Source organism: Lepisosteus platostomus, chromosome 22, assembly GCF_059453375.1.
Source record: "Lepisosteus platostomus isolate fLepPlt1 chromosome 22, fLepPlt1.hap1, whole genome shotgun sequence".
Lineage (NCBI taxonomy): Eukaryota > Metazoa > Chordata > Actinopteri > Semionotiformes > Lepisosteidae > Lepisosteus > Lepisosteus platostomus.
The window spans coordinates 13,183,644-13,671,363 of record NC_142632.1 but is presented as its reverse complement, the minus strand read 5'-3'; the positions used below and the strand labels follow the sequence as shown (position 1 = coordinate 13,671,363).

General features: G+C 38.9%; 14 protein-coding genes and 2 long non-coding RNA genes across 43 annotated transcripts in view; 10 read left to right on the top strand and 6 right to left on the bottom strand.

The window, feature by feature from the left end:
- Nucleotides 1–12,759: 12,759 nt before the first annotated feature.
- LOC148643549 (uncharacterized) lies at nucleotides 12,760–51,293 on the bottom strand. Of its 5 annotated transcripts, none has more exons than XM_088616343.1 (30): nucleotides 50,879–51,293; nucleotides 50,291–50,426; nucleotides 48,315–49,549; nucleotides 47,833–47,947; nucleotides 46,451–46,563; nucleotides 45,658–45,793; nucleotides 44,950–45,163; nucleotides 43,758–43,881; nucleotides 42,162–42,330; nucleotides 41,634–41,809; nucleotides 41,262–41,405; nucleotides 40,537–40,698; nucleotides 40,177–40,292; nucleotides 39,776–39,816; nucleotides 39,259–39,353; nucleotides 38,695–38,854; nucleotides 38,300–38,407; nucleotides 37,795–37,962; nucleotides 36,646–36,739; nucleotides 35,058–35,214; nucleotides 34,630–34,834; nucleotides 34,200–34,378; nucleotides 31,901–32,066; nucleotides 31,038–31,199; nucleotides 28,417–28,580; nucleotides 24,948–25,129; nucleotides 23,045–23,102; nucleotides 21,201–21,353; nucleotides 19,030–19,230; nucleotides 12,760–14,417 (listed from the first exon to the last, which is right to left on the bottom strand). In XM_088616343.1, exons 3-30 carry the CDS (start codon nucleotides 48,315–48,317, stop codon nucleotides 14,379–14,381), a joined length of 3,804 nt encoding a protein of 1,267 aa, XP_088472469.1. In that variant the 5' UTR covers nucleotides 48,318–49,549; nucleotides 50,291–50,426; nucleotides 50,879–51,293; the 3' UTR covers nucleotides 12,760–14,378. The 5 variants fall into 5 exon arrangements, with proteins under 5 accessions (XP_088472469.1, XP_088472471.1, XP_088472470.1 ...); XM_088616345.1 differs by having other exon boundaries at nucleotides 44,950–45,160; XM_088616344.1 differs by lacking the exons at nucleotides 50,291–50,426; nucleotides 50,879–51,293 and adding an exon at nucleotides 49,913–50,101.
- Nucleotides 50,520–57,134, top strand: rnft1 (ring finger protein, transmembrane 1). Of its 3 annotated transcripts, XM_088616352.1 has the most exons (10): nucleotides 50,523–50,709; nucleotides 50,901–50,943; nucleotides 51,291–51,724; nucleotides 53,354–53,430; nucleotides 53,571–53,671; nucleotides 53,856–54,009; nucleotides 54,117–54,275; nucleotides 54,503–54,568; nucleotides 54,985–55,086; nucleotides 55,781–57,134. In XM_088616352.1, exons 1-10 carry the CDS (start codon nucleotides 50,703–50,705, stop codon nucleotides 55,913–55,915), a joined length of 1,278 nt encoding a protein of 425 aa, XP_088472478.1. In that variant the 5' UTR covers nucleotides 50,523–50,702; the 3' UTR covers nucleotides 55,916–57,134. The 3 variants fall into 3 exon arrangements, with proteins under 3 accessions (XP_088472479.1, XP_088472480.1, XP_088472478.1); XM_088616353.1 differs by lacking the exon at nucleotides 50,901–50,943 and having other exon boundaries at nucleotides 50,520–50,709; XM_088616354.1 differs by lacking the exon at nucleotides 55,781–57,134 and having other exon boundaries at nucleotides 50,522–50,709; nucleotides 54,917–55,054.
- Nucleotides 57,135–57,226: 92 nt separating this feature from the next.
- Nucleotides 57,227–78,196, bottom strand: rps6kb1b (ribosomal protein S6 kinase B1b). The gene is made up of 15 exons (XM_088616349.1): nucleotides 77,987–78,196; nucleotides 71,663–71,706; nucleotides 70,836–70,971; nucleotides 70,652–70,720; nucleotides 69,524–69,671; nucleotides 69,022–69,079; nucleotides 68,290–68,390; nucleotides 67,629–67,719; nucleotides 67,349–67,439; nucleotides 66,712–66,819; nucleotides 65,428–65,490; nucleotides 65,101–65,178; nucleotides 64,177–64,284; nucleotides 63,848–63,960; nucleotides 57,227–63,531 (listed from the first exon to the last, which is right to left on the bottom strand). Exons 1-15 carry the CDS (start codon nucleotides 78,056–78,058, stop codon nucleotides 63,285–63,287), a joined length of 1,527 nt encoding a protein of 508 aa, XP_088472475.1. The 5' UTR covers nucleotides 78,059–78,196; the 3' UTR covers nucleotides 57,227–63,284.
- A 179-nt stretch (nucleotides 78,197–78,375) lies between these two features.
- On the top strand, nucleotides 78,376–85,457 carry tubd1 (tubulin, delta 1). Of its 3 annotated transcripts, none has more exons than XR_015929085.1 (9): nucleotides 78,376–78,680; nucleotides 79,519–79,772; nucleotides 80,346–80,493; nucleotides 81,184–81,400; nucleotides 81,684–81,915; nucleotides 82,373–82,537; nucleotides 83,136–83,276; nucleotides 83,661–83,942; nucleotides 84,391–85,457. XR_015929085.1 is itself a non-coding variant. In XM_088616350.1 (9 exons), exons 2-9 carry the CDS (start codon nucleotides 79,535–79,537, stop codon nucleotides 84,491–84,493), a joined length of 1,428 nt encoding a protein of 475 aa, XP_088472476.1. In that variant the 5' UTR covers nucleotides 78,376–78,680; nucleotides 79,519–79,534; the 3' UTR covers nucleotides 84,494–85,457. The 3 variants fall into 3 exon arrangements, 2 of the variants coding, with proteins under 2 accessions (XP_088472476.1, XP_088472477.1); XM_088616350.1 differs by having other exon boundaries at nucleotides 83,661–83,844; XM_088616351.1 differs by having other exon boundaries at nucleotides 79,519–79,706; nucleotides 83,661–83,844; nucleotides 84,391–85,411.
- Nucleotides 85,458–93,106: 7,649 nt separating this feature from the next.
- On the bottom strand, nucleotides 93,107–163,537 carry vmp1 (vacuole membrane protein 1). 2 transcript variants are annotated; one of them, XM_088615787.1, is made up of 12 exons: nucleotides 163,401–163,537; nucleotides 152,574–152,685; nucleotides 151,710–151,845; nucleotides 149,891–149,981; nucleotides 149,183–149,293; nucleotides 136,716–136,883; nucleotides 132,117–132,248; nucleotides 120,541–120,621; nucleotides 119,430–119,546; nucleotides 114,660–114,721; nucleotides 95,348–95,450; nucleotides 93,107–94,370 (listed from the first exon to the last, which is right to left on the bottom strand). In XM_088615787.1, the coding sequence occupies exons 2-12, from the start codon at nucleotides 152,653–152,655 to the stop codon at nucleotides 94,227–94,229; spliced, it is 1,227 nt and encodes a 408-aa protein (XP_088471913.1). In that variant the 5' UTR covers nucleotides 152,656–152,685; nucleotides 163,401–163,537; the 3' UTR covers nucleotides 93,107–94,226. The 2 variants fall into 2 exon arrangements, with proteins under 2 accessions (XP_088471913.1, XP_088471915.1); XM_088615789.1 differs by lacking the exon at nucleotides 163,401–163,537 and adding an exon at nucleotides 160,558–160,753.
- Nucleotides 162,551–167,650, top strand: ptrh2 (peptidyl-tRNA hydrolase 2). Of its 2 annotated transcripts, none has more exons than XM_088615790.1 (2): nucleotides 162,551–162,653; nucleotides 164,674–167,650. In XM_088615790.1, the coding sequence occupies exons 1-2, from the start codon at nucleotides 162,617–162,619 to the stop codon at nucleotides 165,207–165,209; spliced, it is 573 nt and encodes a 190-aa protein (XP_088471916.1). In that variant the 5' UTR covers nucleotides 162,551–162,616; the 3' UTR covers nucleotides 165,210–167,650. The 2 variants fall into 2 exon arrangements, with proteins under 2 accessions (XP_088471916.1, XP_088471917.1); XM_088615791.1 differs by lacking the exon at nucleotides 162,551–162,653 and adding an exon at nucleotides 163,582–163,729.
- Nucleotides 166,819–200,657, bottom strand: LOC148643543 (clathrin heavy chain 1). 2 transcript variants are annotated; one of them, XM_088615780.1, is made up of 33 exons: nucleotides 200,124–200,657; nucleotides 190,108–190,315; nucleotides 186,831–187,099; nucleotides 186,385–186,546; nucleotides 186,050–186,163; nucleotides 185,513–185,686; nucleotides 182,732–182,929; nucleotides 182,150–182,350; nucleotides 181,687–181,839; nucleotides 181,196–181,318; nucleotides 180,802–180,939; nucleotides 180,428–180,592; nucleotides 180,151–180,331; nucleotides 179,060–179,223; nucleotides 177,100–177,225; nucleotides 176,734–176,876; nucleotides 175,947–176,181; nucleotides 175,552–175,674; nucleotides 175,222–175,367; nucleotides 174,954–175,137; nucleotides 174,669–174,861; nucleotides 174,428–174,585; nucleotides 173,864–174,028; nucleotides 173,663–173,770; nucleotides 173,376–173,543; nucleotides 173,018–173,167; nucleotides 172,685–172,816; nucleotides 172,376–172,486; nucleotides 172,057–172,227; nucleotides 171,693–171,914; nucleotides 170,249–170,269; nucleotides 168,123–168,198; nucleotides 166,819–167,881 (listed from the first exon to the last, which is right to left on the bottom strand). In XM_088615780.1, the coding sequence occupies exons 1-33, from the start codon at nucleotides 200,163–200,165 to the stop codon at nucleotides 167,748–167,750; spliced, it is 5,058 nt and encodes a 1,685-aa protein (XP_088471906.1). In that variant the 5' UTR covers nucleotides 200,166–200,657; the 3' UTR covers nucleotides 166,819–167,747. The 2 variants fall into 2 exon arrangements, with proteins under 2 accessions (XP_088471906.1, XP_088471907.1); XM_088615781.1 differs by lacking the exon at nucleotides 170,249–170,269 and having other exon boundaries at nucleotides 200,124–200,651.
- Nucleotides 200,658–201,715: 1,058 nt separating this feature from the next.
- Nucleotides 201,716–204,952, top strand: LOC148643542 (uncharacterized). Its single transcript, XR_015929014.1, has 2 exons — nucleotides 201,716–202,607; nucleotides 204,444–204,952. It is a non-coding gene; the product is annotated as an uncharacterized LOC148643542 (long non-coding RNA).
- dhx40 (DEAH (Asp-Glu-Ala-His) box polypeptide 40) lies at nucleotides 204,237–217,054 on the bottom strand. 2 transcript variants are annotated; one of them, XM_088615785.1, is made up of 17 exons: nucleotides 216,201–217,054; nucleotides 215,633–215,778; nucleotides 213,461–213,580; nucleotides 212,607–212,840; nucleotides 211,730–211,796; nucleotides 211,021–211,152; nucleotides 210,812–210,911; nucleotides 210,566–210,652; nucleotides 209,901–210,083; nucleotides 209,722–209,802; nucleotides 208,546–208,703; nucleotides 207,175–207,289; nucleotides 206,415–206,523; nucleotides 206,017–206,111; nucleotides 205,706–205,775; nucleotides 205,178–205,406; nucleotides 204,237–204,793 (listed from the first exon to the last, which is right to left on the bottom strand). In XM_088615785.1, the coding sequence occupies exons 1-17, from the start codon at nucleotides 216,358–216,360 to the stop codon at nucleotides 204,672–204,674; spliced, it is 2,208 nt and encodes a 735-aa protein (XP_088471911.1). In that variant the 5' UTR covers nucleotides 216,361–217,054; the 3' UTR covers nucleotides 204,237–204,671. The 2 variants fall into 2 exon arrangements, with proteins under 2 accessions (XP_088471911.1, XP_088471912.1); XM_088615786.1 differs by having other exon boundaries at nucleotides 204,237–204,790.
- A 259-nt stretch (nucleotides 217,055–217,313) lies between these two features.
- On the bottom strand, nucleotides 217,314–224,558 carry LOC148643540 (uncharacterized). Of its 2 annotated transcripts, none has more exons than XM_088615782.1 (6): nucleotides 224,405–224,558; nucleotides 223,560–223,931; nucleotides 222,647–222,986; nucleotides 221,434–221,588; nucleotides 221,058–221,106; nucleotides 217,314–220,317 (listed from the first exon to the last, which is right to left on the bottom strand). In XM_088615782.1, exons 2-6 carry the CDS (start codon nucleotides 223,787–223,789, stop codon nucleotides 218,242–218,244), a joined length of 2,850 nt encoding a protein of 949 aa, XP_088471908.1. In that variant the 5' UTR covers nucleotides 223,790–223,931; nucleotides 224,405–224,558; the 3' UTR covers nucleotides 217,314–218,241. The 2 variants fall into 2 exon arrangements, with proteins under 2 accessions (XP_088471908.1, XP_088471910.1); XM_088615784.1 differs by having other exon boundaries at nucleotides 223,560–223,870.
- Nucleotides 224,559–226,342: 1,784 nt separating this feature from the next.
- bkgd (beta-keto-L-gulonate decarboxylase) lies at nucleotides 226,343–230,471 on the top strand. Of its 2 annotated transcripts, XM_088616030.1 has the most exons (8): nucleotides 226,343–226,481; nucleotides 226,703–226,801; nucleotides 227,001–227,074; nucleotides 227,414–227,515; nucleotides 228,081–228,257; nucleotides 228,909–229,058; nucleotides 229,394–229,510; nucleotides 230,090–230,471. In XM_088616030.1, the coding sequence occupies exons 1-8, from the start codon at nucleotides 226,430–226,432 to the stop codon at nucleotides 230,261–230,263; spliced, it is 945 nt and encodes a 314-aa protein (XP_088472156.1). In that variant the 5' UTR covers nucleotides 226,343–226,429; the 3' UTR covers nucleotides 230,264–230,471. The 2 variants fall into 2 exon arrangements, with proteins under 2 accessions (XP_088472156.1, XP_088472157.1); XM_088616031.1 differs by lacking the exon at nucleotides 227,001–227,074.
- A 1,335-nt stretch (nucleotides 230,472–231,806) lies between these two features.
- Nucleotides 231,807–258,908, top strand: LOC148643538 (uncharacterized). Its single transcript, XM_088616606.1, has 41 exons — nucleotides 231,807–231,961; nucleotides 232,132–232,234; nucleotides 232,750–232,922; nucleotides 233,296–233,492; nucleotides 234,209–234,334; nucleotides 235,030–235,248; nucleotides 235,563–235,711; nucleotides 236,005–236,116; nucleotides 236,298–236,419; nucleotides 237,210–237,395; nucleotides 237,870–238,101; nucleotides 238,278–238,397; nucleotides 238,955–239,122; nucleotides 239,764–239,867; nucleotides 239,957–240,035; nucleotides 240,362–240,487; nucleotides 240,834–240,998; nucleotides 241,192–241,427; nucleotides 241,832–242,045; nucleotides 243,179–243,346; nucleotides 244,817–244,912; nucleotides 245,738–245,901; nucleotides 246,443–246,590; nucleotides 247,197–247,337; nucleotides 247,880–248,002; nucleotides 248,219–248,431; nucleotides 248,670–248,881; nucleotides 249,275–249,494; nucleotides 250,668–250,821; nucleotides 251,432–251,583; nucleotides 252,371–252,577; nucleotides 253,213–253,348; nucleotides 253,646–253,789; nucleotides 254,055–254,209; nucleotides 255,001–255,196; nucleotides 255,721–255,938; nucleotides 256,385–256,484; nucleotides 256,856–256,989; nucleotides 257,433–257,555; nucleotides 258,358–258,501; nucleotides 258,741–258,908. The coding sequence occupies exons 2-41, from the start codon at nucleotides 232,137–232,139 to the stop codon at nucleotides 258,906–258,908; spliced, it is 6,342 nt and encodes a 2,113-aa protein (XP_088472732.1). The 5' UTR covers nucleotides 231,807–231,961; nucleotides 232,132–232,136.
- Nucleotides 258,909–259,080: 172 nt separating this feature from the next.
- LOC148643537 (uncharacterized) lies at nucleotides 259,081–356,129 on the top strand. Of its 2 annotated transcripts, none has more exons than XM_088615848.1 (58): nucleotides 259,081–259,250; nucleotides 259,545–259,696; nucleotides 260,871–260,975; nucleotides 261,987–262,091; nucleotides 263,498–263,665; nucleotides 264,388–264,587; nucleotides 265,596–265,753; nucleotides 266,969–267,074; nucleotides 267,790–267,838; nucleotides 268,425–268,489; nucleotides 274,084–274,246; nucleotides 276,261–276,379; nucleotides 276,685–276,855; nucleotides 278,049–278,177; nucleotides 278,465–278,625; nucleotides 279,271–279,397; nucleotides 281,095–281,288; nucleotides 282,294–282,366; nucleotides 283,203–283,366; nucleotides 284,563–284,734; nucleotides 285,220–285,468; nucleotides 286,057–286,290; nucleotides 288,787–288,933; nucleotides 289,383–289,567; nucleotides 290,154–290,710; nucleotides 291,413–291,585; nucleotides 292,585–292,743; nucleotides 300,148–300,363; nucleotides 300,739–300,958; nucleotides 301,559–301,666; nucleotides 302,240–302,425; nucleotides 303,243–303,402; nucleotides 303,747–303,895; nucleotides 304,898–305,118; nucleotides 305,511–305,639; nucleotides 305,972–306,208; nucleotides 309,928–310,042; nucleotides 316,417–316,630; nucleotides 318,031–318,140; nucleotides 321,213–321,358; nucleotides 323,729–323,801; nucleotides 327,050–327,241; nucleotides 327,777–327,904; nucleotides 329,279–329,447; nucleotides 330,123–330,211; nucleotides 331,881–331,962; nucleotides 332,413–332,597; nucleotides 333,557–333,734; nucleotides 334,443–334,599; nucleotides 337,962–338,118; nucleotides 338,343–338,438; nucleotides 343,433–343,634; nucleotides 344,201–344,382; nucleotides 344,902–345,041; nucleotides 346,301–346,421; nucleotides 352,627–352,799; nucleotides 353,262–353,338; nucleotides 354,973–356,129. In XM_088615848.1, the coding sequence occupies exons 1-58, from the start codon at nucleotides 259,108–259,110 to the stop codon at nucleotides 355,335–355,337; spliced, it is 9,405 nt and encodes a 3,134-aa protein (XP_088471974.1). In that variant the 5' UTR covers nucleotides 259,081–259,107; the 3' UTR covers nucleotides 355,338–356,129. The 2 variants fall into 2 exon arrangements, with proteins under 2 accessions (XP_088471974.1, XP_088471973.1); XM_088615847.1 differs by having other exon boundaries at nucleotides 260,871–260,993.
- Nucleotides 356,130–358,193: 2,064 nt separating this feature from the next.
- LOC148643536 (uncharacterized) lies at nucleotides 358,194–360,847 on the top strand. Of its 2 annotated transcripts, XM_088616336.1 has the most exons (3): nucleotides 358,195–358,452; nucleotides 359,145–359,624; nucleotides 359,775–360,847. In XM_088616336.1, exons 1-3 carry the CDS (start codon nucleotides 358,317–358,319, stop codon nucleotides 360,425–360,427), a joined length of 1,269 nt encoding a protein of 422 aa, XP_088472462.1. In that variant the 5' UTR covers nucleotides 358,195–358,316; the 3' UTR covers nucleotides 360,428–360,847. The 2 variants fall into 2 exon arrangements, with proteins under 2 accessions (XP_088472460.1, XP_088472462.1); XM_088616334.1 differs by having other exon boundaries at nucleotides 358,194–358,452; nucleotides 359,145–360,847.
- A 1,901-nt stretch (nucleotides 360,848–362,748) lies between these two features.
- LOC148643535 (uncharacterized) lies at nucleotides 362,749–363,897 on the top strand. Its single transcript, XR_015929028.1, has 3 exons — nucleotides 362,749–362,947; nucleotides 363,436–363,510; nucleotides 363,612–363,897. It is a non-coding gene; the product is annotated as an uncharacterized LOC148643535 (long non-coding RNA).
- A 78,235-nt stretch (nucleotides 363,898–442,132) lies between these two features.
- Nucleotides 442,133–487,720, top strand: part of auts2a (activator of transcription and developmental regulator AUTS2 a) — a 320,347-nt gene continuing 274,759 nt past the window's right edge. For 9 of the 12 annotated variants that reach the window (XM_088616426.1, XM_088616432.1, XM_088616431.1 and 6 more), the window contains exons 1-2: nucleotides 442,133–442,428; nucleotides 444,968–445,725. In XM_088616426.1, the coding sequence (XP_088472552.1) occupies nucleotides 445,456–445,725 (270 nt within the window). In that variant the 5' untranslated portion in view covers nucleotides 442,133–442,428; nucleotides 444,968–445,455. Of the gene's footprint in view, nucleotides 442,429–442,467; nucleotides 444,521–444,967; nucleotides 445,726–487,720 lie in introns of those variants that run through there. The other 3 variants (XM_088616422.1, XM_088616424.1, XM_088616437.1) reach the window with 3 other exon arrangements.

Below are 487,720 nucleotides of genomic sequence, written 5' to 3'. Positions count from 1 at the left end.
TCAGGTTACTGTGTTTCATTATGTGTCTGGTACCAGAACCTGTATACAAGAAATCTGGTTTCCAGTTCGCCCTGGGGTCCCAGAGACCTGTCGGGGCCAAACATTATTGACTAACCGAACGCACACAACTCTCTCCAGGATTCAGAGTGTTTCTGAGATGTTGCTTCTTGCCTCGAGAGCAGTGTTTAAATCATCTGCTGTAAATGACTGTAAAAAAAAAACCTGTGAACATGCCCACAGGAGAAAATAAATGCAAAGAACTTGAAACAGAATGAAATCCAGTAGACCCTGGCTTCGAAGACTGCTGCTTGACACCCCAATTCATTATTTATTGGTGCTGTTGTTGACGGTGTAGCTGTAGTGCTGCCATTCTTATTCCGAACAATAACCTTACAAGACGCCGCCGAGATAAGCTGATTGTCTCCTGTCTGTGCTGCTGGAAGTCCAGGTCAGCGAGGTCTGCAGGTAATTCAGCTTCGGCTGATCAATAGAGAAGCAGGGAATTTCGCAAAGTAGCTGGTGTTCACCCTGTTTAACCACAAGCCAGGCCTGAGAACCGGTTTGGTGTCTGTATCCTGGCTGTGAAACAATACTCTGAGCAGCCCCACCAGGCTGGCGAGCTGATGGTGCTGTTGTTAACGCTCGTAGTCTGGCTGCCATCTTTTTTTTTTTGTTCCACGTGTATTTCCCATTATCTGTGATTAAGTAAGTTATCATGCAATGCCATGCTTGATAGGTTACCGGGGTTATAGAATGTAATTCATTAACGAGAAGTGCAGCAGGCAGCCAGAGCATTTCTGCGGGTCAAGTTGAAAAACACAAGAAACGTCAAAATAAATGTTCGGCTTGGCTAGTTTTCACAGCACCACCCGAACGAAGAAGAATGTACGTGACCTTGTATCGGCTCACGAAGGAAATACTGCAAAATATTGTACAAAAAGATGCAGTATTTGTTTTATTCTTAAATGAGCAACACTGTCTTGGAATCGGCAGTCGTTTTGTGTATTAGTTTTCTTTATGACAGCTCGCACCTAGCTTGACACTATGTTCAAGGCCGAGCTACTAGGTACATCTGTGTTTGTGTATGCTCCATGTTGCTTTGTCATTGTAGTGTATTATTGTTTGAATTAATCTATAAAACCTTAGTAAAATATAGTAAAATCACACCTATACTCATTGTATGCAAGGTAATACGCTTATGACCCTATGTTCCAGAAAGCAGTGATTTCTGCTGAGGCTACATTACTAGGTTTTTCAAGCGGTTTAGTGCTCAGCAGAGTGGAAGAGTTGAGTATTGACTACTGTTGTGATTTCAGTGTTGAATTGTTTTTGCGTATAATAGTCCTGTTGCGAATCACTTTGTAGAGTTAATACTGAGGCCATCACATACATCAGGTCATTGACGACACAGAGCACAGAACGAGGCTCTTCTTCAGCCTGTTCATTGTTATTCCTTGCAACAGGTCAAGGTCATCAACATTATATAGACAGCTCCACACCATATAGGAACAGGTCAAGGTTAATTCCATAATTCTGAACAGTAGAAAAGATGAAATACACAACATTTCAAGTGTGGAGCTTTCACACACCTCTAAAGGGCTTCACAGTTAGAACAGTGTGTTTTTCGCTCTTTTTATTTCTCCTTAATTTAACTTCCATTGGAGCCACACACCAGCACCTCTCCCTGATCTAACTTTGTCTATATGCAGCACATATTTGTTCCCAATGAAAAGTGTTGTATATACAGCGTGTTTTCTGAAATTTCCATTTGAGTTATCACATTCATATATCAACTTCACCGGATTGCTCAGATATTTAGTTTTTATGTTCTTATTAGAGATCACATCAGGAAGTTACATGGACGTCTGTTTAAATATGAGCACAGGAGGCTCTTCTCTTTACACAAAGGGGTGTGGGAGTACGGAACAACCTACTCAATTAAGTTGCTGAAGCAGGAATACTGGCTTCTTTTAAGAAATACCTGGATGAGATCCCCGGTAAAATTAGCTATTAACTACCACATAGCATTGATGGGCCAAATAGCCTCCTCTCGTTTGTAACTTTTGTAATGTAGAGGACAGCTGGTTATGCACATGCAGGAAATAGCATGTCATCCCATGTTTAACATCATCAATAATCTTGATTAGAAACTGATTCTTCTAAGTGAATTTTAAAAGTTAGCAGGATAAATGTGTTTTTGTCTATGAACTGGCTGCATCACTCTGCTCTCCTCCCCACTGATAGCTGGTGTGTGGGGAGCTTTCTGGTGCACTATGGCTGCTGTCGCATCATCCAGGTGGGGGCTGCACACTGGTGGTGGTGGAAGGGATCCCCATTACCTGTAAAGCACTTTGAGTGGAGTGTCCAGAAAAGCGCTATAAAAGTGTAAAGAATTTTGTAGAACCCTTTTAGGCGTTCTCTAAATGTGTTCCCCTCATAAAATAGATCTGTATTGTGCAACACCACAGAGAAGATGTAAAAATGAGATGAGGGATTTTTTTTTTACGACTAGATAAACTGCATTAAAAAGGACATGGCTTTGCTATTGTCCTCCTCTTGCAAAATCTACAACTTGTTAATTTCAATAACAAAGATCATGGCTGATGTCAGTTTGTGATATTTCTGAGGTGTGCTTCCCAACATCTGCAGTTACGAATTCTGACGAATCAACACTCAAACTGTCACAATACTCGAAAGATCTCTCATTGCAGTTTTCACCTCGATCACCACATTTCACTTCTCTGATATTACAGGACTATAGAAAATGTCTAAAAAAAATCATAAACCAGCTTCGATGTTTCAAACAAATGTTCTGAGTGGTTTGCAAAATAAAAGTGACAGAGATGTTTAACTTCAGAGCTCAGGCTTCTTTCAGGAAAAAGACAACACGGAACTATTTGGATTGTAACGTATGTACAGTATGTATACATTTCGAATCCTGTACGTACATAAGCAGCGTGGATCGTGCAAGCAGCAGGATGGTTCTGTTATCACTACATGTGCTCATAGATTAGAAACACCTACAAAAGAGAAAGCAAGAGAGCAAAAGAAGGACAGATGGTGAGAGGAACAGAGGTAGAGAACATAAAAAAGCATTGCGCATTTTAAAGTGCCAGACAAGGCTTCTCAAAAACAAATGGAAGAGGTATGCAGTAGGCACCATGAACTAACAGCTGAGGGTCCCTTTAGGAACATTTCCTATTCTATTCAAGCCCGCACCTTATCTTATTCTTGTAATTTAATACTTGATCTAAACAAGTCAGTCAGCTGAGATTAAATTTTCATGTACAATGATGACCTGGAGACCCACTTATACTGCAGGGCATTTACTGGTGCAATCGGACTAAAGTACATTGCTCAAGAGTACAGCACCTATGTTTCCTCCAGGATTTGAACCCGCGCACCTGTAGCCTAGCACGCAGGGCCTTATCCACTACTCCATGCTGCTGTCTGACAGATGATGCCACTTGGCAACCAACCCTCAAACGCAGTGAAGACACAATAAATTCCATTTCTGAAAATCCTGATGACTGAGTGTGTTCAATGTACTGGTGGCTTTGCATTTCATAGGCAGCTGGATTTATAGTGTTTTCCGCTTACACAACTCGTGAGTACTGCTTACACAACTCGTGAGGGGTTTATCAGATATTTACTGTTGTAATCATGCCAGGTGTGAAACAAAGATTTTCTCAACCATGGTGCTTCCACATGGGTCAACCAGTACACACCTGCAGGGGCTGCAGGTGTAGTCTTATATTCCAGATGCTGCCAGATCGGGTTAGCCTGCTGTGATCAGGATTTCTCAAGCAGTAGGCTCGATGAACCCAAACATATACTTGCTTTCACGTGAAGCAGAGACTCCCCAGGATTCGTGCACATTTGAGAAAGAGCTGTGAGAGCACCATCAACTCCTCCTATTAATACTTACAATATGAACAAGACATGGGTGGCTCTGACAGTGCTAGTTTCAGAGGACTGTTCACACTAGGGTCATCAAACCTTTTGACACGCATGATAGATGTAAACCAGCTGACTAATGATTGATCAGTTATTGGCAATTCCAAGAAACGAAGTATCTAGCAATTCCTATTTTTTAAAACAACGTCAGTAAAAGGGATTATTTGTTTAAAAAAGTAACTTTTTGCTCACCAGTCCAAGAGAGGAAAAAGGTCAACATTAAACTTAAGATCCAACAGCACAAATCTGCTACATTAAACTTAAGATCAGCGCACAGCATGGTGTGTGCCAAATCCTTGCAAAAGTGGCTTCTGAAACCCAGCAGATAACCTTCAGTGGAGCTAGGACGGACACTGCTGTCACAGAGGGGCCACGTGATGGTTTCAAAGGCTCTTCCGTGGATCAATAAAATTGACCACTGTGGAAAGTGTTTTCTGTGTGCAGGTTAAAACTGCTTGTGGGAAGGCAAGAAGGACTGGAAGGGTCCGCAGTTCAAAACAAAGCTCTTGTTTACAGAATGCAGGAACAGAGAGGCGTCAAGTCTTTTCCAGTTTTCTACCAAGCGTGGAGCAGTAATAGGATAGGTATTAAGAAAGCAGCGACCCCCGCCAAGCTTCTTCGACTTTGCTATTTACACTGAGTGACAGAGACAAGCTCAATATACTCTATAATGATAGATAGATGGGAGCCCGAGCCAAAGAGAAGTAATTACCCAAACTGTCCAAAAGAAAGACTATGAAGAATATAATGATACTTGAACATGGATTTATGTCACGGAAGGGAATATGGAATTTGTGGAATTATGGAAATAGGACAAATATTCAATTTAATTTTTATTAAAATCTATTTTCTTTCCAAACCATTAATTCACCAATATATCTGAGAATGATCTGTGTGTATACTGAGCACCCAGAGAGGCCCATCACTATGCATGTATGGTTTTAGAAATATATATTATATGGATTTTGGATATTGCTTAAATGTGTTTGGCATCATTTTGATAGATTGATCATGAACGACTGAAAATGGTACACTCGCATGACTTTGGCTGTTGCACAAGCACTAAATCCCCTCATAAGTTATAACCTGCTGGTGAAAATCAAGAAAGAAAAACACAAAAAGGAACCAATATTACCTGCTTAATCAGGGAACAACATATTTGTGCCATTGGTATGTTTAAGTAACAACTTAGGTAGACTCACCCAGTAGTGGAACCCAGCTCCTCTTCAGTGGTGATTCGAGGGTTTGCAGAGACCTGGCTGATGGCAGCAACGTGGAGAACCACAGGGAAGTCCGAGCATGATGCTCCAGGCGGAAACGTGTTCTCCTTTCAGAGCTGCACTTGCACTGATTGATGGCAAACCGACTGGCTGACGCTACACTGATTAAGACCTGCTGCCCTTCTGATGAGCCCAAGATACACGTTCTCCTGCTGCCCCTGAAACAACTTTCCCCCAAGATGAAGTGTGACATTTATGCCACGGTGGCCCTGCTCACTAGACTTAAGCCCCACTGAACACTGGAGGGTGGAACTGGGTTAATAACAATAATAACAATAACAATAATAATAATAATAATAATAATAATAATAATAATAATAATAATAACGTACACTTATATAGCGCTTTCCTGGACACTCCACTCACAGCGCTTTACAGATAATGGGGATCCCCCCCACCACCACCAGTGTGCAGCCCCACCTGGATGACGGGTTGACATGAGGCTTCTAGGGCTCAGGGACCAGTGTAAAAGCATATGCTCTGCATGGCCAGGCTCTGTTAGAGCTACTGGGACAGAACCCCTTGAGTCAGCATGAGCAATGTGGCACAAAGGATGTGTCACAGACGTAGAGTTTGTATCACGTCCAGCAGTGGCCACACACTAGCCTGTGACTTTCACAATGTATATCATCCTCATCCACATAATGGGATTACCTAGGTCACGTCTGTTCAATAAAATGTCATTGCAACGCCTGAAAAGTAAAACATCATTTTCCTGAAGATAACTTTCTGAATGTGTTGCAGTTATACATGATAACGTTTCTTTTGATGATCAGTTTTTTGCACTCTAGATAAGAATACCAACTGTTTCACCTGTGGTTTTCAGTTACAATTTAGCCATTGAAATAAAGATTTGGGTAAAGAATGTTTATAATATCACATGGTGTGCAAATGCCTGTTATACTGCAGGGTGTTTGTGTTACTGTCTAATGAGCTCAGAATGATTTTTTTTCTCTGTTTCACTAAACCAGTGGAATCTACACTGACAGATGAACAATTTATAAAGCTGATAGAATTAAATACTTCAATTTTCAGAATATGTGCATATATGGAATCCATGCTCACTCTTAATATTAATGTAGAAATTACCATCATAGTCCATCATATCATGAAAATGTTGAGAAAAAGATTTTGTGAATAAATTATTTACCTTTCCCTGTCATGTATCATTCAGCTTGAATGTCATTGTTCCTTTCCTTTTTCAGAATTTTAAAATTACAGCTGCCTGGATGTCTTACCTACTTGTCAAACACTTAGAATCCTTCACACAGATACTTGTTTTCACATTTGAGCCAATCTATAAGTCAGAGAGTGGAAATTATTCCCTTGAACTATGCTATTGTGTAATTGAAAACCTGACAGCTAGAATTCTGCTCTATAAAGAGGGACGACCTTGAGTGATATGGTGTTTTTCAAAGCTGAACAGTTACTATAACTTGTGAGAATGTAAATACTAATGTCTTCTGGCCATTTCGCAAAGATAGAAAGCGGAACTATCAAAACAAATGCTTAATATAAAGTCAAAGCCAGCAGCTCATCAGAATGGCTACCTTGACTATGAGGGATATTTCAATGATGTCATTAAGACAAATCACGAGGGGTCTATTTCTATTCTGACAATTTCATTTAGCGATTATGTACTGGGAGGCATTAAAACATAAAAAAATGAGTATTGGAACCAATAGCATTTGTTATATATTTTTTTCCCTTTAGTATATCATTAATATTTAGTTTAAAAAAAATCAAATTTTATCTATTTGTTCTTGTTTACTTCTGTGAGCACGTCTCCGCTGACTTTTATATTAAGTGCACAAAAACACAGACTTGAAGAAAGAGTATTTTGTTTTATTACTGTTCACACTTCAATTTTATACCCAATCCATTTGAATGTGGAACAGCCGGTCTTGTCTTTACATCTCAGCTCACTGCAATGAGTATGAGAAAGTAGATAGAGGTCAGGTCTAGCCTGTCTCACTGTTGAACCACACATTGTAAGACACATCATAAGCTCCACAGTGACTTCAGGGAGGCGTGGCTGATATTGCCCATTTCTATTTGTTTGTTTTTAACAAAACCATCAAATTACAAATTGGCCTAAGAATTCCAAACCTGCCTTAGAAGAATCTTTATTTCATGTAAGACTGCTGTCTGTGTCCTTGTATCTCTCATGTGGTATGCTTCTATTTCTGCAGCCTTTAACTGCAGATCTTACAGTTGAGAACAGATGGAGAAAAGGTGTCTGTAATCATGTTTTTTAAAAGCTGTCTCCAGCATGCATGAACAGCATGGGGTTAATAAATGCAATAAGCTTTTGTAGATTGGCTGTGAATGGGAAGGTAATGAGATGACGCCCCCGACTCCACTACACAGGGATTAAGAAATAAGACAAACGAAGACAAAACACCTTGGTAAGTGATAAAGAATATCAAAAGAAAATAAAACCACTTGTTAGCCTTTTAAAACCAATCCAGTGTAGTGAAACGTAATCTGTCTCATTCAGGTGCTTTGTTTCTCTTTCACACAGCAATCTTCTGTCTTATTTCGCAAGCCATAAGGCTAACTAACATGAGACTACCCATTAGCTGGGAAAGACAGTGGACATTTAATAGAAATTCTCTATCGTCAGCCCCATCTGGCTGTCGACCAGGTGAGAAAAAAGCCAAGTAGTTACCTTGGGAGAATTCATTCAGGGCACAGTGCAAATACATCTTCCCGAAAATTTCATAGACCTGAGACCACTGTGAAATGGAACTGTAGAGTTACTTAACGTTACCAATACCACAGGAGGACAAGCCTGTAAGATAACCACATTTGCTGCAAACTGCAGTCTTCCTGTCTGAATACGACTGCCGCATTAAATAAAACAAAGCCACAGCATAGCTAGACATAATCACAGCCTGTCTGAGTTCATACCATGAAACAAGGCCCTGGTCTGACAGGGAATTACTGGTGTGTCAGGTTCATAAGATCATTTGAAAGATTATTTTCTATATATATACTGAATACAATTGCAGCATACAGAGTTAGAAAGCTGATTTTCTGGATGAGGAAAAGAGAACATCAGGCACATTTATTGCACTGAGAATAATACATTATAGCTGCTGAATGGTCTGCTGAGGCTACACATTGGTATTATTAATGATACCCTAATGATCTACTTATGGCAGGAAGCATCCTTTACATTAATATATTAGGACTCAAATGCTGCCATGTTAGGTAACCATTTAATTTTATTGCTTTAATACTTTGATCACCTTTTCTAAACACGGCACAGCACATTGGATATTTTTCCACATCCATCCATTTTCTAACTGCTTAATCCAAAGGGTCACAGGGGAGCTGGAGCCTATCCTTGCAAGCAACGGGCGCAAGGCAGGGCACACTCCGGGTGGGACGCCAGTCTCATAGGGCACACGCTGCACCAACGCAGATGCGCACGCACTCACACAGTGCCAGTTTTCCCGGAGGTCAGTTACCCCACCAGCATGTCTATGGGCAGTGCGCCGGAGGGAAACCCCCTCGAACGTGGGGAGAACATGCAGACTCCACCCAGACAGCACCCCAGGTCTAGAATAGAATCCAGGGCCCTAGTGCTGTGAGGGAGAAGCTCTGACAACTGTTTTTCCACATTGTTTCTTTAAAACAAAAAATGAATATAAATCTAAAAATAGGTTTGAAGAAACTCTGGGGAATAATTCCCAAATTTGCCGAATTGCTCTCACAACAATTTATTTCTGAGCCATGGCACACGTCTTTGATGTGTCGTTTGCCTTGTTCTCGTGGTGGCTGCATCAACACAGCTGGTTCCCCAGGTCCTGCTTTTCCTTCACAGGAAAATTTATTTCTCAGCCCAACAAGCTGCGTTTATAAAACAATCTCCACGCCTGGTTTGCCGGAGATTGTCCACCTGTAATTTGCTCCCCTAAGAACAGTTTTCACAAAGAGCAGTAGTTTACAAATCCACACACAAAAAAAAAGAACTCAAAAGGCAGAATAAACCATGGCTGAAATGCGCTCAGCACTCAACAAAAACAGTTCAGCCACTGGGAGAAATTATTTTCAAAGGTCTGCTTATTCTGTGGATAAAAAAGCGTGACAACTGATGGAAGGCAGCAGTACTTATTTTGAAAAAATAAACACTAAATGTAGGTAATGCGCTATACATGTCTTTGAAACATATGCACATGATTTATATCAAACAAGTACATATATATAATAAATAAGCATTTTTTTTCCTATTGGCAAAACAAGTCTTACCTACTGTGAAGGATAGTAATAGAATTCTGATGCAAACATCAGAGAAGACTTCTGTTCAGGGTACCGCCTTCTGAAGTACGGCAACAGGTTAAACAATTTGCACGCTTAAAGGAAGTAAGCTGCTAAAACACTTACATTATGAAACATCATACAGTAAGTGACAAGGGGAAAAATGTTACCTACAGGGTTGGAAACTTTCAGCCGAGCCTCGTTTGTCACACTGGAGATCCTTTGAAATGCTTTTCTTAGTCTCTTCCCTTCGTCCAGCCCAGAGCAGATGCCTGGCCGGACCTGTGGAAAGAGGTCACCTGGCAGAGATAGTGCACAATCGAAGGGGATCAGGTGCAGGTGTAGAAGTGCCCTGCAAGACCCCAGGGAATCCAGCGATTCTCCTTTTCTGTCCTTTAACATGTTGCACCCATCTCACTGAAAACGGGCATGAAAACGGGGGTGGTGCGGGATCAATCACCCAATCAATCATCATTTTATGAAACATCCTTTCCTGACTACCTCCAAACATCCCAGTTGTGTAGGGTGCTGCAGAAAGGGCAGCCAAGAGTAATTTAGCCGAAATACAGAAGCAGTGTGTAAAAGCTGTAAATAAAACAGGTACAGTGCCCTCTGTGTTTATTCATATCCCTGAAGGAATAGGAGCAATAAATATCAAATAACAAAAAGGTTTACTGACTGGATAACGTCTTTTGATTAAAAAATTCTGAAAACATTATACAGTAATCTTAATTGCATTACACAGAGAAGAATTGCATTTGTCCTAATTTATGTCTAGATAGGACAAGGTTCACATTTATTCACACTCCTGTATTTTGTAAATCTTCCTCTGGCAGGGATCAAACTAACTGTATGCCCCTGGCTCAATTTTAGTTTAATCTGTCCATAAGACATTGTCTCCATTGTAATTCCAACAATGTTGAGCTAGTTTGAGCTACACGTTTTTGTGGTGCACATACAGAAGAGGCTGCTACCTTGCAACCCAGCAATGATGCCCGCATTCATGCAGACTTTAAATGCCAGTTTTTCGACACTTTGTATCCTGAAGATGCCAGTGTGTATCGGAGATCTCCAGCTGTTGCCTTCAGATTAATGTTTGCCTCCCAAGCCACTAGTTTCGCTGGTTGTGGAGGCAAGATACACTTGCATCTTCTTCCTAGCAGGATTGCTCCAGTACGAGTAGCCTTCAATTTCTTAATAACTGACATGATTAATAATTGATGAGAAAGTGGTAGATACAGCTTTTTGTGGAATCTTTTGCAGCCATCCCCCAGCTTGTGGAGGTCAATGAGCATTTGTCCGCATTCTTTGAAGAGCTCTCTGACATTAAGTTTATAACAATGCATGCTGCAACTGAATTTTCTTTGTGTATTACCTCCTTTCATACCCCAGGGAAACAGAAAGCCTTCTGAGACCTCTGTATAGCTGTAGAGGCTTCCATTGCACTTTCAAAGAGCAGCATGTTATTGTAGATTTATTTCTGTTGATTTTTTAAAGGAATACTTAGTGGTGTGAATAAACGTGACCTTCTTGTTTTGCAGAATTCAATTATTTATGACTAATATGACTACGCTCTCTGCTATGCTATTATTATTACAGTATGACATTTCAGCATTTGTTAAGTGAGATAAAGTATACAATCCATAACTCATTCTGATTTTTTGTTCCTGTTTCACTGAGGGTATGAATAAATCTGGAGGGCATTGTACAATAAAACAGCACCATAACTGTGAGGTACTGTATGAAATGTATTTTCATGGGAGTCGAAGGTATCGGAGGATGCATTTATTTTCAAACATTAATCAAAGGTTACATCTAAGGACTCCTATTTAGAAAGCTCTATACAAACAGGGAGCTGGGTGGAGTTATGAGGATAAAATCATGATGACTATAAGAAAGGTACCATGCCAAGAAAGCCCAGCTCTCAAATCTGCATCTCATAAGCAAGTGAAAGCCTGAAGAGAGCCTTCTAAATCAGAGAATAAAGTAGGCGATAAAATGGAAATGGCCAAAGAGAGATATATTTTGAATTATCTTATGAGCCATCCAAGGCAAATAAATGTAATTTATTCACTTACATATCTGATGAATTATTCATTAGATCTACAGCACCAGCAGAGATTTTGGAATTCGTCACCACAAAAATTTGGAAAGTTCACACCAGCGCTATTCCTGCCTCAGAACAGTCTGTCTATTTGAAAGCCAGACAGCACAGGGAAACATTTGTTTATACTGCCCTGAGTGTGCAGGGCTGGAGTGACCAAAGTGTTCAGCAATCAATCTGTCCACAGAATGCAGGCTCATTGCGCTGCAGTAAAATGAATATGGAAATGTTCCTTGAGATAACACCTGTTCCAATGCTCTGTTATATAAATACTAAACACTAACCTGCTGAGTGAAACAGATGCATTACTCTGCTGTGTATTAAAGACAGCCTTAGGCTATTGGGAACAGAAACATAATGAAGAATATCACACATGTATAAGTGAATGACATTGTTTTTTTCAGGGCTTCTTTGGAAAACTCCATACATGTACTGTAATTTAACAGGGAATATAAAGTGCAGGAAACAGCAGCACCGAGGACCGAAGTGATGCATTCATCTACAAAACTGTTGCATAATATCAGAATCCAATTTGTTCCCAGATGGAGGATAGCAATCCTGAAAGAGCCATTGCTATACACACTAGTCCCAGTCTGAGTCTGCAGGGACAGATCCCAGAACATTTTGTCCCATAACTAGAAAATATAACGCTACCAAATAAGCCTGGCAGGGAACAGAGGCTTTTATTTTTAAAATAATCTGGCTTTACGACTTTATTTATTTCCACAAATGTGACAACATTCAATAGTTTGTTTCAATGGTGCACAAAATGGTGTAATACGCTAGCACAAGACATCCGTGTCTAGTGGTCTAGTTCAAGGCTTGTCTTTCGACATAATGAAATTCAATTTTAAACTTGCACTCTGGTGAGTTATTTTTCTCTGGAAAGGAGAAAAACAAACCCGTTCTTGTGTGTTTTGTTGACATATTGACATAAAGTGACATATTTCTTTGTTTTAAAGACAAGGGAAAAAAGTATTGCACAGAACACTAGAGGAGTGGAGGCTCTGAGAACTATTCTGCAGGTTGTGAATAGCATTACAGCTATGTGTTCATTGACAATTTGGTTTACAAATTAGATGGTGGCTGAGCTACTTCCATTTCCTATATCCTTGATCTGGTTTTATATTATCCAAATAACAGGAGAGGGAGGAGGAGCCATCATCATCTTTAATTTGACCAATTATATCAAACAGACAAGACGAAAGCAAGTCCATTACATATCACTGCAAATGTTTTGTGTGTGTGTGTGGGGGACAGAAATTTACATTCGTGTTATCTTATGTTTGAGGAAAAAACAAACGCATAAAAATGTAGGAGCACATTGTCTGCCTTGCTCTGCGCGGTGAGAATACATTTTGCAATACTACACATGGCACGAAACTCATATTAGTTACAAAACATTGTCATTTCTAATTGCATTTACCTTGAACTACTAAACAGATAAAAAGAAAGAGGCAGATAAGATGTCCATGCAAATATATGTTAAAAAGGAGAGATGCAAAAGATTAATGTGATCTCAGTGTCCTTAATCTATAATGGTCACCCCTTGCTATGTGCTGTGTAGATAGCAGAATTGTTGTAAGGCTAACAGAAAATAAGTTCACAGTGTAATATTTTAATTATAATTCAATGATTAATAAAAAAGGCAATTTCCTACTGTATATACAGTATAGCACTTCTTATTCCAACAGATCCCAAAGAATATTTATAATTAATATTGCTTAAAATAACGTTTATTTTAAAACCATCATATACAGTATATTATTACTATTACAAAGAAATCAAACCATGAAATATCAGCACTCCTTATTGCTTAAAATGTATTTTCCTAAAAAAATTTCAACTGCAATTTAAACAAATGTAACTATTGGTATGAGGAAAAAAATAATAATTTGATTAGCCTGTTGGTACAAAATATGTAGAGGGTTTGCTAACATTAAAAAAAGTATATGTGACACAAAGTGCCTTACTCTGTTCACTTCTACTTCACCCCAGGTGCAATATGGTAGCAAATTACAAATGACCCACACATGGTACAGAAGTAAAGACATCACAATGCCTGTTGACACTTTATGATATCATCTGTGACACAGAAAATGGCAATTAAACCCATCACATAGCATTGTAATTCTTAAGGGATAATAGACCATATATTTTAGTGAAATCCTGAATCTCCACCTAAAAAGCCATTCAGTCCCACTGAACTATTTGAACTACTAAAAGCTATGTGCTTTTACCATGACCCTGTGGTCTTAAATCTGCCAAATTAGCATTTGATGGGCATTTTATATAAGGTTTTCAACTCAAATAAAAGACATCAAGCCATTTCCATTTACATAAGACCTTTACGTTGATGTGTTGTAATTTATTTTGTGTCTGCCTTTCTCTTTTCTGCCCTTGCTTTGTATAACAACTTCATCTTTTGGAGGTATGACTCACAGTGCAGTAAGCAAGCGCCAATCCTCTTTGGAATTCAAATTGACTGCAAAAAAGCCAAGCAACTGCTATACCACTCATGTTTCATATAAAGCCACCTCTGAGCGATTCACAGACTGGGGGAAGTCATCAATAAACGTCAATGATACTCACTCCTAAATAATCTGACACTAGCTGCAAATAATTAAAAAAGGGAAAAATCAAGATTTTGCTTTTTTTGATTCTGATTACTTTCTAGACAAGCCCATTTGAATGTTTTGGGAAAACTGTATCGAACAGCACTGAATGAAATTTCCATGTTTTAAAACATTTTTCACAGTCAGTGATTCATCTCAGAGAGGTCCGTACCCAGCATTCATCAAAGCTGTTTCCTGCAGAGAAACGAGAAATATCATCAGCCCTGTGAAAAGATACAGAAATTATTTAACCCTCTAAAGCCCAGCATTCTCCTTGGTAAAAAAACTCATTTTATTGTAAATGCACTGCAAATTAAACAGAATTTTGGGATGATTTAAGGAAACTAGTTTGCATTACAGGAAACTATGTCACTGATCTTCCTTAAGTGAATATTTGACATTTTAGATAAACTAATGAGGTCTTGATAAGAAATTTGTGCTTTGTTCTTTTTATTTCATTCTGAAAATCGCAGAGTGAACCAATCCATTCTCATGATGCATTTAGAGAGATTTTGATTGAATGACACATAATTAATGACATGGGCACAGAGGCACGCTGCCTGAAACTTCATTTCTCTCTCTCCTTCCTTCCTTCATTCTTTCTCCTCCATGGGACTGGCCTGAAAGTTTCTGTACTTTTTTAGGTTGTTCCTCTCTCTATCTTTGTTCAGCCTACCAAGGTTTAGTAAAGACAAAACCTCGCATATAAATTCCCTAAATTAAATTTGTGGTTTGACTTTTCTTTTCAACAACAAGAGCTACATTTCCACAACTGATTAGTCTCCTTTTGTTAGCATGTGCTGCATGCTAGAGTTAGCAATTTCTTTCAGCGCTGAAACACTTATCCTGAAGTCAAACGAGTGCTCGTTTCTGCTGGGATTACAACCCACTAGAGCTCCAGACCATTTCTCTTTGAGCAAGAACAAAAAAAACTCACTTGCAGGGATGAAAAATGACAAAAGACCAAGAGTAATGCAGGAACGAAATCTTCAGAGACAGACAGATTCCTTTTAGCCAAGAAAGAAAATCGCAAACAATAACATAACCTGTTCAGAGAATATTTATTTGCCCTGGTTTAAGGCAGCTAAGCAAAATATTTTCAACATAACGGCAGCATTGTATTAACTTGAAATTGCATCCTTGATGTAGAAATATGGAGGAGTTATTAAGGAAAACCTTAAATGACACAAATTCTACAGTGCAGTAGTCATTCATAAAACTGAACTGTCAGGAGGCTAACAATATTTGTGTACACACTAGCTCAGAAAGAAAATCAAACTTTATTACAGCGGTAGTGTTGGAAAGAAAGCAGCAAATCACCCAGGAAACAGCTCCTGAATAGTTAAAGGTTAGCAAATTTATCTTTGAAACAGATGTTTCTTAGAATAGGGAATCAGAAGCACTGTTTGATAAATACAGCAGAAAAGCTGTTATCACTTGTCATTCTAAAGGGTTATTAGTAATTTATTTGGCTGATGCTTTTATTCAAAGCGAAATATATTTATACTTATTTATGCAGGTGGTCATTTAATGGGATCAATTTCAGTGAAGTACTTGGCTTAAGGGTAAAAAAGTTGTATTTGGACCTATAAGCTTACAGTTCAGAGTCTTAACCAGTCCTTCACACTAAAATGCTTCCTAAACTTAAGCACTGAGCCTGTGAAATTCTCACTCTCTTTAATAAAATGAGCAATTGCAATATGATTTAAAACAGAAAAAAATATGAAAATGCAAGTCTTATTTGGAAAACTACAGTTTTAGTTCACAAGCGTGAAATGGAATTGTGAATTTCGATTTTTGGAAAATTTTGAAAAATATGGCAAAATTCATGTCCAGTGCTTTATCCTTTTCATGTGTGAGCATGATCTAAATTCATGCAACCTATTCCTTAGTATATTTTGAACAGTCTATTTATATTTATACAGTAAGCATGACTTGACTACTTGTGGTAACCGAGATAAGAAAACTGGTTCGTAAGAAACACAGTAATTTGATACGTACAGTTTTCTAGACTTATATCTAGGTATGAAAGACATTGTATTTTTCTGTTTTGTGCACTTAAATGGGGGCTTTTCACAAAGAAATCAAAAACACTAGTTTAATTAATTAAACACCTTCGGATGAGATTTCATATAAGGAGAACACCTGAAAACTGATAATACACAGAAGCTATTCCACAGATACCTTAATGAAAATCACTGTGAACAGTAATTTGCAATCAAACTAAATAAAAAAAAGCCTCAATTTGATATCCCATGATCTAAGCAGTATGTACCAATGCTAATGCCCAAAATGTGCTGTGTTTTTGTTGAAGAAGAGTTTATGCATTGGGGGCTTCTGCTTATTTCCCATCTTCACAACAGACATGTTGGTGTCATAATAAAGGTGGCCTGTAAGAGCTCATTCATAGCAGCAATTTTTCAAAATGACAAGATAAATCTGTGAGAAAAACACAATGCATTAAACACAACCCCTGCACTATTTATTTTAAAGTGAGGCTCTCCATTTCAATAATAAAGTTTATCTTTCTGTCTGTGCTGCTGCTAGATTTAATATAGGTTTTTGCCACAGATTCTAGACTATGAAATAGCTATTATTCAGTCAGTCTTGCACTCTAGCGGTTTTGTCAAACCATTCCTTCAAAAAAAACATCTGAAAGTTCTGGTCTATCACTCTTACAAGTAATGCAATATGATTTTGAGAATATTGGCGTTTTTAAAAGATACAGCCCAACAGAAAAGACTCAGCAAAAATGATATTTGTAAAAAAATTGCAAAAGACTACTCTTCACCTAATCAGTGGTGATTGGTCTATGAATATTGTGCTTCCTGTCTGTAATTATGTCATGTGGAACAATCCTTTGGCATAAATTACGTAAACTTTGACAGCAAAGAAGAAATGCATTATTTAAATAATTTCTGCTTCACTGCTAATACATTATGCATTTCATTTCCTTTAACCAAAGACTCAAAACGACACTTTGAATGATTATGCGGTAACTTCTAAGCATATTGTTCTGTAGAACTTTTCTTTTTGATTTTTTAAAAAACAATTAAAATCTGCTTTCAAATCAGTTTTGTTGACTACTTCCAGCATCAGTTCCTTACTGTTCATACTAAAAAGGCAGCTAGATACGCAAGTGATTACGGATATGATATTTGGAACAGTTTATTGTTGATGTAAAATCAAAGCTCTGTAAACTACCCAAATGATCTCTGCTGTAACCTAAAGTATGGTTTTCATAGACTTTGTCAATGTCTTTGAGAATTCTGAAAACATGAATCAGGTTGTTTCAAAAGCCACGAAAGTTCATGAGAGTCCCTCTTTAAGGATCAGTGGAAAATGGGAAATTTGATCTTTCAGACACAAATGGCCTTTTGTACTCAAAATGAGTGTAATTTGCAGTATACTTTAGCACCATACACCTGTGCAGATACATTCTTATTATTCGGGGTTTCACAGCCAGTGGTTTTTTGGCACAGGAGTAATTACCTGTCTCTATGATCAACTACTTGATTAGTCAGAAGAAACACACAAGATGTCTTTGGAGCGTGTTTCAAAATACCGAGTTCTGCGAGATAGGAAGCCAGGCAGAAATAAGGGAACAAGGACAGGCACAAGCTTAACTATTATTTTTTGCACTCCCACAAAAAAAAAAAACATTTACAAAAGGAGGGTCAGGAAAGTAGTATAAGGCCATTAAATAATAACTTGTTTTTAGTGTCGCTAATAAATTCCATTTTTAATGTTTTATCCTGGGTCAGATGTATAGCGTATACGACAGTGAAACATGAAGCAGGGGACACAAAGGGGGAACTCCAAGAGGCGCTTACCACTCTGAAAACAGGAGGTACTTCTTTGGCGGAGTTGTGCGAGTATGAAACACACTACAAAGACGTATTACCCTGAGGTTTTTCAAGAAATGGCTGAATTAATTACCAACTGAGAAGAATAAACAAACATGATATATGGGCTGGGTGGCCTCTCATTTGTAACTGTACATATTTTCTTATGTTTCAACACTGTTAAGTACAGCACTATAAAAAGTCCAACAGTATTCTTAAATTACGACACTTACACAAAGTGCCTTTATTCTCAAGGATATATTGCTAGACAGCCCATCCTTCCAAACTGAGGGGGCAACAAGCAGAAACAGGTTAGGGTTGCCACTGTGAAGCCAACTTGACTTTGAAAGATCTGCAAAAGTCTCTGTTTACGATGGGAGTCATATCCCAGTCCCTACACAAAGCTGGCCTGTGTGGGTGAGTGGCAGAAAAGAAGTCATTACTGAAAGAGGTACACCTTATTTACCGTCACTGAAGAAGACTCAAGATAGACTGCACACATGGCTAAAAGCGAATGGCCAGACATGACAAAAACTAAACTATTTTGGTCTAAAGCAAAGTTAATGGTGGTGGCAACATCATGATGTGAGGATGCTTTTCATCAGTAGGGACAGGAAAGGCTTAATTCAGGGAAGGAATAAACCGAAATTCACTGTATTCTCAACATGCAACTTTAACAGCCGCTTATGAAGCACAGGTAACAAAGGCACCTACAAAAATCAGCCACCAACAAGAGAGCTATTTGAATCTTTGATGATGAAAAAATAATCAATGTTTAATATTTTGACACTGCCGAACTTTGTTTTCTGTCTTTCCTTTTGGTGCAGAGAATGTATCTGTCTTCGTACAAATACATTACAACATATACATTAAATAAATACATAAATATAATCAAAAAATACATACAAAAAAGGCATGAAATCCCACACAGACAGGTCTTTAAGAAACACTACAATACTCACCATCAGTGCATAAAAAGTATTTCCCATCGCCTCCTCATAAAACTGCTCCTCTCGCTGGTACTCTTCACTGCTGCACCCCTGCTTCCTAATTTTGCGATTCAAGCGCTGTAGCACCAGCTGGGAAATTTCTTTTCCTGGCTTCTTCGACTGTGTTTTCAGGAACTTCTTCTTACTGTGCACAGTCAGAAGGTTATCAATCACCTGTTTGGTACAAAAAGATACTTGACTTGCTAACCCTTGAGTTGCTAACCCTATTACTAGCCACACTCAAAGCATACACTGTTTGCAATAACGCATCTTGTTATTTTTCATTAAGAATTTATAATTACCAAAACTGTTTTATTTTAAATTGTAATTCTATTTTTTGTTCTGCTGTTGTGACTAAACTATAAAAAGCATGGAGCTGACACTTCTGACTTCACTTATCAGAATTGAATGTTTCATAAATAATTCAGGTATATTCATGGTAGACTTGTATCATAGAAAGCACAGTGTTTTATGAGAATTTTTAATGACACAATACTTTAGGACATTCAGCCTTGATTGCATTCAATAAGACTGTGCTCTCTCATGTTCACATTGACGTTTTAGTATTGATCAGGTCAGACAACTCATCCCACCCCAGATCTTTCTATTTCAGCTCTCAGCATGAAAGACCTACAGCTATGAATAGTCCTGGTAAAAGAAAACCTTAAAGCTGTCTGTTTTCAAACAGAGCAGTCAGTTAGGTAACTAGGGAGACAAGCGTGGAAAAAAACTGCAGGTCTCAGCTCCCACTGCACTGAGGGCCTTAGCAAAATTATCTAATACCTGAAAAACAATAAAATGTCTGATAAACTAAGATTATATTTTGCACCCTTTACTTTAAGCGATATTTTTACATTATAACTTATGCGATGGACATAAGCTTACTTATATGTCCAATTTAAATACCCTGCTGACATCTTACATTTTCTTCATTATTATAGAATCCTAGTTAAATTTACAGCTCAATCTAAGAATTTAAAATAACCAGAACAATAATGATTAATTGCTCTCTCCTTGCTAAATCTGCACAAACGTTTTCCAGTACATGTAAAAAAAAAATAACACTCATGGATTCAATGAAGGTTTTGCTGTCACGGGCAAGTCACATTTTTTTTTAAAAAAGCAACGGAATTCAAGGTATTACAGAGTATTGAAGGCTTCGTCCTATATAAAAACACATAAAATCAAAAACAGTGCCATACAGAAAGGAAAGGTGATAGTGAATTTTAACAATTTCATGCATATTTCAACTTTGCACAACAGTCACTTATTCATAATTACTGTATATTACTGAATGCATTTAAGCATTGAGGGGAAATCAAACAGACCCTATAGGTATGAGGCCTTTTTCTACAGCTGAATATGTTTTCAGTCAGTCAATCATAAAATATCGCAGCTTTGTACAGAAATGTAGACTTCAGGGAAGCATTCTTTACCATATTCCTGGCATCATAATATAAGCTTAATAATGTAATGCTTACTGTAATGCTGTTAGTATAGTTACACATCACATCGTAATAATGTGTGTAAAACATTCACATTTAATGTCTTCTAAAAATACTATATATGCACCATGCAAATGGCTATAATATTGTGTCTTAATTGTTGTAGCACTGCTGAAAGAAACATGTGGTCTGAAATGTTTTCTCTAGCATAACGACAACATCCCAGCAGTGTTTGGTAATGATATTGCAATGTTTTGCGTCAACTGGGTGGCGCTGGAATCATCACAGCCGCAATTTGTGTTTCCCACAAAAAAAAAACAGAGAGCCAGAACTAAAAATGGCACAAGCCGGAGAAAAAATGAGTTCCAGTAAGAACGGCAAGAGCAGCAGATTTCCAAAGTACACGAAGGAAAGAAAAATATAATAAAAAGCATAAGAGGGAGGTAAAATAGAAGAGAAATCCATTAAAATGACATTTAAGAGCAATACCCTTTAAGGAGGCTACCCATATCATCGACTGGTCTCATAAAGATTCCTAATGCCTGCTCTTCAACATCCTTGCATGTGACATTGCTTTATGACTTTATGAGTCATGACAGAGGGGATGGAAGATAGATGTCAGGGATACAGGGCCTACTGCTTTAATCAGTTCCTGTGGATTTTATGGTGAAGTAGAAGTGTCTGTGCATCGGTGCTTACAGGCAAATCATGGCGTTCATCGTCAAAATAGTGTCCATCCCAAACTTCGGCTACCACACTCCCATAGTTTTTCTGCAGCTTCAGTTTCTTGTTTTTCAGGCTGCGTGAGATGGCATCTTTCAAAGGAAGGGATATCACAGCCCCAAGAAATCCCTGGTGAAAAAAAAGACAAATGAGGTACTTTTTATGTAGTTCATTAAGCAGATTTTTATATTTCACACCTCCCCAGAGTTTTTATTAAATGTTATTACAGTACAAGAAGGGCTGTTTTAATTTATATAGTCACAACAGCCCTAGTTAATTTCTTAATTTTAAAGAACTTTGTTCTTTTTAAACAAGAGTGGTGTTAATAATCTCTCTCAATGTCAAAAAAGTACTAAGAGGTCCATATAATAATATATTGTAATAAAACAGGATGTGCATGAAAGGCCTTATTACACAGAACAATCATCAGATAATGTGTCACACAATTTTAATGTTGTGAAGTATTTACATATTGAAAAGCCAGATTACATTCATAAATGGATTGTTTAAATGACAATAATTTAACATCAGTCTTACATCAATAGGAGACAGAAAATACAAGAGGTAATTTAAAAAGACTACATATGTGGCTAAAAGGCTTAAATACGCATTGCTTATGTACTGTATATACACTTACTGCTTTCTCTATAGAACTATAATTCTAGGACACCATCCAACAATGACCTGTAAATATCCCAAATCTATTTTTAAAGTAAAACAGAAGTTGAATTACAAACCATAAAAAATGCTTCACATAATTTTGCATTGACTTTGATGTGTGCCAAGATGTTTTGTAAAGCATGTGTTTAAACGTGCAAAACAAACCAACATACAATTCCAAAGGGTGGTTTTCAAGTGAGGTCCTTAAACACTTTTATCATTGAAAATTAAAAACAAAATCCCTATACATTTGAACTATGAAACTCACTACCATATTTTCAACTTGTTTGCCAAGAACAAAAAGTGTTCAACTAGAAGGTGTGGCCACTGTATTTAATATGTGCAACTGTGTTTTTTTTCTATTTATTTTCATTAACAAGAACACACAACAGGAAAAAAACAGTAACCATAGTTTGTAATTGTTAAAGGTATCCTCTTTAAAAATATTTCAATAAAGAAAAGCAACTGCTATCATTTCTCATGCATACACCAAGTGGCTGTTACTGAAGTTATGGTTTTAAAATTAAAACTTGGCGATATGAAGAAGTAACGTATACCAACAAAAATCCCATTAAAAAAACCCTGGCACAATAACTTAACACCCACATTGCTTCCAGTAGAGTCAGAGTTTGCTCCTACATTTTCATGCCAAGCTTTTTTGCATTACAGGAGCTTGTGCACCTTGGTGCAGATGGCTGCAAGCAAAATTATAGCTACTGGTCAAGGACAGACAGTGTCACCCTCCTAATTAATACCTGATTTGACGTTAAGATCAGAAAATGTATTGCTGTCCTACATATGACAGGTCACATGATATTTTAGTAGTCGCAGAAGAGCAGTTAGCTCTTTTATAGCTTAGCAGCTGGCACAGTTTGCTTGTCCATCCCGATAGGTGATCCCACTGTTTACAGTTTTGTCTCGGAATAAAACGGTAGTCTCAAATAAGTGTGTTACCAAACACTTCTCTCCTGATCTGTTGGACAAATGCAACATATCTCACATCAAATATGTGCTCTATTCTTTGTTTTGTACCAAAAAACACATTTAGGCATCTTAAAAGAGGAATTAACATGAATCATATACTTGCAGTGTAACTTAATAGAACACAGTTACTGTTTTTCATTGTTTTGCAATGTAAGCTGAGCAAAAGAAGCACTCACACCATCAGGATTTCCTTGGAAAATGGGCACGTGGTGAATCCCACTCCAGACATAAGGACTGCAGCAAAATAAAAACACAAGAAAACAAAACTAATTCCCTACTGAGGAACAAAAATGCACTTTTTTGGAAACAGCTAGTCAGACAATAAAACACTGCAGATTGCATTTAACAGCATGTTCTAATAAAAGAGACATTACTTACTGTGCAGACAATACTGTATATGTTTTTACCCACTGAGGCTGGATCACTGTCCAAACAAGCACATGAAATGCTGGGACTTCCAAAGAAAAAAACTTTATAATTGTAGGTGACCTATCATGAAGATAGCTCTGTTCATTTTATTTGTGCTATTAGCTTATCTTAATCACTTTACTATCTGTTAAAAATAAATATTATAGGAATTTCAATTATGAATATCACTTCTGAATAATCTTCAGTACACTAGCAGTTTAAATGAAAGAGCAGAATAATTCTATTCAGTAAAGATCCTTCTCATTAAAAACATGAACACAATTTAATGTGGTTAGAAAGCTTTCTCATTAAAATAAATTTGAAATATAGAGAAGCTAAACAATTTTCTAGCATAATAGTTACAATTGTAGAGGAATGGCCTATATAATGAAAAGTGAAGGAAAAAAGTTCTAATAACTAAATTACTGTGCATGACCTGGCTCAACTGCATACTCAGAGGAGTGGTTGGTTTATTGAAAAAGACAGTAATGATTTTTACTAAGATGGTTGTGCTATTAAGAAATTTGTTGACTATGCTTTGTCTTCAATGACATATCTTGCAGGCTTTTTCACATATTGTAAAGCTGCAGGCTATGTCCATGGCAGTGCTGGGTTTCTCATCACTTCCTACTGTATATATTGTTTCTATATGGGCCTGGATAAGTCGATTGGATGTCCTGGCTGAGGTTCAGTATGGCACGATTCTTTCTGTTCATCTCAAAGCCAAGAACACCAGACCACTTAAATACATTCATACGGAAAATACACAATTCCATGCTTGTGGATCAAAATGAAGATTACAGCCAACACTTTCTGATGTATCCAGTACATACTGTATTAGATACACACGTTTTTGTAAGCATTTTGTAAGCAGTTAGTTCGGTGCTTTTGGAAATATAACAAACATATATGCTTAGCATCTAAATTCTTTTTCTCAGCGATGACTCCCAAATTCTTATCACACATTAGGCATGAAAAATGTGTCTAAACAACAGATAAAAACTCAATCATAGGAGACTGGTATACTAGTCTTGTCTTGTCTATCTTAATCAGCCCACTTTTTGTTTTTGTGTTTCTTTTTGGTGATAGCTTTTTTATATGTATTCTCTTTTCTATTCTTTAAACAAAACAATGTTAAATTCAAGTTTTAAAATTGTTAAAGGATTGGTAAAAATAATTATCTTATGAGACTTATATTGCTTTGAACCCTTTTCCCTTTTAGAATCTGTCAATTGACGACTTCAATGTATGGGACAACTTCCATTTTTTATCAAACCACCTCACCTACTGTATATATGTTCTCTCTCTGTGTGGATTTTTTCCTTCTGATTAAACATTAAATGAAAACAGTGAAAGCGATTTTTTACAAAGAATTATGAGCCAGATTTACGGACATTAATGACTCTACAGCAAGTGGGCAATGAAATAATAGTTTTCTCTTCATTTAAAAGGATAGTCTTAAGTGTTCTGTGAAAGACAAGATAGATCTTTTCAATAATTTTCAATGATTAGTGCAAAATATTTTTGGTACGGCAACATCCACAAAACACTTTATGCTTCCAAAGGATCTGTGGGTTTCCTTTGTGTTCAGACAATGGCTGTTAATTGCTTTGCAAGTGTAAGACTACACTGTTATTTATATAAAGTATATAACAACGCTCATCCCCCTACCCATCAAACAGTGGGACCACGGCCCAGCCCAGCTGTGACTTGGAGTCGAGCTTCAGGTGCTCCCCACTGAGGGCACTCACTGTCCCACACCTCTGGCCAGAGGGGTCTGCCCTGTAAACAGCATGGAGAGCGAACAGCTGGACCAGCAGGACTGTGTGGGGATCATGGTATGGGTGTAGAACCTGTGGGAGAATAGAAGAAGGGCAATACATGCATATAGATGTATATGTTCAGGTTGGTAGCTGCGTCAGCATGCGTAGGCTGCAAAGGAACAAGTAATAGGTTTATTCCATGCTGAAAAAAAGAAGAAAGAGAACACAACATTTTGGCCGTGGAGCCTTCTTCACACCTGAAGAAGGCTCCACAGCTGAAACGTTGTGTTCTCTTTCTTCTTTTTTTCAGCATGGAATAAACCTATTACTTGTTCCTATAGATGTATATATCCACTAAACTGTATATGGTGGCTAGCAATTTTCTGCTGGTCGGAATTTCTGCATGTATTAAAACAAAAGCCAGCCATAACATTTCCGGCTACTGGCTTTTGTGAACCACAATAAAATAATGCTTTATTTCTATGGTTTCTAACCACTGCTTGTCTGCAATAACTCATTTAGAAGGAACACAAATGACCATTTTTTCCTGTAGAAACTAAATGTAGTGCTTCCCAAAAAACAATGTGAAGGTAGTGCTTACAACACAATGCTGTCAATTTTCAGAAGAAATATTCTGCTTTACATGCTATATAAATAACAGTACTACACAGATGAAAAACTCTGGCTCAGCTGTTATTAAATATGTTTCTAAAATAAATCCAGAGTTTAAACCTTACTGTAGGAACAAGAAATGGACTTAAAATCATTTTGAGCCCCACAAGACTAAGTAAATAAATACAATTTAATAAAACAATGTGCACGTCCTGTACATTTGCGATGTCAGAAAAGCTTACAAAGGATGGCTTTTAATAGAGCTACACAAGAAACTGCACTTTCATGGGCAAAGTAAAGTCTGCAAGAAGAACACTGATCAGTGCAAATGCATTGAGAAGAAGCATTTCAAGGGGTGTGATCACAGGCTGTTCAATTACAGAACCCTTATACATTCAATTATAGAGAGAATGTATGAGTGCACCATCCCAAACTCAAAGGACAGGGGATATAGGCACAATTCCTTTCAGGCAACTTAGTCACGTGCCCTTGGCCAGGCTTATCATGCATGCTTATTCAGAAGTGAATTCAGAAGGGCTCTGGAGGACTCTACAATCTCATCACAATGAGTGTGTGTGCTCATTTTTAAATGGCCATTATCTGTGTGAAGAGTAACGTGGAAAAGCAGAGCTTGTCTGATTTAATTGTGACCATATGTTCCAAGGAGTGAGAGAACACTCTACAGGCATCCTACACTCGTCTCACCCAGGCATCTAACAACCTCTTATCATGTTTTTTTTAACAACATACTGTATGAACGCCAAACAGGAGATACAATTCAGTAGGGACTCCTCACATACAGATATACTGCACTCTAAATGAAATTAAAGAGCACATCCCTAACTCCCTTCCTTGAAAATGCAGACTTCTAAAGACTTCCACAGAGATACAGCAAGATGGAACTGCAAGACACACGTCTGTTATTTTCAACTGGGCCATTTCAACATGCTCATTCAGTCAGCTGAGCTCTTGCGCTGGCTCTCAGACAGTACTCTGCACCTTCTGTAGCACCTTGAGACTGGGATCCACAAGACTAAAGGTTTGAATCGCATGTGTAATCACTCCTTATTGTGGGTAGGATTAGGTGGATCAAAAACATCAAAGTAATCTTTTTAAGATTAAAACACAATGATGTGGCTCCAAAGTTGAATTCTATATCCAACTTGTAGGTTCTGAATTTACATAAACAGCTATTCTTAAGATTATTAAACCAGGCCCAAGAAACTATTGCGTTGGTTCAAGAATTCATTCTACAAGTGAAGTGTGAATACACAGCCAGACTACTAATTAAATGCATATTTACGAAAAATAATTACTATTCTGGTGAGTGTCTCTAGTGCTCGTCCTGCTTTCGAGAGTTACAGCATACCTTTAGCTTAAAAAAAAGACCCATTCATTGAACAAAAGGGCTTCACAGTCTTAAAAAAGCTTGCTGTGCTGTAGTCTATAATTATTGCATAATGAGCTCTATTTCTTTTCCATTAATTAACTAAAGCAGTATAACAGATTTGTCTCCCACATAACAGACATCAAACGTTACCAGGTAAAAGAGACAAAGCATTCTTCGCACTGTGTCTTCCTCACAAAGGGGTGACCAAAAAGTACACTGACACGTCACATCTAGTCATGACTCACAAACTGTTTTATACTGCGTAAAAGAACATGAATCATGTTCCAGATAATCATTTTGTAAAAAAAACAAGGAAAAACAACTCTTATCTCACCGAGACATCATCCTGTATGCCTAAAAAGTACAAGGGCTAAATTAATAGGTTAATATTGGTGAGACACAGAACTTAATGAGGGCTAGCAAAAGTCTCAACAAAAAGGAAAAGGAGAAATGAGCATTTCATCAATTCAGCTGAACTTCTGAATCTGTGGATCTGTGGGTTCAAGATAGCTTGAACTATCTCAAGATAGCTTTTCAAGATAGAAAAGATAACTTTTACATCCTTATCATCCTTGCACACTAAAAATAATGATAAATGAAAAAAATGCAACAATCAATTAATGAACATGAGTTAGACACTACATTTTGCCTTTAAAGAAGTCAAAACTAACTTTAGTGTGAGAAAAATTGGTTTTGAAGATTGCTGCAGTGTACAAGTTCAGATGGCTTCATTGCACTTGAAGATATTAAGGAATTGCACATCAATTTCGGACTATTCAAAGTAGAAGAAAAAATAATTTAATGTCCTCCCAACCCAAGTGTAATATACCTTCTAGTTTTGCAAACCACAATTAATACTTTTTAAGTGATTATGGAATTAAGACAAAAATATTCACCTGCACACACATTTTAGATGTAGTCTGAAATCATAACAATTTGGAACATTTAGTGATGTTAATGCAGTTGTAATTTTCAGACAGCATGCATGCGCATTGCTATTATATGCTGAAATAATATTTGTCAGGAGGTCTCTTGTTCAACAAGCGTCAGAAATAACCCATGTGCAAATATAAAAACCACACATAGACAGGAGGCTAAATTAGGTTACAGGGAGAAGTGAATGAAATTCGAGTTAAAAAGGCTCGGAGGCAACCCATCAATGTCACCTGTCAGCTGTGTTCCAATTACAAACAGGGCTAAGCAATGAGCAAATCAATTAAGACCTGAACCGGAGAGCAACGAACCTTGTTTCATAATTTACTCAGATTTGCAGGGACTTTTAATTCAATTACGGCAATAACTAAGGATAAGTTTAAAGTGCGATTAAGTAATAGAAAAAGAAACCCTATAATGATGAAGGGTTAGGTATACCCACTGCGGATTGGTCAGTCCACCGGGGGCACCGCTGAAGACTGGTGAAATCACGGCGCAAAGTCACAAACTTCTCTTCACCCCCCCAGCCCTGCGGCAGCTCAGCAAGGTGCAAACTTTCTGCTCCCTTCAGGATTCTGGCAAAAGCATTGACATAGAGGCCACCGGCTGACAGGACAGAGATAACATGAAGACAATATTATCAAGACACTGATCTCCTCATTTATCATTGATTCCTGTTGAGACAACGCAGCTACTGTATTAAAAAAAACATTGTATCCGATTTTGGATTCACAATGTACAGTTGTACTTTGCAAAGGTGTCAATGAACATACTACACATTTTTTTAACAGCATAGACTAAGAGAGAAAACAGATCCAGCTAGAGCACAAGGCAAACTGAATAGAAGATTTTTTAATGATTAAACATGTGCACCCATACTAAATGAAAATATTTGCAGAATAACTAGAAGATTTTTCCAGGAAAGACCAAAGTATGTTAATGTACTGTATTACTGCTTCAAAATTAACAAATCATTTTTTTTAAATAATGAGATGAAATTACTGTATATACAAAGTTATCCTACAATTTAAGAAAGAACACAAATGCATATACAACCAAACTACATTGAGAACAAAATTAGAAAGCTGTGCACAACTGCTCACAACATGAATCATAGAAAAGCACCATTAAAAAAACAGTGGTGTATTTGGTGTAAATATCAAAAAAGTATTTCTTTCCAAATCTTATTATTTTAGTGGATAAGCAAGGCCAAAAGCAGTCAGTGCACAAAACCAGTGAAGAAAGATAAATACCTCCAGGGTTCAAAATAAATTTGAAAACCTAATTTATTTTGGCCTTGCCTGTGGAGAGTCTTTTGTGTATTATGCCCATGGGAGTGAAGCTGCCTCCCTAAAGTGTAAAAAGACGCTGCCTCTTGATGAGTAAGCATGTTTTTAAATACAAACTGAAAAGACTCCTTCTCTTGATTGTGAGGGTGTTTGCTGGATATTTATATTAATGTGCTTTCATGATATTACACTGTGTACTTTCAATTGAGTCTCTCTTATCTTTCCTGTTCTGCGAGATGGTGTGAGTATAATATTTTATTTACACTGTCACTGCCTGCCAGGACACCCTTCCAAGTCTCAGTTTCATCTTCTATGCAGTACATGCTTTCAATAGAATTTTAAATGACTTAAACCGGTTACATACTCATTACAGTTCTTAGCATCAATCAGTACAGAGATTTGACAGAAAAATATTCGACAAAAAATTGCGGCAAATTTCTGAGTGCCAAATTAAGAAAATACAAACCATCTGTATTTAAGTGGTGCTGTGGCACTTTGTATCATTTTCCCTGGGCTCAGACATCAATGAAAACATCTATGCATAAAATCTGTGCATGAAAAAGCAGGCAGGTGCAATGCTATGCAAAATTGAAGGGTTATTTGTATCTAGCAGGGTGCACCTTATTAAATGAAAAATTACGCTCTTGCTAGGGACATATTAGAGAGCTTGGGGTGCGGTGCTAAAATTAGAAACAAGCACTTAGAAAAATAAATAAGAGGGATTAAAAATTAAATTTTTAATATTAGAAAAATTCAGGGCAAGCAATGTGTTGCATTCTAATTCCAGTTAGGAATGACAGTGAAATGTATCTAAACTGGATGATTGGATTTGGACTCTGAAGAAGACGAAGAAAACAACAAATAATATCAGTCTATTTTTACTCCACAAATAATTACAGTAATAAATAATTTACTGGCAAAACAGGCCAGGTAACCAACTTATTGATAACTAAATGTATTTATATCAAGTGACATTAGGTAGTAACCATTTAATTCCCAGACAGACAGGTAGTCTTTGGCAAGGGTAGGAAAGAAGCTGAGGTGAAAGACTCCCTTTTTACCATTCATATTCTGCATTTTTGGAATCCCTCCATGTCAAAAATCTAATCACATTCCCCTGGGTCATGTTACTATCCAGATCTACTAAAGGAACATTGTTGCTAATTGTCTGTGATTCAAGAACACCAAAATATCACTTTAAATCTGGAAAGACTATCGGGGGCAAAATATCAGGATGGGGACCTGATACAAGTATTTAAAACCCTCTTAAGGCAAAGTCAACCCCATGGGCGTCTTCAGAATCAAGAGTGAAGCACAAATCTGAGGACACAGGTGAAAGGTGTTGGCAAGTACATTTAGTGAGCATGAAAAGGAGGTTTTTTTTTTTTACACAGAGGGCTGTAAAAGTCCGGAACAAGCTATGCTGTCATAACTGATTGCCGGGTTTCTTGCAAGAAACAGCTGGCTGGGAACCTCAAAACAAGTAGCTGGCTTACAGGAAACAAGCAAGGTGGGTCAAAAGGCCTCCTCTCTTCAGTAACCTTCCTTATGTTCTTATGGGATTAATCACATCTCAGAAAAAGTGAAACGAAGGATGACAGTTAAAGAAAATGCCTACAAATGCACAAGGAAAATGTTCAGATTATTCGTGTTTTAATAGTGCAGAAACGATAGGCTGCAAATAGTTTAAAAACAAGTGTTTCCCCTTTAACAATATAATAGATGTGAAAACCAATAAAGCAGATTTCATTAGAATGCTTGAAATGTTACATACCAGGCAGCCCGAACGCCTGTGTGATGCGAATACGGATGCCAGCTTGCTGGTGATAGCGCACCATATGGTGTATACTAAGGTGTGTGGGGGGGTGCTGAGGTGGTAGCTGCTTTCGGGCATCCAGTCTCTCCTCGTACCAGGCCAGCCACAGCTCAGATGGAACTGAAGCGCCAGAACAGAGAGGAAGAAAAGCACAGCCGACATGATGAATAAATTTAGACGGAACGTCACATCACTGTATGCTGCCCGTCATGGTCTCCCGAGCCCCACTGCTGAACATCGGGATAATTTGCTGCAGTAATTAAACAAAACAGATCACAACAGTGACTAATCAGATGCAGTCTCACCGAGTGCATCAGTACAATTGAAGAAAAAAAATGATTTAAGGACAAAGCAAAAACTTATGCAAAGATGACAAAACATCTTTTGACAGTGCGTGACAAAACAATGCTTCCAGTATTCTGCAATAAAAAACGATTTATTGTTATTGTTCTTTATTATTATAGTTCCCGGTGTTGCAAGCAATAATTATTGGTGTTGGATAACTAGCAACAATAGTTTAAACAGCGGCAGTATTGATTCCTAAAATTTAGAACATGATTATTAAGTAACATTTATTCAGGTGACATTAAGGAATAAATGTTGACAGGTGACAAAAGGAATACATTTTTTTGAAAAATAATAATGTTTTTCTATACACGATTGACATCATGTTCATATCTATTAAAAAGGTCAATTGTATGTTACCTCGGACAACTGCCTATTAGCAGCGTTAGTTAAAAAATAAGATGTATGAAACCAGCTTCCATTTGTACCGTTCCATGAACACAGGTAATCAGCTACATTCCCCACATGTTCTTTACCATTAGCGTGTTCTTTGTTTTCCAGCTGTTGCATCATTTCCTTGACAGTTTTTGGGAAGTCTCTGTTCCTCTGGAATGTGGAGATAATGCCCAGCTCTGATTTATTGGGCTTGGCTCGGTCTGTGAGGTAGAAGCCACTCAGATAGCTTGGAGTGGGTTTTAAATCCTAAAGGGAAGGAGAGTTGAACAGATATTGAGATACACCATTTAGTTTTATGTTGCGGACTGTCATTGCAGTGGTTGGTTAGCCCTTGCTTGAGGAGAAATTTCTGAAACAGAAACGAGGGAAGGGCAAAACCACTAAGCTTGTGTGGAGAGATATGACTAAAAGCTCCCTTACTGCGAGAAAAAAACCAACGGTGGTTTACCATACAGTATTAGGTTCAATACATTAAAACTGCTTATCCTGCTGAGGGCCGGGGCAAGCCAGAGCTTACTGTGTAAGCACAGGGGGGAAACTGGGTCCATATCTGTTCTTCCCCTGGATGTGATGACAGCCTATTGCTGGGCTTTCGAGAAAGGGAAATGTATAATTGCCGATCGCGTCTTTGGGGGTTGGGAGTCAACTTGTACGCTTGGAAAAATGTGGAGAACATGCACACTCCACATAGACAGATACCCAAGGCCATGAATTGAATCCAGGATCCTGAGGTTTAGTTATTAAGCTGTGTACATTAAATGCGCAGTTACAAAACACTGGAGTGTACCGTGTAGATTGAAAATTCCATCCATTGTTCTCCAGATGCATGGCAACATTAATCATCTATTAGAAACTAATGCAACAGCATAAACAAATTGTAGTTTATAAATGTGACACATGTAGCATATCTGAAGTAGTTTATTAAAGTGATCACAGAGTTAAAAGAGACACAAAATATGGATCTCATCAACTAGAAAGAAGCTTGTGACCTAGTGAGCTGACTTTGAATTGGCAGCAATTTACAGAGGTCAGAACAGAATGATTTTTTTCACCTTGATGCACAGAGGATTTAAAGCATGTTTTCCACAAAGCACATTAATCAACTGCACACAACCTTCTTCTGCCTAACACTGCTTATTAGAATTACTGTCTCAGATGCAAACGCCTTTATTTTATTGCTCAGATCATTTTTTCTCAGGGGTGCATGAAACATATGCAATAACGTCTCTGCCCTTAAAGCTGCATTAAACACTAAGGTAAAATTAAGAAACTTCATTATGAGAATGTTTGCTCTCGTTCAGAGTAATAGTCCTGAAGGGCAGAAGGCCCTAATGGAAAAAAGAAATCCACCAGTTATCACACAAATATTCTGTAATTACTAATTGAATAGTATTTTAAGTTATAAATTAAAATTAAAGATTTAATTTCACACCATCTTTATCCTAAGTATTTCCATGTATAACAGATACGATTGTGTCGAAAACATACTTAGCCACAATGTAATGGTGTATTAGCATCTGCAGACTGCAAGGTTAGTGCAAATATACTACTCTTTTGCTGTCCAAACCTTTTCTGTCCTTAGTATTAATATAAAGTATACAAATCTTATGCTAACTACATGTTGTTCCAAAATGGAATTCCTTAAAACTGCACCAAAAACCTGGAAAATGGATTTATGGTGGCCTATGAGATTCCTTGGCAAAAGTGCAACATTCCTGGATTGCATGAGCAAGCCTTGCTCCAGTGGGAAAACTCCTCATTTTGTTTTCATAAACTCCTGCTGATTGTAAATGTGTTTTCATAAAGTGCCATCTGCTGGACATTATAATCCCTTTGTAGGAAAAGAACATATTCCACAACATGTAGAGGTTATTTCCATTCTGAAACGTTTATGACTATGACACGCATTGATTTGCAGCAGGGAATTAATCTTTACTTAGCCAGTACTGGCGATGCAGTTCCTCACTCAATCCTATCCCATGACAGCTCTTTTCTGTTTTGAACTGGTATGATTTTCCACATTCACTCATTCATAATTCTGCCTTCATTCGGTAATCTGTCACTTGATTTAAAGGAAAAACTCTCATGTATCTCAGAATTTTATCATATATAAATTATATATATTACATATATAATAAATTATATATATTACATATATAATAAGATTATATGTCAAGTGCTATCTTTTGCTCAGCGTTTATTTATTTTTTAACTGCTCTTGAGTCATATAGTGTGTTTTTTCTTTTTAGGGATAGAAAGACAGTTTACAAATGCAAGCCTGTTGTTAGGGATTGCAGATGCCAAAACTCGTCCTTGAAGCACAGGAATCAGCTTCAAGTGTGTCCATCCTCCCACAGACTACTTACAGCGGTTACTTACGGGCATGTGCGGTAAAATGCGGATTAGGAGCGTGCAGCAGGGAATTACAGGCTGGTGACTGAGGGATGCTTCTGTCAAGGGGATCTGGTCTTTCGGCGGCATCCCCCCATGCAATCGGAGTTGGTGTCCTCCCACATTCAATTGCTCTTGGTCATTAAAAACACGGATGATGCAGTTCCCTGAATAAAATTCCAAAAATAAAATAATCCTGATCATTAAGAATCACCTTGGATAAGAAATGTTTTTTTTTAAATTAACTGTGGTATTCCAAAGTACATAACTCCACATCTTTTTAGTGTAAACTGGTGAAGACTTAACCACAGAAGACGGGTGTAATTCTCAACACCCACAGCCCTTGAACTGGATACCTGATCAGGCCCGTCATTCATAGGAGACGTTAATGAACCAAATTCCAAACTGTCATACAAACCTATGACACACAGCTCTCCGGTGTCTGAGCTCACAGTGTAGACCCGCAGCAACAGCAGCATGTGACGATCAAATGGCTTTTTGTTACTTGGATTCACTGTCATGCGAAAGTTAAACTCTGGGCTTCTCGCCGGGGAGCTGAGATCCGGAAGAGCCGAAATGTCAGGCAAGTCTTCTTGACCTGATTGCAGGATTCTCCCAGTGACCTTAAGCATACAGGGTAAGTTAAAAACATGTTGTACTTAAAAGCACACAACATGTCTAGATGAAGGTACAAAGTCATTTTTACTGCTCATTTGCAATGGTACAGTAAACTAAACCAGATCCTTGTCCAACCAAGACGTTATATACAGTAAAACATTGGCTATTTAACAGTGAAGGAGCTGGCAGTTCTGCTGTTAAGGAAAGCCAATCTGTAGATACGCTTACCTTTACAATAGTTGCGTTGTCTGGAATATACTGTACTGAATCAATGTAGAGGTCTAAGGGCTGGTAGACTGAGGACTGGTGTGGAACAGCCAATGAAGCATTGTGGGTCACCCAGGGAGGGTACAGGAAACGAGGTTCCTCTGGTGGAAGAGTGGTACTGCACAAGAAACACTTGGCATGTGTCACATTGTAATTAAACTTTTTTTGAACACATTAAAATGTCTCAATACGCCATTGTCCACACAGGGCCATATTTAGAAAATGAAGCATCGCGTTTAGCTTGAAACACCCTTTCTGAAAAGGGAAAAAATAATAATTTTGTATATAAGGGAATATTTAATTTTTAAATATTTTTCAGATTAGTTTGCTAAATATTTATGACTCTTCCCAACTTCTTGATGTTCAGTTCTCACTTCTCAGGTGCCAACGCAGTAGGGCAGTAAAAGTTTTATGTACACAGCCCACAGCATCACAACCTTGGACCTGATCCGGCTCAGCATTGCCAGAAAATTTCTGGAATGTACTAAAGAAAACCTTTTTAAAAGTGTGGTGTTCAAATCCAATTCAAAGCACTTGGAATATCACAAAATTAAAAAAGCCTGACATTGATGGAAAAATGTACTCTCGTTATTTTAAAGTAAAAACAAAAGGATTTTTTCATTACCTTAAAATGTTGATTTTCACAAAGTACACAGCTGTGGCTGCATTTTTAAACTTTACATCTTTGTACTGAACTTAATAACTCCCTCTGTGCAAGCCAATAAGACAGTCAACAAGCTATTTTATTAAACAGAGGACACATTAAATCTCACTCTCTCATACCTAGTTAGCCTTTTACTGTAAAATAAGAGCTGTATTAATGTAATCAGCTCTTCGCCAACTGGAGTTTTTCCAAATTCTTGCGTTTGTAAACTAGTGCAATTTAAAAAAAATTATATGGAGTATTACTATCAGTCATTGCCCTTTTGTCTCTTGACTACATAAACAATGCCAACCTAATCTACAAAGTCCCTAGGTTGCCAAACACTATTAAGCACAAGCATGCCTGACGTCCAGGCGAGGACTAAGCTGATTGCTCTCACGAGTCTGTGTCTGTGCATGGATATTGTTATTGACGTTGGCAATAAGGAGACTTTGCATTTTCATATCTGAACAATAAAATGAATAAATGATTAACAAAAACAGTTTATTGTCACTTTTGATCATAAAAGTTGGCAAATGGTTATGGTTGTAAATTTACTGAATATTTTCTAAGGGATATAAAGGGATATTGACTTTCCCCCAAGATCCTACTGTACTCCTATGATGCCATGTTTATCTGAAGAAGCCAAAGGTTTAACTGTGAAAAGCAAGGATATTTAAAAAGAAATATTTCAGGTTTTCAGAAAACTGTTCTTTAATAATGCTTTGTAAATTATAGGGCTTAGAGAGAAGGTTCAGTACAAATGTCTCTAAAAGCTGTGCAGTCAGGGTTTTATTTCCATCATATTTTATCACATGATTATACCTTTCCACTAAATTATCTTTTCACAGCTACAAGCGGAAACCTACTTCCAGTCTCAGATCAGTTCTTTCTTTTGGCACTTACCTCTGCAGTTCAGCATGACTGGCTCCTCGCCTGGGGCTCTCTTTAGAGGGATCGAAGACTGTGACCTGGATATTTGATCCTTTCTGTAGAGGCTCTGTAGAAACAAACAGCTCACTCTCTACATAACCTTGCTGCTACCGTTGCTTAAGGTTTCCAAAACAATTAACTCACCAATCTCTCTGCTGCTATTTTAGAAAACAACTCTTCATGCATAGCTACTGACAGTTCTCTCAGCAGCCATAAAACCAAGGCATGTACTACTGACATGACTACTTTGGGGTAAAGAGCTAAAAGAGACAACTGACAAAGCAATAGTTCTCAGAAAGAGAGATTCTCAGAAGCAATATCAGGCCACTGCACTCTGCATCTGTTCTCTGGCTATACAGCGAGCTCATTCCATTCATTTCCAACAGATCATGGTTTAATTTTGTGCACCTCCACTAATTTAGGCTTGCCATAGTACAGTGGGAAAATTTTTCCTCAATCAATATTTAAGGTTTTTTTTCTTCCTGTCTTTTAGTTTTTTATTTTTCTTTGCAGTCTATCCTGACCTTTAGCTTCATTCGCCCATATATGTGTTCTGTTGGAGCAAAAAATCTACTTTAAAAAAAAATGTGATCCATCATTTGTGATTCAGCTAAATGGGTTGCCACAGGAAGAAAGTGAATACATTTGCTTTGATAGGTCTCTCTTAAACTACAACACCATTGACATTTCTGCAGAAAAATAACAGAATTGAACTCCAGCAGGGAACTTAAAACACTAGGCTAACACTAGAAAAAAAACCAGAATACGCTAGAAACTATTCACAGAGTAAAGAATTCTGTTTAAGCAACTCCAATGTAGGAGAACAATTGTGGTTTAAATCTTGGTTAGCAATAGATTAGCAATCCTTTTGTTTAAAGGAATATTATTAGAAAAAAACAGATGGAGAAAGATATATTTTAAGGACAATACTTCTGTTTTGCTGAGTTTTATACACTTTGCATTATGGGCTTTGCAACTAACGATATTAGACATACAAATCACTTAAACACTTCTTTACAGTGAAAGCACTGTTTTCAAATAAATGCGTTATAAAAAATAACACATAGTTTCCACTATACTTAATTGCTGAGTTCCAATCATACAGTTTAAATCACACTGCACCTTCTAAATTGTGGGTTGAAGTGTGGTTTGTCAAGAGCTCAGGGTCAGCGCCAGTGCACAGTTTGAGATGTGCTGTGAACACACTGGGGGTCCACTGTGTCTGAGGTCCAGATTTCTCTTCATGAAACAGATCAGCTTTCACCCAACCCAATGTCACAGGAGCAGAGCCTATAAACCACAGAGTCACTGTATTTTAGCAAAAAATTAAAGCTGCTTGTCTTTACAGTAGGCATATACAGCATATACAACGAAATGGGCATTCTTAAACATTAAACGGTTAAGCAAATAATTTACCAACAAGCACAACCAACAGTATCATTACCGTACAAGTATATAACACAAAACTTAAAACTTAAAAAATCTATTATCTTTTTTATTTTTGTTTGGTAATCAATAAGATAGGATAAAAAAAATATATCAATATACATTTTCTAAGGAAGTAAATCCGAGCAAAATGTCTGTTAAAGTTTAAATTACACAAGCTGTCAAGCAAAAGGAACCTTACCATACAAATTTGGGACATAAATAACCTTGATGACAACAGCAGGTTTGTCCTTCAAATAACTGATTTCTCTGATATCAGATGGGTCCAGGGCATCAAAGATAAAGATATCTCAAGAGAAGAGGAAAGCAATATACAGTCAATATTACCCTAAAAGGACACTCTTACTGCATTTATGTACAGGGATGCATGTGATTTGTAGTACAGACATGCTGCACAGTGTAGAATCCGAGTAAATTCTAAAAGAACATAATCATTTTAATTCTGATTCGCTACACAATGCACAATTGCTACACACTTGTCAAAAGTAAACCTTCAATCAACTGGGAATATGTAACGTTAGAAACAACATAAAATCCACAAGGTAATAAGCTGGAGAATGTAATGCCATACTGTACCATTGAAGAGGAGTTTGTATTCAGTGGTGGGTTCTTTGTTGGGTGCTCTTTTCTCAACAGATGGCGTTAGGAGACTGGATTTGGAATGTAGCTTCACATTTCCATAAAGCACTGAAGTGATAAGTTTGACAGCAAGGGGATCAAAGTCCTTCATCCAGGCCTACAAAGACAAAAACAAAATAGCCATCTCACTATCAAGTTGACCATGCGGGCAAAAATGCAGTAAAAAGCAAAGGCATCTGATTACATATTTTCATCCTGGGGCACAAAACCTTCAATGGCCTGAGAATTTACATGGAAAGACTGCCATGATAACAATAAACTGTCTAAAATTTAAAAAATCAAGGCAATTTTGATCTAGTGTGTACTATAGCTGACAGAATTTACTATAGATCATATGATCCTCATAAAAAACTATTTCACAAAGGACTAATGTCTTGTGTAATTCATATACTCTATGTACACATAAAGACACTAACCGAGCAATGATTTAGAATGTTTACCGTAGTTTCTTATATTATCTCGGACTACACTAGAAAGAGATTAACTTGAGGAATTGCTCACATGATTCAAGCTGTCCGTTTTTGGCAGATTCAAAATCAAGTTGACAACAACATCCTTCAGCCCAATTGGGAGAATATCACCCATGGAGATTTGAGCTAAACATTCAAACAAATTCACATTGATTAAACAAAGACACCCTTCAAGTTTGCAGCACTTTGATTCAACATTTATATGACAAATTAATCATAGGGGTTGTCAGTAAAATGTGAAGATTTATGGAACAGCCACATTTTTATTACCGGTGTTTGAAAACTTGAAGTACTAATTCAAGCAATCCTCGATCGATCATTATTTTTGAGCAGACCTAAGTGGAGCACTTCAAGAGAACAAACACAGGTGAAAATTACATCATAAACATCATAAAGCAATGAACAGACTAGGACCTGCTCAGGGTTCTGTTTACAATGTTATTTTAAACTAAAAAGAGATCTGTGCAAAACTGGAAACGTATAAATTCTAGGAAGAAAATGGTAACTCAGATATAAAGGAAAAGCCGGCTATTATAAGCCTACTGTACCATTTGCAGCTGTCTTCTTTGGAAATGGTCCATAGAGCAATCTTGGAAATAAAGAACACATTTTCCTTTGGAGATTTATATTCTGACATAAATTTGCTCTGATATATATTTCTGCTGTGGTTTACATGCAAACACAAAAATAATACAGAGATGTAGCATACAGGCTTAGTCGTAAGAATTGCCACCCTTTATCTTAATCGTATCAATTTATTAGAACAATTAGCAATTAGTTGTTCAACCAACAAATGAAGAGATCCCAACAGCAAAATATGACGTTGAAGAAATATATTATTCTGAATAAATTAGGAAATTACTGTTTCAAATACAGGCTACCTACTGTATACTTATGCCTGCGAAAGTATAAGTAAGTCTAAAAGAGTTTTCTTTATTAGTGATCTTACCTTGAATTGAATCTATTTAACTCAGGGATATCCACTGGTAGGCCTCCCTGCTGCAGGTGCATCCATGACTGCTGAATGTCTGCTGTGAACAGATGGCTAGCATGGTCCAGCAACACCTGAGCATGAGGCACAGTAATAGCTTTTTCTGAGAAGACTCAATCCTGAGTTGCTTTCTGTGGGTTTGTTGAGTATACAAAATAATTGTGTAAAAAGAACCCTAATCTATCGAGTGCCTTTGGTTTGGACACATGGGACTGTATAGTACAACTAGTATAACCAGCAGAATCATGAATTTTTCTGGCACATGAGGTGAGAGAGTGGGGTTGAGAATGACTGCAATGGCAATTCTGAATACTGTACCTCTCTCATACTCTGGTAGTCATCAGCTGCCATCAGTGGGTCTTTGAGCAACATCAGCACTACAAGGCAGACATCTTCCATCACTTTCCTGCTCCAGTTTTCCATGAACAGCTGATCCCAGACCAGCAGGACAGCAGGCAAGTCTAGAACACTCATGAATCCCTGTGAAAAATGACATAAAAACCAATGAGCCTAATGGGTCAAATAGCCACCTCTTGTCTGCAGGCTTTCTTATGCTCTGAAAAGTACAAAGCACCAGGTACAGGTATGCTATAAAGAAACCAGTGGAGCAATTCTTCATGTTCTCAGATGACTAAATATACAATCTTACAATATAGCTTAAACAATATGTGTCTCATATTATATCAATATGTGTTTATTAAATGTTAAAACTACTGGACTAACAGTAGCCTGGTAACTGTTACTGTAACTAACACTGCAAGGGATTGTATTCTGAATCTACCAAAAACAGGACAGGTCCTGGACTCTAGGTCTAAAGTAAATGAAGACAATTAATATATTTCAGTGATCAAAGTAAGGGTCGACAGTAAATACAAATATACATATAAATCATACTTATGCCTTTATACTATATTAACTGTTTGCTTTCCAAAAGGGTGGTCCAGGACATTCAAGTACGGTTCAGTTTAAATCTGTGCTTTCTTCACTCATACTGCAGCACACAGGTCACGCAAAGCTGTGCAATTACAGTTAAATGGTCTTACTTCGCCCATCCATTTACGGAGGAAGATAACAGGATTTGCCAGGAGCTTTTTGGAGATAACCTGTGGTCTGTCTGATCTGTCTGAGAAATCCAAAAGCTCCTGGGCCTTTTCCCTCTCTTGAGCTATGAGTTCCACCAAAAAATCCTGAGAAAAATAAACAAAAACTGAATGATTCTCTTCTTTAAGTGGACTCCATAAATCAATAAGTAACATAGAAGAGTCTCTCATATTTGTCAGAAATATATATTGATGCTGTGTGTTTTAGAAGTAAAATGTTATGCAATTAAACCTTTCAAGTGATAAACATGACACTTTTTTTGTGAAATTGTACTAAATATCCAGTGCTTGCAAAGTTACAAAGTTTTTTCAGACCTTAGAATCTAAAACCATGTTTCTAGATGAACAGAGCTGAAGGTGAGCAAAGAGTTCTGGATCATTTTCTTCAACATGCCTCATCACATTCTCAGCCATTGCAAAAATCTCTGGCCAGCAAGGAAACTTTTGAATAAGACAATGAAGGTACATGGACAACTCGTACAAGTGTTCAGCTAAAAAAAAAATAGAAAAATAGAAATCATTTTATAAATATCCATGCAAAATCATTTTATACATATCCATGTATTTACTTGGAACACTTTGCTTAAACTTAGAGCAGAAGAAGGGATGATATGGTAATTAAAAAAATTATCTTGCATATCTCTTGCATAAACATATATCAGTGTTTTTTTCTCCTACTTGGATAAAAACAAATTGCAGTGGTGCAGTTTCAATGCATGAAGGTTTGGATTCTGAAGGAGATTTGAGATTAAACGCCTTGCTATCATTTAATTAAATATGTGGCATCATCAAGACGAACACATGAACGTGAGAGTGAGGTAGACAGCGTTACACTATTCATACCTTTGGAATCTGTCTGTCGGAAAGCCATTTGCAAGGGAAAGAGCCAGTGGATAAGATAAGGCTCATAAATCCCGCTATGGACATACAGGATGTTGAGCACTTTACTGGATTCACTGATCATTTGTTCATTGGTAGCAAAAGCTTGCATAGAGGGAGTCCTTTCATATTTCTGTAAAGATGAATAATAGCATAAGATATTTAGAAGCATGAGCAAACTCCTTGCTGCACAGTAAGCATTAAAGACATCCAAACCATCTTAACATACATTGACATGAAATATTTTCTCTAACTCTGTTTTCTGTTCTTCATTTCACTTTTATTTTTTGGTTTGTATTTAACTTGGTCACATTTGAGCCAGTATTTCATAATTGTTTTATTATTTTGTCTTGTAACTTTTATTTGAGTTCCCAATTAGAGGCTTCTGGTGCCGTTTTTTACCCTCAGCCTCTCGCCACCTTTATTAAATTCTCTTTATTCATCTGCATTATTGGGCTTTGTTTCAAAACAGTCAAATTAATATTCACTTTAAAAATCTGGCACACATAGCTTTTAGCGCAGCATATTTCCAAATGCTAACTGTTAATTAGTAAAATCACACTGCATATTGTAAGTTATCATGATAGGTGTATTTAACTAGGTCTTTATTTTCAATTCCAGCCCCTCACATACAATTAGAGGTTACCAAAACACATGATCCTAAACACCTCTGCTGAATTCTATTACAACCCAGGAATAATGGGTGAAGAGTAATGAAATGCTCTGTGGGAGAGCTTAGCCAGCCAGCAAGGAAGTGTGGAACAGACATGGATAGTGGTGTTTCCATGTAAACATGAGCTTTGATAAGGCACAATGAAGGAGAGGCTGCATGTGACAGCAGAGCCTGGGTTACAGCTGTAGTCATGGTATGGTCAGTCCATTTCCTTGAAAAGTTTAATAAACCACACACTTGAACAGCACTACACGTGTAGAGACCCTTAAAACAGAAAGCATATCCTGTGCAAGGTATCTCAAAGTCACAAATCTCAACGTTCCACTTTCTGATGTTTCACACTAAACTAAACAGAAATAATTACATCTTATCAGTTGATTCTTTTAAGAGTTAGTTCTTATCACATGCATTTATTGTCATCCTTCTCCTTTCTTTAAGAGTGAATTGCTACTGACACTAGGAATTGAAACACCTACAATAACTGAGGGTAACAGTCGAGTTCTAAATGTCAGATAGAAGAGGCTCATTGGATGAAATGCATCATTCTGTGGTGCAGAAATAAGAGCCTGGGTAAGCGTGTGTGTCCTCCATGGGTTTGTGATACTAAAGGCTACAACATTACAACAACAAAAATAAGAAATACATAAAATAAAGAGGTCCCCAAAAGTTGGGAGGACAAAGTTGGGAGGTGGGTTAGAATTACAAAAAAAAAAGAAAAAAAAGCTACAAAATGTTTAGGTGTAAAGAATATAAACCTGACTTGTGAATGTCTTAACTCTGATCGGACCAAACAAAGCGGCTACACGCGGCTAGAAAGAAATTAAGGATGAAAATGAAACACAGAGGATTTTTTTCTTTCAGTTTCTGACGCTAAGAACGCTCATCACCTCCACTACCGCATTTTCAATCAGCCCAGAGATGGGAGATCGAGTAGCACTTCTCAGTTTCAGCTCGGCTACCCGGCGTTCCACCATCCGGCCAAATTTCTCTCTGAGAGTTTTCTCAAAAGTCCTGAAAGAAGAATATTGAAATCTGGAGAATTAAGACATCTCTCTTAAGGCACCTCAAGATGGGACATTACTGTGATTAAGCTAACGGGACAAAATTTGAGATCTGGAGAATTATACCTTAACAGCTCTTGTGGTTCACAATGTAATTCAAAGAACATGCTTGAATAAAATAGTGCTGATATACGTTATACTGTATACATTATATATAAGGTAAAATAGGGAAAATAGGAATTGTTTAAACATATAAACAAGCAATTTACGTTAGCAGAGAAAACAGCTCTAGTTAGATTAAAATAATTACTTTGTGAACAAAGTCTTGATGAATAATGAAACTCTCTCATTGGTTTATTGCTGGATGCAATATTGTCTCTTAGCAAAAAAAAGTCTACCCAACGAAATGCTTTTCACAGAATAGCTTTTCAAACAAATATGGAAAAATAGTCCACTACAAAAAACCCTTTCCAAGAGCCAAACTTCCTTATTCCCCCACAAAATATAAATATCTGTTATAAATATTATAGTGTTCTGTTAATTAGCCAGAATATAAAAAGGAAACAAATCTCGCAATGTGAAAAAGGCAGAGGATAGACACACACAAATATCCTAAAGTCTTCTATTATAAGAGTCTGAATCAGCAACTCTAATTAACTCCTGTTACAATCTGGAAAAAGCTAAATTAAATATCAGGGTTTGAATTATCGTGCTTGAAACCTCCTTATCACATACCAGTATTTTATGTAATATTTTAAGAAGAAACATGTAAAACAATAAAGAGCTCAGAGAAACACTGCAGGAGGGTCACAGGACACGAGTGGCTTTTAGGACTCAAGCAAAGTTTTAACCTGGGTTTAAAGATGCTGGAAGCACCTCCTTCCATGTCAGCTGGAGTGACTGACCAAGCAATGAGAGAAAGGCAGTCAGCCACATTCTCATGTAGCTCAACCAGTCTATCTGTCCTTCTACCAGAAGAGCTCACAGCACAACCGGCTACACAGGACAGGTGAATCGTAGAAGATTACGGCAAAGCTAATATTGATTTTTTCTGAGGTTGTGCAATTTCATTACTTACCAGAACGTATCCGCATCAGAGAATGCCTCTGGTTTCAGCAGCTGACCAATCCATATAGCGCCCCGCAGAGACTCTGGCAAGAGCTGTCCTTTCAGCCTCTTGCAGACTGTGCCCATCCGGCCCGGGTCAGAAGCAAGGACAGCCGCAACGGAGCGTCCCAGCACCTGACTCTCAGCACAGTGCAGAGGAGGGGCCGGAATCTCACCAGGCTCTGCTGTAAGGGAGGTGTAGCACAGCTGCTGTTTACCTGCTCAACACATTTCTTTCCTATTTTAGTATAAATTGAATGAACTTCATCTCTATATATACTGTATATCATTTTCAGGACCCCTGTTGAGCAATATTATGCCTAGACATATCAAGATTGCCCCATCGTCTTCCGCTTCCTCAAAGTCCCGCCTCTTCACAGCTTGCCTGTACATCTGATCATTCTTTTGCTTGCTGTAATTGCTGTATCTTCCTCTCTACTGTACATCTGATTTCTAGCACGTTACTGTATAATGCTGTTAGATCTTTCTGATCTTTCTGTTAGACCACTCCATGCAAAGTCACTTTGCACTGTTCATTTCTGCAGCTCAGCCATTGTTCTGTTAGTCTGATTAGATTTTCATGACCTCTTCTCTGTTGTGGGATATTCATCGATTTAAGTTGCTTGTATAATTGATAAAGTATGATCTTATTACAAAAACTGGTGTTTCTCAGCAGTACCTTTAGGTTTTAACTGGAAAACAGACCCTCTCCGGGTAGCAAGATGCAGATCTTCACTCTCCACAGAATGTGGACGTCTCCTTGCCATTGAAGCCCAAGCAGATGGACTTTCGATGGAGTTAAACTTTGGGGCTTCCTAACAGAATTAATACATTAACAGAAACTAATAGGTGCATCACTGTCTTGTTTTAAAAATGTTTTTTTTCATAATTGTATTACAGTTACACAATGAATACAGTTACACTTTGAAGTACTGTATGTAATTTATTGTTCTTATTTGAAAGAAATATCATTAAAAAACAAAATGAAATTTTAAGTACAATGAAATTACATTTAAAAATAGGGTTTCATACAGCACAAACATGTATAGGGTGTGGATAAGAGTGTAGGTTCCTGGTCAGTAACGATCTTGCTGGCCCTAAACAGAACTCAGAAGTCCAAAACGTCTTTGTCAATAGAAATTGAAATGTAGTCCATGCAAATCAAACAACTATTTGAAATTTCTGAACATGTTCACTACATGTGCACTTCTGGTTACATTGTATTAATAATAAACTGCACACAACTTGGGAATACTGTTTGGGACTGACAACAGACAGCAAAAGCAGGGGCTAAAGGCTAAAGACTGTGATCTGAACTACATTACAGAATGCTTTAAAGAGCAAGATAAAGAATGAAGAATGAAGACTACATTCCAATTACTGTAATGCAGGTTTTGACTTGTGCATAAAGATCATCATTGTATATGTATGACACACACCTTCAACAAACATAAAAAACAATTAAGACATACTTTTTGCTTTTTCTCCTCCAGAGCCAGCATTTGTTCCATCTCTGAAGTGACCATGTGGTAGGTATCTTTAATAAAATGCATCATTTCTTGGCTCACACCGCTGTAGTCACCATCTGTGGGAAAATGCATCAGTTGTATCAAAATGCAAAACAAATATAAAAACATTTTTGTTTTAGGTCACCTCGACACTGCTTTTCCCGCATTCCATTGGTATTCAAAGCATTTATACTGCAATAACAGTATACTTGTGAAATGAAGCTTTTTGCAGTATTATCTAGTAAAATAAAAATAATTCATTAACAAAGTATGCTGTCAGTCCTACCAAGTGTGCTCTCAGCTTGCCTGAACCTCCTCAGTGTAAGCAATTTATCATTAATAGATGGAGTGAATGAGATACAGTATACACTAACAAATAGTGATTTATATGGACGTATTTAATCTGGAGCTCTTCACTAAAGATCTGAGTAAAGACACTGGATACATTACATGCTTTCATGAGATAGTATTCTGTAAAGACTATGATGCTTTTGATCACAGGAAATCCTTTATGTACGCATGTATTTATACTGGCACAGAAACAATTTACTAGTTTTGCACTCAATTGAAAATCTGACTCACCCACCAGTTGCTGTTTTCAAACCCAATAATTAATGCCAGCTTCAAACTGAGTGCAAACAAGACACCTCTACCAAACAGAATGCCATAGAGAATTGGGCCTGGCATGTAGAGGTTGTGGGAGTATGGAACTAGCTAATCAGCCATTTTGTTAAATGCTGATAAAGTGACATATTTTAAGAAAAGTTTGGATGAGATCAATTAACTACTAAATACCAAACAAGCCGAATGGGCCAAATGGACTCCCCTCAGTTGTAAACTTCCTTATGTTCTTACGGTTGAGGCTTACGGTTTGCAGGTTGGTCAATTTATTCTTTAACGTGAACAATGCAGTATATAAGTTCAGTGCCCCCGGTTTATTTCTGATCGTGTGATGGCCATTTAAAGGAGATGATTAAAAAATGAAAAAATCAATAATTATAAAACAAGATAGACTTATCTTAGCTTTGTGTCTGAATGACCAGTTAGACGTTTCCTCTTTATTGTTTAAACACAGCCGACAGGTCATACTCATGGATCTTTCCCAGCACTTTTCATCTTTCATTTCATCTTTCCAATAACCTCATAAAGTAAGAACTAAATGGGTCCAATAGATATGTGAATAATGACAAAATGTGTGATTCGGACACTGATGATACTACTACATCAAATACCAGCAATGGTGATAATGACAAAATGAAGCTTTTTTGCTCCTGAAAGACCGTGCCGAAGACAATCCTATTGTCTGGAGCTCTTAGAAATCTCTTGACTTTGCTGTGACTCATTACCAGGTCTTCTGGGACAGCAGCTGCTCTCCACTGCTCTTTCACACAGTGCATCCAGCTGCCTGAGGGATTCATACTCCAAAGAAGCTTTCTCACTCTCACACAGAGAGAGGGAACACTGCAAGGAAGATGAAACCAGCTATCTGAGCATTCATAAATGATCACACCCCATTTTAATCGTGTTGTTGATAGTTTACAAAGGAAGGCAATCAACTCATTACGTCCAAAATAAAATAGCATTGTTATGATATGATGAAGAGAATATAAAAAACAAACTTTTGCATTGAAAAAAATAAATGTTGAGTGTACACACACTCAATTACAGCAGCATAACATACAAAACTCAACAGTGTACAGTGCGAAAATATAGTTTTCTTGTACGGCATTAGGATCATTATAGAAAGTAATATTCAAAATAAGTTACTTCACACATTCCTAGAGTTTTCAAGGTTTATGGGTGTTTTCAAGATAACTTTCACACTGACCATCTGTGTAGTCTGATGGAGGAAACCACCCAAGTAGTCCTCTAAAAAGTGTCCACCGAGAAGGCCCAGAGGGAGCTGGCTCTGTGGGTTTTGCCTCAGGTGGGATTCAACCTCTTTGGCAAGGGCTGCCCCGAGCTTTTCATAAACCTGTGAGGAAAACTGTGATGAGATCCATTGTAAACAGGAATCAAAACCCCTTACAGGAAATTGAACAGTCTACACTAAACCTGCCACCATCCACAAGATACTTACAAAGATCACTGGGAGAAAATGTTTTTTAAACACGTTTTTGTCGCCAAACAGTCATTTAGAGTATCCTTTGCTACAGCAGAAGGCTCCTTGTCTAAAACCTCAACTGTACTACATCCTGTGAACCTTCTTTTACAGCAACCTGTTGCTGTGCATAAATGCTTTACCACCAGAATGTATTTGGCTTTAACAGTAGAAACTATTTTGCTGGCCTGTGGCATGAATGCGTCTTAAATGTTAAATCAAAAGAAAACAATAACCAAAACACATTTGGAGGTTACATAAACAAAAAAAGATGCACTGTAAAACAAGTGATTTGAAATTGATTGGTTTTAAAGGCACTGCTGTGTAAAATAAAGAAAATTATTATACAGCGCACCATCCAAATAATCTACTATATTCTACAGGTGTGGTATTAAAGTGTGGTTTGGCAGCAGCTCATTGTCTGACCAAAAGGCATTACAGGGGGTGATCAGGTCAGCCCAGTCCATTACTGGAGTACAGCTCCCCTCTGCTATGGACAGTTCTACAACTCGCTGTCTCAGGAAGGCAGGGAGTAGTGCCAAGGATAACATTTTCTCCCCCCTGCCCTCTGGTGAGCATTGTAAGAGCATAAAGGCATGTCTTTCTAGAATTAGAGGCAGCTTCTTGCACACTGCTTGTGCTGTATTTCTTCTAAGTTGAGTGTTATTTAACTTTGACGATGTTGCTGCTGTTGTTGTGCTGTTGTGTAGGTTGGTTGTTTCCTTAATGTTTTTGCATGGGAGCAAACATACATTCACTTGTGCACATGACAAAAAAAAAAACGGAACTGCAAACTCTAGTTGAGCTTTTGCAGCTGCACCCACTTAACTTATGCCATGGTTTGTCTGGTAACAGCGTATCACCAAGGCAGGAGTCTAGCCAGGGCGTGTGGAAGCCATGATTTCCCAGGGGCTGCAGGTGGTGCAGAACTGACCCATCTCCCATTTCCATTTTGACGTAGTCTAGGACCAGAGGAAAAACTACATTAACTTACTGTTTTAGGTATCTGTTATAAGTGATGTATCTGCTGGCAGACTTAATAGGTTCAGAGAATTGTACATAAACAAATGTAATATTACTATTTATATTCCATTAAGAAATTACTTAAAAATCAAGAGAAACTTTTGCCTGCCATTTGAAAATCAAACTATTGTTGTTCTTGTTCTATGGCTTCTGATATACAAATGCATAATATATTTTACTTGTGTTTAATAGCTGTAGCCACCCACACGATTCGCTAGAAAACTTTAACAATTGCGAATTATGTTAATCAATGACTTCTGACCGGATATTTCCCATCAAAACCGGACGTCAGACAGACTTACATGTATCAGTGGTCGTGCTAGCCAAAGTCACTAAAAATAAGTTACAATACACACACAAACTGTGCATGACTCTGTATGAACTCTGTAGGAGTATTAAGCGTTGTACACAATTATTTCTTCTCACATGGCAAAATAAGTTGAAGGACATGTTCACACAACAAGAGTTTGATAAACCGATTTTCCTCCATATTGTAAAGACTTAACACTGAGTTCAGTTACTAAAATGTTCCTTCCACGGTCTTAAAAAAGGGGAAATCACTAGCAAGTGTTAATATATTGTTCAAAATACGGCGGCATGGTAGTAGAATACTGATGAGTGTACAAAAAAGCGCATGTTTGCACAGAATGATTAATTTTAAATGTAAAGCACCCACCTACCCTTGAACTGGATAGTTTACGTTGTCATAGCAACTGTCATGACTACGTAGAGGTTAGCCGGTGAAAACTCAATTTCGTCGCTATTGTTCCGCCAATATTTTTTAAAGAAATCCATCTTCCCGACGTGTCTGAATTTCTGTAAAGAAGCTTTAGTCAGAACAGATCAGAAAGAATAAAAATAAATACACAGAAAGCGTTTTCCTCTTTGCCCTTTCACCTTTGACCCATTTTTTTTCGTTACGTTTAATCTGAGTTGAAAGATGTCTGCGGGACGGTAGTGGAGTGGTTGAGTCAGTTTTGCTTTAGCTAGTTTTTCTTTTTTACTTTTTATTTTCGTTTTATTTCGCTCGATGGGGTTCGAATCTATTATTAGAAAGGTGCTGACGGCGCACGATGAAACTCCGGAGTCAGCATGACAGGTGATTCTTTAAAAAAAAAAAACAGCTGGAGCAGTGGTCATCTAAAATTCACAAGTTCACCTGAGTATTTTTAAAGTAAAAGACGGAACAGCATAGCGTCTGATCAATGCATAAACAATTATTATTACCATGCGTGGACTAAATATAGAAAGTTATTACAAAAACATACGTCTCGTTACTCTGCATTCCAGGAACAGCAAGTCTAGGTCATTCGGATTTGATCAGATTTTTCAGGTACACGTTTTTTAAAAAAATTCTACATTTTGTAACGGTGAAGGCGACAAACGAGGTTTTCATTTCTGACTCTTTACGTGTCAGCCTTATTCGCGCAGGTCTGACGTACGGAAAAGACACGCGTCAGTAGTCTAGTGCGAGTTGCTCTGCTGTTTAATGTCAGCAGTGCCCGGACACGAAAAAGTGGGTCGCAGTTCAATCCTTGGAATAGATTTTTTAAATGCATCTCTTGTTAATCAGCTTTGAAAGGAGTAATCTGCATCCGCCGCCTGTCCTTGTTCGGGAATTGTCAGCAAGGATGTTCGGTAGCGGTCTCTAATCTCGCTTATTTCTTGGTGTGTTTGCAGGAGAGGTTCTATCGAGTCCAGAACGCTGCCGATACTGAAAGAATCGTCCACTGTAATGCAGACTAACCCAAACGAGCTTAACATTCAGGCGGGCAATGGCTTATCTCTAACCCTCCAAGCGGAGCCGCTAACCAGCCCCGGGTCCTCGCAGCCTGAAGAGGTGCACATTCCCATCTCCTGTGCACACGGAGAGCCCAGCGGGAGGCCGGCGAACCGGCGACCCAGGACCGCCGCTCACGGCCACGGCCACTCCCACGGCCACGGCCGCCCCCACTCGCGCAGCGAGCTCGAACCCGAGTCGGGGGATTCCGATCCGGAACCCGGGGAGCCCAGTAGTTCCCTTTCGGAGCTGCGCTACCTCTTCCGATGGGTCCAGAAAAGCCTCCCTTTTATCGTCATCGTGTGTGCCAAACTAGTTATTCAGCACGCCCTGGGTATGCCTTGACGCTCTGAAATAAACTTTCCGAGCAGCCTCTCCGGCTTTTGGATGCATGGCAGCGACACTGCATCATCATAATTGCGTTTGCACTAAGAGTCGATAGTGGCTCATTCATGTGAGGATGTTTTAAAATGTCGGGTCTGTGGCTTTGGGGTTAAAAAGGGTCAGACGCAAGAAAGAAATGATGATACACGCTATCTGCTAAGCGAGCGGATCCAGCAATTTATACATTATTATATTAATTCTGTTCCTTCTTTAAAACTACCGACCTGAAGCATAGGTGATCTTTCAGCTCGACAGGTGGCCCCAGTGTTGATTGTAGTTTGTGTTGTGGTTTCCAAGCCTGGTCCTGAGACAGCTCTTTTATGTGTTTCCTGTTCTGGCCATGCACTTAATCTGAGGTAAAAAGATTTCAATTTTCTATTTTAGGTGCATTTTCAGCTTTTCTTTTAGCTCTGACAAATAGGTTTGCAGATGTGCCAATCCTCAGTCACACCTGTTAGCTGACATGTAACGATTTGGACTACGCAGAAGGAAAAAAAATGTTAATTCTAGGAGTGATAGATTGTCGTTCCAGCCTTTATATCATAAATCACCTCTAAGAGCTTTGTACTGTAGTCAGAAATAAAATAACAGGTTCTTAACAGGTTGAGAGATTGTATGAATGTCTGTGTGCTGAAGTTGTTTGAAATAATATACATGAGGGTGTTTCTTATTGATTACCTGCAGAACTATCTAAAGAGGCATGCAGATCAATGACATGCATGAACGAGCAGTGGACAAACCATCAGACAGATTAGACCCTCAAGACCAGGGCTGAGAATCATTGAGAGATAACAGGGGTTAAGTAACGGGAGTAACACCCTGGGGTGCTCTGTTCTTGTGTCTCATCACCAGCTGAACACAGGATTCAGAGCTCTAACTGGCTCATGGTATTGCCAGAATGTATGGTGGTCTCATGCTTTCTTTTTTGGGCAGTTTCTGAGTTCTGATTTCATCGTTGGCTACAGCTGTCAGTTTGTTTTGTTCAAATTCAGTACCATACTATTAGCATTAGTTTCTGTATGAGTGTGCACGATCTTACAGCTCCAGATGAGCTTGCCTGCTCCATTCATGTTCAGCTTGCACGGTCTTTTAGTTCTAGAAAATATTCCTTTATCCACTTCAACAGGGACCACAGCTGATTCTCAATAAAGGAATGGACAAGTATGCTAATGTGGCTGAAGTCACATTTTTAGCCATCTTAAATATTTTACATTTTTCTGCCCAGAAAGAAAATGATTCATCATTTTTCTTTTTGCCTGCACCTCAGTACACAGGTTAACACTACTGCTCATGCAGATCAATGTAGTTACATCGCAGTGGGTTACAATGCACAAGTCGGCAAACGGCAACCGATTGTTAACGACAATCATTAGATTTAATGATTTAGGTCTCATCAAAAAGTATTAAAGTCCCCCCCACATATCCTAAAAACCAAATCTAATTTTGAAACAATGTATGCGTGTTTGCTATTTTGCTCAATTTGTAAGTCATTCCAAATGTAACCCACTAATTTCAGAGGATATTTTGAGCTGGTTTATGAACTTTGAGGTGAACCTAATATTTACTTACTCTATTACAGGTATAGCTGTAGGCGTTGGGTTGCTGACAACCTTTCTGTATGCAAATAAAATCATTCAGAACCAAGTCTTTTTGCAGGTACGTTTGCCCGAAACATTGCAAATGAATACAACTGTCTCCCAGTTAAATGATCCTTCTTTGCTAGGAGATGCTACAATGTTTTTGTGAAGCTGCGACTGAATTAGCAATCACTCTGTATATACTGTACCTCTCCGCAGGAGCGCCGTTCCACACTGGAGTGTGCATGGCTGCTGTTCTTCCTGACAGCTTCGAGCCTTCTTCTGTATTACACGTTCCAGGCTGAGACCCTTTACTACTGGTGAGGAGGACTTGAAAGCTGAAGTAGAGGGGACGATTCAAGGGGATCAAATGACTTGTACCATAGATAAGTACTGTAGGCTGAGGGAAAACAAAGTTACATATTCCAGCACATCTATTGCAAAACCCTTCTCCACAGTATTCACTTCCCTGGTTTTTAATTCATTGTTGTTGTTTTTTTACAGCTTAATCTTTGTCAATCCTGGCATTGAATCCCTGGGGTTCTGGGATGTTTTATGGGCCGTAGGAGTGACGAACTTCATGTTGAAGTTCATATTCATGGGACTGAAGTGCCTTATTCTGTTCTTGCCATTCAGCCTTCTGGCTTTCAGATCACGGGTAAGTGACGGTTTCTCAGGATAAGATAAATCCATCTCGCGTCGGCATGTGTTGTGAAAAGGGCAAGTGATACTTTTATCAAGGGTGTCTTTTGGCTGGTTTCTCAGGGCCGGTGGTACATGCTGACAGAGGAGATGGGCCAGGTTTACCAGACAGTGGTTCCTGTCCCTATGTGGTTCCGTTACCTGATCACCTATCAGGAAGTGGACGGCTCGACAGGATTGACACTGGGGATATTTCTAGCCTTGGTCTACCTCATACTGAAGGTAATATTAAAACCTAACAGCACACTTTGTAAAGAAAACCCTTAAATATTCCTTCTAAGAATCCAAATAAACGTAAGCATGTGTCTGCATGTTGCTTTGGTTTGTATCCTTCCTAGTTGACACAGGGGTAAGTCAGGGGGTAAATGCTGATGGCTAGTTGCACTGATGTTGCAAGATGTGCGATGCCAAACTTCAGACTTTTAAAAATCCGACCCTCCTCTCCCCAGCTCCTTGGACTATACGGCCAGTGGGAATCATTTCATAAGATGCTCCGGATCTTTTTCAGCGAGGAGGTGAAAGATCATTTCCATAACTCTTTAAAATGCATTGCCTACACTGTTATTGTGGCTTGGAATTATTACTTTAAACTTTAATATTAAAACTGTTTTTTTTTTCCAAAGCCCTTGTGGGGGGGAAAAAATGATTTTACAAGTAAAAATAAAAAGGCGTCTATAGCTAATGGGTGGGGTGTTAGGTTTCCCCTAATACCAGTCACCTAATTTGTTTAACACTAATATAGCTGTATTGGTTATATATACACACACACTATACATCACTGGTATTACTGGAAAGGCCATGTGCTTTTTACAAAGGAGGCGTTTAGGAGCTCATGAAAACCAAACCCTTTCCTATGCTTTTAGACTAGGAGCAAGTCCAGACTGCCTCACACGTTGCTTTAGAAGTTGGCCTTGTGTGGATTCTGTTGCAGCACCACGGAGCAGCGGCCACGAAGAGCCAGTGCAGCGAGGCGGGGGACGCCTGTCCGATCTGCCAGGCCGAGTTCAGGCAGCCGCGGGTCCTGCTCTGCCAGGTACGGCCCTGCCGAGCCGAGCCGAGCCGGGCCGGGCCGTCGGCAAGTGTTCTCCCACCTGCTCGACGGAATCCGTCTGAAGACCTGAGCCCCGCTTCTGCAGATTTTCCAGGAACCGTAAAAGCAGCTAGCTGACTATCCAGCCATCCCTCTTTCTCACCAAATCGGTCCATCCTTCTGGCCAACCCGTTTTACACAATTAACTGGTTCTGCAAAGCCTTCAATTCTTAAGTTAGTGGCGGCTTAAAGTCATCACTTTCCCTTTCTCCCCAATAGGGAGGGTTACTCTTCTTGGAAAATCAGGTGCTTTAGGGCAAGTTTTTAATGGCCAGAGAATCTTCTGGTTCCTTTCCAGCTCACGGCTTGAATCAGGTATTTGGATCAGACGTCCTGTTTTGTTTTTTTTTTGCATTGTAATCAGTTGCTAACTGAAAAGTAAAACCTGAGGAACGCTGGCCCATGAGGTTTAGGGTGACACATCTCTGTTCCTAAAGTAATCTAGGGAGAAGAGGAAGAAATGGGTGCCTACTTCAATGTTTATGCTTAAAGGCAGTGGTACACCACAATTTCAGTGCAATCCCAAGCAAAATCAAATAGCATGCAAATTACATAGAATGTTTATGCTCATGTGCTGGTATTTTACCTAGTAGTTACTTAACATTAACCCATTTACTTCGCTGTTCCTTTTTCACAGCACATTTTCTGCGATGAATGCATTTCGCTGTGGTTTAATCGTGAGAAGACCTGCCCATTGTGTCGGACTGTGATCACCGATAAAGTCCACAAGTGGAAAGATGGTGCAACATCCCCTTATTTACAGATCTACTGATGGACTTGAACGCAAAAGGGTTAAGAAAATTAGCATGTATATAGCACAAGGAGTCAGCAGGGGGCAAGGCCACACAATCTGGGGGATATTTCATCTGTGTTGTTGTCATAGGTCTTCGGAATCTGAATGGGACCATCACGTAAGTGGGGGAAAAAAATGCTGACTTTAATTTCTTGGGGCTTGTACCAGCCTTAAAAAAACTCTTAGATTGGTGCTGCTTTTTCTTCAAGTGTAGATTTCAGTATCCCCATCTAGAAAGGACAAAATGGGACTTTTTCTTTCTGCAGGCATGTGGACTTTGCATTCACCTTTCACATTTCAATTCTGCTGTACTTCACATGGATGATTAGGGATTTAAGTTTTTTTTTAAAAAAAAATCTGATGACTGTAGTACATAGTTTTTCAGGCTTGCTAAACTCAAGACCTGGGAACCTAAAAATATTTTTGACAGTAGCAACAGATTTAAATATTTTTTAAAAGTATGCACAATATTTTAATTACAGGTTTTATAACCAGACAAAACACTTGGGGGCACTTAGTCTTATCAAAAAGTTCTATCATAGTTCACTGATGCAATACCTTTTTGTATTTTTTGTGTAACTTTGAAGTAGATTTTCTGTCTTTGCCCCAAGAACAGTAAAAGAGTGGCCAAAGACAGGGGTCTTGTGATTTGTTGTCCATTGTTACAGCTTTTGGAGTAGTCATTTTTTTTAATGAGTGGCTTTGAGACAGTTGTAGAAACTTCAAGTATTACAGGGAAGCTAAATGATCACCCCAGTATAAGTGTAGGTACAGAATATTGAGTTTTTACTGTTTAAATATGAAACTATGGTAATATAAAGGTCAAAAATTAGATTTTTTCTGCATGAGTTGAAATGATTGCAGTGGCTATTTTCTGAACTTTTTTGATTCAACATGGGTGTTGGTTCAGAGCTTTATATATGAACTGTAAAATTTTCAGGGTTTCTGCCATTGTTTATACACTCATATGCAAAATAACTTAAAACTAGCTAAATGGAGTATAACAACTAGAACTATTACAATTCAAGTTTCAACAACCAAAGACTACATCATATACCTAGTTCATTATTGTACTCCATTATGCTGTTATTAAAAATATCAAATGAAATATCAAATATCATATGAAATATTTAAGGTTTGATTTTCCCATTATTTTTGCATTATCTTCTCAAATAAAGGACATGAAATGTTTCCAAAACGTTATGGTTTGACTATTTTTTTAAAAAGCAGTTGATTCTTTCACAAAGGTGTATCCTAAAAGATAAGATGAGAAAAAACATGAAAAACAAAAATGTTTCCTTCATTTAATAAAGGGAGTTCTTACACAAACCTTGGAGATAGTAATGAACAGATTTAATCATTTTTAACTTTACTATTTACAGCTGTTCACTTAAAATCAGATGTATAAGTCTTAAGACTCCTACCTAAGTGTGGCACTGTACATATTTTTCTGTTGCCTTTTGTACAGGCTCTGTTCTACTCCCCAAAGCAGCAACTAAATACTAATTTCCTTGGAGGAAAAAAAACGTAACCTAGAAAGCATAGACCACAGATGAGTTACATTTAAAGCTGTTGCTTCAAATGTCATTTGGGTTTAAGACAAGCATTGTTTGACTGGTTTTCACACACATCACTAATTATTTAGAGCCTTTGCTTTGTTCCTTTCCCATAAATAAGAACCATTAACAGCTTCCAGGAAGAACAGTTCAGAAGAATTCTCCAGCTCTTTATACAGTGTTTGAAAACTGAAGGCAACATTTTAAGCTACAGTTTAAAACTAGGCTTGCCACAAGAGATATTATCACAATCAACTAAAGTTATTTACCAAATGATTTACTGAGGAGTAAGATCTATGAAAAGGTAACAAGAAAACATCAGAAGTAACAGATTAAAAGTATTCATTTTTGTCATTCAGATGCCAATACCTTCTGGGAAGGATAACTATACAGAGTTTGCACTCTGGATCCTTGTTGGCTTTCAATCATTAGTAGTAAAATTGAGAAAACGGGATTTTATTTATAGCATAGTTTATGTATTTAAATCTCAAAATTCTCAGAGTGTTGACTGGTAGTTGACACCAAGCCTATCTGAAATACCTCAAGTTGTGACTCGACAAGAGAAACATAAAACAGACAAGAAATAATTTCTAAATAGCGTCTAAAAAAAATCATTTTATCTGCAGCTCTTCAAGAACAATCACATTTGAAGAAACAGCTCCATCCCCCAGATCAGCAATTACTTGTTCATTGTAGCCACGACCAGATCAATAACACATTTCATCAACATTCAAACACTTAAGAACAGATTATGTTTAGGAGTATTAACAATGTTGAGCCAAACACAGTGACTATAAAGGTATGCCTACGTCAATCTACAAAATTAATACAGCTTCCTATATACTAATACAGGTAATTCCAAATCTAAAGTGAGAAGCACTTGCTGCAGTCATTTAGTAAAAGTACAGGGTGCCATTTCAGACATTGTAAGCAAACACTTGGCAATATATGCATTTTTAAAGGCACAGAATGTACATTTTTGTGTCAGTATGCATTGACACAAAGACCCTACATTACCAACAAAGATGCTTTTAAACAAGTTAAAAGCATGTGAAGATGATCTTCACTATTGTGAGTCATCTGTGCACTATACTTCCATTTAGTATCAAAGTACACCCCTGACTAAAAGCATTGTGAATCCTTATTTAATATATTCAAAGTTTACACTTTACATAGCAGGTTCTATTACTCAATTTTACAGTCCCTGCTTCGATGCACAACCAAATATAAAACAAAAGGACCAAAAAAGTGGAAAAAGATCATCTTCTGAGCTTGGTAATTACAAATCGAAAAGTTTACAAAGATTGTAAAAGTTGAAAAAAAAAATACAATAGCTGCTGTGTTTCAAGTTATTTGCAATTTGTAAACATCAAAGATTAATTGACCAAAAATGAAAAAATCCCTAACAAATATAATAAAAAAATATTTCTGCAACTTTAAAGGAACATCTTTATTTTCTTTTGTGATTGTTTAATGCACAGCAGAGCTACTAGAATCTTTACAAATAAATACAGATAATTTGCATAGTGCGCTGTAGAATAGGGAAAATAAAGAGAATGGCACTTGAATAAATAAAACATTTCACAGTAAGTAGTAACTACAAATTTGAGCAAAGTTCAAAAGGGACCTATAATAAATGTAAGTGTTACAGATTTTCAAAGCTTAAAATAATGTAAAGGAGATTAAATTGTTTCAATGGATACTTTTACAATGCGAGAAGACGATACAAAGCTAAAAAGCTTGACTGGGACCAGTCAATATCGTTGCGAAAACATTCATACCTATGGATGAGGTACTACCACTCTGTAATTTCTGGTAACCTGTCTCGAGAGCTGGTTCAACACTTAATTAGAATGACTTTTTAAAAGCTTACAAGAAAACCAAACTTGAAAGTACTAGTCTATCCCACCCACCATTTGAAACACATGAGAAGTTAATCCGGGATATCTACACACATGAGCAAACTTGACAGTACCACTCCAACTTCAGAGCCGTTCGATCGCAGCCTCGTTTATTGCTAAATTTACATGCATAATACATTTCTAATTCTTTTCTGACAACAGGATAACAGCAGATTGCTTTAAGTAACCAGACCAGTCATCCTCATTTATAGAGCACAGAGATGCAACTCTTTGGAGATGCAATTCCAGTTGGAATCTATATTGACAGTCACTTGATTTCTGCAAACCTCTGACCCCTCTTGAATAACCAAAAACACAAAACCAGAAGCCACCCTAAATAAGGCCAAAGTAAAATTCTTCTATAAACTAAAGAGCTAGAGAAGAGCTTTAGTGCTGTAAGGTGATAAGTAACACTTCAATTAAAAAATTAAGGATAATGATACTGTATTTAACTGCTACAATCATTTTTCGGTCTTAGATTGATAACATCAATAAACCAAAACAGATTTTAATACAACTCTTCCTGCATAATAGTGAAATATTCTTAAGAATAAACACTTCACATCTCTATAGACTGCTGTCTTCCTATAATGTTAAATATCGCTTCTTAGAAGAAAGCATTCAGAATTCATAGCAAAAGGATTTTAGTTTGACTTGCAATCAGTGACTGTAATGAATAAACTTGGATATTTAAAACATGTAATTTAGCATTTTTACACTTATTATTAATTTCAACACCTTATTATACTTCAGGTTTAAAGTCTGAGTGGTACTTGCATATGACGTTATTATGATTTTTGCACACTTACTAGGACTTTGTCCTTTGAATGATTCGGGATATAACCCATGAGAACACATTTAGACGTCTGCATTGGAGGGTACTGAACGGAGGTCTATGCAATAAAACTTGAAAAAAAGAATGGTCATGAAAATTAGGGTTTATTGTGCTAAAATACATTCAATAGCAAAATATAGCTGTAAGAATCAGTCAAATTTTCAGATGTCTAAAATAAACAGACTTTGTAGATGCAAGGGTTTAAATCGGTATAATAAATCTGATTATACCATTACTGGTTAAGCATCGAGTAAAAAACGAGCTTTCCCTTTCTTCATAATTCATTCAACGTATCAAGTCTTTCATACGACAATGGAGTTTTAGCAAGTTTAGTAGGCATTACTTAACCTTGCAAAACTGCTATGTACAAACAGTTCCACCAACAGGAAGCGGAAAAAAATTCTATATTCTTCCTGGTACATTATAGAAATGCTGATAAACGGAAAACTTTTAATCAAAGCTTTGATCTGTAGGAGCTCAATGAGTTGCATACACAAAGTTACAGTATGTTCAACAAATACTTTAATAAGACGGCTCATGTTTCTGATTGTATCTTGTATACATGATCTTTCTTTATATAACACGCACCTGGGTGGACATTTCATGTTAAGGCTCATGGCTACAAACACTGCAGCCACACGCAGGCAGAACTAATTGAGTGTCGAGCCACTGCTCTTACCACATGGTATAGGAGGCTCAACAATGACTGGGGGAGGGCCACACCTCTGGTTGACCACCCTGCATGCTTGCAGGCACCTGGGAACCTGCAAGAGCTGCTGTGGCTGACTAATCCTGGCCTAACTGCAATTGGTGCTGTACCAATTGTACACTGCTGCCTCAGGAATCCCGTTTACAGCTGACCCGCAACATGAACATACTTGAATCCCCCATGGTGCCTAGATCAAACATGCCATTCTGCACTCCAGCGAGCGTTTGACCAGTTCTGCCACTTGGAAGCCTCACCCATTTTTTTTAAATAAAAGGTCAGTGATGGAGACCTCACGTATATGATGTTGAGGAAGGGGTGAGAATGACCCTCTGTGCTCAACCACAACAGCTTTTCCGCAACCATTTTCAAGCACATGGGACCTCAGTTATCTCACATTCCTGGGTTGGGACATTGTGTTCTAAATGGTTTGCAGATTTTGCAAAGTGGCCTAATGCCAACCGGACAAAAGGTTCAACAAACAAATGCCTACCAAAAACAAATGACGATCCAATTCATACTGCCTGTATATGAAAAACTACTCTTCTACATTTTCACCACTAGGGCACAAAATCGGGAAACGGCATAAAAAAAGCTTAGAAAGAGATCTGACTGTTGGAATACCCTATTCAGTTATGACACCTTCTTTCCAATCAATTTTCAGGTTTCCTCTTAAAAAGTGTATGAAAATGTGATTACCCCCTTTTCACAATATGATATTTGATCTAGGAAAAACACTCATCTCCTCCCAAGTTCTGTGTACAGTACAGGGCTTCTTTATGGCTTTTCTCCTGATGGCTCAGCTTAGAAAATAAATACTTCAACCACAATCTTACTGAAATGCTTAAGACCAAATCCACGTCTTACTACGGACGGTTGTTCAAAGCTCACGAGCACAGAGAAATAGCAGTCTAGCAATTATTCTATACTGATACCTTGCAAACAGAAAAATACACATTACTTTTGGTTAAATGTGGGGGGGGGGAGATGGCTAGTACTTATCAGAATACTTTTTAAGGCAGCATTAAGGATTTGGTTACAGCTTAAGGTTGTCTGTAAAGATTTCTAAATCAGATAGAGGGGGCTGCTTAAAAAAAAGGCTTAAAAGAAAAAACCTTCGGAAGCAGCACTCATCGCCCCCTACCATTTTGACGTTGTATGCAGAAAGGAGATTCCCCAAAACCAATACGTTTTTACGATTAACGTAAATTATTGGTCAGTTCAAGCTGTCAAATGATGTTCAGCTGCCCTCACTCCATAAGGAGTGCACACAACATCTAAATCCAAGAGCCTCAACCAATCTGCAACTTTCAGTACTTCTGGAAAGACTTAAAACCACCTAGAAAGGTTGCCAGTATCATTTACACACAAAAGCATTAAAAACAGTCAATGCATAGCTCACAGGGTGCTGTTCTAGACAAGTTAGAAAAAAAAAATACCAACAGCTCTTGGGACAACGAAGTCCAATTGTTCTCTACTGTGATGTCATCATACAAGTCACACATTCACCACCTACCAATCCCAGCCATTTGTTCATGCCAAAATATCTGCAGCATTTCTGACTCAGCAGGGCTAGATGTTAAGCGAATCACCTCTTCTCAAACATCGCGTGAAAGGCAAAAATAAAAAAGAAACCTTTGAGCTCACGAGTCGGAAAAATACAGCTGAAATCAATTCACGTGATTAAACAGGAAAGTATATAAAAAAGTAAAACTAACTTTTTATTTTATTGTGACTACAATATATCGTTTCATTAACTCAGTATACCAATTGCATCCCTTTTTTGCAAACAACTCACAAGATGACAGTTATGAAGAATCCCTGACTAATGAAGGGAGTCCATTTTGTTTTACAGTTTCGTTAAAGTGATTTTATTCTGATTGGGGAAGCAATGCCACGTTCAGAGTAATACTGCGAGAACTTCAAGCATTCAGTGGAAGCAATTCATTAACAGCATTATATTAACTGACATGGGGCCCCGGCACATAATTCTCATCCAGTCAATACGAGGTGGAGTGGACTCTGCCGAAACGGATTCCCGTTTTTTTTTTCTTCTTCTTATGAGCTACAATGGTTTTACAAAATAATAATAAAAAAAAAAAAAGTCCAGCATTCAGGCCCGGTCTGCAAATCATCCTCACACCTGATCAGAGGCAACTGGAGCATATATCTGAACGGGTGACGTGGTGAGGCGAGAGCCCCTTGCAGCCCCTGTCTCACACACTTGGGCTCCTCTGTGCACATGCTTGTCTGGAGGGGAGTCAGTGGCGCAGCTGGTGGGGGCACGTCACGATTTTATTTTCTAGCGTCCTTAAAAAACAAACAAACAAACCCTAGAGCTGGCTGAAGGTCATAGATTCATACGTAAATGTTCTGGCCTTTTGGAGATCATGGGGTAGGCCTGCTTTTTGAAGGGCACAGCGCCGGCGCCCGCTGGCTGCCTGATCGGCAGTGGGGCGGAGGCTTCCCCGCTAGCGGTTACGTCCATGTGTTCCACCCCGGACACATCCATGGCGAATTCCGTCGGAGCCTGGACAGCGGGAGCTCCCGGAATGACAGGACTTCGTGGCCAGCAGTCCCCTGAAAACTTCACTGGGCTGGGACACAAAAACAACAGCCTTATATCACCTCTGCCTGGGTTCACTCCCGTCTTCTCAGAACAAGGGTGTGGGCATATCTTAAATTCTTTAACGAGCAACGTACACTTCAACATGAGACACCTAATGTCAATCTAGACGCCTTTTTCCTGAAATGGGCCTCCACCATTTTTACCCATCTTCCACAGAGGCCACAGGATATTAACATTTAGTATAAAAACCAAGAACCTTCTTCCGGCTGCGTTACAAGATATGTACTAACAGTGCTCCAGAAAACGGTGAGCAGAAACTAAAACCTCTGCCTCAAGCCAATTACCTGACGGGTGTTCTTGGGCTTCCCAGAAATCGTCGAGGCGATCGGATTTTTGGCTCAAAAGAAAATTTCTCCTTTACATTTTCCAGTACCGAAGGAGCTACATATGTAAACCCCTGAAAGACAGTGAAAGGCAAGAACTCAGCATTGCAAGAGAGACTAAATTGCTACAGTGACTCAGAACAACTGATGGAAGACAGAAGTTTCTAAACAAGGACAAAACAAAATCACAGAAGAGAAATTTGGTAACTTCAAGAATTCTAATTCATATGAGTCAGAACAGAAAACAACATGATACAAGAAAAACTAATGGAGGGCATGTGTGGACTTACCAGGAAGACTTGATTGGCACTTTCACTGAGTGTCGAGTCATCAGGACTGTCTACAGGGGTCTGGCTTGTAAACTTTGAATCAAATTGGCTCACATCATCGGCAGATTGCTGTTAGACAGAGAAAACAAGCTGTTTCTTAATTCTCCGATTTTATATGCTCTTACTGCAGAATCCTTTGCAAAGAGCAGCTGAGTGACATCTTGCAGAGGCTGGAATTAGGTTTAATTCTGACAGGAAAAATGGTTAATATGTAATATCATATTTTTCAAGAGAGTCTAGGATGAGATGAGTTATAGTTCCTAAAAATGAAAGGTGTGACACTTCAGAAAGAAACAAGATGATGATTTACAGATGTGTCCATTACAGATAATATCTCGTTCAGTGGTTCTCAATCCTAGACCCGGGTGAGCCCGGCGTTTGCTGTTAATTGTGTATTTTTAGCATGTTTGTTCCATTCAATTCAATTTTGAACTCAAAAAATGTTGATGGAGTAATTATCAGCCTGTGCCAATTTCTCATTTTCAAAACTTCCCTCATTCATGTGTGTGAGGTATAATGGTAAACTGTCATTCCCATAAAAGTCATTTGAAATAATATAGTTTAGGCTAGTTTTTCAAACCAAGGCCTAGATGCAGATAATTTCTAATCACATGAACTGGTAATTAGAACTGGTAATTAAGGGGTCAATCAGTTGCAACAAAAAGACACAGTAGACCCCGAGATCCAGGATTGAGGACCACTGTTCTAGACTCAAGGAGATCACTGACTAATTTTAAGGGCCTTCATCTTAATAGCTAAATTCATATTAAAATAGGGCTTTTGTATTAAGCTCCAAATTGAATTTAACCAAGTAAAACCTGGTATTTTCCATGTCACCGTAACAATCCCATATTGAAGCAGCATCGAGACTGCTGCGATACCTACTAGGAAGGGTTTGAAAGGCGGCTCCACTTTACGGGCAAGGAGATCGTCCCAGTTAATGTGTCTGAAGAAGAGATGAGCCTACAAGAAAACACATTGAAACAACAGCTCTACTGAAGTCTTCCCTGGCTCAATGAGACAGTTACTGGAAACGGCTATAAAACAGCAATAACTATTTTCCATGGGGTTGATTTGACTCAAGTACTTAAAGCACCTCGATGCTTTACAGGACTACTTCCCATCGAGTTAAAAAAAGAGACACAGCACACAGGCTTTAAAAACGCAGAATAACATTCCCTAGCTTTTTAAAGAGACGAGAGGAAAACACACCTGCACTTCTGTGGCATCTCCTGGTCCACCTCCCAGCCGTAATGAGGCATTTCTTTTTAGCAGCTGCAAAAGCCAAGTTGAGGTCAACTGAGATCAGCTTAAGTCGCTATGATGTGCACGAGGGTACAGAGAACACACATGAAACAACGAACTACAATACATCTCATGGATCCAAGGTTTTAAAAGCCTTGCAAAAGGTGAAAACACTGCAAAGGGAGACAGGAACTGAAAGTAAGCATATTAGTGTCACTGTGGCACACTGCAGCATGGGAAGCGGCAGTGTGTCACTGCACAAGAATCACTACATATGCAAATGAAGTGGCCTTCGTCATCAAATGTAACAACCCCCCCGTCGATCAACTCCACTAAAACAGGGAGTACCATATCAAAATCAACTCTGCAATAGATTCCCTTCCCAGAGCATGAAACAAATCCCAGAAAACTATAAACACACTCCGATGTTTCAAGCATGATCATCAAATCCATTTTATATGGAATTGTTTAAAACTGGTTACTATGGTACAACCTCCTAAAACCTACTCAATTGACTCAAACCCAAGACCTGCAATATTTAACAATCTCCAAATGTTATCTAGGAGTGATTGACACTAGTAGCAGAAGCAGCAATCGTAGTAGCAATAGTAGAAGTCTTGGATAGTAGGAGCTACTATCACTTATTTGTTTATGAGGAGTCTGAGAATGTTCGTGAAGGTTTTTGTGCAGGAATTATCCTTATGAAAACAATAAATGACAAGCTTCTAGCTTGGCATGAACCTGCCTTTGGCACTTATTCACTTAGATTCAGCTGCAGCATTTGACATCGGTGATTATTTAATCCTGACTGAATGTCTTCAGAACCTCTTGGGATTGTCTGACGGTGCCAATTCTTGGTTTACAATGCTCAAATAGAGTACAAAGGCTACACCTGTGGCGTCTCACAGGGTTCTGTTCTAGGGTCTGTCTTTTCTTTACATAGGCTACTGTTGAGCAAAATTGTCTGAAGGCTTGACGTTAAACAACACCATGCCAATGACAAACTACGACGCTCTCTGAAACGAGAAGACACTCCAGCGGTAAATATTCTGATCACAAGGCTGAATAGGTTGCAATTAACCAATGGATGGTGACAACTTCTTATTGTTTTATGCTTGGTTAAAACAAGCTAATGATGATTGGTTTAATGAAAAAATCAACCAAGTAAATCACACCAATTATCGTATTAACTAACAACAGTTCCCGATAGGCAGTATGGGATTAAATCATTCTAGAAACAGAGTTCCGTACCTTTTTGAGAAGGTCCCTGGCTTCTTGTGTGAGGTAGGGTGGAAGGTTGAGTTTACACTTCAGGATTTTGTCAATAGTTTTCTTCCTGTTTTCACCCGTGAAGGGTGGCTGAAAAACACAGGTTAGGAAAAAGTATACATTTATTGTTAGAAAAAAAGTGCATCTTTCTGGTGACAAAATATCGTATTTTGCTTTCGTTTTAGAGAAACACTAACCAGGACCCATGTTCCACATCTGACAATACAGCTTTCTTGGTAAAACTAATACTATAAAGTTCTGGTATGCCCAACTATGCATGGAGCTCAGAGAGGACTGATGGCCAACAAGTCTCCCATCTCATTGAATTACCTCCTGCCTCAATGTTAATTATTACGAGACTGAGCGGCAGAGAATGGAGCTCAGAGGGATCAATCCGTTCAGTTTGCTGATGTGCCAATTTAGGTTGGTGCCCTCACCTGAGATGACACTTGTAACACTTGACTAACATCCTTTCACCTGCAATTTTGCTTCTTTCACTTACAGCCTTTACCCCCCCCCCAAGAAAATGCAATGCCTTATTTTGTGATTCATCTTTGGAGGTAGAGCCACATGCCTCCCTAGACCGTACCACACCCCGTGTGTATAAAGAGACACTCACTGCTCCCGTCAGCATGTCATACATTAAGGCCCCCAGACTCCACCAGTCAACAGCCCGGTTGTGTCCGCTCCTCATGAGGATCTCAGGAGCCCTGAGAGAGAGAGAGTCGGAGAGCGGAAGATTAGACAAGTGCTTTTTCTTCATTAAAGGAAATACTTTTTCAGTATTAATGGAAAAAGGAGGTACCCCTTCCCAACTTTAAAAACTGCAGTTCAGATGGAGTACATTTCATATATTACACCTGCAGAGCTGAAAAACCTATACTGTCTGTTTTACTTACATGTACTCTATTGTACCACAAAAGGTATGGGTGACTGTGCCATCGTGTATTGATTCTTTACAGAGTCCAAAATCGGTCAGTTTCACATGACCTGCAAAAGAACAACCAATATGTCTTACTAATGGGAACAGAATTTAGTATGCATATTTAATATTCATCATAAAAAAACTACAGCATTTTAAGTGTTGTGTTATACAAGATTTGGTTGTATATAAAATTTCATACATTAACTTTAAAAAAATCCTTTTAGCAATGGTTTAGCGATACTTCTTGATAAGTAAAGGAAAAGAAGAACACATTCTCTCCAATCACAGTGGTTCAAATGTTTTTTTATTCACATTTGCTTTTGTTGTTGGTACTGGCCTGCGAGTGACAGAGATCTTGTCTTATGCTCATTTCAATAACCACGCATGATCCCTGTGGCTAATATTTAAACAAATTACTTGTTTAAATGAATTAGGCTGAGTTATAGCTGAGCTGCTTTAAAGACTTCAGTCCCAGAATTAGGAAGCAGGTTCTCCACTGATTTAATAAATAGACTGGTTCTTAGAAAATCAGATCCATGACGTAGTGTCAAAGCATTATCTAGTGTTCCTGCAGCCGGTATTCTGGGAACTGCTGCTCCTGACCACTCAATCTGCAGACAAAGCCGCTACATTACCTTGGTTATTAAGCATGATGTTTTCTGGTTTTAGGTCCCTGTAGATGATCCCTTTCTGATGTAAGTGTCCAAGAGCCATGGAGATTTCTGCTAAATAAAAGCTGAAAGTAGACATATAACTATTAGAACCCTGCCTGCCAATATCACTTTTAACCTATTCTTTCCATGTTATCTTTCACTGGAATTCAAACGACATAAAATATTGATTTATTTCGGCTCATGATCAGGAAAATGTCATGTAGTTTTAAACAATGGCAATATAGAAAAACGATTTTTCTCCAATTGCTGTTCATCATGCCAAGAAAAAAAACCTTCTAGTGTTTTTTTTTATATCACCAACCATCTGACTACTGCAAAACGTCTGTGATTTATACCAATCTAAGATCACAGCGAGCAAGACAGCTTTATAATGTGGTGCAAACACCCGAAATAAAAGATAACGTAGCCAGTTCAGTGACAGAATGAAGCAGGTAGAACTGCAGATCATGAAGACTGGGATTCTGACTACAAAGCGTTCCCAACCACTTGACTCTAAAAAAAAAAAACTCTGGGAATGTTTCTAAAAGAGGAACGCTTAATATAATCTCCAATCCTCCAAACACGAAAAACTTACCCAGTAGTAAGTAGCATGACACTGCCTCACCCGTTCCTCCATCTCAGATCATCTCAGCGTCTTAGTTTCCCCAACCTGAATAAACTTTAGGACAGTCCCTTGACTTTCTGAGCACTTACCAGGCAGTGTCCTCCATGAAAATTCCTTCTCTTTCCAGCTGCATAAAAAGCTCTCCACCTGCATACGGCAAAACAAAATTACCATCTTTTTAGGTCTCGTGTCTCATAATTCTAATTCTATTATTATAATTTTAAACCAACCTCCCCCGGGGGTCACTTGTGATTAGTGGAACAAATATGATGATCTGCTGGCGCAAACGTAAAAACCTGCAGCTGCCGAAGACAAAGCAATTTCAATCACACACACCTTCCGGGTTCAGTTTTTTTTTTTAACGGGGTCACTCGATAGGGATGTTAGCGTTTACGGCAGGAAATGATGCGCCAGGCTTACTTTCCGCCCGCCTCCACCCGCCGCGGTTTGTGCACCTTGTACGCCCGTGGCGGTACGCTCACAGCTCCGCGGGGAGCCCCGCGCGAACCCACACCGACGGGCCGGCCGCGAGGACTGCCCTGCGCACGCACGCCGCTGGCATTCCAAGGAGGAGGCTGTGCAGACACTCACCGCTCAAGTATTCGAGGATGAGGTAAAGCTTTCCGCCCGTCTGAAAAGCGTAAATGAGATCCACGATGAAGGGGTGCTTCACTTCCTCGAGGATATTCCGCTCCGCTTTAGTATGAGCCGTGTCCTTCGCGTTTCGCACGATCATCGCCTGCGAGACGGAGCAGACGTTAGCCATACCGCAACCGTGCAACTGCACAGCTCCTGTTCACAGCAATGGGGGTTTGGGGGGGGGGGGGGGGGAGACCGAGATCCTTTCATAGCTTTTTTAAAAATAAAATGTTGTTGAAAACACATGATACCAAATCACTTGTTTTCAACCCCGTGTGTGACTTTTCTGATTTAAATTTCAGGGTTTTTTACCTCCCTGTTCAACCATTAACCGAAGCTGATGGTAACAGTGAGGGTGGCAGCAATCCAGAGCTTGTCCTGTAGATACAGGGTGCAATGCAGGACTATACCCTACATGGGATGCCATTCCAAACACACAAAGGCAATTTAGGCTTGCTGTAGCCTAACCAGCCTGCCTTCAGGTGAAACCACAGCACCTGGACAAAACCCACATGGACACGAAAAGACTGCATTTGTCTTTCATTAAAATAGATGTACTATTTACATCTGAGCAAGAGTTACTTCAGTTCACACGCTGGGCTCAAAATCATTACGAGCCATCTTTAACAATGAGAGCAAGGCTTTAAAAGTTAGCTTTCTGAAATGAGTTTAAATCATTCCAATTGTTTTAAACACTGAAACATCCCTTTTCTTTCCACATTTAATTATAAATAGCCTTATCCTTTTGTCTTCAGCTTGAAATTAACAAAGCAGCCTCCTTCGGGGACCAAAAGAGCACTCGATGCAGTTTTGTAACACCCTGAGTCGTGCCAGTTCTTGTGAAGCTGCCAAATGTCATTTAAAGCAGACAGTCTACTACACTGTGCCTAAAATCCTAAGAGCTTCTTTTGTCAAGGAAAGTGCAGCCTGTAGTTAACTGGCCAAGCAGTTAATGACCCACTGACCCATTAATTCACCTTTGATTAATCAAACGCTCATTCTGCTGAAAACAGAGGGCAATGACATCTAGCAAAAAAGACACCTAGCATCAGATTTTAACAATGTTACACGCTGCAGTACCTTTTTCAAAACCTTCATGGCGAATATCTTTCCCAAGTTGGCTCCGGTCACCTTCCGAACTTGAAAGACCTGGCGAGAGAGTTTCAACATACCATTAGGGCAGTGGGGCCAAAAGCCATTCAACGCCCTTTGAAGTGAAAGTTAAAATTAAATTCTTTAGCCTTATGTGAACAAAGTGAAATACCTTTCCATAACCTCCTTTTCCTAAGACACGAAGCAACTCGAAGCATTCTGGACGAATTTTCTCTGTTCCTTTGTTCACACTGTCTTCTGAGATTTCAAACTTTTCACAGTGTTCCATGTTGTGTCCATATGACATCCTGCAATCAAGCGTTTTAAAATCATGGAGCGGAAAAACGTGCACCAACCACACATTTTAAAATACATTTCAGGCTCTTTTTCTAACAAGCTTTACCTTTATGTTTTGTACTTTGCATGTGACTATCGTGGTAATTTTTAATGACTTTTTTTTAGGAGGCACCCGCCTGAGTGAAAATCAACAATCGCACCTCTACGCCTCCATTCAAAGTGACTCATCTAGATATTCAATGCTCGGATAAGTCATACAACATTAAGAAAGCTGGCACATCACATGTTTGGCATTGGTTTTGCACTAAGAGGTTGTGTTACAATATGCAATCAAAAGTAAAATCAATTCTGATTTAATGCATCTTGATTTCAGGCTGTTCGGCCACAATGTCGATTTAAAACAGGCACCGCAGGCAGAGACTACCCTGGTTACAAGGAGCTTTCAGACCCAAGAACCCAGACCTTAAGAGGCCGCTGGTACCACAACCTGCTGTAAATCGATTTGTCTCTTTATGCAAAGAGTGCCTTTGGTTTTCCGATCTGAATCCATTGTTGCTTTCATGTACAATTTCATCTTTGTCCGCAGTCCTGATCTGCATATTAAGTTTGAATGACTCATGACACTGTACTCATTGTTGACAAAATGTATGCGGTCCAGCTCGCTACCGATGCTACAGACGGGTGAGAGCGGAGAAGACTCACAAGTCAAAGCCACTGCACTGCTCCATGTATTCACTGATCTGAGCCTGAAAAACAGTAAAACACAAGACATGATCACATTTCTTTCTCAAATTCCCCTGTAGGGGGGAGGGTTATGAAGTTATTCTGACTTCTGACACTTCCAGTTGTAGAAACGTAATAAGAGTTGTGCCAGAAAGACCAATGACTTTCAGCTCTTCCATTGTACTGCTTTGCGATATGAAGAAGCAACACTGAATTTCGATATGGGATGTGGCCAGGACACCGGAGTTAACATCCCTACTCTTTTTGAGAAACACCTTGGGGTTTTTAAGGACCACAGAGAGTCAGGACCTCAGTTTTACATCTCATCTGAAGGATCGTGTCCCCCTCACTATTCTGGGGCATTAGGACCCACACAGACTGCAGGGTGAGCGCCCCCTGCTGGCCCCACTAACACCTCTTCCAACAGCAACCTTTCCCAGGAGGTCTCCCATCCCGATAACTGACCAGGCTTGCAGCTGCTGAGCTTCAATGGACTGTCAGTTGTGAGTTGCAGGGTGATATGGCTGCTAGCCAAAGTGACCTTTGTATGTGAAAAGGGGACTTTTTCCAAATTAAGTATAGCCAATATTTTAAACTAAAATGCAAGCGGGGATGGGGGGTGTCTGGAGACAAAGTCTTAATTAGACAACACGACAGAAACAGTAATGAACCGAATAAGTATGAACCAACTGAAAACTGAAATAGTAAGACAGCCAAAGTGATTTAAAGCACTTCTGAAATAAAGGAATAAACCAAAATTGTTTTCTGATTTGAATATTGCTGACATTTTAATAGTGAAACCTGAACTGACATATCTGAATTGAATGCATTACTATAATTAAACCTTATTGTAACAACCTGGATGATTAAAAAAAAAACCCAAAACATATTTTTCCCCAGGCATGAACTTGTGTAGCATGAATCACCCATGGTAAGTTAAAAATAAAGTTCACCATTAACCTTTACCTTATAAAATCTGATTAAAAACGTCTTTTGAACTATGCAAGGAATGTTTATTATCACTGCAGTAGCTGTGTAACTAATCACATTTCTATTACAGCCAAACTTGTCCTTGGCTCTGCAAAACTCCAGTAAGTTATGTGGGTCTCTTTAAGCATTATCACTCACTGTGTATGAGATCTGCTAGTCAGGTGCAGGGGCTTTCCCCTCTTGCAGTAATTACCATATCTATATGCTTCCTTTTAATTGCTCACACCATTGAGAACAGATTGTATGGATTTCTTGTCTTGACGAGACATTGCACTTAGCTAAAGAGCGGATTCAAATAGAGGCAATCACAGGTTTCTAAAGCACTTTGCAGTTCATCTTTTACAGCCCTGAGAGTAAACTTTGTATTGATTGTCCTATCATTCGTTTCATTGACCTATGCACTGCTACCAGTCTAGACCCGAATGAAGGTTTGAAACAGGGAGAGTTAAATGGTAAGAAGCAGGAACAAGTTTTTTCCCCCTCAATTAACATAACAGGAAACTAGTTTGAGCCAACAAAAAATACCTAACGAAGTGTGCCCAGTGAAGCAAGTGTTGTTGACAGCAATGAACCGAAAGAAAACCTTTCCCCATTGTCTATCTTAGCATGTAGGCCTACGTAATATTTTCAAGAGCCCTTCTGCCTCAGATAGCTTTTTTTGATTAATATTAAACCGTTCTAAATGGCATGTTTGTCACCCCACACAGCTAGAGCACCTCAGCAGACAAATGAGTGATGGAGCAACTGGCCGAGAGTATAGCCGACCCCCTTGGCCCCAGGTGAGCATTCTGCCCCCTCAGCAGCTGCAAAAAAACAGGTGGAATAAGATATCGGCTTTTATCTGAATCACAACCCTGCTTGCACATAAAGAGAGAGATCCCTCAGATGACAAAGGAAAACCTCACCTCGGCTACCGGCCCTGCTCCAGACCGGAATAACCTTTTCAACTAACGTCCCCGTCCAAGGGCACACTGTACCTGGCTCTCTCCGGCCACGAGAACCTGGAACCATGTCAATGTTTACTGCCTGAAGTCTTGATTTTGTGAAGAAAAAAAAAACTAAGAATCCTTATATAGAACATCTGGCCAACTGTCTGGTCTTGTCTGGAGGTGGGAGCTGCCCGAGAAACAGTCCCGCCAACGTCACAGGGGCGATGACACAATCCCAAAAGCCACCATGTCAACATGCTGCCCATGTTCAGTCACGTCTTTCATATCCAGATTGAAAATTAAGGTGGGGACGTTAATTTCTTGCTAATAATATACCACTTGCCCTCAAAACGATCAGCTCGTTTTGCACTAACCTATGACGCAAAACAGCACGGCTGAACGATTTTAAAATCGGCTCAACCTTTTAGTAGCCTCCAGTATCTACAGGAAGACGTAAACAGTGATTTAAACTTGCATCCAATCATTTTGAAAAGAAGAGTTAACTAGCATCAGAGAAAACTCTGCTTTTTTAGATGATCCTCTGCTTACAGTATATACCAAGCAACAGGAGAAAACTACAGGATTAAAGATCCTGGTTCATGTTTCACTGGTCAGTGTTAATTCTAAAGAGGTACAGTGGGCTCACTCCTGTCAAGAGATTTGAATCATGCCTCCTCACAGTTTTTCCTTCTCAATATTAAAAATAAATTATTTCAGCTTATCAGAGTTGAATGTTTCTTTAAGCATGTAAATCCATCTGATCAGTCTCTTCTGGACTGATTCCAGAGCAGCAATATTTTTTGTATCATTTCAGAATAACATCCTCCGATTTAATTCTTCCACTTAATTAAATGTCCTAAATTTCTGTTTGTCTTTTATTACGGTCATTATCATCTTCCAGACAATATGAAGAACCAACTGCATAGATTACTTCTGTATGGTGAGCTTCTTCAACTTCAAGAGCAGTGTTTCCGTCATGTATCAATAGTTCATTTTTCTTCTACCTCCATGTAACATTACACACTCATCTTCATTATACAGTGTCTACCACCTGTTGGCCCAGTCTTGAATTTGTACCTACGTTCTTTGGAGTTTCATTTATGGCTTTACAGTTTGCTGACATTTATATTTTGAACTAAGCATTTCTGATCACTGGCTGTTCTCCTTGATTAAGAACTTCCTGTCTCACACTCTTCACCCTCTCGCTTTATAAGTTTTTGCAACTGGTGATCAGTTCTGACATTGCTATTAAATGGATCATCTCTTGCTTTACTAATCGCCAACACTGTCTCTTTTGGGGTTTCAGGTCTGAAGTCTGGTGTTCCTCACGGCTCGATACTGGCCTCCCTAATATTCAGCATTTACATGTTCCCACTTTGACAGCTATTAAAATCACATGGTCTGAATGATCTTTCCTGTGGTTATGACAGTCAAATCTATGCTAATGAGAATCCTGACATTCAAGTGGCTGTTGCTACTTCATCATGGAACTACTACATCTACTACTAATTGCACCTCTGACATAATCTGGATGCTTCAAAATTACCTTTATTTAAACTGCACAAAGACTGAAGTCTTGCTTCTTGGCTCTACGTAAAACTAATGCAGTAATCCTATCTATGGCTGGCACTGTACTTGAATTTAAATCTCAACTGAGGAACATGTGGGTGATATTTGATCCAGGCTTGATGTTCGATCCACAAGTACAAAATATTTGAAAACACCATTCTTCCATCTCAGAAATTTCACCAGACCTGTCCTATCAGACCTGTAGCAGAAAAGCTGGCCATCACATTCTTCTTCTGTAGAATTGATTACTGCAACGCCCAACTCGCTGGGGTATCAAAATCAGCACTGAACAGACTTCAGTATGTCCAGAATCCATCAGCTAGAACCCTGACCAGGTTGCATGCGAGTGATCACATTACTCCTGTCTTGGAGTCCTTGCACTGGCTTCCAATCAGATTTCGGGTCAACTTCAAAATCCTCCTGCTCACCCATAAGGTTCTACGTGGCTTGGCACCTCAGTACCTGTCTGATTCACCACCTTCCTTCTCCCCACCTCGCAACCTTTGTTCGTCTGACTGATTCCACCATCCCCATTTCCCCCAATTCACTCTTTTCCTGTACAGTTTTCTATCCATTGACCAATACGAAAATAAAATCAGGAAATTAAATCTTACTGCCTCCAATTTAAGATTTGATCAAAAGCCTGGTGAAAGCTAGACTATAACTTACACTATATAATGTGGACAATCGGTCCAAAAGTAGAATAGCAGTAGGTTTTAAAACAGTGACAATTAGTTGTTTTAGGAACTTTTGTCAGCTATTAATAATTATTGGTATTTATAGTGTATTTCATCCCAGAGAATCTTACAAATGCTTTATATACATATGAGTGGATCCAGCAATTAAACATTGTACTACAATTGATTGTATTTGGGTATAGTGCGACAACTAGTGTACCATTAAAAACTTTCCATTTTTTAAAAAACCAAACACTATTTTGGCTTAAAAGAAATCGCCAGTTTTAAATGATTTAGTTAGTATGTGAATACTAGTCAACCAAACTGGAAGGCAGAGAAAAAGCTTTTATTTCTTTGACAAATCTCACCGGACTTAAAACTTTCGACATCCATAAAAACATTTTAGTCCAGGATCTGATCACACATTCTGATGACACAATACACTGATTGAGAAGGCTCCACGGCCGAAACGTTGTGTTTTCTTTCTTCTCTTTTCACATTGGAATAAACCTATTACTTGTTCCTATACTGTACAAATATTCTCTGTATTTGTATAGTATACACAGTAGTGGGGGGGCGAACACGTGACTGCGGGTGAACCAATCACAGGAGACCCAGGAAAACCCGTGGAAACGCGCAGGGATGCAGGTGTCTCGGAGACGCCGACAGCATGAAGGGAGAATCGCGTAGCTTTTGTCGGTCCTCAACCACGGGCTTATTTCCTTTCTACAAATCACACACTCTCTCAGTCGTGTTCTTCAAGCGGCTCCGAGGCACCACCGGAAAACCCACCCCCAAGGCTCAACGGGGGTGCCTGTCAAGTCTCCAGCCGGGGCGACCAAACCGTCAACAACTCCTATAAAATAACGGATCCGTTTTATCGCGGCCGTGCAATATAGCAGTATAGCGGTCGCAAACGCCGCTCCTTAGGAAGAGTACCCTCACGCCGAAAGCACTCAGGCAGCACAAACCACCAAACACACGGAGGGGTTTGAAAAAGCCACTAAAGCGATACGCAAGCCTGTGCGAGGCTCGCTGCTGCCCGGCGTCCAGCGGCTTCTGTTTCCCCGCGAACAGGCAGGCGATTAAAAGCAAGAGGAGCCCCGTCAGGAGGCGGCATGAAGACAGGCATGGAGACTTCTCTCCCCCCCGCTGGAGAAGGAGGGCGCTCACACAGCGGGACGTGTGCCGTCTCCCACACGCACCGCAAGCAGCCGCCTGGAGCTGCAGAGGAAGCGGTCGTTGCGAAAAACCCCTCGAGTACAGGGGGGATAGCGACCCTTGGGGTGGCTTTTGATGCCTGTTTTTACGTTTTCGATTCGTGCATGACACGCACAGATCATTCAAAATAAACAATTTGCTGTGCACACACACACACACCACTCAAGTGCCTTACACCGCAGAAACGCCGACTCCGCTCCGGCCAAGAGACTCGTCGTTAGATGGGAGACTCAACAGCCGTTCATTCAAACGGAAAGTAAAATCGACCCTGCCGGTTGTAAGTGCGATTTGCCACTTCGTGGACATTAGGGAGTTAAAAATAATAATAATCGGGAAATCAGACATGGATATCGCTACAGACCGTTTCTCTGGGAAAGGGGAGAGGAGGGCAAACCCCGGTTTGTTTTGGTTCCTCCAGCCGGAGGACAGATAAGGCGTTAACGCAGACCAAAGCCTTTCCATAAAAAAAATAAATACATCTAGAAGTGACGTACAGATCTGTTATCCCCACGGCCGCGGGAGCGCACACAGCTGCGTGGCGTGGAAATAAAAGCACTTCTGTCAGACCAGACCAGCTGCAAACACTCCAGCGCCTGTGCCATTGAGACGTGGAGACAGCCCCTGTCGATCACAAGTGCTCTGCTCACTTCGCCGACACCAAGTTTTTGGAAACAGTTTGAATGTGCACGCCGGCCTCTCACTTTTGTCCGGGAATCACGAATACCCGTATGGCAGACAGGGGGGAAACGCACAGGAATCAAAGGCGAACACCGACCATCCCCGTTAGTTATACAGGAGAGCCAGCGCTCTCCCAGTTAGTGGGGCCTATCCATTTGCTGCAGTGTGTGTGAAGACAGGCCTCTCCTACTGGGAGCTACATGTTAACCACACCCGGTCACTCCTGCCCGATTTCCTACCCCTTCTTCCGGCTCCTCGTCGGAGACATTCTCCTCCGGCTGGTCCAGGTCAATATCGAACACGCCAGCCATGGCCTCGGTCTCTCTCTGCTCTCTCAGTCCTGAAAAATGGCCCTTTCTGCCCGCCTCATGGACACACACACACCGCCGCCATAACCGGCTACCACACCGCGCATGCGCACAGCGGCTGCCGGCCAAACAGAAATCCCCCCGAAAAACACAAAGCCACCGGCTCCGGCCCGGGCATGCGCACTGCCGCTCGCCAGGTGCGCCCCCGGGAGGGGGGGGGACAGGGGGTTTGTGCGGGTGTCCGTGGGGTACCCAGGCGCCAGATCCCAAGATCAAGAGCTTTTCCTCCCCAACTCTAGTATTTGCGCAGTGCACAACCAGCACGCCCGCAGGGGGTGTATGGGCTTTTTACTTTAATTTCTACTATTAACGTTTCAGAGGCGTAAAATTAGGCGTAGCGGAAATGCATCGTTTCAATCCGAGTGTAGAAGATGAAAAATTTGTGGGGGGTCCGCATTTGGAAACAATTTCGTGGCAAGGGGGGGTTCTCCGCATGCGCAGTTAGCTGTTGAGGGCAGCGCTGTCAAGGAGGCGACCACTACTGGCACAGAGCATGCGCAGTTCGCTCTTCCTCTCCTCCCTGGTGACAGTTGTTTGAAAGCTGAGGCGGTCAAACTAGGAAGTGGTGAGTAGTTGTGTTTTTTTCCTTTACATATTTATCAGACTGGGTTCGTTTTATCAAAGTGAAGGGAGGGTCAAACTTTAAATCCTTCAGTACCATAATGCTACCCTTTAGATTGCGATTAAGTATTTAATGCCAGCTGTTTAAGATAGGAGTTATATTTTAGTGTCCAGACTCTTATTTTGTAGTGGTTACACTACTCTTTCATCATGATGTGAATATGTATTTATGTACCAAATACGCCGGTTTTTTATTCTGAGTAAATGCATCTGAAAACGCCACTGCAGTACAACTGTAATTTAGAAGAACTCAGGCTGCGAACGGAGTTACACAGAAACGCGATGATTTTTGATACACACACCGGCTACGGCAGTAAGACATTTTTCTGGTGCCCGTCGCTTCACCTAAGACTGTATTGTCGTGACACCCCACCTGAATATCTTAATGATGGCGTGTTCTCCATTCTAAGTGGTAGAATGTTTTAGCATGCTGTTACGGTGCAGTGCTCAGCATTGCTGCCTTGCTGCTCTGGAGTCCGGGGGTTCAATTATAGACCTGGGGTGCTGTCTGTGTGGAGTTTGTATGTTCTCCTTGTATTCATGTGGGTTTCCTCCCCCAGTCCAAAGACACGCTGGCAGGTTAATTTCCTTCTGGGAAAACTGGTCCTGCTGTGAGTGTGTGCATGTCTGTGTCTGTGTTTGTCCGCCCTGCAGTAGACGGGCGTCCCATCTAGGGTGCACCCTGCCTTGTGCCCATTGCTTGCCAGGAGAAGCTCCAGCTCCCTGACCCTGAAATGGAGGAACAGGAGGATTTTATCATGCTGTGAAATGTCTTCTTGCAGCCGTGGCCCGGGGGAGATGTCGGTCGTCACGGTGCAGCTCGGGCAGTGTGGGAACCAGATAGGCCAGGAGCTGTTCAAGGCGATCGGGGACGACTCGAGCAGTGGCCAGGGTCTCTGCTCTGAGGGCCAGAAGCAGGCATACGCCGCTTGCTCACAGGAGCGCTTCTTCTTCCTGGAGCAGTCTGGCGGTACGTCGTTTGAAGAGCCCGGGGACGAATCTGTCAGATGCTGTGAAAATAAACGCCTTTTCCCAGGTGTTTGGTGATCGGACTGCGTCCTTTTCCTTTCGAACTGTATTCCCGAAGTTTCACCTAGGCTCATCAAATTAACTTTCTTTGTTGTTCACGGAACGCCTGTAAACATTTTGAAGTATCCCATGAGACCTTAGTCCGGATCGCAGGGTGAATTCTACTTTCCCTGAATTAAACGTGACTTTTTTTCTACCATTTGGGTTACGTAACGTGAATACTGTGCTCTGCTGGGAACTTGCATGATTGTAGTTCCTGGTGTAATCTCCAGGGCGGTATATGAAAGCCACAGTGGTTCCACCTGAGCATTAGCAGAGTGAAAGTGCCATATCTGCTGTCATTCCTCGCCAAATGAGTCCTTAAACAGATCCTAGTAAGTTAATAAAGTCTTCCACTAGAATCTAGACACTAGACACTGGCCATATTTCCCTGTCTCACTTCAGCTATTTATGGCCGCACTCAAATACATTTTGTCCATGTACCCCTCTATGACATTACCCCCCATTTATCAGTCCAGCTGCCAGCATCCAGCACGCCTGCGGGCACTAACTCCCAGCCCCCACCTTCTCCTGTCCGCAGTACCTTCAGCACGGGCAGTCCTCATCGACATGGAGCCCAAAGTCATCAGTCAGACGATGGCAACAGCTGCGAAGTCCGGCAGGTGGAAATATGGGGATCAGTCCTACTTCTGCCAGAAGCAGGGATCTGGCAACAACTGGGCGAACGGGTAAGCAAATACCGCTCTCCGAATCTGGAAGGGTTTTAAATTTCATGAGGCTTGCTTGATTCCTGAGGTGTGAACTCCCAGACATTTCACATGTCCCCCCGTCCAGGAAAGAGATGGCACAGTCTTGCACTGTCTGAGTTCATTCATTGCACTCCTGGACGTATCGCATTTCCCACTCCAGGGAAGAGACAATCTGATATATTATCCAAGTGCAGTGCCATGTGTCACAACCTATTTTGTGTCCGTCTCCTTGTAGATTATTTTCAGTTTCTGTGACTGCTGATATTGGCATGGGTTGCTCTTATGTCTCTTGCTCTAGCTTCTTTGGAGAACTGTCTGAGAATCACACACTGACACGCCGCAGGCAGGACCAAAGCGATCCAACCCGAGGCCTTCAGATCGATACCAGCGCAGTATTTAACTACAGCCTGATCCTCGGTTTTCTAATTGCTTATTAAGGCAGTGGATGTACCCTACTCTGCCTGGTCTCTTAAAGGTTCTGTGTCTGTTGGCTGCAGTGGAGCGTGGCTGTATTACATACTTTGTGTGTGTGTGTGCTTGGTCTAGAAAGTCATGCTTATGGCAGTCTGTCAGTCCTGGGTGGGAGGAGCCAGCTGTTCTTTAAGCGTGCACTGTGAGTGCCCAGGCTTCTGTGCGCCCACGCAGTGCGGATGTGTTTTCCCCGGGCAGGTTCTGCGCCCATGGCCCGCGTCACGAGGAGGCGGTGCTGGATCTCGTCCGCAGGGAGGCGGAGAGGTGCGAGCGGCTGGCGGGGTTCTTCACGATGATGAGCGTGGCCGGGGGTACGGGCTCGGGGATGGGCACCTACATCACGCAGTGCCTCCGGGACACCTACCCTCACTCCTTCCTCCTCAATCAGGTCACGTGGCCGTATAGCACCGGAGAGGTAAGTCGAATCGCCCTAGAAAGCTCCAGACATTGACTGAACGATTGATCAATGATATTGATCTCCAATCACTTTTTATTATTTACCCATGCAACACAGCAGCACCCTCGCTGCTGCACAGACACTATAGAAGGAGAACATGCCCACCTGTCAGAGATTTCCTTCTTTTCAGATAGACTGCAAGCTCCATTGCTTTATAAGAGAGTTGGCACCGACTGGAGGAGCAGCAGGTGTATGTATTTCTACACACACACACACGTTTATGTTTTATTTTTTCCCCAAGGTGATTGTCCAAAACTACAATTCAGTTTTGACACTGTCTCATCTGTACCAGTCTTCGGATGCCATCCTCGTGCACGAAAACGACACGGTGCACAAGATCTGTTCACAGCTGATGAACATCAAGCACATCTCCTTCCAAGATGTGAATAAAGTCATTGCGCATCAGCTGGGCAGTGTGCTCCAGCCTGCCTACACATCAGCAGTGGACACACAGTACAGCAGAAACCCACTAGGTAAACACAACTGTCTCACCTGCTGCTGCTGCTGAAGGGAACAGATTAGTCCTGCACATTCTAGTTAGTTTACCTACTGTAACTTTAAGGTGCTTCTCGAACACAGAACCCCAGAGGTGAGCTGTGCTATTCAGGAATAGTTGATAGATCCATGAACCTGATGTTCTGCCATAGCAAAACCGGAGGCTTGCAGATCATGTCGAAATCCATGATTGAAAGGATAACTAAATAAGTTAAGTTAAATAAGTTAATAACTAAGTCCAATCAATGTATTGCACAGCAACATCCTGATTAAAATGAAAATACTGTAATACCTATGAAATGTAGCTGTTTGATTTGTGCAAATTGAGTGATTTGTTTTTAGCTTGTGATTTTGCACTTGTATGTGTCCACATCGTTTTCCTTTCCACTGATTTTTTTTCCCCAGGGGTAAAGCATTTGTCCTCTTTCTTTTCAGGCGATCTGATGAGCAGTTTGGTTTGTCACCCAGAGTACAAGCTGCTGAGTCTGAGAAACATCCCCCAGATGTCGGACAGTTCCCTGGAATACAGCGTCTTCGCCTGGCCGGGCCTGCTGAAGCACCTGCGCCAGATGCTCATTGCTAACGCCAAAATGGAAGAGGGTGAGTGGGACCGATTTTCGATACCCCTGCAGTTCTCTCAAGCCACCTGTTGGGTTTTTTCTTGTTCCTGTACCTCCCAGGTACCCCAACAGCAAGCAGTACAGAAAACAAATCCCAGCCATCACTAAATGCCATCAGTGGGATTACTCACAGGGCTAGGAGACATAGTGAAATATAAATCTGTTTTACCAGTTTCCCAGTAGGGGAGCCTCTATGAATTGTGACATAGTCAGTTTAAATATTAACTGTTGTTGACCCTTTCATTTGGTCTAAATTAGACATTTTAAAGGCAGTTTCAACTTGGTTTTTTAAAATGAAGTACAGTACCATTTGGTAGCAGTAGGTGGCAGCATTGTCTAAGGAGAACGGCTACATTTTGGACTTCGACTTGCTGAAATCAACAATCCAGGTAAAAATCATAGAATCCCCTACTAGTTTACTGCATTTCATTTGTCCTCCAAACCTTATTCCCCTTCCAACAAACAAACTGCTAGTTTTATATCATGAATATTTGGAAATCACATGGTGTCAGCTGTAAAAAAATAAGACACAAGCCCGTGTGTGCAGATTAATCCAGAGCCGTGTTCTTGTGTTCCAGGGATTGACTGGCAGGTGAGAGCTTCACAATCCAGACCTTCAACAGGACAGAAAGGCAACCCAAGCAAACACCTTCGGTTTAACACCTCTCTGGCCAATCTGCTGATCCTGAGAGGGAGAGATGTGTACAGCGCAGACACAGGTGAGCCCCCAACCTGCCTCCACCTAGATACGTCCATCAAGAAGGGCTTAAAAGTCTCCCATCGTCACTGATCTGGAACTCCATTCAGAAGTATTGCTGAGGTTCTGACATTATACAGCACACAGCTGTCACTGATTGCAGAATCAATTGCAGGAACAGTCAATTCTGCACATGTATGGTCACAGACTGTGTGATAAGTCCTGCACTAAGAGACAACATGTGCTCCAAGAACAAATTTCAATTTAAAGGCCAGTGTTCAGCACCAAAGGGTATATTAAAACATGCATAGATAAAAAAAAAAATCGGACTTCCAGTGCAAGGAAGCCCCACAGCCGTCAAGGAAGTGCGTTTGATGGTACAGTATTGTTACATGTTCCGATACAGGAGGATTTGCAGAGCCACTGCTGTATTCCTCATGGCTACCAGCAGAGGTCGCCTTCAACACTTGGAGATCTCCAAAGCACTTCAACAGATACGAGAAGTCTGCCACTCTGGTCAGCAACAGCCAGTCCCTACTGAAACCTCTCGACTGCATAGTGGGAAAGGCATGGAACATGTTCGCATCAAGGTGAGGATTTTTACTCTTGGACAAATTATCTTCGCTTCTAACTATTACAGCTAACTGGAACTTGCTTTGAAGGTTCAAACACATGGTCTGCAGATATGGTGAGCAGTAACTGAAGTTTTTTTTTTTAATACCAAGCTCAGTTTCTTTTCTGCTATTTAATCATTGCTTGCTAAATTAACCGGCTACATGATTAATCATTTTTTAATTGATATCTGATACAGGACTGTATCCAAGTGATGGCGAATCAGGAAAATATTGCTTTTATGTGGGGATAAGGTTATGGATTTTGGCAAAACAAGATCAGTTTGGATGCAGCATCAGTGTAGCTAACTTGTAAAGAAACGACTGTCATTGCTTCCACTAAACAGCTGCAGCTGGTTGGCAAAACGTAACGGTTAATTCTCGTCAATATTCTTTAAGTCTCCTGAATTTCCTTTAAGGATATAACTTATTCTGTTGTTATTGCATTAGCCAAAAGAGAGGCTAAGCTCAGACATAGTAGCATTTCTCAATATATTAACGAAACCTTTGTTCTTTGGTTTATAGAGCTTATGTCCACCAGTACACAAAATTCGGGATCTCCGAAGAAGACTTCCTCGACAGCTTTACTACCCTGGAGCAAGTAATCTCTAGTTATACTCACCTGTGACTACAGGCCCTGTCAGCAGTATTGCCTGTTTATTAATGCTCAGTATCCCCATCAGGAGAACTTGCACTTTAATACACTACCCGGCTAAACTGTGGTAAAATAAAAACTGCATCTGAAAGACATTTGTCAACTTCACTGCGATGATATCATCACAGATTTATTTCCCATACCACATCTTATTGCTAAGCTGTTTGAACATATTAATCACATTGCTTCTTTGTCCTTCCCTAGAAGACGCTGAATTGTGTTCTTAATTTCTTATTGGCACAGCCAATTCATTTAGTAGGTCTGAGGGGACCCCTGAAGCAATATGCACTAAAGTATCATATCATCTCTGCCTGATGTGTGGAATATTAATGCATGCAGAGGGCATTAAGGATGACTGCAGAGGGGCATCTGGAACAATGAGTTATTGGTTTTGTTTGCAAATACAAGTTTTTTTTGTGGTCAGTAATTGATCTGTCAATGAAATGTGGTATCCTCTTACCAGGCTTTCAGCCAAACACTAGTGAAAAATCAGGGGATTTTCTGACTTTGACAAGTTCCTTGTGGTTTTTTCTTAAATTTACTTGAAGTTAACTGCCAGGGGATTTTCCTGACAGGACATATTTATTTGCATTGGGAATTAGACTTTTTTTTTAACAACTTTACTTTTATATAGATGTTTTAAATCTTAAACTGCAAACCTAATTTTAGATTCTCTGAACAGTTCATGCATTTTGACTATTTAAAGTGATAAAATATTTCCTTTTGGTTAACCCTGTCCTTAGAGATTTATTTTTGGTTCAGTTTTTTTTATGAAGAATCCTTACTGTTATACCTGTACTGTACATTTCTAAAACAGTTTTTTGTATCTCAACAATGTTACTAAAAAGAGAACACAATGTATTTAAAAATAAAGTTAACCAAAGCAGAAAACCAGCTTTTGTCACACCCTTTCCCCAAAATTAAAATTGTGCATGTTTAGAGATGACTTATTTCAGTAATATTCCCCATGTATGGATGTTTAGTTTTATCCAAGAATGGGGATGGTGGAAAAGTTTACCAGTGTCTGATTCTTCTGTATCTCTTACCCTATTATTTCCAGTTAATTAGGCTCCAGATCTTAAGCTTTGGGATCTTCTGCCAAGTGTGTCTGTCTATATGTAAATAGGATTGGGCTGTACAGGAGCCAGCTATTGTAAGATTTTACCTCTAAAAAGGTCTTCCTTTTAAAAAAAAAAATCTCTAAGTTAACAGGCATAGACTCTAATAAAACCAAAAACTCTTTTATGATGATGTGCCTTTCTCTTTCAGGGCCTAAAATAGACCATGCAACATCACGCTCAAATTAACATCCAGCACTGTCCACTGATTTAGGAAAGAATGCCTCCCAGATCAAAGCAGCGGGCTTCGTGCAGCCCCCAGGTGACGCAAAGGGCACCAGTTGGAAAATTAAAACGTGCTCGGTTTGGTTTTATCAAAACCTGTGATCATAACCCTGTTTACAGATCTGGAATTCAGAGGATTAGGAGAGAGTTTTAGAAGATAAGAAAGGTTGCAAACGTGGAGGTCACTTGACCCGTCTTTTTCTTTTTGGTTTTTGCCAGTGGCTCAGTGATCCAAGAATTTTGTTTCTTTTAAAGGGCTTCAACAATGTGGGTAGGGAGGTGGCTCCAGACTCCCACAGTCCTCTACATAAAGAATTCTCTCTTGTTTTCCGTCTTGAATGCTTCGAGCCTTAGTCTCCACAGTATTGCGATAGCAGGATCTTGGGCACGGCCCTTGTGGGATGTATCATGAAACTGGATCACAGCTCCGCTGAGTCATGAACTGCACCTCCTCCATTCAGAGAGGGAGTTCAAGCTGACTGTGCCAGGCAGGTGCATCTATAAATAGGTTACCACTTCAGGAGGGGAAACAAATAGATGGATTGGGTTGCTTAAAATGACTCTTACACACCATCCAGCAGTATCGCTTTACAGGCTGTAGTTTTCCTAGAGTCGTCTAGTATTGAAATTAAACAGGAAGCGGGGGGGTTCAGTTCCAGCCTTCATCATCAGTAGGAATACCTTTTGTAGTTTGTTTTAGTGCTGCCATCTAATTCATGATTTGACCAATTCTCACTACCAAACTTCAGTCAGCCTGGGTGGGATTAATACAACTAATTCATGAATGTATTACTTTATTATTAATAATAAAACTGTCATTTATAACTATTAGGTGGAGAAAATATTTTCAAACTTACTTATTTTTTTTTTTTACATGGAAGAATCGCCCGTTGCGTTTTGTAATATAAAACGAAATTGATTTTTGGAAACGCCGGCTGATCGGGTGTTTTTCATGCTCTGCTCACCACCACCAACCTTGCAGCCGCTTCACAGGGGAGAATGAAGAAGTGCTCTGACCCGCCCATCTTTCTGGGGGCCACAGTTCACTCGCCGGCTGCTCCACAGGCCTGCCACCAGGAGCGGAGAGAGCCCTGTCTGCCCTCCCTGCGCTCAGCCCGCTGTGCCGTGACCCAGGCTCGAACCCTGGCCAGTCATGCTCACGCACGCGTCCTCATACCCTTGAGGAGCGACCCATTTCAGACTCAGACCACCAAACACATGGACATCAAAACCGTTTCATCCGGGGAAAAAAACACGGAACTGGTTGCCGCGGAAACGCAGAAGAAATGACATTCCTTTTGAGAGGTCTTTTAGATGCGACTCCCGATTGCAAAAAAAGATTTTAGAACAACAAAACTAGGTTTTAGGGCGTCAAGCGTTTGTTCAGGACAGAAGGGAATAGGGTAATTTTCTGCAAATCAGCAGCGTAGTCTGGAATGGTTCGTAAAAACAAGCTCCATTACGTCCACCTTACGAGCTGCGCAGGACAGTTCGCTCATCTGCTGCTGAAATCAATTGGTCAATGAGTTCATAAGAAGCCTTTTGGTTATGGATGCAACTGAATAATGTTTAAAGAAACAACTTTCCTTTTTGGTAGACTAATACAGAAAACTGCAACAATGGTATATATACTGTATGAAAAACACTGTGGGCTGCCCCCAACTTTATGAAAGGACTGAAAGCAGTCGGTGCTACAGGTGTGTGGCGTGGAAAGTATCATTACATAAACTCCAACTCGTTCGTAATCTTAAATGCTAACAGCTACGAGTTCAAGGTTTCAAGCAAATCAAGATTTGCATGAACGTTTGTTTTGGCAACCTTGCATCCAGTTCGATTAACCCCTTCGTGGGCTGGAGGGTTTGCCAGAGGAGGGGAGGAGGGCACAGAGGTGTGACAGTGTCACGACAGTTCCAGGTTCCAGCCTTCCTGGCCTGTGTGCATGGGGCCGAGCTCACACGATCTGGTTTCCCACAGCTTCCCTATCTCCCAACAACAGGCGAGCTCTGATTGGCTACTTCGAACCATCCCAACTGGGCTGTGCGCTCCCCTCCCAGCTTGCAGTTGGCTTGAATGTCTTGGTCTCCCCCAACAACCAGGCCAGGGTATGAGAAAATGCATAACATGAGCTCACGCAAGTGCTGGGAAATGGGAAAAAATATGTTAGTGTATTTTATTCCTATTCTTTCCACTACCATAATCTCAGTAACGGATATGCAGGAGTTTGGGAGGGGGACGAAATTATGCCAAAAATGTCTCTTCCCCTCCTTGTCATCACACTGAAACACAAACATCTGGAGTTTGGAGAGATCCTGTTTAAACAAAGGTTGTTTTACCACACATTTTGCTTCATGAGAAACCGTTTCCTCCAGACGGCTGTGATGGCCAGAACTACTGGTTAAGTACATTTTTCCTGGCATCTGCTTTGCTCACCAGCGAACCTGGTTTCATCTTTTAATTGTGGCAAAGAGTTGTTTTTACATTAGTTCATGAGGGTGGAGGTCACAGGTGTGTGGCCTGATTAACACACTTGTTCTTCACCATCAGACACAGCACTGACAGTACGGCAGCAGAAAGAAGCTCAGCTCAGACCTACTGTCTTTTTGACATTCATGATTCGTATCGCATCTTTTTTTTTAGCGGAGTAACGTTTTTTAGCTTGCTTCTCTTCGTCAGTGCACAAGTGGTAACTGCATCGTGCTCTCACCGCAAGACTTTGCCAGTTTCCAGCGAGACTCGTTGAGGTGAAGTAGCCTTCCCGCAAATGCAAACGCAGGATTTACGATCTGACTTCATCAGAAAGCCACACCACTTCTGAAGATTCATCATCTCTCTTTATGAATGACTAAGAGAGCAGGATAGAGCAAAGTGCTTCTCCATTCTGCGAACAGGCACCCAGAGCACCAGTGTCAGCATGACAGCAGCCTTCATGTCATTCACTAGACTAATTCACAACTGACATTCTGATCAGCTTTTTATCACAGGAGGGGAAAAACAGGATGTGGTCGATCGTTTTGCTTGACACACTAATGTTTGCTTATAGAAAAAACTCTAGAAAAACAAATTAAAAAGGATTAATAATGCTGAAAAATGGCCCCCCATTCTTCCCCATCCATTCCCACACAGCGCTTTGTGCGATTCCTTTACATTGGAGCGAGCAGAACTAGCAAATTCTTACTTCACTCATGTCTTTTTGGCATGATGAATTTTATTTAAGAACTATGGTGTTGTTGAGAGTCAACTAACCCAGCATCTTTTCTGGGTGCTAAATGGCAGGGTGAACAAGTACTCCCTGCCCAGCAACACCAGCAGCACTCGTACCACACGCCTTGGACTGTAAGATTGTTTAGTGGGATTTTAACCACTGGAGACCAAGAAAAAAATATTAATGCCACAGTTATGACAGCCAGTTAAAACACGGGAACAGTTTCGAACCAGGGTGTTTAATCGATGGCCGACAGTGGCAAATGTCTTCAATTATTTTTGAATAGGTGGGATGCAATGGTCAGATTGCTAGACACCAACGCTCATTGTCTGCATTCCATTCACATTTTCAACCCTGCATTTTATGTCAGGGCAGCAGAAGAGACTTGGTATAGAACTGAATAAATCGAGCAGTCGCTGCTCAAACCCAACAGATTAGTAGCTAGAGGGGGATGGGCAAAGGGTTCCTCTGGTGAATGAGTTTATCAAACGTTTGTAAATTAATAATAGCTTACAAACCGTTGAGAGAGGCACAAATGCAAATGCTTTCATTTGTTTAATTACTCAAGGCTGCCGAGCAGCCTGTTGCACCCATTGTTAGTCGGGCAGTGGGATCTAACGTGCAAAGCCACTCAGATTATGTAAGGTGCCACTCTCTTCCCTTTTCATAACTGAGTGTTACTACAACACTTCACAATAACAACTCCAGATTAAAGAAAAAAAGGCAGCTCGTCAAAATACCCAGAACTGCTTCATCTGTTTTTCATTGTTAAAGCGGAGAGCTTTATTTGTTGTGCATTTTTCAGAACAAGATTTGCATCTCTCTAGGAATTCCTGAAAACTGCATGTATTATCATATTTTAAGCTATTTTCTAAGCAATATTTGTGGAAGATTTGCGTTGATAGCTCTTTAATATTTACAGGAAAAGTAACAGTTACGAAACGCAGCTAAGAGGGCTTTTGTTGATAGTTTGGTCCTCCGCATTTATTCATCAAAGCAAACCCTGCCTCATGGGAAGTTGCTTCATAGAATAAACACAGTCTTTTTACTTAAGCGCACCTGAACAGGATTTTAGAAATAGGATACACAGGACTTAATGTTAACCCTTTAATACCTGTAAGAGCACTCTTGTAGCTTCTATTTAATATGGAAAAATTAAATACTTGGCAAATCACACCTTACACACCTCTCGGATATCTCAACTAGGAGCTATTATGATGTTTTTAAAAAATACCATTTTTTTTTTGCTCATTTGCTTTGCTTCATCTGTTTTTGATTGCTTAAATCGGAGTGCAATGTTTTTTTTTGTGTTGCAGAACACTATTTGTATCTCTCCTGATACGCCTCAAAACTACCCATATTATCATATTTGAAAATATTTAATAAGAAGGATTTGTAGAACGTGCCACGATTTGCAAATATTGTAGAGATCTTCAAAGATCTACAGGAGCACATCCCACTGTGACAACACTGAAACCAAAGACCATGCTAGTCTGTCAAATAATTCACAATAACAGACCTGCTCTCTCCTAACTAGGTTCACCAAGTTTAATTTTCAATATACTAATATCACACTAATAATCACTTACATGCTCGGAAAGAGGGGTTATAAAGATCTATAACCTATTTTTTATAGATGTGGCTTCATTGAGACTTTTTTTTTTCTTTTTTAGGTCACTTTTAATTCACCTGAGCCCGTTCCTAACATGACAATCGAAGTGTTCAGAATGTGCCAACACAGGTGCTGTGGAGCACCTCAGCACTCCGACACTTCCAGCTCCCCACTGACGGACTTTTGTCTGGAACTGGTTTTCCCACTCTAGGAAAAATGGACCACCGCCATCACATTCAAACTGGCCGGCAAACTTGAATAAAGAGTGAGAAAAACGTAAAACAGTGGAAGCTGAACACCAGTGAACAGAAACCGAGAAGCCAGTCGGGAGGGAAGAGTCCTTTGCTGTGTTAATAGTGACTCAGTACAACCCTGTTGCCCTCTTTGCACTAGTCACTGTTCAGGGACATTTGTTCGCCCAGACATGTGGTTTTGAAGGAAATAATACCCTCAGGGGAGAAACCATTTCAATACCAATTGCACAGCAAAGGCCATCTGCACCTGGTACAAACTGGCAAAGACGAATCAGGCTTTGGGCTGGGTACCGGCACTCCTTGTTACTTGAACCGTGCCAAGCCTGTAGGTTTGGCAACGACCGCAGACTGACAAAACACAGATGTTCATACCTGACACTTTCTAACTCGGACACCTGGGCCGCACTTATGAAGGCACAACCGCTATTCCCAGAATTTAAGAAATAAAAGTTCCCGATGTTTTTTTTTTAACTGTTTATTTTAGAAATAAAAAAAAGCCCAGAACAGCAAATACACGGCACGCAGAAGATTTACAGAGTATTCCACGGAACGTTCTCGTCGAACAGGGAGACTCCAAACCTGCCAAAAGACGGATTTCCAAAAGCAGACAAAGCTGTCACTCATTCAAGAGTTGTCCACGGTTTAAGGGATGAAAAAATATGGCTCGCGTTATTTTACTGCCAAAATGGTGAACCGTTTCTCCTGAAGGTAAGTCATTCGTGCTTGGCGGGTTTATGACCTATGAAACACACTGTCAGTAATGCCAGGAGTTACTTAATACAAATTACGAGTGGAAACTACAGAACAAAACAAACTCGATGAACAACGACACACACACAAAAAAAAGCTTCTTGAGAAAAGGGAATTGGACAATAGTGAAACTAGCAAATCACACATAACAGGGAAGCCACGATTGCATTTCCACTGCAATATGCTCCAGGCTGAACGGTGTGTCACAATAAAGATGTTGCAATGAGGCATCCTTCTTGCTACTCGAGAATTTCAACTAAAACAGAGCCTAACCCTTTTCTGACGAGATGATCTTACCAGGAAGCCAGGGAACAGTCTTCCTTTGCACACCAAAGAGACGTATACTAATGAGTTAATAGAAGTAAAATAACAAAAGTGCAGGGAAAACAAAGATGCAGAAACATAAGTACATACGTGGCAGTTATATGATGTATTGTAATCATTCCCCTAGAGTGAGTCTGAAGCCACAAATATTTTAGGCATTCAAGAGAAACAGAATCGCTTTTGATTGAAATTTTCACACCGAAAAATGGGAACTGAGGAGACAGAACAGGATGCTGGTCTGATGAAAGACCCCAAAATGTCAGACAGCCTACAGACTGTTGTCGCCATGTGATGTAACAGCCAACACCAGTCTGATAAGCTATCTGACAGGATGGTAGAGTGATGGATTATGTCTGAGTGAAGAGCACACCAGGGAGACACCAACAACCAGGGAAAAAAAAAACAAACTTACCTCATTCTCAAAGCCACCAGAAGCTTTCTTCCAGGACAGACTGTTTTCCCCGTACAAAAATGACGGATACTTTAACCCATGTGTGTCCACATCAGCAACATGTGCCGTCTTAAATTCATTCTGAGACCGCGCAAGGCTAACATTTTTACAGAGATATCACCACCCCTCTCCCAGCTGCACTTTGTTGGATGAGCAGAAAATATTGTGCAATAGCCTCAAACAGATTCTATATCAAGTTACTTTGTGTGTTCCGCGTCTTTCCCAAACTGTAACATATTTGTTAAGGGAATCAAATCTGTATAGAAAAAGGAGAGACATAAGAATCTAATACGTGCTGTGCAACCTTGGAAAGCAATTCTGCTCACTGACCTCACTGCAGGGAAACTGACTCATCTGACAGCAAGACAGAGGAGACCATGTAAATGGCTCTACTGACGGACCATATCGCCACCCACAGCGAGCATGGTGTTAGCCTGTTAAGTAGCAGATTTTCATTCAGAAAATGTGTGTTACAGTTTGTGATTTAGAGGGAAGGAACATTATAGTTACTCCGTACATATTCCCTAACATTAATATTACAAGCTGTAAGCTGTAAATATCCCAACACTTTATGTCTTTACTGCTGGCTGCATGCACAAAAAAGCAAAACCCGCTGTTACACTGACTCGAAAGGTAGAAATAAAGAATACTCCAGCTATTTTTCTTTATTCTCAAATGAAGATTATAAGCTCAATGAATCAATGAAATGCTTTTAAAAGACAATATAAATAATTACACAGTACACAACTCCTCTCCTAAACAGAAACACAAAAATAGTGTCCCAGAGAAATCAACCTATTTTCAGCTAGCCCCTCCTTGAACTCAGATCAGAAAATATTCTGATCTGATCGATTTAGTGAGTTTACGTCTAGAGAAGCATCAAACCAAAGACTAATAAAGGGAGACACGAAAACCGGAGAATGATTCAGGGTGGTTTTATAAATTCTGATTGAAAAGTTAAGTCTAAATGTACAGAAAAATGGCATTAACCGCAGTATGTACAGTTACAAATGAAACATCGTTTTCTCAGCGTTAAAAATAACGGTGTGAGCTGTCAAAAAATGAAATAGTTATTTACAGGGTGTGCAATTTGTTTATACCATGTCTATCCGTATTTTTCATATTGCTATCCTAGTAAAACAGTGGAAAACAAAATTGTACAGGATACGTCTTATAAATAGGCTTAAAAAAGTAAAGAGCTGTTGCAGAGTATGTAATTGAAATCACCGTTACAACAGGAAACAAAACTTAAATCAGAAAACTTGTCCATACAATTATACATTGCAATTAAGTTAAATAAATCAAGTTAACTTTTAAGAATGTACTTCACTTCAATGGAAGCAGGACCCACAATGTTGCACAAGGCCTTGCAACAACGTAGTTAGTGCCAGCAACAAGTTAAACAGTGCTGCTCTGACAAACTGCTTAATGCTTGAAATGGTATTCACGTCGTAATTACACAAAATGGTTTTATATCGCGCAACCTACAGAATACCACTTTAACATGCCAAAATATGGGCACAGATAAAAACATTAAGCAATAAAGCATTTCAAAAATTAAAAAAAAAATCTAGTGGTTATCTATCTTTTACTTCTACTCGGGGGAAAAAACTACGATTCACAGAACTATGCCCAAAATTGGAAAGTTTTGCCATTTCAGCTTACTGGAAAAAATGGAAGAAAAGCAGTTTTGCTTGTTTTTTTTTACCATCGCTCGACCTGTGTTGCACAATCTGCCCCTGTACGAGTCGAACCAAACCCGTGTTAATATCATTTAGTTTTCTCCTCCGAGTACTTCTGCTGCTGGTTGCGTTTGGCATAGCTTTGTGCCATTGAGTTAATGATAGAACAAACAAAATAGCACACCATGATAATGACCACCTTCTCAAACACCCAAGACAGCCAGTTCTCGCCCTGAAAAGGAAGCACAGAGATGTCCTGTTACTTAACCAGATCCTTTCAGCAATCACATGGTCTACTTGACTGCAGCTTTCTGTGCAGCACACAATTCACAATTAGGTTAAACTGTTGCCTCATTTTCCTTTACAAAAGATGTTTCAGATGAAACAGCTGCTGTCGTGCCCGGTTATCCTCATTACAAGATAAATCCTCAAATGAATTACAGACAAAACTGAACTGCCCAGTAATTGTTTTTTTCCCTACAAAATTGTTTTTAATTTAATTTTTAAGGTATGAGGCCAACCTCTCTGCTTTTGTCAATTAACTTCAGTTTACATTCTGACGTCAGACAATCTCTTGTTACTGTAACTAGGACCACAAATATTGACATTCCTTTTTTAAAAATTCATACACATTTCATTAAGAATGAGATGATCTAATAGCTCAGTATGGATCTATTGCATTTCTGACTGATCTAATTAGATTACATATACTTGACTATTTAAACACTTAAGTAAAATAACTCGGAAAAACAGAAATGAGATGGCTTTTTTTTTTTTTGGTAAAAGGCCATTGTACCAGCTGATGTCACTTCATCTCAAGTTCGTCAGCTTGTTATTTCTTCCTCTCCAGCTCATACAAACAAGTCCTGTGTGAGGACAGGAACAGCGGAGAGCCTGTGTCTCGCTCAGAGGCTGACTCAGCCGGCCCCAGAGCCAGACACCCTGCCCTCACAGCCAGGGCCTTCTCCCAGAAATATTCTGGGCTCAACTCACGACGGGGGACCCATCCCGGCAAAATAAAAAAAGGCATCCATCTCCATTTCATATCACGATGTGCCCAGTTGAGGTACACTAATGAATGAAATTAATAAAACACTCCTGATAGAAAAAGACAGCAGGAGTATACTGGCTAGCGCTCTAGTCTCCTGGCCAGGGAACAGCAGGTAACATAGCAAGAGAAGGAGCTGGCGCAGGTTGGCCCTTGCTTACCGCTGGGGTGCCCTCGCCTGCTTTGTGATGCAGCTTTGCCCGCTGTGATTCCAGGTACTCGCTGAAGGGCTTTTGCAGCAGTGGACCTACAGCTGGGATGGCACTGGAGGGTGGTGTGGGGGGCACAGCAAGACCAGGGAGGAAGAGCAAGAGAGAAGGAGAAAAGAAACAAAGCAGAAGTTACATCAAGAGTACTTACCATCCAGGGACAGGGAAGGCAACAAAGGCATCATGTAACAGACTCGCTGTCCAGCCCCTGTCTCTCACAGCTTGCCATGTTTAACACATGAAGCTCTGGTCCACCCACCATGTACAATAAGGAAACTATTAAAGTTCATCCCAGATCTCTCACACACAAAAAATAATTAAAAAAAAAACAAAACAAACAAAGAAAAGAAATCTGTGAGGGTACAGGGTGTACCGAAATCTCTATTTCCTAAGAGTTTAAAAAAAAAAAACGAAAAAAAAAAAACTTCTTGGCTCTCCTCTAGTTGAGTTGAGGCAGGCTCATCCCCTGCAGTGTGCAGGAACAGTGCAGAGAGCAAAATGAATGACTTCTCAGAACTCTCACATTTATCACCAGCAGTTCCTGTAAGAACTGGTTTGAACCAATTAATGAGGAAGTGAGTCGTGCTTGTGTCATCACTGGCTAAAAAAGAAACTCCCTCCCCTCTTGCAAAAAAGGAAAAAAAAAAAAGGCGGTCTGTTCGAATAAGACAGCCCATATTAGGAAACCCTTTGTACAATTCTGTCCAGAAAAAAAAAAGAATGCACTGGCACATTTGAAGAGCCCATCCCCTCCTAGTCAGGAGTTAGTGATTAATCGCAGAGCAAATACAACTTTATGGAAATTCTCTGTTTTGCACTTCATAGCCCCTGTATAGTTTCCATTGTTAATGACACTGCTTAAGCTTTGTGGATCTCTGTCCAAAGACATGCTTGAAACCCGATTTAAGTGGCAGGACAGCATTAGCAGCAACATATTGGCACTTATTGCAATCTGTTCTGTCCTTCCCCGGCAATCACCTTTAATTCTACAGCCAGAAAGAGCAAAGTGCCCTCGTGATTTGCATTTACAACAGTTAAGTTCCATATAATTCTGAAAAAAAGACACCAGCAACCACCATCATGAAATGAAGGGGACAACAATGGAACTGTAAAACAGACACCAAGACTGTGGAGCTTTTTTTTGGGGGACAGCTAACACATTTAGAAATGACAACCTTGCTCTAAACTGTATAAAATATAAAGTATATCCATTTTGGATGCTGGATTGGACAGGCTACATATTAAACTGATTTTCTTCAGTTTGCTCCCCTATTATCTATCACAATGGCTAAACTAGTTTTAGTGATCAAAGACACCAAAGCTTCCGATATATTTTTGTGTGATTTGATGCTACCTCACCACCAGCCTTTTTAAAAAAAAAAATAAATAAAAAAATAAAAAAGACTTAAGCAACAGGCTTGCTGTAAAAGCTAACAGAGCTTTGGCCACGAGTTACAACTCACAAGCCATGAGAACTCGGTCCTGAGATGAGTCGTCTTTCTGAGCAACGGCGAGTCACAGCTGAAGCGGCGCAGACAAGCCCGAAAACAGCCTACTCCTTCTGACACAACCTGAGAAGGTTTTTCTTCACACAAAACCACTGGTACTACAGACTAGTGTGTGTAAGGTAACATTTACGCTTTAGTCAGAAAAAGAAGTCATCAGCAAACCGATGATTCGGCTTTTCTTCGTGAACAGAATTCCACAGTTTCCTCCTGGCGGCTCTTTATTCTCTCCCAAACTGTCCACATTTTAGGGATCAAGCAACACTTTAAAAGACTGAGAAGGAATTGTTAAGTGACTGCAAAAATAAATTAAGGGCTTTATTCAAAGGACTAAACCTCTAGGTCTTTTTCCCCACAGTCTTTCTCAAAGCCAAAAACCTTTACCCTCCTGTACCCAGCAAAAGTCAACACAGCCAAAACAAAATGTACATTTTCTTTCCAAAAAGGACAAAACCAAACTCCCTTTTTCAGAACTGCCAGGTAATAAAGAATAAATAAATTGTAACACTTAATTTTAATTTGAATGTCCTGAAGAGCTGAGATAACAACTGCAGATTTGATTGTTAAACCTGCACAGAGTGATTCATGATAAAACCACTCTCAGTATACCCTCCAAAAAATGCTGTAAAAAGGAACCAAGAGAGAAGAGTTTCACGGTGCATTAACAAAGAACCATATTAAAAACAGCGCTTTTCCACACAGACAAAAACTTGATATTTGCAACCAAAATCTTAAAACAAGAAAAAAAAATGTAAGACACCAAGGCAAAATTGCTCTAAATATGATATATAAATATAAGTCTTTAGCTTATAATTGTGTGTTTGTAGATATATTTAATTATTTGGATTTAACAGAAAAATAACTTAAATGTGGATATGCAACATACTTAAAAATATTTTTTGAACACCTCATCCAATTTTTTTAATTTCTTTGTAAATCTGCAGTGATTTATTTAAATTTGACTTTTGTATGATTTTTGCTTAAAAGTAAAAAAATTGAAGTGCATTCAATCTGGGATTTTAATTAAAAATGCAGTGCATACTCTTTGATTCACTTAAGTGCAAAGTTATTTTTGTAGCAGAACAATAAATTAGTTACAGGAAGCAGGTTTTACTAGTTTTTTTAAAAAAAATGCACCTTTCAATTTTTGGATTTTTGTGTTTTTTAATTTGTTTAACAAATGTATACTTTTTATTCATTTCATTATTTTGCTTTGAACTGTTTCAACTCCAAGTATTTTTTCTTGTCCATTTAAAATACTTCATATTCTTCACAACTAACACAACTAAAACATTTTGCAGACATTATCATAACTCTAAAATTAAAACAAAAACAGTCAAAGTAATTTGTTTTATTCCAACCTATGTTAGATGAAGGTGTCTTTTACAGAATTTAATTTAAACACTGCAGCATACAATACTGCACACAAATCAAGCTATTCAGTACAAAGCTAGGTGCTAGATGCACTCTTTAAAATGTTTCAGATGAAAAATGTAATAATTTTGAATACAAAACCCTTGCATGGCAGACAAGTTAGTAGTTTTTTAAACCATCAATGCACAGCAAAATCTAACCTTACAATCATTTTGCCAATACATTGTGTTACGATAAAATAAACTTCAGGTTTTAGAGGAAAACAATTGATTTTCTTTAATTAAAATCCATGACACACACTGAGCGATCCCCCTCCCTTTAATTCTTTGTATTCCTTTTTCGACAACACTGCATTTGAAAATTCAACAAAGGCCATTCACATTTTGTGTAGGTGTCTATGTACCGTCATTCCTTAATACTGTATCTCTGTGCAAAAACAACTCACAAGGGATTTATTGTCATTTAATTTTTTGGAGGGATTGTTGTTGATTAAACTCAATGTTGATCACATTCAGTGACATTTAAGGAAGAAAATTAGCCTAAAAAACTCAGGAAAGAAAATACCACTGCTGGTATTATTATCTGCATAATCTACATAGATCATTTGACTACTTAGGTTTTTAGGTTTTCAACTCTATATTTAAAAATCTGAAGTTTAATAACTATAATGTACAACTGTATAATTAGGCAGATCAACAGACCAAACCGAAATCATCATAAATCAACTAGAAGCAACAAAAATGAATTGAAATGCAGTCCTGTGCATTACAGTCTTTCTAAAGTCAACCAGTGAATACTTACAGGTTATTTTTACAAACTGAGAAAGACAAGACAAAAACGGGTGAAAATAAGTGCAAAACTGTGAAAGACTACAGTTTTTAATTTTGTCCATTTATGGTCTTATCTTTTCTTGTAATAAACTACATTACTCTATATGAAAAAAATTCAAGTGGACACAATTTCTCCTTTTCCACAACGTACTCTTTATGGAACCAAACAGTGGGTTAGATCAGATGTTGAAAAGCCAAATACATTTACCAAGACTCTCTGTGAGTGCAAGAATGGGATATTTCATACCACAAAAATGTTTAAATATCCTATGAGATAAATGGACAGCATGAAAATTGTGTGTTATCTCTACATTTCAGATTTACTTTTCCTTCAAGTTCAAAACCTTTGACTGGAAAAAAAAAAACTTGCTCTTGCACCATAAAAAACAAAAACCTGGATAATGGATCCTAAACCAGTAAAGATTAAGCAACCAGGAGAAAGCACCCTAAAGAAATAAAAAATACAAACACGAAAAACAGCACGATTTCGCCTGTATGGCGAGCTCTGTGGCACGCTCCAAGAAAAAGAACAACAGCTAAAAGTCTAAGCAGATGAGTGGATGAGTAATTCAATTTGTTCAATGAATAAATAGGCCAGAAGGAGTGAGGGGCTCTACTTTGCTGAGCTGCTTCTCCATTATCTCACAATAGATCATCCTGTTTCCTTGAAATGTCACCATCATCATCATCATCACCAGCTCTAGAGGAGACCATATCTAGCGGTGCTGAGAAGCAAAAAGGGGGTGACTCAGAAATTGGGAGGGGGGGGGCAGAAGTGCCTAATGCTGTTGAGGGAGTCTCATCTCCCAGGCCTGAACGCCACCAGAGGCTGACACATCCCTTCCTTCTGTCTACCTCCTGCTTCAAACACAAAAGGATAAATTCACAACAAACTAAAAATGATTCACTCGATTCCCTCACCCCCCCCCCAAAAAAAAAAATAAAAATAAAAGTTTGGGTGAAAGAAAACATGGTGACACATCTGAAGCCACGATCCCTCATGGCAAAAAGCAAAAAACAGCTCTCAAAAACAAATGTACGCGCGCAATTTCTGCAGTTCTGATAAGCGGATATCTGCTTTTCAGCAGCAGTTTGTATCGAAGCCCTTCTGTGCAGAACAGGACCACAGAAAGCTGATAAAAGTGAATGGCATGGCAGAGATTTCCAATCAAACTGCAGAATTGCAGCAAAGAGGAAGCACAACTACAATTTAAAAAAAAAAACGGCCACCACAGCGTGCTCATTTTGGAGGGAATTTTTTTTTTAGCTTTAACTGAAGATCTAGTCACGGGGGCAGGAGTTTAAATTTAAAAATATACAATTTAAACATTCCCCCTCCTCTCACAGACACACACTCCCTTCACCCTTCCTTTCAGTCCCTGAAAAAAAGGAAACTGTGCAGTTTTTTAAATGGTTAATTTTCTTTGCAGACATCTAAACAGGCTTCAACGGTTAGTATTTTAATGAGCTGTCATTTCCTGTTACAGATAAAAGATTCTCACATTATTTAACCATTCACTTCCTTGAGACCAAATTCCATTCATGATGAGTCAGAATGGACCTTAGACTTTTGTCTCAATCAAACTAACCCCACACACTGAAGCCACCTCTGTACAAGTCTGCCATTTACAGTAGCTAACCAGCATATGAACTACTAAAGCAAGTCTTCTGCACGTGTTTACAAGTTATCCCATGCAGTCAATTATGTTGAAAGATCTGTCTGCTACTTCTGAATTCAGATAAACTGAATAAAAGAAGATAAAAGAAGAAGAGAAGCCCCCAATTATGTTACATGGGAGAGAATAAACTAAACAGCTTGCTTTTCCTTGTCTCACATTTGCTCCCAATTAAGACCAAATCAAAACAATGTGTCAGCAGTTTCAAATCGCCCGTCTAAACGAGGTGATTCCATCAGGACGGTGTCTCGGTGATGAAAACAAATGGGAAACTTTCAGACAATGAAAAGGAAATGACTGATGTAATAAATGAATAAATATTCCATTCATTATGGAGGAAGAAAAGGACAACCTCCTTCATGGTCAAAAAAGACATTTTCATATTGAATATCATTGGTACAGAAAAGCAGAGGCATTGCAGAAATCATAACCACTCTATAATAATCACCATGGCCTCATAGTATACTACCAAATGTACTTAAAAAACAGATGTTATTCATCTCTTGATTGCTGGAAGAGTTAATAAAACTCAAGAATCACTTAGAACAAGGCGAACACTCATTTACTTCAAGATTGCGTATGTGACACCCATTAACAACCAAAAGAAATAAAGTAACAATTGATCAACTCTTACATGTAGGTTGAGGGAGCAAATACTCAACTTTACAATAATCTACACAGAACAGAATTCTAGGGAATAGCCAACATGCTTCTCTGTCTTGATAGTCTTTGAACAAGCAACAGATATAAAGGGACCATATGAAAGTGAATATAAAATTTTCAGAAGGAATTAATCATAAAAGATTGATTCTAAAATTGCAGGCAATACACACTCAAGATCATTTGCTCAACTCTTTTTAGCCTTGAACACAGAAGACAATTAATACAAACTGGACATGTGTACAAGTATGTATAAAACCACGGACAAAAGCACTGGGAGCCGGGACGAAGCCATGCTGTCAAACCTTATATACTGCCTTCTTATATACTGAACAGAGGAAGAATAAGAATGCTTTTTAGAACAGAACAGTGAGCACATTTAAATTCAGGAATTATTTCTAAAGCCATTGTGTCAATCTTGTAAATACACATTCTGTAACAGTGGGTTAAGTTTCTGACTCCAGACAGAAAATAACAAGTAAGCCTATTTTACTAAGAAAAATCAAATAGTCAAAGTCAACCCAATGGCCTCTTTTTAAGTCAGAGAAAACTGAACAGGAGGTGCTTCTGTACACAAAGAGGTGTGGGAGTGTGGTACAAGCTACCCAGGCATGCTGAAGAAGTCCTTACCCTGGTTTCTTTTTAAGGAAATGGCTTAATGAAATCCCAAGCTTCATTAACTACTAGCAACCAAAGGAGCTAGATGGGTTGTAACCCCTCATCTTTTATGAAAATAAAATGTCTTTATATCTGTTAGTGCTTTCACACGAAATGAAAGGTAAATTGCTTTCAGGCTTGAAAACTGACAAATTCAAATGTAAAGGGGAAAAAAATCAAATATCAATACAAATATCAGTAATGTCTCTCATAGATCAGACAAGAACGATAGGCAGGGAGGCTGGTATATTGAGTGGCAAGAAGAGGAAACGTCTTCTCGGGAAAAATTAAATTGTGAAGGATTAGTAGTTTGATATAAGAATTACTCGCAGGATCTTGTCACTTTATACCCAAGAAAATAGTTCTCCCTACAGGAAAAATACATGAGACACAATAGTCTTTGCTCTGTGAAAACAGAATATACCCGGGAATACACAAGAACTAAAGCCCTCCTCAAAATGTTTTACTAATGTCAACCACACATTAATAAAACAATGCCAAACTAAAAAAGTAGATTTATCAAAATCAGCTTGACCTGGGACAAGATAGGTAGCATCAGCAGAGTCTGATTTTTGTGTAGTCAGAATACACATTGTACATTTTAAGCCTTTTCATGATCACTGTTATCCCAACAGATACAAATACCTTTATGTTTTGTATATATATTAAATATGACCATCTTGACCAAGTATGTTCCCTACAGATGTTAAAAACATAGAACAACATAACAGACTTCCTTCCTGCTCCTTCTGTAGTCACACAGTACTAATGCGCTGTTGCTTACAACACACGGCATACTGTAAACTATACCAAACCAAACTACAACTTAAGAAACAGATTCCAAATTAAACTCTGAGTCTTGGCCAAGCTCTGAACACACTGTGGAATGGTACATTAATGTTTAATGTACCACACTGGAAGTCTACAATTCTGGAAGTAAACAGGGTGAAGTAAATAATACCAAAATAAAATGAGGTAAAATTGGACCTCAGGGGTTATTCTTTGCATGCTGTTGGTTTTATCCAGGCTTGCTTCCCCCTGCCTCCCAGTATGCCACGATCTTTTTGTTAATCAGGATTCCTCCCTATGACTTCATCGCATAAACATGACTACTGTCTCGGATACAACTCTCCAAACCAGGGAGTAAATCACATCTCAATTTTTAGCCATCTGTCTGCACAGGCAGACTCAGACTGCATTGCTTAAAAAAAAAAAAAGAATTAAACAAAAGTAGGGGGGGGGGGGGGGAGAGATGAGGTCATTTTTGGAAGTGGTTCTTATCTTTGCAGGTCTGCTGGGACGGACAGCCAAACACTACCCTTTGGTGCCCACTGCCAGGGGTGGGTGTTATTATTTCAGTTATTTCCCAGTCATATTAAATATAATCTCCAGGTTCTACTAAAATCCTTGGCCATTCGGTGCTAGGAGCAGCGAGCAGTTACTGGACGCTTCAGATGCTGAGCTGTGCAGAGGGAGGGAGAGTCGGTCTCATTTAAAATCTCATTTGTGATTAAGCTTTGACACGCACATGTTTCAGGAATGATAAGCCACGTTACTACAGAAAGAACAATCGCAAAAAGAACGACTTCCTCACAAACAACCTGAGAGTGTCCAAAAGGATATGAGCGAGAAGAGGCCATTTCTCTCCTAGCAGGTCATCCGGTCAGTCCTCAGTGTCTTAGTGATCGAAGAACCTTTTTCGAGACTGTTTTGGACACATCCGTATGAATCAGCATCCGCAACAGTTTTCCTAGCTATTGTAAAAAGCCTGCTTCTCCTAAACCCCCTTCCACATTGCACAATACTGAAATAAATAACATTTTTGATAAATACCCAGTCCTTCGCTCACACTTTCTTGTATGAACGTAGATTCGGATTAACGGTATGGGTCCATTATTCTCCACATAACTGTTCTAAAACAGTACATCAGGATTTACAGCTCTCATATTCAATATTTACAATAGTCCTGCAGGACCTAAAGGGAGTGTCTGTAAACAGAAGACACAGACCTATATGTGCATTAAAGGATAATATCTGAAGAGAAAATGTTATTTTTCAGTCTTTTAGAACCTTGTAAAGGTTCACTATTTGCACTATTTGCAAAGCAAAGCAAAGCTGCAGTTTACTACAAAACAAATTAGCTACAAGAATCTACATGAACTGGTATTTTGATTTGCTAATTGGTTTCAGTGAGAATACTAACAAGAAACCTATCAGATGCCAATAAATGCTAAATAACAAGAATGTCATAGGAATAAAGAACACACCTGAGATCTAGACCATGCTCAATTTCACAACCGATCCCGTAAACCAGAATCTACAGTACATACAGTACAGTGTTGGGTGAAAATCTGCACACGCTTTGCAAACAGCTTGGTGTTGCCACAAATGACTGTGAGTGAAAGTTCCCGCTTTCGATAGTGAGAAGAGTTTGATTCAAGGAGGCACAGAAACAGAAGCAGTGCAATGATGCTTGCACCTTGTCCTTCCAAATGCACATCACAGGTTTTACTGCCTTGAGTACACTCTTACTAAAACCACACTCACAACTGCTCACAAAACATTTCTAATAGCTACCCAAATCTCCACTATAATGTGGGCCACTCTAAAGGCAGCAAACACATCAAACAGACTTTTATATAAGAGAGTGTATGCATGTACTGTACACACACAAAAAGTTAAAACACTAGCATGTTTTAAAAGTACTTTGATTCCATGCACTGCAATAACAAAATTCTAAACCGACAAACTATTTTCAGGTAATAATCATTTATTTCTTGCCTACAGAATTTTTGTAGTGCTTGAACACTTTTTGTGGATATTTTTTATAAAATTTTTAAATCGAAGAACTCGAAAAACAGATTTTTGAAATCTTAAATTGAAAAGCAATGGGAACCTGCTCACAATTCAGGAAAGACTTTCCTAAAATACTGTTCACTAATTTGCACAGCAGTTTAACAGGTAAAAAAAAAAAACATACACACATGCTTTTTGCATATTAATTAATGCATTTAATCTTATAAAAAGATCATAAATCCTTAGTTGTTTGACAATTGGTTTATTCACATTTTAATAAAGCCTCATATTGCATCACATTTTATTTTACACTTTTATCTGTAAAAGAACTACACATAGCAGAAAATGATCAAATCCTATTCAGAACAGTTTTCTGATGAAACCTAACTTTAATCTAGTCAAAGTATCAATCTACTGTAGTTTTAAAATAAATCCAAGTAAATCTCTACTGTAACCCAATAATGCCAAACTTTACATTAGAACTACTGTACCCCAAAGTGCGAGAATTACATAAACAGACCATAATGATTTCTTTTCTGTTTTTTCTTTATTTTTTAAACACATTCTATATACGGAGGAGAAACAGTGTGCCTGCCCTATTCTGGTATGCCTTATTTCTTCTCATGCTCAATTCCCTCAACTTAAAAAAAAAAGAAATAAATCATGTTGGAATTCCAGGTGTTTTGGAAGACTTCTACCATTAACACTTTACAAGTCTTTCTTCAGAAAATACTGAGAGAAATTCGCTTTAGATCAAAATGCTTGGAACAGCATCATGATTGTCATCTGTTTTTTCAGCCACTGGATTCTTTAACCAGAAAGACTATAGATGACTGACCCAAAAGCCCTCTGTTACCTTATTTTTTGGGAAAATACTCTTATTCACTACAACACACCCCTAGAATAGAAAACACGAGAACAAATCAAGTACTGTAGTTGCAATCATAGCACATAACTGTACATAAAGCACATAACTCTAACAATTAAATTATTTAAGGAGGAACATAAAGTATTATCTTTCTATGTAACATAAATATCTCTAAATAGCTCTATTTAAAGCTATTTAAAGTATAAATAACCAAATAACACCATTTGTTTCCAGGTAACAGATTTTAAACAAACTGCTTTATCTTCTTTATGATTCTGTATATTTTAATATTTTCAGACATTTCATCGACAGGCATGTAACAAATTTAATAGTGTGACAAATAAAGCTGGAACCCACACTGGTCACTATGGGTCCTGCCACAGAACACTAAGAGGGAGGCTTAAGTCCCTTCACACAGTAAATGATCTGTCAATTGAGGATAATTATATAGATGCTACTTTTTTTAATGTCAAGATCCCAACAATGAGGTCATGGGTTTTGATGGTTTTATGTGAAAAATGGAGAGAGAAAAGATCATTCAGATTAATAACAATGCATTTAGGAGTTCATCAGTCATCATTCCAATATATTTAAAATTCTATATCTGTGCAGAAAAATTCATCTGGTTTATTTGGAGGTGCAAAATCAAATTTCAGCAGATTTTTTTCAGTTTTCACACTAAAGCCATCATGCCTTTTTCCTTTGCAAGCCAAACAGTTCTGCATGGCTTCCTTGCAGTGGACTATATCCTGGTTACCAGAGCTCTCTCTGGGTGATTTTTGGGAAAACGGTCAAATTGAGACACGGGACAGAAAACACAAATGTGTCAGAGATGAATAACACAGGAGGCGACCAAAAATGTATCATTTTCATTAGCTGTAACAATGGGACAAAAGAAAGGTGTGAAAACAGATGAGCCCTTTTGCCTGGCTCATCTGTCTGGCTAAAAATCTAAACAAAAAATATCTAATTTTAGTTATAGAGAGAAATATTAAAAGAAAAACATTTTAAAGGCACTGTACTGAATTTACAGTTAATGTTATTCCTTTTCATCCTCAATCATTTTCTCCTTATTATTGGTTTATTACATCTTTATTAATCACCACTGGTAGAACACTTAAGAAATATTACTTTTCATAGAAAAGTGATATTATTTTAAAAATCGACACTGTTTTAGAACAGAAATATACACAGCAGAACCCAGCCTGCCCCTCTGTCTTTAAACCACTGCTTCGATTGCCCACAAACACTCGAACTGACATAACTGACAAGTAAAACCTACAGTATTTATTTTCACAAATACCTTGCAGTATATCTGCAGTCATGTCAGGCCTAAAACAGAAATTGATAATTTTAAATCACTTTGGAATTTGAAACCGAGAAGGCGGCAAACTCATTTAAAGCTTTCTTCAGTAAACATTATTTATAATACTGTTTTTGCATATTGTATGTACTCTGCTCTCCAAAGGGACCACACCCCATTTTGCTATAGACTGTGTATTCACACACAGTATTATTCCTCAATGTCCCACAAACTAATGGATTTCCACTGTACATAGGTACTCCATCAATATGAACTCTCAAAAGATCAAACTTAAGACATTAAAGAAGTTACAGTAAAAAATTCAACTTAACAATCAATGTATTTTTTTTACTTAGGTTCAAACAAAATAAAAAATTAGCAATCTTTTTTTTGTGATTTATTGGTCTCCTAGCTCCTTCCTAAAACAGATGCTTTTCTTTTCAGCCAGGTCAAAAAGGTATTAGATTTTACTCAAAGTCATCTTTGTGCAAAAATGAAAGTGCTATTCCTGAGATTATTTTTCCAATAGCTTATTCAGTCATTTTTCCACTGCGCTCTGAGCAAAAATCGGTCTAAAATTCCATGCCAATGACAGAATTCCAATATCTCTTCATTTAAAAAACATAAATTTAGTTAATGGGAGTCATTCGCTTGCATTTCTTTGAGAAGGCTGAAGCATTAGTACAGGCTGACAGTCAGATTGGACCAGAGAGCAAGCCATTTTTTAACTTGAGGATGCAGAAATAAGTAAGGAGAACTGCTGAAATAAATAACCTGTAAAATGTATGATAGACTACAGATGTTGGAAAAAATATTACAAATTATGTTCCTTTCGTTCCCATTCATATCAAAGAGGTCAGTCCTAAGGAACACAATAGACCTTATTATTATGCATGTTAACACAATCTAAAATATTCTCCTTTGTTTAGAATAAACCCCTTTGCCATCATTTAAATAGGAAATATGCTAGTAAGGAACTTTGCAAATCAAGTCACCAGAGCTGACCAAATAAAGGAGCACAGAAGCGCTTATTTGTTAATTTACAAACAGGATAATCCTCCTCAACATGCAACATCCTGAACCGGTGTTAACTCTGGCCAGAAAGTCACCGTTCATATTCATTTCTCTTTTCTAAAAAAAATTGCATTTTAAGTGGAAACCAGAAGCTTTCTTATTACAGTTGACTATGAGCCACTGTCATAAAGGTCTCACTGTCTATGTTTTCTGAGAATCACTTTAAATTCCCTTAATATATTAAAAATAAAACCTTATTAAATTTCCTGAGAGGACAAAAATGTAACAGAATGCCGTCCACTCTAAATGCCCACAAAAATGTTCTTAACTCATCCAAAGCCATACAATAGAGATCATCATTTTTTAAATAGATATTTTTGGAATACTTTGGCAGGGTACTTGAGAAAAATATTGCTTACCATTTAAACTGAAAACAAGACTCCTGGTGACTTATTACCAGAAGTTGACTTTTACCATATAATTACTAATACAATGTAAATATCTCCTGTTTTTATATCTGACCCAACTTTATGCAGATTAGACTGTTTAAAAGATTCAATGACTAATGAAAGAATCTCTGGCAGGTTGTGAAGGCAGATATATATGTGTTAAGGCAGGAATGATGATTGTGTCAGAAGTGAGCAGGGTGAAGAGCAAAACAGCTTTATTTCTAAATACAAAAAATTACACATTAATTTTCACACCAGGTTTCTTTTGATTGAATGCTGAATGCAATTAAAGTTGAGAAATGGTTAAGGCAAAATAATGTGGTTTAACTTGAATGATCCGAGATTAATTGAATCTCCTTTTCAGGACCGGCAAAGCAGTCTAAAAGTGTTTTAATAATTTACATTACCACATCCATCAGATCCAGAAAAAAAAGGTTATTTTCCAAGATCCTTTGAGTAAAAGTTAGCTAGTGAGTGATGCAGATTTGTTTTTGAAATATTTAAAAGAATGTGCAGAGGAAAATGAAACTATTTTAATATCTGTTTCAGGATGATGATCTTTTGGATCCATAGAGATTTCTTCCTGCTGATGTGAACAGAGGCTTGTGACGGGCCTGTGTCGTGAATGGTGAAATAACTCCAGAGGTGAGCCGTTAGCCTGACATGGGGAAGCGCTTTAATCTGGTTACATGCACCTGGAAACTGGAATAAACGGCATCATATAACTCCGCATTAACAAAATGCCCCTAAAAATGTTCATCTGCTAGGTTCAAGTCTGGTGAATGTCAATGTTCCCCCTCATTTTTAAAGGCCTGTGTGCGCAAAACAATTTAAAGTTAAAGTACATTTTTTCCCCAGTGACAAAAACGTGTGTGCACTAAATTGGGTTATGTAAAACTGTAAACCTGAAATTATTTTGTGTAAATATAGAGATCCAAAAGACTGGGACAGAGTGATTCAACGAGCCCAGGCATAGAGACTGAGTGTGGAGCGTGCATGAACAGTGAGCTTCGAGACTACAAGAGCACGGATATCAATGATCGAGTAGCAATAATAATGCACACAGCCAAGTTGGGCCTCTCGCAGCCAGTCTCATGTGGTCAATTTAGCAATTTTCAATTGACGTCATTGTTTGTTTTATCATCAGCATATTTTGGGGGGGAATTTAATTTTTGGTGTGCAGTTCAATTTCCTATGTGTGCTGATTTCATAACGTGTGTGCGTGCGCACACGCGCGCAGCTTAAGAGGGTGAATGTAAAAGAGAGGGCTTTGTCCTGTTTAGCAGTCAGAGCCTTCTGAAATATGCTTGTAGTACCAAAAAATTACGATTGAATGTTTAAACATTGCCTTTTCTCCTCCTTCATGTCGGCTGTGATGACATTAAGAATCACCTTGCTTACGGTGTGACAATTGACTGTGGAAGTTTCTTATTCATACACATAGCTACAGGAAAGCAATCAAGACGATGTCAAGTGGCAGGCCTGCAGTTCCAATGGCACAAAGATAGTACTGGTGTGCTCATAAGTACCCAAAGATGGAGGCTGCAAGTGGCTTTTTAAGCAGATATGGAGCTGACAAAAACAGAGTGCCAATTCAGTCTTATAACAATCCCTGTGAAAGGGTTTACAGTAGTACAGTAGTACGGACTCCTTATTTGTTTTATGTGCTCTTTGGTGAATCAGTTTTTATTAATTTTAAATTGCTTCCAATTTTCTGAAGTGTATGATTCAAAACAGTAATCCACTCAGAAAAATGTCATTACTTGTTTTATGGAGGTGTGTGGGGTGAACTACAGTTTGGCGAAAATTGTAGTTTCCCCTCCTATATAAAAAGATGATTTATGAACTCGGTGTGTATGTTATAAAACGGAATATCAAAAGCATTTTTTTTTTTGCTGCGGCTGTAGTTCTTAAGCATCCATTTGAGGTCCTAAATTATCCATCATCAGTCACGCAATGGGGTTTTTAAAAACAATACAAAGACTTACTCCATTATAAAAGAATACAAAGTAAATACCATTTTAGTTCTGACACATTTGTTAATGCTTTTCCTTTAGATTTAAATTTTGACTTGTTAAAGCAGGAATGTGATTACTGCTTAAAATTCAAATTTCTACTACCCTGGACAAAGAGCACATTAATGACAATGTTCTCTCTGTTTACTCCTCCATCTTCTGAACTGCAAACAACTGCACGTTTTGGGAATCATTCATATAAAAAAAAACAAAGATGATACATTTTGTGCGCAAAAGGGATGAAATCTGCTACCGTAACGAGCTTGTGTATGCACACACAAGACGTATGGAACTTACGACAAAAATAGAGCTGCAAAAAATAATTTGGCTAAAAAAATGACAAGCAGAAAAATGAATAAAAAATAAAAGACCACTTCTCTGTTGTGAACTATTATATCCCTTTTGAAAAGCCAACATTTACATACAGATATATGATCTCACACTGTACGTCTGTGGATTTAGTTACTGAGTTTTCCAACTGTAAAGCAGCACAGTTTATCATTAAAAGAAAGCTTCTTCTTATTAAAAGAAATACATCCACAATCCCCCTTGTAGTGAACACTAGGATACATGATCACCAGGTAAAGTAAACTTTGAGAATACAGGGCAAAAGTCATTTCTTGGAAACTAGTTAGCAAGAAACGTTCAACTAAAACCAATACTGGGACAAGGACTGTATCTTGCTCCATTTTATTTGAAGGATAGAAGAAGGAAGGAGGAATGAGTGACAGGTTTCAAATGTGGATACATTCGTATGTTGTCTTCCTTCCACTAAAAGTTATTATACCCCATAAAAAATGCCTTGATTCATAGATAAAGAATAAATACAATTTAATGGGAATAAAAAAAATGAGAATTTCTTCTTTTTATTGAAGGAAAACCAAATGTGTTCTGATCTAGGATTCGCCCTTAACCCACCTCTGCTGCATTTTTGCTAAATTCTTGGTAGCTTTGAACGCAGAGGGTCTTTGGGCAGGAAACAGGCGGTTAAAAACACGTCAAAGGGGGAATTTAAAAACCGGGTTCTGACAAAAACAGAAACTTTTCTTTTTTAAGATCTCCAAAACCAACAAACACACATGGCTGGCTCAACAAGAGCATGAACTGAATTTATTTTTTTACCACAGGTTTTCACTATTGGATGCCCCTCTTGGCAATTTTTCACAGCCGCAAGCTTGAAATTTTGCAAAATTGTTAAAATTGTTTTTTTATGTTACACTAAGAGGTGTGGATGTACTGAACAAACGATCAGGACGTGCTCTAGAACAGAGTGCACTGAATGTCTTCAGATAGACACTATCAGCAGCCAAACACCAAACATGCAAGAATGGCCAAATACCCTTCTCTTGTCTTTAATCTAGAAAAATGCACAAAAAGACACTTTTTAGGTTTTCTATGCACGTTGTACTTGTGGCTATATATGAAACACATATAACAATATAAAACAGTGGTTACTAGTTATAGGGCTTCACTGGACTGATACATTCCAAACAGCAAAAACATTTTTTCCCACAAAACAGTTTTTGCAACAGGACATGTCTGCAGACAATTACCAGACCTTCAGTGTTGCTGTTGTTAAGTCTAATATTGGAAATCCCACCAACTGAGATTTCACAGATCAGCAGATCAGATGATACCGGGCCCATGTTACTCATGATGGATTTTACTCTGTGTGCAGGGGAATGAGAAACAATGCAGATGTGGCATGAAGTACAGACACTATCCATCCATTTTTAACCCCTTCTTTCAATTCAGGGTCGCAGGGTCGCTGGAGCCTATCCCAGCAGGCAAAAGGAAAAAGGCAGGGTACACCCTGGATGGGACACCAGTCTAACGCAGGGCAGAGTAAATGAACGCACACCTAGGGCCAATTTTCCCAGCAGCCCATTAATCTACCAGTTTGTGGGCTGTGGGAGGAAACCAGAGCAAACACAGGGAGAACACGCACACTTCCAACAGATAACACCCCAGGTGTGTAATTGAACCCAGGTGAGGCAGCAACGCTAACCACTATGCCATTATGTCACCAATACAGACACTAATTTGGTTCAAATGTAATAGCCTGATCTTTGCTTGCTCTCAAGAGCAGGTGATAAGGCTGTTTCCTACTGTAGTGTAACCCACCAAGACGTTTAGATCTAATCCCCTACTACTGCCAGAACCACAGCACCTGCTGTGAGATCTATGGCTACTACTACCTCTGCTATTACTTGCATGGCTACTACATCTTCTCAAACTGTGAAACACAATAACTCGCAGTTTCCTGAACTTTAAGACAGTAGTATTTCTTGAGATGAATCAAGCCACAAACCACATACCAGAGGCACTGACGCAAAGAGATGCATCTATGACTCCCTGCCAGTCCTTTATCAAAACTCTCACACATCAGTGGCCTGGAGAAAAAGTCATGCTCCTGGCACCTCTCAATGAATTTTATTTTCCCATGGTGAGCGCCCAGATGCTTAAAGCAATTAGCCTGTGACACGCTGTGACCGTTGTTACCTTGCAACACTTAGCTGCAGGTGAAGGATGGCTGCTCCAGTTTTCTGCTTGCTACAAACCTCCATGAACCTGCTCTGGGCCTCGTGGCACACAGACTCGACAGCTATACGGCCATCATGCAGTCACTTCACACTGGTCTGATACACGAACATCAGCTGCACAAAAACACAGACTGGTTCGTAGCCTAAGAAGGGGTCATGCCCTCACCCCAGGGCCAGTTTAGATCCATGAAAAGAGCTGAATGAACCCATGGCCTCTCAGTCTCAGTCAGCCTTTTGGCACATCCATGAGAAAATGGAAGCTTACTAAAATACAAAACCTGAAATAATTTCATATATTGGTGTGTAAAGAAACATTTAATCTATTTCAAATTGCTTTACATTTAATATATCACTTAGAAATCTGTACCTTGGGTATGCTTTGCCTACTTGTGAATTTTTTTCCCAGCTCCCAGAAGTGGTTTATTTTCTAAATTAATTATTCAGTTTCTAACTTAAGCATCACCTTCTCAATTGCGATGTGCTGTGGTGTAGCACCTGCGGTACCTTCACGTCACTGTCTTGCACTACTGAAACAAAAGTCTGTCACACCGAATGACTACCTTACAGACTGCACCACCTTTCTATTTCAATATGCTTCTGCCTGTGTGCAAGTTATTTATCTTAAGAAATCCCCACCTATGTAATTCGCAAGAGAAAACTAGGTGGATTGTGATGTGTAGTCAAAACCGAGAACAGGAGGAACTGTTTTACACAAAGGGTGGTGGGAGCATGGAACAAGCTACCCAGCCATGTTGTTGAACTCAATACTCTGGTTTCTTTCAAAAAAATGACAGGAGGAGACCCTCTGATCAAGCTATTACTAACGACCAATTGGGCTAGATCCTCAACATTTGTAACCTTCTTCATTTATTAAGGTGAGCAACACAGTCCATTTAAATAGTGTTATAAAAACTGCGCAGAAGAAAACCATTTATAGGAAGAACTGGCTTGTATTCACATATTTCTAATTCACACTGTATGCACGGTAAGCCAATGCACTGGAGGGCAAACACGTGCCCAATTCGCCGCAGAAACTAGCCAGTACTATTCTGGACTTCTTCATATCGCTCCCTCTGTGACACTCCCCAGCTATGCCTCTTCTCAGACATCTTAGATTTCCCAGAACGCACTGTAAAACGAACTAGGGACACCCTAGCGAAGAAAAGACAGATACAGCCATCTTAACACTACATCTTTCTGCAGCCTGACGTAACACCACACTAAGCCTTTGGTATTAGTCCACCTTAATACAACTGGCCCACTGGCCTTAAGATACTACAAAATAAAGGACTGAGGGAGCATGAAGCCTACTGCAGCTTCATACCAGAACAAATCTCATGTTTCTCAGACACGATAGTAAGATCTTCTTGCAGTCAACCAACTGATCAGAGTTGGGAGAACACAGCCCTTACTATGTGTTTTGATGGAGAACTCAAAGCTGTAGGGGGGGGAGAAGTTTTTTTTTTGCCTTCATCATTTCCAATTAACACTTTCGTGTCAGAGGGCCGCCCGCCCACCTTGTTTTTCTTTTCCATTTCTCAGTGCACATATTACTCAGTGGTTAAATTACTCACCCGATTAGGGACACCATCTGCTCCACTATGTGCTTGCTAAACGTTATTATAACAAACAGTTTCTGTGGGAAGAGGAAAAAAAAAGTATGCAGTCAGAAGTAGTCAAGGGAAATGAAACAATAAATGTATGATTATTAATACTCCACCTAAACCCAGGCTTACTGTCCAAACGGGGGCAGAAAAGCAATTGACAGACTGAGCATCTGTGATTGGATCTGAAAGGACCTTTCATTTACCCCATGACACATGCACAACAGCTCTTCTGCACAACCCCCCCCTCCCCCACAACTTCAGCTGTTCCAAACTCAAGTAACGACCCCCCCGGTTGTCCATCCCAATACCCCATACAGACATAAAGAAAATCAATGACATGGTATGAAATCACAGTCCACTTTAGCTTTGTGAGACACCTCTTGCCCTAGCCGCCTGCAAAAATAAACACAGTTTAAAGACATACACAAACTCCCCATTTGTCTGGAATTCGATTAGTCATGAGCTCGAGGTTTCAGACTGACAAACGAGTTAGGAGTCACTCTTGAGTATGTTATGGATTGTTTGCCTCAGTGTATTCACAAACGAGAGTACCAACGCCTCATCATGAGGAAGCAATCCACTCAACAGCAACATCATTGCAAGATACGCAGCCAGGCATCATGAAAATGAAGAGATTTGTTTCCCAATCACTACTGCTCAGGGTTTTGTTTCTTGATCACAGACTCAGCATTAGAATGAAGAATCAAGAAGAGTTCTTAAAATCGAACAAATATATTTTTCTGCTGTTCCCTTCTGCTGTGTGTTGATGCATCCTTCTAATGCAGGAGACCATGTCCTTTTATTATTGCAACCTGAGGTCATGTACTGTCATGTTAGAGAAGAAATAATTAATCTGAGACGTACGAAAAGCAACCCAAAAATACTGGACATGTTTCATGTTTTTGTCCAGTGGTGGCTTGTAAGGAGAGACATGCTTATTTAAAGAATTGTCTGATTATTTATGACTTTATACACAATGTAATTAAAACAAAGCAAAAAGCCATTGAACTATGTTAACTGCAAAGTTGCATTCTTTGTCTTTTCCACCCAATCAGTCTTGTTTGTTTCGCATCTATGGTGGGTGAGGGGAAAAATGTCTTCATCAGATGAACTGACAACATATTCTAACAGATTAATTGTTAGCAAGTGGTATTTTAATCAATATATGCTACTACAGGGTAAAGGATTTACGTATCCCTAAATCAAAATAATTCACACATCAGCCCACTTATGAACCCTGTCAAAACCATGACAGCTGTGAAACTCTTCCTTGTTCTGAGTTAAATTTTTCAGTGGGCTTCTTTTCCATGAGTGGCCGCAACTGAAAACATTGCAGAATGAAAATGAATGTTAAGCCAAGAAACCTATTTTGATAATTAACAAATATTCAACAGAGTATTCTCCATTTAAATAAAATGTGTTTGCAGGTAAGTAACTTCAAAACTCCCATTAAAATAACCTGTGCTTTACCTCGGGAGCTGTGACTGATAGTGGTTACAGATGTAAGCACAGGCAACCCTAATTTTCCAATGTTATTCACAAATGGACATAATGCAAAAACAATGTTAATTAAACTACGCTTGTTTGACAGTGGATAGCTCTTGCATGTTCATGAATATAACTAGCAAAATCGTAGTGATAATTTCTTTAAAATTAACCGAATTCCAGGCAAATGGTACTAAGATAAATGTATACTACTACTACTAATAATAATAATTAATTATATACTTAAAATTAAACAGGTAAAGGTTAATTACACACTGATAAAGAAATACAAAATATTTTTAATAATAGAGCTCTTGACTCTAAACTCATAATTTAATGGTAACACTGAACCACCAGTGCATATGTGTTTTGAGGTAATACAAGACACAATCTCTGAAAACCTGACAAACCTGTAAGGAATTAATTCCACGAGATCAGCTGAAGGAGAACGGCAATATTTTCAGCATTATAACTAGCTTCAGTCCAGCTAACGAATATGACAGACCCGCTGTTTGACCCTTTCGATTTTCAGTCTATCTCTCGATGACAGTCAGTAAATCACAGATATTTCAAATATCTGTGATTTACTTTTACATTTACCTTGTAGACAATAATCGAACAAAGGTGTCTGATTTATTTAGGAGTTTGACAATCGATTTACATTATGCATGCTTCATAGTAAAAGAAACCTTGAAAACCCTTATCCAGGGACAAAGAACATCACCTGTGGCTTTGTCATAGGAAAGCAAGGCTGCAACCAATCACTTCTCACATAAAATAATAACTCAGCCAGAATGTACACTATCAGATATGTGTCATGCCCGGTAATCATATTTTGTGGTCAATATTTTTATTCAATTTTCAAACAGATTAAATATCTTAATACAAAAATGGACACCTAATTAAAACAAATATCCATGTGACAACCAACATCACAGTAAACAATTTACAATTACACAGTATACAAAGTCATACAATTTCACCCAAAGCTCATATAATACTAGTTCAACCCACATTAATATAGAACACGCTATATGTGTATTTAGTTTTTAAAAAGCAAGTGTACTTCTAATAGCTGTGGAAAACCCTACCCTAAACTGGATCATTTTAGAATTTGCCTATTTATTTTTTGGATACTTAGTAATGATTAGAAGTGGATTTATAGAAAACATTGCTAAATATGTCTTAGCAGCTTATTCGTATGCAAGCTCTGTACTCATATATGCAAATATGTTGGCATATGTCATTTGTGCTCACATATGTAAATGCGTCATTCTTACATTAATAATTATTACCTCTTAAAAGCTATTTTATTAAATAAATGTGTGTTTTGGTGATATTTTATGCTTGAAATGCCTCACAAAACAAAACTTTGTACTTCATTAACAAAACTGTCAAGTACAACGATAAGGAAGGATCTTTTAGGTGTTATTAGAGCTTAATCGGCCAATTCGAAGTGAAACAGAAAAGCGACGTGTAAGCATTTTATGTAAATTCCACTCCTATTTCTCCTAGAGATAAAATATGTTGAAGTCCTTTCGTTTGAAAAGAGATATGTTCTAGATTGCGTAATGCGAACGGTGAAAAATACTTTAATGAAACAGAAGTGCGTCACTTTCACAAAAGGCACATTGTCTATATATATATACTCACCTGTATCCCAGATCAAATACAATTGTGAAAGACTACTTAGGAATTAACTAAGTATTAAATACCCACACAAGGACAAAACGGTGCTCTCAAAGTACAGAGCTTTGCTTCTGTCAATACAGCTAAATGTAAACCTTACCTGGGAAATTCTATTAATATATTTAATTTACTATTCTGTTTTCAGTATTTTTCTAAAATGTGCAACACAGTTATTGAGGATATTCGAAAAGCATATAAAGCATTGAGTTTTAGAATATGAAATTAGTGATTATCAACAAAAAAGTATCTTAATTCTTACTGATATCAGAACTGCCTTGAAGACAAGACGATACTACAAAGGCAGATTCAGAAGCCATTTTTGAGCTGTGAGGTTTTTTCAGAGCAGAATATACTGTTCTTTGTTGTCTGTTTCCTACTCAAAGAGCACCACACCTAACACCCAGCACAGAAGCTGGTACCCTTGGGACTAAAGGCGTAAAACATTTCAAGTATAATTCAGGCTAGATTTTCTTAGAACTATGATCTCCCAACTAATTTGTTCATTTAAGACAGCACATCTTATTTTCTTTATGTGTTTTATGTATATATCCTTCTTGTTTCTTTTTATGATATCACGCGTCTGGCAAAATCATTATCTACACATCACTGCATGTACTTTGGGCAATACTAGGTCTTTGTTTAATGTTGATACACAGGTGTGATCAAACTTGTTCTGATGCTTCACTGAAGGCAGATCGTTTGTCATAGGCTACCTGTAAGGTAAAAGCTAAAGACAAAGGTGTGTACTGATGCAAGAATTCCAGGTCCACCTTAATAAGAGGGCATTTGTTTCTTCGACTTATTTAAGGAAAAGGCTTTTCCTTGGAAGAATATCGAGTTTTGTTATTAGGATTACAAAGTACTCCTATGGTGTTAATCGGAGTCTCTCCTATTATACTGTCTGCATTTCCCTTTAAAGAGTACTAAGAGAGGGACATTAATTTATGTATTTAAGATCGCTCATTTGACATTGTGTGATTTTTTTGGTTCAAACCAAGATTCAAGTATCATCTTGTTGCTTACCCAGACTGCAGGAGTCAGATTAAGCCAAATAAGTTTTTCTCGTCCTGTTTCTGCTGAACCCTTATGCACACCGTGTATTCAAAAGCTTATAAAATGGACGCCTTAGGAAACAGAACTGTTTCCTAAAATGGCCACTCACTCAGGAGACAGGGGATCACACTGGAAACTGCCAGGATGAGCAAGTAAGTTACATTATTAGTCAGAACTAGACCCTCTGAAGCAGTAATTATTAATGATCAATCCAGAGTTGGTTGAAGAATACAAGCAAACTTTTCAATATTATTCACAGAAACCATCACTATTTTTGTAATATCTAAGTACGGGGGGGTTTACAGAAAATGTAAAGCTGCTGATCTATTGTATACGATTACACCACTAAACAGCACCGTTAGAATAAAATGACATCATTAAAATTTTAATAGTGTATCCAAGCGTAGCAAGAGCTTTGTTAACAAAGTGCAGACCACCTAGGTCTTTTTTAGTAACACGTGGAGGAAGAGTTTCAGGCACGGAAATGTTCATAACCCAGACTCCTCTTACCTGGATGTGCATTTTTATGATGGCTTTGCCAATCAGAGTCGCCCCAAAGAATGTCCAGAAAGGAACCAGGAAGTGACCACATGTTATTCCAGCCAGGTCAAACAGAGGATTTGGAATCTGTAAAACAGGTATCGATCACATTGCTGCTCTGATAATTATATATCAGTTAGGTGTTTACAAGGAACATTCATGGCAACTACAGACAAGATTCATGCAGAATTAAACAGCAATAGCTATGAAACAGCAATAGTCTTGCAACAGTTTGAGAAAATTAATTCAACCTTCTAATAGCAGTTCCCCAGCTGAACGACTGATAACCTGATCACATGTGTTTTCAAAATAACCTAAATGTTTCAGGCCATTATTGTAACTTTAAATACGGGAAGCATCATATATCCTATACATAGTTTAACAATTTATTTATATTTTCAGAAGTTTTATCAGAAAGATGGACACTATTATTTCATATCATCAGCAAATATTATGAAATACTCCATTATTTTGTCTTAATTTGTTTTTAACATGCAGCAAAGGATTATCTTAGGTGGTCATCAAACTTCTATTTTAACAATCAATCTAGGAAAAAAGGTCTATGAAAAACCTGCCAAAGGCATGTTAGAGCAAATCACAATATGCTTTCTTAACCCTTAAAAACTGGCAAGTAAATCTGAATTATGCCAATTCATGACTAAGTGTAATATGTTTTAAAACATATTGCTTCTTAACAGCTGCAGTTTCCTCACTCTCTTCTTCATACTTTGAGATTTCTGTGACAGTATTAAGCTTCCCATTCAATTTACAGTTATAATGACTACAGATATTTAAACATGCCTTATAAAAAGTTAGTTTTCCAATAAAAATAAGAATAAAAGTGTTATATTTCGGTTAACTACAGACAGTGGGAAGTATAATACGAATTTAAACCACTCACAGACAAGTATATAAAAATGTTCAGTATGACGGAACAGTGTGCAGTCATCACTGTCTTAAACTGCCTCTCTAAAAGTACATTTTCACCATCAATGGGAAATTGTAATATTATGAATTCAACAAATAAACCAACATTTATATGTTCAGTAAAATTAACATTAATGTGAAGTATAGAACTTACTGAGGCACAAGCTAGTATCCCAAAAAACCCAACTTTCTGAATCATGTTTTGAACGGCTAACTTCGCTCTGGTGGCAAAGTCCTGAAAGACAAAAAGACGCACTTAAAATTCCAAATTTTGAAAATCAGGAGCATTTAAAAATACATAAAATATTCCCACTTCCTTCTATCTTTGTATTATTCTAACCACATATTTAAGAATCTTTTTAAAACAAAAGGTAATGTTTCAGTACCTAATTATAAGCTTTTAAAAATGGCATGATTAAATGTCTTTCTTTGAATTTAGAAAAAAAACATTTCTGCAAAACTAATGAAAAGTTAAATATTTTACACAATTGTAACATTTTTAAACATACGTTTTTTGCATTTAAAGCATAGAACATGAGACCATGGAGCATACCAGATTACTGAACAGATTTTAGAAATGTCTAAATATACAGTATTTCAATAACTTCTGAATATACCTCCTCCTCAAGACAATTAAATCCTACATTCTAAATATAACAAATATTTTAAGGTTGATTGAAAGATTTTAAAATTGTTAAAGTGAAAATTGTTATTTTGTTTCCTTATTTTAGTTGGAATTTAACATCTAGTGTAATAAATTATCAAAAATGTTAAGGCACAAAAATGTTCTCCAATTTCAAATGTTTTGTTTAAAACTTTACGATTTGAAAACTTACATGCCTTTTTTTACTATGTATAAATGGAAACAAAATATAATTTACACTTTCCCAGATAACGCAAGGTTTAATTCAAAGTTGAAAATAATTATATCCACTATTTGCAGCAAATTTAGAAAACCAATTCTCAGTAGAAAAAGAGGTTTGTTAACTATCAGTACATTTGCATAAAACTAAAATAAAATTTAGAAAAAAAATATTTAAAGCATTTTCCTCAGCTTCTACAAGTCCTTATTTTCATGATTTAAAGATTTACATTATTTGTTTTAGGTTTTAAACTTGACATATAAAATACAGGCTAGGAAAATTAGACAAATTAACGGGAAACTGCTCAAAGTAAAAAAAATCATTCCTCATAATGTGTGGACTTTGAAAACAAAAAAAATTAAGAGGCAGATATATATTTGATTGCAACTATTTCCTGAACTTATGAAAAAATAAATTTCACACTGTTCAATTTCTTGAAAGTTGTTACAATCATTACAAAAAAGATGATTGAACTTTGAAATCAGCTGTTTTCTCAACAAAACTAGACTCTTCTTTAATTAATCTAAAGGAATGCATGTAATGTTTTATCTGTGACAAAATTCACAAAGTGTTTTGGTGTTAGAATTTTTTATTTCATTAAGAAAATTATGAGTTAAGCTCCTAAGCACTGTTAAATATTTCTTTATACAACAATGCAAAAAATGAGAAGAAAGATTTTGGATTTTACGAAATCCAAAGGAAAGGACACATCAAAATTAAAATTCTGAACTTTCCAAAAGTGAAGACATTTAGAAAGACAGATGTTTAAAAATACTCAGAACCACTATTCAATGCTTCAATATTTTTAAACAAAAAAATCATGCAAATATAAATACAGATATTTTACATATCTGTTACATCAGATATAAACTACACTCTTTTAAGTTGTTTTTCTGCATTCAGTTCTAATTAAATTTCCCAGCATAAAACCGACATGGTGTGAAATTCTAACGTCCTGTTAGAAAAGGAAAAAATGTCATATATTCTATTTCACACACATGCTATTAAACTGATAGTACAAGACACACAGTTTTGTTAAAGAAAAAAAAAACAAGTCAGGTAAGCTCAAACGTCACTCATTCACTGGAATTTCCTTATCTCAGGGAGCAACACAAAGGAACATGATGTTCAAAGCAAAAACAACCAACAAAGACAAGTAGGTCTGTCCTGACAGAAACACATTCATGAACAAAACCCTGGTCATTTCCAAAAGTCCAACTTAAATCAGCTTATGGATTTTATTTTTACTTTGTTGTCCTTGGTTTGATTTACATCTATACGTTTCACATTTTCAATGGGACCTCACCTTTCCACAGTCTAAAACAATTCTACATTTATCTGTATTGCTACAAAATATATTTTAAGAATTAGTCTGGTAGCGTGGGGGGTATCGATACTCATTTTGAAAAGTGACATTAAAGCCAAAAAAAGGTGCGGCCGTTCCTAAGCTTCAATGGTTGTGAAGGAAAACTCAGTTATATCTTTGTGTACGCTTGTCATAAATTAATATACACTAAGCAAACGTAACAGATTGTAGGCTCCTTATGAAAATGACCTTGTACTGTAAATAAAGACTTACAAGAGTCCTCCAAAAGGGAAACAAAACTGCTTCATCATGCTTTGAGCCACACCTTGTGCCTGTTTCACAATACTAAACCCATTTGATCACGCGGGAGCCTCTATTAACCCCTTCGAATGTGTCTATCTGAGCAGCTTAAAAGAAACTGAAAATGATTATTGAAAACATCTGTGTAATGCCAATGATAATAATAACAACAACAACAACAACAATAATAATGATACAGAAGAGAACTTCCTAATATTTGAATAGGAGGATACTGATTCTATTGTCAGAGCTTTTTAAAAGCACACAGCATAATAGGCTGACCTTGAATTTGAATGGAATACAGTACATTTTCCTCATAACGTTCAAAAAATAGTTCATCAGGCATTATTTTCATCTCCCCATTACATGCTGACACAGATGAGTAATTTTATAATAGCCTCTAAAAATGCCATGTTTAACAGTTTCGTTTTTAAAGGTTGTGAGGACTTTTTAACCTCTGGAAGACTAGAATACAGACATGAAATATTGAGTTTATTGATTCTTGTATTTCATATTTAGTTTTGGAAAGTCTCACTATTTTGCTTTCACAATATTTATCAATTTTTTTTTGCTTTGGTGCAAAGTAAATAAAAAACCACCCATTAAATACAAAAGGGAATGTAGAATTGTAACTGTACTGTACAGAATATACAACTGGAGTTTTAATACCTGAAGACTGATTTATAGAATTTGTATCAAATCAAAAAGTGAAAACAATAGCTGGAAAAAACCCCACAAAAGTTAGATATTAAAAAATAAAATGCTGACAGGTACAAATGATCTTTCACCTTTATAACCTTATATTATTATTATTATTATTATTATTATTATTATAAAATATATTAACCCTTTTGATCACTTACCCCATTGAATCAGTATTCAGTTCCAGACAAAACAAATTAAGTAAGGCCTGCCTCTCAGACTATTCCAATGACTAAGAAACTCTCCCATATCTCGGCTGCTTTCTGCTGTCATTCCTGACTATCCTTCACCTCTTTCTCAACTCTTACTACAAAGAAGCTGTTTTCTTTCAGGGAATGGCCTTTCCTGATTCTCTCTAGGACCGGGAAGAGGAGGGTTAAAAGCTTTTCTCTTTTTTATGTTATTTCAAAATACTGGGATGAATCTTTTACCAGCATGAAACATGTCTGGTCTTCTGGATTCCACTAACCCAAATGACAAGTTAATTTAAAGTGAGGGGTTGTTAAGGACAAAGCAGCACACTGCAAAACATGTTCATTAAAAAATAAAACATCCAAATATATATTTAGAATAGCTGTGCACCTACCCCTGTATGTGAATTTATTCCAGATTGGTAGGTTATTATGGTAACTGAATGGATTTTATTAGTTGTTAATTCTGAAGACAAATCCATGCGCAAAACTGTTCTGTTTTTTTTTATGTGCAATATTTTTTAAAAAAGCAAAAACTAAAGGTATCTGTACCACAAACATGATACAGTAATTTGCACTGAAGTATACTGAAAGTTTTTTTTTTTAAAGTACTTTCACATCTTTGCGAATTAATTATACATTTCAAACCTGTTTGGTAAGGTTGAACAAAGGGGAAATTGTGCTTTGCACCTACTGATAATTATTTTTGTTATACAAATATGTAATATAGGAATCTGGCAGAGCATTTATGTTTTGTTTCATTTTCATGTTTTAAAAGTGAGATGCTAAAAAAAATTGTAAGCAAAAAGCTTTCATTTGAATGCAGTTAATTTCACACACCGCAAAAACATTTCATACACTATAAATTGATAGCTATCAGAACCAAATAACTTTTTTAAATGGCATGTTACATATTTTATTACAGAAACATTTTGTGAACTTTGACTTTGTCTGCTATTCTTTATCTTGCTGTTTTACTTTTATACCAAACACACAGATTTCTTGAACATTTTGTAAAGATTTACATTCAGAAAGCTTTGATTAAGGATGAAAAGCTGCAACAACTTATTTTTTTTATAATTAAGCAATAATCAGGCTGTGTTTAACAAAAGGACATGACAATAACTACCTATGTTTTGTTGAGTATGTTCCTGTAACTTAATAGACAGGTATACAGGACATATAACAGGACAGAGCGTAAGTAATTTTTAAACCAATACATCCACATTTCAGAAAACTGCTGTCCTTTAAACATTTCAGTTACTTTCAGTGTTTCTCAACAGTGTATAAAGAAGATGTAAATTATTTTAAAAAGTTACTTGTAAGTTTATAATCCAAACAGAAGATAATACACTCATTTGTGGCTTTACTGTAATTCCATGCTTGATAATTTTGCTATTAAGTAATATTTTAGGGATTCCTTCAACCTACACATCAGTTAATTCTGTATATTTATTGGACTTAGAAAAAATAAGTTTTAAATCTCTATTTTTATGCATGTAGGTCAATAAAAAATAAAAGAAAGGAGCACCATTTTCATTTTCAGTGGTGACACCATCAGAGGAAAGGCTGAAATTGTAGGAATAACCTGATCAGTCATGACAACAACTATTACAGAGGGATGTTCTAGTTAATTCTTTTTTCTAATCTTCCTGGGTGATCAAACCATTCATGGGTTGATGTCACTCGGGAGGTTCAGAAAAAAATTAAAATTCTAAAGCAATACAAAATGGATATATCCAGTCATGTTTTCTTCAGAAAACACACATGCTATAATTTTGGCTGTATGGCATGAATCAATAAATCAGTCCATCTGTGAGTTTCTGACTTTGAATGGAAACATGAACACTGGAAATTCCCTATTACTGGCATCCTAAGAATTTAAACGTTTCTTAATTCTGATCTATATAACTTTAGATATGCGCAGCATGCAATTGCATCGACAAAAGTGTAGGTTTCAGGGCATGTTCAAACCCAATATGGAAAAAAAAATCTATAAACAATTCATCTATAGATCAAGAGTTGCGATAAGGAGCATTTGAAGCCTAAAGGAAATTTAAGAGGTGTGAGGAGTTAAACCAACAAGACTCTCATTGGTGCAAAGTCACAGCCCATCAATAAGGCTTTTATCAACACTGTAAAACTTTTTAATTCCTCGCGGATTCTTTTATCCATGACACAATGAAGGCAAACCCACTCAGAGAGCAAAAATGCTTGTGGTTTACAGCTCAACTCCTCTGTTTTGTTTTGAACGGTGATGCACATTACAGGCACAGTGGGGAGAGTGGCAGAAAAAGCAATCAATGTCCCCTTTGAAAAAGAAAAGCATGAGACAGGGGAATGAGAGGAGACAGAGTTCACCTTTTTATCCACTGCATGCTCACCAGCCGATCCACATTCGGTGAGGCGGCGTGCGATTACACCTCATAACCGTGGAGCAGGAACAATGGCATTCGATTTCGGTGAACTTAACCGAAGTCATATGGTGAAATGGAGGTTGGCAGGGGGAATGGGGGTGTTGAGAACACAAAATGAGCCACTGACTCCGATAAGACCTTGTCCCTTCTTCCTAGAACTACAAATTATCTTAACCGAGACCATGGCTGTCTTTTTTAAAAATGAGAACACAGCAGTTGTGTTTTTTTCTGCTCACAGAAAGCCTGGCAGAGCCCTGTGTCCAGTAGGGCAACTGAAGTGAGAAGGGGTTGTCAAGCCTGCATAATCACTGAAGCCACAGAAACCCAGTGGCAACAGAGAGATGAAGACATCACTTTGATTTTCTCCATGTTAGATTTGGCACATTTTGGTACATCACACTGCGCTTGGTTTCAATTTCATAGTCCTTGCTGAAAATACCTTTTTTTGTCCTCCACATACAATCTAACTTTTGTATCTCTGAAACGTGCTTCTCCTCCCGTTGGTACATACAGTTTAAGTCCTTACTGGGCCCGAGGTTCTTTCAGAAATAATCAGATATGTTGGGAACACTTTCTCCTTAATTCACTTATCAGATTAAATGGTTTTGTAGGTGTGGATGTCAGAAGGCCTCAATCAGATTTCTTGCAAGACTGGTTTGAAATGTGGTTCTGTGCTACTTTCACTGTAGGTGTTGATGATGTTACACATATCCGCGTAGGTTTTGTGGAAGTATGCGCTGAAAGAATGAGAGAAAACGACTATCCGTAAATGGAGACTTGTTGCACATTTGATTCAAGTACTTTCTACACTTGTGAACCACGAGCAGTTGAACCAGGAACAGGACAATGACGCAAGAGGTTAAAAGGGGTATTGTTCTCATTCTAGAAACACAAGAGATGCTAAGAATTAAAGCCGGCCGACTCAATACCCGTTTTGGGGGAGACTCCAAAAGATGAGTAGCTGAAGACGTCCTAATAGAACTACTTCACATGCCCAGAATAAATCAAGCCGGGATGATTTTACAATGCATATGGAAAGGAAGCATCACAGCCATAAATGCGTGAAACAGTGGAGCGCAGCCAATACTGAATTAATCAGGCTGCTAGAACATGAGCTTTGTAAAGAAACCACCCAAGAAACAGGACTGGCGCTCTTCCGCACTATTTTAAACAAGGAGGATTTCATTGCACAAGGATAAGGAAACCCAACGAGCCAAGAAAGTTTCGGAAACCTTGGCGTTCCATGTCTCAGAACCCAGTGTGAAGGGAAAAGGAGCCTGAAATGTCTGCATTAAGATCCAAAAACTGCCTTCATTTACAGAACTTTTTCAAATTGTAATTTATTATTTTAATTAAAGACAAACACCCCCCCCCATCTTATTTACTTCAGATCAACACAAAGCTCTGAGAATCCCCCCAGACCCATGTCAGACTGCTGAAATTCTGACCGAACAGCCATCATTTCAGTAGAACCTTTTTGGTATTCCTAACAGTTAATTTTAAAACAGTAAAAATGTACACTAACAGTCTTCATAAAGAAAAATCTTCTCACATCTTTCGACCAGCTTGCTTGATTATAACCTTTTGGGTGTTTCTTAAGCCTGAGAAGGAATTAGATGTCATACCATTTAAAATGATGTCATACCATTTAAAATGACTGTGTCATAACAAAAATAAATATGGTGGAGATAGTTTAATATTTAAACAAATGTACTAGAGGGAGAGATTACAATATCTGTAAGTCATACACAATACAAACCATTTTCTAAGTGTACAACTGTGTTGAGTTAGCAAGATGTCTAATTTTTAACACAAACCTGTGTTTTGATTCTTTGAGAATTCTTCTTTTTCAGAGTAAGTGAAAGTCCCTCAGCGTTCTTATCTGCTCTATAAAATCAACTCAGTCTTTCAAATGCAAATAATGATAAATAGCAAGAAATGCAAATACTCTGAATTGATCCTGAGCTCTGTTTATAACAAAGAAATGCAACTATAATGAAAGATACACATAAGACTCTACAGTCTATTCATTCCTAAGTTTCTAAATTTTAAAATAGTATAGTACTGCAAGATTCACTGCTATAATTTTACAGATCTAAGCATATTTGTACAACACTTACTCCATACACAAATGTAAAAAAAGATGCATGTTTTTGCTGTTTAAAGGGCAAATAGTCCCTCTGAAATAATTAAAAATTCAGTATGTGGGCTGTTTAATTTGGCTGCTATATATAATATATTAAACATGCTATTTAATCAGTAATAAAAAATCCATATTTCTAAAAGGAATCTGGCACAGACCGTTTATTTTCAAAATTACAACTCGCTTGCTTTTGGTAAAAAAAGGTGGTTCCCCTGGCAGTTTTTTAGGGGGGTCAGAAGTTGTTGGGGTCACAGCGCAACTGGCTTGCAGGAGGTGCCGAGGGAGGAGAAAACACAGATGGGAAACAAGGACAGTTAGAACCAGAAGCCAGTGAGATAATTCATTTATTTCAAAACCGTTTGGGCTATAGTGTAGAGCCTACACCCCCAGACGGTTTTCTGAATGAAGCCTTTCACACAGAGATATGCTGCGCTATCACAAAAAAGGAAGACGTATACTTCCGAGATAGACAAAAAAAAAATATATCAAAGGGCGATGGTATCAAAGTGCTCTGAATTAACTCCTTCCAAACTATGGTACCCTACTTTAATAGCAGGAAGTCATTTGATGGAGCTCCTGACGCAATCTTTACCATAAACCGTTCCAGAAAATTCTAATGTATAAAGAAGAAAAAAAAACCCTCAAGAGTCCACGTTGACAAATTCTTTAACAAGCTGTGGTTAAAGGGAAGCTGGTTTCACTCTGACTCACCCCTTTTCAAACAGTTTACTGGAAATAAAAGGGAGGGAGGGAGGGGGGGAGTTTTCAGAGAAGTCATGTGACCCGCCTGGGCAAACCACATCCCAGTGAGGTTTCACTGGAGTAGGACAGCACAGTCAGGCAAACGCCCCGAGCAGATGGTTCTTATTCAGGTTACAGGAGAAATGATCCTGGGAGTTGGCATTCAAGATTTCACAGAGAGTTAACCCTTTACGCTCCTCCACTGTAACATTTTCAAAGCAACGTTCCGTCTGTCAGCAGCTGTAATCTTTGGATAGGACTGCAATAACTTTTTTTTCCCCCCTCCGAAACAAATTTTAACACAAACTTAACTGCTTAAAAAGCGGTATATTTTAATGCTAATTTTGAGAGAACCCATCACATCTGAAGGCTCTGGGGTTTGATGCAACCACAGAATTTCAAACAACTTGACACCATCTTTATTTTGTAGCGACACTGAGGAAAATGTACACTTGAAGTAGTGTACTAAGACAATTCTGCTGAAATAAAATCATCGACCCAGTGTTCAGCTCACAATGTGAGTGATGTCTTCTTCCGAAGGCCCAGGGATACTGCCATCTTTTACTACCCTTTATCTTCATTACGTCTGAGGCTTTCGCCTGGTTACCTCCACCAGGCATTTGTGCCTCAGTGTGTAACTTTGACAGTGAGGGCTGATACAGCACATAACAGGACCGCAGGCTTGATATCGAGCACTTGCACAGCTTTGTACAACTGGTGGTGCTTGTGCAGCAGGAAAATTAAGAGAATCTTTTGGATCTAAATACAGCTACACATTCACCATTCTCTGCCTTACTTTCTTAGATAAAAGCAAACGCAGGATGGTGGCTACTGTAATCACAAGCACAGGCAATAGGATGAATAACACGAGCAGTTCGTGCCTGCAAGCGATGTCCAAAGTTTCGGAGCTTCCAGAGCTAAAGGAAAAAAGTTTATCAATTTAACAGGTGGGAAATGGGTTTTAAAAAATCCACATTCTCCATTCCCCACCTGATACATCAGAAACGTCGGCCACTCTTCCTGCATAACTAGAGAGCCCTGATCAAGGCATTTTTTCCGCACCATCTAGAAGAACAGCTTCTAGAGTATTTCCAGTCAGTGGCTGCTGCAAAACAGAAGAAGGAACCAGATTTTCCAAAAGGAAACCACATGGCGAAATTCAGCAAAGCCCCTGTGCCTCCACCGTTCTCTCAACGCGCTGTCCACCGAGGCGGGGGGAATAAAAAAAATATATATAATGCCTTCAAGACTATCGAGCTCGAATAACACAAGAAAAACCTGCAAGCAGAGACGTCCCAGCCTGAAGCAGGAGGCTTGCACATCCCGGCGCTTGAAACACAGCAATGACAGTTAGCTGCAGAAGCACCAGTGCTGAGGCACTGGGGGGAAAAAAAAACAGCTCCAAGAGGCAATGACAGGCTCAAACGCTAGTAGCTAGAACACAGAAAATGCGAAGTGCTGCAGAATGTTCACAGCAAACTTTCCCATGCAGAACATGAAGAATCAGGGGGGAAAAAAAAAACTATTTCCTACTGAAATTTCATAGCAATTAAGCGTTTAAGGTGTCATTAAAGAAGAAGAAAAAAGCTGGGAAATACGCAAACTCATCTCAGCTGACAGAATGCATCTCTTAAGATTTAGAGACCACAGAGAAACAAATCACTGCTTCTCTCTTTGCAAAGATTTTCTCCCAGGACCAGGGGTCTTTATACCGGGATCCGCTCAGATCAGTGATGTCAGCGCCATGGCAAAGATGTGAGAGGATTTCCGACATGTGTTCTGCAGCCAGGGGCGCAGGCAGTGCCAATCTTCAGGACGCCCTTCACATGAGTAATACCCTCTAGGTATGACAATTCACAAGTCGTGTGAGTAACCGTGGAAGTCACACGAAGGATTCGGTGCATTGTACCAGCACCCACCCCCGCCAGAAACGGCGGAATAAAGCCACACTTCTGATCTAACTGATGCTCCCATCTCGAACTTTATATCAGGTGTGTTTTGCCGATTGGTGCTAAAGGCATCATTTGCTGTGATCTCATAACAAAAGCTCAAACTCAATTCGTCTAAAGCATCTCTTACTTTCTCCAAGGGAGCTTCAGCATATACCTCTCTTAGCAAAACAAGCAGAGAAAGAAATAATTTCATGTTTTAGTGGTAAATGCATCCACATATGGAACTGGATATGTGATCTAAAACCACCTCTTTATTCTTCTGATAGTGGGGGAAAAAAATGCTGTGAAAAATCCTCAGGCATGCAGCTCCGATACGGACGTTAAAGGAATGTTCAGATGATAACAGCATGTTTTTAATATTTGTTCAGAGCTTCTGCATTTTGAAATTTGTGAAAAAAACAGACTGAAAAGGAAGAGGCATATTAACCTTTTTCCTCCCTTTTTGGTTGTGTTTTAGATTTTAAAATTAAGAACCCTGGGAAGAAAACTGCCTAGATCATTATAATCTGTGCGGTTTCACATGATGTAAACTCTCACGACAAAAAGAAAGCTCAGGCTTTGAAACCGATGCCCTGTAACTTGCACTTCCATCTGATTCATTTTTCCTGCTGATCACGAGCTGTATAGGCCATTTTGTAAAAAAGGTTTCAATTTAAAAACAGTTTCAACAGCAAGCGCTGCTAATTAAAGAGCTCACGCTCTCAAAATGCATCACAGAAAGCCACAGCTGTATTATTAAAATGCATTTTTGTCTAAATGATCATCATTATCTTTATTATTGGGTGTTGTAGTAACAGTAGTGGGACTTACAAAGTGCGAGGGAATGTCACTAGTATGCTTTACACTGTGCCGAAGGAAATTCATTCCGCCAAACAAGTTTCTCTCCGATTACACAAGCGTACCCTAAAAAACGGACAACCACTCATGACGCATTCGTCAGGATCTTGAAGGTGGCTTGAAGCACAGCATTGCAACACTGAAGAGTGAGGCCACTCCTTCCCACCCGTGGAGAAACTTGTGGCAGCAGGAGGAACAGGAGGGCTGACAGGAGGAGCCGATGGGCGGATGAAGGGGGAGAGGGGAACGGGGACCTGAAGGGGCAAGGAGGCCCTCACCTGAGCAGTCTGGGCGTGTTCCAGCATCTCCTCGAATTCCTCGTAGTCCTCATCATCGGGGTCGGCACCGGAGAGCCGCGCGGCCCGCGCCATGAAGTAGGGGGGCAGCTCGCCGATGGCTGTGCCGGCGCCCTGCAACAGCACAGACACAGGCAGGTTGAGAGGGCGACCCTCTACAAGCCGGCTCCACATCGCCCCCTACTGGGAGCCATTCTTGCCTGCAACGCGCGTCACCTCCTACCCTGCTTTCAGATTCTGAGTCACTTACTGCAGAAGAGGGTTTTTTCTTTAATTCACAGCTGTTCCACACAAGCACGTGCACATTGTAAATGTGTTTCTGTACAATTCCTATTACCTGTGCTGATTAACGGGCACAAAAGGCGTGGCCTGTCATAAAAACCAGACACGCCCCGGATAATTATCAAAGCACCCCCTGCTTTATCAAGCATCTTGACACATCTATCTGCCCTTTGTGAGAGCTCCATGTGAGCTCAATGACCAGTTCAAGTGGCTCAAACGATTAGATGTTACCATGGCAGAAAACTGATCAATTATTTAATTCTCTCCTGGTAGTAAACAGAAACTGTCAGAGGCACTGTTGCAACGATGAGACATTATGGAAACCACTAGTAAACAAACAGAAGTGCTACTGCAAACGAGTTCTCATTACCAAGCTTAAGTTTTTCAGTCCTATTAAAAAGGAAAAGGGAAGGAACGCAGCTGGTTGCCTGATGTGGCTGGGATTGAGCTCGTGAAAATTATTCGCACCAGTTGAGTAAATAAAAAATTGTGTTCGTCCACAGCTCCTGAGTGGCCCAACCAGTAAAGGCGTTCCCTCAGAAAGCAAGTCGAGACCTAAAAATCCGCACATCGTCAGATCGAGCCAGGCCAACGCCATTGGCCAACTGTGACTGGGGTTTTCCAAGTGGCACTGATTAGCTGGCTGAGTGCACAGCAGGCTGGGTACATAACAACATCCCCTGCGCATTGCCTGGTGTCTGTGACCTTGCAGTGCCCTCCTGTCAGAGCTCAACCTCCCTTAGGTCACAGTGGTGTCTGCAGTGTGCAACGTCAGTGCTGCCGGGCAGCGTGAAGCCCTGCTTCTCTTGAGCCGTAGCAGGGGTCGCAGAGGTGAGCCAAGGTGGTCAGCCACTGCAAATTAGGAAGGTACGTGGAGGAAGGTGGGTGGCATGGCGGCGCAGTGGTTTGCAGTGGTGCTTCACCGCGCTGGGGCCCCAGGTTCAACTCCAGGCTGGCCTCTGGGAAAACTGGTCCTGGTGCGAGTGCGTGTGTGCCTATGTGTGTCCTGTGAAGGACTGCTGCCCAGCCCAGGGAATATCCAGCCTTGCGCCCTCTGCTTGCCTCCTGCCTCTCCCCTGAGATCCCAAACTGGATGAAGCATTTAGAAAACAGATGGATAAAGGAAGATCCCAAGTTCATACATAAATATTCAAAAAGGGAAACAGAATTGTGGACTACAGTTTGGACATCCCTTCGAGAATACCATGTTTGGCATTATTTTATGTGAGCCCTTTATCATTTCTAAGTGACTTAATGGTGCATTATTTTTAATTACACTTCTTTTTTAAAAAGAGGCTGAAGCAAAAGATCAGAAATCAAGTAACTTTCTTGTGCATCACACGTTGAAAATAGACATACAGGAAAAAATTTAAAATCTCCTGCATTTTTCACTATGTGGCTTAACCAATGCCCCAAAACTTTGAATATAAAGGAAGCTGACTAGACAAGGGCACAGGCAGATCTGGGAGACTAAAACTAATGTCAAAATTAGTACAGTATGTAAATGATCATAACCCGAAAAAGACCTAGCTCTCGAGACAAATGGTTACAAAATGACAGTTTAATCTAGAAAATGTAATGAAATAATTCAACTGTGAAACACACTTAGAGCTAAGCAAAGCTTATTCACCATCAACAACATTGTGATCAACATTCAGAGTATTTAAACACACAAAAAGCCTAAAAACAGATAAAACACAGATGAAGATGAAGGTGCAAATTCTTACGTTTTATAAAACAAAATACAGCTTCTTCCTGTGATTTATTTCAAAAGCAACCAAAAACAAACACCATTAAACAATGCATTGTTGCTAAATGCTGTAAGGGTGCGTTTTAGGCACGAAAAGTGGGGGAAACATAATCTCAACTTCCACTTCTCCATCATCACTCAGAGCTTTGATGAAACCCGGCAATTTGCTCATAAAGCAGTTGTGGTCTTAATCTTGAGGGCAGCTGTTCCATTCATTAGCAGGGGGGTGGAGGGGATTTCAAACGCACAACCACCTGCCCTCTGTACTCAAATAGCTGTTTCTTCCTATGAGGGTTGACTGGGTGCCACATTCACACTCTGCCCCCGACAGATGAGAGCATCTCTCTGCAGGACCCTTCGGGCTGAAGGGCTGCCAAGTTTCGCCAGGCGCTTAAAGAAATCCGGAGGAAAAAAAAAATAGGTGTGAAATGTGGTCTTTTGGTCTTCCTCGCAGTCTCATAATTAGGAAAAAAGCCGCCTGAAATTGTTTACAACATGATATCTGCGGCTTCCCTAACGTGCCCAACCCACCCCTTTGTGAGACTGGCAAGGTGTGCCAAGGCAATATGTTCGTGTCTAATGGGAGCTCCAGCTTGGCACAGACAGGCTGCTGCTTGGCACTTTCTCACTGCCCAGCTCGGGAAGACGAGGTGTCGATTTGCCTTGGCTAGCCCCTACTGCAGTACCGGCGGGCCTTGAGGAACACCTGCTAGCTATCGGCAGAGACCTCTGAGCAATGCTCACCTGCTGCGTTGGCATGTGAAGTATATATAGTACGAGAAAACGGGTGGGAAATGGGGATAAAACATATGACACTGGACACAGAATGCGATGAATTCTGAGAAGGGAACACTCCTCAGTAACTTTGCGAACAAGAGTCTGGGTAATGTCACAAGAATCAAGAAGCCCTAGCTGAGGAACTCAATTGTAATTATTTGTACAGGACACTGTCCAACAAAAAGACGATAAAACAGGCAAACAGAACTCCTTCGTGGCCTGGCCAATTTTCCACATATGAATCGCATTAAGTAAGCATGTGCCTTTCTCCCTCTCAGTAACAGTTCCTCAGAGAGTATCGGAGAAGGGCCAACTCTAGGGACACTCCAATACAGGTGCAGAGCAAGGAGAAAGGGGTTTCCATCCTGCACGCAGATATTGTAAAATATTGCATCATCCACAGCAGGGAGCGACATGTTGGTACCTGGTATTGTTAAATCCACAGACTAACGAACACTACCAGCATTTCCTGTGTACTCTGTTTACTTGCATTCACTTGAAAGTGGGTGTCGGTTTGCTTATGCACATGAACATCAGTACGGTACTGAGTCAGCCCACAGCGTGACCTTTATAACTCCAGCACCGCTTTCCCATTAACAGTAATTTCAAGAGAATTTTGCAAATTTTGAGATAAAACAAAAAAGACTTCTCCTTTCCCAAACAAAAAGGAAGGTCACAAGACTGAACTACCTCCTTTGCAAAGAACTTTATTGGAAGTCAGTGACCCAGAGCTAACAAATACACTACAGCTCTTTCTTAGTAGTACGTGGAAATGCATGATTCTTCTGGTAACAGGGCTGCTGCATCCATACATATACGCGAGATACATAACATATAAGCATATACTGCCATTTTATGGCTCACTAATTTACAGGGGAGCAGTAATGGGTTAAAATAATCTCCTGACTTAAAGTGATATCCCTGGGCCAGTTTCATTATGCAAGATGTTGCCATGGTGTGCAAGTAAATACAGTATAATTTGTTTTCCAGCCTTCGAAGAACAAGCTCGCAAAAAGCAACAAAGAGCTTTTGTTTACACCATTCAATATCTATTGGAAATAATGCCAATTGCGTATGGATATGTGACACATGGGTTTAGAATAACCTTTTGCGAAATGCGACTTGATTGTTACACCTTCAAAAAAAAAAATCGCTTACACCACGTCTAACAGTGTGCAATTATCTCAGCCTTGCTAGACTACAAAAAGGGTGAACTAATAAGCCGTTTAAAAGAGGGTCTCAGGTCCATCAGCTGCACCATCTTGGGTAAAAAATAAAGCACAAGCAGTTCACTTAGGTGTTAAGAAAAAAAATCATTAAAAAAGGGTTTGTGTCACTATATCAGGAGGCACTGCAATGCACATGGCCAGCCCAGTACAAGACTACAGCTTGTCCCAGGCATATTCCTGGGTGTTTCTCGAAAAGAGTACGGGTATTTACCCTGGGGTCCCAGCCAAATTTTCCCCTGACTTTCACCAATCATGGCCCCCCTAATAATCCCCATCTCTGAACTGGCTTCATGACTCTGCTCTCCTCCCCACCAAGAGCTGGTGTGTGGGGTGTGTACTGGCGCACTTTGGCTGCCATCGCATCATCCAGGTGGGCCTGCACATTGGTGGTGGTGGTGGAGGGGATCCCCATTACCTGTACAGCGCTTTGAGTGGAGTGTCCAGAAAAGCGCCATGTAAGGAATAATCATTTAAGAAGACACTAGCAATGAGGTGCCGCTGTCAGGATGGGACATCCCGCAAACTGCTGCATCAGGCCCTTACCCACATGCAGGCCTCCAGTCGGACCTTCGAGATGATCGTCCAGAGAGAGATGGTCCCTTCCGCCCCCTCCTCATCGGGGCAGATGATCTTGTCGGGATACGGGGGCTCAGGGAAATTGATGGAGCCGCACTCGTAAGCCGCCAGGGTGACTGAAGCTATATGCGGGCCCTGAAAACAAAGCAGTTTTATACGGATCAGTTCATTGTTATATTTATAAGAAACACCACGCGTCAGTGAGAAATAACATATATACTTGCACACATAAAATTGCGTGCGTGTGTGTGTGTGTATATAGCACAAACCACAGAGGCACTGCATGAAAGCCATTTTTCAGATAACAGCATGCTTATGATAACTTCACTGTGGTAAAAAAAAAAAATCAACATATGGTAAACATGAAAGAAAGAGATTAAACTCTGGAGGTGTGTCCTTCCGCAACGTGTTGACAAAATGCTGAATTGGGCTGCAAATCAAACTTGCAAGTTCAGATAAAATTGGTCTGGAAACGCAGCTCGGGTTTCTGCAATGGCAGGAGGTGGTGCAGCTTCCCCTTGGTGACTGTCTGCACAGATCTTCTTAGAAGACTATTTTAAATTTAGGAAACATTTTCAGAATTATTGGAAAGGAGTACGAGTCACATTGTTAAAAAAAGGCTAAAGTGCTTGCTGTCGTTTCTAAACTACTGTATTGATCAACCACTATTGAAGTTACTCTTCACATGTGTTTAAATAAGGAGAATCTGCCAGTGAAGTTGAAGAAAAGTATGCAAAACTTTGTCTTAATAATACCACCTAGCCTCTGCAGTTGAAGAGAACTTAACTATACATTTACAGAACCGAGAATAACACCTGCTTTCTGTAACTCTCCCAGAGTATCAGATACAGTGCTGTATGCATTCACTGTAGTCACCCAAATTTTTTTGTTGTCCGTCCTGAGAAGGTGTGGGTTTTGTGATCACAATAAAGCCTTAGGCTGCCATTAAGGTTTCCCCATCCCAAGCTCCTCCTAGCTGTGAGCACTTTAGTTTAATTACTTTTCAAAAAGGACTACAAGTCTGGCCAGGGTTCTGCACAATTAGGGAAAGGAAGCTCTTAATTAGCCGCCTTGTACAGCTTTTGAGGTGTACTTATTAACAATCCCAGCCCTCTAATGGAAACGCAAGTAACAAATCTTCGCTTTGACGTGTACAGATTATGAGCGTCATGCCTATGAAACACTTTCCACCAACAAGCAAGTTAAGGCTTTTACCCTCGCAAAGTAAAAGATGAATAAGCAACTGTCTTAAGTGCTTTCAGGTGTGTCCTATCACAACCAAAACGGGGGGAAAAAAAAAATCAACATAATATTTGTCTTTCATATTCTCCATGGTACTAGCAGGTGCACAGGCAAGGTTAAAACGACTTTCCTTTGTTCGTGGACTCAAAAGTTTGGAAGTTTTTCATTTTTCATTTGCTTAACTTCAAAAACAAATAGGCGGATATGCACTTTGAAGTGCAGCAAGTTCGGCAAATCTGGCTCCAGGAATGTCTTCAGCACGCCAGTCCCAACACGCTCGCGAGCACCAAGGATGAGCCCTTCAGAATTCCAAAGCCGAGCCACATTCCAGACCACACAGCTCAGGCGGCATCCCAGCGCGACTCCCAGCCCCTCGCAGAGGGCACTGCGCACACCCAGCACGGCAACACAGACCGCTTTTGTTTAGGCTAAAAACATGAAATGAAATCTACAGAAAGGGGTGCTTGGAAATGCAAAGGTTTGAATGGATCGCAAAGCCTCCACCGGGTGAAGACGTTCATTACTGCACTCTGGAAGCACAAAAGCTTCATTGCTGGGGGTGCTGCTGAGCTCCGACAGAAGAGGCGCTCACTCGGAGCGCAGGGTTATGGCCTGGACACGGCTGGCTGGGCCTTGGCTCATGTCCCTGAGCAGCTGACTGGGACTCCTCAAGCAGTGCCACCAGGGTGTGGTGGACGTTAGCCAGCAAGAACTCAGATCTCCTGTGACCTGTTAGGTGCCGGCAGGCTTGCATGATGTCGGCGCGGGATGCTGGGCTCCTCCAATCGGTGCTAACTCTCCTGCAAGCGCACGCAACGCTCCCTACGTGTGAAGAGGATGAATGGCTTCCACAGCGGTCCACAGGGTGGAGCACATCTTTCTTCCCAAGAATCCCACTGTACATGAGCATACGGCAAATAAACTCCTCTCGCTCTTCTCTCTGGGCAGTACAGGAGCTGTAGCTGCCCGTCAAGTCTTAGAAAGCAACAGACCACTGGATAAGTACGTCATTAAAAAAAGTGAAAGTGCAAATCCAATTAAAAAAAAACATCTTAGCAGGTATATAAAGGGAATCTCTCATCACCTGTTCAAAACCCTCAGAGGTCTTGACAAAGTCAAGACGATGGACATCTCCCTAATCAAAACTCAACACTGAAACAAAAAAAAAAAACAGCACAAGTGGAAACTACAGGGGAAAACATTTAAAACTCAGAACAGAATGACTTTATTCTCACAAACAAAAAGCCTGGAACAGAGTGCTTAGCCATGTTGTTGAGACTGACACGATCTCATCCAAACGTTAGCTGGGGGAAGACAATGTGATCAATAAGCTACGAGCAACCAATGAGCTAGATTAGTCAAATCTTCTCCTCGCCTGTAACAAAATAAATGTTTTTTAATGAAACAAGGCTAACAAGGGTCAAATCCTAGATTAATCTAAACATAAGGCCACTTCAGGTTTTATTACTAATGCTTAGGTACTTACTCCACCCGTAAATCTTAACGGTTGTAGTAATCTGACAAAGCTCTTGCGCTGGTCTCCCAATTAACTGGCAATAATTGGTGGGATTTAATCAAGACTTAAATAATGTGTAGGACCACATCAGAAAAGGGTAAAAAGGTTTACAGGTTCACTTTGGAGATCTAGCTGTACTCGGAGGCATTAGCATTTATCTCATAGTTCAGCCTGTGCAGATGGAATGTTCACATGGAACAGTGCAGCTTCTTGTCATGGTGCAAAGAATCATGGGTCATTCTTAATATGTGTCTGCTGTACACTGATTACTATATTAATGTTACAACAGTATAATTTTACTGTATAAGAGTTATAAAGCTCTAATGAGCAGCCCATTTTAAATGTCTTTGTTGTTAGGAAATCAGAAACCACAACAGTCTCAGCAATGCGTATCAACTTAATGTTGAAAATGTTCTGCATTTTTGGAGTTATCACAACATCAGTTGTCAGAATAGCAACCCGAATGATGCACAAATTAGTCAGCTCGCTTTGAAGCTTATTTCCTAAAACACACCTAGAATTTGAACACTATGTAGGTGTGCACAAGGATCTAGCCCTAAAGCATGTGCCTGGATGGTCCTAATTGCATGCTGCAACATTCTCTGCATTCCAAAGTTTAGAAGCTGTGCTGTTTATCTGTAACCACTTTCATCAACGTGACAGTCAAGTAATAAGCGGGTGTCGACACTGATATGTGGATTCCGTCACAAAAGGGTTCAACCACAGCAAATGGCACTCTGGGTTCGGCACCAGGGCAACCAATATTGTAGATCAGCACCTAGTAAAGCAGAAAGATTTTAAGGTTGATACCACCCCAGATTTTTATTTTGTCATACTGCTAATCAGAAGACATCCTAGCATGTTGTGGGAAAAAAAAAATAACACCAGTCCAAGACTGTTGCAAAGGCTAACATAACGGGAAGTCTCTCCAGGGATGTAATCAAAAAAAAGGAAGCTGAAGCATGAAAAGAGTTCATTTCTATAAGATCCCCTTCATGCATTACGAGGAACTTGGCAAAAATGAAAAATACTTAGATGTAAAATCACTGAATGTATGAGGTCTTCCTAGCATGCTAATATCGGTGCATCAAGCCCACAGACGTCTTGGCCTTCCCTGTTGGTACTCATACCTAGCCTTAACAGGAGAGCAAACTTAAGCACCACTTGAAATGCCTTTAGTGTTATAGAATACCTTACATTCCAGCTCTTCTTTATTAGTAAGCCTGTAGCAGGGCCACCCCTGTCCCTCATGATGCAGTCCATAATGATCTCATTAAATCCTAAAGAACTGACTACATGGAATTCTATTGATGGCTTACAGCTGAATCATGACACGAGTTCAAGGACAGTGCATTAATAGGTTGGCTATAAAGTGAAATGCTGCTGCTGCTTTTTAGCTCTTTAAGAAGCAAAAGAGGCACTAAATCCGCATTATACAGCTAATGACCCAGAAAATCACAACCCCAACCTGTCCCCCCAAAAAACAATGCCTTTCTCTGTGGGAGGAGTACAGTTCTGTGTCTGAAAGGAATTAGAAATACTTCTTGACTGAGAACATGGCATCAGACCTCCTGCAAGTTGAGGAATGTCCACAACTTTTTACCAGTTTAGTCATTCTGGGGGGTGAGGCGTAAGTAAGCATTTCCACAAGGGGAAATGTTTAACCTCCCTGTCGTTCGTGGTGGAAAATCAGTGAATTATGTCAGCAGCTGTAAACCCCATAAACCAATATAATTCCACTTTGACAATAGCTGTCTGGATTCATATATTTGTCTGAAGTTTTATCAATTATATAATGGAAATTAAAAATAGCTTGCATTTTTTGTGGTAGCCCACAAAATCTGCCCTGAAACACTAAAACACACACAGAAAAGTGATCAGCAACACTGTTTATTCTTGGGATGCTCAGTAGTACGCCATGCTTTCCCAAGACGTGGAAACGATGGCACGTCCGTCTTCGTTAGATGCGTTTTCCACTGCCCAGAAGGCACAAGAATGAAAGAATCCTTGTAACCCCCAAAAAAAAGCACAAAAGGAAACTTGACATCATTCGTTTGGTCTTGGCAACCCGTTTAAAAGTCACTTTCATCCATCTGTTTTTATTTCATCTCAGATGAAGAAACTCTCATATCTGTTCCCAAGAGTGCGGGAGAGAGAATTCTTAAAAACCTTGCAGAAGTCTGATCACGCTAGACAAACATGTATCAGGTTCAAGACCTACAAACAGCTGTTAAGTTTTTCCTCAGCATCACGCTGCTGATGAAGAAAGATATAGACCTTCTCTCAGCATTAACAGGTGGTAGGGTTCGATATTTTTATTGTCATTTACATTTCACCTATCTGCCAAGATTTGACCCTACAGCAAGGAGAGAACATAAGAATATACAAAGAAAACTAGAGAAGGACATTTGACCTATTTGCTCTTTTGGTAGCTAAGTAGCTCCATCCCTCAATTAAAAAGGTCCCCAGGTACCAGCTAGCTTGATCTAAACCCTTTGTGTACAATCATGCCGAATCGGAAAAATCCAATAGGATTGATTTGATCAGTGCCTTCGAGGAAGTGGAGGACTGACAAAAGACACTCTAGTTATCATCATAGTTATAATGACAGGCTTACTTGTGCTGTTCTTATCAAGAGATGGAGATTAAAAAGTAACCCAGTTGTAGAAAAAGTTGGAGGCAAGGTCTTCGAGTACTATCTTGAATCTTAGCGAGGTCTCTCCTCTGTTCTAAGAGGCTAAACAAAACTTCTTACAATTATCATAATCCTGTGTTATCTAGAGTTTCCTCTAAGAATTGAACACCTAGCTGTTACAAGTGCTGTACAGAGTGCTTTCCACTTAGTAGTAGTAGTCCTAACTCCAGGGCAAGCAAATGGCTAACCTGCAAATGTCAAATAGGATGCAAAAAAACAGAGAAACGTTTACATTATATTTTTCAGTGTGCCTGTCATTTTTTCGGACAACAGCATGTTTTGCAATGCAAGCATACGAGCAATTCAAGTCTAAAATCTTTTACTGTCCTTAAAAATGTCTGTCTCTGTTACTTCTGTTAGTTCTTCATACCTTATGTTTCTCAATTTAAGAAAGAGAAATTTTCATATTCTCTTTACAACCCCCCAAACATCTTTTGGTTATCACTGTCATTACAGCTCTGTGTTTGCTTATGCAGGAACAGTTAGAGATAAGCAAACTGAAAAGCCCGAATGAACTGCCAGTTATTACCTCAATTTGTCCAAAAATGGATATTGTATACCTTCATAGCCACCCCCTGTAATGACCACAATGCTTTTGTGCATTATAATGTTTTCCTTGCCTTCTGGTAAATGCTACAGGTCCCAAGTTAATACATCAACAAACTAACAGACACGTTAAACAATCCAGGTTAATGTTTTTATTATTACTATTATATCGAGCTCTGACATTGCCATGAAACAGAACAAAATAGGGGGGGGGAATGATATTGCAGGGAGACCTGTAATAGGTTTCTAAAATCCTAATAGCCTATAGTCACTGGTTTATGTTTAAAGTTTCATGTGAGATGCTTTCTGATTGAGAAAGTAACAAAATAAGAAATTAAACTGTAGGCATATAACTAAAAATTGAATTTCCTTGCAAAGCATAACATTTAAAAGGCTAAAAACCACGACTTATACATCCGTCTGGCCTTTAAGGAGCGCAGCGCCCGCAGCAGGAGAAAACCCAGCGGCAGCCCAGAGGCGAACCGCGGGGCTTGTGCCCCTGACACAGGGGGATTGCTCGTGGTCAGAACTCACACTTGCCCCTGCACAGAAAAGCACAGCACGGGAATCTCCTGCGACCGCTGCCTCCAAACTCTCGTTTCTGCAGCCCTGACAAAGCCCGACACAGAAATCCGACCACGGAGCCCTTCGAAAACCTAAATTCTGCCGAGACTCTTCAGAAGCCGTTTTTTTTTTTTTCTTCACAGGGCAGCCCCGGGTCACCCTTTTCTACCTGGCCTGTCTAGGCACTGGGGGAGTGCGAGGCTGCGAGGCTAGGGCCTGACGAATCGCTGGCGAGTCATACGGGAGAGGGCTCTGTTGCCTCAGCGCTCTTCCAGGGGCCGGCAGGAACCTGCGGTCAGACGGTGGAATGTGATTCGCATGGGGGGTAAGCTCCATGATTTATAAACGCAGTGACACACAATTAGGTCATGTTGGCGCCGGTCTAGATTTTCAATCTTTAAAAGGAGGCATTGCAAGTATTGGGTGAGGGGGCGGGTGAGGGTGTGATCACCAAAACTGATGAGGGGGACAGTTTGATTGCAATTAAGCGTGCATCCGCAGCTCGCCCGAGATTCAGATTCTGGTTTTGAAGCTCACGGAGTGGTCCTGTTTAACTCTGCCCAGTCTCGTCTGCTTCCATTGGCTCTGCTCACTGAACACTGTTAACAGTGGTCTACCAGTAAGAACATATTAAGACAAGGTCCTTTTCAGGCTGGGTCTAGTAGGAAACATCTGGATGAAGCTGGGAGAAGTTTTAATGCGCAACTGAAGCTAAATTACCCCCAATTTGAATTATAACAGAGGTGGTTTTTAATTAGGAGTGTCAATTCACTACAAGACTGGTACGTCGCTGCGGTTTTCTTGGTGTATTCTAGCAATGTAATTTTCAAAATGTGACCTACTCTACAAGGAAGCACAAACTTGTGAAAAAATGAGCAAACTGCTCTAGCATTCAGCTTATTATTTTCAGCCACCCAGACTACACAATTTGTTCAGTCGAGAATGTATACTGCCCAAGATTTTGCACTTGTACAGGAAATGTATGCTTTTAAAAAACAATAAAATCTCTATGATTGGAAAGTTCATATACAAGGTGAAAGATGTTTGTGGAATGCCATCACATGAACAAGTATATGAATGAAGGTATTTGTAGTCACAGGTCTGCACAGTAACCTTGGTCAGAAAACCAGGATATTTGGTTACCAGTTGTTTCCACTGTGGCTTGGTGTCAAAGAACAACTTTCCGAAGAACTGCTGAAAGTCAACGGTCCTTAACACCGACAGAAACAGTGGCTCTTATAGATACTGAACATCTTCCACTAGCTTAAAACGCAAAGGAACCAAAAATGGTGTTTGTGAAGATTCATTTTTTTCCCTATACCTGGAACTGCTTTGCTGATCTTCAAATGAGAGCTGGAGAACTGTACATAAGAGGCACGCCATGCGTTGAAAAAATCAAAAAAATCTTCTGTAAAACCGGCAAAGTAAAAAGGGTCAAAAAAGGATCTCACCCCCCCCAGCCACCACCACCACCACAAAAGAAAACAGGTAGTTCATTGTTGAGTTTGCATTTCAGAGTTCAAAACCCAGCTGCAACCCGTAAGTTTAATCCGTGTGCCAGCGCTAATTTGAGGAAACGCAGGGGTTCCACACAGAGTGAAGTTCTACCTTTTATCTACCACACCAACACCTGTTTCAATTCTGTCATTCTAACTTAGCCCACACATACCTGCCTCACACTATCTTTTTCTCAACCGCTTAGATGTGGTTTCAGACAGGTAAGGAAAAAAGGTTAGTCATCACTCTGTCAGTTAAAAATCTATTCATCAGCTCTCCTCAGAAAACGCAAGACAAAGGCAGAGTGTAAGAGCACTCTTTGTTTCAGGGAACCGAATGGTCAGCTGTACCTCACATGAGTGGTGAGTCAGTGTGCAGATAGCCACTAAAACCTCAGACCCTGACAGCTCCTGGATCTCATCATGGTCTCAGATCAGGCTTTCCTTACACGACGGAAAGATACAATGGCAGCCACAGAAATGTCTCAGATGACCCAAAGCATGACAAGTCAGATATGAGAATAAAAAAACAGGGTGATTCAAATGTGAATCTCTTATCAGAGCTCACGTAGCTTTACAGGAAGTATAAGAGGTCACAATTTGCATTTGTTCACAGACATTCGCCGAATTCAGACAGAAATTAAACCTTTCTTTAAATAGAAGAGGAGCGTCTGCGCTACACAGTTCTCTGGAACCTGATCTGGAGCGGCGGTGTTGTAGCTGATAAGCATGCCACACTGGCCATAAGCAAAAGAAGAGCTAGTCATTCATATCAGGAGTGAAATTCAAGTTTGCGAGTTCAAAGTTTTACGGACGATGAAGCTGTAGATGTAGTTTTATGCAATCCTTAAAGATTTCCATGCAATTCTAACACCATGAAAACAAACAGCAGATTGCTGGAACAGAGCATGTATTCATCCTGTTACTTTTAAAGGCGCCTCAGATTCGTGATCAGGGAAAACAGAAATAAAAAAGCATTTCAGGATGTGTGCTTTCTCAAAAACAATGCATTCTCTGGCTGGACTAAATATCTTTACGTCTTCTATGGTTTAATTGGTTATCATTTTCACTATTATTAACTAGATTGGAAATCGTAGCACATCCTTTGCACTGTACAGTACCTTGAAATGGTTAACAGAAAAAATGGTCTAGAAATGTAATCGACTCCTACAGCAAAATAATTCCAAATTTCGTTAAGTACGTTTAATGCATTTTAGAAAGAGATTTTAAAAACATTTGACGGCATGATAGGTAATTGTGCGATCGGCAATATTACCAATATTTAGTATATTGTACATTAAAATTCTTTATTTAGTTGAATAAAATGGAACTCAATCACACGTACTGTTATGAAAGTATCCATTATAAAGTACTTTTTTAAAAATCAACTTTGCCTCGTCACACTTTAGTGCAATGACCATCCCTCCCTCCTGCTTCTTTCTCTGATAGCTCTAACAATCTGTGTTTATTATCCTAATTCACGAGCTTCTGCTGCACAGAGTCATGCAGCCAGACTTTGTTGTCTTGCTTTCCCAACTCAGTTGGTGTCAGAAAGGAACCGCAAAAAGGCCCGATCAGCCAGGCCACCTCACCACAAAGCCTCCCGCCCTGACACAGCCTGCTGCCCAAACAGGAGTTTATCATCAAAATACGGAACCAGCACCACTCCTGATAGCCAGACCTAAATAAAACCTCATGCGTCTCCTTCGTCTTCGCTGCTGTCTGAAACGGGAATGCTGAGTCATGTCTAGGAACCCCCTGGGAACATTTCAGTCATAACAGTCTCGAAAGCAATCAGATAAACCTTTATTTTCTTCCCTTTTTTTTTTTTACAACCCATGTTTGCAATTTATTTCTAATTATTTTTGTTTTGATCTGCAGCTGGACGTGCAGCTGTGAGGATCCCACTTTTCCCCGATGCCAAACCGGGCTGAAAAATGCTGAGTACTAAGATCAACAGGATTTCCATTATACTGCTCAAAGAAACAACAACAGAGGGTAAAAAAGACCAGCACACAACTGGCACCAGATGACTGTGCCTCAAGTCAAAAGGTGACTTACTATATAGGAAAACTGACATTAACCTACATACAAGCACTCTTCGTCACACAGAGAGTTCATTAGAATTCAGCGAAAATGAACAGATTTGGATTTAAAACGGGCTTCTTAAGCAGCCAGACCAAACAAAAAAAAAAGAGCTGACTAGAAGCATTCCGACACATTCTAATTCTTTCACAATTTGCCACAATTAAATGTCCGACCTGAGAAAAACTCATTTTTAGAACTTAATAATGCTTTTAGACCATGCATCCTGCTGACAAGCCCAACAAAAGAGAATTAGGAAAGGTGTTAAATAGCAGCAGTAAGTTAGATTAAAGCAGATGGATGTGTACACTTGAAACAAACACAGGGCTCAGTGTGAATGTGTACAAATTGTCGAGTGTTTAAAAATCATGGTTCACACATTGTAAGAAGGGGGGTGGGGGCTTTAGGCATGACAGTTCCTACGCTCCAATTATCAAATTGTCCAGTACAATGTTACAAGCCCCTAATATTTGCCAAAATGAAAGCTGTTTCATCGCTCATAACAGGAGAAAAAAAGTCAGTCTGCAAAAGCAGAGGGGAAACCTAGTTCAATTCTCATGTGAACCTAAATTCCTCTTTTCTATTTCAGTAATTAAAGACAGAGTCTCCGTTTTGTGCAAAGCAGAAAAAAAAGTATTCAGTGCAGAAGAGTCCAATGTACAGTCTGTGTCCTTGAGGCAGTGCGGAGGGCTCCACATTTGTCTTTAAATAGGACACGGCTGAATGCTGATGTTTCATAGATGAAGAACAGCAGGACAAAAATCTGTACATTAAGAATCCAGGATCGCAGCTCAACCCAGACTGAAGTATTTCAGAAATGTATGCGCAAGCCGTCAATTTGATCAAAAGACAATTCACTTGGCATAAATGATGGGTGCTCTGATCCAAGTGGCAGACAAGCCTCAATGGAGTTTTGATTGGACAACACCAAGAAGGAAAAGCAGTCAAGGGAGAGTTTAAAAAGTTGACTGATGCCACCTAGCGTCTGCTTAAGTACTATGCATATTACACTCTGAATTTCATATTTTCAGGAGAAAGCACAGCGGACTTCATCTGGAGGGAGATTCTTATTTAAAAGGTATACTTAAAATATAACTCCTCCTGCATCTTCCTTTTGAGGGGTTACGTATGTTCTAACTGGGGAGGAAAAAGGCTGATTCATCACATGTGCTGCAAGTCTCACAAGCTCTTCCTGCTTCTTCTGAGGAACTCTCATTGATAGCACGGTGTCCCATGCCGAGTCAGAGCGCAAATCGCTCTTCAGAAGGCACTGAATCACCTACCATTACACTTATTCCGACTTGGCATATAGACTTAGTTTCCCCTGCTTAAAATAAAAAAAGACACACTGGGGATTTCTGCTCTTCTAATGATTATTTTTTTCATTACACCCCTCTGACATCATGCCCCCACACCCAGTTGGGAAGGAAAACTCAACATCTATCCAAGAGATGTCAAAGAACTCAAATAAGTTTAATGGAAGACCATGTTAAGCTTCAAATTTTCTCAAACTATCGGCGAAAACAGTTCAGAGTAGCTCGGAAACGGACACTAATCAGTACTCAAGCAGAAAGACACAAACGTTCTACATGCTGGTATGAGCACACACTCGCACAGTGTTCTGGAAGGCGGTTAGGTGAATCCCCAGGTTGCTAGTTTGCATGTAGACGGGGGATTCCCAACTAGAGCCCTGCAAGTGTGATTGATAACCACAGCGCTCCCCGAATGTAGGTGTCTTCTACACGAGCACCACCAGAGGGCGCTGTGCTCCAATTTATTTTCACAACTCGGCGTCGTTCGCATGATTAATAACAAATAATTTGTACTGAACTCCAAATACTCCGTAGTGAACATCAAAGTTAAAGCTTATCGCTTCTGAAATAAAACTGCAAAATCACTGCAGTCTGGTTACTCACTCTGGCTGGAAGAAACTCTATACACCACCCATCTCCAGCCTGCACCTCACAGGTGACTTTTTTTTACATAGGGTTTCATCGTCTCGGCGACCAGAGAAAATAACAGCTACCGTAGAGGAAACGGTATCCCCGATCCGGCCTTTCACACCAGCGCCGCCTGCTGGGTGCTAACAAAACAACGCAGGATCCAAAAGCTCCACTCGTTCAGGAAAAAAAGGCTACCAGGACTAGCTAAACTGAAGGAAACGAAGTTTTAAGATTCAGAAAACATGTTGATCAAAATTGCCCACGGTGCGCAGATTAAAACTGGATCAGTACTGCTTTGGGGACCCAGACTGTGAGTCAGAGGTAAAAGGTGAAAATGCATTTCTTACCAGGTACAGCAGGAAGGTGTGTAGGCCTGTTCCTAGGCCTACAGAAGACAGAATACCCAAGCCTACCCAGTAGGCACACCATAGGAACTTCTTCTCCATGTACTGCACATACTGAGCCACAGGACAAAAACAGGAAAGAGAACATGGAGAATCAGAATCCAGATCAGACCTGTGGAATGAAGATCCGTAACAAAGGCCAGGCTTATTGACGGCACTGGCGCCATTCTTCCCAGGACCTCCCAGCTGCGTGCTATGCTAGACCGAGTGCTCATCAGAGTAGCTGGCAGGCTGCGTGGCACTGAGGGCAGCACCCGAGTTACAGCAGCAGGAAAACACACTCGGTGTCCCACGTGCTGGCAAACTCCGAGCACTTCGCTCGTCCTCATGAACTCGCGTTTCCTCGGGCAGACGGCCCCTCAATGTTCGGTATTCATGGCTCAGATTAAGAATTGCTCATATGTTCCTGCGTTCTCCTACCACAAGGAACCCACCAAGCATTAATTACTTTCTGACATAACCCCCGCCCTGGAAAAAAAACGAATTAAAAAATATTTTTTGTGTCAACGATGACTAATCTTCTTTCGGTGCTGAGATGTCGGCATATTAACAAGATGTGGGAAAAAAAACAGGATTTAAGAAGAGCCTAGTTGTGCTGGGTTGTTCATTTTTGTCTTTTGCGCACAAGTATAGAGACTGCTGCTCTCTCACCTTCTGATGTGTCCCTTCGATGGAATAAGCCATAGAGAAGAATGTAAACAGCACCAGCACCGTTAAAACCATCCCACTCCTCTGCCACAGTCTGTAACAAAGAACAAACAGAAACTCAGTGAGCTGTTTCTCAGCTGGGCAAGTCAGGGCAAGAGTTCAAGACCATGTCAAGAGTCTGTGAGCCCTGGTAGTCTGCCCAAGACCTCATCATGACCTGGCAGGACTACATTAGCAGCTGGGGAAATGTTTTTTTTAATAAACACCCTCAAAATTTAAAACCATAACTAGCCTCAAAACACAATGTAAATCTGGCTCTGCACCAGCTGGGAGCCCCTTTATCGACAAGGATAAAGACTGAATATAGTGCCAACCTTTACGATTATACCCTACACCTGCTAACTTCTCACATGATGTTCCACATATAAATTGGGCTGTAACTAGCACAAGGTAAGGTGAAAAAAATAAACACTGCATTGCTAAGTTGAAAGGGAGAATTGTTCGTCGGATGACACTGCTTCGGGAAAAACTGGAAAACCTTCTCTAATACACTCAGACTGAGACCTTTACCCCGAGGAGTTCTGCAGCAGGGGAAGTTCAGGGCAGAAAAGGCCAAGCCAGCTCTGCCTGTCAAGCTGCGAGGTGTTGTGAGTTGCAGGTGGAAAGGCAAAGGTCAGCCAAGCTGGTGTGCTCTCCCAGTTGGCTTGCATCATCACTATCGGTGCCGACTCAGACTCTAAGGACTCTGGACTTGCCTTCCTCCACGTTTACTGAACTCTGATCACAAATAAACCAATCAGTCCAAATGAGAAAATCAGGTGCTGGCTCTACCTTCAAAGCAGATGGGCGATTAAAAACCCAGGGCTTCCAAAGGGGACTGAGGTGTGCTGAATATTATATGTGTTTAAACCAAGGATCAAGTTAAATGGAGACCAAATTAGGTTTTGCGCACTTAATTTATGAATATATTTGCCACAGACTTAATTTGAAAACAAATGAAGCACATTAAGGCTGGCATGGTGGAGTAGTAGTTAGAACTGCTACTTCACAGCGCTGGGGCCCTGGGTTCAATTCCTGACCTTGGGTGCTGTCTGCGTGGAGTTTGTATATTCTCCCTGTGTTCATGTGGGTTTCCTCTGACAATCCCCAAAACATACACGAAAGTTAATCGGCTTCTTAGAAAATTGACCCTAGGTGTGGGTGTGAGTTTGCGTCTGTGCTTCTGCCCTGGAATGGACTGGCGTCTCGTCCAGGCTGTAAACCGCCTTGCACCCGCTGCTTGCTGGGATAGGCGCAGGCTCCCCCACGGTCTTGAATTGTATAAAGCAGTTATGAATTGGGTGGATGGAGTGAGCAGATAAGCCTAGGCGGAACAGAACCAGAGGTCTCCTCTGGTTTTGGAGAAAAGGCTGAAGGCTCTCGGGGAAAGCTCGCAGCCAAGTCTAGGTTACGCTATATGATCACGGGTTCAAGTCTGGCTCATGTCACTAGCTGACTACAGTGATCAGGACTCCCAGGTGGTGACAGGCCAGTATCCGAGCGCCGTCAAGGGATGAGGGCAATGAGTCAGGCAGGGATTTCTCCGAGACACGGCCCCCCTGCAGTCACCCGGGAGATTGTGGTGCTGTAGACGAGGGACACACCTCTGCTTCGGTATGGGTCTGTGTCACCCATGTCACGTTTAAAGACCAACCAAGCTCATACCCGAGAGCCGCGATATAAAAATCGCCTGTTCCAAATCAGGTGAGGGTAACAAAACTGACTGGAGCTTACAAAACAAAGACGGAAGCAGACCCAAAGACAGCATCTGCAGCCTCCTTACCTTAACGTCCACTCCTTCAAGTCTATCAGGGCTTCCAGGAAAAAATACTGCAGGGTAACGATGGGCCGTCGCCACAGCACGAGCGTGATCCTCTCCTCTTTATCGCGCTGCTTGCGCTCGCTGAGGGAACAGGGGTCTGAGCACAGGGACGGGAGAGAAACATCACACGTCAAGAAACGCGTCAGGACATCGCAGTCAACTGGGAGGCGACCGGAGCTGAATTTCTAAGCTTCACTCTGCCTTTATGTCATTCAGAGTTACTGTTGGAGTCAAAGTAGGCTGCGAACTGTAAAAACAGGCTGCAAAATATCATGTTATGAAATTTAAAGGCCACACATGATGTATGTCACTGCTACACTGTCATACTTCAAAGAACACAGAGAGCGTATATGCTTGTAGGATACTGACAACCCAACCCACCTCGCCATCAGGGATTTTCATGCCATGGGCTGAAATAATTCAGAATTAAATGATTCAGTCTTCCTCTTTCTCCAGCATGGCACTTCATTAACTGCGACAGATTTGCTCACATTTCAAGACATAAAAAGGGACCTGTTTCTTGACAAGCTGATTTCCACTACACTTGTGCAGCTGATACAGAAATACTGCTTCTGTTTGATAGCATCTTGCCTGTTTGCCACTTCCTTTGGTTTTTGACAGTTTTGGTCTAAATGTAATTAGTATGTGCAAAACGTATTGTGTTTTGTGTTTCTTTCTTTCTTTTTATTGCATGTGCTATATTTAATTTGGAGCCTGCAAAACTCAACAAAAACCTGAATTTCAGAATAAGGTTGGAGGGGGGAGCTTGCACACTTTGGAGGTGGGAAATGAACTTTGCCTACTCTTTTTTTTTGGAGGGCATACCTGCAAAGCTTCCATTCTGCTGCTCCTTTGTGGTTCCTACACGCCGCTGTGGTAGTTCGCAGTCTGCTCCATTCTCTGCCATCTCATTGAGTAGTAAGGCGATCAAGGGGATCTGAAAGAATCACAGACGCTGGGAGGTGAACACGGCTACGGTCCAGGAAAACCGGAAAGTCTAGGTCACTGGCAAGGGCTGATCTCCGACCCAGCGCATAATCAAATCAATACACCCCCCCTGCTTGGATACAAACTAGCATCATCCACCTTCATGCTTAACATCTATCCATTTTCTATACTGCTTCCAATTCAGGGCTGCCGATCGTGGCAAGCAATGGGCACAAGGCCAGGTACCCTCTGGAAGAGAATCCAGTCCTGCTCAGGGAAAGATACACAGATATGCACATACACACCTAGTGTAAATTGTCCCAGAAACCAAACCATGCTAGTGTCAAACATCTAACCAAACTAGTATTCTCATGAAAAAGTGGCATTTAAAGGATTATCTCCCAGAGACTTAAGATGAAGACATTTTCAACATTTGTGTATATATGTGGTTCCTTTGTTATCTTCTTCAACCTTGCTTTCATGAAATACCAGTACTGCTGGAAACTGAAGGTGCTGAAATGTAAACGACTTGATCTGCAGCACAGTGCCAGGTGCCCTATGCCAGTGGAGAAGGTATGATTTTAAAGTAATTTCTCTCCCCCTAAACCCCATCTGCTTCTGAAATATTTTTTGTTGTCGGATGATATGACCGTAAAATCTTCTCAGGCATGCATCTTGTGTCCTGCCAGGGCCTGTGATATTAGTCAGAGTCATTGAAATGACACTGTCATACTCTAACGATGTTGTAGCAGCTCTGCTTAACGATGCTAAACAAACGCCTGCATTATCTTGTTTGTACTCTCACATTTCCGCCTGTGTAGAGATATTCATATCCCCAAGATATCTCAGCCTGCTGGCATCTGATAAGCTTCAATGTGAAACATGACAAAAAAATATGTCCATAGTACAACTCACATTTTTTTTTTACAAACTCAGTCTTTTTCCACACCTTAAAATAACTTTCCTTCCCCTCACAGACTTTTGAAGTCAATGTAAACGGTATTGCAAGACATTTTAAAGGAAAAGCAGATCTTGACCCACGGTAAATCAGGCAGCCAGCTAATAAAACATTCTGAGTTTATTACACAAATAACAGTAATGTGACAAATTGGCTTTCCTTCCAGACATAAAAGCCCAAGTCATAGTTATACTCAGTCATTTCACAGAAAGGGTCGGCACAAATGAATAATAGAGATCGCTATTCTTTCTCACTTGTTGGACTTTATATGCTCCACTTTTAATTAGAAAAATAAACGTAATATCCTGGACGTGACAAACACAACTAAGCTATTCAGGACTGGAAATAACTTCTCTCCCAGCAAGCCGCCTACGATACTTGACATTCAGAGCAACCATACAGAAGAGCTGTGTTCTGGTCCTCCTCAGAACTTAGTCTCCTAAAGCAGGTGCTTTAGGATCACTGGATCAAGAGACAAAGTCTCCTGTCCCCACTCATTTGAAACAGATCAACACAGACCGATGCTCAATTCCAGCATGCACCTCCAACCCAGTACATGGCCAGCAGCCATATCACCCTGCAACTCACAACTGGCAACCCACTGAAGCTCAGCAGGTGTGAGCCTGGTCAGTACCTGGATGTGAGACCTCCTGGGAAAAACTAAGGTTGCTGCTGGAAGAGGTGTTAGTGGGGCCAGCAGGGGGCGCTCACCCTGCGGTCCATGTGGGTCCTAATGCCCCAGTATAGTGACGGGGACACTATACTGTAAACAGGCGCCGTCCTTCGGATGAGACATAAAACCGAGGTCCTGACTCTCTGTGGTAATTAAAAATCCCAGGGTGCTTCTCAAAAAGACTAGGGGTGTAACCCCGGTGTCCTGGCCAAATTTCCCATTGGCTCTTACCGATCATGGCCTCCTAATAATCCCCCTCTGTGAATTGGCTTCATTACTCTGCTCTCCTCCCCACTGATAGCTGATGTGTGGGGAGCGTTCTGGCGCACTATGGCTGCCGTCGCATCATCCAGGTGGGGTACACACTGGTGGTGGTGGAGGGGATCCCCATTACCTGTAAAGTGCTTTGAGTGGAGTGTCCAGAAAAGCGCTATATAAGTGTAAGCAATTAATTATTATTATTATTATTATTATTATTATTATTAACCCAAAGGTGACATAACTGGAGATTTGACTGCACTGGGAACCATCAGTTATCTCAGACACACTCGCTACTCCCTCCATGTCAAACTGTTAACCAACGCCAGCCTGGAGACCGCGTCAAGAGAGACAAGAAGACTGGGCAGACTCGGCAGCAAACGGGCACATGACTGAAGTCCCCCTCAGGCCCTGTTGAAGCTTTGAGCTCCAAGGGGCGGCGCAGCAGAGTTCACGGCGACTGGGGGACTGGACCACCTCAGGGGTGCCTGGGGAAATCGCTGGAGCAGCAGTCCTGACTCTGCAGGCTGGTACTTGGGAACTCCCAGGCACAGTCTGTCAAGCCCCAGCCCAGACTGGAACTGACCAGAGATGGTCTACAGCCTGGGCTGCGACTGAGCCACTAAGGATCCCTCAACTGTGTCAATTTAATGACACAGCCTTGCAGATAAAAGTAATAATAATAATAATTTTAGGAAAAATATTTAAAAGTGGCTCCTCAGAGTGCTTTACAGCAAAAAAAAAAAAGAAATACACTATGACAGGAGAGAGTACAATTACATGGTTACAATGAGGGTTTGGAATACAGTAGGAAAGCAAAGGAGCAGACACAAAGCCAGTCAAATAAAGACTCTCCGATAACCTTAGGGATAGAATTCCAGCGCTCTGAGGCACAGCAAGAGAAAGCCCTGCCACTCAAGAGTGTAGAGAGACAGCAATTAATACGACAGAATCACATGGTGTTACCCTACCATAGTCTAGGAGTATGTCTGCATTTTAAGAAGGTAATGGCTTAATTTAAGTCATAATGGTCTAGTTCCAGATACCTAGTTACAAGGCTCTTTCTGAATTTTACACAGAGAATTAAAACATTTGGAACTGAACAATGTTAGGAAAGAGTGTGGTCACAGAGTGCTGAAAAAATGGCATTCAGGAGAGAACAGGATGGGTGTGGGTATTGGGTAAGCCATTGAGCTCATAACCAGTGGGGTGGTTCTTGCTCCAGTCCCTGTGCAGACTGGGCTGTTGTAGCTTGAGTGAGGTAGTTTGCCCCAGATGCTCCAGTCCACCCAGCTGTCTATGTGGGGGCCAGCATTGCTGGGGGGGTGATCACCATGATGGACTGGTGTCCCATCCAGTAGGTCCTGTGCTCTCTAGCCAGCTTAACACTACAGGAATCCAGGTGACTTCTTGGCTGCTCTTTTTTGTTAATGTGGAAGTCAGATGCCACCTCTCTCATCTCACATATCTCACAGATGTCTAGTGAGGATCCTGAGACCTCTGACCAACACTATGTCTGGTAAATTATGCAGTGCAGTCAGCTTACAGGATGGTCAACAAGCAAATGCTGGTGGCCAGCTTGTTAATCATGCCCCAGGTGCAGTTACTGGGAAAGACATTGTAGTTATAGTGCCCGTAGGGTCTCTTACGAAACCCCTCGATGATGAACATACACTCTACAAAAACACAAACACAAGTTTTGGCTAAAAAACAAAACTGACACCTCTGGTTTTCGTGACATTGTGTACAGCTGGAATCATTTCCTCGTTCGCAGCTGCTTCAATAAAAGACATCTCAAACCGATACAGCACTGCAGATTTATACCTTAAAGTTACGCAACCTCCAGCTAGCCGCTGCAGTAGAGTATTTTGAATTTGCCCTACATGCAAAGGAAATGTCTGTGGCGCAGTGTGCAGCATGCTCTCATTTTCTCTCCTTCATTTTGTTTTTTTGTTTTTTGAGTTTAATCACTACATTTTAATTATTTATTTTGGACTTTTTCCTTCTCTAATTGGTATTTCTTTTAAGAGTGTCAGACCTCTGACCCGGGCCAAGGATTTAACCATTTCTATTCTGGAATCTTTCCCCAAACCTTTGAATATGCAAGGATATGCATCCTTTTGACATGCCAATATTTAGTTACAAGTTGCTTTGTTCAACTTCCCTTGTTTTAAAAGGAACCATTCTAGAACATCCTGACCAGGAAGCAAAGGACGCAAGTGATCACATTACGCCTGTCCTGGAGTCCCTGTCCTGGCTTCCTATCAGGTTCCGTGTTCGCCTACAAGGCTCTTAATGGCTTGACATCTCAGTAATATCTTCCTACTCCCCAACTCGCAACCTTCGTTTGTCCGACTCTGGTCTCCGGTTCATCCCCCAAGCCCATCTATACTCTATGGGTGACAGGACTGTCCAAAGCTCCAAAGCTCTGGATTCCAAGGATATCAGAGTCACCTTCCCTGAGCCCTTTCAAATCAAGTCTTTAGACCTGTATGATAACTCAGTGCAGATTAGTGGTTAAGGCACTAAGGTACCACAGGCTCAAGGATTCAAGACACAGTTCAGACACCACTGTTCACGCTGTGGACCACCTGTGTAGATGAGTACCAGTACTGTGGTAGGGATGATTTTAGGTGGACTGCTGCCAGTCCAAGAGGGGTATTGTATTATCAGTTTGTTCACAATTATAGGAACTGTGATGAAGCTGTAGCAAAACCAGAACAAACACAGACTTGTGAAGAGCGTAATCTTTAAAGACATCTCAACATTTTCACACAAATAAGGAATTATTAGAGCTTCATTATCGCAGTGGCAGCCTAAACAAGTCACTTTCCAGATCCTGCATATGACCCCAGGTGACTGCTAAATTTAAATTACGCATAAAAACACAATTCTGTCAGTACTGAAGGAAAAATCTTCCGGTGCCGGCTATGTTCAAATGGAGTTAATCCTTATGCAGCATCTGATCTAAGAGTCAATGACAGCCCGTGGCAACTACCACATGGCCCAGCAGCAGCTAGACTGTGGTGAAATTGATCAGTTTTAATAAGGGAAAGAAAAAGATGCCAGGGCTGTTTACATGCAGCTGAACTTGGACTCTGACATGAGTGGGAAAGAACACAGAATGGAGAGGCGACAGAGCTGCCAGCACATGCATCACCCAGACTGAACACATACGGTGACTATACACAAACAGGAATAATCAGCATTGTATTCGTTTCAGACTTCGGGAGAAAAACCTCCGAATAACTCCAATCTCATCCAAGCGGTTTAAGATGAGAGGAGACAAGCCAATACTGCAAAACCAGGAGACGGTCAGCAGTCTGCCATCAATTACTAGTGAAGAATGCTGTTGTGATTATTAACACGATCTGCTACCACTGCTCTTCACTTCATGCTTTTCTAAACGTTTCCTAGATCTCGACACCGCCCTGCTCAGGTTCATGGCTCTGAATGTGAGGAGTCAGTTGGGCAAGACAAACAAACAATCATTCAATGATTCATGGTGATATCAGAATTACCAAACAAGTGATACAGCAGAAACCTGCTTTGGAACGCACCTTGAAGCAAACCGGAGCTTTTGCTGATTCCCCAGCTTATCACGATTATTTTAATGTACCCAGCCCTCTCCTCCTGAAAGTTCTGCCTGCATTGAGAGTGTCATCACAGAAATGACCTTTTATTGAAATTAATACTGCGCAGCCCTGACAGCTCACTGGTAGGAGTTGGCAAAAACCTACACTGTGCTTGATTTATGAAAAGGCTGGTAAAAGGGCATTTTGCATAACGCTAATGAGGTAACAGCTATAAAGAACCCCTGTGAAAAACAATTATTTTCCATATTATAGAGATTTTTGTTCATTGTTGTTTTCTCAGTTTTCCAACACTCCTTAAGTCCTTTGCAGCTTATTAACAGCAGAGTGAATTAAAGTAAAGACAGCTTACTGTTAATGTCCATGACTAAGTGTCCAGCAACAGTATTTTTAGGTACCGCTGTCCAGTTACAATTATGGCTTTAAATATTAGGAAAATAGGTTTTAGTTTTTAAATAAAAAGCAAGGCAAAAAAAATGAATAACTATGAACAATCACAGCTGTGGTAGTGAGAGCTGTTCAGAACATAAGAGAAAGTTCCTGTTGGCACTCAAAGCTGAAATCACAAAGGACATCACAGTTAAAGTAGAACTTACATCTTCACTAAAACTGCCCTTGAGGTAGAAAGCAAAGTGACACTACAGTGCCAACAGTATAGCTTATTCCATAACTTCATAGATTTTGGAAACCAAAATCAGACATATGAACAACTATCCACTCAGCACTGCGGAATTCTGATCATTATTCTTAACAACTGATCATTATTCTCAACATGAACCATCAATTTATATTGCGTGAAATGTAGACTTTATCTTTTACTATAATTTCTCCTTTATCTCTTTTGCTTACAGGAAGTCAGACTTCACAGTTCATAACAAAAGATAGCTTTACGGATAGCAATGAAGTCTTTGCAGCTTGCTGACAAAAACCATTTGCCTTTTCCAATTGTTTTTTTACATCTACCTCAGCATCAGAGAGGAGTATATCCAAACGGATGTGCTGAACAACAAACCAACCAAAGCATCACACCATTTTAGAGAAAATGTTTCATAACCTCATGAACATTAATGCAACTTTTAAGTACAGAAGTAGAGTTAATCTATAAAAGCAATGCATGTGATTGTTGAGTTCCAACCTACTTACCTGACAGGTATACTTAATGCCTTAAAAGCATGTAATTATGGCAACTTATATATATTGTGGGCACAAACACCTATCCCAAAATGAAAAACATCACATGAACCTAACCTTAAATGTATCTTTCTATAAGTGCTCACCCCCTGCCATGTGGGAGTGTTTTAATGACAGCAATGAACATCAAGTACCACATTAATGCAAAGAATGACTGCAATCTGACTTAACAGCCTATGTTTTGAGGTAAATACAGTATGTTATTGCTGCTTTTTTCATTTTAGAGTGCTGCTGAATCATAATGATACACTTACAATACAGCGTGGATGAGAAATGGCATTTATTTTAAATACTTCAGTAGAAGACAATGCAGGCAATAAAGCTTCAAGAGTATTGATTGGAGTTTTTTACACTTCCAGGGTGCTTTACCTAGTAGAAAAAGTATAGAAAAGAATCGCTTCCTGAGCCTGAACAAAAAAATAACTAGTCTTGCATCTTGAATAATTTAGCTATTTCTCAACAGACTTCAGAAATAATCATCAAAAATCTCTTGTGCAATACTTAGTGTACTTTCACAAAACAACCCTGTAAAACTGTGCTATGAAGAAGCCCCAGACCACAAATAGTTATGTTAAAAATGCAAGATATAAAAATCTAAACCACATTGTTAAGTTTTAAATATGCCTTTTAACTCCAGGTACCAAAACACAAAGAAAATGACAATACAACCTATATAATAAATCCAATACAATAAGTTCTTTGCTAAAACATAAAACTCTCTTCTGGGCAAAGACAGAGACATATTTAAGGTAAGGTATACATGACTTAAATACAGTTTGCAAGGATTAAAGCTTTGCCTTTGAGCATACTTTTGTAAAACACATCTGGACCCTGAAAGCAAGATGTCAGTATAACAATGTGCTCATTCAAATTCTCAATTTGAATGCCATCAGATAATTCATAGTCTCCTTTCATAAAGGAACCATTCAGAGGTACATTTATCCAGCTAAGTTTTTTTTTTTTAACCGGCTCACAATTAGTAATTAGAATGTGTTTTATTAAGAACGAGACTCTGGGGTAACCCTATCACACAACCAGCGCTCAATTCTAAGTTACAACAAGGTAACAGCACTTGATCAGGGTCTCCGATTCCTTCTTTTGGAAACATGACACCCATCAACTTTCCTCACAGTAAAGGAAACGAGATTCAGTTACTACTAATAATGCCGATTCTTAGCATACAGAAGAAGAAACAGCTGGGATTCTCACCTCAGCACAGCAGCAGTGGACAGTGGATGAAGCTGTTCTTACTGGGTCGCACAACCAGACCAACCAGGCAGGGATGGATGTGACCTCAATCAGCAGAGCAGAAAGAAGGAAGAAAAACACTACAGCTCCTGTTTAGAGCTGTTCTCACCAGCTCTGAGCTTCTCCTCCACAAGCGTTTTGGATCCAAAGCCCTCTATGTAGGGCAACAGAACGCCGGCGACTCATTAAAATAAAAGAGCTGGAGCCAACTGCGTTCGTAGCTAATTTTGCTCACTGTACACCACAAGAGAAAACCCCAACTAATTAAATATTAAAAATAAAAATGAGGTCATTTTTTAAAAGGTATAAATCCTCACTGGGCTTTAGTGTGTTAAAAAAAATCAGCTGTCACACATAGTGGTGCACTGCGAAAATCCACTTAAAGAAAAGTTCAATTTAAAGTTGGGAATTATAGCCCTGGGGCAATCAATTAATTTCGAAAGGGTCATGCCTCAGTGCTCCAGACCCACATTCTGCATTCTTAATCTTAGCTTCCTCAAGTCTATTTTAAAATATGTCCTGCAGTGTGAACTTTGAAAACGCTCTGTGAAATGTGTGAAAGGTGACTGCTGAACTAAGATGGAACAAATACAATAACAAAGAAGTCTTCTTGTGCTCCTATTTACGAGTTATGTTTTGGTTAGCAATGCATGTTGGGAGTGAAGGAAACTGACCCTGTGACCTTTCATCTTTCAAGTTTGGGGGGTGGGGTGAAGGGTGGAAATGTTATGTACACAAACATTACTTATTTAAAGTTAATAACTGCATCACCTGTTGCTGGTCATGCTAAGTGAATCGACACAGGCCACAGTGCTCTGTGCACCAGAATGCAAACACACCACAAAGTTGTTTCACTTTCCAGTCCTCCTCCCTTTAGCCAAGGTCTGAACCAAAGGTCAAAGTAACAATCTCTGCCACATGACTCCTCAGAAAACCACCATGCTTCAGTGAAGATGCTATTGGCCTAATCTTTCTGAAGTCCATTATTCACTCCACTCTACGCTAGCATACAAAGAAGAAGAAAGTCTATTCAAACTGAGGAGGTAGTTTATTACTGAGACACAGAGTGGACAATTATCAAGGCCTGATGTGATCATGGTATTGCTGCAGGATTTGAACGTAAAAAACTGGGAATACTTCACTCTAACAAATATCGATTTTATACCCTACACCCAAATGTAGGCAAGCACCAATGTAGCTCAGCCACGGAGACAGGCTTCTGAAAAATCAGGATCGATCAGACAGATTCCAAGCCAACCAAGGCCCTGTCCATGAAACTCAAACAAACAGACAAATATGTCAGACTGAAGAGCAGATTGATGATCCAAAATCCAAACACATGGAGAGGTACTGTATACACTGGCAAACCTATTTAACAACTGGCCATATGTACAGGATCCAGCATCAATAATGCAGTTTTTTTTTCTTCAGGTAAGGAATTAAGGATTTATTCCCCTTTTGCCAATCATAAAAAAGTTGGGAGCTGCAACACGAAAAACCTATTAAAAGTTTTCATTCAATGCGAAATAGACATGCGCAGATTCATAGTAATGATCTGGCACCTTGTACGGTTTGGATTATTTATAAATCCATTGGAAGCCCATGTACGTAGACCGAACTACTGGTCTTATTTCATTGGTGATTTAAACTTGCCACAGATGCAGTTAATTGTCAATGCATCGTTGGTGCACCACAGATACTTCATAAGCACCAGGTGTTCCTTTTGTGCTTGGCTACACAAGCCAGGAATCAGTACCAAATGAATGACCAGATTAGCCATTCTTGCATACAAATATAATGGTTCATCCATCTTCTACCCGTGTCTTCTAATAACAACTGCCATCCTTTACTACTATCAGATATTATTTTAAAAAATACATCAGGAGGTTGAGACTGTTTTACAGAGTTCATTAGTCCACGTGAAAGAGTGGATGAACTAGTTTATGACGCACCGGCAGAACCGGCAGAAGTTTTTCAGCCACAGTGCCACGAATATTAATTCCAAAGGTGAAAGTGTCTGATGTTGTCCTGGATCGCTACTGGGACTCTTTCGGCAGGTAAGACATTTAACACCCTAAAGACACCAGCACGGGTCCTGACCAATCTTAACGAATGACGCTTTCCCCACCAGACCCGTCTCCTGTGTACTGCACCAGCCAGCGTACATTCACAGAGACTCCTTTGTCGACAAACAATACGCCAAGAACAGCGACACCAAGACGAGCAACGCTTCTTAATCCTCTGTATATCGGAGTTTTCCGTCCTGGGCTGCCGAGACAGCCACGCCAAGGAGCACTAGGATTCTCCTACACCGTTGCCAGACTATTCGCTTGCAATGCCATATCTAGGATTCTCTGTCCCGGTTTCCCAGCACAGAGACGGTGCGCGGTCTTTAAATAAAGGAGTAACCGTGCACTCAGCCAAAAACAGGGGCAACATTTCGCAATTCTGGAAAGATGATGCGAGACAGGAACGCCAGGCTAACCCATAAAAGAGTGCTGTTTTCTAGCGTCTTTCACCACCTAGCTACAATACGAAACCCAAGACAAAATCAAGCGTTCTTCAACTGAACCCCTCGTTTGAATCAATCAATCATTCCTTTTCAAACCAAGCTCCAGCCTCTGAGTGACAACCCAAGACACGGCGCTGTAGAGCTAGCTCGTTTCTTGAAGGATGGACTGAGACACTTCAAGAGGTTGCTCTTCACAGTAATGTCTATCACTGCCGGACTGGTTTTAGTCCCGGCTGTACAGGGATACCTCGGTTTTGCCATACGATTCCCGATTTCCCAGCTCCGCTTTTACCTTGTCTCCTAGCTCAGCTCTCTCGTCTCGCCTCGTCTCCAGCCCACAGCTTTCTCACTCACACTGGTGTCACACTTACAGGAAGCAGACGTAGTACAGACTCCCGGCACTTCCGCTTACGGATTAGCCAGATCCATTTAAACTCGTTTCTGTGTAACCTATTCCTAAATATACATATACAGCGGAAAAAATCATCGATATATGCATTCCTTATTAAATGAAATGAATTAAAGCGGAAAACACATGTAGTGATTTCCAGAGCCCTGACGTCATCATACCGCGACAGAAGCGGGGCCAGTTGGCTGACGCATGGTTGGAGTTCAAGCCGGGTGAGACCGATGATTAATATTACAGTTTATGATCTCTAGTAATGTTTTTTTTGGTTTACATTTTCTACTGATTTCAATGAGCATAGTAACTAGTTTCAACAGTTAATCCAGTTTGTTCGGTTCTAAGACAAAGGCTGCGTCTGTATTGAGGACCTAGGGGGTGTTAAGCGCTCCGAGCGCACATGGGTTCAGTAAAATTAAAGTTGCAAGCTTTGCGATAAAGCAGATGATGATGTGGTGTTATAGAGGTACTCATTAAAAGAACAAGAAGTATGTTATATATTTTATTTAGCTGCTACGACGGCGCAGTTTTTCTTTGTATAACTCACGTTAGATTTTAGTGTTAGAGATCTATATTGTCGTACAAAGTCCGCTTAAACATATTTAAAATATGTGAGCATTTTGTAAAATACGCGTTAGTAAGTTCTTCTGTTTAAATAATAATCAAAGGGAAATATGTTGATAGCTATTTTACCTGCAAGTGCTGATGTTTCTATTAAATATTGAAAAGCGAAAACAGCATATATTAAAGCACCTTACGACACGAATAACTGCATGACAAAAAGGACACGATACAGGGCTTGGAGTAGCATTCCCTGTTACTCTGTTTTTTCGTGATTCAATGCCTTCATCTTCAAAACCCATCTTCTCATTTTTTTTAATCGCCTTTCTTAATCCCTTGAACAAAAGGGTGTAATTAGCGGCGGTCCCGGGTGTGAAAAACTATTAAATGCTTCATTCTAAAAATAATGTCAAGTCTCAGTACTCTTGATTTCCCGTTTCCTGCTCCGAGAGCCGTGTGCCCTCGCCTACCTCGCCGGGTAAATGCCTCTGCGGTTTAGGACGTCAGTTCAACATGCCTAATTAAAGAAAAGGAGCTAAGCGGAACCCGGAACCTGCAATGGACACAGTGCTAATAAACTCGTACTTCCTTCCTCTCACAGGATTTGATCGGAGAGACAAAATGGATCTGGTGCCTAGCCCGGTCACCCTCGGTGTTTTAGCAGGAGTGAGCTGTGGGCTGTGTTTAGGCTGGTTCCTTCGCGGTCGCTCCTCCAGGTGCCCCAACACCCTGAAGCCTCCGGCGGGGAATGACCCGGGCGGCGAGACCGTGATGGGAGAGGGAGGAGAATTCAAAATGATCCTTGTGGTACGGAGCGACCTGAAGATGGGGAAGGGCAAGGTGGCGGCGCAGTGTTCCCACGCCGCTGTCTCGGCATACAAGCAGGTCCAGAGGAGGAGCCCGGAGATGCTGAAACAGTGGGAGTACTGTGGGCAGCCGAAGGTCGTGGTCAAGGCCCCCGACGAAGACAGCTTGATCGAACTGCTGGCTCATGCAAAGGAGCTGGGGCTGCCTATTAGCTTAATCCAGGACGCCGGGCGAACCCAGATTGCTCCAGGTTCACGTACAGTGTTAGGTGTGGGGCCTGGCCCTAGTGACCTAGTGGACAAGGTAACTGGACACCTGAAACTCTATTAATGGCCCGTTTCCTCTGCTAAACCACATGCAGTCAGAGCTCAAGCCCTTCGTAGAATCTTCCAACCTTTGCCCCCTTAAAAACATTTCAATATATCCGAAGATCAGTTCTACGTGTATGCACATGTTCGTAATATATCAGCAACACAGGTTCCAGGTGAAAGTAGAGAATATTTACAAAACCCGATTATAGAGAAGGAGAGCGGGGGGAATTGTTCTTACCCAGTTAAATCCTTTTGAAAGCTTGGAGTAAACTCCAAAATAAGTTAATCCATATTTACTTTGCATTGCCTGGATAAAATATATTTTTTAAAGCTGTTGTAAAAACTCATTCCTGTTGTATTTTGAGTAACAGTTGAAGTATTAACTTGATCTATTCCGGTTCCTATGCAGTTAAAGAGTTGATTTTTCTTCATTCAGAAATCAATCCTCAGACACTATCCCTTCAGTCCTGTAATGCAATATAATAAAAACAGATATTGCTACACCACTGCAATCAATGGAAGAATTCTGCTTTTGGTCCCTTAAAAGTCTTAACTTAAAAGGTGTAGCATATCATTTTAAATATCTTTAAAAAAACTACAAAGGATGCTACAAAATCAATCATTCTATTACTAAGTGAAATATGTTAAGAAACAGCATCCATGTATTAATGAATAGTCAAGCAAATGTTTCAGACCATTTAACTTGTACTTCTCAAACAGTAGTGGTAGGTGGTCTTTATCAGTGCTAATCTGGTCTATCTGGTTAAACCATTCAGTAAACTATTCATAACCCTGTTTAAAGTGTATTTGTGCTTTGGTCAATACTGCCATCTTGTGGCCAAGTTTTTCAAGTTACACTAAGATAATTGGGTACAGCAGCAACTAAGTTTTATGTTCCTGTTAAGTAATTGGGGATACAATCTAATACTTCAATAAAATACTTGGAAACTAAGAACACAATGAGGAATCTCATCAGTTTTACCAAATTTAACCAAGATGTTATGTGCAACCAATAATAATTTACAAGATGTACTTTGTTCTCATCTCCCCTGCAGGGAGACACTTTGATAACCGAGTGTATCATTGACCCGTAACAGCCGTACCAGAAATATAGCTTCGGTCTCTCAGGTTTCAGGAATTAAAAACCTTGACTAGTGGGAAAACTGCATGTCTTTACAAGTCTACTAGACTTTTTAATTCAGGAAGTAAACAGTGCTAACACAGCATAATTGTTCATCTTATCACATCCCTTATTTTTTTACACATTGTTGTATTCAAAGGTTCATGTACAAGATCAGTTCACATTTTTGTGTCAAATTACTATAAAATATTCATATATATGATGTAACACACTTGAAACTAGATGAGCAGCTATAATGTGACCTTTAGCAAATAAACAGCAATAGCTGTTAAATGGCACAAACAGGCATCGCACAAAGTATTCTTGACCATCAAGAAGCCTTTATTTTATGTGGAAAAGAACTGCCATGTAAACCCAGAGTTTAATCTTCAATATATTTTTAGGTGCACAACAATTTCAATATTTTGGAAGTGGGGGGGTTGTCTTTTAGGATAGGGAGTCAAGTCTGATATTTTAAACATTTACGCATATAATAAAGGACACCATATTACCACAGTCCTGTAATTTTATTCTCAATTTGATGATAATGCAAATTGCAAAAACAAAACCAACAGGACAACAAGGTTTTGAGGTTTTAAATTCTCTCTTCTGTACACTCAAAACAGTGACCTAGAACACCACGATATCCAGCATACACAAACCTCAGCACAAGGAAGGGGTTAGTAAGTAACACACAGGTCAGAATAATTGTTTTTTTCTTCCCTCCTCAAAAATGGAATGGTCCCACACAAGAGCACTGTATACAGCACAACAAAAGGTCATCTGTTATACATGGAGTGAACAAAAAGACACTAAATTTCTACACGGTTAATTGGAGAACCTGCATAGGCTGGGAAGGATTAAAATTCTTACTTTTAAATCATGTCTGTATGCATTTAAAGTAAAATTTAGAGAGAGCTACACAATTGTGTAGAATATATATATGGTTATTACTTTAGTGTTTCTTGTTTGTAGTCATGGAAGCGGCAGTCATATGTTCAAATATTAAGAACATTGTAGCTTTTCTGAATATACAATAATTAAATGCATTTACAGACAGACAGAACAAGCTGCTCACATACATCAAAATTAAGAGACTCTACATTAGTTTCTTCTCACTACAGAGTGCAAATCAGATGCTTCACAACAGATTTTAATTAAGAAGCAGACTCGCCTTTTACAAGCCCACTTTTACAAACAAACCATTCCCCTTTAAAATAAAAACGAGACAAAAAATGATTCTAGTAAATATGGAATGTGGAAAAATAAACTGATCCAATTAACAAAAATGGAGTCCTTCATGACAGTTTAAAACAAAACAAACAAAAAAAAAAGAATAACTTTGCTTGTTTGTATCCCCTGTTGTGAGTCGAAGACCATAATGAGCTGGTGGAAATTTCATAGGAGAGAGAGGTGGACAATGCCAGGCCAAGTGCGTTACATGCCATAGCCGAAGCCAGGCTGGGGAGGGGCCTGCCCATAGGCCGCGGGCGCTGTGTAGCCGTAGCCATAGGCCTGCTGTGGAGGAACAGCGACACTGGGTCCTGCAGTTAGCATGAGCTGAGGTGTGCCTGCAAGAGAAAATGCATCTTTTTTTAGCATTAAAGCAGGTGGGTAAAAGAAACCATTATATCAGTTCACTATTTCCATGTCTACTGCCTAAGGATTTCCACAAGGAAATGTTTGTAGTATTTACATGCATAAGGATACATCCAAAACATGAAATGGCAGGATGAACCGAATGGTTTACTAATTGCTTCAGGTTTGTAAGCAGTGCATGGCAGAGCAAGTGGGGACAAAAACGCGTCCTACCATAAACAATGGGTTGCGTCTCCGTTGCTTGTTCCTCCTCTTTCCTCAGAGACTCGGAGGCATCAAGCTTATCGACCTGAAAAAAGGTGGAAAAGTTATTGGCATCTAACTGCGGGACATTTTTAGGAAGAACTGCTGGAAAAGCCTTAACTGACCCTGTTCTTTTTTTAAAAAAAAAAAGCTGATGGATAGATGGGACCATTCCAAGGAACCTGGCATACATTAAAGATCAGAAGAAATGCAGGATGCATGTCCTTCACTGAGAAGCAGGCACTGCCATTCATGGTGCTCTGCAAGATTTCAAACTACAAACCAAAGAAGGCGATGGAAAAAGCATTCATGAAAGCCAAGCTTCTAATATACTGCAACACCCTTGTTTTCATATCATGTAAAGTAAGCTATTAAAATTATGATAGTGCTCTAACTCAGAAAACAGAGGAGAAAATGGTCCCACCATCCTGCCACAAACATGTATCAAAACTGTACATAGAGAACCAAACCCACACTGATAAGGAAGCTCAATGTATTAGAACCCTATCGAAACAGTGATGCAGCGAGGAATGTATAGCACTGTTTGGACCTCTGGAAAACATGAAAAACTAAATACATAGGCAACCCATATCCACAGCACATATCTGCACACTTTCAAGGGGCCAGTGAAAGACAAATAATTGTGAATCAACGTGCAATGCAGCTCTATGTTTCAATATCTTCCAGACTATCATCGGATATCGCCTTTAGGAATAGGAATTACAGAAGCAAAGCTTAAAACAGCAGATTTGAGGAAATTGTTAGAGAAACACTAATATTTAAATATTCAAATAGTTTAAGTGGCAAGATTTGCCATTGTGCTAGCAAAGCATGAGAAGGTTACTGCTTTTGATACTTGAACTTCACATTCAAGTTTATTAACATATTACCTTTAAACAGCAGTGCGATTTTAAAACTAGCTACTACCTCATCATTCAAGGTTTAAATTTTAAATTAGCATTATTAAAAATTAATACAGAGGATTTAGCATTATCTTTCTTGTGATCAATGCCAAGCTAAAAACGGGTTCAGTTCCCTACATACTTCTTGTTAATTTAAATTTGTGTTAATGTTAAAAAAGGCTTTTTCCAAAGCTGTCACCAAGTTGCAATTTCATTGAAAAGGAAAAAAAACATGCTACTTATGTTACTTGTTAAATGTGTGCATGAAAAAGAGGCAAAGTACTGAAGTGAGAAGTGAGAGCTGAAGATGGTTTGTATAGTCATTCAGGCTTTTAAAAAGCACGCACAGCCAACAGCAATGTCTCCTAGTCTCTCAGAAGTGCTACTAATTGCTATTAAAGATCCACATGCTTGTTTTAAAAAAAAAAATCACACACTGCAGTTTTATTACCCATTTTTCACACACACGCTTTCTACATATAGGTAAGTGAAGGACCACAAGAACAGATGTACTTTTCAGTTCCTACGGAGTTCATTTTAACTACCAATGAACACTACCCCTCTGTTAAAATAATTTAGAAAGATTTTTTTACTCACTATAGTAAACATAAGACTAAGGATATGAATAGTATATTTTTTAAATGCTGAAAGCAAACCAATATTAGTTTTCTACAAACCCCTTAAGAGGAAAAATCCTGAAAAGCACAGAAGGGTTCACTTCACTAACCACAAGAATATATTCTGGCACAACGGTTTAGTACTACGGTTACATGCAGTCAACAACTGGTTCACAGTCATTAAAGACAGGCATCTTGACCCCTGCACAAAGAGAAGCATTTCAAAGCCACTTAAAGCCTTTACATGGTAAATCAGCCAGTGATCCTGATGCCTCTTTTGCGCTTACCTGTACAGATTCAGTTAAACATGGTACATGATGACTGTGAACCAATAGCAGACCGACTTTTTTCTCCTTACACTACAAGCTCATTAGTAACTACAGGTCTAGGGAGTGAATTTGCTACAGTTCTGCCTTGTCTAGGTCAGGTTTAGAGGAAACTCAAAAGGCACTAGTGAATGTGTCGTTTTGAAAGCAGTAGCAGTGTAACATGATAGAAAAACAACTCATGCAGTTTCCTGAGATTCAGTCCTCCAGACTAAAAAAAAAAAGATGGAAAATAAAGAATCAACTTTCACCTTTTCCTTAATTGCATCAACCTGCAAGGGAATTCAGAGGCGCAGCTTAGAAAAATCAAACTCCATTACCAGCACAAAAAGCAGGTAGAAAGAAGAAAAACAGATGTGAAATAATCAGGGAAGTACAAACCATTACTAGAGAGAAAAAAAGGAATCGAAGATGAAAACAGTAAAGAGCCACCTTTAATACAAATGCAGTCAGTAAAAAATAGAATGGGTCCTACACTTACATGTTAATTTTGCATGCCAAATTAATGTTTTTTCTAATTTTCATGATTTTTAAATCCCTGTTACAAATTATGTACAGATTTCTAATTTTACATCTCCAAACACTAACTTTAATACATATTAAAATGCAATGTTTTCAGCAAAGTTTAGTTTTTTTTTACATTACACATACAATCAAAATACAGGTAGCATCCAAAAAGTTACTTATTTGATAAGTGTTTTGATACTTTCAAAGACCAAAGCATCAATTAAAAAAACATATCTAATATTTCCACTGAAATAGTGCCATACTGCTTAACTAGTGGCATTCCATAATGTTACTAATAAACACTGAAAACACAAAGATCAGAAGTAGCATACCTTGTTTCAATTTAAAAGCAAAAGCTTTCTAACAGCATCTCATACAAATTATCTTTCAAAAGTAGTATGACACAAAAGCAATATTAATTAAATATACGTAAATATATAATAATTTAATTAACCATGCACACAGAATCTTTCAAAGCAAAAGCTAGCTACACTTAACCAAAACTGAACTGTTGTCTTATGGCCAGCAACTCAAGACAGTTAGCTGCTTTAAACAATTTCTGATAATATGTTTAATAACGTAATGGAATGTGCAAGACAGGGGTCCCGCTAATTTTAATTTAGACCAAATGAGTGTGAATAGGAAAAATATTGCCTTTTAAAAAATAATCTTTTTGCTAGAAAAAAGTATGCAATTTATTTTGTGGCTCTGTCCCACATTTGTATGGAAAAGTAGCAATAATTAAGAACCAAAACTGGAAAAAAACAGCATGATTAAAAAAGAAAGCAAGCAGAACTTCATAAAAAAGATGGAAATTTGAGAGAAGCAGGAATGCCAAGATGTTATAGTTAAATTCAGAGGCTTAAGGAAACTTTGACTCAACAGAAAGCTTCATGGGTTATGAGGATTAAGTTTCCTAAGCACACCTGCATTCATGGGCAGCTGTATCTAAATGGGTTTGATTGGTTTCATTTGCTCATTCCCAATGAAGGCAAAACTGCTGAAAAATACGGAAAATATTTATGAAAGCTTAAATGCTAATTACTTCCATTTCCAGCCACTCAAAGGACAAGGTATTTTAGAATTCACCTATAATTTAACAAATACCATGCCATAATCACAAAATGTGATTATTAAATTATTAACTGAAAACTTACAAACACATAAGCAAGTTGCGGTGCAATTTACCTTAGACAGGTACTCCCTCATGACCTGGATGAAGTAGGGCATGGAGAAGTCCATGATGTTGTGCCTCCACGCAGTTTCCAAGACCACGTCAGGCCTCAGCAGGTCATAACAGGTGAAGAGGCAAGCAGCAAAGCATTCCTTCTTCCCCTCCAGCAGGAACCACTGTAGCAGCTCCTCTGCCAGTTCTGTGTCCTTCGATTCTGAAGCGTACTGCATAGCATCCTAGCAGCAAAAAAAGCACAGTGGTTTGGTGTCAAACCAGTACAATTCATAACCGTCTGTGAGCTGATTTGCTCAGCTTTGACAATGGATCAACAGGAACTGTGAGAATGCAGAAATTTGTCTAGATTTGTTATACTTTTACCTTGTACAGTTTGTCCTTCTTGCAAAGCTCCACGCTTTGTTTCCAGCGATTGTTGCCTTTGAAGAGGTACGCAGCGATTCTCCTGAATTCAATGAGTTCATGCTTCTCAAGGCGCTGAGCCAGAGAAATGTTGTCAAAGTTGTCATAAGCATCTATGGATGTACGGAGAGCCTGGAAAAGCAAGAGACATTTAGCAAGTTCAAAAAAACATTTTAAAAGACGCATCAGTTTTAGCTAATATTAGCAATCATTAGCATTTAGAACTGCTTGCCAAAATCTCTTATATTCTTGTTTAAGTGTTGAGGTAAGTCCATCTTACCTGATAATCTTCCTCTGTGATGAAGAGATTGTTAAGTGCTTCATTAACTGCTTTGTTGTTGTGGTTCTGTACAGATCGCAGGTATGGTTTAACCAGCGGAAGCTGTTTAACCTGTTTGGGAGAGGGCAGTGAAAAAAAAAATCAATAAACTAAAAACCACTGATGACATTAACAGTGAAATAAATTTAAGACAAAAACTTGGTACGGTGCACATCTTTTGAGTATATCCGCACATGTTCAAAGAAGGATCAGAATGTTAGGGTAGCTTCTCTTTGCCCTAAGAGTGGTAAAAGTATGAAGAAAGGTTACCTTGGTGAAAAAGTTGACAGCACGAGTGTGATCGAGGCGGGGAGACAGCACCATAAGCAGATCATTCAGTAACAATGGTTTGAACTCCAAGTAAAACTGGATTGCTTTGTAATACAGCTCAACATTGGCCACCTACAAATTAAATGAAGAAAAAAAAAATCAATCCATACATATCATCCCTTATTCTGTTAAAATCTAGGTAACACAAATCTACAATATCCACCCAAGATGTTCTGAATCATAACCTGTGTCTCAAACTGTTGATTGTATCAAATTGTATTTAAAATACAACAACGCATAACAAAGTATAAAATCACACAAATTCAATGATACCTTGGTAATGATGTCTTTAAATTGTCCCTCTTTCCAAGCATCTGTTGGATGGTTCATCATGGTGATGATAGCATTGTCATACTCTTCGTATTTGTCATACAGGAATACCAATTCAGCCCAAAGATGAGCCTGCTCTGCAGCCCTCAGAACCTGAAAAGAATAAAATGTAGAACTTTGGGAAAAGAGCTCTTCTTAGAGCTCACTACTATTTATATACAATTGCCATCTCGTGAGCAAAAACCTGTATATAGATGTAGAACATAGATAGAGAGACAATGGTCTATCAGCATATTTACGCACTTCAAGCAAGACTGATGATCCTATACTAATGCACAGACTTTATGCAATAAGACCTTACCTTTGGAATATTGACCCTGGACCAGAAGAGTTCCAGGTGTTCCCTCATCTTCTGTGGCTTAAATTTGGAGTAGAGGATTGCGAGTTCTGTAAACATTCCCATATGAGCTCGCTCCAAACCAAGGGCTGCTTCCAGCATGGTGATGAGCTCCTCAAAGTAGCCACGGTCCTAGAATGGTGAGAAAAAAAACAGTGATATCACTGCACTGGGGCTCTTCAATGTGCAAACTACACATGAATAACATCTGCCCCAGTTGATAACAAACGAGGAGACAGTTTCAGGCCTACCTGGTAGTAGTTGATCAGCTCTTCCAGTTCATCAGCATGAACAACAATGTGAAGGCCACACATCTGGGCCAGACGGAACTCCTTACCATCAACACAAGCAAAGCAAACCTAAAAAAGAAATTTGACAATTTACTACAGAGACTCCAGCTAAAGCTTGTATAATACTGTAGTTACAACAACATTTGCTAATAATAATCCTACCTCCTTCCATGTGCGAGTGCTATTAGCCTTGCGGGCCCCATCAACAGCAGCCTGGTACTCTCCTAGATGAACCAGGGTTGAAGCCAGGCGTCCAAAGTTGGAAACATTGTTATACAGCAGTTTGGCTGCATCATACATTTTTTCGTCATAGCACCGGTCCCCAACCTATATAAACAAAATTAAAGTTTTATTACACAAAACTAAGCCAAAAAAAAGTTAAGTGATACAGGAGACAGAGCCTTAAATCGAATTATGGGTACAAATTTATCAGTAATAAAACTAAAGATCTTCTGTATTCCTGTTATCATTCCTGATAAATTTAATTCACTCGAAACCGTTAACTATATTATAAAAGATTAGTACTTTGGTTACTTTATAGACTGAAATTTGCAGATTGGGGCCCATCTTTGTGATTTTACCAAGGTCACAGAGCAGTCTGCTTACCACCATTAAAAAAAATGCCAGATGTTTTTTTAAAAGATTAACATCAATGTCCGCTAACGATATTAACAAGAATGTTAAGGGTACTTGAAGATTTTTAAGACGGTAAATGAAATGGCTTACTTGCTGGATGTGAGCATTATTGGGCCCGTTAATGAACTCCTCCAGCTCTGCCAAACGATTGGTTTTTGCCAATGCGAAGATTAGCTCAGTCTCCACGTAGGACTCCCTGGCTTTCTTGCGAGCCATCTGTAAGAACTTCACAAGGTCCTCCCAGTTTCCTGCAAACACATTTTTACAATCGTAACAGGTTCACTCCACCGGACACTAGTAAAGAGGCACAATTATTGTAGTTGTTTCTTACCACTCTGATCAGCTGCCTGCACAACCTCCATGTATGCTGAGGGATCATCTGCTTTAATGTAGGAGTCGATCGCTTCCTTAACCAAACCCTTCTGCAGCTGGGCTTTAGCAAGCTGGCTCCACACAGCCGGCTCATTGCAGCGTTCGGCGAACTCATAGGCACGATCTAGGTTCCCAATATGCTCAATTAGCACCTACAACACAGAAAGAATATAATGAGACGATAAAAATTAAAAGCATCAACAGCACCACCGCACAAGTGTCAGCAAGCAATTCGCTGGCTTACTTGAACTGCAGAAGTGTTAACGTCAAACTTCCGGAAGATGGCAAAGGCTTCTTCGAAGAGCTCATTGCTAATAGCAATGTTAGCAATGTCAGGGGCATCATAATTGTCCAGCCGATTGATATACTCCATCACACGAGTTCGGTCTGCTTTGATGGCTGTGAGGATGAGGAGGTTCTGCAGATTTCTGAAACCAAGCAGTATTTTCATTACTGGGTGCTCTCATTTATCAACAAAAAAAAACCAAAATATTCATAAGAAAGTACTTCACCTGTGCTCACTGAATACAGAGTTGTCCAAAACGATTTTCTCCAGCAGCTCAATGAGCTCATTAGGAAGATCTGCAGTCATGAAGGCCTTGACTGTAACCGAGACCTCCTCCGGGTCTTGTGTCTCAGACAGTGCAGTCTGCACAACCTGTAAAAAATGAAAAAAAGACAAAAGCTGCATAGTACCATACAGTGAACAATTTTCCAATCAAAGTGTAGGTTTCCTATCAATATGTACTCCCGAAGCAAACAGATTTTACAATTACAGAATTAATTTAATTTCAAATTCCTTCAAGGAAACCTAGCATTGTTTTCCAAAAGTGCAGTCTTACCTGATCAATAAGAGGCCTCCTGTATGGGTTGCTCTCTAATAGCACACTGGCCCACAGCTCAGGATCCTTGCGGCGAACAAGGTAGCGGGACAGACTCTTGAAGAGGGAGTTCTCATTGCAAACCTGCATGTAAAACAGATATTTACAGCTACTTTTCTGTAGGAAAGTACGTTTTTTTTTTTAAACGCTGGTTAAAAAAAAATATACAGGCATATCCCAAACTGTTTAGCAAAAAGAAGTGCACTACCTAAATATTTTAATACAAACCGAGTAATCTAGATCATGCAACATCCATTTAAATATTGGTACTAAGATCTGGTTTAGGTAACTGGATGTGAAAATAGTTCCCAGGAATCTAATAAAACAACCTTGGACCAAGCTTCAAGATTACTCACATGGATGAGTTCCTGGTCGCACTGTCCTCGCTCATAAGCCACACAAGCCAGGTGAGGATCTCTCTTCTCACAATATTTGCCTACCACACGGCTGTCATAGTAAGGGTTCTCGCGAAGAAAGCGCTCTGGGTTATTGTTGCTGTCAATGTAGATTTTGGCCAAAGCGTTATGGGTTGCAGGTTCTTCACAGCCTTCATGAATGCGGGCTTCCAACCAGGGCAGGAGCAGCTTTAGTCTGCAAACAAATGTCAAATAAACATGAGATAGAATTGCTTTTGAAGGCTCCCATGAGGCTCAACAAGTAAACGTGCACACTCTGAGCTCAATGGGTTCCATGATCCTGATGCTGCTGGTTTGACTCTCGGCCATATTATTTACTGACTGTGACTAGGGTTCCCTAAGTGGCAGCACAGAATTAGCTGAGGCCTGCAAGGGCAGGACTGGATCAGTCAGCCAGGCTTCAGCTTGCAATTTCTGGCAGAACAGCAAGTCCTGCAACTCGCCAGGCTTGCAGTGATTTCGGTGAGGAAAGTGACACTCCTGAAATCGGCGGGTCCCCCTCCTGTCAGACACAGCGATGATTTGTCCATGTCACATGACAAGTGACATAACATGTGGGGGTGTTACAATAGCTTGTCGATGTGCCTCATCCTCTCCCAAATAAGGTAGAGGTGCTGCCTGACAGACAACTAGTAGACAACTGCCAGTTCCACAGTGAGAACGAAAAACTTTTGGAATTCTAAATAATTCAAGTGGGTTCCTTACAATAAGACTAGAAATAAGTTACCTGTTTCGTTTTTCAACTTCAGCCACCAGCTCATCAGTTGAGAACTGACCCCTCACAACCAGAATAAGATTTTTAATGACATCCTCCGAGCAATCCACATCCAAAAGCCCACCAATAACCACAGGCAGACGGCTGGGGTTCACCTAGAGAATTAAAATAGGCCAAATATAATTTGTATTAATACTATGTGCAACTACATTAGGGTACATATGATTACCATCAATAATGGAAATGAATTGTTTTGGAAGACAATATAATCAAATATCGATCAACTACTATAATGAGGCATAGCAATGCCTCATTTAAAACACCAAATAGGATTTTAAGAACCAGCTGATACATATTAAGACAATCTGATATCCTTACCTTTTGCACATAGATCTCAATGTATTTTTGCAGGTTGTTTCTGTACAGATAGAGAACCAAATCATGGACGAAGTCAAAGCGGTCACACACAATGATCAGTGGAAGTTGGTCAGTTAGCTTGGCCTCCTGTTGTAGAAAAGGACCAGGAGTGGAAAATGTTTTAGATCGATGTCAACAATAAGATTAAAAAATGAGAAACAGTCAAACCTGCATTATGGAAACACTTGTATAGACTATCCAGAGCAGGCAATACTATTCCACGTATTTTTAATGTCATTAGGATACTGTGGTCCTTATTAACAGATTTGACTGTACTCCATTGAGTATTGATCTAACAATACTTAATGTGAAATAATACACCAAAAATGAAACTAGCTGGTTATACTCTAACTGAAGACCCCTGTAGTAGTGATTCAAGATGACAAGCTATCGCAAAAGAAAAAAATGTTTCTTAACTACAACAAATGGAAGGTGTCACATTTCAGGGTTTAAGGATGGTTAAATACTGCAGACGTGTGTTTACTAAAGACTGAATAAAACAAAAAAAAAAATACTGAAAGGCTAACAGTGCAGCCTGTACACAGTCCAGCAGATAAACCTGCTTCACTGCTACAAACACTGTACACCAACACTGGACCACAATTTTTACATACCCTAAAATAAGACTTCTGGCACTGTGTAACTGCCATCAGTATTCAGCCAACAGGATTAATACTCTGGGATTGTGTGCCTCTTATAGCTATAATTTACAGGGTCAATTACAATTAACTTATTTCTGAGACCTTTGATGTTTCACTTGAAATAGTATTTATATTTAAAGTATTAGAAAATAAAAACAAAAAAGGTCTTACTACAGATAAAACTTCGAAAGCTATATGAATTTTGTTAACATAAATGCAACAGTATTGTGATTTAGGATTGACAGCAAGCCAGTTGGGAGCCTTAAGTTTCAGAATTTCCCTTATTTGAGAAACTTCAATGTGCAATTCAAAGGACTCAGACTGATCAACAAAATCTTTGTCTCAACACAAAAGGAAACTCTAAAAGCTCAAACTGATCAGCATTAAAAAAAAAACTTTACAACTGGCAAAACTAGCTTTATAAACACGTGTTGAATAAAATGAATTCTGAAAATTAAGACTGGTTAGGATGCTGCAAACATCTGAGTTCTAAGGATGTGTTTCACACTAGCCTAAAATATGGGTATAACAACTTTTGTTTTCCTCTACTTCAAGTATTGACAAAACTCACAAGGCAGTCAAAACTTGCTTTCTAATTCTCAAAGTTAAATAAAAGTTAAGGGAAGATGCTTGAAATTTTCAAAAGCACTTGTACAAATCCCAGGTTTAATCCTGTATCTACAGAGGGATGGAAAAGGGGAGGAAGTCCTATACTTGGGAGAATTACCTGGTACATGTCCTGCCCATTCCAAAGACACAGGGAAAAGCACAAAAGATAATAACTTCCATCAGGAAATAGTTTATGTACACTTCTTGTGAACAAGTGAAACATCTCAAGATCTACAGGGGACTTGCTTAGGGATAGCATTAGCAAATTCAAATCAAAAGGAAGATTTAGGCACGTATCGTAGATTGGTCGTGAAATATGTTTTTCAAATTTGTATTTTTAAAAACAAATTGTGCTCATTTTTTTAAAAACAATAATGCACATGCAATCCCTAAAAATGCTTGATAATGATGGTAAATTGTTACTGACAGCAAGTTACAACTAGCCAGTCAAAGTATCTAATAAACTTTCTACAAGACTTGATATAAAAAAAACTCAAGTTAACGCAGAATTTCACTAAACCCAGCAGAACAATCGGCACAAAGAATTTCAATCACAGAAGATAAAAGAAGAAAATGGTCCGAATTTCAAATCCACAGGTCCATATGCAATGTTTTCAGTAAAATTTCACTGTTCATAAGTAATTTTCAAATGTGTTGTCTGTCATAGTTACCTTCAAGAAGTTCTTAACACGCTCAGGATCATAGCAATTACTTTCCCTGCAGATTCTCTCCACCTCTTTGATTTGTCCAGTCTTACAAGCTGCCTGAATGTATTTAAAATGAACTTCTGGGTCCTGACTGAAGTTCACAATAGAGCCCAGGAAGTAAAATAGACCTGGAAAATCAAAGCCCTGATATTACAGTAACTGCACAAACAGGACAAACAAAACACTACATTTACCTTTATCTACTTTTACACATGATATCTTCAAAATCCTATTCCTGGTGATTGATTTTCAAATCAATTGCTCAAATAAGGCAGTTAAGATTTTTTTTAGCAAAATGTTGAAATCAAAGAAATCAAAAAGTTCATATTAATTACAAATTAAATTTGGGATTCAATATAACTAAAAGCTCAGATAGAGCAAAACTCAAAGCATTGACCTATATATTTTACCCAGGCTTCTCTGAAAGTTTCAGAAAACACAAATTGATGTTTCATCTCCTTTGAAAGTGACTTAAAGCTAGCACCCCACTTATGTATGACACCAATTAAGAAATGGTTTTACAGCTCAAAGCTGCAATATCAAACATATGTCTTGTTTGGTGTAATTAACAGTTTCACATCACAAAAACACTTGTGAAAGCATCCATGTGACACAACAGTTTAAATTATATATTCGAAATGATTAAGATGACAAAAGTACCTTATATAGACTTCCCGGTAAAAATTCAAGATATTTTCAGCTACTGAGTAGTTTTTGCTTTTATAGAAAATAGGTAATAAGCTTAGATTTAACAGTGCTTTTAGGTATTCTGCTGTACCTTACTGACTACCTTGTACAAAGACTTGCAACCCATTTAGCCAGGTTTAATAAAATCTAGGTAACAGTACGTAACAATGAAAGCTATAATTCTTCTTGGTTATGCAACATTTCATGGTCAAGTCCATTCATATTATAGAGTTCATTTTAATTTGCAAGACTGTAAAACAAAACCTGGCAAAAAGCAGGCCTGCTTCAAAAAGATAAAAACACTTGCTAGAAAGCAGATGGCAAACTGATGAGATGAAAGTCGGGAAAATAGAATATCTTACTCATACCTTCAAAACTCTTGAAGGACTCAAAGAGCTCAATCAGTGACTGAGTGGAGAGCTGCTCATGGTATTTAGATGCTACCTGAACACAGATTTGCAGGTTCTGCCGAATATTAGCAGACAGCATTGCCCTCAGGCACTCCAGGGAGTCCTCAACAGAAAGTGATCCAAAGAAATTCACCAACCACTGGTGGGGGAACAGAAAATATAAAATTTTAAGTTAACCTAGTGGAGGATGTTTCAATTTCACATCTTCTAATTAAGGTAGAATGCTTTTCATTACCTCAGGATTGAGAAGATGAGTGTGAACTACAGCTCGTTTGATATCATACAGGTCTGTGTAGTGTTCCAGGGCTCGCTGTAACAGGCCAGCTTTCTCGCACAGCTGGGCAATGTGGGCCCGATCATAGTGAGTGAACATCTGGTTACCTAGAATAGCATCCGCCACCTAACAAAGTAAACATAATAGACAATTAAGTCATAATTCTGACATTTTAAAATGTAAAGGCAAAACATTTGTATTTAAAAACATTAATGAATGCTTAAACTGTAAATGAATTAGATGAATGAAGAGTAGTTTAGATGTCTTTCATGGAAGGTTTGCATTTAATCTTAAAAAGCAGAGGATTAGTAGTAAATGTTTCCATTTCCTCTTACCTGTGGTGCGTGCATGAGGTTCATTTCCAGCAGTCGGGTCTGGAGTGGGCCCTCAGATGGCCGATTGTTCTTCAGGGCATCAAGCAGGAAGGAAGTGCATTGCTGGATAAGGTTGTATTCCATGAACACGTCCACAATCTATTGGTGAAAGATTCATTGATTGCTTTAGGGGAAAGTTTCACAACAGCATAAAAGACTAAAAACGAAATCTAAAAAATTTAATCTTATGTGACATGTTATAAGGTGAAATGCAAGACCACATAATTAGAACAAATGATAAAGTTTTCTGCAACTCACAATATGATGGTTTGTAAAAAAGAATACAACTTTTACTTATTTGCCCCTCATGTTTCCACAGAGGGATATGACCCCATCTTAAAAACATGGCGCACACCTGTGTGATGTCAGCCAAAGGTTCCTCATCCTGGACCAGCATCTGAGAGAACTGCAGTCCTTGTTCTGGGCTGATCCTCATTACATTCCTCAGCAGGAAAATCCAATCAGGAGTATATCCGACCTGTGCAAGACACAAAAAAGGGTACCTGAATCACAAAAAACTGAAGGCACTTTTCTTTAAAGACTTTAATGAATTAACATAGTATAGTAAATTTTCACTATACTACCAAAAATGCTGGGTATTTGGGAATAGATAACTTTATACCCAATAAACCAAAGCTGAATTTAGATGTATACAGAGTAAATTCTAATACACACATACTTATGGTATTTATGGGAGCTATCAAATACAAAGCACTGTGAAGTTCAACAAAAACCTTAAACTGATGTCAATGAAACAACCTGCCATAAACAAAACTACACTGTAAAAATGCGTTTATATAACCTTAACATTAACCTTAACACAGTAATCTCTATTAAGAAACAAACCTTCTTAGCATACAGAACAATCTTCTGGAACTGCCCAGTCTCCGCAAAGCACTGGATGACCTTATTAGGAACATTTGCCCTCAGGTAGACACTGAGGGCGAGAGTCGGGTCCACTGACTTCACAAGATCCCCCAGCTCCTCTGAGCACTCCAGCTGCATTCAATGGAAAAAGGCACTTAATTCCAACACTATAATGTGGAAGTTAAAAAACTTTTTTTTAATCAAACAAGCTTCTGTGCTATAAACCCACTGGGTTATTTCCTAAAGTGTGTCTAGGCTGCCTGTCAATTGTAATGCCACTGGTCTTCTGTGTGACTGGCGAGCACTGAGAATTAACTCACACAAGATCCCTTATTTAAAGGCTTATTTTTCTAAACAGTGATTTTTAATTTATATAGCACAGTATTACTCACAAACTTTAATTTTTCTGAGATTACCAATAGAGCGGCTGTATTTTGCTCACCTTGTCCTCCTTCAGCCATTTTTCCAGCAGTTGTTTGCGGCCCTGTTGCAGGACAGGTCGACACAGCTCCAGAGACTCAAACTTGTTAAGCTGCCCCTGGTCTAACAGGATCCCAAAATACTGGAGCAGAGGAGAAGTCTGTCCAGGCTGGGCAGGAACGCTTTGGAATCGGCGAATAGTGTCTGGAGTACGCAAAATTCCCTGAAAGACATAAAAAGTGACTATATTTGAAAATGTTTCTCTATACCAAAAGTGTAAAGCTTGTTTTAATCACAATTATTCTAGATTCCCACAATAAAATACAGTTTCAAATAAATTTAACAGATGAACATATACCATGCTTCAAATAACTTAACATTTATATCACCTATTCCAAAAAGGATAGATTCACAAACAGTAGGCTAACCTTATCATACTAGTCTATCCAATAAAGACCAAAAGAGGGTCACAAAAACAAAGCTGTTAAGAAAAGCAGGTAAACTGATCGACTATGACAAAGACTACAGAGATGCTGGGAAATATCTTAAAACTATAATCTATTTCCCTGTCACAACAAAAACATGCAGACGGATCCTTTCATACCTTTGGTGCATTTGCTGCTACTTTTGCAGCCTCTGAGTAGTTGCCTCCAGCAAAGAGGTTGTTGAACTTGCGGGCAAAAAGCTCTTCTGCCCCGGCCAGGTTATTGCGAACAGCCATGCGAAGAGCAAGGTCAGGGTTCTGCAGGACGTTGGTGATGTACGGGATGATGTTCTCCTCCTCAACACACACGGACAACACCTGCAATCCCAAATTAAGAGTCCTATATGAAGCAGCTACTGAATCACTGTAGCAATACCATTTCTGCACTCTCTTCTTAAACAGAAAGCACCTCTGGAACGATTTCTATTCAGAGAAAATTAAAACACTTGTATGCATGTAAACAAATAAAAACACTGGCAAGCTCAAGGCCCCAGTTTAGTATCATTAGAAAGACTGCATGTATTGAAATTGAGCACTGATGACTATATGTTACAAGCCACTTTTTAAACACTACATGGAAATGAAAACTCTAATTGAGACTGGTGAAATGAACCACATTTCACATTGGGTCCGGCAGCTCTACGTCTCACACATTTGAGCCCCTTTTCAAATTTTCTATATGTTTTGTGTCATTTGATACAGATGCAATGTTAACTATACTTCACTTTTAGTAATAAAAAAAATATTGGATGATAATTGCTATTTTAGGATCAGTTTTCTTTGTTTGTAACAGAGACATCACTTAAAATGAAGTTAATACAAAATTCTCACGTGTTTATTGCTGTAATTACTTCTAATGAATAAGACTTTGTAAGCAACATTGCAAATGTAACTTTTCTGTTATATAAAATACACAATATGAACAGATTTATTGCAATATCGAGTTTGAATGAGATTAAGTGATCATTAATCATTTCTGAATGACTGAGTAGCTTCTCATTTTCTGTCTTTCACTGGCAATCATGTCAGCGACCATATATTTACAATACATGGCCTCTTTCGAAGCTTTTGCGCCGTTATGACACCGTCCTTGTGGAAACCTTTTCACTACCCCCTGCAGAGGCTGAAAAATGACACTGCATGGCCCTGAGTTTCTCAGAAATTCACATGAGCAACTCTTGTCTGACTTTGGTTACTTTGACAACACTGTTCAACTAGAACTTTTACAGTATTGGCCCCCTCTCAGGAAATAGTTTAGTGTCCTGCAGTGTTGGAGGAAAACCACCATGAAACCGCTGCAGCTACAACAGCATTCCCAGATGGTTCTCCCTAACTGGCCAAAACACAAACAGCAATGCCATTCAAGGATAAATCAACACAAGCAAACCTAAATTTCAGACTTTAGCTACTAGCATTCTATGAGCTTTTGTAACAGGAAGCTTCAAGAAAAGAGCACCTATTCTTCAGAATACATGTTAATACCTCATAAGAAGACTGAACACAAATGAGTAAAACTGAGTATTATCTGTTCTGCATAAAAAGAACAGACAAAAGGGATAGGCGACTTGAATTTACGCCTAAAGGAGATGAGCAAAACTTTATTTTGTTTTCCTGGCAAAGCAGGTTGTAAACTGGAGCGCGCATCGGTGAAATATGACAGGAATCAAACATCTTACGAGGCGCAGATTGAAAGGAGTAAAGATGTCACACCAGCTGACTCAAAGCGAAGGCCCAGGACTAAGAAGATTAGGATGCCTGCCACTGTCTCCCGCTACGAGTCACGTGCTGTTTTCAACTGCAGGCAGCTCTGCCGCAGATATTTTCAGGGATTCCATTATCCCAAGGTCGTTTCAACCCACCACGTGCCAAGCACTAACACATCAACGAGAATCATGCAATTCCATCAAGCTTTTCTGCAGGGACAAGTGAAGATTCTGTGCGTCTCCAGCTTTAAGCTGCACTTCCTTTAAAGTCTGTATTTATGTCGTACAGTTAAATTCTCAATAGATTTCTGGCTAGCTGTGCAAGGCGGACATGGAGTTTTAAGTGTGGAGCTATAACCAAGTATGAGCTGCAGAATGTAATTGCAAGCAAAAATGAAACAAGAATAATTTTAGCAGCGTAACAGTCAGTTAAGTACACAATGTTAAAATGACAGTTGAATCTATTCTGCTGTATAACATAATTCGATTTGAAGAAGCTAGGGTTTAAAATTCAAACAAGTGGTGAATCACAAGAAACCAACCCACTGTCGCAAGTCCACATCATGCTGTGGACTGATTTTGCAATTCAGCCCCTGTTCACTCTCTGAGCACCCTGCCCTTGTCAGGATCAGCTTTCCATGTGCTAAATATTTAATGGTCACCTGGCTTTGTTAGAAAATTATTAATCAGCTGGCAGGATCTGGTATCCCTATATAATGAAATCCAATAAACCTGTCTTTTAATTCTACCTATAGACCTTTTTTCTATTTCAGGCCATTTATCACAATTCTACATGTAATATTTATTAGGTTTTGTGGAACTACACTTTTTATATCCTCTCATGCCTGCACAAAGTAGTTAACCTTTTAAAACAGCCTTTAGGTCACTCAGTCTAGTAACAAACACAGTCAACCTGTAGGAATTGTTGTAGGAGTGTAAAATTACTGAAAATGGTATCGAACATAAACCAGACAGACTGAACATTCTGCAGACAATTAAACTAAACTGATTGCTCTTATAAACTTCAACAGGGGTGTCTTGTCAGAGATAAGCCATTACCACAAATCATAATCTCAACAGAATACCAACGACACCAAACTTTGTTGACTCTGCATGTCAACAAAAGGCTCTTCTTTATCAATACACCACACATCTAACAATGCCACTATTACACATTTGGAGCTTAAAGAAAAACTACCTGTCCTTTCCTGTTGACACCAATGATGCCAGATGTTGCTTCATGTGGGGCTGTAACAAAGATGGTCTCTCCACTGATCCTGTTCATATAAATGCAGGTGCCGGTTTCCAAGTCATAAAGGTGGATATATCCATATTTGGTAATGAGAAATACAACATCTTGTTTGGCACTTATCTAGATGGAGAAAGAGCAATAGAACAAGTTTAACAAAAGATGGTTTTCAAATTTCAGTTCGAGACTGGGCTTAAATAAACATCTTTAACAAGTCTAAATGCAACCTCCTCACTAAAACAGAATACATCCATCACTTCATCGTTAAATTTTACACTAGGTCACTTTGACAAGCTTAAAAAGGGATTAAGCCCATTTCTATTTTTTCCCCACTATTAGAGATAACTGTAAAATAGCAATAAAAAGGACAATAAAAACTGTTTGTTGCATCTGTTCAAATCGTTTTCTACAGCAGAGTGTTACACCTGGCTTGGGTACAGCAGAAAGCTCCCCTTGTCCACCTATAGCAAGATTAGCAATTTGTACCTGCATTGCAACAGGAAAGTCATTCTGTGCCTCTGGAGGGAAGAACACGTCCACTGCTTTCTTTGGAAATGGCTGATTCCCCGTAGGTGGTGTTCCCACTTCAATGATGTGCAACTACAAGGAAAGAGGAAATTCAGAATTCCTGCTACAATTCTACCTCATTCAGCAGTCCTGGATGTTTTTCATATATAAGGAAGGGCTCATGCTTCAAAGATCATACTTCATGCATATTTTTTTACACGTCTTCTTTAACATGAAGATGAAGACAGAAGTCTAAACTTATGAAAACCTAGTTTTCCATACTTTAAGACTTCCTGAATGCTCTCAAATCTTACCTTTCCTCCCGCTTGACCTCGCACAGCAAAGCAAAACAGGGTGGATTCTTCAGCATTTCCTTCCATTTTAAACTGAGCAAAGCCAGCTGCATGTCCCTCAATGGGCTGGGAAACCTTCCTATCCACGGAGTAAAGCTGCATCGCTCCCACAACACGGTTTTGCTATAATTGATAAACAGTCCATATGAATGACTGATACGATCCAGTCAACCTTCATTACACGTCCAAAGAGTTATGGACTATGTTTACTACAACCAAAAAAACAAATAAGAAAGACGCACAGAACTGACACATAATCTGAGACACTGGAACCTTTAAAAAAGGCAGCCAATTTCACTTGCACAATGTAATGTTTCAGTTATAAAAAGCTTACTGAAATAAAATTTAAAACTCAAGTTTTACTTTGACCATGAATGTTTCACACAGCCTTATTAGAACTTGGGTACCTGTGCAGAAATGCCAATGAGCAGGAGCCACTTCTGCTTGGCATCAGTGCGGTAGTTGATTATCTGGCAGCCTGCAAGACTCGAGTGCCGATCGAAGACTTTAACTGGCTGGGAGTCTCCCTCCATGCTCCAGTGATAGACGGCATTGTCTGTCACTAGTGCAACCGTGTTCAGAGAGATCCACTTCCAAAAGGTGACATCATCTGTCATGGTGTGGGCCTTCATCTTGCTCTTCATCTCAATGTTAAAAATCTGAAGGGTCTTTGCAGCTGAAAGTCATGTAATAACAACTGTTAAAAGTAATAGCACACAACAGGACTAACTGAATAAAAAAGGACAAACACATACAAACAATAGATCTGACTAAAGAAGATACCAAATTCTTACTTGAATACCAAGAGTCAAGCTAGAAATACTGGGAGCCATGGTTGGGTATGCATCAGGCAAGGCACCATGACTCCAGATTGCACAGCACTTTATAGTTTACCTTTATCAACAAAAAGCACAGCAAATGTTTATAGACAACTATTACATTCTAAAGATCTGCATTCAGTGAAACGATGCTTATGAGGCACATCCAAATAAAATGTATAGAATACATATGACAATCTATTGAAAAGTTTGCAATTAATGTTATGTTCTCAACTGGTGACTATCAGCATACAGACTCACCTGAAGCTTACAACTCCCTGCCTGTTAATTGAATAATTACTCATTCTTGTGAAACTTTTATCAGGAATTCAAGACATCTGAGTTTCTGAACAATTATGTATGCTAAGACACACCTTGGAAAAAAAAACTTTACCTGCTGAAACTACAAGATCTAAAGGAATTCAATTCCAAATATTCTTCACATTTTCTGTCATATACATCAACACATTACAAGATTAAATGCATTTCAATAGTTAATCAGATCTCACCATATGATTTTCTGTGACTTGGTTTAATAAATTTAATGATTGCATGTGTGCATGTGATTATGTTTTCCCTCAAATATTCATATAATTTATTTCTACAAACTTTAAGGTCTATATCATTAAGAAAACGTAATCAGACTCCAGTCTGAATGCAGATTGAATGAATAAACAACACAAAACACTTTCACAGAGATGGAAATAGCTGTAAATCCTGGGGTAATATAAAATTAAGGGGAGTTAATTGAAGGAATTAAGATGAATAAATATTCCAGAAAGGCATACATTCATTAATTTAACAGGGGCTTTCATCCAAAGCAAAATACATTTGTATCTACATATATATTGGGGTACTTTACTGAAGAAATTTGGGTGACTTTAAAAGAACATTTTAGGTAAACATGAGCAAAGTGCTTTCATATTTTTAGGAATAAAAGGGTTTACCTATTGATCTGACAGAGTTACAGAACACAGATCACAATTAAATATTAAAAAGCTTCTGCTGCTGTTGTATTACACCTCTATTACAAATGCCAAATGCAAAATCCATTGCTACCAAATCAATTTTTTAAATAGCATGACTTAAAAACTAAATATAAATATTACAGGAAACGGACTGCAGCTCCATTTTAGAATTTTACATCACCACTAAGTACAGAGCAGATCAGGCTTCATAAGAATTATGATCTAAAACAGAAAAATGACTGAACATTTGATCTTTTCCCAACTGGAAGGTCCAAGGGTTTAGATGTAAACCAACTCAAAGGATCATGGGAAAATGGCAATCAAAATAATTTACATGAATTACATTTCCATCCCAAACAAATATAAAGATCACTTGTACAGCTAATCAACTTAATGCCAACATTCAAGCTATAAAAATTGTGAAAGTTAAATCCTGCTTAGTTGTCTATTTCAAATTTAAGTAAGCCTGCGTTATAATAATGACACCCTGTCAAGCATTTCTCAGACATTTATGGTTAGCTAAACACATTTAACTCCTTCAGTGATGACAGCAGTTTATAACTGTTCAATATATGTATGAGAGTCATAATTCGATTTTTTCAGGATTTTAATGCTTGTGGTAATTTCCCACATGTGTAGAAACAGTTGTTGAAGATGGAACCATTTTCCTGAAAAAAAGGTGCTTACAGTAAGCTTCACATGCAAGAAGGACCAATGCTGTTATCCTTATATGACTCATTTATCATTCGGTCTTGCTTAACTGTCAAAACATGCTAGAGTATCATAACCAGTATAATCCATCTTTATTGCATTTAATTAATAATAACCTTGTAAAAAGGCAAACAGTCTTAAAAAATAATTTCCAAATGTTATTAAAAAAAAACTCACTAGACCTTCAAGAAAACAGACTTCAATAGCCTTGACGGTTCTTGGCCAAATCCAGACTGATAAAACTCCAATCAAATAAGCTTAGGAGATTGTGATCTCAGCCAAAAATAGGTTTAAACTATAACGTAAAAGCTACCACAAAGAACTTTAATTACCACTGCAACATAATAACAGAAACACTCAAGCAGTATAGAATTTTGTGGACACCACTACAGGTTGGTGTAGTGAAGGAGAGGTCAAATTAAAGGGCTTAGATACAATTTGGAGTCTTCAATCATGTATTTAGCAACCATGCCCAACCAATTCCCCTAGTCCTGTTGAGATGCAGGCATTATTTGATTGCATATTTTTACTCTTCAGCTTGTCATATATGCACACAACCTAACCAATGTGTATCTGAAATATGTCTACATTTTTTCTTAAACAGGAATACAACTTCCACAATTTATTGTACATAAATTTTAACTCACCGTCTGCATATGCATAAGAAAGCAGGAAACAAAAACAAAAAACAAAACAAAAAATAAAAAAAGACAAAGCAATTATGACAGAAGGACAAAAAATTCAAATTTAACTTAAACTTTCATAAAGGTATAATTTTGACTAAAATGAGTTGCAAGACAAGTCTATATTGTGCCAATCCAAACTACTTAAGAAACCAAAATAGAAAATAGCTGTACGTGAGCACATAAAAACAGGGTGCAGCAAAGACAAGAGCAATGCTGGTCTCAAGTTAAAAAAATACATTTAAAATACACAATGTGAGATGTTGATTAAAATAACTTGTCTAATATGTTTAATGAAAAAATTAAATGGTAGACAGCTAAGTTTTTAAAAAGGTGAACTTTGCAAAATAGTAACAAGCAATGAAAAATGCACCACACACTGTAAGGTTTAAATAACTACATATAAAACAATCAATTTTATGAATAATTACATAAGCCTAGTACATTATTGTACTTGGCTAAATTAAAATGCAAAGACAGCACTGGGTACAAATGCAGTCCTACCTTTCAATGCGATGACTTTGCTGGCAGGGTTCATGATGGCACTGTCAGCGGAGATAGGACGGCGAATTGGGTTGTTGGGATCGTTCATGTCGATGATGACCACCTGCGCCTGCTCCCCGACTTTTTCCCGGATGCAGATGAACTTGTCCGACTCCATAGTTAGGGTGCTGAACCCAATGTTTGCTGGGTTGATACCCAGGTTTTGGAGCTACAGAAAAAGAAAGAATGGATCATAATGAATACATATCTCCTTGGATTATTTTACAAGCGTCGACTGTGCGATTGTAAGAGGGAGTTCAGCTCCATATCTTCTGATGAGAAGAAATGTAAAGAAACTCATTTGGACAAGCACAAGCCTAGGCACCATATTTAACATTTTCCAAGGTCCTGTAAATCTTAAATTCATTCCCGATACATGAAGGGACACATTAGACATGCTATCAATTTATGTATCCATCACAAAACAAAATTTACAGTCAGGTTAATCTGGAAGCCACCCAGAACAGAAAACTGCTGCCTATCGGCAGGTACTCAGGTGGACTCTCCAGGCTGCAAGGTCCAGAGAGCAACAGTCATGATTATCTAACACATCCAGAACTCCACCTGACAGAGCAAGGGTGGACAAGGACAAGACGATGATGCTTAGTGTTAAAAGTAAGGATTGTGGTTATGGCCAAATACTGTAGAGGTGTTAACAAAAAGGGGAACAAAATGGAATGGCACAGAAGAGGAAACACTTAAACTTACAAAAAATCTGATATGCTTTAAAACAACGAGGACTACTAAAAGGAAACAGTTTCCGAGGTGAAAAAAGCATTCGAAAGCTGCTGGATATGAAGAAAAGAACGTGCTAAATACAGATCTAAGTCATTTTTTACATCACTTACTCTTCATCACAATGAACTTGAATGGCTTTTTTTTGGGTGTTCTGGTCGTGCTTGATAAGGCTAAGTAATACATAGCTGCCTCCATGATACTACAGTGAAGAACACGATGAGTTAACCCCCCAAAGATGACAGGCCTGCAGGACACCAGATTAGATACTATGACAGATGCTTCTGAGGCAGAACTCAACTGTAACGTCCTTCTGTTAGGATACAACTAGTGACAGGTCACCTTCTTTGGCACAGAAGAATGAAAACCAGAACAGCAATGTGTGTTTTACATATACTACCCTGTACAGATACTAGTTTATAGCATATGAATTGTCCGCCTTGATCCCTATTGTTCAGATTTGCTTAAATTAATTCTGGGCAGAACCAATAAAGGTAAAAAGCAGTCACCACATGCAAAATTGCATCCCATAATTTAGGAGATATTCAAGTTTTCCTTATTTTGAAAATAAATCCTACTAAAGCAAACATGATTAAATGTATTTTCTATAGGCAAATCAAACAATGGCCACCAAAGAAACATGGGTGTTATACATTTTATACCCAAATATCTTAGCCAAGATACCTACTGTAACAGTCTGCCAGAGCAAAGGCGGAGCTCTGACCTAGGCGTTAGTCATCTGGGTTTGTCGACTGTTTGCTATTCATCAAAATTAAAGTTACCTGTGGAGATCTCCATGACGCAGGTAAACTATGAAAATTACTAATAAGCTGTCATTATACTAAAAAGCATCCAAAACCAGCTGCTTTAGATAACAGAATACAGATATGCGGTAGTGGGAAATTAAGATTTAAATTGAAAACATGCTGAAAGAGGTGTCATACTTTACACTAAAAAATAATAAATTATGACTATCACAGGGAAGCACAGAAGGCAATATTACCTGTACCATAAACATCTGCTACACCTATGGCACTCAGTAACTAACCACCCACTTTACATAATATTTTATGGCAGTGAGGGATTTAGAGAATAAAATGTCATGACATATTCCATACAGTATTGCCATAACCTTTTAAAATGTATACACTATGAGCATGAGAGAAACTTTAAGAGTTGAGTCTTCTCAAATTCATTCATCCTGTGGTACTTTAGGGCATTGGTGCCCCAAATGTCTTAGTGATATCACAATGTTCATTATGTGCCACAGTCAATGTTGCCTAAAGGGTAGGTATGACATTATGACTGACTGCTAAAGAAGTCCGAGTCTATTACTCCATTTTGAAATTCTGAGTTGGATAGTATTGTTCAAAGATGTTCAGAAAGGCGCTATATAAATGTATTAAATTCAAATATAAAAATACAGCACACCGAACACAAGAGATCACTGCTCTAACACATTCTATTTGTGGGCATTCCTGCGTCTAATGCTCAAAAACTGCAAAGTAACACTCATACAAAACATCTAGGTTTTACACAAAATAAATAAAATAAAGGAAAAATGCAGGTGGAAATAGTGCTGAGTACAGAGGTGACAATTCCAAAGCAAATTCTGCTTGCAGAACAAGTGTTGTGGATTCACCTGCAGTGAAATTGCACAGGATTAAAAAAAAAAACTCCCGACGCCACATGTAAAAGTCCCTTAGAAGTACACATTAATATTTTAATACTGCATTTTAAGACAACAACCTTAATTAGGTCGCATTTGTGAAACGCAGAGAAATGGAGGTTAGGTTACCCCATTAAAGTTTAGGCAGAATACCTCTTTTGAAAGGCCTTTCCATATTAACCTGTTCTGTGCTCCTTGTGTACACACACACACAAAAAAGAGAACCACCAAATTTTAGTCAGCTAAAACAAACATACTTCTAGGCAAGGCTTAAAAAAGTGTCAACTTGGCAATCAATAGAACTTAGAGCCTCACCCTTACTCCACCCACATTCTTCCTGCTCCTTATAGAGGAACATGCGAAGGAACACGTCAACATTGCATGTACTACTCTCACTGCTTCCTTGGCTATCACTACAATACAAGAGCATAACTGCAAGGTAAGAAAAGAACATTCAGATCAGACCCACTCTTTAATGGAACTAGATTCTCTTGACCCTTACAGGAAAACAGTATTAAGTAAAATCCAGTTACAAAACCATGCTAGGTCTCCACATGTCTACAGCTCTAAGAAAGAAGGTAAATATGTATTCGGTGCTAAAAATCTCCATTATTCATTCCCTAAAATGCACATGTATTAAAGAACATAGCTGTTTCAGTTCTCTACGACCTTTACATCAACCAGGACTGTCTTTGTCGTCAATACAAAAACTTTTTGCACTTTCCCAAAATCGAAAAAACATACTATTGCCTAAGAACAACAGTCTTTAGCAAACCCTCGTTATATCATTTTCAAGTCAATTTTAAGACAGTTAATAAAGTGCCTTAACAGAGGTATCTTTTATGTCCAAAACAAATCACCATTTACCAAGAGCTTGTTCCTTTACAATGCCTTCAGTTTTAAAAGAGACCACAGGGAAAAACTATATTACAATTTAAAACATTAAGCAGCAAAAACATCCATTTTACAGCAGCACCGTAGATTACACAGAGCTGTATCCAAGCAACAGCAGCAGTCAGATTTACCATAAATAATCCCTGCCTTTTCTTGCAAAGAACACCATCTGCCAAAGATGCTGATGATATCACACATGACATCACTGTGACGGCACTCTCTTTGATTGGCTGGAGGGAATCCCTGCCCTTAGTGACATTAGCTTGAGGGAATCCAGCAGCAAAAGTAATACTCACTGATTAAGCAAGAACAATATTACAAGGTTGCAAGCGCTTGGAGCCAGTAGTGATTCACTGCAAATCCAACTGCTACATAAAGAAAATTACTCGGCATGCTTCAACGAACTCTAATTGCAATACTACAATGCTTCTGTTGAAGATAAGTCTTATTAAATATCACAATAATATTCTATTGTGATTACAGAAGAATGTATACATCCAGATTCTCCCACTTATGAGAAAAAAACATTCATAAAACGTATTTTGTTAAAGTGACCCCAGGATAGTGTGCTACTGGAGATTTAATCCTTCAGATGAGATGTGAAAGTGAGGTTACTGGCTATTTCACCATTAACAATCCCATTGGAATTTTTGAAAGAGTATGGGCATGCATCCCAGTGTTCCAACTAAACTCAAATAAATGATCACTTAAATTCCATTTCTGAAGTAATTTCCCACTTCTTTGCCTAATATATTGTGTGACAGCCCTATTACACATTACCCAAATTAACACTTTACTTCACTATAGATGTAAATTCTAATTAAACTAACAGATTCCATGGATGTTACAGCTAAAGTAAAAGTATCTACTCAGATATTGGACAACAGAACATGAATCTGGTTAACCTTCAAGCACACAAGTGCATTCCAAAGTTTAACACTTCAATCACTCTTGAAAAAGGCACCTCGTCAGCTAAAAACCACAACGACATTTCTAAGTTCAATGTACAAGGAAGGATGTTAAAATGCTGAGGCTGCAGCCCTCCACTGCAACAGTCCATAACAGGAAGCCAGCCATTGTTCCTTTGGTTAAAACAACACTTTCACGCAGGCTCAGTTCAATCATGTGACAGCACACATGACAAATGTATAGAAATTCACTCCTGAGAGAATTTTGAGAAAGTGATGATTTTGTGGTTTGCAGATTTCTTCGGAAGCACATCTGAGGTTGTGCCACATACAATAACCTCAACAGTCAAGTCAAGGGAAAAAATTGTTCCAAAAGGCATCATAAGGTAACCAGGTAAGAGACCAAAGTTACACTACTAAGGAGTCTCACATGATCTGTTCACATCATATTCCATTCCTGGAGATCGTTTAGGACTGCAAGAAAATGCATATGCCTAAGCTGGACCTTGGCAAAGGAAGGAAAGATGAGGTTAAAGCCGTCTCATCTTAAGATTTAAACAATTAAAAGGTACAAAAATTACAAAGCTACTTAATATTATATGTGAGCTACAAAAATCAGGTAGTGGTATTACTCACATTTTAAAAAAACGTTGAAGATAACAAGTTAGTTTTTTTAACTTTGGATAATAAAATCATACAGATGACAGACAGTAGAACATTTTACATATGTTACAAAAAATTTATCATCAATGTAAAATGTTCTGATGAAACTAACAAAAAAGATGTCTAAAAAAATGTACAAATCACCCCAAAGGAAAAAAAACTGAAACCTCCCACTTTGTTGTTAACATAAGACATGCATATCCGAGCAAGATTAAATGAGAAAAATCTAAGCACTCTACTAGCTCGGGCTGCCACATAGTTAAATAACTTTCTTTTCTTCAGTTTCTGTATGACGCCTTTCAGTTGGTTACACAGCCATCTGCCCCAGCCAGTGCCCAAATCTAAAAACCAGGCACATGCTGAGCTGGTGATGGCAAGAGGGATTTCTTTACAGTCCCCTTCTCAGCATCCTTATCCCTGGGTGGCAGCCAGGAGCTGTTGGACCCTCCCTCTTGCAATGTCAGATACAATCAAGGCCCAGGAAAAGATGTGAGGAACTTCCAGGCCAGCAGTGGGCTCATGAAATGTCATCCTGTTAGGAATGATGCATTATTAATAGCAGAAAAGGACATTGCCAATATGTCTACTGAAAAGCACATCAGATGTTTTTTGTAGTTTTAAGATATTGGAACCATTCTTCATATAATTACAGATTTATCACGTTACGATCACTATACAGCACTTAAAAGCCTCTGTAGGGGAAATAACTAAGGATGCTGCAAAAGGTCCTTTTCTAAAACACGTAAAGGACAAAGGAGAATCATTTTCCTTTAAATGTAATCAGCAATAATGTTTTAATCAAAAACTGAAGTTTAATTTAGCTTTAAAATGACAAGAAAATTTAAATGAGCCCCACGAAACCCCATTCATGGAGTTTGTATCTAGAGACATGATATGTCCACAGTTTCCCTTTGGGCACCTATCCAGCAAAATGACCTTGACATTCCCAGCAGAAAAAACATTTGCCTTTTTATAAATGGAGGCCTCATTCTATTTTAATCACAAAGCAATCAAGACTAACCCACATTGCACATCAAAGGGTTTTAGTCACACCAGCAAAATATACAATGGACGCTTCACATGGAAAAAATAAATAAATCTGTAATGAAAATTTTCATTAATCTGCCAGCTTCTCCTATTCACACATCTAAGTTCTAACAAGCGACTCTACATTTTGCTTAAAAAGCAAGGTTGCAATTCAAACTCCTGCTGTTCAAAATTACACTGCGAGCTGGAATCTGAAAGCTAGAACTCAGATTTTATGCATAATTTCTACCAAGAGTAAAAAGGTTCTGCTACAAACATGTAATTCCACAGACAAAGCACTTGCTATTTCTTCTTCATACACTACCAACACTCCTGCAATTCTACATACTGAGGCACTTTTACGTGCCACACCAAGAACAAAAAAATGAATTTTAAATTCTAAATAATTAAATTGCCAAGACACTGTCTTGATTTTTTATTTTTAAAGTTGAGAATCAATTCAATATAAACAGGACCAATCCTTGGAGACAGGTAGCATATTACTGTCGTTACTGACTCTGACCTGTCATTAGCATAAAAGCCTACGGTCAAGAGCACTAGGTGCTCCCAAGCTATCTCAAACTATTCAATTAAATCTGTACAATAACTACTAGGTTTCTATATAAAGGCTACTTTTCCTTGAGATGGCTAAACGTTCTCCAACTAACAAGAGGGTTTAAACATTATATCCACAGCATTAGAGTGAAATTAGTGCTTCCCCAGGGAAAAATTCTGTTGTTGCTCAAATCACATGTAGTAATTTGCATACTACGTGAAAAATAGATCTTAGGTGTTTAAAGTACATCCAAAAAGAGTAACCTATGCATTTCACAGAGACGTAATGCATGTTGTTTACTATAAATCTTTTTTAAAAAATCTTAATTTTACCTGGGTTTTGAATTGGGCTCAAATCATGTTATGGAAAAAATTGCACTGTGATCCAAATATTATCAAAGAACATAAATGTAATAAATGCGACATGTATATTAAAAAGGAATCTTAAATCTGGCCCTGGAATACTTCTGCTACTGTTTAAAAAAAACTAAATAAACCTTATAACAAAGTCCAATACCTACCAAAATAACACCTCAAGCATACAAGCAAACAGAATTAAAATATTAATTTGACTATTCTCTACACGCAAGTCACAGCAAATGTAAGGCTTGTGTTCTATAGATTTATGAAAGAACGATGGAATATATTTGTTTATTCTTAACATATTTATAAATTATATGCATGCTCAAAGGGATTGAAAACTATTTCAAACTACATATTGATTTTGATTTCAGCAGCAAAAAAACTGACAAGGGCTTCTTATATATTAATGCTCAATATACCTGTATACTGAATGCAACCAACAATATTTATTATGATTCACATTCTCAAAAAATGTCAGTAAATGACCGCTCATATGCTCAAGAAGTTCTACAGAAACAACCTAGATAACTGGAACTAGATAAGCAGGTCAGATGCCTCATCCAAAAAACAGACTAAACAAGAGTTACCCAAAATTAAGAATAAGTTGATGATCAAGTATTTTAGGCAACAGAATAATTCTCTCCTAAACTGATTTTAAAATGATTTTCAAAAACATATGCAAAAATTATACAAGTGAAATGACTAATACAAGTGTTCAATTTTGGTAATTTCCAATGTTTCCAACTACAAAACCTTCTCCATAGAAATTAAAAACTATCAAGCAACCTCATTACAGCTGACTTGTTACAATCTCACTTGTAGTTAGGTGATCTGTTTAAATGTTTGTTATATCGATCCTGGCTAAAATCTACAGACTGTAAATGTAACAGGCACTGCTTCAGTCATGTTACTTTAACAGGGTTTGATTCTCCACGCATCAAGAAAATCTTCTAATTCATTGAGATGACTTGTGACAGCAGTGTGCTTCTGTATCCAGATTCACATCTTGCATTTTATCAAACAGGAGAAAAATATATAACCTTAACAGAACTTTAGTAGATGTTTCAGCTAAGCCAACAGTGTAGCATAAAAGTTCACCGAACAGGGTGAATGAGACTGACCTCCTACACAAATGTAATAAATGCACAGAAAATAAATCCACACAAGCTACCACAGAAATAATTCTGACAGTTACTGTGAATAATTTATATAGGTTCTCTGAACAGTGACCATACTTTGAACATGCATGGTTAACTTCTGTTGGTGGGACCGTCTTTTAGCACTGCCTGATGGCACCAAAGGAAATTTCGAATTAGGAGAAAGAAAAATCTGGGAGCTCCTTAAGACAGAATCCTTGCTAAAGATATGGATTTGTTCAAGGTCAGGCTATAGAGAAATGGCACTTAAGAAGTTAATGTTCCTGTTCAGCTAAATCAAGTAGCAGCAAACGAGTTTGGGAAAATAATTCTCCTAATTCCTGGACTCACTACTATTAGGTATAGAAATTCAAGTAGCAACACTAATGAGCTTCACAAAGCCACCAACAGTTAAAATCAAAGGCCACACATAAACACGTCCAGTGTCAGAACAGAAAATAAAGCAATACAACGATTTACTGACCTACATTTTTTTCCCCAATTACTGAACCAAAAGAAAAAATCACCCAGTAAACAACTTGATTCTTCAGAACAAATGCATGCTCACCAGAGCTATTTAGTTAATTCATTGGCCAATGTAACAAAAAAAAATCCTAGTGGTTTTCACTTCCTCATCCACACACAGCTACAAAACGACATGGTAACAGTTTTTTTACTGTTAGGTGTGGTGGGCCAACGTTTCATCCATCCATTCATTCACTGAAAGCTGAACTTTCATGGCTACCAATAAGAAGAAAAATGCATCTCAATCGACGATTATGAAATGCACTCTTTGATAGTGCCACGCCGCTTGCATCCGTTTAAGTTTTCACAAAACAGGTAAAAAGCGTAAGTGTTTATTATTCTGCTTAAAAACAAACACGTTAAGATGGATGTCCCATCACATTCTTTGACTAGATCACTACTACACAATTATACCTACTCAACCCCTGCTTAAATGCGAGTAAAACCTGCAATGTAGCTGTTACATTAAGATCACTATAGGGCAAACTTCCCGTCTGACTCTTGTGCATGAACTCATCACCTTGCGATATAGTACTAAAGGTCCCGTAAACATCAGAGGCATCAGCGCTTAAAGGTTAAGTGCTTTCGCCCCCCAAAACAACTCGTTGCTCTTACAGACCCGTTCAAAGGCCTCTTCCTGAACGTGTTTCACTCTCCCACTTCAACTCAGAAATACCCAAGGTACAATTTACACACACACACACACAAAAAAGACACCAGCTCGGATCTGTCAATAAACAAGCTTTTCAACTGTGCTGCGAACACCTTAAGCACTCTCCCACTGAATACCAGCTTTAATAACAGACATGTTTCGTGTGTGGCACCGGCATGTTTGGCCACTAGAGTTGTAGTTGTGAAAGGCGCTGCAAGGCGTGTCTCCCCCCCAGCACCTGCTCCGACTGAAACTCTCCGGCTCGGAGTCACTGCAGGGCCGTGTACAGCAGGGTTACGTGGGCGGATACGAGCTCTCACGTCAAGTACTTCCCGGTACAAGCCGTCCATACGCGGCAGTAGAAAAAGGAAACGGTCGTTCATTTAAAAAAATAAAGAACATTCGCCTATCGTTGCCAGTTCACACGTTTCCCTTTAAAGCCGCGGGGGACGACATTTAATTTTTAAAATGAATGCATTTGACCCTCGATGCAGGGCCCTCGGACCAACCAGGGAAATGGTGTCAGAACTACTGCGATCGCGTTGACACCTCGGTCCTCGATTTCGCCGCCGCCGGCAGCCCGTGAGAGAGGACAGGGGACCTCGCTAGGACGGAATGGAGGACTTTTAGAGAGACTCGTAACAGGAGCCGCCGGGATGTCACAACTTAACACCAGGAATTAACTAAAGCTACAGAGACCGGGGGAGGGGGGGGGTCGTTTTTCATTTCACTGCATTTTAAAGCTGCCAACTTCTCCCCAAGCGCTGGGGCGCCTTTCTCCCGAGCTAGGGCCGCGCCAACAGCGACTCCCCGGCGGGTCCGGCTCCTCCACTCCCCCCTTTCTTTCATACCTGCAGGTGCTCCTGGAAGCGGATAGGCAGGATCTGAGCCATGGCGGTTCCTCTCTCTGCTCGCTCACTCCTCCTGAAATCTCCGTGCTCTTCGCTACGGCTTCTTCACTCAGGTCCGAAGAGGACGCAGCCACAGGAGGGTCCGAAAGCGGGGCTTGACAGGGAGCCTTCTCGTTGCTGTAATGTCGAAATTTTCGGGGGCGTCAACGCGTGTGTTAATTCTGCCCGCCCGTAGGGTGTAAACTTGGCGCTTGGGATTTGTTTTTTCGTCCCCCTGAATGAAGAGCAAGCGGCCGCAGCTCTCAACTCTCGGAAACCCGCAATGGCGGCGGAAACAGCTCAGGAGAGAAACACTCCGGAAACGGGGTCCTGGACCTTCTAGTAGCGGAAGGATACGCCTCACAAGAAGGCGAGGATCTACCGAGAACGGTCTCAACGACCGCAGTCCCCTCTTAAAAGTAGAGTAGCTTTTGTAGTCAAGGAGGAGAGATTATTCTAAATACTGGGTCGAGATTATTTTGCGCGGTGTGCTTTTTTTTTTCTTCCAAGGAGGCAAGCGACTGCTGGAACTATTTCTTTACGATTCGCCCTTTGATTTTTGCCACATCATTCGTCCTCGTGAATTTACGTCACGTCCGGAAGAAACTTTTTTTTTTTACAGTTCCTCAGTGAGTCTGTAGGGGTGTAATCTGTTAAAAAAGGTTGCTCTGCCCTTTGGTGGTAGTTCACAGACGATTAAAATCGAAAAAAAGAAATGAGCAGTTTTGAGCTGTATAGTTTCAGACCAAACTGAACTGAAATCGGCTTAAAAGGAACTTCACTTTGAACCAAGTGTGACAAAACCCATAATAATGAAGCTGTTTTCCCAGACTATAATACGGCGAGAGCCAGTTGTCAACGATTCTTCTTTAGAGTAAGACTACAAGGTCCTGGTATTAGGCGTAAATATCACGAAAATAACATTAAATGAGGACAATAATGGGCCCCCTGTATTCATATTTCAAACGTTAATATTTTTTAAAAATAACTGGCACCGAGTCTTTGCCTAATCATAATATGGGCGTAAACATCCCATTAGATTGTAAAGTACGATTTAAGAATACACTTTTTTTTAAAAAAGATTACATCATGCACTTCAAATTTCCGAGTCAGTGCTTCTCCTTGTGCTGACCTTGCTGCGCTGTAACCCTTTTTATTTAAGTGTGGCTGTTCACATTTCTGACTGACGGTGTCTTCACGTACATTGCGTAGCTGTGTCAGTAAGCTAATTCGCGGTACTGCGAGTTTTTACTCATTTCACTGGTGAATTCGACCCAGGCGATGCAGATACGTTTAAGCATACTGTGCCCAGAGCCCAGCAGGAAGCTCCGGACAAGCGAGGTGACATCCCGCTGCTGTCAAAAAGCTGTCATGACATGTCAGCATCACTGAACCTGCTCAGCACAGCAAACTCGGCCCCCGCTGATGTGATGATCTTGCGCAGTGATCGAGAGCTGAAGCAGTATTTATAGCCACGAAGATCGTTTTCATTATTCCTTTGGGAAACAGAAGCTGCCTGCGGCTCCAACCCAGATATAGCTATCAAGGTCAGAATGCAAAAAACGGGGGGATTTCTCTGATAGAACATGCAATACCGTTAGCGAAGAAAGCAGACCCGTCTTAAATATACCATCAGTAGCCTGTGGGAAGCATGCATAATGTTACTTGTATTTTAAATAGGTGTGTTGAGGGTTTGAGCTGCGTTATTCTTCTGTGATGAGTATAGTAAATATTGCTCTCATAATTCATCAAAATGACAGGTGCTCAGGTTTTGCCATTTTGAGTCGATTTAAAAGTGTTAAAATGAGACAACGTAGAATCTATGTGGTGTAAACAGCCGTTCATGAAAAAATGCTTTAATTAGCACAAGAATAGAGAAAGATGCGACTGGGTAATAAAGATCACCTGATTGCTTTTGGCACAACTGAAGGTGGATTTTCTATGAAAAAAACCTGAGATCAACAATGAGCAGACCAGTCCAGAAGAAGCAGGAAACCAGCTCTGTCTGATGGATTCATATCCAGGAAAGTTACTGCACCCTGGGGGACCACATCACAACCATCTGACTTATGTGCGCAGTCATTTTCAGAGTTCTCAATATACAGTAAGACAACATCCAGCACAAACTATCACATCAGCAGAATGGCAGTAGCTCTCCACATGGATCTGCTTGAGAATGATCAGCATGACGTTCAGGGCTGATGCCGACAGCTGACAGACAAAATCTCGTCTTCTGTGGGCTCCGGAGCATTTGAGGTGACAGCGGAGAGAGCCGTGGAGTGTTTTATTCACCAGTGAATTGTGTTTTGCTCTTGACGGATCTGACAAAACTCATCACACGAGGAGACATCATGGTATGCAGTGCGTCACCAACAGAGGCATGCTTGAGGTGGCGTGCCGTGGGTTGGAATCCAAGAGCTTTTCCATTCCTGAAGAGCCAATCCAGTAAGTATCGATTTGCCAGCAGGACAATGCAAGACTACAGAGTGCGAAGATTACAGTGGCATGTCTCTCAGAAAACATTGTTGACTTCCTGCCACAGTGAGCCTGTTGGAGCATCTGTGGGCTCAACTTGCAAATGCAGTGTCATTAACAGGAGACAACCGTTATCTGAAAGACCTAATCTCCTGGCTGCACCTACACAGAAAGTGGAGTAGAATATCTCACAGCATCTGTCTGGAGGCTGACCAGGTCTGTAGGTCAGTGCTCCTCAGAATGTTAACGCTCAGAGAGATCATGCCGATAATTACTTTGTCCTTTTGACAGTGTTACATTTCATACTGAAGAAGCGTGTCTGTATTTTTGTTCACATTTTCTATATTTTATTCTGTTGTTTCATTGGAGGAACTGCTACATATGAATCATGAATGTGTATATACAGTACATAAATCACCTTTATGAAAAATAAATTTTACCTATGCAAGCACAGGTGTATGGGTATCATCCACACAATCTACAGTCTTTATCCTAGTACATCATGTAATAGACTTTATAAAAGAATGTGATTTTGACCTGTTACGTTTGTTTTTGTGCTTTTAATTTCATGTTTAGTGCATGCAGTTTTAATATGAATGATGCTGGATATGTGAAATTAGGCATATATAAATAGTAAGGACTGTGCCCTTCATTGTAGTATTGTTTAAAAATACAGTAGAGTACATCGGGCAGACGAGGTCAGGTTTATAATTAAATGTGCCCAAATGAACTAAAATGGAATAGCTCACACAAAAGTGGGATTGTGAATAGGGAGTTTTGTAAGCAGTGTGGTAGTTTGGCTCAGTGGAAGAGACCCTGGCCTTCTAAGAGCAACAGCCTATGGGAATTATTCTTGATGCATGAATCCAAGGGAATAGAATTGCCTTGTTATTTCAGCAAAGCACCATTTCAAAAGCTTTAGAATCACACCCTAATACGGTTATCGAAACAAAACGTGACTCACACTGCGTATCAGATACTTATCAGCTCTTTCGCAGAGCCTAGTCTACAGAGATGATCTTTTTTCAAGAATGCCGTCGAACAACTGAAAATCAAATGTACGGTACAGAAAACTGGGTATAACCTCCCAGAAGTGAGCTTTTAATTTCCAAAATGAATGCGGTCACACGTGTGAATTTATGCATGGATGGCAAAAAGAATATACAGTTATACAGTAGTTCAGGTGGGGAGCTGCGTCAGCGTGCGTAGGCTGCAAAGGAACAAGTAATAGATTTATTCCATGCTGAAAAGAGAAGAAAGAAAGAAGAAGGCTCCACGGCCGAAACTTTGTGTTTTCTTTCTTCTCTTTTCAGCCTGGAATAAACCTATTACTTGTACAGTTATACAGTGCCTGGCAAAACTATTTATACCCTTTTTGAGTAAAAAGTTTTCAAAATGTTGCTGGATTACAAATAATACTTACACTAATACTTATAAATCAAGTTTGGGGCATATATGCAATAATCAAGTAGTAACTTGAATTAGTTAAATTTGATCCAAATCAGAGAGAAGTACAATAATCCGAATGATATACTCACAGGATATAACCCAAACAATAGAGGTTAACATCTGAAATGTTCGAATAAGACGGACAATAACTCAGTAGACCTTTTTATTGTCGACACAGCAATGAAAACCACTGTATTTCAACGGGATTAAAAAGCACTTGTCTTGAAAACACCTCCAATGATTGTCATTAGGACATTTTATCTAAATGAAGTCAGGGGGGAAAGCTGACAAAGCAAGTAACAGTCCTTGACTCCTTTCAGAGCTGCGCTGATTTCTCTTTTCTTTGTTTTTCCCCAGTTATTCGCGTTGTGCAATTGTATTTGCAACATTTCCTGCAAGGCTGATTGAGAGGGGCGATTTCCGCCATGACGGCCTCCTGTCCTGTGCTCTGTGCTCACACTGCTCTGAACTCTCCCCTTTTCCTGTTGTGTTGTGTCAGCTGGGACAGGAATGTGAAGTACGGCATTCCAGGGCCTCTTGCTGCCCTCTTCAGCGCTGGGGACCCCGGTCCCAGCACTTCCTCCTTCACTGCGCTTTTCCCTGCTGTCTCTCCTGCTTGCGCTGCAGGTATCGTGCCCGCGCCTCCGCCACAGAGCTCTCGTCGTTCCTCCTCTTCAGTTTCTTCATCATGTCTTCCGCCGCCTCTGCTGCAGAAGGACAGCAAGGTGTGAAACGTGGACAAAGAGTGCAGCATTTCTAAGAAGAATAAAAGCTGGCTGTGTTATTACCTTTGCTCTCAGCCACAAAGCCACAGAAATGTAAGGCCAAGAAGATAATAAACATGTAATAAATAGAAATAAATAGTCCTTTCTGGAATAAGGGCACTCTGTGTAAAAAACCAGTGCTACAGGACACTGTATAAATACTACAGTATTTAGGAAAATTGTTCTTCTTGCTTGGCTAATTGCTGAAATGAAAAAGAAGCACTGCAAAGGAAGACTGTTCTACAACTTAATACCACGAATCTCTTGAGAGATGTAAAACCTGTCCTGCTATTGGAATCCAGGACAAATTCCTGGGTCTGACCACACCTGTCTGTCTTTTAGCCATTTCTTTCCGTTCCCACTTGGCCACCTCCTCCTCCGTGACCTCCTCCCTGGCCACGCTGCTCAGCTCGTACGCGTCCACCTCATGCAGCTTGGGCAGCAGGTCCCTGACCCACTCGTAGCGGATGGGACAGACCGTTCGCACGTACACCTTGGACGTGACCAGCATGTCATGGAAAATGATCCAGTCCAGCTGGGCTGTGCAATCAAATAGCTGGAAAACAGTTTAGGTAAATCTGTGGGAAGCCTTCTTTTCCAGAAAGCACTTAACAAACCAATACATTTAAGAATTAAATAAAAATGAACACACTGAATAACTGCAGCCATAGTGTAGTATAGCTTTAGCATATCTGTGATGTTATTGTAGAGAAAAATGATGAATGAGGAGTTCTGAAAACATGTCCAAAAGCACGATTCCAGACATCTAGTAGCACACAGCACTTTTTACATTAAACCTTTCATGTCCACCAAGCTAACAGCCCTATTATCTTAATGAGCTGACATGTTCTTTACCGATGATGATGGGTGAATGTGAACAACAGACCCATGTCCATCCATTGTGCAGAATGTCCTCCCAACTGACCTGCAAAAAAGAATATTGAAATTCTGTTGATCGATTCCTCCAGTTACTCAGCAAAAATAAAAGGTCATCACAGAAAAATAAAAGACAAACCGAAAAATAAAAGCTTCATTTATCATACCTTTTGAGTTTCAATGCTTCTCAAATCACCTAGAGCAAAGTCACTTCTTTTAAATAAAGTTCAACAGATCTGTCCAAGAAAAGGCGCCTGCCCAGCTTGGAAATCTAAACAGCAAAGGCATACCTTCTAGCAACATTGGTGAAATATCCAGCACACAGACACCTTTGCAGTAGCTCACTCCTAGAGCCGTCAAACTTCTCAGTCGGAAAATCCTTTAGCTGGGGAAAAACAAATCTAAAATTAGGTCTACGGCAACAAAAAAGAAATCGTGGCTACTTTAGATCCATCAATCTAAGTTACTTTAGATCCATCAATCCATGACCGGTTAAGAAACAGGATTCACAAAGATATTGAAATAATAATTCTCCATTCAAAAGAATGCCCCAGTCATTTGGCAAACAGAAATAGCTTTTGGTAGCACTCCGTAACGAAGCTATCCTGTCAAGGGTGGTTCACGCCCCTCGCTCCGGCCAGAACAGTGGAATCCGAGCTGTCGGCGCTCGAGCCAGCAGTGGGGTCACCTGCTTGAGGCGAAGGAGGGTTTCTCGCAGCTGCGCTTCCACGCTGAGGGCGGACTTCAGGGCTCTCCAGTGGATCCAGTGCTCTCGGCACCACGAGGCAGGAGAGGCGCTGCAAACACAGAGCACAGCCCTCAGCCACCCTCCCATCCCCAGACCATTCACAACGCTGCTGGGAAGACAGCACTTAATACAGGCCGCTGCCCTGCTGGGAAGACGACACTCATTACAGACCGCCGCCCGGGTGATGCTTCCTCCCCGTTCTCACCGCTCTTGCTCAACTAAGGCGGGAAACACATTCCTTCTTGGCCGGGCCCTCAGAGAACGACTTTCACTGCGGCACGAACGATATTATCTTTAATGAGAACTCGGATTGATGTTTTAAACAGTGCTTGGTTTCTTGTTACGGAATAATGAGAACCGCATGCCGCCTTTAAGGAAAGGAATAATTTTAGCTATCTTAAGGAAGTGTGAGCTGAACTGATGCTCACTGCATTGGCTTTGCTGACTGACTTACAGGTCGGGGTTTTTGAAGCTGAAAAAGTTACAGGACTAAGCCGAAAAATGTCAGGGTTTCATGGACAGAGCAAGAGCTATTGGATTCTGTGAGGAGGTTATACTGTATATAATTGGCGTAATGAATGAATTGAAATAGACCATTGGGCATGTCTCAGTACTGTAAGATATATCAATGAACCATTTTAAAAATCAAGGGGGAAATCGCTTTGCATTTTTTGCAGCTTAACAATTCTCTCTGAAATACCTGGCTGTGCATTGTTCAAAGATGTGGAGCAGAACTGCAAAGTCACTCCCGGCGCCTGCTTGAGTGGCTAGCTGCCTGTGCTTCACTTCTGATTCCTGCTGTTTTTCCGCCTGACCTATGTGACCCAAAACAGCCATGTTAGTATTCTGTAAGTCGGAGATCCAGTTCCTCCCATGCTCTGTTGATCAACAGGTGAACTACAACAGGCCTCAGTTTACACAGGAAAACATCAAGCCTTTCCTACAAGGCGTCTCTCATGAGGCTCAGCAGAATTACCGTTTTCGAATAATAAATAATTCTGTGGCCTTCCAACACTTTATAGACAGAGAGACTCACACAGTTCCAACACATTTACAAGCCTTCTAAAATTAATAAACACTTCCTTGGCACGCATTCTAAGATATTTCCTTTCTCTTATGTCTGACAATACCAGTATTTATCAATAACGTTTCTCCAAAAGAATTTCACCATCAGGTGCCGGCTTCAAAAATACAAACCTATCTTTGTGCAATAATGAATAAATACCTAAAAAATGTTTGAACAGTCAACAAATGAACACTTGTTCGGATAGTTCTGCCACATAAGCAGATACAAGATAGAGTACAGAGCTGTTTTATTTTCCTGCAAGTGAATGCACACAGTAATGGGTTTGCACAAATACTGATCTACTTCTTCAAGTCTTTATTTGTGCTGTCGGGCACAACTGCTCACTTTGCTGCAGATGAGGCAGAAAGGCAAGTTGCTCACACTTGACTCAAAAAGAAGAAAAAGGCCAAGTTAGTCTGAGGATCTAGCCTTTCAAATACAGATGACCCTTGTCAGATATAGTTTGAGCGACTCTGCTGCAAGGACTTCGATTGTTTATGGTTTTAAGATGCGAGAATTAAGTCCTTTTTCCTCGGGTTTACCAAAATCTTTACCAAGATTTTTTTTTAGCAGTTCTCATTCTAAATGAAGACGTATGAACAACAATAAAAGGTAACATCATAAAACCTGTCTACTGGTATGGGTGTCACAGAGTCTGTAGAGCCTCTGATCGATATCTGATTTGTCATTCATGTTCTGTGTTAAGAACTCCTAATGTCCCCCATGAAAATGACCACTGGACGTTCTGAACTGGACATCCTGAGTAGTCAGGACCACCAAGAAGGCATTCGTGAATTACAAAGAGATACATTTATATAAGCCTGAGATAAAATTACATTGGGAGCCCTTAAAGCTTGAATTGGTCAGTTATTAAAAGCTCATTATAAAGAAACATTCAAAGAAAACCAAAAGGGTCATAAACAGTGTAAGGTTCTCCATTGTATCCAATGTGCTTGAGAGAGGGAATTATTGCTGAAGGGAGTTGTAGTCCGATTTGGGTCTGACCTGGTCGAATGAAGACGTTCTCAACGGAGAGCATGGCGGCCACAGGGAGCAGCAGATTCTCACAGCCCAGCGCTGCTGCTTTGATCAGGGCCCGGGTCAGACCCGGGGGAAGGGGGAACTCCGCCATCATCTGGCCCAGCCTCATCACTCGGCCTCTCCTACAGCAGCAGCACAGAAAAGACACCGAGGATTTTCTCTCTCCACGGCTCAACATCACGGGTGTTTACCTGCCCCTGTCCTTCCCAATCTTTCTCCTTCCCGATTGCTCCTTTAAAATGATTGACAGTGACAGAGATCACTTCAATCACAATCGTACTGAAAAAATGTTCTTTGGTCAGAGCTACTAGAAATCACTGCCATTTCAGCAAGTTATAATTCAGATTTATTTGATAAAGTGTCACTAATAGTCTGATGGTCAGGTAACGTAGAAAGTGACATTTATTTGATATCAGATGTATGGCAGCTGCCACAATTTCTAGTAAATTAGGTCAGCAACAGCACATATTTATGGAATTAATTTCTATTGGTGTGGCTGTACGCATTCTGTATTATTTAACTAAAATACAACACTGTCATTTACTATACTACTGTATGTGCAAACAAAGTGGCTAAAACTGTTCTCAGAAAGTGGGTTCTCATGACAATTTTGTTCACTCTGCACCTTAAATGAACAACACAATGAAAAAGTATTCAAACACATCTGGCAAATAACCCATTCTAATAGGTGTGTGTCCACTTATTATTATTTAAAATACAGATTCTGTCTCCTGCTGTTAATGGGATACCCTTGGATTATATAAACAAAAAGGGTGTATCCTTATAAGCATATACTTTAGACTTTCCTTAAACAGGAAGTGAGATTGTCTCAAACTAATATTTGGGTGGAAACCGCAAGGGGGAAGACAATTCAGCTAGCTCTTCAGCTGCCTAGATTTTGTCTGGACCTTTGTGATTCAAGATGAGATCTTCTACACTCTCACCCTTTCTACTCCAACTGCCACAAGAGCTTTACGCGGCTGCAGGAGCTGTACTGTCGTACTGTTTGCTCCCCGCTGGGTTCTCAGGGCTCTGTGATCACAGCCGTAAGCACTGTGATGAAATGGAAGAGGTCTGTCCCTGCAGACGGACGTCTAGGGCACCATGCTACTCGAGTGCAGGCCCGGGAACCCCAGTCACCTGTCAATGGCATCGCACTGGTACAGCTGCTTCAGGGCCTCCAGAAGGAACCTCTCTTCAGGACGGTCCAGATAAGGGAACCTGAAACCAAAAGCAACAGCTTTTCAAAGGCACAAAAGGGAACGCAAAGGGAAATCCAACACATTCTAACAGTTTTAAACACACAATCTTGGGGATACCTGATAACATCGTCGATTCCCAGGCACTTGAGAGTGAGGACGACAGCAGTCAGACTGGTCCTCTGGATCTCTGGAACAGTGTACTCTGACATGCACTTCTCCCAGAAGTCCCTGCTGTAGATCCTGTAACACTTCCCAGCGCACGTCCTCCCTGCCCTGCCTGCCCTCTGCCGAGCTTCACTCCTTCACAGCCAAGAGAAACCAACACACACGCAGAGATACGTTCACAAAAGCTTTGTTGTAATGTCTATTGAAATGGAGGCAATGGGAAAAGCCTACCATCTAGAAAGGCTAGCTATGTTTGGTTGATTTTTTAAAATGTATACTAAGAGACAAGTAAAAATTGTAATGTCCACAGTATATTCCCCCTAAACCATGAGTTCGTTGAAGAAAAAAAATCACATATCTTTTTAAGCTGTTTATAATAGAACCAACATGAATTTTATTACTTTAAATTCCAAAGCATAAACCTTCTACGTAGGAATTCACTTAAGATCCATAAGGTAAACTGTTCTAGCTCATTTCTGGGAAGGTAGGATCAGGGGTGAAGCTTACATGATTAGTGCTCCAATGGCTGTTCCAGGAGATTAACTCCCCCGGGATTTTCTATAAACAGCCGTGTGATTTTTCATGTCTGCTTTGTCTGTTACACTTCCAGGACTTACTTTGAAATTGGTACCACTTCCAGAACATCCAGCCTGACTCTGGAGTTGTGGTTCAGCTGTTTGACAAACCCACTGTCAACAACATACCTGCGGAGCAGAAATAATGCTTTAGACATAAACTTTAGGGAAGTTGAGGCTTTTGAATTCTTACTCGAGTCTCATACTGTAGCGCCAAATCTATTCTCCTAGAATTAAAGACAAGCACAGGTGTGTGTGTGTGTTACCGGTAGTTCATTTCCTATTTACCTTATTCCATTTATTGTCAAAGATGTAGCGGCAATATTTGTTGCCACCACACACTTCCTTATGCCCGCTGGAGGTGGCTGAAATATTTGCCTTTGCTGATCTGATGAGAAAAACAAGAATGCAGCTCAGCCATTACCGGAGGGAAGGAACCAGATCACGCAGACCCCACTGACAGCTCATTTATAAAATGATTTTCTCCGGAGAAGTACCAGTTGGCATAGATCCATATAGAGGCAGAATCAGCAGGCCTTCCACAGATCTGTCTCGCACGTCGTAACGATAGTCTATGGACTCGGCCTTCTGGTAGAGAATATCGCAGGCTTTCTCAATCTCAATCTGCCCTGAAGCACAGAAACACAACAACATTCAGCTTCTATAGCTCTACAGCTCTTATGTGATCTAAAATGTGGAATTCTTATAATCCACTATGGTTCCACTGAGCTGTCACAATCTTTGAGTAAAGAAGATAGCAACTCAAAGTAGCTTTTGCTAAAAAGGAGGTGTCTAAAAGGTGTCTTTTGCTAAAAAGAAGTGTTCATAGTAGCTCTTTATTTCATCCAAACTATACTTTCAAACCAGTCTGTCAGGATTCTGTTTGCAATGTTTTGTACTATGTATATATATAAAAAAATCAATTTTTTAAATTAAAATACTTCAAAAAAGAGAGGTGTGTGAAATGGGAAACGGTGTCAACTACCGAGACCTTGTCAACAGTCCCACTATGAGCCACCTGGAAGGAACCCAAGCAGCAGATGCAAGCTGTCAAGCACCAAACATCAAGACTTAAGAGCAGGTGGACGGCTTGATGCGTCCCCTGGGCCTCACAGAATACACTTCACCACTTCCTCCAGGAAGCATTAAGAAGAGGCTCCTGACAGTGTTCTTAAACATCAGTGACGAGACACACGTAGGGCTTACCAGTCAGAAAAACAAGCATGTCCCCTGCTCGCTCACTGGTGTGTACATCCAGAGCCACGTTCACAACCTGACCAAAAACACAAACCACGACAGGGGAACCGTAACCACTGGGAGTCAAGGACTGTTCAAGATTGAGTGTGTTTTATAAAGAATCAAAGTCAAAGTCAAACTGATAGCTGAAACAAAGCATTAATAACCTCTCAAGGAGCTATGGTAATGCCTTTTCCTATCCTATTTGTCTAGTTATAAAATGCTCAACGAGTATGCCATCCATCCATTTTCAGCAAGCACGTGGAGTGGCTGTGCACCAGGACCTAACCTGGAAAACAAAGGGATCCAGGTAGGGTACGCCCCAGGTGAGACACCAGTCCATTACAGGGCACACATGCACTCATATGGTAGATAATTTAAGCACATCAATTAATCTAGTCAGCATGGCTTGCTCGTTGGATTGGATTGTGGAAGGAAACCTGAGCACCTGACAATACGTGACCACAATAAATGCAAAAATGCAAGACTCAGGATCTACAAGGCAGCAATGCTAACACCCCCAGATAACAGCAGTGCATCAACTATGACAGCACAGGGTAGCCAGTTGAAAGATTTACTGTTCTTTATAAAGCTCTGATAAAAAAAAAATCATGTTTGGCCAAGGCAGGAAATGTTATGGGAGTTCTTTCGTCATACAGCTGTCTTATTCAATAGGGCAGGCAGAAATCTTCTTAACCGACATTTGTGTCCCAAACACTTCACGACCACTTGTTGAGCACGAAGAGCAGAACAAACCCATCATTCTTCAGTCCTTTGGACTCATATGAAATATCAGCAGTTTTAATTCTTATTAAGTTAAGAGTTCTTATGAAGAGCAGCAGGTTACCTCCTTTAGATAGGCAGAGCTTTCTGTGTCTTTGGGACCTATGAGGTTGCAGAATATCTCGGTGACTGGGAACGTGCGGCCCGGGATGGTGAAAACAGGACAATGACCCAAGAAAGCGGAGAGCTTGTCCGTTTCCAGAGTGGCAGACATCACCACTACCTTCAGAGGGGCTGGCCGGCCTCCAGACCCCTCACCTGTCTGACACCGTTTCTTCAACAGCCCCAGCAAGATGTCCTGCAAGACACAACGCTACTTAGACCCTCCTTTATTACTATTGTTACTATTTATTACCGCTTTATTACTATTACTGTCTGAGGGGGGAAAAAAGTATCTTTTTATTTCTAACATGGTCTACAATGCAACACTAGCACATTTAAAAACAAAGACATTCTCTTTCAAACTCTTAAGACAGGCCTCAAGCAAGAAGAGAAACACAAAAACAGAAATGTTTTTTCTCCATTATACAGTATGTACACATCAAACGGGAGACGTGAAGCAAAGTGCCCCCCCACAAAAAAAGCTCGATTCCATTCAAGGATTCAGCTTATTCAAAAGGATCATTCAAAGTTCTGTTACTCTGGGCTTGCACAAGGTCACTCAACCCTTCCAATAATCCTTGTAGATGTCTCTCTTCTGGAAACTTTTTAAAAACATGCCCAAGTTCTGCTACCTCCTTGTGAAATATCATCTTTGACATCACACATGTTCAGCTGTTGGAGTGAGATGTGAGGGGTGCAGGGCTTGAGCCCAGCTGAACTCAAAACGTGTAGACATATGTGTAACCATGGTTAGTGTCCCTGGCCTACAGTTTCAGTACAGCTTTCAGGCCCAGACTAGCTCAAGGCTGTACTCACCGTGTTCAGGCTTCTTTCGTGAGCCTCATCCAGAATAATGACACTGTACTGGCGCAGACTGGGGTCCGACAGAATCTCCCTTAGCAAACAGCCATCTGTCATGTACTTAATAGCAGTGTCCTGTCAATACATACAAGATTCTTACAAGCTTACACACAGTTTTAGTGCACTAAGACTAAGTAGCTTTACATTCAACAGGTTAATGCTCTTTTTTGTTCCAAAAAAAAGTTGACATCATTTCTTTGGAAAGGACAGAGGAAGACTACAATCTATAACTTCATCCCATCATTGCTTATTGCACTGCATATGCTTCAAAAAATGTACTGCTTTAATCCACACTGACCTTTACTTCACATTGATCAAAATCTTTAAAAACCTGCTCATGATATAAGCTAAACTGTAAGTGAGAATCTAATATAAAATGTTGTAGTGGCTAATCCATCACATTTACCAATCACACCTAATGGAAGACACATTGTAATCTACACCTCATCATTAGATCCTCTGTAAACATCAATGAAGCGAAAAGATTACCTTTTGTATGAAAAAATACAGATCTATAAGGATTCAGTTGTTGCAAAAGAAAACTTTTCAACAGAAGATTTTTCCTTCATAAAGAAGGAAAAGTCTTAAGCGGAATGTCTCACCACGCTCCTGAGAACTCATTGTAAAGTTCAACCATAAAGTACCGTAGAGAACCATGGCATGTGACAAAACCAGGTCTTAAAATCCCTGACAGCTGTCTACCAAGAAAGAACAATGCTTGAACACAATACCCTTACACAACAGAAAGAAGACCAGCACTGAGCTGAGACCTGAACTGACAGAAGGTGTCATTGCCCATGCATCAACACAAGCACTTTTTAAAGCCGGGCTTAAAGGAGCAGTGAGAAAGGTTCTATTAAGACGGAATAAAAAACACGAAATATGCAAACGATATGCACATTCTCGTCGTAAAATAATTAACTGCAGGATTAAATGGTTACATTTATATCAAGCAAGATATCCTGTCCTTGACCCATAATCTAACTGTACAGTTATACAACACACTCTCTCTATCACCCCTGTGTGATTATATCGATCTGTTCACTTGACTCCGCGAGAGGAAGGAAAAAGCTCGGTTTCCCATCTGTTTGGGCACATTTTGCAATTACCACTTGCAAAAGAACTAAAATTGCAGAACAAAGCCTGCTTAAATCGTGCACTTGCTGGTGTCATTTATTTTTCTCCATTCCTCATTTCAAGCTGGCACGGAGCAATCTTTGGTCTGAAAACACACAGGGAGGTCACTCATTTACTATGCCATACTGGTTTAATGTTCTTTGCTCCCTCTGGCCAGTGGAAAGCACCAGAAAAGCATGCAGTTATGTTCAGGATCTACACAAACACAATAGACATTATTATAATATAATAGATCTATGTAATACTTATACCCTTGCAGGGGTACACCACATTTACCACCCAAACCTAAAGGAAGGACTCATTGTAATCTACTCCTCTTCATTAGATCCTCTGTACACATCAATGAGGCTAAAAGGCTACATTTTGTATTACAAAATACAGATCTATAAGGATTCAGTTGTTTCAAACTAAATACGTACATATTTATACCCTTCCTTCCTGCAGATCACAAAATTCATGTACCTATTTTCATATTTTCTTTATAAATCAGTGGTGTGTCTGAAATTCTGTTCTTACCAAGGGTAAACAAAATGATACTTTGCGCGATACACCTGCATTTAAAATATCACTTTCCCCTAATCTTGGAATGCAATGTACAACTGTACTCCCATCAGAAGTGATTTTTTTTCTGAAAAGTATTGGAATTTCAATACTGAAACGTTAAATAATTAATTTAAAAAAGCTACACATTTCACTCAAAAATAAAAAGAACATGCATGTATATGACTGCTAAAGTAAAGGCACCATAACTACCAATTCGTTCACGTAAATCATTAATGTGATCACTTGTAAAAATGACAAAACGGCCAATAACTAATACAGAAGCTGAACTATTACCCAGATCAGAGACATTTGGTGGGCAGGGCTGCATCACATTCTTTCTTTTCCAGAAGTGCGAAATTATTTCCGTCTTTCATTGCATCCGAGTTACAGGTCCCCGGCACACGTGTGTTCCCCACCTAGGCCGCGCGTATGCGTAGGGCTCCTCACCTTGGAAGTGCAGTCGTCGAAGCGCACCTGGTAACCGACTTCACTTCCCAGAGAGCAGCTCAGCTCCTCGGACACTCGCTGAGCAACCGAGATCGCAGCCACTCTCCGCGGCTGAGTGACACAAATCTTACCGGTTTTCCCAAACCCTAAAGGGTTAAAAAAAAAGAAGAAGAAAAGAAAAGACAAAACAGACCTGAAGCAAAAAATGCGCTCCAACTTAAAACACGTTTGATGGAAAGAAATCCATGCTTATTACGATATTTATGTTCTATCGTTATCATTGTGATTTAGCGTTTGTACCCATGTTGTTATTCGACGGGTGACTAGTGTAAAATACGACGGCTGAATTGGTACCAGTGGGCAACAAATACTTTTGGGCAACTGTAAAAACGTGTATTTGTCAATTCCGGACATTTTCACGATTAAACTCAATGCAAAAGAGAACAGACACGGCTGTGTTGCCATTTAAAAATCGATGCAAGCCGTTGACAGGTCACATCTCTGGTTTTGAAGGCGTTCTTGTAATACTCTCCTTGAGGCAACTGAGGTTTCCCGGGAAGCGTTTTACCTGCTTCATACAGGTATTTCGGGAGCTGGGTTGTTTTCCCACTGCCGGTTTCTCCCGTGACGACCAGGAAAGTATTGCTTTTCACTGCCCGGACTAACTTGTCCTTATGTTGGAAAATCGGCAGTTTTTCCGAATCGCACAAGCTGCGTCGTTTCTCCATTTAAAACACGGTGTGCATTTCCAACGTACTACGGCAACTGTGTTTTCCTACTGAGCTCCTTCTACGTTTTAATACAATCATGTCCACTTATCTGGGACATCACTCCTAAAACTGGGAACTGTATTTCCTACGAGTTACAGACTGCTGACATCCACGCGTTAAAATATATTGCATCATTATTCCAACTACTGCTATTTAAGACATGTATATAACAAAAACATTGCGTCGGGACTGAAGATAACGTCCCAGTATTACGTGAGGTTAGACCGTAATTTAGGAGTTTAATTATAATGGATCGGTGTCCAAAGTCACCCTAACTGCTCTTGCTACAGGCTACAACTTAGTAGTAGCCTCTCCTCCGCTTCCGGTAGTTCGCGTCCAAAACTCTGTCGCATGTTAATTACGTCATGCTAATAAGTCGACCGCATCAATCCGCTTAAGGCGCTGCATTGCCACCTTGTGGACGACACGCATACGGTATGAACTCTTTGTAAAATAAACTGGAGATTCATAAAACGTTGCAATTACTAAATTTTCAAACGGTCTGGGTCATTGTTCATACACGAAAGAAACAAAACTCTCCGCTGCCACGTCATTAGTGAAATAAAACATAATCGAAGTTATTAACACACTTTGGCTAATACCACCAAATAGGATTTGGCCAATGGGTTGATTTTCATTTATATTCCTTCACGTTGAGAACTGCAGCCATCCATGCTGTATAATATACTATGCTGTCCAATAATGGTATACTAATATTATATATAATATAATATATAAATACATTACATGAGAAAAATGTTTGTTTGCAGCAAGCCAGTAACACACATATGTACTGTTAAATATTTATACAGTATATACAAAGCCTTTACTATATATTTTGCAAATTAAATAATTAAAGACTGATAATACTGAAATCTTCACAGAGTTCTTCCATTAAATAAAAAATACACTTTTCCCTTTACTTCATTGTTTAACAGATCTGTGTATTTAAAACTATGTTTTCTGTTTTTCAGTGTTTAGGAACAGGCATGTGTTTTTCTTCACAGCTTGAAAGGCATGCATGGTCCAGTGGTCCAGACTCTCACAGCCCTTTATATAAAATAATGCCTCAGTCCTTCCCCATAGTTTCTGCTTTGTGTTCAGGTTGGTGCTTCGCTGTTGATCCTGAAGAAGTCCTTTCGTTTGACTTGGGCTACTGATTGGAGTGCTCAAGATATTGTAAAAACAATTCTAAATGACATTGACATAAGATTGAAAATTTTAACATACGAGCCTGTGCTTTAGGTTCTACATTATTAACAATAAATCCTGCATATACAATAAAAACAACATTCTCTTTGCCTTTTGTATTGTTAACCCAGGAGAAACGGTCACAGCCCTGAGTACCAACACACCTGTGAGTTTCTGATCCAGCTGAACTCCGTTACGGTGGTGAACTTTTAATTGACCTCGGAAAGTTTTCATTTTAACCTCTGCTCATCATAAGCAACCTAAAATGTTATATTTTCCAGCAGAAAATAATTCCAAATGTTCCAAATGTAAGCAACTTGGATATTTTCAAATAAAGGTTAAATTAAGACCTCCGATGAACAAAAAAAAACTGGGACTCCAGTGCAATGCATTGTGTGGTCTAAAGGGACAAAACGATATTTCTCAATTTTTCTAACCCAATTTTTTTTACAAAACCGATGTGTTTCACATTCACATAGTGCCACGTCCTAAATTTAAAAAGGTTAAATAAAATTCTTAGTTTTGGGGGGGAGGGGACAAATTCCGATTTACATCAAAGAACTCAGAAAATTCTCACTTTGTCAAAATAGAACTGTGCGAATAGCAGCAGCCTTGGTCTTCTTTCTGAATACTGCTTAAAGCCTCAACTCAGGTAGGAGATGAAGCGTCAAACATGTCAAATGATGTTACACTGAACAGTTTTCTTTTAGCCCGTCTCTTTGAAACTCTTTCATCTTTTGAAGTCACAGTCTGTGCTGACTCATCTGGTGGAGCCTCATCAGATGCCTTGGTTGTGCGGCCATCTGCCATGGACAGTACTTCTGGACACCGTTTTCCCAAACACACCTCACCTTGAGTCACTTCTGCTGCGGAACGGTTTAAGGAAAACAGGCTAAGCGCATGTGGACTGGTGTTTTTGTGTTCCTTTTTCCTTTTCTTATGTTTTCTATGCTGCTTCCTGTCATTTGCTAGGTTCATGTTCAGGTCTTGCAAACCAAGCCCAGATAGATTAGACTCTTCAGTCTCCTGCTCTTGGGAAGAAGATAACTCATTGAGAGTAACAAGAGAAGCTTCTCTGCTGTTCTCATAGCTGCTCACGAGGTCTTCTGAAGAACTCAGATGGGATCTGGAGCCTAACCCTACAGATGTTCGTTTCACCTTTTTGGACAGCCTCATTTTGCATGTCCCCTTACTGCCATTGCCTGTCAACTCGGTTCCTTCCATCACACTCTCTCCTTGAAGCGTCGCCATGATCTCGTTTCCGTCTGCTCTTATTCCTTCACATAAAGACTCGCTCTGCGCCGTCTTCTGCCTTATTCTCCTCCTTCGCATCTCTGCCGTGTCGCTGGAATCAAGCACTGTGACCTCCACGGTGTTCTCGTCTCCCCTGCTCTCAGAAGCTGAGAGTCCAGCCGGGTCGTCGGCACTCTGGCCAGTGGGCGTTCTGTCCGTCTTCTCAGAAAGCATCTCGGCTTTTCGTCTCCCTTCTCCCTTTCTCTTTGCCCTTTTTTCTTTTTTCTTCTCCCCCTTCTCTTCTCTCGCAGCGTCGGGATCACTGTCCTTGCTTTTCATCCTTCTAGTCATCTCTAGACAATGTGGCAAAGTATCAGACGGACCACCTTCGTTCCTCTGCTCTAAAGTATCAGGGCCGTCTACCACAAGGCTGCTCTCAGAACGGACGCTGCCTGAATTTTCAGTTCTCTGGCTTAAGGGTTCCTGTACGTCTCCATCCCCCTCTCTCACTTTTTTCTGCTTTTTTGTCTTTTTTCTTTCTTCTTCATCGCTTTGAGTCTTGGTCACAGTAACCTGCATGGGCTCTGTCTCTTCCACTCGGATTGTTTCTAACGCAACGTCTGGATTCTCTGCAGAGTGTCCGCTTGCAGTAGTCCTGCTCCCCACCGCACTTGGGTGAAGTTCATGCCCGATTTCCCGCAGGTTTTCACTGCTCACAGTGTGAGCCGATGGCTCAGGGAAGAGGCCACTCTCACTCACTTCCTCACCTTTGTGGCGTTTTCTTTTTTTCTTCTTCTTCCTTCCTTTCTCATCACACACTGCTTCAGGCGTAGTGTCCTGCAACACATCACTGGCGCCTTCAAGCCCCAGTTCTCCAAACCCACAGGCATCTGACGATGACCTCTCGCCCTCCCGTGGCCCAAAGGCGTTGCGACAAGCTGCAAACATGTCCCCGATGTCTGAACTGCTGCTCTGAGAGACGTGCTGAGCTTCATCTCCGGCTATGTCACAGTCCTGAGGAGCAGCTTCCTGCTGACCTGAGTTCACACGCACGGCTGTCTGCACCTCACCAATTAATGGCTCAATGATCAATTCATTTTCAGCTCTTTCTACAGCCTCTTTTCTGTTTTTGTTCTTATTTTTTCTCTTTGACTCTCTGCTGTGCTTTTCCCTTTTCCTTTTTTTCCACTTCGCCATCAGTTCCTCTTGCTCTCCAGGATCTAGCAACTGGGCCTCAGGTGCTAAAACCCTGCCCTTACTCTGTGCCTTCTCTCTCGGGTCAGGTGGCAGTCCAAAGGTGTCTGCAGGCTCACTCAAGCACCTTTTACTTTCCTTCTTCTCCTTCTTACTCCTTGACTCTTTTGAGCCTGTAGAATCCAGCTCTACAGCCCCGTTCAGCCTCTCTTTCACACCTCCCTTCTGCTCCCTGTCCCCATGTTGTGACCCAGAGCACTTCTTCTTTTTCCTTTTCTGAATAAAATAGCTCGGGTCCTGGAATGAAACAATTAAAAGCCATTTTAATTAATCCGATGGGTATGGACCTCTTTCCGATTTCAAATTTTAATGAAGAAATAAATGCGTCAGCCCTTATGTTTGTTGAATAGAAAAAGAAAGTGTGTCTGCTATGCCATTGCATTTAAACAGTTTAACAAAAGGTTTACTGTAATTCCTATTCATAGTAGCAATTGCATCTGAGGTTTGCTTATTGCACTTTTTATGCACAGGGTTGTTCTGTATAAAAAGCATGAATACCGCATTAAACATAACCAAGACACAAATGTGATGTAATAACACAACATTACAGATATTTTATGATTTTGGCCAAAGCTTTTTTAAATCTATAAAATATTCAAAGTTAAAGAATAAGTGTTTAAGTGTTAAGGTTTTTAGACTATTGTGTATTATCCTGGTTTACTAAAGTCAAAACGTTAAAACGTGCCAACACGTGCAGTGTTACAAAGAAATACATAATAGATAATAATTCTCAATTATTCTGCAGATCAGCCAAACAACTCTTTACATTTTTTGTACTCCAAACAGCACGTGTATCTAGCTGTGGGAAACCCATGAAAAGAAACATTAGATGTTACCCAACTACAAATGACATAAGGAAAAAAGCAATTAATCCTACAGATCATGCCATGTCATAATTTACTATACAGGACGGTACTGCTGTATTGTAAGGCAGTGTAAATGAATGTCATGTAAGAGAATAATAAAGAGAATGTTACCACTAGTTTGACATCATCTCTGTGGTCATCCTCAGACTGATCTCTTGCTCTGGACATTCACAAACACACACAGGAAAGAAAGCACAAACCACAATTAAGCCATCCTCCAAGATCACATACTTCATTCCAAAAACAAAAAACACTTCCTAGCAAGAGGAAATTTACATGATCACTTAGGAAGCACTTCCCCAAAGCTAGATATTAAACTGTCTACCTCTGAGTGTCCCAAAGAAGGCAACAGAATTCCAGCGCTTAGCGTCACAATACGATAAGATTTTTTTTTTTAATGGAAATAAAAATCGGAGCCTGTATACCTTAGAAAACATGGGGATCACACTTGCCGCATTTTTCCCCAGTTCACACAAAACGGACTTACTCTGGCTCCGGCGTGGGAGAGATTGCTCTTTTCTCTTCCAGGCCGCTGAAACCATCCGCAGCCCCGACTGTACTCGGCGAATTGATCAGACTGCTGAGACGCCTCCGACCCTTGACTTTTATCACGCACTTCAGAAATCCTCCGAGTGCCGCTTGCTGTTCAATAATAGCGAAAAAATAATACTACATGTCAAAATATCATGATATTTGACACCCTTTTTGTAATGCCTGGGAGGTGGTCTTATGTCATTGTGCTTATTGGTCAGGATATCGTACAGGCAAGCTGATGCAGAGATTCCCTGGCTTCTTTCAGGAAAAGGGTGGATAACATCCTTCAACTAATTAACTGTTTCCAAAGGAGATAGATGGCCTCCTCTCGTATGTCCTTAAACCAACAGGCTGAAGGAAATGAACCTTTTTAGTCTTGAACACAGAAGATTAAGAGGTGACCTAAACCAAAATCCGTTCCCAAATAATTTCTTCCGAATAAACAGTGAAACACAAACCAGAGGGTGCAAGCGAAACCTACAAAGAAGTGCTCTTTAAACAAAGAACAGGAGTCAGGCCTTTACACTAAGGGTAGTGGGACCGTGGAACAAGCTGCCCAGCCACGGTGTTGAAGCCAATACGCTGGATTCTTTCAAGAAATTGTTTTGTTGAGTTTGTTGAGATTTGTCAGATTAACTACTTAATTGATTAACTAGGACAGATTGGTCTCCTCTCTTTTATAGATTGTTGTCCTTTACATTCCCATTACAATTTGAATGACATTTGGATAAAAAAACTAAACATCACTTCAAAAATATAAACAATGAATTCACCAAAATACATTATATACTCTATATTAAGGGCGGTGATCACTCAGAATGTAACCATGACTGGTAGGAAAACTGTTTAAGTCTCTCTTTGATCTGCATCTAATTTTTATCATAATAATGAATCCACTTATCCATCAGAACAGTGTAATAAAGAAAACTGGGGGGGAGGGGACTGTTCTGTATCTGATCAATGTTCAGACAACATAAAAAACCTGTTGAGAAGAATTCTGTTACATCTGACAGTCTAAAAGTGACAAATGAATAAGGGCAATGAGACAATTCTGGCAATTCAAAGAAAAAGATCTTTGTCCTGTTCTATCAGCACTGACTGTTAATTTTTTTACGGCTATGAAAGACAATCAACAGATCCAGAGAAAATTACCCTTTTTTTTTTACCTCGTAGGTTAAAATCTTGCTTTTTGGCAGGTGCTTCATTCTGTAAAACTCTCCGAGGAAAGGGAATTCCAGCCCTTTCCAGTTCATCACCTTCCTGACCTTCTCCCTGCTCTGCTTTGGCCTAGGGTTGGTCTTGGCAGGCCTCTTGTGTAAGGCCCTCTGTTCGTGCAGCGTCCTGTCTGGGCTTCGGCTCTCCCCCTCATCGCTCTCGCCCCCCCTCAGGGCCCCCGTCCCCCCTCGCCCATCGCCGAGGTTGTGGTCCTTCTGTGGGCGCGCCCGTCTCCCCCTTCTCAAGACCCCCGGACTGCACTGCGTTTGAAACAGGCTGTCATCGGACTCGCTGGAAGACAGGATGAAGACGTTAACACCCTCCCGCCCAACAGACGGGCAACGTCAACGTCAACACACACAGAAACGCATAAAGGCAGTGGAGTGGAGGTATTTTTAAAAAATATTTGGCTCAATCTTTTCTTGTTGTACAAAGAGAAAAGTATTACAACAATAAACAATCCCAGCATAGGTCTTTGACACAACAAGCTACTTAATTAGAAGTAACTGGACACTTATCCTGTATTGAAACAGATCAGAAGGTCCAGTACACAGTATTTGACTATCCTTGCACCAGTGACTTGGTTGTGTTTTTTACCCACCCACTGCCTCTGTATCTTTATTTGTGCTCCAATAAACAAGGCTGTTATTGTTATAGAAGCAAACTGGGGTTTAAATACAAGACTGCCAACATCATGTGATGTAGCTGATGTGTGGGGAGCGTTCTGGCGCACTATGGCTGCCGTCGCATCATCCAACTGGATGCTATCCCCATTACCTTTAAAGAGCTTTGAGTGGAGTGTCCAGAAAAGCTCTATAATTGTAAGCAATTATTATTATTATTATCATGCCAGCTTGCTCTCACCTATCTGATGACACTGCAGATGATTTCTGAGGGGCACTCGTGACACATGCTGTGGAGTCTGCCACTTCATTGTCTCTGGTGTGACTTGGCATCATGCCTGAGGCGGCTCCAAGCTCTGGCTGAGTGTCCATAACGATCTCTTCCGTCTCAGGCACAGTGCCATCCTGGGAGTGCTCTGCGGGATTCTCCATGTCCGACACATAGGTCACGTCGCTGTCAGAAGCGGCCATGTCTGACGGGCGGTGTCGCGCTACATAGAGGTGTTCTTACAATCCCCTTACATTTCCTAACGCCCTTCAATTCCTTCTGGTCTGAAAAAAAAGCACGGAGCCCATTTTTCTGGGGGGGTTATACCGCGTTAGGAAGTTGTCCCTGAAAATGAAACAAAACAGAACTTGACAAAATGCACATGCAGTCTGTATGTACATTACTCTACCGTATAACCCGATTAAAAAACGAGAATTTCTGGACCGGAAAAGGGTATTAATGCTTCTTAGAATATCTACGCCTTATGATGTAAGTGTGCCGTTCTGGGAATGATAATAAACTTGGATAAAGCGCTTCACACTAGGAACCTACCCCCCTACCTGTCTATTATGATAGCAAGCCTGAACTTTATTTTGGAAAACCTATACCCCCCACGAAACAGCAGTTTCAACTAAACGTACTTCAGACTTTCAGGAAAACTCTATTTACCCACAGCAGACAGTAAAACATGCACCACTGTGTTTACGCAGGGTGAAAAAAACTTTAAAAGCACTGAAGCAAGACAGAAGCACTATATTAACACACGTGAATCTTCGACACCTGGCGCTACATATGCATATACACGCATATTATTGTACCTTGACTCGGTTTATCACGATGAGCATGATGGAATTTAGGAGAGTTTCAGCGAACCGTTTCTGTAATCGCTGCTGAAAGAGAAATAATCTCTGCAAATCGACTCGACCATCTGAGAATTCAAAACAGAAGAGCTATGGTTGACAATATGTTACTATAGCAGAGCTACTGCTCATTTTATCTGCTAGCGCCACCTGCCTAGGAGGTGTGGAATGCCCGCTATTAATATAGTTGTGCTACAAAGTGCATGTGAGCTAGGTACAATGACAGACTCATTTCCAGGTATAAAATACAGTCAGACATTGTACTTACAAGGACAATCGGTTACATTTTTGACAAAGCAGGAGTTTAACGCAGATTTCAAAATAATTGTAAATGAACATAATTTATCTCATAGTAAAACATGAATTAAGTTGAGAAACTACCCAATCACACTACCGGGTGAATAATCCAAAAATGGGTGAAATAACATGGAGAAACATTTGCACTGCAGTGCAACCATTATAGTATTTCAGTATTCATTCTACCATTGACACAACAGATGGTACAATGAGTACTCATGGTCACATCCAAAATATTAGACACTCAAACCTGGCGGAAAAAAATTAATATTGGAAAGTTGCAAAATGCTTCATTTTTGGAGATCCGTTGTGTTTATTTGCTGATATATAAAAAAGTTTAACTTGGGACTGTTATTAGCCTGTTGGAGTTGCGTTTTAATTATCACACTAATGCACACTGTACAGCATCAGAAACTTGAATCAGAAGAAACTTGGAGTTATTAAGTTACTAAGAAAGTTATCTCGAACGCAACCGAGGGATTGTATGATATCGTCTGATGGACAACCATACACAAACTATGAGTTCAGACTTTCATTCTGCAAGCACAAAAACACTTCTCATGAGTTCAACTCCATCTATCGGTGACTGACTCAAGTGTAACAATACAAAGTAGGTCTTCTCTCTGGTTCGGGTTTTCATATTAAGTTTCAGTACATATACTTGCATGTAGATAACAGTTTCAAGAAACCAAAACGCATTATTAAAAGCTTGTTTTGCACCTTGAACTAGAATAAAATTAAGACAGGCACCAATCAATATGTAATGAACTGAAACGTGTTTAAATTAAATAAGTAAACCAAAGACATACTTCAAACGAACATAAATATCGCAGAAAGATTCCATTCGGCCCCTGTTGTTTCTTTTGACTTACGTTTTGATACCAAAATCTCATCCAGTCGTTTGACGGGTTACTGTGCGTGCGGTGTTTCTTCCAGTATGAAAAGAATTGCCTCATGCTCTTTAATGGACTTTTAATTTCCATCTGTGTATCATGTTTCGTTCGTGTTTCACCAGTGTTGACTCTGCATCTGTCCTCTAATTTCATTTTGACAATACCTTTCATGAGTTTGAATATCAGGTGATATTGCAACATTTTCCATTAGCAATCCGTTTCCTCCAAAGCATGCGTGGTTTTTAAGATCCGAGTTCTGATTTAAAATAATTATTTTACAAACTAAACTCATCTGGAGCTAACATAAACCGAGTTGCTTTACAACGCCCAGGTTATTTTGACTTTGTTAAAACCTGCTCGAAAAGGAACTGATAATGTAACTTAATATACAAATCTTAAAGAGATAACACTATTAGTTTTAATACAGTCTTTTTTGAATGAGAATTCCACTCATTGTTGTATGCAGGTTTTTTCAATCGAACGAATTCAAAAGCGTATGCAAACGAATATTGTTATAATGTAACCGAGTTTATAGCGGGTGCAAAACTACATACAAACCCGAGACAGCTGTTTCTTTCTGTGAAAAGTGATTGGTCTCAGCAAATGCGTATCAATGAGACGCAGCCTGTAAAATTATTTTCTTAGTGTTTTGCGCCACCTGCTGGATATTAAAGAAAGAGTACTCGGAGTCAAAATAAGGGAAAAAGACAACCAATCACAATTTACAGTTGGCCATCCCTAGTTCAGGACTTCAACCTCTGCTGATTTAGCAAGAAGAACGGCTGAGTTCAAAATGACCGAAAAGTTTGAGCTCTTTGTCCCAAAACTAGAGGAATTATCTGAAGGTATGCAGCTCCTATTCAAACTTTCAGTGTTCCTCCTTAAGGAACCATTTCATATCATCATAACAACTAGATTGCATATTGTGCGTATTCTACTACTTCAGTTGCATAATTATTCCTTTTTAGCTTTTATCTAACGGTATATCTGAACAATGCATACGCTTGTCTTGTTTTCTTTGCAAATTGAGCTGACAGAATATTGTACCATATTTTGGGGTTTTCAGTGTTGCAGAATGGACTGAAGGAAAACTTCGCTGATGTGCACGTTTCTGTGGTTGAATGTCCAGATCTTTCCCAGGATCCATTTAGGTTTCCAGCCAAGGGTAAATCAATAATCTCTCCAGTTTGTTTGCTGGGATTAAGCTCCTTATTGTTTAGTTAGTTTAACACCTGAAGCAATGTGAGACAAGAAATGCTTTGTTACTGAAAGACTTCGGATGCTTTTAATCTTATTTCTTCTTCTTGAATGCAAGAATCAATAAAAAATTAAACATTCAGAGTCTGGTATGTTCTCCCCGACAGGAATTTGTGGTAAACCTCGGATAACCGATGTAGGAGGTGTGCCATATCTGATTCCCGTGGCACAGCTGGATAAGGTTAGAGTCTAAAATATCTGTTATACCGGCAGGGTGCTTCATTCACCTACGAAAGGAATCCTATATGGCAAGTGCATTGCTTCAGATATCAAAACCAATGCAAAGTGGCTGGCTTGTTCTCTCTTTTATGATGGGAAGAAGTTTCAAGAATGTTGTTTTCATCTGCACTACAAAAGGTTCAATTAAGCCAACCCAGCTGACTCATTGCCTAAAAACAGATATTGTGTAAGATTATTGCCCATGCTGGTGAGTTGTGTTTTGAGACCAGGGCGCTTCGGTTTTGTGTAGTTCAGGAAAGACTGTACGCGGAGTGAATTGTAGGCTTTCTTTCTCTCCTAGGTCTATGACATGGACACTGTTGCTAAGGAAGTAGAACTACCTGGAGCGTTCATTCTTGGGGCAGGGGCCACTTCATCTAAAAGTGTAGGAATGAACGCTGAGGTAATGATTCTAGAGCTGTGCTACTTCTGCTCCACTCCATTGCAGAATTCTACTGCAACCGGCACCCAAGCTGTTACTGCAGTCTGGTTGATTCGCAATCTGATACGTTCGGTTCTGGCTGAAGCAAAATTCTGTCAAACCAGGGAAATGAAAAGGCCACAGGTTGAGTGGTCCCTGTTCTGTAGCTCTAATTTAAAACCCCATTCTGAGCAATTTTATAATCACATGAGAATCCCTTGAAGGAACAAAAGAACATATGATAAAGAGGCACCAAGCCTTTAAATAATCTGGAAATAAAGCAGCTGCACTGTTTCGTTAGAGTAATGTACCCAAACAAATAAGAAGGTGGGGGATTTGGTTTAGTTTGTTTTTGCAAAAGATGAAATTTACTTACTAGAGAAATCTACTCACAAAGAAACCTATTAGTCAGATAAAACAATAACAACACATTTTATAAAGCACTATTAAGTGGAGAATTTGATGGTGAGATGTAGCTATGAATTCTGCAAAGCTGTTCTGCAATGTCCCACAATTCTGTATTCTAAGGTTCTGTCTCCTCTTCCAGCTGATACCTCTGGTTCGAACAGAAAATGATGGGATGTCAGCAGTGAACGGGAGCTACTATGCATCTATCAATCCGGTTGATGACAAATGCCTGCTGGAGAAATACAGCGATAAGTTCAAAGACTGTGATTTTGGACTCCTTGCTAATCTTTACGCATGCGAAGGGAAATCTGGAAAGGCAAGAACTGTTGAAGGCTCTATGAGGTGCTAAGGAGCATGGCAGGTGTTGTTCTCAATACGATGCAATGACCACTGTTTATTGGTTAGTGGTTAGGCACCTAATTGTAAGCAATGCTATTCTTTCTTAATACAAGTGGGACCTGAGCTTTGCACTGCCCACTTAACACTTTGAATTTGATCTTCTATTTTAGTTTTGTGTCATGGGCATGTGATCATGCAATACAGAATCCCATTGAATCTACGAGCAGTGTTAGGGTAAGAAAGTAGGAGTTCCATTAGCTTAAGTGACAGATTCTGTGGGGTGAGGTAGAAATGAGAAGAAATAAGGATGAAAACAGCATTGTATGGGACAGACTCAGAGTTGTCACTGATACATGTGTGTATATTTAATAAGATATTTCTGGAAGAGAGAGGACCAAGATGAAAATTGCTTGCCTGATATTTACTGTCAGGCATAATTCACATCGCTCTTGCATAAGGATTTTCGTGGTTAAGAAGGATAGAATTTTCCACATTTATTGCAGATGAGGATGAGTTCACGGTCAAAGATCCTTTTTGTTTTCTGTAGCAGAAACTAAACATGAGTTACTCCGGACAATCATTAATGAACAGCTTTGGCAATCTTTAAACCATGTGTTTTTTTTAACAGGTTATAGAAGTAAAAGCCAGCAGGAGAACTGGAGCGATCAGTCTCGTGACCAGTATGAGGAAGACCTTAGAGATACATTACAATGACAAATATATTGCAATGGGAGGAACCTTTGTGATTCAGAAAGGGAAAGCCAAGACTCATGTTATGGTAAAAATTCCAGTTAGCCATTCCATCTAGAATTTCTCATTTTATGAAACTGAGCTTTGCCTTCACGTCAGAATGTTTTGCGCAGTTTTGTGATGCTAACAGTGTGTTTCCTCTATTCCAAAATCATTCTTAAAAGATAGATTTTTTTTCCTGCAGTTCAAACATTCTGCTGCAGCTTGCAGCGCTGCTGATTAAACAATTTCACCCACGAGCGCTTGTCAAGAAGTTCAGAGCGCCGACACGGAATGAGTGCTTTTCTGTTTGTGGAAATAAAAGGAGCAGCCCACCAACAGCACAGGCTGGCTGTGATTTTCTGTCCTGCTTGATGCTTGCAGCCCCGAGAATTCTCCGCGTGCCCTCTCCGCACGGGCGAGGAAGTGAACAAGTGGCTGAAACATTTTGAAATTAGCGCCCCGCTCATCTGCCAGTCGGTGCTCGTGTCCCAGGATCCTGTGAGTAAAACCTGTACACGAGGTTTCTAAAAATGTGAAAAGTTAGTAGCATTTTAATTAGCTGGGCTTTAGGAAAGTAGAAGCAGCAGAATGCTTAATGCAAATGTGCATTTGCAGTATTTGTATGTAGACCGTGACCACATCTATTCTGCAATACAGTTTTTTTTTCTGTAGGCATATAAGACTTCACCAAAGAATTGTCACTGCAAACATTACACAGAAAATATCTGGAAATGCTGTATTCTGATATAGCATTCTTGCTGTATTTGGAGTCCATCTAAAAAAGTGTATTTGGAAAACAATTGTGCAGAAATAATTTTAAAGACAAAACATGCCCCAATCAAAGAGCAGCTCAACATGTGATTCCCGTCTTGGGTACCTGCCTGTAAAGATTGCTGTGTTCATGAGAGTTTTCTTTGTGCTCTGCATCCTCCAAAGTGTTGTTACATTGTTTGGCTGCTCTAAATCGTAACCACAAGGAAGCTAACTGGTCTACTACATCGCCGGCCAAGAACAGACAGACTTGTGCCTCCCATGTTCACGCCCCCTAAATTCAGACTCGTTCTCCCTTCTCTGCAGGGACTGGACCTGCGACTCGAACACACCCACTGCTTTAGTCAGCATGGAGAAGGAGGGCACTACTACACTGACACCACCCCAGACACAGTGGAGTATCTGGGCTACTTCCTGCCTGCCGAGTTCGTGTACCGCATCGACCGGCCTAAGATCACCCATGACATCGGGCGGGACTGAAATCCGGAAGAAAGGGATTCACCTTTGTTAGATGATCATGATTTTTAAAAAAGTCAGAAACTCAACATTTATTCCTCTTCATTTACTCAAAGGGCTCCGTATTATGTCCTTACCAGTCATTTGTCTCTTTGTTGACTAAGACAAATGTGTGTATAAAATGCATTGATTCTTATTAGCTGCTGCAAAAAAAATAAACATTCATAAATTACTTTGACCCTCCTTCGGTGTACGTGCTTTTACTGTATGTATATACAGTACGTACAATATGTGAGAATGAATATGTACACGCTTGTATCAAACAATACATGTCTGCGTTTTGTCTTTGCATTTATTAGTGATCTTGGCAACAGCGATAATTAAAACTGATATCGGGAAATATTGTTTGACATCTTCCTAGCTATTTCCCAGTGGGCAAAAATACAAAATGCATGCTCACAAAAATGTTGACAGAAGGAAGCACAGTACTTAAATGAAGATTCAGGGACATTTTGCAATGTGTTGCACTGATAATAGTCTAGCACCAGCTGGAAGTGTGCTAGAACAGGAACCAATTATTTTACCTATAACCGAGAAGTAGGGGTAGGGGTGGCCAAATTTGCTCCAGGCCTTTACTAATTATGGCCTCCTAATAATCCCCATCTATGAATTGGTTCTATGAATCACTCTGTTCTCCATCCCCACTGATAGCTGGTTAGTGGGGAATGTACTGGCACACTATGACTGCTGTCGCATCATCCAGGTGGGGGTTACACATTGGTGGTGAGAGTGGGATTATCCATTACTTGTACAGCTCTTTGAGTGGAGTGTCCAGAAAAGTGCTATATAAGTGTAAGGTATTATTATTATCATTAGTAATAATAGTAATAATGTTATTAATAGGTTAAGGGCTATGGGCTTCTATCTGAAAGGTCGCAATATCATTGCAGTATACAATGCTATAATGAGTGAGTGAGACACTATTAGTTGCTCCAGGCCATCCCAGTGTTCCAAAGGAGTACTCCAGTATTGCTCGAGTTAACGCTAAAACTGGGACTCTATCCCACTCAGGGAGGTGTAAACTACTCTCAATTAACGCTACGGATACCGTGACAAAATCCTGCATGATAAGCGTCTAGCTAGGCTCTAGGCATGGATTTAATACTCTTATTTTATTAGGTATCTCCTTGTATCTCCGATGACAGCAAATGACATAATACTACTGCAAACGTCTGGAACATGTTTTAACAAATCAAGGTCTTCCGACTACTTTCAAGGATTATTTGAACTGGCTATCGTTTGAATGTCCCCACCAAGGACTGCGTCTTCAGGAGTTATACTTCAGTGTATAAATGTGCTTTAAAAAACCCCGATAAACGCTCTGCACATTTGTAAAATAGATTACCCGCAGGAATCATGTTGCGGCGACGTCTTCAAGGACATTAATAAAAAAATACAGGTTGACATGTTTCTGCTGCAAATGCTTCTCTGAAAACAACAACAGAAGTCAAGTCAAGTAAATCCACGCTGTCAGTTTAGGGTCAGTTGCTACGCTACGCACCTTAACATGTTTGCAGCTTCCAAACAAGTTTTCCCATTGTGTTCAGCTGGACAGAAAAGACACATCTGATTCCGAAATCATTTCGAGTTCAGATTAGCATTTGTACGAGAGAAAGCCGACCATCGAGCGCCCAGATAAAATCTGCTAAAATAATTTGGGACGTAAGTGACGCGAGCTTTTGATCTATTGCAAAGTAAAAAGTAAAGGCAGTTACACGGACCTCCAGACAATACAATTGTACTTTTTGAATATCACATACCGCCAGATTGTATTGTCTGATGCATTTGCCTTCTTTAATTAATATAAATGATTTTCTTGTTTGTTGTAAAAGTTGAAATGGATGAGATAATCTATTGGCTGCAGCTGAGAATTACGTCGTCTCTGAAGCCGAAGTCGGAGGAAATCAAAGCGCTCCTCAGCCATTCTGAATATAGGTAATTAACGTCTTCGGACAAGATTAACAAGATTCCTTAACAGCTCGTAATTGTGTATCTAACGTCTATCATAAATAAGCTCTTACAGCGAGAGAAGCGGGTTCACGTGTTTATTTAGTTTTTAAGTCCACAGTGATTTCTAAAAAATGGTTGTGCAAGTACAGAAGCAGCTAACTGAAGAAGGTGTTGCGATGGAAAGGAGTTTAGGAGGAAGCAGTGAATTATAGTCCTAACCAACATAAAAAAACCAGTTTAAGACTGTGAGAAAATGGCCAGTCAAATTAAATTCTTACAAAATGAGTAGAGTGCTGCCATCTTGAGACAGTGCTGTATGCTTCTGATACAGTCCATTTTACTTTAAGGAACAAATAATAGGTTTATTCCAGGCTGAAAAGAGCCTTTCAGCAGGGAATAAACCTATCTCTTGTTCCATTGCAGCCTATGCATGCTGACGCAGCTACCCACCTGAATCATTTTACTTTATTGTGTTTATCTTATTTTGTAATCTATGACAGGACAAACATCTCTGAATTCTTGAAGAATGAAGATATCCACAGCTTGTTTGTGTTCAGCACATCTACAAAAGGGCCTCTTGCAGCAGCTCCTACCCCACCTTCTGCTCTCCAGGGCAAATGCGTTGTCTTTGTGAAATCCAAAACTGCCACACAGCTAACCATTGAAAATATAGGTAAGAACTGAAATCGTGCACTCTGATGCTTTTAGTTTGAAGCCCGAGGCTGTCCAAAATCTTAATAAAAACGAAGGGTCATTGATAGAATGACACGCAGAGGTTCAGTCAAATCTCATTTAAGAACTGGTGCGTCCGAAACATTCTGTATTGCTTTAATGCATTTTTGAATAGCATAATTAAGTCACCCAGTCTTAAACCCATAAACATATTTAATCTCTCAGTTTATTCCATGACTAAAGTCAGCAGAAATAAGGAATAGATTTGTTTTGGTCTATCAATTGTTTCCCAGGGACATGGATGTGGGCTCTCTCAACAATGCACAATCACTTTCTTCAGTATTTATGAAAGAGCTTGTTTTTCTTCTCCTTAGCTGACAATGTAATTGTATTGGACACCAGCAAAAACCCCCTTAAACACCTGGATCTGTTGCTGCACCAGGTGTATATGCCTCTTCTGTGCAGGGGGGAGTCTTCAGTGGTCAGGTCTCTCAATCTGAACGCCGCTGGGCTCCTGGGCGTGTCGCACAGATTCATGGGACAGCTTGAGATGATTAGAGGTCATATTAAGGTAAGATCCATCTGTTAATCTGTGGATTTCCATGGTTAATTTTAGATACTGTATAAAAATGAAATGTTTCTGAAATACCGTGAACAGGGTTTATGGGATGTTAGGCACTGCAGTATTTTTTAAAACTTGCAGATCTTCTTAAATTAAGCATCCACAGAGGAATCTGCTTTTTTACTTTCTAGCTGTACCTAGATAGACAATATCATTATAGACAGCTTCTCTTACCAGGAGTTATGTTCTAGAGATCATATGTTAATGAAGCCTGCAAAAGTAATGAAGGCTTCTATTGTTTTTGTGTTTACTTTTAACTGATATTACTGCGGTTTACAGTATCTAGGAAACATAATTGGTTGTTTTAACATGTTGCTAAGAACTATTTTAGATTAATTTGACTACATCATTTAACCTGCTGTTATTACCTAATTTCTTTTATAGCAAGCACAGTCGTGCATTCAGTCAGTTAAACTGTAATATAGAAAACAAATGTTGCCATACATTTTAGTTGAACAGTATGAGCCTTCATTAGCGCTCACATAATTAAAAGGAAAGTCTGCTCATGGATGACCTTCCCTATGGCTGTGTGAATGTGAGACCATGAGTCACCAGGGGGGATCTTGCACAGAGAGGGCAGAGGATGCATTAGCTGCATGTCAGTCAGAACTGATAGCTGGCTTTTCTTCTCCACATCCCCTGAGATATTATCTGACACCCTGCAGGGCTCTGTTGTACTTCCCATTCCTCCTGTGAAAGTGATGACAAAGGCAAGAGTGTCCCCAGTCAGTCATGCTGCCTTCATCCACCTGCTCGAGTCTACTGTCATTGGATGGATCAAACAGGTTAAGGTAATGCTTAAGTGTTGATTCTTGAAGTGGTACATATTGGTAAGCCCCCACCCTATTATTTTCATTCTTTATTCTTTGCTTTATTTGCATAAATTAGAAGTCATCAGATATGAAAGTTAGTAGTATTAAACAGCTTATTTTTATATGTGACAAACTGACCTATTTCCATAGTCCAAAGTAGGTTTTTAATTTTTTGTGAATCAATGTTTTACTCGTGTGGCAATAATCACGAGGGGCAGATATCTTTTGGGTTAGAGGGCATACCTTATAAAAGCCAAGCCCAAGCTTTCCATTGAGGTATGGATAAGGGTTTATTAATGATGCAAGATTGATCAAGATTATAGCACAGTAGGTTCAGAGCAGGGAAAAAACAACAATAAACTGAAAGAGTGAAAAGCAATAAACTCGGATTGCACTAGAATTACTCTAGAATCAGGCGGCACTGGGTGCAGTGGTTAACATTGCTGCCTGACAGTGCTGGGGTCCAGGGTTTAGTTTTGGAGCTGGGGTACTATCTGCTATCTGAGTTTGTATGTTTTCCCCATGTTCATGTGGGTTTCATCCCAGTAGGGGTCCCGATTTGGGTTCCCCATGACCCTAAATTGGATAAAGCTGCTAGAAAATGCCCCAAAATCAGGCAGGCGCTGAATGGAATAAGGAGAAGCCTGTGTCTTAATCCAGTTGTGTTGTGACAGGAGGTGCTGAAGCACGATCCCATGGCTCTGCTTGCACATCAAGGTTCAGAAGCAGGTGTCTGTCAGGAGGAAGCACTGTGGGAGAGACGCATACAGAACCTGCACTACCTCAATGTTCAGCTCGACTCCGAGGCAGCCAGGGAAATCCTCACCACCCTGGAGCAAGCTAACAGCACATATGTCCCTGCATTGAAAACGATGTGCAAAGACATTGATAAGGTCAGACCAGTTTGTTCCGACAACTTTATTTATCTGTTCAAATGTCAAACCTACTTTTTGTGTTACTGCCGGTTAAGTAAAATTGCATTTTTTAAGGATGCTGCATTTGTAGTGTATCAGTGTTTTTGAGTGAATCATTTCAGCTTAAAGTAGGGAATTATATCAGCTGTAATTGCTGTCTGTGCATTCGTCTTTTGAATATATTTCTGTACTTCTGTTTTTTTTTTGAAGAGCAGATTTGGCAAAGAGTATAATAAATAACTGTCACCTTTACTGTCCTTTTAGTACTGTGATATCTCTGTCTCTACATCTAGGCCCTTTCTCAAGCAGAAGAAAACATGCAGTTTCTGGGTTCATTGTTGCGCTGGTTTGAGCTCCTGAGGTCTGCTGATCCTTTACCGGAGATAATAAAATATATTCCTCCTCTGATTCACACATTGCTCCTGGTGTGGACTCATTCAAGGTATTAAGAGCTTGCCAGTGTACTGGTGTTGTGTGTGCACAGTCAGTAAAGAAGATCAGTATACAGTCACTAAAATTTATGTCAATCGACTTTTATTTCACAGGACTTTGGTGAAAAACCATTTCAAAGCACTTCACAAAGTCGTACTGATGTGTGATGTTCAATTGGTCAATGTCAGTGAAAAGTACAAAGTTAGCAAAACTGATTATTTAAAACCTTCATGTTTTTTTAAAGAAATGCTTTTTGTGCATTTTTGATATGGAAACTAAAATTGGATTGCAATTGTTTTGAAGATACTACCATCAACCGAACGTTTTTGTCAGCCTGTTGAATTCAATGGCGACTGAAATCACGAACATAGCAGTCAGAATCATTGGAGACGATGTTCTGAAGGACCCGTCAAGTGTAAGTAAAGCAGATGTTTAAAATTTAAACAAATAGGCAGTCACCCCCTATGGTCCTTTGTGTACATTTGAGTATTGAAATTGTATGAAATAACACTTTTTTCATGTATACAGTGCTTGAAGTTATGATGATTAAGCAGAGTCATTCAAATGTCTTAACTAAAACATAGTATTTTCTTCAGTCTTTTCATCAGCTGAAAGGTGCCCTAAAAGTGTGTGCTACATTTCGGGGTTGTTACCTGGATGTGAAAGCTAAGGCAGATGAAATCAATACCAAGAAGGCTGAAGAAACCCTGCACAAAATGTAAGGCTTTGTTGCAATATTTGTACTATAACTGATTTAGAAGGGGTGAATCCTATACCTTTAACACAGATAAGGTTTGTGGTTTATCTCACACATTGAAACAGATTTTTTAATCCCTCCATCCTGGTGCTGTACAATAAAAAGGTAAGCTCATCCATTATGTAAGAAATTAAAAATAAAATGGCAGGGATGAAGATTATTTTCTAAGCAAACATGTCAGTTTTGTCTCAAACAATTCTAAAGAGTATAATCAATTTGCATGTCCACAAACATGCAGTAATTCAATTACATCCACCCATTTATCCAACAGAAAATTCAAGTAAGATGATTTCCTCTGCTCCTGGAAAGATAGTTGTTACCTCAAACCTGACTCTGGTGATTTTATCAGTATGGACCATGCACTTTCTGTAAAAGTACAATTGCGCCATCAGATTTAAATGTTAGTGATGATTTCTGATGAAGCCGAGTAACACCTACTTCAGTATCTCTTTGTGTCTCTCACCGTTTCAATGCTGGAAGCTTTAAAAAAATAGTAGAAAACTACCACTATATAAAACATTGTACTTATTTTGGCATCTGCATCTTGAATTAAATACATATTACTTTTCACATTATACAGTCATTCAGCCCTTTTGGTGTGCTGATCAGATTAAAAGTCCCAAAAAGACCCAAAAAGACTAAAGACTGGCCTAATAAATTGAATTGATCAAGACAGCGAAGTGGTAGATATTCTTGGAGAATATGGTGTGACCAGGACATGGGTCCCAATTTCTTCATTTATATGAAACAGGCCAAGGAAGCCGTCCGATTCCTTGTGGAGTGCCAAGCTCTACGGACCGCTGTCGGCCAAGTTCACAACGCGGGGCTGGCAGTTCCCGGGCCAAGAGAGAGAGGAGGGATTCGAGGAATGGATCAGCAGTCCTTGGCCGTCCCATGGTGCACCTTGCTTTCAGAGCATGAACTTATTCATGGAGAGGTCTCTATTTGTTTTCCAGTCATATCCCTTTTTAACTTACAAGGCCTTAAGCACAGGCTATTATCCATTTTCATACAGCATAGGAAACAACATCATAGTGAACCATTTTAAGAAACGTATATCCTGTGTATGTACACCGTATAATGTTGCAATGTGGCAGTGGGAGGAGCCAAGGCAAGTACTGGTATAAGTTGACGCCCCGTCTGAGGGGGCGGAAGCACCGGTGTAAGGTTAGCAAGAACCGAAAGAAAACAGAAAGGAAAAAATACAAAAATTGCACCATTCTGTCCACATCTTTGTGGAGACGACCGCGCCCCTCTCGTGTAGTGCCACAATAATTATACAGTAATTGTATTTATTCTCTCTTGTCTATGTCTCTTAGACCTAGCTCACCTCATGTTCTTTCTGAACCTTCGAATCCCATTCTAATATCATGATAGACATTTTTAGGACGTCATTTTCTTCTATGCCTAGATGCAATGATGTTTTGGAGCTTGTGGAGACAATTCATCATTTCCAGCTGCTGGAGACGGTGGCGGAGATTGGGGGAGCTGGGACGGCCAGTCTAGATGCAGTGGTGAAGGACATACAGGAGACCTACAGGAGAGCCATCACCAGCTTCACCAGCAAGAACATGCACATGCTCTCCACTTCCCAGGACCAAGCTTTCGAGAAGTCCTTCTTTGACTTCAGGATAACCATAAAGGTAAAAGCAGACTACCCCTCATAATCAGTTGTCTTCTTATGTTGTGATGTTTGCCCTTCTGGAGCATCTTCTTATCAAAACATTTTGGCTCAGGCCTTAACTATTGCAAAGTTCAGGTAATTCCAGTAAAAAATAATGGTTTAACATATATGTGCTTTTATTCACATGGTGTTTAGGAGTTGGAGCATCAGATTGCTGGCGTTCTCAAGGTCTGCTTCCAGCAGTGTCCCAGTATAAATTCTCAGCTCAGACTGCTTGAGGTGTTTCAGGGGGTCATCAGCAGGGAGTGTGTCCAGGTAACAAATAGGATGCTAGCTGAGAGTCCTTCAAAACTCACACTTGCTTTACAAATTAAGTAGTAAGATCTCCCAAAGAAGGGAGGTTAGACTCTTGCTCAACCTCAGATCAACCCCGTCACATTCCTTCGTATTTCTGGCAGTCTTTGTTTAAGCACTTGATTGTCGTGTCTCTTTTTAAAAACTCAGAACTTTGAAAGGGCATGATGAACGTACGACCCGTGACTTTTGAATCCAATTCACCTTGTAAGTGATCGCTAAAAAATGTCCATTGATCATTGAAATCCTCTAATTCCTGGTAGGGTTTGTAGCCACCCAGAGCCCATCTTGGCCTGCCATCAGCTTTGTGCCCTGTGCTTCCATTTCAGGATTGCTGAATTAAAAAAATTAAAAATCACTGTGGACACAAATCTAAACTTTACAAGTATTTGTTGCAGCAATTTGCACAGACATGAAAACCCGATTTTGGTCTGTAGCTGTAGGCTTCTAGGTGAGGTAACATTGTTGCTGCTGTATGTTATGATGTGTTTCCCCGGTAATTTATTAAACATTCGCAGGAACAGCTGAAAGACCAAGCTGAGGGACTCCTATACATGCTTATTGAGGAGGTGAACCATGTCAAGACTTTATATCAGATGAAAGACCAGACCCCACACATGAGTGCTCACACCCCTCCCATTGTGAATAGGCTTCTGTGGGTGAAAGGCCTGCAGTCTAGAATCTCTGTAAGTACATCACAGACTTGTGCTCATTCTATTTTGTCCATAAACATTGTAAAAAATCTAAATCAGATTAGGTTCATTCCATAGAAGTAGTGAAGAGATGTCATGGTTAGCCGTCAGCAGATGCAATATTTCTTTGGGATATGTTCTGTAAAATCTGTAAAACTGATAAAACCCTGAAAATGTATAAGAGAAATCACCACCTGTTTGTTGAGTGACAATATTTATTAAACCACGAAAAATACTACATAAAAGTAAAAAATGTACTAAAGCTTATTTGATTCCAGTTTGGCATTGCTGTGCATTAATGCTCCTGTTGGTTTATTTATTTATTTGGGATTTCATTATCTGGCTTGGTTGAAAAACAAGGCAGTTTATAGGAGACCACAGAGCTTGTCGAAGCAATCTGTTGCAGGACTGTAATAATAGAGTCTAAAATAAATTAATGTGGAAATGTCATCCTTTAAAACTATTCCATTTCACCTTCTTTTATTATTGGGAGATTTTAACTTTGTATTATTTTCCTGTGCTGTGCTGTGTTGAATGATGTAATCTTTTTTTTCTTCATTAAAAGCAGAATTGGTAGTGCTGTTCACTGTAACAGTAACTCTGTAGTTCTATGCTCATTTTGATTTCCTCATCAGGAACCAATGATGAAGTTAAAGGAAGTTTTCCCTCTTGCACTGAAAGGAGACATAGGCTGGAAACTGAGACATTTGTACACTGAAGTCATAGAGAAACTTGAGAGGTATCTACCTGTTGATATATATATATTCTCTGTATGGGACAGTCCACTATAATAAAAGCATTATTTTGTTTGCTCCATCTTCACAACAGGTGTGAAAGAGTTGCAGTGGAGTCATGGCTGACAACTGCTGAAGCTAACCTAAGTAATGCCACAAAGATGCCATTATTGGTAATTACGATTTTATGTCAATGCAAGATGCATAAATATAAATTATTATAATATATTTAGGGAGGTTTTTGTTCTTATCCAAATTAACAAATTGTGACTCAAAGGAATGATTAAAATGCAGAATATCAGATTTTTCCTTAATGGTCTTGTTTCATCTGGGGGAATATAGTTTAGCCAGTTTACCTTACCTTAGCTGTGCAAGATTTGCAAATTAAACTGTTGCGTGCTGTCTAATAACATGGACACTATCTGGCTCAGGTGGCTGTTCTTTGCATTCAGATTTGATGCAAATTAAATCTTATGTTTATTAAATAATTATCTTGAAGGTTGTCTCCAGCCAGCATGGAGAACTGGAACACAACCTCAAGCCGATGGAGGTGAATCTGGACCCTGACTTTATTTGTCTTCTCAGTGAAGCCTCACTCCTCCACAAGGCTCCGTTTAACATAAAAGTATGTCTCTGCCCTATTTTCAATGCTTTCTGTATTCAGTTGCAGAATTCAGTTGCATGTCTGCAAAAAAGCTTTCCTTCTCTCTGCCCCTCTGTCTTTCATGTAATTTGTCTTTATACTCGCATAACTCTTTCATTCCAATAGACACAGACGCTGCCGAAGGTCATATCTTGTTCATTTCTATTATCAATAGAATTAAAAATGTGCACTCTATAGATCATCAGTTTTATTAACATAATATTTTTTTGTTTGGCTGGGTAAGTAGCTGGAGAACTAAGTCATTTGCGTTGATGGGCATTGAAAGCTAATGGAAATATTTGTCACTCTGGTCTGGTGCGAACTGTAGCTGTCGGAACCTGTAAGGACCATGCTGAGGAGCGTAGATGCACATGGACTCCGAACCCTGGCCACCAGGCTGGAGGCTGTGGTTTGTAAATACAATGAAATCTTGAGGACCATCAATGAGTTTGAAAGAAGGCTGCTGGAAGGGAGCTTGGTGGCTGCACAGGAGGTGAGAGCAATGAGTCTGAGCATTCAAGTTGTGATGAAAAATATTAACTTTCTAAAACTGTAAGGTCTAATAATTCTTTGGCATTTTTCCCGTTCTTTTAAATCTTTTTTTGCCCTCCACTGGTTTTAGATTATTTGCCTTATGTCTTCGGAACTCCGGAATAAAGAACGTCTTGCATGTTTATTTGTTTCAGCTGCTGAGGAGTGGGTTGAGCTCCTACACCTGGAGTACAGAAGAGACGGCTGACTTTGTAGAGCTCGCCACCTCCCTGGTGTGCTCACAGCTGTATAGCGCCTTCAGCGCAGTGAGAAATAACCGCAATGAAATCAGACGCCGGGCCAGCGCCTGGTCCAGGGGGTGCCTTGACGTCTTCTCCAACAGGGAGGCAAAGAGGATTTATTCTGTACAAGAGCTGCTGCAACAACAGGAGTGAGTCAGCCTTTGTATAGCGATTCTGCGGAACATTGGAGCTGTGTTCCTTCAGGCTCTAAAGATAATGTACTGTTGCTTCCTAATTCTTTAAGTGAAATGGAAGAGCTATGAAAACAGATCGCCATAGTCATTGGATATTTAATACCACTGTGGAGAGAGTATCTCTGCAGCCTGGTTGAGGATCACTTTGATTTAGCTGGATGCTGGAAAGGGTTTTGCTGTGCTTTTCAGGATTGTAGGCGAGAGAAACGTTCAGTCAACCAGCATCATGTTTGCGACCTACTTAACTGAAGGGAGCTGTACAGTCTTTCAAACCATTTCAAACATTTTGGTTTTTTTTTTCTGAATGTTTTACGTGTGTATTTTGCTTCTTTTTTGTCATCTCAAATGGTTTTGAGAAGACTCCTGGAACTCAGCCTTGGGAGACAGATTTCCAGCGATGGCCACAGGATCCAGAGTCTGGTCCAGGAGTCTCTGATTGTCTTGGGGATCAGTGAGGCCTCCCCTGCCTGGCAGGACTACATGGAGTACATTGACGTTCTCCTCCTCAAGGGCCTGAAACGGGTCACCCTCAGTAGCCTGGCCTCCATGCTGAACACTGTGCTGGAGGAGAAGGTGAGAACCCTGCATAACTGAGAGTTCATTAATCATTGTTATTTGACACAAAAATTTCATGAGCATGAAGATTAACTTCCATCCTTTTGATATAGTTTATTGTTGCATTTGTTGTAAAGCTCAGTAATTTAATCAAATGCACGGATCTTATTTTGAAGTGGGAACCACGAATGGTGCAAAATTAACCAGAAGATCTTTAGTTAAGATTAACTTATATTGTGCTAACAAGGTTACAGGTCAAAAGGAGAAATAATTGAATTATTAAAGCTTTTTAAAATGTAGATCTTTATTTTTAAGAGATTCCATACTAAACTACTGTTGGTGTATTGAGAAGTCATCACTTTGAACAAAAACATCCTGCCTTTTGCTTTTCTGTTTTCTAACGTTTCTAAACATTAGCTGTGTCAGCATGCGTAGGCTGCAAAGGAACAAGTAAAGGCTTATTCCATCCTGAAAAGAGATGTTTCCAGCATGGAATACACCTTTACCTCAAATGGAAATTTAGTGTTCAGGAGAAACTTTCAGTTATCTCTGGTTTTCCTTCTTGACTTTAAGAAGCGGCAGAGGTGTGAAAATTGGAAAATTTTAGTACATGACTAAAATATTTTTTTTAGAACTTTTTCTCTTAAAACCACAAGGAGGCACTCTTGCCTCATAGAAAACATGTTTTTGCTGTGTAAGACTGAGAGCATTGGCTGGATATCAATTCAGATTTGTAGGACACGTACTGTGCATACTATTAAATACTTTCAGCCATCTATAATAGATGCATGCGAAATGAGTGCCCAGTTCAAATATTTTCACATACTCTGCCATTGTGTCAGGTCAACAGAGAAACACATTACTGTGTGTTAATGTTTCTAGTTTTTACTGCATGCTTTTTTAAATTAAGAAATATTTTTTACTGTCAAACGCTGAAACTGTCCAAACCCCAGCAACATGACCGGAGTTGTGCCTGAGTAAGAAATGTTTGGGGGATGGGAGGGGGTTTACTCTGGCAGTCCCTTCATCTTTTTCACGCAAGGATCATAACAGGAACTAATGAGCTCCATTAAAGATGTTATCGCAAACTTTATTTGCTGCGGAGCTCTGGTGTGGCGGCCTCAGCAGGTCCCATTAATCATTCCCCGCAGGCTCCGGTGCTGGGCATCAGTGTGGAGCTGGTCGGGGGGGAGCTCGGCTTCTCCCCCCCTTTGGAGGAAAGCTCCGTGGAGAGGAGCCTGCTGGAGCATGCCCGCCACTGCATCGACACCTTCCTGCTCAGAGCGGCCCTGCTCGCGACGCATTGCCAGCAAGCACAGGTAGGAGTACAAAGTGACTGTGGGGAAATTAGTTCACACTGTCTTTCATAATCCTAAACCATAAGATAAGACAGGATCACTTTATTGGCCATATACAATTTCTTGTATTAGGAATTTGTCTTTTCACAGACCCCAGCTTGCTCTCCATGAGACACACAGACAGGGAGAGAGAAGCTGGGGGTCAGAGTGCAGGGTCAGCCATTTATACAGCGCCCCTGGAGCAGCTGGGGTTAAGGGCCTTGCTCAGGGGCCCAACGGAGTAGGATTCCTCTGCCGGCCGCGGGATACAAATTGGCAGTCTTCCAGCCACAGGCGCAGATCCTTAGCCACAGAGCCACCGCCCCGCCCCGTTTTTAAATTTTTTTTATAAGATAAAATACAATGGGAGATCTAAGGGTTTCCTGGTTCCTTTTTGTGCCGTCTTATTGAGTAGTTTCTTTGAAACCGTTTGACTAATTTCCCGGTTTGTAGTTTAGAATTCTAGGAGGTTTGACCAGTGTGGAGACATGCTGGTAACCATGACATCATTTGTCAGAACAAGGGGTACCCCCTCCATATGTGTATTTACAAGAGGGGATCCCCTCCATCAATATTTGTGCAAGGAGAGCCCTCTCTGGCGACTGCTTTCCCCCTTTGTTTGGCACAGTGGTCACCCCTGCCAGTAGATGCACTCCAGTAGATATTACTTGAGTTCATGCCAAAAAGACGCCAACAGAGGCCATTGTAGGCCCTGGCCTACTTGCTGTAGGTCTCTGTATACGTCTGGATCAGGTATATCGGCATGACGCAGGTCGGCCAGCTAACCAAACACTTACCGTGCTTGTGTATCAATGTTGTTTATTTCTTGAATACAGAAATGAGAGCCCTGGATAATGACAAGCATTGCCATTTTTCCATCTTGGTAAATAATTTAGAAATGTTATAGGACAGCTACTGAGATGGATTGAATAAAGGGCAGTGAGATAAACCAGCACTGAGTATGTTCTCTTCGTTGTTATTTAGCTATTGAAAAATGTGTGTTCCTTTGCTGTTTCTTCTTACTTTAATCGTTTATATAGGAAATTAACGTTTTAATGTATTCACATTAGTTTAATTGCTCACTGCAAATGAATAGTAATCATATTTGAGAAGTAAATATTGAGAGTCAATGAAAATTGAACTAAGGAAGTTAAAACATTTTTCCTTCAATAGTATGAATATAGCCTTAAGCCTTATAAAAGTCCTGTTTTTTGTACAGTTTATGGCTGCTTTAACTCACTGATTCTGTGAAACATGCCCCAGGCTATCGGAGAGAGATCACAAAACTGTTTTTGTGGAAAACTCTGGTTTAAGACTTCTTTAGCAGATTTTTTTCTTGTTCTGTTGGAGGTTTCAAACAATAACAACAGCAGTAACAGTGATCAAGGAACTGAAACGGGGATTCATTTTGTACTTCACACATAAAAAGAACCTGTTTGCTTCACATTACAGGGAAGCTATCTTGATTATCTTGCTGCTGACAAAGAAGTTATTGAATTAACGGGGCTCATCTTGGAAAAAGTACAGGAGGGTACTGCTGGCTGCCAGGTAAGTCATATATCATTAAAGTATTACGATCTTTCTTAGCAAACCATTGCTGAAGCTTTCTCTTTCTAATTGTTCTTTCCTGTACTTCATCATTCTTTGTGTAGTACTGACCATTGGGGTTTACTATGGAAGGAAACTGCTGAAACATTAATGTAGCAGTTGGTGTTTGTTGTTTTTTTTTTGCACAGGAGGTACAGTACATTCAACTTCAAGCGTTCAGTGAGATAATGCCCTCTGACAAACTAAGTAGGTCCCTTTGGGTTTACTGAGCCAAATGGATTTATACTTGTCAATTTTGTTTTTCTTCAGAGTTTTAAATCATGGAGCCTAGGCTTTGTCTGTTCCGCAACTCACTCACAAGTGCAGTGTCTCCAGCAGTGGGCTGGGATTGATCAGTCAGTCATTCAGTTCAACAGGCAATTCTCTCTTGGATATCGATACATGCCAACTTTGGCAATTTCCTGAATGCCTGCAGATAAGCACTGGCGTTGGTGAAGGACGTGTCACTCCTCCAGTCGGCTCTGCCTCTCCTGTCGGGGAAATCCAGGTTTAGAAAACATCAAAAGTTGAGTGGCGTAAGAGGCAAGAGAAAGAGGAGCATGTCTGCCCTTCTTCGCTCTCCTTCTGTAGTACAGGAGTCCTTGCTAAAATCTGAGGTGTAGAAGAAGTTATAGGTAATGAGGCAATCCCACATGAACAATATAAAAAAGCAACCTTCTAGTTTCAACTTCTGGCTGAATGTTTATCATTTTCCTCTTGCATTCACTCCAGCACTGCAAAGGGAATTTGTAGTGCCAGCTTCCCAAACATTCCCTTTTTTCCTAGACGACTCTGGAGGTTTTAAGTCCGTATGCATACCTTTGGAGGAAAGATGTGAACGAAACGTTCCAGGACTTCCTGAACGGCGTGGGCAGAGTGAAGTGTGACGGTCAGGGCTGGTTTGATGGGTCTGGCTACCTCATGGAATTAATGGATACCCTGAGTGACAGGTAATATTCTCAGGCGGGAAAGAATGAATGAGGACCTTTTCTTTAGGTAAGATCGACAAGAAGAAATACACATTTCAAAATTTAATTTCTGAAAAACCGCTGAGAAGGGAATCATCACTTAATGGATGATGGCACACTCACATGTGCTACAAGATTCAAATTTATTTTCTTACAGATTTTAATTTGATTTCATAAATATAAACCTAAAAAAATAATTGCAGTGTTACATGACATCTATAAAAACTGGTTTGTGATATTTAATCTGGCAGTTTTATTAAGTATTGTTAGTAGCTGCAAATGAGCAGAATCTGCACTACAAGATTATAAAACAGGCCTGTTTTTTAATACTGGCACCATTACAGTCATATTTATGATTCTGGAGTTGCGTAGTCTGTAAATGAAAGCCCTAAAAGTTAAGCTGAAAGGATCCCTAAATACTAATGTGGAAATGTTAGAGTGTTTCACCCAATAAATACGTGGAGAACATCTGCCTGGTGAATCTTTGATTACTCTAATGGCCTTTCAATCATGTCTGGTTTAGATCTCCAAGCAGGCAGAGCACCACTTTGAGATCCCAGAGCACACTCTTGATTGAAGCTGAAAGGGCCTTTCTGATGCCTGAAGATGTGAAGCCCAATACAGACGTTCCGTCACTGGAGGATTTTGATGCCGAGATTTCTACATACCGGGTATGAACCTAATCAGCTGCAGGGAATGTTAGATCTCTAGACGTTTTCTGTTGGTGTGTATGCGATATCACTTTATAGTGAAAAAATATTGGTCTGGGATCAGAATGTTTCTATCAGTGGGAACATAAGGCAAAGTGTTTTGATTCCTTAAAGTAAATTAAACCCTTGTGACACCGAACGCTCAAAGCCTTAACTCTGCATTTAGGTATAAATAATTTGGTGCTTGAATGCATTAAAATATGATATTATTTCAAGATAAGGTTGCCACTTTTTAAAGTGAACTCTAGTATTGTAATAGAGTTGGACAAGATGTTGAGAAATGATTCCCAGACTGTGCTGTATCCTGGAAGTTATATTTTAATTATTTCAATAACTTCTCGTATAGCTGAAAAAAGTCAAAAAATACCTAGTGGATTTTGCCCTTTTATAGTTTTTTTTGTCTTACTAGGTGTTAACTCAGGATAACAAGATATGATTTTACTTATGGTAAACAATACACACGACATTTATAACTTTGTCTTGTATCACATTTCAAACGCTGCTTCAAATTTAATTGGGTTGGACACTACAAACCTGTTTCAAATTCAGTGTGAATTTGTTTTTTAGATGGACAGGGATGACATATTGCGTCTACAAAGTTCAGTTCATGTTGGCTGGATTAAAGTGGATTTTCAACCAATAAAACAGGTTTTGGCGGCCTGTGCATTCAAATGGATGTGGACCTTTGCAAAATATCTGATCGACAAGGTAAAATAAAAAACACATTTCCATTGCTGGAGGGTGAAAAAAGTACTGAAGAATTTTTAGCACTTTAATAACATACAAGATAAAATCATACTAGCTATATGAATTGAATCCGTTTTAAGGAGAATGGAGAATAGCTGCATTTTATTTATAATAACCTGGTTTGATTATAGTAAAATACCTATGTATGTTTTGCTTGAAATATCTTTTCATTGCTTATATATATATAAAAGTCAATGTGATTATTGTCCGCAGGATATTTATTCATTTCTGATATCTTTGACATTAAATGTCACTATATTCCCATTCTGCACAGCTTTTAAAAACATTTTAATTTTCTAGCTTTTCTTCAAATCAGCTTCATACTTTAATACTGAAAATCCCGAATGTTTTATATATTTCAAATTTTTTATTTTGGGATTTTTCTGACAAACTCTGCAGGACATTTGTAAAATGAAAGACATGAACATTATGTACTCTAATCAGCTTTATATATTTTGGGATAGGGATCTACATTTGCTAAAAGCCTGTTTCATCTTCTACAGATGACGGACACATTAGAGAATCTGGATATATTTTTAAAAAGAACAGAGCCTCAGTTAGAAGGAATCACAGGGGAAGAGAAAGATACAGAGTTCTTTATGAAAATGATGCGTCTCTTCAATGAGGTAAATTAGATTACATTTGTCTGATTGTATTTCGCAACAAATGCAGTCAGAATCCACTCAGCTAAAATGCGATGTGGAAGAGATTTCAGTGCAGAATATCTATTATGAACAGTTCATTCTTTCTGAGAGATGCATTAAAAGTTTATATGCTATAAGCATCTATGCACCTATACAGTATGTATTGATCTTGATTTTTTTTTCTGCCCTTCTTAAAAGGTATCTGCTAGACAAACGGACATGGAAGGGCAGTTTATTGTTATGCAGAAAGCTGTTAAAGTTTTGGAGAAATATGAATTTAGGCTCCCAACAGAAAGTGAAAAACTCTTAACTGGGATCCCAGGACGCTGGAACAACCTGAAAACCAGGGTCTCCCTGGCCAAACAGAGACTCAGCCCCAAGATCCAACAGGAGTCAGAAAGCATCACTAAGGTGACCACCATACCTACATTTCTTCCTTTATTGTGTGAGATGAGTCATGGCAGGTCCAATAAAAAGTAAAGGAAATGCATAATTAAACATTCTCAGTGATCCTAGTGGCTGAACGTAGATGGCATACTGTATAAAAAAGACACAGGTTAAAAGAGAAACAGCCATTTTCAGTGTGAAATGAGCTTGGACAATGCATTGCTAGGTGAAAATGTGAAGGTGAGTTTTTGGTTCTCTGCAGGACCTGGCCCAATTTGGGGACAGACTTTACCAGCTGAAAGAGAGCATCGAGGAATCCGACGTGTATATGAGGGACTGTTCAGTGGAGACTGCTTACCATGTCATCAAGAGGTTGAGCAAAGAGGTGAAAACCCTCCAGACAGAGGCCAAATACCTGAAGGAATTGCAAGGCCTCCTAGAAGCCGTAGTAGTGGACTTCAGGATTCTGAATGAGTGAGCTCCTTCATGTAATAGCGCACCGTATTCTTGTACAGGGAACTTTTCATTAATTCCGAAGAAGGTTGGAAATGCAACATACTTAAAGGCATACCTAAAAACCTGATATTTTTTAAATCATTTCAGTTCTTGTAATATGTAATCATGTAATATCAAGCACGAAAGGTGTTTCTTTTCAGGTTTTAGCACAAGACGTTTTTTTGGCACTCCACCTACATCCTGTAAATAATTGCTCATTCTGTCTAAATACTGTAAGTTGAGATCATGCCAACAGGATTAATTTGGGGAAAAAATGAACTGGTATTGGTGACAGGAAATGTACAAAGGCTGCTGACACGAATTTGTGGATTTTGGTTTTGGTGCGCGCTTAACTGCTCTGTTCAATTTTAGATGTCGCCGCACAGTGAGAAACCTTACGCTGATGTGGCAAGCTGTAGAAGTGATTCGCAAGCAGCAAAGCGAGTGGAAGACACAGCCCTGGCAAGATATTGACACTGTGCAGCTCGTTAGCAGCACCAGCCAGCAGCTAGAGCTAATTAAATCCCTGGCTCGGGAGGTACATGGCTGGGATGTCTACGCTGGGACCCTGGAGTCTGTTAATGTCATACAGGTAGAGGCTTCAACCTTCGGAGGGGCTGCTGTGAAATTTATGTGCAGAGCAAACATCTTCTATAAGATGCTTATCAAGGTTCGCAAACACTGCAATACTGGAAAACCTGTCAAAATCTCTCTCTTTTAACCCTTAAATGCAGGTCAGTCAGGAAATTAATTATGCAATTTGTACGCCTTCTCTCGCTATATGTCTTCTCCTTTTGTGCCAGAGTTTTGCACTTGGGAAGTAATGACGTTAGCAGAAGGGATGTCACATGTGGTATGGTAACACAGAACCAATAACAGTTTCAGTAACTAATTACTATTAAAACTGAATTTGTCTTCATTTCAGACTGAAGTAAGGCTTGGGAATTGATTTTGTGGCACATGTAGTTTTTACGATTTGAATGCATTTTTCATGATCCAGTTTAGCAAAAAAGAGTGCTGCCGTTAATCATTTTAAAGATCGTCTAAACTTTTAATTGAAACCCCTAAGTTGCAGGAAGCATTAGAAGTAAACAGAGAGGGAATTAATTGGCAGTGCATCAGAAGCATATTTACATTTTGTTCTTTTAAAGACGTGATTAATTACAACAGTTGAAGAAATCTGAGGAGAGATAAGCGCGATGAGTTTCCCTAGATTTCTGTGCTCTGAGGGGGGTGGTGTATGGGCTTGCCTATGAAACCACAAACAAAAAATAAATTAGGTAAAAGTGTACAATGTAAACTGCTTTGGTACAAATACTATCTTTTGTGCAGGAAGATATTACCAGGGTGTGAGGAAAATTTTGATACCCCTTTTCAAAATACAAACCCAGCCCTTGTGTCCTGGGTTTGAGTCTGGGCTGGGAGGCCTTCTGTGGGTAGCTGGCATGATCTTCCTGCATTCACGTGGGGCTCCAGTTTCTCCCCACCGCGCAACGCCATGTGGACTGCACAAATGGGCATCTCTAAATTGTCGCTGTGTACTGTATGTGTGCTCACCCCGAGATAGACAGGCGTTCCTGCCAGGATTTATCCCCTGTGCCCGCCAGGATCGCCTCCGGCTCACAGCAGGCCTCTGTGGGATGAAATGGCTCTGGATAGGGGCTAAATGAAGGCTGGGTCTTGAGAAACATGTTTTCTAGCACAGACAAGCGCTACTGAAGAGGGGTCGTTTTTATCCCTCCTTTCCCCTCTTTCCTATATTTAGTTAACATTACCCCTGATTGAAGACCTCCTCAATCCAGCCATGAGGACTCGGCACTGGAAGCAGCTGGTAAGGGTGACAGGGGGACAGCTTCTCATCTCCCCTCAGAGCCTGAGAGGAATGACCCTGGGAGACCTGCTGGCACTGGGGCTGCAGAGTGAGTCTTCACCTCTTTCGCCGGATTACTTTTGCACTGTTTTTGTCCTGTTTGTATACTTTTCTCTGTTTGTGTATTTGCACAGTTTGTGACAATTTTGCACTGGCACCATACTGTTGTTTACACTGTTATTGTTATTGTATTACTGTCTATTGTCTTGTCTGCTGTTCTATTTATATTCTGCACCTGAGAGACTAATGAGAAACACTTTTCACTATACTATGCACCCGTGTAAGTATAATATTAATAAAACAATAATAGCTGGTATCTTAAGAAATGCATGTTCATTGACAGATGCAGCCAGTGCTCCACTGTTAACAGCAAAGTACTTACAGCCATAGATGCAGTGCTTGTGAAACTATTTAAGAACTTAATGTTGCAAAGTATAGTAGTCAATAAATGATTCATATGTGTTCCAATGGAAGCTGGCAATAGGTTGTTACTCTTCCTTCAGAATAGGATTTTGTTTACTGTTGCAGCTGTACTCTTGAGCCAGGTACTGTACTCTGTCCCAGTTTGCTCCTGGCCACTCAGGACAGGATATATAGTATCAATTGCTGGGGATAGGTACAGTATGTTAATTATTCTTTCACATTTCTTTTTTAACCAGAGCATGCAGATAACGTGAAGGCTATAGTGGAACGGGCATCCAATGATATTGCCATCGAAACTGGTTTGAAGAACTGTGAAGAAGTGTGGCTTAGCAGAATATTTGACCTCCAGCCTCACAACAGGGCGATGTCAGCCACAACGCAGGGTGAAGTGAGTTCTATCACAATTAATCTGTTTTAAAACCAAATATGTTCTTTCTATTAAAAAGTTCCTTAGTCTGCTTTGGTGTTTTATTAAACTGTTGGGTATTGTAGGTGGTGTGGGAATATCTTAACCAGTTTACCAGCATCCAGACTGATCTGGTCAGGTAACAGCAGCTAAGCAAGGTTAGGTATAGCCAGTACAGTGATGGGGAAAAGCCAGGTTGCTGCTCTAAGTGGTGTTAGACCAGTAGGCGGTAGTCTTCCATCCTGACATGAATTTCCAATGCCTCAGTATGATGACCAGGGACACTGTGCTGTAGGAGGTACCATCCTAGGTACCAGGAGGGTCAATTTCCCTACGGGATTAATAAAGTATTATCTATCCATCTATCAAGACTCTCAAGAGTATAGGTGGCACCCTATCTCCTGCCTACATTTCTTTCTAGACTTCTGCAATCTGCCTTCACTACAACTCCCTTTCAGTACAGTGAAACTTCTCCACCTGGTTTATTGTGTGGTGAGGCTGCTGTTGTGTCTCTCCCAGGTGGACAGTGCACTTCAATGGTGAATGAAGCTGGTCCCTTTTTATGTATAAAAGTCTTTGGGAACCTTTGGGGATGAGAGCTCTATATATGCAAGGAATTACTATAATTTTATTATAAACTTTTTTTTTGGGTTCAATTGCATTTTTATTGCCATTTGGCATTTCAAATACAGTATGTGATCCTGTATTCTGACCTCACATACTGTATTTAAGTCTAAAGTTTATTACTTTAATGTTCTTGTCCACCGAGGCTGGGGTATTCATGCTAGTGACCAACACAGAGGCCATCTTTGAGGAACTGGAGCATCACCAGATGGCTTTAGACACCATGAAGGACAGCAGTGAAGCAGGAACATTCTTAGATGAAGTGACAAAATGGCAGAAGAAGCTCCAAATTATTGAATCTATTGTGCACTTAATGCTTCAAGTTCAAGACAAGTGGGTCAATTTGGAAGAGGTACATTTTTATATGGAATTTATACTGTATGTGCATCTGCTCTATTTTTGTCAAATCCACAAACACAGTTATGCATACACTGCTAAATATTTAATGGACACAGTGAAGAAATACGTGAGAAATTGGCTATTAAACCAAGAGAATTTGCGTTATTTTATGGTATCTTCCTAAGTAAACAAGCAGTTGAATCATTTAGTACTGTAGTTTCAGACCAGTTTCATCTAACAGAGGTCTGTCATTATTTCATTGTATTGCTATGTATCCTCATAAACAAGCTGTAAAAACATTTAATGTGTGCATAAAATCTATTAATGTTGCCAATTATAAATTATATAGCCATGTTTTCCTTTTTGTTCTTATTGGAACTGGAAGAATGCCCAATACTGTATAGATCTTGAAGATCGTGATCGCAGTGTTGGCCTGGAGTCTCGCAAGCTTCACATGTTCTTTCTAGTTAGCAACAGATTAAGACATAAAAATGACTTCTTTGTCCAAATATTTCAAGACCATTGTCGAATGAAAACCGAGGGACCTTCGAACCCTTAAGGAGTGGAGTTATCCACCTCTGAGAAATCCATTTTCAGTATGTAATACTGATTTTTTTTTTTAAATGGACTTCCGGTTTGGTCTTGCAGGTTTTTACAACCAGTAGTGTCTGTGGAGATCTGTCCATGGAAGCTGCAGTCTTTGCTTCTGTACAGCAGGACCTGTGCTCTCTAATGAAAGCAGCTGAAGAAAACCCAAATATTCTACAAATCTGTACAAGACAAGGTGAGAGTCCTCATGAGAAACTTGAGAGAGACCACATTAGCGAATATTCCTTAATCAGGGTAGATTTGTTTTCATGGGTTTAATTTTTCAGAACTGTAACTGAAGGTAGCAAACATACTGTAGTAGGAAAGTCATCGTATCCGTAGTTATTTTATCAATCCACATAATCAAGCTTTCCATCCGATCCCACTTAACATTTAGTTTGCACATTCTCAATTTGCGTGTGGCCTTACTTTGAAAGTGCTTTAAAAACATTTGAAGTGCTAAAATGAAGTTTGTTTCTTTTCTGCTTTTTAGGCCTGCAGGGCATGCTTTGCGAAATGAAGGAGAAACTAGAAAAATGCCAGCATTCTCTTCTTGACTATCTGGAGTCTAGACGGCACGCTTTTCCAAGATTATTCTTTTTGCCTTTACAAGATACACTCAAACTCATTTGCTGTGGTGAGGAGTTACACTTCTAAAAATTATTCTTATTATGCATTTAAGATAAAATGTATGTATAAAGACTGAATGAAATCTAATTTTTGAAGTGATTTGATGCATCACATTATACTTTACCTTTGCAGCCGAGCTACAAAAATAACTTGATCTTTTTTTGCTGTAGAGAACGTCATTTCAAAATGACAGTGTTTTTCAACTGATTTTCTTTATTTCGGCGACACATCATTTTCATGCAAATGTATTCTATTGAACATTTTTTTTATAGCTTGCAATCCAGAAGTACAACATCACTATCTCTATAAAGTGTTTGAACACATGGAAAGTCTGATCTTTGTGAAAAATAATGAGATTCATGAAGCCAGGAGCCAAAGAATAGTTGCAGTGAAAAGCTTTGCTGGAGAACAACTGTATCTCGCCGAGGTACGTTAAAGACTTCATTAATGTGCTGCGTCCTGTTCCTGTGATGTCTAAAAACTTTACTTTCTGCTCAATGGCGGTTTGATCAGGATAAATTGCTAGTAATCGTCAAACAGACCAAAAATGTCCTCTTATTGTCAACAAACTAAACGTGATGAGTGAGTTCAAGCATATGTGCAAATGGGGAATAAATCAAACGCTGCAAATGCATTGTATTGACAATAAACAGGTACGGGAATTTAAATTTAAATCTCTTGACATGCTGAAGTGATTTTTTTTTTTAAAAAGCAGTTCCAGGACTCTTTATTGTTGAATTCAAAGGCATTAGTCATGAGAGAATATGAAAGAGAGAATCACTGAAGCTGTAAAGAATATCGGGTCACTGCTCCATTTTTCTGGTTCATTTTCATATGTTTTTGTTATGGTTAGATTTTATCTGAGCAGTATTATAGATGACCTTTTAAGTCCTTAAGGGGCGTTTGGTGCTGTGAGCATCCCAATTCATATCGGGGGCTCAGAAACGGAGAGTGTTTGGATTCAAGTATTGTTTCAGTGAGTCAGTGTTAGGGTGTCTTTTGCTGTGAAAATTACACACTTTTAGGCTGGTAATAAGCATAATGAAAGGACATAGTGTCAGTCACGTTAGCTCAGAATTGTGGGGACGTAGGGGATCAGTGGGAAGAGCAGAGTTGATCATGAATTGGCAGCTCGCTGTACGGAACAAAAAAAGCCTCCAAAGACTTGTGTGTTGACCTTGGGCTTGAATGTTTGTTGATGCCGTTGTGCGAATGAAGCCCTTGGAATGCGGAGGTCTGGCCGAGCAGGGGCTGCAGCTCCTGCAGGGCAGGATCGGATCTGCCCTGCGGAGTCAGCTCCACGCGGCTCTGGGATACGGACAGCGCCCCAAGAGGGAGATCCACAGCGCGGGGGCGAGACGAGTGACTGTCAGCCGACCCCCATCCCAGCAGCAGCAGAACGAGTACAGGGACAGTACGTCAAAGCTTTTCTTCTCTGCTCGTCGCCCTCTTCTTTGCAGAAGGCATGCTAAATTGCTGAGGTCGGAAGGGAAGGGTGTTTAAATTATTGCATTTACCCATGCAAAATTCAGGCTATGGTGCTAGAATGCTGTTGCTGAAGGTAAAAATGATTATACTGAACACAGAATAAAAAAAAAACTTTACATTTGTTTCGACAGATGGCTTACACTCTGTAATGATCTCCATATTAATAGCTTAATTACAACACGGTACATAAAAACTTGTCATTAACATTGTGATTTAAAAAACCATTATCATTTTTAATAATCATCACCATCTTTAATACAATGTTCATAGCCTCCAGGCTTAAATTGTAGATTGATTTCCTCACTGAAAGATGCTCTTGTTTGATAGTCTTCGGTGAGTGACACTTAATTAGATAGCAAAGCATTTGCATAATTATTTATGAACAGCAATGATAGTATCTGCTCAGACAGATCTGTCCTTTATTTAACCTTTAGAATTGTTTACTTCCAGGTAGGAGTAGTGGCTCTCAGCGGACTGCAACTGAGAGAGGCAGAAATGGGTCAGGCAGGGGTCAGCAGTCTGGTGTGTCCAGTGCTGAAAGGTGGCCACTGACCTCGATTCTGGACTCTTTTAGTCAGGTTGCTCATATTGCCACACAAATTAATTTCACACGTTCCTTGGAGAGGGCTTTGACTGACTTGGCGAGTGGCCAGCGAGAAGCCTTGCAGGTACTGCAGATCTGTTGTAGTCACTCAAAAACTGTCGGTTACCTTGGGTTGTATCACCCTTCTGTGTTTTTTTTTAACTGTTGTGTTTATGCTTTTTGCTCATGAACACTGTGAGATAACATAAGCCTCCCGATTACATATACCTTCTATTTTTAGAAATAATGCACATTTATTTTCTGTACCTCTGTTGATTAACTTCATGAACATTCTGTCGTAAACCCATTGGCTCCCCTATAGAATTTGCTCATATTTAGGGCTTCTGCTTTTCTGTTTATGTACCACCTGCATCCTTCCCTTTTAGACATAGTTTTTACCTGTGGACTGACAAAGTGTAGTTAAGTGTTGAATTGAATTTTCAAATGACCTTTTTAAAATATATATTTCATCCAAATAGCTGTTTTTTTTAATCTTTTGTAATTAATTCAAAATGTATGATTGTTTCAAAGGAATATCACAGCGTATTGACAGAATCAGTAGAATGTGCAGCAAGAATGCTAAAGGACAGTCAGTTTGGATTAGTGGAAGACCAACATGTTTTAAATCAAGGTATGGGAGACAAAGGAAAATTGTATAATGTGACAGAGGCCATTTTATTCTGAATGTCCTCATAGGAAAGCAGCTAATATCTGTGAAGTAAATGTAAGTAACCTCTGCCAGTACCTTTTAATAACCAAATACTTGAATTAGATGGCTGATATCATAGCCTAAGACGAAAATCTTTCATTGATTCTGTTTTCTGAAAATAAAGTAATGGAAAATACATGTAATTTTGTTATACTGGTCAGCTAATACAGTATGTTTTGAAAACTGATATTTATATAAAAGTGTCTTCTGTGAGGTTTAGAAAATGTCATTGTTAATTTTGGTTCTGATGGGTTGTGCTAACTTCACCTCTGTATCTTCTAATTATTTTTTAGATGTGAAATCCCCTCATCCTAATAGCAAAGACCAGAGTGAAAATTCAGCCCTACGACTCACACCATCTAAAAAGTCTGAAAATTCAAGTTACGTAGAAAAATTAAGCAGCCATATTCAGCTCTTGTCATACCAGGTGCCCTTTCTGTTTTTTTTTTCCTCTAGCAGTTTAAAATATTTTACGTGCATGTAGCCTTTTTTTTACTCAGGATAAATGTTACCACCCTATCTGACTTGTTATTCAAAACACAATAGTGTTTGTCTCCTAGCTGTGTCTGGATGTTAAATGTGATTTTCTGAGGCAAACGTGCATAATTTAGTGTTTGAATTTATGGGTGCAGGCAATCGGCAAACAGCCTGAGAGTGAGAATGTGCAGTTTTCCAAAGTTTATGGACTGCTGTAAAAATGAACATAAATCTCTGGTTCCATTTGGAAAGAGCAACGAAAACATTTCATGAACACAAATCCCCTTTTTTTCCCCAGTCTGTCAAAATGGCTTCTTTACAGTAAGCCAGCTATTAATTACGACATCCTCTAAGCATTTCAACAGTGTTTCTCTCCTTGATTTCGTTCTCCAGTGTGACATTCTCAGAAGAGTGATGGACCAAGTCAAGACAAGTGCCAGCAGTCATGAGCTAAAGCTGCTCAACCTGCCTTTTTTCTACCAGTATGATGAGAACCGCAGGGATATCATTGTCAAGGTAGATATGCACAAACCGAATTTGTTGTGCTTTCAGCATTTTCCATACTTTTCAAGTGACAGTCTTCAGTGCATGTGTGCATAGGATGGTAATTCTTAAACGTTAGTGTTTTTTCGAGACTTATTCTTCTACTCTTTTCGTATTGAATGTAGTGCACTTAGTTTATTGTGGTTTATTAGAACAAAAGTTTGTCGGAGGACACTTCAGTGCATGCTGCAGTTTCGGCATATATGAGCTGACGTAACTTTCACCCACCTCTACCATACCGAGTATAAAAATAAATGCCTTCCTTCCATATGGTCATCGCCCTTTGCCACCTGTGCTTCACCCTGAAGACAATTTTAGTTTCCGCTGTCTACCAAGGTCTAGCAGATTGCTGGAGAGCTCTCTGGCAGAGAAATCTGCCTGAAACATATTGGCTTTTAAAAAGTGTACAGTAAATATGCCAAGCTGGTTTTGCCTGTAGCAGCTAACAGCCCATGAATGTGGTAAGGGCTTGTGCATTTATCAGCACTGCTAAAGATGTGCAAAAGAACTAGTTGCATATTCTCCAAGGTTTTTTTTTTAAGTAGCGTGGCACATCCATACACAAATGTAAAAACACTTCATTGAAATGCGATCTATTTTATTGTGAATTCCTCATATACATGTCATAGGCTCTGCAACTGTTTGAGGGTGTCAATGTTGATAAAGATACCTCTTTGGACTTTATTTGTAAATTTGTCTTTCCCTCTTTCAGAAATGCATAATAAAACTTGTAACTTTCGTATTTCAAAGGAGGATTTCTCACTTTGTGTTTTAGACCGGGCAGCATCAATTCACCTACGGTTATGAATACCAGGGCTCGGTGCAGAGCAGTGTCATGACCCCTCTGTCTGAGAGAGCCATGTTCCACATGTTGGCTGCTCTGGCTGTTCGAACTGGAGGCTTTTGCACAGGTCCAGAGGTAGGACAGCTTGGGAGTTTTTCCAGCGGTTCCTTGCAGCTCCATGTCTATTTTTTAAGTTTATTTAAAAGATTAATTTAAGGCTTATGTGGAAGATTTAGTCCAGCTTTACTCTGCATATTTGTTTAGCGGAAAAAAGCCTACTTCCTTGAGGATCAGCACAGACTTTCTTAGTCTTGTGCAAAAATAAAGGCACTTTAATTGGAGACAACAATTATTTATTTAATCGTCTGTTACAGAGAATTGGGAAGAAGACCACGATTAAAGAGCTGAGCCTGGTCTTGGGACGTGCACTATATTTCATCTGCTGTTCAGAAGCCTTGGATCACAAAACCCTTTCTGACGTGTGCAAGGGTGTAGCTTCGTCTGGCAAGTGTCTCTTAGCATGGCCATCTTTTCTTTTATAAAAGCATTTCTCACTGGGAGTCAAAGATCATCCTGATTAACAAATCTTTCCTTCCAAGAAATGTGTTGACATTAGAATATTTCAATCAGAGTTTGTGTATATTCTAATTAATATATGATATTGAAAAGGTAGAACACGATTTTTACTGTCTCCCTTCTTTGCATTTAGGATGTTTAGTGTGCGTCGACTCGATCGACAGGATGAGGCCCATTGTCCTCTCTGAAGCAGCACATTTGCTTGGCCAGATTCACGAAGCCATGAAAGCCCTGAAAGGGTTCGTTAGCATTCAATTTCAGGAGATTCCGCTTAATTCATTAGGTGGCTACTTTGCAACTTCATTAAGGTAATTATATTTACTGCATATACATTTACTGGATGCCTTTAAGTCTAGCAAAACCTTTTTTTGAAAAGTTAAAATACATTTTTGCATTTGTAAATTCCAAATTCTTTGGCACCTTGGGGACAAAATACTGAGCTCTCATGACTTCTTTAGACATCTGTTAACGCTGTGTTGCAGGAGATTTGATCTGGCTAAGCATTTTTGACTGGATTTCAAAAACACTTGGTGAAAATCAAAACGTAGTATATTGCACAACCGGTGCAATTAGAAAAAATGTTTGTGTTTCTCCTGTGGCAGCCATCCTGCAGAACAAAGAGGAGAGGGAATGTTGCCAGGCTGTGTCTCTCCAGCAGCTGCTATTCCCCACAGACTTCTCAAGTGTTTCCGAATTGTCAGTATAACAAAATCCAGCACAGACCTCATCGTCGAATCTCTCTTTAAAGCAGCAGGTAACACACCCGCCCTTGTTATTGCCTCTTGTGCAAGTAATGTGTAACTCCTGTGTCCCTTTGGGGTATAATAAAACACAAAATAAGTGCATAAAATAAGTAAGATTGGCATCCAGTCACAAATATTAACAGCAAGTTTAATTCCAGTACTGCCCTTAGGTTGGCCATGCTGTTTGCTAAAAGACTGACCGGTCAGGTGCATGAGGGCACAGTGATTCAACAAAAGCACATTTAATTAATTCAGGCAGCCAAAATCACAATGGCATGTCAGAATAATTCTAATGTTTGCAAGTTTCATCAAATATTTAAAATAAAGTGCAAACTATTTTATATAAAAAAATAAGGCTCTATTACTAATTATAAACCTGTAATTATATTGCAGTATTTTTGTTTCTTGCACACAGTGTGTGTTTTATTGCCAGGATTTTGTCAGTGCACAGGCTTTTAAATGTGAAATGTTTTTATGAAAACATGCGGTACGTTTTATGAACTCTATTGGCAGTGATTCAGAATTTGACAACAATAGATGGGTTCACAGTGAGTTTTAAGTACAGCATAATTATTTGTCTATTCCAAAAATGTTATGAATACGATTTAGTGTGGGGTCCTCTTTAGTGTCTATGATTGAAATGACAGAAATTTCACAAACTGTCCTTGTCCAGACAAGTCCTACAGAAGGTAGCATTCAAGACCTAGTACAGCAAAAAACAGAATAGTGTGAGACAGCAAAATTAGATATTTAACGTTGATTTTTATTGTGTTTTACACAAATAAAAACACACGCTGCATAATATACATATTCTTAAATCTATCACGTGGGTACTGTAGCTGCATCAGCATGCCTAGCCTGCAAAGGAACAAGCAATAGGTTTATTCCAGGCTGAAAAGAGAAGGAGGATAACGCAACGTTTCGGCCGTGGAGCCCCCTTCAGGTGTGAACCCATCTTGTGTTATCTTCCTTCTCTTTTCAGCCTGGAATAAACCTATTACTCGTTCTTAAATCTATGTTGCGGAGCATGTAAATTGTTGGTACATTGTGTCAACTGAGAGTAATTTAATGAAAAGGAAATTGCAAAATGTCCAACCCCCTTCCCATGTCCCATGATTAAGATTTTGGATTTCATTCATGATGTTTGGCACTTTGTTTTCATATTTGTTACTTTGGGGTGTGCAGGTTTTCGGGGGGCCAGACTGCAGAGAAGGAAACTCCTGGCGCTGTTTGAGATCTTCTCGGCAGTCTCGGCCACTGCAGCAGCTTCTTCCAAGCATTGTGGGACTGGTGAGCATTGTGGGACTGGTGAGCATATGCTGTGTGGCTTTGTGGTTAACGAGGTGTCTCTGGAAATCATAATTAATCGTGTTCTTATGGAATTATAAAGTTAGTCTAAAATATTCCAACAGTTCTTCGCGGGTTTATTAAAATGCTCTTCATCATTATTTTAACTTTTGCTAAGCACCCAGGAAATATATATACTCTCTTTTTGCATAAATTTAATGTCACCAAGCAACTGTGATTTATTTTATGTTTTCAGTCACTGTTGATTAATTACAACAAATCACAGTATGAATGTCTGTGATGAGCTCAGCAGGATTTCTGATTGAGGCAAATTGATTTTTATTTTTCATAAGGATTGGCTTGCTACTTTACATTTGTTTGCATGTTTGAGAATCTAATATGGGGGATCAGTTTATTGTAAAAGCCTAAAAAATACCTATGGGAACTACATTTTTTAAAAGAAGATAATTCAAAACCAAGGTCTTCAGATTTTATTTGCTGTTCCTTGTAATTCATACTTTAATTCGAGCTTTAGCAGTACGTGATGGCATGGTAGAAATGTGCATTGTCTCTACTTCTATTCACTTTTATTGTACAGAATGTCATTTTTGTAGTCTTCACAAAAGACATGAAAGATTTCGAAATGTGTGCTAATTGTATATGAATGACCACATTACTTAATGGAGTGGAATGTGCATCCTTTTATCCCTTTTTCTCAAAGGCCTCAACAAACAGCATGTCAATAGGAACTGTTAAGCAGGCTACAGATAAGGGTTTGTGTCTACAATAATGACAGTCTATATATATTAAAAGGCAAAGAAGATGAGATCTCTGCTCTCTGGCTCACAGTTGTGTTGTTCTTTCAAGGTTGACACTTCTGTTTGGTAATATGCATCTACTTAATCTTCCTCTGACCTTCATCGTCCTGTTTGATATCCCCCTGCTTCTTCCTCATATTGAGATCATTATAATTAATTCCCTGGTGTGACATCTGATTTTTCTGTGGCTTTGCAGCACATGGTTTTCCCTGGACACTGTCAAGCCTGAGACATCTGATCTCTAAAGCAGGTGTACTTTTATGTTCACTTCAGATCGGGGAACAACAAGAAAGCACTGCAGGTATGTATAACTTTTAACAAGACAGGAAAAAAACACCCTGAGTTTATATGTGGTCATGAAGCCCTATGAAAAGTGAACTAAAGTAATGTGTTTCTCCATTTTCAAATTCTTTTTAATAGAATATAAGCACTGGTTGCTGACCCATTACATTTAAAGTACATTTCATCTTAGTGTGTGAATACATTTAAAGAAAGCTGTGGGAGTTCAATATACTTTAGTACTCCGATTACATGGTGTGTTTTCATGGTAGAATTGGACAGTGTGTGAAGGTTTATCAACGGTAATGCAGCATTGAGAATCAAAGTGTGGTGTTCGAATTACAGGAACCAAAACTGTAAGTGTAGTGAAGTGCGTCTTTACACCTTCCAGTTACCCTACGTTTCATGATCTTAGATCTCAACGAATTGAAATTGGTTTCCACGTGGAATTAGAATAATTGAAATAGCCCAGATTGACTCAAACCGCAACGCTCGAGCTCAGTCAGCAAAAGCAGAGGAATGTGACAGCAGAGCGACCCTGTCTAAAAGACACGTTGAGTTAAATGGTCTGTAGAAGAAGGTTAAACTTTTAGCTGTATAACTCTGGGTAATAAAGCCGCCAGTTTCACAAGTGCAGTCTAAGAGCTGTTGCTTCGAGAATAATCCAACAGGGGGACGGAAAACAGATAGAACCCTCCAATATTATTCCAAAGGGCTTTATAACAATTGCCTGTTCTTTTCTTTCCTCTCACCACGTCTGTTACTGACAGAATTGATTATGGGCCTGAGAGTGATAATATAATTCAGCTCTCCCTCAAGCAGAGTTGCAATCACACAAGCGTTTTTATAAATTATAGACTGCCTGAAAAAATGCTTTCTGTCCTCTACAGAGAGCCCTTATTAATCTCTTACAGCTACATTTTCATATCGTTTCAAACCTTTATTTCCACGGCCTGATATTAAAATACTGGGTGCTAGTGTCAGCTTTGATGCAGTGGAACATGCTGGAAACATGAAAAGGGCATAATTACCACTTAGGTCATTTGAATTGCTAACTAGAGTCTGACATTTCCAAATTGTCCCAATTTCTGAGTGATCAAGGCGTGTGCCGCGGTGTTTTATGAGCAGCATTTAAATTAGACAGCTTCAACCTTTCAGCGTAGATGAAAAACATTTTTTAACATCTCCTAATCCACAGGTAAAATTAAATTTGCTGTCTGTATCTTCTCTTCAGAGAAGGCAGGGGATGCCTGGTGGCCCATAGTTTTTAATTAGAATTTGCTGGAAATGCTTCTACAAAGTGGGCTTACATTGTTGTTTTACCATATTGACTTGTCATCTTGCATCTCCGTTTTCGGAAGAGTCTGTATTTCTTTGAGGCAGAAAAGCAAATGAGGTTTCCTCTTCTGGCATCCTCTGTGTGTTCAGGTGAAGGTATCGATGCATTGGAAGACAGGGCCTTGGTCATGGCGTTGCATCGCAGTGTGATCCCCAGGCTGACCGGTACTGGGCTGACCCTGATGTGTTCACTGATGAGAACTCTGTGGCAGCCTGGATCACTGCCTGTGCCCTGTGGCAGTCCAAGGGATGACGGAGGTAAATTAAACCCGAGTGATGCTCTTCTTTTTAAACAAAAAAACCCACTTTGATATCCATGAGTGCTGGTTTCACATTTGTTTGCTTACATTAGTGTATGTAAATGTATACACAGTTCTAACAAACCTGTGAGGCTTGGGAATTTTATATGCCAGCACCGTTCAGCAAGATCGTACGCTACCCCTCCTTCTCCTATTCCCAACACATTTCTCCTCTGGCAAGTTCCTGTTCCCTCTTCTTGAGCAACATTCGCAGAACCTGCCCTCTCCTTGCCAGCTGCTTTCTACCCACCACAGCCTGTGGTCGAAGCCCTGGTGCTCTCCTGCCTAGTCCTAGACGCTATCTAACATCCGCACGTTCTGACTCATCCAGAAGTCTGCGGCTCACCTTGCCCTCTCTCTTCCCTGCTTGTCTCATGCTGCTCCGTTACATCAGCCTCTCCACTGGCCCTTTCTTGACTCACACATCTGATTCAAAACCCTCGTTCACACCTACTGCTGTCTATTTGTAAACTGACGTGTTAGGTTGCCGTGGACAAGGATGTCTGTTAAGCAAAGAAATAATTAAACCTACAAAAATTATAATATATAATTGTATAATTAACAATATATAATATACTATATATATAGCTGTGGTAATAAGGAATTGCTTAATGAATTTTTCTGTAGTGTTTACCTTGTGTTTTATGTCATATTCTAAACTGTCTGTTCCATATTTTTCAGCTGTTTGTGAAGCATCTCTGTCATTAAGCAGTTCAGAGGAGACCTCTGCCGACCCTGAGCTCTGCAGTGTAAAAGTAGCTCAGACTACTGATGAGAAGGAGGTGATTGCAAAGGCAATCAAACTCCGGCAGCTGTCTGCTTCTGAAGGCTTCACCTCTGTAGTCCAGCAACTGACTCATCTTATCCCTAGTTACCAGACTGTGAGTTACCCTCATCAGGTCAATTGAATTGAACTGAAGCATTTGCTAGCATCTACAGGTCATTGAGGGTCTTACTAAACCAACTCTGAGCTTTTTAAATGACACCTTTTCCAACTAGAAGACATTTAGCCAGCAGTTACTGTGTATCACCCTGCAACTCACAACTGACAGCCCACTGAAGCTATGCAGGTGTGAACCTGGCCAGTACCTGGATGGGGAAAGCTAAGGTTTCTGCTGGAAGAGGTGTTAGTGGGACCAGTAGTGGGTGCTCAATCTGCAGTCTGTACGCATCCTAATGCCCAATTATAATGATGGCGACACTATACTATAAAAAAAGGCGCCATGCCTTGGATGAGACATAAAACAGAGTTCTTGGCTCCTCATGGTCCTATGAGATTTTTCAGAAAGAGTAGAGGTGTTACCCTGGTATCCTGGCCAGATTTCTCCCTGGCCTTTACCAATCATGGCCTCAAAACAATCCTCACCTATGAATTGGTTTCATCACTCTGTTCACCTCCACACTGATAGCTGGTGTGTGGTGAGCGTACTGGTGCACTATGGCTGCCAGGGCATCATCCAGGTGGGGCTGCACACTACTGGTGGTGGAGGGGATCCCCATTACCTGTAAAGTGCTTTGAGTGGAGTGTCCAGAAAAACACAAATGTGTAAGGAATTATTAAAGATGAACTATTATCTACTGTATGTATATACAGTAAATAATGGGTACTGTATACTATTTTTTCTGTTGCACAATACGCAAATACAATTAAAATCGTAATTAAAACCCATTGACTTGTCAGCAGCACCAATGTGTATTTTTAAAGTAATACTTTTCTAAAAGGTCTGAGGTAATGTCTTAAAAGTAATACATCCCCTTTGCTTAATATATGTTGGAAGTCTGGTGAACTTGCCAGATCAGGGCAGGTAAGACAAAAATGGGAAATTTAAACATGTGAGAAACTCAGGAAAATGGAGAGCGATCTTGTCATTGAATGTTCTTTGTTTTAGATTGCCATAGTAGGGCAGACGGGCTGTGGAAAGAGTGAATCCCTTCAGACGAGCCTCCAGGTCTTCAGGGAGCTGGGATATCGTGTTGACCTGCGCACAATATTCACTCAGGCTCTGGACTCACGGCAGCTCCTAGGTCATGTGAACATGGAAACAGGGTAAATAGTTCATTTCAAAATATTTAAAACTACATGGTCCTGCAGACTGGACACTGTAGTCCAAAAACGTCAGGCTGCACTTTGGGTTTTGCCATTAGTTGACTGTAACTGATTTTTTTTTCCATGGCAGTGCACAAGCAGTTGTATGCCACTGAGGTCAAGTGGTTTTCAGTAGTTCAAGGTATCCATGCAGCAGGCATTGTGCTTTGATGAACCTGCAGTGTTTCAGAGACCAATTGTTTGCCCATCAAGCTGATGCTGTTTCTAAATTATGGGAGTGTTGGCAGGCAGCTCTTACCTGGGGTGCTGGCTTTGGAGGGTCATCTCTCCCCTGTGATCTAACATCGAGCTGAATTGATTAAAATAGCAATTCCAAATAAAACTCACATCAGTGTTTTTAGACACTCGGGAGTCTCTTGCTGAATGAGAGGCTAAGGACAAAAATGCATCATCCCAGGTTGTCAATGGCTGTAATTATTTTATAAAAAAAGGTTTCATTTTTTGCTCCTTCAGTTCCAGTTTACTGTACACTGATCTGCCAGAACCAATGAAGCATTGTGATCCAGATGTTATTTTCTGTCATAAAGTGACTTCAGAATCACACACACTGAAGGATGTTGACTTAAATTCCCCTGAGGACAGATGAGCAGATGCCAAATTTCCACATAAGCTTAATCAAACATATGCTTAATCACATGCTATCAATGCACAGCCTGCACTCCATTTTAGTTAATCTTATTAAAATACACTGATTCTTTCTTTACAGTATTAACTGATCTTTGAAACCCACACCTCTTCAATATTCAGAACCCACACCTTTTCTGGAGACTCTGTTGTCTGCACACGAGAAAATAATTTCACATCAATCTTAAAACTGTGACTAAATCCGAAATTAAATTAGCAGGAATTAAAATGCATTTGTACACATCAATGTTAAGACAACACTGCCTCAGTTGTAACCTGTACATCCTCATCGAGATAAAGAAAAATGGGTAATTTGTTTTTAGCATTTAAAAAGGTAATCGGTCAACTGCTTAATTTATTTTCCTTATGCCTTAGAGTTTTTAGAGAGGATTTCTGTTCTTTTCTGCATATTCAAGAAATACTGTAGCAGATCTTCCCGTCCCAATGTGTCCTGGCAACCATTGATGTTATAAGTATGTCTTACTGTTCAAATCACACTTATTGTACATTTATGGATTTAATTGTTTCTAGATGCATGGATGGTCTGCTTCCAGAATTGCTGAGACTCCACTGGTGTCAGCACTGGAGTGATTTGCAGTCACACATCATTCTGAAAGCCTTTCACCTTGATGGGGAAGTGAGTTCAGTGGTTATAAGCTGCTCACTAAACTTTCTTTGACCTGAAGTAACGTGTATTCACTTTTTGTCACATACTGTATGTGTTTCGCTGAAATAGCACATGAATAAAGAATAACTTTAACAGGGTTATTGATTGTACTAGATACAACACTTAGAAAAGGGATAGGTGGATGCTTATTGATTGTACAGATTTTACTGGCTTTATACTGGATTAAAAAAAAAATCTTATTGTATATGCAGCTCTTTAAGTCACACGTGTATAAAAATGAAATGCACCCATTGGTGTGAAATGAAATACTAACTCTAACCAGCACAGGGCTTAAGTCAAAGTAATATATTATTGTCCTCATAAATAACTTCTGGGACTGACCAGTTTAATAATATATGACACCTGTCTAGATAAAAGACAGAGATATATCAGCCAGTGAAACTGTAAGAGAAAATATTAAACGGGCATTTACAACACTTTGACTTGGCAGGGTCTTCAGCTGAGTTTTAGTCTAGTTGGAGTGATACAGGACATGACTCTGCTTCTGGAATGTTTGGCTGACACCCGAGGCATTGCAAATGTACTGTATCTGGTATTTAGGAAAAGAACAAAAAAAAACACCATCGCCGTCGTTGGTTCATCAAAGACGGAAAGATGAAAGCTTGCAGTACGTACCCTTACTTATTCAAACACCAACATATGCTGTTTTGTTTTCTCTCTCTAGATTGATGCACAACAGATGGAATGCATGCAGGCAATTCTCAGAAACAATGGTGAGTGGGTCTCTCTTCCTTATCATTTCCCCATATAATACTCAAGTGGCCTGAGAACGTGCCTTCTGCCTCGCCATTAACACCTGCAGGAGGATTGTACTTGCAGAAAGAGCCTGGACTGCGGTAATCGCACACCAGATGTTCTGCTTTGCATAAAGCTGTGCTTTTAATTAATGGTGGTTACCAACTCCTAGACTGTTCATTTTCATATAATCAGTTTGAAAGCTCTTCGGCACACTGATAATTGATATTCATGTTATATTTTGCAGTTAATAACTATAATTCATTTTCTTCCCATGCCCACCCTTATTAATATACCCACCCTAATTAAATACGGTTATAGAATTTTTTTGTATTAAATTTTTTTACTAAATAAATAATGTTTTTAAATGTGCAGACACGGGATCTCATTTGGATGTCCCATCGTGCGAACAGTGTAACTTGAACTGATGCATATTAATAGACTTGCACGTTGTACATTGTACGTAGTTCTGAAAGCTTTAAGAATATATGTTCCCTGCTTTAATAATACATAATACACTTTTTCATATCCATATCAAATTAATAACCTTACATTTCTTAACAGGTTCATTCATTCTCCCACACAGTGAACAGTTCAAGCTGCCTGGTTCTGTGAAACTATTTTGGGAGGTACTGTATTCTGCAATGTTAGATTCACGTATTTAAGCATGTTGTTAAATTATTCTTTCCAACATATGTGATCATATCAAAAAATGGTGTGATTATTTACAGTTGGCACTTAACACTGTATCTTATCTCTTTATTAATGTTTTTGTTAAAGAATTTCCACCTTCACTGAGGAAGGAAAAATAATTTTAATAACATACAATAATTCCATTGAAAATATAGATCTGCTACAGAAATGTAGTTGATGCTTGCCTATGTATCACTACAATTATTTCCTGATTAAACAGAGACCAACACACATCTCGTGAAGTTTTCTGAAAAAAGATCAAGGTTAATGTGACTTTCTTAGAGAAAAATAATTCACGTGTCAGTTGCTGGAGTCAATTAATAATTGGAGACCGAAAAAAAATGCACTGAACTTTGAAATATCTGCCATGAGATGATGTATAAATTAATAATGAGGAAATAATAGATCAAAGAAGTTCCATCTGCCTCAGGACCAGGGTTGTATGACTGATGTTTAAGAATAAAGACATAGTCTAAAGTTAATTCAGACAATTGTCTCTATTGATAAATTTTTCCCTGTAAGCTAATACTCTCCTTACAAAAGTCATTTCTACCAGATTGCAATACTGATTAACTTTAAAACTTAAAATGGTGATAAGAAGGTAGTGACCTGGCCTATTTATTTGTTGTTAAAAAATGGATTGGTCATATGAAACACTTGGTCTGATTGTTTTGCCTACTTTCTTAAGTCTTTATACTGTATGTAATTTCCAATTGCCGAACTCTGCTTCCAAGATCTTAAGACGATATGGAAAAAGGCTATGTTCTTTTATTCTTGGCACTAACAGCCCATTAAATATTTCAAAAATATTTTTTTTCCACAACATGTGGTGAGCTGCCACAAAAAAGGTGAAAATGAGGCTAATTAAACGTGTTCTGAAGGTGAGAAAAACTTCAGACCACACTCCTCTCCCAGTTTTTGCACCAGCACAGTCTCATCTAGTTGTACCTCTCTCCACAAAAAAAAAATCAGTAAGGCAACCAAATGTAGTTTAAGGTTTTCACCCAAGCTCATGAAATTGAATTTCTGGCTGCATCGCCAGTTTTTCATGAGCTTTAATGAGCCAAACAAACAATAGGACAAAAACGGTCTTTTCAGCAGTTGGATTAGATGGATTTTTAAAAATAAAGTAACAGCAAAGCGCAAGCAAAACAAAATGCCATCTATGACTTGTTAGGAGCCTGTGCTGTATCTCACTTCCCTTTTTTTATAGTATTTTGGATACTCTAGCTTGTTCGACCACTCAAGAGAAACTAGGTATTACAGCGGAGGCCGATGTTTTTCAATTTGAGTTTTCTAACTCCAATTAGAATGACAGATAATGTCTGCATTGGCCACTGTCCTGAATAAAGTACAGCGCAAGATCTTTCAGCCAAGAATTTCTGTTTTTTCTGCAGCCTCTGTCCTTTATCATTCCTGACACTTTGTTCTATTTCAGAAGATCTGTTGCTAGATTTTGATGCATAATGGATACCAGCTGAAAAGCATATCTCACAGGATGACAGAAATCAACTCTAGACAATTGTGCTCTGTTGATTGCTTCTTATTGAACACAGCTGCCTGAGGGATTTAACTGACTGAACATTCAACTTTTTTCCTCTGATAGACCCGACAGGACTCAGTAGTTTAGACATATTAAATCTAAGTGACAGGTACCGGGTAAATTGATATCGGTGTTTTCCTCATATTTGTCTGCGGAAACTCAGTTTTCTAGTTAATTTAACTTTCTATTATTCCCTCTGTACCAAAGAAGTAAGAAAAACACGAACGGATTATTTCCATTCATTGGGAACGTAAAAAAAACATAATAAAATATATAATTCATGGTCCGAATGATCATGTTTTGTGCTAATGATCAAATCTATGTCCATGCTAAACGTGGCACAGAGGTGACTGTCTCTGCACTCTCTAATTGCATCTCTGACAAAAACCTGGATGACTCAAAATTCCCTTTATTTCAACTGCAACAAGACTGAAGTTATGTAAGTTATGTGAAACTAACATAGTAAACCTATCTGTGGATAGCACTGTACTTGAATTGCAATCTAATTGAAGGGGGGTGATACATGATCCAGGCTTGACGTTTCACCCACACATGCAAAATGTTGGAACAATGTCATTCCTACAGTACATCTCGGAAATCTCGCCATACTGGAGACACTCCTGCGTTGTCTCTGACTGTAGCTTAGGAGCTGGTCAACACATTCGATGAGAAGAACTGAAATGAGGATGTTGAGGTGGATTCTGCAGATTTCAATGAAGGATAAGATCAGAAATGAAGAAATCCGTAGACGATGTAGGGTGGTGGATGTGGTTGAGAAGATGCGAGAGGCGAGGTTACGGTGGTATATGACATATCATGAGGAGGGACGTTGAGGAAGTAACAAAGAGGGTAATGGAATTTGAGATGGAAGGTAACAGAGGAAGAGGCAGGCCTAGAAAGAGATGGATAGATTGTGTGAGAAAAGATATGGAGGTATGTGAAGTGAGTGAGGAAGATGTGCTCGACAGAGACAAGTGGAGAAGAGCAACCAAAGCAGCTGACCCCAGGACAGTCTGGGACTAAGGCTGTGAAAAAGAAGAAGAAAAAGATCTACAGTGTAGGTCAGAGTATTGCTATGTCTTCGTATCTTTTTGCAGGCTATGTTTTATAAGTTCTTTGAGTACCTTAGCCTCAATATTTCATACGCTGGCTTTCTTCAGAAAACTGTATTTAAAATTGCTTGTAAATAAAACCCACCATGGAGCACATAGCCAGAGGATACATAAAAAAAAATTATCTTGCCCAGGAAAACGCTGAGGCTATACATTTTAGTAGTCGAGCAGTAAAACGAGATAATAATTAAAGTGAATGGCAGTGTAATACATCACTAGAGCATTATTGTTTAAATTACACACGTATATGTGTTAATATTTATTTCCTCTTTTTAATTTCTCAAGTGCCTGTTTTCTATTTACTGTGTAAATCACAGCTTTGGGCTACAAGACCATAGTTTGCAATTCCATTGCCTCTTCCTGGGAAATGCATTTAAATGAAATAACAGGGAATTTTGACAGTTTTAACTATAATTTTTGTGCAGTGGTCCATATTTATTTCAGATGTTTTAAAATTCCCCCTGCTTATTCATGTAAATTAGTATTTGGAATATATTACTTGTTTTTGTGGAAGCTTTTATAAGCTCCCTAGCTCATGTTGGAGGTTTAGTCTTCTTTTCTATATGTTCACATTTTGTTATATATGCTATTTCTTTCTCTCTTCTTCATTTCTTCATTAATTGTTTGGCTTAAAAATAACTTGAATATGTATTTCACACTCATCATTTGATTTGTTTTTTAATGAAACCTTTTTATCATCAAAACATGCCTCCAGGACATGTTTCTGTTGTGACGGGTTTTTAAATGTCTTTTAGTGTTTCACTGGACTGGAGTAATTCCGCACTTGAATGCCATTGTGTTGTGAGCATCATTGATAGGTGTTGGTTGTGTGTGTCCGTGAAAGGTGCTGTGGCTTGGTTTTAACAGATGCTGCACTAGACTGTAAGTGAACGTCTATTAGATGTCAGTAGAAAAGCTGCTGGAACCAGAGAACATTAACTTCATAGTGGGGAACAACAAGATGAGGACAGCGTAAAGTCATGGGAACGCAGACTAAGGATAAAAAAACAAATAAACGAATGGTGTGATTGTCTTTGCAGTGCTCGATGGTTGTAAGCAGGACCTGGAATTTTTCATGTCGGCACTAAGAGGTCAATATACAGTTACCAATTACAATCGACCCATTGAGGGACCTTAATCATCTCAATTATAGTAGTTATTGTTTGCTGCAACATACTTGCATAATTATGATTAACAGTGGCATGCATATGAGGGTTGGCACTTACACCCATTTTATTCAGCAATATCAAGGACAATGTGCTAATTAAAATGATCATTTGGAATATGCTTACAAAGTAATAGCAGAATAGTTTGCTTTGTAGAGATAAAAAATAATGAAATCAGGACTGAGTACAGAAACAAATATGCTGTAGTAGAGTATATAAAAAGAATATAATTCACAAGGAGAACATAAATGTCACTTACTGATCATTGAAAGAATGCATCCAGTGCTTTATATTTTACTGTTAAATTTGATCATTGTCAGCTGGTTTACTCATTATCTGAAACCAATCCAGTCACAGCAATAACAACCCCTTCAAATATGTTTAAACATTTCACAGTACTCTGTGCCACAGAGGAATAATTCACACTCCACAGAGTGCAGATAAATTCTGCAAGAATAATTCTCACTTCCTCAGTACTTGATTGTCCTTGTAAGACAAATTAAATGTGTAAAACACACATTTTAAAGCAGTAAAGCAGTGATCTTTTATACCTCTAGTTTCACCAGGAGCTGCAGATTCGCTCTCAGGTGCTTTAATCTGTTATTTAAGTTTGCTTCTGTTCACATCAGCTCTCTGTAGTGAATACTCTTTTCTCATTTGGCTTGCAGTAGGAACTGGCCAGTGTTCATTGCATGTTTGTTGAGAAATGCATCTTCGGATTGCCGTCTTTTTCCAATGGGAATATTAGTGCAGACCAACGCCTGTGTCAACCTGTAAATTATAGCCTACCGACATGCCAAACATTTCTCCTTTCTGTATTTTCTTTACACAGGGCTCCCGCTTAGCAGTGTCAGTCTCAGTCTTTCTTTTTGTGTGTTTAAGTGATTTTATGTGACAGCCTATTGTTATCCATTGAGTGTTGTCCAATGATAAATTGCAGGTTTTATAAAAGAAGTTACTTCCCTCGGTGTACAGTACACCAGTATTGTTGTACTGGTTCACTCAATTGAAATGATTTTTGATGTAGTTCGTGTCTCTATTTGAAATTTTGTTATGCTTTCCTTTAATTGTATTAATTTATTGATTGGGACTAATGAACTCATTATAATTCTTTCTAATTGTAAAATGAATCACATTTCCTATAATGGATGCTGGGATTAGAGTGCGTGCAGCTAGGATACTGATTGAACTTCAGATTAGGAACCCCAAAGGTGAAGGGGTCTAGACAAATTAAAGGCCCTGGATAGACCTTTAGAGTAAATGCTGATTCTAATTCTTAACTATGCAAACCTGCTTATATTGATTGAGTCTTATAGGCAGTGGCATTTGAAAAGAAAACAAACCCAACTGCCTTTGCTATTTCGCTGAAAGAGAGCAATACGATGTATGAAAAATATTTGTGCTTTTAGTTTTTCACAACTTTGTAAAGCTTCTGCAGTCCCAGTCTAAATCTAAACCATTGAAATGTTACATTTTGTTCTTCAAAGCATTAAAGCTGTACATCTCTGAAGAAGCCCAAATACATCTTTCTTGTTATTTCAACTTAATAAACATTTAAAATGGGGGGTGGGGGGGGGAGAAGCATTCTTAATACCATTAATATTAATGCTGGTAACATTCGTTTTCTATTATAGTAGTTGAGCCACAAGGGTATTTAAGACCACAATGTATTTTGCTGTTGTACATTTCCTGCTCTTGTATTTCCTCAGCTTGCATCTTTAGAGAATGTCAGTCCTGCGGTTATCTGCTGCATGGGGATCCTGAACATTCCCACCGATACTGAAAGCTGGAAGCTGTGTCTCTCTAAATGGCTGCTGGCTCACCCCACAACTCACAGGCATCTCCTCCAGCAACTCACTGAAGAGTTCTTGGGTAAGGAGCTTATCTGGATTAGTAAAATCCCTCTGGCTAAACTAAGAAATTGTGTTTCAGTTAACCATGAAATATAATTCTGCTTTCTTGTAAGAAGTAAAACACACCAAAATATAATTTTACACTACCGCAAATCAACAAATCTTCTGGTTGTTACATGGTTCACTTATTGTTTCACAGCTAAAGTGCAAAATAAGCCTGCTACTTTCTTTGTTTAAACTTGATAAGAGGCTCATTGAGAACTCCTGAAAAAAATCTCATACTCTATTTATCAGAATGTCAGAACTTGGTAGTGAAAGCTTCAATCAATTTTTAAATATTACGTGATAAGTTTTTAAATAATACTTGAAGTTTAGGGAGTTGAGATCGGACAGAGAGGACCATCATGGTAATGAATATAGCATGTGAAAATAGACTAACTATGGTATTTATGATTAGTTCAAAATCAAAGGCGATGTGAGGAAACCTCTGGGGAGTTGTTTTGTATTTCTGATTTTTCACTTAACCTCTTCACAGCATAACTTCTATTTCTTGCAGGCTTATTGCAGGCCAGGCTCACACTCACTGTACTCAATTCCTCTTTGTGGATATGAGTTTTGTCACGTATCTACACAAACCATGAGCTGCATTTTCTTTGTTTTTCGTGCCAGCTTATTGTTATACAGAAATGTGCTGCACTTCCTTCTTCTCCCCCTGTGTCTACTAATGGCAGTATCAGTACTGAGCATTCAGTGGCTAGTAAAAACCACATCTGTTTGTAAATGAATGAATTTCTGTGTTTTGTAAATCCCCGCCCCCACACCATGCCGTCAGGGAGCTATCATGATTGTCATCTCTAAGCTCCTGTCACTCGCATTACACTCCATGAACTGTAGCTCTGATAAAAGAGTTATGTTCAGTGATGACAAGAATTGATTTCCAATTTCCTCCACAATGACTCCATCATTGCGAGCGACTCAGGCAATTTAGCGTACATTACTGTGCTGGCTAGGGGCTGTAGATCAAGATGACAACCGTCTTTCCCAGGGAGGGAGCTTACATTGACAAGAAATTGAAAGAGATATTTTTGTGTGAGCAATTTCTTTTGCTGGTGGAGATCCGAGAAATAGTGCCGGCTCTTTGGAGAATTTGAGCATTCCACACAGGAGCTTTGGCTGTAGCTCAACTATTTTTTCTTAAATTAAACCGGAAATCTTTCCGGTAAGAAGATATAATCCTTAATTAGCCCTTAATAAAATACAAAAACTGAACTGATCATCTTGTTTTCTTAGATTTGTTCTGGTCAGACTGTTAGGTGAACATCAGAGACAATATTCTGCATCACATTTCAGTGTTTATCTCTTGTGTACTTGCTGTACCGTTGAAGCAGTTGTTTCTCGATGATCTTGCTTCTGCTTGTGAATGCTAGGTTTCAATAGGCACTCCAGGGCAGTTTAAATAGATGTACATTAATAACTGTTAAATAAACTAGGAGGCAGCTCTTCAAAGAGTCCCAGAGTATCTATAACATATATTTGTTTTAAGGCTAAGAGTGAGAGGATCCATTTGCTTCTCACCAATCTTTTTGTGCTTTCCATCCATCTATTTTCTTACAGTTTCTTCCATTTTAGGGTTTCAAGGGGAGCCATAGCCTAGCCAAACGAGCAACAGGTATAAGGCAGGGTATGCTCTGGATGGGACACCAGTCCATCGCAGGGCATGCACACTCATACCAGGGCCAATTTTCGCAAAAGCCAGTTAACCTACCAGTATGTTTTTGTACTAAGAGCGCAAACCAGAACACCTGGAGGAAGCTCACACAAACATAAGGACAATGTAGAACCTCCATACACATAGCACCTCATGTCTGGAATTGAATCCAGGGCCTCAGTGCTGCAAGGCAGCAATGCTAAGTACTGCACCACCATGCTGCTTTCTTTCTGTGCCACATCTGTAGTGGCACTTACAAACGGGCACAGAGAATCTTCTTAATCTGTTGCTTCTCACAAAGGTCTGCCTTTTCATTTCATTTCAGATCCTGTTGTCACATGGATAAGGGCGAACTCTTCTGCAGATAAGGACCTTACAGCATCCATATGTGCAACTAGCGTCTGTGTCGAAAACAGGGTTCAAACCTTCTGTCGCATATTTGAGGTTGGTGGTTTTGATTCACCTTAACTCTTCTCTTTCAGTATTTTATTCATTATACAAAAGATGTGGAATTGCAACATAAAAAAAATAAAATATTTATGAGTGGAATACAAGCAAAAGATCTACATTTGCACACTACTTTTGCCAAATAATGTGGTAGTCATGAGGTAACCAAATACATGAATGTTAAATTATGGTTTCCATTAAGTCGATATTACGGTGTATTCAATAACATTAATCAGGCATAATACAACCTGCTAAGAAAGCTGTTTACCCAAGATTTTCTCCTTTGGTTTGTTCCCTGCTAGGCTCTGGGGCTGTGGAGTGTTGAAATACCTCCTGAAGATGTGAAGAAGTGTTTTCTTTTTTCATGTGTCTGGGCCTTCGGGGGCACTCTAGAGTCTGAACACAAAGCTGCATTCGACCTTTGGTGGCGAGAACGGTTCAGAAATAGCTGCATTATTCCTGAAGAACATCAGGTACAGCTTCACGAATTTTCCTCGCCTTATTATTCCATAGCTGCTTGCCTGAGCTTGACTAGCGCAACAGGGCTCACGCACTGAGCCAGGTATGGGAGTGATGTCACCAACTGTCTGCAAGGCAGACAGCGCAAGACCGCTGTAGTAGAGGCCCTGCTCTTTGAGCAGCAGCGCAGTCTGGTGTCTAGGGGGTGGTGCTGTCTGCGCAAATCCAGGCAGAGCTACACAGTGCACAAGCGCAGGAGCTGGCATTGGAAAGTCTCAGCTGGAAAGTATCGCAGAAGAAACAAAATGGGGGAAATTATAAAAACTATGATGTAATGCTAAGTGGGGCCTGTCTGTCTTTATGAACAGGAAAGCTCCTGAAATGTTGCCAATCCCTGGACAAGGTCATGCGAGAAAATTGTGTTTATCTGGTCTTGATATGTGTGCATACAAGTAATTAAAACTTTAACCCAAAATCTGCTCTTTCTGTACAATAGTCCAGGTGTCATGATTCTTGCATCAGACTGGTGGATCTACTTGTGGATTTATACATATGTTCCACATTGGCGTGACATCTTTGAAGCAATATTTCTCTTCTGTTGTTTTCAGTCAGGCGTGAAACAAATTATTATCGATTGTGCTGAATGTATGTATTTGGTGAACTGTTAAAAAACTTTCATTTACATATAGAATGAAAAACTCATATGCAGTTAAATGAACATGGCATTTAAGAGTCTAAGATCAATATATGTGTTAAAAAGTCAAGGTCATGGTATTCGTTTAAACGAACTTTTCTTAGGAGGCCCGGAAAATCAAAGCAAATAAAAACAAGCCTTGCAGAAAATTGCATTCACTAAGACAGTTAAAGTTTTCTCTTGGGCTGTGATGTCTAACCATCACCTATAGTTGGCTCTTTGTATCACTCTTGTATATAATTTCATATAAATATTAATTTTACAGCTCTCTGTTGGTAATACAAGCAATAAAGCTGCGACGTATTGCCACTCAAGTGCATCCTGATCAAATCTCTTTCATTTCAGCCTGCACTTTCCTGTTACACAAAAAATGCATCTCTGTCAGCAGAATGGGTTATTGAAAAGGGCACTATATTCAGACATTTCTAGCAGTCCCTTATAATATGGCATGTTGACAGGGCAGATATTTAATAGAATGTTGTTGCTTGCATCTGGCACTGTTTTCTTATGCAGATCTGGGACTATTACATTGACACTGAGACGTGTCAGTTTGTGAGATGGAGTGACAATGTCCCCCCTCAGTCCTTTCCCTGTGGCCAGGGAATTTCATCACAGGCATTTGTCCACACCATTGAAAGTGAGGTAAATGTTGCATTGCAATGATGAACTCTCTAAACTCTGTGGATTGCTTTCTAGTGATTTTTGCAGCTGTTAGATGGTTCAAGACAAAAGCCTATCTTCTTGTCTGAAGCTCAGATACACTGACATATCTTGCGTGAATAGGATTTTGATTTGTCTTGCTCTGGAGTCTTAGTTCTGATTGCAGAGGCTCTGCTTCGCCGATCATATAGAGCACAAATTGCATTTGATCTAAACACTGGTGTGCATTCATGTTTTTATATTGATTTTTTTTTTAATTTTCCCTGCAGCAACTTTTCTATTTGACGAACCTCCTGTCAGATGCTGGCCATCCTGTAGTGCTTGCAGGAGAGACAGGCTGTGGAAAAAGCGCAGTTCTGAATGAATACATGCAGGCCCATTTCTCAGGGGATGTGGTGGAAGTACTGAAGCTGAAGATCCATGTGAACAGGTAGCCATTGATTGAGTATATTGATCTTCATTACATTGATTTTGTTAAGCCTCCTATCCAACACTGATATTGTTGTTTACTGGATAATGCTTTTTAAAATACCCCCAGCAACTGGAAAGGTGGAAATGAAATCCATACTTTCACATTTTACAAATACCTAGAATAACAAGCTAATATGCCTCTTAAAGCAAAGATTGATTTGTTACATTGCTGGAAATCACTGGTTTTTACTGTGATGCGCTCAGCCGTTAGGCTCTGTTTGGCATGCCTTATTTTATGACTCAAGAAAGGTAACCCAAGAAAAGCTAATCCCTGAATTGGGATTATTGCTTGATGTTTTAAATGAAAACAAAAAAACAATACATCAAATAAAGCGATATCAAAGAATCGATTTACCATGGTAAATAAGCGATTTACCATGGTAATCTGTAAGCATGTACTGATGTCTAATTTAGGCCATTCTGAGTTTAAATCATTTTCCTAAGTACACGAAGGTATGATATACTGTAATAAATATGTAAATTATTTTAACAATATAATGTACTTTATATATTTTATTGAATGCTTTCTAAACCTTACTTGTTTGAGTTGCACTCTGCGTGGTGTGATGCGTTGTAACATACTGTATTTCTCGTGGATGTGTAGGTCCACCAGCTCCAGGATGCTCTGGGGAAGCCTCTTTGATAAACTGGAATGGCAGTATGGGACACTGTACACCCCTTTTAGAAAGAAGAAGCTGATGTGCTTTGTGGACGACCTCAATTCGGCACAGGTAACGATGTTGACTCGGGTCAATGCGATTAAAACTCTGTCTGTTATTCCTGAATGTCCTGCCATGGCCTTTTCTCATCATCATCATCATCATCATCATCATCATCATCATCCTCCTAAGTTTTGTATGTAATGTCTTTAAGGTCTGTAGGATGAAAATGATATGAATTAAAGTGTGGTGCATGCTCTTTCCCAGTGTTCCTTTACATCTGCTATCAATGTATTGATATTCAGGTTTAACCTTATTGTTAATATTATCGCATGACCTTCCGAATGTTATTTTCCATGCAAGCGGTCCCATGTGGACATCATTGTAAAGGAGAAATTATCTGGTTAAGTAAAGGATCACACATAACAAAATGTAAAATATCAAGATATACCTTCATAATTTCATATCAATTCTGATAAGTGCTAGAGAGGAACTGTTCGTTTCCAGAGTATAATAAACATTTACCATTCAAATTCATTGCACTTGATCATCAAAATTAAGTATTATTTCATGTGAAATGTTTTCATGTGAAAAGTTGAAAAAAAAACTTTTTTCCCATTCATATACATCATGTACAGTAGGTATACTTTTTTACTTTTTTAAAAGTTGACATAATTGTGTAAAATAAGGGTACAGGAGTGGTTTAATGACTACAGTTTTAAGTAATTTATATAAAAATGTTGCTTCTGGAATGTTTTAATATTTTTAAAATAACCCAACTCCAAACTATTCATAACCAGGAATGACGACAGGTGCTGCAGAAACATACAAGGTTACTAGCTCAGCAATGAAAATATAAATATAAAACTATTTAATTTATTGCTTAATAAAGAATTAATCGGTGTAATCTGGAAGATTATTAAGTAACCATGAATTTAATGCAATTTTATTTTAATGTTTCTTTTTGTGTTTTTACATAATGACTTATATAGGTTAACATTTTCATTTAATAATGTTAAAGGTTAAGTAAAGGCTTCTATTTTTTTTTTAATTAGGCCTGTATTACTCAAATGATTTCAACATAAGCCTGCAGATCTTTGAATAACGAAGGTTTCTTTTTTATTGCTTTAATATCAACAGATGAAACTTGCACGGACCCCTTTATTAGCAGGGAATTAAAATATACTTAATCCACTGGGAGACACTAATTTGAAAACCATAGAAATCTGGAATTAATGTAGAAGGTCATAAAACAGAGCATAAATCAGGGAGTAGAGGATTTCAAATAGAAAACTGAACAACGTCACGCACTTTCCCTGTATGTTTGTTTTAGCCAGGAAACATTTTTTTGAAGCTGCACCCATCTGGTCAATAAATGACTACTAAAAACTCTCCAACTTTTATTAACACCCATGTTTAGAAAATCTGGATAAAATCCCGAAATATTACAAGAAGCAAATGCTAATTGAATATCTTGAATGCAGAAAATACCATATAAAAGGAGATTCAGGAGGGTTTGAAAATGATTTTAATTTCTCAGTCACACCTAAGACAATAACCTTTCCTGAAGACTGTCTGGACAAGATATGAATTGTTCTGAGAACCTGGGTCTGTGTAATTAATTATGTCCCCCCCCTCCCCCCCACCCAACTGGGCAGAGACTTCCCATGTCTGTAAATTATTAATTATTCGCAAGCTGAAGTGATGCTCCTCTCCTCTCTCCAGACTTGATACTAATCCATTCTAGCGCTCCCTGCTTCCTGTTCCAGGTTGATGGGCACGGCAGCCAGCCAGCTTGTGAGTTGATGCGACAGCTGCTTGACTGTGGGGGTGGCTTTGACCCAGTTTCCTTTGAGTGGAGGACAGTGAAGAACGTCGCCTTCCTGGCCACCGTCAACACGAGCTGCCTGAGCGGCCCGCGCCTGCTGAGACACTTCGCCGTCTTCCGCTGCTCCTACCCAAGGTGCACACATCTGCCAGGCCCCAGCGTGCAGCGAATCTGTCGGCTCCTTTGTCAGGATTCATAGCATCAGGAATTTAGTCTGTTTTCTTCTCACATTTGCTGGGCAATTTACTCTGACTTTTATTGCTGCTGCAAAGACCCCTGTGCTTCACATTAGCCTCCACTTAAAATGTTAGTTTCCCCAAGCATCTGGTATAACTACCTCGCCTCCTGGTGCCCATTTCACTTAGTTCCCAATCTTTATTTTTCCTCCATGTAAGAATGATTATTTTTCTCAATTTAGCGATTGCCCGTTATAAACTCGCCCATTTCAGAATTGCTGCCTGTTTAAGATCTGGCTTTCCAGCATTGAGGCCTGTCGCTGTACAGAGACAAATAAAAGATGTGCAGACCAGCTCGTGCAACATGACTGCCTATCAGACCCACTAGTCTTCCAACACATTCAAACTCCACAGTGCCTTACGGCTGAGTTAGCGACAATTTGAAGAGAGGCAGGCCTATCACAGATGTCACATGCTTGCCAGCAAGTTGTAGGAGTTGCTGCTTTCACTGAGAGCTGAGAGGAATTTGGGCAATTAAGATCCATTTATTCCCCTACCTGAGGAGTCACAGTGGACTAGTGACATGACCTAGGCCCGAAGGTGTGACATCTGGGCCAATAGATGACCTCTAGCTGCAAGCAAGAGCTTTAAGTCATTTTATTTTCTCATGCTAATTATTTCTTGTTCCCTTTGCAACTGTTTTAATGCCCAGATTTTCTTTCCAGTCAAATGTTTTGTTTACCAAAAGCACACTGCGGTATTCTCATGGTCCAGCGTAATAAAGAACAGGGAAGTTATGTTGCAACTATGAGAAAACCTTGGAAGAAGTGGAAAACTCCTGTGGGGAAGTGTATGAAGGAAACCCTTTCACGAGTGACTTCACATGTAATCTGGTTTGAAGTATGTTAGTATGCAGTAATGTACGGCATTGAGGTTTCTACTCATTCTTCCTGCTTTCTTACAGTTGTGATGATCAATACAGAATTTTTAGTACTCTGTTGAATTCCTATTTTCTTCAGTCCTCACCCGCACTGAAGGTAAGAAGCCTGTTGTGAATTGTGATTTATCCATACCTCTATCCATAATCTGAGGGAAGGCTAGAGGAGTCTGTGTTAGACCTGAACAAATACTTACTGTAGTAGCTTTAAATGAATCTAAACAGTGTATTTTTAAAAGCCTTTTTCAGAATTGTTATTTTACTAATGTGTTTTACATAGCTCTTTAATTCATCACTAGGATCTGTTACTTTGTTTTATTTATTTTACAAAAAACTCAGAAGGTTATGTCTTTTATACTGTAGGTCATCAATTTTTTTTAATTTTCATGTCCCTGTGACTGGACTTGCTTGCACCACTGAAAGCAAATTCTGTGCTCATTAATATCACTGGTCTTTTTTTTATTAAGAAAACGCTCAGGTTTCTCCCAGGCTGCTGTTTTGACCTTTAGGGATACTGCGTGACTGTAAGGGCATATTCAAAAAAAATATTGCACTCACATGGAGATGGACTCACTCTGTGAAAGTGTAGGAAAAGGAAACAGTTAAAAAAAAAGGCAAAATTAATTTGCTTTTTATGGATAACCACAATGAGACTAAACGTTTGCAGTTTTCACCATTTATGTCTATCTACTGTGTTCCAGCCATATATGTGCTGTCAATAAAGAATACTATATTTGTGCGAGTCTTTTGAATTGGTTTCTTTCCTGCAACGTTGAGTCCATCTCGAAGTGCAGTAGCACTTTCATAGACTTTCATACCTGAGCCATTCAGGACATTGATGCGATGGGCTTTTAGTAGCAATCTTCTTTGAGACCACGTTAATGACAACAGGAAGGGAATGTTAGTGATTTGCCACTGTCTTGTTGATTCCTTTAGAAGGACAACTTCACTGCCTCAGCTGATCCTGTCCACAGAGAGCTACTGTCAGCTGTCACCCTCGTTACTGTAGAAACACAAGACCGCCTGAGAACCATGTTCCTGAGAATATCCCAGAGGGGCCACTACATGTTCACTCTCAGGGACCTGGCGAAAATATTCAGGTAAAGGAGGCCAGAATAATATTTCACTCTGTAAATTCGTTTTTTTCCTCAACATTTGTGCTTTTATAGTTTTAATCCCAGACCCCTTGGCCATCAGCATATTGCATTATGACAAGGGGAGACATTAACATCGTAATAAAAATGAAATGGCTTTGAATGCAGACTCGGTGGCGGGCAGTAGGAAGAGACAGGACAGTGAATAGAAGGTGGTTAAGTCTTTCAGCGTGACTCTTTTTAGTCGCACCACCAAGCAATGAGCTGTCAGGGGCTGCCATTTTCTTATAAGACTGGTTTAAAGGCCCTGAATGCTGATGCTGTAAAATCCATCAGACAGAAAATAATGTATTGGCTTTCTGAGGAATAGTATTTGTAGCTGACTTTATATACATGTATATTTTATAGTGGTTCCCCATTCCTCACAGTTTCCTTGTTCTCTTGCTGCCATTCAAGAAAATGTTTCCAGTCAAGGATCTTGGCAATGCAGTCTATTATTGCATGGGAATACAAACAGGCTCAATGCAGAGAGAAAGGATTTATGGCTGATGCTGAGCTCTATGCAGCAGGCAGCACTCAAACGAATGCATGATGGAAATGTATTAGAAGGAGAAAATAACAGGGAGTTTTTACAGTGCTTAGGCTGTGACTCGTGCTTTCAAAAGAGTTTCAGTCTTTGAATACTTCATTTAGCAGTGAAACACATATCTAGTGTAGCTTAAAGTAAAAGAAAAACCCAATGTCACTATAATGAGCCATAAAGAAGTGCTTCAGCTGTTTATTTGTGCAGCAAGAGAATAAATATAAAGTATTTGTATAATGTCATGAAATTTGAGTGGGAAAATCCTGATGCTGTAGGCTATAAATTAAGTCTTTAGTCTCTTAAGTCCTATAGCAATTCACTTGCAGAATGTAGGTACTAAGCACAGCGGTAAATAATTCCAGTCCCGAGCAACTAAAGAGCAACAGTAATTGATGATAAAATGTTATTACACCTTGTGTCTGTGTCGTACAAAATATGGCTCTACTGCTAATATTAACATAACTAAAAAACACACTTTGTACAAATTTTGTAATATTTTAATGTCATTTTTATGTACAAGAATTATGGTTGTGGTATTTTGAAGGCTTCTTTAATGGATGAGGTTCTGCAAGAACCTGCTGTTACTGCTTCTACTGTTGACGCTTCTCTTTATATTTAGGAACCTCTGTTTGTCTCTGAATATGAGCGGTTCATCTAAAGCTCTCCTCTACTTGTGGAGACATGAGTGTGATTGGGTGTATGGTCACAGACTGGCCAGTTATGTGGATTACGCTCGCTACAAGCAGGAATTCAATGTAGCAGTCAAGAAAGTGTTTGCTGATAATGAGCAGGTAACAGTGGATGACAAACCTTAATGTTCTGAGATATATTATACAGTTTACTATATACAGTATGTACGTAATATAATTTGCTTTTGTTCTTTCTATTTTGGGTGACATTAACCACCCAGTAAAACTGAAAAAAATGTAATGTAATAAATTAACAATGTAATAAAAGTCAGGATACAGTCCTTTGCTCTCTGATGTTCTCAATATTTAGAAATGCAGACAGTGAGATTCAAGATTTAAGATTCAACAGTCGTGAAACAGGGTTTATTGATAAAGGACACTGAGAGATAATTAGAGATTAACTTGTATGTATTGAAAATGTACATTTAGAGGATAATAGATTATTGATGAGACCAAGATGACCTATCCTTTTCAAATAGAGGCGTTTTTTTGTGTTGGACTTGCATCCTGCATTGATAACCGTCACCTGCTGGTCTTTGTAAATTCTTAAAGAAGGCTTACAGTGTCCTTGTCTCTGTCCATCACAGGTCGAATTAATCACTAGCCCAACGCAGCCATTGTTTAGCAATGTCATTAATCTTGAAGGTGGGCTGGTCACAGCTAGCCCCACTCAATGGCAGCTGAGATCAGGAAATCAAATGAAGCTGTCAAACCAAGATATGAGTGGTGATGGCTATCGGCACAACTTTGATGAAGACCTTGTTCGGAAATTGCTTGAGGAATCAGTGCAAGAGCATAACAAGACTAATCCCAGGATAGCTATTTCCTTTTACAGGGTAAGGCATTCCTTTCAATGTAATTGATAGTGAGCTCACACCTCGTTCCAACGAAGTGCAAGCCGTATTTCAACACTACCCATGAATTGGTAATTTTCAAGAGATCATTGACAATATGCAAGCGACACATGACGGAGAAGCATTGAAACTTTTCTTTGTTCTGCATCATTGAGAAGAATATGCATTTTTCTTTTGTTGAGTATTTTTCATTAAACGTCATGCTTCCAAGTGATTTAAGAAATGGCAAAACATGTACTATTTTAGCAATTAAAAAAACAATCTTTCAGCAGCTGAGTACAGCTTGTCGTGGATAATTAGGAGGTTTTATTTTATTGCTTTTGAGGTGCGTTGGTTCATTCTTAAAGTTATCCCTTCCTTAAAGTTCTTTATAATCCTGTTGGTTTTTTCCCTTTATATCGCATTGGTCTTGACAATAATCACAAATGAATAGCAACTAATTTAATTGATCACATTGTATGTTCAGTATTATTTACTGAATTGGACCTTAACATAGAGTGTATCATTTTTATGCACAAACGAGACTGACAAAACGTTTCAAGGCTTTCTCTAACTTTGCTTTATTTGTAGAGCACAATGGAATTAGTGTGCCGTCTGACCCGTAACCTCCTGAGTCCACATGAGGTTGCCCACACCCTGCTCTGCGGTGAAGGGTGTCCTGGGATGGCTGTACCTGTGACAAAACTTGCTGCCCATTTATGTGGGTTTTCTCTTGTTCGGATCCACTCCTTTAGCAGGGATGCCCAGTCCATCGACTCCTTTAAATCGGAGCTGGTTGATTGCTGTGTTCAAGCGGGGATCCAGGTAAAGGTCATGTGTTATGTTTTTGAGAACAGTCCTTTAGAATTTAGCAGTATGCTTGTACTTGATTTTGCCCTCCCAATTCCAGGGCTGCTACCATGTTTTTGTAAAAGGAGGAATCCATTCGTCCATTGGCTTTTCATGGTATTTGTGGATTGTTTTAGATCTGCCCCATTAGCGTTACTTATATTGAAGTTCTAAGATACATATATACATATATCTTTTGCCTTAACATATTTAATAATATGTGTGTAACTCCCATTATCAAACTATTAAACTCCCAGCCCCTCTCACCTATGATCTGAACCTCACAGTGCCTTCTTTCTTACCAAAAACTCAAACACACATTGAAATCTACCTCTACCTCACATGTCAAGAAGCTCACTCCCCATCATTTCTATCCCTTTATTTCATTCTGTTGATGCATGTTTTTGCACATCTGATGTTGTTTTTGCACATTACCTGTTACCTTTTTGTTGTTTTGCACATTGCCTGTTGTCTCGGTCTTTCTTCTGTTATACAATTGTATTGTTTTTTTTCTTTGTGCTACTTATAGTCCGAGAGCTAGCTAAATAGCATTTCGTTATACCATATACCTGTATATGAGTATAATGACAATAAACTTGAACTTGAAATCAGACAGTGCGTTATAAGGGTATGTCTCATTTATTGTCAAATGGGGTATCAATGGGTAGCATATTTGCAAAAATGAAAGTTAAAGCCATCACTGTGTCTCGGGAAGCATTATAGTTCACATCCATCCCAAGCTATTCCCTTTTTTCCTTAAGATAATTTATGGTTTTAATAAAATATACGGCAGAAACTGCTATCAACAGGGTGCCTTTTGTAAATGGGTTCCTGCAGTCTACTTGGGAAATGATCTCATACTTTATTCAAAAGCTTGCTTAAGGACCATTTTGTTTAATTAAGTAATGTATTCATGGTCGGTTTGCAAAATATTTTATTTCAAAGACGGCTGCAGGTCATGCTCACATTCCTAAAGTCTTTGAGACTGAGCAGGCAATGGTCAGCCCCAGTTCACCATCAGGTGTTGAAGAAAAATGTAGACACCCATTCCTACACAGGAATCTGTTAATTCTTTTCTCTTGATTCTAGGTTTTTCTGTTGGGAGTAAGGGAATGCTATATTCTGCCAGGCATACCAGATTTATGAGGCAGTTTAGTGTGGTAACCTAAAGGAGGCCCATAATGAACTCCATATTGCTCAATCAATTAAATATGTACATCTTCTCTTTCATAAACAGCTGCTATGCCTCTGCTTCGTAAAGATAGCTAGTGTCAGGTTTGAGGTAGTTAGGTATAAAAAGTGTGATTCAGTGCAACTCAATTATCTTTGTTGGTTAAATTAACACCATACGTCTATACTAGGTTTGCAACATGTTTGGGTGCTGTGTAACATTATGATGCTTAAAGGTAAAAAATGAAAAATGAAAAGTTCTGTCAGAATGTAAAGCTCTGTCACAAACGGAAAGATTGGCTCAGCTGGCTGTTCCTGTCACTGATGAAATGAATGTAAAAGTGTATCATGCCACATTTTAGTTGTGAAGGTCAGTTCATTTCACGACTAATTGCACTTCAAGGTTCTTAATTTTAATTAGATAGTTAATCATTTAATTCCATGCCATATCAATAAAGGCTGTCAAGATTTTTCTTTATTAACCTTATAATTGTCAAGGCTCATTATTGTGAATGGCTTCTAATAGTTCTTAGTTGGGAATAATGGTGGGGATAAAGTGATGGCACGGAGCATTTAATTTTTCTTTTGCTTTGTCACAGTTTAAATTATGAACAGATCTCATTTTTTTCCTGTTACATTTATCCCAATAAACCGCTGTAATTGCATTTATATTTAAAATCATTACACCGTTTAACTGTTGCAAAGGGGTTTACAGTGCATTAAAAACTCTTAAATGCAGTAAGTAATAAGAAAATGTTTTTTTTCTGAATAAGGTAGCACTCTACAATCCTGAGTGTTACCATTTTTGTTTTCTGCGCTCATGCACTACAATCTAAAAATTACATGACAAAGTATTTTGAGTTGCTTCGTCTCCTTTTATTGTGAATACTTCAGCATTTAGATTTCCCACGACAAGCATAAGAAAAGATTTGTCAGATAGCTAAGACACGAGTGTAAAGTAAAACTTAGCAGGTGGGTTTAAATTAAAAATGAGCTCTGAGGCTTAAGACAAAGCTTTAGCATTAAATTTTAATCTAATCTTGTAGCTGTGGCTCAACCGTGTCTTGCATTAAAATTTAGAAAAGGTACTTAAGCCAGCAGATGGCACTGTTTATCAATAAATGACCCCTTGACACTCCGGATAGGAGTGGGGGGAAAAATAGTGTAGTTGTAATGGAGTTCCACACCATATGGTATTTCTAGTGGATGTTCACTTAAAAACGGTAAGAAATATATGTAACTGGTACCTGTAAACCTGTCAGTTTTGTCAATTTGCTAATTTATCTTTTGTTCCTTTCCCAGGGGAAGAAAGTGCTGTGCCTGATGAACGAGGAGCGCTTGGATAAGGCTACAATGGTTTACTTCACACATCTTGTAGTTCCTGGGTCAATAACTCACCTGTTTTCATCAGAGCAGCTAAGCAGCATAATTAACGAAGTTCGCAGTGAGGTAATGACAGCTCGACGGTACAAAGAGTCTTGGTCCTAAATCTCACCTCAGTCTTAATGGCTCACCCCAGAAAATCAATGAAAGAACACAGGAAAAGAACAACAATCTGTTTGCCCAATTACAGTCACACAGATCCCCCTGATTTTGCTGAAACCAGCAGTCTGTTTAATCATTGTGTTCTTCCGTGACTGCTGCAGCTGTATACGTTTTATTTTCACATTGTTTGACGTATTATCTATCTGTGCAGAATTATTTAATGAATTTTAAATATTGTGCAAATCCCACATCAAGCCTGTGACCCAAGCAAATCTTAAAGCAGTTCACATCTTTTCATACAGAAGTACGGTCCACAGCTTTTTCTTTTTAAAATATTTACATTCTGTATATGGAATGTATGAAGCAGAGATGTATTCGCCTGACAGTTATTGACATTATTTTCTATTTTTTAGGCACTGACTGAAAATATAAGCTCCACCAAAGAGGCTGTGTTGGAGTTTTTTGTGCAACGTGTCACTCAAAACCTCCGTTGTGTGTTAATTTGCCCTTCCACGGGATGCAGTTTTTCCCAGAATTGCCAGGAGTTTCCAATATTTACTAATACTGTCAATATTTATTTTGTGCCACACTGGTCAAGGTAAAATAAACTATTCACTATTATCCCTTGCTTCTGACTAAAATATACTGCAATTTAAATCCAATTCTTTCATTTATGGCTGAGGAAAATCAAAGCTGAATGGAACTGTTAGTGTATTATTCTTCACTACCTTCTGGTAAAGATTAATATTGGAGTAATTCTGTTTTAATTCAGATACTCTGTAATACATTTTGACTGATTACAGAATATCTGAAGTAATTTAAAATACTTTTTGCATTTAAGTGGTGGTTTCTTCCAGTATGAAATGGTTCACACCCCCTAAATTCAATAGTGAGGCACAAGATCTAATGCTAGTCTGCAACCTCGAAAGAATCAAACACTGGGGTTAGGACCAGTGAATTTTGAGTCGCAAATAAATGGTTTAATCTAAAACCCAGCACAGCTGAATGACACTGCAGTACGACGGTAGCACTACAACATAATGATGAATCACACTGGCCTATTTCCATCAGCAAGTAGATGCTTGTGATGCTGCTGATGAAATGCGAATTGTGTAGCGGCTGCGCCATTGTTTTCTTGGCTTTCTGCAACGAGCTGTTTGCCTTCTCCTCCTTGGCTTTTTCAGGTCTCGCCTAGTTGAACACGCATTGTACCATGTTGGTCGCCTTAAGATGTTAACGGCCCAAGAGAGAGAGAACATCTGCCACCTACTGGCCTCCATGCACCTGGCTGTTGGTAAGAGTGATGGCCGTGGCAAAGGTATGGGCAGATTTGGCCACCTCACAAACAGCACCTACGAGAGCTTCGCCCGCACGTTTGTGAGGCTGTTCGACAGGAGGCACGCCGAGCTCGTGGCCGAACACCGACGTATCGAGGAGACCCTCGGAAACATCGATGGCGTCTTGAAGGCTTCCGCAGGGCTGAGGAAGGCCAGCCAGCAGGCAGAGGTCATTCTGGAAGAGCACAAAAAAGGAGCAAAGCAGATACTGACCCAGATCGGTCAGGACAGGGCCGTGGCCGAACAGCAGGTCCGGACAGTTCGTGAGCAGATGGGAAGAATTGGGAAGCTCCAGAGGCTTCTGCCAGAATATCAGCTGGCTCATGCCAGGTCCGTCTATAAGTGTACAGCTATGGCATCTGATATAAAGAAGCTGGTCAGAGAGATAGACATTGAGGCCTTAGGTAAGTTACTGCTGTGGCATAAAACGTGCTGTATTTATCAACACTACCCATATAAGACCTCTTTGCAGTCCTGTGCTGTTTTTGTATGAGATTAATACCTGTTTTTAACCTAATTTAAATAGCTGGGTCATTTTCAAGTAAGTTCAGTTCAATGGACTGTGAACATTTGCTGCTTCAAGAAAGGGAAAAAAAACTACATGTCCCTAGATCCAATTATGGAACACAAAGTATAACTATATCATCAATTCTAGCACCACCACGAACAGGGATGGTACTCTAGTTTGAGGTGACATTTACAACCCTCCCAGAAATGTTGAACAGAATTCACGTAGGGTGCTGCGTCAGCGTGCGTGGGCAACAAAATGTTGTCTCTTTTCTTTTCCTTTCAGTAAGCAATAAACCTTTACCTGTTCCCAGTAGAATTCACGTGTAGCTTTATCAGACTTTGTAGTGACTAAACCCAGCTTACAGCTGTACATGCACTTTTTTTAAGACAGATCTTTGAAAAGCACTTCATGTGGTGACTCATACTTTAGAAACTTTTCCTGATTATTCTTTATTAACTGTAATCTTAGTCAATCAGCTCTTTGATTTTTGAAGATGCTATTTTAAATAGCAGTAATGGTGCTAATAAAGTCCAAATGTCCATTCTCAGTCATCACAGAGCACAGACGCATGTCCTCCATTTCGATGTTCTTTCAGGAGAGTTGCGTGCGATGCAACAACCAGATGTGGATACGGAAGACTTGATGGCATCAATAATCACAATCCTGAAATCTCCAACTGCTGATCTGACTTGGTCAAAAGGAGCCAAGCGACAGATGGCCAACCTGGAACGCTTCCTGGATGAGCTCAGTACTTTCGATGAAATTCAAGTAAGCTTCATGACTTTTTGCCGAAAGTTTGTCCTTTTGCCATTTTCCTTACCCCCCCCTCGTCTTCATCAATACTTTATAACGGAAAAGACAACACGTGTCTGGAAATGAAAGTGCAGAGTGAAGTGATTATTACTGAAAGAACGGCTCTTAACATGCCAAAGGTTAAAGAGTGATAAAAAGCTGAGTTCAGTACTAAAGAGGAGCTGTTTGTCTCTGCTTGTCTTGGCATTCACCGAGTTTGTCTTGGAAGGAGAGAGCAGACCGTCAGAAAGTCAATTAACCATGTCGTTGCAGGGGTACTTCATTTACTGCTCCTGATTCTTCAAACGAGACAGCCTGAAAAATTCTCTCAGGCTAAGATGTCTTTTCATTTGAATTTTACATAACCCTTGATTTGTGACACAGACATTCATATGTAAAGAAAGGACACATTTTACTGCGCACAATTTAAGGACAAAAGATAACGTTCAGTACTTCTTAATCCTACTAAATCCACAATAAATAATCATTCACTGCCTCTTCAGTTGACGACTGACAGCATCCTCAGACCATCACGGTGTTTAATACAACATTGCCCTATGTAATTGATATGTACTGTAATATCATCCCCACTCCCGTCTTTGAATTTGAATCCGTTTTGTTAATATGTACGTTTTAATGCAAACCCATGTCATATCCATCTTCAGAATTTCTAATATATTTTTGCTTTTAACAATCCCTTTAAGACTAAAATGAGGGAGCAGAAAATCATGATGAAGTAATATGTATTACTGATAATACATACTGTATTACTTCAACAATCATCAATACGTATTAATGATATACAGTACAGTAATAATTAGCAATGATAATGATATGCAATAATGTATATTTTAAAGGGGGAATGCTAATTAATATCTGGCAAGATTTTAAAACACAAAAATAACCGTAATAGCAGAGGATAACCAATATACTTGTGGTTGGACTATGACGAAATGCTGGTGTCATTTTCTGTAGCTGTCAGAGACTACCCTGGGTGTCCTGGAAAAGTATCTGCAGAAGCCATCCTTTACAGCAGAAAACATGGAGAGGAAAACTCCTGGGAACAGCGCAGCCAGCTCCTTGCTAAAGTGGTTACAAGGTGCAGTCTCCTACCACAGAGTAATGATGTCCAAGGTAGGAGGTCACTGTCTGGTTTGAAAGTGAATATGCCCTGTTAGGACTACATGGCAAAGCTCTGGGGCCAACTCCAGAAGGTACTGGTTTTACCAGTCTTCAGACAAACTACAATTCAGATCCTAGCCCATTTCTATCTTCCTATCGCAACGTTGACATTTATAATGTCACAAATGTCACACTGAGGTTGTTAAGTTTCCCGTCAAATACAAACAGAAGTGGTGCATTTGTTACTAGTCGGAAGGTTTGCGTCTGTTTCTTCAAGCTTACTTCTGGCAAGTGTAATAATGTGCCTGCAGTTTGCTTGACTATAATCTCTCTTGGCAGGAGAATCTTTCCTTCATTTTCCTTCTCACAAATGCTGTAGTCTTATGATTTCACCGTGGTTGACAAAGAAAACATTCTAGCATGTTTTTCTACTCTTCTGGACCAGAATTGTTGTTTAACGTTTAATCACAGTGTCAGGGGTATTATTTTGCTCTAATTATAGTGTATGAATTTTACCGACTGTTGAAAGCACTTCAGAGAATATGAGAGACAGCCAGATGGACTGGGGGACAGAAAAGACTTGCCAGGCTCTTCACAAGCCACCTGCTTTTCCCCTGAAGGATATTTACTAATAAAACTTAAATTTCCATCAATTTTCAGCATTAAAATGTACCTTGATGATGAATCCTTGGAACTAAGAAAGATGGACAACGAAAGTTAGTTTTTTTTATATTAACAGCAGGAATAATCGTTCAGATTATGGTTCATTTCTGGCAGGTTTCTCATGAGGGACCAACATTACAAATCTCTTTGTTATACTGGGTATTCTGTAAAACAGGCAGAAGCTTAACAATCTGGTTGATTAAATACAGTACATTGTCTACGAGAGTGTCTTTAAATGTGTGCAGATTGTCTACAACTTTTATTGCAAAGGTGCTTAAAAGCATGGTATTTTTTGGGTCCGAAATACTTGAGTCTTTTTTGGACAAACAAGAAAAGTGTAAAATATATGTAAACATGCTTTTCCATCGATGAGCGAAGAGCAGCAGCTTTTAAAGCGGATCAGATGAGATCAAGCAGAGCCAGAAGGGGATTCTGTTACTTTACCGTTACCTTTTTACCTTTCGCTGTGTGCAATTAGATCTTTTTATTTCCCTTTCCTTACGCTGAAGGTTTATTTCACCGACTCCTGTTTTGCTCTTTTAACTTGAAACAAAATACAAGTGCCGAAATGAAGCCTTTTGTGTGTGGCTAATAAAAGCTGCATGTCTCCTTTTGATGTGTAAGACACCAGAAGAAAAAAAAAAGCAGTCTGTCTGCATTGTTGTTATTGGAATGCTAATTAATAAGATCAGCATAATAGCTGAAGACCTGCAGAAGGCTTTGATGTCCAAAGCCCAAACGGATTTGATTGTGCAAGTCAAGTGCAGAAAGGTTGCACAAGCTAACTAGGAACAGGCATAGTTGCTGCTAATTAATTAGTGATTGAGTCTGAAGTTGTACATCTAGCCTAGAATACTGATGAACAATGACAATGCAACAACTTATTCTTATTAACCTTTATTTGCTTCAGCCTGGTGTGCTTTGTTTCTATTGTATTTGAAACAATTTACTTCATTTATTATTATGGTAAAATATTAATCATTATAAATATTATTGAAAATGAAAATTATAGTAATGTACAAGTCTGATCGCCTTATTTATGGCCATGGTCCAGGATGCATTTTCAAAGCCGATTCATACCTAGTTTCCAGAACAGGAAATGTAAATTTAATTGGCAGACCGGCTGGTGAAACTTTAATGATTTCAATAAGAGACGTGAGAATTGCAACATGTTCCCTTCATGCCCCATGTCATTTTAAACCTCCACTATTGAGCGAAGAAGGAAACACATTGCAAAAATGTACACTCTGCTTTTGCAAATGCATTGGGTCCTGTAGGTTAAGGTCATCAATCAGAATCATTTAACAGCTTTTTGAGTGATTACTTTGAAATGTAATGGATAAGAGTGCCTGCTCCAACTACAAGTGATTAATCTCTTTGGGTTTATTGATATGCTACTCAGTACTCATAAATCAGTGATCATTAATCCCCCACATAATTCCTGTCATTCTTTGAAATCAATTCCCCACTAGCTAATTGAGATTGAACGAGCGGAAATTTACTGGCTCTGAATTAAAGAAATCCAGTGCAGTGTATGTTAGAAAACCGCACAGGGCATCAGTTGTTGTTTTGAGTAGCCCTTTAAAGGGAGAAAGTGAGGGAATTCAATCATAATGATATTTTTTTTTACATTTTGAGTGGGAGACAGTTTTCTTGTTAAGCTTTGTTTAACCAGAACGATTCTGAATGACCTTATTCACAAAACAATATATATATATAGTCGGTATATATGCATGTGTAGGTGGTTATGCTCTATCCATCTCCAGAAAATCCCTTATTTCTTCTAAGGGTTGTGGGAACTTGATAACTATTGTGGCAGCAAGACAGACAGGATCCTGACTTTTAATAGTCATCCCAACTCAGGATTCCCAGTGTCAACACACAGGGAGGGAGTTTAGACAAACAAATTAACCTCACCAGCAGGACCCTGTGAAGTGGGAGGAAACCAGAGAATCCAAAGAAACCCCACACACCTACTCAGATGTGGTACAAGCTTGTAACCAGTCTGAAACTGAACCAAGCATTGAGGCAGCAGTCTCCCCGCCTCCCCAGTGCTCCCTGGTGGTTAACTAAAACTGTTGTGCTGTTTCGGACTGAAATTTTATTCTTTCCTCAAATATGCAATTTGATCTACAATTTGAAATGGCTTTGATTTCCTCATGTTCCTTTTTGGAACATTTTATTTGACAGGACAGCTGGCAGTGTTGATACTTTTCTTTTAATGGCAACCAATAGTGCTGGTTTGTTTTGTTTCTTTACCTTCTGGTACATTTATTTTAAATGAGTCTGTTTTCCTATATTGCCACAAACACCAGAATCTGTAGTTCAGATGGTTGAAATCTCAATGTATAAAGGTGGTAGTTCAATAATTGCAAACTCATATCGCATGATTACAAAATCAATCTCATTAAAGCAAATTACTTATCCACTAAATGTGCTTTATGGCTGGGTTTCCAACAAAGTCCCCTTGCACACACCACACACTTCATCACTTTGCTAGACTGGCTTACTTTCATGAAGTTTCAGTCTAAGCTTATTCATTATGTCTACTTTTTAAGATACCTCTAGATTTTTTTTTGTAATTTACTTAAGTTTAACAGCAGGTGTGTCCCCAGAAGTGTAGTGCCATGATTACATCCTTCTTTTTTGCGAAACAAGATCGCTTGTTTAAGGAATTTAAGGTTTCACTTAAACTGATAAAGTCTGTCTATGATAATGACATAAATAAATGCAGAAAATGCACTACACTCATTACAGCCTACAGTGTGTTAAAAAACAAACTAGCTATTAGCTGTGTATAAAGAGGACATTGCTGGAAGGCAGTTCCCCAAAGCCTTGAATTACATGCTGTTGGTTTACTGCAGTCTTTACATGTATAATGTGAGTTGAGAGATGAAAAGATTACCTTTAGCGTTTTCCTAAATGTAATCTAACCCACTTCCTGGAGCATTATTGATTAATAGAATCAGGATGAAACCAGTCGAACAACTGAAGCTGTATTATTTATCTTGTATTTTAGATGGTGAATTATGAAAATACAAGGCCGGTAGGTCTGGTGCTTTTTAACTCTTTCAATATCACTTAATTCAAGCAAATAATAAAAAAGTATTTTATTCTGCTTATAGAAGCTGTAATAATAACTCTCCCTAAAAACATTAATGATGGACCGCAGTTAAGAAATGGCAAGCTAATGAAACAGAAATTGTCATATATTGAATATACAAAATGTTCTTTATGGAATACTCTTCCCCTGCAAGACAGATCTCTGACTCTCTTGAACTGAATAAGCAGTGCCACCAAAAGGACCTGCACTATTCCAGACTCTTGGTGTGTCATGTATGCTGATAGATATTGGAAACTAATGGAGAGAGTGGAGAAAGAAAGCCCAGAGATTATCCACTGGGATATCTTGCTTCCTTTGGATAAAGGAATCCTACACTTCCCTTATGATGAATAATATATAGGCTTCAGTCTAGCAATTTTGCTGTAGATCAAAGTCTCAGTTCTGAGAAGAAAGGTCTGTGTGTAAATCAACAGTGCTTGGTATAATCATCGCTTGGAGAGAAGGACTGAAGACATCCCTTCTTTCCCAGTGTTAACCTAAGAGGCTGGAAATTCAAGTCCTGGAGAGAGACGCTTGTGAAATCAATACCAGAATGGATGCTTATGAGACCACATGGGGAACACTTGAAAAATAGTGTTGTGGCAGGAATTGAATCATTACACCCTTGGGTTCAGTGTTAAGCCCAACGCTACAGCTCCTGTGGATAACAGTGCATTTCTGTGACACTTCAGCTGAAGCTGCCCATAGCTCTTAAGATACGATCTAACTTTATTGTCCATCCAAAAGAGTGGAAAATCTATCTTTGCATCTTCATACAAAACTATAAAAATAAACAACACAGCAATAAAATAAATACACATTAAAAATAAACAGTAGTTTTAGACTGCAACAATGTATACACATAGATCTCGCTCTGCCCATATCTTACTACCATTATATATAATCCGACAGGAACTTAGCTGTGTTTAATATACTGTACCAATTGCACAGGAACAAAAGATTTCTGGTGACATTTTTCTTGCCCACAGGCATTCTGAAACACCTCCCTGAAAGCAGCAGTTGGAAATGGGAATGAAGAGGGTAGGAGGGGTCATCTATGATAAGAAGAGCTTTATTTGAACTGAATATAATACAGCTCTTTAAGCCTTTTCCGTGTTTGAGCAATAATTTTACGAGCAATATTAACAATTCTGGACAATTTCCCTTTACTCTTAATAGTCAGGCTGACATACTATACCATGATACCAAAAATAAGGATGCTTTCTATATCTGTGCTTATCTGGGATGTCTTCAGTGCCTGTGGTTAGTTTTACCAAAGCATACCCATGATTTCTTGTGAGAGAGAGAAAGGGTTCCACTGTCACATTCCTTCTCCAGTGTTCGCTATCAGAATGCACTACAGGCTGTCTTTCCATGACAAAAATAAGTAGGTGTTGAAGGTGTAGTTAATTACCCCACATCGTGATAGCCAGGTTTATCTTCTAAAAGGGTTTAGAAAAAAAGTTTTACTGGAACAAGTACATGGAATTGCTGGAAACCATGAGAACCAGGGCGAAAAACTTTCAGCGAAACTGAGCAGTTATGAGTGCTACTGCACACTGGCAGGGGTCTTGCAGCTTTGCCTTCAAGTATAAAGATATACATGTAGAGCGCAACACATGAAAACAAAAAGCTTTCTTTGTGGTGTCCTGGCTATAGTTTGACACGCTTCCCTGAAGGATTGCATGGGTAAAGCACGTGGCAGCTCATAAACAAGCTCTACAACGATTTTTTTTTCCTTTATCCCAAAACTCATTCTCCCAAGCAACAAGTTTGTGTGGCAAACAAAATGTCCAACCCATAGTCAGGTCTCAGTGAAAACGACATTTTCCCATTCTCTTTTATGTACGGTACTGAGGTACGACCTCAATTGACAAACGTTTCAGCGAGCAGAGCTGCAGCGGCTCGATGCTTCTCAATGCTCTTGGCCTATAATATCCTCCCTCTGTATCCTTGCTCCATGTCTCATATGTCAGAGGTCATAAAACCTGTAACCTGTGCAGTATGAGGACTGTATTCCTGTCTATTATTTATCTCCCTCTGCCTGATACATTCTATTGATGGAGAAAACACCAGATTATTAGACTGGGTTTACTCAGCAGCTCTTCCCTTCATTGATAATATCTTGAATGTATTTTACAGAGTATAAATAATATTTTGTATATATAAAAGATTTGAAGTTCTCCAAAATACCTCATGTTTAATGGGTAGGAGATGATGCTTTGCTTCTTTTTGGACAACTGATTGCTCTGTAGAAGCCCTGGCAAAAGCCGCTGTTTTCAAACTGCGTAAAACAAAAAGTGACATACAGTATTAAGGGAATGATTAGGCAATTACAATATGGTGCAAAATCTTAATACTATATGCTTTTAATATCAAAATACTAATTCATACCCTTTGGCGGTTTATACAGTAATTAAGTTTATGCCATTAATAAAGCAAAATCTGCAGCTTTTCAGATTAATGTAGAGATACAGTATGTTTTTTTTCTTGACAGCTGTACTTAAGTGGGTTTATTCAACACAAGTAGCAGTGCAGCAGTAGAAAACTCGCTTTGATTTCTCTTTCAGTTAGGCTAAGCTAAAATTCATTAATTCAAGCAATTTGTCATGCAAACCTTTTAACAGATGGAACACAAGCGGACAAAATCCTACACAAATGAATCTAAATCTCATCTGACAGTTGTATTGAGCTATATATTAGTTGTGACGATTATGCATTCACTTCCCAGGCCGTTAGAAGAGAGCAGAGTCAATCAACAGGGTTACAGCATCTGGATTTTACTGATGCTGATAATATTACACCGATACGTTGATGACACTGTTTAAACTTGTTAGTAAGAAAGGATATTTTTCTATTTACACTGAGCAGAAAATGTTAAATCTGCTTGACTTTAATATAAGATGTATAATGCAACCTCAAACTGTAGATTTCCCCTTGTGGTAATGTGGAGGTCAAAGAATAATGGATTTGTCTTTCATGTGCATGGTTGTCTTTCTGCTGATTTAGAAGTGACTCAAGATGACTCTGTCATCTTCCTTTAGGATTTAAAAAACCACTTCCTTTTTCCTGCAGAAGGGTTAAATCCCTTAAATGATCTAAGTGAGTGATGCCCTTGAACCAGGGGATTAGTCTAATTGCTGTGCGCTGAATTCATTCCAGTCTTATAATGAACAGAGGAAAATCTTAAAGCAGTCCTTTAATTGGTGTTTCACTACAAGATCTGAGAGATTGAAAAACATCCTTAATTTGAACTCATAGGCAAACATTCAGATGCAGTGTGACCCATTTAATGTAACAAGGTGTACAATGGGGACATGAACATTAGTTTTGCTACAATTAGGGATTATTTTTAATAATGTGATTAGTTCATGGTGATTCTGCCTGATTTTTACTCTTTGATTTAAGGTATTTACTGTACTTTTCCATATGTACTATACAGGTATGTTTACCATCCAAAGCATGTCCCTGTGAGGTCATTTAGCTCTTTTTCTAGCAGTTAATATTTTTACTTTGGCTGTATCATATGAAGGCAGCTGTTGTCTTGGACATCCTGGATTACTCTGGACAGTGATACCAGTTTTTGACAAGATCACCACCCATCCCCAGAAGATGCGCCCCTCCGTCAGTCGTGTTGGTCTCTTTTAAAGGTCAGGCCCTTGCAGAGTAAGGTGGCTGAGATGAGTGCTGCCCTGGAGGAGTCTGTACAGAGACTGAAGAGCCAGCAGACCAGGAAGGCTGCCCTGCTGAGGCGACTGGAAGAGCTCGAGAAGGGCTTTGAAGAAGCCTCCATTGACAAGATTGAGCAGGAGAGGAAGAGTGCTGAGATTTCAAAGAAGCTGGCTTACCTCAGCACTGTAGAGCAGGTAAGAGGGTTCCTTTGTCTAGCTGTTTTATTGTTTTGCTGTTTTATTATACTTAAAACCCTTTGTGTCTCATCTGCGGTGCTGCATAACCTTGGAAATCAGTTGAACCTTTTGTGCCAGGCTATGGACTAAATTAAAAAAGGTCTCCCTACAAACCAATCGGTGTACTTTCAGACGTCATATAACATTGGCTGTGAAAGCAATCGTCTTTAAGAATGTGTTAATTTAAACGGCTCAACTGACAAGGAAAAGTTCAAGAGATATCCAAGATCGCCTGATAATTTACTTACTGGCTCCTTTGCCTGCCTCAAGGCTTCACAGTCTTCTGCTTGTGAAACGCTCTTTCCAGCGTACCTCTTTGTTTTGCAATTTTAGGTTCTTCAGCTTGAGCGCAGGAAATACTCTTTGATTTCCTGTTGCATGGCGGAGCGACTCCAGGGTCTCCCCGGGAGCACGGCCATGGCAGCAGGTCTCCTGTGTTACCTTGGGCCATACGAACACCTGTTCTGTCAACTGCTGTTGAGTCTGGAGTGGCCCAGGTGCCTGAGGGATAGGGGGCTTTCATTCTTAATTGACTCGTTTGACCCTGTCAAAGGTACGTCCATGATTAGCTCCATGCACTGTCAAAAAAGGTGATTTTTCAGCAATCGCAATGTGGAATGAGAATTAGACAAAGACAAAAGAAGTGTTTTTCTGTTACCCATTTCCTTTAGCTGCAATGCTTAAATAAGGCATGTCTGTAACATACAGCACACTACATGGAATTACACTAATTACTCCAACTATGCCATGCTTTGTGGTGTTATTACATCAATTGAGCAGTTTTCAAAGCTGACCTTTGCTCTTAGTTACTTTGCACAGTTAATGATTGATATCAGGCCTTTACATTTTTTCCCTTTTCCGTGTAACTTCACATATGATAAGCACCGATAGAAGCCGGCATTGATTTCTATCTCTGTCTACTGACATGTTATCACTAATCTTTTCAACCGCTCAGGAGAACAAGATTTTCATACCCGATTAAAATGGGGCTCCCTGTCACTTTTATGTTGGCTGCAGAATCTGGGAAATTATTTTAATGTCCCAATCAATATCCGGGGCTGTGATGGCTGATGTTTTCAGAGCTGTATTGATGGAGATGATTAAACCATTGTAAAAAAAAAAACGTCCCCTCTGTCGTTTCTCTGTGCTGCAGGGAGAGTAATTGATTTCTCTGTAGAATTCTTCAAGAGAGAGGGTGAGGAGACGGAGAAGGAAACAAATGTGATGGCAGATAGCAAACAAGAAGAACAGAACTGCCAAGGTACAAAGAGTTCCCCAAGGAGGGCTGTGCCATTTGTTCTAATTTCCCTAGCATTGCATACTCTTCACAGTCCTACTGAAAAAGAAAAAAAGGATTCTTTTTGCTTTAATGGATACTTTATGCTTACAAAACCTTTGTTGTTGGTACTGCAGATTCCATCACGCTCATCATGTCTACTTTCCCCCCCATTGATCAGCTTTATTGATAGGAATTGTTAGATGGGTAGCACAGGGTTTCTAGACAAACATACCAACCCCTCCCTTTTGGGGAAGTGAGGAGATTCTTTCTTACATTTTCACTGTCTTAGCTCTCGCGCTCCTCCATTATTAAATAAATCGAACTGAAAGAAAATGTAACAAGACTGTGTTGTTCACAAGGAAAACTTAACCTAGCCCCTCATTAATAGTAAGACGTATGCTGTGCAGTGTTTCCAATTCAATACGCCTAAGGCAAGCTCAATTAAAAAGTTGTTCACCTGTTTTTTAAACTCTAATTATTATCTAGCTCACAGAAGGGCTTGTAGAAGTACTTTTTTAGAGTACCGTATAAGCGTTTTCTTGTTCTGCTATACAGGGTTTGCAGAAGAAGGTGGTCAGGATGTTCAGACGCTTCAGGAAGCTGAAGGGCCTGCTGATGCTGGGTCTTTCTCCGCTGACCTCTCTGCACCTGTCATTGCTCCGGAGCACTACCACGACTTTGTTAAAGCCTTGCTGAAAATAGTGGCTGGAGACGAGAAGATTCACCACTGGGTTCTGAAAGGTGGTTGTGTCCGTTTTATTATTTGACAGTAGTTCTGGACAAACAGTATGCATGTAAATGTGGTAATCCATACTTTCCAGGGGTCCAAGAGAATTTTATGATTTGTGGTTAACAGGACTAATTTTTGAAAAGTACATCAGGTAAATCTGTTTTCTCCCGGACCTTTTTCTATAGGTATACAGTATACACTAGCTAGGATTGATCTATATGTATCATATGTAACAGTTTTCTTTGTATTAGAGGTAAAGTATCATATTTAACCAAGAAAGCTTTAATTCCTAGCAGGTTAACATCAGAAAAGATACAACTGGAATTTGCAGCCCCTAAACTAAAATAGTTCCTGATATTTGAACCTCGTATAAAATTGGTGTCAAGATATGTGTTTGACTGCGTTTCTTGTAAATCAATATAGATCACTTATGGTTCTAAATTCACCTGGAAATAAAAAGTAATAATAAGCAGTAGCAATGCTGTATTAAATTATTTTGTCAATTTTTGTAGCGAATGTATTATTAATTGAATCATTTTTGTAGGGTTTACTGTTTTGTACAGGATTTGCAAGATCTCTTTAATTAGTTACATTAACATGTTTGCATTTGGAAAAAAAAACAGATTCTAAATTGAATTAATTAGATGTTTGAAGATTCCAACTAATTATTCTAGCTACATCAAACATTTCAGGCTGCCTTAGTTTAACAAGGTAGTGCTGTCGTGGACTTATTTGCAAAATCACTTTGTCCGTTGAATCTTCTGGGATCTTGCTTTGACATCTCTGCATCCTGTTTTCCCTGTGTTCACACACGATCTCTTGTTCCAGACTGGACCCTTCAGCAGATGCAGAATGCTGTGATTCTGCTCTGTTCTTGGCAGAGGCCCCCATTTCTGCTGCACCCCAGCAATGAAGCAGAAAAATGGTTCCAAGGGCTGCTGGAGACTTCACCCCCCATGTCAGCCACGAGTCTCAGGCTTGGTGAAGGGTTAGACCATCCTGCTACTATACACATAAATTAGTACTGTGCTTGTCATTTCTGTTGTGTAGATGAATGCATATTTCTGATTATTCGAGATGATTTCTTTTCAGTGTTAAATTGGCTTAATTTTAAGGCAAATATATACGGTATTGGGGGCTTCTTTTTGCATTGTTGTTAAGATTAGATCGATAGATACTTTATTAACCCTGTGAGGGAAATTGTAAAATCGCTATCAAATCACCACAGTAGAATTTCAGGATTTTAAGTGAGTATACAGCAAGCATGTTGCAAAGGCGTGATTAGAAATGTGTTACTTTCTAAAATCATCTTTTCTGCTCCGTTTTATCTAGGCCAGACGGCAGTATCTCTCTGGCCATTGAGAAGGCTCTCCACTCTGGTCACAGCTTGTTTATATATAACTACACCCAGCTCTGGGCTAGTTTGATTCGGCCTCTTATTGAGCACTGCAACACGGTCACTGAGACTGAGCCTCAAAGCGGTACGTGCCAGAAGTCAAACAGTGGGGCTGTTTCCTTATTTTGCTAGTTCAGTTGCTATACAAGTATATCTTTGGAATTTGGATAGTGATTTAAGATGAACTGAACTTAAAGGTTCAGTGTACATACACTATCATGAGTTATTTAATTTGGATTTAAAATGCATCCATGCATTTTACTCATTCCTTCTTCCAATTTGGCATCACTGGGAAGCTGGAACTTATCCAGGAAAGCAACAGGCGCAAGGCGGGATACACCCTGGACAGGACACCAGTCCATTGCAGGGCACACGCACTCACACACCCTGGACAGGACACCAGTCCATCACAGGGCACACAGACACACACTCACACACCCTAGACAGGACACCAGTCCATTGCAGGGCACACACACTCACACACCCTGGACAGGACACCAGTCCATCGCAGGGCACACACAGACACACACTCATACCAGTAACAATTTTCCCCGAAGCCAGTTAACTTAACAGGCTGTATTTGGGCAGTGGGAGGAAACCGGAGCACCCAAAGGAAACCCACGTGAACATGGAGAAAATACTATACAAACTCCACATATAGAGCACCCTAAGTCCAGAATTGAACCCAGTGCTGTGAGGCAGCAATACTAACCACAGTACCCCTGAGTTGCCATTTAAAACTCAATCCAATGAAATTGCATACTAAAATTACTTTTTACTGCAATTGAGTGATTCTAGACTTACCGTAATAACAAAAAGAGAGGCCACCCAGCTTCTTTGGTTGCTAGGAGCTACTGTAACTCATCCAGCTGTTTCTTGACTCAAGAAACTGGCTTCAACAACACGGTAGGGTTGCTTGTTCCATTAATTCTCCACCCATAGTGCTCTTTAATTTTCATGAAGCTTTACCATAACATTGTTGAAAATTAAGTTTGGTGTAAATTTCTGTCATTTATACTTCTGTACTGTATTCTCAAAAAATCGTGACGATGGAACTGATGTTTTGACGTCTTCGCTGTGTTATTAGACAATTGTTCCAGCATCGTCTGCTTGGAAGGACGCAGACTGCTCGGCTCAGACCAGTTTAAACTGTACCTTGCGACATCTCAAGCGCAAAGACCTTTGCCTGCAGACATCAGCTCTGGAGCCACTCTTGTAAACTGCAGCGAGGACGAGGATACAATACGAGACTTCCTGCTTCACCGACTGTTTGCCGGAACCCAGCAGGATCTTCATAGGCAATTAAAGGTTTGCAAGTGGAGGAATTTGCAGGTCCCTTCTATGCCTCAATTACTCCTTTAATGGGCCACTGGATTCAGTGAGCATTTCTGTGTACTGCACAATGGTACAGTATGTGCCCATTAAACCTCTGAAAGTCTAACAATTTATGAAGATTAAGGAGAAAATGTATGGTGGCCTTTTATAGAATATTGGTATTTTGGCATAAAAAATACTGACCTTACAGGCACAGGTGTTATTTTGTTGTTTTCTTAAGTGTTATGCTGGTTGCCATCAGATATGTGAATTGACATTACTGATTGATTTTCTTACTCAATGTTTTAGAGGTAGTTTTTTTAGTATGTTGGTCATTTGCACTCTTCTTTCTAGTCAGTGTTCTTCTATATGTATTCCCAAATCAGAACGCATCCAAGAATGTTCACCAAGTCCAATGTTTGCTCAAGAAACTGGAGCAAAAGTTTCAAGAGTCTTTAAATTCCTCACCTCAAGACATCGAAGCTGTGACTGCCATCTTTAACAACAGAAAACAAGTAAGATTGTCAACCTTTTAAAATATCCACTAGTGAAAAAATCAGCATAGTTTTTAATCACTTCAGATACACACATTTGGATTTTAATTGCTTAATATAATTACAAGTCTCTCTACACCTTGGTAACTTGTGCCACCACATTAGGCACAAGTGTTTTATGTTTATTCTAAGAATAAAAAGAGTCATTAAAAAATGATCAACTTTAATTGTAGCTTTCTGACCACTTAAATCACTTTCATGGTCGTTGTGGTTGGAATATGAGAATATGACTGGGGAAAAAGAAAATATATTTGCTTGATCTTTTACACTGCTCTCATTTCCTTTTCTTCCAGCTGTCTGAAAAGCTGGAGAGGGCTAAATCACTTGAGTCCAGGCTCTTTGAGCTGAGAAACAAGCTGCTTCCTATAGCCCAGCGCGGAGCACAGCTTTTCTCAGTACTGCAGGCCCTGAGGATGCTGGCGAGGGAATACAAGTTCCCCTTGAGCTATTTCCTGCGCCTCTTTGACAAAGCTGTTGGAAACACTTTCACAGAAAATAAAGAAGACGAAAAGGAGGAAATAGATATAAAAGTAAGGGGAAAAAATGAGAATATATTTAACCCTTGCTGCATGCCAAGGTGGAAGCATTTATAGTTTATAGTGTGAAGTGCTGTATAATTATCCAGTTTATGTTTGTGGTAGGTTTGTGTTAATGTAAGCAGCAGACTGGAGACTGGCGAAAGCGATTTCTAAAATAACAAATAACTGAAAATCACAACTGCAGTAGAATTCCTTAGCTGTTTTAATTGAAAAGGGCATTCAATCATTTAAATAACATGGTATTTTATTAGCAGAGTGTTTTCCAGCTGATTATTATTTTGTTTTAAAGAAAATCTTGGAGGTAGAAGCCAGGAGAGTAACATATTGCCATACTATGACGTTCAGTGGTGGTCTTCACTGTTATTCGGCAGCTTTTACCCTACATGTCCTCAGCATGCCTTTTGGATAGATGCTTGGACATTCTGCCTTGATGGTAACAGAGTGCCAGACCTCACTTTGCCAGGGAAGTCTGCAGTACTCACAGTGACAAGTGACAGCTACAACAAAGAACAAGTTTTTAGGACTAATTAAGGCCCCTAAGTGATTCCAATAAAGTTACACTGAGTTGAACAAATTAATTGATGAAGAGTAAAGACAGTGCTAACCCTGAGGGATCTGCTAACATGAAAATAGCTCCTAAGTACTTTGGTAGTCTTTCCAAGGGGGAAAAGAACTATAAAATCTGACAGCTAGCATCAGTCCCATTACCACTGGGGGTGTCAGCAGTAATAACACAGAAGTGTCACAAAGGATTAGAAGACAAAACCAATCTGGGTTGAGAAGACCCAGCTGGGGAGCAATGTCAGCTGCACTAACACAAAAATCTGGTGCCAAGCAGATCCTTGCAGTCAGCTTGCCTTCGGGAGCTTTGTTAGGGCAAAATAAGAAAGGAAATAAAAACGGGAGAAGGGGGCGAGAGGAGAGTAAACAGTGACTTAGGCAGATTCACACTGTCTTAAGTTATTATTTTATAGTGCTCTGTGTAACACCCTGAGGATGAGGCTCATTGACCGTTCCTCGTCACGATGCAATGTCTTCCAGTGGTTTAGCGATGAAAGTGCTCAGTCAGGAGGAGCACTGAGGCATGGTAGTTAGCTGAACTCCCTCACATCTCTTTCGCCCTGGGCTCAGTTCTGGACTGGGGCACTGTCTATACAGAGCCTGCATGTTATCTCAGGTTGGTGTCGGGCTTCTCTGACTGCTCAATTTTCCTTCCCCCTTTTAAAGACTCGAAATTGTCATCAGTTCTTTGTGTGCCCTGCCATGGACTGGCGTGCTGCCCACAGCAATGTCCCTCCTTACTCTCTGGTTGTTTGGGATAACCTGACTTTTACCGGGAATGAGTGTCTTTCTGATAATGGGATCTGACAGAAAAACCGAGCTAATGACATGTTAACCGAAAGGAACAATTTTATGCACATTCCATGAATTTTGTCCCCTAACCGAGTGCACATAGTAAGATGATTTGTCTTTGGATCTTTCAATTAGATACCCATCATAAAGTGCAGAAATGTTACCATTTGCTAGGCTTTGTGAATGTCCTTGAAAATACCTTTAATACAAAAGAGCAATAACAGCAGCCGATATCGGTATTTTTTCCTTTCGCTGTAGCTGTTTGTCAATTGATTTTTACATTCATTTTTAATCGGGCTGCTCCCATTCCAGATACAGTCAATTCATAACCAAATTGATATTCACACCATATCAGTTCATATCCAAACTTAATCCAAATTGATTATGTGCAATTTATTATTCATTTGTAAAGAAATTAATACCTTGCAGTTCATCATCCAAATAATGATGATTCTTTAGCAGCCTGAGACTATTTCACAGTCCGAAGAGAATCATTACATTGTCATGCTTCCTATCCCTGTTACCTAGCGACAGGGTGCAGCTATACAACAACAAAAAGAGACCCTTCCTCTTGTCATCTTAGAGTACTGTACATGCAGGGCTATTTTTTCATTTTTGAAAGAGGAAAAATGCATGTTTATTGTTCAGGTAATTCTCAATTCCATCGTTTTTTATAGTGCGGAAGCACATAATTCCCACTTAGAGATGGCCGTGCAGACAGAGAGATCATCTCTGAATTACAAAAATGTAAATATTAATTAGCTCTGGCTATTTCAAAACTCTAGAAAGCAGGAACAGCTAAAGAGATGTGTACTTTGCATATGTACTGATTAAGTAAGCAGAGCTAATTAACAATCACATTCCCATAATCCATATCTTGGATATCTAGCCGTCTATCTGTTATCAGATATATGCATATTAATTAGGTAGTTAAATAGAGGCTTCTAATTGTGCTCTGTGTATATTTAGCCAAAGCAAGCAACAATAGACTGCTGTTTCACTCTCATTAGGGATGATGTTATAACCCTATTTTAATACTTAATATGGATCTCGTAAGAAATACTACTCAGGTTCATGGCATTTATAAATGATATGATTGAATATGAACATGTTCACAGCATGAGAAAGCAGAACAGCAACACATTTATGAAATCAACTTGTGTAGTTTACTCTGACACTTCCCATGCTGTGTAGTGTATTATTATTGAAGTCCTGGCTGATTGACACTGCATTATGAGAGCTAGTCAGTACCATATTGTCTCATGCTATGTGTGTATTAGTTCAGTAACGTCTTTGCATATTTTGTTAAAAATGTTAAAAAACAGTGATAAAATGAGGACTGATTGCCCCTTTACTACATCTGAAATCAAGGATTTCCCATATAGACGTTTGTGGCTTTATACTGAACAGTATCAGATGTTTAAAAGGAGTAGCCTTAGGATAGTGGATGAGCCTTAAACGATGTAGGAGCTTCTGAAATATGGGGATGGAGAGGAAGATATAACACTGTCATGACCTCCAAATGTTGGTGGCTTTAATAATGGACAATAATGATTATTAGGAAATAGGAATCAAATTCCTGTCTGTCTTTATCCATTTAGGCTTAAGATTATAGTGAACATGTGAGGCTTGTGTTTTATACCTTGTGGCACACTTTCTCTTTACCGCTTAATAATTTCTAGGTTTAATTTTAGTACCTATACATATAGGGGGTCTAGATCTCTTAGCTGCTAGCGCAGTAAACTACTGTTTACTTGGCAGAAAAATTTAGCACAAAAATAGAAAATAAAAAACCCAAAATAATGGGTGAACCACACTTAAACAAAATGTGCTTCCTGGTGGCAAACCAAAGGGCTGTCAGCCTGTCCTCTAGTCTGTGAGTTGATGCTCACAATCAATGGTACAGTAATGACCTGACAGCTGGGACCCAGTCCTGTTTGTACTTTAATTAACCATGTCCCTGACTTACATGTGTTGGCTAAAAATGTGTTATTTCAAGTTTGTTTTCTAGCCTGGCAAAGATCAGCATCCCGATGTGAATGTAAATGCTACTAGATTGATAGAAATCAAAGTCTTTCTGGAAATAAAAAAGAACATGCAAACTTTTTTCTAATGATCACTGCCAGGGCGTCCTGGTGACCTCAATAAAGCAACCAATTTATAGGTTCACGTAGCGTAACTGGGCACAAGTGTTGCTCTATTTGGAAGGTAATGACTCGTCGTTTTCCTCGCATATATTTTAATGTCCAACTTATTATTTGGTGTCGTTAATTTCTCTTTCTTTTAATGGAGCAAAAACATTTAATGATTTGTGGGTACTGTAATTTGACGGGTAAGCGATGTTGCCATGGTTACAGGTTGAAGATGCTCGGAAAAATACATTCAATCAAGCTAATTCTGTAACGGACCCTGAAGTCACAGAAGCCGATGATTCCGATGACAGACAGCATGGTGGTGATATTCCTGGAAGAGGTAATCCAGCAAATTGCTATTTTCTTAATGTCTAAACAAATGAAAGTTAAATGACCGAAAAAATGATACATAAAATGAAGGCATTTCTGCTTCTGTTTTACTGCCTGTGGAAGCCTTTGAGCTGTCTCTAGGAACACAAGCTCCAACAAAGGCATTATATTTCTCCTCAACATTTTAATTACCTACTGCATGTGTACCACAAATTCAGAACACAAGAGCTGAAATATTATAATATACTGTAGTTCCTAACCAAAACTTGAGACCAAGTGGCTAGCTCCTAGTACCGCTCAGTTAAGTCTGGTTAACAGACACCCCTTTCCCAGAGTTTTGTAACCCCCCTCCTCACTGCCCTTGCAGACACTCCTTGACTTCTTTCACCTAGTCAGTGGGTCCAGGTAAACTCACCCTTGTGTCCAGGCTGTCATTACCTCAGCTGTGCAGGTTAAGGCCACATCTACATCTGAGATTTCTGGCCTCTTAAAGCACTCGATAATTACATTGATTCAATTATCAAGAACATTGTGACTGCAAACCTCTACACTGCTAAGTATTGGCCTGTTTACTTTGAAATATTTTACGGCACTGAAATTTCAATGCACTGAGAAACAGGAAAGTTCTAATTGGATTTGACATCTCTGTTCATCTTCAGGAATGTGAAGTGCAGATGGCAGGTCTCTTTGAATTTCTATGGGTTTGCAGACCCGGTCATGTTAAGGTGGTAATTGGTACTATATAAACATTATTATTAGCAGGCTAACATGAACCACATTAATTAGCATGGTCATGCTGAACATATTAGACAAACACAAAACTAAATTTCTTTCAGATTACACAGGCATTTTAAATTTTATGTAGATTTGTAAGTAAAGGGTGTACAGTTTGTAGTGGTGAGAGCCTAAAACACAGCAAGCTCAAGAACCGATAAAGTATAGGTTAATATAATACTGACTTTTATCGCAGTTAACTGATGAAACAGGACTGTAATTTTTAAACTGAGATATTCATGGACATATAAAACTATCCAAATACTCTCATTTGCTTCCATTCTGATTTTACATATAGAGCAAGAGTGGTTTAAAAATTTATATGAGCAAAAGATAATTTTTATACCAGTACTGAGCCAAATAACTTTGAAATGTCTCCAGTGTGCCTATTAAAGATTGTTTTTTTTTTTCCTTTCTGCAAGGCGAATGTTATCCCTTATTCACATATTTCATCACATAATGGAATCCAGGAGGTTTTTTTGCCCTTTTCAAAATGGCACAAAAGTGTCAGCAAAAAAAGGTCAGACCATTCCATATAATAGAGCACATTAAAGTAAATTTCAGTCTTTCTTCTTTGATGTCAGGTGTAACATCTGTAAATACTCCCTAGTGCCTTTTCTGAAATCACATTTTCCGTAGAACAAATGATAAAACTGATGAAATGCCAACACATTTTCTGTTCGCATGTCTAACAGTTAAACAACTGTGTGAAGTGTAGGAAACAAACTGTTCTTGTCTAAATAGTCCTAAAACATGTCAAGAATTGATTGTGTTTCTCAGAGTAAAGTTTATTTAAGACAATTGTATTACTGCTACATTTGGTGTCTGACTTGCGTAAACCTGACATGTTGTAATTCCACAATTTGCTCTTTTTTGACACCACAAGTATCTCCTATTACAGAGGATGCTATAGAATAGAAGCTTGCTATGATGCACATAAGCAGCCACCGGTCTGCTTTATTTTATTAGTTTGAATGCAAACCACTTGTTTCTTGTGGACAAAGAAAGCTTCTGTGAGCTACCAGCAGCTCTTGAACTGTCTGTTTAGAGATTAAAAATTTAGCTTTTTCCTCACACTGTAAACAGTCGTCTTTTTTCCTGATGTTTATTACTGGCTGTTACATGCACTCACTGTGTAAGTGTACATTAGTCAGGGAAGTGCTGGAGAGAATGCATTAGCAGTACTCCTGCACAATGAGCTGTGTGAAGTCCCTCTGGAGGTTGTTAAAACAGATAGATAGCCTATGGTAAACAACAAGGCAGGTAGATTTTGAAAACAGATGTCTTTGAAAACTGACAAAAGAATAATCCATAGTGCAGCAACATGTTCTTTAATGTATCGCTTTTAACTGGCAATTTTATTTTGAAATTGGGAAGCGATTTGGATGGGCTTTGCAAGGGGTAGCAAAAAAAGCCTTTTCTAAGAAAAAATCATGTGGTATTGACAGACTGTAGCACTGGGAGTCCTTGTGTGGCCTTCGTAACCATTAGCATTTTTAAACATTGCAGACATGTTCATCTATCTGTTGCTTCTGCTTCTGCTGTTGCGGCCTGCTTCATTTTATTAAATATATCTTGCATTGGCATATCTGTATATTTTGACATCTTCCTACAGCAAAATATAAACATGTTGAGTCTGAGTTTACTATTACTGTACGTCTGTTCTCCAAATAATATGAAAGTACTAAATAAGAACTGACATGCTACCGTTTCATTACATAACAATTTTGAGTCTGCAAAACTTAAAAACAGAGAAATGGACCATTCATAGTTTTAAGGTAGCAAATCTACTCAGAAGCGCTTGAGCTAGTCTCATATTTCAACTGAAAAGACAAGTACTCTTCTGTGACAAAATACAGCAAGAAGCATAAAACAAACCAGGATGCTGGATCTAATTTGGATCTAAATCATATTTTGTAATGTTTTTTTTGCTTTTGTTAAAGCTCTACAGAAACAACAACTCTCTTACTTCTTACCTTAAGCAGTGAGACATTGAATCTGCTCAGCTGCAGACATTTCTTCTTCAGTCTTCACATGGGGGCAGTAGAATGCTGTTTTCCACCGGCCTCCATATTATCACTGATTTTTTTTCATTAACCTTCTGTTCCGTTTGTGGTGAAGCTTCAAAAATGCTGTTAGCGATGATGGATCTCGTACATTGTTGCAGCTGAAGTAAGTTTGTCAAAGCCGTATTCCTTCACAATAAGATTAGATTCACAGAGACATGATGTTTTTCCTGAAGGATTATAAGATGTTTATTCAAAAGGCTGAAAGCATGATTTTGTAAAAATGAAAATTCCTGGGTTAATGGCGTTTGTTTTATAAGCTTAAGATGGTATAACGTGGATAATAACACTTAATTTAAAGATTATGAGCCTCAGTTCTTTTTTAAACCATGTTATACCAAGTTCGGTGTTACATTAGAACACACAAAGAAGACTGATTTTGCACTGATCTCTCTGCTACCTCAGGGCAAGAAGGGAAACATTTCCTGAACATCATTTGTCACACGCTTCCCTAGTAATCTCTCACTAGCAGTTTGGCAGTGGGGGATGGACAGAATAGAAAATAACCTTAATAGATTGCTTTAAAGTCGTTGTTTTAATCTGTCGGAAACGCAAAGATCATAGATTTTCCCACAGCTAATAGAATGAACGTGTTTCCTATTGGTTTCCAGTGCACCACAACACATTGAAAAAGGTGAAACAGGTTTCTGAGTGACCAAGCCAGAAAAGGCTTTAGCTCAGAGTGGTGGCTGAACCCTATGACCTACAGCATACAGTGGTTCCCAGTCCTGGTCTTAATGACCCACCCTGGTGCTGGTTTTCATTCCATCCCAACTTCATTAGATTGTTTAAGCCTTAATTGATCTAAGAAGTTGCTTCAATTGAATATCTGCATTTTGCTTCTAGTCACAAGCTTGGAATTTTACTTCTCTTTCAAAATACAACGGTTAAAGCTCCAACATGTTTAAGAGCTGGGAACAAAGCAGTTCAAATTAATCTTCTTCTCATTAAGTCACTGAAGGGTTTGATTGTATAACTGAGGGCTGGGCCGAAGCAATAAGAGGTATGTGGGTCACCAGGACCAGGATTGGGAACCATTGACCTAGTCATGTCAACAGCTGACTGCACCTGGGATTCCCAGTCAGTTGTGGTATCCAGGTTGTGGAACCAGGCCAGCAGGCTGTGAATAGCCTGCTTGGAGACCCTTAGTTCTTGGTGCAAAGTTGAGAGCTTGTGTGGGCGTCAGTGAGAGATGTGACCCCCCCCCTCCTCCAGTATGTGCTAAGCTGCAGCATGCCCTCCCAAGTGGGCACAAGAGTTATTGCCCATTGCCTGATAAAAAAAAAAAAAACAACAGCCCTTCAAACAATTTCAAATAAGGTAGATGTATGATAAAAAGTATTTTTTGAAACAGCAGCGTAGCAGAAGAAACTAGACCTTCCAGATATTTAGATATTGTCAAGCTTTTGTTGACAGATTCTGGATGGCTGTTCCTTGTACATTATTTTAAAGTGATGCATCCAGCCTGCTTATTTTCTTCCCAGACCTTTATTTTGTACTTTATATATATATACTTTATTACCTTATATTACTGGTTTGACATTTTGTAGGTTTGAGGTGCAGTCGTCACTATAGTGCATTTCTGTTTCATGTGTCTTTGTGAGATGTGAATTAAGATTATGATTATATCAGAGGACTTGCAAAGGATGATTGGGATAAAAAGAATACAGTTTATCAGAATGTCAGTTTAGTTTGGTTTTGTAGTCTGATTCATACCCATTTGTTCTTGGATTCCTGGCGATTCATATTTTTCAGGAGAAGTGATAAATAGTTGTACATTTTATTGGTGGTTAGCACTGCTGTGTACCGAATTTGATTCCAAACTTGGGTGTCTTCTTTGTTTATAGTCTGAATTATTCTCACATGTTAATTAGAGCCAATAAATTTACATTACCTATGCAAGAATATGTGGCTTTCTGATGATGGATTCTCAAAATATTAAATTATATTAACAAAGTTACACTACTGTCAGGCTAATTGGCATCTTAGAGCCACATATACACAACCAGCCATGCTGTACAAAAGGATTTAGAGACCAGATTTATTTTCATGACAAAAGCAGCTAATCTGACCTCACTTCCATTTAGATATGTCAAGCAGAGGTCAAAATGTCCTGCTGTTTCTGAACAGAGTAAAAGGTTTAATTTTTAATTTGTGATTCTATTAGCTCAAAGGCAGTGCACTCTTTTCCTCTTATTTTTATCTTTCATCTCTTTTGGCTGTGAGCTGTTGAATTGATTTGGATTAAAGATTAAAGTTAATTCCGGCAATTCACAACCAAGACAGAAACAAAAAAGATGGATTTTTTTTTTCCGACATGAGGCAGATAAAAAGCTTTATGTAGTGAAAATCATCATTGCATGCAATGACCAAGTTAGACGTTTTTACTACGTTGGCCCTACTGTGACACTAGCCACTAAAAAGAATCTTTTGACACGAAAAATTAGTGTTTCATTGATGGATTTAATTATCTTGCCATAATATCAGTCCAGTTATCAGTAATAAGACGTTTTAGTTAATTAAGAAAGGTCACTTGGTTGTTCTAGTTGCACCCGAGATCTATTAATTATTACTGAGCCCAGGTGAGAAGGAATCAGCCTGACCCTTTTTAAAGAGAAGGCTGGAACCTGGACAGGAGAGGGGGGTAGAAAGCAGAAAAGAGCAAGGAGGAGAAGAGCCCAAGGAGACAGGCCAGTTCTTTCTGTTGTCCGATAAAGATTTATTTAACAAGGTCCTGTGCTGATAGAAAAGCTTGACTATGCTAAGGAACCTTCAACTCCAAGGACTTTGATTTTGAAATGTATGATATTTTAAGCACTCACTGGAATACTGAACATTGAACACAAAGGAGAACGGTGTTTCTACCATTTGGGAAAGCTGGTCAGAGAATTTACATTTACACGACCAGGAATGTATGTTGTATTTTTTTGTATAATGTTCTTGAAATTCCCTTTTCCTGATTGAAAGTGGAAGGAGAAAAGAAACACCTGCTCTTTTGAACTTGTTGATGGACTCATTTTTTGAGTTGCGAGAGTGAGAATTGTTATTTCATGCAGTAATTAGAATCAGTTGTGGCTCCACAGCCAAAACGTTGTGTAAATATTCACTTTTCAGCATGGAATAGTTATTGTTACACTACTAATGACCAACCAGCTTTATTTATAAGAATACAATGAAGTAGCTGAGTGATGTAGGGGTCTTGTCCAGCTGTTATCCCATTCAGCTGAATGGTGAGATTCATACATTCTTCTGAATGCAAGGACATTTCTGGTTTCCATTTCCCTGATCTCCTAAAATACACTGCACCTGGAAATAAATACATATTAAATCATCATAAATCAAAACGAGCAAAAAAAATCAGGAATATCTTTTATGTTAGAAAGTTGAGCACACATACTCAAATCGGTTATTTCTTGATGGATTCTACATTCTAAGAGTGCCCTACCATGCTGACGTCAATACAAGTAAAGGAATTCATGTTATCAAAACAAAGTTATCTCCTTTTTTGCAATGTCAAGTGTTTTGTCTTTGTTTTTTGATGCAGAAGCTTTAGAAAGGAACCTCGATGAACCAGTTATGGACCCTCACGTCTCGGAAGAATCTCCATCGTCACAGTTGGGCTTTCCCATGGACACAGCCGACATATCGAGGAAACACAAACCTCCATCACCTGCAGCTGACAGCCTGAGCCTATCCACCAATGAAATCAGACAGCTTGTGGATCAGCTCACAGAAACCGTCCACCAGACGATAAACCAGTTCGTCATCTTAATGTTTACAGTCTGTGTGCTCTGATGTCATTTTTCCATTGATTTGTTGCTGTCGGGGGTTACTTAAATTTTTTTTTTGGGGCAACACATTGATTAGCTTTCATTGCATTATTGCAGAAAGGGAATGCATGCTTCTGCATTACAAAGTCATGTCACGGTTTGACTTTTTCGTTAGCTGGGATATTAGCAAGTAAAATCTGATGGAGGTCAGTTTGACACTTGGGTCACATCTGCCTAATTGCAGACTTGGGTGGGCGGTTTGTTGAACAGAAAGGCCACAGAAATATTAAGACATGGGTTACAGGAATAAATATCATACTTTTCTGGATCTGACTGTCGGTATGCACACCTGATCTTTATATACTGTAGGCATTTTTCCCCCTGGTTGCCCAAATCAGTGGTGCTCAATCATTGTTCTGTCATGGAGTCCCAGTGCCAAATGAGTTTTGCTCCAACTGTGACTTATTTTTAAATTTGCTTTCAGCTCTTAAAAAGCTGATCGGAATATGCAAGTGGTATGATCCCTGTGTTAATCAGTGAGCTCCAGAGCTGCTCTCATTCATGTAGGGTACTGTAGCTGAAAAGTGACCAACGGGACCTCAGCAGAAGGATAAACACTCGCTTGCTGTGGTTTATTGTCCTTCCCTTCTATGGCTGTACTTGATAAACTGGTCACCAATTAGAACCTTTTTATTCATAATTTAGTGAGCAAATTCTTCATGCAGAGTTAGATACTGTAGATACAGATAACGCTCTGTATGCTGATGTTGGAAATAATGTACTTTATCCAGGCTAGGTGTGGAATCAAGGTCCGAGCACTGAAACAGTGCTGTAGGTGAGAACCACTGAAGTTGAAAACTGGCAGAGACGGTGTTCCCTCAGGAGCTGGTCTGAGGTCCGAAATGACAAAAAACAAGGAGAAGATTTTTGTTTATTTTAATAAAACCCTTTTAAATAAGTAAATAGCATGCTTTCTTCAAGGGCTTCAAAGATTGTGTATTTCCATACAAGCCTGGACCTGGGCCTGTGGCATAATGTGGTGAGATTTACACTGCTGCTTGTCTGAGAAATTAATTCGCTTTCTAAGATCGTGTTGCATTCTTCCAGTTTGATTTTCTAAACCATTGAGGCATTAAAGTATATACTGTATAGTACTATAATATGGGGTTTTGAATAATTTTGAATTAAATTTCTGAGACATGTGATGTGTGGTGGATGTGCTACTGTGATATGAGTCCATCCAGTTCAAATTGTTGTGTTCTTGGTACTTGACGTCTCTTGATGGGAATGATCATTCTAACCTTTATAAATAAAAAGCATGCATTTGTACCACTACTAAGCTCCAGGTCAGTCATAACATTTTTGACTCACTTCTTGTTTGTTTGTAGGAGCCTGTATCCCGAACATAGCCTGGTGTTTTCCTGTATGCTTTCTTTGTACATCCAGATGGAGAGTGAAGGAGCACTCAGAGAGGAAGAGGTATCCTTTCTCTTAAAAGGTAAATAGAGTACATTATAGAATCTATTTTATCCTGTCAGTGGTTGAGCCATTTTAGAATTTTGCACTTTAGTAGTAGAGACATCAGCAGTTTCTGATGCCTTTTACATCCAGCTCTGTTCCCAGTTGCCTTTCTTGAAAAGCAGAAGACCCAGCAACATTACCAAAACCATTCCGCCTTCTGTATAGTTTGTTTCATATGGCATTAATATTTGTTACAAACTTATTATGGTTTGTGAGGAGCACATTAAAATAAGCTGGATTTATGAAGTGCTGGTTCTGCAAAAGTCAATTACTTTTTAACCATTGAGGACCGTTTCCTCAAATTGCTCAGGGGGGTACAGAATCATTTTCTGCTAGCCATGGTCGAATCTGATCAGTACTAAGCAACAAGAAATGGAGCAGAAGCTGCCCATGCACAGTAAGGGCGACAGCTGTTTCTTATGGTTATTGCTGAGGGGCTGCTTTCTCCGAGATTGTTTTGAGAGCCCGCTCAGAGAATATGATATCTAATCCTTCTTTCTGATGGAATGGGCTGCACCACCTTAAAGCCTAAAATCAGATAGAATATAGCTTGTCGGTTTTTGTGCCCAGCATGCCACATATTCTGAATCCTATTCCCCCTATCCTTTTAAGTACTGTAACTTCTTCTCAGGGGTTCTCAGAGATTACTCTCTTTCTCTTTCATATGATGCTTAAACCTCTTGTTCCAGTTTGTTTGCCTTTAGGATCATTTAACAGTGGACTACAGTTTCATGGCTTATCCTGTTACTGGCTTTCTCACGAAGACTTGGTATTCTATTACTGTCCCTGGGAGTTCATCGTTATCCCATCTGCCACCTTTCTACTCTAGCACGTAATAGCAAGAGGTAGCCTTAAATAGCCTTCCACAATCATTTTTTTACCGATATTCATTCTCAATCTCCAAGATACATTGCTTAAGTTTCTTACCTTTTTGTTTGCCTTCAGATTACCACCCATTGTCCCTGGTTTAAAATGGATTTGCTTAGATGGTTCAAAGGAAGACTACAGATCTTCTTGGCAGCATCCACTTAAGATGTTAACTGCATTTTCTTTCAAGTAATTTGAACACTGTGCAGCAGAAGAAAGTAGAAAATGACACAAACCTTTACAGCTTTAGCAAATATCTGCCCTGTTTTAGAGATTGCTTTGTCTCCATTAATGTCGTGCTGAGTTAGCCAGAACTGGTTTTGATGGCTGTAACTTATCAGCACGAATGTAATAACCTTTTGACAACGTTAGCACACTGGAGTCCATTCAATACATTCCTTAATCATAGTGCTTAAGAGTGTAGTGGAGACCTTACAGACCATCAAAGCACTCAATATGTTTTGAAGGTTGTTTTTATCTTTGCTATAATATAGAGGTGTCATGTACTGTAGTATTGTAGCTAATTTATCCAAACCTCATAAAGAAGAAGAATGTTCTCTGTTTAGCATAAAATTCCTCATGAAAATAATTTGTTGTTGTATGGAGTAGTAGAGAAACGTACTAATCTAGTTTTATCACCAACCCATGGTTTCAAAAACTCAGTCATGGGCTTTGTGGACTATTTATAGCTTTAGAACAGAACAGAACTCTCTTAACCTTTTACTTTAATGTGCAATTGAATCATTGGGCTAAATGGTGTAAAAATTAATATTTAATGTATGTTAAACATGTACACGCAATGTGAAATACAAATTACAGGAAATATGAAATAATTGGAATAACACATCTGTGCGATAATATGACACAGCATCAGCAGGAGCACTTGACTTATCAACCTTCAGTCTGTAGTGTTTTACAGCACTTCTTCAGGCAATAAATACAGCAGGCTTGCCTATAGCTCAGAGGAAAGGTCATGTTTATATTCAATATAATCTTGCACCAGTTGGACAGTTTTGAACTTAATCTGATTCTTTCCATAAAAGACCAGTTACTTCACAGTCTCTGTTGCTCTTGCTTCTTATAAATAGCACTCACTGCCTTCATAAATAGTGAGTCAAATTAACTACAAGTACCTTGGCATATTGATAATATGTGTGCAACAAAATACCAAGCACAAAGTGAAGCAGATACAAAGCATGTGCAGGTCCTCATGGAGTACTTCTAATTAAACAGAACACAGTATGTGCTTGACATACATAAGTCGATCTTTATTCGTTCACTGCAAAGATCACAGCGCCTGATGAGCTGTGGATACATAGCCTGGCAGCGCATCATGTTTGGGTTTCTGTTCATGTATTTCGGATGGTTTTCTCTTAACCTAATTTGTTTCTTTATTTAATTTGAGCCGCCATTATAAATAGTTCAGTAAATTTCCCATGGCAACTGTGCTGTTTAAAGATTTTGCTTCTGCTTAATGGCGTGCCAGGAATGATGGCTTCTGCAAAAAAAAACATTACTGTTGGCTTTTGCTGCATTTAACTTTGATAAAATACTTCTGTTTCCTTCTTTTGATGGACTTAAATCACATGGAAAATTGACCCTGCAGTTGTTAATTGACAGTACATATCAAATAGATCATTATTGGATTACGCTATATCTCCTTCACCCTGAGATTAAACTAGTAAAGTTGAAAACAATGGATGACAAGAACAGTCTTTTCCTGACCCATACAATACTGGCTCAATTAAACAATTTTATCTATTGGTTATGCAGCAGCACAGATACAGTGTATAAATATACAGAGAAGATGTGGTAGAGAGTACTTCTGAGTGTGAGTAAAATGATCCTCTAAGAGTTTCTGCAGTTTCATTTTTTTCTAAAGAACCTATATAAATGACTGATGTCTCATTTCTGCTTACATCTATGGAAAGTTGCAAGCTGTTTGCTTTCTTTATGACTGCGGTCAGTCATACAGTATATTAGGCTATAAAATATGCTGGAACAAACTGTACATTTCTTTTCCTTCATCAAAATTGAACTGCAGTAATAATAATTATAAAAACACGTACTCTCACTACAGATTGTTTCATGCAATAAACAAAGACTTCCTGTACTGTTTTGCACCTCGGCTGCTGTACTATGTCCCAAACTCATTCAGTGTCTTTCTTTCCCACTTCTCAAGGCTTTCAAGATTACGATGGAGTTCCTCCGTCCCTGGGAGACCTTGGCTCTGAGGGGCTGCCACCTGCCTGGATGCCAGCCGAGCAGTGGGAGTGCTTGCTGGCCCTCTCTCTTCTTCCTGGTCCTCTGGAGGGTGTCTGTGTACAGGTCAGTCTCAGCACTCCCACTCACTTGTTTCAAGGCACATACTGTACATAAATCATCCTCCCTTGCTACGTTAGAGCAAACCTATTACTGTGCATTTAAACCAAAGTTGACAGCCACTGCGTTTTGAAAATTGATCTAAACGATTAATTTTACCGTGAGAGAGTCTTGCCCCATTTACCAAGATTTCTTAACTCCTCAATGGTACTGTTAGCCCCCCCCAAAAGGGACTTGTGGTTGGATACTGTATCATTTTATCTGCATCTTTGATAATGCAATTAGAAGTGACATCAATCCGTCTAACAAGTAATAGCTGAAAAGAAAAGAAAGAAAACACAACGTTTCAGCAATGGAGCCTTCTTCAGGTGTGTGATTGACAAACGTTTATCTTCTGCAAAGTTTGTGAACTAAGCTACAATACTTTCTCATGGCCCAAGTGTAACATGTACAGTACATTGGGCCAGAACACACTTCTGAGATACTTTCCACCCAGAGACGTGACAGCTGAGCCACACCAGAAAGCCAGGAGTAGACACCGACAAAGGATTTATTCTTTTGGGAGCAAAGAGAAGTTCAGTCACTGTAAGCTACCTGTTACATTACATCAGCTGAAGAGGAAGTGTCCTTAATTTTGGTTTACGCCAGACTCAATGTATGTAAATTTGAATTTACCTACAAACCTTCCTCCATGGTTTCTGTTGTAAAATCTACGGAAAAGAACTCCGGAAAGTTAATGTCACAAGCGTAGAGAGCAAGTGGTGCTGAGAATTACTTCCATGGATGTTCATGGCCTTTTTTTGCTGAAAAATATATTGCCTCTATTACAATCATGTCGGGCAAACACCCAAGTGATTTTGTTACTTTCTGTTTTATTTTGTTTAATTCCTGAGCAGTACAGCGTAGGGTAATGAAGTGTACACAACTTATAAATTAATTTGAAGGAAATTCTCCCTCCAATGATTAATTTATTACTGTGTATTTTTAATCATTCATGTACTGCATTTGGTGTTTAAATATCATGAATGGTAATTCTGCATGTATTCGCAAAGTAGCAACGAAAGGGTTGCTTTTGACTAAGTACAGGTTACATTGAGTTTTGCTTTTTCTTATTTAGAGATGTGATTTATATCAGATTATATCTGTGTATCCAGCACCAGGAGCTAACAATGTGTAAATTGTGTGTTTATGTTATGAATGAAGTTGATCCCATTTCAGTAGTTTGGCCAAACCCTAATTAAGATGGTGTAGAGGTGTGAATTAGATAGGGAACTTTACAGCTACCTGACCGTGAGCATAAGGCTTTCAGAAACCCATCTTACTCCCCCTCTTCTTCGGGAGGAGCCAGGGAGCTGAGCAAGGGTGATGATGGGGTGGAGGGAGTGATGCACAAGAATCGTGATATGTGGATATGAATGAGTAGAATCGTGCAAGATTATGATTAAACCATCCCCCAGACTTTGGGCCAGATGGGTTGAATGTCCTGTCTGTAACTGTTCTTATGTTTAAGACTCCATGTAGTGAAAGTCCAGAGATGCGTACAAATACCAATTTTGCGAAGAGTTGACGATACGGTACCTTAAGACAGGTGACAGAAATTTCTTTATGGTTAGAAAATAAACATCTTATTGTGCAAATACACCGAAGTCTACGAGTAAGTTGGGTATTTAGGTTTTAAAGAAGATGCTTTTCCCATTTTCCGTTGTTTTTGTTGTTGTTAACTTAAATTGAAAAGGCTGTCAGTTTATAAAATGTCCATGATGAATATTGTTTGCTCTTGAAAGATCAGTCAGCTTGAATGGTGTTTAATGGGCGAAGATGTGGAAATTCTTGCCATGTCAATGCTACACCACTGCATTCTGGCAAATTCAAAGCTTTCCTATCAAGTACGGTAACGTTAGAGAAGAGGCTGGTTGCACTTTTTCCTTCAGTGCAGGAGCAGAGCTGCCCTGCTTAATCACTTCGACCTTGCCTTTCTGGTGCACTGCTGAGGAGCTGGAGTGGGACTGTGTTGAGCAAGGTGTTAATTGAGGGCAATAAGTGAAAGCAGTTTCTTTAAAGACTTGTCTGTCTTAATGGCTCAGTTCAGAAAGATCAGAGCCTCCCAAACTCGTGCTGGCTATTATGGGTGATTTGTTGTGAATATCGAGACAGGCAGAAATTTAAAACACAGTATCTGTTCAGAAACAACCACACCAGGTCAGCAAGTTGAAAAAGTACATTAAACCAGGGCAACTTGACTAAGCATTCAAAAGAGGATTTGATGTTGTCCAACCTGTTTTATCAGTCAGTCAGTCAATCAATATGTGAACTTGCTCTGGAGGATGTTTCAAAAACAATGATCACATACTTCCAGCTTTGTTTTTTTTATTTCAGATTGCTGAACATTCGACTGAGTGGGAAAGATGGTTTAACTTGGATTATCCAGAACTAGAACGACTACCATTAGGTACAGTACGTTTCTCAGAAATGCAGACATATTGCTGTGAAATATATTTTCATATTTGCAGGATTTCTGCTTGTGTTGCTTTAAACAGGAGACCCTTTATCCCAGCTCCTACTTGCTGCTGACAGGCTTCCAACTCTGTAGCACACTGGCACAGCTCAGAAACATCAAAACAGTGTTGCTTTTCCTTGTGTTTATAGAAGAACACAAGTATGGCAGCAAACAAGAGGAAGCCATTCAGTCATTCTGGCCCGTCTGGTAGTTAGTATAGTTCCAAGGATCTCATCCAGCTGTTTCTTAAGGGAAAGGTATCATCTTCAACCACATGGCTGTGTACAGCAGCTTGTTTCACACTTCCACAACCCTGTTTATGACTGTAGAAATGTAGAAACTTGACCGGTAGCCTGAGTAAACAAGCGACTGCACTGATTTCTTTAACTCGGAGATGAACAGGTCTCTCTCTCCGGAGCTACTCTTAGGCATGCAAATTTCACAGAACTCAAAATGTATTTTTGCTTTGGATTTGCTTGTGTGAGTGAAAAGCTGTGTGTGTCTATCCTGCAATTGATTTTCCTCCCACAGATTGGGGACAGGCTGTCCAGATTAAGTGGTGTCTCTAAATTGCTGTGTTGTATTTGTGCGAGCTTTCCGGTAGACTGGTATCCCAGTCAGGGAATAATCCCGCCTTACACTGTGTGCTTCCCAAGTTAGACTCTGGCTCACCACGACCCCCCTAAGGATAAAGCAGTTACTGAAAATAAATGGATTGATGTGTCCAGATAACACACTATCCTTGTGGGCCTGTTAAACAGCAGTTAAATGTTTTAAGGGACAAAATTCGCAGCATATATCTACTCAGCAAAGTGCCCGCTGAACAGATTTCAATGGGAAAAAATATTTTCCTAAAAGAAAATGTATTTATTCGGTTGGCATAATGCTTACTTCAAGTCTGCAAACCTTTACATTTTTTATATGATTGTGTTGCACATTTTTCTGCTGTCACACATTATTAGGGAAACAATTACTTTACTCCTCGGCATAATCTGCACTCTGGGGCCACAGCAAATGCACCATATGGCATAACGTGAAACGGAGTACTGTATATCGCAGCAACATTAGCATTCGCCTGTGGGGGTTTGTTAATGTATTTCTTCCAATTCATCTGTTTTATGGGAAAATAGTAACTTGACTGCTTTATGTAATAAAGCTAAACATATTACAAGGGACTATTATTTTTTATGGAGGTAGGTTGTTGAGCTCATTATTTGAAGTAATTGTTATAGCTTTCACGTTCCCTGTGCACCACATTGTGCAACGGCAACACTTTAGAGGAAAGAGCATGTCGAAGATTCTCTTGTTTTTAAGATCACCAGCTGTGATCAGACTGTGTGGATCATTATAGGTGTGGTATTCGCAACTAGAGAAGGGCATGCTTTTACCCAACTCCAAGATTCTAACGAGTGCCTCTCAAGAAGTGCCCTTCATTTTGTTTTAATTCTTTAAAAAAAAAAACTACTCTGTGAATACCACCCAGTGTGCACTGAAGATGACATTCTGTGTCTAACAAAAGCTAGACTAAACCAGCAGTAACCAGACGCTGTTAAAAGGCAATTTTCCCTTGTCACCAAGAAGATAGGGAAGAAAAAATTAAACACAATACATGAGTTTGATAACTCTGTGGAAATAAGTCAATAACTTTTTTTAATCTTTTGAGGTCAAACAAATAGTAAGATCCTGCTGATCTCAGTGTAGCACGTAGATGGATATGAAATGTTATTGAAAAAACACACTGATAGTTGGATAGATGTTCATCCTTCTCAGTTGGCCCTTTAATAAATGGCAGTATGCACAGAGTTCAGCAGCAAAACAGTTGTCTTACTTTTAGGCCACCAGAACCTTGTAAATAAACTGTTCTGATTCTAGCCACGATGCCCCATAGTAACAATTTGTGCTTTCCCAAACAGCATTTAATGGGCAGAGAGCAGTCATAAATCAAACACAAACCTGTAATAAAAGAGGTCTCAAGAAGATTTAACACCTCTGAGGCTTGTAATAAGATATTTAAATAACACTGTTTACAAAGCTCAGTGGTGATAAATCTTTCTAAAATTCTTATAAATGTGAAATTTGCAATATATACTGCTTTTTAAGCCAGTTCTCTAAACCTCACTAACTTATTTATTTAAATTATCAGTAAATGAATTATTAATGTAATAGAACCAAGTATTTTTCTGAAAAAATAAAATAAAACTACATAATTACTGCACCTCAATTTATTACATACTGTATGTATACAGAATACGTTCATTTTGGAACTATTTTCAATAGACAAGTCATTTAAAAAAAAATTAGTTTGGTAATATTAGTTAATAACTTCTTCAGCCCTTCTTTCTTGTAACCCAATAATGTTTAAAATAGAAGGAATCTTGTGGTTTAACAGAAACAAAGTAGTAGTGGCAATTGTTGGAGGTACTTAACAAACCTTTTTTTATTCAAGAAAAGCATTCAATCTACATGTTTTCTGTCACTTTAAGACTTCATGTAAATTGCTTTTTTACTTTTGTATTCAGCAAAATCATATTTTGTTTCAGGCTGTCTACATGCGGTTCATTTCCCCCTGAGACTAAAGCTTTTCAAAGAGGCTTCAATAGGGTTGTAGTAGCAATAAAATGAATCTGTCATTTCAGGTGATAGTTAGGCATACATATTAATAAAAAAGGTATAAACATTTCAAACTGACATAAAAACATTATTAATAAACAAGGGGGGCTCAGCTCAAGTAGCTCATTTTGGTTTTACTTGCTAATTGATCTGATCTCATCCAGTTATTTCTTGAAAGAAGCCATTTCCCGTTGAAGCCAGGGTATCGGTTTCAACAAAATGGCTGGGTAGCTGGTTTCAGACTCCAGCAGCCCTTGGCTTACAAAATTCCATCAGTTCTCAGTTTTAAACGAACCTTCCTGAAGTTTCCAGTTGTGTCCTCTGTTTCACTGTTGAACATGTAGGAAGCAGGTAAACCAGATCAATTGCATTTACTCTGAGTTACTCCAGTTACTCCTTTATTTCTTAAATACTTTTTCATCCTTCGTAATAATGAGGTTATTTTGCATAACTGTCTTCTTTGCTGAATTCTGTCAGTTTGCTGTGGTTGCTATGGAAGGCCTCTTTTTTAAGACTGACCAGTCAACTGTGAGTTTGATTGGTTCCTGGCTTAGCTTAACAATAAAATAAAAGTGACTTTGGCCTCGCAGAAGGAGAACCGGCGGAGATGAACGGAGCCCCAGAGAGCCCGGATACCCGCTCGGTCTCAGGCATGCACAAGCTCCTGCTTCTGCGGGCTCTGCGGCCCGATCGCCTGATCTCCGCACTGCCTCGCTACCTCCTCCAGCACGACAGCGTCTGCACATGGGGAGGCTCAGGCCCTCAAGCTGCCGATGTTAAAAGTAAGGATGCGACAGTTTGGTTCTATTACATGGGGGATTTTCCGTCACGTTTCCTAATTGGACCAGCAAATTGCAATTTCTTTCCACTGTCCGGAATGGACTAAATTGGACCAACAATTAGCAATTAGTTGGACCAGCAATTAGCAGTTTGTTTCCACTGTCCTTACGAAGCATAGTCTTATTTCTCTGGAAAGTAAAAGTGAAATTAAACAAAATGGTGATTTAAGGTTTGTTTGCTTTTGGGTCTCTTGAATGATTTAATTAGATGATTTAAACACTTTAAAAAAAAACTTTTGTTAACTTCTTAAGCTATGTTGCACTTTGTCCTCATCTTTGCTTTTAAATTTCACAGGCCTAGCAGCACACACACAGTATACCGTGATAAATTGCCTTTTTTTTTAAGTCAAACACACATAATGTATGAAAAACTGCTGCTTCTCAGCCAAGGAATTCAAAAGCCCTTAATGGCGATGCTGCGGCTTCACTACCAATTCCAAACTGAAAGTGAAGAAAATGGTGTTATTTGTCTTTCCAGGTCTTGTGGAAGACTCTGTCGGAATTCTAGTTCTTCTTCCAGCGGGCTTATCTCACACTAATGGACTCTCTAATGTGTGTTCAGTCATGAGTGTCCAACCTACAACTGTCATATGTAGTGCTGCCAAGGTACTGATATCTTCCTCTGGTGTTCACTGAATTTCAATACAGCACTGTTAACATACATCTGAAGACAAAGCACGTCAGATAAGGTGTATGCACAGGAGGAAATGGTCTTCGGATATCAGCTGGAGACAAGATGGCTTATCATAAATACTGTATGCACTGAACAGTGAAATGTCTAGAGAGCATTTGTGTGTATAGAATGGTAGACATAATTTATGAGATTGTGTATTTAATTAGATAAAGTTTAATGACTTCACAAATGAAATGTAGCAGCTCATTTTCTTTTCCTGAGCGTTTGTTCCCCCCAAATCCATTGTGAATATCCCTATAATTCCTTGTACTCAGTGAGCTAAACAGTGTCAAACAAGTTGGCAGGGATACATTTATCGCCCATCAGTACAGTCATCCCAAACCTCAAAGGAATATTCACTCTCCTGTGGTGGACATTTTATCAAGGTCTTACACTATGTACAGTTTATAATATCAGTAAAATTGTATGTTCATATACAGTATATTGAAGAACTACTACCCCCATCTGTGTCTGTAAGTAACATTAATAATTCTATATGTGTATTTTGACTCCATGTATGTCTGAGTTCTTGGAAAGAGCAAATTAATAGTGCCTGTTAAGTGCGAGATGATTTTACTGCAATTATATTTTTCAAGTGAATATGTCCATTGAGAAAACAGAATTACGGACCAGAACGAGGCGTTTACAGTGTGAAGCTCTGTTACATTTGCGATGCCTGTTAGAACAAAAACCTTATAACCAACCGCATTGTAAAACCAAGCAATTTAACATCCTCTAACTACATTTTCGCCGTGCTAGGGGAGACCATTCTGTGAGGAGGAGATGGAAAGGGCCTTGAACGTATCGCTCTAAAGAGGGCTGGTTACAAATTCATGGAACAAAGCCTTCCAGTCTTTTCTTTTTTGCCAGGCTCAGACTGTTTTGTTTGTCTGATGCCTAAATAATGAAAACATTTCACAGCTGTGTTCAAAGAGCCATGAACAAGCAAAGCTGTAAAAGCTGAAGGCCTTGTAATCTTGTAGAGATTACAAAATAACCTCGGATTTACAGAGGTTTGTTTTATTGCATCTGCTCAGATCATTCTCATGAATTCTTGCAGAGGCCCTGTTTGCTTCTAACGAAACAGGAGTTTACTACACATTTTTAGCCACTGCAATGACAAAATGTATCCAGATATGTATGATTTTTCAGACTACTTTATATACTCCTTTTGCATCACAAAGTCTCCTCAAATCGTTGAATTAGTAAGTGTTGTTTTAGAAGGTGATTTTAATTTTTGGCACGTGTTTGTTCTGCAGTCCTTGGTTGCATTTGTCAGCTGTGATGGGCTGTGTGTCTCTTCATAGGAAATGGGCATCTCTGTTTCTGTGGTGTCTACGAGGGAAGACTGCCTAAGTGGTGTTGAAAAAGCTCTGGGTGACATGATGGAGTGTGGGGGCTGGTTGGTTGTTGAGAATGTACACTTGGCATCAATGTCCTTGCTCAAGAAAATCCATCACACGATGAACCTTGCAGGTTTGAAAACACAGCCACAAAGTGGACAAACTATTCATTAGCGGAATGTGCTAGGACAAATGGTTGCATTACAGTGGTACGATAGATATAATCTCCTTAAGTTAATATTGTTCTGTTTTTACTGTAAAGTGTTGGAGTTTTAATATTGAAATTTATATTTAAATGTAGTCATAATTACAGTTTCAATTATAAAATATTGAATTTCTGTTTTTTTGTGCTATTTTATCATTTCAGTGTGACAATTGTGCCCTTTTCACTTTATTATACAGTATATGCAGTTATGTGTGGGAAATTACCTTTTTGTATTTTATAAACATTTATAATGCAATAATGTAAATATTCTATGCAATAGATTATGTTTAACACTGAGAGTTTATATACTTCTATAAATTGAATATATACTGTACCAGGTTATAACTGAATAGCTGATGAGTTCCTGTCCTTGAATGTGCTTTTCAGGTTTGTCGTGTGTTAACTTAGACTTCATAATGTAACGCAAAGAGCTTCAAGCAGATGCTTTAAGATGCTTGATCTTAGTTTTGAGACATTGGAATGGGAGATTGTCAAAACTGAGCCATCTAAGTTACCAGATTTACCAGTTCAGCACTATAAGAATGAATTTGGCAGACATGTCTTCATTGAACTGACACACTTACTGTATGTCTGCTGTTGCAGCCAAGCAGAGCAACAACCAGTTTAGACTGTGGCTCACTGCAGAACCTGGAGCTCCATTTCCTGAAGACTTCCTCTCGGAAATCCACAAGGTACTGTAAATGTGCGTCTTTGCATAGTATCTTAGTTCTTCACTTGCCTTGCCTTTTTTGTTTATATCAAAATAAGAAAGTGTACTTTAATGTCCAGCTATCCATGTTCTAACTCTTTCTTTCATTTCAGGGTCATAGGAAAATCAGAGCTTGTCCCGTCAAATGATAGCTAACAGTTCTAAAGCCTTGTGTATCTGCCTTCATTTTTGCTGCACTGTACAAACAGATGTGCCCTTACATGCCAGTTGTAATAGCAGAGTTTTATTACAGCGGAGCTCAGTGTGAGGCTTTGACATAAAGCAGTAAAACAATTTTCTAATCAAGGTTTTAATTAGTGTTGGGAAGCATTAGTTTAAGGCAAAAGCAATTGAGGGACTTGGTGTTGGCAAGCCTGCAGAGTTTATAATGGAACTGAGAGGGGCTTCGGGTACTGATTCAGCTGAATGGGATTGAGAGTTTACAAGGGTGTTATTTCTGAAATGCAATTATCTAAAAAAACACATCATAGAAGGTAATGAAAATAAAGATATATTGCTTTACTTATCTTATCCCCATTGCATTAGAAAAACCATAATAGACATACAGTACAGTATGTGCAGGAAAGACCCAGAGCGATTTAACATTTCCCTTTTAATAGACATTTTGTCCAATACACACAGGCTTGGGGAATGAGGACCTGCCTTCTTGGCTGAAGACATGGGTTAGGCGATTTGACAGATGTACTGTGTATAGCTAATGTGTGTTGAGTGCCGCCATGCTTTTGTTAATGCAAATAGCTTGACATTTAAGAGGTTTGCATTGCATATAATTGGACGGTGGCCTTTGTCTTTTTGTTTTGCTCTCGGACAGATTATGCACATCCGATTCCTTTGTATTGACCATAAAAAGTGTGTGTAGCTTCTCAGGGAGGATAATGTAGAATCAGTTAAAAACAAATTGGTTCCAATTCAAAATTATGTACAATCTCAATTGGGTTGTTAGTAAAACAGCTTCCTCTCTTGATAAGAATCTTTAATGAATCTATGTGGAGATTCAAGAGGCTCTAATAACATGCAGTTCAGAGCAATTAGTTTAGTTCAGTAGCTTTTATTCTGTTTTATTAGAACTGTATGTAAGATTGGTGTGCTTAATCATTCAGATACTCAGTAAAAACACTACTTATGCCCACTGTAGAAAAGTAAGAGCATGATTTATTTAAACACATGCTGTACTGTATGCATTGTTTTTCAGACATGATTAGATGTTACAGAGCAAATGTCACCTCAGGTCTATACTGTATGTTTCAGCACTGAATATACAAAAGGAAAGTATTTTTATGGCAGATAAGGAAAAGTGTTTGTACTGTACAGTTAACAAAACAGATTAAAACATTGGATAACAGGAATTGTTCAGTTGCACATGACATAATTCTGGGAAAATTAATTACAATTGAAACTGAATTGTGCCCAGTGCATTTCATTAATGTAAAGCCAGCCTTCTTTATTTAGCATGTTTAATTTCTCATTATGCCTTGCATTTGTTTTGATTCTTGTGCAAGAAGTCAACCATGATATTTTTTTTCTGTTCATAGCAAAGTAAAAAAAAACACAATTATAATTCCAGACATTTACAGTAAGTACCCAAAGTATTTTTTGTACATAATTTTTTAAAATGTGTTTTGTTTTGCAAGGTCTCATGGCATGCACTGATGACTCACTGCTTGATGGGGAGTGATTTATTTCATGGTCTTCGGGGTGAACTGCTGCCAATGGGTAAGTGGGGAACAATAATTCAATATTAGAATCTCCTTTTGCAAAAACACCCTTAATATCAACAGCGAGCAACAGTTCTGTGCAGATTTGCTGGTGTCAGTGCTACCATTGCCAGCAGTGATGCAGTTAAAGAATATAATTGCTTAAGTCAGAAATACTTTTTGGAGAAATAATTAAAAAGGATAATAATTGCAAAAAGAAATGTCAAGGCTTCAGCAATATTACAACCACACATGATGGAACGATAACAGGTAAGAAATTAAAACCTAAATAAAATGACTTTGAGACAGTAAGTCAGACGCTAATGCTTATTTAATTTGCTTGTAATGTAAGAGACAGTAATACAATTATTTTTAAAAAAGATTTTAGACATAGTACATTACAAAAGCAATATTCAGTCAAACAGTGCTCAAAATACATTTTTAATCCTCGAGTTGCTCATCTCTGCAGCAGTAGTGCTGGCTCTGGAGCAAGTCCATGAGAAGGTGTGGAAGAGGGTGCTTGACCTCCCAGCGGAATGTCGCGGCCTCTGCTTCGGTACCGGTGTTCTCCATGGCCTGATAGTCGGGTCTCAGTTTATTCCTGGATCTGGGCTGAGCCAGGTGTATCCACTGAACGACACACAGCTGCTGCAGGTGAGCTAGAGATTCTGCAGCATTAAGTCAAAACATCCCTCTGTCCATTATCTAACCGCTTCTTCCAATTCAGGGTTGCTGGGGAGCCAGAGGCTATCCTGGCAAGCAATGGACACAAGGCAGGGTACACTCTGGACAGGACGCCAGTCCATCGCAGGGCACAGAGATGCGCACACAAAACCCACATAAACGCATGGAGAGCATACTGTACAGACTTCATGAAAATAGCACTCCAGGTCCAAAATTGAACCCGGGACCCCAGCGCTGCAAGGAAGCAATGCTAAACACTGCCACCTCAAAACATCAAACAATACAAGGCTTCTTTTATTCTCTAAAACCAGTGCTTTATTGATTCACATTGTTGGGTTTGAAAAAAAAAACTAATTCTTTAATCATGTTGATAAGGAAAGTGCTTTTTACACACTAAACAAGGATTCTGGTTCTCATTTACTGTCACTTAGTTTGCATGGGATAAAAATGTCACCCTTCTCTTTTGTAAGTTTTTCTCTCCTTAAGGATTAATGATTTGTAGGTTTTTTTTCTATAGATGACTATAGTTGTTAAACATTTTTTTATGATTGTGAACTTGTAATATACACAGTTAAAGACTTGAACGTGTATTAATTGCTTTATTCTTTAAAATGGGCTATTCTCCCAGAGGTTTTATAGATTAAACGTTGATAAAGTATCAGTAGCCTGACATAATGTGATAAAAACCAGTCTCTGATATACATTAATTGCTTGTTAGTAAAAAAAAATCTCTAATCCAGATCCATAGCCTTAACTACACCACTAATTTATAGAATATATTTAGAACTTTAAAACTGTTTATATGAGCCTTACTGTACATGTCAAGAGATTATCGCCAATCATCTTCCTAAACTAAAGTGTGCCTGATATTATTTCTACCAGATAGTTAAACTTCTTGTACAATTAACAATTCTGTTTCTCTTTTTTAGGCTATGGATGCAGTAATCAGCAGCTATGGAGAAGGTGGAGTTATCAGCAACTCTTTCATCCAAGTTCTCATTGAGAAGATCACTGAAATCTATTTGAACACAGTCACTGTCTCTGAAGATGCCCTGTACATTGAAGCGTTAGCTCAGGAAGTGTTACTGCAGTGTCCTCAACCACATGGTAAGCACACAGCCTGGCAAGCCTACATTACTTTATATTAAACATCCTGAAGGGCGTTTTAGAGCCTTGGACAGCCTGACCCTTTCACATCTCACACACACTCCACTCATTTCCATTTGTACTAAACTCTTCTGGGTTTTTTGTCTGTATAATTTTCATACAAAAACGTGGATCAGAACTACAGATAGATTTTTGGTTGTTTAATTTTTCAATTTCACTTTCTTTTTGGGAGCACTGACTTTTTTAGCATATAAATGAGAACTCCTTCCTCTATAATGGCATGTTTTCTATCAGGATATTAATGCTGAAAAAGCCTGTAAATTTTTTAGGTTAATTGAAGATGTATTTTTTATCTGGCAGCTCATATTAGCCAGTCATGTTTTCTTCAAATCCATCTTAAAGCTGAATTCATCTGACTTGTAGCCCTGCAGCATCTACTATCCTCTGACTAGATTCATTATTTGCTCAACTGCATTTTGAGTGCTATTATACATGAGATATCCTTACTAACTCGACCTCATCATAAAGCATTAATAATTGTCTCGCCTGTAACTGCTGAACATTGGCATATTGCTCATTTGACCATGCTAATGCACTGTGAAGGTATCTTTCTGCTATCCAAAATATGGTATTTAATTTTAGTGTATTATATTTGCTACCACAGAAAAATATTTACCATCTCCATGTTTATGCGGTTTCTTTTTTTAGGAAAAATTGCAATTGGTGAGTTTGTAGTTCCTATTCCAGCAGCAAACATTGAGCCTGTTCAGTACTCCCGCTGGCTGTGTAGACATCTGTCTGAATTTGACTCCTGCCCTGGGCTAGCACTGCACAAGAGCACTCAAAAGCTGCAAAATCAATCAAGGTATTTTTGTGAAAGCAAATTCATTTTTTTGTCATTTACTGTGTGATGTCTAAGTGGTTCTCTACCCAGTTTTAAGACCGTTTTCACCAGGTCTCTCCCTGCTAAATGAAATAGTCTTCATAATACAGTAAAGAACAGATATTGCACCTTTTGCCCAAATCAATACTTTCTTCTTTAAACTGACAGTTTTATCGGCAGCACTCTAGTGTAGGAACAGTGAATTTCTCAGAACAAAATAAAATCCAGTAAGACTGCTGTAATGGCATTTTTTTAGCCTGACCTTGCTTAAGCCAATAAAAGCATTATCCCTCCATGTACTGCTGTCCTCAGATATTAAATGACCTTGAGCATACAAGACCAATAATATGTACAAGTGACTCGATTATTTCTCCATTGATGAAACTGTCAATACAGTGAAGGTGTTAATCCCAGGTTGTGCAGTTACAATTATACACTTGGTGTAGTGATTGAGGGTGACACACTCCTCTAGATAATGAGTAATCAAACATGCATTATGATCAGAAACATCCATTCAATATATCTGATGTGGAACGTCTCAGACTGTTGCCCTTTTTTCACTGTTCTATGTTGACATACCAGCAATCCCCTCCTAAACACATGACCTTCACTGAGAGTCATGTGAACTCTGTATTAACAGATTAGATTAAACTGAAGTCTACTTGCAGCAGCATTTTAACATTTGATTAAAATTGCCAGTCTTTAATTTATACTCCAGTTTATTCTAAATGTATGGGAAAATAGATAATTTTGTATATTATAGTTGTACAGGGAACTAATTTTGTGACAGTAAATATCTTCCTGGTATAAGAATTGAGTATGAAGCTGGGTTTAGTTTTGCTCCTATGCATGGACTATAATAATAGTCAGAACAATGAAAATTAGAGTAGTTAGAGATTTCATGCTGAATCTGGCCTACCTAAAGTTCACCCTTGATGGAATTTGTGAAGCAATTTATTTTTCTACCTCATCTGTGCAGTGGGGTTACTGGTGCCAAATGGCTGGCCTGCATCACCATTCCCCTTAGAGGTGGATTACATGGGTGGTGAAATTAAGATTACACTGTGCAGGTTTGGGGGTGACATAGTGTAGTAGGTTGTGGGTTCACATTCCCACTGCGAACCCTACTGTTGAAGTACCTTTGAGCGAGATGCTTTACTTCAGGGTATAAGTAGGGAGTGACTTTGCTGAAATCAGGGTTTAATCCCTGCAATGGGCCAGAATCCTATCCAGGGAGAGAATAAGATGCTCTCTAGTCAGTGAACATGACAAAAAACAGGATCAGCACTGGTCCAGTGAGCCTCTGTGGCTCTGATAAGGATTTGGCCTTTTTGTGCAGGTTGGTATTCAACTGTACTAGCTTCTACTATACAGTAATAGGTCTGTCTAGATCACAGATGCCTTTTGTGATATGTTTATCATCTTTTTATTTTAATGTTATGAGAAAACAGTCCTAATTTCAAATAAAGGCTACCCTCAAAACAAAGAATCAAATTTGCCCTTTGTAAAGAAAAGAAAGGAAAAGATATATTGTACAAGCAGCGACACAAAAGAAACATTTATTTCGAGTACTTGGTTTTGATCGGTACTTCATATTCTTGTGCATTCTTTTAATTGTGCATTTGAGAATTGTTCCTCTGTGCTTTACCAAACATGCAGTTCTTTATACACTTAATAGGAGCTTTTTTTGAAGAATTCCCTGATGCAGCCAGTGGAATATTTGTTGCATTTTATTTAGCTTTCAGTGGGTGACCCTCACTGTGAACATGTTCCTAAAGGAATGCCACTATGAGCAATTCATGTAATAAGTGTATTTCTTTTAATGAAACACACGGATGTTCATAAACGAGTAAGGATTACTTTAAAATCATATATCTATTAAAGAAGGCCAGGTGCAAACGACTCTTTCCCATTCCAAGCTAGTATGAGCATGTTAATACTGCTGCCATTTACAAATATAAGATCCAAACTTCCTTTACTGCCACCACATTGTGCATAAAGTAATTATCGTTCATTTAGCTTTTGTTGCTGTTGAATGAATTTTACACATGAGGTGCCTTAATATGTATGCTTTTATTGGTGTTGAATCTTTCTTGGCAGGCTGCCTAAACCGGTAAATTCTTTCAGTGTGCTGGAAGCTGGTAGACTTGTGTTTGCGAACTAGATGCTTGTGCGGTTTTTGACCTGAGGGACTGGAAGGTGCAATGTATTAATGAGATTGTAACCCCCTCCTCCTTGCCGCCAGCCTTGAGTGAGCTGATAATGGCAAGAGTCTAATGGTTGATAAAAGATGTTTACAGTCTTGTGATAGGTGCATTTGTTTACATTGCATCAGCATGTATTACAATTTGTCACTTAAATCAGATTAATTCACTGCTAATTCTATAAATACAGCACAGTTAATTAGCATTCATTTTAATCACACTTTAGTGAAGTGAATCACCACAGGTTAGGAAACCGATTTGACTAAAATGGAATGGTTTTTATGTCACTCTTTAAAAAAACTTAAATGAAGCATAAAATGAAGGCTTTTTTAAATTAAAAAATTAACCCCAGTTCATAAGAGTTTGAAATCATTTCTTATAGTCCCCCTGTTACAATAAGGGGTTGATGATAAATTGGGTTCGTTAAACCTCACCGCTACTTCTTACTTAATTCCTCTTAAATGACTCACAGCACTTGTAAGTTTCTAAATGTTATTTTCTAGTTGGTTTTAACTCTTCAAATGATACCTAGTATCTCCATTGTTGTGTTTACTGCCATTAAAATCGTGGAATTGTATTTTGTGTTTATGAGACTATCAACACTATTGAACATACAATACATTACAAATCACTCACCCTGCGGTCTGTGTAGGTGCTAATGCCCCAGTATAGTGATGGAAACCCTGTACTGTAAAAAAGGCACCGTCCTTCGGATGAAACGTAAAGCTGAGATTCTGACTCTCTGTAGTCGTTAAAAATTCCAGGGTGTTTCTTAACCATTACACATCATGGCCTCCTAATAATCCCCATCTCTGAACTGGCTTCATCACTCTGCTCTACTCCCCACTGAGAGCTGCTGTTTTAGGCAACATACTGGAGCACTGTGGCTGCCGTCGCATCATCCAGGTGGGGGCTGCACATGGGTGGTGGTGGAGGGGATCCCCATTATCTTTTTGAGCTTTGAGTGATGTGCGCAGAAAAGCGCTATATAAGTGTATGATATAGTGTAATAATAAGAATGTATTTATTTATTAAACATATATTAAACTATTATTACTACTACCTACTGTAATCCATGCTGTGGTTTTCAGTAGCTTGAGACCAGTAATGCACTTTGTTCTTTATCTTCCCCATGCTAAGGGTTGCTGGATTGCTGCACAATTTATCTGAGGTTTATGAGGTCTTGCAGTGTGGTCTGCCATCAGCGGACCATGAAGACTCCATAGCTCCCCTGGGGGTCTCAGCGCTAAGCCTTTCTCTGGATCTCGTGTTGGAACAACTCCCTGGCCTCCTGGAGGTAATGTGTGCAAGGGAAGGTTTTTAATCAGCGTGGATTGAGTTGTAAACTAAGACGAATGCTTCAAGTCACACTTGCTTGATTCCTGAGCCGTTTTCATAATACCAACATGATATCTAAGAATGGGTCTTTTTTTTTCCTCTTGAAAGCAGTTAACTTAGGCACACTATGATGTGCAAGTCACAATTTGGACTTAACTCCTTTTCTGTTATTTTTTTTTGAAGGTGGACAATGGCCCATTGCCTTGGTCTTTAGTATCCAGTTTGGCCAAGGCTGAAGATAGCGCTATGGTGAAAACAGTGGGGTATGCTTTGCTGGAGGTAAGACATAGCTTTGCTTTATTCTGCACAATCCCATGGTGCTCCTTAGATGTCCAATGTAGTTAAGGTACTTTTTTTTGTTACTCCTAAGTCTTACTCTTTTCCTTACTCTTTTATTCAAGGAAATTGCTTTGAAATCACGCTGCTTGCATATCTGGTAACACTCAAAGAGCAACAAGAATAATTTATTGGGTTGGTATTGGGAGTTTTTATACTTGTTAGACATCTTCACTATAAATTCTGGGTAAATTATGTAATACAATGGTATTTGTTCCTGCTTGCACTAAACTATTGAAGGTTATGGATCTCACTAGTATGTACTCCTCTCATGTTTGTAAACCTAAACCAAGTTTCTTAATAAGCCCATGAAGATTTTATATCACGTGGTGATAAATATTCATTAATTATAACGGTACTGTAACAATGGGCAGCCTTCACTGTATTTTGCTGGGAATATGTTTTTACATGTGGTCAGAATATGAGAAGGTTGTGTATAAAGTACTAAAATCAAATAACAGCATGAGAAAAATACCTTCTTTTGAACCTGTAGATGTTGGAAGGTCTTTTGCTGAAAAGTATTTGGATACATTCATCCCTTTTGTTTTGCTCATTATTATTATTTGCTCATTATTACCTTATTTAATTAGTTTCCTTTGATGAGAAAAGGTAATCTAAAAGAAATGTAGTCGCATATACTGTTATATACAGTATAATTCTCATCTAATTGCTTTGGCAGTTTCTATCCGAATGTATTTATTAGTATTGTCTTTATCCTGCTAGCTTAGATAATTGCTATCACAATCTGGCTTATGTACTGACAGTTTATTACATTACGATGAATTCAGCACAGAAATTGTTTTGTAATTAGTCTTTCTATCAGTTTATACATCTCTTTAAATGTTCCACATTCTATTTCAAATAGCAAAGGTGTTTTAGGTTTTTAACTGTATAGTATTTGCAATTTCACATTTCATTTTACTATTGTGTTACAAAACATAAAACGTTAAGGAGAAGAACAAATCCCAATTCCTACCAGTCTGTGATTCCCTATGGTATAGGGGATATGGAATTATTTTTTCCTGGTATTTCATGCTGACACCCTTCCTCCATCCCTAGGGCCACTACCACTATAGCACCACTTTGATTTATCACGGGGGGATCCAGCTTCCTGGCCCATATGGCCAGACTTCTAAATTGTGAATTTTATACTGACTTATTTTAAAAAACGTATATTTTGAATATGCACTGACAATTTTCCATGATATATGACTGTTTTTCTTTCATATTAAGCATCAAATTAAACAAATTCATAGTGAGAGACCATCTAACTGCTGGACAATTTTCATCACAACCTCCTCTGTCAGTTGCAATTGAAGTTAAACCACTACTTTGAAAAAGAAATGCACTTAACAGCAGTAGTTTGTAGTTTCATGCACAGGAAAAACAAATTGATTCTTTCACATTTTCCAGAAGGAGGCCTGGTTTGTGTGAAGAAGGATTGTTTGGTAAAAACCTTACATAATTTCCCCGTCATTTTTCTTCCAAAAGGATATTATATTTAGATAATAGAAGTAAGAGTTTACCTCCTGGCACCCCTGAATACTCTCAGGGGAAGCGAAGACTTGTAACGCAATTTATTGTAAAACACACAGTGGTTATAGAGCCACCACACTCAATGGAACACCATATGATTCTCTCTCTTATTACCACTCAGACAAGAGCAGGCAACGACATTGGAAAGCAATGAACTTGCTCGAAGGGCAGAGGAAAGCCATTAAATTCAACACGCATCATATTTCATAATCAGGAGCGTCGCGGTTGCGCTGACACCACGGAATTAGTTTGTTGCAGTCAGGATAATGTAAAACTGGCTGCATCTGCTTCCCTTGGCAGATTTCTTGGAGGACCCTTGTGGGCACTCAAACCATTAATCATCTGTAGCAGAGGACATCACAGGCCAAGGCACTTTGTATGGCATAAATTGAAACTGTATCAGTTGTAGATTGCAGTGGTTAAAAAGAGAACTGCCTGGTGTATATCTCTATTTAGATAAGCTCGTACAAAGTGCAGTGATGCTGCTTTGTCACCACTTTATTCTAACAGAGCCTTGACTTCCACTGCACTCATTGTATGTTCCTTTGAGAGATTATCACCGTACTATGCCGTTCTCTTTGTATATACTGAGAAAGTGCTGTACGTTGTCAAAATACAGCTCTATAGAGACACTTTATCCTGTCAGTCTTGATGCTTCGTGATTCGATGGCAATTAACCGTGATTTTCAGTTTCAGTTAATATTAAGCAATACTTAATTGGGCCTGGTCTTTTTCACTTTATACCTGCAAATGATACATGATTATAAAAAAAAACATTTGCCTTTTAGTCCCTTGAATTGTTTTTGCATTAGAATTTAGATTGTACTTCAACATTTCAAGCTTCTTACCTGGAATTTGTTTATATCCCTAAACCACTGTACACAAATGACAACCACCCAAAATTAATTCACTATGAGCTTCCAGTACTTTTGCAGCCAACTGGAACCCCTTTATTTATCCACATCTGACAAGGACATTTTTCATTCAACAGATTTCATCTGTATTTTTTAAATCTTGGTTTGTACTTTACGAAAATCAGTTTTGCTATTTTTTACATTAACACAAGGCATAATCTGGGCATTTTAATATACTGTGCAGTGTTCGATGTGTCCTCTTTTTCTTTCTCTGTACACAGGAATATATGTAAATCAGAACTGGTTCTCTGAAGGTGTTGGGGCTTGTTTGTTTGTGGATGCACACTGGGTTCCTTACAGAGATTTGTACCTGTATATGTTTTAAAAGCTGACAGTTTAATAACCCAACCTGTAAAGAAACAACTATATAGATGAGTCCTATTCAAATAATTATGTGGCAGTAACTTTTACTAGTTTTAGATATCTTATACTGTAGCCTGTTTCTAATGCTGTATAATATTATATAAATTCTATAAAACCATATTATCTAATACTCCAGCCTGATTATGACAGAAACAAATTAGATTTAACCTACTCTGTTACAGTATGATGACACATTGCAATTACGAACAAAAAGTTTGCAATGGAATAAGTTAGAAAAATGTGATGTGTTTTTAATAATTTTTAGAGAACACAAATATGCAATGAAGTGTAGATTTATAAATATAAACTATTGAGCAACATGATGCAAACACAATAACAGTATCACCTTACTACTGAAGAGGCATTCTTTTAATTAGCATATGGACAAAAGAATATACAGAAAATCCCCTGAAATAAGTATGTTGTGAAGTGGTGCTACAATTTATTAAATGACAAATAAAACCATAAACCTATAGGTACAAGGAACTTTCTTATTCATTTACTATACAATACATACTGTACTTACATTTACATTCTTGTATTGTGTCAGCCTACTGTATAATTTAAACAGCTGTAGTTGCTCATGTCACTTATTGTGGGTTACAGAGCATGTCAGAATCGTGTCTCATAGACGCGATACATTTTTCTTCCTGAGCAGCTCCTGCAGACTGACATAATTAAGGGAAATAACCTAGGAAAATAATTGTATTTTTTCTGACCTGTCTGCTGAAACGTGGATACATGTGGTTTTGGTCAGTTCATTATTTTCTGTGACTGCTACTCTGTTTAAGGACTGACTTTTTGGCCTTTTGCATCGAGCATACGGTACAATGAAATCTAATGCAGTTCTTGATCAGAGTGCAGTGTGAGGTTTCTCGTTTATTATTTAACCTGTTGTTGGGCTGAGCTTTGGCTGTGCTGCTACAGTAGCTGTGGCCAGGGTCCGTGTGCCACCAGGTTTGGGGAAGCTCAGGTCTGTCAGGTATCCCTGGTTAAATAGTACATGCAGTGCAACCGTGTCTGGGACTTAGCAATTCTGTGACCTTACAGTGCTGCCATTGAGATGCATGCTGCTTCAGCAGGTGGTGCTGACTTTCCTGCACTGCCCTGTGGAGAGAGCAGTGTGGCAGTGCTACTGTACATGGCTCCAGAAGGGCCATTACAACCCTTATTCATCCAGTGTTGGTACGGGGCTTGTGGTAGTGAGCTTTATGTAGGTTGGAGGTAGAGGAGAATCAATGGCTGCCCATTCTAAATTAGCAATGGTTACCGTTTCCCCATGAGACAACCTGGGGCTGAATTGGCTGACCCCTGAACTGGACATTTCCCTGGTAGTCTTAGGGGGCCTTCATCAGTAGGCCTGTGCACCAGAGAAACCTGTGCACCATAATTCCTCTGGACACTAAATAGCGCAAACCTGTTCTTGAGTTCCTCAATTTGTTCGGGCTTTGTACCATTTGTAAATAGATATGGGCATTTAAATTTGGTTCTTTCCATGCCAGTATGTTTGAATTCTCAATAGTTTCCTGCCAATATATCAATACTTAATACTTTAAATTATATTGAGGTGTTCTTTGGGAAACATACATGTACTGTATGCAATTGACTTTTTTAAAGGTAAATTCACAGTTCCACGGGAGTTGTTTCTGAATAAAAAACCAGCATGTACTTCACACTGGAAAAAAAAAAATCTTTAACAATAATTTGAAGGTTAGTGTTGCAATGAGTTTTAGAACCAGTGATTTGAAAACAATTGCTAATTTTGCTCTGCAGCTTTAATTTTCTCTTCCCAGATAAATCATTTCACTCTTTGCGAGTTGTTCACTGACTGACAAATTGCTTCTCCAGGTTTACAGGTGTATGCTAATGTATTGTTTTTTTTTCTGCAATTAGAAATAAATGAAATAAAATGGAATTGTGAGTGAATATTTGTGTTGAAAAAAGAATAAATAAAAATTTAAAGTGTAAATTCTGTTGAACCTTTCTTATCCACTAAAAAAATGTTTTAATATTTATTATGCCACCTAGTTTCTGCTGTGCAAAAGGTTGTTCCCTAGTGTTGAAAGGAGGGCATGTGCAGTTTAGAAACTCTGCATTCTCCTTCTTTGTGGATGCTGGTTTCAGGAGTGCTTATGGATGAACCGTCTGCTGTGTCGCATCAGACAGCAGGTCACTGAGCTCTCCAGCTGCACGCTGAGAGAGGGCTGTGCCTTCCCCCCTCATCTTGCTGAGGTTTCACAAGCACTGGAGAAGGGGAGAGCACCACAGCCCTGGCTCCCTCCTAACTGTCAGCCAAGCGTCACATCTCTTCAGACGTGGCTGGAAGGTGAGTGAACCAGGGATACATCTGTTATGGTTTAACAATGTTGTGATGGCTGTTTTATGAAGTCACAAGTTGTCTAGCATTTCAGAGGCCTCTAACAGACTCCTTCATTGGCTTTTAACGTTGGGAAATCAAAACAATTAACGATTTTTTTAAATAATTGGTGGGGATCTAGATGAGGAATTCGCTCCCCTCCATTTAATTGAATCTGTAGACCTACTGTAAAGGACTTAAAAAGGGCTTTTTCTCACTGCAGCATTTTCTGAATGCTGTTGTGTGCCCGGCCTTCACTGTTTGATAAATAGTTACCATTTAGCAGTTTATTAGGCCTCAGAACACTTACTTGAGCTATCTCAATGTGTCGTCTGCAGTCTTTATTAACAGTTTATTTAATGTCAGCCTAGGGTTAAATGATAGTCATCAAACTCTTACACTTGGTCATCATATGGGATTAAATCATAGCGCAAAGGAGGTGCAGCATTTTACTTAATTAACCTTTTGTCTCTTACTCTATTGAAATCTAAAACTGTACTGAGTTGCTGTCTGTCTGATTTTATTCCCTAACACAGATTTAAAGAAGAAACACAGTCAGTTAAAACAGTGGGTGGAAGAGAGTGGAAGAACCAAAGCACAGGGCTCAGTCAGTAATGAAGTCACCTCAGTGTGGCTTGGAGCCCTGGTCAATCCAGCTGCCCTGATCCTGGCCCTGAGGCATGAATATGCAATAGCCAACATGTGTTTACTAGATGAGGTTGGTATATTTTAAGATACAGCATGTAACGAGGTATGCCAACAGTTAGTTGGCTAGGGCTCGCTCAGCATCTCGGAAAACAGACGCCTGCGAATCGCTTTAGGTTGACGTTGGTAAGAGACATATGGCTCCCGGAGCTTCAGTATGTCAAATAGTGAATGGCACCCCATGTTGAAGGAGTCTGTCTATGTGTCTTCTCTGAGCAGTGCAGGAGTCACTCTTCCCAAATGGGTTGTGCATAAAAAGTGGTTGTAAATGTATGTAAAACTGTCAGTATTGTTTTAAGTCTCAAAAGAAATGTTATCAATATCTATACTAAGGGATAAAAAATACATGGATTTTATTTCATCATAATATCTGCCTTCTTTGCAATTAATTGTTCCCGCAACTAAGTATAGCCAGATAGTTTTGCACTCCCCATATACAGTACAGTGTCATTCCCTACCTTGTAAGTGGATAGTCAGGGCACAAGTTTGTCTGTGCTCGCAAAAGAAAACCAGTGTGTCTTTCTGATTTTAGACTGCAGTTCGCTGTCATGTCTCCAGAAGCCGAGAACCGTCGGACCAGTATGACATACAGCCACATTGTTTGACTCTGGAGGGACTTTGTCTTCAGGGAGCATCTTGGGACTTCAGTAACAATGTTCTTGTAGAGTCAAGGTACATCTCCTTAATATATTCCAGCGTGTTCAGTTCCTGATATGTGTGTTGTGACGTGTATCTTATTATTTACACTCACCTGCAGCTTTGAATGACAGTGACAGGTGTTGCCTTGTCACAAGGTTCATGCATCAGATTCCTTCAGGCTTTTTTAATCACTAGAATTTGCTAATGCATTATAGTGGAATACTAAGTTCTTTTTTTCTCTTTGTCTATTACTCCATCATTTGAGGCACGCACTTTCAAAAATCCATATCGGAAGACAGTTCACAAAGGACAATTAGAGGCAGATAGGTTAAAAATCTTTTGATGAAGATATAATTGTACAATAAAATATTAGAAAAATGTATAATTATATCTACATACCCCTGCTGTTTTCATTATCTCCTTGCATAAATTTAATTTTGAGATAATTTATCTATTTCTTATTACTTTCCCTTTAACATTTGTCACTAACCAGAGGTCCAGAATACTGCTGAGTATAATTTTTTTTATAAAGCCTAAAATTACATGGTCAGAGCCTGGCTGTGCTCAGGTCTTCTGTATATAAGACTTCCTTTAGTTCTTTGAGCCGAAGACATTGAACAGTTCTTTTTCTGATTATGTAATCTGTTTCACAGTAAATGGAGTGAACAGTGCTGTTGGCTTAGATTTTTCTTCTTAAAGCCACTCATGGTACTGTAGATATTCAAGGGTATCCTTGTGGTTCTTAAGACTGCATCATCATTTTTTTCCCTTTCAGCTCTATTTACTGCACAAGAGCTAGCTACAGTAGATATCTCATATAATTTAAGGGCCTGAGTGAAATGAAATGGAATTCTAGACTGATTTCATATTTCATCCTATTTGCTGTCTTTGCAAAAGAATTCTGCACAATGTGTAGCCTGTAGCTGCCCATTTAAAATAAATCATTGTCTTGTTTTTATGTGGAAATTTGTTTTACATATTTACTTTATTGAAAACATAATCTCCTAATATAGTAGGTCTCATGAATCAATAACTGCTTGATACCTCATATACTTTCTTGAATGATATCTTCCAACAGCCTGCAAGTATCGTAAATTTGTAATTTAATGTAGCATTTACTGGAAGAATGGTTAGAAAAGTGCTTTATAATAATATTTAAGAGTCTGAAGGATTTAGAGTACCCTTGTTTCAGTCGAATGTTTTGATTCTTTTAGCTGTGACCTGCACCTATTAGTGTCCATTCTGACTCGGAGATAAATAACCAATGAATAACCAGACTTGTATTTTTTCAGTGAAGAGTTTGTACACCTTCCCTACGTCACTGTCAGGCCAATCCTGCATAAAGCTGCTGTATGTGAAGGAGACAGAGCTGACCTCTTTGAGTGCCCTGTTTATATGACCCCTGCTAGAAAGGTTAGTGATTCCTTCTGTGTGAAAGCTTTTGATCTGCATCATTTAACACCAAAATCCTGTCATACTACATGGTTTTCAGATCAACACTGGTGCTGGGTTAAAATTACAAAAAATCAATATATTCTGATGTGTATTTGTTTGCTGCTAATAATGTTTGGGGCCAGTATAGCTGGCTGTGCTCCTTATCTTAAACACCGTACAAGGACAAAGATTGTGAAGACCTATCCAACATCCTTATGTCAGCCCTAATCTAGCCACACTGTTTAGTACACTGGGCAGGGTGTCTGCAGTCAGGTTCTGAGTGGCTGAAGGACAAATTCAGGAGCAGATTTAACCATTTACTTATTTCTTACTATGGAGCTATGGAACTATGGAGCTACTACTGCACTGTACAACTAAATCAAATTTCAGAACTACTGTATATTGAAATTACACAATACACAAAAACAGTGCAACTGATGTCTTCTTTGTACAAGACAGCATTGCCAGCAGTATTTTCACCAATAGTTCTGTTTTTTGCCCCATCAAGTTTTTGTTTTAATCAGTGTTCAGTGGCAGCACAGTCAGAATTATTTGTGCAAGCATCTCTATGAATTGTTGCCTCAGAACCTGAGAATACAATTAAATTGATTAAGTTTTGGATTGTACGACATGCCTTATACAAAGAGAGCTAAAAATTGGTCTTTAATTATAAGAATAATGTCTTTGTTGAATGAGGATGATTTACTTTGACAGGGTTTTTTTTAACCTTCCAAATAATAGCTTCAACTCATAATTTTGGCACATTCTTTGCCTATGTTAAGAAGAAAAAAAAAGAAGTGGTATTTTCATGACTGAAAAAAATATTTTTATTTTTAATGGAATGAGATGTTTTTTCAGTGCTTACAACACACAAAACCGAGGTGCTGCAAGTGTTAAATCTCACCTATGATCACCTTTAAATGTACGGGTATATGCTGTAATAGTTCCTCTAAACCATTGCATCATCATCATTAGATAACAGTTTTACATTGCATTGAGGGCAATTTAGAAGCAAAAAGGTAACAGTTAGAATTAGGGGGTGCCCCATGCTTAGTTTGATGTCCTACAGTATAGCCACTATTGAATTGCTCATGATGTTATCTGTTTTTCACAATACTTTACATATATAGTGTATATAGTATATAGTATACAGTATATAGAAAATTAATATTAACAATTTGGAACCACAGCAGAGCAGAATTGTGCCAGAAATTCTTTCCATTCTGTAGTGGTATGTTATTTTGGCACTACTTAAGCATAAATATGAAAACATTCAAAGTAATTAGATCATTACTAAAAAATAAAAAAACACAGTCCACACAATCAAAACTAACACTAGCACCTATTATGAAAAAAAAAAGTCAAAAAAAAAATTCTGCACTCTGCGCTCTTGGAAACAGCAATGATGGACTGATAAATACATATATTCCAGCCTGGTCAATCTAAACCTTGGTAAAAGAAATCAGTATATTGGCCCACATATTTTACACCTGGGGCTTGATAGTGGCTTTTTGTTTTCCACAGGCTTTCTAACCCCTTAGCAAGTATCACGTTCTAGGAAAATGACTGATCTAAATCTGATCAAATTGTTGTCCTGTTAATTTATTGGTAATCTCCATTAAACATGTTGCTTTTATTGGAGTCTGTGTTACAGTAGGTGTTGAAGCACACCGCAGTATTGGGTACAGTCAAGATGATTAACTGTGCCAGATTGGTGTTATCAAGGACAAGTGTACCACATGATAGTATAAAATATTAGTACAAAATAGCTAAAACATGTGAGAACAACAAGATGCCATCCAGGTCTATTGGAATTACAAATACTTATTAGCTTCCTGATCTACAACTGTAATTAGAGTTAAAGTCCACCTGTTTTACACTGTATGCACATACATTAAAATAACATGGAAAAATAAACACTGCTACACATACAAACTGAATGGATTAACTTTATACTTGAACGGATCAGCAGTAAAAAGGTTACAATTTTGCTTTTATTTAGCAGCTTAAGTTTTCAGTTACTTGATGCTGTAGCTGCCTTAAGAGCTTCAATAGGCAGTGATTTTCTGCCAGAAGTGATCAGATTCAGTTGCATCTTGTCCCTCCAGATAATGCCGAAACCCTTAGCTGGAGTCTTAAACACGTCTACAGACTTATCTGCAGCCATAGTTTCTTGTCCACTAGAATACATTTCATTCACGCTTTCCCTCGCACAGATATGGGCAAAGTTGTTTGATCTACAGTATATGACTGGAAGCCACACATCTAACTTGTGGGAAGCATCTTCTCTGAGGAGAAAACATCCAAATGTTATTTTGTTTCTTAAGGTTTAAACAAGATCTTGACCTATTCATTCTTTTGAATGCTTTTGCCATGATTAACTTGCCATTCTTCATTAAAACATTTTAAAGTTGTTATACAAATGATCCTTTCAGGCATTTTGTGCATTTATAATCTGTTATAGCAGCATTTACAGTATTTCAACTTTATCTCCTTTATTAAAGGGTTATCCTCCCTTATGGTGAACTGAAATGAATCAGCAGTAGTGGATTTCTGGCTAGGAACCCCAACTGCTATTGTTAAATAATTTTGTGTTCTGCTTAATTTAATAGAACAAACCTTCTGAGGAAATCTTTAATTTTGGCAAACTGTAGTAGCATGACAAAAGCTCTGTGTCTGATACATGGGCATTAGAAATGGTATGACAAGAATTACCATTAACTTTCCCTCTTAACTTATGTCATGTGAAGAGGAGAGTCAAGATTCTATGATTATACTGTAGATATCGGTCACAATTTACCTCTGTGCGTGCTCTCTTTAAATAAAAACCTTGTTGTATGGTGTCATGTATCCCAGAAAAAAAAAGGTTTGTGAAATAGAATCCCCTACCCAAATAATGCTGTTATCTGGAACCTGTACCAGGTATAATCTGATTGCAAAGTCTTTTATTCCTTGTAGCAGAGTGACACTGAATAATGAAAGGTGGATTAGCCCATAGTGAATGCCACAGCTACTGGCTTTTGTCCAGGTTAAATTGATTTAACTTTAATACCTAGAACAGTGATAGACTCTGGAGTTGTCACAAGTGATGTTACATCCTTCCTACATTTCATTATTGTTCATGGGATTTGGATTTTTGAATCCCTGGAGTTCTTCTACAGAAACCATTAACAAGATCTACAGCTGGATGGAATTTTAGTGAGACCACTAGGTAGAAAGGTTGTGGGGGAAAATATCCCAGAATGAATAAAATAACAATTAGATAGAACTGGTTTTCAAAGAAATTTATAACAAGGAAAAATGTAAGGCACACACAAGCTTAGAATTCACAGAATATTTTTTTCACAAAGACATTTTATTAAGAAAAAGAATTAAGCTGTATTTTACTAAAGCTGAACCTTGTAATATCATGATTATGGATAAGTAATGCACTGTGTACAGGGTAAACTGAAACATTAAAGCAATTCAACAGACTCAGCAGTGTGTCTTAACATATTTCACAGGTAGGGTGAACAGAACTAATTATTGTAACCTTTGGGCACATAAAATTAAAATAATTGTATTCACGTGATTTTAACTACGGTATGTCAATATCGCTTATCTCGCACCTCATTCGGAATGTCAGCCAGAGGCAATGCTTTGTGCTTTGTGTGCGCTACCTGTGTGTTTTTGGTGATGGTGAGAATGATGCCTGAGGAAATGAATGAGACTTCAAACACCAGGGCAATGTAAGGCTCTCGGGGAGGAGATCTAAGGCTTTGCCTAGACAGACTTTACTGTCTCTCTGATTTGAAAGTTACTTTTAACCCCCCGGGGAACATTATACCCTGCTCTGAAGGGATGGAGCTTAGGAAGTCGACAACAGCCTGTAGGCAGCCAGCGTACCTGCCCAAAGCTACTCTGTATTTAACCTGTGTGGAAATGTTTTTATCAGAGCGGGCTTGTTTGGATTTTTTTATTGCTACTCTCAGATGTGCACTTATGTTTTAATAGGACCTTGGTCAGTACTGTAAAGTTATCTAATTAACAAATGAAGAGTATAGAGGGAGATTTTCTAGCAGTAATAATTTTGGTGTATAAAATAACAGCCTTTCTGCAATAGCATCTGTAATAATTTAACTCATCACGACGGTGAGAGTGACCAACCAAACAGAGGACGTGCAGCACCGGGCATGATTTAGCTTAACCAGATGACTGGAAATCTTGATTGCACCCAGGCAAGGAAGCTGCTGTTGACTTTAGCAAAGCTGCAGGAAATTCATGGCTCTGCTTCAGAAAGGGGGCATGGTGTTGCCCTACATATTCAGGTCTTGCACCTTCTTGTGATTCTGTGTCATTGCAGGGGGTCACAGGTGATATGATGGCAGAGATCTGCCACCCATTCCACCATCCATGAGGTTACGGTGTCCTTGATAAAAAAGGGTTAAGCTGCCTTATCAGTCTTTGACCTTATAAGGAGTAGTGTCAATATATCAGAAGCTAGTTTTATGTCGTTTCTGGATTCTCAGACATTGGCTGCACACACACTGCACTCAAAAAGCCTCTCGAACATGCGAGTAGGTCTATAAACAGGAAAAGATTCCACTCTCTAAATGTGCAAATGGCACGCTATGCTTCATACAGTATTTGCATCGCATTTGGAAAAAAACATATGTGAACAATTCCCTGACTCCTGCCATGGTTCTCAGATTTGTCTGTGTTCAATCATTTTCAGTAACTAAATACTTTAATTTATTAACAGATAAGTGTTGAGGTAATGCCGAGAAAATTCTGTAGATGCAGTTGAAGTGTGAAAACACTTGCTTATTCTATTGTTGTTTTGAATGAGATTTGTTTCCCTTATTTTAGTTGTAATACTAATACATTTTAATATAGCAATGTTATCTGAAATGTGTATTGCATACACTGCAGCATCCCCAGTAGTTTGCAATTAAATTAAAATTGGATTTAACACAAGCTATATTGTATGTCACCCTGGTTAAGATATCAGTTCAGCAAATTATTGAAAACAACAATAAAAATGGATAATGTATTTGCAGGTGTTTGCAGATTTGACATGTATTTGTAGGTATAATCATTCACCTGAATGCATATACAATGTTAATACAGAAAACACTCAGTCTAGTAATGCTGAGTTTATTGTTTTCAATGGTCCAACTGAGCTGAGTGCTAGAGAGAAAAATCTATTCAACATGATCAGGGGAATTTACCTATTATGTACCCCAGAACCTAATTCCTGTTATATTGTGTGTGACAAAGGTAAATAACCTGTGAAAATACAAGTACTGTATTTATTCCCATTCATTTTATCCTCATTAACTTATTTTCAAAGTGTTATCAACCTGTGAATATTCATTGTCTGAAGACTCCTATGTTGCTTGTAAAATGCTGCGTTATGAAAATCTCCCCTGTAGTGTTTTCTTTTTTACACTTTGGATTAATGGAAGGGAGATAAACTTTGTGTAAATAAATAACCACTGGGGCAATTCAAGGCGGTGGTGTTTCTTGCTGGTTGTCCTTTCAATCAGTGCCATGTGTTTTAATTTATTGTAGAGAATAGAACTGTAGCAAGAGGGATGTATGAAACAGTGGCAGTCAGACAAATTTAAAGAGCACTTTAAAGGTCAAGCCTCCAAACAGATTTATTATTAAATCTGATGGCTGAAAAATAAACAGTGATTTTAAAGGGCATTTTGAATTGTATTACAAATACACAAACTCCTTTTTTCAATTTGTCATTGTTCTCTCGCTTTGGCAGTGTTACAGACTTTTTGCTTGTCTAAGCTGAAGAAGTATTTTTCTTTACATTGAAAGCTTGATTATAAAAGTCCACAAAGAATTTAGCCTCCATTTTTCAGTTTCTTTGTCTTGAGGCTCCACTGAACACAACATCTTTTTTTAACCCCAGTGAAACGAGGTATGTAACGGGCTGATGAAAGCACTGTTTTGTTTGTCAAAAAAAGAGAGTTTTTTCCTTGTAAGAGGTCAATGAGGAGTTCCTGGAGAAAATAATGGTAGTATCCTCCATATATCCTTCAGCCCTGCAGACGTCTGTGCATGGGATGCTCAGAACACAGGACTAAAAGGACTATATCCATATGAAATCATGAGATCAGATATGCATTTTATTTCTAATTTGATTGTACACTTGAAACAGTGTCTGTGTTTTCCCTTTGATTTTCAGAGTTGCCTTCTGAAGCTGCCACTTCGAAGCACCAAGCCTGCTCAGTACTGGCATCTAAAAAAAGCGGCAGTCATTCTGGATTGTAAGACTTCTCCATACGTCTCACCCTCGGCTCGGCTCCAATGGACTGCCAGAAGAAACCAGAAAAGACTTTCATCTCTTTCACCTCTGCCGTAAGTCTATTGCCTTCAAGTCTAATATGTCTGGGGAAAAGAATAAAGTCGGACTTTCCTCATTTCTTGAAATTGACTACAATTCTTGTAAACAAGAAGACTGAAAAAATTATATAAAACTATGGTCCACACACGTACATGCTTAGCCTGGTTTTTCTCTGATGTGCGGCCAGTCATGGTTCAATAATGCGAAACACTTGCCTACAGATACACTTTTTGTAAAGTGAAGTATGGCTCTGCTTTTCCTTAACTTTGACATTTCTTATTATTTCTGTTCATCCAACTAGCTATATATTTTCAAATTATGTGAATTACTTGTGTTTTTTTCCCCAGTATGCAACAATTAACTATTTTTAGATCATGTTTTAGTACCTACTGTTTGTGTGCATTTACAGTATAACTTGGACATCTTTTATATATATATATTTTATATAATTGTATTATAAAATAATTTTATTTCAGTTCATTGAGGAACATCCCTGCCCGGATTTATAAAACTTCAAATCCAAGCAGGATATCCAGTCAGCTGGCAGAAATTGGTAAGTTTCTTGGGACTTTTAACAGAGGTGATGTACATTCACCCACAAAAGTTTGTAGTTTGACGAACAGGCCTAGACCTAGAAAAACCAGGGCCGTGCACAGTGACTTTGCTGATACTGTGACAGGTTCTGTGAAGTGTGTGTTAGCACTTCTGCTGTTTTAATGAGAAGCATTGAGGATTAGTAGTTTGGGAGCAAAGCTGGCCTGTCATCGCAGGATCTATCAGTATTCTGCATACAGCCATACCAGGATACGCCAGGAGGCAATAAATAGTGGCATTCTGAAGAAAGGGTTGTTTTTTTCCCTGTAATCATTTTTTATAACAAGGACAGGCTATCCATCAAAACGTCACTTAAGTCACCTCCTATTGTACACAGTTCCACCCAAAACACTTCTCATTTATAAATTACTTTTTTAAAATCTGAGAACACAGGATAATTTGATAACCATGAGAGACTGCAGCAGCACAAACATTAGACTGCAGACTAATGAACAGAAAGACTGAAGTAAAAAGGAAGTGCTTCATCCTGAACAGAATTTTTATTGAATATGATCCAGTAGCCCCATAGAACCATATACAATACAAACCATGTTAAAAAAATCACGACCTTCAAAATAAGAAAACAACCTACTGTAACTCATTCTTTATGATGATTTTTAACTCATAGTAGTGACGTTTTGACAACATTTGTGGAGGGATATAAACTCTTGAAAAACATACCAGCACATAAACATTTGCAAAACAGAAAAAAATGTAATATCTAGGTTTAAGAGTCTATAGACAATGACTCTATAAGTTTGATCAAGTCTATGAAAGCCCATAATTAAAATTGTTTATGGTAATGGTAAGGATACTAAATGATTCTTAAATCTTACAGCTGATAGAAAGAGAATGGCGGCTTATAAAATAAAGTTGGAATATACTGTAAGTTATGTTCAGGTTAAAAGCAAGAGTCCGTCTTTAATGAACTTTTAATGATTTCCTAAATTACTTTTTGCAAAGTGCGTCTTTGTCTTGATGAAAAAACAATGCTTTATGTATCTGGGGACATTTTTTGTTGCCCTGAATTGTGTATCTCTCAAAATCTGAAGTGTCGCGTTAAATGAAAGGTTTAGCAGTCATTAAGGAACATTTTTTAGATCAACTTTGATACTGATTGTATTTGATGAACAGATTCCCCTACAGACCTCTATCTTAACATTTTTTTTTCTTTGAACAAAAACCAGTTATTATGTGTTTGGCAGAGCATATATTATTTTGCTGTTAACAGATAAGAGCTTATTCTTCTTTTGTCTCTGTACATTAATAAAGTGATTAACTCAATTAAAACTCAGCAAGCTTTTCTCTGTGGATGAAGAGCCTTTGTTGGGCTTAATTATAATACCTACCACAAAAAGGCTATAGCTCGTGCATACTAATTCCCAGTGATTGTTTGGTTCTAGCTGTACAAGGCAGAAGGACTGGTTAAGCAGTTATTAGGTGAAGAATAGCACTGTTTGTGAATTCAATCTTTCATTTGTTTCATAATGTCTAGACAGCAAGCATTGAGAAAATGCACATATTGTATGTTCTGTAGCTGACATGTAAATTACAACAACTTGCCTTTTAATATATGATGACTTTACCGCATAGGTGGTATCCATTCACTGTCACAAGAAGAACACTTAGAAACCTTTGAAGAATATGTTTCTGAAGAGTTGGCTTCTCATAAACCAAAAACCTCAGAAAACTACACGCAGCATTCTTCAGCTGACCCCAAGACATTCTTGGATGGGACAGATAACGAAAGTCCAGACGAGACGTCCAGGGTGGAAGCAGAGAGCTTGGGTCATAGGTCACTGTGCGAAGAAAATGGACAAGCACCGTCAACCCCGAAAGGAGTTGAGCCTGTGGATGTGAAGGCATCATCAAGGCAGTTACCTGATGGAAATTCAGCAACTGACAGGGACTCCCTAACAGCTAAGGAACCAAATTTGCATTTAGATTCAGGCTGTTAGGAGCACACGGATGAAGAGATGACCCAGGAGATGGATGGTGCTCTCAAAACAGAGTACATCCTATGTGGGGTGAGTAACAGTGGAGAATTGTAAACAGTCATGTGGAAGAAAATGCCATCTACTAAGCCTTATTTTAACATGATGGAAAAATAATGCAGATACTGTGAGCCTGACTCAATTGCTGTATTGGTTTCTAATTGTCCAAAATTGTTTGTTTTTGCTGTATTCCTTCAAATAAATCTAAAGCCTACCTGTTACTCTTTAAGTCCGGTGGATGATTTACTGTACAGGATCCTTAATTAAATTTATTAAGTTATGTCTCTACATCAACCGTTTTTGTACGGATAGTTCAGTGATTTTTTATGCCTGTCTTTCTGTAAAAGAATGCTGTTAAAATTTAGTCAGATTTGAGTTAGTGACAGAAGGTGGCAAAAGGCCATTATTTCATCAGACTACAAAAGATTCATGCCACCCATCATCATTATACTCACTCGCTGATGCAGGCTGAAGCTGATATAAAGATATATGATCACTCTCTGTAAAGTAACGGCACTAACTTGAGTTATGTTCTAATAAAACATTCTTGGAGCAAACTGACAATTCTAGTCAAATAAATATTTGTGGCTGTACAATGTTTGCTGTTTACTCTTTAACATAAAGTACATTTAACAGAAGATAGTGCTTCGCCTATATAGCTTGAACCTGTTTAAGAAACAGTAGAATTGCCTGTTATTAGAATAATGTTTGTTTTCCCCTGGAATATGTTAATAAATATTAGCTTTGGACTTCAAATGAGTTTGTGCACCTAAAAATGTTTTGTTTGCATAATTTCTTCTAATAATGTTATGTACTACACCAAATTCCTTATGTGGTGACGATGGGGTTGATGGTAGCCAATATATTCTCTGCAAAAGCGTTTGCATTGCTTACTAATAATAAGGGGAGAATCCTGCAGCCAGTACAATTGATAATACCATTTTTTGACAATGACATCTCACATACAATACATAAAGCCCTGTTGTGGAGCTCTTAGGAAGGGTATAATGAGAACTGCTTTTGCATGTAATATTTGAATTTGGTTACCAAAATGCCTGTTATTTTTATTCTCACAAAGAAAGTAAAGTTAATAGCTCTCAGCTTAAAGGTCCTAGACAGAATTGTTTTATGAAAAAGTGGGAGATGATGGATCTATTCTTACCAGGAATTTTGGAAGTGTATCTGAAGTCCGACGGTAGGACTGAGTGAGGATTTAATGAACTCCTCCTGTTGCTGTTAAATTTATATGCACTGGGTGTAAGACCTGGATTAAACACATCTGACTAATTACTCAAGTTGTTATGATCGACCCAACTAATTTATCACTTCTCTGAACATTTAATTAGCTGGTAGCCCAGCACAATTAAATTCTGAATTAGGACAAATTGAAATGCAGGCTTAGCAGCTTGAAGGACATGCAAAGCGAAAAATGAGTGCTACTGTGAAAAGTCAAATGGAATACTTCAGCTTATGGAAGCAAGTTGAAAGAAATGTAAACAAATGACAAAAACAAGAACTCTACAAAACATCTGCGTACTTTTGTACTTTATTTTTTACATGTTTCTTAAGTCATATTAAATATGTAATGGATGGAAGACTATCAACCATACAGATAACATGATCTGTGTTTACTTAAGGTGATTTGGTTTTCCAAGCATAACATTTTTGACTATCCTACTTTTGCACTGACCATTTCAATGACACTGCTTGTGCCCAGCTTTAAATCAAAACTGTGACTTACCCATTATGAATATTCTAAACCTACAAAGCAATTAATGACCTTTTGTTTGACAGAATCCTGCCATCAGGAATTGGGTTTGCAGTATGTAATTGGAGGTTGGGCTGAAGTTTTGAATAATCCTGGCTTTATTTTTCTCCAACTGCTGGAGATAATTCTGTTTGCATAGAGTTATGCTTTTTGAAGAGCATTCCCGTGCTGAGCTCAATCCTGGTATAGATAATTGAGTGCAACGTAATTAATGTAGCACTAACATAAGCTCAGTGGGGTCACAGTTGCAATGCAGCTCTTAATGAGAGACACTGGAGAAGAAAACCTGTGATATAAACTTGAAATTCCTTTCTGCTTTTGCAGCATTCTCAGGGGATCAGAGATATCCACTGTGGTCGTAAACCATTACAATAATTATGTTAAGATCAGTTAACTGTTGCACGGTAGATTTTGTTATGTAAATATATTTTAAAAGACAAGAAATGTAAACCTATTGATTTATGTGTGAAAAATTGCTTTGTGAACTTTTATTTCTCAAAAGTCAAGTTATTCAAGAACAAATCTCTTGGTAGTTTTTGTCTTCAAATTACATTTCAGCACCCTATTTTGGTTAAAGGCAGCTTGGTGCTCTTGGATCTACCTACTGTAGATCAGCTGGAACTAATGTGATCTTGACATATTGAGGAATTTTCTTCCAGCAGCAGCTCACTTAGAGGTAAAACTCACCATTCAAATAGAATCAGAAAACAATTTAGGATACACAATACAGTGTTAACTCCAACAATCTTATTTTTATGTTGTAATTAAGGTTTTTTATGATGGTGGCCAGGGCATCTAACATTTACTACACATAATAAATTAAAAGCAGTACAAAGACAGTATGCTGTGTGTGGATAGTTGGGTCTTTGACTAGCATTAAAAAATGACAGTAAATAACCATTTAAATAGTGAAATTTGTTTTGCCATTAGAAGTGTAGACATAAATTTGCATATATTACCAAAGTTAATAAAATATATGAACACTATAAATATCTATAACAGAAGGCATCAAATATTAATTTGATGTAACTGATGACATCATAATACATTCTAGCAACAGGCTTGGAATGTTTACATCAAACATTTGGTCCATAAATTCTAATGATAACTACAGCAAGGGTCAGTTCTTGTGTTTCTCAGCTCAAGGCAAGACGTTCATTTTTTTCCTCCATTAAATGAGCGCCATGAGCTTCCCAATGAGAAGCCATTCACAAATATTTTATCAACCTGTGCCTATGACGGCACAAGGAACTCGGTTTCAGTTTCAGCCCTACGTGGCACCTTCAGGAAATTCTGGTCTCACCCAACTTGGTAAGAACTTGCATATGTACTTAAGTGTTAAGTACTGTATTACTCAAAATGTTATTTTTACAGTAATGATCATTTCAGCAGTAATGTATTGTCATTCTATGATGATATTTACATATGAAAATAACTACATAAAAAGTAAAATAATGAAATTACTAGAGATATTATGGTGAACTGTGAAACATGCAATAGACAAGGACCTTTAGATATGTATTGTATTTTTTATTTTTGTGTATTACAACTTATTACAAGAGCTAAAACTTATAATGATTTATTTTTTAATATAATGGAAAAAAGCCATATAATTTTAATTGTTTTTTATTTGTATTTTATCAAATTTCATCTCCATGACAACAGTAAATTCAAAAATTGCTACTTCTGCATCTTTGCCGTGATGCATATAGAATGAAATGATGTCATAAAGCAAGTGTAAGTTACACCAATTATTCATTAGCTCTGTTGTTTTGGCTAATGGCTCCAAATTTACAAGATTAATACAACATTCATTATTAAATGTTGTACAACTATGTTACTGTTTTGTAAGCTTTTGAAAATCTCTTTATAGCAAATAGGGCCAATACTGTACATTGTAAGATACAGTATATGTTGTACTATTCATGTGTTTATATGCTTGTTAGATAATTTAACTGTAAAAAGGTTTGTGCTATTTGTTTATTGTGGTTTTATGTTTACAGGTCTACAATGTGACCCTTATGGACAGGTCCTGAATATGCCTGTAAATCAGCCTGGCATTAATGCCAATGGCTATTACTATGGCTACTATGGTACTCAACCATGGATGTATTTCGCACAGCAACCAGCTGCCCAACAAACAAATGCCTGGCCCTACAAACCAATGTCAGCATGCCAGTTACCTCAGCATTATGCACAGCCAACTGTTTATTACCAGGCTAACACTGTGCAACAAGCTCCAGCACCCATCCTCTCTTTTCCCAATCATCACCAACATGGCCTACCCAGCAGTTACCCAAGAGCAAACAAAATTCCTGGAAACCAACAAATACTCCACGACATCTATGGGAGGAATATAGCATATCAGTCCTCGGCAAACACTCTGCAGGAGCCTATCACTTTAACATATGTGGGAACAGTAAATCTACCAGCGTCGGCTCTGTCTACACCACATATCAAGCAGAAGGCACAGCCTCTGTTAGGTGAGCATCTGCCAGCAAAGAAACCTAAAGTCATTCTGAAGGAGGGAGAAGGTCAGGGTGCTCCTATAGATAAAATTAACAAAGGCTTGAAAGATCACAGCCTCTCGTCAAACCCACAACAATCACATGTTCCTTTTGTTAAACTTACAGAAGGTTCCACTACGAGTGCTGGAAAAGCCTTGACCGAGCCCATTCCATCCAATGGAATTATGCCTGGAGTGGCCAGTTTTCATTCCCCTGTCATCCCTTCTGTGAGGAATGAGAGCAAGGAGCAAGTGAAAAGCTCCAAATCCGGAGCTCCTCCGAAGAGCGAGGCTCAAGACATCAAGTCTTTAATGTCCGCGGAGAAGAGGAGGGAGGAGGCCGGCGGTGGTGAGGGGTTTGCAGCTCCCCAGAAGAACGCAACACTTCTGGCCTTAACCGATGATGCGAAAAAGTTTAACCAGGCCCTCGACCGCAAGCATCTGAAAAGGAAGTCTGAGCACATCACGATCAAGGAAGCACTTGCCCAGGTTGACGTCCACATCCAGGAAGAGCTGGAGAAGAAGCGCAAAGCAAGTGCGACAGCCGATTCAGAACCCCCTTTGTGCAAGAAACCCAAACATCCGGAGCTCCTCCTCCCTGATGACCTACTTGAGAAGCTATTTTCCATCCCTGGAGTCTTAGAGCTGGCTGTCGAAATGGGACACTTGCAGGATGTAAACAGCTATGACTTCATTGACCCTCCGTCTTCTGCCGGCTTTGGCTCAGTGAACGGGTCTCGAAAGAAGAGAAGTGGCCTGGAAGTTGACAAAAACTATTAGAAACGGTTATTACACACGAGGCTTTTCCAGCTGTGCCAGCTACCTGAATGATAGAGTGACTGCCTTTCCAGGGATACAAATGAAGGCTGTGAAGCAGAGAAAATGTGATTTAAAAATTTTAGTCTGTGACCAAACATTTATGTTAGATATTTTATAATATTTCTGTTATTTCACTTGCTTATTTTACAGTTTAAGAGTAAGTTAGTTTTTATTATTATATAAAAAACTTTCTTTACAAAGGTTAATTGATAAGCCAACATTTTTCCTGTCTTTTTCTAATCTTCCTCACATTCCCATCCTAGTTTTATGACTGAATAAAACCTATCTGAAATTTATTGTAGCTTAAATTTAAGTATTGGTTCAAAACATTGTATTTTATTGTTAGAATTAATTATTATAAATAAAAAATTAATATTGAAAGATCTTGTGATTTTTTTTCCCCATGTGTGAACATGAGTCCTTTGGCAGAAGATGAATAAGACGTATCATTAAGCAATGTGGCAAAATATTATAAATGTAAATAGAAAAAAACTTAAATATTATTCCCATCAGTAGTTTATCCTGAAGTAAAACTGGAGTATGTATATATGGAGTGTGTCCATATATTTTTAATGTTGTTACCTTTTTATTGTTACCATCTCATAAATCTTACTTATAAACACACCAGTGAACCTGTACAGGTGTTCCCATTTCTTATAATCTGGCTAATCCAAATAGTATAACTACAGTATGAATCTGTCTTCCTTAAAATGTTTGCTTGCATGAAATTCACAAGGGAGATGTTACAATAATCATTGATGTTTACTTACTGTCCATCTTGTATATATGTACAACATATTCAGATCAGCAGTAGGTATAAACCTTTACAGTCATTTGTTTTGAAAGACAGGCATAGATTCATGGATCTTCTTTCACTTAAGGGAATACAGAAGCCCTCATGGCAGCCTCAGTTACAGGAACTTGGCCATATTTCCTCTGCTTCTTAGACACGCTTACTCCCATAGGTTTTGCTTTTACAGTTTCTGGAAGCCAGTCTTTGCTAATCCCCGGTATCCTTTGATAGTTCAGTGTTTTCAGAAACTAGCACTGTTGCTTCTTTATACACTGTTAAGAACCTGTGTGTGTTTTTTTGGTGTAGAAAAATTCTTAAATGTGCATTAGATGAAAGCTTTCAGGGAAAAATATTGTGTTTAATGCAACTGCATTATATTTAATGTATTTTTTGGATTACTAGCTAAATAAACTGAGCTACTGTAATATAAATACATTAAGCTGATTACTTACTTTGAAAACAATTACCATGATATACCATACCATCAATCCATTTTCTCACTGCTTTATTCAATTTGGGGTCCCGGGGGAGCCAGGGTGCATCTCGGAAAGTGGGGTACACCCCGAACTGAATGCCAGTCCTTTGCCAGGGCTCACACGGACACAAACACAGACACACACCAGTTCAGGGCCAGTTTTCCCAGAAGAAATGTAACCCACCAGGATGTCTCTGGACTGTGGGAGGAAACTGGAGCACCTGGAGAAAACCCCATGCAGATAGCGCCGTGCTGGGGCCCTGGGTTCAATTCCCAGTAAGGCAGTGACGCAGGCCCCTGCAGAACTATTACACTCTCATAATGAACCCAATGTCAAGTTACATAAGGCGGAATGGTAAAAAAAAGGTAAAAATAAACAATGTGCTACTGTATATATAATAATTGTAATTGATATACTGTACATTGTTTGTGTATGTACAGTACAATTAATTATATAGGAAGTGCAGGGTGGACTGATGGTTTACTGATAGTTTTGCATGTAAATATTTTCTCTTTTTTTGTGGTACAGTACTGATTTGTTTGTTTTTTACATCAAAACCATAAATACTGGTTATCATATCATAAGAACATAAGAAAAGTTACAAATGAGGCCATTTGGTCCATGTATCCTATTAGATAGTAATATGAAATGCTAAGAAAATGAAAGATACAATGTTCTCCCTGGAATTAATCTCATTTATTAAGAAATATGGCCAGGTTATGTTTCGATAGTGGAATAGCAGCCTGTTCATAAGCTTTTTCTTATTACTAACTTGTGAATTGATTTCCTCTTTTATAGTCAGTTGGTACTGTACGTGTTTTTTGTGTTGTTTTTTTGTTGTATTCTGCAAGTAAATCATAGTTTCCCAGTTTCCCAGGTTTGTATCATGAAAAGGCAAGAAGCTTTGTTTTTTCTACTATAGACATTGTATATTTTTGATTAATGATGACATCACAATTAGCATAGCAACAGTGTTAGAATATTTACTGCATGTTTGTTACAGAGTTCAAGTGACAAGCTGGACAAGGGTCAGTTTTTCTGAATTATATTCAATCCAAGACATTAATTTTGCTTCATTTGATGAAATGAACAATACATTTTCGGCTAGCAGCTTGCAGAACTCTGTACCCACAGTGATACAGGGAAATAAGCTTCAGTTTCAAGCCTACCAAGAGCTTTCAGGAAACTACCAGTGTAATTTTCCTCAAAAAGGTAAGCAATTTCGTAACATATTTATTTGTGTTCAAGCCATGACCTTTACAAGGTAAAGCAGAACATATGTATAATTCTTTACAAGCCCCACAGAAAGATGTCTTATACTCTTTACCATTATATGATTTTATATTTATAATGCAATATGTTGTGAAAATAAATATTATTGAGATCATTTAGAAGAACTAATTTTTCAATTTCCTTTAAATAAAAATGCTAAACATGTTTTATTCTGTATTCTATAGCATTATTAAATTAACTGTAATGGTTCCATTAAATTATTAAATGATATTTCATTTAAAAAATAATCCACTTTGATACAATTATATAAATAACTATTATATAAATAATTACTCATTTTGAGTCCAGCACAAAATGCCTATGAAGAGGCATAACAAAAAAAAGGTTAATTTTGTTGCCTATTTAAGTGATAGTAGTGTTCTGGCCAAGCTACTGTAAATGTTAACTGGTCTGATAATTTTTTGCAGCTCCAACTGCATTGCAAAGCTCATTTGGGACTCCAGGAACATTTTGCCAAGATCAACCAAATTATGAGGCTGCAGGTGAGACCATATGTACATGTGGTTTTTGACTAAATGAAACAGATTACAATTTTGATCTGTTATTGTTAGTCAGATAATAATAACATAATTGTTTTTTGCAGTTCTGCAATGTGATCCCAGTGTGCGAAGAGTGAATCTCTCTTCAACACATTCCTGGATTCCTCCCATGGGTTATTGTCAGAACTCGTATTTCAGTTCACCAGTGATGGATCTAAGGCAACCAGCTCTGGTCCAAAATCCACAGCCAATTTATCAACAACACCTGCCCAACGGTGACACTCTGATTTATCATTTACTACAAAATCGGATGCAACAACGATTTTATTATAAGCCAAACACTGTCCAAGCAACGCCTACAGCCTTTGTGTTGTATCCCAGCCTACAGCAACAAAGCACATTACCAGCGGCCTTTCCTGTGCTCAGTGGGCAGCACTTGCCCCATCAGAGCTGGTCTTCCGCAAACACAGTGAGTGAGCCAGTATCTTTAAAATATATCGGAACAGTCAACCTTTCTCATCCTTCACAGCTCACATCTGCCATTAAGCAATTCGAAGAAAATCAATGTATTACAAGTGATCAGTCTCCTGAAATGTTCAATTCCATTTTTGGTCATTCTCCTGTGAATACTCAGCATGCCTTAGAGCCTGGTAGTGTTGTTGTTGCTCCCAGCTATGAAAATGGAAATGGAATAGACGTAAAGACTAGTCCCGGTCTATTGAAGAACCCCGTGGAGCCCCCAGATGCCACTGAAGGTCCTGAAAAGGCCAAATTCCTGGATTTCTTAATCAAGGATGTTGTGAGAACAGGCAGTGATGCACTTGCCTTCGAAAAGACATCACAGTATAACAAAGCGCAGGCTGCAATCATGGAAGCCCATGCTGAGCAAACTCTGGAGGACAACGAATCCTGTTCAAAGGTAAACACAGCAGAGACAAACAAAGAGCACTCTCAAATCCCCAGCACTGAAGAGGCTCTAGATGAATTTGCCCGTCTCTTGGAAGAATTTGCGCCTTCTGTGGATGACTTTGCTAACGTCATGGATGACCTGATCCTCCCTGATGCGCTTTTCCACTCTGGTTTTGATCCAGCTGGGTCTTCGGATCATGCAGTGGAAACGGTGAACTTATCTGATCTTGACACTTTGGATTTCTTCCGCCCCGTAGCTCTGGCGGTTGAGCGGTCTGTAGATACTCACAGCCACCCAGCGGAGGTCCTGAATGAGCCCAAGGCTTCTCCGGTTGCAAATGCCCAACAAGCTCTTCCAGAAATCTCGGACAGGAAAGGATTGAAAAGAAAGCATGGACTAACAAACGATGACAGAGAGGAAGAGATGGGATCTAAGAGAGGTTGCTCTTAAGACTTATTTATCGATGTGTTCACACGACCACGTCTTCTGACATAATTGAGGACGGCTAGGGGTGTAAATGTATTAATACATCTCAAGGTGAATTTCACCGAGGTTACTTAAATGGTCAGTTTTGCTATTGCTTTAATTGATTCACTTTCATAATTGTTAGCACTAATTGAAAGTGGAAAATCATTTGTTTTCCACCGCATTTCCAATTGATTTCCAACTTTTTTGTCTCTTCCAATAAACTGCGTTTATTAATAACTATTATTTGAGTTTGTGTTTTTACCATCCTTTATTTCCTAAACCACAATGATAAAAAAACAACCAATACAACAACATTAAAGCTAGCTTGTGCATTGTTCCCAATCTCAACATATTTGTTGGGCATTTAAGGAGAAAACGCTGTCACAGAGCATTTTGATAAAAGCTTAAGATTGCTTTGGTCGCATATTTATAATGAAGTAAGAATCTAGTGCCTAAGGCTGCACTCTGCTTCTATCTTCTTTAATGTATTATTACCGACTCACACAGCTATTTCACCATTATCTATTAAAGCCTTTATGCTTGAGCTCTCTTAATGACACTCAATGAACAAGCCTTAACTGCACTGTTTGTGGCCTAAGTGAATTGTTAAATGAACAATAGCAAGTACGTCATCCAAAGAGAACAGATCTTAATTATTGGAATATCAATGGCAACTGCGTAGTAAAGATAACGGAACAAATTAGCCAATTTAGTCATACAAATAAGAAAACCTTTAAAATTTCCCCGTTCTGCTAACTAAACACTGATGGTGAAGATTTACAGTAATTCTTTTTCATTTCCTTACTAATTAAACATCTTCTGTGGGATCTAAGTCTGTCAGGGTGATCTAAGCCCAAAGGCCTGAAGAGTAAAGTGAGGCAAATTGCCTGACTTACTCACAATGATAGAGTCATTTTGGAAGGAGATTGGAAATCAATACTTGTCATCCCCACACACTGCTCTTTAATCAAAGATGCAATTTGTAAATGCAATCAGTGTAAGGGCACTGGGAACTTAAGGGTTTTTCCCTTCTTTTTCTTTTCCTTGCCTGTGCACCTCTTTTTTTCTCTTTATCCTTTTCCTTCGTCCTTATCTGCTGCTTTTCGAGTTTCGTACACAAAGGGACTCAGGTTTATCAGCTGGCTATGTTTCACTGTTGGGTCACAAGCCAAGAGGGCTGTTTAAATCAGCAGAAAGAATAAAAATGTGGAGGGAAGGACAGTCAGGACACTGAGCGCAATACTGGCATTATGAGATATTGTCTGATACAGTACATACAGTAATTGTGTTTTAATGATGCAAGCTTTTCTTTGCTGGATGTTGCAGATAAGGGAAGTGCGAAGTCAAAAAGAAAAAAACCTAATGAGACTATTATTCTGTTGTCTGTATTTTCTGTTCTATTGAAATGTAAGTAAATGTATTTCTCCTTTTCCTTTGTGAAAGGTTTTTACTGGTTTTTGATTGCTGTGATGGTTAGGGCTGCTGTCTCTCAACGTGAGGCTCTTAGATTAAATTCTGAGCTGTGACATCTTCTGCCTGGAGCTTGCATGTTATCTCTGTGTCTAAGCAGAATAGTTCCAGCTTGGTACCGGCTGGCTGGGTAAATTGGTGTCCTTTAAATTGTTACTGTATGCTTGTGCTTGTGTACTGAGTGTCCACTGGACTGTGTCTAGGGTGTTCTCCACATTTTGTGGGCAATATTTTCGATGTAAAAATCAATCAGTATTTAAGTTTTAAATATTTAAAATTCAACTCTCATTCCAATTATGACCCCCGCATCTTTTGGGACAGAGTGGTGAATTGAAGCATTTTCAGGGTAGTTTATTAGGGGACAGAATGTTGGAGGACTTAAGGGAGGCCAGAATGCTTGAGCCCAGAGTTGGATCTAGCCAGGACCTCAGGGTTAACAGCTTCGCTCTTATGGACAGTCCCATTGGATCTAAAGTCCAAAAAGCTCAGGTTAACAAGGTTAGCAAGGACACATTTTATATTTAGGATTAAATCTAGCTGTGCGTTACAATTTGATGCGAGCACCAGATGTCCTAAAAAATGGAAAGCAGATGGTAATTTTCTAGATAAGCTCTTCCGCTTGTTTCAAACAAGATCCAAGCATTGTGAAAATACAGTAGTTCCTATTGAAAGCAGCTGTCAAGAAGTTGCGTCCTGATGTCTCCCTCAGTCACTCTGTTTGTGAAACACCTCTATCATTTTAGCGTTTGATCTTCTGGATGTTGCCTGGGAATCAGCTGCAAAGTGGTTTTGTCAGGGAGTGAAGTAAACAAGCCCTCTTTGTCTAATATGAGGTTTTCTTACTGAAAGCCGGTCAGTTTGAAAGGAAATGTAATGTAACTGGAAGGCATGGAAGATTCACTACACTACAGACCATTCAGAAAACACTTGTGCACTGACAGACACAGAAGCACAGCCCAGCACTTCTTTTGGATTCTGCACCAGTTTTAATTAATTGATTTTCCATTTATCCAAAAACAGAACAAAAATAAAACACCACCCTTTTTTTGCCCTGTCCCAATCCACTATCAGTGACAGCCCCCTGAGATTGAGTCAGACATTGGCAAAGGAAGTACTACAGTATGTGATGGAGGGGCTGGATTCAGGCCTCGAGTACTCCATGTTTGTAAATAGAGAAACATGTTTGTTGTACTGTGTGTTGCACTGTGTGTTTTATAGTGTGTGCTCTTGTCATTATTATTAAACGTTTGTTTTACGCATTGTGCCTGATTTATTATTCTTTTTGCCAAAGCTGTCCCAGAAACAAAGAACTCAGCTGCCTGTTTATTCGAAGTTATATTTTAGGTCCAGGTTAAATAGCGTCTTTAAAATATCCCTGTGTTTGTCTGTGTTCCCCATGATGGACTGGGTTCTCATATAAGGTGTATGGGAAACGCTTGGCATAATCTTTACTATAAGTGGGAAATTCTTTATTTCCTGTATTTTACAGCATTTCATTTTTTGTAACACCCTGTTTGTCACAATATCATATGAAAAACTTTCCGCAACTAGGGACTACAAACATAAGAAGTCAAGTAGGTTGAGTGAAGAAAATTTAAGTGAAACCTTCAAGTGAAACCTTTTTGAAAACTGAATTTAAAAGGTTCCAAGAACACTTTCATCTTTACTTTAACAATTTCAATATCAAATAGTGATACTGTAGGTGCTAAATGTTTTTGTTTTCAATGTGAAATGCAAGAGTTTGAAACAGGGTTATGGTTAAGAATTTGTTCAAAGACTTTCCACAATTCTTTGCTAAATTAGGTGAAAATATACTTCACGGAATGCAAATATTTGCCTGAAATGACTAAGCAACCTCACCCAACCAAAGGGAATGCATGAACTATGGTGAAATTCTCTTTTTGACAGGTGTTGTGTAATTGGACTTTTAGGCTGAGTTGTGCACTCAATAAGCATGGTTTCAGGTTATAGTAGGCTAGGAGTGAGGGATACCCCCTAAGTTTTGACTTTATTTGTTAATATGCCTGTGTATTCAATGCCAAATGCAAGCCTTTGAATCATTTAATTGCTTTCTTTGAGTCTTTTGGTTTTAGGGCTACATGGACAACATACTATTGTATGTCAATGCAGTGTATACAGCCACATAGGTGAGAAAAAAAAGTGAAGATAACACTGTCATATCACCTTTCCTAAATTCCTTTTCTGTCCTAAAACACATCCTTGGCATCAAAAATTGTCTACGTTTTGTGGGAATCCTAACCCTAACCCTAGTTTGGGATTTACCTAGGTTAGGGTTAAGAATTTGTTCAAAGACTTTCCACAATTCATCGCTAAATTAGGTGAAAATATACTTCACGGAATGCAAATATTTGCCTGAAATGACTAAGCAACCTCACCCAACCAAAGGGAATGCATGAACTATGGTGAAATTCTCTTTTTGACAAGTGTTGTGTAATTGGACTTTTAGGCTGAGTTGTGCACTCAATAAGCATGGTTTCAGGTTATAGTAGCTAGAAGTGAGGGATACCCCCTAAGTTTTGACTTTATTTGTTAATATGCCTGTGTATTCAATGCCAAATGCAAGCCTTTGAATCATATAATTGCTTTCTTTGAGTCTTTTGGTTTTAGGGCTACATGGACAACATTCCATTGTATGTCAATGCAGTGTATACAGCCATATAGGTGAGAAAAAAAAGTGAAGATAACACTGTTATATCACCTTTCCTAAATTCCTTTTCTGTCCTAAAACACATCCATGGCATCAAAAATTGTCTACGTTTTGTGGGAATCCTAACCCTAACCCTAGCTTGGGATTTACCTAGGTTAGGGTTAAGAATTTGTTCAAAGACTTTCCACAATTCTTTGCTAAATTAGGTGAAAATATACTTCACGGAATGCAAATATTTGCCTGAAATGACTAAGCAACCTCACCCAACCAAAGGGAATGCATGAACTATGGTGAAATTCTCTTTTTGACAAGTGTTGTGTAATTGGACTTTTAGGCTGAGTTGTGCACTCAATAAGCATGGTTTCAGGATATAGTAGGCTAGGAGTGAGGGATACCCCCTAAGTTTTGACTTTATTTGTTAATATGCCTGTGTATTCAATGCCAAATGCAAGCCTTTGAATCATATAATTGCTTTCTTTGAGTCTTTTGGTTTTAGGGCTACATGGACAACATTCCATTGTATGTCAATGCAGTGTATACAGCCATATAGGTGAGAAAAAAAAGTGAAGATAACACTGTTATATCACCTTTCCTAAATTCCTTTTCTGTCCTAAAACACATCCATGGCATCAAAAATTGTCTACGTTTTGTGGGAATCCTAACCCTAACCCTAGCTTGGGATTTACCTAGGTTAGGGTTAAGAATTTGTTCAAAGACTTTCCACAATTCTTTGCTAATTTAGGTGAAAATATACTTCACGGAATGCAAATATTTGCCTGAAATGACTAAGCAACCTCACCCAACCAAAGGGAATGCATGAACTATGGTGAAATTCTTTTTTTGACAAGTGTTGTGTAATTGGACTTTTAGGCTGAGTTGTGCACTCAATAAGCATGGTTTCAGGTTATAGTAGGCTAGGAGGGAGGGATACCCCCTAAGTTTTGACTTTATTTGTTAATATGCCTGTGTATTCAATGCCAAATGCAAGCCTTTGAATCATATAATTGCTTTCTTTGAGTCTTTTGGTTTTAGGGCTACATGGACAACATTCTATTGTATGTCAATGCAGTGTATACAGCCATATAGGTGAGAAAAAAAAGTGAAGATAACACTGTTATATCACCTTTCCTAAATTCCTTTTCTGTCCTAAAACACATCCATGGCATCAAAAATTGTCTACGTTTTGTGGGAATCCTAACCCTAACCCTAGCTTGGGATTTACCTAAGTTAGGGTTAAGAATTTGTTCAAAGACTTTCCACAATTCTTCGCTAATTTAGGTGAAAATATACTTCACGGAATGCAAATATTTGCCTGAAATGACTAAGCAACCTCACCCAACCAAAGGGAATGCATGAACTATGGTGAAATTCTCTTTTTGACAAGTGTTGTGTAATTGGACTTTTAGGCTGAGTTGTGCACTCAATAAGCATGGTTTCAGGTTATAGTAGGCTAGGAGTGAGGGATACCCCCTAAGTTTTGACTTTATTTGTTAATATGCCTGTGTATTCAATGCCAAATGCAAGCCTTTGAATCATATAATTGCTTTCTTTGAGTCTTTTGGTTTTAGGGCTACATGGACAACATTCCATTGTATGTCAATGCAGTGTATACAGCCATATACAGTAGGTGAGAAAAAAAAGTGAAGATAACACTGTCATATCACCTTTCCTATATTCCTTTTCTGTCCTAAAACACATCCATGGCATCAAAAATTGTCTACGTTTTGTGGGAATCCTAACCCTAACCCTAGCTTGGGATTTAGCTAGGTTAGGGTTAAGAATTTGTTCAAAGACTTTCCACAATTCTTCGCTAATTTAGGTGAAAATATACTTCACGGAATGCAAATATTTGCCTGAAATGACTAAGCAACCTCACCCAACCAAAGGGAATGCATGAACTATGGTGAAATTCTCTTTTTGACAAGTGTTGTGTAATTGGACTTTTAGGCTGAGTTGTGCACTCAATAAGCATGGTTTCAGGTTATAGTAGGCTAGGAGTGAGGGATACCCCCTAAGTTTTGACTTTATTTGTTAATATGCCTGTGTATTCAATGCCAAATGCAAGCCTTTGAATCATATAATTGCTTTCTTTGAGTCTTTTGGTTTTAGGGCTACATGGACAACATTCTATTGTATGTCAATGCAGTGTATACAGCCATATAGGTGAGAAAAAAAAGTGAAGATAACACTGTTATATCACCTTTCCTAAATTCCTTTTCTGTCCTAAAACACATCCATGGCATCAAAAATTGTCTACGTTTTGTGGGAATCCTAACCCTAACCCTAGCTTGGGATTTACCTAGGTTAGGGTTAAGAATTTGTTCAAAGACTTTCCACAATTCTTCGCTAATTTAGGTGAAAATATACTTCACGGAATGCAAATATTTGCCTGAAATGACTAAGCAACCTCACCCAACCAAAGGGAATGCATGAACTATGGTGAAATTCTCTTTTTGACAGGTGTTGTGTAATTGGACTTTTAGGCTGAGTTGTGCACTCAATAAGCATGGTTTCAGGTTATAGTAGGCTAGGAGTGAGGGATACCCCCTAAGTTTTGACTTTATTTGTTAATATGCCTGTGTATTCAATGCCAAATGCAAGCCTTTGAATCATATAATTGCTTTCTTTGAGTCTTTTGGTTTTAGGGCTACATGGACAACATTCTATTGTATGTCAATGCAGTGTATACAGCCATATAGGTGAGAAAAAAAAGTGAAGATAACACTGTTATATCACCTTTCCTAAATTCCTTTTCTGTCCTAAAACACTTCCATGGCATCAAAAATTGTCTACGTTTTGTGGGAATCCTAACCCTAACCCTAGCTTGGGATTTACCTAGGTTAGGGTTAAGAATTTGTTCAAAGACTTTCCACAATTCTTCGCTAATTTAGATGAAAATATACTTCACGGAATGCAAATATTTGCCTGAAATGACTAAGCAACCTCACCCAACCAAAGGGAATGCATGAACTATGGTGAAATTCTCTTTTTGACAGGTGTTGTGTAATTGGACTTTTAGGCTGAGTTGTGCACTCAATAAGCATGGTTTCAGGTTATAGTAGGCTAGGAGTGAGGGATACCCCCTAAGTTTTGACTTTATTTGTTAATATGCCTGTGTATTCAATGCCAAATGCAAGCCTTTGAATCATATAATTGCTTTCTTTGAGTCTTTTGGTTTTAGGGCTACATGGACAACATTCCATTGTATGTCAATGCAGTGTATACAGCCATATACAGTAGGTGAGAAAAAAAAGTGAAGATAACACTGTCATATCACCTTTCCTATATTCCTTTTCTGTCCTAAAACACATCCATGGCATCAAAAATTGTCTACGTTTTGTGGGAATCCTAACCCTAACCCTAGCTTGGGATTTAGCTAGGTTAGGGTTAAGAATTTGTTCAAAGACTTTCCACAATTCTTCGCTAATTTAGGTGAAAATATACTTCACGGAATGCAAATATTTGCCTGAAATGACTAAGCAACCTCACCCAACCAAAGGGAATGCATGAACTATGGTGAAATTCTCTTTTTGACAAGTGTTGTGTAATTGGACTTTTAGGCTGAGTTGTGCACTCAATAAGCATGGATTCAGGTTATAGTAGGCTAGGAGTGAGGGATACCCCCTAAGTTTTGACTTTATTTGTTAATATGCCTGTGTATTCAATGCCAAATGCAAGCCTTTGAATCATATAATTGCTTTCTTTGAGTCTTTTGGTTTTAGGGCTACATGGACAACATTCTATTGTATGTCAATGCAGTGTATACAGCCATATAGGTGAGAAAAAAAAGTGAAGATAACACTGGTATATCACCTTTCCTAAATTCCTTTTCTGTCCTAAAACACATCCATGGCATCAAAAATTGTCTACGTTTTGTGGGAATCCTAACCCTAACCCTAGCTTGGGATTTACCTAGGTTAGGGTTAAGAATTTGTTCAAAGACGTTCCACAATTCTTCGCTAATTTAGATGAAAATATACTTCACGGAATGCAAATATTTGCCTGAAATGACTAAGCAACCTCACCCAACCAAAGGGAATGCATGAACTATGGTGAAATTCTCTTTTTGACAAGTGTTGTGTAATTGGACTTTTAGGCTGAGTTGTGCACTCAATAAGCATGGTTTCAGGTTATAGTAGGCTAGGAGTGAGGGATACCCCCTAAGTTTTGACTTTATTTGTTAATATGCCTGTGTATTCAATGCCAAATGCAAGCCTTTGAATCATATAATTGCTTTCTTTGAGTCTTTTGGTTTTAGGGCTACATGGACAACATTCCATTGTATGTCAATGCAGTGTATACAGCCATATACAGTAGGTGAGAAAAAAAAGTGAAGATAACACTGTCATATCACCTTTCCTATATTCCTTTTCTGTCCTAAAACACATCCATGGCATCAAAAATTGTCTACGTTTTGTGGGAATCCTAACCCTAACCCTAGCTTGGGATTTAGCTAGGTTAGGGTTAAAAATTTGTTCAAAGACTTTCCACAATTCTTCGCTAATTTAGGTGAAAATATACTTCACGGAATGCAAATATTTGCCTGAAATGACTAAGCAACCTCACCCAACCAAAGGGAATGCATGAACTATGGTGAAATTCTCTTTTTGACAAGTGTTGTGTAATTGGACTTTTAGGCTGAGTTGTGCACTCAATAAGCATGGTTTCAGGTTATAGTAGGCTAGGAGTGAGGGATACCCCCTAAGTTTTGACTTTATTTGTTAATATGCCTGTGTATTCAATGCCAAATGCAAGCCTTTGAATCATATAATTGCTTTCTTTGAGTCTTTTGGTTTTAGGGCTACATGGACAACATTCTATTGTATGTCAATGCAGTGTATACAGCCATATAGGTGAGAAAAAAAAGTGAAGATAACACTATTATATCACCTTTCCTAAATTCCTTTTCTGTCCTAAAACACATCCATGGCATCAAAAATTGTCTACGTTTTGTGGGAATCCTAACCCTAACCCTAGCTTGGGATTTACCTAGGTTAGGGTTAAGAATTTGTTCAAAGACTTTCCACAATTCTTCGCTAATTTAGGTGAAAATATACTTCACGGAATGCAAATATTTGCCTGAAATGACTAAGCAACCTCACCCAACCAAAGGGAATGCATGAACTATGGTGAAATTCTCTTTTTGACAGGTGTTGTGTAATTGGACTTTTAGGCTGAGTTATGCACTCAATAAGCATGGTTTCAGGTTATAGTAGGCTAGGAGTGAGGGATACCCCCTAAGTTTTGACTTTATTTGTTAATATGCCTGTGTATTCAATGCCAAATGCAAGCCTTTGAATCATATAATTGCTTTCTTTGAGTCTTTTGGTTTTAGGGCTACATGGACAACATTCTATTGTATGTCAATGCAGTGTATACAGCCATATAGGTGAGAAAAAAAAGTGAAGATAACACTGTTATATCACCTTTCCTAAATTCCTTTTCTGTCCTAAAACACATCCATGGCATCAAAAATTGTCTACGTTTTGTGGGAATCCTAACCCTAACCCTAGCTTGGGATTTACCTAGGTTAGGGTTAAGAATTTGTTCAAAGACTTTCCACAATTCTTCGCTAATTTAGATGAAAATATACTTCACGGAATGCAAATATTTGCCTGAAATGACTAAGCAACCTCACCCAACCAAAGGGAATGCATGAACTATGGTGAAATTCTCTTTTTGACAGGTGTTGTGTAATTGGACTTTTAGGCTGAGTTGTGCACTCAATAAGCATGGTTCAGGTTATAGTAGGCTAGGAGTGAGGGATACCCCCTAAGTTTTGACTTTATTTGTTAATATGCCTGTGTATTCAATGCCAAATGCAAGCCTTTGAATCATATAATTGCTTTCTTTGAGTCTTTTGGTTTTAGGGCTACATGGACAACATTCCATTGTATGTCAATGCAGTGTATACAGCCATATACAGTAGGTGAGAAAAAAAAGTGAAGATAACACTGTCATATCACCTTTCCTATATTCCTTTTCTGTCCTAAAACACATCCATGGCATCAAAAATTGTCTACGTTTTGTGGGAATCCTAACCCTAACCCTAGCTTGGGATTTACCTAGGTTAGGGTTAAGAATTTGTTCAAAGACTTTCCACAATTCTTCGCTAATTTAGGTGAAAATATACTTCACGGAATGCAAATATTTGCCTGAAATGACTAAGCAACCTCACCCAACCAAAGGGAATGCATGAACTATGGTGAAATTCTCTTTTTGACAGGTGTTGTGTAATTAGACTTTTAGGCTGAGTTGTGCACTCAATAAGCATGGTTTCAGGTTATAGTAGGCTAGGAGTGAGGGATACCCCCTAAGTTTTGACTTTATTTGTTAATATGCCTGTGTATTCAATGCCCAATGCAAGCCTTTGAATCATATAATTGCTTTCTTTGAGTCTTTTGGTTTTAGGGCTACATGGACAACATTCCATTGTATGTCAATGCAGTGTATACAGCCATATAGGTGAGAAAAAAAAGTGAAGATAACACTGTCATATCACCTTTCCTAAATTCCTTTTCTGTCCTAAAACACATCCTTGGCATCAAAAATTGTCTACGTTTTGTGGGAATCCTAACCCTAACCCTAGCTTGGGATTTACCTAGGTTAGGGTTAAGAATTTGTTCAAAGACTTTCCACAATTCTTTGCTAAATTAGGTGAAAATATACTTCACGGAATGCAAATATTTGCCTGAAATGACTAAGCAACCTCACCCAACCAAAGGGAATGCATGAACTATGGTGAAAAAAAGTGAAGATAACACTGTCATATCACCTTTCCTAAATTCCTTTTCTGTCCTAAAACACATCCTTGGCATTACAAATTGTCTACGTTTTGTGGGAATCCTAACCCTAACCCTAGCTATAGGTGAGAAACAAAAGTGAAGATAACACTGACAAATCACCTTTCCTATCCCTAGCTTTGGATTTGGCTTTCTATAGAGTTGCCTTCAATCAGAATATTTTTGTCTTGCCTCCTTGTCCGTTGTGAAGCAAAACGCAACTCCGGTTTTGCTTTGCAGGTCTTATCTGAATAGTTCACTGTAGTGATGTATTTTTCCTATGGGCATAAGTGCTGTTATGTGTCAAAACTTTTGCCTGTGTGACCAGTTATACGGTCCTGCAGCACATACTTCATGCTTTGCTTACCAGATTTGATTTTGAAATATGATTAAAGGCAAAACAATAAGGTCTAATTTGGAAAAAAAAAGCTAAATACTGTATACAGCAGTTACAAAACCGACTTTATATCTTCCAAAAACTGCAAAAGCTATTTAAATAATACTAGTCTTTTTTTTGCTCAATTTTGTGGATCTAATGTCTGTTGGCGGTGTGGCTATATTTCCGATTAAAAGAAATTAAAATACATATTATGCCCTCTAGGCCTAATTTGACACAGCAGTTAGGCTGCTGTTTTACAGCCCTTGAGTTCTGGGTTGGAGTCAAGACTGGAGTGTCATCTGAGTGGGTTTTGCCATTTCTGCCCTTTCCTTAGTGTTGTGTGGATGCTTTTATTTCCTCCTATAAGAGTAGATCAAGGTCCAAGTTAGTTAGTGTCTTTCCCCCATGTGTGTGTCTGTGTTCCCCATGATGGACTAGCTTCTCATCTGAGGTGCAGCCTGAGAGTTTGGCTTTGGTTCACAGTGAACCTGCATGGATAAATCAGCTACTAATAGTTTAGTAAAGAACTAAAGAACTAAAATTCTTAAATTCACTTCTTTCTTCTGCGATCTAAAAGAATATTAGATACAGGGATATGAGTATATTTTATTGATATTATTTTACATGATAATGCCTATGCAAAAGGTACTCCAAAAAGTAAAACGTTTTTTTTGGTATTCTAGATTTTAATGCACTTTTTTACAGCCTGTAACAGAGGAGTAGCAGAGAAGGTCATTCACGTTAGACGTCAAATTGCAATTGTTTTGGTTTGCAGGGAAAAAAAATTAAATTCTGATATTTGCCTGTTTCTGTAAAAATGTGTGCATCTTTGTTTCAAATTGTGGGATTGTCGTTAGCTTGTTGGCTCTTTTTCTCAGGTGATTTTAAAGCTGATTTTATTATTATTATTTATGACAGTGCAATTTGCACTTTGCAAAACCACATTCTGTTTTCAGAATATACTGTACGGCACATCTTTTTGCAGTATATACTGTAAAAATAGTACCATGCTCCATTCTTGAATATTATATGAATTAATAGAAATGTTAAATGTTTTAAGGAATACAGATTTGCAAGCTGTTCTACTGGGTTCTGGTGTAGAAATCAATGAACGTCTGGGCTTTTTTATATTGTAGGAATACATTAGAAAATTGAGAGGGTAGGAGAGAGAGAGAAAGCAAGAGCTGAGTTGAAATTCGATTACAGAGTTACCATCCCTGAAGCTGAACTGGCCCAGCCTTCCACAACCATGGAATCTTTGATCCTGGACTTTAATGAGCACTTTTAAAATGCAAATAAAATCAAAGCCAGAGCTGCAACATCAGCATAGCCAAGGACGAGGAGGGGGAGGTGTTCTTAAATTGCAAATGCGGGCACTAAAATGATTAGAGATGACACTCTGTTTGTAAATTTGCTGTGAAAATCAATCGGATAGCCATAACGGATGCTAATACTGTACCCACGCATCCGCTCGGCAATCGTCTGGGCTGACGTGACAGGCCAGCTTGTCTCTGAGGGTTTCCGTACAGATGCTGGTAACTTCTCTTGACAGCATGAATACCCTCGCTGACCCCAAGTGGTCCGCCTGAGCTCCCGGTGTCTCAGTGTTGCCGTCAGCCGCCACGCCACCCCAGAGGGGAAAAAAAAATCTCCTAAGAACTGCCAACAAAGGATAACATAAAGAAATAGAAAAGGGCCTTTCCAGAAACTCCGTGTGAACTCGGAGGAGAAGGCTTTGGTTTCTAACCGTGGAACATCGGAAAGTGAACTAGACCACCCGCCAGTCTGGAATTTCATGCCACAGATAGAAACAAATGTGACCAGTGTTGCTCTTTGCTCTTTTCTAGGTCTGACTCATAAGTTGCTGACTGGAAGAATTTGTTTCACATACATTTAATGAAGAAAAGTAAGAATAGTAATAATAATAATTCCTTACAGTTATATAGTGCTTTTCTGGACACTCTGCTCAAGACGCTTTACAGGTAGTGGTGTAGACCCACCTGGATGATCTGACTGCAGCCATAGTACGCTAGTGTGCTCACCACACACCAGCTAACAGTGTGGAGGAGAACAGAGTAATGAAGCCAATTCATCTCTCAGCCAATTCAGAGATGGATATTATTAGGAGGCCATTATTGGTAGAGGCCAATGGGAAATTTGGCCAGGACACCAGAGTAACACCCCTATTCTTTTCGTGAAACAATCTGGGATTGCTAATGACCACAGAAAGTCATGACCTCAGTTTTTTGGCTCATCCGAAGGACGGCGCCTTTTTACAGTATAGTGTCCCCATCACTATACTGAGGTATAATTTGTGCATTATGATGTGGACTATTAATACATATTGGAGCCACTGTGTGCAAACATGCAGTTTGGCTTTCTGGTTTTACAGTATAAGCTGTTTTGTATTTTCATGATATTTCATAAGTGCTCATTACAGTGTCTCTGACAAATTACTGTACTGTAAATATTTGGACATACTGGATTCCCTGCCCTGTGATGATATGTCAGTCTTCAAATGCTACTCTGAAGTTACTGCTCAATCCAATCCCTGAAGGCTTGCAAAAAAAAATACAAATTAGAATAATGAATAGTAATTTTTACATCAGATAAAGAATTAGATTTTAAGTGTCCAGGAAGGTAAATGTGATGTGGTGCACATTTAATAATTATAATTTATTGTAATAACTTCAGGCTTTTTAAATGTCTGTCCATTTCTCCTGTCTTCATCTAGCTTGTTTTTTTAAACCTGGCAGAACAGAAAAATGATAGGTCTGCAATTACTCTGTGAATGTCTCATAATTCAGTTATGCCCTTGAATGAGGCCAGCGTCCAGCATTGCCATTTCAAATTGATTGCTTGGTTAACCTACAATTTTCATGTCCTGAATGTGTGGCACACTGTCCTGGTGTCTTACTCTGTGTGCTCACAGCAGGCTACGACAGCTCAAGGCTCCAGATATTTGGTGACAGACACTGCTGTACTTCTGCTCATCTCTTTTGTATTGCTTGATGATTTATGAGGGTGTGCTTGCCAGAAACCCCATGGACTGTCTCTTATGTATTTAATAAATGAGCTGAAAAGACATGGATTTACAGATAATCCCAGAGCTGGGCCAACCATGAACTTTGCTTATTTTCTACTTTTTCACTATATAGACAAGAAAATTGGCACTCGTGCGGGATATTGAGATGCAGTCAGCTGTGTGACTAGTTCCCTCTCATCACAGCGGCTCCTCTGCTTCGCATACCACTTTGCAACTTTTTTTTCTGTGTTCTCATACACTGTGTTCGACTACAAGCAGCTTTGGAAAATGGTTGTGCAGTTGTGAGTGAGTTTTTCAGGTTAAAAAAAAACTTTATTAGAAATCCTATTTTACAGACTTGGGCGTCTTACTGTACATGGGGTGTACTGCACAAAGAAAGTGTTTTTTTTTTGTCTTAAATATTGAAAAACAAGAAGCAAATAATCAGGTTACTTGAAAGACTTAGTACAGATGACTAAAAGTAATAATAGCCTTGTTGTGCGTGCTTTCATCATCTGAAGAAAAATAATAGAAGAAAATGCTCAAAGCTTTCGAAGGGGTTATGCAGTTTGGCGTATTTTATTGTAGAAAGCTGCTTACCCTGGTGAGGTCTCGATCGCAGAGGGCTCATGACAGGACAGTGCACAGTCGCTCGCACAAGGACAGTCACCCTGTGTAGGGGGATGGAAGGAAACCGGTGCCGCTGATGATTCAGTTTCATTCACAAAACAAACTGTAGTTTATTCATCTCACAGTCCTGGCTGCACCTGAGTCTGATCTAGTTAGAGAAACGAGGTGGGAGGCCCTCAGTCGCAGAATAAAGGGTCGGCACTGAGCTGCTTCTGTCAAGAACTCTTGACTCCTTTCACTAGGCATCTTCAATCCCCCAGCTCTGAATTTCTGAGGAGTCCCACGGTAAAGAGGGAGTCTCTCTTATTAAAATCATGCATCAGCTGGAGCTGCCAACCTGCAGAGGTGCCTATTCATTCTCTCATCACGGCATGCCAATCCGAGCCCTCAGTCCTTTTTCTTCTAGTGTTTTAGCCTTTCGGTTAACTGGGCATAAAAGCAATCCCCTGTTGTTTAATTAAAATTGGAGCTCCCACTTACCTGGCAGTCGAACAGCCTGGTCCGCCAGATTATGCAAACCCCAGAGAGGCCTTCCTGCTTAATCAGCTTACTTCGGAGGCCAGAGCTACTGTATGCTGGCATTTCCAGAGATCATGAGGCTGACAGGAGGGGCTCGACAGTACTTTTCTCATCACACAGGTTTCAATATGGCCAGTTAGGAAAGGCTGAAAGACACAGGCAAGGTAAAATATCAGAAAACAGGGCACTTAGCAGTGACCTCCTCTCCCATTAATCTGGCTTTTAACACTTTTTATTTCACGAGCTCAGAGAAGGTTGACTCCTGCAATGCTAGATCTGCAATTTTTTCAGTTCCCTCCACAATCTGCTATGCATTGTTAGAAATGTCAACTAAAAAGGGTTAAAGGCTGTAGAGCATTTTTATTGTTTTAGAAATCCTTAAGGGCACACTGTGTATTTATTCCGTTTGCTATTCAAAGAAGTTATATACGTTTGCAAAACAAGACTTCCTTTTTTGATGGAACAAAACATTCCATGAAATTCTCAGGCTGAAAGGAATGTGCTACATTGACAAACTAACATATTTTTTGCTTTGAACAGAGAAGATCCAGAAATAGGGGACCCATCTCAAGCATTTAAAAGACTTACACTTGCAGATAATGCCAGCTTAGTGGACATATTCAGAATGAACAAAGACTAGAGGATATGTGGGAAACTATTGAAAAGTACATTTAAGAGTATACAAACAGCTGTTCGAATCTGTCGAATCTGAATCTCTGGATTCTTTCAATCAACCCAGTACTAAATGGGCAAGGTGGGCCAGATCCTGTCCCATGTGATCTTTATTTTCTTCTTATGTTCTAATTATTTCAGTGTTTATTTAGTGTAGCACAAATTATTCAATATTACCGTTTTTTGTTGAGTGCTTTCTTTCCTTTAAACAAACTTGGTTCTGTTCTCAGAATTACCATGCCACAGGTTTTTATACTATTGCCTCTTATGTGGGGAATTACAGGTTTATAGATGTACAGTATACAGTACATGTTAGAGGGCACATTAAAAGAGCTAACAGGGATTTGTTAAAAGAAATAAATGCTGGAATCAGGAAAGAGCTTTGCCTTTGAAGGTGAATCTTTGAGAATTTAGAAAAGATTGTAAGTTTCTTGATGCTCTTGTATTACTGTACTTTAGTATAACAGGCTGAACTGGAGGGTGCAGGAATTCCTTTGATTATAGACCTGACATGTGTAATCTACTTTGAGAAAATCATGAGAGCAAAGTTATCTTTAGGTCTCAGATCTTTTCTCGCAGTTGATGTCCTGATACTAACACAGAATTTATCTGGAATTGGATAACACAAAGAAAGTGATTTTTTAAACACCAGCACAAAACTTACATGACAAGACAAACTGCTATGATATTGACCCCCATAAGATGAGTGATTAGCCAGCCGTGTGACAGAAAGCCTTCGTGGCAGGTTGAAGAAAGATGAGGGGGGTAGCTAGTGTGATTGCTTAAAGCCACTGGAAACAAAATTGTCACGCTCAGATATTTTTAAAGCTTTGTAAATTTACATATGGGTTTTCTGTAAATCTATTTGAAAACAGATGCAGTTTATATTTTCTCTCATCCTACTGCACTGTTACAAGAATGTGCTTAACCTTGCCAATTTTCCAAAAGATCTTGTGCTACAGTCACTGGGTGGGCGATCCTGTACATGTGGCCATTTCACAGCACACAACATGTCCTGATTAAAGCAGTGACAACTTCTCCTGTAACTGTCAGAACCTGGGTATAAACTGAAATTTCTTCTGTTATTAAGCAAGCTGAAAAAGGCCAGAAGCCGCATCCTTGACCTCCTGTGCCAGACTAACCTAGCTTTGTTTCACTTAACCAGATCAGGAAATAATCACCAAATCACAGTCTGCGTGATTTATTGTTATTATGGTTATATTATTTCTGGTTATGTTGTAACCATAAACAAGCACAACTTGTTATATGTACCAAGCACCACTTGAAACAAGAACAAAACCAAATATATTTTGTCGTCTCTGGATTTCCTTATTTCACAATTAAGTGACAGTGAGGCGGAACGAATATAGATAGAGCAACTCGGGTACTGCTAGACGAATTACTTTGAAAAACTGAACAGCCATTAGAAAGAGACAAGGGTATGCAGGCAGTGTAAGATCTGTCTCTGAGCAGACATGGAGAAATAAATTGAGGCTTATTCTTGACAGACTCCAGAATTCCAGAGGCGGTGTGTTCCTGTGATCAGACAATTCTGACGGGTTGCGAGCTGAGAGCTGAGGTTGTAGCTTGAGAAAGGCATGAATGGACTCTCCAGTAGACAGCAGACGGAAGATCAGAAGTGAAAGGGAAAGCAGAATCTCTCTTCCATTCCATTCGACTTTCTCACCCTCCTGCCCCCCTCTCCTTCAATCCTACTGCAATTATGGTCTACTGATAGGTAGTTCTGTAGCTCCCAGGTGCCAGTGCTTCCAGTCTGGTTAGACTACAGCAAACACACAGCTGGGATTGATCAACCTGGCAAGCTATTGGCAACTAGTAGGCCAGGAGTGAACAAGATGAATTAAACTATCTCTTGGAATCCGATTTAATTATCTCTTTTAGAAGGGGGAGAACAGAGTTAATAAATGATCTGTTTGTGGTGTTGAGCGAGAGCTGGAACAGTTCATACATCAAGGCTCGACAAATGAAAGAGCAAAGGCCTGGAAGAAAAGCAGAGGGAAGAATGAGTGTATACAGAGGCTATTCAGGATTTTGTACTCTGGCATAACTTTAGAAAGTGAAAAGAAGGTCAGGACAAAGCAACACATCTCAATATTTTAGAATATGGTCTTGCAAGGCACTTTTAGAAAAAGTTCAGTCAGTGAAAGAGACAGACTTTTCTCAGAAAAATAGCAAAAACTGAGAGATTTTACAAAATGTAGACTGAACTCACTAATAGCTATCCATGTGTCACATTTTGTTTTAAAGTGCAATATTTTGAAACAATGACAAATTGAGAACAATCATTTGTATTCCAGACTGGCAGAATATCCAACACTTAATTAGCAATGGCATTTATTTTGTTAGAGGTCTAACATTTTCAGACTTACAAGCTTTTCTGACAGTAAAATTCTCTTATGTTGATTTCTGTGATTAAATCATATTGGTAGGCTTTCTGTTGATCTGGAAAAGTGCTCTACAGGAGAAAGAAGATTAAAATAAATTTGATGCTGTTTTTCAGGGATAAAGGTTTTATTTCCTGACAGAGACAAAAACCTGCTGCTGTTAGCAGAATGAACACAAATGTGTTTTAAGGACTTAACAGCTTATTCCACACTTCATACCTACTGAGTGAAGATATGGAGAGAAGCATTCAGCTTTACTGTTACAGTGCTTATCACAGCATATCATAGTTTTAGGAATGGCTTGTGCTTCTCTGTAGAATTCACTTTACTTACAGTACACATGTAGCAATCACAGACAAGCACAATGCATCATGAGGTGTTTTGCTATAGATTAATAATATGAATTTAATTTTCATCCAGCCTCATTTAGATGTGAGTTTCTCCCTTCAAGGCTAAAAATAAATTGGATGACGCAAGACCACAGCCTGAAATATGTGGTGCAACCCCCCCACACCCAAGACAACCCAAAAAAGGAAAAAATAAGAGACTTCTTACATGTTACATGTTACAGGTCTACAAAAATACTATATTGACATACTACCATTTGCTTTACCTCGTATGACTGCTGGCACGTTTTAGGACTTACTGATTCCGCAAAGCCAAGATCTGGTATAATTATTTGCAGGTGTGAAATATGTTCCTTAAAGGGGAAAATGCAGTCCTAATTTCTCTGAACTGATATTAAATCTTGGTGACAAAATAAATGAATTGATGGTATTTCAAATTTGAATTAGGTGTAAAACCGTAAACTTTGTGAATGTCCATGTTGTCGCAGGCAGACGAGAAACCGCTGGTCTCACCAAGGGCAAGAGCTCATGTTTGCACAAATTGTAACATGAAGGAGGCCCTTCCTGCTCACTAGTGGCTGTAAGCAAACGAGAGACATGGTATGTCTTGCATGTGTCGGTTTAATGGAAATATTTGCTATTAATATAGTAGCAAAATTCGCTTGGCCTAAAGAATGTTTACAATGTAATAGTCCGCTTTCATGTCAATGGAAGTTTTGGTTCCTCATTCTGAATCGTAAACAAATATGTCAAAATGGCGCTACATGTGCAGTAGATGGAAAGTTCACTTCACTTTTGTCATGTAAATTGGAGATTGATTATATCTCCATAATGTAAAAATAGCTGTGCAGTTCCCCTTTAACAGATGCAGTACAGTAGTCTTTAACCAGCCAAAAGGGTGAGAGGGGGAGATAGAAATAGCTGCTTTGCACTTAAAGATTTACCATATTTCGGAACTACTGGTTTGGATATACGGTCTAAAGGGGGTGTATTGTAAATGAAAATTAATTGTGCGTTCATATCCTAAACTACTGGTCACTTTTGGTGCAAATACAAATGTTTCCACGTCATGGAAAAATGTAGATGCATTGTGGTTATTTGGAACAAGTAAAAGTTTTATTAGAGAAGAAAGGAAACACAACGTTTCGTCTGTGGAGCCTCACACGTGTTCCTTTGCAGCCTACGCATGCTGATGCAGTTACATAGTTGAGCTACTTGTGGTTATTTTTATTTCTTCCTAGCTTAATACAAGCTGTGTAGGTTTTTTGCTGAAACCATTCTTTGAGTATATTAATAATTCACTCTGACAATTATAAAACACAACTTGTGTATGAATTAGGAATATAATATCTTGTTCATAATTAACAACTCTTTTCTTTCTAATCTTATATGGACACATGGGATAAGACAGGAAATGTTTTATTTACTGTCCTACCAATTTCCCAAAGCATTTCTCAGTAGCTCAATAAATTAATTAGATTTATTTGACGGCAGTAGATTTATTTTTATCATAGAAGTTTGAAGCGCTGATTTTTTCTCATTTCCATTCCATAATGTGTTTATCCCATTAATTATCTCCGTACTCTTGCTGAATCTCTCTGGTGTCCTTTTATGTACCGTGTCAATCATTCTCAAGACAGACAAATCACTCAGATTAAATTTGCATTATTTAAAGAAATGACTGGTATGGCAGTCTTGGATTAAAACAATGCTCTCAGTAATATTCTTCAAACTTCCCCTTAGGAGCATTGGAGGGCAAACCTCTGAGCAAACATCTGAGCAAAATGACGAAAATGTGTTTAACCACATCCCTACCACACTAACAACAGACCACAAGCAGAAATCTGTTTTGCCAAAATACTTTCAGAAACATTATTTTGAGGTAAATTACTGTGGGAAGTTTATGTGTTTTAAATGCCTACAGTAAAATCTACATTGGAAAAAATACATTATTTTTCCAACACTTAATGTCATTAAGCTCCAAAACTTCAAAAAAATGTCAAATAACATTTTTCATGAAGAAGATATTTCATTAAAGGTTTCTGGGGTATCATAAACCATTAATAATAATTGAGTGGTGTGCAGTATATCCCACAATCCCATAATCCCATATTGAATCATTTTTGGTCTAATTCAGGAGTACATAAAGTACATTGGTGGGACACCCGCTGTACTCCAAAATGAATTTTATTTAAACAAGATTTTATTTTGGACTATTTAGTGTGCATCTAACTGACTCTGCGTTTTATATAACGGAACATAATTTATTTAGGCAACACCTTCGCAAGTTTCACATGTTTCGCCAGCGGATTGCCCTTCCAGTTTTGATTTAATTGAGACTATTCAATTAGATGATATCACATATTATAATTATGGAAATGATTAAATATTGGTTCTTTGGAGGAACTCAGGGCAACAAGATCCAAAAGACTTCAGCATCAAAGCCACACATTCAAATCCCTGTGAAATGAGGTAAGTATTTGAAATGAGAAAGAGAGTTCATTTAATTGAGCCAGGAGTGATACATACTGTACTTACAGGGCTCTTGTGACCATTTTCTCTAGCAGTAATAGGGAAATTTCAACAATACCAACCATGATGTGGCTCTGAGGAATTTGCACCAAATCATTCACATCTTAAAAGCCTGCTCCTTTGATGTCATCGTTAACTCTAAGATTATTCAGAAAGTATGAGCATTCAGCGAAGGTGAGGTTCCTGGTTGAGGGTGTTATAGTCAAGTATTTCTCAAACATGAATAGACAAGACTTCCAGCTTAAGCAGACTTCAGGAAAAGACTTAACTGGTGGAAAAAAATAAACATGAAAGCAAAATAATTGTTGTCAATTTACAGTGGCAAACTAGCGTACACGGTGTAACTGCATTACACTTCAAAGCAAATGAATCCATTTTAGTTTGGGCCTACTGTATGCTCACACATACAGTTTGTTCATGATGACATACAGGACTTTATGATGATTGGGGGTGATGACTGCCGTTGTCTCGCCTGAGATATTTCTTGCCAGATCTGTTCTGACAGCTATGACTGTTTTGTGATTTAAACGAGAAATGTTGTTCCTGAACAGCAGAAGAAGTTATAGTGCTTGATCCCAGATCAAGAAATTAGTATTTTGCATTGTACTGTACATTACTTACAATTCTACTTAATGACTGGGCTCTCATTTCTTATAAAGCTTTGGCTGATGCAGTTTCATTTAATGAAATATACCAACTAGAGATGTCTTCCTTTAATGTCATTCCAGTAATATGACAATTTAATATCTTACAGAACAGTGCTTGAATAAAACTTTCATTTAGAACTGTTTTTCAGCTGTTCTGCTGTCCAGTTTGCCATAGCAACAATAGAATGTGGAGAAATGTTTTGACAGTTACTTTCTCCAAAATATATAAGACATTCAGAATTATGTACTACCCAGCTGAACACTACTTTTATTGCATGTATTTCTAAATGCTATCTGTCATAACAAAAGACCATTTGATTGCTGACATGTGTAGGGCAAAGAAATTAATCATTGTTTGATTAACGATTTAGCAAGTTGTGTTGAATAGACCCTCCTAATTCAGTCGGAGATTACAGGATTAAGGTTAAAGGTTTCAAATTAAATATAACCAGACCTGAAAGAGCTTTAACAGCACCACCATCTTTTGAAAGAAACATAATTTGCAGTTGCAATATAATCTTCCACCCAGATTCTGATGTTCAGCCTTGAAATTTGCAGAAAGATCTTCAGAATTATAGTGTTTCAGTGCAAAAGCTCTTCAAAGAACCTTAATATAGGTGAACAGTTGGAATTGTCTCCCTGCAATAATAGCTTTCAAATGCAAATCTTGAGACTGGCCACTGTTGTAGAAGAAATTAAGCAGCAGTTTAATGAGAAGACTTCTAGTTATTTCTGTGTAATGATAGACACTGTCTTCAGTGTCTTCTGAACTACTGAGCAGCCTCTACAGAGAGAGTCATAATAAGAGAGAACATTATTGTAAAACAAAAGAAGACAGCAAACAAATCCTGATCAGGCCTTCATATGATATATTACTGTATACCATATACTGTAATATAATATTGTTTTGCCAGTTACTGTATGTGTATTACTGTGCCTATGAACTTCCACTGGATGACTACTTTTCTGCAGTAGGATAATTGCTTGTATTGGTTTTAATTAATTTGCATTTATACAATACTTTTTATTCTCTATAATGAATGGATAAAACATATGGCAGATAACCTATGTCTTCCACACCTGAAGCAGGGTACTCACCTGGGTGTTACTGTACACACGGACATTATGCACCAACACTCCCACTACATAATGGATCGGGTTGAGAACCTGTTTAATTAGCGATTAAAGTTGAGGCGACCTGGCGCGTCTCCAGAGTGGGATCTAGCCAGGACACTGGAGTCAACAGTGCCATGAGATCATTATCAATCAGACAAGACACCAGCTTCACATTGAAAGATAGGACCTCCTACAGAATAGTGACCTTGCTCACCATACTGGGAAGCTGGATTGGAAATTCTGGCTCAGGGAGATGAGTGACACCTGTTGCTCTACCAGCAGCACTTAAATAAGCAAAATTGCTCCTTAGAAATCTATTTCTTTGGTGACCATTGCGGTAAAACAACCACCTACTCAGAATATTCTGACCCATATTATTTATGTAGTTCCTTTATTTTTACCCCTTTTAATGTTATTAAAGTAATATGCCACATGGAAAAAAACAGTCCTCTACATATTGAGAATAGTGTAAATACAGTACTGCATGAATTTAGACCATTTACAGTAGGTGCTCTACTGTTGGGTTCCACCTTCCTAGAGTAGATTACATTTCAGAATTGTTAACATGAGTTGGGTTTTTTTTTTACACCTGCTCCCACAGAACCTGCATTTAAATGATTCTGGTGGCTGAGGAAAATTAAAATTCAACAAAGAAAAGCACAGCCCACAGCTCCTATCTGCTACTGCACAAGGCAACTCTACAGTGAAGTACTGAGCGCTCCCCGCTGGGTTTCCAATACCTTGTAATTTCTGACTTGTTCACTTTGGTGATAAAGCCCTTCTACCTTATAATTCTTCCAGCTGCCTCTGCCTCCTCCAGATATGAAGAGTTCAAAAGATGCTTTTTACTGTCGATTGTGTGTGGATGCCAACTGAAATCCATGAGTCATCACGTTTTGAAAAAGATTACACAGTTCTGTTTGCAGTCCCCCCTCCCCCATCTTTATTTCTGAAGGTGAAATGGCAAGGATTAGCATTTTATTAGCACCCAGAATGATTCTCTCCCTGTGCTTTCTTCCCCTGTGTCATGCGCTGTCGAAAAGCGATTTCATTTACAGTCCATGCCCAACCACAGAAGCTGTCACCAGTCTGTTGTCTCCATTTTTTTCTGCATTGAAAGGTACTGTAGGAGTGGGAAATGTTTGGAAGACACAGGCAGTCGGCTTCAGTTCACTCTGGGTGAAATCATTTTTGTATTCTTCCCTTCTCTCTGTTAAAAGGCAAAGTGGAAGGAAAAACAGCTTACCTGCTGCAGCAATAGGTCATCATTGGTGTGTCATTATCTGAAAAAAGATGGGGTAACCATTTTTTTGCTCCTCTGCTTTTAAAAAAAAAAAGCTGCCAAATCACTTTTTACTTGATTGACATGAATTCTTCAGCCGATTTTAATATAAAACAGGGAATGGTTTTTGGAAAGCAATTTGAAAACTGCAAAGGCATTAGATGACAAATGTTTATCTCTTGCTTTTTGGAATTCAGACGTCATTGCCATTTCTGTATTGAAGGTCCGTAGTCAGAGGTGTGGTGCAGAAAGTTATGGTAAGTAGCCACATTCTGTTAAAGCACAAAGTACTCTTATAATTTGAGATTTTATAATAGAATATAGGCATCATTTTCCCTGTGATTTCAGCATGGTCATATTCAAGTGATATTACAAATAATACACTAAATGTATCTTCCTGATATGATTAACCTTGAATAACCTTATTGACTCAGCCTATAACGCAGCTGTAATACTGCAATATCTATTGAAACATCTGAATTCATTTAGTAATGTATGACCTTGTAGTTCACATGTAATTAAAAGCAAAAAGCATTGTTCCTCATGTAAACAAATTCTAATGAATTATCATGAACAAGAGGCTTAAAAAGCATCAATTGCTTTAAATTCCCAAATGCTTAGAGAGCCTTGTAATTCAATAATGTTGGAAGAAGGCTGTAGTGAAGCAAGCCTTAGGAGAAAATACAGTACTAAAATAAATTAATAAATAAACTGAATAATTGATACTGTTAGAAGTTTTGGGATATGGAAGTGCTTTGGGAAGCACTGCATTATTTCCACATTTTTCTGTTACAATTTATATTACTGTATATGATTCAAATGATAGTAAGGAATAATTGCAAAACCAAAATTGTATTTCCCTCCTAAATTACAGCATGTGTTCACAGTTCAGATTGAAAGCGGTAAAGCTGCTTCTAAAGAATTCTATAAGTATTTTTTAATCTAGTGCTCACATAAAAGCACAATGAATGAACATTGTGAACATAGTGAATATACTGTCACTTTTACAGATAGCCCTGCAGTGGTGGTGCCTGTTGGTGACATATTTGTAAATTTGGTGATATAATATATTATCACTTCAAGTTAGGGCACAAGATTTTATTAATAATTTGACAAATTCAGTAGAACTTCCTGGATTTAATGTGTAAGAACATTTATATATTTTTCAATAATGCAGTGGCTAATTTAAATATACAACTTGCTTTAAAATCATAAAGGACGTTTGCAATCTAAATATACATGTAATTTGTATTTTATTAGCTTATCATTCAGTTTGATCTGGCTGCAGTTGAAAATGTTTTCCCTGTTAAAATCCAAACCACGAAAAGCCTGTTTGTGAGGTATAAACAAATTGCCAGCAATTACATTCATAGCAACAATTATCAAATATTCAAATAACCTAAACGTGGAATGTCATAACTGAAATGGCATGAAATCGCAAAGCTCTTTGAGAATAGCAGAGCTTCTAAAAAACAGGATTTTGTTTGTTTATATTTGTCTCTTCTCCCTTTGATACTATAGATTTTTTTGTGCTTTACTGCATTTTATTCTGAAAGCAAACTACTTTTTCCCTGATCTCTTTCTTTTGTAGTCTCTCCTGGTTTCCTTTGTTCTTGTACACACTTCACTTTCTGAAACACTGAAAGCCAGCTTCCCGATAATCATATTCATAAGATGTAGATTTTTTGTGTGTGTGTGCGCATACAAGAAGGCAGCATACCGCCAAATTGTGACATAACTCACTTCCTCACTTGTCAATAACCGGGCGCTGGCGTTCAGAGAGAACAATTCTTTATTTTTATGTCCACTGTGGATTTTTAGAATTGTCCCAGTTTGTCAGCATTCTGCTCATGTTAATGCATCGAGTTTACCCCCACCCCAGTACACTTCCCTTGGCTAAGCGAGTGCTGGAACTGTGAGAGTTATCCTTCAGCCAATTATTTTTGACTCCATTCCTGGCTGGGTGTCTGTGGCGGTGTCAATAATGTGTTTAATGTATGCAAAACAAACTGCTTCCTAGGCTCAGTTCATTCAGAAAGTAGTAATTTGTGTTATCTGGACATTAAGCACAACATAATTCCTCTGAGTGATGCGACATGGATGATTGAGTGCTCTGTAATTTGCACATGACATGCTTTGGTATAGAGAGTGTATCTTTGTTCAAGCCTCAGAGGAGACGTGCTTATCACTCCTAACAAAGTGATTTTTACATTACTGGAGTACACCGCACAGTACGGTCTAATGAATGTACCCAGTATTGTGCTGCCAGGTCTTTCTTCTGAGTCTGCACGGATAAAAGCACGTTGAGGATCCTGGGGTAAACTATTTCAGAGGCAAGCAAATATGATGTGCATTCTGAACTCAGACGCCCAGCAGTCCAGTTAAAATTCTGTTAGTGCCATTGGGCCTACTGTAGGTCTCTGTCATAATCATGTTGATAATGAGATGAATCATGAGTACAGGAATGGGCAACTCAAGTCCAGGGCCAGATTCCTACAGGTTTTACAGTTATTTTTGAGTTAGATATCAAATAGGAGAAAAAATGGGTTATTTGGACTCATATCCAAGTTATGACTTTAATTAAATAAATAAGATCAGAGGTGAAATAGAAACCAAAGGGATCCCACTGTCCATGAAGTCCAAAGTTCTTCTAGAGGAGCAAACAAATTTTGGCTCCAGGTCCCTTGTTTTCCGGTTCCTTATTTGCCAAGTCAAAATGAAGCACACCTTTTTAATAAGGAGATTTGGGTGTGTTGCCAGATACACGGCTGACTCTTATCTGATGTTTTATTACTTGAGAGAGAATTTATTGGAAAATCACCTTCTTGCTCCTCTTTCAAGTCAGCTACGACGACACTACAGTACACTACACTTCTTATAAATGAGAGGTATCATGTCTTGCAGTTCTGCGCATATTTGTCTCGATTTTAATGAGGCCCTGTGGTCCACTTATCATGAACCAGGCAGCTTCAAATGGTCTCTGAACACCAGCTGAATAAATATTTACATGGAAATAGGATACTTTACTTCCAGCTTTGTTTTAATGCTGCAAAAGACTTTACGCAAACAAGATCACATGATCTCATCCACTTGCCATCTCTTCTGTCTCGTTAAATTCCTTAATTTATCAGTCCCACACCCAGAGCTCAGTGGAGTCCAATATCTTTTTGTCATCAGAATGTGGTATGTTCCCTTCCCCCATGTACTGTATGAACAACCAGATAAAAATAACCCAATTGCATTTCTAAATTAGGATAGGTTCAAATTGTGTGTATGCTTACTAATGTTTAGTCCTAGAGTGCCTGTTCCAGCCATCCACTCAAAGCTATGCAGCCCTCATGTGATCTGTGTGATTAAGTTGATACGATTACCTCTGCTTTTATCCACCTAGATCAGAGTGTCTAACAGCTGAGTAGGAGGAAACATATTTTAGCTTTGATGGTTTAAAAGATTATCAGCTGCAATCTGACCGTCTTCTGGTACTGTATATCAGGTCAAGATAGCTATTATATGTAGTAACATAAGTAACAATGTCAGGTGGAAAAGGAGGTTTCTGAGTCCCACTTGGGACTGAACGACTTTAGTTAGATGTTAAAAGCTTTCTTGAGCTGTTGAATAAAGTAATTAAATAAAATACGAATGCCCATTTTCTATACACAAGCAAATGGGAACTTCAGCTAGGAACGTGTTTTGTGAGCACGCTGTGATATTGACTTTGTTGAAGAGCTCTCGACAGCTTTTGTCAAATGATGGTTCAAATGGTTGTTCTTAAGCTACTGTACTATCAATCATCAGGAACAACATCTTTAGTCTTGTGGGATTGACAACATACTCCAGAAATTTTTTTGCGAGGTTGGATGGACAATAAGATGTCATTTTTCCCTTTTTGAATTCTCATTCTTTGTATTTTTGTCAACTGTATGTTGTCTTTATATAACAAATTAATAACATTTTAAAAAATCACCCTCTGAAACTTTTCCTTTTTCTTACATTGTGGCATCTTTGATTGATGAATGTCATCATGGAATTAGATAATCTAATGTGCATGTTTTCAGCTCACTTGTGCTTGGTATTTCTGTTGATCATTTACATATCATTTATCATTTAAACATTAGTCAAATATCCAAATTAATCTAACATAATGGATTGAGCATTATAGGTCTGTCCTTATGATTTGGAATATCCATTCACTATTGGTGACTAATGAAGATTGATGCTCATTTCATTTCTCTTTCAGCTCAAAGACATCTGCTTTGTTTGGTATTTTCAGTTCATTCTTTCACTATCCCTCACTGGTGAGGATGAGCCCAAAGGGATTGATTAGACTCATTGATAAGATGGATCAAACCACTCTCCGGCAGATTGAGCAGGTGACTGCTCGGAAGAGATCAGATCGTGCACAGTGTAATTTGGTTATAGTGAGCTCATTTCAATGCTTCTGCTTTACTTTCTCATACTTACACCTTTGGGTCTCAAAGGTATCCTTCTCAGATGTTCTTCCTCCATGTGGATTCATCAAGGGCCACAATTTCAGAAGCTGACATTGATACTGCATTTTTTCATGCATTATTTAACCATACTTTAATAACACTTCTTCTGGTCTCTTCTGATGTCATTGCCTGGGCTGAGCTGGTGGAAGAAAAGATTCATTGGAATCTTGTAGTTACAAGCATCTATGTGACACATCTGGACTGTTCTAGTGCTTTTGGTTATTATTTGACTTAAATGGCAAAAATAAATATGCAACAAAAAAAACAAAACAAATAAGCAGCTTGTTAAAGTCTCTGTTGTGACAATCTGAAAAGCAGCACTTCTCATCAAGTAGTGTGGCCTCCTCGTTCCCTGCAGAGTGTGACTTTCCAGCTTTCACAGGGGAAAGATTGTCTTGCTTTCCTGTTCACTGGCAGTCAGCTTCGCTTCTGCGTCCTCCCTTCATGTATCCAAGCGTGCCAGTCTTCATTACTTAGTCGGTTTGTGGCTGAAGAGAGAGTTAGACAAAGCTTCAAAGCTTACACATACACCGTCTTCAGTCCAATGGTCACAGCATAACATTTAATGTTTAATAACAGCCTGTGGGAGCTCCAGCTTAGTCAGACACTGCTGGCTTTCTGCTGATTGGACACATTTCAGCACAAAGGCCAGATTAAGTTTGGTCAGCTCTGGCTCACCGGTTTATCCAGTTCTGCATCTGTGACATGAGTGGATATGGCGAAGTTAAAAAAAGCACTCACCCAGCACATCAATACAAGGTGGTAAAGCTAAGCATTATTGTACAGCTCACTGGTAAAATACTTCTCTATTAAAACACAGCTACTTAAGATATGTGCTTCTTGCAATAGAAATTCCTTGAATCTCTTGACACAGTATACACAGAGGGAAATGCTGTTAATATGTTACTGTAGCTATTTCACACAAATGCAAGCTGTAATCTATATACTGTATATATACTGTAGTCACTGTACTGTACATCAGATATACGATATAATTCATGGCAGCTGTTTCCACAGCATCAAATACACATTTCGAGTACATGTTCCATTATAAAGATGTGATGGAAAAATAACTGTTAGCAAATGAAATGATTTCAACATTTAAATTCCAAGAAAAAAAGGCCATTTCTGTTTCTTTGTATGGTGTAACCTTTGAAATTGGAATGGAGTTGTAGATAGGCTGCGGATGCCTGTTTTGTCAATAATGTTGACAGATAAGGTAAATTCTTGGTATTCAATTATTCATGTAGGAAACATAGTATACTATATGACCCCACAAGGCTGCTTAGAAGCCTTGTTCCTGCAGTTACATTTCACTTGCATAATCATTGATCTTTTCTTGGAGCCCCGCTGTAGGCACCATATTTCTCTCTGCCTCTGGTTTGATGGAAAATGCTGTGGTGTGGTAATAGATGGAAACGACTGATCCCGAACAAAATAGAACAGGTTAATGAAGAATGAAGCATTCATCAGGCTGGAAGCAATAGTCCTTTTTACAAATGGGGAAACATTATTATACCGCTTTGTCTTAATATCCCAGGGAAAAGCAGTCGCTGTCAAATGTAGAAAATGGGTAAAAAAGAGTTATGGTATTCACTGTTGAAGGATGGCAGCATATTGAACAACAAATAAAGCTGGTACAGTATATACTTTAAAGACAGACATTTGGATGCATTGTAAAAGCGGTAGAAATATGGTCACTGAGCTATTTAAATTACACTTTCATGACCACCCTTGTTTTCCACAGATAAACTAAAAGGCACAATATAGAAATGAACGTTTTAACTCCTAGCTTTTTCAATGCATTATGGCATTCTGTTTCTTCTTATATTTGGTTTTTTTAGAGTGTTTTTCACAGTAGGAAAGAAAACCAAGATAAGAAGTTTTCTTTCTGATCTAGAGTGCTTCCTTTTATGTCTGATTGATGAGGGGCTTCATAAATGATCACTTATAAAATATTGCTGGCCTGCAACCTTTAAACACTGCAACCCCATCACATGGGATTAAAGTATGAAACAAACAGCTTGATTGGATGGGATCAGAATGAGCCCATTCTAGTTCCACAACGGTGCAAACAGTTTGCATTTTTCAAATTCCTTGTCAATTCCTAACAAAAACCCGTGTTATATATTATGATAAGAATAAAATATCTACCACCTGCTGGGTAGCAAATACTGTAGTTGCTTATACTGTAATGTTTTTTTTTAAATGCATTGCCAAATACTGTGGCCTTCTCTTCCGCTGTCTGAAATGTGATTATGTTCTTATCAGATCAGGCCTCTTAAGATGATAATTCCTTTTTTTTCTTGTTAATGCTGTGAATCTCAAAAGATGGTAATTGTACTCTTTAAAATATACTGTATGTGCCCAGGTCAATTACAAAGAAAAAGGGCAGAAAAAAGAGGTGCTGTAATCAGTGTTTATTCATTCAATTAGATCACTTACCTGTAGATTCCAGGATGAAGAAGCTCCAAGATGTAGAGTACATTAACTTTACAAGGCCAACGATTCACCAAGTCTAGAACTGCATGAAGAATATACATAAAGGCTTCAAACTATCGGTTTGAATAGTGCCAGGTGAATGAAATAAAATCTCATTTGTTTCATGTGATGGAAGTCAGACTTTCCCCTTTCAAGCCACTCATTGAGCCTGAGCTTCAGCAGCATACTGTGGGTGTAAAGGTCAATGCTATGAAAAACACAAATAAAAGTTGCTGTGCAATATTTCACGGCGAGTCTCTCTGTACTTTCCTATTGCTTACCTTGAAACACACTGCCGAGCGTGCCAAGGCAAGTGTTTTATATGAATGGGATTTTACTATAAATAACCTGACCGAATGAATAAAACAGCCATAGAACATTCATCTGTGTACAAAAACACCTATGACAGATTGTATGTATGGCATATATGCACACTAGGAAAGAAAGAGATACCAATATGCAGTCTTTATTAGAGAAAGGTACAACATACAGTATTTGCAGGAAAGAAATGATCTAGATAATTGTAGGACAGATAATTATTTTTTATATATACATAGGGGTTTGCATGAGGCTAAGGCTATCTTATTAACACAACTCAGCCATAGGCATTAAGTATGACTCAATAATTCAATTTGATTATCTAGAGAAAATGATATATTACTAAGGTTTTAATGACTTTAACATCCCTTGTGTACATCTCATTGATGAGGATGATTTTAGTCATTGTGCTCAGTTAACAGAGTCTCAGACTTGAATGCTAATGTTGTGAAGTGACACATTTTGTTCTTCAAGTATGGGTTAAGGGATGGCTTTTGGGATTTAAAAACAAACACTTGTCAAACTTATACATCGAATTAATTTGCTGGCAATCTTGTCACAGCCCTGGGTTCATTGTTTCAAGTAAAGACAATGAGTCACCGGTACACATAACTGGGAAGAAAGATTGTAATAGGAAGAAAACTACAATCTCAAGTTAAAATGTCTGTTTTTTCAGTATGTGCAACGAATTTTCATTTCTGCATCACATTCCCTTTGACAAGTACTGAAGAAAGAAGTAACCTAGTAAAACATGGAAAACTTGCACTAAAATTAGCAGTTATTTTGACATGAAGCAAAGGTGAAACAGAGGATGAAATTTCAGCTAACCCATTTCAAACTCTTGACCTTTACAGTACTCAAATGTTGTTTGCCAGGAAACAAATATGTTGATTCGTTTCGTATATCTGATGGCTATTCAGATTGTTTCAGTCCTTTGACAGAGGCTAATCTCTTTAAAGCCACTAGCTACAATTGGTCCAATGTGATAACTTCACTCTGCAAATTGTTCATCTTCCTGAGAACTGAAACCATCTGTTTGGAAAAGGTTGTTCACTATGTACTGCTATTTTGATGGTATGGAACATAAAAAGGACATTTTTAAAAAATAAAAATTTTATTCATTTTTGTTCCATTTAGGCAGAGCAGAAAAAATAGTTTTTTGACTCGACAAGGTGATGTCAGCCAGCTGTAAATTCGCTAAGCCTTTTCAAAATGTAGGCAGAGTATATGCAATGAAAATTAAACTGTTAAAATGAGAATCTAGTTCCATTGTTTGAATCAGATTTGTGCCTTGATGTGTGAACAGCAGGAGGTATCAAACGTTCTCTGTTAAATCCAGCTGTACTGCTACTTTACATGCTCTGTTGTTGGCTTCACTCTTATCAACTGCAATGTAAGCTCTGAGACATGAGATGAAATGATTTTGAGTTATTAATCCCAAGGCTCATGTACCTTAAATCCAACAGGAGTGAAATTATTTGGCAAAATCCCCTTTTTGCTTCATTATACTTAGCTTTCTAAATGAATTGTTCCGCATGGAAAATGCAGTTTAACAAGGTGTATACATTATACCTACCTTGTCTTCTTGTCAGCTGCAAATGAGCTTCAGACTCAACAAACAGTTTTGGTTGCTGGCAAGCTTCCAAAAGAATCATAAGCAGTTAAACTCTGGTACTTGTCAATCTGCACAGCATAAATCAGAGCCGACGTCTGACAAAAGCCTTCATCTTGTCATTGTGGATTGTGGCGGATCTTTCAGCACCACGGTGAACTAACTCAGCAAGACTACCAGAAAGAGTAACTGAATTGCATCAGTCCAGCCAGAACAAGCCTTCATCTCAGAAGAGCCGTCCGTAGTTACTTATTTTAATCAGGTTTGTACAAAGATCAACTGACAAAGCAAGCTGTTCAGCTTGTTGAAGATGAAGTCAAACACGTTAAGTCATTCTCTGGGGAAAAAAAAACTTCTGTATTTCTGTGTTAAGAATTATTACCACACATTCTCTTTTGACTTACTTTCACAGTTGAATTCATAATAAAACAGTACGCCCATTATTACAGTCGTACTAGTTTAAAAGCTTCCTTGTAGAACTGGATGTGAAAATTGGAATGGAGCTAACTATTTCAAGTTCACAAAAAAAACAAATTTCCTAAAAGGGGAAAAATCAATTTAAAAATGCAGAACCACATTATGACCCACATTTTCTCATTATTTCCCAGTGGTGGTGTTTAATCCAGTTGTAGCAGAAGGCTAGAATAAATCTGCATTCAATTAAGGGATTACCAAGTGTTTAAACATCAATTTCACATTTATGTTAATCTACTGAGTGGGTGTCCATGAAGAGCAACATTTGGTTGTTGACAAAAGGACACCAATCGTAAATATTAAAAAAGAAGTCATAATTGAAGCTTTTTTTTTTTCATGTGAGATGCCCAAAAACACTATTTCAAAAAAATGAAATTAAGATCTTGAATACAATGTAAATACAATGTACAGTAATGTGAATACATTACATTCAAATTGGCAGTTTTTCATTAGAAGAAAAACTCTACGTAGCTCATAATTTTAAATTTACAGTATACACCTAAAATGTTAATTTATTTTAAGATTAGACAAGTTGGTAAATAGAGAATAGGCTATGCAACATCAGAAAGAAATGGAATGGAATTTTGGCACTGTATTAATACAGTATATTGCACTTAAGAGACCATGTCAAGGCTGAATACTAATAATAAATCCTTACACTTATATAGCACTTTTCTGGAAATACTCCACTCAAAGTGCTTTACAGGTAATGGGGAATCTCCTCCACCACCACCAGTGTGCAGCCCCACCTGGATGATGCGACAGCAGCCATAGTGCGCCAGTACTCTCCTCACACACCAGCTCTCAGTGGGGAGGAGAACAGAGTGATGAAGCCAGTTCAGAGATGGGGATTATTAGGAGGCCGTGATCGTTAAAGGCCAGTGGGAAACGTTTGCCAGGATGCCGGGGTAACACCCCTACTCTTTTCAAGAGATTATATGAGATTTTTAATGCCCACAGAGAGTCAGGACATTGGTTTTACGTCTCATCTAAAAGACAGTGTCTGTTACAGTATAGTGTCCCCATCACTATACTGGAGCATCAGGACCCAAACAGATCGCAGGGTGAGCAGTCCCTACTGGTCAATTACCATAACTTCCAGTAGCAACCATATCTTTCCCAGGAGGTCTTCCATCCAGGTACTGACCAGGCTCACACCTGCTGAGCTTCAGTGGGTTGCCAGTTGTGAGTTGCAGGGTGATATGGCTGCTGGCTGATATACTCTAACAATGCTAGCCAGTCACCAGTAGTGGTGTTCACTAACAAATAAAGATTTAGTGTGGTTTAGATTCCTCATCAAAGAACACTGGATGGAGTATACTGTAGGTTTTGTAATACAGGAAAGTGTATACAGCTAATTCACAGTTACACTGAAACATCATAGTTCAAATATGTATACAAATATTTGAGTGTTGAAGCATTCCAAGAAAATTACAGATTTTACAGCTGGAAAGCACCACTTTATTCATAGCTATCAGAAAACGTCAGAATTACCACACCATTTTAGAGAGAAATTGCTTGAGACACCTCTGTGGCAAACCGACACTTCTGACAGCTGTGTAATTTTACACACAGAGCAACACTGCGCAGAGAAAACAGCATTCCCAGTGGATCTGCATTAGCTCATGAGTATGTACAGGTACCAGTAACATTAATTCTCCTGTGTTATGAGCTAGGACAGCAATCAAATGCACGACATAATGTAGTGAACCTGTATGTACCTGATAATTTGATAAAAGGCAAAGTACAGTTTCATGCTTTCACAAACTGACCAAATACACATCAACTGCTTCTTAAAATCTAAACTGTACAGTACATTTTGAAATGCAAAGGAAATTATTTTATGAATAATGTTTCCCGATCACCAAATACAGTACATTATCATGAAGAGTGCAAACACATGAAGGCAGTGCTGGGAAAGCAGCTTATCTATGTAAGTTCATTGGGGAAAGTAAAATGGTCCAATGCCTTTTGCTGTTGCAAAACTAATTAATGGTCTGCATTAAAAGTGGGCCCTTAATTACACAACTCTTTGAAAGCCTAGGCAAAACAAAGAACACAGTACACATTGTTCGTACTTTTCATAAATGAAACTTAGTAAATTAAGGTAGAAACACAAACAGTCCTACAGAGCCATTTCTTATTGTTAATTCTGCACTAATTGCTTAAAAACTGAACATATTAGTTTCCCTACACATCTACAGCCTGGCAACATTGATAGAGCTACAAATATTAGAATGCACTTTATTTAGGCAAGTGACATATTCAGACATTCTAAAAAGCGTTTGTTGATTTATATTACAGCAGAAATGCATACCATAGCAGAATAAAAACGTAAGCTGCTAGTGACACTGGGATCACCTTTGCCTTTAACAGGAGTCTAATGTGGAGGAGGTAGGTAGGTGGGGAGGATAAATTCAGTCCGACATCCTTTCAACTTCTTCTTAAGATGTGGTCACACAAACCAGGCCCCTATTAATTAGCAGTTAATGAATTGTTTATGGGATGCTTGAGATTAGAATGAGGCCACCAGTGTGTATTTTTATTAGCATGTGGTTAATGAGAAGTGTAAATGTCAGCTAACTGTACTTGCTTTTTTTGTTTTGGTGTTGTTGTTGGCCATAAATGTCAAGCTGGCAACTAAGAAGCTTGGCACTTCTAGATAATGTGTTTAGATGTTTCCTAAAAGTCTGGGTGCTGGCTTGCAGATGCTTATGAAAATGCAGTGTCAAGTTAAGTATGCAAATGAGGTACTAAAGAGCCAGAAGCATGAGCAATCCATTTAAATAGCTTTTTAACAGCACACTTGTCTGTTTATTCACTCTGGATAGCACTTGGCACTGCTTCCTTAAAAATTACTGCCTGCTTTCATCTTTTCCTTTCAAAGTGTGAGATTAGAAAGGCTTTCTTTCCCTGTACGATTGTTTTATTTTGCAGGTTTATGAAAACAAACGTTTGCTGCTTAGATAGGCATCTAATAATCCTTATGACTGTGACAGATTATCCTTTTTTTCACATTGGTTGAGAGGCATTTGTCCGGCAGCCCTTACCACTCTGGTAGCTCATGTAAATTGAATTTTAGTGAGCACCGTCAGTCATGCAGTGCTTGGTTAGACTTAGTTGTTTTTTTTTTATCCTTCTTGTTTAAGAAACCAGGCCGGCCATCTTTTGTAACTGTGCAGCTCTGAAAGCCCTTTATTTGAACTGACCAGATCCCCGAGGAGTACCTGACAACTGGACGTTCAGTGAAGTTTGCATTCTGTGCAGGTGTGTAAATGTATCCATTCTGAATATGACTTTTTTCATAACATGACATTTATGGTAGCACAGGAGGTTACTCACTGTTTGCAGTTAATGTACAAAAAAGACCAGATGGATGAGAACTTCCGAGCTAGGCTTTAAGGAGTCAGACCCCCTCTCTGCTCAACTCTCCAGGGGCCCTTGTAGTAAAACCTTTTTCAAAACTGCATCAAACTGCACTGTGACTTGCAGCCTTACAGAAATCCTTCTGTAATATCTGAGGTGTACTGAATATTTCCAATGTATTGGAAGTTTTGTGGTGGACCAACAGGCTCCATCTAACATGCTTTCAATACAAGACACATTACCATACAGTATGAGAATGTGGTTTTTCTCACATCTAACAGACTGTCCATTCATTCGTCCATTTTCTAAATGCTTTCCCCAATTCAGGGTCTCAGGGGAACAGGAGCCTATCTCAGCAAGCAATGGGTGCAAGGCAGGGTACAATCTTGGATGGGAAGCCAGTGCAACACAGGGATTTTCAACAAACTACAGTATTAAAACAGATATTTTATACTTTTTCAAAAATTAAAAGAGTATTATATTTCTTGTTAATAGACAATCTCTCTTTTCCTTTAATTGCTGTCTTCTAAAATCATTAATTACTTGTCGCTGTATCAGCTGCTTATCCTAGATATGGTGAAGCAAAATTAGAAAGATAATTGCGGCAGTTTTTTTTTTCTTACTTTTTAATTGCTGACCTTGCAAACCCCAACCTCAGCTAGAATGGCACCCTGCTTAAGTTTCTCCTCAAAATAAATCAAAAGCTTTCAGGCTTTTGCAAGAAACAAAAGTTACTGCCCATTACTTCTCTGTTTCAAGTCTCGTCAACACAGTAGCACCCTTGTACGTTTAAAAAGGGTGTTGGCATTGTTTTAGCATACTACTAAAATTTGCCACAATGATTGCTTGTGCCCAGTACAAAGTGAAGCTGAACTCCTAACCCAGATCTAACATCAAGGGGTAGGAGGAGAACATTAAACTTATTTCCTAATACATTTGTAGTGCACCATTCAGCACTCTCTCTCTCTCTGCAGACAAGGTTGCTTCTCCTACATTATGGTTAACCTGCAGTTTAGTTCCTCCTCTTAATTAAAAGCTTTTGTGCTGCTTGTGCTGTAATTGACTTGCTCTGCCTTCGGAGTGGAACCCCAGGATGGGGAATAGAGTAAAAGAAGAATTCCGTGGGCTCTGATTGACATCTTGTTTCTCACCATTACAAAATAAACTAATTTCTTTAGCCCCTCACAATATTCCCCTTGAAAACAGCTATTGATCTGCCCTGCGCTCTGGCATGGGCAATCAATATGGGCCAGGGAAAAACTTGTGATGGATGGGCTCAGTATTGAGTGCCTGGCCTAGATGCTGCTTCAGCTTGCAGTGCCGTTGACTCAGCTCTTGAAATGGATAGGTTTCGCAGATTGCCAGTCATGTCTCCCCAAAGCCTCAGTGTGTTTTTAAAGTATTTAAATATTCATTTTCCTCGCAACTCCATTTTTCAAATATGTCTGGCATATGAGGTGGCACTCAATTATGCTTTTTAGTCATAAGACAGAGGTGTTGAGTGTTATTCTGTGTGGGATATGACTATGCATGAACCATGCCATACTGGAAGATTAAAGCAAAAGTTGATAGCTGTATAACCTTTAAAGCTTAAACAATACAGTCAGAACTGTATAGAACAACGAACATTTTTATTCTAATGTTATAGCATGTGGATTAATTTGTCTTAATTGTTCTTCTTTAAGGTGGCCATGGTGGCGCAGTGATTAGCATTGCTGGTTCACAGTGCTGGGGCCCTGGGGTCAGTTCTGGACTTGGTGTTATCTACAGTCTGTTCACCCCATGTTCGCGTGAGTTTCCTCAAGGGTCTCCACTTCCCTCTCACAGCTCAAGGACATACTGGTAGGTTAATTGGCTTCTAGGAAAGCTGTCCCTGGTGTGAGTTTGTGTGTGTCTGTGTGAAGTTACTGATGGACTGGTGTCCTGTCCAGGGTGTATCCTGGACATCAGGATATCAGAGAGAGTCATCTTCCCTAAACTCCTTCAGACCTAGACTCAAACCCTTCTTCTGTAGAAGGGCCTTTACTTAACTCTTAACTGGTTCCGTTCTTTACCCCTCTGCTCCTACTGTATCTTCTCTCATTGTGTATTTTTATTGTGCATATCTTGTGTTTTTTTACTGCTGTTTGTATTTATTGTTGCCAGCATAGGTTCCGGCTCCCTTGCGACCTTGTCATGGATGAAACAGTCAGAAAACAGATAGATGGATGTTTTGATTTCTTACTGTACCTCTCATGGAATTTGGCGTACATTACCTGTTCCACTCAAAGACTGGCAGAGGCTCCGAGAAGCTGGAGTTTTTATCTGAGGGGTTGTAAATTTTACCTCTGTTACGCGTTCCACCTCACCAGATCATTCTCAACAAGCAGACCCCATGCCTGGCACTTGGATGCCATAGTGCAGTTGAACATTGCAAAAATAAGGGCTGGCACGTTTCTCCGATGTGACGCTCGGGAGCGTGTTATCCATCTCACCCCCCCCAAAAAAAATATCTAAAATATAAAAACAAGCATGGCGAATTTTCTGTATCCGTCTTCTCAGTTATGGCAACAAAGAACTGTTTTTTGTTTTAGGAGACTTGTTTTTTTCTGTAATGAACCTTATCTCATTCATGCAAATACTCATGAGACCTTAAGAAAAGGTACAGACAAGAGGACACACCTCGTTAGTGTGCTTGCTGGTAGATTAATTGATCTAAGCATCTTTTCTAGTGTTAAAAATTGAAATCTTTTTTCCATCAAAAGTGCTTAGTGCTGGGTGTTCTATGATCCACAGAAAGGATGACTAATCACCTGAAAAAGGAATGTTCTCCTGTGCATTGTTCTTATTTGTTTCAGTATCTACAAAGGCTAAAATTAAAATAAATTACATTTTTTTATCTATTATTTATAAGCTAAGTACACACCTAGTATGCCTATTAAGCAGGACACATTTGTATTCCAGGCAATTCAAGCAATGAGTACCATATCAGAGGCAGTGTTATTTTTTAATGAAGTACTAAACTTAATAAATAATCTTACTTTGAACAGACGTGTTCTTGAGAAAAAAGATATTACCCACATATTTTCCAGAAACAGCCTGGCCTGTCAACAAACCTGGTCCTTGCCCTGTGGAGACATTAATTTTAATTAATCACTGAATATTTTATGTGTTAAATAGCAATTAATCCACAGAAACTGGCATCTTGCAGGCTGGCCACCTTTCAGTGACTGACATTTTTGGCTCCAGTTCTTTGCAGTGAGCCTGAACAAAGTGTACGCTTTAAAAATACTTAGAAAATCATGTAAAAAGCCTACATTCTTCTAAAGAGAAAAAGAGTGATATAGACAAAGAACCAGAGGGGAAGTAAGAGAGAGGGGGGGTACATGTCCCGATGGAGCTGAGATCTTATCCCATCTGCAGAAAGTAATTTACTCATTCTTGGCAAAAACCATTGTTTCAGCACAGCGCACAGTTAGAAAGATATATCTAAATAGAAGAGGCTTGTTTTAACAATAAATGGATCGTGAAGTAATATGCAGGATGTATAATCATTTTTGTTTTTTGTCACAAGTTTTAAAAGTTATGTTCCAATCTCTTTGAAAATTATATGATGTCCTGTAATAGCCCATGAAACTAGAGATAAGCTTGGCAAGACTGATGGCCCTAAAAAGTTGCCTTGGAATCAAAGTATTTCCTTGAAGCATAGCCTCATATTTCTTACAATGGGAAATGCCAAAATCCAAATAAATTTACCAACGCCTGTTATTTTGTCAGTCTTTTAGAAGCCTTGCCTGGATTGTAAATTGAAACGTTACCCAGTTTAATCTCACCGCTGGAAAGATGCCATAGGAGAAGGTTTACATGGCAATGTGTATCTGATTGCTCCCCACGACAGGAGTAAAAAATGATTAAAAACCCGGAAAGTATGGCAGTGCAGATAAGAGTGGTATTGATTTTTGTGCAGAACGTGAAGTATTAGCCTTCCTGCTCTATAAAAGACGAGATTGTTCTGCAAAGGGCCTTTGAGAGATTTCTTCTCCTGTGCTATTTTTCACACCCAGATGGAGAGAAACTGAAGATAATGCTTCTCTGGGATACTTTCACTTGTTTGATCCCTCATTCTGGTCTTGACCCCACCCACAGCACACCGCATTTCATGAGACATGATCAATGGATTTCCTTGTTAGGTGTTACTCCTGTTACCATGTTACAATTGAAAAATGGTAACAAGTAATTGCAACATGGCTACAGTTGTTCTCATAATAGCTGGTTTTGTTTTAAGGAAGGCTCCCAGGTGGGTTTGTTTGCAATGAGAACGAAGCAGCGGTTTTTCACTTACCATTAACTGTTCCTTGCTGTGACGGTACATTCTATCTAATTTTTGAATGACAAATCAATGCTTAATCTTCTTCGATTGTCTTAACTGTGCGAATACGCAGTGAGCATTCAAGGGAGGCCATTATTCCTGGTCGCAGAGTGAACATTACCAAGTATAAAGAAAATCTGTGCAGTTACAGAGAGGATCAGAAAGAGCAAGCATCTGGGGTCTCATACAGAGACGTTACATATGGAGAAAAATGGCTTCATTTGTAGGAAAAAAAGACCCCTAGTTCAGTAGCATCCCAAGATGCTGCACTGCTTGTGTTGTTACTGTAAGTAATATACTTCTGTATTGTATATGAGTGCACAGGAGTCATATGATATTTGCTGGTTTCTTTTCTTTGTTTCAGCACCTGATGAATTATCTGCAGATCTAAAACACTTTGTTTTCTCCTGAAACACAGTAATGTGTGCCTCTGGTTTTGGAGAGCTTTTCATTCTAAAGGATCTGAGAGCACATTATATATAGGAGGGGACTGATTTCATCCACCGCTGAAGAGCACCCCCACCTGGGTGATGCGTGCTCATCAATTATGTCCCAGTGGCGCCACTATACATCAGAGCAGGTGGAGGAGTGAGAAATTGCTTCAGCAATTGAATTAAGGGGGAGATTAAGGGGGTGGTCAGACTGTGCAAGCACAAACTGGAGTTCTCCACCTTCAGATGAGACTCTGGGCTAGTACAATCTAAACTCCCTTAAGTTCCCCTTTTACTTTTACCCTGAAAAAAACTCTCACTTCTCTTCCTGATCTGGGGCTGCTGAAGTAGCAGATCTGCCTTTATCAGTGCTGGAGAACTTGTGAATCCCTTGAGATGAAAAGCACTATACCACTGTATACAGTATATAAATACGAGGAATATATATTATTAATTACTATCAAGGTATCCAAGGAAGGAAACTAAGTACAAGTATTAATGGATTGAACAAGCAACATGTCTTAGTGTGATTCATTTCTTTTTCAATTACCTTATGTGGTTTTAGTCAATATATTTTAAAGAACACCTACCACATTTTATAGGAAATGGGTAATTTTTAACAAGATGAAAGTGCTCATTGTTTCACACTGGTTTTAAAACAGTTACTGACAAAGGTGTAAAGCAAAACAATTGTATTGATTAGCTGTATAATACATTAAATATCACCAACACATTTTGACTCTGGGTTACTTGCAATGAAAAAAAGAAACCCGCAGAAAAAATTGTATTATTGATTAATTAGTGCAAAACATCTAAAGCACTAGTTTTAAAAAAATCTATAACTATTACCCAGTAGATTAAAATAATTATGGTCCATTACAATGTCTGAGACCTAACACAGTGTTGGCCTGTGTGCAGTCATCTGAAGTCTGATCTAATGGTGCAGTATCATAACCCTTTCCTGCTGCCTGAAAGTTTAAAGCTGACAGGGGTATATTCTAATCTGACAGCTAATCTCTCCAAAGACATTCTGACAAATGACTCGGGGTGACATAACCAGTGTTCCTGCTATCTGTGCAGTATCTCATCTAGCCAGTCCTTTAATAGCTGTGGATGTGAAGACCATTCATATTTCTCTCCCAGCCCCATTTGAGAAGAAGCACTGCAGAAGTATGCATTTTGAAAAGATGTCTGCAGCTCCCTTGCAAACGGAGGTGTATTACGAAGGCTGGAATGATTAAGCTCGAGTTGTTTGTGTTTCAGCTTGATGCATTGCTCACTATGTGCTCATTTGCAATGCTTAGTTTACATTCAAGATTTAGATGAAATTGCTCCCTTAATGGACTCCAAGGCCTCGCATTTTAGAGCTGGAAGGAGCAAAAAATAAATAAATAAAATGAGAAGCAACGGCAACCCACTGGCAGAATCAATCAAAATGCCTGTGATTTGCAATTTTCTGTTCTTTTCTTCACAGGTTTTATTTATACCACTATTTTAACAGGCTCTTAGCTTGATGAAATTATTTTCTTACAGTGAAATCTGTTATTGTGTTAAATAGAATTGAATACAATAAATTTACAGGATCAAAGTTTCCTATTGTATGCATTAGACAATGTGCTAATGATTTCAGCGAAAACCTGGTAGAGAGGATTTTGCCTAGCTTGTGTATCAGAGCTTGTCAGAGGCAATAATGAGTCTGCTACAGTGATGTCGCTGCTCTGAACTGTTAACAGAGTAGGAATGCCCTGCAATTGGACTGTGGACAGTCTGTTGGTACAGTTGGCATCTATATGAATCTGGCACTTGGATGTAATTGTGATTAGGTGTGATGCTGTGTGCACATGGATCGTACACAGTATGCCTGGACACTGTTGTGTGTTTGGTGACAGAATCCTTTCTGGCTGGTGCAGCAGAGTTTGGATTCAACCCATGTCTTTATAACCCTTGTCCAAGTTCAGAAGCCCAAATGGCTACAACAGGAGTCAACTCCACTGAGACGCCAAGGGGGTTATGTCACTGTAACAGACCTGTGTGCAGTATAAGCCTTGTTACGTAACTGTTTCATTGTACAAAATTAATTCACCAGCGGAAGTTCTGGGGTCAATAGGTTGAAGACGAAACCATTCAGCCATATAATTATTTACAGTAAAATGACTGTTATTAACACCACTGTTGCATGAGCCTGAATGACTAGGCTGGCACATGCGACTTACAAATTCAACACATCCCAGAAAGCTGATCATTTAACTGCTGACATTTTATTATACTGAGGGTTATGACATTGTACTGAAGGGATATGTGGTGAAGAAAATGAAAAAAGTAAATACGGTAAGTGAGAAACAGCAAGTACATCTCATAAATGATCACCAAAGCTATATGGAATTGCTGTGGTTTAATGGGAGTATAAGCATTGTGCTATTAAAGTGGATGCTTGTAAATAACAAGCACTCTGTTTCTTGTTATTAGTCTTAAGTGAAAAATGGCAAGCACCTGAATTTCATTCAGCCACGTCCCTGCTTGTACTGTTTTATTGTCTGTTTGCCCAGAGGCAGGGAAACTAATCTATCGGTTAATTTACCAAAATGTAATTTTTAGACATCTGTTGTTTTTTTTTTCTTTCTTCTCCCTCAGTGCTTTTCATTTTAAAGCAGGGAATATTCTCAAACATCTTCCCTATAATAGACTAAACGTCTCCTCTCAACTCACAAAGCTTGTCCAGAGATGAGATGCCTATCCAGACAAAACGAGAAGCTGTATTATAATACAGCCCTGTGCTGTGCCAGTTTAATGAGTGTAGTGCATCTTATCTTTTGTTCTTTATGCTTCATGTAGATTTGATTCATGACATAACAATGGAAAGTTTTGTGCCTTTTATTACACTTGACCCTGAGTGCTTTATAAATTGGATAAACATTCAGCTGTTTTTCTTTGTGCAATTATATCTTTAAAGTGACCTTTTCCAAGGTCAAATCTTCCCTTTATTTGATTCATATTGACTCATTAAATATTCTTAGAGTCAAACTGAAGAAAAACACAAAACAGAAGCAGATGGCAGTGACAAGTTGTGGAATAAAGTGTACTGCTGCCACCCTGTAGTACTCACCCTGTAGTGCCAAAGTCACAGGACAGTGAATTAAAACAGTTCCGAATATTCTGAAGAACCATGAACATTTATGTCCTTCAATTCACTCAGAAACACTGGACCACTTGCACAAAGCAGACATATAAGTTTTGCTGCCCTTCTTTGCAAAGAGGCGGAAGAATCTTCATTGTGCTGTTTTGTCTTTAGGGAACAAAACAAGTTAAATTCAGCACAGTGGGTAATTTTCTATAAATACAGGCCTTCGTTTAAACTTGATTGTTGTCTTAGTTCAAGAAAGCAAAACAACAGGATGAACAAGTGGGTAGCAGCACAGTTCCTTACTCTCCCTCTACTGGAAATAACGCAATGACATTTTAGGCTCATGAATCCTCTTTAAAACCTACAGCGACTGGGGCTATTAGTATGACCTTACTTGACAGCGCTTGTGTCATGAAAAAAAATCAACACAGTGACACCTTTCATAAACTCCTGACATCCCTTTTACACTCCCCAGACTGATTTGACTGTTAAACTACACAATCAAAGCTGCCAAAACTGAGAGAATGCAAGGCACTTTGTCATGCAGGAGATGTAATGAGTGTGGTGTGGCTTCCCTCTAGTTCATCTAGTTCAGTAGATTCAGGCCTGAATGGGCAGCTTTTGGCTTTCATCTGACGAGCTGCTCGCTAATAAACGCAGAGCAGAATTTAATATTTAACTATAGATCAATAGATGGTAACCCTTTGCTTTCCTGATTTTAGCTCTAAATCCATGTAATATTTAATTATTTATGATCCATTTTTTGTGAAATCGCATGACCATTACCACTGCATAACAGGAGAACGGCAGTTACTGCAGTGTAACTGAGAACACACTTACTGGCAAACAAGAAGCTTGGCTCTCCTTTAGTTTTTGATGGTCTTTATAACTGAAGTGACTGATAAACATTGGCAGAAGAGAAAGGTGGAGATAAACTGTAATGCAATGTTTTTAAGTAAGTATGTCTTTACAGGACAGCATCCAGGGTGTCAGTATCGTTCTTCATAATCCTCACTGTGGTCAAACTCATTCACCCAGTCAGATTTGATCCTCCTTAGCCCCTGGACAGGGCAAGCAGACAGCAGGCGGTCAGAGCAAAGTGCAGGAAACACCTCAGGAATTTTAAATGAAAAATGGCATCGCTATTCAGGAGCAGCGCAGGCAGCCTGTGAGCCACTGAAACTAAGGAGTTGGGTACATTCATCCAAAAATTAGCTGTCTAATTTCAAGCCCCTTTGCCCTCTGTTGGCAATTAGTAGATTTAATATATCTTACTGTGATTACATCACTCCCTACTGAGAACTGTGCAGGACCTTTTGCACGATTTACTGTCTGAGTGACATTCAGTATAACCAGTGTTGAGTGCTGTAGTTCATGAATATCTGCGAGATGCACCATTAAGCAAAATTATGCTTCAATTAAAAGCCACTGTGAAAAGTTAACCAAGACTTATAGTACATACTATTTAGGACCCCTAATTAGGAGAATTAAAGTAATAGAGATACAGTACGTGTTTCTTACCAAGTCTGTGTATACTGTACTTCAAAATTGCGTCAGAAATTTTTCTCAATTAGTAATGAGCCCTCTCCGCTTATTGGCTTGTCACTCCATTGGTGCTTGTTTTTGTTCTCCTGTGATTGAGATCCTAATTAATAGATTAATAGAGATTACTTATTAATATCTTACTATGTTGATGAAGCCCAGTGCATCTACAGTAGTACACTTGTACTTTCCTAAACCAAAGATATCACCATCACAATCCGGGTATATTTTCTGGACACAACCCTGACATTAATTCACTATGTTCTGATATACAGTATGTAATGCATTTTAAATATGCATTATTTCTTATGCCAGCACAATCTTGAGCAGCACTTTGCTTTGCTGAAGAGTGTTTGAGCTTTTGGCTAGAACTGAGGACAAATTATGTTCGGTCATTTCAGTGTCTTGTGCATAAATATATTATGAGTTGAACAAATCGTAAGAACATGATTCAAGATAGCATTTGGCCCTGGTGAGGAGAGTGCTTATTTGCTGTTCTCAGCAGATTTATGGGGTCTGTGAGTTCTGCCCCCTTCCTCAGAAGTTACTAATAAAATTTCTTTCATTACGGTACAAAAGGGTTGAGAGAAATTAAATCAACTGTTTGCATAAAAAATGTGAATTACATCAGTTTCTGTCATTTTTTATATAAGCCCACACTCACTTATACTTTATCATAATATGATGTAAATGTATTCTTTACCAAGAAGCCATAAGAAATAATAAACATTTTTGAACATTTTTGGAAAAGTTGAGAGTAACATTTATCATGGCTTGCATGCGTCATCACTACAGTATGTTAAACATACTGTACAGGAGATGTGAAATTCTTTACTTTTCACCCAAAAAGCACTTCAGTTGGGTTTACTCTTTACATCATGTCATTTGGAGCAATCAAATTACCTCAGATTTATTTATTTGAGGAGTAAATGTCTCGATGCATACTGTACCACCTTCTGTTTATTTTATGGAAATAAACTGTGTTTACCTGTGTGTGCAGGGAGGTTATCTTTTTTAATAGTTGTGGACATAGAGTAGGGTGTGTTTAATAAACTGGCATCTTAGTTCTCGAAGAATCAAAAGACGCAATTGTTAAAGTGTACAAATTCATGTACACTTTGGGTTTAGCTCAGATTAACGTTAATTGGATTTGGGCAGTGGATTCAGTTCTGTATTGATTATGTCACAAGCGTGTAGCTAATTAATACAATCACTATCCCTAAATAGTAAATAATGAGTGTCACAAAGCTGAGCCTGTGGTGCCTTTTTATTGTTGTGATTTACTGAGGGACATTAAAGTATAATGTACAGCTCAGACCACTCAATTCAGTTCAATATATAAAAACTGGCAACACGAAGCACTGACCAGCAAAATGTAATAAGTAAAATGCTGTAGAAATGAAGACTAATGGTGGTACAATGTGCTGAAATAGATTTGGAGAGGGTCCTTTAACAGCCCTCATTTGCTTTTATCACAGGATAATCTCCGGAATCCCCTGGAAAATAGAAACTGCAGCTTTAAAGGGAAAGTTAATAACAATACAGAGCATCCAAAGACACAGTGTGTCTGAAAGATTAACTGCTGATCTCTGTCAGGGCAAAAATGATGCATAAATTCTTCCAGAGCAGTTGTACTGCAAGTGGAGATTATGTTTTGACATTGTGGGGTCTGACCTTTTGTAGTACCGTCCGAGAACTGGGGAGTAGGGGTGCATTCATTTCAGACAGAATTGAAAAGGAATTTGCTTTCGCAGAGAGGGATTTGCTCTGCTGCGAGGGATGGCGGGAGGTGGTGATGGGCTCTCAGCCTTCAGTTTGGGGTAAATTATTGAGCAGCTGAAAATTCAGTTCGAGCTGTAATCAGAAAATTGTTTGAACTCATCATCTGGGTTCGGGTAGGAGTTAGAGTTAGGTTTGGGGTCAGGACTAATGCTTCAAAATTTACAGCTCTTCAAAACACCAACTGCACAGAAATATCTGGATCTGTAGTATTATTGCTCTTTTAATAGTGTATTAGCAGCACAGTAGTGGTTTTCTACCCTCAGTCTGTGCTTACAGTATATGTTGGAAACTCACTTTGCAAGGAACAGTAAGAGTTACATACAGTACTGTAGTGTACAAAGATAAAATTGAAATGGGAGGAAACCAGACCCCCTGTATATTATACAGTATATTATAAAGACGAACATTAACGATGTTTGCATATATTAAAACAGTAGAGAAGGGCAAAACGCTCAAAATCATAGTATGTTTCCAACTAATTCCCCTAATGAGCAGGAATTCTAAAATTGTGCCAGATATGGATGGCAGCCAGATAGTCATCTTGTCACGTAGGACTGTCTAATCTGTTTATGGAAGTAGTAGGTTTAGCAGGTCTCTCTTTTGTCACACTGTGTAGTACAGTTTGATTTCTCTCTCAGGGGCTCATGTTGTGTGTGGGCTTTCCTCTTTCAAATATGCCAAAGCGCCGTTGATGTCAAAAACATATGTTCTCCATTCCATATACAAATGTCTTAAAACCACATTAGACAATTCATCAAATAATCTCAACTGGATCAGGACTTTATCTCTAATTTACACTGGTCTTGAGTTTCCTCTCCCTTTCAAATGCTTCTAAGCTGTAGCTTTAAATATTTGAAAGGAAGGGAGAGACAGAAGGAAAGAGGAAATTAAGCAGACCTCATCAAAACAGTAATCTTAACAGCATTATAATTCCAACATTAGCATTAATTAGATCTAAAATGGGAAGGATATTATGGAAGGTACATGCAGTATGCTGTGGAGCTTTACTGTAGCAAGAATGAAAAATGCCTTAATTAAATAATCATCTTAAGTAAATATATTTATAGACTTAGGTTCACAGAAAATAAATGATGGCTCATTGTTGGAATATTGTGATTAATCAATAAGAATTAGGAACAGATGGTTCGGTATGACTAGCAATAGATGTCTTTTTTAATATAGTTATATGATAGCTATGGGAGTAATATTAAATCAAAGACCAAGCAGTCTTGAAATGAAACATTCTATTTCTTTGAAAATGATCAATTTAGTTTAGTTTACTTTTATCTTATGATCCCTAGGTTCCTCATAGGACCATAGGAAAAAACTACTTTTGTTCATATTTTAATCACATTATTGTCCCAGACTTTGCAAATATCTCGGTCAATATCTGTAAAATATTTTTAATATCTTGCCGTGTTCTTAAAATTAGTGTGGTATGGGTACATGCATTACAGTATGACTGAGTATTCTTAACATGTTTCTTGTTGTTTTTTAAAAAATACATTCTGCCTTGATTCTTTCTCTAAGCGTACTACAAAATACAGTACATTGTACTTTTAAAATAAAACATGCATCTACCCCAGGCTGATAGATACCCAGACTATAATGGGAGAAAAATGTAATAAATTATGTATTGTATATACATACACACTGTGAAAGGTCACAAAGAGTTTGCAAGAAAATATTGGCTGGGGGATGAATTTAATTCTGAAACAGAGAATGGACAACATGGTGCAGGACCGAAGCACATAAATACCATAAATGCGATTTGTTTTCCTGCTAATGTTCTAGATGATTCTGTTTGAATGGCTCAAGCGGTCAGGAATTTATCTTTGAGACAGCTCAGTGTAACATGCTTACTATGAATGAATTACACAGGATTGAAGAGAAATGATAGCAGTTTGGGGAAATTTGTTATAAAACTATGCCCAAATCGAATGGGAGCATGAAGTGGAATTAGTTAAGCATATTAGGCTTTAAGCTGTCTACCAAATGGAATATTGTCAGCTTCAGTGGTTGTGCTGTTGATGTACTGTTATGAAAAAAGGAGCTTTAGACTGTCACATTCTATTTGTCGTCCTCTTTTATTGAGAGAAATTGTACAGCAGAGTACCCTGTAATATCTTTCGGGTAGCAAATTGAATAAGTACACCAGTAAAGAAACAGAGTGGAAATGTTTTATTTGTATATTTTCAAGGTCTGTGTGAATCTCAGTATTTGCTTTTCTGTTGCAGATAAAATGGAAAATATACTGTCTTAAAAACCGTTCAGTTCTTTATACGAGTGGAAACCTGTTATCAAATCCAGTGCATTTCTTTCCCCTTTTCAAACTCCCACAGTAATTATACTCCATACCTTTTCAGACATCATGAGTCTAAAGTACCCCTAATGAGAATACATGCCATTTTCTGTCGAAAACTGACAGACGTAAAGGTTAAGGCTGTTCGTTATCAGAGATGTTCTGCTTGTTTGTTGTTTTCATGTTATAGATGCTGTTTCTGTGGTTTCTTCATTTTAAGAGGTTTCTGTGCTGTAACAAAAATTAGGATCCTCTCACTATCACACTCTCTGGTCTAAATCTAAGCTTATTACTGTCCAATGCTCTCCTGTCTTGCATTCAGCAATCATTAGGCAATCTGCATTATCCAGAATGTCTAGCTGTAGTGGAATTAATGCAGTTATTATTGGTACATGGCTAAATAAGACAATATCTGCTGCTCAAGTTCCGTCACTTTCATAATACACTTACAATTCTGTTTGGAGATTCTTTGGTCAAACAAATAAAGTTCAAGGTAAAAAAACAGCTATGAATAAAATTATAATGGCTTTTTTAACAGCTGAATTGTCTTTAAAACAATTGAATTGATGGGATGAAACATACAGAACCCATTAGGCTCAAAACCTTTTCATAAGGCAACCATCCATTCATCTTCGAACCACTTTATCCAATATTGGGTGGTGGGGGAGCCACAGCTTTCCCCTGCAAGCAACGGTTCAAGACATGATATATCCTGGATTGGGCACCAGTCCATCGCAGGGCAGGTGTACATATAGTATATATACATAAAAACAAAATTAAAACAAAAATCTAATACACTCCACATGTTTCATTTGATGAATTACTCCAGGGTGACTGAAGACCCTGTTTTTTCACGCTGATTTCAACAGCTTTGTGTCCAGGGTCTGCCGCTGTTACACACAGCCGCCGAACCAAAAGAACTGCTTCTTGTAGAAGTGGATTGTACAAGATCCGAACCTTATTCCATCCTAATTGGTCTCTCGCGAATTGATTTTATCACTGAAAACACAATATTATTTAATATTGCGGGTGCACTTTGTCCACTTTCCTTGTGTATGCATTTGCACTAGGACATTGGAATTGTCATTCTGAGGTGTTCTGAAAATATCCTGCCATGTGGTCCTCATTAAATAACTGGGGCAAGGCTTTAACATAATCGGCTGGCTGTTTATTAGGGCACCGGAGAGAGCTTGTTTTCAAGGCGAGTGCCAGGATGCCAGGCTTGCTTGTCATTTGATAACACACCTATTATGTTGTCATTTTTGTAACTCCCCCTGAAACAAAGCCCGTACATGAAAGAGAGTCTTTTGTTAGCTCTCCTCCTTTGCTGCTCTCTTCCAGTGGTGGAAACAATTGTGCTTGTCAGTGTGCGCCAACCATTTCGCTGCGAGAAATATGGGCAAGATCTCAGGCTGGAAAGCTGCAAGAACACTTATCTTCGCCAGTCATCAAACAATTAAGAATCTTCTGACCAAGTTCAATCGGGAAAAAAATAACAGCAAGGCGAAATGCTTACATTTATTCTGAATCGTCTGAAGCAATTCATTGTGTGAAAAGTTATGTTTAGTGTGTTCGTTGTAGACTCAACGCAGGGCTGATTACACCTGTGACCTAGTAATATGAAAGCATTTCTTCAGCTAGATGAGACCTCTGTATTATGTACAGTAAAACATAATACAAAACATTTATGTATGGATTTTCTTTATATGGCAAGCTGTGACATTTTGCATTTGTATATGAATTGTACTGTATCTTTCAGGCTGGAAGACTGATTTTGACAAGTCTAATGATTTTGTCAAGGAATATTTTGTCTCTTTAAATCACTGTTAATTCAGTAACTTGATCCAAACCTCCAGCAGTGCTCCTGCACTTGAAATACATGCATATTGCCTCAATGACATTTCTATATCAAGGTGGTTGCTCAATTATTTCTTGTTACCATGTAGGTTCATTTCAAAATTGTTTTAGTGAAATATTTTTGTTTTGTCTCAGTAGCCAAAAGGTTTTGAGCAGTGTCTTTCCTTGAGGAGCTAATTATTTGCATAAATCATTATATGAGATAATTCAGAAACCATGAATGCACTTTGTCATGAACATATTTTGTCATTTCAAGTATGCTATAATTCAGTGCTGTTGTAAATATTTGAGAATCGTTTTTAGCAATAAAAAGCTTAACACGTTTATAGTGTCTTTTTATCAGTAATTCTAAAAAAATTATGTTCGTTATTTGCTTAATATGTACATATAAATTTACAATTTGAAATGTGAATTTATGATGTTGAGCATAGGAAAACAGATATACTGTACATGAACATAGTTCATGTGTATTCATAGTTCATATTTTTTGTTTTGGGTAGTGAAGCTCAATCTAAAGTTAAAATGCTGTCTCATGCAACAACAATTGTGTTTTTCCCAATGAAAACAAAGAACACAAGAGTCAACAGCTTTGATAATATTTGGTGAAAATGCTGTTAACTGAACCTGAGAAGTCAGGCTTCTTCAGCTGAGAATGCAGAAATGTCTTTATATTAACTCCAGTCATATGCTGTTCCGCCAGAGCTGTTGCTAGAACATGCAAGCAGCGCTGCACAATTAACTCAGGCTTAGGGAGTTGAACTCTGAGGCTAACAAGCTCCAGTGCTCTTCATCCCCTAGAGGTGCACCAGCCACAGAGGGAAATACCTCTTTCTCTCATGTCAGCATATATGCGCAGGCAGCTAACACTCAGTTCACTCTGAATATACATCGATCAGTAATTAACTCCTTTTTTCAGGATAAATAAGGATTAAGCTGCTGGGTGCCCATGTAAGAAAAGTTCTGAAATATTGGAGACTGTAACTTAAGAAGACACAGTGACCAATTTGACCCACCTATTAATATTACTGTTATTAATAAGAATGAAATATATTCAAGAGACTGATCAATTTTAATATTAATCTAAATGAAACTATTTATATTAATCTAAACCATCATGTTGCGTTAAAAGTATTTTCAAAAACTGCACGAATGTACAAAGATCGAATTGACCACAAAGCATATCCTATTTCTTTACATAATACATAATGTGCGGTCAGGTTTTCTAAATTGTGTTGCTTTAGGAGCACAATTCAAGGACGACTGATGAGGAAACTGTTACATATTCTTTTCAAAAATGAGCAGAGTGACATGCTCATAACTTTGAAGGCAGGCGAATACATTAGTTTTCAGAGAGGGCTATGCCAGTTTCCTAGTGTTCTGAAACATCTGTTTTCTCCAATTCCCTTCCTTATGCAAGACTGGGAGCACTGGGACCAGTTAGCCATGATGTAATGCACGCATTAACTTGAACATTTAATGATGCCCTGGAAGAGAACTGAGCAAAATGAATTCTGAGCGCTGTAATACAGAGGGATCATCACAGCAGGCTGAGATCCCCCGGTACTTCCAGAACAGAGCCAGAGCCAGGGATATGAATAAATTACTAGCAACGCAGCACAGTGTTGATGCTTCAGGAGATAGCTGTACAGGCAGAAAACCTCTTTTGCAAATAGTTCCCCAAGGTATGAGCAATCGCAAACTATTCATCTTTTTGCATTTAAACAAAGCCTAGAGTGGCTTTCTATGATGATGTGTTGGTTACCTTCTTCTGTGGCTTCTTAGCTTCTAAACACTTCTTCACTCTCTCCATTGCGATTTATGCTTTTATTATAAGAATGTACTGCGTGAAAGGTTAACACAAGAAGTCATTTGACCCAATGGGCTCACTAATTGATACAAGGATGTCTTGAAAGAAAACAAGTTATCAACAAAATCAGCACAGAACCCTTTGTGTACAAATGCGCCTCTTGTTCTTAGTTTGAAACACACTTCTCCACAGTTTTCATTTGTGTTCTGTGTGTTGTGTTTAATTTTTGATTCTGCATATGTCCATTATGTTGACTTTGTCAATACCCGTGAGGATTTTGAACACTAGAATCAGATTCTCTTGTTCTGTTCTCTAAAAGATTCAGTTTTTTCATCAATTTCCATTGGGGATAATGTTTTGCCACTCATTCATACGTATGTGGACAAGTCTGAGACACAGACATTGTTATCAATAACCTCAAATTCCGTTTTTTTCCAAAAATTAAAAATTCAACTTTAAAAAGTGGCTCCGCTAATGAATTTAACTTGGTTTTAAGAGGAAAAACAGGGATTGAAAGTTCTTGAGTTCTGAAATCATGGGCGTTTTACCTGCTAGAAGAAAAACAACTTATTAAGCAGATGTTTATAGAGAAAAAGATTTGGCTTCATTAAAGCAAAAGGCTACCTACAGTACTTCATCCCCGAGTCATTCTGTTGTGTCATGATGAAGGTGTCATTTTTTCACAACCTATAGCTTTTGCTTTTTTAGCACTTATTGATCTATCCCAAGAAACCTTTCCATACATGCTGACACAGAGCCATCTGACTCTGAAAATTGATTAGAAACATTGTAGTTGTTTTTCCCTAGTTGCGTGAAATAAACCAACCACATTATAAAACGTGTTGATTAATAGGAATGTTAAACGTAAATAAAATATTGACTGTATTTTTAAGTAGATAATATAATGACTTTATTTTCAAGAGCCACATAATGATATAAGATTACTTTTTCTATGATAAATGATGCTGAACACCACTTACTGAGTAAAAACCAGTGGCCTTGTAATGGTGCCTATGATAAATTGTACAAGTAGTATAAAGGAGAAAAAGTTGGCAGTTTAAAATGAGAACCCAAATAAAAATATCACATTTAGAAAAGTATCCACTAGGGTAATACCAGTGGTTGTGTAAAAAAAAATCCTTACATTTAATTTCTTGTACAGTACTGTAATACACATTCTACTAAAAACCTGCTGGCTCTTCTATTAAACACACTTAAAAAGAGTTCATACACTAATGAAAAGCACTGGTAAGCATAATACAATTTATTAATTCTATTCATATTAATATTGTAATTGTTTATTGAAAATTATTAATCAATATTAACTAAATATATCAATTAAATGGAGTTTACAACAAAAATGCTGGAGGGATAAGTTCACTTTCTCAGTGCCTTAACTTTTAATAATTATTGAAGTGTTCTCCTTCTGCTTGGTCTTTGATATCCCTCCTCCTCCATCTGCACCTGCTAGGGGCTTCCAGTCTCCTCGTCCACTGGCCAGGAGGCCAGCCCTCAGACAAGAGGGTTCAGCTGAGTTCTATTGACTAAAACACCGCATAATCCTTTCAGTACACTTAATTCTTGGGTGTCATTATTCCTAGTGAGTTAAGAAATCAGTTAAATTTGGAGGAGAGATGAAACCAGGAGATGAAAATATGAAAGCTTTAGATGCAGCAATGGAAATTCGAAAAGATTAAGATTTAGAATTCAAGACTTGGCAAATCTCTCCTAAAAACAGAAGCTACTGCAGGAATACAGATCGGGAACCATTAACCTTGAAGAAACTACCTTCGGTATGAAAAAGATTTAAATATCTTTGTCGATAAATCATTTTCTTTTCATGCCAGGTTTAATTTGTATGTCATACAGTACCATACCACAAACATTTTTAATGGCTGAAAAAGTACCTAATTTGGTCTGCTTAAACACACATAGGCTTTACATTTCATGTTATCAAAATGGGGGAAATAGTTTTCAGACGCTTATGCAGTAGAAAGACATTGACTCAATGGAATGTAACAGAATCAGGTGTTATATTGTAGGTTCATTAGATCTGTTTTAATAGAAGAATTTTCAATTCTATGTAAAAAACTGTTATTATTCCACCTTTTGGTTTTGCTCATCTTCTGTATTATTGTTATGCTATAAATAGTTTGGAAACAGAAATTGGAATCTAATTTGTTTCAAAAAGTGTAATATGTTATGCTAATGGTGACTAATCACAGTTTCAACAGGCAGATCTTTTTTTAATAGTGTCTAGCAACACTTTTTCCACGGGTCATATGTTGCTATTTTTGAATCTTTAGCAAACACCAAACAAACACGAAAAAACACGGTTGAGTGTGTCTCAGAGGAATATATGTTCACTAAGAAACCAAATATCCCTCAGGATGAATAATTCTCTGTCTGACTGCCTCTTCTTGTTGCAGAACTACACATTGACTAACCTGCTATATGTTTTCTGATGTACTTGTAAATTGATCTGAGAGAATTTTACAGGTTCAATAAAAAATGTTAGGGCTGGCACGGACATTACAGTTCTAAACCCCCTGTGGAAGTTGCATGGAAGTATTTTTTATATTTGATGTATTTATTTCAATGGCAGCCAGAATTGCCCAATAAAAAGATTCATAAGTTGTCCCTAATGTCATATACAGTGTCAGGTCAGGAAAGAATGAAGAAATAGTATTTAAAAGAATAAATGCAACAAATGCTTGTCAAATACAATACATATTAAAGGAAACGCAGGTTTTAATTATAGATCTCTATTACCGGCTGATGGTAGAATCAAGACTGATTGTAAAGTAAATATGAGAATCAAATTATAACACGGTTTGGGATATAGAAAGGATAGTACCAGCTAAAGCAGATCAACCTCCCTGCTCTGTCAGGGCACATTGCCAAAGTTCTCCGGAATGACTTGAGATGGTTTGGAATTGAGAGCACAGACGCAGAGTGGTTAGTCCTGCTGTTTTATTGCAGATTCCATGTTGAGGGTTCAGTTCTAGCTTGGGTTGTTTAGAAGCTGAGTTTGGATATTTTTCCTGTGTTTGCTTAGGTGTGCCAGTTTCGTCCCACATTCCAGCGATAGTTGACTAGACCGATTGGGATCTATCGCTGGTCCCTATGTGTGTACCTTGTGACGGACTGGTGTCTAATCCCTGGTGTATCATCCTTTTGTGCCCTCTGCTTCCAGGTTAGAATCTGTGTTGCCAAGGAGCTTACCTTAAATATAAATACACAGTTTTGTGATAATAGATGAATTGGAATATTGATATGATTCCATTCACAAAATGTCAATGTTTAAAACGGGTTTTAATATTGATATATGAATCTGTAAATACTGCAAAGACTAAGAACAGCACTTCTTGTCACTGGAAACAGACAATAACATGAGATCAGTTTATGATATTCCATTAACACTTAAATTCATTGTTTGATTTGATGAACATATATGATGTGACCTTAAATGTTTGTTAACAGACATCTTTCTAAGACATGTCTGACATGTAGTAATCACTTTATGTTCAGCAGGCACCTACACAGTCCTCAATAAAAATGCCCTGCGCGTTTGATTTTGTATCTGTATGAAATGTATCTTATTCAAAGGTTGTAGCCTCCTGTCTGTATTCTTACCTTGTTAAAAATATCTCCCTGTAGTGCTGCATGAATCCTGTGCAGTCAATAACAATTTAAGTGCCACTCTATGCTTCTTCTTGCCCACAGTATTTATTTCCAGCATTTTTTTCATTTGATTTGTGCCAATAGGGCTCAATTTCGAAATGGCTAGCCTGTTCTAGAGTGGAGGGATTTAAGGTTATTAAAATGGACATTTCTCCTAAAGGGTAAATGATTGGGAATCCATATTGGACAAAGAGCCTAGTCATCTCACCCTGCAACTCACAACTGGCAACCCACTGAAGCTAAGCAGGTGTGAGCCTGGTCAGTACCTGGATGGGAGACCTCCTGGGAAAAACTAAGGTTGCTGCTGGAAGAGGTGTTAGTGGGGCCAGCAGGGGGCGCTCACCCTGTGGTCCATGTGGGTCCTAATGCCCCAGTATAGTGATGGGGACACTATACTGTAAACAGGCGCCGTCCTTCGGATGAGACGTAAAACCGAGGTCCTGACTCTCTGTGGTCATTAAAAATCCCAGGGCTCTTCTCGAAAAGAGTAGGGGTGTACCCCGGTGTCCTGGCCAAATTTCCAATTGGCCCTTACTAATCATGGCCTCCTAATAATCCCCCTCTATGAATTGGCTACATTACTCTGCTCTCCTCCCCACTGATAGCTGATGTGTGGTGAGCGTTCTGGCGCACTATGGCTGCCGTCGCATCATCCAGGTGGATGCTGCACATTGGTGGTGGTGGAGGGGAGTCCCCATTACCTGTAAAGCGCTTTGAGTGGAGTGTCCAGAAAAAGCGCTATATAAGTGTAAGCAATTATTATTATTATTATCTACACAGTGAAGGGGGGTGAAGGGGGCGCCCCAGAGATGTGATCCTTAACACACAGGTGACCAAAATTATATTCCAACCACTTTTAAATCATGTGTTTTTAACTTGATAGCTGGTATTCATATGACAACGGAGCACAGGAAGTTGTAATATTAAGCTTATCTCAAAAAGATGGTACCGCCATCTCAGAAGTGTTTGAATTCTTGAATGAGGCTTGAATGTGTGTGAGAATACTTAGGATTAGCAGAATGTTCCTGAATATTACATTTTTTTCCCCACCTGCACTTTGAAGTGTTTTAAATTAATTTCTCTGTGAACTTTACCTAAACCAATTAAAAGATACAGATATTAGAAGATATTATTTTTTATTCACTTTTACCAACGCAGACATTTTCTCTCCTTTTTGTTTGATAATCCTTTTTCCTGGAAGTACAGCCTTTGTTTGCGAATTGTTTTTTTCTTCTGTTTGGAAGACTCAGATGTACCCGAATGAATTTGTGAGACAGATGGAAAGGTTAGTTTTCACATCCACGAACAAAATGCTCAGCTTCTGTTATTTAAATACTGCCAATGCCGACTAGAACCTCAGATGTAAAGATTTTACTCCACTGTTCAAGACTGAAACTTTTTCTTGTATTGTGATGATAAAGACAAAATGCATAATCTTACATACTGTACTAAGTAGGACACACATAACAACAAAATATTGAAATTTCTGAGTTACATGCATAGTACAATAGGTACTGTAGGCATTGTATTTGGCCTGTCATTCATAGAACCATACTGGGTGTTAGTGCTAGAGGTGTAAATGAATGAATTGATTTCTGATTTTAAATGTGCCACAACTCCAACACTGGAATACACCGGTTCAGCACTCCAGATTTGTTTAAGGTGCTGATTGCTGTGGTGTGGCCCATTGTCTATCTGTCCTTCATTTGAAGAGAAAATGATCTGATAGCACTGGCAGTCTTTTTCAGGTTATCGATTGTAAATTTGTCATCGTAATTGACTACAATTAGAGAAAAAACGTTGCACTGACAAAACTGTTTGAAGGCACAGCATTCTGGATACTCTATGGATTGGATTTAAAATCATTTTATTAATGAAAGGGATGAGGAATGCATTTCCTTCTTGTACTGTAATACAGCAGATGCTGTCAGTGAGTTACAAATGAGAGGAGACCATATAGTCCATCTAACCCGTTTGGTTCTCAGTAGGTGATTGATCTGAGGATTTTATCCAAACACATGGCAGGGAAACTTGTTACAGACTCCTGTAAACCTTTGTTTTTCCCAGTCTTTGGTAACCCTCCAATTTTGGTATCATCTGCAAATAAGATTACTAATTAACCCAGAACCTACAGTAGATCAGGATTGGTCAGTCCAGGCCCCAGAGAGATGTGTATCTGTAGGTCTTCTAGGACTCCTTAAAGCAACAGCATCTGAACAGGTGGAAGAAGCAGTTAAATTGGACTCTTTAAGCCAATAATAAGCGGATTGAGCTTGTTAAGAGCTGAGCTGGAGTTGGAATCAAAACCTGCAGACACACCAGGACAAGAATTGCCCACTCCTGATTTAAATGAGGAAGCGCAGTGGCTCTAGTAGATCCCTGTAGTACTCCACTTATTACATTACTATTACCAAATAGTGATATTAAAGATATGGTGTTATTTCTGGAAAAAAAAGAAATAACTGCTCTGAACACTGTATTCCAACAAACCTTGATTTTCAGCACGATAGCAGGTATAATAGCAGTTATTGTACTCCACTGACAGCACACTGTACTGTACATGGCAAATATGGGATTCTGTATCCTTGGGATCTCCATCGTGTATCACCTGGTTGTCTATTAGAAAATCTGACAAAGCAAGGATATGTGGCAAAGAACAGCTGACACCACAGTCTTTCAGACTCTGACCTGGTTTGTTTACATGTTAGAGGTTATGAGCTAATTAAAAGTTGCCTCACATTAGCATTCAAGGATCTAGTACAGTACTTCTGCACAGATAGTGTTGACAACAGCCAGTATGCTATTATAAACTACTGAGACATAATGCCGACAAGCCTCTAAATGTTTGGCAGTGTAACTGTGGTGAAAGGATAATTTGACACCCACTTGGCCAGCACTACAGTTAACCTACTGGGCATTCATGAGGACCCTGTGCCAGCAGTTGTATACTGAAGGCACTTCTTTAGCTTGGTAATAAGCATCATTGTGAGGTGAAAAAGAACCTTTGCAGGGTATTTTACTTTGAGTCATATGGTTTGTTGTAGCAACGATTTAAAACCTGATACCTCAATCATGACTATTGCCTTTAACTCCAATTCTCTCATTGCTTTTGTATAGTCTATTCATCTAATGTGACAGGGTGATTTGTCACCAACAAATTTGTTCAGTATCAGTTGTGAAGTGGATGCTCTTTGCCCATGGATAAAGAGGCGGAAAATTGGATCCCAGTGATATGTGGAGTGTATGTATTTTTCAGCATTTCTCTCATTCAGTAAATTGTAATATTCTTTTATTATTACAATTTTCCTTGCTGGCAATATTAGGCCATTTTGTTGTATATACTGTACCTTTATGTGATCTTGGATCTTCCCAGCAAGATTTCATAAAACCTGACTGGTCAGAATATATTAATACAATGTCTGAAAAGAAATCACGTCTATTGCACCGCTGGGTACAAAATATTCTATGCCTTTGAAAATCACTTGGGTTTCTTGCGTGTTTGTCTTGTGCATACTGTACATGTATGTGAGAGCGCTGTGGGGATCATGTCATGAAAAAAATGGTCGGCCTTTTTTTCATTTGTGAAACCAGTTTTTGTTGGTACCTGTGATAAATTGTAATGCAGCTCACTGTGGAGTGCTCAGCAAAGTTTGCCTTTGTCGTGCCATAACATTAGTGGGCTGCACACAAGCCTTTCTACATTATGCTTTATTATTTGTATCTGTGGTATCCAAAGTAAATAAAGTCTGACTGGATAATTGTCAGGGCATTTCTCTTTCTCCCTGTGACCAGCAGCTTCATCTTGTTTGTTTTTAATCTCATTTTGTCATGCTCTCTTTTTTTAAAGATACACCTGTGCTACATACAGTACATGGAAGCAAATAATTCTCGACTATCAGCCCAGCTGGAAATACAGTCATCTAAAACCTTCTTTATGTAATATATGACTTCATCTTGCCCAGGACTAGTCTTCTAGCTTAACAGCACTGGCAGTAATTATTGGCAAGTGAAGTACCGCATAAATTGTAATGTGGTCTCTTTTGTGCACAGAGACCAGCATTGTGTAGAAAATATTATATCATAAGGATGCCACTGCTGCTTCAGCTAAAGTATGGATTCGCAAATAGATTATATTTCCTCGGACCCAAAATTGCAACAGATTCTTAAACCTTTCATGTTCAATCATGGAGAAAACTTGCAGGCTCAAGTGCTGTCATTTTATTCAGCTTAATATGATGTGTCATTTCTATAGCTTACAACGATTGTGTTATGAACTTTATTTTAGGCAGTTAGATGGGTGAAATGTTGTTGGAGCTTGCAGAGCAGTTAACTTTGGGCAAACTATTGATCTCATTGACGTATCTATTGGTCCCAGTAGCTATGACTTATAGTTCCCAGTTTCATAAATGCTCAACAAGGCAATAATCACTAAAATATTATACTTCAACAATCTTTCTAATGTATACCATCAGACAACAAAAACTTTCTGGATTTCATGGAAAAGATTGGATAAATAATTATGGTAAAAGCAGATATCCAGGTCATGTCTTTCCTAACAATAGCAAATATCTGAGCCCCAAAGACTTTTATTTTAAGATGCCTGAAATACTCAATTTGGCATTAACAAGCTTTGGACATATTCCAGATATTTCATTCTGTATGTCTTCTAAGACACCCCTCAAGACTAGACTACTAAAGGGAAACAAACTGACAATCGATATTATTTATGTGCCGCAGGATGATGTGTTAAGGACTGTCCTAGCACCATTCATGCTATAATAAATTGGAAATGTCTGCGTTTTGAAATGCATCTCACAACCTTCACACATAACAAATAAAGCCACAAATCACAAACGTGACTGAAGAGAATTGGGACCAGAATACACTTTGCACTTTTGCTTTTAGGACAGGGAAAAATCCCTTTTTATTCTTCGTGCTGAATGTGAAAATTACTTGTCAGGGGAATCAGAATTCTGCGCCTTAAGAAGCATTTAATCATGAAATCCTTCTGGATTGCGTCTCCATCAGGATCATTCTCACCAGCGTGAGGGTGTGCTTCATTTTTACTGGATTCTGCCTTGCCCCCGAGCAACTCCTGTTTGTTCCCTGCTTACAGTTTTTGCAGCTTTTTGCTTCTAAGTTCCTGGTTGCCCTTAATGACTGCATGCATTCCAAATATCTTCTTCCTGAACCATGTGAAAAAATATAGTGAAAATATTGCCACAGAACATTCTGATAATCCTGGGGAGTGTTGACCTCTGGGGGTACACTTGTCTCTTTTTTTAACAATTTCATTCTCGTAGTCGTTTCTATGGCAACACTTCTCCTCTTCTTTGCCCACCCTGATCCTTCAAAACCTCAGCAGATCAGAGGCCACAGATGTACTATGTTGGACCACTTTAGCACAGGTTGACTGAATATGTCCTTCCTGCAATGTACACATTGCAAAAAGTGAGGAAGAGTCAGAGGCTTCAGTTCCTTGCTTTTTCAGCAAAGCAGCAATGTTAAAAGAGAGTCAGACCATTACTCATGATCTGGTCTATTATCTATCAAATCTAGCAATACATATTGGAATTCAATACAGAAATACAACTGGGTCATTACTAGCCCTGAAATATTAATGTCACTGAGGCAAAAATGATACCAGTAGCATGTTTTATGATTAGCAGTCGTGATGTACAGTACTGTATATTACAGTATGTCTCACAAGGTTCAATAGAACATTTAACTTTCATTGATAGTGAAAACCTCCCCCAAAAATTTCCAAATACTGTAAAACTCAAGAAATTAGAGTTAGGGAACAAAGAATCAGACACTGAAACAAATAAAACACGACGCAAACTAAGTCGATACAGTAGTTTGTGCTTCCAATCTTGCTGTTTAATAGATTTATTTCCATCAGAAAACTTTAAGGAATTCCACGCACTATGGCTTTCAAGAAGAATTATTGACCAAATGCTTGAGTTGAGTTTGCTCTCGCTACAGTTTGTCATAATAGCCATCAATCCAGCTTTGCCTTCTCGTTAGATATTTTTTCCCTGTGATGCCGTGACTACGAGAAGATTTTTCATTTGATTTGTGGATTTCACGCTTTGTTCAGTTCAGAAAGCAACCTACAGAGCGTTACGTTTTTACCTAGCAAGCAGAAATCTGTGAACCATGAAGTAATTCATATTGCTGTGGGGCTTATTGTTTTACAACCCAAGGTCAGGAGAGTTTTAGTCTCGAGTGAGTTTAAAATCATTGCAAAGATGATTGTGCAAAGATTATTACAAGAGTGAGAGACTCTCTGATGCCCCAAATTTCAAATGTTTAGTTTTCATAAAGCTGTAGATCTACAGAATGATCTATGTCTCTAATCAACAAACTAATATCAATAAGTTTGGGGCTTAATTCTCTTAGATACTATGTCCTGAGATTCACAGAACACAACATAAAAAGATAACTATAGGCTTCGTCAGCAAATGGAATGTTATATTGATAAAATGTCCGCTGACCTGTGCTTTTTACCAGCACTTATTTAAGCAATACTTCAGCAAAGGATTTGTGAGTATCATGTCACATAAAAGCCAGGGGAAAATTGAGATTTAACATTCTTTCCCTTGGAAAGAATAATATACAATATGACAAGGTTTCAATTGCCGAGTGAAACATTTGGAAATTCTGTAGTTACACTGGCAGAGATTTAATTTACTCTTTTGTGTTACATTTCTGTTTTTGGCAAATTCTTCCAGAAATGCCACAATCCTGCCTTTTGTATTTGATGTTTTTGATAGGCAGCAATCAAGTACTATTTTAAAGTTTTGTTACACTTGGATAATAACAGTCCTGTTCTAATTAGATACAGTAGAAGTCCTACTTGAATAGGAAACTACTGTATCAGACCTTCAGCAATACTTGTTAAATGAATGAGAATGCATTTCACCTTCATTTTTTAAATAGACAGCCTGCTCTTTGTGCTAGGAAAATCTTAAAATATGGTCCCTTATTCAAGTAAACATGGAAAGGAAAGGCTTAATATAAGATCATGCAGTATATGTTTTGAGGTATGGGTTTATTTGCTGTTCAAACATAATTCTTTGGTTATACGTCAGTTCTTTTAACTGAAAGAGATGTTTGAAGTTTTGAATAAAGAGGGAATTGTAATGGCTCGTGGATATAAAAATGTGTTTTTTATTCAGCATTAACTGTTTAGTTCTCAGTCTCATCTGGCATCTTACAATAAAGGGCAGTAGTAGTCTCCTACTTGGATTCTGTGCTCTTTTTTGTAATTTGAACTCAGAATTTCAGTCATGTTAGAAGATCTTCAGCTGATTGAAGTGAACTAATATTTTACTCAGATCAGTAGACTAAAAGAACTACAAAGAATATTTAACAATGTCTACGTTAACATTGTACCAAAAGTATTCTGCAGCCTCAAAATGAGACTGAAGTGGATAATTGCAAAAACATGCTGTTGTTAGGGAGAACTCATTCATCTTCAACTATTCTGGATTAAGAGGGGAATTTATCTTGGGAACATTTCCACAATTAAGATGCAATTAAGGAGTTCCACTGAAATGTGAGACTTTTTCATCTGAAAACTGCTACACCCTGATTTAGATGTAAAATGAACCCACAGACAGATATTTATCAAGATGAAATCATATGCCTGCTAATTAGAATGTGTATTTGAAGAAACGTGATTACTTTGATGGCTATAATTAGATAAAGTGTACAATCAAAATCGGTCAAATTTTAACCTTTAACGCAAAAAATAAAAGATAGATGGTGCCTTGGTCTTTGAATTATAAGCGGGGACATTTTAACTATATTTTGCAAGTCACTCTGTGAGGGAACCTGTAAGTATCCTAAGCTGAATAGGTTTCTATTGTTTAGACAGAACCTTATTTTTTTCTTCATGTATCCAATTTAACTACAAGTCAAATTGGACATGTAGCGGTAAGTAGATATTACTGATGAAATGCCCAGTTACCCACCCCTAACACTGTTGCTGTATGGTCTAGTAAATGTGCTACTTATCTTACTTGTAGGCTAAGTATAGTAGGTACCCAAATTGTCCATTTAAATGCGGTTGTTTTCCTTGATAATGGGCTGGTAAGTGTCAGGTCGCATACTTGGGCATGCATTGTAAAACTGACTATAAACCTTTTTAATTTCCATTATCCCATTGAGATTTCGGTTGTTAAGGGAAACAGGGAGAATTTAATCACGTGTGAGCAATCCACCAGTTCCTCCCCTCCTCCCCCTACACTGCCTTCACCTTTTGCGTTTTTCACAGAGCACAATATTTTCTGTCACATTGTCTTTTACAATTCACTTCATTTAAAGTCCTACAAATTCTATTACAGCTGTTCTGTGTGTCTGTGGAAGTCTGTGTGGTGAGAGAGAAGGAACAAGTGCCTGGTACTAATAAACTAACTCAGTGCCTTCTCTCCCAGGAGTGCATGCTGTGGGATGCAGAGAAGGTTGAGTAATTGCAAAATATCCCTGCCATGCTTCCCAGAGAGAGCCTTGAACAATGAGATGTACTGTTCTCATTTTGCTTAATAAAAGGCACAATTAAGTGTAAGTCTAGAGGTAAAAAACACTGCTTATGTGTTTTTCATGCCATCTTGCAATATGTACTTAGAATAGGTGAGCAGATGTCATGGACTATCATGTTTCTAGTTGTATTCACATTTAAAAAGCATTGCAGGTAATATCGCTTATTATCTGAGATGTGTACTGAGCTTAATGAATAAGCATATTCATTTTGCAAATGGACCCGTATTATTTTAACAGCAGGCGCCAAAGCTGTAATTAAGGATATAGTTGTACTGTAGCTTCCTGCCATTTAACAAACTAAACTCTTCAGTCTTAATTTATTGTTTATTGTTAGTCTTTTTCCAAGAAGTATATTTTGGAGTTGGCGTTTATATATATATAAAACTCATTATATAAAATTCATGAGTGTTTCTTGATGATAATAATAATCTAAGCCTGCTCATTCAAAAACGACTTACATTTTGAGTTTCTTTGCCTATTCATTCACAGCAAAACAAAAAGGAAGAAAAAGCTTGATAGCCACTGAGTGCACATATCCTTGCTTGGGAAATATTTGAATGATTAGCCCTATATCTTTATTTTATTGCGACAGCTAAAGGCATCTCGGCTCGCAGTAGTGCGTTTTACAAGTTATGCCAAGAGTGGCACAGTTGTTCTTGCATCCTGGGTTCAATTCCAGCCCTGGGGCACCAATTCTTGTGGAGTTTTCATGTTTCTGCACGTGTTTTTTTTCTCCAGGTGCTCCAGACCAAAGGCACGCTACAGTATACAGGTTAATTGGTGTCTCTAAATCTCCAATCCCATAATGTGTCTGTGTTTGTGTATTATCCGTGCGATGAAGTGGGAGTTATCCCGCCTTGTGTCCTGCGGATGCCTGGTAAGACTCTGGCTCTCCACAACCCTCCAGGGATAAAGTGGTTTCTGAAAATGGATAGATGGAAGTTATGCCAATTAAGAACCTACAGCTGCATAACAGTAAATGGGTTAGAAAAGAGATTATTACAACAATCAAAAGCAGATGCTTTATTACCCCTTTTTCCACATACTGTATGTTACAATGAAGCCAAGACATTTCACTTAATTCTCATCCATGACATGACATGAATGAGAATCAGGCGTTTGTGAGTACAGTATATCACCTTGCACTTAGCCCTGGCCACTGAGCTCAAGCAACTCTTTTGAAGAATTGTTGGAAACCTACATATAGTATTGTGTTTTGTTCTACAGATATTGCCGGGAAATGTATAGTAAGGCATAGAGGAGAGAGAAAGAAAAATAGACAGCCGACTGGGTCTCTGAATGGATTAATTCCCGAAGGGGATATGAGGAAAGTTATGAGCAAAGTGAGCAGAGGCTAAGTTTTATTTCACTGTACCTCTATCAATACCCAAGATGAAATTACTATGATAAATATGCCTTTTAAAGTTTTATTTGACATCATAAAAAATTATAAGAGTTTTGTGTTGAATTACACTGCTTACATTTTCTGTTGGGCTGTTGTTCTTTTTTTGGCAGCTGAATAGTATGATTTGGTGTACTGATAATAATGAAACTGCAACAGAGAAAGAAAAGCAGCTTTATACAGAACCAACACATTACCACACTAATTTAGAAATGGTAGCTATGCTAATGATATGCTAATAAACACATTTTCTGTGCAGATGTCAGTATATAAAAGAATCACGTGTGGAATTTCTAAAAGTGTGTGTGTATATTGTGATGGACAGGCAGCCCATTCAGAGAGTATCCTATCTTTTGCCTTTTGCTTGCCCGGGTTGCAACCCTATATTGGAAAAAGCAGTTAGAAAATGGACTAATGGATATTAATGTATGTTTTGTACAAGCAGAGGTTAGTTCCACACTGAAATGAAGAGAGGAAAATGTTTAGGCTGTAAAACCTGTGTAATATACTGTACATGTAAATTGTTTATTGAGCAAAGCACTGAAAAGTAATGCACAGTAATAACAGCAATAGTACTAAATAACTAAAATAGTAATAATCACAACCAAGTCTATATACTGTTTGCAAAATGGTTTCTGCAGAAATCCCAGTGAGTACTGGTCTGCTGTTTCTCTCAATCCCTGAACATTATACTCACACCCCTGCTGGATTAAAACTCAGAGTCTCTGAGCCAATTAAAGATGGCTTTTTACTTCATAAGCAGCCATGATTGATTATATCAGCCAAAGGGAGTTACATGATTAAAGATGATTATGGAAGGTGCAATATATTAAGAACAGGAAAACCTTCCTGCTTATATATTAATAACAGGCCCTTGTTCTTCTTTCTTAATGTTTTCAACCTTATAAATATTTAATACAATAACAGTAGCATTGTTTCAATCACCTAGGAAATGATTCTTATTAGACTGCCCCATAATTATTACAAAATAGCTGATCAATATCTTTTTCACCTTGTTTGATGCCATTAATTGTGAATTCTTTATTATACATGCTTTATTATTTAAGTTAGTGGTACTGTATCTAGAAGCAATTAGAATTTTATTTTGTTCTATATGACAATTCTGGGATTTCTTAAATTTTTTATCCTTAAAATTAACGACAATTATAGCATTTTTAAATTCTGTGTTATTGTTCATTAAAATAACCAATTAATGCACATGCAGCATCAGTGCAAATCATATGGCTGGGAATAGCGCAGAAAATACGACTATAAATTAAATTCCATAAATTCAGACTGCCTGCTGTTATTTTTTTCTCTGCAAAAGATGAAGGATGCATTGTTTCTCTCTCAAGGGTTCTGAATATATCACTTCAACTCTTGTGTCTAATGGTTATAAATGACACTAGCATTTTGCTGGTTGAAAAGGAATATGGCTACTGCAAGAGCTACACAGATACTTCTGCATTTAACACCCCATATAATGTCAATGGTCCTATTCAAACTTTCAGCAGGAGAGTAGGAACTGTTAAATGAAGGAACTGATACATTCCGTGGGCAGTGTTTACAGTGGTAATTCTTTCGATAATGCAATACGTAACAGTGTTCTGTTTAAAATAGAGACAAGATTTTCCCAACGTTATCATTAACCCAGACATTCTTTTATTCAGACTGTATCGAGGTAAGGAAGGTTTCTGCCAGCCTTGCTGCGCTTCACAAACATGAACTGGATAAATTATAGGTTTGTTAGACGTATCCTTTTTAGCTGATGTAGTTAGACAAACTGAAAAACCTGGGACATTCAAAGAGCCTTCTTTCTGGAAAACCCTCTCATCTTCACACTACAGGACAGGAATGACAGGAAGTCAGCTCCTTGTTTGTTTTTTTTATTCAGGGATGTTATTTGCCATTATCATATGTGGATATTGCTTTCTGTGACTTATGTAATGACCATGCTGCAAGAACGTACTATTACTGTATGTTTTGCAACTGCATGATTTGATGTCTGTATAATTAACAATCTACCTGGCCACCTTTATGATAACCTCTATGCAGCGAAAACTGATGTATTGAAAGAAGGAATGAATTTATTGTTCTTTCTTATCTAAGATTGCATTGACTTAGCACCTTAGCCCAAGGATTCATAACTATGCACTGGCAACAGCCAGAAAGAGTGAATGAAAACAGCATCAGAAAATTTCACTTTTATATATAATCCCGAGAATACCTGTACCAAAGAGGTGATTTACCTTCTGCTGTGATAAGCACATGCTTCCTTGTCTTTTCTATAAAATGTGTTAGTTTTACACATTATTTTGAATGTCTTCAGTGTCTCTATTCTGCACCTTTATTCTCATATGCACCTGCTTATAAGGCTCTGAGTGTCTCCAGTGTTGAAGAGTCTTTTCACCTTTGTTGGCTTTTAGAGTCTCATTTCAAATGAGGGCGGCTGCCAGACTGCCAGATCACACATCCTGTACCTTCCTGCTCTTATCTTTGAAGGCGCCTTTGACTTGATCTTTGAATACACACCTCGATGTTCTGTTTTTCATTGCTTTATTTGTCGGAACAGCCTAATTCATTTTTAATCAGCCTCCAATGGAAAATGCACAGACCTTCGACTCCAGTGTCTGGTGTTACCCTTCAAAGAACTTGTGACAGGAGAGGGGGTGGATATTCCCTAGTGCTTTGCTGTGTGTTTAACATAGAAGGTGGAGGTTAAAGGTCACTGTGTATGTGCTGAGTGGAGAATACATCTTTATGCAGGCATGGCTATATTGGAGATGACATCCTGATGCTTTTCTGATGCTTGACTCTAGTTTGAATTCTTCTGTGAGGATATGACAATACAGTATTGCTACAACTTCATTTGGCAGACGCTTTTACCCAAAGGGACTTATATTTGTACTTGTTAACACAGCAGGGCATTTCATTGGAGCAATATGGAAGAAGTACTGTAACTTGCACACGTCTAAGAGTCTCCCTTGGCATTTGAACCCAGAACCTTCCACTGCTCCACAGTACCTTCTCTGAGAGTTTTTTAATGGAGTAGAGGTCAACGTCTTCTAAAGTAAAGCAAATTATATCAAAATCTAAATGGAGTTAAAAATTTGCAGTCCCCAATCCTCTCCTGATTTAAAATAGTATTTTTATATACTATAGGGTATAAGAGAAGATTTTATTTTAGAACTGGAACATCTAAATCACATCGCTACACTTCAAGGTTCATATTTTACACTGCCTCTCCAATTAAAAAAAGTTTTTTTCCTAAATTCAGCATAAGGTCCTTTGCCTTGCAAAGTGTTACTGTAAGTAGATAAATATTTACATCATTTGTAGGTTTGTATCCTTACTAACAGTACCAGTATCAATATACTGTACCATAACAACTAGTCTAGAAAAAAGATTAATTGTGATTTATTTAATTAACTAGCTGCTAGCAACCATGTAGGCAAGATGGGCCAAATGGCTTTCTTGTTTTTGTAGCCTTGTTTTCTGTAGGTTCATAAGCAACCAAATTACGTGTTCCAGAAGCTGGGTATTATGTTCACATGGCTATAAGACAGTGTTAATAGTAACATTACTCTAAGAATCTGGTATGGCAGAGAGAATACAATAGATGCAGTGCAGTAGGCACACTATCACGCATTGAAATTTGTGATAATATGTTAATATTATATAAACTCTATCACAGTGTAGAATTAAACTTACATCACACTGACAGAGGTGAAATGAAATTGTTACAATACCTAATATAATCAAATATGATTTCAAAATGCACCTTTAATGATAAGCTTATTTAAGGTAAATTAAAAATCTGTTTTGCATCCTATATTTATAAATGAAAGACAGGCATGAGTTCCAAACTTCAAATGTGTATCAATGAAAAGCCACCTACTGTAACACACGAGAAGCATGGGCATTGTTTTAATTAAACATGATTAAAGAGACTTTAACATCGGCATAAAACACACCAATTTCTCATAATCTCAGAGTCAGAACTGTTCAATTAAGAGTGCTTTGTTCTCCCTCTTACCCGTAACAATCTCAAAAGGACTGTCTTGTACACTAAGAGACAGGGTCAAGTGTATGTATCACATCAGAAAGCATTAGTTCTACAGTCGTGGAGTCTTGTTTCCAAGCACCAGAAGAGAAACACTCCACACTTTGTACAGTGCACTAATATGCGGAATCATTATACAGAGCTAAAAATAGACAGGAGAGAAATCTTTAAAAATGATTTTCTAATTTACAAAAGAAGCTTGCATTGTGAAACTCAAGCGGTATAAATTGTCTTGCACACCTAGTTTAAAGTTAGCCTTCATTTTCAGCTGCAGTACACCAGATGCTACCATCAGTTTGCTTTTAAAGAAAGGAGCTGTTGGTAGCCCTTTCTTTTTCTAAGCCAAGATCTTTCTCTAAAGTTGCATAAAGCTGCCTGAAGCTGCAATATTGACTTAATGAAATAATAACACCCCAGCATTTACCATCCTTTTCTTTATTTGGGTAATGATTTGGTGTATGTGGGTGTGCAGTTGATGCCTTACCAAGCATTATTGTGATATTATCATATACATACACTGTAAAATAAAATATATACTGTAATCTTATTGACTTTTTAAAAAAATATGCAGAGACCCAGTACATTATCCCTGATGCCCACTGACATAGAAAACCAACCCATGGCAACTAAGGGTAGTGAAGTCATAAGCAGTTTTTAAAACTGCATTTTGGTTTGAAATTTCATACTGTTGATGATCCTTCTGCAAAACGCTTCATGGTCCTTGAAGGTGTTTCCAGCACTTCATTATTGTGGGTCAGCAGAACACCATTCATACTGTATCCGTTGGTGATATCTCATGCCAGAGTAGCTGTTTTAAGCACAGTATCTCGGTTTTCTATTTCAGACCCTGTATTACTTAATATTCAATCTCTGCGAGAACTCATTTGATGCTATAGTGTTGGTAATCACTTGAATTTGCTCAAGGACTTATTTTATCACTGAACACTGTAACTGGACCTGCCTTTTTGCTATATTGTCCTATTTCTCATATCATTCCCATTATGATATGGCTGAGCCAATATATGTTGTTCTCAGTCACATAAAGTACATTTCTTGATAATGTTGTGAGTAAATCCAGTACTCAGGGAATGTGGACATAAAATTTGACTCTCGCCTGACATTGCAGTGTGCATGTGCAGGCACGACTAAAGCGTGGTTTGTGTGACATTGTCTGTGAAAGACCTTGTCCTTCCCCAAGTGAATCACAGAGATGCAAGCTCCTGCATCTTCTAGAAGTGACTTGAGCATTTACAGTATCACTGTTATCTCTGATAATTTGCTTGAAAAATTAAGTTAAATTCAAAATGCTGCTGCTCATGTCTTAACTAAATTCAAAACACCTTGTCACGTACTCTCTCTTCTTGTTTTATGTCAAAGGCAGCTTGTTAAATTTAGAATCAATTTAAAGATTTTGGGATGGGTATTATGTTCACAGTATTAACATAAATGATTCTGCTCCAGAAGCTATCAGCTTTTAGCTTATTCCCCGACTGTCTTCTCAGCTAAACTGATACTGGGTTATTGTATGTTCCTAAAACCATACTATTTACCATGGGAAAGAGGTATTTGTTGGGTAACACAATTGCACACTGGTTATTTAAAAATAGACAGAGGGTTGTAGTCTTCTTACACATACCAACAGCAAGGAATAGCCGAAAGATAATAACCACAAAGACAAACCTAAGGCTCTTAAAGAACAGGGGAAAAAGTGAAAATAACCCATAGAGAATTGTATTTATTTAATATTCACAACTAAATAGGTTTAAAGTTTATATTGCAATGAACAGCACATTCAGTTCATTAAGGGACATGGATAAACAGCAAATGATTGTTGTTGAAATGAAATAATTACCACAATTACAGTACTTAAGCCTAGCATTATGTCTGTGCAAATTATTATGTTTTAAAAATCAATTTCATTTTATTAAAGCAATGTGATATCAAAGGGGCATTTATGTGTAGATTTTGTGCTCTAGAGAGCACTCTTTCTTGAGGTAAGGCACACATTTCCTGACGTTCTTTGTGTGATGCAACCTTGAACAATCTCTCGTTTTCTCTCTCGTGGTAATTAGTTATCAGTGGGGAAAAAATGAGACATCAAAGATATTTCTGCCTTTCCTTTATGTCTTTTGAAATTATTGACCAATTCTGCAAACATGGGCTGTGTTAGTAATAATATCAAAAGACTTTGAGTCTCATGCTGTTAACACCTTCAGGAAAAGGAAACTTTTCATATTTAATATTGTTGAATTGAAGGTAACTATTACTATTGGCAAGCTGTACTACCAAGCACAACACAAAACCATTTTAAGGATCATGCCTGTGTATTTTTCTTCACATCATAAATAATTTTATTCTATAATTTGTAGTCATATTTCTTTATGTTGATTTATACAATTGATCTACACAACTAAAAGGTGTGAGGGTTGTCTTTACAGTTTTGCATGGAATAAATATTTTTAAAAGTTCACTTTTATTTTTTATTTACTTAATTTTTCCTACACATTTCTATAATATCTTCGAATTTTTAACCAAATGGAATCAAATCAAAAACAGCACTATTTCTAACAGCGCTATTAAAAAAGATCAAATCATTGTGTCAGAACTGTCAGTTTTAAACACTGACAAGAGGATTCTAAAAAAAAAATCTTTGTTAAATTTTTATCAAATTTAAAAACCCTGATCGAGATGCACACTTGAGATTTAAAGACAATTAAAGGATGTTTTGAAAAACTTCATAGGAGTTTATTCAATATGAGATCCCTTTTTGTTTAATGAATACAGATCTCATGAAATAACTTGTAACATTTCCAAAGTTGTATGTCCACTGTTTTACAGATTAAACAGAACAGGTCAGAGACAAAGCTTCTGGCCACTGTCATCTAAAGTAAGCTTATCCCTAATTCAACATTTTGTTTATATCCTGCATACACAAGTGGTTCAATCTATATTCAAGATAGAATTTATAAAAACATTTACATTGCGGGCAGACATTATTCAACCTTATTGGATCAGGTCAAATATTTCTATGGGACATTTATTTTGTGAAATTGTTGTTTTTTTTCCATTAGTCAGTACTGCTTTTTTTAAAAAAATGTTAACACTATTTTTCAGAATACATTTAGAACAGTAGAAACTGTGGCCAGCATTAAGCCATCAGCAGAAAATAAATCAGCTGAAATAAATAAAACAGCTTCTTGCACATCTTGATTGCTTCCAAAAAACAAATAAATTCTATAGCTCACAGCATTGCTTGCAGCTCCTTAAAGCATGTAATCATTCCTTATCAATGAGACACGAGAGACATTTAGTTTTTAACACAGAAAATACGGTAGTTAATATTGGCTTGTGTAGAATACCCTAAACTGTAGAATGCTGCTTTCCACAAGGCTTGTTTACTTTATACTTAAAAAATGAATTAAACTCCTTCTGACACATTCCTCTCTGAAGGCCTGCATCCAATTTCAGCTCCGTTTGACAAGAGAAATGAGTTTTGGTGGCCTCAGGTTAGCTTCTGGTGAAAATGTATCTGCGTTGCATAACCAAAACACAACCTGACACCTGCGCTGGCGATCTCAGGGTTGGAGAGATAGCAGGAGATGCGACAGCAAGGGATACCGAACAGTCCTCCCCCCCCACTCGTAAATGATCCAACCGATAGGGGAGCAGTGTGCCACATTACTGTAACAGGAGGCTGTGTGGACCAGCACACAGGTCTGCCTCTTCGTTTGAGGCATAAAACAAGTTCCATTCCTCCACATCCACAGTTCTGTGGGAACTCCCACTTTCCAGCGGCACTATTCAAAAGATGGGATCAATGCGCACTGTCAAAATATACACGGCAAAGGATTTATGACAAACTGGCATTTCAGGAGCATCAGAGTGATTCCCTGCTTTCATGATACAGTAGGCATTCACCCATTTTCTAACCCCCTCTTCCACCTAAGGGTCTTGGGGGAGCCAGAGCCTATCCCAGCAAGCAATGCGTGCAAGGCAGTGTACATCCTGAGTGACGTGCCTGTCCATCGCAGGTTTTCATCCAGCTTAAGAGCGGATATTGACAAACCCGTCTGTCCTGCTTGTCGGTTTCCTGTATGCGACTCCAATTCACACCTGCTAGCAAAACCAGGCCAATGGGAGGATAAATGAGCATTTTGGGATAGTTATCAGTTAATTGTTAAGAGATCGATAAGCTATTGGATGTTACATCCTTATCCAGAGAAATATGAATATCAGTTTTGCAGATAAAATGTATACAGTACAACATGATTGAAAAAAGATCAGCATGTGCTGTGCTTTAATTGATTGTTCTAGAACTTCACCTGTCATTTTTTCTTTTGGGAAATATTGCATTTAATGACTTTTAATAAAGGAATATTAGGGAATTCCTGCTAAAAATTGACATTCTAAAGGTGGAAAGAAGGTGTCTCTTTCAAAGCAGAAATAGCAGGGAATCTTCAGCAGAGGCTTAGGGGAAAAGTGCAATTTGTGAAAAACGGTTCCAGTCGAAATTAGGCACGGGTAGACAGATTTAATTAGTTCGACTTCTTTAAATAAATATATTTATATAAATAAGGTATTTGGCCATTTATGAGTAATAGATGATGAAGTAGGATAAATTTAGAAAATTAAGGACTAAAGAGGGGAGATTGATACAAACATTTCTGATCTTGAAAGCAAGAGGTAAAATAAAGAATTAAATATTAGCTAAAACGCTCACCAAAAATAAAGTTAGAAATGCTTAGGCAATGGTTACTTTGCATTCTCTTAATTTGTCTTAATTTGTTTATTGTTGTTCCAAAATATATATAGATACACTAGATAGTTGAGTAAACACACCCGTAAGATCCCCAAAGTATTATTTCTCTTATTACAAAATAAAGCAAACTAATTCGTCCAAGAAAAGTTATCACATAGAGCAAATGTATGCAGCAACAGTTTTGCCAAGTAGCAAACATTTTGCGCCATCGGTATAATTAATTACAATATAGCGATGAAAGTAAAAGAACATCAAACGCCCGACAAATTAACCTTCATACCCACGGGCTTCAGACGCTGACTTCTCTAGGCAGCACTATTTGTGCTGAGGAAGCTCATAGCCCTGTGAAGCGGCACTGCGGCATAGCTGTATCAATGCGCCTGGTCTTTACTCTGGGATTGTGAAGCAGGGACTGGGAGAGAAGAGCGCCTTAGCTTCCTTGCAGGATATATTTGTTTGTTGAATTTTTTTTCTTTTTTCTTTTCTATTTTTTTTTAAAAAGCATTCCTTTCCGAATGTGTGCGACTTGGCCGGAATTTTTTCCACTTGCAAGGGTTTGCATTTCTCCGTTTTGCATGACGTGTCTTGGAGGAAAAAAAGCCCTGCTTTGTGTGTTTGTGGAAATAAAGCGAGCTGGAATAGGAGGCGGGTGCCAGTTGCTGTTGTGGGCTGGACTGGCCACGGTGCGTGAGGTTTACTGACAGAGAGGCAGACAAAAAGGACTGAACACTCAGAGAGAGGGAGAGACAGAGAGAGGGAGTGGGAGAGCAAGACGGAGGGGAAGAAAGAAGGGCGAAGGGGGGAAAAAAAGATTTGCCAGAGTGATTGTGCTTGTGTGGTATCAGGGAGGCATATTCGGATAGGGGCATCAGGTTCAAAGAGGTGACTCTTGGGGACAGACATTGGACATAGGAAAGCGGGGTGTTGTATGGCAGGCTAAACTCATTTGGAGCAGACACGGGCGAGAGCAGAGATTAATAGGTTCTGAAAGGGGTAATAAAATGCATATGGTAGCTAAAAGTGCCCAGTCTGCAAGCGCATGCAGTAGGTGCAGGTTTATAATATTTGCTCCGGGAAAAAAACTGTTTACTTTTAATTGGCAGCGGGTCTTCGCCTTGCATAGCAATGGGTATGGTGTAAAGTTTGAAGAGACCGTTTAAGGTTGTGACATATGCAGTACTGTGTCAGAAATCTTAAGGGGCGCTTTGAAAAGGTGCTACCCTCTTCCTGGAGACCCCCTGGCAATGAAGGGCAAGCCTCATGCTTTCTTTTTGACCTTCCTTCTTATGTGAAGAATGACGAGCGTGACGTGAGGAGTGGAAAGAAAGTCTTTTCGGTGCAGGACGTGGGCAAGTCCGCAGAAACTGCGAATGAGAGAAGTTTTCTGTGAATGAACCAGTCGTGAAATGAAATACCAGAATGCATTCTGATAACACGAAGGAATGTAAATATAACCAACTGAGGAAGCCTGATATCATAAATAAATAATAACACTTGTTAGACTGGTTACATTTAAAGAAACTGACCTGGAGAGATACAAGGTTGTTTTTATTATAATGTAGAGTTGAATTTAAGTCTTAGCTGTCACAATGTAAAAAGTAGCAGTAGAGTTAAAAAAAACATTCTGTAACTGCAGTATGTTTCCTTTTTATTTTATTTTTAAAAGAGGGATTTAGTGCTTGAGCTGGTACATCTGAGAGAAGATCACTGCAAGACGAAAACCTTTGAAAAATGTCACGGAAAGGAAGAAGAACACCTAGTGAATGCGTTTGCCAAGGCTCTTGCATTGGATTTTGCTACTGTCCACCTGCAAAGATATTGGAAGATTTCTTTCTTGGCGCAAAGTGCTCACAGTTTGTGCTGAGTGCATTAGAACTGCCCGGGGCACACATGGGGAGAGTGGTGACAAAGCTGTGTTCAGGGGTCTCTTGTGGATTCCAGTATGGAAAATGAAATAACCATAGAGTGGAAGAACATCCTGTGGACATTCTGACCAAAATGATACCACGGACCGCTTCCGTAAAAGGACAGTAGTGGACGGTACTCTAGAACTGACCCATTAGCTACTGCAGACTTGAGGATTTGAAGAGGTGGAAGGGATGTCAACCAAAAGAATAGTGTAAATGTTAAATTCCAGCTGTGGCACCAGGAATTTGTAAATGAATAATCTGGGACTGATCTGTTTTGAAATATGCAATGTAGTCCATCAGGGAAAAATGTTTTTTTTTTTCCCCTTTTCTTGATGCATCTTGTGTTTTGTAGATTTGTAGAATGGTTAAGTCTCAGGAAAGAAAACTTTTACCATCTTTATGAATTGTACAATTTATTTGCATTATATGCTCTGTATTGACACGTTTTTGTCACTGTGGAGAGTGGTAAATAGTTTTTTAAGCATCTAATTTGAAAGTTACCTTGAGGACCAGACATGATTTGTAATTAAGCAATTTAAAATATCCAGTGAAAATATAAGACCAGTTTCTTGTAATCTTTCAGGGATTACAGAAAATAGTATTTGAGTATACTTAGGCGTTTGGGCTAATATTGATGTAGTACAAATGTTTAAAAATGAATTCTGTGTGTGTAGACGTCTTTTATAGTGGATAGGATGAAGGTTTCAGAAAGTGGGTCACTTCCTTAGTCACTCGTTTGAGGGACAGGTTGCTCTCTCAGGACTATTTAAAGGTACAGACAAGACAAGGCTAATAGACTTTACATTTAAAGACAGGGATGTGACAAAAATGTCACCAGGTTGGTTTATCAGATACTGACGAGCAGGTAGGTGTAGAAAGGGACAAAGCGTCTGTTGGGGGAAAAAGTTGGGTGTGAATGGTAAAAATGTTGGAAGTACTGTATGTGGCTGGAGAGTGTGAGAAGAAAAGAGACTTGGAAGTCCTTTAAAGTTACAAAACTCTCTTGAAACATTTGAAAAGAATACATTAAGAAGTGGGGTAAAAATGCTGTGTAAAATTGTGCAGAAGGAACTCTTTGAAAATGTAATGAGTGCTGCAAAGGGGATAATGATTATGCATTATAAAAGGGATAAAAAGTTAGTTGTAAGAGTGCTGTAATGAAACATTAACTCGTGATTAAAATTGATAATTACTTTGGTACAACATTCTGTAAGGACAGGCAAAAAGGCCAGGGGGATTGTAATAGATTCTTCAGTTGTTAACTGGAGAACATGTTCCAAACGTATGCTTTTTATTTTGTTTTTATTTCTAGGAAGGAGCAGTCTACACTTAAGAAGTGTGGATTCTGTGAAGGCCACTATGCATCTTTACCGTCGCCACACCTTGATGGAAAATACCCAGTGACGGGCGGCATCTCATTGCAATTAAATACGTGTGTTGTTGGAGCTGAGATCTTTCTTGATTGTGTCCGACAGCTTCCACTGGAAAGTTATAACTCATTGTTTCCGAACTGGCTGGATGTTGCTTGTCAACCCCACAAATGGATTCTGTCGTGAAGCTTCCACTTTGAGACGTTCTTGAGGAGAGACTCCTGCTTTGGCTTCTGTCGGCTTTTCTGATGGTCGTCTGCTTCCTTGGGGATTTTCTTTGTAGCAGCTAACAGTGTCCAGCAGCTCCTTTGGCGGTGTTACAGGAGTGACCCTTCTGAGTGTTGTCTGTTGGAATTGGAGCAGCTTAGGCGCTTGACAGAGTTGAAGCCAGCCGGGGGGGGGGGACGTCTTTGTGGTCCTCATCTGGGCAATGGATGGCCCACGGGCTTGTGGGCTCCGGAAAAAGAGGAGGTCGAGGTCAGAAAGGGACAGGGAAAGGAGGTCTAAAGGAATAAGGAACAACCATGTCAGGGCCGCTGTCCCACACTCTTCTTCCGAATCTGAGAGGGAGGCGGGAAGGAACCCTTCGTCGTCGCGTCCCAGGCCTCCAAGAAGGAAAAGAAAAGAGTCTTCCTCAGCTGAGGAAGACATCATAGATGGGTTTTCTATAGCCAGCTTTGTTACCCTGGAGGCTTTAGAGGTAAGACTAAATGGCTGTTATTAATAACGCTTTTCTGGAGTTTGAATGCAGTGAGCCATTATATATACCTCTTATTGTTGAATTAAGAGTCATAGTTGCAGATTTTTATCCTTCAGAGCAGCAGTATATCAGTTAGTTGACAGTTTTGGATTGGAGAGCAAAATTCTGTCGTCTTTTCCTAATGAGACACTACTTCAATAAACTTATTAGCATTACACACGTCGCCTGGCATTTATCAATGTATTGTCCACCTGGCGTGTGCTACAGGCCAATGAATGTTGAGACAAAAAGCAGATTTCAGTAAGTTCTTTTTTTCAATGGGATTTAGTGTGATTCTGATAATTACAGTCATAATGATAGATTTACATTTCTTGTTGGAGATAAATTAAAACAAGTATGCTGAACTGATACAGTATCTCCATAGAGCACAACACAGAAATATTATTCTGACAGTTGCGATCAGAGCTTAATAACTTTCTTTACTCTGTGCTTTTATGGCTTTTATCGAAATGTTAGGTTTTTATCAGTTTTCTAGTTGGCATGCTATGTAAACATTGGGTAATTGTAAATGTGGCACTCATATTTTTTTATTACCCTCATTTTCTCTTTATCCTGTTGTTCACAAACTGTGTGAACGGTCCATATCAGCTCTGATACAGTTTAATTCATAGCGGTCGTAAAACTATTGACAGCTACTGTACTGTTGGCAGCATGCAGTGACAGCCTTCCTAGTCTGGGAACTGGAGCAATATCCCATTACAGTAATGTTGTATAAAGTGAATGTTTGGACACTGGTTGTTGACCTGCATGAAAACTGGGCCTGACTTGTCTTTACCAGCTGAAACAAACCATTTAAAACCTAACTATATTAGAATTATGTCAGATAGGAACACTGTGACCTAAATGTTCAAATGACAGCGCTGCATTCCATAAGCTCAAGTGTTGTTGGTGTGATTCAGATCGCTCGATAAATGGTGCTCTAGGGTATTGATCCACAGAGTAGCAATCGAGAACTAAATATTCAGATCATTCATAAAATTAGCACAACTACAGCGCTTGCGATTTAGCCTGCGGATGCAATCATCAAAATAATCCCATGGTTTTTCTGTTTTTCTTTTGATATTAAAGTGTTTGGTTGATTCTCAGCAACATTTATTTACAGTAACAAACAGAATTCTGATGAAAATGCATTTTCCCAAAACAGTGTGAACCTGTTGTCATTTGTTTTTTAAATTGTTGGGCAATGAAAGATGTGATCAGAGTGTAATGTGGTCTTGGAAGTCTCTGAAGTTTTTTTTTTCTTTACCTGACCAGGATATTGCTAAGGATCTAAATATATGACATATTTAAGTCTTGACTATAGTTAAAGTATACTGTGTTTTTCAAGGTCTGGCATTGTTCATCATATTTAATAGGAAAGATCATTCTTAATCATGTATTACGGTGGGGATATAGAAAAAACCGCACAGCCATGTTTTTGAAGCTGATACCCATGCCTTTTTTCAAGAAATAGCCGGATGAAATCCACAGATCAATTAGTTACTAATTAAGAAACAGGCTAGATAGGATGGCATTCTCTCATTTGTAAACTTTGTTTTTATGCGTATAAATTGCAGCAGTATGCTGATCCAGGTGTTTATAAACACCTTGTTAAATATTTTGTCCAACAGTGAAGAAATTTATTATTCACAAGGATGTTTGGTGTTTATATTCACAAGATAGGGTTATGTGATGAAACTGTCTGTTTGTGTTACTGGATTTCTTTAACTGATTTTTTTTTTTACAGCTGTATATGTGCCACAGAGCAATGTTTTCAGACTCTTGACGGTTTCGATCTGAGAGGGAATTTCTGTCTCGAGTCATTGCTGAATTCAAAGGTGTTCCTGTTCAGTGCATTGAAATCAAAACGTTCCACTTCCAGAGTTGCAGACATTCTTTACAAGTGAACTATCACGAGCAGAGGGTTTATTAAACGCTGATATTTGGAAGCAGAAGGGCTGAGCAGCAGTGAATTATATTCCTCTACAAAATGACAAAATTATTGAGCCTCAGCTGTGTTAAAACTGTGATCCCAGAATACTGCACTAAATAACAGCCTGGGCAATCTTCACTTTTCAATTCAATAACACTTAATACAATGGCTGTCAAGGTTTTAAAAACACATTACTTTCAAGTAGTCTAACATCTAAACTGTACAGTAATTCCCATATGTGTTTGTTGTACGTTTTTTTCATTTCTATCTTAAAACTCATTTGGATGAAACCTATACATTCCATCAAAATCAATTCAGGTTCAAGTAGCACAGCTTTTTGTTCTGCCTTGTTCTTAATTTTTTTAATTCAGACATAGCACCACCCTGCAGACTCTTTTTTCACTTAAGACTTCTCCCTGCTTTGCAGGTGTTGTAGAGAAGTGTAATACTGTAAATGTTTTAGCTATGGCCAGATATATAGCTTCTTTTTGTGTGGTACCAAAAGAGGAGACAATCCTTATTTCTGAAGTACCAGGATGCATATTCAGTGATAATTCAGCAGACAATAAAGTTGAACTGTTGTGCTTCTGCATATAAGGCAGAAGTACTTCTGCCTTATATTGTTACTCCTCTGCTACTTGCCACTAAAACCTGGAAAAAGTACATTTGGTTTTCTCATTAGGACACAATTCCTCTTTCAGGACCAATTGTGTTGTAAGATATTTAACTAATTAAGCTATTAAGAAAAATCTCTCCTTCACAGCAGTTTTGGATGATACCATGTTTATATCAAGATATATTCTTTTATATCTTGAATTCTTGGTTATGTAAATTACCTTTGTCATGCGGAATGACTTTTATGTGGTTATTAGAATCTTTGTCATTTAGCTTTTGCACACAGAACAGTTTCATAACTATTTGGTGATTGAAAGTAGGGAAAAGATTGATTACATTATACACAGGGCAGAAATTGTGGAGCTGAAGCTATTGATTGTGTACCTTGTTTTAAAATGTAAAATGGCTGTCTATATAAAAATTCAGTTTGAAGAAGAATCGCTTCATGAGATTTCTTGCTAATCGTATTCAAAGTCTTATCTTGATGCACATTTTCTGTTCAGGCTAGGTGTTTATTAAAGTCGTCTGCCAGATATGTAAATGTAGACTTTGACAAATCTATTTTTTGGCTGGCAATTAATTCATTTATTTCTTCATTTGGATTTGTTTCGGGCCCTGGCAGCAATGGAAGATATGAATTTAGCTGCCTTTCCATCTGTCACAAAATGATATATTATATACATTAATATGATAAATCAGGCTGGTGACTGACAAATCAAATTTGACATTCTGTCATAGCTGTAGGTATTTAATGACATAATAAGATAATCCAGTACTGGGATTTGAATAAGTTTCCTGCAGCTTTATTAAACAATATCTATGTTAATACCTTGATTGAAGGGCTAAGTTGAGTAAGAATGACACCTTTTGTCATTGTACTAAAAGGCACTGGGCTTATAAAGTTACAGTGGTACTGCATTAGGTTGGCCTAACTTTTTCCAGTTTTTTCCATTGTGATTAAACCGAGTTGTTTTCTGAACTTGATTATAAGGTGGACTATGTGGTATAGAATGCAATCAAAGAAGACCAGGAATTGTGACACCTGTTTTTAATACAATACTGTCTGAGAATTTTATATGTTATAATGGTGACTCATGACTTAAAAAAATAGTGGTTAATTCTTTTCAGTTTTTAACAGTTTTCTGTTCCCAACCATTGTATTGGGTTTTCCATGTTGCCTGATTTAAAAGAAAAAAGGTCTATTTAAGTTTAAATTTGATTTTTTTTTAATTAAAGTGAGATGAGATCAGAGGAAGTCTCTTGAAAAAGCCTTCTGTACAGTACCGATACACATTAATCTTCGCTGGTGTTCTGTAATTAGTGAATATGTGAACATGAGTGCAATGCTCATATTTTTTCCCAGAAAAAAAACAGTTTTTTGAGAAAAAAACAATGAACTACTTTGTCACTGAAATATACAGTGTTCTCACACTCACATACTGTGTATACAGTGCTATCTTAGATGAAGATCTATTTGATTTGTAATAAGGTTTGAAAAAGCAATGTCAAAAAGAGCTCAGATGTAAACTAGGTATACTGTTACTGAAGGCAGGATCCTTCTGTCAAAAGCAGATTCAAGGGAAATACTGCAAGCAGATTTTTTTTATATTAAAAGCGTTTATTACACCTAGCCTGTGAAAAACTAATGTAAGAATACTGTAGTGCACCTGAGAACAGGCATTTCAAAATAAAGAATGTGTTGTGTTTAACTGATGAATAACCACTTAATAATGCCTTTTTGGAATTTGCATTTCGGTACGCTTCAAAATATTTAAGCACAGGTGCTGTGAAAAGTGAAACTCTTTGTTTTTGTCTCTTTTCCAAAAGGAATTTCTGTTTTCGGTGAGTTAATTTCACTATACTTTGTTCTTCTCATTTAAACACAGATTGCTACAGTTGCAAATACGGTACTAATGCACTCCAATTGAGTTATCCTAATTCTTTAGAGGTGTCCATGTGACTGGAAAATGTACTGTATGCTGAAAAACAATTAAGTATGAGGGTTGTATTTTAATGTAGAATTACATTTTCTCAAACAAAAATTTATGTTAATGCATCAGTGGCAAATGGGAAGAGAGACTGGATTAATGTTTTTGCCGTAGCTTGTAAAACTTAAGTCTCGCAGACATTTGTTAATGCAGTGTTCTTGTATTAAAAGATATAGTGGCGAACCCAGCCACTGTATTAGCACAGAGGCAGATTACATTTTTATTTACATATAATTGGTTTGCCTAAGAAGGTTTACAATAAAACATTTTATTAGGTCTTGAATGTCACGTATCTTGTGGGTTCCAGCTATTTTTCATTGCTTCAGTCTGTCTTCTCTGGGTCTCTCTGAATGGGGAAAAGACAAATGTTTGCAGAGGCTGATTTGGAAATGGCATCCCTGAAATACAGCCTTGTACGAGTCTCGGCAAAATGGTTACTGCAGCACATAATTGCCCTCACAATGATGTGTTTTGTCATATTATTTCCTACTTCAAGGAGGCACTCCTGTAGCCCACTGACAGAAATGGTGGTATTTGAAAACATATGGACATGCAACGGCATTAAGCAGGCTGCAGGCAGGGGATTAGCACAATGGCCTCCTGAGCAGGGCTCCGTGCTGGTGCGTAAGGCACTCCTCTCCTAGTGACACTGTTGAGTGGGGGCTCTCTTCTCAATATTAGCACCATTCTTCATTGTGCAGGGGCAGCCTCCATTGGTACCTCTCTTTATTTTAGTCTGTGGATTGCTGCGGAAGCACGTAAAATGCTCTAATCACGTACACATCTTAGGGATGTGTCTTGCTGGGAAATGGTCAGACTGATCGCTGGTCAGACTGGTGATGCTGATGTAGGCTTATGTGAATTTTTCTATATATATATAAACACGTGTGTCGAGTACAGTACCCTCCATATGTATTGGGGCAGTGAAATCAGAATTGCTATTTTTGCTGTATTCTCACACAATAGATGAAAAGATGAATGAGCCAGAAGTACAAAATATCAAGTTTTATTTTGGGTATTTCAGTGCTTATATGTGCATAGGTCTTTAAGTGTGCATGAGTACTGGGACAGATTAACGTAAAGTAAATTCAAGTAGTCTTTGTGTAAAACTGAGTATTTGTTTGCAGATCCTTTGCACACAATAATTGCATCTGGCCTGCCACCCACCGATGTCACCAAACTCTCTGGTCTGTTTTTTTTAGATGCTTTGCCAAGCCTTTTCTGCAGCAATTTTCTGTCTCCTTTTCAACAGGTGAGTGCATGCTCGATGGGATGTAAATTGGGACATTGACTTGGCTAGTCTAAGACTTTCCACTCATGTCCCTTGATGAACTACTTGGTTGCATTGCCAGTGTGTTTAAGGTCATTGTCTTGCTGCATGATGAAGTGCCGGCCAGTGAGTCTGGATGCATTTTGCCATCACTTAGGAAGGGTTTTATTTTTGTGTCATCTGTCCATAACACTTAATTCCAGAACTCTGCTGGCTCAACTACTGTATGTACTTTTTAGCAAATTGTAACCTGGCCTTTCTATTTTTGGTGCTGATGAGTGGTTTGCATCTTGCTGTGTAGCCTTTTTCAGTCTTCTGTGAGCTGTAGATCGTGTGCACTGTAGAGGTTGGTTGGCGATTTTAGCGACACTTGTTTTAGAGTTTGTCTTTGCAGCCCTGATAATTTTTCTTTCGTCAACTGCGTTTTTTTTTTTCCGGCTGACCTGGTCGTTGTCAATTGCTAAGTACACCAGGGCTTTCTTTCTTTTTCGAGATATTCCAATTTGATGATTTTGCTTTGCCCAGTTTCTGCTATGCTTCTGATTGAATTCTATTTTTCTTTCACCATCACAATTGCTTGCTTTTCTTTCACAGACACTACTTTAGTCTTTGTGTTGGTTTAGGCCTGCTGAGTCCAAAGGGAAGGGCAAAGGCTAAATCCAAGCCTACACTTCACAGTTCTTCTCTGTGTGCACAATCAATGCAACAGGAACCACCTGAGCAACGAGGAACACCTGGCAACCCATTGTCCCAATGCTCATCTGAAATGAGGGAATTGAACAGAAAAATGCCCTTACTCTAAAAACATACAACATCTGCGCACAAAAATACCCAGAAATAAAAGGTGATATTGTGTACTTTTGCTTCATATTAATCTTTTCATCTAAAATCTGAGTGTACAGCAAAAATACTAATACTAATACTAAATTAATTTATTAATTAAATTAATAAAAATACTAATTTCTTACTTCACCGTTCCAATAATAATGGTGGGCACTGCATATCCTGACTCTATATCCAAACATTTGGGTGAAACATTTTAGGGATATTTATTGTATTATGGGCAAAAATAAAGGAAGCCTATATTTAGGTGAAAATTTCTTCTCAGGTGACCTCTAACTCCATTGATTGAATTAGCATTTTCTACAAGCACTTCGATAAAGACATCACTTTGTTGGGCTAGATTCCTTGCTTACTTGATTGATTTACCGTTTGTTTTGTTCTTCATGTTTCAGTAGTCTAACTCCCCACAGTAAGCCGTATTTTTAATCTGGTATATTCACACAAAATTCATTGAGGTTTTGTGGGCTTGCACTTGGTTCGTAACTGAGAGTGGTCTGTTTTTAAAGCGCTGAGGAGCGAAGTTCATCTTTTGTTGATGCCTGTGGCGTGGCCGAAATGCTGATTATACAGGGCATGTAAGGTTGTAAAATAAAGTAACTTCATCTGTGCAGCAGCAGTCTGCCACCTTAATGAAAATGGGGAATAGCACCTTGAGTGTCTCTAGAATTTTGGCAGTACAGGTCTGAAAACGTTTGCAGAGGAAAAGCTTGGAGCCTGCCTGTTTGCAACGGGATAGGTTATTTAAGAAGGAAAGGAAAGTTGGGTATTTAAAAGATTATCGCTCCTGCTTTTTCTAATGCAGATTTGAGAGTGATGTATGAGAAGCTCTTACTTGCAAGAGAATCTTTGTATATCTGGATTGCATGGCTTGTCTTCAATAGAGATGTTTTTTTTTTCTTTTTCTACTGTATTTGGGCTCCAAACATGGAAAACAATATACAGTACGTAGTGTAGTGAACGTATCGGATTCCTGGGTTTCTTGCCGTGCATTGCTTTAATGTCGGCTAATCTTTTAAGGGTGATGGACTGTCGTGCATCATTTTTGTTGTTCCATTTCTTTAAAATATCCAGTCTAACAAGCGGAGAGGGGCATTGTTAAAGCAATTTAAAGTGTCTGATAGTTTTTTCAAACGCTGGTATTCATATGTGAATTCTCCATTCGGGAATGTCTGAACGTGGTCCTGTTCTAAATGCAAAACTCAAGATCACAAGAGCATTTTTTATCCTCAGACAATCCTGCCTGGTGTTTTCATGGTATTTCTATTTCCTCATGCTATGCTCATCCTCGCATCACATGTAGAATTAAAAAATAGATTATTTAAATGCAATATTGTGTCACTGCAACACTGGCTGACGTGGCCTTTAAATAAGATGAACAGTTTAAATTGGTTTCACTGGGATCATGCAGGCTTTATATTTCAAACTTGTTCCAGATCTTGCTTTGCTTCCCAGCACTGACAGTTGTGCTAGATGGGAGTTGCATTAATATTTATCGTGCTGAACCACAACAAGAACAGGACAAATCCCATATTGTGTAGGATGCACATCTTGCTGGCCTCTTTGAGGGGTTTGAATGCCACAGGCACTAAACAAATGTTCAGATTTGCTGTTCTATCAACATGTGGTAAACAGCTGATGAAAGGGTAATTCTGGCACATTAAACTGTGTGCTTGATTCCAGTACAGGTCAGGCCCCTGCACAGCAGTTCTACAGTAATGTGATTAGGAGGAGAACTGAATTAGGTAACAAGGTCACAGTGCTGCACTGCGTTACTATAAATGAGTAAATAGAAAGGACTTGAGTGCATCTCAGCAGTCCTGATGCGGGGGGGGGGTTACATTTACAGTGAGCAAAAGCAATTCATTTGGATTTAGACATTGTCTTGTGCATTTCTGTATGACTTGATGTATACTCTTGTCAGTTTGTCATATAGGAGTTTGCTTAATCAGTGCAGCGTGCAACTCCGACTGTGCAAAAGTAGAAGAAACACCAGTAACATTTTTTAAATAGCAGTGAGGGAATAAATTGTTTCCATTTGTGATATCTTTAGACAAAAGCAATATTTCAACCCCCCCACCACCACCACAACCAGCACCACAACTCCTCTTTCCATGTAATGAAATGTAGATGGGGAATAGTACATTGTTTGAGTATGATGCAATCGACCATTTAAGTTAAGTGGTGAGCCTATGACTCTTTGCAGTGATTTTTTTAAAATACAAATGCTGTTAAAACCTAAGCATGCCATGCTGGAGTGATTATTAAAGTGTAGTAACAAGAACAGATGCCTTATTTTGCAGTGGAGAAAAAAAAAACTTTAGGTTGAGTAGGCTACCACAAGAGAGGGAAAGGTGAGCCACAAACTTACTGTAGAGATTTGATCCTAAAGTACATTAAGAGGGTATGATGTAAAATTAAATTAAATGTGTGTGGTGTTATATGATAATGTTGGAAATTTGTGGTTGTTTAGTAGAATACAAGATAGTATTTAATCTGGGATAAGTAGTGGAGGGACTGATAAGTAAGGAGGTCACAAATGACTAATAAGCTTTCTTCTCTAGTAGACTATTTTTTTCTTTGTCTTCTCCTTAATAGTTTGTTTTCCAGAAAATCATATTTTACTGTACCTCTACATGCTAACTTTTGTCCTACACTTCCATGCTGCACACAGTTCAAAGGGAAAGTCATTATATTTAATTATCTTTATTTTTCAGACTCAACTCTCGCGCTTTTGCCCAAAAGCATCTTCTCTACTGAACTGACTCTATTCTATCAGTAGCCCAGATTGAACCTCTGTTAAAAAGACCGAGATGTAAAAATACTAAAATCAAAGCTAGAGCCTCTTGTTTTACTGATTTTTAAGAAATGAATAAAAATTACTCCAGCTATTAATTAATTACTGCACATATCCATGATATTTAGACATCCTCTTGTAGCATGAGCTGTTTTAAATTCTCTTTAAAATGCATGTAAATGAACTTCCCTCTTGATGCCTGCTTAATGACTGTTGGTATAATAAATTGTGCAATTGCTCCTTTAAAAAATAACAAACCTTTAATTAGATACATGAAGAGGCATGCAGTCTCAAATTGCTCTTCAGGTCTACTGAACTTTGCATAATACCAATATAGTGCTATCAAAACCCCCAGGATTTAATCTCAACAGAAGATGGTAACACCTTATTGTTCAATGCTTGTCCTTAATTAATGTGATGTATTGAATTTTGTTTTTAATGTGATTTAAATAATATTTTTCTTGTTTTTTATTTGTCTTGCTGTTTGTGTATCATGTTGCATGTGTTGTGTGGAGGGACTGTCAGGGTTTGTTAGCAGTTTGATTGTTTTCCATGCAAAATGGTTACTGCAGCAAGACTAGCTTTCAATCTCCTAGCAGGACTTGTCTCAGAGGAGACAGCGAGGACTGATTACTCCAGGTGTACTGCTAAGTGCGTTCTGCTAAGGGACATTCACTTTACGTGTTAGGACACAAATGCCTTCTCCTTGTATCGCCCGGTGTTCATTTGGAGAAGGGCTTTTGTGAGCTCTTGCATTTGGAGCAAATAGGAAACGAAATGCAAATCTAAGCTTGCAAACAAATCCCTTCGGCTAAAAGCAACAGGTGACAAATGAAATGAGCAGAATCCTTAGGGTTTCCCTCAGTGAGCTGTTGAGACTATGTACCATGCTAGGGCTGTGTTTTCTGTGTGAAAGCATTATGCCTGAAAACAGGTTGATACAAACTTACCAGATTGTGCTACCCCTCCAGGACACGTTGGCAATGATCAGAGTTTTAGATCAGTGTTGCAGGGAAAATGAACTGTTTAGTTTCCCATTGATGTCTTACGTTTTACACCACAGCTGTCAGTGCTGATGAGATCGTAAGCTCTCCCAGTGAACTACAGTACATGTAAAGTTTATAAGATTCTTCATACTTTTCTCTAATGAAATCCCCAATTTTCATGATTAACTTATTGCACATGACTGATAACAATGAGGCTTGTGCACATTGTCATTCTATCTTAGGACAAGTTATGTGGTATTATATTTACACTCATCATTTCTTGTAATGTAGGTTGGTGCTGTTTATTTTACTACTTACAAGCCTCTTTCTAACTGCTATATTCATGGTGTTTAAATAATACATTAGGTACATTTTGAAAGTCTGGTAAGTGCTTTGGTTAAAGCTTAATGCAAGTGTGTTGTTTCTAATGGGACAAGATTGCTTGGCAAGATGTTTTCTCAAGTAATTGAAATATTGAGACCTGCAGGTTATGGGGATGTAATTGAGGATTACATCCCCCCCCCCAAAGTGAGTTTGTTTTTGTGAGTTGATAGTTTCACACAGATAAAAAAATGGATGAAGAAGAAATTGGATTTGTTTACTGCAGTGTAACCCTTCACAAAGGCCAACTGGGTCCTGAAAATGTGACCGGATCGAACAACAGATCTGTTAAATGGAGACCGTGAGGGAGCCCCAGCCTGCCTAGATCGTCTTCATGATCTAATCCAGGAGGTGCGTGGCTTCTCCCCATGAATACGGGTGTGCTGAGGAGATGCTGAAGTTGGCCAAGGACAAATGCGCTGAGAGGTTCTTCAAGGAAAGGGTGGCAAACGCATGTTAGTGCCGAGACGTAGAGGGCTGGGCTCGGCAACACCCTGGCTGTAATGACAAGAGACGCTGCCGAGTAGGAATAAGTGTAACTGATTTATAGGTAGTAGTAACCTTTCCAAAAAAATGTGATTGAAACACGGAAATAAAAACACTAGCTTCTACAGAATGTCTTAAATCAAATGTTTTCAGATTGATGTACAGTACATGCCAGACAACATGGTGCCCCTGCACGATGGTGGCATCCAGGGCACGGCTTTAAAATCTGCTCTAGTTTGGAAGAGCTCTTATCCCCGTGGTTTGGTTCGTGTAAGCAGTTACTAAGCAGTTCTGGCGATTGCCACAGCACCCAGTATGTGCCTTTTGGGTGCGGTGTCCGACCAGGGGACTGTGACTTTCACCTCGGGGTGTTCCACTGTAGTCGCAGGCAGGAGCCCGACTTGGGCGACCCATTCTGTTGGAGTGAGTGCTGTGGCTACCTTGAGCGCAACAATATCCCTCTTTTAAGGGCGCAGCGGCGGCTCTGCGCCTGTGACTGGAAGGTTGCCGGTTCAAATCCCGCGGCCGGCAGAGGAATCCTACTCCGTTGGGCCCCTGAGCAAGGCCCTTCACCCTAACTGCTCCAGGGGCGCCGTACAATGGCAGACCTGCCCTCTGACCCCAAACTTCTCTCCCTGTCTGTGTGTCTGTGTCTCCATAGAGAAAAGCTGGGGTATGCAAAAAGACGAATTCCTAATGCAAGAAATTGTATAGGGCTAATAAACATTACATTATTATTAAAAACTCTCACTACCTCTTGACTTGTGCTGAAAATCTCTCAAAAGGAAAAAAAAAAAGACCCTTTGCATCTTATAGTTCTAGTTCGCAGGAAGCAGCACTTAGCTGTTTTTCAAATTTGGAATTTGGAGTGATTTCGTTTATGTTGTAAAACCCTCCCGCCAGTGGTTTTTAGACTGGAAGCCCTCCCCCCAGAAGAAGACGCTTGTTCCCACTTGGCTGCAGCCGTGACATGTGGGCACGCCCACCCACCGGAGCCGCTCATCCTTTGTGGGTTAGATGTCAGCACGAGCTTCGAGTGGCGGGGCTTGCGGTTTGCCGACTCATGCCAGTCCTTCACCATGGCACTCTGCCAGCGGCACTGCGAGTTGGGAATCCAGGCCACGCAGCACCCAGGTTGAGCGTGCTTACTGGTTTCTTGGCCTCCGTAGTCATTTTGAGCTCTGTGCCTTGGGAATAATGTGAGTCTGCTTTATAAGAGTCTGGAAGAAAATGTAGCCTTTTCAAAGTTTCCTGAAAGCATTTTTACTAATTGCTGCAAGGGAGAGAGAGTATAATCCTTATTATGTAATTGTTGAGACAGCTGTATTTGAAGCATTCTTGTTGCAGTGCTTACAGGCTAGGAAGCACACTGACTAAATATGCACTCCGTAATTCTTAAGCATTATCTTCAGATAAGGACCTTTTAATGTCAGAGGATTTAAGGCTAGACTTGGTGAGCAGCTGAAAAGAATATTGGAAAATCCTTTGTTTCTCCATAAACAGCTGAAGTGAATGGATACATTTATTTTTATCAGGCCAAGGCATTCTGGGTGAATTACACTGTACAAAAGCAAGATAATATGACAGACTGTATGATTGACACATCTTTTATTTGCCCAGAATAAAACAAGGATAACATCACTTATTGTCTTTTTTGCCTTTAATTCAAGAACTGACTTTCATCGAGATTATTCATGAAGGGAGAAAGAATGAACTCTTTTAGGTTTAATGTTAAAGAATTTTAAGATCGCTGTGAAAGATTTAAGGTTGCCGTTACTTTAGGAATGTTTTTTTTTTAATTTTCAGGTTTAAGGAAAAAAAGTTTATTTTGCCATTGGGGGGAAAAAAACCTTTATTTTTGTTTGAGAATGAGAATCAGATCTTATTTCTCAAGGAAAGTGTGTCCTTCAGAATTCCAGTAGGATGAGGTGTTGAGATGGATTTGCTTTCATTGTTAACAGCTGGAAGTCTGTGTGTATAAGTGTAGAATACGCACAAAGGCCTGGAGGGTAATCTAATAGTTATCACACAGCAAGTAGTTATTGCGGTATAATAGTGTAGTTTCGCAAAAGCTGCATTTATTAAATTTTACATGTAGAAAATGGTTTTGTCTGATCCCTTGTGCATACAACTGCAGCGGTGTCGGTGAAGGATACGCTAAAGGCATAAGGAGGCATGTTTATGTTCTTGTAATTGAATATTTTAGCACACCAGATGCTGCAGATTTTTCTTGATAACCAGACACCTTTTCACAGGTAAACCATAAAATACAAAAGACTGGAACAACTCTTTTTGTAGAGGATAATATATCTTTTAATTGCTCCTCATAAGTAGCCAATAAACAAAGTTGTGTCCCTAGTATTCAGGGGCTGTTTCAGCTTTGTCCAGTAAGCTGAAAGGTTACATTACCTTCACCTGCGAGTTAGATTGCCTCTATCATCCATTAAGATACTCACATGTGGTTTGTGGATGCCAGCAATATGTTGTCACCCACTTGCTCATTTTCTACCACATTTATTTAGTTGTTTCATGGTGAAGTGAAAATTGCTTCTCTCTTGCAATTCTCAAATGTGCATTTTTAAACTTATTTAACAATGAAAGGATTTGCTGGTAGAACATATACAGAATAACAAGGCAATTTTCTGCTTTCAGCTTTTATTGTACAGTTATGTTTTTTAAATAAAATTAACAATCTTGATTTAATGCTCTTAATTATGTGTGTATTATCAAACATTTCCCCACAAGAAATCACTCGTCCATCACGCAATGGAGTCAACTAAAAGAGACTTCTTAGTTCTGTTCAAGCCCAACAGTGCTTGCAGACCAGCCCAGCACTTTGTACAGTGGCTCTCTCTGTAGGTCTCTCTGGTGTGATCAGGGTATGTACACAAACATGCTCATTCTCATTCATACAGCTGGCTCCACTCCAAGAAATTATTCTTTGAATTATGAAGTAAGTAAGTAAATTCTAGAATATGTCACAGTTGTTACTGTCAATGTGTAGCAGGGCTCTTTTGTTGCTTGAGCCCATTATGGTATTTTAGCCCTTAGGGACCTTGATAACCCTGGGCTTGTCAGTGGCAGGAGGTGGGCTCTTTGGCGTAGCAGAATTCACAGTTTGAGAGACAGTGATCAAACACTGGCGGGGGGAGCCGCACGCGTCACGTGTAAACAAAATGAGGTCATAGCCATTAACCTCTGGGTTAAGGAGCATCATGAGACTGGAAAAGGGCTGGATTGCCTAAGGTTCTCCAGACAATCTGCACAGTGAGAACCTATAAAAGAGAAAAATACTGGAGGGCAGAGGCTAGGTGCAGTTGACATCCTAGAGGGAGGAGACGATCTCATACCCATCACGACTTCTTTCTTTTAATGAAGTCACGCAGTCTGCTCTAATTGTGAGGGACATAAGATATAACATCACACTGCATTCACTGGAAATGTGTAGACTGCAGTCAGATCCAGAATAGGTTAACTAAAACCAAGTGCTGTGCAATGCTATTTGAGAAAATTCCAGATTTTTATTATTTTATCACCAGCGCTGTAGTCAGTGATGAATTTAGAAACTGGTCACCAAATTACTGGGCTGACACCACCGTAGTCGGTCTTTATCTGTGCACCTGATAGCCTGCTTTAATATTCTTTTTTTATTCAATTTTAGAACCCCCAAATGTGTTTTCTCATTTATCCACCCTCTTTGTACTCAGCGGTTGTGTGTTTCCTTCACGGCTCATGGTAATGACCTCCGTACCTGTGTATTAGGGAGGAGTAGGTACAGACGGAATCCAAAGGCCTGCCCACCCTCTGAGAGGGGCATCTGTGGGCGCAGCCTTCCCTGGCGTCTCCTGGAGCAGAGAGAGCCCTGGTTTAGTAATCTCAGCTCTGCTCTCCACAGCGGTGAGTCAGTTATGGGCACACTGCTTGAAGATTCCTGGTGACGAGGAATCCTGGTCAGGGCGGGACAGTGACTTAATTACTGACAAGCTCTAATACTGAAATAGAAAGAAATTCTGGCCCCTAGGAAACAGTTGCCATCAGACCATAAAGGGAAGAGTGGGTGCTTACTCTCTCGTGCAAGAAAACGAGGGGTTTTCAGAATGACCGACCCCTTTTAGGACGCATTGTTTCAGCATAATGAAAGGTCAATCATTGCCAAGGGAAGTTGTCTTAAGTATGGTCCTTTGGGGAGTTATGTAAAAGGGTGTAACTCTTTCTATTTCTGTGTAATGGAAACAAGCATTACAGTACGTCCTTCCATTAACAGATTTTCTTTTGCAACGTTTGATCATTTGTCATTTAAGCATCTGCTGAAAGCCTCTTCAAGTACTCTATGTGGCAAAGCAGTCGGTGAATATAAACAGTTATTTGTGACATGTTGTATTGATTTTTTGTTCAGCATTGCGAAGTGCATTCACCTAGCTTTCCATGAAGAGTATATTAAATTTCATAAAAGAAAATCTCTGCTTTTTCAGTTTTTCTTTGCTTTTGACAACTCAAGGCTGTATAGGTATTTTTTTTCCTTGTGCCATTTTGTTGTTGTTGCTCTCAAGGCGCTTCTACAGAATGAATATAATAACCATCCATCTATCCATCTGCCTGTCTACAGGCTACTTTTAAGCTGCTGGCCTATTCACACAACTGTATATTGAAGACTGCGCTATAGAGCAATGGAATTTGGTACATATGTGATTGAGACCACTGCAGTACTGTGACAGTACACACCGCAGTGTGCTCTTTACTGGGTCAGTGCTTTTACCCTTTGTGCCCATGATGGTGTGTGTGTGAAAGGAGATGATATGTAGCTGCATTAAGTTTTTCAGGGTCCACTATCACTGTCCTTGGGAATACAGTATGATCCCCATTGTCTCTATTGTATATACGTAAAATTTTTGTAAAGGTTTTCCTGAGGTTCTAAAGGTTTAAAACCTTTGTTTTTTCTTAATGTATCTTGCTTTTTGTGGTTTATTGGAGTCTCCCCTTGTAAATAATAGTGGCTTTTGTGGCTGCATGAGGGCCAGATGAGCATTAATCAGGTTCCTCATCTCAGGTCGAGATTCGAGTTGAAGAAAATCCTTTAGTGCATGAGCAATGATTGTCTTGAGAACATGCATCTGCTGATCAAGGAGTTTTTAAGCGTTTCGACGATGAAAATAATCGATAATGCAAAAAAGTCCTATGCTCTGAATCTTTTCTAATATTTTCTGCTGTTGCCCTGTAATAAATCATACTCACGATCTTTCCAGTGGTATTTCACCAAAAACTGTTCTTTTTGTGTGTGTTCTCGACCTGTGAAAAATCATTTCGTAAGTATTTTTTCTTACTTTTCAGTAGAACAATCCATTGTGGGCTTCATGAGTTGACAGTGTGTAAGCATGTGGAAGCACCAGTGTGCAATTGTGGTGAATAACAGAGGCCAACATTTTTTATTTTTAAATGAGCTCCTAGCAAGGGTTTTAAACTAAGGTGTGAATGTGTATAGTTTGCAACTGCTTTAATTTAGGGTCTGCTAGCTGCCTGTAATTCCTTAACATGGGTGTCTTACCATGGCAATATGAGGGGGAAATTAGCTTGCCAACCAAGTTTCAGTGTCGCCACAATCTGCTCCCAGAAGGTCCTAGCATCACTGAGGTAGACAGTTACCATAGAAAACTCCAGCTCTTCAGCAGCTTCCTTTCTCCCAGAAGGAATCATGTGAAATGGAGCATTGATTGCATCAGTACGGACAGACTGTAATGCATAATATTATTGCTCCGCCTAATCCTCTACAGTGAGAACTTCGTCCAGTATCACACACATGTACTGCACATTCCGAAAGGTGGAGGAGGGGGCGATGGAGGTGGCTGAAACTGCACTCCAGAGCTGTCCTTTTTGTGCCAAGTGGTTGAGTTTGAAAACGGATTAGAAATTAATGTTCTCTCATTAGTTTCAATAATGAGAGATCTTTTTCTGCCAAAACTTTCATATATAATTTTATCTTTTCATGCTGCAAAGATAAAAGCTTTGGTATCAAGTGGATTTTTTAATATTATTAAAAAGATATTATAATTTCACTATTGAAATATGCCTCGATTTACTAGGCCTGTATATCTCCAAAGCCATTTTTGGCTCTGGTGATTGGACAAAGAGAAATCTGCCGTGCAGTGGCTGCTGGAATTAAAGGAGCAGTAGGTATTTTTGTGTTTTTATGCCTCCATCTGCAAGCAGATGATCCGATTGTAATGATGATTTAGATGTAACAAACATTCCTTTACGTTTATGAGTTAGAGTTTCAGGATACTTGCTGAAAGATCTACAGTATCAATGCTGACAGTATCAGTGCTTTAACAATAGTGTTGTATCTCTACCTGGAATCCTACTAGCTTATGAATCAGTCTGCATTTCTGTTGATTCTGATGATGTTAGATGCTGCCTTATCCTGATGATTCTCAGTACCTGCTGAATTTGCATACCCTTTCAGAAATTCATCTGCTGATGACTGTAATGCACTGTGTCATGGTGCAAAAATAGGTTAAAATTATTTTAATAGATGCAGGATACACACTTATTTGTACAATAAGCCTGAGCTTGAAAAAAAAGAACTTTGAATTTCTCTTTGTGATCTCAGCAGGAAAATAAACTCAACATTGTAGCTACTGTGGATATTGTAGGGGATAAAACAGTTTTGTAAGAAGCTGATAAAAAGTTTCAAACCCAAGTCTTTCTAGCGGAAAAACAGAGAAGAAATTGAGTATATTCCAGTTTCTGAAAATTTCCTTCATTTGCTTTCAGGCAAACAGAAGTAGTTGTTTTCCTGGTTTGTTAAAGATTCATGTTATGTTTTGAATCAGGTTGTACAGTATAAAAACTGATGACCAATGTTGCATATTAACCTTAATGATTCTTTTTATTTATTTTTCACTTGTTTTATTTAGTCTCTGCATATAATGAGTTGCTTACAAATGCAGTTGCCTAATGATTAACCTTGCGATAGAGGTGTGATTCATGTGTAATTTAAAAATTGAAAATTGAACTAAATTTAAGATTAAATTAATGCATACATGACACTTGTGTTAACCTTAACTTGTACTATTGCTGGAATATTTGTTCAGAATTGTGCCTGAACAAACATTTTCAAAATGTACTCGCCTAGTATTCCCTTTTGGTCCTTCTCTGTGCATTGTCTGGGGTAAGAATAGTAACTCTCAAATCAAAGAGCTTAGCCTTATGAAGGCTTAAACATAACTAGGAGTATGGAATGACCTTCCCTCTCAGTGTCCAGCTTTCACAGTATGTTAATAAGACCAGACGGTAGCTGCAGTTCACATTTCTTTAGGGATTAGTTTGCGGTGGATCAGCTCAGCAGGAATTTACCGTATCACAACTTAAAATGGCTGAGAAAAAAACAACAACATTAAAATAGAAAACATATGTTGTAAAAAAAATCTAATTTACAGCTTAGTTGAATACCAGACAAAACTGGTAAGCAAATAACCTTGCTTTCAGATACCCTAATCCCTCTTGAACACTGATAGAAAAACACAATTAATTAAATGTCATTATTTGCATTGGTAAGACTCTGTCTTCCTTTTAATCTGATTAAAACCAGTGTCCATTCAGGTTCTAATTACATTACAATTAAATTAAAACTCACTTAACTGTAGGTGGTCCCACGTGGGTTTTAATGATACACTTGAAATGCAATCAACACGGTGGGTTTTTAATTAAAAGGCAACTTTATTTATGAGGATTATAATGGTATTATAAGCTTGTGTAAAACTGAATTTTGAAATATTGTAACTTCACCAACATTCTTCATTACATCTGGCGCTACAGCTGCAATATTACTGTAAAACTATAAATAAAAATGTAGTTTTCTACATGGAGTGCTTGAAGAAACATATAGGAGATTTAGTGCCTACAAGATGCAGAAGTGGGGAAAAAAAATGTTGACTGAATCAGCTTCTTTTGATCTAACACTTGAGGACCAGGCTGAAGATTGTTTTTGCTCAATTTGTAAACAAGAACTCAGGTGACTGGAAAACCATATTATAAAAAACTTTCCAACATAACGGCAGTGATGCAGTACTGTATAAAGGAGGAATTAATTGTGTTCAAGAGAAAAACCTTCCTTTGCAAGGCGTATTTTTTTTAAGTTGACATTGAGAATGTCAAGTCTTCGAAGGGACTCAGCTGACAGCAAGAGATGTTGAATCTGTTTCTTCTCATTTTCAGTGTCTTTCATCTTTCATGTTAAGAGCTGCTTTGCAAGTGAAATGCGGCTGGGTTTGGCAGAGAGATCTATAAAATATAATCTGAAGAGCCAGTGTTGAAAGTTGTTAGTTTGCCTTCAATCTGGCGCAACGGTGCCATATACTACCAGGGTTATTAATGCCTTACATAGCATATGGCATTTAGGGATGTAGTCTTCAAGTTTAGAGCTATATACAGTACTGTACACAGGCTAGCCTTCTAATATTTTTATATGCTCTAAATATCGTTTTTAAAGGAGCATCCATTTGAAACCAAACAATGATCTAAAATGTTTTATTTTTATTTTCATGACAGGTACTGTATATGTTTTTTACATTTAAGGTTATTTATGATGTAATTCTATTCTGTAAGTTGGGAAACCAAGTTTAGCTGCAGGCTTACACCTAAGATTATCGGAGGTAAACTGTATTTCGTAAGCTTGATATTTTCTCTGTTGCCAGAATTCACTTTGTTTTGTTTTTCTCAGCACACAAATAAATCTGTTTCACATTATTTTCACTAGCTTATTTGTGTTAAATATTAGATGTTTTTATTTTTTTTGTCATAATGTAGGCAACGCGTCAGATTGTTTATTTGCTTGTGCTCTGCCCAATGCTGGTCCATCTCAGCACACCCTGAACCTGTGAAGTGTTGCTAATCATTCATTTCTCTTTTTCCAAGGAATTCTTTGTAGAATTCCTTGGTAAAAGCCAAGGAATACCAAGGAATTCTCTACAGCATCACATTTTTTGTGGCTTTTATAAACATCATCCCACTGTGTGTACTGTATACTTCATACAGAGCAATACTATAGGATACCAGCTTTTAACAATATTCTAATTTAAAAAATTCATTTCCTTTTCATTGCACTGTGTTTCATAATGTGAACATTAAAGGCTGATTTGAAGAGCCTTGGTGTTTTTCAGGCCCGTGCATTTTGACTGCATAAAATGGTTTTGCTTCACCTCCCAAAATGTGGGTTTGTTTTACACCCTGTCCAGGAATCACGAAATCTATTGCTATAACATTCCATTCATTAGTTCTTTGTCATTACCAATTACACTCATTCAGCTCTGAGAATTAAAATTCTGTGTTCTATTTGTTCCTTTTAGAAACTAATCCTTGCATAAGCTTCAAATCATTAGTCACACACAATGTCTCTGTCTTCAAGGAATACAAATGTAGTGCATTAATTTATTAAGTCTTCGTTGAATGTGAGGATTTCTACCATTCTGGTCTCAACTTTCTGAATATAAAAGGATTCGGTATAAGGCATGTAAGAGTTATTGAGTATTATTCTCCCAGACAGCTCTGTTTTTATAGAGTGTATAAAACTTGAAAGGTTTCATGGATAGTAGCAAAATTAGGAAATAACATCGGACTGTATTCAGTGCTCTTGGAGAAATTGTATTCAATATTTTGAAAACATTCACATTAAATTAACATTTTGTTGAACTTCCACTCTGTGTTGGATGTAGTTTTTGTTATTTGTTAAATCACAAACATCACATAAAAATGGATTTATTTCCAAAATATTTGAAAGTCTAGCTTTCAAAACCGTATTCTGTGCTGTACCCCCACAAACATTCAACTCAGCGTGTCGGTGTTCTCAGAGTACATGAATTTGAGAATGACCTGGAATAGTCTGTAAGCTCAGAGGTAGCCCTGGTAACAATGCAACTCTGCCAGATATTGTGTAAACTAAGAAAACTGGGTCGAAGTAAAACTGGAAAGTCCTTCACACACAAAAAAAGTCCCTGGCTTTAATAAGTAATGACACTGTATTTTGTTTTGTGAAAAAAAAAAGAATGACATTTTAAGAAGGGGATGGTAACTTTGGAATTCAATGAACAAAATAATTGTTTTAGAAAGAATCTGTCCTTACACATTCCAAATTTTTGACCGGTCGAGCTTTTCTCTCTGGCCAGATGATCTCTAAAGTGCAAACAAAGCTGTGCAATCTTGACATGCTGCCTTCAGTCTTTATCCCTGTGGTTGGGAGCCAATTGTAAGCTGATGAGCTCAGTTTGAAATTCATTATGCACAATGCACATTTGATATGCCTTGAGAATCGCCATGTCACAGTAGCATTCTACATTCATTTGTTGATACAAGGCGAGATAATAAACGCTAATGGGGGATTTCAGGCTTATCCTGTAAACTAAATGCATGGTGCTGGGTGCTTTCATTATTTTTTTTTCCAAATAAAGTTTCATTATAGAAAATCGATGCCTGCTCTGAGAAATCCTGTTAAATTATAACCTGCAGCAGAAAATTATAATTCATTTCTGCAGTAGTAGGTTAGAACGACAAACGTTATAAAAAATAAGTAGCTGTAACATTTAATGATGTGATGTTTCCAATTGTTTTTGGAGGAGATGACAAGTTTGATCGATTGACTGAGCTCCGTGTTTGCAGCATGGCTGCCACTACAGCCCTGTTATTTGTGTTTCCGGTGAATGATTAATTAGAAAAATAATCATTTGTAAATTGTGACTGAACTAGACATTTAGTCCTGCCTGTAGGGAAATCATTGCTTTGAGCTTCTGTGTACAGTTAACTGGAATCTGGTGTTGTAGGCTGTGATGAATTTACATGAAGCTCCCTTAATGCATGCTGTGTTTGGAATTAATAATAAAAAACAATCTATTCTCTTACTGTGAGCAAAATCTGTTTAAGAATATCATAAGTTGTTCTCCAAGCTAGATAGGGCCCTAGTGTGGGTTTAATCTTTTTTAATATAACTTTTTAAATATGCACAAGGTAAAAATAACTGTGGTATCATATTATTGTATGCTCACATTTGATATCATCCTTTAACAACATTAGGATGCGTGAAAACCAGGTAATGGGGTCATCATCCCTGGCTGTGACCCTCAAGTTAAAGACTGAGCTGTCACAAAGTGTCTGCCTGGCTTGTGTCTCAAAAAGCTATTAGTGTTTATTTACAGAGCTCTTGGTGAACACCTTTTTGAGCATCCATATTTTCCAAGGTGTGCACATCTGATTAGTAGAGAATAATGCTCAGTCAGGTGTAAGTGGATCTTGTCCTCTTCCTGCAAGATAAATCAAGCAGTTGTGTGAATTCAGACAGTGTGCTGTAGTGATGCCATTTTCATTTGTCTTGTGGTGGTGACAGAATTTATGGGAGTCTGGCTGTGTTCCACACATCATTCAATGAACATTGGAAACCGCTCATCGAATGTTTCCTGATTAACTCAAGGGTCAGTACACAGCGTAATTGTTCACTTGGTGTATTCGGGGAAAAAAATCATGTGGCTTAGCTTTTATATAAAATCAAACCCTGTATGTTTGTAATTCGGAAAGGGAAGGGGGTTATCATTAGCAGTATGATTGTGCTACAGATGCATTTTCTTTTTATGGACTAATATCCCTTTCATGCACACAGCCCTGCTCTGCAGCTACGGTATCAAGTGGCATTTAGTTCCCAGCTTTTGTTGTTATTTGTTACGACAGCTTGCCTCTTAGCAGCCCAGAACCATGAGAATAAAATTTAACAGGAGGAAAATGAACGTAATTAACAGCATTTCCGAAAGAAGCTTACTGTTCAAATCAGACTCATCAATAGTGGTGGTAGGAATTCATCTGATGTGTTCAGATCTGCATTCGATTTTAATTGTGATGGATGAACTGTAGCCCGTCTATAACCTAGTATTGCTAAGCTGCTAGGCGAGGTGTAGAGATGAGTTCCCCAGAGTCTTGACCTGTCAACTAATCGGGTAGAGATTTTGCTGAATCATTATTCTTCGGTTGCTTTGTTAAATAAAACAGAATGATTGACACTTACCTAAGAGGGGGCAGAATTATAAGTTTCCGTACACTGCTAATAAGCTCAGGGTTGCAAGCCTTGATATTACAAGCTAATGGATTGAATACAGTGCTAAAATTTTTAATTCGTTATTTTTTCCCTTGTCAGTCATTTGTTAGGTGTCATTTCTCGTCACTTTTAATTATGCAGCTCCACACTCTATTATTTAAACTTAGACTTAAACCTAAACTTATGGTTGCAATTGATTTAGCACGATTAGCTTTTTTTTTCTTCTTTTCTGTACAGTTCTGTCTGTCTTGTTGATATATTTTTTTCTTTTTTTTCTTTTGGTTTTGGGAAGAGGAGTATCATTTGGTATAGTAGCTTGTGCTCATTGCTCAGTGTTAAAGTGCTATTGATACTGTAATTGGAATAATTTGCCATATTCTTGTAATTAATAATTTAACAAGGAGATTTTAAGATTTTTCCCGACACCTTATTTACCAGACCATGGCCTTGATAAACCCTTGTGGAAAAAGATGCTTAAAGAATAAAACCTATTTTTCTAGGTATTAATTATTTTACGAACAGTTTTCTGTTGAATAGCTATCTGTCAACAGGTCCAAAAAAATCTAATTTTCCTGTGTTTAAGTACTCCAGTTTAACCTAAGCACTGTTCCTTACAAACAGGCTCAAAAGGGAGAGGTAACTATGCAGTAGATGGTCTGGCACTACAGAACACAAACTACAGAGATGCCCAAAGTATAATTGTGGTATCGGATTCAGTGGAAGGAGTGTTCAGTGAGCAATACATTGTGAGATGTCTGTAATTCTGCTTACAGGGCATTTATTGAGTTCCTTGCATAAGCTGTTTTCCATCATCTACATTTCTGAGCAGCCGGCCTGACTGTGCTGTCATGTGTCCCATCCTGAAAAGCTTTTTGATTGGATTTCAGCTGCTCGTCTAGGCTGTTGCTATCAGGCCAGACTTCAGGAATGAGCTCTTTACTTGGCTGCTGCTGCTTCAACACCACAGCTCTGGTTACCTGCTTGTAGTATTTGGACAGAAAAGAGCCTGACTTTATAACACAGTGTGATACATTACCCAAGACGGAAAGAGTTTAACTTTAATAACATAATGTTGCTGGAGGTGCATTAAACAGCTAATTCCTTAAAGGTATTTTCATGTTGTAAGGAATAAAATTAAACATTTGAAAGCCATAGCTCTGATTTATTTAGAGAAAAAGACAATTCCGTCTTCTGTTGTACAATGTGACGGTAGTCTCCTCACATTCTTTGTGTACTATGTTCAAGATGAACTACTCTTGCTGCTAAGACAGTAAGACAGGGCTTAGAAAAGATTAATGGCAGTGATAATGGTTTGTAAGGAAAACCTCTCAGTATTCTTCATCCTGTATGCCTGGGGCTCTCAACCTTTTTTTGATCAGAAATCTCTTACCAATAAATTCAGATTTAAATCCAAAATCAAACTAATATACAGCATGCAACTGTTGAAAAACAATGTCGGTTTTAATTTACAATATAGGAGACAGAGCTGCAGGTCATTAGATCATCCATAGACCTTGTCAGAATAGATCCAATATGTGAGTGTTGATTTTTGCTTGCTGCAGATGTGGGCCGAAACGTTTCCCTTTGTATCTGGGCGTCGGGCTGTATTGTGATGGCTGAATTGCACTCGCAGCAGTATTGAGGGATTCTGTGGCTTGTGTCTCATGGCCGTCAGCTGCTCAGTCTAAACCCTGCGGCTGACCATTTGACAAGGCCGGGGGCCAAGTAAACAGCGATGTGTCTGACCACATTTCAGATCCCATTAGTTGTCATTGAAAGGTTGATTGCAAGAATTATTTCAAAGATGAATGAGTTACAACATGAAGCTCAAAGTCTTGTTGAAGTGAAGAAGTACAAAGATCTCAAACCCCCCCAGCAGTTCTTCTGACAGCGACACCACCAAAAAAGATCTGGTCTGGAATGCTTTTTCACCTGCTGCCTGTGCACAGCACGTACTGCCTATTGCATTGAATTGTGTGACAGGAATAATGGCACGAGTATCTACATTAATTTAACAGGATATGCTTTATAGTTGTTGAATGTGTTGTTTGGTTATACAGTTGCATCTGCATCTATGTTATGCTGTTGACAACAAAGAAGGAAATGGTGGAAAAGTCAAAGGGCACATGTTATTTGCACAATACGCTGCAGAAGAGGTTACACATCAGAGACGCTGTTCTGTAGATCACCAGCTGCTGTTTGGCTATTTACAGCTCCTAGACATGTCTTTTAACTTTGCATTGCCAAAGAAAGAAAAAAAAAGAATCACAGGCTTTAGCAAAGAGACAAAAAGTTGCAAATATTCCATTCAAGCGACTCAGTTAAGGCTCCAGTATATGAGTTATGTTCAGCTACAGTTACTTCCAGCAGGTGATGACCTGGGCCAGGGCTGGGAGCCACTGGGCTAAGAAGAGTGAGAGGGAATTTTGTCTTGGAAGAACGTTTCCGGAGGTTGCTTGCACATGTATAGAACGTGGCTTATGTACCACAAGAGAAAATGTAAAGTACTCTGTTTTTTTTACTTCAAAGGCAAAGGATTAAAAAAATAATCTAACTGTATTGCTTCTTTTTCACATTGGAGTCCAACCTTAATATTTTGTCCCGTGCAATTTTTTTTCAATTCTTCCCCAAAATGTTCATCGCTTTTGCAAAAGTGTAGCCCTCCTGCAATGGCAGTCCTGAAAAAAGATGAATAACATCCCAGTGAAAGTAAGAAAGCCATTTACTTTACAAATTGTGAGAGAGCTCCAATTATCTCCTTAAAATAGCTTGAGGACCAAATTGCAGACACATGTTTTATCCTGGGAGTGCTGGAAAAGGGATTTCCTGACTGTAATGCAGTGGTACTTAAAACTGATAAGTGATGGTCTTTGGGAAGAGGTTGCGGCCCCTGATACCTCTGCTTAGGGTGTAATTGTTACAAAATTGTCACAACGAAGAGTTCAGTATTAACCATGTGGTTTTTCATTCAGTTGGGATACCGCATCTGGTGTTACAGTAAAATGCCTTCTTATCCACCAAAAGCACTTTAAAAGAGTGTTGCCTATGGGCTCATTTTGCTGTGGTAGTGAACAATGTAGCCTACTGTACATATGTGAATCCAGGAGAACGCTTTGAGTCGAAATTTCGAGGTGGGGGAGGGGGGTGGGTGGGATGTTTTTTGTTATTTTATATGCTTATTTTGAAATAAGCGGGCTGGTGTTTGGCCTTAGGTGCTTTGAAGGCATGGAATCCGGAGGAAAGTACATTCCTTCATCCTGCACATTGCACAAAAGTCTTCATTATACAGCTTGCAAAGACTTGGCAACCCCTTGGACTGATTATCATTGACCAGAGCCATATGGTAATAGAATATAAGCCCTATCCAGGCCTGGTGCAGACGGGGAGGTGGAAGTAGGTTATTGACACAGCAATGGAAGGCCCATCTGTTTCCTTTTTCTAGCACTGATTAGGCCTCCTTGAGGACGTGACCTGCAGGAGCCTGTGCCCATTGGGAAATAATCAGAAAACGAAAGGCAATTGAGTATACCAAAGCCTAATTCTTAACAAACACTGGAACCAGATAATTTGTTTAACAGGAAAAGGAAGTGACTATATATTAAATTCTCCTCTCGACAGCACAAAGAAGCTGTGGGGTGCCTAGCTCTGCCAAACTGTATTTTTTATTCCTTTGTTTGGTTTTGTTCTGACACACCTGTATCTTGTCCTATTTACAAAAATCTCTTTGTTCCTTATAGACATTGATATGTTTTTTTCTTGTGTTTCCTTAAAACTTGTATCTTGCTACATAATTACTCAATAGTTCACAACTTTTTGTGTGTGTGTGGGGGGGAACCTTGAAAAGTCCTTGAAAAACATGGCTTTTCCACTCTCCTGTTTTTCCTGTTAATGGGCTCATCATAGGTTATTCCCCTTTTCTTCTTCACTGTGGAGAGATAAAGGATTTCACTTTCTAGCAGACACATTGAATAGAGGTGGTCTTTGGTCATTCCAGGATTTTCAGTCTTGATACAAGTAACGTGTGCCCTGTTATCTTTTTTTCATCTCTGCGTCCATTCTACAGTGCATGCTTATGTCATCCCCTGGGGGGATGCCTGGGGGCAAGGTTATCAGCAGGCCCAGCACGTAATCTGCTGGATTTAAAGGACAAAACAAAGGATCGGCTACCTATATCTACATTATGTTTTCCTGTTGGTATTCTAATACAACTCCTAAGCAGCTGTTGCTATTTGGAATAGGAGCTTGAAGGTTTCAGATGAAGAAACATCCTGAGACAGTGCTCGAAATGACGTAAATTTGGCTTCCAAAATTCCACACTGTTGAACAGTTCTTTATAAAGTGTGCTTGACCCCTCATAGGCACTGTCATACGAAGTTAATGTTTGCTTTGTCTAAGCAACGTAGTAGGTGGCCTTGTACGTGTTTTGAGGGATGTCCAAAGTCTTGGAGAAAAAGTGGCACGAACACACTTGGTTGGCTGGTTTCACTGGAGCTATACGAATGTTTTTGCATGACTAGGAAGGCTCCATAGCCCCTCCTCTAGCATCACCTAATCCTGTCCTACCTTGAGGTAGTTTAAATCAAGTTTCCAGCCACTTGGATCCATGAGTACTGGTGCAGAGGCAATCCAGTCCTCATTGCATAGAGCTTCAGTTACGGCTGTCCAGGTCTTGTCAAAGGATCTTCTGGATTAAAACCCTAGGTGGAGTACCACCCCCGTTAAGGGTGTTACACGGTTTTGTTGTTATTTTGTCTTTAAAAACATGAAAACTAATAAATCATAAAAAAGTATGACAGAAATACATTAAGTTAACGAGGGTGTGAGTATACTGTACCACAAATTAGTGCTTGGCACGCTTTATTATTCTGGTATTTAATTTCATTGCAAGAATGTTAAATTCTCAGTTCTAGTTTTGTAATATTGTTATTAGGGGAAAGAAGTGTTAGTCAAGTACATACAGTACTGTAGCACCTAGAATGAATGGGTAATTGAAAACAAGTTGACAGAATACAGGATTCACGTGCCTGCGATCAGGCTCTGGTGCTGTATGTGTAATTAGTATTTTTAAGCTGTGAAAAATAAAACAATTAAAGCATTTAGATAATTTGAGTAGAATAAACAGGAGTCACATTGATTAACAGCTAATTTAACATAAATGTCTTTGGCTTCAATTCAGAGGGAAATAAAAGTAAGTGCTTGAAAGGTTTGCTCTTACAGAAAGATGTTTCTGAGAATATCTAACTTCCTTTTACTTTAGGTCTTCTTTCTCAGCTCCACTAATTATGGAATCCTGCATGCGGTACAGTCTATATTAAAATGAATGATCTGAGTGATATTTTCTGCTAAGCCCCCTAGGCAAATTGCAGCTCAAATCTGAAAATCTGTTTGACTGCAGCATCAGCGCACCAGGACACCTATTTCACTAACAGATGTCTTCCCTGTATGTCATCCATGGATTTTATTATTGTTATTATTTCTTATTTTCTACTGGAGAATTGAAGTATTACATTCATCGTGTGCTTCCACCTAGTTACACATTGTTTGCATAATGTAATGGTTGTATAACTGGCATGGGACAAGCTGGTTAGGAATAGTTTTTATTGGTAAATGTTGCTTAATTAAAGTTCAAGGATTATGTGGTGTCACTGCTCCCTTTGGAATGAAGTGCTGATTATAAGGAACCTATGTATGTAAAATTTCCCCAAAACTGAATGTTTTTAACAGATTCACTTTCAGTCAGGTGTTTGATCAGCTAGTCCGAGCTGTTTTGCTCTGCAGTCACCTGAAACAAGTTGCAGACGGGCTGTGAAAAGTTCTGTCTACTGTAATTGTTGGATACCCTTGAAATAAGGTATTTGTCACACTAAGTACTGACCAAAGAAATCCACATTTAAGCAGCCAGTCAGATAAATGAAGTAATCAATTATTCCTGAAGATGTAGATCTCAGCTGGAGTGAAAACTGACAGGCGGTGTTTCTCCAGGGCTGCGGTTTGGAACAAGTGCTGTGCAGCATGGTGGCATGGCCATAGGGGCTGTGTTTGATTCCAGCAAGAAGTTCCTGCAGGGTGGACTTTGTACTGTAGGTTCTCCCTAAGTTCATGTCAGCACTTCAGTGTCTTCCCACCTTTCAAAGACGGTGCTCGCTAGGTTCATTGGTGTCTCTGCAGTCTGTTCCTCATATTATGAGCATGTAGACCTTGTGTGGATCCCCTGTGTAGTCTTTGACCCCAGTGCTTCCAGAAAAGGCTCTGGTTGTTGTGATCCTTACTAAGATGAAATAGCTCTTTGATAATGGATAGATGGTAAGCCTCTAGCTGTTAGCAATTGACATATGATGCTATATGACTTCTTATTAATTTGGGAAACATTCTGTGAGCAAGAGGAAGTCATCATGAGTGGAAAAGCATAGCTTCTTTTTTTTTCCCTTTATTCCTGGCGTGCATACTGAGAAAGCGGAGTCCCAAGCTGCTCTGATTGAAAATTCAATTCACACACTCTCAAGGACAGTATGCTGTCTAGCCACCAGGCATGCTGTTCTTTTTGTCCCAGAGTACACAAATACAAAACTGTCTTGCATGACAAAATAAAAAAAAAATCAACAAAAATGTTTAATTGGCACTGTGATTATTAGTAGCACTCAATCTCTCCACAGCTATTGCCTTTATGATAAACAGCAGTCATTCAGCACAATACAGTGTTTGCAAAATTGTTTACTTTGCGTGTAGTTGCCTGTGTAGTTCAAATATATTATGTCTAGCAAGACAACGTTTTATTGCCTTGGAGAAAGAGAATAAGGGATTAAATGTCTTGAAATGGTGTTTTAAGAGCTCTTACTGACTTTCATTCTGAGTAATTTAATGACTGTAATATGCAAGATAGCTTGAGTAGACAAACAGAAAGCAGTGCTTTGTTTTCAAAGTATTAGCTTAAACCTTTGAGAACAGGGTTTGGTGCTGTTGTTCCAGTTATAATGCACAGCTCATGTTTCGATAGTGTTTGCTTCTAATTAAAGGGTAAAATACTTATTATTTTAAGCCTGCCTTCCACTAAATGTGAATCATACTGTAAAAACCTTTTTGCCTTGCCTGGTAGTCACTGTACTGGGCCGAGCTTCGCCTGCAAGAGTTTTGTGTCCAAATAAACCCATTAGTGGAAATTGTGACTTTTTGTATTTCTCCCTGGGAGTTGCAATGAAGATGCACATCTGCAGTAAGTTGTGGGAAGACTTTTGCATTACAGGCAGTTGTTTCCAACATACTGAGAATATAAAAACAGAACTTGGGTCTGTTAATCAGACTCAGCCAAATGCTGTGTTTTACTGCTCAGAGGACTAGTCTATGAAAAAGAGATCCATTCTACCTCTCTTTCTTGCTTTATGTCCATCTGAAATCAAAATCATTTTGCGGGGTGGCGAAGATATTCAGTGTTGTCAAGACTCTAGGAAATGAATTTTTCGCTCATTGGCTGTCTAGTAAAGTACTAAATATTAAACCTTGATGTGCAAAATGCAAAACTTTCCGTTTTCTGTTTTGTGTTTCCACACAGTAGAATGTATGCCTTGAATAAAAAATAATTTCTACTCATATTATTAGATTGCTTTCCTCAGTTATAGTGAGCTGTGTCTTTATTCAAAAGCAAGAGAGGAATATGCCTTCATCACAGCACTGAAGTGCAGCACGCACTTGGGTGATGTACAGCAGTTTAGGTAGATAACAATAACTTCACCAATCTAAAAAAGGGCCGAAGGTGAATTTCAACCAAAACAGTAGAGTGAAGACATCTATTATTACACACAGTGCCATGGTATCGTTAATGACCAAATCATTAGGACAGTGATTGCACATCTAATCTGGAGATCTGCACCTTCTTCAGCACAGTGTTCTCTGTAACTACAGGTCCTATAGGAGATTGGTTAGAGACTGGTCTAGAGGGACTGGCTTGCACCACTTACAACAGCAACCTACTGTATTTTTTCACCAAGCCCAGTCTTTGTTTGCTTTTGAGATCCACTGATATCAGCCTGTTACTGTGGGATTAAACTGTTATTTCAAACAATAGCCATGTTTCTGGAGTTGTAAAAATTCCTATTTACTGCCATACAGATGTATTGAAAATGTTGTTCCAGGAACGATGCACAAGGTGAACATGAAGCACCCATGACTTACCTTGAGTTTTAACATCCTTTGCATTGAGAAATTTGTAAGTTGCTTAAATGGAACCTTTTTGTCAGAGAGTGCTGGCACCAAAAGATACATTAAAGTCTGCAAAGCAAACATCAGTCTCCACCCACATATCACCTTCAAGAATCAAATAGCCATGAGCCTCCCTCGATTTTTCATTTCTGTGCCGTCTCCCAGGCTGTGACATGGAAAGCATTTTATCTTCATCCTCATTCGTCTCTGATACAATGGGCTATGAGTACCAAGAGAGTTTAAATAATGTGCTCTCCCAGATGCCACAAAACATCTACTTGGCATAGCAAAATATACTGTATATATATCTACCCCCCTTCCCCATACACACGTCCCCCTCTTGATTTATGGATCTCTTTTACAGTGGATATTCTTGCTGCCATTTGTATGTTTGAAATACCTCCCATGATAAATTTCCTTGGAAAAAATGGCCACTGCACTGAACAAGAAAACATAATCCTGTCACCTCTGCTGCACAGTAAATATTATGTGCAAAAGGGTCTCGGAGCCACTTTTCACTGCCTTTGTCTGGAGATGGAAGCCTTGTCTGTATTCAGCACGTGAGCATTAGAAGTCGATACATAGATAAGGTAGGTGACAGATATTGAAGGGAATTTTAATGGGCCCACCATGCTTGCCCTTGCATGATTCCAGTGGAATAGCATATGGACAGGAGGTTTCCCCTACGGCCTTGTAAAGCCTTCAGTTACCTTGGTGCAAGTCTCGTTTTTAAACTTTTGACCTGCCCTCTGCTGTAACCCCTGGGGTTCATCACTGAAACCTAATGCTGTCTGGCTGCATGGTCCCAGCTTACTCAAAGCCTGTTTTGGTCTTCCTATCTTATAGCAGTCTGTAGGGTTGCTGCTAACTTCAAGAACACATATATCGTAGGTTCAGTCATGTTTTCACTTTTACGTATGATATAGCATTGAATTATCACATTTGAATGTATCAAAGTTAGACAACCCTGTATTTGTAGAGCAAGGGGGAGCTCAAGGACAGAGAGGGATGTGTTTTTAAAGGGGAAGAGAGCAGCTTCTTTACCAAAGTACAGTTCATGCAGAACAATTCAGTACGTTTTGGTAGTAAATGTTACGTTTTGTAAATAGGATCCTTTTTGCTATGTCAGATTGGCAATTTTCATGAGACTCAGACGGTGGTATTCAGTGTCCTTTGCTTTTATTCAAACTGCTTTGATAAAGTGATGTTTCAGTTTCTTTCTCTTTGCTCTTACTGTAGTGTTGCTGAAATGAGTACCTTACAGCAACAGGAAATGATACCTTGTAGCTGTGGAAAATCCAGAGATTGATACAAGGTGTTAAAGCATAGTATTATCACTGGAGAGAGAAATCCTGTCAGCCTGCCTTGCTGTCTGGGGTCAATCCACTTTGAATTGGTGAGATGACAGGCTCAGTGTGTTTCTGCTTTTATGGTGTTTGTTTACTCGCTTTTAAAATACAGATATTTAAACATTTGCATAAAGTATAACTGTTTTCTACTGTGCTACGTGCAGTACTGTATATGTCATAATACAGTAATCATGTGTACGGTGTTTATACATTCATTTCAGTCTGCTTTTCCTTTTGAGGGCCGTACCCCTGACCCTCAATGTTAACCACTTCCGTGCTGCATATGTAAATGTTAGCTGTCATTTGCTGGAACAATGTGAGTCTTCTTTGGAAATGACTTGGAGCATGTTGTCTGTTAAGGTGAATTTTAATATTTTAGTAGATCTGTTTATGGCTGTATAACCTTTACGGAGTTAAAAGTTAGAAAGAATAAAGAAATCACACATAACATATTTTGCATGTGAAAAATCTTTGATTGCTCAAACCTATCAAAATTGTTCAAAACTCAAAGCTGCTTATTTTTAACTACAGTATTTCAATGTTGTGCTCAAAAGCATAGGAGACGTATAACAAACATTCTCTGTATGCAGAATCCAGAATGTCATTTACGTTTCAGCTGTCTATTTGAAAATCTTGAGAATTATTTAAGAGCTTTAATGCCTGATTGCAGCGCTCAAACTGCTTAAGTCTCTTCGTTGTCACTTTTTTTCTTTTGTTTCAAATGTGTTTAAGAACAGACAGCAAGATGCCATAGCTGTCAATGAGCTGAGCCTTTGTTGGAAGTATGAAAGTAATTCTGCCCGGGGCTGTGGTTGCTTCCTCGATACAAATCTTAAACAGCCACAAGAGGAAGAAGAAAACGGCATTGATTTGTTATATTAGCGGTTCAACAAAGTAATCAATGGTCCTTCTGCATTATTTTGGTCTGTTGAGGAAGTGATGGATTCCACATGGACCTTTTAGGCCACTGTGACATTGACAAATAGATGCATGTAGTGCACACAGTGTTACTCAGTTCTTCAGAGTGCAGAACCTTTCCTTCAGGACCTGCCATTAAGATGTTCATAGGTCAAATGGCAGCATGAGATAGCTGCAATAGTGATACTGTACTCATCATATTAAAGAGGATTAGGACAGACAGCAGTAAATGACTGCTACTGTACATACAGTACAATTCTGTAGAGTAAATTAAAGAGAAGGCAGGAATGAAAATAATGGCAAGGTCCTGAAAATCTTAGAAAGTGTTATGCAGTTTGAAACCTGTTTGTGTTCAGATTGGGAACTTGTGTTTTGATGGGGGTACTGTATATTTTGAAAAGTATGAAGCAAATGTCAGCGAGAAAGAAACCAGAAAGCTAACTCAGATTACATCAGGCAGCTCTCAGAGCTTTCTGTTACTCCCTGTGGGATAGCAGCATTATAATGAAGAATTAAAAATGCTAGTGATAACCACATGCACTCCTTATTAATCCTGCCTGTGAAACGGGCTTATTTCCTTGCTTTACTGAAAGTGTTCTTTCTCAGAATGCACAAAATCTTGTGTTGTTTATGTCAGGCTTGTTACAGTTTCCTTGGAATCAAGTGTGAAAAATCTGCCTACTCCTGTTTTTTTTCCTCTGCTCTGAGAAATAGGTGCTGTTTGTGTTGGCAGGTCTCCATGGAAGTTGGTGTTTACTTTGGCCAACAGCTTATTAGTTGTTGTAGTCCAGGAAGCCTGAATTGTCAGAGGGACCCACTTTTACTGCGTATGTTAATCTCTTGGAGTGCTGTGAAGTGGGTTACAAGTGATTTGTGTAATGAAGTAGAAAAGAGACCTTGCTACCCTCTCCAAGTAGAGAGATGTCTGCCTAGGTTTCCCAGCAGCTGTGCTCTACACTAATGGCTCGGTTACCGTAGCAATGACTCTGTGGTGCTCAAGGAATTCCTACTGAAACAGCAGAGCGTGTTGGCACTGGGAATAAAGGTGATGCTTTGCAATCCCTGGGATGTGATTGACATCTTTGAGATTCTATATTCAATTAGATTGACATTCTATACTAAAGGAATGTTCCTTCCTTAAACCATCACAATAAATTTGGGTATGTGTTATTCCTTAACTTGTTTTCGTGCTAGTACCCCATTACAACAGACACCTACTTTATGGTTTTTAATTTCCTACTTAATTAGTTAATCTCATCTGTGAAGGTGCCAATACAGGTGTATCACAGTTAAGGGACACCTGTTTCGGCCTACCGATGATATTCTTTGAACTGTGTCAAGTGGCTGATGGGATATCCAATGGAAGAAGTAATAAAAAAAAACATATTGGCTTTCTATGAAATTTCAGTGCTCTTTGCGTTTATTTTCACAACATAGAGTTATGCCAGCTGAATTAGGGGAGAGATACTAGAGTACTTGAACCTTGCCCTTGTCTTGGCTTATACTTGTTTAGTTAGATGACTGGGCAGCGTTCCACTTTGTGCTTTCTGATCTGTATTCAATGGAACACTGATCTCTTGCCACAAAGCACAGCTGTGTATCTGTTGTTTTCCTTTGGTCCTTCCATCTTGACAAGGTAAATTCAAAAGAACTGATTGTTTTACAAAGAAGGCTGAAGCTTGAGTCATTCTTTCACTTTTTCTTCAACGAGGAGGAAAAAAGGTGCATTTTATGAAAGTAGATGAAGTTAACATAGTTTTGTTCTGAAGCACCTTATACTGAACGTGAACTTTGAAAGAAAAATCACACTCAAACAAAATCGAAGATAAAATTCAAGCCCCCTACAAAAAACACAAAGGCAGAATTGACAAAAACAACCACACTTCATGATTTAATTTCCTTTACTATTAAATAAATAGCACTTTGTCCCCTTTTCAGTGGTGTTTGGGAGCAAAGTTCAATCAAGCACTATTCATCTTTGATATATGAAATGAAAAAAAAATGTTTGTTTAATAAATAAACATTCAATTCTAACCTGCAAACCTTTGTGCCTTTGTCATCCAGCCATTTAGTACAACTTTTAGTACCACCTTAGCATATTCATGTGTTTCAGGCAAGCAGCATTTTTATGCATCAATTAGGTATAATTCTCAAGCATCCTGGGGCAACCTTATTTTGTTATTCTCGGTTCCTGTAATTGTCACTGTAGTGATTACCATCATTGTGATAATTAAACAAATAGTCTGGAACATACTGCTGCTACTTGCACACTACTGTTAAAACAACACACACATTACACTGTACTACAGTAACACCACATGTTCATGTTTAGTTTACAGTGTTAAGTGTATTCATTTTTACACCATCATTTTTTACATGAAAACAAATGAAAAGTTAAAAATAAGCAGAGGCTGTTTGGACCACTTTGTTCAGTTGCTAATAACAGACTGATCTTAGGATCTCATCATCCAGTTGATTTTTTAAAGAATTAAAAGTATCATCATAAAAAATGGCTTTGGCAGCTTGTTCCAGAATCACACTGCTCTTTGTGTAAAGAAGTCTTGGATACGAATGCACTTACAGTAGTTTGCTTCTGTGTCCTCTGATTCATTTTTCACTGCTGATTCTCAGGAAGTCACCCAGGTTGATGTTGTCAATGCATTTGAGGATTTTGACCACCTGAATTGAGCTCTTTAATAGTCTCTTCTGTTTAGTGGTAAAAGGGTTCGGTTCTTTTAGCCTGTCAGCGTAGGACATTCTGTCAAAGACTGGGAATATATGTTGTTGTCCTTCTCTGGGCTGACTAGCAGTATCTGTGTTGTAACAGGCTGACTTAGATTGTGCACAATATTCTAAGCTCGGTCTTTTCAAATTCATTGCACACATTTAACGCAACATCCCTTGATTTAAATGCTGTTCTGCATTTTAAATGTAAAAGAAAATGCATAACTGGCAGTTTCTTTGTATTTCATCAGATTTCTGGTATTGGTTTGCCACAGCTCTCGAAGTGAAACCTGTAACAGTAGCAAAATAAGGGAACATTTCTGTGAAAATCTGAAGAAATTAATGTTCAAGTGTGTGGTGTTCAGCTTTCATGTTTTACATTTATGTAAATGGTTCCCAACTTAGTGTTTAAACGGCTTGCGTAAATAATAATGTGATTTATGTCATTATAGACATTACTAAGTAAAAGCATTTTCTAATTCACTGTGCATATGAAATGGTACAGCAGGATAATTATTCAAAATATTTCATTGCTTTTTTTTCTAGATTGCATAGTTGATCTGAGTTAAGTCAGTTAAGCTGAGAAGTATAAAATGCTTCTTTTGATCTACTTGTTAAGTGTACTTTTCCATAAAATTGGATTAGCAGTAATTGGGGCCTTTCTTTTGCGTAGTGAGTGGTTTTACTAACCTATTTATGCAAAGATATTTTATGGATTTGGATGCCAGAGGAAGATTAAATCACCTACGCCAACCAACTCTGGAAGAGTAACTGTGTACAGCACAACTATAAAGACATATCCATCAAGAGTGATTTTTCTGCCATTACATGTTTGTAGGCCAGACCTAACTAGGGTTGAAACAATCGCTTATTATTTTAATGTAAACCAGAATTGCTTACAGTACATTTTATGCAACAGCATGAAAACCATTGAACAATCAGTATTGCAAGGCTGTTGTACTTATAAATGTGTACTGAGCTTATGGCAGGAGAAACACTGCGTTCTTTTATCATGGTAAGATGGCTGCTTCTGTATTGGTTTCTCTGATTGCAAGGCATGGTGGTGGCAGGGATAATTAATGTGTGTGTCGCTGTCAGCAGCAGTGAGGACAGGCTCTACAGACTGTACAGCACAATGACTGGAGGATGGTTCACCTGCCAGGGCGAGCACTGAGCCCATTAGAGCTGCTGGGACAGCTGACATGGTAGGACATGTGGGTCTCATTTCATGTTGCTTCACAAAACTGCTTGGGGGAGTAATCAGTTACAGGTATATTTTTTATTTTTTAAGGAGCCTTTCATTGTTCAAAGCAATTTAGGGGCCCTGTTTCTAAAGGTGCGATGTGTTATAGCCTGATTTACAGTCAAAACGCTCTAGTGTGAATTTTACATCATTAGTTCTTAGGGCTCAAGTGGGGTGTTATTTACATTTTAAACAGTAAGCAGATTTGTTGTTGTTAGCAGTGACAGTGACACGTTTGTTGTGTTAGTAGTATTGTTTCTTGGGAATACCAATATACTGAGCTTAAGTGATTTGATTCTATAAAAATGCCACCTGCTCACTGGCTTATGTTTTACTTAGAATTGCCAAAGTGTTTAAGAATCTGTATAAAGAAACGCTCAAAGAGACATAATTTAAAATAGCATGTGAACAGCAAAAGAGACAACCATACTCCCTTTGTTTTCAGGACTCGTAAGTATTGAAGATCTCATGTCTTCGGCATATTTGAAGCCTGTCTATGAGGATGGTTGCCCTGAGAAAAAGACATTTCGCTTCAGTGATCAGCAGAACAGTGCAGAAAGACCAGGAAACTTATTCTGCAGAAAAAAAAACAATCTGGGGATAGGCGGTCTCATGGAAGGCAAAGGGTTATCGCACTGACTTGGGACCATCATGTCTGTCCGAAATGTCTGCAGCACAGGAAACTCAGGGAAGCATAACCTGAACATCAGCCGTCTGCATGAAAATGATCTGTATGATCAAAGGCCTGGGAATGCCTGACATGACAAAAGAGAAAGAGGTGGAATGTTTCATTCACCGATGAGTACTGTTTTGCCCTTTACAGACATGAGGAAAGAAAACACATGTGGCAACATCTTGGGAAGCACTATGCTGATTGTTTTGTTCTTTAAGGACATGGGTGGGGCAGTGGAAAAGTAGAAATGGGAGTAAGCTTTTTTAAACAAAAAAGATGAGGATTGAAGGCACTCTTGCTGTTCAGCGATATAGTGACCATATCCTCATGCCAGGGTTTTTCCCGTTTGCAGGCCAGTCCTGAAGTGTCGATTTTCCAGAAGAACAATGCAGTACACAGTGCTAGGAGTACAGTGGCATCACAAGAAAATATATTAAGCTCTTGTCGTTGCCAGATTTGTCTCCTGATCTGTATCACATGACCAGCTCACCAATGCTACAATGCAACAAGAGACATCTATGACTTTTGCCAGCTACAGTAGCTGCAGCTGTATAGAAAGATTGGCAAAATACTGCACTTTATTCTGAGGCTACTCAGGTCTGTGTATCAATACAGCCAGGATTGTGTTAATGCCCTGGAAGATCACAGCTGATGTTAACTTTGTCTGTGATGCTTTCGTTTAGGTGTATTTTCATGATTCATACTGAAATTAAACATTTTTAAGAATTCATTCATTTGTATTTTTGTTAAAATATTTTACATCAATGTTGAAAATACTTGATTAGAACCTTCAGATCTGAATATTGCATTTCCTTCGTGCATTGGAATAGAATACCTAAAACTGCAATAGAAAATAGAAAAAAAACAATCACAGAAAATAAACTAGAAACTAAATGTCTAGAGATCCAACTGGATGTTGTTCTGTTTCTAAGCTTCCACATGATAAAAGGCCTCACTTAACTCTGCCCACACTACAACATTTCCGCATGCAGTATGTGTTTTTGTCAAAGAGGATTGAAAGGATCAGGTCTACTCATTTTTATTATTTAAAATGTGGTATATTACATGCTAACAGTTTTTGTACCACAAAGTAAAAACATATACATTTGCGGAGCATCTGTGATTAATGAGCCATACATGTGGTTGGAGAAATGCAGAGGGTAGTATGTGCATTTCCATTTGTAGTAAAATTTATGGTACGGGAACTGTAAGACATCTAGGGATGGGGAAGACCACGACCAGCATATGAAAACAGTAGAGTCTCCGGCAGTTTCATGGGATTACATTCAGGAGAGCTGCAGTGAAAAAGCTCTGTTTTTAATCAGAAGCCTCTCTAGCGGCCGACTTACTGCAGCTACAGAAGCTCCAGCAGGCTGCACTTGATATGCAGTAGGAGTTCTTCAGTCTACATCTTTGCCATGAGAATGCCATTAGTAAGTTGGAGGCATAGTAGTCTAGGAAGTTTTAGTAGCTGGTATTTTACTCTTAGTTTTTTTTTTCTTCTGCCTTTATCCTGAATCCTAATTCATGGTTTAAGATCTTGTAAGGTTTGATCATTTGCGTCTGCTGCAGGGTTTGAGTGTGAATGCGTATTCAAGACGAGAACAGTCGTTTGTCAGGCAATCCATACAAGAGAGCAGCTCCTAAATTTTTTACATTTTTTGAGCTAAATCGGTGATTTATTGCAGCGTCCCTTCGTCTTGACTGGATTCTTCTTTTTTCATTTGGCTGTCAGTAAGGCTTAATATTAGTAGCAAACAAAGACGACTTTTTTAGTACTTTTTCTAGATGAATGCTTTCCGTTTGCTTGCTTGTTTTTTAGCAAGAGCAATTACAAATGGAGAAGAAAATACTGCTGGATGGTGCAGTTTTGCATTAGTGATGTCAGTAATTTTGTCATGATAATTTGAAGTACAGGCTGATTCTTTGTGGAAAACTTGAACATTTTTGCAGTATATATGTAGAGAGAATATGTATGAATAGATGTATATTTATACATACATAATTGTTTGCATGTAGATCCATGAATGTATAAATCTGTCCACAATTTTTTAAATTAGTCCACACAAGATTTTGCATCCTGGATGAGACTGTAACTCATGTAACATAATGCTTGAATAAATAGTACCAAAGGAGAACTATGAGGACACTTGCTAAAGAAATTTCCATAGTGCTGAAGATTTTATGCAAAACAATGCATGTTAAAGAACAAAATAATACAATATAAATCATCAGCTGTGCTTTTGCAATGGGAAAGACTACATTGATGGGTGCTCTTGAATTGTGTTATAGTACTCCCAGAAGAACACAAAGCCATGCCTGTAAACATGATGTGAGAATGTGTAGCACTCTTAGTCTGGAGCTCACATGTGCTTCTTAATCTTTAGTCTGCTTTAACCTTTAACCTTTGGACTTGGGGCAAAATCAGTCTTGTTAGTTTTTTGTCATATTTCCAAGCTTCCAAGACCGATTTTGTGCAAACTGCAAAATCTTAGCTGTTCAACACAAGATACAAGTAATTTTCCAAGATAGCCAGTCACTCAGTTCAGATTGCTGTGCATTCAAATTGCCGGATATCAGCCTTTTTCTCTGCATGCCTGGGGCCAGCTCTGAAGTCTTTATTGCATTCTTTAACATTTCACAGAGCTCTGCATTGCTGACTGATCTGTGCTGGGGCTTTATCAGCACATCAGCCCCAGCTCTAGTTCAGTTCAGCTGCAGCTGTGGAGAAGAAGAAAGAGTGTCACTGGAGTCAGACTATGTAAACTGAAAGAGTGGTCCTTACTGTACTTTGCACTGCCTGGGAGAGGTGCCAAGTAGAAAGGAGTGGAGTACATTGAAAAGGCATGCCACAGCACTGCATGATGCCTTTCTTTTCAACAGGAATCAGATACATCCATTTTTTCTCTTCAACCGGAATCGGATACGTTCATTTTATTTCTTACTCATCCTTGATGGGGCACCTGTTGGGATTGATTTTTTTTTTTTGATTGGAAGTATGTGTCCTAGTTTGACTATGTGACAGTAAAAGGGCACAGCATTCTGTGTACATATGATATTATTGGATTATTGCAAATGCCTTGTAGGGCAGAAACCATCCTTTTATAGGACAAGTTTAGAAATTGCTGAAGCATTACATGGATTCTTTTTAGCTGAAAAAAACAGATGTTTAAAGGCTATCCAGGAATAACAAATAAACATGTGATTCCCAGAAACCATCTTCATACTTGTTCTGCAATTTGTAGTAACTACTGGGTGTTTTTTTACTGTTTACATTTCCTTCATAGCTTGACAAAAACATTTCCAGTGCTTCATTAGATGACTGTGACCTCAGTTGAACAGTGCTACTGTATGGTTACGGTAGTGGAGACAGTTATAGTTGGTTAGAAGAAGTATGAGGTTCAAAACTTGCAGCTGTGTAGAACTCCGCTCTTTCTAATCAGTAACATCCTAAAACCAATCGAACAACAAGATTTTTTTTTCAACAGCATTG

Bases quoted from the DNA above. Each gene is read 5' to 3' on its own strand.
- LOC148643549 (XM_088616343.1), bottom strand. The intron at 41,406-41,633 runs GTCTGAAAAAAC...TATTTTTCTCAG, and splicing joins ACATGGTTTTAGATTCTAAG to GATTTTTTGGTGGAACTCAT. The intron at 37,963-38,299 runs GTAAGGTTCCTT...TGTGGTTTATAG, and splicing joins TTATGTCCCAAATTTGTATG to GCTCTGCTCCTGTGACATTG.
- tubd1 (XM_088616350.1), top strand. From the start codon at position 79,535: ATGTCGGTCGTCACGGTGCAGCTCGGGCAGTGTGGGAACCAGATAGGC. The intron at 80,494-81,183 runs GTAAGCAAATAC...TTCCCCGGGCAG, and splicing joins GGCAACAACTGGGCGAACGG to GTTCTGCGCCCATGGCCCGC. The intron at 81,916-82,372 runs GTAAACACAACT...CTTTCTTTTCAG, and splicing joins GTACAGCAGAAACCCACTAG to GCGATCTGATGAGCAGTTTG.
- ptrh2 (XM_088615790.1), top strand. From the start codon at position 162,617: ATGTTGTCCTGGATCGCTACTGGGACTCTTTCGGCAG. The intron at 162,654-164,673 runs GTAAGACATTTA...TTCCTCTCACAG, and splicing joins TACTGGGACTCTTTCGGCAG to GATTTGATCGGAGAGACAAA.
- LOC148643540 (XM_088615782.1), bottom strand. From the start codon at position 223,789: ATGGCCGCTTCTGACAGCGACGTGACCTATGTGTCGGACATGGAGAAT. The intron at 221,107-221,433 runs GTAAGTCCGTTT...GTGAATGTCCAG, and splicing joins TCTCCCACGCCGGAGCCAGA to AGCAAGAGATCAGTCTGAGG. The intron at 220,318-221,057 runs GTAACATTCTCT...GTTTCATTCCAG, and splicing joins GAGATGATGTCAAACTAGTG to GACCCGAGCTATTTTATTCA.
- LOC148643537 (XM_088615847.1), top strand. From the start codon at position 259,108: ATGAGGCCCATTGTCCTCTCTGAAGCAGCACATTTGCTTGGCCAGATT. The intron at 292,744-300,147 runs GTAGGAGGTCAC...TCTCTTTTAAAG, and splicing joins ACAGAGTAATGATGTCCAAG to GTCAGGCCCTTGCAGAGTAA. The intron at 338,439-343,432 runs GTAAGACATAGC...TGCTGGTTTCAG, and splicing joins TGGGGTATGCTTTGCTGGAG to GAGTGCTTATGGATGAACCG.
- rnft1 (XM_088616352.1), top strand. The intron at 51,725-53,353 runs GTATGCCTTGAC...ACTCTATTACAG, and splicing joins AGTTATTCAGCACGCCCTGG to GTATAGCTGTAGGCGTTGGG. The intron at 54,276-54,502 runs GTAATATTAAAA...TCCTCTCCCCAG, and splicing joins TGGTCTACCTCATACTGAAG to CTCCTTGGACTATACGGCCA.
- LOC148643543 (XM_088615780.1), bottom strand. From the start codon at position 200,165: ATGGCTCAGATCCTGCCTATCCGCTTCCAGGAGCACCTGCAG. The intron at 186,547-186,830 runs GTACCCAAGTTC...TATCAATTATAG, and splicing joins TCATTGGCATTTCTGCACAG to CAAAACCGTGTTGTGGGAGC. The intron at 176,877-177,099 runs GTAAGGATATCA...TTAATTCTCTAG, and splicing joins TTGAGATCTATGTGCAAAAG to GTGAACCCCAGCCGTCTGCC.
- bkgd (XM_088616030.1), top strand. From the start codon at position 226,430: ATGACCGAAAAGTTTGAGCTCTTTGTCCCAAAACTAGAGGAATTATCT. The intron at 226,802-227,000 runs GTAAATCAATAA...TCTCCCCGACAG, and splicing joins ATTTAGGTTTCCAGCCAAGG to GAATTTGTGGTAAACCTCGG. The intron at 228,258-228,908 runs GCAAGAACTGTT...TTTTTTTAACAG, and splicing joins GCGAAGGGAAATCTGGAAAG to GTTATAGAAGTAAAAGCCAG.
- LOC148643538 (XM_088616606.1), top strand. From the start codon at position 232,137: ATGGATGAGATAATCTATTGGCTGCAGCTGAGAATTACGTCGTCTCTG. The intron at 252,578-253,212 runs GTACATTTTTAT...TTGGTCTTGCAG, and splicing joins AGTGGGTCAATTTGGAAGAG to GTTTTTACAACCAGTAGTGT. The intron at 257,556-258,357 runs GTAGATATGCAC...TTTGTGTTTTAG, and splicing joins GCAGGGATATCATTGTCAAG to ACCGGGCAGCATCAATTCAC.
- vmp1 (XM_088615787.1), bottom strand. From the start codon at position 152,655: ATGGCAGAGAATGGAGCAGACTGCGAACTACCACAGCGGCGTGTAGGA. The intron at 149,294-149,890 runs GTGAGAGAGCAG...CCTGTGGCTCAG, and splicing joins TCGAAGGGACACATCAGAAG to TATGTGCAGTACATGGAGAA. The intron at 120,622-132,116 runs GTGAGGGCCTCC...TTTGTCTTTCAG, and splicing joins AACACGCCCAGACTGCTCAG to GACTTTGCCACCAGAGCGAA.
- LOC148643536 (XM_088616334.1), top strand. From the start codon at position 358,317: ATGAGCGCCATGAGCTTCCCAATGAGAAGCCATTCACAAATATTTTAT. The intron at 358,453-359,144 runs GTAAGAACTTGC...TTATGTTTACAG, and splicing joins TTCTGGTCTCACCCAACTTG to GTCTACAATGTGACCCTTAT.
- rps6kb1b (XM_088616349.1), bottom strand. From the start codon at position 78,058: ATGGCTGGCGTGTTCGATATTGACCTGGACCAGCCGGAGGAGAATGTC. The intron at 70,721-70,835 runs GTATTTCACTTT...CTCTCTCGCCAG, and splicing joins GAAAAGGAGGTTATGGAAAG to GTCTTTCAAGTTCGGAAGGT. The intron at 69,080-69,523 runs GTGAGTGTCTGC...TGCCGTATGCAG, and splicing joins CATCCTCGAATACTTGAGCG to GTGGAGAGCTTTTTATGCAG.
- dhx40 (XM_088615785.1), bottom strand. From the start codon at position 216,360: ATGGAGAAACGACGCAGCTTGTGCGATTCGGAAAAACTGCCGATTTTC. The intron at 213,581-215,632 runs GTGAGGAGCCCT...ATGTATTGACAG, and splicing joins TCGACGACTGCACTTCCAAG to GACACTGCTATTAAGTACAT. The intron at 211,153-211,729 runs GTAAGCCCTACG...TCTGTGCTTCAG, and splicing joins CATGCTTGTTTTTCTGACTG to GGCAGATTGAGATTGAGAAA.